The sequence below is a fragment of the Schistocerca piceifrons genome, chromosome X (genome assembly GCF_021461385.2).
Source record: "Schistocerca piceifrons isolate TAMUIC-IGC-003096 chromosome X, iqSchPice1.1, whole genome shotgun sequence".
In the NCBI taxonomy this organism is placed as follows: domain Eukaryota; kingdom Metazoa; phylum Arthropoda; class Insecta; order Orthoptera; family Acrididae; genus Schistocerca; species Schistocerca piceifrons.
The window spans coordinates 211,644,490-212,135,115 of NC_060149.1; the positions used below are offsets into that span (position 1 = coordinate 211,644,490).

At 41.5% G+C, this 490,626-nt stretch overlaps 1 protein-coding gene across 2 annotated transcripts; it reads right to left on the reverse strand.

Annotated features, from left to right (window-relative positions):
- Positions 1-39,532: 39,532 nt before the first annotated feature.
- On the reverse strand, positions 39,533-403,884 carry LOC124722024 (serine proteinase stubble-like). 2 transcript variants are annotated; one of them, XM_047247205.1, is made up of 10 exons: positions 403,829-403,884; positions 364,893-364,996; positions 276,930-277,076; positions 149,700-149,882; positions 95,639-95,715; positions 87,469-87,569; positions 84,507-84,606; positions 75,912-76,080; positions 43,147-43,304; positions 39,533-40,668 (listed from the first exon to the last, which is right to left on the reverse strand). In XM_047247205.1, exons 2-10 carry the CDS (start codon positions 364,987-364,989, stop codon positions 40,513-40,515), a joined length of 1,188 nt encoding a protein of 395 aa, XP_047103161.1. In that variant the 5' UTR covers positions 364,990-364,996; positions 403,829-403,884; the 3' UTR covers positions 39,533-40,512. The 2 variants fall into 2 exon arrangements, with proteins under 2 accessions (XP_047103161.1, XP_047103162.1); XM_047247206.1 differs by lacking the exons at positions 276,930-277,076; positions 364,893-364,996; positions 403,829-403,884 and adding an exon at positions 209,705-209,822 and having other exon boundaries at positions 39,536-40,668.
- Between the last annotated feature and the right edge of the window lie 86,742 nt (positions 403,885-490,626).

The following is a 490,626-nucleotide window of genomic DNA, read 5'->3' on the forward strand; positions in this document are numbered from 1 at the left end:
GGCAGAAGTAAAGCTGTGAGTACCGGGCGTGAGTCGTGCTTCGGTAGCTCAGTTGGTAGAGCACTTGCCCGCGAAAGGCAAAGGTCCCGAGTTCGAGTCTCGGTCGGGCACACAGTTTTAATCTGCCAGGAAGTTTCACTATTACTTCTGTTTGATTTCGTTACTTCCTCATTTATGACTTATACACTCTGTCTTGCCCCTCCTTGACAGTATATCATCACACAAACTAAAAAAGTATTTAAGCGTTTAAAGATTTAAATATTTAACTATTTGTTTTGCATTTCAAAAATGGTTCAAATGGCTCTGAGCACTATGGGACTCAACTGCTGAGGTCATTAGTCCCCTAGAACTTAGAACTAGTTAAACCTAACTAACCTAAGGACATCACACACATCCATGCCCGAGGCAGGATTCGAACCTTCGACCGTTGCGGTCTCGCGGTTCTAGACTGCAGCGCCAAAACCGCGCGGCCACTTCGGCCGGCTGTTTTGCATTTATCTTTTGCATTTTACTACTTGCCATTTTCCATTTAACCGTTTACGTTTTACCCATTAAAACCTAGTAGCTGAGTCCCCCAGTAGATGACATGCTCACTAGCTGACACCCCTTAACAAGTGTTATTAAATCGTACATAGTTCCCAGAATGACTCTGATGTAGAAAATTTCTCTAAAATATGCAGTTCAATGACAGTAATTTCCATTGTGTGACAGCATGACTTAGCATTATTAGCAGACAATCGCAAAAGTATTGTACTGAAAGATGAAGGTAATGCCCTTGCGTGGTGTGTGTGTGTGTGTGTGTGTGTGTGTGTGTGTGTGTGTGTGTGTGTGAGCTAATGTAATGTTTGATAAATAGTGCCGCAAATACTTCTGAACATGTACATCTACATCTACATCCATACTCCACAAGCCACCTGACCCGGTGTGTGGCGGAGGGTACGTTGAGTACCTCTAACGGTTCTTTTTATGATCATTCCATTTTAAATCACTCCTAATACGTACTCCCAGATAATTTATGGAATTAACAGCTTCCAGTTGCTGACCTGCTATATTGTAGCTAAATGATAGGGGATCTTTCTTTCTATGTAGTCGCAGCGCGTTACACTTGTCTATATTGAGATTCAATTGCATTCCCTGCACCATGCGTCGATTCGCTGCAGATCTTCCTGCATTTCAGTACAATTTTCCATTGTTACAACCTCTCGATATACCACAGTATCATCCGCAAAAAGCCTCAGTGAACTTCCGATGTTGTCCACAAGGTCATTTATATATATTGTGAATAGCAACGGTCCTACGACACTCCCCTGAGGCACACCTGAAATCACTCTTACTTCTGAAGACTTCTCTTGATTGTGAATGACATGCTGCGTTTTGTTATCGAGGAACTCTTCAATCCAATCACACAATTGGTCTGATAGTCCATATGCTCTTACTTTGTTCATTAAACGACTTTGGGGAACTGTATCAAACGCCTTGCACAAGTCAAGAAACACGGCATCTACCTGGGAACTCGTGTCTATGGACCTCTGAGTCTCGTGGACGAAAAGCGCGAACTGGGTTTCACACGATCGTCTTTTTCGAAACCCATGCTGATTCCTACAGAGTAGATTTCTAGTATCCAGAAAAGTCACTATATTCGAACATAATAAGTGTTCCAAAATTCTACAACTGATCGATGTTAGAGGTATAGGTCTATAGTTCTGCACATCTGTTCGACGTCCCTGCATGTGGTTGGCAGTAAACAAGATTTCCACCAGCACTATCTTCAATGTTTTAAATTTACTGCATCCACCATCATGAATTTTTAAATTTACCACCATCTTTAATTTTTATATTATCTACCATCCGCAATCTTTAATTACTAAGTTTCCTACCATTTTTAATTTTTAAATTTCCTGCCATCTGTTGTGTTTAATTTTTAAAATTTTCATCATCTACCATATTGATGACATGACTGAGAAGAGGGTGCAGCGAGTGACATCACAGTCTACTAGTGTTCCTCGTTGCCCTGCAGATTCGACTTAAATAAATGCAGGTTGTTGGTAGAATATTAAAAAGATGCAGGTATATATCTGTATACTATAAGTGAGTTGTATGGGCTCCCGTATCAGTATATTTGGTTTGAAACCTCTTGTGTTTCATTACCTAGCTACGGCACCTCTGACGTCTCTCTAGGTGGCGCCCTTGTTGCACCTCCAGTAAGATATGAGCACGCGTGCAGCTGAACTAGGGGTCTGTCTGCAGGGGGTTGAGTGTAGGAAAGAGTCGCTCTGGATCGCGACCTAAGCTTGTTGGCCGTGGAGGTCTGTTGGCCGCGTTCGGATGCAGGATGTTAATTTTGAAGAGCATGCCTTCACCTACTGTTGAGTCGCCGATTCCTTCCGCCAATGCAGTAGTGGCCTATATTCTGGAGTTCGACTACGGCTGTTCCCTTCTGTCTTGGTGGACGCGCCGACGTGCACTGACTTAATTCTCCGAGGCCTGACGCAGGAATAACGGTAAGCACAATTTCCTGTGTGCGGTAAAGTGTTCGCCACGGTTTATGAAATCCCGTGTGCTTTTGCTACTGAGTTTCGTTCGATGTTATTGCAGTAAGCTGATATGGTTTATACTACTGGCCGTTGTTTTGGCTCAAATCGTTAACGTCTAACTTTGTAACTGTTTTGTTTATGTAAGAAATTTTCGATGTTTAAAGTGTACTGCAACTTGTGTGTGATGTTTGTGTGTGAGACTCTGCGCGAATGGACCATAAGAAAATTTAAAATCAACGAAGTGAAGCAGACTCTTACACATGGACAACATCACATAGAAATGGCATAACAAACACAAAAAAACGCACTAGAAAATGGGAATCATTTCCCGAAACGCGTCATGGGGAAAGTCAAATAAAGAAAATCGTGACTGGTAGCAGAAGAATTATTTATAAACAAACCTATTGTTTTCACAGTCGCAGACTTTCAGAACCATTTATAATGGATTAAATCGGAAGGTGTGTCAGCTTCCCGGTAACAGCAATGTGTCTGAATTAAACATTTATTCGACAGTAAGATGGCTTCTGTATTACCTTGTATCGTCTGTTAACCTTGATCTACAAAGATTTCTCTTTAACTGCATTCTTGGTGCGTGTATTTTCTGGATGTAGGTATGTTTAAAAATTTTATTGTCAGTGAACTTTGATCTGTAGAAAGATTTGCCTTTACCTGCACTACTGGTGCGTGCACTATCTGCGTTTGGGTACCTATAACATTTTTCATCGTCAGTTAAGATTAAAAGAGCCACGTGTTATTTGTCATTTGTATGTTATGTAAATTTAATGTATTTCCTATATGCTATGCTTTAAAACCCCCCCATGAACCATGGACCTTGCCGTTGGTGGGGAGGCTTGCGTGCCTCAGCGATACAGATAGCCGTACCGTAGGTGCAACCACAACGGAGGGGTATCTGTTGAGAGGCCAGACAAACGTGTGGTTCCTGAAGAGGGGCAGCAGCCTTTTCAGTAGTTGCAAGGGCAACAGTCTGGATGATTGACTGATCTGGCCTTGTAACAATAACCAAAACGGCCTTGCTGTGATGGTACTGCGAACGGCTGAAAGCAAGGGGAAACTACAGCCGTAATTTTTCCCGAGGGCATGCAGCTTTACTGTATGATTACATGATGATGGCGTCCTCTTGGGTAAAATATTCCGGAGGTAAAATAGTCCCCCATTCGGATCTCCGGGCGGGGACTACTCAAGAGGATGTCGTTATCAGGAGAAAGAAAACTGGCGTTCTACGGATCGGAGCGTGGAATGTCAGATCCCTTAATCGGGCAGGTAGGTTAGAAAATTTAAAAAGGGAAATGGATAGGTTGAAGTTAGATATAGTGGGAATTAGTGAAGTTCGGTGGCAGGAGGAACAAGACTTCTGGTCAGGTGACTACAGGGTTATAAACACAAAATCAAACAGGGGTAATGCAGGAGTAGGTTTAATAATGAATAGGAAAATAGGAATGCGGGTAAGCTACTACAAACAGCATAGTGAACGCATTATTGTGGCCAAGATAGATACGAAGCCCATGCCTACTACAGTAGTACAAGTTTATATGCCAACTAGCTCTGCAGATGACGAAGAAATTGAAGAAATGTATGATGAAATAAAAGAAATTATTCAGATTGTGAAGGGAGATGAAAATTTAATAGTCATGGGTGACTGGAATTCGAGTGTAGGAAAAGGGAGAGAAGGAAACATAGTAGGTGAACATGGATTGGGGGACAGAAATGAAAGAGGAAGCCGCCTGGTCGAATTTTGCACAGAGCACAACATAATCATAACTAACACTTGGTTTAAGAATCATGAAAGAAGGTTGTATACATGGAAGAACCCTGGAGATACTAAAAGGTATCAGATAGATTATATAATGGTAAGACAGAGATTTAGGAACCAGGTTTTAAATTGTAAGACATTTCCAGGGGCAGATGTGGACTCTGACCACAATCTATTGGTTATGACCTGTAGGTTAAAACTGAAGAAACTGCAAAAAGGTGGGAATTTAAGGAGATGGGACCTGGATAAACTAAAAGAACCAGAGGTTGTACAGAGATTCAGGGAGAGCATAAGGGAGCAGTTGACAGGAATGGGGGAAATAAATACAGTAGAAGAAGAATGGGTAGCTTTGAGGGATGAAGTAGTGAAGGCAGCAGAGGATCAAGTAGGTAAAAAGACGAGGGCTAGTAGAAATCCTTGGGTAACAGAAGAAATATTGAATTTAATTGATGAAAGGAGAAAATATAAAAATGCAGTAAGTGAAACAGGCAAAAAGGAATACAAACGTCTCAAAAATGAGATCGACAGGAAGTGCAAAATGGCTAAGCAGGGATGGCTAGAGGACAAATGTAAGGATGTAGAGGCCTATCTCACTAGGGGTAAGATAGATACCGCCTACAGGAAAATTAAAGAGACCTTTGGAGATAAGAGAACGACTTGTATGAATATCAAGAGCTCAGATGGAAACCCAGTTCTAAGCAAAGAAGGGAAAGCAGAAAGGTGGAAGGAGTATATAGAGGGTCTATACAAGGGCGATGTACTTGAGGACAATATTATGGAAATGGAAGAGGATGTAGATGAAGATGAAATGGGAGATATGATACTGCGTGAAGAGTTTGACAGAGCACTGAAAGACCTGAGTCGAAACAAGGCCCCCGGAGTACACAATATTCCATTGGAACTACTGACGGCCGTGGGAGAGCCAGTCCTGACAAAACTCTACCATCTGGTGAGCAAGATGTATGAAACAGGCGAAATACCCTCAGACTTCAAGAAGAATATAATAATTCCAATCCCAAAGAAAGCAGGTGTTGACAGATGTGAAAATTACCGAACTATCAGCTTAATAAGTCACAGCTGCAAAATACTAACACGAATTCTTTACAGACGAATGGAAAAACTAGTAGAAGCCAACCTCGGGGAAGATCAGTTTGGATTCCGTAGAAACACTGGAACACGTGAGGCAATACTGACCTTACGACTTATCTTAGAAGAAAGATTAAGGAAAGGCAAACCTACGTTTCTAGCATTTGTAGACTTAGAGAAAGCTTTTGACAATGTTGACTGGAATACTCTCTTTAAAATTCTAAAGGTGGCGGGGGTAAAATACAGGGAGCGAAAGGCTATTTACAATTTGTACAGAAACCAGATGGCAGTTATAAGAGTCGAGGGACATGAAAGGGAAGCAGTGGTTGGGAAGGGAGTAAGACAGGGTTGTAGCCTCTCCCCGATGTTGTTCAATCTGTATATTGAGCAAGCAGTAAAGGAAACAAAAGAAAAATTCGGAGTAGGTATTAAAATTCATGGAGAAGAAATAAAAACTTTGAGGTTCGCCGATGACATTGTAATTCTGTCAGAGACAGCAAAGGACTTGGAAGAGCAGTTGAATGGAATGGACAGTGTCTTGAAAGGAGGATATAAGATGAACATCAACAAAAGCAAAACAAGGATAATGGAATGTAGTCTAATTAAGTCAGGTGATGCTGAGGGAATTAGATTAGGAAATGAGGCACTTAAAGTAGTAAAGGAGTTTTGCTATTTGGGGAGCAAAATAACTGATGATGGTCGAAGTAGAGAGGATATAAAATGTAGGCTGGCAATGGCAAGGAAAGCGTTTCTGAAGAAGAGAAATTTGTTAACATCCAGTATTGATTTAAGTGTCAGGAAGTCATTTCTGAAAGTATTCATATGGAGTGTAGCCATGTATGGAAGTGAAACATGGACGATAAATAGTTTGGACAAGAAGAGAATAGAAGCTTTCGGAATGTGGTGCTACAGAAGAATGCTGAAGATTAGATGGGTAGATCACATAACTAATGAGGAAGTATTGAATAGGATTGGGGAGAAGAGAAGTTTTTGGCACAACTTGACCAGAAGAAGGGATCGGTTGGTAGGACATGTTCTGAGGCATCAAGGGATCACCAATTTAGTATGTGAGGGCAGCGTGGAGGGTAAAAATCGTAGAGGGAGACCAAGAGATGAATACACTAAGCAGATTCAGAAGGATGTAGTTTGCAATAGGTACTGGGAGATGAAAAAGCTTGCACAGGATAGAGTAGCATGGAGAGCTGCATCAAACCAGTCTCAGGACTGAAGACCACAACAACAACAACATGCTTTAAAACCAATCCGGTTACTGTGTATTGGTTAATTCATTTGCGTTGGAATTGTTCTTCGCTGCTCTTGTGAATAGTTGGTTATGATTGTTGATTTGCTAATGGTTACATTCTTATTTTAAAGCTTGTGTAGGAGTATCTGTTTTCTTGCATATTCTGTTATCTTGAAAGATTTCTTTAATGATTAACGTGTATGCTCGTAGTGATCTTTGTAATATCGATGAACAAGTAGCCAAAATAGCCAAAATCATTGTGAGATCTGGTCAGAGCCTCTGAGGCAAATTTTTAATATTATGGAGTTCGCAGAGTTTGCATGGTTTTAAAATTCCATGTACTATTATAGAAACTGTAATTTAAGTTTTGGACTCAGTAGCGAATAAGAATTTCCCATCGTTGTTGATGTTACATTTGGCCTCTGTGATAAATAAATGTGCTTAAAGGATTATTTTCTTTATGCTCGGCATCCGACCACTCCCAGATCCTAGCTTCTTACTATTTCACAAGTCCACTTGATTCAAGCAGTCCTATGGAGACGGACTGGTTGTTGGAATTTTGCGTTGTACTTTTGTACATTTTTCAAACCATTAGAATCTTTTTAAACAATTAGATTCAAACTAGTATCCTTTTAAATGTTTAAAAACAAACATATTTGTTCTACTAATATTTGTTTATTTCGAACTGGTTTTCGGCAAATTTGGAAACAAGTTTTTAGCATCCACAAGATACACTAGTACCTAGGAAACGAAACATTAGAAACAAAGCTACTATCAACCTACATAGAGTCTTGGGCGTGATATTATGTGAGATAACTAAAATCGAGCGCTCATCACTCCTGTAAACACCAGACATCTTAAGTTACAGTGTTAAATTACAGTTACAAGATAGATATTATACAACGTAGTACATAAGGGAAACACATAATATTCAAGTATATAAGTTGTGTAAAGACAATACTAAAAGTTATGAGGAAATACGCAGCAAGTTATATGACAATTCTATTGTGGTAGAGGTATTGAGGTCTGAGAGTATGTGGCTCTTTGACTAGATCATGGCTTAAAAGGGGGGGGGGGGGGCGCTAAACTGTAGCTGATTTAGGCCAAAGTGAGTGTTTTGAGCTAAATAAGGGTGTTTGAGGTAAATAAGCATTTAGCTTAAATCTCTTGCCAGATTCTAAATGATCAGGTACAGCTGAGCTGATTGCATCCCCACTCATAAGCGTCACAGTATCCGATCAACCAGCCACATATCATAGTAATACCTGACCCCTCGACCCCCCCCCCCCTCCCAACAAACTCACTATCCCTTGATGTTTTTTCTCCAATAAGACGTTGCGGCGAGTCAAATTGATGCATTAATTATTACTGAAGCGCAGATACCTTACGAAGTGTGATGTGGGTGATAAAACAACGATGGCGGAGGGTCTGGCGCGTCGCTTGAGACACCCCAGGAGTCGCTTGCTGCGTCCGCTGACTCAGCCGCCGAGACACCTTTTAGTGCACCCGGCGCGGTGGGGCCGCCCTCACCTCAGGGTGAGTGGCGGACTGCAACGCGTTCGCGTCGCTCGAGGAGGAGGGCCAATGTGGAGGCTGGCCGGCTGGCCTCGCCCGTTCATCCTGTCAGTGGGCAGGTGGCCGCTCCTTCAGCAGGGCCCGAGCAGGCACAGAGGGGCAAAGGCTTGCTGGTTATTGGAAGCTCCAACGTTAGGCGCGTGATGGAGCTCCTTAGGGACATAGCGTACAGGACTGGAAAGAAATCCAACGTGCACTCGGTTTGTCTGCCGGGGGGCCTCATCCACGATGTGGAGGCGGCCTTGCCTGCGGCTATCGAGCATACGGGGAGCAGTCGTCTGCAAGTAGTTGCTCACGTCGGCACCAACGATGCCTGTCGCTTGGGTTCTGAGGCGATCCTCAGTTCGTACAGGCGGCTGGAGGATAATTTGCATAGCACAGCATCTTCTTCCTGTCAGTTAAATTTCGCGTCTGTAGCACGTCATCTTCGTGGTATAGCAATTTTAATTGCCAGCAGTGTATTTCTCTTGGTGTTTCCATATTTTTGTCCAACCCTTGTCTATGAACTGTAACCCAGGTATCCACCCGGTCTTTTCGTAATTATCGAGAGGGGTGGCGCAGTGGTTAGCAGACTGGTCTCGTATTAGGGAGGACGACCATTCAAACTCGCTTCTGGCCATCCTGATTTAGGTTTTCCATGATTTCCCTACGTCGCTTAAGGCATGGATGGTTCCTTCGAAAGAGCACAGCCGCTTACCTTCGCCATCCTTCCTTAATGCGAGCTTGCGCTCCATCTCTAACGACCCCGTTGTCGGCGGTACGTTAAACACTAATCCCCTCCTCGTCCTTTTCGTAATTAACACGTCGAGGAAAGGTAGCTGGCTCTCTTTTTGAAGCTTCATGATGAATCTTAATTAGGATAGAGTTTAAATGTTTCAGGAACTCTTCAAATACTTTCCTTATATGTGCCCACACTACAAACGTATCATTCACGTATCGAGAGAATCACGTTGAATTGAACTTGGCGGGTTCTAGTGCTTTTGATGAAAGTGTTTCATGTATAGGTTCTCCACGGTTATCCACCGCCACACCATCGATTGGGTCATAATGTTTCCGTCAAGCAGAAAATAAGTTGACGTTGGAAAGTGCCTTAAAAGTTCAATGAAACAATCACCCAACTTTTCTGTGATTAGTTCCAAAGATTGGGAAGTGAGATTAGGAGTACATCGAAATTGACAATATTATCCTTATCGCGCAACCGCAACTGACTGAAATGAACCTGTACATGGAACACTTGGAAGAAAAGGCACCAGAATTCGCACAATTTCAAACCAACGTATTTCTAAAGGCTGCAAAATAATTAACACGGTTTTAAATAATTAAGAAGCTTAACTCTAAACAATAAAGTGTAGAAAATGTTATATTCTTAATGAACCATAGTAAATGTTATTAGTCCATATTTTATTCAAAGGAAACCGTAATTATAGTTCTTTCACTAGTTAATTACAATCATAAGTTCTCCAATAGTATGTCACATCAAAATAAGTACAAAATGCCCTGTTTCACACCCTATACTGACAATACTAGGTTGGCGGATACTGCGAAATGGTACCGACCGCAGTCGTAAATTTTAGGAGGGTTTAATAATCCAGGGTTAAAATCTGAATTACCTGGGTTAGAACTACTTACATGATCGGTTTTCTAATTAATAAAAAGTTTCATTTTATCTATTAAGAAATTATATACCCATACCGTTTCCTCTCTTAAAATCAATGAGAAAATCATATGTTGTTGCATGACACAATACCATAAATGAGAAACTGGCCTAAAGCTCTGTCTCAGAAATGACGTACTGTTGCAATGATGAACTGTTTCCTCGTATAGTTGCTGCAGGGCAGCGGAAATCTGCTGTTATTGATCTTAATTACCCCAAATTAAGTAACCTTTTGATATGCAGTAATATCTCAGTTTTATTATCCAGTTGAAAAATGTGTCCCACTGACCCGTAACAAATTAATTAGGCCGTTCAGAAGATAAACTTGTCCATAACGCTTCCTGTAGCTGTTCGGCCACGCGATCAGTGGAATATTTCCTACAATTATATCGCTCTCTTCTTTACAGGCCCATATGTGATTCCATATATTTGACTGCTTTATGCTAGACGATTACTAGAGGTTCACTAAGCATGTTTTAATTAATTAATCTTTAGACGAAAGATGTCAGCAATCAACTCTGTGCCTACGTGCACAAAGGAGGCATTCATCAGCTTCTGGACTGGGAAGGCTTTTGGTTCATCTCTCTCTAGTATGATTATACTTACGAGGATGGGTTTTATATTACATGGATTGCTTCGTAACGGTCGAATTCTGTTTCTTCCTCAAACCTCTTCACACTATTCGATGACTGTTTCTCGAAGAACTGTCCTTAACGTTTCGCGACTCATTGGTGTTAATGAGATTAGAGATGGTTCATTTGTTCAGTTGGTGGTGGATGGGGAAAGCAAGCTAGCGTTGACCTATTTTAGCAAGCATTCCGACGTTTGCGTTTAGTAGTTTAAAGACGTTTTACGCTGGACTGCGGCATCATATTGATTTTGATTTACTTTCAGGTTCAAGTGGAAGAAGTCTTAAACAGTTTTTTTATAGAAATGTTACATAGTGAAATAATTATTTCTCTTTCTATGTTAATATAATTCTTAAGGACAAGAGCTCACTTCTTAAAAATCTCGGGTAATCTAGGTCGTTGCGATAAACATTGAACCGCTCTAGCCAATACCAATCATAAATGACTCACTTGTGGTTAATTTATTAAGATTTGAGACAACAACGAATGAACTGAAGTAAGGAGGAGGAAATTACTTTGGAATAGTGGTTATTATTGTAAGTTGAAGAATTCCTTTCATAGGGTTTCCAACGTGATGTTAAAATTTATCAGCATTAATCTTTGACGTATTCTTGTTAAAGTCAACATTAATGGCTCATTTGTTTTACGCAGATGCATGCAAAATATTAATCTACGTTCCAAATCTGAAAGAGTAAGCTAATGTCCATGAATGTGGGGCCACACTTACAGAGAGATTGTTATAGACGTCTCAAGAATAGTCTTACTGCAAATTATTGACTAAATTTTCGAATAAGCGGCTCGGGATATCAGCTCAGACTAAATTTTTATATTTTTCGTTCAATTTTTTTTCTGAAGTTACACAGGAATCTAGTTTCTCATGCTATTATCTTACTGTTGTGGGGAGGACTGGAAACTATCACCCACCACGGTTCAGCAACAGTGACATGAGCTATGATGAAATACCGTGAAACGAAAAATTAAGAATGACTGTGCTGCTAAAACTCTTACGTTATTTGATTTTCAAACAGCTGAGCAAAACTCAACGTAATCAGACAGTTTTCTCTTTACTTATTCTGATCACCACTAAACTGACACACAATATTTTTAGCGCAACGCATTCTGACTTTCAATAATCCCTACAAAAGAATGGCCCTGACTAACAATAACCTATACCTTTCATAAATCACTTACCTCACAAAAATCATCGTTACTCGGACTACTGCAATACAGCCAGCGCCAATACTGCCTGCTAAATAAAAGATTCTAACTACTGAAGACACTAACTACTGATAGGCATAGTTAGCAAATGAAAGATTTTGTCAGAGAACAATGTGTTTACCTTAATAGTGTTCAAAAGCCATTATATATATATATATATATATATATATATATATATATATATATATATAAAAATTCGTGACATCCAAGTTGACAAATTTCCTACTTCTGACGGACACACGTCCAGATCGTCCACTCTCAAAACTCTGGCATCTCTCTCCCCACATTCACCACTGCTGGCGGCTCACCTCCAACTGCGTAACGCTACGCGCTGTTCACATCCAACTGCCCTACACTACACTAGCGAATATTCCAACAATGATTCCAACCAGCCACAGACTGCACACAGAGCAGTCAGCGATTTTCATACAGAGCACTTCGTGGCGTTGCCAACATAAAAACCTAAACAGTCTACTTACAACCGGACTACCTATTAAATGCTCCAGCGTTGTGCAATTACTGACATCATGATTAATAATAAAAATAATAATAATAATAGGCACCGCCGTTCTATTCACAGGTGGGACAATTGGTCCAGATCAACCGCCGTCATCCAACAACCAACGGCGTCATTTACATGCGCTATGACGGGCTAGGGGTCAACACACTGCTCTCCATGCCACTGTCGGGTTAGCAGTCTTGATGCCTCTACTAATCAGTCAAGTAATTCGTCGACTGGGATCACACGAACGAGTGCACTCCGTTGCAGTCCTGCCGCCAAGGAAAAATTGCAGTCTGTACCATGAACGGAGAGAGAGGGGAGACTGCACAGGAAAATTCAGCAACTAATCAGGACGATCTGACTTTTGGATATGATCTGTAAAGATTGGAAGACAGTGGTCATCTGCCCTGTACACAACAAAACTGACAAAATGGACTGCATCAACCACAGAGGACTCGTCCTTCTGACTGTCTGCTATAAGGCCCTGTTCATTTGTATACGGAATAGAAACCAGCAGTTTGCAAAAGAAGTCACTTTTGAATATCAGGCTGGTTTCAAAAAAGGGCCGTTCGAATGTGGACAACACCAATGTACTGTGATAGCTCACCGACAAGAGTGGTGAACGCAATCTTCGTGGAGGCTCCTGCAGTGTCCCCCGTCTTGTCGGTGATAGCTCACCGACAAGACGGGGGACACTGCAGGAGCCTCCACGAAGATTGCGTTCACCACTCGAACAACAAGCAATCGGGCGTCCCCTGGAAACGACCTAGTCGGCCAATCCTGCAAACACCGGAGCACCAAAACCAAAGATGACAAAACTCTCCGAAGAGACTCAAAAAAGGCCTTTATCAAGACCATCACTAGTGACAACTTCCTGCAATATTGAAGGCTTATCTGTAAATAAAGAAATTTTATTATCTGACATGTGCAAACGAAATAACTGTGACGTTTTAGTGTTACAAGAAACACACAGAGCACCAACTAGCCATAGACCAAAAATACAGGGCATGAAATTAGTTCTCGAGAGACCACACGAAAGGTACGGAAGTGCTATATTTGTGAAACCGAACTTAGACGTACGCTCCTGTGCTCTGACCTGCGAAAAAAATATAGAAATTTTAACTATTGAGCTACATTCATGTACTGTAACATCCGTGTACAAACCACCCAGTGCGAGGTTTAAATTTACGGAGCCTGGAAATTTCCATTCAAAAAACATTAAAGTTGTACTAGGAGATTTTAACTGTCACGGTCTCGCATGGGGTTATAAAGAGACAAATGACGATGGCGAAATGCTGGAGACCTGGGCAGACCAGGCTAAACTGAAATTGATACATGACCCAAAGTTGCCTGCATCATTTAACAGCGGAAGATGGAAACGAGGATTTAATCCAGATAACATCTTTGTCTCCGAAAAGGTATCCCTGCAAACTGTAAAGCAAATCGAGGACCCAATTCCAAGATCGCAACACAGAGCAATAACTTGCTGCATTACTGCAGTAATCAAATCAGATGTAATGCCCTTTAAGAGACGCTTCAATTTCAAAAAAGCTCATTGGGAACTTTTTACAGAGGACCTTGATAAGGAGATCTTGGAAATTAAACCAGAGATACAATCATATGAAACTTTCATAGACCTCGTCAAGAAAATCTCTCGACGGCGCATACCTAGAGGGTGCCGCACCCAGTATATCGCTGGACTAAATGGTAGCAGCAAGGAAGCTCTGAAAAAGTATGAAGAACTATACAATAAGGACCCCTTCTCAGAGGAAACGATCCAGGCAGGTGAGGCACTGATGTCTGGTATCTCCGAAGCGAGAAAGGAAAAGTGGTGCAACCTCCTACAAGAGACGGACATGAAGCACAGCAGTAGGAAGGCATGGAAACTGGTCAAAAGTCTCAACAACGACCCAACAGAACCACAACCAAATTACAGTGAAGTTACACCCGATCAGATAGCTCACCAACTACTCATGAACGGAAAAACTAAAAGGAAGATCAGGAATGGCAAAATTAAAAGAAAATTGAACGAGGAGATTAGCTTCCTAGCTCGCCCGTTCTTCATTCAGGAGCTACAAGATGCCATCAATGATTTGAAAAACAATAAGGCCGCTGGCCTCGACGATCTGAGATCTGAGCAAATTAAACATTTTGGACCGGGAGTACAAGCATGGATCCTAGAGCTAATGAATAACTGTATTACAACAATGCAAATTCCTAAACTGTGGAGGAAAGCTCGGGTTATTGCATTACTAAAACCAGGGAAAGACCCAGCTGAAGCTAAAAATTTCCGGCCTGTATCACTGCTTTGTCATTTATTTAAAGTGCTGGAGCGAATGGTCCTCAAACGCATAGCTGATTATGTGGACAAAGCCCTCATTAACGAACAAGCTGGATTCCGACCAGGAAAATCATGCTGTGGCCAAATTCTTAATCTCACACAGTACATCGAAGACGGCTATCAGAGAGGAGAAGTAACTGGGGTCGCATTCCTGGATCTCAGTGCTGCATATGACACAGTTAACCATAAGTTGCTTACCCAGAAAGTGTATAATGTCACTAAGGACTACACCCTTTCTATGTTCGTGCAATGTCTGCTACAAAACAGACGCTACTATGTAACCTTACAATCTAAAAACAGCCGTTGGAGGACACAGAAAAATGGACTTGCACAGGGTAGTGTCTTGGCTCCAATATTATTTAACATCTACACCAATGATCTTCCCATCAGCCGCCGGACACGAATGTTCATATATGCTGATGATGCAGCAGTGGCCACACAGGATAAAACCTTTGAACAAGTGGAGGAGAATCTCACAGGAGCCTTAACAGAACTTGCTACCTATTACGACGGCAATAATCTCAAACCAAACCCTAGTAAATCTCAAGTATCCGCCTTCCATCTTAGGAACAAACAAGCCAAACGGAAACTCCGAGTCATGTGGCAAGGGGAAGAGCTGAAACATACAAACAGCCCAAAATACCTGGGAGTAACATTGGACAGAGCACTTACTTTTAAGCAGCACTGTCACAACACTAAAAAAAAGGTCTGTGCCAGGAACAACATACTGCGGAAGCTAACAGGTTCATCGTGGGGAGCTCAACCACATGTTTTGCGCACCACGGGTCTGGTGCTGAGTATCTCAGCAGCGGAATATGCGGCGCCAGTTTGGAGGAACTCTGCTCACACTAAGCAAGTTGACGTCGCCGTAAACGAAACTGTACGTATTGCCACAGGATGCCTCAAACCATCTCCCACAGACATCATTTACCCCATCATAGGCATAGCACCACCCACTATCCGCAGACAAGTAGCCGCCGAGATCGAAAGATCAAAACAAAAGAATGATCCTCGACACCCGTTGCATATGCACCGAAAACAACGTGTCCGGCTGAAATCCCGCAGGAGTTTCATTGAAACTACTGAAGAGCTCGTCACCAAACCCGCCGCAAGGCGGCTATCTCTTTGGGAAGAAATGGTGCCACACTCCACAATGGATCTACTTGAGGAGGGATCTGCAGGATTTCAACTACCTTTTACAACTTGGAGGTCATTAAACCGGCTGCGCACTGGAGTAACTGGGTGCAAATCAAACCTATTTAAATGGGGTTACAGTGATGGCGACAGGTGTGAATGCGGAGCAATACAGGACTTGGACCACCTACTGATCTGCCCAGATATGTCTATGACATGCACTAAAGATGATATTTTGAAAGTCAATGACAAAGCAATCTACGTTGCTAATTTCTGGGAAGGGAAGATATAATTGGTGCATCCGGACACGGAAGAAGAAGAAAACCGACAAGATGAATATTGGAATATGGCAAAGACTTCCTTGTGATCTTCACAGATTTTAAGACGGCATACGAATACATTCACCAGGAGAGGGTGGAACCTGATGTCTAGTATGCCTAAGAAACTCGTCGCCTAGTTAGAATTTGCCACGCTGATACAAAAGGAAAAGTGAAACTCGGGAATCAAGTGACGGAGAGCTTCAACATAATCATAGGGTTGAGACAAGGACATGGAGTGTCACCGTTATTGTTCAACCTGGGACTCGAATCGATAATGTGGAAAGTTTTCAGTAAAAAATTGAAAGAAATCGAGGTCGAAGGTGAGAAAATCATACATTTCGTTTTCCCCGGCAACTTGCCGCTGTCGTCCATATCTAAGGAGGAACTGATGCGGATGAGTGACAGCGTGGTGGCGGCAGCGAGCAACACCGGCCTTCTGCTGAGTTAATCGAAAACCGAGCAGTTCGTGATGCGCAGGACTAATGCCTTTTCGAGAGACCCAGTACAGCCACTGTTAGCCGGAACCCGATCGTACAAAAGGTTTCACGATTTTAAATGTCGGGCGGGGTGATCTGTACAGAGGACGCATCGTGTGAGACGGATATCAAAACGGGAATCCAAGTGGCAAACAGATCATACTTGATCCTCAGTCAGCTTTTTAAATCTCTCAGTACGTCAAAGAATTTCAAATTCTAGCTGTACAAAACATAGGTCCAACCCGTAAGGTTGCATGGTTGTGAAACGAGGAACATCCGGGAAAAACACTAAAATAACCCTCTATTTTCGAGTGGAAAGTTTTAAGGAAGATCTATGGTCCGGTACAAGATGAAATCACTGAGAAATGGAGGACACGGTATATGGCTCTGAGCACTATGGGACTTAACATCTGTGGTCATCAGTCCCCTAGAACTTAGAACTACTTAAACCTAACTAACCTAAGGACATCACACACATCCATGCCCGAGGCAGGATTCGAACCTGCAACCGTAGCGGTCACGCGGTTCCAAACTGAAGCGCCTAGAACAGGACACGGTATAGCTGTGAGCTAGATGTGATCTACAACAGCCCAGATATTACAGTCCCAACGAGAATCAAACGGTCTGTATGGCCAGGTCATGTCGCTCGACTGCACAAATATCGATGGCCTTTGAAATTCATGGATTTTAATCCCCAAGGAAGAGACCCACTGAATCGATCATAGAAAAACTGGAGAGATGGATTCCATGAGGACTCGCTGGAGATCGGCATAGAGCGTGATTGTCGGTAGACAGCAGGAGATACACTGATCAGGCAGAACATTATGACCACCTACCTAATAGCCAGTATGTCCACCTCTGTGGCGTGGAAGCAGCGAGGCCTAGGTAGGTCGCTGGAGGGGCTGGCACAGCATGTGCACGCACAAGTCATCTACTTCCCGTAAATTCCGGGGAGGAAGGCGATGAGCTCTGACACTACCTTCAATCACATCCCAGATGTATTCGATCGGATTCAGATCTGGCGAGTTGGGGGGGGGGGGGGGGTGGGAGGGGCGGCGGGCTGCACATTAATTGGAGCTCGCCACTGCGTTCCTCGAACCACTCCATCACATTCCTGGCCTTGTGACATAGCGCATTATCTTGTTGAAAAAAACCACTGCCGTCTTGAGAAATTCTCTCATGAAGGGGTGTACGTGGTCTGCAACTAGTGTGCGAGCCTCCTTGGCCTTCATGGTGCCTTGTACGAGCTCCACTGAACCCATGGATGCCCACGTGAATGTTTCCCAGAGCATAAAGGAGGCGCAACCAGCTTGTCTCCATTCCACATTACAGGTGTCAAGGAACCGTTTCCCTGGAAGACAACGGATTCGCGCCCTCCCATCAGCATTATGAAGAAAGTATCAGGATTCATCACGACATGTGATGCTATGCCACTGCGCCAACGTTAAGTGCCGATGATCACTTACCCATTCCAGTCGTAGTTGGCAATGTCGTGGTGTTAATATTGTCACACGATGGGTCGTCGGCTGTGGAGGCCCATAGTTAGGAGTGTTCGGCGAACTGTGTGTTTAGACACGCCTGTACTCTGCCCAGTATTAAAGTCTGATGTTAGCACCGTCACAGTCCGCCGCCTGTCCTGTTTTACGAGTCTCCCTAGGCTAAGACGTCCGACATTTGCAATGAGGTGTGGCCGCTCAACCCCACGACGTCTGGACGTTGTTTCACCTTGGTTGCCACGTGTTGAAGGCAATCACCATAGCATTCCTCGACCAGCCGACAAGTCGTACAGTTTCCGAAATGCTCGTGCCGATCCTCCGGGCCATCACAATCTGCCCTCTGACAAATTCAAGACAGATCGCTTGCCTTCCCCATTCTACACACGGACAGCATGCTCACTGATACTACATGCACTTTCCGTGTGTCTAACTAGCAGTCATTCCTCGCCAGGTGGCGCTATTATCGTCTGGGCAGGTTTATGTCGAAAGTAGGTCGGTAGTTATAATGTACTGGTTGATCAGTGTACAGTTGGGTTGTTTTGGGGGAGGATACCGGACAGCGAGGTCATCGGTCTTATCGGATTAGGGAAGGACGGGGTAGGAAGTCGGCCATGCCCTTTCAAAAGAACCATCCGGGCATTTTCCTAGGGCGATTTAGGGAAATCACGGAAAACCTAAATCAGGATGGCCGGACGCGGGATTGAACCGTCGTCCTCCCGAATGCGAGTACAGTGTGATCAGTGTACACTCGAGTGGGAGAGCTAGCTGCGCGCGGTCCTCTGAGTCCGTTAGCGTAAATTTAAGTACGTTAGTGAGTATCTACCTTACTTTGAATTGTGACTTTTTGCAAATTATCTATTTACAGATACTATAGAAGAAAACAAGAAGCAACACGATAAAAGTGCACTTTGAAGTCCATTTATGGTAATAATTAAGAAACGCTACTCTATGGTACTAGGTCTATGATTGGCTGAATTCAAAGCAATGACACTATCTCGAATCCAGCATTACTCGCAAAATAATAAACTTATGTGAGGTAAATAAAAACCAGAAAAGCAAAGTAATGTCTTGTAATTTCAGATTTATTGATCTTAACGTGTCTCTTATAAAGAGCGCCTACTGTTTCGCAGACTCAGCTTCTGTATCTCTATAAAACATTCAGCACCATTCATAACCACAGCCTAGACACAATAAAAGACACGCGGAGGGCAGACTTACAGACTTAAATTCTGTTCATGCCCACTGTGGGCTGGAACTCACGAAAATTTAGTTATTGTTTATTCACATGAGGCTAAACATGTAACTGAGCTAGTATAATTACCGTCTGATCCATTTCTGTCAAAAGATTTGTTTTCAGTTATCAGTGGCTCATTGGCGTGCTCAGTTAGGCGAAGTGCCACACTGAATGTACGATCTGCCACTCTTATACGCAACGATTTCACTATTGATCTTCGCATGAGAAGGTGCTTAACTAGCAAATTAAAAAAAATATTCCGAAAAATCCGACGTTTTACTCGCAGAAAAATAAATATTGTCGAGAAACAGAAAACTATGATCCACAAAGGACTCTAACGCATCGACACGCAATATTATTGTCCTCCTCGTGTCAGAACATCGGACGGTCCTTCACGAGGAGCGGTATCTATCCTAAAGAGCATCAACAGAAAGAAGCCTTCTGCAGGATTTTTTACCCCGTGTTTACTTGTCTGTGGTTTCACATTGACCTGTGGCCTGATTCTTTATCACTTGCAGTATTGTATTTTTATTGCTTCACGGCCTGTTTCATTTGTACCGAAGCAGTCTGAAGGAAGAGCTACGTGCTTTGTCCCACGTCCTCTCTGCTCCGACAACGTATTTATCAAGTCCGTCTGAAATCCTTGCACAGCTCTCGTCAAGGTATTTTCGCTCGTGAGTAGTGCTCAGATAATCCCTACAATGTACGCACTATGTTATCTTATCTGCTCAGTTAACTATAGTAGAATAAAAAACTTTATCTTTAGGACTGCAACAAACAAAAAGTACTGTAAACTAATATTTAATTTCAATTTCTAAATAGCATACATAGAGAAGTTCGTGTATGTTCCAGTAAATGTGCCCAATTTGACATTTATAACGCTGATTTCAGGAATATCTGTGCGAGTGGGTAGACTTTCCACAGATACAACGTCAGTATTTTTCGTAAATTCAAGGTGGTCTACATAATCAACACAATGGAGGTTTATCTCACGTACGCAGCTACCTGTGAAATTACTGTTGGTTTTTAATACGCTGCAACAAAATTTACTCACTGTAGTATTCTCATTGTAAATACTAAGAATTTAAGCGTTTATATTCGGCTTAAATTAGACTTGCTTATGAGTATACTATAAAATTATTTTAAGTATTCATTCCACAGCGTGGATTATGACTAACTTTCTGATTTGTCTAAGTGCTCAGAGAAGCCAGAAATTTGAAAAGGTAGCGTGAAAGTATTTGATGTTATTTCATTAGGAGCTTCTTTCTGCTTTTGCTGCAATATTCTGCAACCTTTTCAGCTGAACTGATTTGAAAATAGGTTTTCATAACGATCCGAAAAAATGAAACGAGATTATGTTTTCGTAATTTTCGGAAACTATCGCGATGTTGATTTAATAAATGTTGAATAATTAGTAAGAATTCTCAGCTTCTCACTACTACTATTACTGTGACATTATCAGCTCTGTTGTCATTGCTGTTATTTCAACTATTCTTATTACTGCTACTACTGTAGTAATACTAGAGCTGCTACTGCTGCTTGTCTCCTGCACTACTCTAATAATGCTACTGGATAGAAATCGGTTAATGCCTACTTTCTATAAGTGGGAACGCTTGAACGGAGCTGTAATTCTTATAGGCCGGCCGAAGTGGCCGTGCGGTTAAAGGCGCTGCGGTCTGGAACCGCAAGACCGCTACGGTCGCAGGTTCGAATCCTGCCTCGGGCATGGATGTTTGTGATGTCCTTAGGTTAGTTAGGTTTAACTAGTTCTAAGTTCTAGGGGACTAATGACCTCAGCAGTTGAGTCCCATAGTGCTCAGAGCCATTTGAACCATTTTTTTTGTAATTCTTGTATCGTGCAAGTGGCACTGGTGGCATACAAACCATTGCGTACCGGTAGCTTCCAGAAGCAATAAACACCTCACTCTGCAATAGATACGTTAACGACCTAGTTAGAATATTGCGAAGTGAAATGTATTTTTTATGGCCGAGACTGGCATAATCCTCCTACACGGATGGCCACATAAGTGTTAGACGTTGCCTTGGTAACATCGTTTGGCAGCCTGAATTACTGCGTAGCATGACGGGAAAATGTGAAATTACAATGAAATGAATACCCCTAGCTGCATACAGGCGTTGATATACGTCAACGGGGACAATTAAAAATGTGTGTCCCGATTGGGACTCGAACCCGGGATCTCCTGCTTACATGGCAGACGCTCAATCCATCTTTCTTTTTATCTCATTTTGTTCCACTTTGTTCGTTGCATATGTTCGGGGCGGACGTCTCATGACACCCGTTCAGGTTGTTCGTTGATCCGTTCACTTAGTTTTTTAAAAAAAATTTTTTTATGACAGAGGGTAGGTAACCCTCTGACCGAACACGCAGAGCTACCGTGCCGGCGAACCATCTGAGCCACCGATAGTGCGACTCCAGGGACTTCTTATCTCTGGCACGCCTCCCGTGAGACCCACATTCCCATCTTATTGTCCCGCACTATATTCGTAGTGCCCCTGCCCACTATACTCATTACTCGTGGCTTTTTTCCGAGTCCCGTAAGAGTTCGGGCGCTGTTTCTGCATCCGCACAGAAGAAGACAGGGTGTATACGACCTGTGACAACCGGGAGATCCGGGAAAAAACCGGGAATGTTTTCATCGAGGAGAAAACCGGGAAAACCCCGGGAATTTTTTAGAATTTCGGGAATTTTTCATTGTTTTCGTTTTCAGTAAAATTTCTGTAATTTTTTGACTTGTAGGAACCGATATTTCAACAAAGGATATTACTGTATCCCGCTACTGCAGGATAATACTGCAGCAATAAAACATGAACGAGAGAAAAAACGAAATGCGCCATATACAACAACAAAACACAGTGCGCATACAAGCGTCTGCCAGCAGCAATATGTGTCAAAGGCTTTAGGAAGACTGTGCAATGCTTCGTAACAAGAAATTGCCTCTGATGAGCGTGACGTCACAACTGTTTACATTAGATTTGTTTTAGCAATTATGAGCGGGATCATGCGCATGCGCAGTTGAGTAGTACGTTATCCCGTTTCTGGCTACAGAAATGAGGCTGTTGACTGTGTAAGGAGTCGCAGCAAGCAGCTAGATGCTACCGGGAAAAAATTTGCCAGATTCAGGCAGGCGCAGCAGGCCCGGGTCTAGATGGGAAGAGGGAGGGGGAATTCATTTTCTTGAGGAAAACAACCTTGTTTCGCAAAGCGCCTAGCATCCAGTGCACGTTGGTCTATCGTTTATTCATATGATGAATTTGAAACGCATCCCTGTCGATTTTTGAACACATTCGAAGGTGACTTCTGAAGGAATCATAAGTTGATTTGTGAATGTGTGCATAGTGTTTGTGATGTCTCTGTCAAAGGAATCCTCGTCGCATCTAGAAACGAACTTCCCTGCAGACAAAAGGGGCTATACGAGCTGAGCGGAGTAAAACCGAACGGATGAATGTCAACCGCTGTCTCATTATGTGGTTGACTGAGTTTTGCGAATGATGAGCGTTGCCATAATTACTAGCGAAATCCATAGATTCAGTCTACCGCGGTGGAAATAAACGACTAACAGCAATAACAGGTAAGAACGATTACGTATTATCTTCTCGGTGTGTTCAAGAAAATGAAATTTTGACAGAAAATTATTGGCCAGATCGCTATAATAGTAAGGGCCAGATGCACCGTCCCCGACTAGCAGCCGATTTAAGTTCTATTCTGTAAGTAGCGCGGAAAACGCGTTGTACGAACATGTAACAACGCCTAGCCGGAGAGGCGGCCGGTGTGACCGAGCGGTTCTACGCGTTTCAGTCTGGAACCGCGCGACCGCTACGTCGCAGGTTCGAATCCTGCATCGAGCATGGATGTGTGCGATGTCCTTAGGTTAGTTAGGTTTAAGTAGTTCTAGGGGACTGATGACCTCACATGTTTAGTCCCATAGTGCTCAGAGCCATTTGAACCTAGCCGGAGAATAATCGCGGGATAACTAAACCGGTGATTCTGGCAGAGTTAGTGAAGCTAACCTGCGAATAAGCTTTGACATTGGCAGGAATAGTTACAGAATTAGTGATGACAAGACTGTTTGTCAGAGCGAGGAAGGAGAAGAAACGGGGACATCATAAAAATTATGGAAGAATATGACGATTCCAAATTTTTATAAAAATTTCGTACTACTACTTTTCGATCTCATCCTTGAGAAACTGGAGAGTATTAATGAAGTTCAAGTGGTTCAAATGGCTCTGAGCACTATGGGACTTGACATCTGAGGTCATCAGTCCCTTAGAACTTAGACCTACTTAAACCTAACTAACCTAAGGACATCACACACGTCCATGCTCGAGGCAGGATTCGAACCTGCGACAGCAGCGGTCGCTTGGTTCCAGACTGAAGCACCTAGAACCGGTCGGCCACTCCGGCCGGCATGAATGAAGTGTGAAACTATTTCCTGACTTAATGCCTTTTGCTTGTAGTGGGCCTAATAGGCATTTGATAATGGCACTTCGTGAACTATATTCTGTCGTGTTATAAAAATGACCATTTGTGCCAAAACAGTCTCGTTTATTTGGTGTGTTTTACAATTGCTGCAGTATTAGAAAGGTCAATTTAGTCTTATCTAACAGACAGTGACAAAATAGACGTAATCAGATCGAGAAACCACACCAGTCTTGAGTCCTATTTGTATTAAAAGCTTTTCCAGCATTAGACAACGACATTTCGATTTTTCATGTAGCAAAACGTTTGACTAACTTACATGAAGTAACAGATTCTTTTGCACAAAGGAAAGCACGTTCTGTAAAGCTGTAGCAAGATTAGAGAAGAAGAAATTCTAGGAGCTAAGGATTGAAGAAACGTGTACTGTCTAGCTTATCTCTTGTCTTTACTGGTTTTATGTACCCTATATTTAATTTTATGTCACACAAAGCACCAAATTGTTAGCTAATAGGGAATAAAGAGTGCAAATTATCTGAAGAGTTCTTTTTTTTAAAAAAAAAGAGGGGCAGGATGTCAAACCGGCCGACGGGGAGGAGGAGGGGCACCGCAGGACATTTTAATTTCCATTGTCCTGAATATAGTTTGATGGCATCCATTACAAGATATACGCGTTTCAGTTCCACAGAACGAAATACAGCGACGTGCGTTAGAAGAATTCTGTGTGAAGAGGCGTGGCGCTGCACTTTGGCACACTTAAGACCAAATAATGTGTCTTACATTTCCTCGAATACATATGTTTCATGCATCATACTCTTCAGAAAGATGTGCGCTACAAAATGAACACGTTTTTGAAAATTCATTTCTTTTAAAATTTTTGACGTCCTATCTCAAACGCTCGAGGGAGGGGGGACTATCTAATACTGGCTCAGTTCGGAAATATCGTAGATCCAGGGCTGATACGCAGAGGAGTCTGAGTTATAGTGGGGAAGTGGGTAGTCTCCACGTGATCCGTGTTTACATTTAGTGATTTTGCTGTTTGCTCTTCGTTTTCTGCTCTCACGTCAAATGAAACCAAAACGGATTTCTGTGGCTAGGAGCTATCAACTGAATTAAAATACATTCACAAATTACGGAAGGCTAAGATATGTTATTAGTTTCAGATTTTATTGTATTTCCTTCTTTCTGACAGCCAAGCATTAATTGCCTTGCAGAACAATGAAGTTATTTTTGTCGGTTTGCGAAAGAAATTTTCTTTTATTAATCTTTTCCGCTGAGGCAGTCAATTTGAAACGAAGCGTTTAATTCCACACTATTGGCTAGTTTAAACTGTTCGCTGCATTTCAAGTGCACGTTTTCATCTTCTAACACGTATGGCATTTTTATGCCATAATAAAGAACCAAGCATGAGATAACACAGTATTGGTACTCCAAGAAAATTTACATCCCGAAAACCACATTCAAAAGCTTAATTCACTGGGAATCTGGACAAACGAATGTGCACTTTAAACGTGCACATTTTAGTACCGTTCACGAAATTCAGATGCTCTTGGAGTATCCTCAGAGGTCTTTTTTCTTTCATGATATAATGTAAGATCTTTTAATGTTTCACATGTACGAACATGCGGGCCTCCTACGTCATCGTAGCTGCGCAAGCGCGGTGGCGCCTGTTATCTGGCGCTCTCTGGCAACTGCTGAAACGAACCTATTTCTAACAGGTCGCGGGAAAATATTGAGAATAATGGTTTGAAAAGCGTTACTTTCAAAGAAAATTTCCTTTTACTGAAGTTGAACTATGTGCGAGAACATACGATGAATTTCTTAAGTCAGAGAGCGTTTGACTCTCATTTAAAAATCAACTCGTTGATGACGAGCTATTTAGATGAATTTCTAGCCCAGAAGATCAGACATTTATGTCGTTATTAAAAATTTTACTGGCACATTTGTGTGATATATCTTAAAGCGTAATACGCGCATAAAAGACCAACATTATACGTGTAAACTTAGGTTCTCTTGCAGCGTATTAACCTTAGAGACCAATATTATATCTGAAAGCTTTGCTTTTTTTGTAGCAACTCTATGCATATTAATTTAAACCATTAACTTTTCTTATTTGTGTGTTCGCGCTACCTAACAGTGATGTTGCTATTGGCTGAGTACATCACGTGTCCTAAGCTCTCAATATCCGCTGTCATCGGCTGGCGGAATCACGTGACATGAGCTATGACTACCTACAAAAGCGCAAGTAATATGCGGTGTTTGGTGGAATTAGAATTTATACTTTCGTAATACGAAAATATGCAGCTTACATGTTGCTGTAAATTAAAGATCTTTCCAAAACGTATTTTTTCCCTGAGTTTAGTTTTCTAAATCGCCGAGAAATTCAACGCCCGTGTATAAAACCATAACCGTTCAAAGGATTGATAAGTTTCACAGTTCCGAGAGAAAATATACTGTCAGTTAAGAGGGCAAAAGTATGTTTTCACCTGGGACAAAGTGTATTTTTAATAGGGAAATCCGGCAGAAATCCCGGAATTTTTTTTCCTTGTCCGCGTATACACCGTGGAAAGAACAGATACCATCTTCATACATATAAAACGTGAAATGTTTCAGTTTGGAGCACCACTGGATATGCCTCGGCTGCTGCATATCAGAAGAATTAGAGGTTTTTTGAGTTCAAGCTACTTCTCCTACTTCTCGTCGCTCCAGCTGTTTTATTTCAGCAAATAAATGCCTTGCCTTCTGTAGCAAGGAATGTGGAAGCCTTCATCGAGGATCAGGAGATGGCACTGATTTCCTGGTCCACATGTTTACCTCTGTTGTGTACATAGTTCCGCGTAGTCAGCGCGCACACAACTTTCCCATTAGAGCGCGCCCCGCTAAGCACAACAGCGCAGGCGCAGCGTTCGTCCGTCTCCGCACTTTTTCTTTTCTTTATTGAATTTCAATTCCCCCCAAAGGGGACGGGCTGGCAGCAGCTTAGGACGCTGCTCTGCAGCCTACAGATTTTCTGACAAAGAGCAGGAGAATAAATAATAATAAAAAACAGGCGATAAAATCGGGGACTTAGTGAGTAACAAGGTGAAAAGAAAATGGGGAAATTAAAACAAGCAACAGAGGGATGATGAAGCGAATAAAAATACATACGGAGCAGACAGGGAAAACAATAGACAGTTAAAAAAACACGGCGACAGTCTGGAGTCTGTTCGCAAAGCATATAAAATTCACACCCAGCGACAGCATGGTTTCTGTTCGCAACACAACACTGAATAGGCACTAGAACACAGCACGAAAAAGTCGGCAAAGGTGACACCACAGTCGAGAGCAGGTGGGGGGAAACTGGACAGGAGATGGGAAAACAAAAAGGAGGGAAAGGAGAGTAAAAGCGAAGGGGGGGGGGGGAACTGGGAAAGGAGCTGATGGAGGATGACGACCCATAAGAGGGGTAGGGGGCAGACGCGACAGGGAGGGGGGTAGGCAGAGGAGGGGAATACAAAAGGACTGGGGGGGAGAAGGGAGGTAGGGAGAGCTGTAGTGGGGAGGAAACAGGACGGAAGGAGGGGGGGGAAGAGGGAGCCCAGGGAAAGGACAGAGGAAAGGAGGGGGAGGGAGGATCAGAGTTGATAGGAAGGATAAATGGAGGGAGAGAGGGCATCATCCGGGAGGGGGAGTTGACGGAAGCCACCTCGGGAAAGGAGATGGAGGGTGTAGAGATGGAGGGTAGGGGGGACACAACGGTGAAGACGTGGCAGGGGGCGGGGATGGGAGAGGAGAGGAGCAACCAGGGGGTGAGGGGGTTCAAGACGGCGGGAGGTGTAGAGGATGCAGATATGTTCGAGGAAGAGGAGCAGATGGGGGAAAGGAATGAGATCATAGAGGATCCGCGTGGGGGACGGGAGGCGGATACGGAAGGCGAGGCGGAGTGCATGACGCTCAAGGATCTGGAGGGACTGATAGAATTTGGGGGGGGGGGCAGATATCCAGGCAGGACTGGCATAACAGGGGATGGGACGGATTAAGGATTTGTAGGTGTGGAGGATGGTAGAGGGGTGCAACCCCCATGTCCGGCCAGAGAGGAGTTTGAGGAGGCGGAGGCGGTTGTGGGCTTTGGATTGGATGGATCGGAGATGAGGGATCCAGGTGAGATTATGCTTCCGTCGATCCGCGTATTAATATGTCACGCAGCCAATGAGATCACATTTGTGTGATATATCTTAAAGCGTAATACGCGCATAAAAGACCAACATTTTATGTGTAAGCTCATGTTCCCTTGCAGCATATTAACCTTAGAGACCAATATCATATCTGAAAGTTTTGCTCTTTTTGTAGCAACTCTGTGCTGTTTTATTTCAGCAAATAAATGCCTAGCCTTCTGTAGCAAGGAATGTGGAAGCCTTCATCGAGGTTCAGGAGATGGCACTGATTTCCTGGTCCACATGTTTACCTCTGTTGTGTACATAGTTCCGCGTAGTCAGCGCGTACACAACTTTCCCACTAGAGCGCGCCCCACTAAGCACAACAGCGCAGGCACAGCGTTCGTCCGTCTCCGCACTACGAGATGGCGCTGTCTTAGAGACGGACCAAATTCTGCTTCCGCCGATCCGCGTATTAATATGTCAAGCAGCCAATGAGATTGCTGCTAACGTAGAACCTTTTCTCCTCGCGGATCACACTCGTGCAGTGATACCTGAACGCTTGAGGCATTATAATGAGTGTATAGACCTCTGATTAGTCAGTCTGCATCAGTCTATAGCCAAAGAAACTTCAGATTGTCAGTTGTAAATAGCATCCAGAATCAAGTTACGTAATTTTTATGCTTGTTATTATTATAATAAATGTGTGTGTATATTAATCAAGTTCTGTTTAAAGTTGGTCACCGTCAATCTGCTACTCTAAGCGTGCAAGTGGCATTTCTATCATCTGACCTAACCGCAGAAGATAAACACGCCATGATAAGACCACGAGACATATTGCTGTCACTCACCTACTTCGTTAGAGCGACAAGTCAAATAATCTGATGGTGTGTGTACCAAAGGTCTTACAGTACGCACACCACAACCTCACATGTTGCTCATTGAACTTTTGAGGCATACCGTTGGTAGGTGACTTGTTCGTCACGGTATTCAACGATAACTGTTTATACCTAGTGGACTCGATTACGTACAGACTGGCCAGATATTCCTCAGAAACAAATCCAAGACCTGCTGGATCTCGTGCCATGATGTCTAGAGGCTCCAGTCCCAGTATGAGGGGAGACTTCTCGACAAACTGAATTCTCCAAGCAGAGAAATGTGTACTGTGTGTCTAGATGTACTTGGCGTTTGATACAGAGTTCTTTCCAATAAAATGTTTCTGTCTTCATGTTGCACTTTTCAAATACATTATTGTATTTTATCATGTTAACTGATTCTTCCGTCGCTTCTTGACAGAACAAGTTAATCATAACTGAAGAGCATAATATTGTGTATATTCCACAGGATTAATTTGTTTCTTAAAAAAATGAACAGTGAACAAATATAAAGAAAACAAACCAGGAAAAACATTAACACAAAACCCAGAAAACAGAATTAAATTATCTATCTTGATAAACTTAAAATTAGTACGTGACAACAGTACTAAAGAACAGCTTAAAGAGGTATTACATATAGAAAGTGGTGCGGAAATAGAATAAAAGGTAGAAATGACAATAATAACGGCGCAACATAGGAAGTACACATGCAATCAACATAAAATAAATAAAGATAGGAAAATGGAGGAATAGAAAGGAACAGAGCATGTGAGAATCATTGGAAAATTGGGAGAATTAAGATAAGTTTAGAAGAGGGGAAGCATTGATCAGTGTTTATCCTTTAATATAAAATTGGAACTGTGGCTCAGACGTTTGTCGATTTCCGCGGCTCCTAACATGTTGCATTTTTGGGCTTTGTTTGCTAAATGGAGGACATTGTACTGTGACTAACAGCTGTGGCCCTCACTCAGTACACGCTCAGCAAATGTGGAGTCCTAGTTTTGTAACATGCAGCTGCTTTCACGTTCATTCAAGCTTGTTGCTATGTCTCTGTCTGACTGACAGATAGTAAACTTATCACAATGAGGACAAATAATTTTGCACCCCCTCCCCCCTCTCCACTGTTCATCAGTAATTGGGTCTTATCTTTGCTATTTAAAGTACACTGGAATGTGGTGTTTCTTACATAGCAGCAAATGCTTAAGTTACGGGATATCAGTGTTTTCACTGCACTATGTGGTGCCTGTCCTAAGTATGGGACTGGACACTACTTCCTGCAGACTGTGGAAGCATATGGTCTATAGGACAGGATTATAGCCATTGGTTGAGGCAATGAATTTTATTATGTCTAACTTTGCTCTGAAATTTTCTTTGGACATGATAACAAATATGAGACGGTGCACCACTGACTGAAAAGCATGTATGTGTGTGTGTGTGTGTGTGTGTGTGTTACTGGGTGTTGTGAGCAAGAAGGTATGACTAGGTCTGTAGCTGCAATTTTTGTATAAAATTTGAAACAATGTGTTCGCGTACTGATAACAATGCATGGCTCTAGGAAGTATGCGGATTTGTTGTCAGTCTCCATTTTGAACTGAAATTATTATGTTGACTGTTTAAGTTATGAAATATGTGTTGAGCTGCCTTTTATAGCCTGTCCACATACACGGTAACTTAAACTCCTTCTCTAAGCTTCCTCGGCTGCTCCTTCCATTGTCTCCAGGAAGTGGTGTCCAGTCCCATACCTAGGAATGGTATCACGTCATAGTGTCGAAAAAACATTGATACCCCGAAACTATAGGATTTTCTACTATGTGAGGATACTTTCAACAGCAAAGATAAGACCCAATTACTAACCTACAGCGAGGAATACAAAACTGCTTGTCTTGATTGCGATACGTTTTATATCGGCCAGTTATACAAAGACATAGCAATTAGGTCGACTAAGGGTGAAAGGAGTTGCAGGTTACAGAATTATGACTACATATTTGCTGAGCATGTACGGAGGAACGGCCTCAGCTACCAGTCACAGTCAAGTGTCCTCCACTTAGGAAACGGAGCCCAAAAACTCACCTTGCTAGAAGCCCTATAAATCAACTGAAAAGCTCACAGCCCAAATTTTATATTTAATGACAAACATAGCTCAATACTTCCCCTGTTCTAAATTTAACGTAATCTTCATAATTTCCCAATGCTTCCCACAGTGTCAGTTTCTTTCTATTCCTCCATTTTCCTTTATTTGTTTATTTTATTATGATTTTCCATGTCCTCCATACGTTATGTTGTTTTAATTGTCAATTCTATCTTTTACTCCGTTTCTGTATTACTTTCTACATGTATTACCTCTTCAAGCTATTCTTCAGTGCTCTTATTAAGTACTAATTTTTATTTTATTGGGATTGTTAAATTAATTTAAATTATTATATAGGTACTATTTTTTATTTTAGTGTTAATGTTTTCCAGGGTTTGCTCCCTTTACGCTTATTTACTGTCCATTTTTTACCTTTTTAATTGCACTACCACTGTAATGTCAATGATGGGTTTACTTTGTGTTCGTGCCTCAGTTTAGGTGAGTAACGTCTTGTCAAATGTAGTCTGCAGTTATTGTATCTTTTTTGACGATGATTGTCAGTTGCAGTCTGACGATAGCCTTGTAAGCCGGAAATTGGTTAACTATTTAAGTTAATCCCATGGAACATACACAATATTGTATTTTTCATTTATCATTGTATTTTGTTAATTTTTAAAATGGGGAGGACTACTCTGAATTGTCGGGAAGAAGTCCTGGAGTCGGAGTCTGAGAATGGGATTTTAGAAGTGTATAGCTTAAGGAGCCACTGATTGCACTATGAGAAAACTGGTGCAGATGGATCATCAGTGGAACATAGGAGGGTGCATAAAACATAACATTGGGGAGCAGCTGATGTTATAAAAGACTAGTACTGTTAAGAGTTACATAGACCTGGCAGTCAGATAAAAGGTTGCAGTACGCCTGACGTAGTAAATTCTAAGCGGGGAGGTATGGTGTTTGAAAAGGAGGCTGGAACGCCTTACACTGTCGTAGGTTTCCTTAGCGTCAGTGGGAAAGACATCTGACTTGGATTCGTCGAGTTCATAGGAAAGAAGATTTGGAAGCTATTGGTGTTGCTTACTGGAAAAGGAGTTGGGAAAGAAGCTATACTGGCTGATAAAATGGGGTTATGGGTTCGTAAGGTGTTTATGGATGAATTGGTAAATAATGGATTTAAGGACTTAGCTGTACGCTGGGGTGAGTAAATAATTTTAGAAGCTTTTGACGGGTGCAGACAATAACTGCATACAGAGTAGGTGTGACGAAGAAAGAAAGAAAGAAAGAGTACAGGCTTCCAGGCGTCTGCAGGTAAAAGAGTTTGTGTTTTTCTTTAATGGAATGTCACTTTAATTTCATGATCTGTATCTTTTATAGAAAGTGGAAGACAGAAGTGAAAGGTGAGAGACTTAGAATGACCTGTCCGTGGAGTGTGGGACATGGCGAGTAGTGGGTACGACTGTCATCATAGAATGGTACAGTTGTCAGAAATGGATGGATTACTCATTCACACTGTACACAGAATAATTAATCTACGACTCCAGCCATGTAGATTTCAGTGCATCACTAGTCTCACAAAGATCGTCTGTAAAATAATAATACTGACTTGATATCTCTGGTGAAACGTAAAAAGCATGCTTGCTGTTCATGCTAATCACAGGCTCTGAGATTCAGACGGGAACACTCAGGTCTGGGTTGGGACTGTCAAGGTTTAGCACTGTCCATGTGCCTCACCGAACTCTTTTGACCCTGATAGGTTAGTGTCCCACAGGTAGGGTTGTTGGAGGCCCTACTGACAACTGTGAATATCGGGAACGTTGGTATTCTGGCTCAAGCGAAAGAATGGTACCGGAAGAGAATTTCAATGTCGTTTAAAGAGGATACACTAGAATTATCAGAAGTGACCATATGCTAGCGAGATGCAGAATAAAACTAGACATGAACCACGAAAGAAATAAAGTCATCGTGTTGGCAATCGGAAATTTGTTTTATGAGCTTACACATCACAATAACGAAGTATAACAATTTAGATTAGATTAGACGTCTTTTCTATTCAGTAGGTTCATAGTGAGGAGATCTTCCAGGATGAAGAACATATCAGAAAAACAACAATACACAATAAATATTTAAAACAAACACAAATATGCTGATTTACCCTCCACAGCTCCCAAGATAAATGATCTTCATGAATACGGAATAAGTAAAAAAGTCTTAAACATATTTTCATTTAAAATCTGACAAATAACTCGTCTCAAACATGAAAATATTCAATACATTCAGATGCAGATGTAATTCTAGGGCTATTGCTGCAAACATGTTCTGCCTCTTGGAAAATGAAGATTAAACGTACGTTGAAGAAAGGAGCATTTATTGAACTAGGTACCTAGGCAAACAGTGAAAGGTATATTAGGCATGAAGAAAACAAAAGAAAAGAAAAATCTCAAGTGGAACAAAGCAGTTATCAATGAGGAGGCGAGATTTTAATCAAACGATGATAGTAGTATGATAGAATATGTTTGGATTAAGTTTCCAGTTGCTGCGCCTTTTCGCTCCCACACTGCGATACACCTGTTATCCGTACCGAAGCAGAATTGTGTGTGCAGGAGACTCCGAACATGTACTCTCTTCTGTCAGTGCGCTGCTGTTGTTGGTCTTTTATAAAACCTTGTCAGCTGAAAAATCTTCATGTATGAATAAATTTGCTGTGAAGATTTTCTAGACATTTCGGTCTACGTACACTTATGTGTGAAGTTTTTCTGAATCGAAGATCAACGAGAGTAAATATAGATGTTTTCTGACAAACATTAACTTGCAGGCTGTGATTAGAATCTGAACAAGCAGTCTCACAACTGATTTCAAAACAAGTATAAACGAGTGATAGGGCAAATTTGTCTCATTAACCGGTTCTAAAATTAAATGTGCTTGCAGATCTAGACTAAATGAAATTAGCAAAATAAATAATTTAAATAATGCCATGACTATTTCATTTATATTTATTGATTTTACGATAAATTTATACCTTTTCTGAAATGCAAAGTTAACTAATGAATGCAATCATTTTAAAATATGTCATCCTTTGCTAACCACTGCTTCCGCAAACTGAAAACCAAAACAGTTGCCCACGACTGATTTAGTTGGAGAGGCCTCAAAATATGTAGAATCAGCTAAGAAACGATGTTAAACACAAGACATGACGAAATCACTGGCAAGTCAGGCATTGTCCATCAAATTATACAAATGTTTCAAGAATACCCATCTCAGACTTCACAAGATCATCCAACACACGGGATTCAATCAAACGTACAAAATAAATAACGTAATTTGACATTATATTAATGCAAAGGTTAGAAATAACTCACTGGTAGCAGAAAGAACGAAATCGTTTACAGTGATAATCAGAATGACACAGGAAACTGAACACATTCCTGCAAGAATATTTAAACACATACAAAAAATTGAAACGCTCACTAGTAAACACAACCTGAAAGATAAATGCAACAAAGTAGAATATACACATCAACATACATTCCACCCAATGTAACAAAACCTGACAGGTATAGATTTAACAGAGAAAAAACATAGCTATTAGAAAGAGGGCTCAAACACTACACCAACTCCACGATAGAGAACAAGTATGTAGAAAATATGATTGTAGAAAGAGAAACCATCCCGACAAAGGAAGACAAAAAATAAAACAGTACTGTAAATGTGGGGCTAACTTGAGAAAAGGTGAAGAATGAAGTAAACAACATAATTACGATGTTAAAGAAAGAGCACAGCAATAAAATTCAATTCTAAAGGAATACCACAAAGAAATTAAAAGAAAAAACTGCATTCCAATAACATCACAGTCATCAGAGCTGATAAAGGGAACACAACAGTACTGATAATTAAAGACCAGCATAAATAAGAAAAGTATCTCCTCTAACGTCACAAAACCGAAATCTGATCAAATAGCAAATTTACACCGACGCACCCACCCACCCACCCACCCACCCACACACACACACACACACACACACACACACACACACACACACACACACATAAATAACTATCTTAAGGCGTGTATTAATAGGCATGCAGAAACAACACTTCAAACAAAAGGACCCACGAGCAGTAACACTCAGAAACTAATCCAAAATTCACGTACCTAGCATCCTTCTGAGGTCTGTCATAAATTTTATGACTGTACCATCATACTATGTGGCAGAACAAATAAATAATAATAATATAGCAGTATGAAATGAAGAACAACAGAACAGTGAAAAAAAAACGAACTTACACCACAACTAAAATATTTACACGTTCCACACGCAGCTTCGCTCTTTTCTTTTGACAGGGAGAAAATATGCACCTCAAGAACAGTTGCAAACACAATAAAAGAAACTGAAGAGATCCTACTGCTGTACAACAGACTATCCTCAGATGATATTCGAGAAATAACCAAAACCTTTAAAGTAATCATGTCTCAGAATAAATACGTGCAAAAAGACGACCTTCCAAGGTGATCTCCCATATGGGGAGCACTGGCAAACATATTCATCAACCACAAAGAAAATGCAATCCCCGATACAATAATCACAAAGAAAGGATACAAAATTGTTTACTGATGCAAATTTTTAGGTGCTATAGACTGTATACTAAATGAACCAACAGAGAAAATAAACAAACTTCATGCAGTCATAAACATTATAGAAAAAATATTGGAGTCACCATGAAAAGAGAAACACAAAAACAAATACACTGCTCAGATATAATAATAAAAAGAGAATCAATAACCTTGAAGTTGAGATTTACAGAAATCGAAAAGCAACAGACACAGTTATACTTGCCACATCAAACCATCCCCCAATCCAGCGACACATGAAACACAGAATGAATAGAATTGCAAGGCGCAGAGAAAACTGTGAACAAGAATTAGAAACAATACAGCACATAGCAAAAAGTATTGGGTATAACCCCCGTATTAACTAAGACTCAACCACAAAATCGATGAACAATAAATAAATAAATAATTAAATAGAGGACACAAGCACTACAAAATTCCAAAAACAACACAGACACTACAGTACACACAAACCCACAGAACAGCAACACTCATGACATGACTAAAAAAAGAAATGGTACAGTTTAACATACAATCAGAAACCAACACAAAGAATGACAAATATACTGTAGAAACAAGGGTTACACGTAGCATGCAGAAGAAGCAACAGACTTCAATCACATTTACAAACACCAATAGTAAAATCAGACAAATACCGAAGAGTTGGTATATACCAGTCGTAATGTAAAGATTGGAAATCAATGTACTTGTGAATGACAGGAAGAAATTTCAAAACCAGGTACAAAGAACACATGAGAAGCTGGAAGTATGAAAATAGTCATTATACCTTTGCTGAACATCCAATAAAGCGTGAGCATGATCCAGCCAAGATCCAACAGGACATGAAAATTGATAGAATAATCAATTACAAAAGAAAACTTGTAACATCATAGGAAAACTTCCGCATACACAGTGCCCTTACAATGAACAGGAAAGTAATAAATGACGAAATCAACATTAGTAACAACTCCCTGATCTGTCAGCCATTAAAACAGTAACAAGCTAACATGTAGATCATAACGAGCATAAATAATAACTTAATCTCCCACCAGAGACAGTAAAAGAATATATACAATAACGATTCCTTATACTCAAAATTCCCTTTTTCTCCACCACATATAATACAGAACACTCATACACACACATAAAACAAAAGAATACCAGTCTACACATAGACAGCCCACCACAAGCAAATAACAAACGTAAAACACACAGTGACAGATGGCAACATTATACAGGGTGAGCCACTGACTATTGCCACCAAGAATAACTTCGAAAGTATCATAGGAGCTGAAAAGTTTGTTGGACAAAAGTTGCATGAGACAACTGGGGTTATGATATGACGTTGGTTTTTTAAAAAATTGGATGCTATAGTTTGGTACTTATTTTCTGATAGCGGCTATCGAGACGAATCCAATGATGTGTAACACTAAGGTCTTTGAAGGTCAACGAAGGCAACAAGGGTTGCATGAACGTCCATTTACAGACGGTATTCGAAGTGATGACCACTGGTATCAATGTAGTGCTGCAATCTTCTTATCATGGATTGAGTGGTATTCCGTATCACATCGGCACTTATCGAAGCATGTGCTCTGACAATTCTCTGCCGAGCGGTCTAAGGCGCTGCAATCATGGACTGTGCGGCTGGTCCCGGTGGAGGTTTGAGTCCTCCCTCGGGCATGGGTGTGTGTGTTTGTCCGTAGGATAATTTAGGTTAAGTAGTGTGTAAGCTTAGGGACTGATAACCTTAGCAGTTAAATCCCATAAGATTTCACACACATTTGAACATTTTTTGACTATTCTCTCCGCAACTTGCCGCAGCCAACATGGATTTTCAGATGCCCAGTAATGCATGTTATGCAAATTAACATTACCATGGTTCGTGAATGTAGCCTCATCAGTAAATAAAATCAAATTAATAAATGTGTCATCCCTCAGAATCTGAAGTTAAGTCCATGTGTAGAATTCAATGCGATGCATACAATCCGTACCAATTAATTCTTGGTGGAGACTGAAATGGTAAGGACGATGTTTATGGCGGCTAATGCCAGATTTCCTGACGCGGATTAACACAAGGATCTCGAACCACAGTGACAAGAGTACCAATTTCCGTTTCCTCGTTAGTAGTTTTCCTTTGCCGGATATGTTTCCGATGCGTTAAAGATCCAGTTTTTCTCTATTTATCATACACATATTTAAATGTACGACGAGTAGGGTGAGTGCGTTGAGAATATCTTTCAGCGTATAAGTCTCTAGCTCTCACTGAATTTCGTTGGGATTCTCCGTAAGTGAGAAGCATATCGACTTCTTCTTCGAAGGATTACATCATTCACATTCGCTTGATTAGACGATACTAGTCTTACCGTTCCTGTTAGTGTTGAACTGCGAAACCATCGAATGGTGTTTACATGTCAATGGCACGTTAGATGGATACGTGGTATTCCGCGAATATTTACTATTTGCACAATATACGAGAGAGAATTGTCAGAGCATGTGCTTCAATAAGTGCCGAAGTGATAAGGAATACCACTCAATCCATGATAAGAAGATTGCAGCACTGCATTGACACCAACGGTCATAGCTTCGAACACCTTCCGTAAATAGGCGTTCATACCACCTTTTTAACCTTCGTTGACCTTCACAGACTTTACTGTTACACACCATTGGATTTTTCTCGATAGCCGGTATCAGAAAATAAATACCAAACTATGGCACCCAATTTAAAAAAACAAAGTTGACCTCCATATCTCTGAAGCGACCCTACCTAGCAAAAGAATAAAAAAGCCACATTATGGACTCCTTTGTCCCATGCAACATTTATCCCACAAACTTTTCAGCTACTATCACACTTTCGGAGTTATTCTAGGTGGCAATAGTTTGTGACTCACCCTGAATATAGTAAACACAGACAACGAACAGATAGTGTAAAGCGAAGGTAAAATGTCCAACTGAAATGTGTATAAAAACTCTGTAACATGACATTCTGTTGTATGCAGACCAAATAAATACAACTCCAGGATGACACACATGGAATACTATCACAGAGTCATAAATAGAACAAAATTCTGATTTAACCTTACAAAACTTGTCCTCCATAAAGTTGTTTCTTACCAAGCAAGAAAGTGAACAATTGTAATATAGCAGCTTACCTGAGTCATTATATGATGCAGTGCAGTTATTATATACATAAAACGAACATCTATTACAAGTGATGGAAGAACCTTCATAAACAAAAAGAGGTGAAAAGTAAATGGAACAAAACAAAGAGCCTTTCATTTAACTGCATAGATGGACCACATCCCCAAAAATTACCTGATTTCATTCATACCTCAGATTTTTCACATTATTCAACTTTTCTTCCACAAATTTTTTGTACCAGTTTTCATTATTTTTTCTTCATGAGTTTTATTATAATAAATAATTTAATGTAAGTGGTGTAGTTTACAGTGTGGTGCTATTTGTTTTGTAATTAATTACGCACTGCAACTGCATATCCATTACATTTTAAATGTGCATGGTGGATGTTCATCTTATAATTCCCAAATATGCTTAATAAATAATATGTTGTGTTACTATGATATATAGTCTGAAGACGTTTGAAGTAGCTCTCCAAGCTAGTCTATGTTGTGTAAGGATCTTCGTCTCCGCATGACTGCCGCACTCTCCATCCGTTTGAACCTGCTTATTGTATTCAAGCATGGGTTTTCTTTGCAGTTTTTACACCCCCCCTCCCCCCCCCCCCCACCCCACACACACACACTTCCTTCCATTACCAAATTGACAATTCCTTGATGAATAAATAATAATTACAATTCATCTTCATTGTTTCACAAAATACAAATTGTATTATAATTTGAGTGTAGAAGAACAATTTCTACAGATAGAACATCATAATGGTTTTTGAAGGAGCTGTAAATATTTTCTTGTGTTAACGTGATATCGGTTGATAGATTACACTAATCAATTGTCTCATTTCATGGTTGAAGTCTTGAATATTTTCATCTAACTTTTGTTCATTTAAGTCTTTATTTTTATAGTAATAACTGCCCCCTTTATATTTTGTGAAATGTTAGTTTCATACAATGAATTGTTTCACATGTATGCATGACACAATATTTATCTGAGTTCACTGAAAATGTTTGTTTTATTATAAATTTTGTTCTCGTGAAACAGTCATTTTCATGGTATGTGATAACATGGTGCACAGTAAAAAAATGTATGTCAAACAGATATCTGCTGATTGGTCTGTTCCCAGAAGAGCTACAGGAATTGCTTAAAATCTCTACGAAAAACTAAATAATTTACAGATTTTGGGGTACACTCAAAACAGTCACATCAGCTACAAAATTAATAATTTATTGTACAAAATATCACTGGCATAGTACAGATGCTGTTAAAAATAATGATAGCTTCCATTACAAATGCGAGAGTTCACATCTCTCATTAGAAGCTGAACTTTCGTCCTACAGTTCATCGCTCACAAGGTTTTATACAATGTACTACAATATAAAAGAGAAACACTTAATCTCACATTCTTAATACACTACTTCTGGATGCCAGGACTGATAAGTAAAGGTCGTTTAATAGTTGGCGGTTCGCTCTAGAAACATACATATACAAAACATAATTACGTTGCTGAACAGCGTCAGTGTACAAATGTTACGCTGCGGCTAACGGTATTCTTGTGAAGTAAATAAATACATTGCACATGTTTCATGAAAGAGAAATTCGAAGCTTATACTTGTACTTCACACATTTGTTTATCTTATCAATAAAACGAACCTATGGTTTTGCATGAAAGACAGTGTACCTTCAGTTTGGTATTACAGAGAGCTTGCTTCACCGCACTGCCTGCTCTCGTTGGCTATAATAATTATTATTTTACATGACCCTGTGTTCCACATCGACGAATGAAAGACGCATGTCCTATTTCAAATGTCTGTTGCCTGTTATCGCTCACATAGAAAACGTACCGCTATAAGTTAAACGATTGTCTCACTTGGGTTTTCCATACAGGCAGTAAACAAAACGAGACATATTCACACAGTTCTGTAAAAAAAGATGATTACAGCGTTAACGAACTTCCACACGCGGAAGACCTCAAAGGAACTATGTTACCTCTTGAGTAGTCTGTGGAACGTATTTCCTTGGTACAATATCGGTGTCTGCACGCAAGAAGGAGCTAATGGATGACTTTGTCTATCCAAGGCACGAACTTCTGTATGTTGGTGTAGACTCCTGGTAGGTGTTCTCGGCCGCAGCCAATACCCCACGAGACGAGACCGATCAGAACCTTACGTCCATTCATTGTCGTCGTCAGCGGTCCACCAGAATCGCCCTGTGTACAAAGAGTTACAGTAAATCATTGGTGTTTCTGAAAAAAAATTGTAATTCACTTCTGTTTTAAATAGCATTCAGCGCAGGAGACAGAGATCATTTCAGACTGGCATCAGAGGGATACAAAGATTTAATTACCGAAAGAGTTTAGATCAGTTTTTTCTCGTGAACGTAACTTTTGCCTGTAGGCACACGATACATAATACAAATTAGGAAACAGACTAAGAAACGCTCATTATAATTATTTAAGCTTTTTTCACCATGCTGAAAGAACGTTATCCTCCATCACATGTAGCAAAGTGAATAGAAAACAGCGTCAAAATTAAACACAACATAAATTAAGATACGCATTGAACCGCTTTTACGCAATACGGATATGCAGTACGACCATGTATGGAAGATATACTTCAGAAACATTTTCTTTCTGTCAGTGTGATTCGGCGTTCATGCAGTAACATAAAAAATTATTCATTATTATATCTGCTTCCAAAAATACAAATGCATAAGTAATATAATACTGTATCGTCAGTGGGCGTGCAAAAAAAAAAAAAAAAAAAAAAATACCTGTCGCTTTTCTTTCTAACACTCATTTTCTTGCATGACCATATGGGTATCGTTTTCTGAAGTTCTGGAAGAAAAAGATGCTTACCGTTGATTGGCTGTGCACGAGGAGGTTTTTTTCTTTTAAAATGGAAATTCTGAGTAATACATAAATGGGAAAATTAAATTATGTTTGTGTAAAATAATTTTTAATTTAATAAATATAATGGGCAGTAAAATGAAAACGGGACAGATTGAAAAAAGTAAGTAAATTGTTTATTATTTCAAAAGTAATAGTCATAACTATTAATACATTTATCCCATTGTGAGACAAAACGATCAGTTCCTTCATGGGAAAATGTTTACGACTGCCTATGGAACCATGACTGCATCCAGGCTTGCACCCCATTATTCGAAGCAAATAAATGGCCGCTAATTTCTTCCTTCAGGTCACTAAAAATATGGAAATCGGTTGGGGAGGGATTGGAACTGTATGGTGGATGTGTAAGAGGCTTCGCAGCAAAATTTCTGCAGCTTAATCGAAACAGTGCTTGCAATGTGTAGGTCCACGAAGGCGTAAATGTATTAACACTTAAGGCGATTGCTTTTGAAATAATAACAGTTTACTTACTTTTTCTGTCCGTCTCGTTTTAATTTGACTTTCGCTTATATATCAATGCTGTTTTGCAATTATTATTACATCATGGGCCAGTAAAGAAAGAAAATGTAAGCTTTTTCGACAAAGGGCTCTGCGACAACTCAGAGAAGAAAGATATAGAAGAGAATGACATGTGAGTCAGTAATCAGGCAGAGTCCATCAGTGACGAAGACGGCGAGTTTCTATGTCCACCAAGGGCTGAGAGTGAAAGAGATGTTGTATGCTAGTAGACTTTCCAAAATGCGGAAGGAATGAATCAGTAAAGGAGTTGGATTGGTAACTCAGTCGGCCGCTCTAGACAGTCTGCAGAGCGAGAGATGCCTTTTGCCATCTTGACCATATGTATGAAGAAGTGGAGGAGTAGGCCAAGGGTGATGGTGTGTTTCAAGTCGACAGGGCCTCTGTTCACGCAGCTCACATTGGTTTTGTGAGCACGACGATACAGTTTCGCATCTCCCTTGGCCGCCACTGTCACCAGATCTCAATATTATTGAGCCTTTGTAGTCAACTTCGGAGAGAAATATGCGTGATCGCCGTCCACCTTCATCACCGTTACTGAACTTGCCACTATTTTGCAGGATATATGATATAAGATTGTCTTGAAAACCATACAGGGGCTGTATTTATACATTCCGAGACGACTGAAGTTGTTTTCAATCCCAACGGTTTCCTACACCATATTAGGGATGGTAATGTGTTGTGCTTTTGGTGTTCCAACATTTTGGTCCAGCCCCTGTAAGTAGAAAACAGACACGTATCAGTGGATAGGGCATCTCTCAGTGTTTTTAACTTCCATTACGAACGCTCAATATGGGCAACATTTGTGACGCAGCAAACGCCAATACACGCATGAAACTCATTAAAGTCAGTTCTGCTGCTGCCTGAGAACGTGCAAAGTCAGCAGTCCGGTTTAGAAATCTGTTCACCGGGTTGCCTACCTGCAGGCGTAATTAATTCGATGCAACAATAGGGAGTGGATGGTTTGTCTACGTGTTCTGACACGCCTATCCTAGTGGTGCACTCCACAACTACGCCACTATGCGTATTATGATTGGAAACTTGGAGACATGTTATATAAATTGATACGTGTCAGTTTTCTGTATGTGTTTTAGCTTTCGCGCAGTCGTCTTCTGAAACCCTGGAGGTAATTAGGAATAACGCAGTATACTATGATATGAGTGTAGATGAACGGGTCTGCCAACAGAAGTATATGAGTCAATAAAGGAGGGAGGACAGGCAGAAGTAAATAAAAAATGAGATGAGTGTATTTGCGAGTGTCACCTGGCAGCTGTCGCGGCCGCCTTCTTTGAAGCCGGCGCAGAGGAAGACGTCGTGAATGGTCTCGCGGCGACCGGCTGCGCGGAACCAGCGCTGGCAGCGGTCGTTGGCGATCACCTCCACGTCCACCTCCTGCAGCACCGTCGGCACGGTCGCCACGCCTGCACACAACACCACACTCCTCTTATCACCATTCCTCCACACAACAATTATATAGCAACCGGAATGAAAGTGAATGAACCTGAATGAAAATCAGTCTGACATTTGTCTTTCCTGCTATCAGTTTTATGCCGTCGTTCCATTTTAAATCCTTCCATATGTATAGTCCCGGATATTTCATGGATATGATTGATTCCAATAATTGTTCTCCAATCGCGTTATCATACAGTAATGTATTTAATCGCCTATTTATGTAATATTCGTTCTGCCTGCCCGGTTGCCGTGTGGTCTAACGCACGGCTTTCTGGATTGGGAAGGAGCCCCTGGTTCCCAGCCTGAATCCGCCCGAGGTCCGATGAGCCGGCCAGTCTGTGGGTCGTTTTTAGGCAGTTTTCCATCTGCCTCGGCGAATGCGGGCTGGATCCCCTTATTCCGCCTCAGCTACACTATGTCGGCGATTGCTGCGCAAACAAGTTTTCAAAATGGTTCAAATGGCTCTGAGCACTATGGGACTTAACATCTGTGGTCATCAGTCCCCTAGAACTTTAGAACTACTTAAACCTAACTAACCTAAGGACATCACACACATCCATGCCAGAAGCAGGATTCGAACCTGCGACCGTAGCGGTCGCGCGGTTCCAGACTGAAGCGCCTAGAACCGCTCGGTCACAACGGCCGGCTAACAAGTTCTCCACATACGCGTACACCACCATTACTCTACCATGCAAACATGCGGGGCTACATTCGGCTGGTGTGAAAGTGGGGGGGAGGGGGGGTGCACCGGGGGCCGAACCGCACAGTAACCCTGAAAGAGTGGTTCGGTGTGGGGCGGCGGAGGGTTGAAGTGGACTGCGGTAGTCGTCGTGGGGTTGTGGACCGCTGCGTCGTTTCTATACCCCCGGTTAACATACAATATAATACAATATTCGTTATATTTGTTTGTTTTGAGGGTCAACTGCAAATGCTTACAGCAATCATCGATCTTCTGCAGGTCTTGCCGCATCTTGCAACATTTTTCTAGTGTGGCCACTTGTCCGTCTATAACAGTTCTTCCGCGAACAACCCCATGGACGTTCCGACATCATCTATTTGGTCATTTATATGCGAGAGAGATGTTCAAAAGAAAAGGCACAAAACAATTCTGAGAGTATAAGTGAAGTCTTTATTCAAATGTAATCGAGAGAGGCCAGAGCACAACTTTCCCACTGTTCCACAAGCTGAAGGATTCTCTGTTCCAAGTATTCCTGTGGCTGTGGAAGGAGCCAGCCCTCCACTGCGTCCTCCACTTCGTTATCCGAGTTGAAACGCTTTCCGCGGACCAAACATGCTGAATTCGCAGGGCAACGCGTCCAGGCTGTAGGGCGGACTACGGAGTGTCTCACACTACACGTCGCTGTAACGGTTTATCCGTGCTCAAGGAATTCGATGCGTATCGAACCTTGTACGTCGGAAAAGACAGTGAGCATCACCTTGCTCGTTGAGGGCACAGCTTTAAACTTTTTAGAGGGAGATGACGCATTTCTTCCATTCCCTACGTGACTCACTACATTATCCCAAAGCTGCATATGCAAATTTAAACCTGTCTGGCTGTTGCAAAGTTTCTTATCTCTTCATTTGAACATTCCTTGTATATCGTGAAAATAAATGGTTGGAAAGCACGCCATTGAGGTACGCACGAAGTTACTTTTATGTCCGGAGGCTCGCCTCCGTTAACATTGAGATGCTGTATTCTAATTTCTAAGACATGTTCAGCCCAGTCACAAAGCTGGTCTGATATTCCGTACGTTCGTATTTTGTACATTTGGCGACAGTGCGGAGCTGTATCGAGCGTCTTTATTAAATCAAGGAACAAGCATCGACCTGGATACCAGCATATGTTACCCTCTCGATCTCGTGCACGAACAGCGCAAACTGAGTTTCACGTGATCGTCATTTGCCAAATCGATGTTTGTTTCTACAGAGTAGATTTTCGATCTTTATAAATGTCACAATACACGCAGCGTAAAAAGTATTTTAAAATTCTGCAGTAGACAGACGTTAGAAATATAAGCGCATGACCTTGAGTGTCCGCCCGTCGATACTTCCTTAAGTGAGTTCCTCAAACATCTGACTTCTACAACAACCAGAGTAGCACAATGCAAATAGTTCTACTGCCACGTAGCTTAGACCAGCGATGACTTAAATAAAATAGTATAGTACGCTGCATCACCACTTGTCACATTTTCAACAGATGGGATTTATGTGCAGCTAACGCCCAAAGAAGTTACGCGTTGGATGGGACATTTAATTAGCATGAAGAGGTAGCTTCGTTGTTGCCTAAGGTGGAAGTAGTATGTGGCCATATTAGGTGACAAGGTACTTCCATGGTAAAGATGACATCCACAACAAAGATTCCAATCCCAAATACATATTGTGCTCATACATACTATAACTGTGTACGTACGTGGTTTGACTAGCACCCCAGCCAATGTCAACACTTTCGCTGTCCGCTGAACGTGTTTGAAATTCCCGATGCAAACTTAATTAAAAAAAAATGTTCAAATGTGTGTGAAATCTTATGGGACTTAACTGCTAAGGTCATCAGTCTCTAAGCTTACACACTACTTAACCTAAATTATCCTAAGGACAAACCCACACACACACCCATGTCCGAGGGAGGACTCGAACCTCAGCCGGGACCAGCCGCACAGTCCACGGCTGCAAACTTAATAGATCTGCATTAGAATGTGGGTAAGCATTGTTTTAAAAGGGGAGTCACGTTCCCATGATTCGGAAAGAAATTTGAGGAAAATAGTAACTGCTTGAATGGCTCCGGATATTGTCACGAGAACTGCTGAATATTTTAGAGATGCAGTTGCTCATGATCTTCAGGTGCGACTGTGGGGAGTTGCAATGGATAGCTAATCTATTTAAGATTTGTTCAGAAACGGGCGGGCGCCAGGTGAAGGGGAGAAACTATTATCGCCAAAGATCTCACAATATACCACGAACAGTCCTCAGGCATATCATACAAGAAACTCTAGAAGTACACTATGTGATCGAAAGTGTCCGAACACCCCCAAAAACATACGTTTTTCGTATCAGGTGCATTGAGCTGCCACCTACTGCCAGGTACTCCATATCAGTAACCTCAGTAGTCAGACATCGTGAGAGAGCAGAATGAGGCGTTCCGCGGACCTCACGGACTTCGAACTTTATCAGGTGATTGGGTGTCACTTGTGTCATACGTCTCTACGCGGGATTTTCACACTCCTAAACATCCCTAGGTCCACTGTTTCTGATGTGATAGTGAAGCGGAAACGTGAAGGGACACGTACAGCACGAAAGCGTACAGGCCGACCTCGTCTGTTGACTGACAGAGACCGCCGACAGTTGAAGAGGTTCGTAATGTGTAATAGGCAGACATCTATCCAGACCATTACGCAGGAATTCCAGACTGCATCAGGATCCACTATAAGTACTATGACAGTTAGGCGGGAAGTGAGAGAACTTGGATTTCATGGTCGAGCGGCTGCTCATAAGCCACACATCACACCGGTAAATGCCAAACGACGCCTCTCTTGGTGTAAATAGCGTAAACATTGGACGACTGAACAGTGGGAAAACTTTGTGTGGGGTGACGAATCCCTGTACACGATGTGGCGATCCTATGGCAGGGTATGGGTATGGCGAATGCCCGGTGAACGTCATCTACCAGCGTGTGTAGTGCCAACAGTAAAATTCGGAGGCGGTGGTGTTGTGGTGTGGTCGTGTTTTTTCATGGAGGGGGCTTGCACCCCTAGTTGTTTTGTGTGACACTATCACAGCACAGGCCTACATTGATGTTTTAAGCACCTTCTTGCTTCCCACTGTTGAAGATCAATTCAGGGATGGCGATTGCATCTTTCAATACGATCGAGCACCAGTTCATAATGCACGGCCTGTGGCGGAGTGGTTACACAACAATAACATCCCTGTAATGAACTGGTCTGTACAGAGCCTTACCTGAACCCTATAAAACACCTTTGGGATGTTTTGGAACGCCGACTTCATGCTGCGCCTCACCGACCGACATCGATACCTCTCCTCAGTGCAGCACTCCGTGAAGAACGGGCTGCCATTCCCCAAGAAACATTCCGGCACCTGATTGAACGTATGCCTACGAGAGTGGAAGCTAGGGGTGGGCCAACACCATACTGAATTCCAGCATAACCGATGGAGGGCGCCACGAACTTGTAAATGGTTTTCAGCCAGGTGTCCGGATACTTTTGATCACATAGTGTACATAGTGTACAGATTATCCTACCCATTGACATGCCGAACGAACAAACGAACAATGAAAACAACAGAATACTTTCTATGTTCAGTAATGTACAACCGCCTTACAACGATGAATGAAGACAATTACATTCTTCCTTTCTAAAACACAAATACTCCCGTTCTTGTCAACCGTTTCCAACCGCTCCTCTGGCTGCCTCCCACGCCTTCTCACTCATCACGTCACACCCCAATCCGATTCGTCATCCCATTACCATCTTCCCCCCTCCATCAGTTCTCAGCAGTAGCTATTTCATTTCATTACATTTGCTTTCATGAAAAAAGTAGTACTTGATTACACACTTTAATGTATCAATTGCCTTCTTATTGATGGAAATAGGAAATTATCACGATTAATTTGAGGCATCCAAAACGCTAACAAACATTCCTAACCATGTGCAAGACTGTTGAAACCACTATTCATCTGAGTAATTTTACTTTATTTTCTCTGTTTATGCAGACGAAACTATATGACACATACTACTTTAAAACGGTATTGAAACATAAAGTAAATTATGTCATTTGAGTCATATAGTGCAATAAAAACACCGTAAATCATTTGAAGTATAAGTAAGTAAAAGTTTTTCATCAATGCAGAAAACGAACATATTGTATCCAAATAAAGACAATCACCAGTAAGGGTTTATTTTTTCGTTAATCCCGTCTCAGACGCTTTTCACGTAACATTAACAAATGCTTAATTCACTTACTGCTATGTGATAAAATGAAGTAGATGTAAAGCCCAGAAACGCAAATATACTTCTTGAAAACTGAGTGGTAGCCCAGAAACGCGTTGGACTTAAATAGAAAAATAAATTTAATGTGACAATATGTTACTTGTAAAAGTATCCTTAAACACAGAAGCAACAGTCACGAGGACCCTATGACAAAAAGCCTGTTAAAAATTTTAGCTGTTCTGCAGTGGCTCGAGACTACAAGTATTGACTGTTTCAGAGTACAATTACAAACGTAAATAATTATTTTAAATTCTCTTTTACCAGTTGCGTCACTGACGTAATCCGACCACTCCAATCAGAGGCTGAGGAGAGCGGTTACTTGGAAACGCAATATGTTCCACGGAAGCGCGCCAGTAAAGTCTGGAAACTATAATAATACAGAAACTAATCTGTAAAATATTACAGTAGGTGAAGTTCCCTCCTGGAACTGTCAGACAGTATGCTGAAAGTTAAAGGAAAGTGAAACTTGAAGCAGCCACAATGCGGAGGTTAGAGTGCATAAAGAAGTGGCTCGTTAGGTGGTGTTTAATTAGCCATTTTGTGGGATAAGCGGAGATGCGCTTGCAGAAATGTCGTATCAAGATGACCCACTTCTAGTGGAACATCTGAAAGCCACTGCCATTATGAATGTGCGTTAAACCCTCTGGTGACGATAGCGTAGCTGTTCTCTTTTGTTTCCGCCATGACGTCTAGTACAGTCCGAGATGATTAACTTCCATAGTATTCCAAATGATGTGTAGACCATTCGTAACTTAATGAAAATACAAAATAGATTCTAATCATATATCTCGGAATTCGTGACATATTTAAAAATTTAATGTTACTCGTAATGAATTTCCAATACATCTCCCGAATACATTTGAGTGTTGTAGGTAATTTGATGGAAGACTATAGGCTCCGGCTTTGAAATAGCGTTTATACATGCGTGATTTGAACTCATATGATCACTGTATCATGTCGGTGCTTCCGGCTGTTTCCGTAATACTGAACTGACAGCGGTAATGTAGAAAAAACGGAGAAACAACGAATGCACTATTTATAGTGTTGTTAAGTCGGCACGCTTCGTGCGTCTGCCAGTGTGATGTAGCATGAAATCATACGCTATCTGTCGTGCTTAGCTTGTTTTATGGAAAGCATAGTCATTTAAGTCCGTCTGGTCCACACGACTGACAGTCATGTCGAAGGCCCGGGTTCAATCCGGACACTACTAGGAATTTCTCCTTTGTGGGAAGACTGGAATGGGGTACATTCAACTTCGTGATGCCAAGCAGCTACTTGAAGCAGCAGCGGTGGCATCAGGTCTGATAACCCTACAACGGCTGGCAGTGCAATCTGCTGATCCCCATCTCTTCATACGGCATCTACATGACGCCATTGGCTGATGGATGACATGGCGGTCGGTCGGCCAGATTCACCCGTCAGTGGCCAAAACGGCGATGCGTCACCAGCCAAAGCTTTGCGTGTAAATTCAGTATTTGTTGGATGGACATGCTAAAATATATTAGAATATTCTACAAATTTACCATAAAATTATACATTAACGGTTACAGCCAGCTGATCAAAGAACAATGAAACATCTCTGTTATTATGTGCTTACCACAGCCCTCGAAAGAAGAAGTAGATGAAAGCATATCAACGAGAGAGAAAGAAAAAAAATATACTTTTTTTTTTATTACACGATTTCCGAACAATCACTGCAAACAGTCACGACTATGAAACATGTTAAGTACATGAGCACTGATCATAGGAAAGGTGGATGTCAGGCTGAAAGACATTGGAACCCTTACCATATGGCACTGATAGAAGAAATAGACTAGATGCCAATAGGAACAGTGTTTCAGCGCGGGTTCGTTTAGAAAGTGCGAAAGCGTCAGGGAGCTTCTCATCGAACTCCAGTGGCAGATTCTAAAAGAGCGACGTTGTGCATCTCAGTGTGTTTACTGTTGAAGTTTAGTTAAGCCACCATATAAATATACTCCAGAGATACAATGCGAATAGGAAACTCTTACAGCGTAATATGAAGCTAATTTAGATAGTGGGTAAATTCAACTGTGCAGCTACGCAGTCGGTTACAATAAAACAGTGAAGCAACCAGTTCGCGAAAGTCGAAGTGGGTCTAGTGGCTAAACCATGAGGCTTTTCCATGTGCCAGTGGGCCGCACTTTCCCCGTCCTTTCTCCTTCGCTTTCTTCCGCTTGCTGCTAGTCTGACCACGATCCTCCGTACTTGACTGGCTGCACACGGCTAGCCACGCATCGATTATCGCGCAGTCGCAGTTGACTGCGAGATGGTTAATTTCAGGCGAGAATGTTCGTCAGAACCGACGAGCTCAGAGAACAACAGCGCACTGCTGCCAAACATTTCACAGCCGTAACTGCTATTACTACAGAAAGCAACGTGCTAGTCCACTGAAAACAATACGACGGTAGTCAAAATAGTGTAAACACCATAATAATACTTTTTATTATCTGTAGAAACTATAATGTAATTCATATTTCCTGCTAGAAACGACGAACGCCAGGAAGGAAAAAGCCCGTTTGCGAATAACTCGCATAGAAGACCCGTTTAATACACAGACCATTTTTTGAGTTTATTGCAGGTATTAAAATAATGCCCGAAAAACGAAAATAATTCTACGAAACACAGAGGCCATAATTTTTTTCTTTACTTTACTTCTCCTTTACGTTACAATCACCTGCACTCGAAGTGTTATTCAGGAGGCGCTGAGTTTCGTTTTCTATCCTCCCTTCAGCACATACTCATCCAAAGCAACGCGTACCCAGCACAAAACACTACATTCATTAACCATGGTACCGCTACATGTTTGAGATTTTATGTACAGACCGGACGAGTGCAACGACGAAACCACCTCCCGCTGGACTCTCTCCAGAACAGTAACGAAGATTTCTCGCTTTACCTGCAGAGATCATTAACGAGTATGAGACTGACTAGATTTTCACAGTGTCGAAAAATCTTGTCTTAACTACACAGAAAACGCGTTCCTTGTTCATGTTGTCTAACATGTGAGCACGTGTTGCTGGGAATAAGCTAAACCACATTGCTAATTCCCTTGTTTTATCTCATAACTCATCTAACCGTATAAAAAAAGCAAGTAAAGTGGAAAAGCGTTAGCATTGAGGATCCACTGTACGAGAGGACAAAAGAGTGATATATCTGGAAAGAATGTGAAATGTTTTACTCTGGTTTGGTTATCTTAACACAAAACAAGTTTTTTGTTTTTAGCACTTATACACTTCATGGTCGAAAAGTGTGTCATTGGAGGAAAACATTATTTACACTGACATTTCTGCATATAATTTCTGTTGTCGACTACTGTCGTTACACACGAATTGACGTGATGCAAACCACGCTGCAAATTAGGCGTAATCATGTCTATGGTATTTCAGTAGGTCATTTTTATTTTAAAATCTGTGTAATAAACGACATTATGTGTTACGATTCATCCTAACATTTTATATCTGTCGGGAATCAAGACGAATATATATTGCTTTCAATTTTTACCATCTATATATATTAACAACTTATAATTTCAATACGTTATCTAATTTTGAGTATTGCTAACAATGGACTCCTCTTATGAGCATTTCTGGCGTCGTTAAATTCCAAAAGAAGAGATTTGGTCTGCCATTCCACTGGCCTACTATCACTAACCGTTACTCAGCCCTATGCTGCGGAAGGAACTACAGTATAACATGAATCCGGAGAGACATCCGTGACACATTTCATATACAGAAAACAAACTGTGCCAGATGTGGAGACAAGGTCAACGACTCTAAAACAGCGTCATCCGCCCGCATTCACAATGGAGGTGTTCCTGTCTCCCACCAAGCACTTCAGTGCTGACCTGCAAGACTGCACTAACAGTTTATTCTGCTATATCGTCAGGTACATAAAAAAAATTCAGAATGTAATGCGCTTCGGTTGGTGCCGCTTTTTCGATTCTGAAAAAAAAAAAAAGTTTCTAATGCTCAGTCTGCCATATTCCAGGATATTTAAATATTTTTATAAGGAGTTCCCATAAGTGGAAATGAAATAGCACTCTTTCATGCTTTCCGTGATTTTATTGATTGTATCGATGATATATTCCTACAGTTTCTCACACTTGCACTGATTTTCTGTTCTCATGGTGGCAGAAAGCTTCCGAGACATTTTCTTTTTTGTCAGTTATTACCAAATACAATTTTCCCCACGTTATTGTATTGACTGAAATATCGAACATTACATTAACTAGGGAAATTACGGCTGCACTGTAAGTTAATTCACTATTACAGTGCATAAACCGAATGCTTGTATCAACAGGGCCATATCAACCAAATGTCAGCTGCGGAATTGTGGGCAGGTGATGCGAGATAATAAGAAACCATCTACAATTTCCTCCAGACTTCATAAAGTTATAAAATAAAATATCTGCAGTCGTCACTGAAAAATTGATCTTGTGCTCCCTATTTCTGAAAAGGGTATATACTTATATAATCTTCTCTTGCACACACACACACACACACTCACACTGAGTGATACAGCCCAGTGGTAAGACACTGGGGACACAGTCGGGCGGACTATTGACTGTCCAGCCATCCTGATTTAGATTTTTGTTGTTTCCCCGGATCGCGTAAGGCAAATGTCGGAACATTTTCTATGAAAAGGACAGGGCCAATTTTCTACTCCAGCTTCCTTAATCTGAGTCTGTGCTGCGTCTCTAATAACCTCACATGGGAGGATCATAAAACACTGCAACCCCCCCCCCCCCCCCCACACACAAAATACTGGACAGTGAGATATTGAGGATCATGGTGTGTCTTGTTGCAGGAAATGTGATCTTTATCGCTCAGTCGTTCTTCAGTCAGACACTATGTTTTAGAACAACAGGCATAACCAAGAACTGAAATAAATGAAACAGTTCCGAAATTAATCTGACTCTCATTGTTTTGTATGAAACTAGATTGGCTTTGTAAAGTTACCGAAACGTCGTTTATGTGACTATTGTAGCTCCATTTCCTAGCATGATTACAACCAATGTAATTTCTAATGATTCTGGCACAGAATAGGCAGTCACTAAAACAATGTTTCGTGCAAGAACTCAAACTGACCGAGTTTCTTGGATAAAAATATTTGTAAGGCAATATGAAATCGTATGACATTTACTAGCGTAAATCCACAAAATTTTCGTAGTCAGAATACAGAGAAATTTGAGACGAAAACCAAACATCTAAATGAATCAAGATGTGTCATTATGTGTCATCTAAACGGTGATATCAGACATGGCATAGATGGAACTCATGTAATTCATTCTTCCTTTATTTAAAAACATATAAGGGTGAATATCTCCTTATCAGTGCAAAAGACATTGAACCATTGCTTTTCGATGATGAAATAGTTTCTCTGCTGTTGACTGAGGCTTCAAGTGTACCTAGGTTGTCTGTTTTGTCATAGTAGTCATGTATCCAACTATAATTACACGAGCAAAGTTTGCACTGCAATGTCACTTTTCAGTTGATAGTAAATTCTGCTAACTTCGACGCAAGGAGTCATTAAATTTATGATGTATGATTACCTTGAAAACTGTCAGTAATTAGGATATCTTCTCTGTTAGGCAATGTAGTACAATGAATGCCACTCAACTAAAATTTAGAGCGCTCCTAATTTAAAATTCTAAAATAGCTAGGATATATAAAATAATCACTGGAATTACACATACACTTCTGGATGAGGAGGCTATTCAGGATATATAATGTATCATGAGCATTGACATGAATAATTCCGCTGGTACACACTTTTACAGTATTAACACTAACAGAAGAAAGACGAAAATTTAGTTGTGATGGGGGACTAGAATTAGATAATAGGAAAAGGAGGAGGAAAAATGGTAGGATAACATGGACTGAGGAAAAGGAATGGTAGGGAAAATCATCTGGTAGACATTTGCGCAGATCAAAATTTAATCATTCCTAACACTTGATTTACGAATCATGAAAGAAGGGTGTGTGCGTGGAAGAGACATGGAGACAACGAAAAGTTTCAGGTAGAATATATAATGTTAAGTCAAAGATTATGAAACCAAAATTTAAATTTCAAGACGTTTCCAGGAGAAGATTTAGACTCTGACCGTAATTTATTGGTTATGAACTGCTGACTAAAACTGAAGGAATTAGAGAGATGCAGTGAACTAAGGAGATTGGATGTGGGTAAACTGAAAGAACCATAAGTTGCCGAGAGTTTCAAAGGGACCATTAGACAACAATTGACTCAAACAGGGGAAAATTATCTGGTAGACATTTGCTCAAATCGAAATTTAATAGTCCCTAGCACTTGATTTAGGAATTATGAAAGAAGAGTGTGTGCGTGGAAGAGACATGGAAACACCGAAAAGTTTCAGGTAGAAGACGAATGGGTAGATTTGAGAAATGAAATAGTCAAAGCAGCAGATGAAATAGACAGAGAGACCAGGACTAGTAGAAATCTTTAGGTAACTCAGACGAAAGGATAAAATACAAAAATTCAGCAAGTGAAGCATGCGAAAGGGAATAAAGACGACTGAAAAATGCGACTGAAAGAAAATACAAAATATGTACGTTAGAGTACAAATGTAAAGCAGTAGAAGCTTGCGTGACTAAGGGAAATATGCATGTCAGCCTATAAGAAAATTAAAGAGACTTTCAGAGTAAAGAGAAGCAGCTGTATGAATAGTAAGAGCTCACGTGGCAACCCAAAGTAAAGAAGGCAAAGCTGAAATATGGAAGGAACGTTATAAAGAGCTACTTAATGGAATGAACTTGAGGACAATGTTATAGAAATGAAAGTAGATGAAGACGAGATGGGAGATATGATATTGTGAGAAGAGTTTGTCAGAGTACTGAACGACCCAAGTCAAAACAAGACACCTAGAGTAGACCACTTACCTTCAGAATTATTAGGGTACCTGGGAGAGCTAGTCATGACATAACTATTCCACATTGTCTGCAAGATACGTGAGACGGGCGACATACCCCCAGACTTCAAGAAGACTATAGTAATTCAAATGCCAAAGCCGACAAGTGCGGATAGGTATGCATATTAAAAGACCATCAGTTTAATAGTCATTATTGGAAAATACTGACATGAATTATTTACGGGAATGAAGTTTAGGGTTTAACGTTCCGTCGATATTGGGGTCATTAGTAGACGGAGAATTATTTACAGAAGAATGGAAAAACTGGCACAGACCGACCTTATGGGAGATTAATTTGGATTACGGAAGAATATAGGAACACGCGAGACAATACTGGGCTTATCACTTATATTAGAAGATAAGTTAAAGTAAGTCAGTCCTATGTTTATGGCATTTGTAGATTTAAAAAAAGCTATTGACAAGATTGATTGGACTTCTCTCTTGGAAATTATGAAGTGTACCAGTGCACCAGTGACCGTCACAGGCGGTAATACGCCTACGGCAGCAGCAACCATACGACAGTCACCACGTGACTGGCCGAGGAGCATTCAGTCTAAAGCTCGTAGTTTTGTATTCACTTGATGCGGCTGAAACCTTGCGAGAATTTTATCAAATTTTATTCAAGTATATGAAAACTAAACAGTGAATATGTTCAATTAAATCCCAGAGTGAGACAAATTCGTGAACTAAGCTGAAAGCTCGCGAGAATTTTATCAAATTTTATTCAAGTATATGAAAACTAAATAGTGAATATGTTCAATTAAATCCCAGAGTGAGACCAATTCGTGAACTAAGCTGAAAGCTCGCGAGAATTTTATCAAATTTTATTCAAGTATATGAAAACTAAATAGTGAATGTGTTCAATTAAATCCCAGAGTGAGACAAATTCGTGAACTAAGCTTATATGTGTTCATTCATCTGGATTATATTCGTGATTTGAGTACCCACACATCTGCTGCTAGTTTCGTAAGCAGTTCTAGCTGCGGCAGTTTCGTTCATCGTGACTGCTGTCGCTCACAAATGTTGAACATATACTTCACGCTGACGCTCTTCTTTAAATGCATACTTATTAGTAATCACCACCACTGGCAACGGTTCGTTTTTATGAAGCTTTTCAGGTTGCACCTCTTCTTATAAGACAAGGTTTTATAGAATGCGTTTTAGTTAGACCTTTAATTTCGTTCGTCTCACGCAGTCAACTTGATTATAAAAAGCAATGACTACGGACCTTTGAGAACACCCCCCTAGATAATTTAATTATTAATGTATCTCTTGAATCAAGCTGTGGGACTTCATACGTTTTGCAATCCACAGCGCTGGCCAATTTGTGCCCAGCTGAGGCCCGCGTGCTAGGGATGGGAAAAACCGATACCGGAATTTTAATTCCAAATAACAGGTATTTTTCGGCATTTGATTGATACCTGTTGTAACAGGTGTTTCACATTTTTTACTAATAACCAAGTAAAAAACCGAAATATCAAATAGCCATAGCAGCACTGCTAAAACTGTTCGCTACAGATAAATCTTTTTTTAAGAAAGAGTAGTTTTTATTCGTAAGACTGGCATTTGCTTGAAACACTGCGTTGTTATAGAAAATGGGAAAAGCGATCAGTGCTACTTTAATAATAATGCCGAGAGGAAAGAGAAACAAACATGTTGACTTGCCCTGCCTCGTCTGTACGATAGTTTGTACCGCCGCCCGGCATCCGTTGTATTACAGAATGGCACCAGCCTTAGCCTAGAAATATTTTTAGGAAGTGATGTAGCAATGAAGTTCAATGCTTCATTTGCTTTAAAAGATTAAATATTTGTCTGCCATTTCTATGAAATAACGAAAGAAAGGAATTATGTTAACAGTAATAAATTAGAAACTTAACATTTCATTCATAATATACGATAAAAACGGACAGTAGCTGATCTGCTGCCCGTGTCTATATAATATGCTTTTATCTACTTGTAGCTCTTGGAAACGGACAAATTAACATGAATAACAGAGCTCTTCAACTACAGTCCTCACGCTTTAGTACTAACTAAACTCCTCCCGAACAGGTCATGAAGGCCCAAAGCTACCGACCGGCCGCCGTGTCATCCTCGGCCCACAGGCGTCACTGGATGCGGATATGGAGGGGCATGTGGCCAGCACACCGCTCTCTCGGCCTTATGTCATTGTCAGTTCTCGAGACCGGAGCTGCTACTTCTCAATCAGGTAGCTCCTCAGTTTGCCTCAAAAGGACTGAGTGAACTCCGCTTGCCAACAGCGCTCGGCAGACCGGATGGTCAAATGGTTCAAATGGCTCTGAGCACTATGGGACAAATCCTTTAGGTCATCAGTCCCCTAAAACTTAGAACTACTTAAACCTAACTAACCTAAGGACATCACACACATCCATGTCCGAAGCAGGATTCGAACCTGCGACCGTAGAGGTCGCGCGGTTCCAGACTGAAGTGCCTAGAACCGCTCGGCCACTTCGGCCGGCCCGGATGATCATCCATCCAAGTGCTAGCCCATCCCGAGAGCGCTTAACTTCGGTGATCTGACGGGAACCGGTGTTACCACTGCGGCAAGGCCGTTGGCACGCTTTAGTACTGACTATTCGTAATGTCCAAATAGTGGTATGATCCCCGATTACATGATTTTTGAGCAGAGTTTCAAAAGATTGGAATCGATTTTAGAATACTGGTGATTTTTTGTAGTATTCAACCACCTATACTTTTAGAGAAAGACCAAGTTTTCTTCTATTTGCCTATTTCATTAAAATATGTTGCTTCTATGTAACTTGAAGTTGAGAGAATCAAAATTTTCCAATCTTTGTTCGATTTCGACGTTTACTACAGGAAATAATAGGAAAAAAAACGAAAATCGGTTATTTCAGAAACAGGTTATTTTGAGTAATTTTAATAGTCAGGTTAAACTGGCTTGGAAAAAAACGATATACCCGAAAACCAGTTGTTTCAGCGACAACCGCCATCCCTATGGCGTGCCGGCTACCATCACCAGCAGCAGCAGCAGCTGCAGTACGAGAGAAACCGCCACGACCTGGCTTACTTGACGCGCGGCTTTCGCCCACACCGCAACTCAGGCGAGGCCACTTCTGCCGTACTGCGAGCTCCGTGTGCGTTGGCTATAACCGGCCAGGATGTGCGCCAGCAGGCAGAATGAGATTCTTCCGTGCTACTCTGTTTCCAAATATACACTCTAACTTAAAAAGGAACATACATTTTGATTTTTACCATAGGAGCTCCAGTGATCTTTACGCGTGCGCCACAGATAGTACAAGTGCTTTACGAACGAAGTGGCAGAGTGTGAAACGCCGGTTTCTGGAAGGGAAGAGAGGTGTTTCTAGTCATTACTCCAAATTCGAGGGTGATGTGGAATTTTCATGGTTGTTCGTTGGCCATAGTAAAATTTGAAACTGTATGTCTTAACAGTATAGAAATGAAAGGAGCAGAGCGTGTGGAACCTGATGTCGGCACTAAGAAGGCCGCCATATTCGACATTCCTCTCAGACAGGCGGTTCACAATCCACACTGTCACATGCTCTAAGCTCACAATACACTGCGGATAGATTTGGAATTCTTTTTGGGACTTATATTGTTCCAACAGTCTGCATTATATGACGCGATTGAAAATAAGTATGTGGTCTTACCTAAACTTTTATGCTGATTTAGAAGCTGTTCTTAGTTTTTTTCTACCATGTACAGTTTTCTCGTGATGAAATAAAGTTTAATTTATTTTCAACTATAGAAATTGTGTTAATATTTGCAGCCATTTTTAATATCAGGTACAAAGAGCATACAAGGCCACTGAATAATGACTGTACCCACTCTATATGTGCAGAACATATCACCACCACTAAAAAAAACTAAACTCCGCCCGAACAGGCTATGAAGGCTCAATGGTACCGACCGGCCGCCGTGTCATGCTTAGCCCGAAGGCGTCACTGGATGCGGATATGGGGAGGCATGTGGTCAGTACACCGCTCTCCCGGCCGTATGTCAGTTTACGAGACCGGACCCGCTACTTCTCAGTCAAGTAGCTCCTCAGTTTGCCTCACAAGGGCTGAGTGCACTCCGCTTGCCAACAGCGCTCGGCAGACCGGCTGGTCACCCATCCAAGTGCGACAGCGCTTGACTTCGGTGATCTGACGAGAATCGGTGTTACCACTGCGGCAAAGGCCGTTGGCATATCACCACCACAATGGGGTAAAAACAGACATGGCAATGTTATGCCATAAAGAAAGAAAGGAGATACTCTCTCTACAAGAAAAATATTACATCCAAAAGGCCATACATAAATGTGAAAACATGTTACATGACAACAAAGTAATAGCAGAAGGACAATATTCTCATTAATTTGTAACTAACCATAAAACACACACACACACACACACAACACACACACACACACACACACACACACACACACACACACACACACACACACACAGCTCTCCCACCTACTCTCCCTCCATCCCCGCCATATTCCACTCTCAGTCTCTACAGCTTCCATGATCCCTCAGAATGCCCTACAGCGTGTTAGGAAGCCCATGTGCAATGTGCTACAATACAGATTTAAGTTCAATGAAATGTCTTCACTTGACCTGTACGGCCGGCCTGTGTGGCCGAGCGGTTCTAAGCGCTACAGTCTGGAACCACGCGACCGCTACGGTCGCAGGTTCGAATCCTGCCTCGGGCATGGATGTGTGTGATGTCCTTAGGTTAGTTAGGTTTAAGTACTTCTAAGTTCTAGGGGACTGATGACCTCAGATGTTTAGTCCCATAGTGCTCAGAGCCATCTGAACCATTTTTTAACCTGTACGATGTGCATCTAACATATACAGAACACTTGGCACCACGAAAAGGATCATTAAATCCAAGTTTTCTCACCTCCCGCCTAACTGTCATAGTACTTGCAGTGGATCCTGATGATGCAGTTTGGAATTCCTGTGTGATGGTCTGGGTAGATGTCTGCCTATTGCACATTACGATCCTCTTCAATTGTCGGCGGGCACCGTCAGTCAACAGACGAGGTCGGCCAGTACGCTTTTGTGCTGTACATGTCCCTCCATGTTTCCACTTCACTATCATACCGGAAACAGTGGACCTAGGGATGTTTAGGAGTGTGGAAATCTAGCGTACAGACGTATGTCACAAGTGATACCCAATCACCTGACCACGTTCGAAGCCCGTGAGACCCGCTGAGCGCCCCATTCTGCTCTCTCACGATGTCTAGTGACTACTGAGGTCGCTGATATGGAGTATCTGCCAGTAGGTGGCAGCACAATGCACCTAATATGAAAAACGTATGTTTCTGGGGCTGTCCGGATACTTTTGATCACATAGTGTAAGTGTAAAAAAATTTTTTTTTAAGAGCTAGAATGTAATTGAGCTGCCAAAAATCACTACATGTCTACTATCATAATACATAAAAATAAATAACTTTCATCATATCATTTACTTACGAAGGTGTCTAATATAAATAGGTGAAACATGTTTGGTGGATACAAATAATTAAAGTATTCAGTTATAAAAGACTGTATTTCTTCCTACTGATATGATGAATCATAACTGTAGAAATTTTGTCAGGCTAGCAAGCTGGATACACAAAAATGCCGTGCTTTTTTACGTGAGTGGGGTATGTGAGCAAAGTAAAAACCCAGACACATTTTATGCCTGGGACTTGAAATAACTAGCACAAACCGTTTGCTTCCCCTAATACACGTCTAATTAAGCTTGATGAAGCAGTTTTTAAGGACTGTTCCACAAGATGGATTCTGCTCTAAGTATTTTTCTATGAAATTTACCTTTATCAGTCAAGAAAAAGTGGAAACTATAATTTTTATTGGTCCTCAAATTGATGAAGGCTCGTGAATGTTAACAAAAAAGATTCGTGTAAGCATGATCCATACTTAGACTCTGGAATATACAAGGTCACATGACAGGAATGCTCCATGTTCTACCTAGGACAAACAGGCCGAAATTTCAACACCAGGTACACAGAGCACATAAAAGCCTACACACACAACAGACACACTACATCAGTCATAGCAACACATGTACATAATATAGGACACCCGTTTGGAAAAATAGAGCAAAATGTCAAAGTACTCCACCGACTAAATAAAGGACATAAAATGGATTTGCTAGAAGAACTGAAGATATATTCACATTACAGAAAATATGAAGATAAAATATTAAACGAAATACTTGAAAGTGAATCAGTGAATTTCTTCAGATGTTTCGATAGTATACTTAAATAAATATAGTAACACATAGAAATAAGCACAATGTAAAACAGACATAAGTAAATTATGATCCAAATTATTAAGATAAACAACGTCTGTACAGAAGCATATCATACTCTGTGGAAGACCTATAATGTCATCTCTGTTGACTACTTGTAAGAACATCTGTGTCACTGTTTTGTTTATGTAAAATGTTTTCGATGTTTAAAAGTGTACAACAAGTTGTGTGTGTTGTTTAGTGTGTATGAGACTCTGCACAAATGGACCATAAGGAAACTGTAAGCACAAATTCTTCTAAATTTCGCCACTAACTTCACAAAAAAAAAGTTGTAGCCAACTAAAAATCACGTGTTTTATTATATATGGCAGTAAAGTCAACCAAATGAAGCAGAATCTCACACATCGACAACATCACATGAGAATGACATAACACAAAAAACGCACTTGAAAATGTGAATCATTTCCCGAAACGCGTGGTGCGAAAAATAAAATAAAGGAAATCGTGACTGGTAGCAGATGAGGTTTTTTTTATAAAGAAACCTATTGATTTCGCAGTCGCAGGCTTTCAGAACCATTTGTAATGGATCAAATCAGATCAGTACAACTTCTTCCTGTTTTCATACTTGTCCACTGAGCTCTCTTACCATTAAATCTGAGGGGGTGAGATGGAGAGTTTCCCTTGTGAGTAGGACATCAGTTTGTCACGTGACAATAGCCTATCACATGGCAATTGGATCCATTAAACTGCATAGACGTGTCTACTAGCCGCGCAGTGCACGATCGTAAGCGATCCTGCTAAGTTCATGTAGGGCCGGCTTGCCGATGGAGTACACAAACGATGAAAAAGTCGGTATGCTTTTGGTGCTGGGTACATCCGATAACCAAGCTGCTTCTGCTGCTTGTGCGTATGCTACACGGTACCCTCAAAGGTGCCATCCTGGTAAGAGTGTATTTCGTTGTTTGGAGCAAGGCATTGGAAAATCGGTAATCTTCGTACATAAGTAATGGGAAAAGGTCCTCCAAGAACTAGACGTACTCCGCAAACAGAGGACGCGATACTTGAAACCGTTCACCAATCACCTCGGTGAAATAACCGCGATATTGCAAGGTTGTTCCAGATATCTCAAAGACTGGGCGCTGATGTGTTGCGCGATGAAGAAGTACATCCATATCATTACACGTTAACTAAACACCAGCGACCAGAATACCGCCTTCCAGTATGATTTTGTAAATGGATCTTGCACAAAGTGGAACATGATGAACATTTTATAAATAACGTGATACGGACTGACGAATCTAGCTTCAGTCGTGTAGATATTTTCAACCTCCACGGCAGCCATTATAGATAGGAACACAACCAATACGTCACCTGTGAATGTGGCTTTCATATCCGCTTTGACATTAACCTGTGGTCCGGAATAGAGGGAGGAGTGCTTCCTGGCCCGTGTCTCTTGCTGGAAAAGTTGAATGTGCCACTGTATCGTACGTTTCTTTGCAATACTTTGCCTGACGCATTAGAAAACTTTCCACTTGGTGTTCGGCCACAGTTATGGTTTCAGCATAGCGGTGTTTAACTATTTAAATGAAGCGTTTTCGGGGAAATGGATTGGTCGTGGAGGTCCAATGTTCTGGCTTCCACGTTCGCCGGACCTTGATCCACTAACTTTTTATTTGTACAGACACTTAAAGGAATAAGTTCATAGCACTCCGCTCATGGATGTACACGACACGTGTGCACGCTGCTTCGCCAATGGTGGATGCAGGTGTGCTGCGTACCGTCCAGCAAAGAATAATCCAGCGAATGGCCAAGTGTTTGCAAATGCAAATTGATCGCTTTGAACATCTTCTCTAAAGTGAACGTTGCTCATACGTGTATGTATAGGCTCTGTGAAGATAAGCCTGTATGTCAAATATACAGAATGGAATAGCATAATTTGCATTCTAGTGTAGCTTACCTGTTGTGTTTTTTTTTTTTACCTAGTTTGATATAGACAATTTTACAATGTCCACTATAGTGCCTTTATTTGTGTTATGGACGAAAGAAAGTGGTCGTTTAAGTTCTGTAAGAAGTTCACATTACGTCTTAGCGTTCAAATAAAGGTAACAGTAACAGAACGAAACACACAACCTACCACACTGTGGAGATGTAAATTGGATAGAAATTGATGTTTTAACTGGAAAACAGTGTTCGGCGTGAGCTCGACTCGAACATAGGTGAGTCTGCATATCCGATATCCACGGTATTGCCTCGTCTCACTGAAAGAATTAGACGGCGGCGATACAGTGCAGAGTTCATGGTATCTGTTCTTGACCACACTGTACGCACAGCTTGCCAAAGCCTCATTCTTTAAGTTGCATTTGTATTAAACGTATTGGCCAGACTAGGTTTTCTAAGGTAAACTTTTGCCTTGAATTCGGATGAGGAATCACATGCCGACTGCAAAGTGCGGCATTTTTTCTTCATCCTGTATACATTAGGAGGTATAAGCTTTTGATAAATGTTTCACAAAATCTGACAAGTATTGCAGATAGAAACTGGGCTTATGCCTCAAGACAACGTAACTAACCCCACGCAAATACTCAGATTATACTCATCCAGTGTTTAAGAATGAGAGTCCTTAGTGACTTCCAACAAACTTTACATATAATTTCAAAACGTTTTTAAAATTTTTCTCACTTATGTGCTTAAGGTCAATAATATGATTAAGGTCAATAATAACTCATTTGTAAAGTAACGAGAAGTCTGACTCTCTTATATACAGGGTGTTACAAAAATGTACGGCCAAACTTTCAGGAAACATTCCTCACACACATATAAAGAAAAGATGTTATGTGGACATGTGTCCGGAAACGCTTAATTTCCATGTTAGAGCTCATTTTAGTTTCGTCAGTATGTACTGTACTTCCTCGATTCACCGCCAGTTGGCCCAATTGAAGGAAGGTAATGTTGACTTCGGTGCTTGTGTTGACATGCGACTCATTGCTCTACAATACAAGCATCAAGCACATCAGTACGTAGCATCAACAGGTTAGTGTTCATCACGAACGTGGTATTGCAGTCAGTGCAATATTTACAAATACGGAGTTGGCAGATGCCCATTTGATGTATGAATTGGCACGGGGCAATAGCCGTGGCGCGGTACGTTTGTATCGAGACAGATTTCCAGAACGAAGGTGTCCCGACAGGAAGACGTTCGAAGCAATTGATCGGCGTCTTAGGGAGCACGGAACCTTCAGCCTATGACTCGCGACTGGGGAAGACCTAGAACGACAAGGACACCTGCAATGGACGAGGCAATTCTTCGTGCAGTTGACGATAACCCTAATGTCAGCGTCAGAGAAGTTGCTGCTGTACAAGGTAACGTTGACCACGTCACTGTATGGAGAGTGCTACGGGAGAACCAGTTGTTTCCGTACCATGTACAGCGTGTGCAGGCACTATCAGCAGCTGATTGGCCTCCACGGGTACACTTCTGCGAATGGTTCATCCCACAATGTGTCAATCCTCATTTCAGTGCAAATGTTCTCTTTACGGATGAGGCTTCATTCCAACGCGATCAAATTGTAAATTTTCACAATCAACATGTGTGGGCTGACGAGAATCCGCACGCAATTGTGCAATCACGTCATCAACACAGATTTTCTGTTGGTGATGTCTTGATTGGGCCTCATGTTCTTCCACCTACGCTCAATGGAGCACGTTATCATGATTTCATACGGGATACTCTACCTCTGCTGCTAGAACATGTGCCTTTACAAGCACGACACAACATGTGATTCATGCACGATGGAGCTCCTGCACATTTCAGTCGAAGTGTTCGTACGCTTCTCAACAACAGATTCGGTGACCGATGGATTGGTAGAGGCGGACCAATTCCATGGCCTCCCCGCTCTCCTGACCTCAACCCTCTTGACTTTCATTTATGGGGGCATTTGAAAGCTCTTGTCTACGCAACCCCGGTACCAAATGTTGAGACTCTTCGTGCTCTTATTGTGGACGGCCGTGATACAATATGCCATTCTCCAGGGCTGCATCAGCGCATCAGGGATTCCATGCGACGGAGGGTGGATGCATGTATTCTCGCTAACGGAGGACATTTTGAACATTTCCTGTAACAAAGTGTTTGAAGTCACGCCGGTACGTTCTGTTGCTGTGTGTTTCCATTCCATAATTAATGTGATTTGAAGAGAAGTAATAAAATGAGCTCTAACATGGAAAGCAAGTGTTTCCGGACACATGTCCACATAACATATTTTCTTTCTTTGTGTGTGAGGAATGTTTCCTGAAAGTTTGGCCGTACCTTTTTGTAACGCCCTGTATATGGGAGTGTAATTCTTTAAAAATTGAGACTTCAATGTGATTTCACTTTCATGCCCCTCAAACCACTGTAGCACTCTTCTGACCTTGCAACTATATAGAACACCTGTAGCATTAAAACCACCATTGTAACTTTCCCAAATTTTTTATTAATTGAGTCTCGAAACTGACAGAGTGTGTAATTTTGGTGGGAAAGGGATTGGTTTGGAAAATGCAAGTTATTTGAGGAAATATATGAATGTTGAAGATTTCACTAACAGATGAGAAACATTGTGTCGTTCATCCTAAGAGAAGTTTTTTCAAAGGAATACTACATGAAGTCACACGTTTGCGTTCATCTGAAGTGAAATTTGGTTTTGAAACCAACTGTCTCCTTTGCATAAGCTTGATGAGCAGAGGACAAATTCCCGACAATTGTAGTAAAAAATACATAGCGTCCGCTCATTCAGTTAGGATAGTAGAATTACAGTTCGTTCATACACAGCAGAAAGTGGATGAATGAGGAGACACTATCCGAAGACAGATTTGCTTTACTGAGAATCTACACGGTGCAGGTGCAAAGTATCATGACTATCATTGTAAAAAGTTCTCTATACGCTCAGCACCTACACCGAGCAAAGGAGGACATCCTGAGGATGAAAGAATTTCTGCATCAGTGTAGGAGATCTTCAGTTAAGGAGAGGGAAATGAGGACTGTCAGTTGGGCAGTTGACTGCTGTCAGTCGTGTTGGCTGGTCGCATGCTCTAAGCGTTCTGACATCAGTACCGGCAGTGCGGAAAGCTACATGTTGTTCTGTATAGATTTCAGTTCTTTCTCATTATTTCCTGATAGTGTATGCTTAATATTGTTGACAAGAGGATCGAGCTATTTTAGTTTTCAGTCGTTTCGCGTCTTCTGCGAGCTAAAACTTATGTCTGCACGCCATGTGAAAGTTATCTGAGCAATTCATCGGAAGATAAGTTTTCGTCTGTTCTTACTTTATTACAGTTTTAGTGCGTGTCAGTGTTTTCCTTTAGTTTACTATAAAAATATCATCATGAGTGACAAATGTGGAGCTGCCTTAGTTTGGTAAGTGTGGTAAAAACATACCACGACTGTGAGTTGGTGTTTCATTGGAGACATTGTAGGGTGGAGGACGGTAAAGTATAAGATGAAGCTCTCCCATGGAGTTGTAGGTAACGCAGTCAGGACAAGAGAATCGTGGAAAAAGGGAATAAAGATTGTACCTTTTAGGCGTAGTTAGAAATGGGGTATTTTGGGTTAGGTAAGTTGAAAGGGGAAAGAGAGAATGGGAACTGGGACAAAGTAATGAGTAATAAACGAAAGGAGAAAACCTCAGAAATCATATTTCAAATTCTTCTTAGCAGTAGGTTTGATTTGTTGTCTGAAATAGAGGAACAGGCTCAACCAGTTTTTGAGGAAAGTAGCCTGCAACAGACCCGTAGGAACAACTTTAAAGCTAAGTCGGTAGAAAAGTCAAGCAGAAAGAAAAGAGTCCTGATACTAGTTAGAAGTCATGGGGGGGGGGGGGGGGTAGGCCAAATGCTACAGGAAAAACTACTGAGTCACAGGAATCGTGAAACCTAGTGCCAAGCTTAGTTAGGTGACAGAGAATTTAGGGGCTTTGTGCAGAGATTTTAGTCAGAAAGGTCAGTAAGAGGAGCAAGAACAAGCCAGGCTAACAACTAAGTACAGTATTAAGGTGACCAGTAGGAAACTGGAGTGGCAGCAGCACACACACATGTGGAGTTTGTGGCGGTTCTGCAGCACTATGACCAGCTCTGGTTAACACAGCTGTTAGCAGAGTTAACAAAGAGCTGAATGGATTGTTTTGAGTTGAATCAAAGTTTTATATTTGAGCTGTAACTGTTTCTGCAGTTGAAAGGTGAGGATAAGCCTTCGCCTGAATAAGAGGGGGAAGGACAGACTAGCTCAGCATCTTGCAGGAAGTGTAAGGGGGGAAGGGGGGAGGGGGGGGAGGGGGCGGGTGCAAGCACCGAAGGCAAAATCGCTGTGATTACTGGAGCCAGAGGGATACATATTTTAGGTTAGAATCAGGTTGTAGAGAGACAGTCTTGAAATACATTAGAACAGAACAGAGCGATAATATATGTAACAGTTTTCAGAAAAGTAAAAATAATTTGTTTCTTCACAACGTTAAGGGGCTGAAAAACAAGGTGGATGGGTTTCTTGAGTGTCTAGAAAATGTAGAAAATTCTGAAGTGACAGACGTTCTGTGCCTGTCAGAACACCACGTAACCACACGGATAGAGAAGTTAAATGTAAGGGATTATAGACTAACCGTCAACTTCAGTCAACCGTTTCCTGGTCATCTTTTTCAGTAGGTTTTTTTTCCGAATTGGCTACTATCTTTTCATTCGTTCTGAGCTTTTTTATCATTCCTCATCTGTCAATAACCTTTTCATTGTTTGTCGTTGGTATACTTTTGGTTTTAAATCTTATTTTTACGTTCTTTAAATTATATGCTTTGTTTTAAAAATCGTCTAGGATTAATTCTAGCTCTTTCATATTCTCCCTAATTTCCTGCATCCATCTTACTTGTTGTTTCATGTTCCAAAGTTTCTCTATAAATGCGCTAAATAATTGAAACAACGTTGAAAGGAGGAAAAATTTTACTGAGTGGGAAGAAATCACGAAGAGAGTCCTACAAGGTTCAATTTTGGTTCCACTCCTGTTCCTTATATTTGGGAATGACCTTCCACTAAACATTCATCAAGCAGAATTGGTATTTTTAGCAGATGATCCTAGTATTACAACACATATCACTGGAGAGAAACCCACAGAATATATTGTTAATGTTGTTTTTCAAAGAACTATTATATGGTTCTCTGATAATTGACTCTCCCTTAATTTTGAGGAAACACACTATATTGGTTCTGTACAGCAAATAGAGTCATGCCAATAACTGACGTAGCGCATAAACAGGAGTCAGTAAACAGGATAGAATGCTCCAAATTTTGGTGTGTACATACTGATGAAAACTTGAATTGGAAGAAACATATTACTGAGCTAGTCAAATAATTAAGTTCAGCTACATATGCTCATCGTATAACTGCCAGTCTTGGAAATAAATGAATCAACGCCCTAACATATTTTGCATATTTCCACTCAGAAATATCTTATGGAATAAATGTTTAAGACATCTCATCCGTTAGAAAGAAAGTATTGATTGTACAAAAGCGAATAATAAGAATAATGTATGACGTTCGCCAATAGTCGTCATGTATGAACCTCTTCAAGGTTTTAGACATTTCGGCTGCACATTCACAACAAATATATTCGCTAAAGAAAATCGTCATAAATAATCCATCACAATTTGAGAAGAATAGTGATGTCCATGCCTACTGCACTAAAGGAAAAAAAATAGCTATATTACCAATTACTAAAGCTGTAAATTGCTCAGAAAGGAGTTCAACATGCAGCAACAAAAATTTTTGATGATTTGCCCAATAATATAAAATGTCTGACATATAGCAAAATAGGTTTCAAATCTATTCTAAAGTCATTTCTCCTCGACAGCTCCTTGAATTCCATGGATTAATATTTATTTAAAAACTGGCAACATGTAAAAAACTAGGTTTTAAGCGTAGTTGCATGAACAGGAGTAAAAAATAATATATTAATTAGTTTTAAAGCTAATGACCTATGCAAATCCTGCAGACTGATTCGCAATCGTTGAAGTGATCTAAGGAAGATGTAACTAACACTAGATGAGCTGCGAAGCAGTAGATCATATAAAGACAGCTGAACATAGTGAGGCGTGGCGCCGTATAACGATCCTGCCTTGGAGGCGGTTAAGTGGGAGATGTGTCTCAGAGCTTGATAGTGACAGATGGTGACGCGAGACTGGACGCGCACGTAGTTTATGTATCAGCCGATAGAGGACAATATTGGATAGGGGGACTGTGATTTTAGTTTCGATTGTGCCCACTAGAGTGCACTAAAGTAATAGAATGTTTTTCGTAAACTGTTCTAGTATTTTCATAAAGTGTTATTACGTCTTTTTGTGTATGTAAAATGTTATAAATGTGTTTTAGCAGTATGAATGACGCGTGAGTGTGGTTTAAGGTTAATATAAAGATAATTGTTTAACGAGTTATGTATTAGGATTTAGTGTGGGAACATTTCGAAAATGTATGGATATGAACAGAGGGGAGTTTTGTAGAATAGATTTGTAAAGAGAAAGTTAATTCAGGCATAAATAACAATAGTAAATAACTTTATGCATAAGCAAAACTTCAGCATATTAGATCATTGCGTCGGTAAAAAGTACAGTCGTTAGGTTTACTACGGACTGACGCGGGAAAGTGTTGTTTTGCTATTGGCTGTTGAGTAAACTGACCAATGGTAAAGCAATATTCTTCGCGCGCCTTTCTCTGCTGGTAGAAAAGACTTGAGAGGATTCTAGAGAAGAGTGGGAGCCTAGCCAATAGCCATGAAACAGTTAGGACGTGTGTAGTTGTAGTTCCGATGGAAACGACAAGTTGCCGGATATAGCAGTGTTTCATACATCAAAAGTGTGGTAAAGTGACGGCATAATTATTCCGATGGGCGTGTAGAAATTTCGGAATTTTTAAGTGAATTTTGTGACGAGAAAAGACATAAATTCCGCGTGGCATATTGAGCAGGTCGGTGGCTAAAAACTGTGACTGCATTTGGTACCGAATGACTTAATATTTGGCGAGTATTATCAATAAAAAACAATCAGTATTTTTATAGCTATTATTTTTCGGGAAATGCAACACCATAAACTTGCTAACGTGAGTGAAAGGGATTGTGAGTGACTGTGTTAAGACTAGCAAAGGCTTGGCAGTGATACTTGTTCACCTAAGTTTCAGAATACATTAATTGAGGACAAAATCTCCAACCTTTCATTTGTGTGAGAACCTTCTCCCGAAACGTAATTTAGTGACTTTAGTTGCAGCCTGGTTCACGTCAAAGTACAGTAGGTTTCGCTCGGCCTCCCTACTGATGAAATGAAATGAAATGTCGTGTGGCTAGGGCCTCCCGTCGGGTAGACCATTCGCCAGTTGACGCCATTTCGGCGACCTGCGCGTCGATGGGGATGGAATAATGATGATTAGGACAACACAACACCCAGTCCCTGAGCGGAGAAAATCTCCGACCCAGCCGGGAATCGAACCCGGGAACTTAGGATTGACATTCCGTCACGCTGACCATTCAGCTACCGGGGCCGGACTCACTACTGATGATCTGCTGAGACAATGTTCACAGGTAGGTGCAGGTTCGTCGTAAAGGGACGGAAAGAACCGCGCCGCCGCAATAGAATGAGACAAAAATAAAAGGATCGTACCCGCACCGTGAAAACTATTGTGTGCTTTCATAGTTCAGGTGAAAAACATTTGATGTATGGTATTCTACAAAGTGCAAAGATTAACAAGGATAATCATAAAAAACAGCTGCCACAATATCCTTAAAAGATACTGAGTCAATAGCGTATGACGATTATGTTATCTGCTTTGTGAGAAATTCTTTAGGAGGCCTGAAAACATGGTAGCTCATATATTCCATAACTTTAGGGACTGCATTTAAGTGAGAAAAGGGTAAAACAGAAATTGGAAATAACCTTATATCTATATATCATGACCTCATTATTGCCATTCGCCCTAGATCATTCATATTTCCTATCTTACCTACTACCACTCTCTTCACTAGCAGGATACCTGAATCAAAAACTTTGATCAATCTACTTACTGGTTTGGGACTCTGTGGAACTTATCGTAGTTCAACAGCTGGAGCTGTCACCTGTCTACCACACTGAAGAGCCTGCTTGAAGTGTAACATTCTGTCAATATGTATTCGGCACTGTTGATTTCATTGTTTACACCATCGATGATTGGAGTACTTTTCATAGCATAGTGGTCCATCAATCTCATTACCCCAGACTCAGCTCTTCCATCATCTCAAGAGGCCCAGAGGCTTAATGTTCTAGACTTGAACACGATCAGTCGTATTCTATCTGACATATAGACACTTACCTTGAAACATACACTCCTGGAAATTGAAATAAGAACACCGTGAATTCATTGTCCCAGGAAGGGGAAACTTTATTGACACATTCCTGGGGTCAGATACATCACATGATCACACTGACAGAACCACAGACACATAGACACAGGCAACAGAGCATGCACAATGTCGGCACTAGTACAGTGTATATCCACCTTTCGCAGCAATGCAGGCTGCTATTCCCCATGGAGACGATCGTAGAGATGCTGGATGTAGTCCTGTGGAACGGCTTGCCATGCCATTTCCACCTGGCGCCTCAGTTGGACCAGCGTTCGTGCTGGACGTGCAGACCGCGTGAGACGACGCTTCATCCAGTCCCAAACATGCTCAATGGGGGACAGATCCGGAGATCTTGCTGGCCAGGGTAGTTGACTTACACCTTCTAGAGCACGTTGGGTGGCACGGGATACATGCGGACGTGCATTGTCCTGTTGGAACAGCAAGTTCCCTTGCCGGTCTAGGACTGGTAGAACGATGGGTTCGATGACGGTTTGGATGTACCGTGCACTATTCAGTGTCCCCTCGACGATCACCAGTGGTGTACGGCCAGTGTAGGAGATCGCTCCCCACACCATGATGCCGGGTGTTGGCCCTGTGTGCCTCGGTCGTATGCAGTCCTGATTGTGACGCTCACCTGCACGGCGCCAAACACGCATACGACCATCATTGGCACCAAGGCAGAAGCGACTCTCATCGCTGAAGACGACACGTCTCCATTCGTCCCTCCATTCACGCCTGTCGCGACACCACTGGAGGCGGGCTGCACGATGTTGGGGCGTGAGCGGAAGACGGCCTAACGGTGTGCGGGACCGTAGCCCAGCTTCATGGAGACGGTTGCGAATGGTCCTCGCCGATACCCCAGGAGCAACAGTGTCCCTAATTTGCTGGGAAGTGGCGGTGCGGTCCCCTATGGCACTGCGTAGGATCCTACGGTCTTGGCGTGCATCCGTGCGTCGCTGCGGTCCGGTCCCAGGTCGACGGGCACGTGCACCTTCCGCCGACCACTGGCGACAACATCGATGTACTGTGGAGACCTCACGCCCCACGTGTTGAGCAATTCGGCGGTACGTCCACCCGGCCTCCCGCATGCCCACTATACGCCCTCGCTCAAAGTCCGTCAACTGCACATACGGTTCACGTCCACGCTGTCGCGGCATGCTACCAGTGTTAAAGACTGCGATGGAGCTCCGTATGCCACGGCAAACTGGCTGACACTGACGGCGGCGGTGCACAAATGCTGCGCAGCTAGCGCCATTCGACGGCCAACACCGCGGTTCCTGGTGTGTCCGCTGTGCCGTGCGTGTGATCATTGCTTGTACAGCCCTCTCGCAGTGTCCGGAGCAAGTATGGTGGGTCTGACACACCGGTGTCAATGTGTTCTTTTTTCCATTTCCAGGAGTGTATATTGTGTAAGTGTGGTAAGTGGCTGCATTCACTGCGGCACTATAGAAATGCAGCAGTTCTTGAATGTAAGAGATTTATGGAGTCTATCACCAACAAATTTAGTGGTGAGAGACATGCAGTAAGTTTCCTGCCATTCATTAATTCTCCACCAAGTGACTGCAACACGGTCCACGCGGCTTTAGAATACCCTATCAACTACAATCAGCATCAACGTGCCACGTTTACCAGTCCATTTCCTTCCACACCAATATTGTGTAGGTCACTGGCAACATCACGCTTGCAAATTAAACACTTCTCAACCATGATATATAGGACCGTATTTACATAAAAAATCACTTAGTAAATACAAATAGGTACTCACTCAGTGAACAGTAATAACTCCGCTTTATGAGCACGAGAAAAATGAAGTTATCAGCTGCCGAGAATTTTTCTAGGTTGTATGGCCGTGGTCCATGGAACTCTTCAATCCCTGACGTTTCGTCCAACGTAGCTTTGGACGAAACGTCAGGCATTTAAGAGTTCCACGGACCACGGCCATACAACCCAGAAGAATTCTAGGCAGCTGAAACATCCGGTCGTGAAAGCTTTCACTGTATGAAAATGAAGTTATGTTGTCTATTTATATAACAAGAGAACTGGACATTCAGAACTGGGGAAGTTTAGTCTGTCTGTACACTGAAAAGCGAGCAGAGCTTGTGGTGGGGGAGGTAGTCTTTCCCGGAAAAATGCCATAGCTGCCGTACAAGATAACTAAGAATTAATTTCCCGAGTAGCAGTGCAGAGCAGTGTACAGACATTCACGTGGATCTTGTGCGTATGCGTTTCTTCTGTTAGTATTATTAGTAGCTAATACCTGTATTCCTCGTAGTTCCAAAACATTCTGTGAAAACTGAACACTCTCATTCTGTGTCTGTACGCAGCATCACCACTGATTTATGAGGTACACTGCAGAAGGCCCAGTATCTCAACTGTGAAATGACGTGTAGTTGCTTCCTGTAACGTAGTGGGGTACAGAGAGTAGGGGCTGACCTACTCGTTCTTCAGTTCGCAGACCCAGAAAGGACGAACTGCTTGTCCACATCCCGGCGAAATGACCTCCCTCGTGCTTCTACCCTCCATCCCACCCTAGCGCTCTCCAGCCCTCTCCACGTCACATCCTCAGAACACAAGTAATTCCTGTATAAGGCTCTTGCACACATAGATGCGCTATGTACGTTTAATATTTGTTCTTAACCCATTTCGATTCACAACAAACTGTTATTTTATACCATTAAAACACTATTGTAAGCCCGAGAAGATTTCATCAGCAGTATAAGCCGAGAAAGTCTAGGTTCACTCTTGTAATAGTTTGCTATTTTTCTATCTCCCACATCGCACAAACTATTAATCCTAGAGAAAATATGGTTAAGACCTTTTTGTAGGGAATTTAATTTTCTAGTGGGACACGTTTCCGCCAGATGCAGCGATTTTCGATTTATTCGAGAAAAGCGTAAACAAGTGTAAATGCACCCCATCACTGATATACTCACCTCCCTATTGGCCAATATTTTTAGTATATTGTCCATTGTAGTCCCTCCTACCACGGTACAAAAAATTGTGACTGCACGAATTATTTCCCCATTTCTTCGTTGGCGGAACTATTATCTCTGCAGCACTGACAGAGAGAGAGAAACAGAGAGAGAGAGAGAGAGAGAGACAGACAGCTAGAGAGAGAGAAAGAGAAAGATAGAGAACAGAGCGAACCAAGACGAATTAGAGGGATATAAACATTTTAACACTTGAGGGATATCAACATTTTAACACTTGCTGGACTATTCAATTATTATTTCTCTTTCCTAATACACGCTCGCTAGTCGATAAATGAAAACCTGTGACAATTAATTAACTTCTGGCATCATGGATTCACCAATGATGATACACAGAATGTATATTACTACAGTACTTCTTACTGTTCTCATGTCAAATATTCCACGTGCTGCGAAGAGGCGGAGAAGTCTTATTGCTGTAATGCAAGTTCAATGTGATTTGTTGTGATAACATGTGGGGTATAATTATAGCGTATGATGTATGCTAGGATGATTCGTTCGTATTTAAAAGGAGCAATTTAGATTATCACAAACTATTCCTGTTACATTTCATCTGGTTTCCATGCGTTAGTTGAAAAAAGTGGTGGAATACTATCTCATTGGTGGCAATGGGTCAGCCCAGTGATTAGCACACACTCGCGCTCGAGAGGAGCGGAGTTCATTTATCTGTCTGGCCATTCAAGTTTAGATTTCCAGCTACACATCAGAGCTTGGAAACAGTAGTCTCAATCTCCTAAAAGGCACGCGGCTTGTTGTGAGTGGAACGATTCCCAAATTTAAGATTCGGGAATGGATTACTGGCCATCTCGCTCTATGCCACCTACCCCATATCTCAGGATTCACTGACCACCGATGTTTATACCTTCTGAAAAGAGGTACTTCATACTTTTCCTTGTCTTAAAAGTGTCATTAATGTTTGTAAGTGACTACAGAACATGGACAGTCTCAAATTATGCATTGGGTCGGAATGTGAATCTTCAGTTGAAACAGCTGGGACGATGTCGGAGGGGAAGGGGTATACTGACCGTGCCTGGTGCGGCCCCAGCCAGCGACGGTGGCGGTCTTGCCCACCAGCTTGACGTTCTCTTCGGGCAGGCACACGGGGATTATGTGCTGCTTGAACACCACTGGCTTGTCCAGCTTCACCAGCGCCAGGTCGTTCCGGAAGTCAGACGAGCTATATTGCGGGTGCACCTGTAGTCAACACACAAGCATCCAAGACATTATCCCTATAAAATATCTTTCTTCTGCTAATTTTATTTAGTGCTAGTAAATAGGTGTCACTCCCTGCATATAACTAAATCATCGAAAAGCTTAACTAATGGTTAGAATTGGTATGTAATTTAGAAATTTTAACACTGTATTTGATGAGGGAATTAATGAAACTATAATGGATTTTATAACTGAAGACACAGGACACAAAATTAGTTACCTGCAAGCGACAGAACCCTTATTCGCTCAATACCGCTCAGTTCGGCGAGAAAGAGAGTCCGCAGGTTTCTCCTGGAATGTCATATCCAGCTGAAGTTACTTACTGATGATTAAATCTCGCATAGCTGCCAAATTGCGGGGATGTTGAAGGCTATGTTTCATTTGCTGTGCTAGATAGTCACCGACATGTTCCGTGGGTTTAATATAGGGTGATTTAGCGGACCAGACGAGTTGCGACAGCACTCGCCAAACCAGGAACGTCTGCATGTAACTCTCAGAAGATTTTTTTGTTATTTGACTACGGGTTTATCCACAGTATGTTCACCTTGAGGATGTAGAAGAAAGTGCAACATTTGTAGCCTGAATAGGTGAGCCCAAGTCGCCTTCAAAACGTTTGGAAACCACCTCCACCATGAACTACAACCTTCATACCGATCCTCACAAGCGACTATTAATCAAATTGCGTGTATATGGAGTATCGCCTCAGTTGTGTGACTGGATTCGTGGTTTCCTCTCAGAGAGGTCACAGTTCGTAGTGATAGACCGTAAATCATTGAGTAGAACAGAAGTGATATCCGACGTTCCGCAAGGTAGTGTCATAGGCCCTCTGCTGTTCCTGATTTACATAAATGATCTAGGTCAGGGCTTCACAACATACGTGTTCGCGGAGCAAGCTGTGAGCAGCAAGGCCCGAGCACGGAGCAGCGCGAGCACGCTACCCCCACTACCTGACCAGAGCGGAGAATGGGGAGAGTCACGTGGGGCACACAACAGCTGCCGCCAGTCAATGTAAATCCGCGGCCACCTGCAGCGATATCACTCACGAATTATTATTGTGACAAATGAAACAAATAAAGGAGAATGTACACGTGCCACATAATTTTATTAGCTTAGTGTATGCCTCTACATTCGTATTAATTTGTGAACTGTTACACAATCAAAGGTGTCACTGAAGTGTTGGATTATTTTTGCCCTTTACAATTGCGTCTGTGTTCGGAGTAATTGTTCTTGTGCATCGTAGGCGCAGCGTGCAGTTTAAATTTCGATCAGACAATGCGTTTCTCAGGCGCGTCTTGTTACATTTCATTGCAGAGAACAGTTATTCACAAACATACATGGAACCGAACATTGATATTATTGTAGCCGCCAGTTTGTGCAACTGAGGAAATCTATCCTGAGGGAAGTGTCTGTAAAATTCCAAAATATTTTTCTTGTTCTGAAATTTGTCTCTGTATTCTCTGTCACACTGCAGGTCAATAATTTCTATATTATTGTAGCCGCCAGTTTGTGCAAATGAGGAAATCTATCCTGAGGGAAGTGTCCGTAAAATTCCAAAATGTTTTTCTTGTTCTGAAATTTGTCTCTGTATTCTCTGTCACACTGCAGGTCAATAATTTCTAGTTGCAGCTCAGGACGAATCTCTTCAATATTCGCTGAACATGGAGAGGAGAACAGATCAGAATCACTGTCTAGTGCTGTCAGATATTGAGTGCGTTGATCAAATTCTTCCTTAAGGGCAACTAAACTATGTGAATAACGTTCACAGTCTTTGTGAACATCTTGCATGGATGATAATTTAGGAAAATGAGCTAGATTTCCTGTTTACAGCTGACTCACCCAAAGTGTCAATTTCATTTTAAAAGCTCGTATTTGATCTATGAAATGAGTAATTAGCAGATCTTTACCTTGTAGTGAAATGTTCAAAGCATTCAGATGGCTAGTTAAATCTGCTAAGAACGTGAGAACACATTTCCATGAAGGCTCTTTCAATTCAGGAACACACATGTTATTTATTTCCATGAACATATTTATCTCATCTAATAGGCAAAAATTCGATTTAATAATTCGCCACGACTAAGCCAGCGGACCTCGCTGTAATAAGGTAGGCTACCATATTGGCTTTCTACATCCTCAAGAAAGCTTTTAAATTGACTGTGTTGTAGCCTATGCTTCCTTATATAATTGGTTGTACGAACAACAACACTCATCACATTTTTTAGAGTGATACTCTTTGCACATAAGTTCTCCTGGTGGATCACACAGTGAACGCCCCTTATTTCATTCGGCACGGTCAGTTTTTGCATTTTCTCCTTCAACAGCGCAACGAAACCTAATTTTTTCCCTGTCATCGCTGGTGCACCGTCTGTAGACACTGAAACTAAAGAATTCCACGACAATCCTATATTTTCAACACTTTCTTTAACACTACTTAAAATATCACCTCCAGTTGTAGTGTTCTTCATGGCTACTACATCGAGGAGCTCCTTCCTCACCTGAAGATCTCTATTAACACCTCTAATAAATATGGAAAGCTGCGCTGTTCCAGTGATATCAACACTTTCGTCCAGAGCTAGAGAATACGCCATAAAATCTTTATAGATATTTGCAAGCTGGCTCTGGACGTCGTCTGCCATGTCCTGTACGCGACGCATAATGGTCATGTCAGATAATGGCACAATCCGAAACTGTTCAACTTGAGATGGACACAAATGTTCCGCTGCAACTACTAAACATCTTTTATTAAATCGCCATCAGTGAAGGGGCGCAAGGATTTTGCTAAAAACAAAGCAATTTTGTAGCTCACTCTGAGAGCTGCCTCAGTTGATTTTTCTTCGTCATCCAGATCTTCTTCGGATAGCTTCCTTTTAAGTTTAATAACTTCCTGTGCACGATCTGGTCCATCACATTTTCCACTTCCGTAGTCTTTCGCATGGTGCGACATATAATTTCCTAAAATAATTCAGCGTTTTGTGACATACTAAACATTTTGCAACACCATCTTTTTCTGTAAACAGATACAATTCCTCCCAATGGGGGTTGAACTGCGAAAGCATGGTTGGGGTTACACAACGGCGACTTGACATGCTTCTTGCCCAGCGAAGTGACTGTTGAGCTGATCGTAGTACTTTTAACGTTACACAGTCGGCGCGAATTCAATAGGCCCGCTGCGGTCCTATTCATACGTGCGCGCGCATTTCCCCTCCCTCCCTGCTCCGCGACCTTGCACCTGCTCGCGAGCACGTGCCTGAGCAGACGCGAGTACTCGCGCTCAAAACCGGCCAGTTGTTAAGCCCTGATCTACATGATAATCTGAGCAGCCCCCTTAGATTGTTTGCAGATGACTGTGTAATTTACCGTCTAGTAAAATCATCAGACGATCAATTCCAATTACAAAACGAGCACAACCAAACACGGTAGCTCCTTTCGAGCATTCTGCCACATCCCCATGTCGATCCATTTTCCAGCGTTGATTCCATACAACCGACTTGCACATACACAGCACTTCAGTGTCATGATTTGTATGCGACACAATCGCAGTTCTACAGGGTGGACAGAACATATCTGAAATTCTTGTAGGAATGTTGCAGGGCAGATTGTACTGAGACATATTAACACTGAAGTTAATTAATCAGGTCGTCACGCGCGCAAATACAAGTTTCAGCTAAACAAACACAGCACTCGTTGGGTAACACCGCCCATGGCAGACCGCTTGGATGTGAGCGCGCGACGCCCCGATTGGCTTCTGCAATTCTAAATAACTCAGAAACGGCGCAACGTATCGAATTAAAATTTATGCCTCAGCACAACCTGCCCTGCAACATTCCCACAAGCGTTTCAGGGGTTTCTGACCACTATCATCTACAGCGCTCCAGAGTAACCAGCGTCTTGTCTTGACGGGAAAGTAATATGTAGGCCTTGTAGTTAAGGACACAACACCAACTGCTCTGTCTACCAATGGAATGTATTATACACTGCAACCTGAGATTTCGAGGAAGTATTTACGCTACCCTACTTTCCTGAAAGTTGACACAAATATTACACCATGCTATCGTATCTGCTCAATTAAATGTGTGAATCGCTATATTACATGTGAATCATTGCTGAGAAAATGCTTTGTTATCCTTTATTTTTGGACCGGTTATTACTTCAGATAACTATATAAACATAAATGTCTATACTGTCGAGGCATTATGAGTGATATACGTTTACCTTTAAACATCGTGTACTACGAGTCTGCTTGTCTACGGTCCATTAACTAAAACCAACTGAATGTGATATCCGTAGACGATTATAATACTAATTATTATCCCAATCTGAGAACGTATGCCAGCACTGGCTCAATATTGCGCGTTAAAGAACGCATTAATGGCCAGACAGTATAATTTTAAACGAGCTTCCAATCTATGCAGAAGTTGCGGACTCAACATCAGAATTCACTACTATAACTATAAATAACATATTTTACATTTTTAGTATGTTTCAGAATTTAGAAAAGCCATCGAGGCCTTAGTATATTACAGGGATATATTACGAGTATCTTGAACGAGGAAAGAGAAATTGTAGCTATTGAGTGCATCGAATGCACCTAACTGCACGTAGGGATTCGCGTTACGGGGTTGAAAATTTATCCTCTGTTCCTGGCGACATTAAACTAAAACGGCGAAGACCGCCAACCTTGTTCATTGGATGGAAGTGGAAGTCACGATTTGCAGCGACATTCCCAAGACCGACTTGCTTAAGAGCCGTATGCAGGCCTAATTATTATGAGGTCTAGCCTCATGAGTACTCCGATTGTCTCGGTGCATATTCCTTGACTTGCCCTGTCTGGTGGAGAACTATATGGACTGAGCGCGCACAAAAAACAGGGTAGCTGTGTGTGCGCGTCAACATTTTTGTATCTTAACATTAGACGATCTGCGCTGTCAGTTTCTGAGTATTGACTTGAAACCAGCTCTAGAAAGGAAAGTTTATACGAAACATTATTCAATGTAAAAGACAAAACAGTTTCATGAACGAGTGAGAGACAAAACTTAAATGTTATATTGACAAAACCGGAAGCGTTCAGGATAAGGTCCGGTTATTACAGCAGTAATGCCCAAACCACACTGAGAACCGAATTAGTATCAAACAAGACACAGTCAGTACTCGAATCTTCAGTCCGCAGTGGGATGTAAAGGTGTTGCACAAAATTATTGAAAACCGCGAGAAATGCTTGCTTGAATATAAATGCAGATGCTAGACATACCGGCAGATTGCGTGTTGTATTTGATTTCGAACGGCACGTGTGCACTGTTCTCAATACGTTGCACGTGTCAGTGGTGGTCACAACAATTCTCTGTGTAGAGGGTGGTTATTATCAAACTTTCACTACTAGAGAGGGCTCTCCATGAAAAACGAGTGATGGTCGGCTAATAAAATTCGTGGAAACATTTGCAAGGACGTGCAGAAGTGAAGTAACGAATAAACCACTGAAAGAAACACATTTTAATTTCCACATGAGAGGGTAAGTATTGTTAATTGCGTATCATGTTTCCGTTCCAGGTTACAAACGTTGCTCAGTTTGACGACCATCTGCTTCCACGACAACCTGAATCACATTAGAGCTACCACTTCACAATAGTTTGCAGCACGTTTCGAACGGTCGATCATGGAATGTTCAATTTTCGAGACACAGCTCGTGCACTAGCTGCAGATAGCACGTTGCGTCCAGTATTCTCAGCCGTGGCAGCAGTAACTTCTCCAACAATTTGTGACGCAATTGGCCGTCGGCTTCCTCTAGGAGCAATTCCTAATCGCCAGTTAATTCGAACTTCCAAATAATATTCTCTGTGAGGAAAGTGGACCTCTCCGTAATCATTTAATTCGTCAATACTTGCGAATAGCAGCGGAACTATTGCTGCTGTTTCGATAAAACAGCTGTACGATTAATGCCGTGCTCACCTTGTCCAGACCCACGTTGACGGCCTGCAACTTAATGCACAATGATACTTATATTTCAAAACTACGTCGGCGTACTAGTACCGGCGATTAATGGCGAGTCATGACACTAAGACTACTAAGAACGCCAATAATGCAACTCACAGTCTGAACATCATTCCTATGATGTTGAGTACGTGTACGGTAAATAGTTTTCCGTCTACACTGGCTCAAGAAGCGAAAGTTTAATTATAACCACCCTGTAACGGTGAGTGCATTACGTCAGAGCTAAGTGAATTCGAACGTGGGCAAATTGTTGGTGCTCATATGATGGGTGCTTCAGTAACCGGAGTAGCCGTAGTGTTTGATGTTTCAAGAGGCACTATATAGAAGTTTTATACCGCATACAGAGAAAGCGGAAGAACATCATCCGCTAAGTCACAACGGGGACGAAAGTGTGTGTTGAGTGATCGTAGCAGACGGTCATTCAAGAGGATCCTGACGTAAAATGAGAAGTCAGCTGCAAACTCAATGTAACACTCACGAACTGGAATATGTGGATCATAAAACAAACGTACGAAACTGCATACACACCTTCCTTCACCTTAGGTTTAAAGCTGTTAGGTTTCCTTGTCTTCATAGATATAATTTGGGAGCGGCATCAGTGAATATAAAAGGACTGAATTTTTATTTTTGCAGTTTGATATACTTTGCATGTTATTTTCTTATTATCTGTTTTCTTTCCTGCACACGTATATGCTCTTCACCTATATATTTCCTAAGAAAAATTGCATGTAATGAAAACTTAATTTCTTCTGAGCACAGATTATTCACCGTCTGATTCCCCCATAAAACAGTTTCTTGGCAAACTATTTCACAAGGGGAGGCCACGACGTTTGGAACGCGGATTTACTGCAAACTTCGTACACTCGTAGTTTTCCATGAGCACAACAAAGTGTGTAAGCAGTAGCGCGTACTTCTCAAGTGTTACTGAGAAAATCGCAAGATAATTTCGGTCGTCTCATATATATATATATATATATATATATATATATATATATATATATATATATATATATATATATATATATATATATATATATGTGAGTGATCATTTTAACCACGAAGCGGCTGCAGCGGAGTGGTGCTGGCACGATAGCTCAGCATTTTCGGTCAAAGCGTTAGTTACCCTTTCTAATAAAAATCTGAGAGAACGGATGAACGAACAAACAGAACGGGTGTCATCGGACGTCAGCCCTCAACAAATTCGACGAACAATATAGAAGAAAATATTTTCTTTTTTTTTTAAAAAAAAAGTGGTTGGCGTTCAAGCCGCTGGATCGCTGGATCGAGTTCCGTTCGTCAGTTTTTTTTTTTATTTTCAGTACAGTCATTTTCTTTACTATTTATATGACAATTGATATAATGGGAAAAATACGTGTAATCGGATGAACTTTTATTAAATTTACAATGTTATTTGGCAGTCTACTAATTTTTATTTTCACAAGTAATATAATATTTATAACTATCGACTAGTAAACGACTAAACGCATAAAATGATACTGAAAATGTATGTTTGTCCGCGTCTTCAAAACTGTTCCTATTTAATCGAAAGAGAATGAGAAATTGCTTCTCGGAAGACGCTATTGAAATACACTCGGTACTGCATAACCAATTGTAATATAAATAATAAAGAAAATGACTGTGTTGAAAATAAAAAAAAAACTGACGAACGGAACTCGATCCAGCGATCCAGCGATCTAGCGACTTGAACGCAAAACACTTTTTTTTTTTTAAAAAAAAATTGTTCTATATTGTTCGTCGAATTTGTTCAGGGCAGACGTCCGATGACATCCCTTCAGTTTGTTCGATGATCCGTTCGCTCAGTTTTTTTTATTATAAAGGGTAGCTAACGCTCTGACCGAACACGCTGAGCCACAGTGCCGGCACCACTCGGCTGTAGCCGCTTCATGCTTCAAATGGCCACGCAGACATATATATTCGGCGACCGAAATTGTCTTGCGATTTTCTCTATAACGCTTGAGAATTACGTGCTACTGCTTACACGTTTTGTTGTCCTCGTGGAGTACTACGAGTGTACGAAGTTTGCAGTAAATCCGCGTTCCAAACGTCGTGGCCTCCCCTTGTCAGTCCTCGCGCGGTTCAGAAATGAGAAGTCAGCTCAGTTCGTTAATTCAGTGAAATTTGGAAATTTGTGGTAAGATCTTATTGGACTAGACTGCCGAGGTCAGCGGTCCCTAAGCTTATACACTACTTAATCTAGCTGAAACTAACTTACGCTAAGGACAACACACACACCCAGGCCCGAGGGAGGACTCGAACCTCGGTCGGGAGGAGCCGCGCCAACCGTGAGACGACGCCTTAGACAGCGAGGCTTATTTCAGTGATCACGTAGACATGACAGCACTATCATGCTTCGTGTAGCGACGACCCAGATGGCATGTCTGATAGAGAATGCGGGTGTAACTTACCTCCTTCCTCTCGACGCCGTATTCCTCGTGATGCAGCCTCTCGGACTGGTCCCGAACGTCCCATTCGCCCAGACGCACTCTCAGGTTGCTGTTAGTTGTCCTGTCGATATCCAAACATTATTCACGCACAGCATTTAATTTATTTAAACAATTTATATTTTTCACTTAAAATTTAAGTTTATTATACCGCGCGTTATGTATAGTATCCCAGTCATTTCTGGCATTGAATTACTAGAAATGCAATCAGGATATGACAAGGAAAAGAACAGTAATAACTACCCTTCTCTGTCAGAACAGTAAAAAATGAATAATATAAAATACGTTGTGGAATTAGATCACTTAGTAAATGCACTGGTGGGTACGGCGAAATCTATTACCAAATCCTATCTTCAAATGCGTACAGATGAGACAGCACGACAATGAAGATAAAGAAAAAAACAAAGGGACTTCTCCATGGATTCACCATAACTTTAGTTAAGATATTGCAGTGCCAGTGTCATTCCGAATTACAATACAAAGTTCCTTCGGACATGCGCGCACGACAGAAGGAACATTGCATCATAATTCGGAATATTACTGGCACTGCAATATCGTATTTACCCGCTGACACCGGGGAAGCGACTTTTAAGCAAAATGTCTCCCCTGTACTGGAATATACATACTGGATGTACAAGTACAGCTTGTAGACACATTGTTGACAACATTTGGAAGTTTGGGTCGGACCGCTAGTCGTACTCGGATAGCCAAATGGTAAGGCCACCCCTCGGGATAAGCGGGAAATCCGGGTTCGAGTCCCGATCCGGCACAAATTTTCATTGTAGTCATCCATTATGCATCTGATGGTTGTCCATATTCGCAACTGTGAAAACATTTCAGGTACACCGTTAGTTAGATGCTTTATGTCTGTCCTGGTTCCACGAAACATACTGAGTAGGAGAAAACGTGAGTATTCGAATCTCTTCAGTTACCAGCATTCTGTTGCATCATTCAGGAGCCAACTGTTTGCTGGTTCTCAAACAAGTTTTAACGTTACCTTGTTAACAGTATGAAAATAGCGGGATGGTCGGCTGGTCATTTAGATGAATCATTTCCAGAGCTATCGCGAGTCACAGAAAAAAAACCATTTTCACGAATAAAGAAGTGTGTTGCAGGAGGTATGATTTGCTGTCCTACAGCGATCTTTTTAAAAACTTTGTGTTATGACAACTGTTCACAGTAAAGAAATTCATTAATAACCTTTTTCGTAACAATATTTCTCTTTTTCCTATAAGAAATAGTATCATCATTATAATACTAGTATAAATACGTCAAGGGGTCGTAAAATCGAGTACAACGTATTCCACATGCTGTTAGAGCATATGAAATTTCTTGAGACTGTTACAGTGAAAGATAAGTGCAACTTAAGAATCCCCTTGAATAAGAAAGCAGCAAAGTTGACAGGCAGGCCACTAAAGTGGTTTAAACTCGAGAGGCGGTAAAAGAGAACAAAGGAATTTTCTATTGATTAACTCCTTCTCCATAAATGGTATATCCACAGGTAGTATTAATTATAACATGCTGAAGTACAAACATAATTGATTTTCAACACTGTAGTATTACAATGTATCGTTCTTTTAAATCATTATATTCTGCTGTATTTAAACAAAGCTACATCTTTGAATACTTTCCACGTCCTAGAGACTCGTCTCCGTGGGAGCCAAGGAACCTTATTCACGCAATGAAAAAATACAAGAATGTTGACGAACAAACGGTTGTACTTCTGCTTTCACTAATTAGGAAATTATCTTGCAGTATCGATTTATGAATTATTTTAAAAGTTGTATGATTTACTCTGTTCCGGTATATTTATGCCTACTCTTGCCTCAACTTAAGTAACGGCGCTGTAGAAAGCATATTCAGTTTAATAATAAGGCAGGTGAAATCCAGCACATCAGAAACGCTTTATATCATGGAATGTGATATTTTTTCTATCTAATAATATGTTCTGTACTCTGGTACTACACACATACACGATCTAACAGCCTGAAACCATCTTTCAGCCTAATTAGGCATTTTTCACGTAATTTACTTTTGGCCTTTCGGGGAACGATATACTGACGAGGTGAGACAGCTATGAATATTTTATACATTGTATACTGTTGGGCTAGTCTAGCAGCATAAGGAACAAAAGCTATATCTTTCGGATGTCCCCTATTACGGTCATTATGCTAATGTCTCATGTTACACACACACACACACACACACACACACACACACACACTTACAGAGGGTGGACTCGAGCTTCACTGACAAAATTTAAGAGGTTGTCCAGGGACATTTCCTCATTGCTTTGGTTATACCATGGTCTCTAGTGCCTCGTTAGAGAGTAATACTGTTACTATGTATTATTCTGTTTGTTATAATGTTACCACTGTTGCTGTGAAAAACCTTCAAAACACTGAACAAGTCTGTAATATGTGGATATCCCAATGCGGAATACTGGTTTCTTATAAAAGCCTATCCACAGTTACAGAAGTACTGTGATACGGTTGCCGTCGCTGGGTGAACAGACTAGCGTAGAATCTTTCTGCTGCTCTTCCACTGCATTCAGTAAACCCACAGACGAGGTAGACGTCGACCAACTCCTCATTAGCAGAGCTATCCATACTGCTGTGAATCATTATTAACTTTCAACTAACATTTCCGCTAAACACATCAGAGGAAAAAAACTGAGCAGCGCTAAGTTCAAGCTTTAGAGCGAAGAGCATAGTGCAATACAGATTCAGTGACAAATTGGGGTAAGAAATCAAACGAAATGGAATTACTCTGCAGCGATCTAGTGAAGACCACGGGTCTCTTATACCAAAATACTCAGAAAACATCTGTGAACAACCTCCTAAATGTTGTCGGTGGAGATAGGTTTCACTATGTGCATTGGTTTCCCGCTGTGTCTCCGCGGTTATTAGGTGACGGTGAGACTTACGTAGCGACGCAGTGCGCGGCGGTGACGACCCAGCGACTGTTCAGCAGTGCTCCTCCGCAAGATAACTTCTTCGACAGGAATCCAGTCTTAATCAGCGCAACCTGAAACAATAACAACATTTCTGGTGTATGTGGATACAAGAACACAACTTAGTAACCCACGAAAATAGTGGAGTAATATGGAAACACTCAACAATGTTTGACATAATCACCGAGGAAGTCCTACACACTGCCTTGATGAACGACGAAAAGATCAGTTTGTAATTATTAGGGGCAGTCAAATGAAATCGGGACAAATGGGAAAAAGTAAGTAAACCGTTTATTATTTCAAAAGTAACCGCCATAATTGTTGATACATTTGTCATACTGCGAGACAAGAGGGTCATTGCCTTCATTGGCACATGTTGCCAAGATTGTTTCGATTATGCTGCAGAAGTTTTGCATGGAAGCCCTTACACATCGTCACTATAGTTCCGATACTCCCCATGTAATTCCCATTTTTTGGAGCTGTGAACAAAGACATTTTTGGCCTTCTGTTTGCTTCTGACGTAGAGGTATTTGCTTGGATTCAATAATGGTTGCGTAGCCAACTGCAAACATTTTTCCATGAAGACGTTGATCGTCTTGACTCAAATGGGATAAATGTATTAATAATTACAGCGATTACTTTTAAAATAATAAACAGTTTATTTACTTTTTTTCATCTGACTTGTTTTAATATGAATGTCCCTTGTACTGTTTATAAGTCAAGCAGAATGCTCTTACTCGCTAGTTGTCTGCAGTGGACCTTCGAGATAGGGTTGCCATACGTCGCGGATTTCCCGGACAATCCGCGATTTTATGTTCGAAGACGGGTGTCCTGGACGAAGACGAAAATTTCCGCGAAAAAAGTGACTAGTAAGTAAAAAAAAATTCTACGCAAGTTTTGCCACTGGCCACCGATCAAGTGTTTCATAACTCCTGCAAACTTGACGATAGCCGTTGAAACCTGTGCTGATATTCAGTGTCACTTCAGAATCGCTCGGCTATTTTCAGAACAGACTGTGGAGGCAGTGCAATAATCGATTCTTTGCGATTGTTTCAGTTTTCCGCTGCTGGTTTACAACATCTCTGCTGTCGGTATCTGATGTTATTTGGTCATGTAAAGTTAACATTCAGCTGTACGAAGTGTACTTCTGGTGATGTTATTGCACAGAATTTGCAATTTAAAATCTCGAAACGAAAAGTACATTTTCGAGAAGAATATATTGATGCGTTATCAAGTATTAAACTTGGAAGAAACGAACATGAGGCTATTTGAAAAGTGTGTGGGTAAGTACATTGTAGGTACGCAACAGTAAACAATGCGTATCATCTTTATAATCACCGAATTTTGTCCTTTATTTTTGTCCTTGGGTTATGGCAACCCTACTTGGAGACAAAACCCGCGTGATTGTTGTGATTAAGACTGTAAGGTGTCAGGCACAGCCGGCCGTGGTGGCCGAGCGGTTCTAGGTGCTACAGTCCGGAACCGCGCGACCGCTACGGTCGCAGGTTCGAATCCTGCCTCGGGCATGGATGTGTGTGATGTCCTTAGGTTAGGTAGGTTTAAGTAATTCTAAGTTCTAGGGGACTGATGACCTCAGCAGTTAAGTCCCATAGTGCTCAGAGCCATTTTTTTTTTTTTTTTTTTTTTTGTCAGGCAAATCCAACACCTTCCATGAAAACCCTGACATGGTAAGCAAATCCAGTAGTATGTCACGTAGCTCCGAATAAATCGTGACATTAAGTTAACCAAAGTTATACGAGTAACGAGTGAGCAAATGGAATACCACAGATTAACACAAGAATGCCTAAATGCATGTTATACCTTCCCACCGTGAGACAGACGCAGTTCCGAGGGGAGAAACGAGATCAGAAGCCGAGAGCAGAACCGTGCTAAGCTGGAATGCCCTACGATAAGGGACGGACACCCACGTCGCCAGATAACCGCTAGGACCACACCCCAACCGCAAGATTTTGCCTGAGACTTTTTCGCGTGTCTGTTACGTCAGGACCACCCCCAGCCCATGTTAAAAGCTAGAGCCCTCCTGAAGAACAGTATAGATCTTACGATAACACAAAAAGGGCCACACCACCCGTAGGTTTTAGCGTGAAACTTTTTCGCGTCTCTGTTACGTCAGGACCACCCCCCAGCCCATGTTAAAGGATAGAGCCCTCCTGAAGAACAGTATAGATCTTACGATAACACAAAAAGGGCCACACCACCCGTAGGTTTTAGCGTGAAACTTTTTCGCGTCTCTGTTACGTCAGGACCACCCCCCAGCCCATGTTAAAGGATAGAGCCCTCCAGAAGAACAGTATAGATCTTATGATAACACTAAAAAGGACCACACCAGCTGCAAGTTTTAGCGTGAGACTTTTTCGCGTCTCTGTTACGTTTCAAACTTTAAAAACATTGCCCCACCACGAAAAGTATAACGTTTCTCATTGGATAGACAGAAATTTTGTAGGTGGAGCTTAAGGTTAACATCGAGACCCTGATTGGTCAGATGAAAACACAGCCAGATAGTTTTTTTTTTTAAACCAACTTCGGTAAATTGTAGTAAGGAGAAGTTAGGAGAGAGTTGCTTCCGAGACAGCGAGGTGAGCGGAGCTGTGCTGTCCGCCGCCCCCTGACGAACACCGACAAGGTAATGAACGCACGCGATGCCGCATACCAGCGCATAAAGCTTCACTCAGAACTGCAGAAGTCTCATCTGTTACACCCCCTTTTTGCGTAATACTAGTGTCGATCGTCAATTAAAGCTCATGGTGTTCACATTTGCCACTTGAAGTAAAAATCTGAAACGCGATAATTTTTCTGTTATATAGTTATTGAGAAGCCACATCAGCCACTGTAATGTACGACAAGTTAGATAAGTAATTAAAGATAATTGAGGGTCACTGTAGACCATTTTGATAGTTTTCTCTCCTGTGAAACTTAATTTAAACCTAGATTATAGATGTGATATGGCATAGGTCATCCTTCGATCCATTGTAGAACTTGGAAACCCATTCAGGGAATATTCGTTCACATTTTTGTTGAACGCAGTTGGTTTTTATCATCCTGTATTAAAACATTTCCTTTTATCAATAGTGCAATTTATAAACAATGTTTTGTGAGTAGAATAAAATTTCCAATGGTAAACTTAACTGCTTTTTCGACGTTATTTTACCAGCTAACTAAAAATAGGAAAGCCTTGAACCCCTTCCACTAAATTTAGTTAGTATTAAGATTCTTTTACAAGGATTGCAGTGGAGCTGACGCTGAAACCATTAAGTATTTGGTTATATCATCGCTAGTCTCACTGAACTCTTCTGAACTCTACATGTCATGTGTGGTCTGGCGTCTCCTTACCAGCAACAGGTCCCAGGTTCAAACTAGTCAATTCCCTAAAAAACACGCTCAGAGCGTCGTTGCGCGAAAGTGGTAGGGAGACACGATGTAGAACAAACAGACACCACGCAGAATGTTAGAAGACGTTTACTAATAACTTCACTTTTTAACACAATGAATTCATAATACATTGTTTAGGAAGCTGCACTAATGAAGGTGAGGATGTAATTACTGCTTTCTGAAATTTTTCTTCATAGTTTCGTAAGCCATCGTACGTGACTTTCTTTTAAATTCATGGCAAAAGTTTACAGAACTCCTTCTGACGAGAAAGAGGTCACTCACGCACACCACGGCTAGTGCTCTCATCACATGTTTCACCCTGTTAATTACTTTGATTTCAATAGTGACTTTGTCAATAGGATTAACTAACTTATCATGTAGTTGCACCTACTTTACTTTGTATACAGGTTTAAGCTACAGTCTTCAGACTCCTTCGTAGGTCATAGGTTTAAAGAGAACGAAAGTCTTCCATCATATTTCATTTTTTATTTGTAACTAGTAAAGAAATTTAGAAACACATAATCTGTGACTGTACCAAAATACTGATATTAAAGACCTTACAAACATAAATAATGTATAAGGGGCAGTCAAATGAAAACCGAACATCCACCACAATGGGACCATGAAATGGTTCCACTTAAAAGTAATCACAACACGCTTTAAAACATTTATTCCGTTGGGAGACGAGCGGATCAACTCCTGGCGGTTGGCAGCCGACTGATTCACAACAGCATCCACTCTTGCACTTCCTAATCCGACAGCAACCGACTCCCACACATATCTTTCTTCAGGTCGGCAACGGTGTGAAAATCACACGGTGAAATATCCTGGCTGTGTTTTCCAATCAAATTGCCGAAGCATAGCCTTCGTCCGAGTGACGGTGTGGAGGCGATATCGTGCAAAAGGATGCTTTCTCTGTTCGTCGAGTAATCAATGCGCAGTGTTATGAAGACAATTTGCAGAAACTGCGGCACGCCATTCAAAACGCCTAGGGATTCTGTCGGACGCAACCATCCTGTTGTACGATAACGCCCGCCCCCACAGTGCCCATCGGACGAAGGCCACGCTTCAGCGATTTAGTTGGAAACACTGCAACATGCTCCGCACAGCACCGGATCTTTCACGGTGTGATTTCCACATCCATGGGGACCTGAAGAAAGACATGTGTAGGCACCAATTTCAGTCGTACGAGGAAGTGGAAGAGTGGGAGCGGTTGTGGACCCGTCAGTGACCTACCTTGTGCAACCAAACAGGAATCTGGTACTTCATAAAAGACATCATATTTACGCCAGTGACTGTAACACTTTCTTTATTCCACGATTGAAATTTCGGCCTTAGGCAGTTTCGTCCCATAAGATCTTACCACAAATTTCCAAGTTTAGGCGCTTACTGCAGCACTCCCCCCCCCCCCCCCCTCCCTCCCTCATTGCATCTATAATTTGATGCTTACATTCCCAGTGGGATAAATATGTAAGCGCGTGTGATCATTACTTTTGAATTGGACCATTGCATGGTACCATTGCGGCGGGGGTTCGTTTTTCACTTGACTGCCCCACTTGTTACTTTACTGATTCTTAAAAAAGAAAAAAAATGTATATAAATTTAAGAAATTTACTTAAAAGCGGTCCATGAATTTTTAATGTAAGTAATTGTAGAGACTATATACACTCCTGGAAATGGAAAAAAGAACACCGTGAATTCATTGTCCCAGGAAGGGGAAACTTTATTGACACATTCCTGGGGTCAGATACATCACATGATCACACTGACAGAACCACAGGCACATAGACACAGGCAACAGAGCATGCACAATGTCGGCACTAGTACAGTGTATATCCACCTTTCGCAGCAATGCAGGCAGGTATTCTCCCATGGAGACGATCGCAGAGATGCTGGATGTAGTCCTGTGGAACGGCTTGCCATGCCATTTCCAGCTGGCGCCTCAGTTGGACCAGCGTTCGTGCTGGACGTGCAGACCGCGTGAGACGACGCTTCATCCAGTCCCAAACATGCTCAATGGGGGACAGGTCCGGAGATCTTTCTGGCCAGGGTAGTTGACTTACACCTTCTAGAGCACGTTGGGTGGCACGGGATACATGCGGACGTGCATTGTCCTGTTGGAACAGCAAGTTCCCTTGCCGGTCTAGGAATGGTAGAACGATGGGTTCGATGACGGTTTGGATGTACCGTGCACTATTCAGTGTCCCCTCGACGATCACCAGTGGTGTACGGCCAGTGTAGGAGATCGCTCCCCACACCATGATGCCGGGTGTTGGCCCTGTGTGCCTCGGTCGTATGCAGTCCTGATTGTGGCGCTCACCTGCACGGCGCCAAACACGCATACGACCATCATTGGCACCAAGGCAGAAGCGACTCTCATCGCTGAAGACGACACGTCTCCATTCGTCCCTCCATTCACGCCTGTCGCGACACCACTGGAGGCGGGCTGCACGATGTTGGGGCGTGAGCGGAAGACGGCCTAACGGTGTGCGGGACCGTAGCCCAGCTTCATGGAGACGGTTGCGAATGGTCCTCGCCGATACCCCAGGAGCAACAGTGTCCCTAATTTGCTGGGAAGTGGCGGTACGGTCCCCTACGGCACTGCGTAGGATCCTACGGTCTTGGCGTGCATCCGTGCGTCGTTGCGGTCCGGTCCCAGGTCGACGGGCACGTGCACCTTCCGCCGACCACTGGCGACAACATCGATGTACTGTGGAGACCTCACGCCCCACGTGTTGAGCAATTCGGCGGTACGTCCACCCGGCCTCCCGCATACCCACTATACGCCCTCGCTCAAAGTCCGTCAACTGCACATACGGTTCACGTCCACGCTGTCGCGGCATGCTACCAGTGTTAAAGACTGCGATGGAGCTCCGTATGCCACGGCAAACTGGCTGACACTGACGGCGGCGGTGCACAAATGCTGCGCAGCTAGCGCCATTCGACGGCCAACACCGCGGTTCCTGGTGTGTCCGCTGTGCCGTGCGTGTGATCATTGCTTGTACAGCCCTCTCGCAGTGTCCGGAGTAAGTATGGTGGGTCTGACACACCGGTGTCAATGTGTTCTTTTTTCCATTTCCAGGAGTGTATATTTTGTACTTTACTGCATACTGTGTAACGTAAGTGCATAATTAAATATCGCTTGGAATATAGTTGCGAGGGGCGACAGTAGGTTATATTACATTGGTGAGGAACGGACTCTCAGTCTTATATGGGGTTCATGTTCTAAGAACCCGTAGCAGATTATTATTGATACCTTCCGAATCTGATGAACTAAATGTCGAATTCGTGCTAAAACCCATAAAAAAATGTAACTCGTTGTGCAACATAAGTCCTGCTATTTTACCTACAAGTCCATTCAGTAGTTAATCTTGTAATGTTTGCTTTACTTCTAAAAGATATTCATGTGTCAAATGGTTCTAGATACAGCTGAAGTTTCTTATTCATGTGTACTTTTATAATTTTACTCTTGAGGGTTATTGTAGCATGTATGTCTTTAGAGTCAATATGGTTCAACAATTCAAGCTGTGATGTAATTTCAGTGCAAACTCTACATTAAAGAGACATTTCTAAGTATGATCGATGGACTGAACAGAATTCGGACCCAACTACTCGGAATATGAGTGTAGTGGTTAAGACACTACACCACTAATACACCACGTACAGGTTGTTTTTCTTCGTTTTCTTCTTATTTTCGTAGATCGTAGAAGACGCAAGAACTTTCCGATGTACTTGTAAAATTGCAAAGTCAATTAAATGCTGAAAGTATGAAGGCTTTGAGCACACACAAATTTAGTTCAAGACGATAGAGAATTATTCAGACATTCAGCTCACCATCCTCAAAATACACTTACATGTTTTGTATGGATAATATCTTCATTGTTTATATTCCAGTCGGTGTTATCAGATCATCTCGGTTAAGAAATTCTTTAATTTCCATTACCGGTTAGATTCACTGAACATCCTCAGGTGCCGGATTTCAACATCATTAGCATATTTTGACATGTTTTTTAATGAGCAAGTTTCAGAAAACCTATGCTGTCTTTCTGACTGAGGTTGTCTAATTATTTTTTGGACCCCTAGCTATTTTCTGTATCACTCGCGACAGTTTGAACTGTGACACAAAGCTCGTTTATTTTAGTGGTAAATATCTTCCCACTCTTTGTTAAGACTTACGGAGTTCAAACGTTTTGACAAGGTGAAATGGAACTGAAATATGTATAAATTAACAACAGCAATTCCAGTGTAAAAATTGGTACTGATGTGTATTTATTACTCGTAACGGAAAGGCTAAAGTTGCTCTCCTACGATTATTGTCAGATATATTCAGACTCCAGTCACAATAATCTTACTTTAATCAACAAATTTTTGATATGGCCTTTGTTAATACCCCGCTGATACATTTTTTGTCCTGTCTCCACATGTGACTACTGGAGACGGTTTCTGCTAAATCACTAATATCTTGAACTGCTTGCATTTCTACAACAGTAGTTACATTAGATACAGAAAGCTATTTTTCAGCCCCTGTTTTACCGGACAGCCTCTGAAAATCACTTTTTTTAAAAGGTCTATCATATACTGAACAACGGAGGCAAAATGAAGTGTACATTAAAATTTTTACATAGAGCAATGTCTGTGGTAGGAATCTTTGAGTATTATTCTGATCATGGTTTCAAGGAAATTAGAGCAGTATAGCACTGAAAACATCTATTACCACAAATGTGCAAGAATTATTAATTCAAAGGCAACACACCTGCCAGGGATGGCTTCCAAAGTTCGTGTTGTGTCCACCGACAATCCTGTTGCTCCGTGTGTACAGCTCTCCACAACCTGTAAAATACAGTTTTTGCTGTTCTTGAATCGATTCATTTGGACAATCTGAAGGCGCTATTCAACGCAGAAAAGTGACGAAGCATGCTGTGCCGTCTTTTGCTTTAGTTACAGCCAATGTAGCTAAAAACAGCAGGATGTGCAGATATGAAAGAAAATCTTGATGCCATGCACATACAACATCTAATGACGGAATGAACCAGAAGCAGAGGTAAAATACAGTGTACAACACCAACGTGCAAATGCTTTAAGATATACAGAGCTATTCCAAGCACCAAATTTGGATTGTATCGCAGAATTTTTCTGAGTACAATCATAGACGCTTTCATCTCATTTATAACCCATATCCTTATGATAAAGAGCACATTATGCTCTAGTTTCCACGAATCTCCTTCATGCGCTCTTCGCGTAATATATAATTATTATTACTCCTTGCACCAAACTTCTAAACCAGTCGCTTATATGCAGCAAACGAATAGAATATTCCGGTTCTTGTGTTCGTTATCTAAGACGTCCTAGTTAATGTTTATTCTTTTGTATTGCAGATAAAAACCTGCTTTTAAACTGCTTATTTAGAACATGTAAGGCTTTAAAAAAAATTTGATATGACGAATTTTTCTATTCGTTTTGTCATTCCTCTTGTTTGAGCCACTAGTAAATAATTTTCCTTGTTACGAAATTTTGATAAAAAAATTTGGAAATGGGAACTGTCATAAGATGCTAGCTGTTACTTCTTTTCCTTTCAACTAATAATGCCGCGACGGGTAGCCGTGCGGTCTCAGGCGCCTTGTCATGGTTCGCGCGGTTGCCCTCGTCGGAGGTTCGACTCCTCCTTCAGGCATGGGTGTGTGTTTCTTACGTAAGTTAATTTAGGTTAGATTAAGTAGTGTGTAAGCCTAGGGGCCGATGACCTCAGCAGTTTGGTCCCCTAGTCCTTGCCACAAATTTCCAAAATTTCAATTACATAATTATTTAATTTTAAGAAATATGCAGTGGGCTTTTCATACATATTTTATCTCCATTATTAAATCGTATCAAAACTACACTTAAACATGTTTTACTAGCAAAAGTGTTTAAGAGAATGAATATTTGATTCATTTTTCCGATGCTATGTGGAATGAAACATAATTTTTACCTTTCGTATCCAGAATGAGAGAGGGTGGGGAGATGGAGCGAAGAATTTGAGAGCTCTGTAAAGCATTTACGAAGATTTCATTTAGAAAATGCCTTCCTTGCCTGCTACGCACGCAATAATTTAGGAAGAAACATGCAATCTATTGATAGAAGTATTTTGTTTCTTTACATGTGTACGAACGTCTGAAAGGATAAATTTCTTACTCTCCAGGTCAATTCCGCTTAACAGATAACTACACAGATTTTTCATACCTATAGGAAATCTCAGCATATTAACGTAACTGGGAAATACGATGCGTCCATGACTTATTTTTCACAACTGCACAGCTATTGGGCTAAAATTCATGTACGTTAAATTATGATGATAACTGGAAAGAGAGTAAAGAAGATTAGGGGTTTAATGTTCGTCGACTACGATTTGTTAGATGTGTAGCCGAAAATCGGATAGGGAAAACAGGGAAAATCTTAATTCCGAATGTTGAAAGGATCTTTGAAACCCACTCTTCCCAAATATGAGTCCGCTGCGTTAACAACTGGACCACCTCATCCGGTAAGTGAAATTAAAATTAGACTTTTCAAACTCGACAATTCTGGTATGGATACACCAACTAAAGCTGCAGATGACGACAAATGCCAAATATATAGACAGCTGCATAATCAACTAATGTTACTGGCTCTGGTATTCGATATCAAATTCTTCCTGTTCTCTTCCATTTATGCCCCGCAAAGCGAAGTAATACAAGACTCGTCTCAGGAGTAGTGGAATTCATTACGCGTCTGACTACCCTGATGTTAGTTTTCCATAGGCTTTCTAAATCAGTTCGGCGAAGGCAAGGATAATTGTGTCAACTTACCCTTGTCCAGTACGAGCTTGTTTTTTTTCTTTTTTTTCTAATGACTTAAACGTCAATAGGACCCTTCAATGATGAGGAAGCAATCAAATTGTAACTGTGTGGAGTACGTATTTGCCACGCGGGGTAGCCGCGTGGTCTGTGGCGCCTTGTTACGGTCCGCGTGCCGCGTGGCTCGCCGAGTCGGAGGTTCGAGTCCTCCCTTGGGCATGGCTGTGTGTGTTGTCTTTATCGTAAGTTAGTTTACGTTAGATTAAGTAGTATGTAAGCTTAGGGACCGATGACCTCAGCAGTTTCGTCCCATAAGATCTTACCACAAATTTCCAAGTTTAGGCGCTTACTGCAACACTCCCCCTCCCCCCCCCCCCCCACCCACCCTCATTACATCTATAATTTGATGCTTACATTCCTAGTTTCCATTTTAACACAGACTTCAAGGATTCGATGAAAGCTGATTCAGTCAAACGATTAGGAAGAAATGCAGCATTGGATCTATACTCGGGAGTAATCTATATCCCTATATCCTGATTTACGTTCTCCGTAGTGTTCCTAAATCACCTCATAGGATTATAGATGATTTCTTCAATAAGGCCGAGGCCGATTCCTTTAGAAAACCATGAGCAGCTGGCTAATGTTCCGTCGTTAATGGGAATGATGTCAAGAAAACACAAAAACTTAAATAAAAAGTTTCCAGGTATGTGACAGCGTCATCACGTTGTTTATAAAACTGTTGCAAGTGGCCACTATCAGCGTCACTTATTTGTTGTCACTAAATAAATCTCCCTGATGAATACCACTTCAAGAGTGTCTTGAACGTTTGTTCAGTAAATAAATTACGCTCATGTATGTTATTTCAACAGTATCTGAAACGTTGGTCAGTAAACAAACCACTTCGGTGAAGATCATTTCAACAGTGCCTGAAGTGTGGTCAGTAACTAAACCACTCTGATGAAGGCGACGCCAATAGTAACTGAAACGTTGGTCAGTAAATAATTCACCCTGACGAATGTCACTTCAACAGTATCTCAGACGTTGGACAGTAACAAATCACCATGATGAAAGTCGCGTCAACAGTATCTGGTACTTTATAAAAGACATATTTACGCCAGTGACTGTAACACTTTCTTTATTTCACGATTGAAATTTCGGCCTTAGGCGATTATCAAGTGAAGCTGAAAAATACAGAATGTTTTTAAATTATTTGACAAAATCGTTATCTATGTTGATACTCTGCCGATTATACAGGATAAAAATGCAAATGAGTAAGCATGTTACTTACATGTTATGGCTATTAAGCCATGTCAACCCAATGAGCTGACACATTTATATTTCGCTGTCATTACTATTAAATACGTTGGTGACGCTGTTACATAGTGCGAGCACTCATATCCATATGGCATACAACAACATAGTCTGTGGACACTCATGTTCGTTGGCCCATCACGAAAATGCTCATGCACTAAACTGCAGCAGCAGATTACTGTTTACAGGCTTCTGGTAGCCGTTTTGGCGCGTAAAGGGATTACAGATATTGTTTTTCTCTGTGTGGATACACAACGATTTTGTGAAATAATTTAAAAACATTCTGTATTTTTCATCTTCACTTGATAATGGCCTAAGGCCGAAATTGCAATCGTGAAATAAAGAAAGTGTTACAGTTACTGGCGTAAATATGATGTCTTTTATAAAGTTCTACATGACTGTGAATCCCAGGTATAAAAAGTTAAGTAGCTGGAACGTTGGTCAATAAGTAAATTACTCTGACGAATGCCTCTCCAACAGTGCCTGAAGCGTTGGTCATTAAATAAATCACTCTGCATGAAGGCCACTTCGACAGTATCTGAAACGTTGGGTAGTAAATACCGGGTGATCAAAAAGTCAGTATAAATTTGAAAACTGAATAAATCTCGGAATAATGTACATAGAGAGGTACAAATTGACACACATGCTTGGAATGACATGGGGTTTTATTAGAACCAAAAAAATACAAAAGTTCAAAAAATGCCCGACACATGGCGCTTTATCTGATCAGAATAGCAATAATTAGCATGACAAAGTAAGACAAAGCAAATATGATGTTCTTTACAGGAAATGTTCAATATGTCCACCATCATTCCTCAACAATAGCTGTAGTCGAGGAATAACGTTGTGAACAGCACTGTAAAGCATGTCCGGTGTTATGGTAAGGCACTGGCATCGGATGTTGTCTTTCAGCATCCCTAGAGATGTCGGTCAATCACGATACCCTTGCGACTTCAGGTACCCCAAAGCCAATAATCGCACGGACTGAGGTCTGGGGACCTGGGAGGCCAAGCATGACGAAAGTGTCGGCTGAGCACACGATCATCACCAAACGACGCGCGCAAGAGATCTTTCACGCGTCTAGCAATATGGGGTGGCGCGCCATCCTGCATAAACATCGTACGCTCCAGCAGGTGCTTATCAGCCAGGCTGGGGATGATGCGATTCTGTAACATATCGGCGTACCTCTCACCCGTTACGGTAGCAGTTAAAAACCCAGAATCACGCATTTCCTCGAAGAAAAAAGGCCCGATAACGTTAGATGTGGTAAATCCAACCCATACCGTGACTTTCTCGTCGTGCGATGGAGTTTCCACGAAAGTTCTAGGATTTTCGGTAGCCCAAATTCTGCAGTTGTGGGCGTTGACAGACCGTCGGAGCGTGTAATGAGCTTCGTCGGTCCACAACACGTTACTCAACCAATCGTCATCTTCCGCCATCTTTTGAAACGCCCACACCGCAAATGCTCTCCGCTTCATTAAATCGCTAGGTAACAGTTCACAACGCCGATGGATTTAGTACCTATAGCGTCGGAGGGTACGCCTCAGTGTCAACCAAACAGTAGTGTATGGAATGCCGGTGCAACGTGCGACTGCACGAGCTCTGACTTTCCGTGCGTAGACGAACCCGCTGTAGTCTCCATTTCTTCCTGAGCTGTCTCAGCAGCATTACGCCTTGTGCTCAGTCGGCTACTACGGGGTCTATCGTCTAAACAACCCGTGGCTTCGAACTTCGAAATCATTCTCGCCACAGCTCTATTTGTCAACGGACCTTCACCCGTTCGAATCCCCTTCCTATGGCGATAGGATCGTAACGCTGAACTAGAACATTCCCCATTCTGATAATACAGCTTCACTAAAAGCGTCTTTTCAGGTAACGTCAACATGCTGCGACTGCTGGCGCATCTGATGCTCTCTCATTACAGCTCCTTTTATACACGATTGTCATGCGCCGCCACTGACGTTTTGCTGTCCAGCGCCATCTGTCGGACATTTTGTGAACATTGTTTTTTTTTTGTTCTAATAAAACCCCATGTCATTCCAAGCATGTATCTCAGTTTTTACCTCTCTATCTACATTATTCAGTGGTTTATTAAGTTTTCAAATTTATACTGACTCTTTAATCACCCGGTAAATCTCCCTGATGAATGTCACCTGCAGCATTAGCCGAAACGTAGGCTTTATAAACAATGTGACGATGTAGTCACATACTTGGAAACATGACAAAGGGTATCAGAGACATATGCTGGGACAATACGCTGAACTACACATGCGTAATAGATCAGAAGTGAATATGGAAACGTATTTTGTTGGTCACCCCCAAAGTGGAAACCTAATAGTGTGAACTTAGGAAGGAGTGACATGAGAGCAGATAAGGAGTACTCCGTGCAATGAGAAGCCATCGACTGTATTTGCCTACAGCATGCGAGAAGCGATAGTTTGAAACAGACTTTCTACGCCTGGTGTGCTTCTACAGTGAAATTACGAACTACGTGTGGGAAAGAGTGCAGCTACAGAAGAGACGGAGTGAAGAGCAGGGGCGGTGCGTACCGCGAGAGTCGGGGTCCGGCGGCGGTCTGTGGCTGAGGCTGTGCTGGTCTGGAGCGGGCCGCACCACGATCTCGGGCCGAGGCGTCACCAAGGCCTCGATTATGCCTATCCCCTGACCCGGCTTGTGAGCGTAACCCGGCGGGTTCTCGTAGCTGTAACTGTAGTGTGGCCGCGTGTACGGGGGGAAACTTCCGTAAGGCGGCTTCCCGGCGTCGTGGTAGGACAGGTGATGGTCCAGCGGGCCGTGGTCGGACGTCTCGTACGGGGGCCTGCCGGGCTCTGGCGGCCTGTAGTACGAGGTGCCCGGCCTGGCGGTAGTGCTTTGGTAGCCGTGCCCGTGAGGCTTGCTCGCAGACCAGTAGTCGATGTGGTTGTTAGTCGGGTAAGTGTAGTAGACGTGCGGCCGCCGTTTTGGCGGCGAGGCGTGGAATCCGCCGGTGTGGAAGTTGGAGCTCGTATCCTGGTCGTCGACGAGCGAGTGAGCGTGGCTCGGTCGGTGCTGACTCAGGAACTCCACAGCTGCGTGTACGAGCCAGTTTAATTGCGACAGAAAACGAAGAAGTACAAGAGAATAATGGCTTCAAGGGGCAGAGTTTCTGCAGCGAGTGATAAAACCGTCCAAATCACCCAGAACGCCAGAGATATTATTCAGGACCTATTTGCTTGAAAGAAACTGCACTGTATCACCTTACGTTAACACTCGTTGCGAAGAATACAACTCTCTACTCGGTGATTCTCAGTTACGACCGTAGTGGTCGTAAGTATGGCAAAAAATGAGACCAATAATTTTAGTTATCTCGATTGTGCCCCAGTACGTGCAGTTATACCGTGTAATTTTGCTAAAGGGGAACAAACTGCAGGAAATGATGCCTGAGACGATCAAGCGCACACAGGATCATATGGACATAAGGCCAGAAATTTGTTCTAAGGAAGGTATGCCCATGTGAAGGTGGAAATAAAAGATCTTTCACAGTCACTCCGGAATCACTACCAGAAACGTGGTCCGCCAGCATGGGTAAGCCAGACGACCATTGTGAACATTACCAACGATAACTGCCACTATCCGGATCACTTGCAAGGCGTGAAAATCTTACTACCTTCAGATTAGCCTCTGTTGCAACGGTTTCGTTGCTGATTCGTCGCACAGGCCACCACGGTGCTGTCATTTATGTCGTTCATCCTATTCACTGAAGAGGCGGAGGTTCGAGTCCTCCCTCGGGCATGGGTGTGTGTGTTTTTCCTTAGGATAATTTAGGTTAAGTAGTGTGTAAGCTTAGAGACTGATGACCTTAGCAGTTAAGTCCCATAAGATTTCACACACATTTGAACATTTTGGAACAGAAGAGGCTACCTCTAAGAGGGATGGTAAGTCAACTACACAACACTCGCTTGTGGAGACTGGTTTCGACGGAAGAACGAGGTTCCATGTCAGAGTTGGTTCCTCACGACGGAACCACGAGTCTGGACAGTCGCTACCTGACACAGAAATGAATGAGACGCCCCCTCAAGAGTTTCCATATGGTACTGCTGCCAGAAGATTACTTACGTCACAGCGCAGCGCCGCTCACCCCACACTCTATCCCATCGCCGAGGGCGACAGCACCGTCTTAATCAGACCCAGTAGCGCAAGTTGCAGTAGAAGGCAGAACTGTACATCGAAGTTTAGAGTCAATTTTACGTGGGATGTTCGGAAAGTGAGGAACGATTCGTCGCGAAATGGAAACCACACTGAAAATCTAAACTTTTTCATTTTGCAACAACTAGCTACACCTTCCAGCTACTTCTCTACATAGTTTTTGCTCCAGACTTAGACATCTGTTGTAGCGTTGTATGAATTTCAAAATACCCTCATCATAGAAGGCAGCGTCCCGTGCTCGCCGACAATTTTTAAGCTGGACTGCAGCTCTTTATCTGTGGCAAAGTGAGCAGAGATGAAAATCTGATTGAGCCAAGTGCGGGCTGTATGGTGGGTGATCAAACACTTCCCACCGAAAATGCTGCAGGGGCGTCCTCATTGCCACCGCAATGTGTGGCCGAGAAGTCTCATGAGAAAGGAAGCGCATGACAGTTACGTTACGTGGGGTTGCATGAAATCAGGCGAAATCTCTCGGCCACCACTCATACTCGGCGGGAGACGTATCTCCAAAAGACTAGTACTACCCTCTGGTCTCTAGTAGCTTGCAACTGATGCACCGGTGCCACTTTACTGAGGTCCCCACACCCTCACACTGACAATACGACTGGGAATTGCATTGCGATTGCATACTACAGGCTCCCTGCCGACGTATCTCCAAGAGACTAATACTGAGTTCATGTATCTAGTACGTTGTAACTGATGCACCGCTGTCTCTTTACTGCAGTCAATGCACTCTCACACTGACGATGCATAACAGAAATTGCTTCACGATTGCATACTACAGGCTTTCTAGGTATATTTACGCGATCACTGTGCCCCAAAAACTGAGAAGAGATACATCGCGGTATTTACAGGCATACTAGAGACACTGCCCAACACGTCTGTGCAAGGTTTCATCGTATTCTTACTGTGATTTTCAGTTCGCTATTATCGTTCGTTACTTTTCGCATAGCCCTTGTACATTGAGATGCATCATTCTGTATTGTATCAAGTGATAAGTTATAGTGTGTAGTGACAGGAAAAAAAAAAACATGGACATTCCTGTGAACATAAATTGATTCCAAATTAAGTTTTTCAGATTGTTCAAGTTTTAATAAAGTGATTTAATATTTTGTGTGTGTTGTAGTATCTTCTCGACCTCCAACAGAAGTAAATATACGCTTGCGAGGATGCACTACAGTACCGACGGGAATGTCTCAAATGTCTTTTTGTCCAGCACCGCAGAGATGCCCCGTGGTATGGTGGCAGCAAACCATCAGCACTGGTTGAGCTTCAGCGTGTGGGTGGGAATTATTGGCGAACGCCTCAGGCAATCAGTCATCCTTCCACAACGTCTCATAGACAACGCGTATCTACACTTCCTGTGGGCGACCCCGCCTCCCCTGCTGGAAGACATGCCTTTGGTGGTATGAAGGGTAATGTGGCTACGTCATGATGGTGCTCCAACACGCTGCCTCCTTGTGTGTGGAGCTAAAACACTATACAGACAGAACACTCCCACTTGCTAGGTGTGTTCTCATGAGAACTTTCAAAAGCTGAAACATATCCTGGCAAACATCTTTTATGTCCACCTTCAAGTGGATGTAGCTCGCTTGGAACGCGTTTCCAGACATTTGTTCTTACGATATCTTTTGCCCCTTATCCTGTCATGGATCGTTTGCTGCAGTTTATTCCCATTTAGTTAAACCACTTTGTATGAGATCTTCATCTCTTAAGTGATGAAAATGACTGGTTTGTTAGATATTCTTAACGAATTTCCAAGACTCATTGTTATCGGAGCAGGTTACTTTGTCCGCCCAGGTGAATTGTCAATTGCCAATTTTCTATAGCGCATGGGATATATACACACTTTTGATAGCTGAATTATATTTCGCTTGAATATGACCGTAGAGATCCACTATTGGAACACTAGCTAATGTGAGTCGTTAATTACTGAAATACCAAAAACACGCCCAGAGGTGCATCATGTTCAATTACTTCAACTGTTACAGTGTTACTGAACGTTTAACCACTGATAAGATTGATTTTAAATGACAGTGAGGACACAGTTGATTATTAAACAGATCTACTTTAGATTTCTGACCCATCTCATCGTTCAGCAGTATTATCTCCATTTCTTTTACAGTCGTTTGGCTACTACAAGTTACCACATAGATACTATAAAATTACCTAAAAAATTGTGATGAGAAACTTATTTTAGGATTTTGATTTTAGTGTTCATGTATGAAAAGTGATCTTCCATTAGATGAAAGTTTAACGTTCATTCATTTTTAAGGATGGGAAATGTGACATCAACTTTATTTTTACGATACTTGGAATTCTTGCGATAATGCTTGCTTTAACTTTTGTGAGAGTGTAACAATAATTAATTACAGTACTGCTGTCATCTTTCAGAATGACGGTCCGTGATGAATTTTGGTTCTGACCTAAAGGAAGAAGTGTTATGCACATAAAGAAAGGAATATATGGTAGCAACGGAATTGTACTTAGAGTACCATCTCGCTTTCTCTACAAATCCCTTCCGATCTGGGCAGAATCTCACTCAGTCATGAACTTTTTCGTCTCTATTACTTTTGGCACTTGAATCTACACACATAAAAAAAAAGTTTTGCATCATCTCAGTTCCGAGAGTTCCGGAACCTGTACAGAAAAATGGAAAAGAGATCAACATAAACATCATTTCCGCCCTTTTTATTGCTAATGAAAACCTCACATTGCATGTTGTACCACCACACAGCGAGTCCTTCAGAGGTGGTGGTCCAGATTGCTGTACACACCGGTACCTTTAATACCCAGTATCACGTCCTCTTGCATCGATGCATACCTGTATTCGTCGTGGCATACTATCCACAAGTTTATCAAGGCACTGTTGGTCCAAATTGAACCCACTCCTCAACGGCGATTCGGTGTGGATCCCTCAGAGCGGTTGGAGGGTCACGTCGTCCATAAACAGCCCTTTTCAATCTATCCCAGGGATGTTCGATAAGGTTAATGTCTGGAGAACATGTTGGTCACTCTAGTCAAGCGATGTCGTTATCCTGAAGGAAGTCATTCACAAGATGTGCACGATGGGCGCACGAATTGTCGTCCATGAAAACGAATGCTTCGCCAATATTCTGCCGATATGGTTGCACTATCGGTCGTAGGATGGCATTTACGTATCATACAGCCATTACGGCGCCTTCCATGAACACCAGCGGCGTACGTCGGTCCCACATAATGCCACCCCAAAACAGCAGGTAACCTCCACCTTGTTGCACTCGCTGGACAGTGTGTCTAAGGCGTTCAACCTGACCGAGTTGCCGCCAAATACGTCTCAGACGATTGTCTGTTTGAAGGCGTATGCGACACTCATCGGTGAAGAGAACGTGATGCCAATCCTGAGCTGCCCATTTGGCACGTTGTTGGGCCCATCTGTACCGCGCTGCATGGTGTCGTGGTTGCATAGATGGACATCGCCGTGGACGTCGGGAGTGAAGTTGCGCGTCATGCAGCCTATTGTGCCCAGTTTGAGTCGTAACGCGACGTCCTGTGGCTGCGCGAAAAGCTATGTGAAGATGGTGGCGTTGTTGTCAGGGTTCCTCCGAGCCATAATCCGTAGGTAGCGGACATTCACTGCAGTAGTAGCCCTTGGGCGACCTGAGCGAGGCATGTCATCGACAGTTCCTGTATCTCTGTATCTCCTCCATATCCGAGGGCCGGCCGGAGTGGCCGTGCGGTTCTGGGCGCTACAGTCTGGAGCCGAGCGACCGCTACGGTCGCATGTTCGAATCCTGCTTCGGGCATGGATGTGTGTGATGTCCTTAGGTTAGTGAGGTTTAATTAGTTCTAAGTTCTAGGCGACTGATGACCTCAGAAGTTAAGTCGCATAGTGCTCAGAGCTATCCATATCCGAACAACATCGCTTTGGTTCACTTCGAGACGTCTGGACACTTCCCTTGTTGAGAGACCTTGCTGGCACAAAGTAACAATGCGGACACGATCGTACCGCGGTATTGACCCTCTAGGCATGGTTGAACTACAGACGACACGAGCCGTGTTCTTCCTTTCTGGTGAGATGACTGAAAATAGCAAAACTTTTTTGGATGTGTGTACATGTCGTCCCTAGAATAGGACCTAACCCACAATCGAAAAAACTTCTGACTACGTACGTTAGACAAAGGAGAGTACATATGCGCGACTGTGACATTTCAATGTAACACTCATTCAAGATGGGATCACCTCCCTTGAGACATACACTCCTGGAAATTGAAATAAGAACACCGTGAATTCATTGTCCCAGGAAGGGGAAACTTTATTGACACATTCCTGGGGTCAAATACATCACATGATCACACTGACAGAACCACAGGCACATAGACACAGGCAACAGAGCATGCACAATGTCGGCACTAGTACAGTGTATATCCACCTTTCGCAGCAATGCAGGCTGCTATTCTCCCATGGAGACGATCGTAGAGATGCTGGATGTAGTCCTGTGGAACGGCTTGCCATGCCATTTCCACCTGGCGCCTCAGTTGGACCAGCGTTCGTGCTGGACGTGCAGACCGCGTGAGACGACGCTTCATCCAGTCGCAAACATGCTCAATGGGGGACAGATCCGGAGATCTTGCTGGCCAGGGTAGTTGACTTACACCTTCTAGAGCACGTTGGGTGGCACGGGATACATGCGGACGTGCATTGTCCTGTTGGAACAGCAAGTTCCCTTGCCGGTCTAGGAATGGTAGAACGATGGGTTCGATGACGGTTTGGATGTACCGTGCACTATTCAGTGTCCCCTCGACGATCACCAGTGGTGTACGGCCAGTGTAGGAGATCGCTCCCCACACCATGATGCCGGGTGTTGGCCCTGTGTGCCTCGATCGTATGCAGTCCTGATTGTGGCGCTCACCTGCACGGCGCCAAACACGCATACGACCATCATTGGCACCAAGGCAGAAGCGACTCTCATCGCTGAAGACGACACGTCTCCATTCGTCCCTCCATTCACACCTGTCGCGACACCACTGGAGGCGGGCTGCACGATGTTGGGGCGTGAGCGGAAGACGGCCTAACGGTGTGCGGGACCGTAGCCCAGCTTCATGGAGACGGTTGCGAATGGTCCTCACCGATACCCCAGGAGCAACAGTGTCCCTAATTTGCTGGGAAGTGGCGGTACGGTCCCCTACGGCACTGCGTAGGATCCTACGGTCTTGGCGTGCATCCGTGCGTCGCTGCGGTCCGGTCCCAGGTCGACGGGCACGTGCACCTTCCGCCGACCACTGGCGACAACATCGATGTACTGTGGAGACCTCACGCCCCACGTGTTGAGCAATTCGGCGGTACGTCCACCCGGCCTCCCGCATGCCCACTATACGCCCTCGCTCAAAGTTCGTCAACTGCACATACGGTTCACGTCCACGCGGTCGCGGCATGCTACCAGTGTTAAAGACTGCGATGGAGCTCCGTATGCCACGGCAAACTGGCTGACACTGACGGCGGCGGTGCACAAATGCTGCGCAGCTAGCGCCATTCGACGGCCAACACCGCGGTTCCTGGTGTGTCCGCTGTGCCGTGCGTGTGATCATTGCTTGTACAGCCCTCTCGCAGTGTCCGGAGCAAGTATGGTGGGTCTGACACACCGGTGTCAATGTGTTCTTTTTTCCATTTCCAGGAGTGTATTTTGCTGTCTCTTCCTTAAGAAATACATTTTGTTAAGAAATTATCAATAATGTAGGCAGTAGAAACTATGTTCTTATGTAAACGTCCGCTAAATAAATAAACAAATATGCACAGTATTAGTCCACTTTTTTCACCGCAGTCAGTCACAGTGTGGAGTAAAATGTCATATTATTATTCACCGCTATAATATTTTATACTTTTAAGTCCTTAAACAAGCTGTACATCTTAGAGTGCCTTCAATATGTCAGAGGTTTGTTTCTACAGGAATGGAGAGAGACCAGAGTGAGACGAAAGTGAAACGGTGATGAGACTGTAGTGAGACTGGACTGAGACATGAGTGGTTCTGTAGTGTGACTGGAGTGAGACTGGACTGAAACTGAGCTGAGATTTGATTGAGACTGGACTGAGACTGGAGTGAAACTGAACTGAAATTATAGTGAGGTTGAAGTGGGGCTGGAGTGAGACCGAACAGAGACTGCACGGAGACTGGAGCGGGACTGGAGTCAGACTGGACTGATACTTGAATGAGATTGGACTGAGACTTGACTGAGGCTTGGGTGAGACTAGCGGGAGACTGGAATGAGATCGCAGTGAGACTGGAGTGAAACTAGACTGAGAACTGACTGACACTAGAATGAGTCTGGATTAATGTAATGTTATTGAGGACAGTGGATTTCTTATGCAGATTTTGTTCACAGTTTACAGCCACTAAACTGTCATGAATAAATAGTCAAAACAGAAATTTAATACGTTGTTCTTACTGTCCAATAGTTCTTTGTATGTTAAGCTAAGAAAATGACACGCACTTCAATAAACTTTGGAGGCAATATGGAACTCTAACCGTTGCTCTTAGGAATAGTCCACAGGATTACTAAGGGCGTAAAAGGGTGGAATATGGACAGCGGCGTACTTAGGTGTTTTATGTAGGAATGTTGTCAGCGCTTGTCGTGAAGTATGATGGGAACAAAAGAAAGTGTGTCAACTGTTACACAGGAAATGAGAGAGCAGCAGCCAGTCGACATGTTTCGAAGTAATACATTCGGAAGAAATAGTGAACATTGCTGTAAACGAGTATTATAAATTTAATTGCTCCTTGTTTGAGACGCAGCTATTTAAACTGTGCTGTATATGTAAACCAAAAAAGCGTCGTAACCCATAACATATTAAAAAAAGCAGAGAAATATTTCTCTGCCCCGCGCGGAGTGGACACGCTGTTCGAGACGCCATGTCACGGATTGCGCGGCCCCTCCCACAGGAGGTTTGAGTCCTTCCTCGGGCATGGGTGTGTGTGTGTGTGTGTGTGTGTGTGTGTGTGTGTGTGTGTGTGTATGTGTGTGTGTGTTGTTCTTAGTTTAAGTTAGTGTAAGTAGTGTGTAAGTCTAGGGACTGATGGCCTCAGCAGTTTGGTGCCTTAGGAATTAACACACATTTGGACATTTTATTTCTCTGCTCTGTGTTGCTACGCAATCGATCTGCGCGAGCACACTGAGAAAGTGGATCAATGTTTTTAATTAAATCATGCTAGGAGGTAGGTGGATCAATTTTTTAAAATTAGATCATGGGAGACGGTAGGTAGATCAATTTTGATTGCTGTATCGAACGTGCTACTCTATTATGAGTAAACGCTGATCCACCTACCTTCTCCCATGATATAACTAAAAAGCTTTGATTCACTTAGTCAATGTGCTCGCATAGATCGATTGCTTAGTCATTTCACCACCACATTTGATAAATTTTCGTATCTCTGTAATTAATCCATGAGACATGCACCTACAGACGACATCGCCGTGCACAACTAAATCACTTAAATCAATCAATTTCATAGCACTCGCTACTATAATCATAAATTATTTCTCTCAAAAATCATTAATACGCTGAAAAACAGCAAACAAGACAATGGTTTCAATTTCGGCGTCAGAAATACATTGCCTGCCTTCTCGCCTCTCATTGGTTATGTCCAAGAATCATCGCATTGGCTACGCGTTGCCAACCTATGAGTAGTAGATAAGCACCGCCATGACTGCCGTTGGCCCTGATTAAGACTTGAGCCTACTAAGGGTGTGTAACTTATCCACTAATAAGGTCGCATACAAGCCTCTCATTCAGACGAATTGTAAATACTTTTCGTTACAGTGGATTAAAGAGGTAGATGAGAAAGATTCAAAGAACAGCCGCACGATCCTTCAATGGGATTTCATAGTTGGTTGACTCCAGAGCGTCACAGAAATGTAAGTCTATAGGGACTTTTGAAAATCCAAAAGCATGAATTTCAAGTCGCGCGAGAAGTACAGTATTTTATATCTAGCTACGAGCATCAAAAATAATAATCCTGACCGTGACAATGGAGAAATTCACGACTTTACACAGGCATGCCGACAACCTTTTTTACCATCCACCATATGCGAAGGGAAAGAAAGAAATTTTCCTGGGACGCTATTACCTTCTGTCACATTACGTACGCTGGTTTTCCCGATAACGACGTGCTTGCAGATTTAGTGATTTCCCACGCTTTTGCTCTTACTGGTGTGCGATGTATCACATAAGCTATGATGGGGACTCACATACGAAAAGACAAAGACAGTCGAAGAGAAAGCAAGTACCCCTACACGGTCAGTCATATTCGAAAAGCACAGTCATGGTCGTTCCCATCTAACAGATAATGAATTATACGGCGAAGGGCAGCACGTATGGCCACAGAATTTTTTGACCCATGGGAGATGCTGAAAAACCTGGACTGGTAGACGCTTGAAGTAAGACTCCAACTATCCCATGAAAGTCTACTGAAATTTCCAAAAACTAGCAGTGAGTGTGGGATCTCGGAATGACTACAACGTTCTACGTATTGCGCCTGCAGAGACCGCGATAACAACATTAGGCTAATTACAGAATACACAGAGGCATTTAGACAAACATTCTTCCCACACTCCATTCGCGAATGGAGTTGGAAAAATTCCTGACAAGTAGTAGAATGGGAAGTACCCTCTGCCATGCACTTCACTCTGATTTGCAGAGTATTTATACAGATGTATTTGTAGATGATAGACGGATGAACATGCTCTAACTGCCACTACGGAAAAGCGGGTGCTTTAGTCAAGGGCACTGGCGCATATTCATAAAGTCAGGACCGGAAGATTACAATGTGACGCCCCTTTGCTCGTTGTCTTAGGCTAATGCAAATTTCTTACACCACTTGGATTTTACCTCGCCAAAACGGTTAGTTAACTGGACACGTAATTTTTGGGTTTAATGTGAAAATAAAAAATATCTTTTCCCTTTCACTGAAGATCTGCCGTCAAGAGAAACATAGTTCGAGAAGAATCCAAAAGAGAGCGAGATGACCATGGCTTAGCGATAAATCGAGGTTGCGATCATTAATGGCAGGGCAGGTATCCAAGACATAAAGCAAGTTTCGTAATACGTAAAGTTATTCAGACTAATTGACAAGAAATAAAGCGAGTGAGATCCCCTCTCAATGTTTTAGGCGAGGAAGACGTCTCGCTCTCCCCTGTCCTGAGCTTACGACGTCCTCTGGGGCCATCTTCTCCCTGCATCCTCCTTGCGTGCGTGACGTCTGCCTTTGCGTGCCGAGCTTTCTATGGCAATTTATGCAACGTGATTGTTGTCAAGCGCCATTGTTTCCGCCTCAGACGACATTACACTAGAGGTGCGGAGGAAAGTGAGAATGAATCACGCAACAGGGTGGCCGACGCAGTTGGTAACGTGCGCCGCGCCTGGAACTACGGATGTCTGCTGCTCATCAGTGCAGCGTGAAGCTAACACGTTAGTTATCTCGAAAAGCGTCTGCAACATTCACGACAATATCGTCTTTCTGCTTAATTTCTTTCAATGAGTATAACGCTCAATTATAGATCACTTAGTTCGCAAAGCAGTGCAGATGCTGGCTTGATAGATAGTTCGAACCTACATGATGAATTGTTTCGCGTTCATAGTGGTCCGCTGGGAAAAAGTTTGCTTATGGCAGTGGTATGTTGGGAGATTTCCTGTAGGTGTTGCTTTGAATATCAGTATTTTGGAATAGTGCAAAAGTTACATGTTGGAGAGGATTTTTAACGTTTGATACGTTACAGAAGTGCTTTAATTATCCCGATTTAGGAAATTATACTTCATTTTTGAAGAAGTACTGCATGCTACACGCAGTAACGCTCTTTAAAACGTATAATACCTCTGGTGAGATAGTAGTTATTACAGGAGAAACAGAGCACCAGCTCCATTGCAGAAAGATGAAAGAGGAAATCAGCCGTGAATCCCTTGAAGTATTTACTCCAGTATTCACTGGTGAACACCACTTAAATGTCTTACCTACTGTGCTAGACCGCTCTATGCGTTTTATTGCGATGGTCATTCTGTGCCTAGTAACGAGTATCAAAAACCCTGGCAGACGTGGAAAGTGTTACAACATAAAATATCAGTCCGATACTAATCAAACTTTGTGGAGATGTTCATAATATACCGGATATCAAATGATTTCACTTGCATTCCATTGGAAACAGATGTCCGTCATCAACACAGTGTAAGATACGATCCTCGTGGACATGAATACACTTTTGTATTTGTTGTGTCATAGAATCAAGATATGTTCCGAATGCTATTTTAAAGAATTTCTTGACGTTTCTGAAATATATACTTTGTCAGTTCATGAAGATAATTCATGAAGCATACCAGACGTGGTCTATCTTTGTCTAATCAGGGTACAAGGCACGGCAGGAAAGGATCTGTACATTCCTCAAGGCGTTTGTCGTGTGAACTGCAGTCTCGGGTACTGCATTATCCTACTGGAATATGCTATATGGTAGCCTGGTCATGAGGGTTCCGAGCGTTATTGGTGACATTCTACCTATAACCTCCGCCCGGATTTCGGTTGTTTTCAGCTGTGTATTCGTTAGAGCCACTCGACAACCCTGCTATCTCGTCGTGATGTAGTCCTTCTGAAAGTAACCTTGATGCTCCTCTTGTTACACTGCTGTCAAGAGTCCATCTCCTGACCGTTCGTTCGGCAGCCAACTACCTACTATCTTCGTTGGAATGATGCTCCCATGTTCCTCATGCCAATGATTCGACCTTTCTCAGAATGCGAAAGATACCGATAACCTGCACGTGTAGGGGTGTGCTGTGTTGCGATCTCAACCTCGAGTTACAGTAACGTTGGACACACCCTATACTCAATATGTACTCACATTACGCTTCATCTGTAGGAATGACTTTTTTATATACTGAAAGTATTAAGAATAAGGTCGCGTAGGCATGAAATCTTAATCAACGTATGGCAATACTGGAGTATCATTTTGGTAGGGTTTAGTAAAAGTGTTCCTGGTGTAACACCTTCCATTTCCATCAGTGTATCAGCACCAATTCTGCAAAAACACACTATTTAGCAATAGTCTATGAAGAACGAGGAGGCTCAGATTCACTAATGCTAGAAATTCTTCGTTATAGATGGCCATGACTGCATGTCTGGAAATGAAGGAGAAACACTATGGTTGGCAAATTTCGTTCCTCGACATGGTCTCTATTTTAAGAAACGCCGAGATATTGTGTGACGAGTTTTACTTTTTCGTTAAATGTCTGATGGCCTTAATAAACAGTTACGGAGGAGACTTTAATGTGAAGGAAGTATTTTTATATCTTAACGTCGAGGTCATTGAAGGGTTTAACATACAAATCATTAAAGGGTAGTGGTTTCAATCGGCTGATGATATATTGAAGAAAGTAGATTTAGAGTTTGACAACTCGTCGACAGAGCGGTCTTTAGAGACGCAGCACAAGTTAGGATTGTGAAAGAATGGGGATGAAAATCTGACGTGCCATTTTCAAAGGAACCTTCCCGGCATTTGCCTGGAGCGATTTAGGGAAATCGCGCAAAACCCAATCTGAATCGTCTGACAGGGATTTGAGCCGTCGTCCTCCCGAATACGAGTCTAGTGTGATAAGCTGTGCGCCACCTAGCTCATATATCGAAGGAATTATTTTGATGTTCGCCAGAAGTAATTTAGGGAAATTACAGAAATATACAATGAAAATGGAAATGAGCGTTTGGCGCCATTGGCCGGGAGGCCCCTTGCGGGGCAGGTATGGCCGCCTTGGTGCAGGTCTTATTACATTCGACCGTACAGTGGGCGACCTGCGCGACGGATGGGGATGAAATGGTGATGAAAACACAAAACCCAGTCCCTGAGCTGAGAGAATCTCCGACCCAGAAGGGAATCGAACCCGGGCCCGTAGGACCACTCAGCTATCGGGGCGGACAGAAATATACAATAATGAGCTAAAACATTATGACCGCCTACCACCAGATTAAATGCCACCTGGTGACGTTGTGGCCACGTGAGACAGTGAGGAAAGCCTATCAGCGGAGCAGAGATGAAGGGAAGGAAGGAAAGCTAGTGTTAAGATCCCATCGAGATCGAGGTCGTTAGAGACGGAGCGCAAGCTCGGGCTAGGGAAGGATGAAGAGCGAAAGCGGCCGTGCCCTTTCAAAAGAACTATACTGGTATTTTCATGAAGCGATTTAGGGAAATCACCGAAAACCTAAATCTAGATGGACGAACGGGGACTTGACCCAGAGACGAAGTGGGGATCGTCGATACTGGCCCCAAATGATGAAACTCGCTGACGTCAGTGGCTCTGACAAACGGCAGATTGTTATGAAGCGGTGCTTGGGTACGAGCATCTCGCAAAAGGCGAAGACAGTGTGCTGTTCGTGCGCTTCAGTGATGAGCAGTATGCAAAGTGATTGACGGATGATGAAAGCACGTGTAGCCGACACGATGTTGGTCGTCCACTCCTTACATCAGAATGTGAATGCCAGAGCGTTCTCTGCTCTGTAAAGACGGAGATCTATGACAGATCTGATGAGAGAGTAAAATGCTCGCGGAGGCACAAGTGTTTTGGAACATAACTTTCGGTGCAATTGTTGACTATGTGGTTCCACAGCAGACGACCCCTACGTGTTCCTCTGTTGACCCAACGTCATCGTCAGTTACGACTGCAGTGCATCATTAGAAACGTGTTGCTTGGTCGGACGAATCACATTTCTTGTCATTTGCTGACACTCTGTCATCTAGGCGAACGGCTTCTCGAAACACGCAGGCCGTTGTGAGCAGTATTACGCTATGAGAGACATTAGTTTTGGCTTCTATGGGTCTCGTTTTAGTAATCAAAGGACCCATCTCAGCTGCGGACTGCGCGAATATTATTGCGGAAGTCCTGCACCAGTTTATACTTGATGTCTCCCGCGACGGCGATGGCGTCTTGCAGTAGAGTAATTGACCGTGTCACAATGCCAGGCCCGTGATATACTGGGTTGAGGAACATGATTACGAACTTATGTTGACGGCCGCCAAATTCGCCTTATCTCAACCCAGAGGCACACATCTGCGACGCTGTCGAGTGGCAGCTACGGCCAAGGAAACCACTGGAATTTCGTGACCTATGCATCGACATCTGGTATCACCTAACTGTGGTATCGATAGCAACGCATAGTTTCAAAGGTTGGCACTGCCACGAGACACAGACGACAGCGCCCTCTAGCCGGTGCTGTCGTGTTCTACGAGCTCCGCGAGTGCTTCGCCCATTTTCTTCAGGTGCAGCTAGCCAGGAAACTTCGCTTCAGTTTGCTCTCCATACGACGGGTCGAAGACTTCGCATCTGTACAAAGTTATGTATTCTTTCTCGCACCAGTAAACCAGTTTTAAACTCACTGTGTAAGTAGGCTGTTTACGTTTTTTAGTGGTAACACCACGTAGCGCTCTGTATGAAAATCACTGGCTGTGCTGTGTGCAGTCTGTGGCTGGTTTGCATTGTTGTTTGCTATTGTAGTGTTGGGCAGCTGGATGTTAACAGCGCGTAGCGTTGCGCAGTTGGAGGTGAGCCGCCGGCAGTGGTGGATGTGGGGAGTGAGATGGCGGAGTTTTGAAAGCGGATGATCTGGACAGAGACAGTAAATTTGAAAGACTGGATGTCATGAACTGATATATATATATATATATATATATATATATATATATATATATATATATATATATAATGACTTTTGAACACTATTAAGGTAAATACATTTTTTGTTCTCTATCAAAATCTTTCATTTGCTAACTATGCCTATCAGTAGTTAGTGCCTTCAGTAGTTAGCTGGCAGTATTGGCGCTCGCTGTATTGCAGTAGTTCGAGTAACGAAGATTTTTGTGAGGTAAGAATTCATGAAAGGTACAGGTTATTGTTAGTCAGGGTCATTCTTTTGTAGGGATTACTGAAAGTCAGATAGCGTTGCGCTAAAAATATTGTGTGTCACTTTAGTACGTTCAGTTTTGCTCAGCTGCTTGAAAATCAAATAACGTAAGATGTTTATCAGCACAGTAATTCAATAATTTTTGTAAGTGGACGTTACAACTGCAGTACCGACGTAATTTTCCTGCCGGCCGCGGTGGCCGTGCGGTTCTGGCGCTGCAGTCCGGAACCGCGGGACTGCTAAGGTCGCAGGTTCGAATCCTGCCTCGGGCATGGGTGTGTGTGATGTCCTTAGGTTAGTTAGGTTTAAGTAGTTCTAAGTTCTAGGGGACTTATGACCTAAGATGTTGAGTCCCATAGTGCTCAGAGCCATTTATTTAATTTTCCTGCTCCCGTTCCTACCCACGTTCCGCCTCCCAGGCGGGATACAAAACTAACACTGAAGACCAACTACGGACTTTTGGAAACCATGCCACGTAGAATTACTTGCATATTGCATTTTAAAGCTGGACCAACACGCCATTAAGCAGTGATCGTAACGTATTGGCTTATCACTGTAAATTAGGCTGCCGTGACAGAGATTTTAACTAACTCCTCTCGAAGAGTCTTGTGTCATGACCAGTGTCGCATCTGTCTAATAGATTGAAGTATGTTTTCAAAGCTGCTGCATCATTCATTTACTTTTTGGTTGTACAACGAGTTTCAAAAAGGATGTACGAATTCAAAAGTATGATGTTGTCAAAACTACCAATCGCTGCGCCACGGCTCGGTTATTGGAGGAACGAATACATTGTCTAGTTTATATTCATTACCGCTAGGTATCGGTTGTCTTCGGTTCTTGGTTACAGTCAAATGTTGCAAACCGGTTATGCCGCAGCAGAAATAATTCTGTGTTCTCTAGTTTGCGAAGTGTACTCCTGTGGAAATACGTTTCAGGCTGAGGTACCAAACTGATTCTCCGAATGGATGGAACATTCGCAAATGGTATTGACAGTTTGTAGACACAGGATGTATATGTAAAGGAAAAAGTCCTGGCCGCTCTCTTGTTTCCGAGGAAAATATCGTACGAATTCAGACCGTTTACGAATGTAGTCCTGCAACTCGTTGTGCCAGTCGGGAGTTACAACTGCCTAAACAATAATTTGGCTTGACTTGAGACGCTGGTTGGTTATAGAGCCCTACAAGTTACAGCTGTTATAAGCTCTACGCCATGAAGACAAACGCAAACGTGTAGCATTTTCTGACGAGCTTCTGAATGCTATGGACAGCGATAACACTTTCGCACAACGCGTCACGTTCAATGACGAAGCGACTTTCCACCTTAGTAGGAAAGTAAACAAACACAGAATTCAACATTTGGGGCCTACAGAATCCATATGTACACGAGATTCGCCCTAAATCAGTGTGTTTTGCGTGATATCCCACTCATCTGTTTACAACCAATTCGGTTAATGATCAGCAGTATCTTGCTATGTTACAAAACTGGTTGTTTCCGGGGTTGAAAGAGGACGCCTTCATTTTTCAACAAGAAGGTGCACGTCTTCACTGGAGTTGCCAAGTGCGTCAATATCTGAATGAAACAACCGAGCCCTTGGATTGATCGTTAAACAGCCGGCGACTTCGTACTCCGCAGCGGGTCTCCCGGTCGCACATCGATTGATGTGATTTGGTGTAGGTTTAAACCAAGTCCTGATATTAACTACTTGAATATATGTCCGTGGCTGTTTAAAGTTACGGTTGGCATCACAAATACTTTGAGGGGTATGCATCCACCGCTCGTTTGCCCGAATAGCAGGAAATAAAAGATAAGTAAAGGTAAATGCGTCGGCTTCCACGTAAATGCTGCACGTACATATATTTATGGTGAATGTAGGAACCTCTCCGAAAATTGCTCTGAAGTAGGCATAATTTGGACAACGCTGGCATTTGTCAGCAGATACTTCCACCACTATCTGAATAAAAGAAGAGAAACATGAACAACCAAAAACAGAACAAGCGATCATTGTCAGAACCATCACTAGCTATTCTCAGCACAAGTATTGTGCGTAAGACGAGAACTAAGGAAGATTGTTTGTCAGACATATGCCAAAGAACTGTTCCGATGTGCTACCGCCTCAGTAAGCACAAAGTTAGGAACTTTATTACACCACTAATACCTGGTATGGATTTGCTGAAAGGCCTACCCTGCCCCAAGTATGGAATTGTAGTGTATGTGACAATTGGGACTAACGTTATCACAGATGATGCTACACGGAAACAGGATGCTGAGATAATAACCATAGAACTTGAAAGTTGATCTATTATATCCGTATAATAATTATTAAGAAGAGATTTTGAGTTCACTCCTCTAAAAAAGTTCAACTCCAAGAAAATTAAATTTGTAATCGGAGAGTTTCTGTAATCACAGCAAAACCTTAGACTACGAAAATACTGACTCTAATGGAAGTTACGTTAAACAGTAGACTAAAAGGAGTAACTCAACACTGATTCATGATACTAAGCAGCTATACGCCTTTAACAGTGGCGTATGGCAGAAAGTATTTCGTCAGTCCCCACACTGCACGAACTTCCATTGAATCTGCTTAAGAAATTATGAGGATTAAAGAAACCTACCATAATTAACAGTGAAACATCTACAAGCAAAATTTGTCATTAACTTCTTAAGGGAAAGATTAAACAAAAATTGCCGAGAGCTAAGATATCAAGAACACCTCAACTGAGCAGACACATTCCTGCTGCTCCACTTCCTCTGAAAGAGCTTGATGACGGTCCAAAAACATGGCCATGATCTAAGCCTTACATAACACATTGAGGAAGGATACTTCGGATTGTGGATTTGTGTTCTGCTCACGAAACAATAAATAACAGACTCCTATTGGACAAGCGATAAGGAAATTTCAAACGCTATTATTATTATTATTTGACGACTGTCTGTATGAAGGCTAAACCTCTGTATGAACTCTATTGGTTAGGTGGTTTCTCTGTTCCATGTATTCGACTATTAACAATAGAATACACGGAAAAATTCAAATATACCTTGGATGTAAAACATTTTATTTACAGTGGAGAGAGCAAGTTTCCAGTGAGAGTAAATTCACAAGAACCTTTATAAACAATTTGGATACAGAATCTTCCGAATGGTAACTACCACAAGAAACTGAGCCAACAGGTACCAACTGGAGTGGGAACAGATTACGAACAGGAGAAGCACCAGCAAAAACAAACCTATAGTGGTGGAGGTTATTATAAAATGACCGTGACATTTTCTGCGATTGTGATGAGACATGAAAATTAGATCCACAGAATCATGCCAGAAAGATGTACACATTGGACGCGTTACAGCTTCTGGTAGCAACTTTGCTGATAGTAATCACGAATGGTAAAAGGCTAACAAACGCAAAAATTCTGCAGCCTGACATACCATGTGTAAGGTACACACAATAACCTGAAAACAAAAAACTCCAACAATCAACTGCCACACTGACATATTGAACATACATTGCCAAAGGAAAGCCGATATCCTGTAGAAGAAACTACATATTCAATCCATAAATTTACCGCGTGCTGAAAGAACTTAAAGAGAATCCGTACACATTGACGTGCATAAAAGTCATTTATGTATGTTGCTATAAAAGTGTTTATGCTCTAGAGGAGCATATTCGTTTGCAAAAAAGCTATTTACATTGTCCATACTTTATGACGCATCATATACTCTCTCGCACAGCACGACTGATCTGACTTCGGTCCATACTGATGTCTCCATCTTCTCCTATGCACATCTCCCGTCCACAGAATACTACCTGAGAAATATCAAGCTCGCTACGTAACACTTGCTGTTATGGGGCTAGTGTACGTACCTGCCTTGAAAGGCAAGAGCAGCCTTGAAACTTCCTGACAGATTAAAATTGTGCACCAGAATGTTTCATCGAATCAGCTATCCATTCAGGACACACGACATTCCCTCACAGCAATGCCAATACCTCTCTGTGAGGGCGAATCGTGAGTCGCGCCTGGAGAGCTCGGTCGGTAAAGCAGTTACCCGCGAAAGGCAAAACTACCGTGTGCGAGACTCAGTCCGGCGCACAGTTTTAATCTACAAGAAAGTTTCAAGTCAGTGCACATTTCGCTGTGGAGTGAAAATTCGCTCTGGACATTGCAGAGCTATAAATTAAGCAACCAAAAAGGTCTCCAGACTCACTGATTGCGTTATGTATGACGTTAAGCTACACATCCGAGGTTATGTAAATAAAAGAACAATGTGTCGATACCATATATACGTTACCTGAGTGAATAAGTCAACGACAGTACGAAGGGGAGGGGGTGGGGGGGGGGAATGATACTAGCCTCTCACAATCAAGCCAGAAATATGTCAAAGGGACGCGTTAGAGCTGCAGTAAACAATTTACTGTCAGTGTTAAGAACAAAAGAAAGATCAACTGTAAGAAATGAGCAGACTTGAAAATCTTGTATGTTTGGTGCTCCGCAGCTTGTATGTATTTTATAAAAGACATTTTGATGTACACCATGAGCTGCACTTCAAAAGTATTTCTTTGGTAGACCGATGTTCGGGCATACAGCCGATCATCAGTGGGATATACCGTGCACTTTTACATCAACTGACATGTTTGTCATGTATAAAATATTTATGCTCGATACGACCAGTAAGTGTGACCGTTTAGCGGTTAACCGTAACAAAATGTGCACAGGACGATCTGTGTACCGAAAAAGTCCCATCTAAGTTTTAACCACCATAAAGGTTTTATACTTGACAAACAGTTGGTTGCACAGTACATGCCACTGATGATGGGCCCGAATACCGGTCTGCCAAATAAATAATTTTGAAGTGCAGCTCCTGATGTGAATCAAAATGTCCTTTATCAAACTCAGAATACTCATACACCTTTTGTAAGGTACGCACAGTAAACTGAGAAAATTCGGTCAGAGATCACTCACAGGAACAGATGCGCTCATGTCCACTTACCGACGTTACTGGCGAGTGAAAGTATTAGTGAACCACGAAACTGAATAATCACTATCGCAGGCAAATGAATTCTATGGTAGTACCTGTAGAACTCTTTTCAGTTCAACATGAACCTCTCACCAAAGATAATTGACTTGCTGAATTCGTATACGACTAGAACATAGCCTTGAACAAACAGAATTTTGCAAGGGAAGAAGTTCAAGAAACTAAATATTTTTTCAAATGTAAAAAGAAGATAATGTGGACTATTAAGAAATATAAGATACGTACATCATTGATCGTAGTAAAGTATCACCAAGCACAAACTATGTTAAATTAAGCAAAATTCGAAGAAAAATGAGAATACCGAAATACATAGCATAATCTCTGGGAACAATATCTTGGAGAAAATTGGAAAAGAATGTGAGAAGTCCTCTTAGACTAAATGTAATGGGAATAAACATCGTTGCAGGAGGAAGGTCAATTCATATTTTGACAGAAAAGAATGGAATAGGATTCGGGTGACGATGAATTTCTGTCTCCGTTACTGCATACAATAACAAGAAGGATAAGATTATACAAATTTGTAGTAACCCTGAACGAATTTATTACGGCTCGAAGACTTCCAAATTCAATGAACTACAAATGGTTGAGAATATCCAATATTTCAGTACGTTGCATCTAAATATGTGGTATTTAAGTACTAACTAGCACTAGTCAACGCTGAACTTAATCCCTTACTCACCAATGAAAGTTGAGGATGATTCAGACATCCAGAACTGATGCCACTGGTAAGATACTAGTGCCTGTTGCTTGCTGTTGCTTTCTTACACCCCTTTATAAAGCGTCAAATGTTTATGCGAATTTTTCTGTGCAAAGCCATAGTGAGTAGAAAGAAATAAAGAGGCCGAAACCTCTACTCACCACACAGTCAACTCCTGTCAAATGGCACCAAGGAAGCACTGCTAAATACTTGTGTTTTATCAATAAATTTGTAGCTATCCCAATAAAAAGATGAAAATGAGTATCCAGATCCATGATTTTCCAGTTATTCTTGTTTTTGTAACTTCTAAATTAAATTTGCTAATTGTTAGAAAGATTATATGAAATATGATATGATGACTATATGGAATATGAAATTTTTTTCCATAAAAAACTAATAATTAAGAAGATACAAAAATGCGCACATAAAAGCCTAGTATATAAAGCTTTCCACAGACGGAGTTATTTTGCTTATAAACTGCTCGAGAAGGGATTGCACGACAAGCATGTCTGCGAACGTGTTTGGGCTTAGAGTCAAGGGAGGAAGGGAATGAAAGGATAATCCTAACGAAACCAAATAGTAATCTTCACTGTGAAATCCAAACAAAACAATAACAAAACTAAAGACAGTCTGTTCGAGTGTGTACATCTTTCCACATCTGCGGAAGCAAAATCTGTTTCTGGTTAAATTTCAACATCGTGTTGCTCCATCCTATGCATTGCGACACGTTTGAATCTTCTGTAACATGCTGCCAACAACGTGTCTAGACGTTGCTGTTCAGTCCTGTCCCACTTCTCCACGGCGGACCATCGGAGGCCATCTAGTGAGTGAGTAAGATTCCTATGACGACGCAATGATGTTTTAGCTCACCCAAAGCATGCTGCGTCTGGTTCTCGTCAGCAGATTCTGCAGGTCATTCCTTTCAGGCGATTCCCGCCTCTTGAAAGGAATTGTCTACAAGGTGAGTGCGGTGTGCGCATCTTCAAAGACAAACCCATCAACGAAATGTTGACTGTAGGGCTGTATAAAAGATTCAAGAGTTCTCCACCGACAATGCACAGCCGTTAATTTACTGTCGACAGTGATGAGAGGCGTCCGACATTGGTATACGATACTGAGTCAAAACATGACTGATTCCCCTTCCGTTGAAACGTGGGATTTGATACCTGAGATGTGCATTTGTACCTGCTGACTTAGACACATTTCTACAACGATCATAGGCGTCACACAAATCCCGTACTCGTCAGTGAAGAGAACTCGACGCCGTTGAGTCAGTTTCCATTTCACGTGTTTCCTTTTGGACCTTCTTCAAGCACCACGGTGTTTTACTGTTTTTCGTAATGAATCCCTAGAGCCCAAATTGATCGTATGAAGATGGTTGCATATAGTATAAGAGACGATCAAAAACATTCCGTTTGAGGACGTTGCTGTAGCGACGTAGTGTGACCTCGATGCGGGTGTATAAAGACCGATGTGTAGCCAAGGGATTAACACAGCATTTGTGTTTTTCCGATGTGCATGTGGTAAATGTGGTAACATGAACCATGGCGACGTTATTACCAAATAAGTTCGCCTCCCATGCAAGTGGGCCCGGGTTCGATTCCCGGCTGGGTTGGAGATTTGCTCCGCTCGGGGACTGGGTGCTGTGTTGTCATCATCATCATTTCATCCTCATCACCGGCGCGCAAGTCGCCCAATGTGGCGTCGAATGAAATAATACTTGCACTTGGCGGCCGAACTTCCCCGACTACGGGCCTCCCGGCCAACGATGCCATACGCTCACTTTCATTTTTTTTTTACCAAATATGTCCAAACAGGACCAACGTGCTGCTGCTCTTTTCTTGGCAGCCGAATGATAAATACCTGTAGACACTCATCGGAGAATGAAGAATGTGTATGGGGCAGCATGTCTACCGAAAACCACCGTTGTGGAATGGTGCACCAAGTTCTGTGCTCGTCGTGGTTCGCCACAAGATGCCAGTCGGTCTAGGAGGCCAGCTTCATCCATTACTCACGTGAGAGACACCCTAACACCGGACTATAGTCCTCATCTCTCCTCATGTGATTATTACGTCTTCAGTCCCTCAGAACAGGTCTTGAAGCTTCGGCGATTCCTGTCGGACGTGTGCAGTAGCAGGTAGTTACGAACTTCTTCGCGTAGCAAGACACAGTATTTTACCAAAGAGGTATCTTCAACATGGTGCATTGGTGAGATAATTGCCTCAATACTCACTATGATTTTGCCGGCATGGATCAGAAATTTGTTGATCACCCCTGGTATGAATTGACGAAGTTCTGACAGTTGCCGCCAAACCGACAATGTTAGGTACTGTCTCAAACTCTTCGGAGTACCTATGAGCCATAATTTGTAGTTAGCAGTCATCAGCCATGAACGAACACTACGAGGCAGATAGTCAATATTTTTTGCTTCCAAATAATGGATATAGGTTTGATTGACGTCGCTATTGCGTAAGACTTTTCAATGGGCAACTTCCTGTGCTGATAACTCTTCTTGCCACAAACTGACCAACATGCTCACAGCCTAAGATAGAAATTACCCACTGAGTACGTTGACAGATTGAACAATGTGTGTAAGCCACATGGTCCTATTCTTTATTGGGATATAGCGCTCTCAACCGAACTTCACCAAGAATGCTGATTTACCTCTGTCTATTCCATTTAAAAACAGGTGGCCTGTTGACGAAATAGGAAACTTGTTTTCAAGTGTAATTGCATTAGGAGGACGAAAAACTAATGTGTTTATTAATGTTAACACTGATCATGTATAAATATCCTGTAAACAGAATTGTTCCACATAATTTCGATGAAAGATAATTCAGATTATGTATGCAACTTTTAACTAACTACCTAACTAGCTAACTAACTAATTATTTTCCAGCTCCATTGCTCAGGTAGCTGTACGTGTCGAGAGTTATGAGGAAGAGATTTCCAAAGGAAAAAAAAACTGACAAGTGAGAGCAGGATTCTCGCTCTGAGGCTTACATACAAACTTAATATCTATATAGATGATAACAAAAATTTCTTGTAGCTCTATTGGAAGTCACATACATGACTTGTGTATCGCTAACGTACGGCTGTTATCCAATAGGACAAAGGAGACCTACAGTTTAAAGTGAACTCTGAACCACATACTTTTTCTGCCGACTCCTCACATCGAAAAATGTGACATAAATGGCAGCAGATTTTGAGTGCATTGACTTATAAGTTTAAGTTTTTCACGTCGTCAAGGGATTTTAGACCTTAGTATGTAACATAAATTTTAAAATGATACTTCCAACTGTTCCTGAGCAAAAGAGATCTTTACACTCAGGCGGACAGGTAGATAGATAGACATACAACAAAGCCATCCAATAGGAGTTCCATTTCTACTGACTGAAGTACGGACCCTAAAAAGAAAAAAAATCAAAATATAAATTATGCATGGCCTTAGGGTGGTGGAAGTATTTTTGAAGAAATTAATTATTAACCTTAGTTTGCAGTACATAAACATTGTTACTTCATGATATTAAGGGTGACGACGTGAAATGTCGTTTCTGGGGCGAACTACTGGAGCAGCTGAGATTAGGTGCAAGAAACGTCAGCGACATATTGAAAGTGAGTAGTATATCTAAGTGGGTTTCAGAGCACTTCAAGGTCACTCCTTCCCTTCAATGTCAGCACTCAAGGTGACTCCCTTTACCCATGAAGGTCACCATTCAAGGTCACCACTTCCACTCTCCTTGAAGTTCACCCTTCAAGGTCACCCTCTCCCCTTACCCATTCCCCTATCTCCCTAACCCCTCCATTCCACCAACCCATTCATTCTGCCTCTCCTATCTGCATGTGCTCAGAAGTTTTATTAAATAATATGAGTATTACTGCTCCTTTCCACCACATCTTCTATTATTATTATTATTATTATTATTATTATTTAACCAACAACACTGAAACAGGCAGCATCATATTCACAGAAGCAGGAAGTGTCCAATGCAGCTGCAGAGCACATGTATGGGCTGGGAGCCTCTGATCGAGTGAGGGAGCCTGTGTCGCACCATACACAGCAGCTGGGGATGCCATAGGAACAGGAACAGCAATGGTCCTCATGACCAGAGCTCTTTCCTTCTCTGAGGCAAGTTTCAATGATATATGAATGTGTCATAAATGAAGAACACTTGTCTGAGCTGAAAAGAAAACCTGCATCCAGAACATACTTGCTCATACAGCCCCTGAGCTGAAAAGAAGTACAGCACATTAGAGGGTGGCTGTGTGTGTTGCATAATGATGAGATGCCAATGTAGGGTACATAATAATGAGTCAGGCACAGTTTACTGAATTCCGTGTAATCTACCCAGATTGTCCACATTTACTGTAGTTTTCATGGTCACTCTGTAAGACTAAATCACTGAACTTTTTAAAGTTATGATAGGATGTGCACATTGCAACAGTAGCAATAACCATGCACTGAAAAGAAAAACAGTGTTCAGTTACATATGACATGCCAAATTGTAAACATGAAACATGCAGCAACATCATTTCCTTCAGTCAGAGCACAGCAAAAAAAAAGAATAAAAAACACTTAAGACAGAATGTAAACATTAATTGGTGCATGCTAATAAAAGACTGTCGACATGTGTGTGTGTGTGTGTGTGTGTGTGTGTGTGTGTGTGTGTGTGTGTGTGTATGTGTGTGTGTGCATGTGTGTCTAAGTCCTGACGGTCATTGTTGTGACATCACAGAGCATTTTCTGACGAAAGAGGTCTGAAGCTTTAGTGGTGAAAGTTTGCTCTGCAGTAAAACCTCCAGTTTGAATTCTTGTTGGAAAGGCAACAGACTGTCTGTTCAGTTGTTTTTACATGTTATTTGATCTTGCAATTAATTTAAAACAAGGAGTATCAGATACTGCCAAAATTGGTACATCTGCTTTTTCTGGTAATTTCAGTGACTGATAATACATGTTTTATGAAAGACATTAGTTCTCTAAAATTGGAACACAGACGATTTCTGAAATGGAATGTGAATTAGCTGTGGGAATGATACACAGTATAAGTTTTTGGTTACTGATAAAACATGACAGTTGAATGACAGATGACACAGAGAAAACTCCCTGAGTTTTTTTTAAAAAGATAATACAATAGTATGTAAGTGTGTTACTACATAGCACTCCATGGAAAAATTTGGTCATATGACACATCCTCACGAGCAAGTGTACATAGCTCTCAGAGCTGAATTAATTAATATTATTATAAATATATACAAAAATGTTAAATATATCGATATAAGGCACGAAATCAGCATTGAAGTGGTGTGTAACACCATAGAAGAACAAAATATGTTAGCAAACTAGGTGATGTATCTTGAAACTAAACTATCAGATAGGCTGGAAATCTTATATACCTGTATTTCAGAGCTCAGAGACAGATTCATTAATGATTAATTACAGAGATGGCAGTCAATGAATTCTGTAGACGGGCATGCCAAACATTCCCAAGGAGGTTTGTTATAATATGAGGCTTGGCTGATTTGGGGGCTGGTCTTGTAGATATGAAACAATATTCATGGGAGAATAAAGATTAGAAGTATATTTTACTATTCGCTGATACATATTCCAGATTTCCTTGGGCCCTGCCCCTGAAAACAAAGACAGGGTAGGATGAACCAATTGCTACACATTGGGATCTATTATTGTCCAATAAACTTTCAAACTGACCAAAGAAATACAGGTATTTTGAGGTAGTACTGGAGCATTATGGTATACATCACGATTCAACATTCTCCCAGAGGAAAGAAAACATCGTGGAACATCTTAGCACAACGACAAAAATCCATAATATGACACATTTTAAACTATGTGAGTCATACAAATGGGCAGAGGTTCTCTTACAAACAATGGAACAGTATAACCAAATCCTACACTGAATAATAAACATGAAAGCAACTGATGTCCATGAGAATAAGCTTCTATAGACTGTATAGAGTCACATAAAAATGATAGATCCACACAAACAGAAATTTAATGTAAGTGGTTTGGTGTGCATTTCAATTTAAAAGACTGTTTTCGAAAAGTACTACCTACCAAAGTGGCCAACAAAGGTATTTACAGTATTCAAGATATAGCAGGAGAATCCGGGAACACATTCTAAAGGATAGTAGAGGTAGCGAAATAATAGGAAGTTTCTACATTGAAGAATTACAGAGAAACATCGAACTGGATGTGTTTCTCATATAGTGCATCATGAGATGTTGAGGAATAAGGTGTTGGTTCGATGACTTGGTTTCCCTTCATCATTGGCAGTTGAGAGGATGTCAAAAACATGGTATATAACGAGGCTTAGAAATCCTCTAATCAAACATTAGCTCACTATGCCTGTTTGGAAGCGCATTTTCCATCGTGATGGTAGTATTCTCGGCCATCTACCTGCAGAACTACACATTCCAGCATATAACTACTGTGATCTGGGAACAAAACTACAAAAATGGCTAGCATGTGATGACGAAGGAATTAATCTATTTGATGAAGCTTGCAGAAAGCACAATACTGCACATGCCATAAGTAAAGACAAGCTGAGTGTCACGCTGTAGATAGAATTTGACTAATAAAGGTAAGCGACTATGTGCAAGAAAAGATATTTGTATATGAAAATGTACTTCATTTGCAATTGATAAAACAATGTGTGCCAAACTTAAACTGAGTTCTGTAATAAATTTTCAATAAGTTATGAACTCCACTCATTGTCTGCTAAAGAACACCAAAGAGACTTCGGCAACGTTCGGTGGTAGCCCCGAGGATATATGGTCTCCCAAAAACGCACAAAGAAGGGATGCGACCCATAGTCAGCAACATAGGGGCACCGACGTATCTTTTGGCGCAGCACTTAGCGGGCATGCTAAGACCTTATGTGGGGAAATGTGCGCACCATATCCGGAACTCGACGGACTTCGTTGGCCGCCTGAAGGAGATGACAGTACAAGAATCCGATATCATGGTCAGCTTCGATGTCGTCTCATTATTCACACGTGTCCCGCTGGAAGATTCTCTCCACTTAATCAGTGAGAAATTCGGGCATGAACTGACACAACTGTTCAGGCACGTGTTAACATCGACGTACTTTGTCTCCAACGGTCAATACTACGAGCAGACCGACGGAGTAGCCATGGGGAGCCCGCTCTCCCCAGTGATGGCCAACCTGTTCATGGAGAGTTTCGAAGAGGAAGCGCTGGAAGCCTCCGAACTGAAACCTGTATGCTTCTTTCGCTACGTGGACGACACGTTCGTCATCTGGCCACATGGACAGGAACAGCTACAGATATTTCTGCAACATCTAAATTCGGTCCATAGTAACATTCAGTTCACGATGGAGACTGAGAAAGATGGAAAACTACCCTTTCTTGATGTCCTAGTGGAACGTAGGTCTGATGGCTCACTGGGTCACAATGTGTACCGAAAGCCCACACACACTGACCTGTACCTACATGCGTCCAGCTGCCACCATCCGGTGCAGCTTAATCGAATGCTCAACACCTTGGTACATAGAGCACACTCGATCTCTGACGAACAGAACTTGACAACGGAGCTCAAACACCTGGAGACCGTGTTCCGCAAGAATGGGTATGGCAACCGCCAAATCCAAAGGGCCTTCCGACAACAGAAGTGCAGCAAGAACCGAGATGAAGAACAACCCGAAGAAGAAAAGCAAGCTCTGGCCTTTCTGCCGTTTGCTGTCAACGTGTCGTCAAAAATAGGGAGACTGTTAAGGCGACACAAGATTGACACAGTCTTCTGACCGCCAGCAAAGATTCGTGACCTACTAGGAACGGCAAAAGATGACGTAGGGCTGAAGAAAGCGGGCGTATACAAAATCCCGTGCGGCTGTGGCAAATCCTATATCGGCCAAACAGTTCGCACGGTCGAGGACCGACGCAAAGAACATGAACGTCACACCCGCTTACGCCAACCCAGCCATTCGGCCCTAGCAGAACACTGCATTGAAACCGGACACACAGCGAAATTCGAAGAGACAAAAATCCTGACTGCCACAAGTGCCTACTGGGACAGTATCTACAAGGAGGCCATAGAAATTCGAGTAACAGATAACCTCATCAACAGGGACACCGGGTTTCAACTTAGCAAGGCCTGGAAACCGTTATTAAACACCATCAAAGAGCAACGGCACGAGCGGACGCGAGATCCTTCCGCCACAGCGGACGGAGATGGACTGCGCCTACCACCGGGCGTGGCTGCAGCTTCCCCCACCCCTCCCACCACGCGGCGCCCCACCGGCCGCCCGCGCCGGGGTACGACTCGGGACCCCGCGGACATAAATACCACGGACACAGCGCACACAGATCATTCCATCAGCACCACCTGATGATGGCGGAACGGTTATCCGCCGAAATATCGTGGAACTTCGACGAACGGATCCGGCTGGACACCCGAGAACCTTGGATACAGCACATTCGCCGGGAAAGCCTGAGATCTCATAACACCAAAGAGGATTTAAAAATAAGCATTCAAGTAGCATTGTCAGGAGATAAACATTCTCTAAAACAGAAAAAAATACAAAGTGGACTGGTTAATGTCACAGGTTGTGCCAACACCTTAGACATCGGAAGGAACTGTTCCATTCATAATTCCTGCGCTGGGAGGGCTTTCTGCTATTGGGTCCATTAGCTGGAGGAACAGCATCCATCATCTGAACAGTGAAAAATGCAAAAGTAATTAAGAGTGGCTTGATGAGGGAAAGGACACAACCGTAAGATGGAATCTGTGGTTATTGGAAACTAACCAACAGACCACTTACAAGTACCGATCTGCTCGAATTTTGTATTTCAAGAAGCTGTTGAACATTTATGCAAAATACAATGCCTAACACTATATACAGAAACTAAAATAATGTGAAATTGTAAATCTGGATGCTGTGGAAGGAGCTTAAACTAAACACCGCCCGAACAAACCATGGAGGCCCAACGGTACCGACCGGCCGCTGTGTCGACCTCAGCCCACAGACGTCACTGGATGCGGGTATGGAGGGGCATGTGGTCAGCACACCTTTGTCTCAGCCGTATGTCAGTTTACGAAACCGGAGCCGCTACTTCTCGATCAAATAGCTCCTCAGTTTGTCTCAAGGGCTGAGTGCACCCCACTTCCAACAACGCCTGACAAACTGGGTGGTCACCCATCCAAGCGCTAGCCCAGCCTGACAGAACTTTGAAAGGTCTCTGTTGGATTCCTTTCATGTTAATTTCTTAAATATGTTGTCATTTACGGCATAAATTCCTCTTCTAAATTTACTGTGGTGTTTCTGACTATCTGGGAAGAGACTGAGCAGTGGAACGTGTTACTTTTACACATAAACAAGAACGATCTGTCACACTACTACACTTTAAAACACAGTTTATATGTAATTCATGTCACACAGTCTCATACGGAACCTACATCCACTTTCTTTTATATACTGTATATGATAAGATACTGTCATCCCCCTTCCCTTCTGTGTGAGAGGATGAATGAGCAAATGTATTTCTAGTTGCATGCTTGATGGTAGCAGACAAGCCTGTCTGCTAGAGAACAGTAGGACCAACGTCGGAACAGGTAGCTACGCTTTCTAAAAGCAGAGAGGTTTCTATTCTTAGTATGGTCCTGTCTGTCCCTTGTCATGTTGGTGTAGGATGCTGCCTTCCTGGTCACTTCCGTTCGTATCTGTTAAGCACACTCGGTAGGGGCCCAGGTCAGTCTGTCTGCAGCGAGCGTCTGAAATGGTAAGATCTCCGGCTAAGCGCGTGTCTGCTAAGTCCGTAGGACAATGGATTTCTTAAGTTCAGCCTAACTGAAAATTCAATCACCTTTATTTCAGGTTTAGTTCTAAAATATCTAATGTTATCTTAAATTGCAACACAGTGTAATTCGAGTGTGAAGTTCAGAATATCTTCCGGTAGTTGCTTTGTCACTACATTGTGAGTAAAGTGGAACAACGTGTTGATCAGTAACTCTAACTAAGATCATCAATCTTAAATACGAATGTGCGTGAGATTATAACGTCTCGTCTTGACAATATTTTTCAATATAGCAACTTTTCTTCATGTTCAACCCACGTGGGGTGTACTTTGTGAGACCAGTACCACGTGCTTATACAGTTGGTTGACCCATCAGGTTAATAGTAAGACGATAGTAACCAGTTCGAGGTTTTTCTTTTGTAAATTGCGTTTCGATGTACTTTATTTTAATTATCAAAATTATTGTGGAGTTACACTCTTTGTGTAAACCAAGTTGACCACGTGAAGCATGTGGTGTAAGCATCAAAGTAGCCCTCAGCTATTCTTTTCAGGAAGATTTCACAGAGAGTTAGTATGAATTTGGTATACCAGTTGTGGTAATTTCATGACGGACAGGATTGCGCTACGAACGTAACTTCTTTGGGTGAAAATTGAATCGGTTGGTTGTGGTTAATTTCCTCTTGGGTATGTCTCAACGTTCTTCGTGTGTTATTTTATGAATGCAGTGTTGTATGTAGTCTCCCAATCTTGGCTTCCTATTTGATGTGTTCTGTAAGATTACAAACTCACAATTTCACAATCCTAAATAAGGCACCAGTTAGTTGTGAATCAAGTTTGATATGCTGAAATTTTAACGGAACAATGATCAAATTTAAAATAAATGTCCAAATATAAACTGATTTATTTCTTTTTATTTAAATTGTCTTTTTATGTATATATCACCGGTTATCGTAAGATGAGTACTAAAAGATTATAATTAATGTTAGTCTGGTTGGGAATTTGGTAAGCTAGACTGGATACCTGGTGAAACAGTTGCGCAGTAATGCAAGGTTAACTTCCTCAGATAGCTCACAGCTTTTAACCCACTTTTATGGTCTTGAACATCAGCACCGCTCTCAGAACAAATTAATGCAACAACATTACAACTTAACTTCGGTGATCTGATGGGAACCAAGTTACCACTGCTGCAGGGCCGTTGGCACCTTTAACTCAGTGGGTAGCATATATCAAAACCTGAAATAGCATCTTCTAGTCTGATTAATTTAGAGACCTATACTTACCTGAAAAATTACATTACTACTTCACCAACAGCCATGTGGTCAACAATTCTCGATGCTACCAAAATTTCAATACATACGTCTGTGGACATTTATGAAACTTCCACAACAACATCACATATTAGAGATAATGCATCTGCATTCCTGTTTCGGGAAATAAAATACGAACTGAATGGTGTGGAAATTAATCACACGAGAAATTTTGGGATCACATCAACCCTTAAAATATATGTTTCTGCACCAAAATTGGGCCTGAATGGCTTAGAAAAGGCATGATGGCTTCTGTAAAAGAAAAACCAACACCAACAATCAAACACAAGTGCTTTAGCTCATGTATATCACTCAAGCTGCTAACAGTATCTTTCAAAGAGATGGAATATATTCTCACCTATGTAAAACAAGAACTCAGTCTGGTCCAAAACGCAACAGACTGCAATGCTTGCATTCAAAAAATGTCTGCAGCTGGTGACAATAAGGTAGTGATTGATAAACTTGAATAAAAGATCCTTCAGTTTTAACTAACCTATGGCGAATGCTTAAATTCCCATCATAGAAACTGCTTATATACCCCATACTAACCAGTGCCTCCTGACATACACGGACAGTGAAAACAACAGTTCATTTAGAAACACTTCAATTCATAACATTCATACTGCAAACCGACAGGAACGTGAACCCAAAACATGATTCAATCGATTTCACCAATTGTAAATCAGCTAATACAAAAGTTTGCCTTCATTCAGAGTTCTTCCCATACAACAATTTCCAACAGAACTGGAGCAATAACCGCAGTTTGCTGTCCAATATGTAAGCAAGACTTTTGCTCTTCTTACTGTGATGAACTGAAAGAAGTATTCATTGACATACTGAGTTCATGGTAATTTAAGAAACTAGCAGACGTTTCCATAATAAACTGCTTGAAACAAAATCAATTTGTAAAGTGGGGTCCTACCAATAATTCCATAGAATTTGACTCATCAGAAAAAATCACATCAAACACCGAAGCATACGTGTTAATACTACATGACCATGTGGTAAATTATACATTGGTCGCAGGAATTGTACCAAAACTTGAATAAATGTTTAGATGAAGCAGCATCTCGAAAGCATTTTATGACAATATCTCAAAGGTCAAATATTGTTATTGATACTCAAGGATTCTACAATGAATGCAAATGCGATATTTGCAAATGAGCCACACTAAGGAACTTGAAGGAGAATGGGTTTTCTCCACTCCATCTTCTGGATAACAATGGTAGTTATCATGATTCAACCTTTATGTGTGCTGTTGATAAGGTAAAACTGCTATTAAGTTAGATGACAAATAAATAATTTTGTTTTCATAAACAACAGTGTCTTGTATTATATCCTGCAACTATTTCCCAGCAGTGCAGCATGTGCTCCAAAGTGACTGATGAGTGCTCACGCCGCCATCTCCCCTCCCCCCCCCCCCCATCTCGAACCCCCAGCAGTTGACTGTACATAAGAGGTGGGTTACACATCAACAGTTCCCGTGATGAAGAAAAACAGCTATCGGCTACAGCCCAAGTTGGCATGCATTTCTCACCACTCCTCCAACTGCAGCCACAGATGTGAAGGCTGTGAACCACACTTCATGTAGGTGCTGAAATATTTTCAACTTGTGTGTGTGTATGTGTGTGTGTGTGAGCGTGTGTGTGTGCGTGTGTGTGTGTGTGTGTGTGTGTGTGTGTGTGTGTGTGTGAAGGATTTTATATTGCAGATGAATATGGTGGATGCCCTCACAGCTGCTGTGGAGGAGGTTGTGAACCGCATTTTGTGTAAGTAATAAACAAAATTTTTCATATTCATTATCCGAAATGTTATGGATTTTACGTGTATTTATGATTTGAAGATTCTTCCTATACTGTACAGACGATGATGATGACTATCAATTCCTTCCACTTCTGAGGAGGCAGCTGCCAGGTGAGGCACCTGTGATATTTTTACTGGAGCAGACAGTGGCCACAGAGGCAGGCGGTGTTCTGTGTTAGTACTGATACAGTTTGGATCTTGTGTCTGTACGTGTATGTATTCATGATCTGAGAATTATTTCTGTATGTTACAGAAGAATACCTCTATTATAAGAGTATGGGGGAATTTACAAACTTTTCATTGCCCCTAATGGACAATGATAACTTTAGTGAGTAAGCATTCATTCTGACTTCCTCGTTCTGTACATATTTTTAAATCAGAATAAAAAACATATGCTTACACAGTGGATTTTTATAGTTGTTAAAGAAGGACCTGCCACACCCCATTCCAGCAGGGAGGTGGGTGGAAGTTGTGGAGTCAACATCAACAATCCACAAAGTTTCCGTAAGTATCAGTCTATATTCTATACACATGTTTTTGCTGTTGTTGCTACTTCAAAAAAAATTGCACTTACACAATGCTTGTCTGTTTTTTTTTTTCAGGGATACCAGATGATGAATTGCTATTGTGGGCTCTAGAATCAGAGTCCAGCGGCTCATCATGGACGCCAGAGCCCGCACGCTGGCTATCGTGGTCAGATGAGCCCATAGAACATCTTACTATTACCCAGCAGCTTATCACAATTGCTAGAGCCCATACCCGGGCCATTTCAGGCGGCACAGTGTGTACCTGGCCCATAGCAACCTCCGTGGAGAACTAACACTCTTTCAATAAAGGTTATTGCGGAGACAAAGCTTACCCACAGCCTGGTGATGCTGCCGGAATGCAAGTTCTGCAAAGTTCGCAGGAAAGCTTCTGTGAAGTTTGGAAGGTAGAAGACGAGGTACTGACAGAACTGACACTGTGAGGAGAGGTCGAGAGTCGTGCTTGGTTAGCTCACTGCTAGTGCACTTGCCCATGAAATCAACGATCCTGAGTTCGGGTCTCGGTCGGGCACTTAGATTTAATCTACCATGAAGTTTCGGATGCACAATCCGCTGCAGAGTGAAAATTTCACTGCCTATATTGAGAATTCTACTGAGAATCAAGATACAGTCCTGTTTCTCAATGAGTGTCGACGTGTTTGGGAATGGGTAATTTAGGAGATCCTTAACGATCCACGATAATCTGACATACAGCGCAATGCTATATTATGTTGCAACTTTACTGTCATGAAGAATGGTGTCTTTACTTACAGTGCCCAGGGCAGATTCGTGAGATATCATGAGGCACTCTGCCTGATGAATGGCGTGAAAAATCTATAAAACAGAAGATACAGACACAGTTCTCTGAGTTTGGAGAACGAGAACCAGAGAAAGTACTGAACAGTGTTCCGTGGTTGTATATTTGCAGCTATGTTAATGGTCCATTACATGGAGATTCCACCTATATTCCTCTTCCAAGAGATATAGCTAATAATAGAGCTATTATTAATGTGAAAAATTCTGACAATGCTTCCTCTGCATGGTCTCCTCTGAGATGCAGGAAAAATTTTGAGAAAAATGCACATGGTATGGGTGAATACTACATGCACGATACTGATTTGTATTATAAACTTCGTGGAACTTAATTCCTCATCACATTTTACGACTTTATAAAATTTGAGAGGCAGAGACTTGCCATAATTCATGTATACAGGCTGGAGAAGAAACACAAGCATGATGTGCATTAGGCTGTCGGACCCATCCAACATCCCTCATCTGTAGGTCAAACAAAAAAAAAACGTGGTGAATTGTTGTTCATCTCTGATGGCGCTTAGCAACTCAACTGTTCCAGGAAAACCATAACCTGTGTTATTTCCCACAAACGATCCTACAAAAGAATGCTCAATTATTTTGTTCTTGATGTGAATGCCTTTTGCACAAACGATCAGTTGACAGAGGTGAGAGGGATTGCTCTATTCGGGAAACTGATACGTATAGTGGAGTCTACTTAGGTGAAAAAGATGTTTAGGTGCTGATAGAGGAATATTAGAATGTTCGCAATAACGAATACATCGTTTTTCCTATCAACTTTTCTTTGTTGTACCATTTAGTGTTGTTAAGCAGTAAATGGAAATGCGGTGTGGCTAGGGCCTCCCGTCGGGTAGACCGTTCGTCTGCTGCAACTCTTTCGAGCTGACGCCACTTCGGTGACTTGCGTGTCGATGGGGATGAAATGACGATGATAAGGACAACACAACACACAGTCCCTGAGCGGAGAAAATCTCCGACCCAGCCGGGAATCGAACCCGGTCCGTTAGGTATGACATTCCGTCGCACTGACCACTCAGCTACCAGGGGCGGACTGTTAAGCAGTAATAGCTTTGAATTGTTTTCGGATGACTTGCGGATCATGTGGCACCATATGTGTAAGCAGGTAGATCTACTAGTTGTTGATTTTGTACATCTGGTAGAGGGTGAAGAGAAGAATGGTAGTGACGACCGTGTACTATAATATACAGTTGTTAGTGTAGTTTGTGAAAGTCGATTAGCGTGAAAAGTACAGGAGAAAATGAGCCACTCCTGTGTCAGCATAAGTCAGGTACAATGCGATGGTAGAGTCAGTAGAGAGTTTTGTGGTCTCGATTTGTGTTTCGGTTTTATGACGGGTTGTATGTTACTGGGATCATGGTACTGATCTTTTAAACTATAACTACCTATTCTTTCTCCTAAACGGGACCTCACCACCCTGGGTATTGAAGTGTTTGCCTTATGTAAAAATAGCTCTTAGGAATATCACTTGGGAAAGTAACGTTTGTGTATAGTTAAACTGGACTGTGCCTTATAAATGTATAACTCTAAGAGAGAGGAAGAAGAGAGGGCTCTCAGTTATAGCTTGTAATAAACTTTGTAGATTGTTTGGTATGCATTGTACACTTGCATCAATATTCTGTGTAAAAATTCGTTTTGTATGTAGACTAAGTATTGTTTTTGTATATTGACAGGTGCCAATCTCTGAAAAGGCAGCAGTAGAGTTTGCCCACAGAGCTACATTAGCTATGTATGGACGAACAGAGCTATACCGGCGTCACACTGACTGTTGCTGCCGACCGCCAGTTGGGGTACACATATCCCTCAACTGAGGTACTTTCGTAGCTCTTAATGTCACAATGACAGTTCTACCTGCAGTCAGTTGATTCCAGACAGTCCTTGGCGGTGACATGTCAGCTGGCGAAGGGCAGTTCCTGCAACTTGAAGAACCGACGGGTGCCTCCGTTCCAGCCACTGCGGGCGCTCCACACAATGAACGCTCTCCCCAGAGGGCGACTAAAGACGCCACGCACCATGCGAATGTCCGGACCTACTCATCGACTGTGAGTCCAGGCGTGCCTACACCGGTGGTCAGGCCAAGGAGAACTAGTTTACAAATGATTTGTTGTGATGAAATGTCTTGTGGCTAGGGCCTCCCGTAGGGTAGACCTGTCGCCTGGTGCAAGTCTTTTGAGATGACGCCACTTCGGCGGCTTGCATGTCGATGGGGATGAGATGATGATGATGATGATGAAGACAACGTGACGAGACAACCCTTTACTAACTGGCCGCATGCAATGGTGCTGGATTGATAACCGTGATGTAAACAAGAGTCTTCTGTGGTTTGTGATAGTATGCAACTGTATCTCCATTTTTAGGATGCTCAATGATGTGTGTAGTAAGAGCACTAATTGACTGTCTTTACCATCAGTTTCTAATGCTATGAACTTAGTTCATTAAAAAACGAAAGAGACATTTTATCAAATCAAGAATGCTAACGATTGTTTTCGGCTGCCTGTCTAGGGGAGAAGTGCTTGTCAGTTCATGAGCTTATGTACGTGGAAGTCATGGGCACGATTTTAGCTAATGGTGACAGTGTGGAGCCTCCAAGGACGACTCTTCTAATTGAAGATAAGGGATTGTCCACTGCAGATTGCAAGACATAAATCTTTTATGATCAGCCATTAATGAAAAAAATGCCAAGTAAGCATAGAACCAACTGAAAGACAGTGAGGTCTCGTTGATGAAAGAATGTCTTCTATCTCGTGTAGCATGGGAGTGACTTTCTGTGGGACTAATGGGACAGACGGTGCGAAGGACGCATTTTCGTTTCATTTCTCAATCTCTGCATGAAAACATTCCCAGTTTTCACTATAAGAAGAGTCGTCATACCGGATGAAATTTTTCGAAATCCCTTCCCTCTTCAGTTCTGCGATACGCTTGTGAAACGTATTGTAATGTAAAGACACTAGGTCCATAAACTACATTATACGTCAGACGACTGTAGGAATCGTATTGATTTTGTAATGTTTATCTTTCTAGGTTAAATCATTTAACTTAAATGATTTATGAAATTATCTGTTTTCTTGTGCTTTTTCTATAATTTCGTCCAAATGAGGACTATGTGTTTCTGCACATATATTTATTACTCTTTTTCGATTAAGTCCCATAATTTGACCTTTGCGACACCATTCATCGTTAGAGGAGCACTTTTCACCATGCCAACAGATTTTTTTGCACAGTGATACATTATAAAGTGTACAGACGCTATACACACACATCGATATTTAGTGTCATTGTGTAATCTCTTGAATACATTCTACAATTGATCATAATTAGTACCATGTTAGACTTATATACTTAGATAAAGTTCGTTAATTTTTTTTTGTAACTATCGACTTTTGCTCATTTGTCTTCTATGTTATATTGAGACCGAAGCATATTTTACCATGCCTGTTAATGTGACATGTAATTACATTGTAATTTCCAGTGACACATGCTAGTGCACGTAGACATACACGAAACTGATGCACGATATAGTGTCCAGCCTTTGTACATAATCAGGTTATTTTCGTTTGATCTTGCACATCAAGATACATTTTCGTTGGTGGGAAGCATGAATCTCTGTTTGAACTGACATAACAAGCAAATCAGCTTATGTGAGGATGGTCATTTTATAAAATTATGTACTTAGTAGTGTTATATTCTGTTTGTAAATCGTGTGTATCCCGAGTGAGTACAAGAATATTTACGATGTGTATATACGTTAATCATTCTGATTCTGAAGACATTCTTTGTGTTTGAGTATTTGTGCTGTTAAAATAATAATTAAAAGTTGAGGTGACCACTAGGGTTAAGGTTCACACTTGGTTCCTCATTACTGTGTCAGGGCGAGTAACAAAAGAAAAAAGTCGCTAGACTCCGATATCATATAATAATAACAGGCCCAGGGCGATTTTTTCTCCCGGCATTGGAGTCATGAAAGCATTATTTGTAATAGTTAATTTGGCTTCACTTAGTCCAGCAAATTGCTTTTCTGCTGTTTGCCTATGATATAACCATGCCTGGTAGAAGAATTCCTTGGGGAATCAACTTTAATGATTTTTATTTTCTTTTATCTTGCAGCAGCATCCTATGTTACCCTTTTCCCGTACCTAACCACGGCTAGCTCTGTGATGTATGAACGTATGGTTAATAGGGAGTGCATTTACGATCATGGAATCAGGCTAGCGTTTTGGTTCTAGTTGTAGAGATGTGGGAACGTCCACTGAATCTTTAGCTTTCAAAGCTAATTTGTGGCATTACGCTGCCAGAGACAACAGTTTGTCCCACTCCTTTTAAAAGTTCATCTTGTGGTTGGCCAGTCAGACAGGTGCGTGTACTGTGGAATTCTCCACCAAACTGTTGTTCGAATTTTTGTTCGGTATCCTGGTGAGAGGCTAAGTAACGGATGATGGCATTTTTAGCATCCACCAGTTTGGGCGAAGGATTTGGCGCCCTGGGATCGTTCTTCATGACGATTGTCTGGCTGCCACCCCACTCACGGAGGTTGCACCAGAACACAGAGTCTGGGATGTTTTAGAAAGTTTTCAATAACAGTAAGTCACGGTCTGTCGGTGTGGTGAGTAGCACTAGCTGCTCTCGAGCACACTGAAGATATAAAATTTTGATTCGAAATTTGGTTAGTTATTTCGTTTCGTACTAAAGGTAATCAGTGCGGTGACTAAATTCAGTTATCAAGGAAGTTGTACAGCTAATTTCCGCATGTGTAAATTTTATTGGTTTTCAATTTAATTTTTGGAAGAGGGGCTTGTTACTCATTTACCAGTCCCATTAGGAATTCTCCATTGTGCTCTACAGATTTTCTTGAGCAGAATGAGTAGTAATAAGCCAGGCTTGACGACAACGGCCCACAATTCGTAGAAATTATTGGTGAATTTATCTTCTAGTGTTTCCCTTCCAGTCCTGTAATGAGTGCTTGGCTTTTTAATGGATTTGCAACAGCAACCATGTTCCATACTTCCGATGGTACAATCCTTTTCTGACAGAATAATGTCTATAGAATTTGTTAAGAAATCCACCCAAACTCAACCGACGTAAGGAATCACTGTATAAAGGGGATGTTTGCTTGTTAAATGATTGCTAAAGTTGAGAAGAGTATGGCTCATGTTAATAACTGTTCTCTTTCATGGAGTATGATTCGCTACTCTCTTCATCTACGTGGTTCCCACGACTCCTTTCCACCTCCTGTGATTAATGAGACTAGCTGACTGCTTGAGAAATGCCTTTTTAAATTATCAGTGAAATTCATTACCTGATCAGTCGCACTGAAGTCGTTTAGTCAGATTCTGTTATGCGTTTCAGGTAAACCAGAGGGCCAAATTTCATTCTAATCTGTTATCAACGTCAGGCGACATTGCACTCGGTGGAATTAACCAACAGAGAGGCACTGTCTGCTCTTGATAGGAAACACAATTGCTCCGCCAAGTCCATTAGATACGGCGAAAAGTTTATCCCGAGTTTGGAATAGTACTTAAGTTCAGAATTAAGGTTAAATGTAATTAAAGGAACAACGGGCATCTTTTAAGGTTAATGAGAGTGCAATTGAATACATTGTTTGTGAGTTCATCATCGCTATACCTGCTGAATTTAAGACGAAGGTATGAAACTGGTCTGATAATTTAGAAACTAACTGAGTATCCTCCCAAGATTCCTGAGCGTGGCTGTAGTGCGGTAGTTCCAGTTTTTAGGAAATCTTGCGTGTTCACGAAGCAGAACAAACAAGTGCGTCCTCTGATATTACATGACACGATTAACAGTATTTTTACAACAGAAATTGTAAGAAACGTATGATAGCTGCAGCGTGAAATCAAGATCATTATGTCGTTGTGCGACAAATTAAACTTTAGAATCTGTTGGTGACTTAAGGAAAATTGGCTGATGTTTTACCCTTGACCGAAATCAGGAAAGCAGTGAGAAGTTTCTATAAATCACTTAGTAGGATCCCACATGAATTACAGATCCAGAAAGTAGTGTACATCATATCTTACGGAAACGTTTATTATTTCGCGCGTACAAGGTTCTAATTATTCAGGTTTGATTGCTCGATGAGACCGCGTGATTGAATAATTGAACCATCTAAATGTATCACGTATTGAGGTAGATGATGACGGTTTTAAATATGTACGTTTTACCGACGACGCGATCTTCTACGTCAGAGCGTTGTGATGCTACACAGCACGTGTAAATGAGATCCAGAACCTCCTCGTGAGATGATTGACAGCATCAGAAATAATCAGAGCATTGCAGGATTTTTTCTCTTAAGATTCCATCACATTTCCTGAATGGTTCAGCTCGTTGAATTTCTTTGCTACCCCTCAGTTTCTTGACAGCCATCCAAATTAAATTAAATGTCGTACGGCATAGTTGGTTGGGGACCGCCACTGGTGGTTTCTCCTGCACAGAAGGCCCGTCTCTTGCCGATGTGTGAGAATTGTGTCGTACATGTGTTTGTGGACTGTAATTGAGTGCAATGGACACTGGTCTAGTGTAGTGTTATGTTCGTATTGCATGGTGATGATTAATGAAGATAAAGAGTGAACTTCGATGACGGCACATAGCCTGCTACTGGCGAAGAGCAACAAGGGAGACGCCGAGTTTGACGTCCCCAACTGACATATGCATCACCATCAACAGTGCCATATACCCTCACGTCCAAATACTGGTACGTAGTGAACATTTCACTCCGCACCAGGAGTCGAATCAGCTTACCTCCTGTTCGAGTGTCGCAATATTTTTCTTTCTCCTTTGATGTAATAGCAAGCTATACACAAACTGTATAGTAGATAATAAAACTCTGAAAACAAAAGCTATCCATAGTCACTGCGTTGATCGCTGCTGTGATGTTGGTTAATACAGTATATGGACTGAAACTGGACATCAGCTACATGCTGTGCGTACTACCAACTTTGTTCTTATGTAGATTTTTTGATTTTTTTCCCGTTGTTCATTATACTAGACCAGTTATCCTCCTCATTCCACTGTTGTTGTTGTTGTGATCTTCAGTTCGAAGACTGATTTGCTACTCAATCCTGTGCATACCTCTTCGTCCTCGAGTAACTACTGCAGCCTACATCCACTTGAACCTGCTTTCTGTATTCGTCTCTTTGGGTCCCTCTACTACTGTTATCCCACAAACTTTGCTCCAGCATTAAACTGATGGTTCCTTGAGATCTCAGAATGTGTCCTCTTAACCGATCCCTTCTTTTAGTCAATTTATGCCACAAATTTCTTTTCTCCTCAGTTCTGTCTACTACCTCATTAGTCACATCATATAGTCTATGTATCATATATGCCACATTCAAATTTTATTTTTTCTAGCTCAGGGAATAAACCAAACTCGCTGTGCGTGGTTGCAGCATATACGTTAAACCGTTTGCTTTCAGTACATCACTTGTATTAGCTTGTGCACGTTCCCAGTAGGCCGTAGCATCTGTTTATGAAAAGCTGTTTAAAGCAGTGTCAGCATACAGGTATCTCCGAGAAATAAAGGTAATTTCTATACGTTTTCAGTAATTTTGAAATATAATTTGTTTATAAGTCGTTATAATGCGATAATATACTCTACCTTCGACTTAAGTCGAAACAAGGCACTGGGATTAGACAACACTCCTTTAGAACTATTTCCAGAAGAATATAATAATTCAAATTCCAAAGAAAGCAGGTGCTGACAGGTGTATTACCGAACAATCAGTCGTGGCTGCAAAATAAAAACACGAATTCTTTACAGAAGAATGGAAAAACTGGTAGAAGCCGACCTGGGGAAGATCAGTTTGGATTCCGGAGAAATATAGGAACACGTGAGGCAATACTGACCCTACGACTTCTCATAGAAGGTAGGTCAAGGAAAGGCAAACCTAGGTTTATAGCATTTGTAGACCTAGGAAAGCTTTTGACAATGTTGATTTGGATATCCTCTTTGGAATCCTGAGAGTATCAATGGTAAAACACATGACCGAAAGGCTATTTACAATTTGTACAGAAACCAGACGGTAGTGGGGCGTGAAAGGGAAGCAGTGGTTGAGAAGGGAGTGAGACAAGGTTGTAGTTTGTCCCCGATATTATTCAATTTGTACGCTGAGCAAGCAGTAAACGAAACAAAAGAAAAATTTCGAGTAGGAATTAAGGTCCAGGAAGAAGAAATAAAAACTTTGAGGTATGCCAATGACATTCTAATTCTGTCAGAGACACTAAAGGACGTAGGAGAGCCGTTGAACGGAATGGATAGTGTCTTGAAAGGAGGATATAAGATAAAAATTTACAAAAACAAAATAAGGGTAGACAGGGTATAAAATGTTGACTGCCAATAACAGGTAGAACGTTTCTGAAGAAGAGAAATTTGTTAACATCGAGTATAGATTTAAGTAACAGGAAGTCTTTTCTGAAAATATTCGTATGGAGTGTAGCTATGTATCGAAGTGAAACATGGACGATAAACAGTTTAGACAATAGGAGAATAGAAGCTTTTCAAATGTGGTGCTACAGAAGAATTCTGAAGGTCAGGTGCGTAGGTCACCTAACTAATGAGGAGTTACTGAATAGAACTGAGGAGGAAAAAATTTGTGTCACAACCTGATTAGAAAAAAAAATTGATCAAATGGCTCTGAGCACTATGGGACTTAACAGCTGAGGTCATCAGTCCCCTAGAACTTAAAACTACTTAAACCTAACTAACTTAAGGACACCACACACATCCATGCCCGAGGCAGGATTCGAGCCTGGGACCGTAGCGGTCGCGCAGTTCCAGACTGAAGCGCCTAGAACCGCTCTTCCACAGCGGCCGGCGCACAACCTGATTAGAAGAAGGGATCGTTTGTAGGACACATTCCGAGACATCAAGGGATCACCAGTTGAGTACTGGAGGGAAGTGCGGGGGATAAAAATCGTAGAGGGAGACCAATAGATGAATACAGTATGCAGATTTAGAAGGATGTAGGCTATAGTAGTTACTTGGAGATGAAGAGGTTTGCACAGGAGAGAGTAGCATGGAGCACTGCATCAAACCAGTCTGCAGAATGAAGACCATAACAACAACACCCTACACTGTTGAGTAAGTAAGTAAGTGATCGTTCATTTCATCACAACAATACAGCAATACTCTTTTTTCAATGTAGTACTGCTGTTACATTTGGCAGCGATCTATACTTTCACATACCAGTGACATAGTATTCATAATTTATGCTTCCTTAATATTGAGTTTTTTGAGTAGTGCACACATTTCAGTTATTTTCTAATGTAAATAGTTATCACTTTGAACAGGTTCTAACATTCAGATAAAATGTCAATTTTTTAAATTTATTGTTTTAATCTAATTCAATATCAGAATAATGCATCGACAACCAACATAAATTTTTCATTCATAAATTCTAAACTCAGTCTTAAGAAATTAAAGTAGACACATCAGTTGCACCGGTCCGCCATGTTTATGACTGAAGTAAATAAAGTTAGTAATCAGGAAATAGTTTTCATATTTACGGAATGTCCTAGGCCAACGATTCTCAACCCATGGGGAGGCCCCGCTAGCGGGGCGTGATAACACTAAAAGGGGGGCGATAGCTCACTGCAAATTACAAAAAATGTTAATCCAAAAACTGATTAATTTACTGAGCGGAAAGCAAAGCAAAACTTTCTGACACAATAAAAAATTAAAATTAATATTTACAGTGATATAATGCACTTACAAATGGAACTGTATCAGTACTACACGGCGCTTTCAATTTAAGTCCACTTCTGGGTAGAAGAGTTTAGTTTTGACTTGAATTAATTGAAACATTGACATTTCGTCCGAAGTAGTTCTTATGAATGTGTGTTGTAATGCTGTGAAAGCAGGTAGCATGTAAATACAGCTATATATTTTAACGATAATTCTCAGTCCCTATAAGAATAAAAGTATTTTTCACAGTTGCGTTCTTTGTCATAATCAATTTCGCGAGAATTGGTTCGGCCTCGAGGAATAAGCTCTGCCCTTCGTACACAGTACAGGCAACCAAAATATACACGAGATCTGTGGTTCTCCAAAAGCAGAAGTGACAAAGAGAGGTCAGGATCGCGTCGAAGTTTTCTGTCACCTGGACATTCTGTCTGCTAATTGCGCTGTATAAAGAGCTACAAGTAAGTGCCACATTTGAAGATTATTCTCTCTTTATTGTGGATACGAAGTCATGTTACTTGTGTGTGGAACTTCCGCCATTGCAGGTACGAGGTGAGCACTCCCCTGACTTGTCAGCACTGGTAGACAAACAAGAAAACATCCCCCTGTCCCTCACATCCTCGCAACCCGCATCAGCCGAGCTGCTTTCCCTCTGCTCCCCGCACTCCCCTTGCAAACTACAACTTTCCCGCGCTTCCTGTAAGACAGAGACCAATAGAGGTCCATCGATTCTCGTTTAGTCAATGTAGCGCATCGGTGTTGCGAAATAGGAATAAACTTTCTTATTCTTGGTAGTTTTTAATGTTTGTAATTTTTTAGCGTTACCGAGATATATATTATAGTTATCGTATACCCAAAAAGAGAAGTACATCTACATCTACATCTACATCCATACTCCGCAAGCCACCTGACAGTGTGTGGCGGAGGGTACCTTGAGTACCTCTATCGGTTCTCCCTTCTGTTCCAGTCTCGTATTGTTCGTGGAAAGGAGGATGGTCGGTATGCCTCTGTGTGGGCTCTAATCTCTCTGATTTTATCCTCACGGTCTCTTCGCGAGATATACGTAGGAGGGAGCAATATACTGCTTGACTCCTCGGTGAAGGTATGTTCTCGAAACTTCAACAAAAGCCCGTACCGATCAACTGAGCGTCTCTCCTGCAGAGTCTTCCACTGGAGTTTATCTATCATCTCCGTAACGCTTTCGCGATTACTAAATGATCCTGTAACGAAGCGGGCTGGAGTAACCCCCTGAATTACAGACGCATATCACTAACGTCGTTTTGCAGTAGGGTTTTAGAACATATACTGTGTTCGAACATTATGAAGTACCTCCAAGAAAACGATTTATTAACACATATTCAGCACGGATTCAGAAAATGTCGACCTTGTAAAACACAACTATCTCTTTATATTCACGAAGTAATGAGTGCTATCGACAGGGACTGTCAAATTGATTCCAAATCTTTAAATTGCCAGAAGGATTTCGACACCGTTCCTCACAAGCGTCTTCTAACCAAACTGCGCGCCTATGGAATATCGCCTCAGTTGTGCGACTGGATTCGTAATTTCCTGTCAGAAAGGCCACAGTTCGTAGTAATAGACGGAAAGTCATCGAGTGAAACAGAATTAATATCCGGCGTTCCCCAAGGTAGTGTTATAGGCCCTCTATTCTTCTTGACCTATATTAACGACATAGGAGACAATTTGAGTAGCCGTCTTAGATTGTTTGCAGATGATGCTGTCATTTACCGTCTTGAAAAGTCATCAGATGACCAAAACGAATTGGAAAATGATTTAGATGAGATAACTGTATGATGCGAAATGTAGCAGTTGACCCTGAATAAAGAAAAATTTGAAGTTATTCACATGAGTACTAAAAGAAATCCGCTAAATTTCGATTACGCAATAAGTCACACAAATCGGTAGGCTGTAAATTCAACTAAATACTTAGGGATCCAATCACAAATAACCTAAACTGGAACGATCACGAAGATAATGTTATGGGTAAAGCAAACAAAAGACTGCGATTCATTGGCAGAACGCTTAGAAGGTGTAACAGATCTACTAAAGAGACTGCTTACACCACACTTGTCCGCCCTATTCTGCAGTATTGCTGTGCGGTGTGGGATCCGCATCAGGTGGAACTGACGGATGACATCGAAAAAGTACAAAGAAGGGCAGCTCGTTTTGTATTATCGCGAAATAGGGGAGATAGTGCCACAGACATGATGCGTGAATTGGAGTGGCAATCATTAAAGCAAAGGCGTTTTTCGTTGCTACAGGATCTTCTCATGAAATTTCAATCACCAGTTTTCTCCTCCGATTGCAAAAACATTCTGTTGGCACCCGCCTAGATAGGGAGAAATGATCATCACGATAAAAGAAGAGAAATCAGGGCTCGCACAGAAAGTGTAAGTGCTCGTTTTTCCCGCGCGACGTTCGAGGGTGGAACGGTAGAGAGACAGCTTGAAGGTGGTTCATTGAACCCTCTGCCAGGCACTTTATTGTGAATAGCAGAGTAATCATGTAGATGTAGATGTATGAGGAACGGGAGGGGTTAAAAATTATGATTGAAAGCTAGGCCGGGAATACTGAAAGGCTGTGAAACGGTGGCTTAGCAGTTAATCATTTCTGTCATGTCTATTCTTACTATTAAGATGACCATTTCTTAATTGTTCGACACACACACACACACACACATATATATATATATATATATATATATATATATATATATATATATATATATATATACGTGTGTGTGTGGATACAATCGAACAATTAATACGTGGTCATATATATATATATATATATGTGTGTGTGTGTGTGTGTGTGTATGAGAGAGAGAGAGAGAGAGAGAGAGAGAGAGAGAGAGGGGGGGGGGACAAGTGAGCATGGATGTGAGAATGTGAGACTTACTGTTTGTAGTACATTATCGAACAGCAAGGAGGCGCGGCGGTACTTACTGACGTTGTGCAGCACGGCTGCGCTGTGGTCGGGCTTGGGGGTGATTTTGTCGTGCGAGACGCAGCAGCTCCAGATGAGGCCCCCGCTGCACAGGTCTAGGGGCTTGCCGCCCGCCAACACGCACGAGATGCTCAGGCCGCAGTCGAACTTGGTGTTGCGGTACCAGCACGTCTGCGGGATCACTGCAACACAACACACCACAACACTCATAGCATCGCGCTCCCTACCAGAGTTCATCACCTGATAACCTCCCTACAGCCCGCTGGATCTGTGAGCCGGTGGAATCGGCCTCTCAGCGTTCAAGATTGTGCCTGCTTGACAGCCATCTGTCGCTCTCACGATCATAGCAGTTCGTGTGACTGGCGATGATACTCTGTTCTGCACTCTAGAGAAATAAATCTGGAGGAAAAGACAGTGAATGTGGTATACGCGTTTACGAAAACACATCTTGTTTCTCAGCTTCATGTCAAGCGCACCATGAAACGGAATCAAATCCTCTCGTAATAAAATAATAATAAAAATAATAAAAAATTCGTTCACCAATATATCCAAGTATAATTACGCAAAAACACGCAGCTGGACTACCTTTTGCGATTGTCGCAGATTGTAGAGAACTGTACGTGTGCACCATAATTCATATTGAAAACTGACACGGGTGAAAATATACAAGAATAGAAACAAAAACGTTACAGTATACATGCGTACACAAGTTAACAAGAAATACAATTCTGCTTCAGTACATAACATCTTACATTTTACTGTACACTTTGCATGTTAAAGGAGGTGTTTCATTTGGATGTGGTACTTCACTCGTCTGTGCAATGAGTTAAAAGAGTTCCGTCAGATACACAGGATCATTTTGTTGACCTTGAGAAGTGTGTACATTTCGCAGCTCCAGTTCTTCAGTTGTATCAACGGGAGTGCTGTATACTTCACTTCTGGGATGAGCCTAGAGAGAAAAATCAGGAGAATTGAGGTCAGCTGATCTTGGCGAATAACGTATTGCTTCTGCTCCACCCTTCCATCTTTGATCGTATTGGAGCGTTAGATGCCATCTTATAACGGTAGCAAAAAATACCGGCGTCACATCATAAAATTTGAGTCAAATTACTTAGTTCAAAAGTTTATATTTCAGATAAATTTGATCTAACGAAGACAGTATTTCGATTGAAAACACTGGTGGCTTGTAACCACTATTCACAGTTATCTCGCAAACAGCTCTTTGCTGTTCCATATTTACTGGATAGCTATTGCTTCTATTACAGTATACTTTCACACGTGTCTGTTTTCGTCGTTCGTTATGATACGCCCTGTATAATACCTCTATGATCTCAATTAGAGCCGCGCAGGATTAGCCGAGCGGTCTAAAGCGCTGCAGTCATGGACTGTGCGGCTGGTCCCGGCGGAGGTTCGAGTCCTCCCTCGGGCATGGGTGTGTGTGTTTGCCCTTAGGATCATTTAGGTTAAGTAGTGTGTCAGCTTAGGGACTGATGACCTTAGCAGTTAAGTCCCATAAGATCTCACACACATTTCATTTCATTTCATCTCAATTAGAGGTTGGTACCGTGGGGCTTGCGGCATATCAGTTAGCTGTCGTAAGGAATAGGAAGTACTAAATGTGCATCTTAACTTTGTTCCTAAAATAGATCACGAGGCATTGTGGAGAGTAGTGGAGATGATGAATTATATTTCTCATCGAGATCATTAAACTATGAGTACTTGTTCAGCTGCCTGCCTCCGTAGATGAGCGGTCAGCACGGTTAACTGCCTTGCAGGGGACCAGGGCTCGATTCCCGGCACTATCAGGACTTTCCTCTTGCGGGAGGACTGGAGCGGAGTGCAATCTGCCTCGTTAGACCAACTGAGGAGCTACTTGACCGAGAAGTAGCGATTCCAATCTCTAGAAAACCGACAACGACCAGACGAGGGGTGCACTGACCACGTACCCCTGCATACCACATCCTATGACGCCATTGCCGGAGGATGACACCGCAGTCAGTCGCGCCGGATTGGCCATTCTAGGGCCAGAACGCGGAACTTTACTTCACTTGGTCAGCCAGGCAAGGGGGCGTGAGGAATCAAACCGCAGCCCTCGTCAACACACGATTCCGATACTCTTTTTAAAGTGATTTAAAAAAACGACAAAGTGAACAGGTCTTACATGAGGTGATAGCGCTTGTTAGGGAAGCTGTTGATAAACTGTTTGGACCGTTAGCGGCCTATCTCTTTGCGATACTGTATTTTCGTAAGGAAATAATCTTTGTAAGATACACTACTCTAATTTAAACGCGCGCACTAGCACAATTTCGTCTCCCTGTTTTACAGCATGCGTATACAAACCCGGAGCATAAACTCCTTCGAATATTCTGTAATGTCAAAAATAACCTTCTTCTTGAAAATCACACGAAAGACGAAACAAGTCACTATCTTGTGCCTTTATCGGTAGTCCTTATTTTATGTTACATAAATAATATTTTAGTGAGGTACATAGTGTTCGCTAACAAAAATACTGAAATTGCTGTCTTCATCTGGTTACATGTGTGAAAATGTGCTCTTCAGGATGTTCTCCGAGCGTCGACGTCGTTTACACTGCAAAAAATCGATGGCTATCGGCGAGAGATTTCATTTATGTATACACTCCTGCTCAGAAATAAATTCTTTCCTATCGCTGTTTTTCTTTCTTAATGATGTTTTCTCATCTTTGCCTGACCCATTGCTTTCTTTAGTACATAAACATTAATTTTTTAAAATATTATCCATTTTATGGGATTTACTGGAGTAGAGTTTGTTAAAACACTTGTCATAAATATTTAGCGTACAAAACACAAATGGTTGTTCATATCTCTACATTACACACCATATTTCAAATCTGCTGTATAACAGAGTATGAAAGATGTTGCTTGAGATAGTAGTAACTAAAGAAAACATATAAATAACGAAATAATTTTTAGACGAATTATAATTAAATTTTCACGTACCCGTATGTACTACAACATTGTAACTAGACCTTCACGGTTGTAATGAGAACTCGTAGAGCATACAATGGAGAAAACATTAAGCTGGAAATACTTAGAGAAAAAGTAAATATCGAGGAAAAAGCAGTTATTGTCAGTTATTCAAGAGCGGGCGAATTAGCTTATGCCAGAAGTGGAACAGAAGCGTTGTGCATCACGGGGAGGTGTACTATTAAAACTACGGGAGAGAGAGTTCCGAGAGGAATCCGACACCATATTAATTCCTCCCACATACATCTCACGAAATGAGCACGACGAAAAAATTCCAGAAATTAGAGCTAATACAGAGGTTTGCGGACAACCATTTTTTCCACGTGCCATTTACAAGTGGAACAGAAAAAGGGGAATCAGTTAGTGGTACGAGTAGTACCCTCCGCCATACACCATCAGGTGGCTTGTAGACATAGATGTAGATGTCAAGGTGTTGGACACTTGTGCCTCATTCAATTTTTGGGTAATACGCGTGTTACGATCCAGGACATCTGCATCGGTAGCAATATCCACATACCCGTCAGTCAAAAAAGATTCGGTACTGGATTAGTAAAAAAATAGAGAAAAGTTAAGATGAGCTTTTTAATGCTTCAAGTCTTCTACATAGTCTCCTCCCACCTGAGCTCAAATCACAGAACGTTCATAAACCAGATGAAATTGCAAATGGTTCAAATGGCTCTGAGCACTATGCGACTTCTGAGGTCATCAGTCGCCTAGAACTTAGAACTAATTAAACCTAACTAACCTAAGGACATCACACACACCCATGCCCGAGGCAGGATTCGAACCTGCGACCGCAGCGCTCGCTTGGCTCCAGACTGTAGCGCCTAGAACCTCTCGGCCACTCCGGCCGGCATGAAATTGCAGAAAAGTCCTTCTTTGGGATGTTCAACTCGCACGTCACGTTGCCTTGAATGTCGGTCATATGGTCAAAGCGTTGACCCTTCATATGAATTTCTACACTTTGTCGTTTGGTGGTAGGTTCGTAACGATATCACCAAGCCTCGTCACCCGTGATGGTTTCCTCCCAAAAAGAACTGTCCGCATTTTGCATTTCAATCAAGTCTCGACTGATGTCCATGCGGCGTTGCTTTTTTTTTTTCTTTTTTCCAGGAGTCAAGGTGTGCGAGACAGACTTTGCACATCTTCCTGTCCACAAGTGCCTGTTGAAGTGCGCATGTGTTGTTTATAGCTGTTAATTCAGGCCGCCACCGTAGCTTCTGTTTTGAAGTCGCTTATAGTCAAGGAATTAGTCTCGGAAAGTTTTGTACGACAGTGCGTATACTTCGGATGGGTTTTCTGAAGTTATTCAAAGTGGTTTCGCGAAAACAAAGTCGGCTTTCTTTCAAAAATTTCCACGTAAGTTCCCTGGCCATCTCCGTTATGACTGTGCGCACCCGTTACAACCTTATCACAGCATCTCTAGAAATAGATCGATGGCTGCTGTCATGTCTACTCCATAAAGACCATAAACAATGGAGCACTAGAACCTTGTATGCAGTTTCCTGTACGGATTCCTAGCACTTTTCCATAAAACTTCCAATGAATTTAGGCTGAAAATAATTGTAGACCACTAGAGAACGAATGTCTGCAATGAGGGGTATTACCGCTAGCTTTGTTGGACGGCCTGGTCCACAATCTTGGAACTATTGTGTTTCCTGTGTTAGCAGCAAAGACCTGTACTGGTGTTCCAATAAGTCACCCTCGGAAGGACACCGGACACGGGAAGTACCATCCACGCCTTATGGCCAGTTTTTTGGTGCATTTTATATTTGTAGTACTGCGTCGCAAGTCATAATGTCTCCAGGACACCTCTTAGTGCCTCGTGTTATTTAGTGGATCTCTAAGATACTTCAGCTTAAGGACATGAGTAATATAATGCTAGGGAGTTGCAAGTGTATCGTAGTACATAGTTCTTCACATGTTGTTGCAAATGGTATTCTGAAGCAGATGATCAGCTCATGCACCGTTGCTAAACTCAATGTGGTTGTCAGTTATGGCTGTAGAGAGCAAAGTAATATAGTGATTGAGCCACGGAAGCAGTCGCCTGACTAAATAAATCGACTCTCCGGTACAACACGATTTACGCAAGGTCAGATTTGTCCTCTTTCATGGAACGCCTTCCATTCCCTATTACGGTTCCACAGAACGAGGGGTAGTCATGAAAAACAATGTCACGTAATTACATTTTTTGTTTCTTTGCAGGTACATGTCTGCAGCCCTATTACATACTGAACTCGCCCCCCCCCCCCCCCCCCCCCCTGCGCGCCAATGCTGGAGTTGCAACAACAAAATGGTACAGCCACTGATAAAGTGGAGTATCGTGCAGTAATTCGTTTTCATCAGGAGCAATACTGTAACAGATGTACCAGGCCAATTTAAACGGCTAAATAAGTCACTTTGATTGGCCTGACACAGTTGCATCATTGCTGTTCCTGTCGAGAACGAATTACTGTACGATTCTCCACTTTGTTTTGACTCCACTAGCGTCGTGCTAGTGGACAGCGGCAGATAGGGGGGCGGGGGTGTGGGGGTGGGGGTTTCCAATATGTAACAGGGCAAGAGACATGTACTGTCAAACAAAAAATTAATTACGTTAATTTAGTTTTCGAAGTGATAGTTAAAACTTTACGATTAGACCCTTGCTTATACTGGGACTTTGGCAATCCATCCCAAGTAAATTATGGCGACTTTGAGTCTCAATGGAACGCCAACACGCTATTGGGTGAATGATTCTGGGTGACTGACACAAGTACTTTCTTTTTCTAACACATCCGTTTATGTCCCCTATCCTCGAAGTAGTCTAACTGCTTAATCCACAGCTCGTATTGCGTTTCTCTAAATTTACGTGATACCCCGTCGCGAGATGATTGTCTTCTTTATTCCAAATATTTCTGTTTCATGTGTATGCTCATAATACTCCCACTATGACTGAAGCAGTCCTTCACAAACCTAGCAGCAGGCCCTGAACTAATTCGTTGGCGAAACGGTGTGGTTCAGATACATTTTAACAGTACTCAATAAAAACTTTCTTACCAGTGTTTTGGAACATCTCTTTTCTATTAGGGGGACCGGAGAGTAACATCGTTTCTGTGCATGTGGATATTCTTTTGTCATTTATAAAGTCATGTTAAGGTTAGAGTGACTTGTTTATTTGTAAATAATTAAACTTTTTTGCAATTTGTGATGAAATGACCAGCGAAATACCAGAAGAGGCACATATCTGACACTGTAAGCTCTTTGAGTTTCACAAGGGTAATAACGCAGCAGTTGCTACCAAAGCATTTGTTATATTTGTGCAAGTGCATTAGACGTTCCTTAATGCCAAAAGCGGTGTTCTAAATTCAAGTCCAGTAATTTTGATCTTTCCGACTAATATAGATCAGGAAGACCAACAACTTTAGACAAAGACATGTTGAAGGCAGAAGTGGAAGCAAATCCACGTCAGAAAATCGAGGCATTGTCGAGCACTATTAACCACTCTTGGACGACCATTTTAGAACATTTGCAGCGGTTGATAAAGACAAACGAAGCTAACCGATTCACCATATGCAACTTATTGCTTTAGCGGCACAATACAGAAGGGTTTTTTGATCACTTAATCATGGGAGGTGAAAAATGGGTACTCTGTGATAATACAAAACGCAAAACGCTATGGCTCTCTCCGAATGAATCTCCATGAATTACGTTTAAACCCCAAAAAGGCACTCTTGTGTGTTTGGTGATGTATTGGCGGGGTTGTATGTATAGAAGTGCTGACACCTGGACAAACTGTGAATGCAGATCTGTATAGTGAACAATTGTATCGAGTAAATCAATCTTAAATTGAAAAGTGCCCATCGATTGTCAACAGAAAAGACATTGTTTTGCAACACGTTAATGCAAGACCGCACTGCGCAAGACGAAGTCTGTAAAAAATTAATGAATTGAGGTGGGAAGTATTGCCTCGCCCACCGCAGCCCCGGATATTTCGCCATCGGATTTCCTTTAATTCCGATCGCTTCAACATTTTCCAACTGGCAAAAATTTGAAAATACCGAGAATTTCCAAAGTGCCATCTGCAGATATTTTTCTCAAAAGCCAAGTGATTTTTATCGATCCGGCACTGAAATTTTCATACTAGACGGCGAAAGGTAGTTGATAGCGAGGGTGATTACATAGCTGATTAAAAATAAAAACTTAATAGCAGTGTATGTGTTTGAATTTTATGTAAAAACGACGTTGCCTTCAGCTCCCCTTTATACATACATACACTAAGATTTTCATAAAATTCTTCCTATTTGTCAAAGTATTTAGTTTTCCTTGATTACAGTTTCGTAAGAATGCCACTACATAATTAATCGATGAAGTGAGTCTCGACGTTGCAAAAACTGCTGTATGCGAATACAGATTGAATTTGTTCTCCCTTTTTATGAGCGCTGTCTCTGTGTGCGGATTTAATACGAACTGCCATTTGTTAAATCAAGCTGCAAAATTGTCCAAGTAGTTATAAAATTCATTGTAGCCACTTAGCGACTATATTACACTTTCCTCCAGACATCAGCATCGTCATCGTACAATTTTAACGTGCTGGGCAATCTGCCTCATAGAATATTTGTGTTCCTAGATGTACGACTATAGTCTGAAGAGGAACCCATATACGGAGACGAGGTACTTCCATGTTGCAGGAATAAACAACTAAAACAATATATTCCAATCCCTCATGTATCCTGGGAAAGAGAGTGATAATACGTTACATGGGGTGGACACAAGTATGGAAGAATTAAAAACACAACACATTACCATGCACAATACAGTGCAGGAGTACCGATGGCATTCAAAACAGCTACCAGTCGTCTCAAAATGGATAAATATAGGTCGTTTATGGTTTTCAAGGGAATCTTATACCATTTTTCCTGCAAAATAGTGGCGCGTTCAGATAACGATGATGGAGGTAGATTGAGATCATGCACCCGTCACTTCAAAATAGACCAGAAAGGCTCAATATATTGAGATCTAGTGACTGTGGTGGCAAGGGGAATGTGACCTTCATCCCCGTGCTCACAAAACCAGTCCTGGACGATCCGAACTCTGTGAACTTGGGCTCAGTCGTCTTGGAATACAGCACCACCATTGGGGAACAAACATTGTACCATAGGTTGGATCAGAGGAGCCAAAATGGTCACGTAATCTTTGTAACGAGACCTTGCAGAGTAACAATCATCACTAGATCCCTGCCATGTTTCACTCCTCGAACGTAAACTTTGCCAGAAGTTGGAGACAGTGTGAAACAAGACTCAGCCAACCAAATGATTTTCTCAAATTGCTCCATAGTCAAGGTTTTATGGCTTCGGCACCACTTCTTCCTGTTAATGGTTCTAGGCGTTACAGTGTGGAACCAGGTGACTGCTACGGTCGCAGGTTCGAATCCTGCCTCGGGCATGGATGTGTGTGATGTCCTTAGGTTAGTTAGGTTTAAGTAGTTCTAAGTTCTAGGGGACTGATGACCTCAGAAGTTAAGTCCCATAGTGCTCAGAGCCATTTGAACCTGTTAATGGTATTTGCATCAATGATGTGCGGTATTCGATTTCCAGCTCGCCCTGCAATTCCCAGCTTATCGAGCTCCCTTATTTTTGTTTTAGTGCTGACATGATTTGCGAGTGCGACATTCATTTATCCCGTGACTTCACCGTCACAGTCCTCTTCAATGACCATCGGTCATGATCGCACAACACACACTTTCGCCCGTGTTGTAATGTACAAGGAACATTCCCAAGTGTCAATAAACGAAACTTGGTGGGCCACAATAGCGTAAAACGTATTTTTCTGTTTGTTCTTAATTTTACTTTTACTGGGTAAAACACACCCCGAAAGGTAATTTCGCGTTTCAGGTTTAGAGAGAACATCGTCGAAACTATGATACGTAAAAAATGTTTTTAATATAAAAGTTGATATGTGGTTAATGTCCTTCGAAATTATATAATCAACTTTTGTGATAATCTGAAGTTTTGAAAAATACCCCACCACTATTAATTAATTTTGAAAAATCAAAAATTTCCTTATAACATAAATTAGAGAAGCTTTCATCCCACATACATCCCTGTGTAATAAAGCTGGATCCTGAAATATCAATTCTGGAAAATAATCTGCACAAAATGTGCTGTCAGAGTATTATCAATATACCTAATTAAAATATCTAAGCATTCGTTACTAATCTAACTATTTATTTTATCTATGCCGGCCGCGGTGGTCTAGCGGTTCTGGCGCTGCAGTCCGGAACCGCGGGACTGCTACGGTTGCAGGTTCGAATCCTGCCTCGGGCATGGGTGTGTGTGATGTCCTTAGGTTAGTTAGGTTTAAGTAGTTCTAAGTTCTAGGGGACTTATGACCTAAGATGTTGAGTCCCATAGTGCTCAGAGCCATTTGAACCATTTGATATTTTATCTATATTTGTTTTATGTTTTAAATCGTTATATTACGTTTTACATTTATGGTTCTTTTTTGTTTTGTTTTTTAGTTACCGCGTATTTTGTTAATAGAAAATAAGAAGTAATTTAGTATTACGATGGAAAATAATTATAATAACAATAATTTGTAACGAAATGATTAGGATATGACGTTTATAGATCATGCACGTAAAATGAATAAAATTTCTTTACGTAATGTACGCGACGCAGAAGACAATATAAAACAAAATTCGGCAGGATTTAAAATTATCGTGGGTGATCCTCTAAATATCCTGATTTGTATCAGACGTGTTTCAACACCTTGGTAAGCTTTGCCGAAGAGCGTTAATTACACTACTGGCCATTAAAATTGCTACACCACGAAGATGACGTGCTACAGACGCGAAATTTAACCGACAGGAAGAAGATGCTGTGATATGCAAAAGATTAGCTTTTCAGAGCATTCACACAAGGTTGGTGCCGGTGGCGACACCTACAACGTGCTGACATAAGCAAAGTTTCCAACCGATTTCTCATACACGAACAGCAGTTGACCGGCGTTGCCTGGTGAAACGTTGTTGTGATGCCTCGTGTAAGGAGGAGAAATGCGTACCATCACGTTTCCGACTTTGATAAAGGTCGGAGTGTAGCCTGTCGCGATTGCGGTTTATCGTATCGCGACATTCCTGTTCCCGTTGGTCGAGATCCAATGACTGTTAGCAGAATATGAAATCGGTGGGTTCAGGAGGGTAATACGGAACGCCGTGCTAGATCCCAACGGCGTCGTATCACTAGCAGTCGAGACGACAGGCATCTTATCCGCATGGCTGTAACGGATCGTACAGTCACGTCTCGATCCCTGAGTCAACAAATGCGGATGTTTGCAACACGACAACCATCTCCACAAACAGTTCGACGACGTTTGCATCAGCATGGACTATCAACTCGGAGACCATGGCTGCGATTACCCTTGACGCTGCTTCACAGCCAGGAGCGCCTGCAATGGTGTTCTCAACGACGAACGTGGTTGCACGAATGGCAAAAAGGCATTATTTCGGATGAATCCAAGTTCTGTTTACATCATCATGATGGTCGCATCCGTTTTTGGCGACATAGCGGTGAACGCACGTTGGAAGCGTGTATTCGTCATTGCCATACTGGCGTATCACCCGGCGTGATGGTATGTGGTGCCATTGGTTACACGTCTCGGCCACTTATTGTTCACATTGACGGCACTTTGAACAGTGGACGTTACATTTCAGATGTGTTACGACCTGTGGCTCTACCCTTCATCCGATCCCTGCGAATCCCTCAATTTCAGCAGGATAATGCACGGCCGCATGTTGCAGGTCCTGTACGGGCTTTCCTGGATACAAAAAATGTTCGACTGCTGCCCTGGCGAGCACATTCTCCAGATCTCTCACCAACTGAAAACGTCTGTTCAATGGTGGCCGAGCAACTGGCTAGTCACAATACGCTAGTCACTACTCTTAATGAACTGTGGTATCGTGTTGAAGCTGCATGGGCAGCTGTACATGTACACGTCATCCAAGCTCTGTTTGACTCAATGCCCAGGCGTATCAAGGCCGTTATTACGGCCAGAGGTGGTTGTTCTGGATACTGATTTCTCAGGATATATGCACCCAAATGCCCTGAAAATGTAATCACATGTCAGTTCTAGTATAATATATTTGTCCAATGAATACCCGTTTATCACCTGCATTTCTTCTTGGATTAGCAATTTTAATGGCCAGTAGTGTATGTACCAATGACTGTGATTAGATTGTTTCTCAAGTGCAGATTGACATCATATTCATTCAACAGAAAGTCTTCCCACAACGTTCTTCCAACATGCAAAGCCATATACGTTCCATGGCAGTATTGCCGTGCCGTCGAGTCCTTTGGGATGACTAGATGAACAAGTTCCTTGTCGTCAGATACGATTCTCTAAACGGTTCTTTCACAATGAGCTCAGCAAGTGTCTAACAATAATACAGATATTTCTCCCTCACAGGGAAAGAAAACATCTTTCAAATATCTTTTGACTTGGTTAGACGTTTGTTTACCAGCTTTCGATGCTGTTCCAAAAAAATTTGGCGCTTCAAAAAGAGGTTCTACAACTCTCGATCCAAACTCTTAAAACTGTGAAAAGGTGTGTGAAAAAGAAGAACGTTTTGAGCGTCGTACCCGAGGACAAGAAACATCTTGTGACCCCGAAGGTCTCGATGGCAGAGGTATAGCCGTGGAACGCATACAGCCTTCGATGCTGGAAGAAATTTGTGAGAAGATTTTCAGACTTTCGGGTTTAATTCTGCTGAATGATTATGATGTCAATGTCCACTCGAGAAGCAATATAGTCAAGCTGCAGTCACTAGTACATAATATTCTCTTCGTCAAGGCTTACCCATGTACTGAAATAATGTCTGATACAAATAATGATATATAGAGGATTACCCGTGACAGTTTGAAATCCTCCTGAATTTTGTTTCAGATTTTGTTTTAGAAATTTATTTAGATTAGATACCAACTTTCACATGAAAAACAGTTTTTATATGTCACCGTTTCGCAGTTATTCCCTCTAAACCCAGAATGCCAAATTACCTTTAGGTGTGTGTTTCACCCCTTAAATGTAAAATTGAGTGCAAATAAAAAAATAAGTATTGCACTATTATGGCCCCTCTACACACCCGGCAAGGTTCAGAAAGATCGTTTATTGACATTTGGGAATCTTCTCTTGTTAGTGGATGATGTGTCTTCGTTTTCCGTGTATCCAGTATCAATCGTCGATACGGTGCCTCTTAAAACACCGAACGTGGTCGATCGGTTCCAGGCGCTACAGTGTGGAACCGCGCGACCGCTACGGTCGCAGGTTCGAATCCTGCCTCGGACATGGATTTGTGTGATGTCCTTGGGTTAGTTAGGTTTAAGTAGTTCTAAGTTCTAGGGGACTGATGAGCTCATAAGTTTGAACTCACTTAGCTACAACTCAAATCACTTACATCTACACAGAACACTTTTGTGACCGCAACTGACACTTGCAACGTATTGAGGACATTGCACCGCTGCCTTTCGTAGTCAAATACAACAGCGCAACACGCAGGCTTACTGCCTTTATATTCAAGCATGCATTTCGAGCAGTATTTCCATATTTTTGTCCAACCCTTCTATACTGGTTCTGATGAAATAACTAACGTGTTAACATTCTACAGTGCTAGCCGATGATGAAGCAATGAAACTGGATGCGCATTATCGGTGGAAGATGATAGACCACGCGTGTAGCGTGACGTGTGAATACCGTATGTTCGTGTTATCACATTAGGAGGTTGTTAGCAAATGTTATAATTACCGGTCACAGAAAATTACTCTCACTCTTCCACCCGGCGAAAATGAGCAGTCAAAACACATCGGTTACTGTATTTGTTCCTGTAGAAGGGAAACAGTTCGAAAAAGATGCGTTCTTACTCTAATCGTAGACGTGCGGGGTAGACGCGGCGGTCTTGGGCGCCCTGCCATGGTTCGCGCGGCTTCTCCCCCCCCCCCCCTCCCCCAAACCCGACGGAGGTTCGAGTCCTCCTTCAGGCATGGGTGTGTGTGTTGTCCCAGCGCAAGTTAGATCAAGTAGTGTGTAGGCCTAGCGACCGATGACCTCAGCAGTTTGGTCCCATAGGAACTTACCAAAAATTTCCAACTCTAATCGTTCTTCATCTGAGAACTTCTCTATGTCCTAGAAGTCCTTACTGAAAAAATGTAGAGAGATCCTGTATTTTATTGATTTAGTTGGATGTCCAGTCGGCCGCTGTGACCGAGCGGTTCTAGGCGCTTCAGTCCGGTACCGCGCTGCTGCTGAGGTTGCTCGTTCGAACCCTGCCTCGGGCATGGATGTGTGTGATGTCCTTAGGTTTAAGTAGTTCTAAGTCTCATAGTGCTTAGAGCCATTTGAACCATTTGGATGTCCAGTATGGGTTCCCTATCGCACTCACCACGTTTTCCTTCTATGAAGACACGTTGCCTTAGACAGCTCGTTAAGTTATTTCTGCAAATAGAGCTTCAGTGCAGTTACATATTTTCAAAGACTGTCCGTTCCTTACCTTTGTTTACAGCTTATAGTTTGCTGCAGAAGCAAATAGAGTTCACAAAACTAGCAAATTGAATCTAATCCTTGATTTATGCTGTCTTACGATAGGGCTGCACAACTCAACAGTTGTCCTGGGCCAAGCCAAAACTAGAATCTAAAGCGCGGGCCACAGAAGATTTCTTGGTCAATTATATTGAATATAATCTTCAAAATTAATAATAATTAATCATTATTAATGATGATATTATTACATATTTTCGTTGAACTGTGACGTGGAAATATCTGACGCACCGTATAGATATAGACTACGCAACGTAAACGGCAACCAAAAATATTAAACTTCGTGAAACTACACAAAATTTATTTTTGAACTCTTGAATAAATACATTATTTACAAAATATATTCATTAAAAGACACATTAAATGACTGTGAGGAATAACCATCAACTTACTTATAAAAACAGTATAAAAAGATAACAAACTGAAACAAAGCTTAAATATGAGACATTGCATCTTACGTCAGCTAGAAGTTTTTCAAAGCCTGGAATCGTATTTGACGTTGAACTTGTAGTATGTGTTCTAAATGTTTGTCATTTAAGCTTAGTAGTAGCGCCACTGTACCCAAGCCCAGCCAGAACTGCCATTTTGCCGCGCGGTGTAGCGGCGTGGTCCAAGGCGCCCTGTCACGGTCCGCGCGGCTCCCCCCGTAGGAGGTTCGAGTCCTCCCTCGGGCATGGGTGTGTGTGTTGTCCATAGAGTAAGTTAGTTTAAGTTAGATTAAGTAGTGTGCAGGCTTAGGGACTGATGACCTCAGCAGTTTGGTCCCATAAGACCTTACCACAAATTTCCAAATTTCCAAAACTGCCATTTTGTCGCAGGCACTTACCAATAAGTTTAGTAATGTAAACCCATTTAATGTAGCTGTTGCAAAGTCTGCTATTGCTAATAAGTCAAAGAATTTTTAGATGATATCTAGATCTAATGTGGCCCGTGGGCCGTATGTTGTGCCCCGTGCTTTACGAGATGTGCACGGAGAAAAAACTGTGTTTAAGATGAGCGATGCTTCTACAATCTGACATGACTTCTAGAAAGGAACTATTTTTGTCAATGAGTATCTCAATGTTAGAGTTTAAAATAACTTTCTAGGATCTTGCAAAATTAGACGTCCCGTGTTTTAGTCCGCAAGTTTCCGCGCGCATTATTTAGCTCTTGTAAGTAGTGGCGTAGTCGTTCTTTTCAGTCAGTGGGTCTTCCGAAATGTAAAAAAAAAAAAAAAAAAAACGGTTTATTCCTCACCACAACCATTGCTCGTCTTACAAACGTACAAGATGTTATTAACTATGGTCTATCACTCGGCCGATATTCAATTTTGAGCCGAGAGTGCTACAGTCACCATTTCCTCTACAGATCATAATTGTTAACATTTAACCAAGGTGGACCTACGCCCTTAAGACTTCGCTTTATACCCATTGTACCATTGTATCTACACACCGATAAGCCCAAACATTATGGCCACATGATCAGCATCGTGTTGGTCAACATTTGAAACGTAATACAGCACCCATCCTAGATGACATCGATGCAACAAGGCCTTGGTAGGGTTCCAGAGGTATGAGGCACCAGGTGCCCTCTCGAAGATCACGCTGTCCCCATACCATACGGGCCGATGCTTTTTGGACGCGGAACTGAGGTCCGATAGCGTCCCAAATGGGTTTCATAGCGTTCAGATCAGGCGAATTTGGAGGCCGAAACATCGACGTAATTTCAGTCACGCTCCTCAAACCACTGCAGCACGAGTCAGGCCTTCTGACGCAGACAGTTTTCCTGATGGAAGATGGCATCTCGCCGTCAGGGGAGATACCAAGCATAAAGCGATCCAAATGGTCTGCATAACGTTCACGAAGTTCACAGCTGCAATGGTGCCTTGTATTACTACTACATGTTCCATGGAAGCTCAGGTGAATGCCTCCATATCACAGTTCTGCACCTGCCCACCAGCGTCCTTGATGTGGAGCATGTGTCGCGCCTCCTTTCGCCAGGATGAGGGTGTGCGGGAAAGAATATCGAGCTGGTGCAACAAGAAACGTGATTCATCCGTCCAGGCGACGCGTTTCCAAATCCATGGTCCACTCTCGTTGATGCTGTATCCACTACAATCATAAATCACTGTCCTGCTAGGACAACATGGGAAAATGGATGTGTCAGCTGCAGAACCCAGTTTTGAACTATGTGCACTGAACGGTGTTTTCCAAATCACTGGTGACGGCACCAGTACTATACTCTGTCGTCAGATCTGTCACCAGCTCTGCTTTCTATGCTCAGACGTGGAAGTCCAACACCTTATCACGTACTCATGGTTTACAGTCCTCCAACCACTTTCCATTGATGCTCACGACAGTAGCAAGTGAACGACCGACTAGTTTCGCGATTTTCAAGACGCTCATTCTCAAGAGCCTCTTATGTCGTTTATGTTAATGGCATTCCCTATTTGCGGTTCGCATCATCGCTGGAATATGCCATTTGTCTCTGCAGCGCTTATACACTTTCGTTGCCGTCTCATGTGCCCGCAACGCCACATGGCGGCATTCAATCTACACTCATGCTCATAAATTAATGATAATTGGAGAATGTGATGCCACACAACGTGTCACTACACAAAACTGGCGCTAATAGCATAGGCACATAGGGAACACACACAACACAGATCTGTAAGTCCACGGTATTGGTGATAACTTGAGAATACCGTCCCGAAACACATATGCTACAAAACGTCATTGTTTCCTGCGCATGTACCCCGACATCAATATGGGATATGATCACCATGGTCGAGCAGCTGCTGGGGTATAGCCTCCAATTCTTCAACCACTGCCTGTCGGAGCTCCTGAAACGTCGTAGGGGTTTGAAGACGTACAGCGATACGTCGACCGAGAGTATCCCAGACGTACTCGATGCGGTTTAGGTCTGGAGAACAGACAGGCCACTCCATTCGCCTATCTTCTATTTCAAGGTACTCCTCCACGATGGCAGTTCAGTGGGGCCGTGCGTTATCATCCATTAGGAGGAAGGTGGGACCCACTGCACCCCTGAAAAGGCGGACACACTGGTGCAAAATGGCGTCCCGATGCATCTGACCTGTTACAATTCCTCTGTCAAAGACATGCAGGGGTGAACGTGCACCAATCATAATCTCACCCCACACCATCAAACTATGACCTCCATACAGGTCCCTTTCAAGGACATTAAGGAGATGGTATTTGGTTCCTAGTTCACGCCAGATGAAAACCCGGCGAAAATCACTGTTCAGATTATACCTGGACTCGTCCGTGAGCATAGCCTGGGACCACTGTTCCAAAGTCCATGTACTGTGTTCTTGACACCAGACTTTACGGGCTCTTGTGTGACCAGGCGTCAGTGGAATACACCTTGCCGGTCTCCGGGTGAATAAACCATGTCTGTTCAGTCCTCTGTAGACTGTGTGTCTGGAGACAACTGTTCCAGTGGCTGCGGTAAGGTCCCGAGCAAGGCTACCTGCAGTACTCCGTGGCCGTCTGCGGGCACTGATGGAGAGATATCGGTCTTCTTGTGGTGTTTTACACTGTGGACGTCCCGTACTGTAGCGCCTGGACACGTTTCCTGTTTGCTGGAATCGTTGCCATAATCTTGAGATCACACTTTGTGGCACATGGAGGGCCCGTGCTACGATCTGCTGTTTTTGACCAGCCTCCAATCGCTCTAGTATTCTATCGCTCATAACGTCATTAATATGTGTTCTTTGAGTCATTTTCAACATACAGTCACCATTAGCACGTGTGAAAACGTGTGCACACTTACTCGCTGCACCGTACTCTGACATGCACCAACACACCTCTGTGTATGTGGACTGCTGCCAGCGCCACCGTGCGACGACCGCAGGTCAAATGCACCGCATGGTCATACCCCGAGGTGATTTAAACCCGCAAACCGCCCACCAGAGCGTTGTTTCACCATGTATCAGCATTATCGTTAATTTATGAGCATGAGTGTAGTTACAGCCAGTCGTCATAAAGTTTTGTGCCGATAAGTTTAGAGTTGAATCATTCGATCTGTGATCGAAACGCCTCTTATAACCTTAGATGATATATTTCATGGAAAACGACCGATGTCATTCAGGATTTCTAAATTTTTATCTTAACCGTGATAGTGTGTAGTATTCTATTACTTGCAGAAATAATCTTTACATGATAAACTCACATACACTGTCCAGTCACATTAATGTGACCACCTCTCAGAAGGCTGAATAACCACCTACTGCAGCGCGGACCGCCTGAGACGCGCAGGAAAAGAGTCAAGGAGGTTCTAGAAAGTACCTACAGAGATGCGGAGCCATGCTAACAACAGTGCCCTGATCAGCTGCCCTAGGTTTCTCGGTTAAAGATCCGTGGTACGAACAGCTCGATCAAAGCGATCCCACAGATTCTTATTGGGTTTAAATCCGGCGAGTGTGGTGGCCAGGGAAGTACAGTAAATTCATCCTGGTGCTCTTCGAACGACACACGTACACGTGCCGAGGAAAAACGAACTGCGTGTAGTAGTGGACATGATTCCCAAGAATGGTATTCATCCACTAAGCCTTCCAGAACGATGAGATCACCCAGGGAATGCCACGGAAACATTGCCCAGACCATAACGCTCTTTTCTCTGTCCTGGAGCTTTTGGAAAAGTCAACTATTATCTGTCCGATGGAGCTTAAACCGTGATTCATCTGAAAAGGCCGCCTGTTGCCACTCGGCGAACGTCCAGCATCGGTATTGGCGTGCAAATTCGAGTCGTCGGCGCTGATGAACAGCAGTCAGCACGGGTGCATGAACAACAGATGGCGATTATCGCTGAAACAAACGGTTTTCAGATATATAGTTGTTTTTTTTCGACAACAGTTTAACCCGACAGTTAAAACCCACTCAAAGTAACCAGTTACTGAAATAACGGATTTTCAGTTGTTTATTCCTGTTATTTCTGTAATAAACGCAGAAATCGAACAAAGACTGAAAATTGTTGACTCCTTTAGTTTCAATGCACATGGAATCCAAATATTAAATTAAAGAGGCAAATAAAAAAAAAACTTAGTTCACTAAAAAAATGTGTGTGAATTCCTGAAGGACCATACTGCTGAGGTCATCGGCCCTAGACTTACACACTACCTAAATTAACTTAAACTAACTTATGCTAAGAACAACACACACACCCATGGCCGAGGGAGGACTCGAACCTCCGCCGGGACCAGCCGGACAGTCCATGACTGCAGCGCCTTCGATGGCTCTGCTAGTCCCGCGCGGCCTAGACTATGGATTGTCCCATTCTGTAATACACCTGATGCCCGACGACGAAAGTGAGACACTACCGTATAGACCTGACGGGGCAAGTATTGCACACTGCATGTGCCCGTGTACCATCTAATATGCCACACCACGTGGTAATAGGTACATTAATGCCTCATCAACGCTAATACCAATTCTTATGGCATGTGGTTGTATCTCGTTTCTGTCGTCATTGTTGTTAAAATAGCACCGATCTCTTTTCCCACTTTCTATTATAGCGCAATATTTCAAAGCAATGGAAATTTTACGAATAAAAATTACTCGTCTTTTAAAAAAGATCTATTTAAAAATAAAAAATTTTAGCACTGTTGCTATGGGTACTTGATACACTACTGGCCATTAAAATTGCTACACCACGAAGATGACGTGCTGCAGGCGCGGAATTTAACCAACAGGAAGAAGATGCTGTGATATGCAAATGATTGGCTTTTCTGAGCATTCACATAAGGTTGGCACCGGTGGCGACACCTACAACGTGCTGACATAAGCAAAGTTTCCAACCGATTTCTCATACACGAACAGCAGTTGACCGGCGTTACCTGGTGAAGCGTTGTTGTGATGCCTCGTGTAAGGAGGAGAAATGCGTACCATCACGTTTCCGACTTTGATAAAGGTCGGATTGTAGCCTATCGCGATTGCGATTTATCGTATCGCGACATTGCTGCTCGCGTTGGTCGAGATCCAATGACTGTTAGCAGAATATAGAAGCGGTGGGTTCAGGAGGGTAATACGGAACCCTTGACGCTGCATCACAGACAGGAGCGCCTGCGATGGTGTACTCAACGACGAACCTGGGTGCACGAATGGCAAAACGTCATTTTTTCGGATGAATCCAGGTTCTGTTTACATCATCATGATGGTCGCATCCGTTTTTGGCGACATAGCGGTGAACGCACATTGGAAGCGTGTATTCGTCATCGCCATACTGGCATATCACCCGGCGTGATGGTATGTGGTGCCATTGGTTATACGTCTCGGTCACCTCTTGTTCGCATTGACGGCACTTTGAACAGTGGACGCTACATTTGAGATGTGTTACAACCCGTGGCTCTACCCTTCATTCGATCCCTGCGAAACGCTACATTTCAGCAGGATAATGCACGACCGCATGTTGCAGGTCCTGTACGGGCCTTTCTGGATACAGAAAATGTTCGACTGCTGCCCTGGCCAGCACATTCTCCAGATCACTCACCAATTGAAAACGTCTGGTCAATGGTGTCCGAGCAACTGGCTGGTCACAATACGTCAGTTACTACTCTTGATGAACTGTGGTATCGTGTTGAGGCTGCTTGGGCAGCTGTACCTGTACACGCCATCCAAGCTCTGTTTGACTCAATACCCAGGCGTATCAAGGCCACAATTTTCAAATTTGGGGCCTACAGAAATGCTTCCAAACTTGACCCGAAAGGCAATGACAATTCCCTTTTAAGCGTCAGATAAATCTATCCATTTCTGCATTACGACAACGACTGCACAATTTTTCCGCGTCCCCCCAACACGCTTTATATACCTTCCATTGGTAGTGCTGCCACCTGCCATCTTTGAGTGGTTGTTGCACATTGACGTCGAAAGTAGGCGATGGACACATTAATATGGCTGAACAATGTTTAACCAAGAATTAAACTAAGGTCGTGTAGACTGTTGAAACACAGTAATCATTGGAAAAAATTCAGACACTTGAAAACACGCAAATCACGAATTGCTTCCAACGAAGATACTTCCTATGAGGAACATATTGGACACCTGCGAAGAATCTTATCTCTGAGTTCTTCCTGCTCTCCATATGTGATTAGAATGGGCAGAAATCCTAACATGTGGTACAGTGTTGAATGCCCATTGCCATGTAATTCACTGTGGTCATGGAGTATGTATGTAGATCTAGATGTGAGCAACGTAGTCCGAACAACAATGTCACCGCGTCTCAACGGATTTCCAGAATGTATCCTGAAGTAATCTATTAAAAATAGGTATTAATCTTCAGCAGGAGAAATATGTTTATCATGTTGATTTGGTAGCTTTCCGAAGTTTCTCAAAGAAAAGAACTTGAATTTCTACTCAGAAATGTAATCTGAAAATATAAAATTTACGGACCAGTTTCTAAGCTATAATTTTAATTAACAACAGAATCAGTCATGAAATTCAAAGTAATCAGCTGTCGAAATACACATAATCTCCTTTGCGAGCTGTCTTAGTTGTTAAGACAAGGAATATTACTTGGGAAGAGCAGGTCTCAAACCCCGCCCAGAGGCAATGACAAAGTTGCCGTTTGAAGGTGTTACTGTAGTATATCTGCAAGGCAGCGTGACCCCGATGAGAGTATATAAGCAACGGCATGTAGACAGTGGATTAATATGACGTTCGTGTCTTTCCGACGTGAGAGCGGTAAATGTAGAAACGTGAACTATGGTGACGTTATTAGCAGGCGCGTCCAAACAGGAGCAACGTGATGTTTTTCTTTATTCGCTGCCGAAGGACAAAAACCGGTAGACATCCATCGCAGAATGAAGAATGTGTATGGAAAAGTATGTCTGTCTATAACTACCATTGTAGAATAATGTGCCAATTTCCGTGTTGCTGCTTCATGAAACGCACGTTCCCATATCGGAAACGATCTGATCTTTCCCAATGCGATTATCACGCCTTCCGTGCCTTAAAAAAGGCTATGGAGGGACGATGATTCCTGTTTGACGAGAATGTGTGACAGACAGTTACGGACTTCTTCACGCAGCAGGACAACGGGCGTCTTCAACGTGGTGCGTCGGTGATACGACCGCCTCGGAGCTCATGGCGGTTATGACTGATTAGAATACCGATTCTGCACGGAACGGCCTTCTCACGGAAACTCTTTGCTCGCCCCTTATAATTTCTTGAGCATTGTATAAGTCTTCGGCTATTCATCTAATGTTTCCAGTGTATTTGCTTTCTAAATGCATTGCTGTTTGTTAAAATTGCAACACCAGGAAGTGTGGCAATAACAAAGCACTACTTTAACAGTAGCAAGAATAAATGATCAAGTTTCTAAGTTATTTGATGATATACGAGGTATGAAGTGTAATTCACAAAGCTGCCACTTCTGACAGCAACAACGATTCTAACCCGGCTGGACATCGAGTCGGACTCGGTTTAGATGACACAAACAGGTATGTCCCCCTATGCTGATCCACCTCTACGCTTGAGTTCATTAATCGTAGTTTCTGGCAACTGGTGGCATGTCAGTGTCTCGGCAACAAATGACAAGATTTTTCAGTGTGTTAATACATATGGGGAAAGTGCTGGCTAGAACAACAGTAGAACTCCCTCTGTATCGAGACAGGCCAGGACAGTGAGGGTAGCAGGCTGCCTTGCGTTATCTTGTTGAAAGTAACGTCACGGAGACCTCAAAGAGATGGTTCAGCCACTGGCCTTAGCACGTCCGAAATGTAATGCTTGCTGCCTAAATGACCCGCTGTGTCAACGCTGCAGTGTTCATCCTTGGCACACCTGTGTAAAAGGTGTCACAAAATCAGCTAAGTAAAAGTCAGTGCATTTGGTACTTACGAGAGCGTGTTGAAAAGTAATGTCTCCGAATATTTTATGTGAAAATTTGTGCATTTGGTACTTACGAGAGCGTATTGAAAAGTAATGCCTCCGAATATTTTATGCGAAAATTTGTGCATTTGGTACTTACGAGAGCGTGTTGAAAAGTAATGCCTCCGAATATTTTATGTGAAAATTCTTCAAGCTTTTTAAATAAAACAAACTTCATTAACATTCTACATCTTTATTCTTCATGTATACCGAGCGAGGTGGCGCAGTGGTTAGCACACTGGACTCGCATTCGGGAGGACGACGGTTCAATCCCGTCTCCAGCCATCCTGATTTAGGTGTTCCGTGATTTCCCTAAATCGTTTCAGGCAAATGCCGGGATGGTTCCTTTGAAAGGGCACGGCCGATTTCCTTCCCAATCCTTCCCTAACCCGAGCTTGTACTCCGTCTCTAATGACCTCGTTGTCGACGGGACGTTAAACACTAACCACCACTACCATCTTCATATATACATATTTATTTCGTAAGAAATCTACGTTTGTGATTTACAGCTACTGCCAATAGCTAACATGTCGTCCCACATTAGTTTTCTGGTTTTAGCAGGAGTGTTTGTTTACTGCCTATAATTATTGTAAATTAACGCGATTGTCGAGTTTGTTAGCGACCACAGCTTGAAACACATTTAAAGAAATAGCAAATTTTTTTACCGAGTTTTCTTTTGCTGTAACAGATATCTCATTTTCGCTGTTAATCACTTCTGTTATAGAACGCTGCTGGTAATATTTGTTGCGTGACCGAACCATGAATTAAAAGACAATCAGCAAGCTCTGTTAAACCCTCGCAATACTAACGTATTTTCCATAATGTGTATTACCAAGTCCAGAACTCGAGAATATCTTTTAGCACGCTGTTAGAAATACCAACGTACTTCCAGTAACCTGTCCTAGCATGGGGGAGGGGGCGAGAGGAATTTGTGACCACCACAAAAAAAAATTACAAATAAATATTTCGTTAGCTATGGTTGACTTTTACCCACAACATAACTTTCAAAGAGATATTAATGTGTAAGTAGGATCCTTCACCTGAAAATATTGAATAAGACATACATTGTGAAAAGTCACTACTGAGACTTAAATTGATGGGTTAAGTTTCACTGATAAATTTAAATCATTTATGTAATCTGGTGGAACACTTCATCAAAAACAACAAACATGTATTTATTCAAAGTTTTGAAATATAAAGCACCTGACTAAATTACGATATTTTCAAAAGGTGGACACAAAATACCTCCCCCTCCCCTCGCCCATCGTATTGACAGGGTTGAAGTTATTTGTTTACTGTTCTGTAGAATATTGCACCAGGCGTAGTGCAGCCCCACTGTATCTGCTGGTCTCAGGCACGAGATGAGTTAGTTGCTGTTCGTAAGCAGTTTGAAATCGCCCTGCGTGCTGTTATGTGGTACGAAACTGCTATGGCTGAATGTGTTGGGGGGGCCACTGAGAGTCATGTACCGCAGATACCAAAGGTACCCTCTTCTGTGGATAATGTCTCTTCTCTAGGAAATACAAGATCTAGCAATACTAGGCCACTTAACAGTTACTAGAGTGTCAACGGTAGGTCTCGGCGTCTTGTGTAGGAGAGACGGGGACTAGGAAGAACTCAGGATTATACAACCATCCCCCCCAACCAACATGCCTGAGGTGCTGTCTTCCATCTAAACGGAAACTGACCCTTTTAAATTCACATCATCTCTTGGGAAACGTTCTGAGTATTGTGCCAAGGAGAAGTAAACATAAAGTGGTAGGTATCTACTAATCGTCGGCAGTTCAAACGTATGCCAAATAATGGTACCCTTCGGGAAATTACAGCAAGGGATGGCGAGGAACATCAAGTGCATTCAATATGAATGCCTGGGGCCTCATTTAACATGTTGAAGAGGTTGTTCCGGCAGCCATTTAGGGACCAGCCTGTAAGCATCTGCAGATTGTATCGCACTTTGGGAGAAATGATACTTGTCGTTTGCGCTCCGAGATCACACTTGGATCATTTGAGTGACTGGAAGGGAATATTGAGAATATCAATCTTGTTCACGGAGTTTCAACGAAATTCACAATCCGTAGCATTGTCCCCAGAACAGATCTTGTCCCCCTGGTTATGAGCGGAGTGGAAGACTAAAGGCTCTGCGACAATCTATTTTGTGGCTTCCTGGACTTGCGCCGTGTGGTTGAGAACTGTACCCTAAATGTGTAAGGTGTCCACAAGTTAGAGGCTGACTGTGTGTCATTTGCACAAGGGGGATTTAGAGATTAGGCGACTGTCCACCCAGTCCAGATAATGACAGCTGTAGGAGATCCAAAAGTATCTGTGTAAGACCCAGAGAAATGCCCCCTTCAGGTAAGTGCATTAAAATGCAAGTGGATAACTGCTGAAGCATTTAAAACAAAGTGCCAGAGTTTTATCTATTCTCAAAGGCAGTAAAACACACATAAAACCGAGTACAGAAAGCTGCTTACAACCCGAAGCAGACAAGAATGAAATTTTTGAGGAAAATTTAATTATATATCGAAAGGATTGGCTAATGGGAAATGGAGGTGATGTATTTGTGCCAGAAGACAAGAAACTCAGAATTACCGAGGTATAAATTGAAGACGCATACGAGATTGAGCAAGACTGTGTCAGCGGTGAGCATAAATTATGAGTTTATTCTTCTGTCGACCACCAGACTCACCTCCTGATATAACCGAAAACTTTATAGAAAAACCTCAGTTCATTAGTACGCGAGTTCCTCAGTCACACTGCAATAATAGGAGACTTTTATCATCCAACGATCAAGTAGGATAATTACAATTTTGTTAGTGGTAGACGCCACAAAACTTCCTATGAAACACTACTAAACGCCTTCTCCCAAAACTACCCACAACAGACGGTTCGGAGCCCCAGTAACGATGGAAATGAATCAGATCTAATGACAATATACAGGTCTGACCTCTATGAGGATGTCTTCTTCGAAACTGATACTAGTGACGATGACGCCTTTGTAGCAACAATAATTGTGAAAGTACAAAGGGCAACTAAAAAAGTTAGAAAATTTATATGTTCAAGATAAAGAAGCAGTAGTGTCACACCTCAAAGAGGAACCTTAAACTTTTAATTCAGGAGAGGAATGTGTAGACGAAATGTGGCTGAAGTTTAAAACAACAGTTGACCACCCACCGGATGGACATGTACTCTGTAGAACAGTTTGTGACTGGAAGGACCTCGCATGGTATACTGTCAGTGTAAAGAAACTCCTAAAGGAAGAGAGAGTATTGCATAATGGGTGTAAAACAAAGCATAGGGTTATAGATAGAGAGATGTTAAATGAAACACGTCTGGCTGTCAAGACATCAATCTGTGAAGCATTCAGTGACTACCGCATATGAATATTCTTGAAAAATCTTTCACAAAACACAAGTGAATTCTGGTCTTATTTAAAGGCTGTTGGTGGCACAAAAGTTAGTGTCCAGACGTTCACGGACGAGACAAGAACAGACTAAGGGTAGCAAAGTAAGAGCAGAAATGCTTAACTCCGTTTGCAAATCCAGGAGAATTGCGCCAATGTAATTCCCGTACCACTGAAAAGATGTGTGAAATACTGGTAGATACTAGTGTCAGCAGCCTTGAGAAACAGCTGAAATTACTAGAATTTAACAAATTTCCAGAGCCTGTTGGAATCCATATGAGATTCTACGCTGAGTTTGCGGCTGAGTTACCCCCCTACCGTAAATCCCTCGAAAACAATTAATGCCCAGTAGGCGGAGGGGAGCAGAAGTCACATCCGTCTACAAGAAGAGTAGCACAATTGATCCACAAAACTACCATCCGGTATCTTTAATATTGATCTGTTGTGAGATCGTAGAACATATTCTGAGCTGAAATGTAATGAGATATCTTGAACAGAAAGACCTCCTCCATGCCAACCGGGACATGGGTTCCGTGCATAGATCGTGCAGAATCCTACTTACACTTTTCTCACGCGACGCATTGAAAGCCTTGGATCAAGGCAATTAGGAAGGTGAAGTATTCCTCAATTTCTGAAAAGCATATGACTCAGTACCACATCCATCCTTATTATCAAAAGTACGATAGCATGGGGTATAAAGTGAAATTTGTGAGTGGATTGAGGACTTTTTCGTTGGGAGAACCCAGCAAGCTTTCTTGAATGGAGAACCAATGGAAGATGTAGAAGTAACTTCGGGCGTACCCCACGGAATTAATAGTAACGTTAGATTTTTCGAGGACGATGCAGTTACCCGTAACAAAGTACTGCCTGAAAGACTGTGCGCAAATATTCAGTCAGATATTGATAAGATTTGTAGCTGGAATTATGCAAGGCATATGACAAGTCACGTAGCATAAATGTAAAACACATTGCCAGAAATACGAAAATTATTCTAAGAAAAGGAGTACACGTATGTCGACACAAACCCAGGTTTTGGAATTCTGTAACTCTTGACCAGTTTGATGAACAGATTTACATCCGCTATGGAGAAGCGAAAGGAGGTCTTGTAGGAATGACGCCGTCTCCTGATCAAATAGCTAGATGGTGTTTTCACATGTAATGAAGTATACATGTCAGTGAACCTAATGTTTGAAGTACCAAGAGGAACGGTAGCCACTTCTCAGTAAGAGACGGAAAATCATAGGCATATGTTAGTTGCCCACTACAACGAGAAGACACTATTCGCTCTTTTACAACACATGCATCCTTTGTTAGTTGAACAAGATACTAAAGTCAACATTGTCACTGGCCAGAAAGCTGAGAGAAGAGATGATTTTCACGATGCTCTAGCTATTTGTAACATAATGGCCACTGCTTTCAAAAACAAGTTATTTACTGATTCTTTCGACACGATTCATGAACGACTATGGTTGTAATGAACAAAAGCATTACAGCTGAGGAAAACAGAAATTTATGATTCAGGAAGGATATATGCTCGCTTATAAGTTATCTCTCAACAAAGGAAGATGAATTTTTTATATGTTATTAAATATGAACTGATTGAAGTTCTGTTGTTATTATTTGAAGAATACAGTAACAGTTCTTCTCAAAAAAAAAGTGTGTGAAATCTTATGGGACTTAACTGCTAAGGTCCTCAGTCCCTAAGTTTACACACTACTTAACCTAAATTATCCTAAGAACACACACACACACACACACACACACACATGTCCGAGGGGGGACTCGAACCTCCGCCGGGATCAGCCGCATAGTCCATGACTGCAGCGCTTTAGACCGCTCGGCTAATCCAGCGCGGCAACAGTTCTTCTAAAGAAACTTGCTGCCACTACTTCAGTAGATAATTCTCCAAATGTTCAGCTCATTGGCGGTAATGTATCATGTGAAATGGCCGACTGGTTCTGATGCATCTCTCTTCCACTACATTATAGTACATGATTGTGAAAGGAGATTCCAACACATATATTGCTTTTGATAATTACGAGATGCCATCTATTAAAAACCATGAAGGAGAAAGACGTCTATCTGCTGGTGCCGTTAAACAAATACTCCTGACATCGACAACAGCACTTCCGAAATACTGTTTTAAGCAGCATCCAAGATAAGGAACAGCGTATTAATTTACTATGCTCCATCGAATATCGAGGTAATCAAGTACGTTTAATGAATAAGAAAAAGTTATTCATTATTCACTCATGAGGAAGCTGATGTTATGCTACCTTCCTATGCTCTATACATGGGTTATCCATTGTGGTATCAAGAATATCCAAATCGTTACTGAACATACATACGTGTTTGTTTTAATGTTGTAGTTTTGTTGGAAACGGAAACTTCCTGTAGTTTTTACTATGAAGACACTGAATGGGAATACAGTTGGCATTAAAGCAAGTGCAGTTGATCTTGGTGACAAGTGTAAGAATATACTTGTAGTACATGCTTTAAAAGGCTGTGATTCTATTAACTATTCCGCAAAGGCAAGCTTAGTGTTTGCACCTTGTAGCAGAGACATGAAGATCTGGGCTTGAAATTAGTAGGCGAGACATTGATCATCATCAAATAATGCAAGCTAAATATCAACTTTTTTCTCTTTTGTACAACAATAGACCACGTGAAGCAAAGACTCTGCTAAGACACCAATTGTTTACAACCGAAAGAGAAATCTCTTCTAAGTTAAAGTTACTTCCACTAACAGATGAAGTCCTGCAAAACCACGTAAGGCGTGTTCACTCGCACGTCATTTACTGGAAATCAGCAGAGCAGTTGTCGTTTCCTACAATCACTCAGTGAAAACTGGGTCATGGATACCGTTAAATAGAATGAGTCTTCTAGTGTTTCGCTAATTGATGGAACTAGCAGTATGTAGATATACGATATCAGAACAAAGTAACTGCAGTTGCAAATCTTATAATTTATCTTGCACAACGTACTGTAAATATGCATCGTCAGATGCATGTATGAATATTTTCACAACCACCAGAAGCAGCGTGGACTGCATCAACAGTGATGAAAATGATGTTGAGTATGACATTGAAAATTTGACATGTCACACATTTGAGGAAAATTTTGACTGATATCATAACACAATGTGCAAAAAATGTAACATTCCACAAAACACAGTAAAGACAGTACTTTAACATATCGTTTCATCTATGTCGACGAAGTTTTTCATGTAAACTGTATAACATTACTGTAATCTCCTGGTGTACAAACACGGAATGTAGCTGTAAATGTAAAAATGTCAACACATAAAATCTTGATGCAAAGGAATTAAAGACATTAGCTGCCAGCGGGCTCAGATTTATATCAATGGGGCAAGTTGAAAATTTGCGCCAGACAGGGATTCAAACCCGTGTCTCCTGCGTACTTGGCAGATGCGCTGACCAGTAACTCCATCCTGTCAAAGTGGTCAGCACACCCGCACGGACATCCTACCATGTCTCCCGTCAAACCCATATTCTCAGTTTATACCATACGCTACTGATGTACAGCCCCTACTCATTAGCCTCATTATTCACGGCATCTCGCCGAGTCCCGTAAGAGTTCGAGCCTCGTGTGCATCCGCACTGAAGGGATATTGGCCGTCACTTATATACAATGAAGCGCCAAAGAAACTGGTATAGGCTTGCGTATTCAAATACAGAGAGATGCAAACAGGCAGAATGCGGCGCCGCGGTCGGCAACGCCTATATAAGACAACAAGTGTCTGGCGCAGTTGTTAGATCGGTTATTGCTGCTACAGTGGTAGGTTATCAAGATTTAAGTGAGTTTGAACGTGGTGTTATAGTTGGTGCACGAGCGATGGGACACACATCTTCGAGGTACCGATGGAGTAGAGATTTTCCAGTACGACTATTTCACGAGGGTACCGTGATTATCAGAAATCCGATAAAACATCAACTCTCCGACATCGCTGCGAAAGGAAAAAGATTCTGCAAGAATTGGACCAACGACGACTGGAGAAAATCGTTCAACGTGACAGAAGTGCAACCCTTCCGCAAATTGCTGTAGGTTTCAATGCTGGGCCATCAACAAGTATCAGCGTGCGAACCATTCAACGAAACATCATCGATATAGGCTTTCGTAACTGAAGGTCCACTCGTGGTTCCTTGATGGTGCACGACACAAAGCTTTATGCCTCGCCTGAACCCGTCAACACCTACATTGGACTGTTGATGACTGGAAGCATGTTGCCTGGTCGGACGAGTCTCGTTTCAAATTGTATCGAGCGAATGGAAGTGTACTGATATGGAGACAACCTCATGAATCTATGGACCCTGCATGTCATCAGGGGACTGTTCAAGCGGATGGAGACTCTATAATGGTGTGGGGCGTGTGCAGTTGGAATGATATGGGATCCCTGATACGTCTAGATATGACTCTGACAGGTAACACGTACGTAAGCATCCTGTCTGATCACCTGCATCCGTTCATGTCGATTGTGGATTCCGACAGACATGGGCAATTCCAGCAGAACAATGCGATGCCCCACACGTCCAGAATTGCTACAGAGAGGCTGCAGGAACACTCTTCTGAGTTTAAACACTTCCGCTGGCCACCAAACTCCACAGACGTGAACGTGATTGATTTCTGGAATGCCTTGCAACGTGCTGTTCAGAAGACGTCTCCACCCCCTCATACTCTTACGGATTTATGGACAGCCCTGCAGAATCCATGGTGGCAGTTCTCTCCAGCTCTACTTCAGACATTAGTCGACTCCATGCCACGCCGTCTTTCGGCACTTCTGCGTGCTCGCGGGGGTCCTACACGCTATCAGGCAGCTGTACCAGTTACTTTGGCTCTTCAATGTATATGTGGTGTCTCTTCGTTTGGATATGTCCGAAGGAATAGACGCCACACATATACGAGATAAAATCTTATTAAAGAAGAATTAATTATTTTTCCGTATTATTTGGAACATTTCAAAACCCTGAATAAAAGTACGTCATAAAAGAAACTGCTCAAGCATGAAAAAGTGCCATCTATCAAAATTAGTATTTTTATTATATGATAAAGAGAAAGAAAACTTTATACCAAATGTAACGGTTCCGGTCAGAAACCGATCACCTGTAACTACTAATATTCTAACGTTCAGTATGCAATACAACTGCGTGAGAGGGACCGATGGGCATTTACTGGTATATTCATATATTCTCGACAGTCAATAGTGTTTTATCAAAAGGAAAAGAGAGGGAAATCGACCAGCAAGAAACAGTGAGAGTTTCTGCAAGGTATTCTCTCTGTACTCGAAGAGATTGTGTCATTAACGACAGTATATTGCCTCGTAGTAAGAAATAGATTCTACAGAGGGGAGGAGAAAACTTCCCCATTCTAAAGGCTGTTGAAAGAAAAGAGGGGAGTCGATGAAACTGCGAACCACTGGGCAAAAGTTGGAGAACATCGCTTTCCGTTACTGCAGCAGGAGAGCGTTTCGATACTGCTAAAGGAGGCAATTTCTAATAGCCCATTTTAGAATTCCTTTGAACCAACCGAGACCGTACCTGAAATTATGCGTTCGCACATCTCAAATCATCTAAATCGGACATTCAGAGAGTAACACATTCGCACGTGCTTACATCTATACTTACTGTGTGTAGCACAGGATACTTTGTGAACCACTATCGTCTCTTCCCTTTTTCGTTCAACCCACAAATTATGACGGCAAGTGTCCGTATGAGCTCGAATTTTTCTGAAGTATGTCTACATCATACTCCGCAAGGCACCTAACGGTGTGTGGCGGAGGTTACTTGTGGTACTTTCCGTGTTCCACTCGCGAATGGCGTATGGGAGAATGACTGTCGGTAAGTTTCTGTAGTAGCTCTAATTTCTCGTGGCGGTCATTTCGCGAGATATATGTGGAAGAAAGTAATATGTTATCCGACCCATCCCGGAAAGTGCTCTCTCGAAATTTCAGCAGTAAATCTCTCCGTGATTCTCAACGCCTCTCTTGTAACGTCTGCTAATGGAGTTCGTTGAACATCTCGGTAATGTAGTCGCGCCGACGAAACGAGCCCGTGACGAAACGCGCCGCTCTTCGTTGAATCTTGTCTATGTCTTCTATGAGTCCTACCTGGTAACGATGCCATATAGATGAACAATACTCAAGAATCGGTCGAACATGTGCCTTGTATGGCACTTCTTTCGTGGATGAGTTACATTTCCTTAAGATTCCTCCTGTCTCAGTCTGACATCTACTTTTCCTACTGTCTGCTTAATGTTATCACTCCACTTAAGGTCGCTCTGGTTAGTTACTTCAAGCTATTTTACGGTAGATGTTGTTCGCAGCAATTTGTCATGTGTACTGTAGTTGTGCAGTAGTGGGTTTCTTTTCCTATGTATGCGCAATATGTCACATTTATTTACGTTCAGTATCAACTGCCAGAGCCTCCACCACTCAGCAGTCCGCTGTGGGTCACCCCGAAAATCGATTGTCTTCTGGCGTCGCTACTTTCTTAGTTACAACCGCATCATCTGCGAACAGTCCTGAAGAGCTTCCGACGCACTCTACTACTTCATATATATAGATTGTAAGCAGTAACGGTCTACCACATTTCCTTGATGTATTCCAGAAAGCCGGCCGGGCTGGTCGAGCGGTTCTAGGCGCTACAGTCTGGAACCGCCCGACCGCTACGGTCGCAGGTTCGAATCCTGCCTCGGGCATGGATGTGTATGATGTCCTAAGGTTAGTTAGGTTTAAGTAGTTCTAAGTTATAGGGGACTGATGACCCCTGAAGTTAAGTCCCGTAGTGCTCAGAGCCATTTGAACCATTTTATTCCGGAAATTACACAAATGGTTCAAATGGTTCTGAGCACTTTGGGACTTAACATCGGAGGTCATCAGTCCCCTAGAACATAGAACTACTTAAACCTAACTAACCTAAGGACATCACACACAACCATGCCCGAGGCAGGATTCGAACCTGCGACCGTAGCGGTCGCGCGGTTGCAGACTGTAGTGCCTAGAACCGCTCGGCCACATCGGCCGGCAATTACACTTACATCTGTCGATTTTGTTCCATTGAGAGATACGTCTTGAGTTCTGTCGGCAAGGAACTCTTGAATCCAGTCATAAATATGGTCCAATACTCGGTAAGTTCGTGATTTTTTCACTTAATGGCGATGTGGAACGGCGTTAAATATCTCCCTGAAGTCAAGGAACACAGCTTCAGCCTGAGGGCTGCTGTCTACATCGCTATAGATTTCATGGGGGAACAGAGCGAGCTGAGTTTTTTGTGGAATCCATGTTGATTTTTATAGAGGACATCTTCATTCTCCAAAAACATAATAATTCTTGAGCATAAAATGTGCTCGATAATTATACAACAGATTGACATCAACGACGTAGGCTTATAATCATGTGCATCAGTCCTGCAATCCATATTGTAAACATGAATGACCTGAGACTTTTTTCAGTCGCTACGCACCTTTCGTTGCTCCAACGATCTACGATAAATTGCTGCTAGAAGGGGAACAAGTTCTTTCGCATAATCTTTGTAGAATATTTTCGATATTTCATCTGGTCCTGATGCCTTTGCACTACCAAGCGATTGCAGTTACTTTTCTGTTCGACGATCGGTTATCACAATATCTGCTGTTCGGCGTTCGTACGACGATTGAAAGGAGGAATCGTGTTACAATAGTCCGCGGTGAAACGATTTCGGAAGACCTAATTCAGTATTTCGGCCTTCTGTCTGTTGTCTTCCGTTTCGCTGCCAGAGTAGTAACTGAGTGAGTGAATAGAGGATTTCGAACCGCTTGCTGATTTTACGTAAAACCAAAACCTCTTAGGGTTACTATCATGGCAACATTTGAACGACTGGTCATTTCCCTATGAATATGACGTATCTCTTTCTCCATCGCTCGCGACCGAGTTGTTGCCGCTACTGGATCAGTCATGACGCCACAGGAAAAAGAAACGCTCTATCAGACGCCTTTGAGAATAGATTCTGCCCATCAGGAGAACCACAAGACCACCAACACACACAGAGGGCTGAAAACGTGCTTACCAACCCTCTAACAGCTGATGTGGAGGAAGAACGTCAGCATATACCCCGGTAGACCCCAGGAAAAGTCCATTCTACAATTCACAGGCTGCTCAACGACAAAGCTCCAGTGCGTCATAAAATCACGGGACGAACACTGAAAGAGTTGCCAAGAGCAGCTAACAACGTCACTGCAGCATTCTTCAACAAAATCATCCTGAAGAGAGCTTTACCTGCCGGTGGCGAAGCCGGGGAAAGCAGAGCTGACCTCCGAAGCTACAGACTATCAGCTTGTTGCCAACATTAAGTAAAGTGATCGAACAAATACATCAGCAGCAAGTGATTAGAAGACTTAAAGAAGAAAACATACTGCCGCAGGTGAGGTTTGGGTTTAGAGAGAGCGTCTCAGCAACCCTGCAACTCCATAGGGTCCTGGAAGTCGTCACACAGACATTCAACAACAAAGAGTACAACGGGGACGTCTTCTTGGGCGTCACCACAACAATAAATAGTGTCCAGCACATGCGACTACCGTGTAAGCTATTCTACCTTGGCAAGTAGGTTCATATGTGCTGCACTTGGTGAGCTTCTTACAGTATAGCACTTTCGGCCTAAAAGTAGGAGAAGAAAAATCCAAAATCGGAGTGGTACAATCAAGGGTGCGGCAGGCGTCTGTGCTGGGCCCTGTTCTCTACTCTACTTACACACCGGACCTGCCAGCAATGTCAGAGGTCTGCATTGCTATTTAATGCTGATGACAATGTGGTTGCAGGCCCTTCGTAAGAGCCTGGCGGGATAGGTGGTGCATTATACATTCCGAGACAAAAAAAGATGCACCACGAAGGGATTATTATTCGAATGCGACGCAAATCGGTAGAGGTGATGTACATGTACAGAAAAACAAACTATTTCAGTTTCAGAAGCATTTGATTATTTATTCAATTGAAAGAGCTTCACAAATTGAGCAAGTCAATAGTGTGTCGGTCCTCCTCTGGCCGTTATGCAAGCAGTTATTCTCGACTTGGGATTGAGTTGTTGGATATTCTTCTGAGGCTATCGTGCCAATTTTTGTCAAATTTTCGCGTTACAGCGTCTAAATCCCGAGTTCGAGCTTGCTGGCGAAGAAATGGTTTGGCAAGCACGAAGACATGCAGGAGAAACTCTCGCCGTGCGCGAGCCGGCATTTTATTGCTGAAATGTAAGCCTAGGATGGCTTGCCACGAAGGGCAACAAAACGAGCCGTAGAATATCGTCGACATAGTGCTGTGCTGTAAGACTACCGCCGAGGACAACGAAAGGGACCCTCCTACGAAAAGAAATGGCACCCCAGACTGGGTGTCGGGCCGTATGGCGGACTACAGTCAGGTTGGTATCCCACCACCGTCAGGGACGTTTCCAGACACGTCTTCGGCCTGAATCTCATTAACGAGTGCAGAATTGTCTTCAGTGATGAATCCTATGACCACCCGTAATGCTTACGATGGTCAGTGGTACGTATATATCTTTTGTGAGCCTGAGCAGCTTTTTGCGATTGACGAAAGGTTCACAATTTAACCGAGCATCTAGCTTGACGGCTGAAACTCGTCTCGTTGAAGTCAGCGGGATAACAATGTCTTCAGTGGGAAACGACCACCCAGAGCAAACTTGTTTGCTCCTTCGAATAGCTTTTGTCAATCTGGTGCTCTGATCTTCCACAGCCTATAACAGCTTGTGGTGCCTGCAAGAAGTCCCATCCGATAATAACGTTATAACTACATTCTGTTCAAAGACAAATTCGAAAGAGTGTGTTCTGTCGTTGATGGTTATTCTTGCAGTACGTATTTCTGTCGGCTGGACGAATTTTTCATTTGCGACCATCAGCACACTAGCTTTCCTGTTAGGGAACATAGTGCTCTTCAGCTGGCGACGTAAAGCACTCAACTTCGCAGAAAAAGGAGCCCCTGATTCGAATAGCTCCCTGACAGTTTGACCGTCGATGACGATATTGATGAGATTTTCTGACACCTAGGTGACTGCTGTCCGGTGTCCATGGATGTCTTTCATCTGTGGCGGCCTCATCTCCATAAATGGTCCCATCGCTTGGTTTTCATGAATTTGGCGGTAAAGCCAGCGTCTGGAGCTTCTTTATGGCGATGGGGAACGATTGTTGGAGAACGACCCCGTCCAGGGTACGTGATGGTCTTCTCTTCCACACGGCGACTATAATCGTCTGCAGTTGACTGGCTTCAATAGGACTGTTATCATGGTTGTCTTCTGATTTCTCTGCACCCTCCTGAATAGCAGTGCACGTTAACAAGCCGCTTCCGGGACGGGGAGGCGTGCGGGTTGCAGTTCGAATCCGCGCAAAGTAAATTAACGAGAGGGCCGCTGTGTTCGCCAGCTTAAATGTGATTTTTAAGCGATTTCCCACATCGCACTATGTAGAGACGCGGTGCCCATCCACAGTATTCAATAAACTGTGGATGAAGCCCGACCAACAGGCATTACATGCATTGATCAAAAGTAATAGAGCATTGAGAATGGCTAGTTTCTAGCTGAAATCTATATCTGCCAATAAAATTTAAAAACGATGACTGATAGCTGAAATCTATTGTTTACAAGTCAATATAACAGTCGCTGCGTACAACAGCCTTCTGAATGGAAGGCAACCTGATGACTTCAATATTTTCTTTGAGAACAAACTACTGGCCCGCAATCGACACCAAAAATATTATGTGCCGCCATAGATAGAACACTGGGTTCCAAGAACCAGCTGCTAAACTTAGAACTTGCAACAACATGTTGCAGAAACTTGCCGGCACTTCATGGGCGCCTTCGGGTACCACGCTACCGATTTCAATTTCATGTCTAGTCCATACAATAGTGGAATATCATGCGCCAGTCTGGATCAACAGCACTTATAGTAGTCACATCGATGTCCAACTAAATGAGTAATAGGCAAGATAAAGGCGAACCTAACCTATTGACTATCCACACTAAGTAATATACACTATGTGATCAAAAGTATCCGGACACTTGGCTGAAAATAACTTTCAAGTTCGTGGCGCCATCCATCGGTAATGCTGGAATTCAATATGGTGTTGGCTCACCCTTAGCCTTGATGACAGCTTCCACTCTCGCAGGCATAGGTTCAATCAGGTGCTGGAACGTTTCTTGGAGAATGGCAGCTCATTCTTCACGGAGTGCTGCACTGTGGAGAGTTATCGATGTTGGTCGGTGAGGCCTGATATGAAGTCGGCGTTCCAAAACATCCCAAAGGTGTTCTATAGGATTCAGGTCAGGACTCTGTGCAGGGCAGTCCATTACAGGGATGTTATTGTCGTGTAACCACTCCGCTACAGGCCGGGCATTATGAACAGATGTTCGATCGTGTTGAAAGATGCAATCACCATCCCCAAATGCTCTTCAACAATGGGAAGGAAGAAGGTGCTTAAAACATCAATGTAGGCCTATGTTGTGATAGTTCCACGCAAAACAGCAAGGGGTGCAAGCCCCCTCCATGAAAACCACGACTACACCATAACACCACCGCCTCCGAATTTTACTGTTGGCACTATACACGCTGGCAGGTGACGTGCACCGGGCATTCGCCACACTCACACCCTGCCATCGGATCGTCACTTTGTGTACCGCGATTCGTCACTCCACACAACGTTTTTCCACTGTGAGTCCAATTGTCCAATGTTTACGCTCCTTACACCAAGCGAGGTGTCGTTTGTCATTTACCGGCGTGATGTGTTGCTTATGAGCAGCTGCTTCACCATGAAATCCAAGTTTTCTCACCTCCCGCCTAACTGTCATAGTAGTTGCAGTGGATCCTGATGCAGTTCGGAATTCCTGTGTGATGTTCTGGATAAATGTCTGTCTATTACACATTACGACCCTCTTCAACTGTCGGTAGTCTCTGTCAGTCAACAGACGAGGTCGGGCAGTACGTTTTTGTACTGTACGTGTCACCTCACGTTTCCACTTCACTATCACATAGGAAACAGTGGACCTAAGGATTTTTAGGAATGTGTAAATCTCTCGTACAGACGTAAATCACAAGTGACACCCAATCACCTGACCACATTTGAAGCCCGTGAGTTCTGCAGAGCGCCCCATTCTGCTCTCTCACGATGTCTAATGGCTACTGAGGTCGCTGATATGGAGTATCTGGCAGCAGATGGCAGCACAATGCACCTAACATGAAAAACGTATGTTTTGGGGGTGTCCGGATACTTTTGATCACATAGTGTAGCTCTGCGTCGAGTGAAGTCACTCATTAGAGACCTCAAAAAAAATCGAAAACCACCATCTTCTACAAATCCATCAAGACATTCTCACACTGAGGGAACCAGACTGCACTATAGACATCCGTCCCTAAAGAGTGCAACAATTTTGGATGAAAATGGATTCAGCCCAAATGATCGCTGAAAAGTGATTGGACTATACAGGTAAGTCCAGATTTTCATAATATGCCTTGCTTCACCACCACACAACCCGGATTCGACAATCCTCAAAAAATCTGGTCTACTCTAAACAGAGTCAACTGAGGCAGATGGGCTGCCTCGTTTTTACTGGAGAAAATAACTTCTCCCGACTGTGATTGTGAAGATGCGACGTAAAAAAAAAAGGGCTCTAAGCACAATGGGACTTAACATCTGAGGTCATCAGTCCCCTAGACTTAGAACTACTTCAGCCTAACTAACCTAAGGACATTAGACACATCCATGCCCGAGGCAGGATTCTAACCTGCGACCGTAGCAGCAGCGCGGTTCCCGACTGCAGCGCCTAGATCCGCTCGGCTACAGCGGCCGGCTTGCGAGGCAAAAGATTGCCCATTGATAGACTTCGCTAATGACCGCTCCGAATTCCTGTATGTTGCCGAAAAGGCAGTATAATATATCTGCAATGTGGATATTCTACTGTAATTGTGTTTCCGTATGTTTCATGGTTTTATATATTTTATGTATTTTTCAATCTATTCTTTTTTTCCATTTATATTATCTGCATGTTTCATATACGTACTTAATGTTTGTATTGTAGACTGTTTATACGTAATTAATTTCTGTCACGTTCTACGCCATAAGCTAAATAAAAAAAATTAAATTCATAAAATCTGAAGCCTCTCTAAGGAAACAACGCCAGTATTAAAGAGAAATGCTCGAGTTACACCGTCAACTTATCGTCAGACGCGTGTGGTACGAAAAGGAAACTGCAGATTGGAATTTCATTGAACTACCGCCGTCACGAAAAGTTACAGTTAACTGAACAGTGAAATGCACTCCCGACAATTAAACATAGCTGAGAATAGCCACATCCGCACAAGAAAATTTCAGCACTGGTACTTCGCAGGCAATTGGAGAAAAGACGGCGAACAATATCCTGAACCTTTCAGTAATGGCTCAGGGAGAGAGGCTATGTGAGATTATTGATAATGATTCATCCGTCGAATGATGATGGTAACTTCCGGGGTCCCTGGGTGTTATTCGAGATCACTTGCGTATGATCCGGCATTAGATTTCTTCCTCTCGCTTATCTTTCGTATCGTTACCATCAACACTACCACAAACAGTAATGACAGTCACCTATAGTAAACAGTTACATTTTGTTCATGAATTGCGCCTATTTATGCAATGAAATAAATCTTTCTAACGAGGAATCCGAACCTTTGACTCTGGTTCATTTATCCCATGAAACTTTACTTTAGATATTCAGGTGCACGTTTTTTATTCAGCTAAACATTTGGCTTGTTTGTAAAATGATATACTACGTTTTAATGTAACTGTATATAATTTTCATTCGTCGCTTCTTTCTTCTTTTTTGTCTTTATTGTTTTTGTTTTTATTTTGTTCATACGTTTAGGAACGAGCGAGATGGCACCGTTGTTAGCACACTGGACTCGTATTCAGGAGGTTCAAATACACGTCCAGCTTTCCAGATCTAGAGTTTTCGTCATTTCCCAAAAACCTCTTCGGACAAATACCGGGATGGTTAATTTCAAAGAACACAGCCAATTTCCTTCCCCTTCATTGAAGCGTGCTGAAAAGTAACGCCCCCAAGAGTTTTTATGTGAAAACTCTTACAGCAAAGCTTTCTAAATAAAACAAACGTAATTAATATTCTACATCTTTATTCTTCATGTCTACATATTTATTTATCAACATAGCCACCTTAGCGACGAACACATTTCTCCCGACGAGAGACGATACCATCACTGTAGAATGTTTGACTTTGTTGACGAAATCACGATTTCATCTCTGCTTACACCGATTCATCACTATCAAGGTGAAGTCCTCGAAGATGTTCTTTAAGTTTTAGAAACAGATGAAAGTCGGATGGGACCAAGTCGCGACTGTACGGAGGATGGTCGATGACAGTGGACCCAAGGCGTCGGTTTGTTGCAGATGTCTCATCGCTTGCGTAAATATGTAGACATGAAGAATAAAGATGCAGAATGTTTATGAAGTTTGTTTTATTTAAAAAGCATTAAAAGTTTTCACTTAAGAAATTCAGCCCGCCCCCGTAGTCTACAAATATTCCTCTTGCCAAATGCAACAGAGACTATGAAGTTCATTAAAGTGTTCTTCTCACCAATGGTTGCGTAAGGCGCGAAGAAAATGTAATTTCAATGTTGCAATAAGAAATCGGTTACTTATTACCACTATCAGTGGAGGTGTTGTGGTTAAGGCATTGCGCTCGAAATAGGGTAAAGCAAGGATTAAAATCTCGACCACCCTTCCATATTTAGGGTTTCCACGGTTTGTATAAATCAGTTAAGGAAGATTCAGAAATAGTTCCTTTGAAAAGGGTACGTTAACAAGTAATAGCTCGTACTCCGTCTTTAAAGACCGCTTTATGCTGGGATGGTTCCTTTGAAAGGGCACGGCCGATTTCCTTCGCCATCCTTGACACAATCAGAGCTTGTGCTCCGTCTCTAATGACTGCGATGTCGACGGTACGTTTAACCCAATCTTCCTTCCTTCCTTCTAACGATCACTTTGTCAGTCGGACGTTAAATTCCATACTTTCGTCGTTCTTGCCTCTTCTTTTTGTGTTCCTAAGACGCAATCCGAATACTGCGTTGTAATTTCCCGTGCGCTTAAGTTGGTGAAAATTGGAACATTATCTACATCGTCGATCCGATTCATAGTATACTACTAAAAGTTTTTGTTTATAGGTTTAAGAGGGAAAAACGTCAACACATTTATCAAAGTTTGAATAAAGTTTGCCTCTTTGTGCCTATCAACAATACAGAAGGTCGACTTTTGACTGGACGTACTTGTCAGCAAAGTTATTCCCATGCTTCTACGTACTCGTGTAGATCTAAGTTTGAAGCCAACATTTGTCGGGACATTCCCAGTGTCTAAAGGAGCAATATTTACGATAATATAAGATTCCTAAATTTTTAACTTTCTTTGCAACCTGCACACTTTTAATGACACACCTGAAGACAAGGGGTTTAATTTATTTCCGTCCTATAACATCTTTACTTCACATGTGGCTCTGCATTCACACAGGCGATAGTGTAATTTCTGCTGAAGGACTGTTTATCGAGTTATATCTTCTTGTAATATGAGAGTTATATATAAAGCGCATAAAGATAATCACCCTGAATGGATTAATGGGAGTATCTATCCAGCAAAAAGGCGTACCTTTCGTATCAGAAATTTGAAATTACTAGTTAAAAGATTAAAGACAATAGTTATAGGGCCTGTTCATATAGTGAAACGAAGATATAACAACAATTTACATGAGACAGCTAACAGTTGCCTTCAATTTGGTCTAAAAAAAGAATTACTGGTAAGCTCAGTCTGGTTTCTACATTCGACAATAGAGATGTATGACTGACGTATTTTCTTTGTTCAAATCGTTACTTAATTAGTTTCATGAAAATGATTAGACGCATTCCAGATCACCTTGTCCCCAGGAAACGCCAACCTTTAACGTCCAAACTACATTCACCTAAGCGTATTTAATATTTAATTTAACACGGAGTGCCTAATTTCCGAAGAAAGGCATTATTAGTTCCTAATGCAAACGAAAACAGAGTTGGGAGGTTGTCCCTTGGAAATTCAAAATGCTGTGTCCTTAGCAGACAAATAAAAGCTTATAAAATAATAAAATCTCTCGGTAAAGAGGAAAAAATACTGTGGAATAATATCTCCGATGAAACGTCGTTAACCCAGTTCCGAAACTTGTGGACAGGGAACGAACTAAATATTGTAACTGCTCAATCAGATTTAAACGTAGATCCCATCTCCTTGGAAAAACTGGAAAGTGCAACAGGTCTATGAAAAATGGAAAGTGTCCAGGAGAAGACCAAAGATATTCGGAGCTTATTAGATACGCACACGAAAATCTTAAGGCTGGACTTCTAAACTTTATAAATCTATGGTGGAAGAGTGGTGTTGATGAAGAAGGCTGACAGACTCAGATATAGATTGATTTTTCTCTGTTGCAGATAATAGAAAAGCACAGAGAATTTAAAGTCCCGAAGTATACGGCTTTTGTGGATTATAAAAAGACCTCCGTCCAGATGGGGAGGTATAAGTTAATTTTTAATTTATTTATTTATTTACCCTGATCTGATTAGGGCTATTAGGCCCTCTCATACATTTGACCTGTGTTTCACACAAACAGTACCTTTTTTTACATCACAGTTTCCTAAGAAATAGCAATTTTAATACTACAAAGAATATTTACATGATTTACGTGAATTGGCAATCTGAGTAAATAATACTGACTATGAACTAATTAAGTTCATGCTAGCAGTATGTTATGGGAAACTTTAGTAGAGTATGGCATTCCTCAGAGTTTTAAGGTCAATTCAGAGTTCATATGCTGACAACAATATCAACATACGCGACGGCTTAACCATTAGTACAGGAATGAGAAGAATCACACACGGAGTCAGCCAAGGGTGGCCTTTAGCAACCACATTATTTAACAAACGTGTAAGTAACATTGTCAATAAACCCTCAAAGAAAATGGAAGATTCCTGCCCATAGAGACGTATGGTATTTAACTCACTCTTTCTGTAGTTGACCAGGTTATACTCGTGATACGGCAGGCATCCTACAACGAGCTGCATGGTCCCTAACCATATAACATACTGAAAGAAGTACATATATTCAGCTATCTGGGTAGTGATACATCTTACGCTTATGATAATGACCCTGCAAAGGAACTACAAAGGTTCATACACATGTCATGTACGAGTAAAAAAACACTCCTGAATAAAAGGAGACAATATTTAAATTCTATAATGCTATTCTTGTACATTTGCTGCTCTATGCCTCTGAAATATGGACTTCAATGACAAAACATTTTAAAATAACTGAAGCGACAGAAATGAGACTTCTAGGATATAAATTAGAAGATCATAAGAGGAAGAGTAAGATAGGAGTTGAGCTCCATGTTATAGGAGTAACAGAAAAGATGCAGCAGTATAGAAAGGAACGATATTGCCATTTATCACGTATAGTTCAAACCCGCATACCGAGGCAAACTTATGAGTACAGACCGAACGACGAAAGATTAGTACGACCACGAAGAAGATGGTGCCATCATCTTTAAATTGCTAGGTTTCGGAACAGGCAAAGATGTCTAACCCGAAAATGTATATAATAATAATGATGATGTTGATGATGAAAAGTAGTGAAATGGTGGTGAGAGTCAGAAATTGGCAGCAGTGGCTGCGGGGGTAGTCCAGCACAAGTTTCTCCCTCCCGCTGGTGCTCCGGGCCAAAGTTAGTATCCGGAGCAACCGCTGGGGCGCAGCCACACCACTACTTTAATCTGTGTCATCTGTCACACTCGTATCTCCCGTAAGCCTCGTCAAGAATGAAGAAGGATTGACATTAGATCAAACGGTGCCGTGGAGGAGATCTTTAAGGAAAACGTATTTCCAAGGCTCGCGCGTAGTGCTCATTACCTCGTGTTATTGGTCCATATCAGAGATGCGCCCGAGAATGGGCGAGGTGCTGTCGTAAGCAGGACGAGAGAGCAAGAAGCAGGAAGCGAGCGTCCGGAGTAATTAAGGTGACTCGGGATGTGGAGCGCTGAAATAACGCCGTCGCCTCGTTACGGCCCAACACTACTATGTATGGCGAGTAATTTCTGACAGCCAGAAACGTCTCAAGCTATTCCTGTTTAAAACATGTAGTCTCCGTTAGGAGATAAACAGTTCCTAATGTAAATGTGTAGCAATGCAGATATATAATCTGTTGGAAAACATTTCTCCTATAGATATGCAACTCATCTCATATAATAAAGAAATCTCTGAGTTCACCCAACCGATGTTGCTATACGCTAGATGCAGAGAAAATTATACTGACGTTGACGTCTTTAAATCACGGTTGCTACAATTTCGTGTTAAGGCCCAGAAGAACTATTGCTTCACAATGAAGGTTGTCTCACATCTCCGAAGACGATTGCATCATCAGTAAGTGTGATGTTTTTCTACAAAAATCTGCAGATATAAGGTAGGGGTAAAATAAGTAATTTATTTTGCGAATATTGCTCACGTCACAACCAAATGATCATATAGAGCAGGCCGTTTGGCCGAGCGGTTCTAGGAGCTTCAGTCTGGAGCCGGGCGACCGCTATGGTCTCAGGTTCGAATCCTGCCTCGGGCATGGACGTGTGTGATGTCCTTAGGTTAGTTTGGTTTAAGTAGTTGTAAGTTCTAGGGGACTGATGACCTGAGATGTTAAGTCCCATAGTGCTCTGAGCCATTTGAACCATCATATAGAATTCAGGAAACAAAATGAGGTTCTTGTTTCAAATAGATTTCGTGATTTTATGAGATATGGCATGTTTTGTCTACATAGGAAAATTTTATAGAATGTCATATACTTTCAGTGTCAATCGTACAATTTAACTCCACCATTCACAGCAAAAATCCACAATAGCAGTTTCTGCTTCACACGTCAGCAGGATGATGTATATAGTTTTGCAAAAGACTGGAATATTTTTTAAATGTCCTTATCAGTCCTGGACTGTGTTATGGCTCAGTGGCATACGACTATTGCGTGTATGATTAATGATGAGTAGCAGTGTGGCGCTTGTCAGTGAATTTCAGTCTGCTTCAAAGTACATATAATGTTCCATCAAGAGAAGACAAAGTGTTCGTCGAGTTTAGCGCAAGGCTGATACTTTACCTGAATTTTTGTAACAGGACTAGCCACACTTACTTTTCCGCCTAGCTACGATTTGTTATTTTCACTTTAACCTCTACAATTTTCAGCGTACAAGTGAACTATATCACACCTTCAGAGTATCTGTTCATCCTCGTCCTTTGCCTGTGGATCTGTGTGTCCGTGAAGCACACAGTATCATGTTCTCCTGTGGTGCGGTACTAGAAGGCAAGTGGTCTCAGTGTATTAATTACGTCCATACTCTGTGTCTCATTGTAATGTGCGTGGCAGAGATCACTTTCCAATGTTTGGATGTTCACACCATTCTTAGAGTGGTAACAATAACAGATTATAGGTATTTGCTCGATTTGTTATCAGTGTAATGATATTTTCACAATCTGTACGAGTGAAGTATGTAGGAAATGTAGTAGCTTCCTAATTATCCTAGTTATTTCGTTGAAGATCCATTCTTGAAATTTTTGAAGTAGATTTTCTTTGGATTATTGGCAGCCTTGGTTTCACTATCAGACAATTATGCTATCACCACCAAAAATAAGTTAGTCATTATAAAAATAAAGAGGTTTTACATTATCTCTGCTATAAATAACATTAGAAGGGCTTACCAGTTGTAATAAAAATGTTCACATAGAGGGAACAGATTTACGTTTCCCTCAGCTCAAGATTCTACTGGGTTCACTTTGTTACCATCTAAAACCCCGTAACTGCAACTCTGTGCTAAACGAAACTGAACAAAGTTTCTAGCTGTATGGCTTTTAAATCAACCCACAACAATCTTACTGATTACTAGTAGTACGACAAAATTTAAGATCAACTCTTGACATAAATGATACAACGAGTTCTTTATTGCATTTAGTCTCTTTTGCATAAATGTCTTCATTTCATACAGGACGTCGTGCCTTACACAAATGATAATCATTTTAGCATCATTTTTATTTTGTTCTACCACAGTACAGCCGTAACAAATAATTAGGAGGCCTATGGACTTCTTATCATTGTATGACTAATAACAGCAAGACTCCATAATAGTGGATTCCAGTAGAAGATGAAATTATCGTTTGTACATACACATGCAGTTACGAGTTAACAGGTGTACAAACGCAGTTTGTTTGCTGTTGAGCGAGCGAGCCAGCTCGGCCTACCTTCGTGACAAACGCTCCCCGGCCTGTTTTTCTCGTAGGCTTCGAGCGAACACCAGTGACGTCACAGACGGCTGCGCGGCTCTATAAGGACGGTAAGAGCAACCAAAAGACACACCGTACACTGCAGACATTCCCAAGCCGCCATCCCCGACGTACCTCCTCTTGCAATGTGCTGACGATACGTCCTATCTAGCAACTCATCATTCCCCTGACACCATTTATATGTTTTAACCATTGTTTTTGTAACGTTTGGATGAAGAGCAGCTTTAGTCCGCGTCCGCTGTCAGCCCGCTCCCGATGTGCGGAACTGAAATAACAATAAAGAAAAAAAAGATGGTCACCACTTGAGGATGGCCGAGGAGTACTCGGCCGAAAGCTCGAGGATTTTAAACCAGTTGCACTGTCGGAAGCTCGAGGGAATTTTATGTATTAGAATTGTTGTGTGGGACATGGATAATGTTTCCCCGTCGTGGTTATGTTTATTACTAGCTGATTACTTTATTTGGGCCTCATTTCAGCCATGGGGACTGAAGCCACTGCATGCCGTTGCCAGTGATGTCATCGGACGTGAAAGGAGATGAGGAGTTTGGTTCGCGTTGCGGTTGAGTTACCGAGGGAATCGTTCCGTTTTTTTGCATATGCGGTTTGTCAGGATGGAAAAAGTTAATGTCGATAGCTGAATTGGGACATGAATTGACATTCTTTCGAATATGAGTCCAGTGCTTTACCAGAGTGTATCTCCCGCATTATTGCCTCCTTGCTGCATACGAATTACACTGAGATCGTAGAGTAGAAGTTAGTGCAACAGAATGCAGTGTTTTCATCAATAAAACAGATTAGCGATTTTCAATTTCATGTGCCAATTTCTCAGCATATTTCACAGTTTGTGGAACTTGATTTTCCTAACATTATGTATGTTATCTAACATACGATGAAATAATTGGGAACAGTATATTTGTTCTTCATTTGTGAACTGAACGAATGAAATTCATTTACTCCCAGTGAGATGCCACATAGCATAACAGTGAGCAAAGTGATTTGAATAGGTAACAAATGCTGTAGAAGGGCTAACAGAAACTTTCCTTACCACACGACTACAGATTGTTTGCAAATTATTGCATCTTTTTCATCCGATTTTTAACGTTCTTTAGGTAAACAAAACTTCTGTGAAGAATCTAAATATACGGGATGTAGTTCTATGTCAAATAACTGTTCATTGCCACAACGGACGAAAACAAAACGCTGACTCTTGTTTGTTTTCTTACCTCCTATGTCGTCCAAAACCGAGAGTAAAGCGTTCTTAACGTTAATTAAATTTTCATCTAACCGAATTCAGGCAGCGTTGAAAGTAAAAGGAAGCCTCCACTCACTGAGGCAGCGGTTCTAACGAGGCAAGGAAGTGCACATCGTGCTCTTAATGAAAGTCAAATACACCCTCAGAAATAAGAAGTAAAGAAGAAAGAGGAATAAAGATTATGGCTTACCCATCCGTCGACACCAAGTCATTAGCAACAGAGCACAAGCTCATGCTGTGCAAGAATCTTGAACAGCCTCGGAATTCTTCTTAATCGATTTAAGAAACCACGGATAATCTATATCTGGATGGCCGGACGGAGATTTAATCCAATAAGTTAATCACTACAACCCGTCGCTCGATCACACGCATCCTAAGCGTTACACGTTACAAGAACGTCATCCATTTTTAATCTTGTTGACTTTTACTGTTCTGACGATAAGAAACAGCATAAAGTTCTTTATCATTAAGAAAATTATTACAAAGACATGAGTTAAGGAGGACAGGAGTGAAATCAGTTGGCCTTAATACAAGAGGGTTGCAACTTCCTGCGTTAACACGTGAAGCTGTAACATTCCAGGAAAATGAATGCCACTCTTCACGTAACAACTTAATATCAGAATAAAGTTAACTTTCTGGTTGTTTCTGGACGATTCTGAATGTCGTAGTGGTGTATTCTATCATACAGCTTATGTTACTCACACGCACTCTCTTGTCGCCATTAAAGTACAGTCGATATCGAACTCATTACTGCGTTAGATCATTACTGGCTAAAGAAAAATATTAAATCCGTCGTTATATTCTTGAGGAAAACACCCACTATTTTAAATGTATGCTGCCACACAAAACCAAAGTATGATGATACACTCCAAGATCAGATTCTGTGTAGCATTCTCGAATATATTTTTATCCAAAAATACAGGAAAAATATAGCTCTTTGAAATAAAATTGAGTGTAAATGGGATTTATGTTGCTATCAACTCAGTGAGATGGGTGGAGCGACGTTTCCGCAGTCATTCAGTTATCAGTGACACTTACGGTCCTAATAAAAATAGAATGAAAACTGATGCTATAAAAGTTTTTAACATTGAAGTGGAAGGCACTGAAAATCATTCTGCTGAATTAGCCTTCTTCCTTCACCTTCGGAAAAGACTACGTATCATAAAAATAAGAGCATAAAATATGAAATACGTAAAAATACAGAACCATTATTGAACTAGTATTGCTATTTGTATAGTTATCATCAAATTAAGGACTTGAAAACGATGTATCGGAATCACAGAGCGTTCAGTATAAATTATATGTTTATAATGATTATTAATAGTAAATGGAAAAAAAACACTATGTTCTGCACAATTATATTTATTTGGTCGCCAATGGGCTTTCGTCTTCTTAGACCATTTTCAGATCACGGTTGAATGTTGCAAACGCAGATAAAAATGATGTGTGACTTACACAGATATTACTAGTGCGGAAGACACGAAAATGACTTAGAGTGCTTACGTAGGAAAACATTACATTTTTGTCACATAGTAATACATTAAATAAAAAGGGGAACCAAAGTTTTTATGTGGAGGTAGATTTAACTAATGAAAATTAAGGTAAATTTACAATTTGAATCTAGTATTTGTAACAAGAAGTTCATTTAACAAATGGGAGAAAGGAAACTGAGTCTGGTCATTTAGTACGTAAACTGGTATTCTGTCTCACGTATTTCTTGATTTCCGGTAGGGTCATTATTGTGGTTTTCGTAACAGAGTGCAAGACTTCACATTCTGCATTACATGAAAGATGATCAGCAAAGGCTGAATGTTCCTTCAACCATTGCTGATCTACTTTTAAAGAAAAACCATTCATATGACGTCGTATCCTTTTTCTCCCTTTGTTAAATTAGGTTCTCGTTACAAATACTAAATTCGAATTGTAAATTCATCTTATTTCTTATAACTTGTTAAATGTATCTCCACGTAAAACCTTTGTTTCCCCCTATTTTTAGATAATGCAGCTAATTCTATGTGATAAAAAAGGCAATGTTTTTCTGTGTAAACACTCTAAGTCGTTTTTGTATCTTTTGTACAAGTAATATCTATGCAAGTCACACATTATCCTTATCTGAGTTTGCGACAGTCAGTTGTCAAATGAAGATGGTCTTAGGAGCCAAACCCTTATCGCGATTAAATAAATATCATTTTGTAGATCATTAGGAAGCGTTTTTATTTGATATTAGTACCATGATCTGCCAAGGACTGACGGAAAATTCAGTTGATGTTATAACGATTATTTCTGAATTCCCTTGTAGTATACCAGAACTAGAAGTGGACTCCAGACAAAGTTAGTCCATTATTTTTCCGGTTCCCTCTATAACTCCTAGGAGTCGGTAAATGGAGTTTGCAGACAGCCTGTATACAAAGCAGTTGATGGTGCGTCTAGATTTAAAAAGTAAAAATAGAGATAGCTAGTGTTTAGCGTCCCATGCACACTTTCTGCAAGTTCAAGAAGGAGAGGGAAATCTAACGCATTATTTTGAAATGAAAATCCTGAAATTTGTTTTAATCTGTTCTGAGAAACCCCGGAAAACCGACATCAGGATGGAGGTACGGGGATATGTATCCTGCTCATCCTGAATGAGCGACCAGTTAACCACTGCAACAACTCGCTCGGTTCCCTAGGCTCTGAAAATATTTCTGTAGTCAAACGATTGCGTTAGACAGCTTCATTAAGATTTAGAGAACAAGACAGCGATTGAATCTTAGAGGATCCTCGCGAATTCTGCTCATATAGATAATTGTCTGCAGGTCAGTCCCAGAAACAGTTTTAATGTTTCAGGAAATTTCATTTTACTAAAAGTCCAATACTGTATGACTGCAAAAACACTACGGATAAGTTGACACTTAAGGAGGATTTATTGTTGGTTTTTCTTTTATTTGTTCGCTGAGGATGTTCCAGTTGATGGTCTAAATCTCAGAAAAGTTAGCGGAGGCGGACAATCTGTTACGTCAACCACTTATGATGAATGAATTGTTATCGGTTGTCCGAAGAGATACGCTTGCATTATGATGACTAAACCTGAATCGCTGTGATTCTGAACAGACACTGATCTGTGTGGAATTAAGGTCATATAACCCTTTACTCGTTACAGCTGAAAGTGAGGAGAACGCGTTGTTCTTCTTTTTTATTGACTGCAATCATTTTCAGTTTCTCGTCATTTACGACGGCTAGTCTACTGATATTCGCGTCCAAACGATTTGTGTTTCTTGCAGGTGATGCCATTTTAGATTACAAAATTTTCGTATTACTCGTATGAACGGTAGAAGAAAACAACTAATTCCTTTGCCACATGGTAGAGATCGAATTCTGGTATTGCAGTTCGGAACAGAGGTTTTCCGTGTGCAGAAAAAGTGTACAAAACCGATCTATGACTTAAATCATCAGAGTCCTACACATTTGTAACATTTTAGCCCATTGTAGTGAAGCAATAACTTTCTGTTTGGAACCGAGATAAGCAATCGATGCTGACTTATGACTGAAAGTGCTCAATAAAGCAGTTGGAGTACCAAGGGTCAGTGATAATACGACTAAAACGAAAGACGCACAGTCAGTTGAGGCACACCGCCAAACTGACAAAAAATCAGAGAAAGGCAATAAAAATATGGATTTTTAAAGTCTAACGTATCGTAACAGCACTGCTCTGCAGTTTTCTGGAGTTACTGCTGCGACTGGGAAACCTTACTGTGAAAGCAGGACGAGTGGGAGCAGTATTTTGAAGGATTCATTTGTTGTCAATAATCATACATCCGATTCTGTGTGGGGAATAACAGCAGCAATAAGTATACTTCAACAAAATCAAAGTGCTCCATTATGGTACAGGTAACGGAAAACACATTTCTCGTAAAATAAATTCTGCTCTTTACTCGGCTATTACGTTAAAATATGAGATGAATATTTCAGGCTCCAGCTCATGATCTGGGTTACATCAGCATATTCTTTTAAACATCTGTAATATTATACAGTGAGCTATATGACTAAATAATTGCAATATTAATATAACAACAAGCAGAAAATCTCTTCTGTGACCATTCCTTTTCCTCAAGTTGTGACAGTCGCAAGTAACAGAGTGCCAATATTACAACAAATAAAGTGTGAAGCGGCCAGAGACCTTTTTTTGTTTACTTTTTTATACAAACCCACGGCTTTGCATAATATTCTGTGTCGGGTTTAGGGTAGGCATCCATACCAATATGATGCCAGTTCCAATATTTCTATAAACATCAGACTGTATCGTACCGAAATTTGAACAGTTTCTGAACTCATTTGTCGTCGTCTGTCAGCAGAAAAATGTCTTAATCGAGTCATTTCCAGTAGCATGTGCAGCCTCGCCGTTAGAACAGCACGTCATTAGTACTACGGATGTTCCAGATTCTAGACTGCGCTCCAGATTCCCTTGCTTCGCTACGCTCTACCCTCTTTTCAGCTATTTGCATCTCCTAGCCTGTAAAATTCTGAATGCTAGAAACGAAAAGTTGCAGCTGTGGTGAGGCCTACACGTTCTCGGCAGCAACTGGTAGGATGGCAGCCAATCGTTAAAGGAAATATCACAAGCGCCAAAATAGGTAGCAATTTGGAACAATGCCGAGCGAGAGTGGCCCTGCGTTTCTCTAAATCAAATAGTAAAAGTACCACTAATCTTAGATACGATGGTTCATGTTGGACGCGAGGTGCCACTGAAAGCGCCTCCGGAAGAAAACAGTTAAGGTAGTAGTTCCGAATACAGTAAAATGCTACTTCACACTATCTGTAATAAGCGGTACAGAGTGAACAACGCCTGTCCGTACAGACTAACTGTTTTGCGTCCACACATCCACACTTCCAACAGTTGAGCTGCTGCCCAGGGGGAAATAAGCACTAAAGGCTTGCTCTTGCTACATGTACCTGAACGTACTACCCAACCTGAAAGGATATGACTTGTAATAACTGTAATTATTGGCAGGAAAAAGACATAAATACTGATATAATATTATTCACCACATCGTCCTCAGTCACCAACAGAAATATCCGCACTTATGCCCATTACACTCTCTATTTGGTGTGGGTGCGAGACACAAACGGTGTTGTAGTTTGGACTACATTAGGTTTTGCCAACAATTTCCTTTGTTGACTTACTACATTTCTCCTGTATCGTACGAATGACTCAAAGGCTGTCATCTTCTTATCTACGAGGGCGTGCTGAAAAGTAATACCTCCGAATTTTTTATTCCAGTCTCAATAACGGGTGAGATATAAAATGTCATTCATATTACTCGAACGACTTTCCCACTTCGCTGACGCAATTTGCAACACTCTGACTGTATAGGGCTCCAAATTGTAGCGCATAACGTGGCGGTGTGTAACGTAACTATGCTGGCGCACGAGAAACAGTGTCCACCCTCTATCTGACCACACACGAGCGCTGCAACATCTGCAGCAAACCGACGACTTGGACTCACTGTCATTGATCATCCTCCATACAGTGCCGACTTAGTCCCGTCCGATTTTTATGTGCTTTCAAAACTTAAAGAACACCCTAGAGGACTTCATTTTCATGGTAATGAAGTGGTGCAAGCAGAGGTGAGGCTATAGCTACGACAACGAAGTCGAACATGCTACAGTGACGGCATCGACTAACAGGTTTTTCATTTGGAGCAAAGAGTCCGTCGCCAGGCTGAGTATGTTGAGAAATAAATATGTAGACATGAAGAATAAAGATGTAGAACGTTAATAAAATTTGTTTTATTTAAAAAGGTTTAAGAGTTTTCACACAAAAAAAGTCGGAGGCATTACTTTCCAGCCCGCCCTCGTACGGGAAGGCAAACAAAACACAAACGGATGCTTTCTACATTGCCAGAAGTGTAGCTGTGTTATGAAGAGATCTTTCACTTCTGACGAAGAAGCTAGGAAATGTAACCAGTGTCTCGATGCAACAATCAAGGCGTTTGCCAGGAATGTTTTCCGGAACCCATGGGAAACGTACGAAGGTGACAGGAGTGAGATTTGAGCTACCCTGCAGAAATCTGCAGTGAATGACCGACTCTTAGACATGTCACTGTCAGACAGTAACACGTTGTTTATTTAATGTGAGTCTTCCTTTCTTTTTCTGGGAAACATTTTGTTTGAAGTTTTTTTTTTTTGGCTCAGCTTCTCTCTGCACTCGCTGAATGACAGATTGCAAGGTCGACCGTAACATGCTCCGACGAATCGCTATCGTGAATTCCGGAAACTTTTCGCACGATATAGTAATATGTGGAAGCCATTTGCCTGCATAAAGTCTACGTTTATAGGTGCTTTGTTGTGTCTCTTTGATTTATTTGACGAGGAAATGAAGAATCGGCACAGTGTTGTAGTAAACGGGCAAGGGTTACTTCCTTCAGTCACGGCCTGTCTGGCGTGTGCCCCAAATCCTAGCCTATTAGTCTGAGCAGAATGCAAAAGCTCCGACGCCGCACAACGAGCGATAGACACGTCTCACTTATGAAGCGTAGTGGGACAGCCAAACTTCCAGCTCCTTCTTCCTTGTCCATGCCACGGCTATGATGGCTGGATTTACGCAAAAGCCTGACAAATTTTACTCTTCCGAAAAACGAAAATCTTTTAGTGCAAAATGTTACTAACAAATCTTTTCACGTTTTGGCGTTAATGTATGCCCTAGGTAAGTAGTTTGTATACATTCCATCACCTCTCTTCAAAACATATGGCTGTAACTAAATAATGGCTGTGCCTTATTTCTTCTGTTTTATAGATGTTCCAGAATTGAATTTTACGTATTGTTTTATTGCTTAGCTAAATATTAGAGCAAAAAATATTTCTTTCTCATACCATAGATGCCATTACCTGTGGTAGAGGTTTTCGTGTTATTATTCCACAACGTATTTTTTGGTCCATTATAAGCATGTACCACACAATAAAAATAGTTATTTGTGTCTTGATTGTTCAGAAAGCGCAATAAATTATGGGTAATGTATACTATGACTATATGGTGTGATAACCGTTTTTCTGTTGATCCGTTCTCGTGGTAGACTTCTACCGGATGCTGTTGTCAACTCCTGGTTCACAGGCATTGAGTGGAATCACACTGAACCCAGCGAAATACGAACATAAGAACTCCCTTTGTTCGCGTAGGATTGCTTGCCACTCGTCGAATATGGTACTGAAAGAAGTTACCCTACTCTCTCCTCGCCTTAATGCTCCGCTTGCAAAGCAATCTGTATTTCCCTCCGCTAGGTAAATTAACACAATTTCTCAGTCAGAGATTTGGCTAAGTATTGTCAACACTTAAAGTTCATTGCTGCTTGATAACGTTTCGGGAGTGCAATCGATCTACGTTTGCAACCACGAACCTGCCAGACATCTTCAGGAGATCCATAGAACACGGCCAGATGCACTCCCGAAACATTATCAAGTATTCAGTGGGCTGGGGAAATCTCAAGATTCTGTTCGTTGTTGTTCACCCACTCACGAAAATTGCTGTGAATTACAGTTCCTTCAGTGGACAGTTAAACAGCATTTGTTTTGTCTGTATACCTATTTGTGAAGTGCGTAATTACCATAATGCGTAAGGCATGTTGTTACTGTAACTTTCTTATGGTCTAAGTCGCAGTTTGTGAATGAATTAGGTTTATATTGGTGTATTTAAAAGACATAGCTGAGAACTAAAGATTTCATAAAACGACGTAGTCAATTCGGTTGCAATCGCATGTTGTCTAGCAACAGTTTAAACAATAATAATAACACAGGGATTATATCACCGATTCTGTTTTATAGGATAGTCTGCATGACAGTACAGTCAGAGCTGTATATGAATAGTGCCATTTTTTGCAATAATATTCCACTGAGATGTATGACCGGGTCCTCCATTCTCAGCACCCTTTCATACATGAAAATATATTGACGTCGGTTGCTCATTGTTATCCATAACAGAACAGCGCAAGTTTTCCACTAACCTAAAACGTGTCTGGACACAAAGCATATGCGAGCTATAAGGGGTACTTTTCCTACAGGTGATGTTTCTTTAAAAAGTAATACGTCTTTGAAAACGTGTCTGTCAGTATCTGTAGTTGTCGGCTACTTATAGTAGCATCACATAAAATTCTCTGTTGTTCTTTTTAGAGGAGGAATCGGTTTACAGCTAGTTGTCTACTTTTATAACCTTTCTCCCATTAGCATCGTTGCTTGCAAGCCCATGGTTTACTTAACTAGGTCTACAGTAATCGTTACAATCCGAGTGTATAGGTGTTACACTTTTCTTTACGATTCAATGGAACTTTTATCATCAGCACACTTCAGATGTGACCATATTCATGCTCTTTCAGACATCTCGTTACGTTTTAATGCATATCAGTGTTGTAGTAGTCACTTCGAAAAATTTCAGAAACATAATCACGCACAGCGTCAATGTTATTCCTCAAATGTACATACTTTTCTTGTTCCTGTATGTGATTTAAAATGAAGTTGTAATTCCATGAGTTCTTCAAGCAGCTGCCGTGTTTCTACGTAATGTGAGAAATAAACTAGCGTCATCGCAATTCCCAGTGCTGCGCCGAGCCAAAACCAGCCACCTCCGACCTCTAGTTCAAATCTGAAATTGTTCAGCGTGAGTCCCTCTAAGTCCTGCTTCGTTTTGATCCACTATGTTAGCTACAGGTTGTAGAGGCTACGTCATCTATTTACTCAGTCGAGCAGGTTTCTGTTGTTCAGAGAGAACCGCAGGTGCACGTGGATGATTGGATTTCACTGCGGGAAGCGACTTTTACACGTGTCATTCAAACCTCGGTGCCTCTGTCATGGGAGATCGCTGACGTCGTTATCACACGTAACTACGTTGTCGTATGCCACCTATGGCGACGTGTAAACTCATTAAACAGCTAACTTTCTCGCTACCTAGAAAATTATGAAATCACAATAGTTTTAACATACATTCTCGTGTATGCTGTAAATGAAGAGTCTAGGTAGCGATATTTTTTCATATACTTATGTAATAAAATTTAGTACATGTGTCTTCTCTTACCTTTATTAGCATCATTTAGTCTTACTCTGTTCTCTCGTTCATAAGGCGGTTACTGTTGACGTATTATCAGTGTTTAAGACATAAAACGACACGAACTGCCTTGCGTTCCACTGATACATATTTATTAGAAAACAATGTCCTGCTTTTCGTCCGGTAATCTCCCACAGTGTCACTAGTTTGTAAAAATTCTAATCCTTAAAAGCGTATTTTATTGATTTTGAAGTGTGCAGCTTTCGTCCTGTTTCGCAATAGTGTCTTCCTTGACGCAACATTTTACTAAATGTTACCAAAGTAACAGTAGTAAGAAACTCAATCTTCATGGTTTTCACACTTATATATGTAATTATTCTAGCACGAAGTGGTAGAGGAATCCATTTATGTTACATTTATTTTCGCATATAAACCTATACAGAGAGTGGTGTCTTAACCACAATTAAGCATTCAGTACCACATAAGAATATCAAATGAATTTTGTTGACTTTCTGGTATGAATGATTTTAGTGTACGTAGCGCCCTAGAGGGGTTTCAGGATATAAAGTCATCGTTGAAAGCTCCTCCACAAGTTCACTTCGTGGCTGAGGCACGGCCATGCAGAAAGCATCAGGTCGTAAAGTTTGTGACGTGTCTGTGGGAAGACTGTTCAACACAGAGAAAAAAACAACCAACACACTTATGTGGGTACATATTGAGATATTACATATAATATATTAACTCTCATTCCCGTTACACCTTATATAACTCTGGGGGGGATAGTGAACGTATACAAAGAGGGGCAGCATACATGGTCAGAGATTTGTTTGATACACGAGAGAGTGTCACAGAGGTGCTAAAAAGACTCAAATAGCAGACACTTGAAGATAGATGACAACTATCTCACAGAAGCATGCTTAAAAAGTTTTTAAAAAATGGTTCAAATTGCTCTGAGCGTTATGGGACTTAACATCTGAGGTCATCACTCCCCTAGAACTACTTAAACCTAACTAACCTAAGGACAACACACACATCCATGCCCGAGGCAAGATTCAAACCTGCGACCGTAGCGGTCGCGCGGTTCAGACTGAAGCGCCTAGAACCGCTCGGCCACACCGACCGGCAAAAAGTTTAAAAAATCAGCACTAAGTGAGAATATAGGAATATATTACAACACTCTACATATTGCCCCCACAGACTAACTACAGTGAGCAGAAAGGAATTTAAGCAATCATTCCTCTACACTCCATTTGTGAATTGATTGGGAAGAACCCTTAGTAAGTGGTACATTGGGAAATACACTCTACCATGGACTTCACAGTGACTTGCAAAGTATGAATGTGTATCTAGATCTGACAATACAGACAGGTCTGATGCGGTAAGAAAATCGAGAAATATTTTTTTTAATAATGTCGCCGGGGAAAACTACCTCCTTATAATTCTGAGCCTTCCGAATGAACGTAAACAGAACTTTCTTGTTAAGATTGTGGTCTTAAATTAGTCCTGCAAACTCTCCACCGAGCGTGGGGCTGGCACACTGGATTGGCATTTGAGAGGACGACAGTTCAAACCCCGTCCAGCCACCCAGAATTAGGTTCTTCTTGACTTCCCTAAATCGCTTAAGGGGGGGGGGGGGGGGTAGAACGTCAGACTGGCTGACTTGGAGCAGGAGAGGCATCACAGGACATTTTAATTTCCAGTGTCTATAATTTTACAAATAAATTCATAATACTTTGTCAGCATCACCAGGAAGGATTCAGGATTCACACTCATTGCAGTGGAAGTTCGAAAACACAACAAAATAAATTTTTTTACGTGTGAAATTTCATCATTTTTTCACTTACTAATGGCTACATATGTTGCTATAGGTACACTTTTCTTCATAAATTAGAGAGATTCTTCGATGAATTTTGCACATCATACATACCATACTTACAGGTGTGTGAAACTCTAGAATTTATTTAATTTATGAAAAAACGAATGAACTGTTATATTTTAAACTTCATGTTTAGGAAAAACACAAATTTTATAGTTAATTACCTCAATTTTTACCACAGTTTTTAATATATTTCGAAAATTTTAGAGTCTCATACACCTTTAAGTATGGTTTGTATGCTGTGCACAATTCATCGAAGAATCTCTCTTACTTATGAAGAAAAGTGTACCTATAGCAACAAATACTGCCATTAGTAAGTAAAAAAAAGATGAAATTTCACATGTAAAAAAATTATTTCGTTATGTTTTCGAGCTTCCACTGCTATGCGTGTGAATTCTGAATCCTTCCTGGTCATGCTGACAAAGTTTTATGAATTTTTTTGTAAAAGTATAGACAGTGGAAATTAAAATGTCCTGTGGTGCCTCTCCTGCTCCAAGTCGGTCCGTTTGACGTCCTACCCCCTTAAGGCAAATGCTGGGATAGTTCCTTTGAAATGACACGGCCGATTTCCTTCCCGATCTTTCCATAATCCGTTTTTTTATGTACTGGCTTTCGGGATGCGACCATACAGCCGTATCAATAGTGGAATGTCAAGTATGACAATGTAAGGGCAATAGAATACACAGTCTCCGAGCTGAGAAAACTTCCAACCAGGCGGGGAATCGAATCCGGGCCTCTTCGAATAGCAATCTGCCGTGCACAACGCGCAGCTGCCCAGGCGGACAGTAATCCGGGCTTGTGCCTCGTCTCTAACGACCTGGTCGTCTGTGGGATGCTGAACAGTAATCTTCCTTGAAACTTCCTGGCAGATTAAAACTGTGTGCCGGACCGAGACTCGAACTCGGGACCTTTGCCTTTCGCGGGCAAGTGCTCTACCAAGTGAGCTACCCAAGCACGACTCACGCCGCCTCCTCACAGCTTTACTTCTGCCAGTACCTCGTCTCCTACCTTCCAAACTTTACAGAAGCTCTCCTGCGAACCTTGCAGAACTAGCACTCCTGAAAGAAAGGATATTGCGGAGACATGCCTTAGCCACAGCCTCGGGGATGTTTCCAGAATGAAGATTTTCACTCTGCAGCGGAGTGTGCGCCGATATGAAACTTCCTGGCAGATTAAATCTGTGTACCGGACCGAGACTCGAACTCGGGACCTTTGCCTTTCGCGGGCAAGTGCTCTACCAAGTGAGCTACCGAAGCACGACTCACGCCCCCTCCTCACAGCTTTACTTCTGCCAGTACCTCGTCTGCTACCTTCCAAACTTGACAGAAGCTCTCCTGCGAACCTTGCAGAACTAGCACTCCTGAAAGAAAGGATATTGCGGAGACATGGCTTGGCCACAGCCTGGGGGATGTTTCTAGAATGAGATTTTCACTATGCAGCGGAGTGTGCGCCGATATGAAACTTCCTGACAGATTAAAACTGTGTGCCGGACCGAGACTCGAACTCGGGACCTTTGCCTTTCGCGGGCAAGTGCTCTACCAACTGAGCTACCCAAGCACGACTCACGCCCCGTCCTTTGCAAACTCGCATTTAAAGGATAGATAGTTCAGGTGCTGGGCCAGGAGTGTCCCTTTCCGGTGAGTCTGTCGGGAAGAACAGAAATAGCTCTGGCTACTACTCACTCTTGCCGAGCATGTCGGCGAGGCCGTCCTGGAAGCCGCGCGGGTCGTCCGCAGTGACGGCCTGCGAGGAGGAGGCATTGCCGGCGCGGCTCCAGAGCGCACGCACCAGCAGCTCCTCCTGCTGCCGCCTGCTCAGCCCGGCGAACGACGTCGCCGCCGCCGCCGACGCCGACGCGCGCCCCTCGTCCTCCGGCTCCGCGAAGTTGACGGGCTCGGAATCCTCGACGCTGAGGCTGCGGCCGCCGTCGCCGGCGGACGTGACGACGCCGTTGGCGTCGCCGTCCATCTCCCGGCGGAGGCTGTTCCCGGAGGCGGCGTCCGGGAAGCGCAGGCCGGAGGCGGCCGTGGCGGCGGCGAGCAGCGCCAGCAGAGGGAGCGCGGCGCGGCGGGTCTGCGGCATGGCTGCGGCCTAGCGCGACATTGCGGCGCGCGGCGCGCCACTGACTTTCGTCCGCGCCAAGTGGGACAGTGGGGATGCGCGCGTGGAGGGGCGGGTTTCCTTTCGTCTGGCCGCGCACTTTCTTCTTCTTCCTCCTCTTCTGCCGCTGCCGCTGAGGCTGCATGCCTCTCGGCCGTTTCGTTCCCCGAGCGGCGGATCATTCGTGACGTTTGGTAAAACGACCTATCCTCGGCTTCGGATTCATTATGCTCGAGGCCACGTCAGTTGAGCGTCAGTGATAAGTGAAACTTTTAACAGCATAATACACTTATAGACCAATTTTACTGTAAGAATACATTCTTTTCTCAAAATATTTTATAAAACCAAAATTGTTTTTAAAACTGTAGCACTTCTTGTGCGTCGGCGCGTATCGTACCTTCTAAGAGGATACTGTCCTCGTGTCAATCAATTTACACGTCCCACGTAGAAGTCTGGAGTAAAGATATGGGATGTGTAGGGTTTCATTGAGTGGATGTCTGGCTGACGAATTTCAGAATGTGTGAGGGATGAAGTTTCATATGACAGGAGTCTTCGTCATTTATGTAAAATGTTTTATAAAATAAAATTTGTTTTTAAAACGCAGCAGTTCATGTGCGTCGGCGCGTATCGTTCCTTTCAAGAGGATACTGTCCTCGTGTCAATCAATTTACACGTCCCAAGTATAAGTCTGGACTAAAGATATTATGGGATGTGTAGGGTTTTATTCAGTAGATGTCTTGCTGACGGATTTGGGAGTGTGTGAGGGATGAGGTTCTATATGACAGGTGTCTTCGTCATTTATGTAAAAGAACGTACCACTTTAGTGAAACGAAAACATTAAGTCAAACCAGGCGTCTAAACATGAATCTACTCACGGTATTAAAGAAGTCTTACTTATTATGATAATTACTATCGAGTTCGTGTCATCTGCACACAACATTATTCCCTCTCTGTGTCGACCGAGTGTGACGTTCGACAACTTGAGTTTTTCGAACGCGCTCAGTGATACTGCCAAAGGTCCTATCTGCAGTGTCTGAGACACATTGTCCGCCCCCGGTAGCTGGGTGCCGGCACGGTAACTCAGCGTGTTAGGTCAGAGCGTTAGCTACCTTCTGTAATAAAAAAAACTGAGTTGATGGATCAACGACGAACTGAAACGGGTGTCTTGCGACGTCCGCCCCGAGCAGATGCAACGAACGAAAACGAACAAAACGAGATTTAAAAAAAAAAAAGTAGTCAACGCGACAGAATGTCAATCCTGAGGGCCCGGGTTCGATTCCCGGCTGAGTTGGAGATTTTCTCCGCTCAGGGCCTACATGTTGTATTGTCCTTATCACCATCACTTGATCCCCATCGACGCACAAGTCGCCGATGTGGCGTCAAATCGGAAGACTTGCACCCGGCGAACGGTCTACCGGACGGGAGGCCCTAGTCACATGACATTTACATTTGAGACGCTTTTTTATGTAATTTTAATTTTGTTACGATATTTAATTACGGGTTTAGGAGTAACACGCACCATGTTCGTAGAACGTTACTTGTTAAATGTCGCACTTGGTGGACGCACAGTAGGAATCATGTGTGCAGATGACACGAATTCGATAGTAATTATTACAGCAAGTAATTTTGTTTTAATAGCTGAAGTGAATTCATGCTTATGCGTTTTCGTTTTCATCCCTCAACCACCCACATAGCGCTTTACGTATCCCATAATACCCTTACCCATGGCAATCTACATCAACTTATCACTTCATTTTTCTGTGTCTAAATATTTTCAAATGTTCAAATGTGTGTGAAATCTTGTGGGACTTAACTGCTAAGGTCATCAGTCCCTAAGCTTACACACTACTTAACCTAAATTATCCTAAGGACAAACATACACACCTATGCCCGAGGGAGGACTCGAACCTCGGCCGGGACCAGCCGCACAGTCCATGACTGCAGCGCCTTTGACCGCTCGGCTAATCCCGCGCGGCTAAATATTTTAAACAACTAACAAATGAGCCTTTTACCTTTTAACCGCCGCAACTCATCATATATATTTGCGAAAATATTCAGTTTTCTTAACATCATGTAAAGAGATCGTATATGCTTTGCATTTTTAATATCATTTGACTGAAGAGCGGGAGCCCACCCTCATCCGTGTGGGGCAAAGGGATGAAATAACAATTTGTTTTTAGTCATCAGTCTTCTGACTGTTTAGATGCAGCCCGCCACGAATTATTCTCCTGGACCAACCTTTTCATTTCAGGGTAGCACTTGCAACCCAAATTATTTGCTGCATGTGTTTCAATGTCTGTCTTCGCTACAGTTTTTACCCTCTGCAACAATCTCTAGTATCATGAAAGTTATTCCGTGACGTCTTAACAGATGTCCTACCATCCTGTCCCTTCTTCTTGTCAGTGTTTTCCATACAATCCTTTCTTCGCTGATTTTGCTAAGAACCTCCTCATTCCTTACCTTACCAGTCCACCTAATTTTCAACACTCTTCTGTAGCAGCATATCAAAATGAATCTGTTCTCTTGTGTTCCGGTTTTCCCATAGTCCATGTCTCACTGTCATATAATGCTGTGCTCCAAACGCACATTCCCAGAAATTTCTTCCTCAAATTAAGACCCATGTTTGATACTGTCAGACTTCTACTGGCCAGTGCTAATGTTCTTTTTATGTCCTCCTTGCTCCGCATACCTCAAGAGCTATAAGCATTTGTTCATCCTCGGTACTGCGAACCATGTCCGTTCTATTGAACAAGTGCTCATAGCACTTAAGGTATGCACTTTAGAACCCATGTTTATTGGGATTTTTTTTCGTGTTTTGGTCAATACTACATTCTCCCAAAATATGGAAACCAAAGAGCTTCCAGTAGAAGGGATGTGTTACACAGCATCGAGAATGAACAAGTGCTTATAGTTCTTAAGGTTTTGCATTTTAGAGCCCATTTTTACTGGACTTTTATTTCTTGTTTTGGTGTAAGGAACCTATTCCAAAATTTTTAAAACGTGATTCTGAAACACCCTATATACATGGAATGTGCAAATATGGTTGACACGACGACAGTGTCCTCTCAAGAGTAAAGGTATGCAGTGATGGACTTCACAGTGAAGTGAGAAGAGCTACAGTTTTAAAAATAATGCTGTTTTTATGAAATATTTCAAGAACAGAAAGCAATCATAAGAGAAACCTTTTAAAAATTCAAATTGCGCTGCTGTATAGGCGCCACATCTCGATGGCGCAGAAACTCATAGCGTTGAAGACAATTTTTAGAAACTGAAATTATGTATTTATCCTGACAAGATAAGGGCCATCAGCCCATATCTTATATCCAGTCAGGCATTACACACAATTTCCGTTACATTCATCACGACAGGAATGTTAAAAGATGTTTTACAACTAATATAGGATCTAATCTTTAGAAACAATTAGAAGAGAAGTAGAAGCAGTTGTAGCTATGTTGTTCTTGCTGTTGTGGTCCTCCGTCTGAAGTCTAGTTTCATGAAGCTCTATCCTGGGGAAGTCTCTTCGTCTCTGTGTAACTGATGCAACCTACTTTCATGTGAACCTGCTTACAGCATTCATTCCTTGGTCTCCCTCGACAATTTTGAACCCTCCATTACCAAACTGACAATTCCTTGATGCCTCACGTTGTGTCCTATCAACCGATTCTTTCCGTTAGTCAAGTTGTGTCATTAATTTCTTTTTTCTCCAATTCTATTCAGCATCTCCCCCTGATTTACTCTATTTATCCATGTAATCTTTAGTATTCTTCTGTAGCACCACATTTTAAAAACTTTTATTTTGTTCCTGTCTGAACTACTTATTAACGATAACGATGCAATTCCACAAAAGGCTATACTCGAGCCAAATGCCTTCAGAAAAGCCATCCTTATACATAACTTTATATTAGATGATAACAAATTCCTATTTTTCAGGAATGCTGTTCTAGCTATAGCCAGTCTGCTTTTTATATCCTCTGCTTGGGACATCGTCAGTTATTTTACTGCCCAACATCAAAACTCATGACCTACGTTTAGTGTCTCATTTCGTAATCTAATTCCTTCAACATCACTTGATTTAATTCGAATACATGCCATTATCCTTGTGCTGGTTCGTTGATTTTCATCTTACAACCTCTTTTCAAGACACTATCCATTTCGTTCAGCTGCTCTTCTAAGTTCTACAGTCAATCAGGGTAACATTTTACCAGTCAGGGTATCTTTGTACCACTTACCACTTTTATTTCAAGTGGCTGATGCTCCACCTACTTGCATTATTTTATGCTAAAAGTAACAGTTTTATTATCTCTGTGGTTTCTACTTAGTATTTCAACTGCCTTTCAAACTTCCAACAAGGTCTTAGGCTTGTGATTATCCTTTGCTTGCGTTAGCTGTGATTTAAGTTGAATAATTCCAGGTCGATACAAATATCTTGATATTTCCATGTAAATCTGCGATACTGAACTAATATAGTTTGTTTTTACTCCTTATTAACACCTGATATCATTCTGGCACGATCTAAACTTACCCAGAGCATTAGATTTAGGAGAAAGTATTTGTTTTCTTTTAAGACTGATCTAAGGTTATCCAGACCGACAGTGTAACTTTTTGCCAGCAAAAAAATTAAAATTGAAATTTTACTCTAATAGGGCATAGTTAGCATACAGTACTACTTTTACAAGCACTCAGTAACTATAGATGTGAAATGTTACAACGTCGGTTGCGATGTATAATTTCAAAAAATGGTAAAAAGTGGTATACAGTTACCCGATTGACTGTATGCCTTGTCTGACAGAATTAGAGCGTCATCAACAAAGCTCAGTTTGTTTTTTCTTTTTCTCTTCCTTCTCCCTTCGTGATTTTAATGCTGTCCGCGTAAAAGACGAGTTGTATAGTAGGGTCTCACACTAAGAATTTGTGTGACTAAAAATACAGTAGTTGCAAGTTCACAAGAAATACTTGTTAAACTTTACACAGTAACGTACGAATACTGAAGGCGCTTCGTGATACTATCATCAGAGTTTCAATTATATGCATGATCAGATCTTACAATACACAATCACGGAAGATAGAAAACGGTTATAACTTCCGCAAATGAGCAGCTAGCCACTGAGATCATCGATGCCACAAGGGATGCAGTGGAAAAGGGAAAACAATATAGTTATAGACTTGTCATGGCATTAAGTTCCAGAGACAACTTCTAGGGAATTTTCAGCATTTACATTCGATTTAGCATAGCGTAAGAGAAGGTAGTTGTTAGAGAGTTGGCAGTTTCTCCCACGAAATGCACTTCCTCCATTAGAAAGTACGTATGTTACGCTACATTACTCTTATTAGAACACGAGACGCTAATAATCTCCATTATGAGTGCCTTAAATTCTCAAATATAAGACACACGCTTCGAACACATTGACATCCAGGACAGCGGATATATGATGGTATGTCGTTAAGGTTGCACGCCTCAAACAGTACCAGATGATGGCCAGTCTCTGAAGCGAGTTAGGCAGATTCCATTCTCATTCAGACATATGGTAATCTGGCATAATTTCCGCCCCAAATCCCCGAGTCACAAATGTAAATGAAATGACACTATGGTAATACATTTAGGAAACCTCCTTACATAGTCATCTACGTCTTTACTTCGCAAGCCACCCTACGATGTCTGGTGTAGAGTACTTCTAGTACCTCAGTCATTTCCTCCTTACTCCTATTTTTTAGTAACTGTTTTTAGATCTTTTCCTTTCTTTACAATTGGTGTTTAGTGTCTCATTAAATCTAGATCATTACAAATGGAGAACTAGCTAAGTAACTGGAAGATACATCTCACTTCGATGAAATCTAAGTTTGTATAGATACATTTCTCTACATATTACTGTGTGAAATTACACCGTCTGTCCAAAAAGTTCCACAATGATTTTATTCCTGGCATGTAAGAGACGGCTGCGCAGTGACTACGGTGGCAGCTTGAACTGGCAACTGTAAACAACAAGTGTATTTCACCAGTCAGTTGTGAGCAGACAGTGTAATGTAGTGGACGTTCAGTCGTAGTGTGTCAACATTATTTCGTCATAAATCGTTATGGAACGACATCTCTGAATCAAGTATCGACGAGATTCTCCATAATGTTTTGAAGAAGAGAAACTCCCGAACAAAAAACAAAGACGATGATGCGTGGACCCCTGCCGCGACTTGCAAGAAAAGGATAATGCGGACAGTTCTTTTCCAGAAAAAATCATTACGGATAACAATATTGGTTGTTATAAATACGTACTTACCACAAAACAGCAAAGTGTAGAAATTTCACATGAAGAGTCAACACCTTGTGACATAACCGACATTCAAGCCAATGTGACGCGCAAGTTGGACAACATCAAGGTTTTTTCTGATAGTTTCACGTGGCTGTATCGAAGTCCTGTGAGTTGTATTCAATTGGGGGGGGGAGGGGGAGGGGGAGATGATTGATTTGGGGGGGGGGTGTAGATTAGGCACTATGTAGAACACCTGAAGCATTAAAAACACCATCTTAACTTTTCTCTACCAGTCTCGAAAATTTTTGGACTGACGAGGGACATGCTGAGCAATTTTATTCGCTCAAACAGTTGTTCTCTACGGAAAAATACCTGAAGTACTTACGATCTACTATACTTGGTTGATTTCTGCAAACCTCTATACCTTAACCAAAGTTAGTTCTCTACTAGATGAACATTACAAGTTAACAGAATGAAGAAATGCTGATAACTGTTAGATGATCGAAATTCTTTCACATTTTCTACTTCCCAATGCCGTGAAATGGCAAGTATGCCGTCGCGCCTTAAATAAACAGAGACACGCCAGCTTAATGATTCAGCCATTGAACGATACCAAAAATGCATACACAGAACTCTTTACGGGCTAACTTCGTTTTAAAGTAAGAGAGCAGTAGCGTCCAAACTGTGGGGTTAGATGTAATAGTTCTACTAAGAATTATAAATTTTATATAGAGAGACTTCTTAACAGAACAAAAAAGTATGGCTGATCGTTCATGATACATTCCCCACAGGCAGAAGAGGAATATATGTTATATATGGACCTTCTACAACTCTTCATAGTACACTAATCGGGAACAACACCCAGTAACATGAAACTCTTTCTGGTAACGGCGCCGTGGAGTTGCATATGTGTTTCTTTATGCCCTGTTGATGTGTACTCTATAGCTCTAAAGGGGGATTGTCCGGAAGCATGCAACTCTCTGCAACTCTCTGTCCTGTTTATGTGAATATCGACGGCTGAGAACGTCAACTATTCACTGTGATGTTAACGTCACTCTTTCCATCGTTCGCGTAACTGTTACATTAAATTCTGTTAAGGAACCGTTAGCAGTGACACATGCTTTAACCCGCCGTCGCTCTCAATCTCGGATACGCTGATATATCCCTGGAGTATTGTATATGGTTTGGCAGCACTGGAGATGAACTTAAGAATTACCATTTAAGCAGGCGTAACCAAGATGACATTTTGAACATTTCTTGTAAGAAAGATTTTCACGTGGTATGCTGATACATTCTGTTCTTGTGTGTTTCCCATTACCAATGTACTACGAAATGTTGTAGGAAATGCCGGGCGAAGTGGCCGTGCGGTTCTAGGCTCTGCAGTCTGGAACCGCAAGACCGCTACGGTCGCAGGTTCGAATCCTGCCTCGGGCATGGATGTGTGTGATGTCCTTAGGTTAATTAGGTTTAACTAGTTCTAAGTTCTAGGGGACTAATGACCTCAGCAGTTGAGTCCCATAGTGCTCAGAGCCATTTGTTGTAGGAAATAAGTTCTAACGGGGAAGTAAAGCTTTTCTAGACCCATGTCCAGGTAACATATTCTCTTCTTCTTTACGTGAGGTGTATTCACCTCTGCAGCCGAGGTTGCTAACGCACTCCCATGCCATGGCAATCGACTCGGAGGCAATTATGTTCGAATCCTGATGATGGAAAATTTTCACTGCCAGTATTTGGCCGGAAAGGACTGTAGAGGTGATGGCGTAAGACTTCTGTTCATAAGTCTTTGTGCTAAAGTCCTTGATTAAATTTAAAACCTTTCCACAGTGTCTCATGAAGTGAGCACTGTTGATGGTGATCCATCCGTCATATAGGAACGGTAAGCACGAGGGTTGCACCCTATCTCTTCCCTTCAACCATAACAACACAAACCTAACACTACATCGTACTAGCACTCATCGAAGTGATTCACACCCCAGAGATACACAAATGACATGTCATAACAGGGCGGAGGAAAACAATAGCAAACCACCTCCGCTAAGACCTTGCCAAGAGCAGCGATACAGTAGTTCTGCATCCAGTCCCCTGTACTCACTCCCTGAGAATGGGACCACTGCGAATTTTTTCATATGTGAAGTATGTGTCCTGAAACCTGTATTTACCTTTTTATTACACTGTATGATGTTGGTGTGGATGAAGGTGTTGAACCTTTTTACGACACTGTATAACGTTGTGGGTGAAGGTGTTGCAGTAATGTGCACGGAGGGTAAGGAGTCCATTTTCAACCCCACAGAAGTTACCATTATATTATTTTTATTGCTAAAAGTTTTAACAACTGTACTCAGAATCGACACCAAGTACGAATGTTTAGTGATAATGTCAATATAACTGGCATATCAGACCAAGGAACGCCAACATATGGTTTAATTGAATAGAGATAAACACATCAAAAAAAGTTTTGCATCACCCCAGTTCCAATAACTCCTGAAGATAGACGTTGACTGTGGATATTGTATCACAGACACAGTCCCTTTGACTGTTTAGAGATGTCACTAAACCCACCCAAAGATGTAAATAACCATGCATGAGCAGCGCCTTTTAGACGGAGGCGGTCCAAAAGCCGATCAGTTTCAGTCATTCTACCAGGAATGAGGTACACGGCTCGTAATGTCTGTAGTTCAACCATGCCTAGACGGTAAGTACCGCGGTTCGACGCGTCGACATTGTTACTTTGTGCCAGGAAGGGCTCTCAACATGGGAAGTGTCCAGGCGTCTCGGAGTGAACCAAAGCCATATTGTTCGAACATGGAGGAGATGCAAAGAGACAGGAACTGTCGATGACATGCCTCGCTAGGGCCGTCCGAGGGCCGCTACTGCAGTGGATGCCCGCTACCTACGGATTATGGCTCGGAGGAATCCTGACAGCAACGCCACCATGTTGAACAATGCTTTTCGTGCAGCCACAGGATGTCGTTTTACGACTCAAACTGTGCGCAGTAGGCTGCATGATGCGCAGCTTCACTCCCGACGTCCATGGCGAGATCCATCTTTGTAACCACGACACCATGCGGCGCGGTACAGATGAGCCCAACAACATGCCGAATGGACCGCTCAGGATTGGCATCACGTTCTCTTCACCGATGAGTGTCGCATGCGCCTTCAACCAGACAATCGTCGGAGACGTGTTTCGAGGCAACACAATCAGGTTGAACGCCTTAGACACACTGTTCAGCGAATGCAGCAAGGTGGAGGTTCCCTGCTGTTTTGGGGTGGCATTATGTGGGGCGACGTACGCCGCTGGTGGTCACGGAAGGCGCCGTAAGGGCTGTACGATACGTAAATGCCATCCTACTACCGACAGTGCAACCATATCGGCAGCACATTGGCAAGGCATCCGTTTTCATGGACGACAATTCGTGTCCCCATCTTGCGCATCTTGTCAATGAATTCCTTCAGGATAAAGACATCCCTCGGCTAGAGTGTCCAGCATGTTCTCCAGACATGAACCCTAGCGAACATGCCTGAGATAGATTGAAAAGGGCTGTCTATGGGTGACATGTCCCACCAACCACTCTGACGGATCTATGCTGAATCGCTGTTGAGGAATGGGACAATGTGGACCAACAGTGACTTGATGAACTTGTCGATAGTATGCCACGAAGAATGAAGAGTACAGGCATGCATCAAAGCAAGTTGACGTGCTACTGGGTATGAGAGGTACCAGTGTGTACAAAAATCTGGACCACGACCTCTGAAGGTCTCGCTGTATGGTGGTACAACATGCAATGTGTGGTTTTCATGAGCAATGGAGAGGGCGGAAATGATGTTTATGTTGATCTCTATTTCAATTTTCTGTACAGGTTCCGTAACTTTCGGAACCGAGGTGATGCAAAACTTTTTTTTTATGTGAGTATAAAAGGTCAGTCTGAGAAACATCATAATTTCCTTAGAAAAAAAGTTATCCATCAAATTTTGTCTTAAAGGTACCGCTTAGTATAATCAGATGGTATATGACATTGCGCCAAATGGTGTAATGCTTCCAGTAAACAGTAGTGCTGCACTTACAGCGTGTTAGGTGTGTAAGTGCAGATATTTCTTATTTGTGACTGAGGACAGTGTGCTGAACAACATTACATCAGTATTCACTTTATTTGCAGACAGGTAATTGTACTATGTTTTTAGGTTGGTTAATACCTCCAAGTACATGTGGCAAGAGCAATCCATTAATGGTTATTTTCCCTGGGCAGCAGCTCATGTGTTGTAGCGTGGACATGTGGACGCAAAACTGGTAGCCTATATTGACCGATATAGTCCACTTAATGATGCAGTTACGACTGGGCTGAAAACATCACATAGTAAATAATATGACGTGCTTGTGGGCTGACTGTCAGAAACAGAAAAAACTAACCCCATGAAGTGGGTACACATTAAGATACCAAAAATCACAATATCTGCATTATATCCCTAACACCCTGCGTATCTTGTGGTTGACGCTCACTTTTTTCTATGGAATTTCCAGAATCATGTATAAGTACTGTTGTAACTGCTTTCACCTGACATGCAGGAATGGTTACTACAAACAGGACATGACTGATTCTTCTCTAAATGAATTAGTTTTCTCAATATTAGTACCATGGCGTCCAAAGACAGTTCACTCTATTAACTCTAATCTTTCTGCCATGGGTATCCTACCACAATTGAGCACATAAGCTCATTTTTATAGGAACACGTCTTCATTCTTGTTCTCCACTTTCACTGTTAGTTTTGATTAAGCTGACATCAGCTTTGGCCTTTGCAAATGCTCCTGGAATAAAAACTATATTTATGTTAGGAGTGCTGATCGATGAAGTCAGTATCGTTGCTGGCAAGCTCTTTCTTGCCAAATGTTGCTTAGATGAGAGCAGCATGTTTGGGCGATTGTATTATCTTATTGAATGACGTCGTACTGTAATTAATTTTCTGTCAATTGTGCACACAAACGAAGATTGGTCTAAATTTAGATTGTTGTATATCAGAGTAAAAAAAAATTTGACAGTGTACTTAACGTGTATATATTTTTCGTGTCAAATGGTTCTTCATGAATATTAATTTTAAATGAAACTCTGTATTAAACTTGCACGGAACGTAAAATTCTTATCATCTACATCTACATACGTACACACTCTGCAAGCCACCGTATGGTGCTTGGTGGACGGCACCTTGTACCACTACTAGTGACTTCCTTTTCTGTTCCATTCGCAAATAAAGCTAGGGAGAAACGACTCTCTATTGCCTCCGTACGAGCCCTGATCTCTTTTATCTTCATGGTCCTTACGAGAAATGTACGTTGCGGCAGCAGAATCGTTCTGCAGTCAGCCTCAAATGTCGGTTACCCACATTTTCTCAATAGCGCTCCTCAAAAAGAAAGTCACCTTCCCACCAGTAATTCCGATGTGAGTTCCCGAGGCATATCCGTAATAACTAGTGTTGTTCGAACCTGCCGGTAACAAATCTAGTAGCCCGCGTCTGAATTACCTTGATGTATTCCTTTAACACTACCTGGTACAGATCGAAACACTCGAATAGGACTCAGCAATGAGCCGCACTAGTGTCCTGTATACAGTCTCCTATACAGATGAACCATACTTTCCCAAAATTCTCCCAATGAACAGAAGTTGACCATTCATCTTCACTACTGCAGTTCTTACATGGTCATTCCATCTCATGTTGCTTTGCAGCGTTACGCCCAGATATTTAATCGACATGACTGTGTCAAGCAGCACATTACTAATACTGTATTCGAACATTATGGGTTTGTTTTTCCTACTCATCCGCATTAACTTACATTTATCTACATTTAGAGCTAGGTGCCATTCATCACACCAACTGGAACTTTTGCCTAAGTCATCTTGTATCCTCCTACAATTACTCAATGACGACACCTTCCCATGCAGCGAACAGCCGCATACTGCTGCTTACCTTGTTCACAAGAAGGTAGTTGGAGTGATCCACTAAATTACAGGCCCATATCGTTAACGTCGACATGCAGCAGGATTTTAGAACATATATTGTGTTCGAACATTATGAATTACCTCGAAGGTAACGGTCTATTGACACACAGTCAAAATGGCTTAGAAAACATCGTTCCTGTGAGACACAACTAGCTCTTTATTCACATGAAGTGCCGAGTGCTATTGACAAGGGATTTCAGGTCGATTCCGTGTCCCTGGATTTCCGAAAGGCTTTTGACACTGTACCACTCAAGCGGCTCATAGTAAAATTGCGTGCTTATGGAATATCGTCTCAGTTATGTGACTGGATTTGCGATTTCCTGTCAGAGAGGTCACAGTTCGTAGTAATTGACGGAAAGTGATCGAGTAAAACAGAAATGATTTCAGGCGTTCCCTAAGGTAGTGTTATAGGCCCTATGCTGTTCCTTATCTATATAAACGATTTGGGTGACAATCTGAGCAGCCGTCTTCGGTTGCTTGCAGATGATGCTGTCGTTTATCGACTAATAAAGTCATAAGAAGATCAAAACAAACTGCAAAACGATTCAGAAAAAATATCTGAATGGTGTGAAAAGTGGCAATTTACCCTAAACAACGAAAAGTGTGAGGTCATCCACATGAATGCTAAAAGGAACTTGTTAAACTTCGGTTGCACGATAAATCAGTCTAATCTAAAAGCCGTAAATTCAACTAAATACCTAGGCATTACAATTACAAACAACTTAAATTGGAAGGAACAGATAGAAAATGTTGTGGGGAAGCCTAACCAAAGGATGCGTTTTGTTGGCAGGACACTTAGAAAATGTAACAGACCTACTAAGGAGACTGCCTACACTCCGCTTGTCCGTCCTCTTTTAGAATACTGCTACGCGGTGTGGGATGGTTCAAATGGCTCTGAGCACTATGGGACTCAACATCTGAGGTCATCAGTCCCCTAGAACTTAGAACTACTTAAACCTAACTAACCTAAGGACATCACACACATCCATGCCCGAGGCAGGATTCGAACCTGCGACCGTAGCAGTCACGCGGTTCCGGACTGAAGTGCCTAGAACCGCACGGCCACCGCGGCCGGCGCGGTGTGGGATCATTACCAGGTAGGACTGACGGAGTACATCGAAATAGTTCAAAGAAAGGCAGCACGTCTTGTATTATCGCGAAATATGAGAGAGAGTGTCACAGAAATGATACAGGATTTGGGCTGGAAATCATTAAAAGAAAGGCGTTTTTCTTTGCGACGGAATCTTCTCATGAAATTCCAATCACCAACTTTCTCCTCCGAATGCGAAAATATTTTGTTAACACCGACCTACATAGTGCGGAACGATCACCACGATAAAATAAGGGAAATGAGAGCTCGTACGGAAAGATATAGGTGTTCAGTCTTTCCTCGCGCTATACGAGATAGGAATAATAGAGAATTGTGAAGGTGGTTGGATGAACCCTCTGCCAGGCACTTAAATGTGATTTTCAGAGTATCCATGTAGATGTAGATGCAGATGCAGATCATTTACGTATATAGAAAATAAGAGCGATCCTATCAAACTTTCCCGGGACTCTCTTGACGATACCCGTGTCTCTGATGAACACTCGCCGTAGAGGACAACCTACTGCGTTCTGTTGCTTAAGAAGTCTTCGAACCACTCCCATACCTGGGAACCTAATACGTATGTTTGTACCTTCGTTAACATTCGGCAGTCTGGCACCGTGTCAGATGCTTTATGGAAATCTAGGAATATGGAATCCGCCTGTTGCCCTTCATCCATGGTTCACAGAAGCTTTCCTCTCTGAAGGAGTATTACAGATGCTGAGGGTATGCAGTAGTTAATTAACAATTCATCGCTTACTTGTAGCTAAGTGATTATCACCGTCGAAACCATCTCAGAAGCACAGTGCGACAACGCATGTCATTGCAAGTCCATTCTGTTTGATAGTAGCCGGTTTGACTCCTAGTGATGGATGAAATTTTCATCACAGCAATAGGGCGATAAGGGAGGAGAGTGGCGTCTGTTAGCTTATATTCAAAACGCCTTGTGAACTGAAGCCAGGTGAGACAGTTGTGGGTGATTCGTCTGTCTGGGCAGGACGTTAAGATCGGTGTTATTCGCGAAGAGCAGAACATGTTGTGACAACGGATTTCTCTCTCGTATTCCTCCCATTAGTAATATAAACACAACACTACACCCTATACACAGATACATAGCTGTTTGTTTTAAAACAGATACAACGGAGATACAACATTTACATCATGAAGAAGTTCCAGTTTCATGAACGAAAAAGCTCTTTCCAGTTGAGAAGTTGAGTAATCTCATCGTCTCTGAACGAATAGTGCTATATGACTCTCTTTCTACCACAGTGATGAATGCAAGAAAGATTTCCTCACACCTTAGTCACGTTACCGTGTAATTCCTAAAGACATGTTGTTTTTTAGTGACCCACAAAATCAATACGCCCTGGTATTTGTTCTTTGTGAGATAGGGAATTTGAAATAAGGCGCGTAGTCAAAGCAATACTCACCGTGGTGGAAAATTTTAACAAGCTGTCGGAACAATATGAAGGCAGCTGGAGCAGAAGAGATTCTTATACGTTTCCAGAATGACTTTATTCCGATGGGACATAACACATGAATACGATATTGCAGTGCCTGTCTTATTCTGAATTGCGATGCAAAGTTCCTTTGTACATGCATCTATTCTACAGCTAATGGTTCTCCGTATTCACAATTGCGAATACATATAATGTATAACACATGAATGTCGCACTATGACAAATGTGGATATGATACCCACTATTACATTTATCGCTTAAAGAGTGTTTTTAAACTTACTGTACAGGTATTCAAAGACATAGTATACCGCTACTTTTTGTTGAAAACAGTGCATGCGAACTTTTTCGTGGCTAAAGTATTTATGCAAAACCATTAAGGCAAACTAGAAGCCGGACAGAGTGGCCGAGCGGTTCTAGGCGCTACAGTCAGGAACCGCACGACCGCTACGGTCACAGGTTCGAATCCTGCCTCGGGCATGGGTGTTTGTGATGTCCTTAGGTTAGTTAGGTTTAAGTAGTTCTAAGTTCTAGGGGACTGATGACCGCAGCAGTTAAGTCCCATAGTGGCCAGAGCCATTTGAACCATTTTTGAAAACTAGAATAGTGAATTTTCCGTTGTCTAAAATCACTTATGGCTCAACAGAGTTCTGGAAACTAGACTAAATTATTTGTATCGGAAGTGTTTTGGTTCGTTTCTCATGATATAGGAAACAAAAGTAAAATTTATAGAACTATGTGACTGATTTAAAGTAAGCTTATTTTTTAATGTTATAATGAAGAAACAACTCTCTTTGCACTTTGTATATTAAATAAACGAATTTTGGAGCATTTAAAAATTAAAAATTTCGTTGTTTTCAAATTGTAGATAATTTTCTTGTTCTGAAATTGTTTCATAGGTCCCCATTTCTTGATTTCGGTTTACAAGTAGTTCATTTCTGTCATTACTGATGTCAGAGCAGGCCATGAAACAGGCCCTCCACCGAGACCAACCCATTGTCGTCCAAAGCGAACTTCAATGTGGTTCGTGACATCGAGTGCGAGGTGTACCGTTACCCTGTCATATTGAAACCACATAAGCTTACGAATTCTCAACAAAACATCTTCCAGGAACTGTGGGAGAACATGTTGAAGGAACGTTTCATACTCTACTCAGTTCAGATTAGCTGCAATAACTCTGTAACGAGGCGCCAGAGACCGCGGGTTTCTTATTCCAAATTATCCAGAAGGTATCCCCAAACAACTTCTTAAAGTCTGTCGGTGTAGATCTTGTTCACCCTTTATATCCGTCGCGAACTTGAAAGCGCTTAATACTAACGATGTATACAAGGCGTCCCTCCTACGAGTCGTTAGGCTCATTTTCTCTGGAGTTTAGGCCGAAATTTCCTATGTAGTTTTTTTTTCAATGTGTAACTGGAGTCAGCCCAAACAAATATTGCTGTCATGTCCTTCATGAGGCGTCCAGTATCGACGGAAAGCGTCAGCCTGTTTCCCATTAGAAAAAAATGTTTTTAAAGCCCATTCGATAGAGCAGTACCAGCTTAGTCTAGTGCGACATTCGTTTTGTCGATATGTGTGAACTGGAACAGTAAATCGATAAGAATAACGAGTACTCCAGCAACGACAGCCCTGCCCTGCCCCGTGCTGCCTGCTACTGCCATGCAGGAGCGCTGCTAAGCCGCTGCTGGAGTACTGGCTATTCTTCGTGTTTTTAAGTCCCTCTTAATACATATCGATACAACAAATATCGCACTAGATTAATGCAGGACTGCTCTAACGAATGGGTACATAAAAATCCGCTTAAGAAATCGTTTTATTTGCAATGGGTAACGAACTGTCGCTTTCCGTGGACTCTGGGCATTGCATGAAAGCCATGATGAGCAATATTTGTTTGGACTGACCCCAGCTAAGCATTGCAAAAACGAATTTGCAAATATCTGTCGAAATATCAGATAAAATGTGACTGGCGACTCTTAGGAGTAACACCTAGTACATGCGCAGGAATGGCTCTGAGCACTATGGGACTTAATATCTATGGTCATCAGTCCCCTAGAACGTAGAACTACTTAAACCTAACTAACCTAAGGACATCACACAACACCCAGTCATCCCTGCGCAGGAATCAATAACAGCAGCGCGAATGCAGGGTATTTACGTTTCGATATTTTAATGCAACATGAACACGGCAACTGACCTACAACGCTCCATGAAGTTGTTTTTACGAGAGTGAGTCAAATGAAAACCTTAAAATTGTAATAACAAATCGCAATTTCGAGCCGTTATGCTGTAAGTTGGTAAGTGTGCTACAAACAGCGTGCAGAATGGCCTGTAAGTGGTAGCATAGTGCAGATGCACACATACCGTCGCAGTACCAGGATAAAGATGGCCGCCGCTCTTGCGACTTGCACCAGGGAAGAACAGCGTTCTGTAATTTGGTTTTTGCGTAGTGAAGGCGTGAAACCTACTGAAATTCATCGACGAATGAAGGTTTAGTACGGTGATGCATGTTTGTCACAACAGAAAGTCTACGAATGGAGTAGGAAGTTCGTAAATGGTGTGACTTCAGTGGAAGATGCTCCTCGTCCAGGTCAGGCACAACGAGTTGTGACTCCACAGAACATTGCAGCAGTTTAAGCCATAGTGAAGGAAAACCGCTGAGTGACACTAAATGACATTGCAGCACGTTTACAGATTAGTCATGGGTCAGCACACCACATTGTGCATGATGTGCTCCAGTTTCACAAAGTGTCTTCAAGATGGGTGCCACTCCTGAAATGAGAGAACGACGTGTTGATGCTTGTGGAGAACTTCTTCGGCGCTTTGAACGAGAAGATGATGGCTTCCTTGCAAAAATCGTTACTGGGGACGACACCTGGGTTCACTTCCTCCAACCGGAAACGAAGAGAGCAAGCAAGGAATGGCTCCATTCCTCATCACCAAAACCAAGGAAGTTTCGAACAGAACCATCAGCAGGGAAGGCTATGCTCAGTCTCTTTTGAGACGAAAAAGGCGTCATTTTGGAGCATTACATGCCTAGAGGGACCACAGTCACCAGTACGTCATACGCGGATCTCCTAAAAAGCATCTACGGCCTGCAATCAAATCAAAGTGATGTGGATTGCTGTTAGCAGGCGTCCTTTTCCAACATGACACGCAAGGCCCCACACTGCCCGTACAACAGTTGCAACAATCACAGACTTGCATTTCGAGTGTCTTCCTCATCCACCATACTCACCAGACCTTGCCCCAAGTGATTTCATATGTTTGGACCACTCAAAGTCGCAAGTTCCGTTCTGATGAAGAGGTACGCCACGCGGTGCATGAGTGGTTGCACGGACTACCAAAAGAATTTTTTTCTAAAGAAATTTATGCACTTTGTAAGCGCTGGAGGACTTGCATTGAGCGTGTAGGAGATTATGTCGAAAAGTGATACAGCTTTGTACCACTTCTGCGTAATAAATAATATTTAAAAAAATATTTAAAGTTTTCATTTGAGTCACCCTCGTAGTACTTACCGCTTTATTAATGTTACTTACAGATGACAGAAGAAGCTTTATCAATTGCCTTTCGCTCATTTTGGTACGATTGTAGTGCAGGGACTTGTTACGAAGACGTTGGAAGACGTACAAGCTCCCATTGTCAAACTCAAGATTAGAAATTTCAATTATGACTAGCGATATGATCAATTTAATTTTCCGCACTCGTCTTCCAGGAGTGAAAATGATGGTGATAACGACAGAGAGAGTCCCCCTCCGGTATGTGGACAATTTTCAGTGGTTGATAAAGAACAGAAATGTCTGGCTTGGCTGGGACTAGAGAGAAGTGCGCCCAGCCGCACACAGCTAGCACACTGCTACCTCGAACTCAGCAGGGAAAGGATTAAAGACGGATTTCAAGATCGGATTGGACCAGTAGGGGTCAGAAAACCAACCGTATTCTTTTCTAAGGAATCATTCCGGTATTCGCCTAAATTGATGTAGGTAAATCAGGACAAACTTGGATTAGGTTCTCCAGATTGGATTTCATTATTTATTTATTTATTGCTGTTAATGCCTATTCTTCTAAAGCGGGTCGTTATATTCCATACCGGCTATATTTCTTTCAATATGAAATTGAAAATATAACAGTAAACATTTACAGCAAAGTTCTACAGTCCCTTTAGCAGTTAAATGTTGAAATGAAAGAAAGCAGTAAGTATGAAGTTAAATAGAAATCCACCACCACAGGACTCTCTGTCACTATTCTATTACAATGGTAATCAGCCATCTTAGAATTGCTCAAGACTGCTGACCTTGCCGTTCTTGACATCTACTTTTATCCCTGCTCTAAACTACTGCCGAATGATCCTGAGTCGCTTGGCAACACTCGAGCTTTCGCATTACCATTTGGATTCCTATGTCTAATTTTTTGTGCAGTTTAAACAATTGTACGCTCTAAATGAAAAGTTGCATCAGCAATTACCAGATTCATCAGCATCCCATCCCGATTCATCATCATCTCCATCTGAGCTCAGAATGTCCGATGAGCTTTCCTCTTCACAATTTCCTTATTGAACTCCTGTTGTTGCTGTTCTTCTTGTACGTATGCGTTCCAAACGTAGTTGATCTTGACCGTTTTGGTTATCAGGTATAGTGTCCTGTACTTGGCATCAATATACCTATGTTCCTTATTATAAAACTCGTACTGCAGTGCTCTTGATATTCTGTTGACAGCAGAGTTAGGTACCTTCTTCCCATCTTGACCAAATCTGTCTAAGTTCAAGTCATCCAGTCCGTTGCACCTTTCTGTTTGGAGTAAATTACAATGAAACATCATATGTTCAGGCGTCCCTCTTCTCCGCAATCGCAGACAGCTATTGCTCGCCTCCCCATTCTGTTTAGATGGGCTGGTAAGGACCATACCCAGTATAGAAGTGCACCATTCCCTTAGTTGGATCAGTCAGGTGCTATCATAGTCTACCTCTGAGACTTGGAAAAAAGTTACATACGCGCTTACCGGTGGTCCTCTCGTTCCAGTCGCGTAGCCATTCATTTGCTCTCCAGGCCCTGAGTTGGGTTTTGTTAATAATATTTATTAGAATTAGAGTCCCTCTCCCCTCGAATGTAAAGATAATGACTTTACCTACGTGCATCTTTTTTAATACATAAGCAAGTGCTAGAATGGATGGTCTGAGAATCATGGATCATTCCTCCTGATTAGAGTCCAGAGTTTCGCAACTGCGCTCTTTCGCTCAGTCGCTTAGATGCAGTCCACAGTTCCTTCATTGGGAAAAAGTGATCAGTACAATCGGACAGCAACGGAGTTTAAAATCAATTGTACCTGATCCAATGAGTAAAAAAAATCTGCACCTGATCAACTTAACTAAGAGTTTCACTTTTTCTTCTCTTCTTTTCGTAGCAATGTAATTCAAAACTTTTTTGTAGTACAAGGTAGTATCGTATGAGAAATTCATCTCAAAAGAATTGCGAGGGAGGGTTCCCAAATACATACTGCACGTTTTCCCCCACGAGCGATGTTTTCGGCGCAAGCCTGAATTACGAGCAAACAATGTAGCAGTGCGGCTCCGCGTGTCCCGTTAAGAGCGGAGAAAGTGTAGCACGCCTTCCTCAGAGACATCCGGCCCAGCCCATTGTTTTCTTCCTGCGCGCACACAACAGTTTCAACATGTGGATTCATTATTCCTCCGTCGTCGCACCGCACACATTCACAAATGAGCTCCTTTGTTACGTCCTTTGGAAAAGTTATTACAAGCGCTTGGCGCGATTCTAGGGTACAGTTCTAATGAATAAGTTCTTCTATGCTGTAGTTGTATCAATTTATAGGAACTAACTTCACCAAGTCAAGAACTTCCTATTTTTCTGTATTGTCCAATTGTCGTAAGTGTCAGCCGTTCTGACTGTACTTGCACCTAGGATGACAATACTTGCAGTGAATCGAGTAGAACCGATGACAGAAGGAAGAAACTTCTTGTATCTTACAGAAACTAAGTAAATGCACTATTGTTACACGGTACAAAAGTATTTTACAGTCCTTGCCTATGAAAGCACGGCGCACATTCCACTGATTAAAAAATATCCGAGTGGACAAAATGTCTAACTCACTGAGGAAGGAGCGTCTTTCGTCCAGCTAGCTGGTACAAATCTCGTGTATAAAAATGAATGACCATTAGCTTCGGGAACTGCTGCTTCTTTTGTAGATGTGGTCTGACGTTGTTTCTTCGGTGGTGATTCACCTCACTATCAGTATTTCTCAAGTCGATTATTGGCGTGGAATGCTCGCTGAGTCGACAACACGATCAGGAGAAGGGACGTTTCCATTGTCCACTCTGGACAGAGCCCTCGACCCATTTGTCCAGAGCAGATGTTCCAGGGCTGCCGCTGTGTCTGACAGAAAAACTTCGGCGAAATTGGGAATAAACTCTTGAGGAAATCATAAACATTCGAAAAATAAAAAAAGGGGAGAGAATCAGACACCATATTTCTTAAACGCGATACCCGTAGTCCATCATCTCGTTCGCCAACAACATTCGGGCACTGGATTTTTTTCCTTGATATTCGCAGTTTCAGATTTCGTGACACATATAACGTTACTGTAAAATAATAGGAGAAGTGGAAATAGATGTGTGAACTTAACTGCCATTGTACGACAAGTGTGCGTCGTCTGTCCGCAGGGCGCTAAATAGCCAGTTTGCATTATTGTCTGTTTCTCGCAGGCAGAAATTTTTTTCAAATGGCTTTTCACAGCAGATCCGAAGTCAGTTTAAATTCACTACACGAACGAAAATGTAGCTATGTTGACTGTAACTTTGTTCACAAGTAGAAAGTGTCTCTCGTCAGACTCCCAATATCTCTAGCCGGCCGCTGTGGCCGAGCGGTTCTAGGCGCTTCAGTCCGGAACCGCGCTGCTGCTACGGTCGCAGGTTCGAATCCTGCCTCGGGCATGGATGTGTGTGATGTCCTTAGGTTAATTAAGTTAAAGTAGTTCTAAGTCTAGGGGACTGATGACCTCAGATGTTAAGTCCCATAGTGCTTAGAGCCATTTGAACCATTCCCAATATCTCTGAAATCGGCATGATAGTAGGGACAATACTTCCATAAATATTGATTTTCAGTACTCCTAGTATTTCTGGATCATCTTGCATGTGAGAATGCTAGCGAAAATAGGCATTGTCTCTTAAAAAAAAGTAAATGATAATCGAAGGGTCACAGGTTATAGACCAATCATCGACATAGTTGTGACTTGTAATCTATATGACCTACGTCAATGGTAACTGTACGTGATGTCCTAGCGGCAAATAGTAGCAATGCTGACCACATAACGAAGGAGAACAGGCAGTTGGTTAACTTTAATGAAGACTGCAAATAAGAGGGCGTGAAAAGTAATGCTCCCGAATTTTTTAGGTGAAAACTTACACAGTATTTTAAATACAACATACGTTATTAACATTCTACATCTTTATTCTTCATGTCTACATATTTGCAGCCCTCTAACGCTAGGGGACTCCGAATTGTAGCATGTCAAATAGAGGTGTGTAATGTAACGATGTCGGTGCGTGAGAACCAGCGTGCTATAATCGAGCTTCGTATTCGACGAGTTCGTTCACACATGGAGCATTCTCTCCTCCAGCATGACAATGCCAGACCACACACGAGCGCTGCAATATCTGCAACAGCCCGGCGCCTTGAGTTCACTGTCATCGATCGTCCTCCATACAGCCCCGACTTGGCACCACCCGATTTTCATTTGTTCCCAAAACTTAAAGAACACCTTCGAGGACTTCTATTTGATAGCAATGAAGTGGTGCAAGCAGAGGTGAGGTAACGGGCCCCGTCAATAAAGTCAAACATTCTATGGTGACGGTATCAACAAATTGGTCTGTAGTTGAGAGAAATGCGTTCGTCACCAGGCTGACTATGTTGAGAAATAAATACGAGGGTTGAAACTTTAATAGTGGCAACTATTTATTTCCAACTCGTACAAAACAGATACGTGTTTCAAAGCTATACTGAGCTTCAAAGTAGTCACCAGTAACTCGTTGCCAGCGATGTGGAAGTCATAAGATACTCTTAGAAGTGCCAGTTGTGTTGACATTCGAGCGGCGCGGTCTATTGCCGGACGAATTTGTAGCAGTTGTAAAGGGAATGCCGTGAAGTGTTTCCTTCAGTTTAGAAATCGAGTTGAACTTACGAGGGCTTAAGTCAGGGGAGTGCAGTAGGTGGCATAGCAGTTAGCAGCCTAATCACTCAAACAGATCAGTAACAGCTTGCACTGTACGTGCTTGAGCATTGTCCTCCAAAATGATGTTCAGGTCCTGCAGAAAGTGTCATCACTTCTGTCTCTATGCTGTTCATTTTTGGAACACGACCTTCGACCAGCTCAGAGACAGAAGTGGTGACACTTTCTGAAGGACCTGAGCATCATTTTGCAGGACAATGCTCAAGCACGTACAGTGCAAGCTGTTACTGATTTGTTTGAGTGATTAGGCTGCTAACTGCTATGCCACCTACGGCACTCCCCTGACTTAAGCCCTCGTAAGTTCAACTCGATTTCTAAACTGAAGGAAACACTTCACGGCATTCCCTTTACAACTGCTACAAATTCGTCCGGCAATAGACCGCGCCGCTCGAATGTCAACACAACTGGCACTTCTAAGAGTATCTTATGACTTCCACATCGCTGGCAACGAGTTACTGGCGACTACTTTGAAGCTCAGTAAAGCTTTGAAACACGTATCTGTTTTGTACGAGCTGGAAATAAATAGTTGCCACTATTAAAGTTTCAACCCTCGTATGTAGACTTGAAGAATAAAGATGCAGAATGCTAACAACATGTATTTTATTTTAAAAAGTTTAAGAATTTTCACATAAAAATTAGGAGGCATCAATTTTCAACACACTCTCGTAAGAATTCCTCAATCCGAAGAGATGTAAGAGGAAAGGATCCAGTAAATAAGCAAATAGATCAGGAACATGCGTAGAGTTCGTACAGTGTCGCCTAGGGACTAGTGTCTCAACGTTCAATAATGAGTCTGACGAGTGGAATGCAGAGGTCAAAACAAAGTCGGTATCACGCAGAACCAAGTTCTCACACAGAGTACAATCGCGTCCCCGCTCTGCGTGCGCTGACTGCACAGTGCCAAGGTGTGGAGGTCAGTGTCTCTGCAATAATAGCAAAATTTCCAGCTACCTCTGGGACATCTGGCTCTCTTCCAGAACAGACGCCTAAGTGAAGCCACTCTCTCCCTTTTCTCACCAACAATGCGGCACTGTGCACGCACTCACCACAGGCGTCTACGTCCAACACTAACGCGCAAGGCCTGCGTGCTTCGGTGGTTAAATTGGTGTCAGATTGCAAAATCAAAAGTCTGGAATGCAATCGTCACTCGATCCCTGGATTGATTTTGTCACTGTCGCTTACATTATTCTTCACTCGAACTGTATGTGACACAGATAGGAGTGAAATACTAATAAAAATCTTTGACCACCTATCCAGACATGTACAGAAAGAATTTAAAGTGTAATAAAAGTAACTTCAAACACAAACTGAAATCATATCTGCTTGGCAATTCCCTCTACTCCATAGAAGAATTTATCAATGTGTAATGATATTGAGGATTAGTGCTTGAGAATGAGATTGAACTGAGCTATTCAAGAATGTTTTATGTTACTCTAGACACAACGTCCGTACGGAGCACAAGCTCGGATTGTTCAAGGATGGGGAAGGAAATCAGCCGACCCTTTGAAAGAAAGCATCCCAGCATTTTCTTGTAGCGATTTAGGAAAATCACTGAAAAGCTAAATCAGGATGGTCGGACGCAGATTTGAACCGTTGTCCAGTATGCTAACCTCTGTGCCACATCGCTCGGTCAGTTCTGTCAGACGTCTCAATCATTTCTTAATAGTCTTCCAGTGAACAATATGACACAAAATTACTTTTCCTTTTCAGGATAAGCATATGGGATCAATGTTTTCCAGAAATATTTCTGTAACAGCGGTAGTGAGGCTAGAATACTATAAGTTTAAGCTCGGCCATAAGGTCAATCCCCATTGAGCTCTCACAAACACCACACGTGTCTAGTGTGGTACCTAATAGCAACCTAGATAATTAGACAATAAAGTCAATTGCAGGGTGTGAACTGGTCGGCCTCCTTGAGCTTGTGCCGTCGACGCTCCTACGGGAACAGAGATTGCGAGTGCGAGTCCCATTACAGAAATGTTTCATTTTACATTCAGTGTATTCGCAATTGCGAATGTGGACAACCATGAGCTTTAGAATGGAATGACTACAATGAAAAACTGTGCCTGAGCGGGAATCGAACTCAGATTTCCGCCTTATCGCGAGCAGTCGCCTTATAATTTGGCTGTCCATGAACGACTCTCGGCCAGACACAAACTTCCAAATGTCGTCAACTATGCGTCTACAACCTGTACTCATACATCCATTATGTATATTCCCGTACAGTAGAGACATGCATGCATGTCCAGAAGAACTTTGCGTCGTAATTCAGAATAACACAGGCCCTGCTATATTGTATTTTTCGTTTTGCTTTAAGTGAATCGGTGGTGAGTGTCTATCCTCATTGGTCACCAAAAGAATGACCTCAATAATCAAAATGGTTCAAATGGCTCTGAGCACTATGGGACTCAACATCTGAGGTCATTAGTCCCCTAGTCGCGCGGTTCCAGACTGAAGCGCCTAGAACCGCTCGGCCACCACTGCCGGCTCCATGTACAACAGCTGAGATGCTCATACGTCAGTAACGTAAGGAGACCACTGAGTGAAAGTCCACCAGACAGATATCATCTAGTAGTTTTAATGTTATGAAGTTAAACAGTGAACTTTAAACTCTCAATCGGCATCTCATTTGGTGTGCATGCTTACCAACATCATTCAAAGGCTCGTTAAATGTTTCTCTAATCTAGTTTATTTCTTACTTTTGGACAAATAATTTCACAAAACATTTCACCGGCCTTTTCAATTTTTTATGTTTAATTTTTGTCCAGAAAGCATTAAAGATAACATATTTAAATATCGATCGAAATTCTATTATTGATCAAGAGGAAGCACAGGAGTTTCATTTTATGTTGTTATTTAATTTTTTTGACACTTTACGTAACAAGCAATACTAATTAAATTTCTATAAATTACCCTGATTATCGTCAAGAATACACTTTTTTTGTTGTTGCAAAACTAAACCTCAAGCTTGTCAATGTGATGCCTCATGAAAATTCGAAAATTCGGATTAAATGTTCCCTCAAAGCACTAATGAAGGTTTTCTCAGTTACCCTGATTACTTCCACTAAAACTAATCCTCACGCTGGTCAATTTTGTACGCTATTTGTTCTTTCCCTACTCTTCGTCTGGCTATGTAAATTTGGACAAGAACCCATTGTGTAATTAATAGAGAGCTTCGTTTTCGCTCCGATCAAACATTTGACCAAATACTAAATTTATTCAAATGTAAATATAAAGTCATTGTGAATAAGTAAGCGGTACTACTGCTGTTGATACTTTCAAGCTGCTCGCCAATATGACTGCGTTCATCCTCAGACGGGACTAAGACCTACGTCAACGTATTCAATCCCGTCTGGTGGCGAAACTTGTTCCACTGCCACTGAAAAACCTGTGATGCCCTTCAAGTTCTAGGACAGCACCCAGGACCGCAGGATCGACTGCGGAACATGAAGGAAGACCTCTCTAACACGTCGTGAAGCTTGAGCAATGCCTACACATTTGCCGACGTTGCTGTCCGTAGTATCTTTGCTGACTACGGTAGGCACTCTGGCACACGTGACGCTTTTGACGTGCTGGCCAACCGACAGCCTTGAGACTAGAACATGATACTTTTCTGACGTCTTCATCTGCGACTGCTAATACCGAGCTTGCTGTCGACATTCTTACGCTAGCGCTGACTTGATAATCCTGTCAGCTATTGTCTCGTGACTTGTTCGGCGTACAACGCTCTTTTACCATTGGCACTGAGACAATCAAGCTTTCCATTTTATACGGTTTTTAGTAAGGAATCAATATTAATGTTATAAATAATTAATAAATTATATGGGTGAGATTATTTCGTTGTTGGTTCAGCGTAATGAATAGCATCACCGACTCATATTAAGATTGTAAGCTACGGCGGTGGTTCGCGTCCTGGTTCTTACAATTACGAACAACTTAAATTGGAAGGAACACATAGAAAATGTTGTGGGGAAGGCTAACCAAAGGATGCGTTTTGTTGGGACTACACTTAGAAAATGTAACAGATCTACTAAGGGGACTGCCTACACTACGCTTGTCCGTCCTCTTTTAGAATACTGCTGCGTGGTGTGGGATTCTTACCAGATAGGACTGACGGAGTACATCAAAAAAGTTCAAAAAAAGGGCAGCACGTTTTGTATTATCGCGAAATATGGGAGAGAGTGTCATATAAATGATACAGGACTTGGGATGGACATCTTTAAAAGAAAGGCGTTTTTCGTTGCGACGGAATCTTCTCACGAAATTTCAATCACCAACTTTCTCCTCAGAATGCAAAAATATTTTGTTGACACCGATCTACATAGGGAGAAACGATCACCACGATAAAATAAGGGAAATCAGAGCTCGTACGGAAAGATATAGGTGTTCGTTCTTTCCGCGCGCTATACGAGATTGGAATAACAGAGAATTGTGAAGGTGGTTCGGTGAAGCCTCTGCCAGGCACTTAAATGTGATTTGCAGAGTATCCATGTGGATGTAGAACATTCGGTGGAGCTTATCCATAGTTGTAATACAATAATAAAAGCCATGGCCTAGCTCTAATATATTTAAGATAGATAGAACGAACGAGAACGAGTAATCGTAGCTTTCATGAAACATTTCCAGACAGCTACTGGTAAGTACATCCACTCACTCGGAAATCAGAATTACAAGGAAAATATCAATGAAAACAAAAGCACTGGTTGGTTTTAATGGTTCTCTGAACTTCTTTTGTAAACAGACTGTTCTGCTAATCAAAGAGCTGAACTAAAGACAAATTAGTCGTAATGAGAATACACAGTTACACATATACTTGATAGTTGTTACTTGCTTGTTCATTTACTGATCATTTTACAATGGTATTAGACGTGTCACCTTAATACAGTAATAGAATATAACTAAAAGCTAATAATAAAATGTAGTTAATTGTCAAGTAATTAATACATTCAGAAATATCATTAGTTACAGGAATAGTTCCACAACAATTTATGCATTGTGTATGATGTTCGCTTATGTATCATGCAATAAGTATATTAAATGATTATAGCTAAACTAACGATTCACAATTACTTAAGAGGTGGGGTTAACGTATTTTTAAACATGTTGATTTTAGTTATCTGTTTCATTGTGGTGAGCAGTTGTCTGTGTACTTTGATTCCAAATTATTGGTTTTGGATATTATCCTTATAGCTCTCTTCTTTGGTTTGAAACTGTATCCTAATATTAAGCACTGACCTTTGACACGAAAGGAGAAATAGGATGTATCTCAAGAAATAAAAGCCGTTCTACGACAATGAATTTCGATTGTCACGACTGTATATTGGCGATTTCCTATGGAATTGATAGCTTTTCATCTCTTGTACGAAAGAATCATAGTTAATTTTTATTGTCGCGGTAGTTCTAGTGTATACGCAACATCAAAAGTGTTTTCAAAGTTCAGTGGTTGCCAGAGGAGGTAGGAAGTGTCCTGTTTATTTAAAGCACACCTATTTGATGTATCATTTTTCCGTTGGAGATTCTTTAATTATGTTTCACTGAATATTGCTCAGACCGCTACCCATTTTTTATGATTTACCTGTTGAAACAGAATTATATTAATCGTCAGTTGTGCATTTCTATGCAAGGAAGGATATTGCAGCAACATATCTAAAACGGCACACAGTGTATCATGAGACTGTTGGAATAGCATCTTAGGGCAACATTAGTAGTCTGTAGAGCCGCAAATGCCTCGGTCCTAGGTTACTGGTACATGAAAATAAATGTGCCACTGCTTTCGCCGGCCGGGGTGGCCGAGCGGTTCTAGGCGCTACAGTCTGGAACCGCGCCATCGCTACGGTCGCAGGTTCGAATCCTGCCTCGGACATGGATGTGTGTGATGTCCTTAGGTTAGTTAGGTTTAAGTAGTTCTAAGTTCTAGGGGACAGATGACCTCAGAAGTTAAGTACCATAGTGCTCAGAGCCATTTTTGAACTTGCCTTCCCCATAATCCCTGAAACGTTGAAAAAGAACTTTCTTTATACACGATTAATGAATGGTCTGTTAATATGTACACGAAATAATCTTAGCTATAATCTGGTGTCTTTTTAAACTTCGACGATCTGGTGTCCAATTAATATAAGTAATGATGCGTAGGTCACGAATTCGAGCGAATATAACTCAGAAGTTGATGTCGAACATTTTCTGTCTGGTAAATATATCAGAACTTAAAAAACACAAGTGTTTCGTCTTAGATATCTGTTGTTTATCTCTTTAGTTGTTGGATAACCGACTGATGTCACAAACCCATATTAAAATTAATTTTCATTTATAGGTAGTACTAATTTTTCAAAAACTTTCAATTAGTAGGCAACTGTTCGGATAGTTTTAACATATATTGGTTTACATGATATTGTGCTTCTGGAGTGGTAATCTACTAGTTGTCTCCGAAATGGGAACCGGTTCATTCATCAAGTAAATAATGGACCTATGTCAAATGTGGTTTACTTAGTAGTTCTACGCTTTGCACGAAGCTAAATGATTGCCGAACAGATCTCCAGAGGGGAAAAAAAAACTTGGAACTAAGAGCAGTTCGCATTTCTAAATAGCCGTAAATATTAGAGTCGATGGCGAGATCATTAGAGCTTAAGCACCAACTCTGCCCCGACAAAGAAGACGATGAAAACGAGCAATGACCTGAAGTTCATTTAGGCAAATCACGAGAGACCTAAATCGGTTTATCCGGACGCGTATCTGAAACTCATACCTCCCGATTACGAGTCCAGTGTGATGTTGCTCTTTCAAATGGAAACAGTGATAGTGATTCACAGAAAAGTTGAAAACCCATATAACGTTGTCGTCTGACGAACTGAACGTAGTTCTTCCCCACGAGAAATCGAGCGTCCCATCTCTCCTATATATAACTCGGTAAGATCAGGAGCCATGTACAGCGATACTTTACTTTTGTATCCGATCAAATAAGAGCTGATGAGCTAATGGAACTGAAGGAAACGTACAAATGTCGTGTGTGTCATGTTATGTACACAGCCAGCTCGGTTTAGGAAGTCGGTAAATCACTTTCCACCGCAGCGGGAATCGAGGGCGCTGTGGAAAGTGTATGGCCGGAGAAAGTACGCTCTGGGTCAAGGGGCCGCCACAAGGACACGGCCGCGCTCTCTTCGCGCCTCGATATCCTCGTGCTTGTCGCTACACCCTGGATTAGGTATCATTATTCATCCAGTTTTTCCTGTAATTTCAGTGCTGTGGTTCATGCAACACGCGCAAAACATCTGCTCTTTTATGCAACGGTGATAACAGCACTGTGGTTGAAAGAAGTAGTCTGAATAGCAATACTTTCGTCGCAGCTACACAAATTTTATTTTATGTTTTTCTTCCGCACTTCTACATCTACGTCTACATTCATACTCTTCAAATCACTGTTAAGTACTTAGCAGCGGCGACTTCCCATTGTACCAGTTACTAGGACTTTTCCCATTCCATTCATGTATTGAGTGAAATACGAATAATTGCTTAAACACCTCTGAGCGCTGTAATTAGTCCAATCTTGCATTCTTGAACCAGTGATACGTAGGATGTTGTAGTGTTTCCAGGTTAAAGTTGGTTCTTGATACTTGCCAAGTAGCCTTTCACGCTACAGTTGGCGTCTATCTGATCCCAACTGAAACTCAGTTGCAAAATTTTACATTTTATAACATTTAAAGCAAGTTTCGATTTTTTGCACCACTTTGAAATCCTATGAAAACCTGACCAATATCAGCGCAACTTTTTACAGACAGTACTTCATAAAGATAAGAGCAAACATTCTGAGGTTACTATTACTGTAATCTGAAAAGTTATTAATATACAACGTGAACAACAAGGGTCCCAGCACATTTCCTTGGGGCACGTCTGAAATTACTCGCACATCTGTCAATGTCTCTCCATCCATGATGTGAATAAATCTTCAACCTGGTCACACATTTCTCTTTACGACAGCGCTTTCGGTAATGAGCGTAATTGCGTAACTTTTTGGAAGTCAAGAAATACTGCATCTTCCTGACTGCGTTCACCCATAGCTTTCAGGAAAAGTAGGTATTGGGTTTCACAAGATCAATGTTTTCTGAATTCATGCTGGTTGGTATGGAGGAGATAATTCTGTTCGAAATGCCTCATTAAATTTGAGCTCAGAATATGTTCTAAGATTCTACAACAAATGAATGTCAAAGATGTATTCAGTTTCGTTCCAATTATTAGCTAATTAGATTCATAGCCATATAGGCACACCATACGAGCAACTTTCATATGATGTTTCAAAAACAATACTAAATATATTACGAGAAATCAGTGCTTTAGTTGCTTACAGGCATTGAAATAAATTAATGGTAAAGGTTGAAATTTTGTGCTGGGCCGGGACTCGAACACGGAAACTCCGACGGTTGCCTTAACCGCCTCGGTCATCCGGACGCGCTTCCCATGCAACCCAAAGTCAGTGTGTCACGTGCAAGTAGCGCCCTTATTCATTACCCCCGCTGCTCGTAGCATTTGTTAAGTCTCGCAGGGGTTCGGTTCGGAAGACGTGGTGCATCCGCAATGAAAGTACCTATATGTACGACAGAACAGACACTGTATACAGGGTGGTCCATTGATCGTGACCGGGTCAAATATCTCACGAAATCAGCGTCAAACGACAAAACTACAAAGAACGAAACTTGTCTATCTTGAAGGGGGAAACCAAATGGCGTGTGGTTGGCCCCCTAGATGGCGCTGCCATAGGTCAAACGGATATCAACTGCGTTTTTTTTCAATAGGAACCGCCATTCTTATTACATATTCGTGTATTACGTAAAGAAATATGAATGTTTTAGTTGGACCACTTTCTTCGCTTTGTGATAGATGGCGCTGTAATAGTCACAAACATATGGCTCACAATTTTAGACGAACAGTTGGTAACAGATAGGTTTTTTAAATTAAAATACAGAACGTAGGTACGTTTGAACATTTTTTTTCGGTTGTTCCAATGTGATACATGTACCTTTGTTAACTTATCATTTCTGAGAACGCATGCTGTTACAGCGTGATTACCTGTAAATACTACATTAGTGCAATAAATGCTCAAAATGATGTCCGTCAACCTCAATGCATTTGGCAATACGTGTAACGACATTCCTCTCAACAGCGAGTAGTTCGCCTTCCGTAATGTTCGCACATGCATTGACAATGCGCTGACGCATGTTGTCAGGCGTTGTCGGTGGATCACGATAGCAAATATCCTTCAACTTTCCCCACAGAAAGAAATCCGGGGACGTCAGATCCGGTGAACATGCGGACCATGGTATGGCGCTTCGACGACCAATCCACCTGCAATGAAATAAGCTATTCAATAGCACTTCAACCGCACACGAGCTATGTGCCGGACACCCATCATGTTGGAAGTACATCGCCATTCTATCATGCAATGAAACATTTTGTAGTAACATCGGTAGAACATTACGTAGGAAATCAGAATACATTGCACCATTTAGATTGCTATCGATAAAATGGGGATCAATTATCCTTCCTCCCATAATGCCGCACCATACATTAACCCGCCAAGGTCGCTGATGTTCCACTTGTCGCAGCCATCGTGGATTTTCCGTTGCCCAATAGTGCATATTATGCCGGTTTACGTTACCGCTGTTGGTGAATGACGCTTCGTCGCCAAATAGAACGTGTGCAAAAAATCTGTCATCGTCCCGTAGTTTCTCTTGTGCCCAGTGGCAGAACTGTACACGACGTTCAAAGTCGTCGCCATGCAATTCCTGATACATAGAAATATGGTACGGGTGCAATCGATGTTGATGTAGCATTCTTAACACAGACGTTTTTGAGATTCCCAATTCTCGCGCAATTTGTCTGCCACTGATGTGCGGATTAGCCGCGACAGCGGCTAAAACACCTACTTGGGCATCATCATTTGTTGCAGGTCGTGGTTGACGTTTCACATGTGGCTGAACACTTCCTGTTTCCTTAAATAACGTAACTATCCTGCGAACGGTCCTGACACTTGGATGCTGTCGTCCAGGATACCGAGCAGCATACATAGCACGCGACCGGTAAACGGTCCATTTTAACACGGGTGATGTATCACGAAGCAAATACCGTCCGCACTGGCGGAATGTTACGTGATACCACGTACTTATACGTTTGTGACTATTACAGCGCCATCTATCACAAATAGAAAAAAGTGGTCCAACTAAAACATTCATATTTCTTTACGTACTACATGAATATGTAATAAAAAATTGGGGTTCCTATTTTTAAAAAAATGCAGTTGATATCCGCTTGATCTATGGCAGCGCCATCTAGCGGGCGAATCATAGCGCCATCTGGTTTCCCCTTCATGCAAGACGAGTTTCATTCTTTGTAGTTTTTTCGTTTGATGCTTATTTCGTGAGGTATTTGTCCCTGTCACTATCAATGGACCACCCTGTATATATAGGAAGTACATAATGTCCGGGAACACTTTCAATTATTTATTGCACGACAACTAAACACTCTACATATGTCATTCATATTGCATTTTGAATAGAAACTCTGAATTTTTTTTTACAAACATTCGATATGCGAACCATGAGTGACACGGCAGACGTCAATACGGTAATCGAATTCTTACCGTACGCGTCTCAGCATGGCATCGTCGACTGTGCCAATCGCTCCCCGTATTCTCTCCCGGAGCTCTGCTACGTCACATGATAGAGGCGGTACATACAGCAGATCTTTAATGTGTCCCCGCAGAAAAAAGTCACACGGAGTGAAATCTAGTGATAGGGGAGGCCATTTCATGAAACAGCTGTCCCCTTCTGTAGCACGGCTCGCTGCGGACCTGAACTCGCCTTGTTTGTGACTAGCGCTGACTATCGGCAAATTACCAAACTACACTGTGACGGTATACATGGAAAAAAAAAAAACTTTCAGGGTTTCTCTTAAAAATGTCATATGTATGATATCTGTACAAAGTTTGGTTCTCGTGCAATAAATAATTGAAAGTATTCCCGGACTTCATGTACACCCTGTGAGCGAGGACGGCTCTAGGTACTTTCAGTGGGGATGCACCATATGTTTCGAACAACTGCGGGGCTTAGCGAATGCTACGAACAGTGGAACTAATTGGGGCGATACTTGCGCGTGACAGGCTGAGTTTGGGTTGGACGGGAAGCGTGTCCGGATGACCGAGGCGGTTGAGGCAACCGCTCTACAGTTTGGCACAAATTGTCAGCCTCCACCACTGATTTATTTCAATACCTAATTTATCGTAATATAGGTACCTACGGCTGCTGTAACACCAGTACACATGTCAATTCAAACAGTAGTAAATGGTTACGGAAGTAGTAGTATAGGTAACAACTCGTTTTACGGTTGCTGCGAAAGTTTGATCAACTTTGAAAGACACAGAAACGTAGGTATGGCAAGCAATTTCCGCTGAAAGACACAGCAGATAATCCATATTGACTCCATTTTGGCGGATAGCGCAGTGCTGAAGATAATGGACTCGCATTTGGGAGGCACTGAGTTCAAATGCCGGCCAGGGTGGCCGAGCGGTTCTAGGTGCTACAGTCTGGAACCGCGCGACCGTTACGGTCGCAGGTTCGAATCCTAACTCGAGCATGGATGTATGTGATGTCCTTAGGTTAGTTAGGTTTAAGTAGTTCTAAGTTCTAGGAGACTGATGACCTCAGAAGTTAATTCCCATAGTGCTCAGAGCCATTTGAACCATTTTTTGAGTTCAAATAATCCACGCGGTCAAGCAGATACAGGTTTCCCGAGGTATTCCTGAATCGCTGAAGACGAGTTCTGCGATAGTTTCTTCGGAAAGCCGGTGGTCCGTGACTTTCGCCTCCCAGCTTGTGATACATCTCTAGTGGCCTCGCCATCGGAGGAACGTTAAACCCTAAGGATGCTTCCTTTTGTTCAAAATGTGAAAATGTGTGTGAATTTCTAAGGGGCCAAACTGCTGAGGTCATCGGTCCCTAGACTTACACACTACTTAAACTAACTTTGCTAAGAACAACACACACATCCATGCCCCAGCGAGGACTCGGACCCCCGGCGGGAGGGGCCGCGCAGTCTGTGACATGGCGCCTATTAACGCGCGGCCACTCCGCACGTCTCTTCCTTTTATCAAACCTATCAAGTGAGACGCCGTGGAGGTTAAGAATGAGACCTTTTGGGGGAAATACAATGTTTAAAACCCCACTCGCCCTCATGTTTCAAGTGTCTGCGTCTATTCCCTAAAACGGTTCAGAATAATCCCGCTTTACAACAGATCCTACTCCAGCCTTGTCTAGTATAACTAGTGCCTCTTAGCTAAAATCCTCGATTTGATCTCGGAGTTTAAGCCTAGGATGCTATACCTTCCACCAACACTCGTTTACTCGATTTTGAAACCATCTTTGCAAGATCGTGAATTTCGATTGCGCAAATAAGGGTGCAGCTAAAGGTGGGAAAAATGTGTGGCACCTACTAATATTTGAAATTCCTCACAGTATAGTAATCTACATATTATAAACTCTAAAAAATTAATTTTATTTCATTTTCGGGAAGCGCATGCTTGCGCTTGACCTACGGTCAAAATAGTCTGAAAATTAACAATGATCATCTGGTGCAAGGCTCTAAATAACCCTACTTCTTTAAATTATTCTTTCTACGCAACGGCTTACACTACAACGACAGTTTTAAACGTGTAAACGACTGTTCGCTCTTAGGTCTAACTTTCATGTGAGACAAAGCACCATCAGATTTGAATCGCTAATAACTACGAGAATAACAATGGGTAAACAGCGGCTGACCCCAAAACAGACAGATTATGTCAGTACGACATTGTTGCACAGTATTTGTTTTTGTCTGTGTAGGCGTACTAGTGTAGGCGCATGCACGTCATTGTTACGAATTAACTTTGTTTAAAGCTATAAATTGGTACAGCGTGGAAACACGTTTAGCTGGGACACTCATATGCGTGTCATTGCGAGGAGCTTGCGGAGCACTGCTAGGAAACAAAGTGCAATAATAAAAATATTCGCCAGAATATAAGTGAAAATCGGTATTAAATTGAAAATTACAAAATTATAAAAGATATCATCTCATTTGACTAGTAAATAAGCTCCAAATTATAGAAAACGCAGGTCAGAGGATAGGTCGTATCGAAAAGAGTCCAAAAAGGCTAAATGCTCTGTGCCGAGCGAATGCGAGAGCTGCAGCAGCGTCTAACAGGAAATGATAAAACAGCGTTAAGCGATTACGTAGCTTGTCCATTGGACATAGAGAAGCCATCGACAGTCCAAACTTGTGCTTTGCTTATTCTGTAGCCACGATGTTACTCTGTATAATCATTGTCCTAAGGAGATTGATAATTAAATTATGAATTAATACCAACAACTTATTATGACTTTGACCAGACGTCTCACGCAAAATATACGGCACGAATACGAACTGAGCACATAGAAATTTTTCTGCCTTGTTTTCTTCTACTTACGATTGCTTAGTAGCCTTAGCCGATGTGGTGAGGCACTGACGTATCTAAGCATGCACTTTCGAGAGAGGGTTATACTCCACCACTACGTTACACTGGAGTTCTTTTCAGCATCGTTGCAGATATCATTCATCATCGTTAACAAATTTGCGATGGCTTGCATAAAAAATATTCTCGTTTACACAAGTAGCTGTGTTAGAGCCTGCTCGTGGTCCAGTTTGAACACGAGTGAATTTTTGTTCTCTTATAAAAGAGTCGTTCATACAGTACGAATATAAGGCAATAAAACGATATCGGTGCCTGAAAGTATTCGTTTGCTCTTGTAAGAAAAAGCGCAGCTTTCAGTTCATAAATTGTCGGTCAATATGCGAGACACCGTTACGAGATGTCAAGAAAGAATAGTTCCGGGAGGTTGCACATACTGAGCGGCTGTACGTGACTCGAAGCCGGTGAGAGCTGTGGTACGTAAACACGCTACGAAACTCCATTCGTGCCCTAAAAAGCGAGGTTGACGCATCCAGCAATTTGGTGTACATGGCAGTTAAGTTTACACGTGGGAACGGAGAGAGGCCGTATACAACTGGCTCACAACTATAATGACAGCTAACGGACAGCTGCGGAAAAAACACACAACAATTTCCATAAACAAGTGGAACATCACTAGTCCTCGCGATTCATAATGCCGCTGTAGGGTCGTTGAACTACCTTTATTGACGAAACAAGCACACAGATCAGTATGGGAATTGTTCTGGTGCAAGACTTCGCTCAAAAAACAATGTAAAGCTGAAGAGTCTCCCCGCCCCCTTTGTCTCTCTCTCTCTCTCTCTCTCTCTCTCTCTCTCTCACACACACACACACACACACACACACACACACACAACACACACACACACAAACACACAAACACACTTCTGACAAGGCAGCGCAGTGGTGCCACACAGTACTTATAAACTGGAGGACAGAGGTTCAGATCCCCGTCCGACCATCCAAAATTAGATTTTTTATAATTTCCCCAAATCGCTTACGGTGAATGCACGGAAGTTGCATTTGAAAGGGTGTGGTCGATTTTCTTTCCCATATTTCCCCAATTCGAGCTTATTTTTCTTCTCTAATGACCTCATCGTAGACGGGACGATACATCCTAATATACAGTGTGTCCGAGGTGGTATGGTTAATATTAACGGATATAAAAGGAACAACCATTCAAAGCAAAAACGTCTAGTAAACATGGGCTCTAAAACGCATATCTTAAGAGCTATGAGCACTTGTTCGTCCTCGCTAATAGACCAATAGCCATATTATCGAAACAGGAAACAATTCTCACAGAAGGTTTTATTTTTTAATGGTTTCATTTGTGCCCCCCCCCCTCCCGGGTGGAGTTGTGCTTAAATGGAGGGGGGAGGGTATAAATGTGACCCCAAAAGGGTTTTTTGCGCTCTTACGGTTATATCTCGTAGAGGACTCACAATAATGAATACACGGTTCTATTAAAAGTTGTAGGGCATTAAATTCTGCGTTGGATGAGATCAGACGCATATTTTTTGGACCACCCATTCCCATATTAGTGCTCATCAAAGATGGGCAAATTTTACATATCTCTGAAAAATTTTCATTTTAACTCCTGCTTTTTCGTAATACCATCTAAACGAACCTATCTATCAATGAAGTTGCCCATACGAAATTTGTAGAGGAATAAATTTTGCGTTCGAAGAGACCAAAACTGAAGTTTCTGGACCACTCGCTTCCTTACAGTTCCACCTTAAAGTTGGAACAGCTCACATTGATTGTGTAGGTTATGGGGAAGAATAGGGTTTTTTTTTTTTTTTTTTTGCAGCCTGTTTCGTATTTAAGAGGTAAAGGGTAAAGCATAGTACTGTAGCACACCATAGTAATAGTCTTACACCTAGTAAGTTTAGTAATATATTATTTCACTAAAATTTGAAATTTACAATTAATTTTGTTGCAGGTTGGAAACAAGCAGATGTAAAAATGATGGATCTGTGTCCTGTGTGTGAAAAGACAATAGAGAAAAATGAGACAGTGACTGTGAAAGCAAAAGGAATCAGAACTTTGTTGGATTGCAGTAAGAAGAGACATGACGAAAAAGATGCGCTTTTAAGGCATATAACATCGCAAAACTTCGTGTCTCGCGTCATAAATCTTACACCAGGGAGGAAAATGTGGCTGCTGCAGAGAAAGCTAGTGAAAGTGGAGTTGTATGTTGAGTCCGATCATGTCAGCCAGTATTCAATTTAAAAACAACATGTGTTTTTGTTTACGCGGATGCCAATGATGATTTCCATTTCCAAACAGCTAAGACTGAATGTCCATCGACGGGTTGCCGACCAGGGGAGATACCATCACAATCGCTTGAGAAAGTCTTTCTTATTTATACATGCAATAAACATCCGAAGTAGACCGCAGGATGAAGACATCACTTCCGCTTTACAATATGTTTGCAACTACACTGAGAGCATGGGAGAGGAGTGCCAGTTTTCTTTGAAAGTCATTCTGAAAGATTCCTCTGGCCCAAAAGTAAGTCAGAAACCTCTGAAGAAAAGGTTGCAAGATCTTTATGGAAGTGACACCATCATATCAATTGGTCAACACAGAGAGACAGTACCCCGCATTCTGCAACGCTGGTTACAAAATCTGGTCGCAGCAGTTTTATAAATTCAAACAGGCAAATGAGGAGGAAGAATGCCTCCGAGTTGATAGAGCAGCGGCTGGCATAATCCGGGAAGATATCCGTTCAAAAGTGTGTCGCCTTGTCAGTTACCCGGATCCACAACACTTTCTGGAAAACTGTGAGGAGGATATTCCACAAAACCTACAGGTGTTGCTTGATTCGATCATAAAAGAGCCCATCAGCAGAAAGGCAGAACCAAAGTAATTTCCACTGCTCATGCAGTAATATCTTCCTCCAGGCTTAGATATTTTCATTCATCGCTCCAAGTTGCTGTTGGATCCCATCTGTCCAGAAAATAAAGCTCAAGCGAGCTAATACAAACTGGAAGTGTACTTGGTACTTGGTTTCTGTTGTTTCTACGACGAGGCCACGATGTTTAAGGTGTCTTGTATGAACCACCCCCAGAGCTCTAACCACCCAAATTATTCTTCACAACGGGTGTTTGACAATGCAGATGTCAGCGTTGATACAATTGATTGCCGCAATAATTTCCTAGCCATGGGTAGAATTCAGTGTGTAACGCCAGCAATTTCTGCCTCTTCAAGTAGTACAGTAATTGCTAGAACAGGCACTGTTCCAAGTGCCAGCACTATTGGAGAATTCTGTGTAATTCCAGTAACAATATGTAAACATACTGGAGCGCCTTTGAAGAGCACCATGTTTTGAGGACTTGACGGCAAATTGTTCGAGCGTCAACATTAACCTGGCTGATTTCAAGTGGATTTTTGGTAAATGAAAAGAAGATGGTTTTCCATGTTGAAATGGCTTCACGGAGAAAATAACGTACTCAGAACCGTACTCGACGTCAAAGTCACTGTTCCTTCCATTCATCGATATACCGCCAGCAACTATGACACTCTGAACACTTCACTTCTCACCGCAATAAACAAATGCAAAAGCATCAAACAAAATGTCTGTTTTGCTACATTTCACCAGCCTCTCTATTTTAAGGCGCGTGAGATAGTAGCTTCTTTCCCTCCAGACTCCAATTTGGGCACGGTCATAGTACGGTTGGGAGGGTTTCCTCTTTTCATGTCACTCTCGGGAGGCGTGGGCTACATTATGAGTAAAACCGGGCTGCAAGAGCTATTCTGCGCTACTTAAGCACAGGTATCAACAGAAAAAATAATGGCTGGTCGTGCTTATTCAAGGTCAGTTAGTGCACATACACTTTGCAGTTTGGCTCTAGCACACGTCATCCTCCCAAGAATGAGTGACAATGAGAAAACAGATCACCACCTTGAAGAGCCGTCTACTCACAAAGTCTCTTGGAAGCCCGTGATCATGAAACTTTGAACCAGATATTTCCACAGAAACATGAAGAGCTGGAGCTAAATGGTCCCACTGCCAGGTTATAGATTATCTACTTCGACATGGCTACTCTGATGAAGCGATTCATCCAGGCTGAGAAGTGGCAACTGGGAACTGCACGTCACCATTGTTAGGAAAATGCTACCCTATTTTCATGCCCAAGAAGACTATACACGGTTCTCTATCAGACGGCGTTATAAGTTTTGGAGTGGGTTATGGTCTGACATGACGACTGAACAGACCCTAACGTGCTCGTTGAAAAGTACGGGAGGGCTCAGTAATGGTCGCGGAATTTCAGACAGTACTTTGAGTAGATAAATTCTGACCATGCTAACTTTTACTACAGTGACCCAGAAGGTTGAAGACCTTTGTGGTATATCAGTCACTAACTCGGAGCAACATGTTCATGCGAGGGATGTTAGGGTGCAGCGTCACAATGCAGACCTTCAGAAGTTTATTGTGGGGTTTCAGTTCCATGAGCCTTTCCCTGTTACTAATTTTGTTACGTACATCTGCACAGGAATCGTCGGAGATGACAATCAACTACCACAGAGCCTTTGAAATTGGCAATTTCTCAGTGATCGCCCTTGTTGGTCAAACCACTGAAAACATAAAGTTCGTCAGAAAAAGAGAGTAGTGAGTATACAAAGATTCAAATCTAAGGTGACCATTGATGAGCACGATGTACCAGTAAACTCTGAAACCATATTCCACCAGATAGCACTCCTCGAGAAATCCGATGAACAGCGTAAGGAATTCTTCCATTATGAGCTGACACCCTATCCCTCTTTCTGTTCGTTGGAGTTGAATTGAGGAAGACTCCCAAGTCAGTGCTATATAATTTGTTAACACCACTGAATGATGTAAACCTGGAAGGAGCAGCTTTTGTCATCGATGATGGATTTAATCTCTACCAGGTCGTGTGGAAGAATGGTGAAACATTCCAAATACGTTACCACCTAAAAAGACACTGCAACCGAAGTGCGTCAAGTGTTGTGTTTAGTGTATACCCAGAAGACCTGCCCACCAAGAGCATAAAATATACTGAGCGCCTCCGCCAAAGCAAAAGACACGCAACTCATAAGGTAATCTTTACCGAGTTAATGGTGATGACCATGACTCAGGAGCAATTCCTGTCCAACGACAGAAATAAAGTGTGCGTCTTAGCTTGCTTACTGAGAGATTTGTCGGTTCTCAGTAAACCAAGCTAATGAAGACGTTGACCACCTGATTGTTGCCACGACCGTTGAGGTATCACAGCAGCACGAGAAGGTTGTAGTAGTTGGTGAGGAAGCACACCTTCTTATCATGCTCAGTGCCCTACCCACACCATCAGCAAATATACATTTCTCAAAACCTGGCAGAGGCATGGCCCCATCAGAAGTATTTGTCCCAACAGCTTCAAATGACAGACATCAGAAGGCCACTCACATTTCTCCACGAAATAAGTGGAGCTCAGCACTCTTCAAGCAGAGCAAGAAGAAGGTGTCCAAGCTGTCGCTCAAAAATAAATATTTTATTGAAGAAATTAAACCTTTTTTCGAGCACGACACTCAAGCTGAAGCTATTGCCGCAGCCGGCCTACGATCTTTAACAACACTCTACGGAGGTAGGGCAGGATATACATTAGAAAAACTGCGATTCTACCTATTTTCCAAAGCCCTCGTGCCAAATTCACCCTGGCATCCCTACCATCAATATCTGAAGTAGCGCCCGACATTGCTTGAGAACTTACCAACAAGTAAAAATGGGGGTAGGACACAAAATGGATCCGATCCTCTTGGATGGCAGGCTTCGAAGTTTGGTCCCGACCCCGTTCCTACCTCCAAGGAACCAACTCCACAATTTCTTCACTCCACAGTTTTCTGCAAGTGCTACAAGGAGTGTGCAGGAGGTTGTGGTTATCGGAAGGCTGAGATTAAGTCCTCATTTATTAGTGCCAACTGCAAGTGGAAATCTTGCTCTAACTCTTTCCAAACAGATGAAATTGACGAACCAAATGTTGACGAAGACTTGGACTGTATATATGGTGTGACGAAAATTACAAACCTTGAGGAGCCGAGTGATGAGACCAATGACTCCGAATCAGAAATTACAAACTTTGAGGAGCCGAGTGGCCCAACGACAGTCAAACATCGACGTCTGTGAAATTTGTTTACCTGCCCGTTTTTTTCCTTTTTCATCTTCATACCTTTAACTATGTTTTCTGTTATTATGAAATACAGTCATCGCTAATTGATTTCAAGACATGTGCTTCTTATCCTGTCTCCATCTAAATATCAGTTGAATGGACCTCATTGTATTCTATTTTTAATATTATTTTTTATATATTCTGTAAGTTTAAAATTTATTGTATTATTATATTTACTAAGTACAAGATTAATACAGTGTAGTGTAACAGTACTATGTTTAATATAGTGTAAATATCACTTATTGACGAACTTCAGGTTAAACTATCTTCATTGATTATGAGAAATGGTCTAACTTTAAGGTGGAATTGTACGGAAACGGATGGTCCAAGAAATTCGCTTTTGGTCTCGTCGAATGCAAAATTTATTCCTCTGTAACTTTTGTTCAAGTGGTTCAAATGGCTCTGAGCACTATGGGACTTAACATCTGAGGTCATCAGTTCCCTAGAACGGCTTCGTCACTCTACACAACATTTTTTCATAGTTTAATCGTCCAATGTTTACGCTCCTTACATCAAGCGTGGCGTCGTTTGGCATTTACCGGCGTGATGTGTTGCTTATGAGCAGTCGCTCGACCATAAAATCCAAGTTTTCTCACCTCCCGTCTAACTGTCATAGTACTTGCAGTGTATGCTGACGCAGTTTGGAATTCCTGTGTGATGGTCTGCCTATTACACATTACGACCGTCTTCAACTGTCGGCGGTCTCTGTCAGTCAACAGACGAGGTCGGCCTGTACGCTTTTATGCTGTACGTGTCCCTTCACGTTTACTCCACTGTCACATCAGAAACAGTGGACCTAGGGATGTTTAGGAATGTGGAAATCTCGCGTACAGACGTATGGCACAAGTGACACCAAATCACCTGACGACGTTCGAAGTCCATGAGTTCCGCGGAGCGCCCCATTCTGCTCTCTCATTATGTCTAATGACTACTGAGGTTGCTGATATGCAGTACTTGGCAGTAGGTGGCAGCACAATACACCTATATGAAAAACGTATTTTTTGGGGGGTGTCTGGATATTTTTGATCACATAGTGTATAATATTTTGATTTAGTAAAATGACGGTTGTATAATACGAAAGAATTCGTTGCCTGTACCGATGTAGCTTGAGTGAATAAAGCACTGATAAATCAGTTACGATTACTGTAGAAATACTAACGAGAAGCAGCAGCATGTACAATGTTGAGTCAGACAATTATGAAACCACTTATTGTGAGACGTGTGGCTCCTAGGATTATTGTGGGTACGTGATGTGGCAAGGAAAGTATATAAGCGGAGAAGAAATGAATGGGGAATCATTCTATCGACGATCCGTGCCGTAAATGCGAACGAGCATCTCGGGGACGGCGAAGCTGGTCGACTGTTGTCGTGCTAACTGCCGTGAACATCTATAGAAAGTGGTTGAGGGACGATGAAACCATGGATAGGCGACGAGGAGTTGGACGTCCACGCATCATCACAGAACGTGGAGGTTGGAGACTTGACCGCTCGGTAGAGCGGGATAAGCGACGATATGTGGCAGATCTGAAGACAGAATACGATACTGGTGCAGGCACAAGTGTTTCGGAGCGTACCGTTCAGTGCATATTGTTGAGGATGAGGCGCCGCAGCAGACGACTCCTACGTGTTCCCATCTTGACCCAAAGACATAGTCCATTACGACTGCACTGGGAACGGGATCATCGAGATTTGATCCTGGATCATTGCAAAAATCGAATGAATCATGTTCCTTGTTACACTAGGTCGATGCTAGTGTCCACGGAACATGCACCTCGTCACGGACGCAGGTTCAAATGGCTCTGAACACTATGGGACTTAACATGTGAGGTCATCAGTCCCCTAGAACTTAGAACTACTTAAACATAACTAACCTAAGGACATCACACACACACATGCCCGAGGCAGGATTCGACCCTGCGACCGTAACGGTCGCGCGATTCCAGACTGAAGCGCCTAGAACCGCTCGGCCACACCGGCCGGCACGGACGCAGGCCTGTAGGGGCAGTCTTATGCTATGGGGGACATTCAGCTAGTCTTCCGTGGTACCTGTGATAGTGATCGAAAGCACCGTTACCGCTGTACATAACGTGAACATTATTGTGGACCACCTGCATCCCTTTATGCTAGATGTTTTCCCCGACGGCAGTGGCATCTTCAAACAGGATAACTGCCCATATTACAAGGCTTAAAATCGTCCTACTAGTGGTTTTAGGAGCATGATAATCAAATCAGTTTGATATCCTAGTCAACAAATTCGCCTATATGAACCCGATGGGTCACGTATGGGATACTATCAGATGCCAGCTTCGCACCCAAGAACAATCTTCCTGTAACTGAAGGGAATTGCGTGACCTGTGTGTAGACATCTGGTGCCCTGTACCTTTGGATGCCTGCTAAGCACTTGTCCAATCTACACCGTGCCAAATGCTGCTGCTTTGGGTGCATTGTTGGACCACCACGCCATTCAGCGAATGCCCTTAAGTTTTTGCCTCCTCCGTGTATATTTGGAAAGATCTTATGGTCAACGTCGAACACGAAACTTTTATGCATACACGTAAGCAGTAGTCTATGTGTACGAAGTTTCTGTCAGAAATGTAGTTGTGAAAGAAAGGAAGAGTAGAGTTTAATGTCCCATCGGCATCGAAATCGTTAGAGACGGGGCACAAACTAGGATTGTTGCAAGGCTGTGAAAAGAAATCGGTCATGCCCTTTCAAGAGAACCATCTATGATTTGTCTGGAGCAATACATGAAATCACGGAAGATCTAAATCAGCATAGTTGGACACGGATTTGAGCCGTCGTCCTCGCGAATGCGAGTCCACTATGTGGACCACTCCACCACCTCACTCGGTGATTGTAGTTGGAGGCGTGGGGTAGGGGGTGAGAGGCTGGTGGGGGCTGGAATAACAACTAACCTCTGCCGGTAATTTCAAGTGCATGCTTTCTTCTAAACATCATACAACCCCATAGATCTATAGATTAACAGGGCAATCGTTACTAATCAGACATCCACAATCGACATCTTTGCCCATGACATAACTTTCAGGATATTGTCGCAAAAAAACAGAAGAAACGCAGCCAAGAACCTACAGAGAATTTACTCACATGATTGTGAGCTAAAATAAAATCTGCGCTTTGGCTAACGGATGAGACAGAACAGCTAATGAATCTCAGGAAAAGAATCAATCTGTGAGAAACGTTTAACCCATACGCAGACATTAACTGTCAACAGCCACAGACAAGCTGTTCTGTGGTCTAGGTGGAGGCAAAGTAATGGCTGCAGCTGTTCACATCTTCCTGCTTGATGACTTTCAGGATATTGTCGCAAAAAAAAAGAAGAAACGCAGCCAAGCACCTACAGAGAATTTACTCACATGATTGTGAGCTAAAATAAAATCTGCGCTTTGGCTAACGGATGAGACAGAACAGCTAATGAATCTCAGGAAAAGAATCAATCTGTGAGAAACGTTTAACCCATACGCAGACATTAACTGTCAACAGCCACAGACAAGCTGTTCTGTGGTCTAGGTGGAGGCAAAGTAATGGCTGCAGCTCTTCACATCTTCCTGCTTGATGAAATAAACAGAAACCTCACCTTGCCGACAACCTCAAATGAGTGGCAAACAAATATCGGTATTAGTTATTTAATATACGTAAAAGACGGTAACTGCGAGAAATTCTTTCTTAAGTGTAGTCACGACCAGTTTACCGATTGTCTAACTAGGAATAACCTACTAGCCAAATACCAGTCAGGCTTCGTAGCCATTGCTTTAACATACGACATGAAACAAGCGATGGACGGGCAAGGGGCGACTACCATATGCTTTTCAGATTTTAGCAGAATCCTTTGAACTGTTGAATTCAACAATTTAGGTGCAAAACTTGGCAGCCTAAATTTTCCCGACGCGCGTTATAGTGGTTTCGCTAATACAGGACGCTTCACCAACGATGCGCTAGTATTAGGAGCCCCCGGCGATTCGGTATTAGCTACGACACAGTTCTCACTGCACGTCAATGATGTGCCATCAGTTCCACTCCATTGCAAATACCACTGTACGCTTATGACCTCCAGTATTGCTTAAACATAAAACAAGTTAATTTGAGGGCAGCTACCTAGAATGTCAGTTCTAGGAGAATATCAAAGCAGACTTGTGTGCATTATAAAAATCGGCATAGAATGTAGGGTTAGAGAATAATCCGTCCAAATCGCAGTACAATATCGTTGTTTATAAAAGGCTCATTAGCCCGAAATTTAATCCTAAATGGGACAAATACAAATTTTTCCCTCTCAGCGAAAAGTCTAGAAGTAAAACCAAACTAGACAAAAACTAAAGCTATAATTTGCAAGAAGGCATTAGCATTTGTCCAAACCCTACGAAAATACAAAAACCTTTTCCCATTGAACCTGAAAAAAATTATGAAAATACTTGTACTTCCAGTTCCTGATTACAGTGACGGTAGCTCTAAAGTCTTTCCCAAGAAATCTCACGGAATCTGAAGCTGGTGACGAACGCATGAATACAATACACTGTGTTTTTCAGGTAAGATATTTTTCTCTGTAACTTACTAAATAATAAATAAAGGAAAAATTTATTTACATAGGTTGACGTAAGGAATGTTGCTGTTTATGCAGCGTTATGAACATAGTTTAGTTATTTTCCAGATAGTTATAGCTGCGAGTTATAATTTTTTGTAAGTAGAACAATAATTTTTCAGTCATGTGGCTGATTTATTTAAACCAGCTGTGTACAAATCAGATTTCAATCAATTTTAGTTAGGAAGTTAGAAATGTTCACAGTTTTAGGAGCAGATACAACATGCTGTACATAACTGGCTATATTCAGATAGATGTTCTGGTGGCGGAACATTCATTTAATTGGGGTGTTCAAACGAGTGCCCATTTTCCTGAATTCCTTACTCAATTAGCCTTCTAACCAATCTGCGGACGAGATGTAAAGTTGAGGGTGGCACAGAGCTACTAGTTCCTTATAACCACACAACCCGGACTATTCTGTGAAGAGATTTTACCTGAAACCTGACGAACAACAACATAGCCCAGATTTGAGCAAACTCTTAGCTCAAACTCTGGGTGCAAAACTGGTCCTAACTTAAGCTCATTTGGTCGTGCTGTCAACAATGGCTGTAATTTCGATGTGAATATCCTAGCAGAATTTTCTGTGGCACTATGTCAGGAACAAGTGGAAAGCATTTGCACTTCCCCTAGGCCCCCAGGACCAACACTGATTCTTAAAATTCCTGGGATGAACCAGTCTTCTCTACATTCAAATTATAACTTCACTGATATTTAGTTAATTACAAATACTAGATCGTGCTGGAGAGTAATGCCTCAGAATTTTTATGTGAATACTCTCAAAGCTCTTTAAATAAAACATACGTTATTATCATTCTAAATTTTTATTCATCATGTCCACATATTTATTTCTCAACGTTGGCCCACTGATGACGAACCCATTTCTCCCAACGAGGGAGCAGTTTGTTGATACCTTCACTGTAGAACTTTTTTGACTGAGCTACAACCTCGCCTGTACTTGCACTGCTTCATCACTATGAAAGAGTTCCTTAAGTTTTGGAGACAGATGAAAACCGGATGAGGGGCAAGTCGGGACTATACAGAGGATGATCGATCACAGCCAAGGTGTCGAATTATTGCAGATATCGCAGTGCTCGTGTGTGGTCTGGGACTGTCATCCTGAAAGAGAGTGTTTGGCATGTGTAGACGAACGCTTCTAATTCGATACTCGATTACAGTACGCTCTTTGTCATGCTCTGACATAGCTACGTTGCACATTACCATGCTACTCGCTAGAGCTGGGAGCCCGCTAGCGACGGAGGGGTGCAATTTGCGTCAGTGAAGCGGGAAAGACGACCGAGTAATATGCCTCAACCGTTAATGAGAACAGAATACAAAATGTGTAGACATTACTTCTCAGTATGCCCTCGTATTGCGATCGTCGATGCTGTCCTGACATTTCGGCAATGTTTACTAGCCTGGTTCCATGTTCCAAATAACTGCACACTCGTTCAGCATGTCAGATACAGTTGTTATGGACTCACTGTTTTTATACGTAGTTTATTATTACTACGTCCGCAGCATGGCACTTTGAAACGTCGCTTTTTAGCCTTATTTAATGATCACATACAAATTTGGCGCTTCTACGTCTTCAATGGCGATTTTTCATTTCATTACCCATTAGAATACAATAAATGATCTTGGATCACTAACAACATCATACTACTCATGATATACGCGTTTCGAAGAGCAATGTGTGACTCGTCCCCAGATATCAGCAAACAAGCACAAACACTGCAGTCAGACGAGTTTTTTCCGGCGATTACTTTTGCCACTACTTCAATGCAATGAGCCTTACTTCGCCCGTAACGTGCTTTCCTGTACAAAAGCATTCAATTTGGAGACGTCTAGTCCTTAGTGGTTTATCCTACTTGTCAGAAACGCACTGTATCAAATCGTAGTATTTAGGGATGGGGTGAGGGGAAATTTGTGGAACGAAAGAAAAGGGAACAGATGATTCGTTAACAGCAGTAATACGATCATTTAAAAAATGCAAAGACGATTTCACACGAAAGACAGGTACTACAATGAAGAATGCCGGAAACGTCTCTAAAGACGTTGGTGACTTTTTTTAAGATTTAATCTCAACTGTCCATATTATTCTATTGCAATTAACAATTTTATTTTTTTACGGAGGCACAGTCACATAAAACTTTCTGAAAGACATAACCGCCATTTCACTATACAACACTTTTATTTCTCAACCTAGATTTCCGCCTTAGGCCATTATCAAGTGTTACAACTGCAACAGATTAAAGCACGATAAAAGTACAAGTATTAGACAAAGTATCAGAAAAATAGCAGGACAAACATTTAAATCAATGTATGGGCTGAGTGATTTGCCTTCCTACTTACATATTATAAATCATTAGACTTGAGTAGAACCCAAGTCATCGTCAAAACGTGTATCTTCGGTTGCATAAACCAATTTTGTCGAAATAAATGCGAGAACATTTGTGTAATATGCTAATTTACTGGCAATTAGCATAACTCAGTTTATATGGTTGTGGAAAAATAGATGACCAAATCACGGGTTTTAATTGCTAATTGCCAGTAAATTAGAATATTACACAAATGTTCTCATATTTATTTTGACAAAATTGGTTTATATAACCGAAGACACATGTTTTGACGATGACTTGGGTGCTACTCAAGCCTAATGATTTGTAATACGTAAGTAAGAGGACAAATCATGCAGCCCATACACTGATGTCACTGTTTGCCCTACTATGTTTCTGATATTTTGTCTGATACTTGCACTTTTATCATGCTTTAATGTGTTGCAGTTGTAGCACTTGATAATGGCCTAAGGCCAAAATCTAGACTGTGAAGTAAAACATGTTGTACAGTCAAATGGCGGTTATATCTTTCAGAAAATATTCTATCGCACATTTAATCCAAGATACCATCAATAGGTAATTTTTCTGCCCATGAATAGTTTTGTAAAGTTTCTTTTAAGTATAACGCAGCTCCAGATAGCAGAGCGCCAGTTGTCTTATAAAAAGAGTGACTACTAAATTCATTTTTATCTTGGTTATTAATATTTCTAACCTACATGCATGCAGCTGCTTTAACCGTTTTGCGCGAGTACACATGTCGCTTGCGAACTTGTGGAAAGGATGAAAACTAGCTGCATGTACCATTAAATTACACGGTAATAATAAAAAGTCACTAAACACAGAATTTGTTGGTGTGTAGATACTGTAGTATCGGTGATGTCGAAGGAATAGCCTGCACTGTTTCAGTAATGGCAGCTAAAAGCTAAATCAGGATAACTAGACAGGGATTTGAGCCCTGCTTTTCACGCAGCTGTACCTTTAACCTTAAAAATTTTCATCGCTAGACTGGTCAGCGTGAACTGTACAACCTCTACAGTGCTCTCGACGTATGGAAGCACATCATAAGCAAGACTACAATAGACACTGCCTCTTTTTTTTTTCAGGAAGTCACGTCTTCGTGTAAACAAGCCGGGCTCTTAAAGATACGTCACGCGTTTGGGGCCTGTTCTGCGTTGCAAATAACGCTGTTAAAGGCGACCCAGTAAGGCTCAAGAAATACGTAACAGAGAATAAGACAGTCTAGTGAATCCCCGTATGTGTCACTGCCAATACCAGGAGTTGCAGCTAATTCACCCCTTTCGTTGTTTTGCTTTTCAGTTATGTGTAACTAATGTTTGACTCCATTCCTGAGGTATTCACGAAATTGGAAATCATCTTTCGGGCTGTATATTCTCGAATTATTTCACAAATGTGACAAGCTACTAACTGCCAGGTGCTTACCGGGAAGCTTGTGTGAAAAATTTAGGAATGTTATTTGAATACAGAAAGTATAAAAATCACACCCATGATCGCTAAATCCTAGGGGCTTTTGTCCTTCAGGTATCGACACTGAGTAGGGAGATGACACGATAATGATCCATATTTGTTAGTCACGGAGCGCAGAGCAGAGACAGCGCTTTCTGGTCGCCAAAGGATGTGTATACATACTGGGTTAATTTCCAAACATCTATAGTAGCTGAGGTGAAACATAGCCAACAGCGTTCGACGGGATGTGCGTTTGCAATACAGCAGTTCGTGTCTTTCTGGAACAGTACGTGCTTGATTTGAAAGAGAGACCTGTTCGGGGATGGCTGCCTGACGACTCAACCAGTACGTACGTATGCAACCTGAAGATCTGTTAAATGTACGTGCCTCTGATTAAAGAGGGATAGTCTGAAATAGCTGGTTTCTATTTGACTGTCGATCTGTCGACAAATCGATAGTCAAATCGAAACCAGCTGTTTCGACCGCCATCTTGTCCACTGCACTATAGATTTGTTTTTGTAATAGTGTTTCCAAGTTACTGTTACATTAGTGAAAATTTGTAAACAGTGACCAAGAAAGCCAAGAGAACCACAGAAATGGAAACACCTCAGCGCATCACAACGAGACTGCCACGCCAGAAGAACAAAGATAACCACAGCATTTACGAAAAGATTATGTAACATCAGTATGACCTTATTGTAAAATTGTTTTTCTAATGCCATTTAGCCTGAAGATGAGGTATACCCTCGAAACATGTCGCTAAATAAATAAGTAATACAATAGTCAACAAAGTTTGTGACTGGTAGCGGTAATTTAAAAAACCTTTACATATTTCTTAAGACAGTCACGGTCGAAAATTAGTCAAAATGGCTTCAAATTACGTCAAGAACCCTCAAACAAGTACTAGCGGACGATTTTGTTATTTATAGAAATTTTGTGCTCCAAAAAACGTTGTAAGGAAAACAGGACAACTTTCTGAAACACAGTCGCTTCTGTTGGCATAGGCTAAATGTGAGGCTGGTTGAAATATAGTAATACAATATGATTCGTCTAAAAAAGATGAAACCTGAACTTCGCTGGAGTGCAAAATCAGCGGTAAATTGTTAGTTCTAGACATGAGTCAAATCTTGATGTGAACTTTCATAAGGATGTGGTGCTTCTGTAGGAGAATTTTGTGGGATCTCTGCTTGTGTTTCAAGAAACGGAGATTTGATTTCACGTTGTAAATGAGTAAGGAAGAAATTGAATGTGCCCGTACTAAACGAAACATTACGGCATTAGCGTGAAGTGATTAATCGGAAACTCATATAATTCTGCGTTCAAGTTGTACCTCATTATCGCGATATTGATACGATGAGGATGTTATGTGGTTTACGTTCTGTTAATGGTCTAAAGAGGTGATCGAGGGGTGGGCACACATCGTTTATGAGATTTTATAAGCCACTGTACTGTATAATGCGTGTAAATGTGCGTGGTAACGGATGTCAGTTTGTGGGCCGGCCGAAGTGGCCGTGCGGTTCTAGGCGCTGCAGTGTGGAACCGCGAGACCGCTACGGTCGCAGGTTCGAACCCTGCCTCGGGCATGGATGTGTGTGTTGTCCTTAGGTTAGTTAGGTTTAACTAGTTCTAAGTTCTAGGAGACTAATGACCTCAGAAGTAGAGTCCCATAGTGCTCAGAGCCATTTGAACCATTTTTTTTCAGTTTGTGGAATGGAGCTCCATTATTCTTGCACTTGGTCGGTCAGTCCAGGAAGGGTTAATGCTGTTTGTGGATGACACTGGAGTTGTCGTCCGATGATGTCCCACATGTGCTCGACTGGCGGCAGATCTGGTGATCGAGCAGGGCATCGTCTTAAAAGCATTCTTCATTAACATCAACTCACCACTTTCAATCTCAAAGGCAACTAACGTTCACTACCGTTACAGCGTTTATTTAAAGATAACCTGATTTTCATCCTCATAGTGGGGCTGCTAGCGCCACTCTTATGCGGCGCGTGCTGAATTTGAATAGACATCATCTTTCAGATGTAGAAACATGCCTAACGACTTTCGCGTATGTCGCACAACTCCTTCTTGGTGCTACGATTTTTTCCGTCGGTGTACATTTCCCTAGCCGACTGAGGGAGATGTACACTCTTAAATCTTCTGCCATAACTATTCCGAAGACGAATATAAACACCCAACCCAACAATAGAATACGGGAGGGTAGACCATCCGAGACTACTACAACAAACACAAGAAACAGACACAGCAATAGGGCACAACTGCTGCTGAATCTGTTCGTGCTTGTCAAACGACAAGAAGGTAGCTTCGATAACGTCCAATCATCTCGCGCCCAAACTGAACTAGACGGTCTTACAAGCGACTTGGAATTAGATAAGAGACTTCGAAATGGCACGTTATTAATATATGGTGAGGCAAATAAAAGTGACCCGGATGAGCGGATGCGACTGGACGTGAATGTATGCATATAACCACACGTCGTGACGTGCACACCCCGTGTATGCCCGACACGTAATCCACACCGTTTCAGAGCTTTTTGCAGACTGTGTCAGTGTGAATGGAGAAGTCCAAAGCTCACGAAGGTACTCACAGTGGAGCAGTGGGTGTTCGTTGTGGAAAGTTACGTGAAAACAAAATCGTGGAAACGGTGTGGTCGATTGTTTGCTGAGAAGTTTAATGGTTTCGTAGTCCTCATAGTCTTCAAGAACTGCAGCATAACATTTCGGATCAGACTACACAATTCCAGCCGTCCAGCTTCGATCCGCCCTCAGGTACTTGCTGACCAGGGCCTACTTATAATTTGTTACGGCTGTACTGGCGTACAATAAAATAAAATCATGCTAACATGATTATCAGTTTCATAAGGCACCACCTCCAGTATATAATGAGTACAGTTAAGCAGAAAAGACTAAATGCTATAAACAAGCCGTTATACCATTTTATCGAGTATTCATCTTAAATTAAATTTTGCTGTAGTACTGTTAATCAGTAAGACTTCATAATAGCAGATTCAAGTGGAAGATGCAATCCTCGTTAGTACTTACACGCCCAGCTGCGAGTTAACAGTTCAGAAACGAATTTTGTCTGCTGAGCTGAGCGAGCGAGCGAGTTCAGGACTACCTTCGTGAAGTACGCGCCGCGGCCTGTCTATCTCGTGGGCCTCGGCATCAGTTGATGCTTCCGGTCACGGCACCAGTCCAAACTCAGCGGTTTATTTGCTGTGGTAACTGCAGCCTACACGTTGAACGGCAATTCTCTAGTCTTGCTGCAGCTTCTTTCTGACAAATGGTGCGGATGACAGAATGTTCTTGGATAGTAAGCGTAGATATGAACATGTTACACGTTATCAACAATATGTGAGGAACGCTCTGACGTGAAAGTGGTGGAGGCATCTGTCGAAACAGACAGGCGGGACTCGGCGCCCAGACCATTCTCGATTCTGTCTGGAAGCACGCCATCACCGACTGTGGTAGCACGATACCACGTTTCGGCTGATATAGTTCAAATAGCTCTGAGCACTATGGGACTTAACATCGAGGTCATCAGCCCCTAGAACTTAGAACTACTTAAACCTAACCAACCTAAGGGCATCACACACATCCACGCCCAAGGCAGGATTCGAACCTGCGACCGTAGCGGTCGCGCGGTTCCAGACTCAAGTGCCTAGAACCGATGGTCCTCACCGGCCGGCTTCGGCTGGTAACCCGAGAACATTTTATCAACGAAATTTGCGAGAAATTTTGCATTTCCATGTTGCTTGCTGTCTGAATCAAGTCTTTCTAGTCACCACCACAACGCTGGTGCACTCCTACGGATTTGTTCCTAAAACCTGACTGCAAGTTCCGCAACGTTCATTCGGTTCTACTCCTGACTCATAGGACTTCAAAATGTGTTCATTACAAACTCAAGAGCAGAAATTGAAAACTGTCAAGTTCCTTTTTTTCATAAAACACATTTTCAGTACTACTCTGTTCTCTGTACTCTTCTGCATATCCCTGGATTTGATCATGGTGAGAGTCTTTCAAACAAGCGTTAGCAGATGGCGCAAGCTCTATGTACCGAGCAGTGCTTCCCTTTGGGGTTCTGAGGCCTCCTCCATTTAACGTGGGATGATTTGAAGAAATAACATAAAAGTTTGGTGAGTGGACACTGCTTTTTGAACTGCGACGGAGATTTTATAATACTAGAAAAACGGATAAAAGTAATCAAGGACCTTGTTCCGAAGATTTACACAAGGATATTGAGTCAGCTAGAGCCGCAAACCTATTCCATATGAATCTAATACATACAACCTACCTCTTTGCTTTCACAGATGTAGCTGCAACAGTGTTTTCAATGCAAGCGTGTAAGATATCCAAATGCAGTATGATCAAAGAGTGTCATACTCATCAATTTCAAATAGCATTTAAAATTTCGTACTCTGAAACACAAGAATGGAAACATGTCAGTCTATTAAAAAGAGGAAGGACCATGGTTGATTTATGTCATGCTGTACTTCATGTGAAAGAGCAGCCATGTTTGGCAGTTGCAAAGCAGGAAGAACTGTTGACCATTTGCCATTTCTTCCTCGAAAGCTCCATGTGTTTTACAATAACCTTTGCACAATCTGATCGTAAGTATGGTGTACGAAACACATGTCAATAATGAGATTTTTTCCTCGAATTTAATTTTGTTATTCACGTGTCATATATATAAAAGATACGAGAAATGTTTTTATCGACTTCTGTTCTACTGAGTAAAATATTACCGCTTTATTTCTGTAAGTGTATTATCAGAAATAAAACGTAGTTCCACATTATTAATTGTAATTGAAACAAAAACTTTCGTATTTACGTAGAAAAAGTCGTTTTCTCTTATAGCACTTAGAACGTTCTTAATAAATTATCTATTTTATAATTAGTCTCACTATTGTTTTCAGTCAGGAGGTGGGCAGCATAATTCTGTGGCATTGGAATACCTTCCCAGTTTCTTGGATATGTAAGATACGTACTAAGATAGATACATTGTCTCTTCGTTCTTTTGACAAATGCGCGATTTGGCACTTAGAACCTCGTCAATTTCCACTCTTCAGTTGCTTTTCTTATCACTTAATTAAGATGCTGACGCACGCAATTCTGAAATAATGGACACCATGCTTTCGATTAAATAATTGTCGATGCACATTTTATAAATTCATGTTCATTTATGTAAAGTGGCAAACACATAAATGCCACAAAAGACGAAGTTAGGTTAAGTCACATGACGTAAGGCTGCCACTCATTCAAATAGTAGACCCCATATTCGTCTGTTAAAAAACTTCATGCCGCCTAGTCTTGATTATAAATAGAAGACTTTGTCGAGTGCTTCATTTTCTAAAACAACATCCTAAACGTGTTAACATTCCGTGAGTTGAGATTATCGACTCCCTATCTCGACCAATTAATTTATTTATGTGCAGAAACTCGCAGGGAAGAGAGCTATCAAAGTGCCCTTCTGCCGCCTGCAAGAACTCTCGGCGCAAGGTCGTACCGCTGCTCAACAGGTTTTATAGCCTTTCTCCCAAGGTGGTATGTCAGGCATGGTGAAAGCTACCACTCTACGATAATCGTCAGAATTCTTCGAAGTAAATCAAGAAAGAAAGTCTAAATTAACGTCACATCACACTCCACGGGCGACGAAGCTCTTTTAATGGCGGCGTAAATCCTACAATAACAATATTCGTGGTCACATTGTGTAGTCGATCATAAACGATCTTAGAGATATTCTTTCCAGTGAGATCGGTAGTAACCGTGATGTATCACTCATCATATATACATATGTTTTAGCCAAACGACTTCGAACTCGTCTAACAGCTACTAACGGAGCTGTTACTACCTGTTGCTGTGTTTCAGTATAAATAAGTTACATGAATAGCAACAGCAAAGAATAACTTCGGTCAAGACCGTACATAGCTCAGGTAAAATTCTCTTAAACTAACGCTAAAATTGGTCGATTATACAATACGTAGCGTCCTTCCATCGTGATTGCAATGCGAATGATATCTCCAGTAATGTTAAGCTCTTAATACGCACACAGTAAACAATTAGCTAAGTGGATATGTACCTATGTTCAGAAATTAAGCATAACCAGTAGAAGAAACATGCAGAATGGTTCAAAGAAATTGACTGGTACAATTCCTTCGTTATGTTTTTTTTACGCTTAAGAAGTCTACTGTTCAGGTTATAATGCTGAACTACCACTATACATAATATCACTACGTCTCCCCCATTCCATATTGTAACGAACGAAGCATTTGTTTTTAGTAGTGCACGAAGAAAGTCTGAAACCTGGCCTGTCCGTTTCCTTCGCCAGCGATCATCTGACGGAAGTGCATGCAGCACCAGCAGTAGCGAATATGTGACACAAGATTGAATCATTTAGAATACTCTGCGCTAACAACGGTGATTCCTTCGAGATCAAAAAATCTGTGAGTTCTTGTTCCCAGCAGTGAACACTCCAACAAAGTAAGTGCAATAATTTGCAATATCCCTGTACTTAATTTTCATCAATTGATTCCCGTGCCACACTGTTCGAATCACGACTAATTACATGTCACTGAATAGTTTATCAGTCAAGTTTTTGTATCATTTTCCAGTATTTATTTCTCTTATCATAAAGCAATATCACAGCCAACTTTCTTTCCCTATGTTGTCAAACTCAAGTGGTTAATGTGACATAGGTTTAGCTACTTAATTGCACGGTTGTAGTAGGCCCTCCCTTAGGCGGTTCCAGTGCTGATGGTGAATGAGATTTTGATCACCATAATGTGGTCATTATTTCATGGAGAGAGATCGTGAGGCAGTTTTGATGGTAATCAGAGTTCCGCAGCCCCTTGGATTCTAATCTAGAAGATCAGGCTGTGTTACGTCGCTATGTTTCAGTTTCTCTTGCCTCTGCCATTCTGATCAACATCGCATACCTCATGCACTCATCACAACTATATATTCTAAACATCTACACTAAAGAAAATCAGTTACGTCTATTTTATGGGAAATTGCCAGCGTGTGCAAACAAAATAGAAGACCTCCAGCTACGCTGCTGAATCACCTCCTCAAGTGTCGAGGGCAACTCTGTCGCATGCCTGACACTTAATTACTCAATAGCGGACTTCCGAGCAGCGAGTTTGCTCTTTTCTCTATTGATCTTCATTCAACTGAAAACCGGGAAGCGACAGAGTGTTTCAAAATATCATTTTGTTAGAGGGACAGTTTGCGTTTCCCCAGCATTATTTTGAAACGGATTTAACATAGCACTCTCTCTTACCAGTCAAGCAACATGCATATCCTGACTATCCTGATAGTTACGAAATACAGACCTGTGTTGTTAACAAAAAAAAAGAAGGAAACAGTTTAAACATTTCCTTAGCAACTACTTTAAGATTTGCTAGGCCTTGACTTAGACTCACAATCAATCCACACTCCTCGCCAGCACTTAATAATTACGAAGAAATAGGTTCTGTTGACGGGCTGTGAGGTTCTTGTTCACCTTCTACGGAAGTTCCACTTGTTCGAAAGACCACTATTATTTCACTTTAAATATTTTGTATTTTCCTTCAACTGCTGGGATGCTGTTCTAGCTGCCTATTATCTATCGGTCTCCATCTAGTCCTATTCGGAAACAGATAGATTTAAATCGACGCCCGGAAATCGTTGTTTAGTGTATCCATACTTTCCCTACATCGTTACAGTCAAATGCTACCAAATTTCTTTAAAGATCCCAGGAACGATGCCTTCCCGCATTCATAGCTAGATGAGCTAACATTGCATCAAGAATGATGACGAAATATGCAGTAACGTTCCTCAGAACTGAAGCTAGGAATGAGGGGGATTCATTACAGGAAATAATGTATCTACTGGCTCAGTTTCATCGTTCGTGCTACTGTCGGCACAGGAAGTGTAGCGTTAATAACGATAGATTGCAGAAAGAATACTGTGCTTGTAATGTAAACAAAATCAAACATTAAATCTTCATTTGTTTGTTTCTGAGGATTTTCTGAACGCAGGACTTCGTTTACAGCTTTCAATTATCTCACGAGCTTGCCATTTGTCAGGTGTCTATTGGGAACAGTATCTGATGGGCATTGTGCACAAGCCAGCATATATATTATAACCGACAACTGAATTAGCGAAATGATTGGCTATCAACCAACAGGACATCTTACATTATGATCCAAGATATGACCATGTTCAGCTGGTTCTTAGTTTTCGTACTCCAATATCGTTCATAAAAAGTGTAGACCTGGTTTCTCGGCCTGTTGTATGATCAGTACATTCAAAGTGTACTGATTTCAAACGATTCGTTTGGAACTTTCAGCAGTAAATTTCACACAACATCACTGAAGTCCTTTACATTTCACTACTAGCACGTAACGTGAACGCAGTATTACTTCAAGTAGATGAATTTTGTGAAATGCAACATCCCAAATAGCGCCAATGGTTGCAGGGACCTTTTCAAGTCTCAACACGTGTGATGCATATATCCAGACCGAAGTGACAAATCGAAATTTGTACCAAGGCTAGGATTCGAACCCATGTCTTTTGCTCACTAAGGCAGATGCGCTAACCACTACGCCACCCTGGCACAGTGACTTTGCACAACTGCACGGGCGACTCTAGCACGCCTCCCTCCTTGTCCAAATTCCCATTCACGCCTCAGCTCACCTGGTATTCCGTCAAAACTCGAACATCCGAATGTATAGATACATCACAAATGTTTAAGACATGAAAAGTCTCTGAGACCATATAGTTCCATTTCATTAAGGTACCTATGCCCGAGTTTCAGGCAGGATCTCAGATTTCTTTCGATGCTAAGGTGCTGTTCCTGTGGTATTGATAGATACGATGCCACAGCGTAGGTACAAGTTCTTCGGTTGGCACTACGAGAGCGGAAGATCCACACCGATGACAGCGCCCTCAAGCCGGCGCTGTGCAGCTCTACGAGCGGCGCTCCAGATTCACCCCATTTTGATCACGAGCAGACGACCTAGCAAGATTGTTCCTATTGCATAGTGGGTGAGCCACTACAGATTTTGCCTTTGTAACTTCTAGTCGATGTTAGCTTTGATTGATGTACGGCTTCGCACCTATGTGCTCATCTCAGCCAAAGTTAAGTAACAATTTAAGTACTCATATTCTTCCTACAGTAAAGCATCTCCGGCGGTACTTCGCTAAGAATACCGCCCTTCGATTGTAGCTTTCGTCATTAATCGAAGTGTTAGGGTTTTGCAGGTGCCAGCCAGCCAGCCAGCCAGCCAGCAGCAGCAGCGGTCCCAGCCAGCGGCAGCAGCAGCAGCGGTTCCAGCCAGCAGCAGCGGTTCCAGCCAGCAGCAGCAGCAGCGTTCCTGCCAGCCAGCCAGCGTTCCTGCCAGCCAGCCAGCGTTCCAGCCAGTCAGCGTTCCTGCCAGCCAGCCAGCCAGCCAGCCAGCCAGAGTTCCTGCCTTGCGGTCCCCCCCGCCAGCGGCGGCAGAATGGGGCTTCAGCCCCAGTCGGTTTTTCATCGGTCCTCGTCTGCCTTCCTCTGTGTTTCGTCCGCCTTGTAAGTCCCTTGTTCTCTTCTGTCATTTTTATCCTGTCCTGTGCCTTTTTTCCCTCCCATAATGTCGCATCCCACCACGACTACTACTGCCACCACTACCGCCATAGTCTACACGTCCCCATCCGCCGCCACCACCCCAATCAAGTGGTGTGCCCAATCTCCCACCCCCTCATTCCATCCCCCCGCTCCTCACTCTGTCTTCTTCTTCGCTTTTTGTCGCCCCTTCCCCAGCTCCTTCCTCCTGCACCTCCTCCTCTGACCCCTTCCCTCCACTCCCTCCCTCTGCTCCTTCCGTTTCTGCGGCCCCTGCTAGAGTGGTGGCCTGGAGGGCCACGGCCCGCGCCCTGCTCTCGCTTTCACTGTCATCGTCATCCTCATCATCGCCATCGCCTTCACCATCGCCATCTCCAGTGCCAGCTCCAGCGTCCACATCGGGACCTGCCACTTCCCGCCATCTTCCCATTGCACCTGTCCCCCACTCATCCTCTCACCCTTCTGTCGCCATCAAACGCCCCAGTGGCACCCCTGCCTCCTCTGCTCCTAAAAAGACCCAGCCCCTTCCTCCTCCCCCCCCCCCAGGATGCCATGGATGTCTCCCTGCCTGCCCCTGCTCCCTCCTCCTCCTCCCCATCCTCCTACAGATACCTCCTCTCCTGTCCTGATCCCTCCCTCCTTGAGGCCTGTAACCTCACTCTCTTCTTCCACCAACACTTTCCCAGTGCCCCCATCTCCCTCTTCACTCCTCACCGTGACTCCGTCCTCATCTCCTTCCCCAGCCCTACCCTTCACACTGACATCCTTTACCGCATCCCCATCACCCGCTTTGGCCCCAATGCCTCCCTCACCCCTGCACATTCCCCGTCTCCCTCCCACCAACCCCAACCCCCGGGTCGCCCGCCGACCCTCACCGCAATGATCACTCGGCTTAGTCCCATGATCACAGAGGAGGAGATGTTGGCAGAGCTCAAGGCGCATCCCTCGTTGGAAGTATGGGCGGTCCGCCGCATTTTCAACTCAGCCGGCCCCACCCACCTTATGCGGGTTTTTTTCGGAACACGCCCCCTCCATTGACCATCTCCTGAAGGAGGGTGCCCTCCTCTTCAACCAATGCTACACCGTCGACCCCTCCCGTTCCCCTCCTCAATCCCTCTGCTGGCAGAGGTGTCTGCACTATAACGCGCATACAACATCTGAGTGCCGCGAGACCCCCATCTGCCTGCACTGTAAACAAGCGCATTCCCTCCGGCAGTGAGCCAACCTCCAGTCCCCTCCCTCCTGCAACACCTGTAATCTCCCACATCCCACGTACTCCCAAAAATGTAAGGCCCGACCCCCTCCCACCACTCCTGAACTCACTGTCCCTGTCCGCCCTCTGGATGCCCCCACCCCTCCTGGCAATTCCTTTCGTCCCCGCCCCCCAACGCTGAGGACATCATCAGGTTCCTCACCATCGTTCTCCAAAATGTCCACCCTTTCCAGTGCCCTCACACGCTCCAGCAGATATCCCTCGCCGCCCATTCCATCATCCACCTCAAAATGTACGCCACCTACTCCCACAACCAGGCCCATTTTACCTTCTCCCATCTTGACACCCTTGTCTAAATCCCTGTCATGGCACGACAGCACCGTATCCTGTTCAACAACATCCGTTCCCTTTCCGCCAACAAGAACCTCTTCATGCACACTCTCACCACCCACAGTGTGGATGCCTTCCTCCTCAATGAAACCTTTCTTCAGCCCCACCACACCATACACACCTCGCCCTACCTCTTTCACCGCTTCGATAATCCCTTCCTGATAGCGCATGGCGGAGTTGCCATTGGTCACCACTGCCAGATCCCAGTTTGGCTCCAACCTGTCCTTCCCAACCCCACAGAACACCTGATCCTCAGTCTCTTCTTCTCTGGCCTTACCATCACCTGCGCCACCATCTATGTCCGCCCTCATGCCCCTATTCCTTTTGACTTCCTCTCCCACATTGACCGTACCTTCTCCTCCTACGTGATCGCCGCCGACCTCAACATCCATAGTCATTCTGCTACCCAGTTACGGCAGTAGCATTGGTTCCTCTCCTCCCTCCAAGGTGACCTCATCCCCATTCCCCAGCACACCTGCCCTGAATCCAACTCCACTCCTGATGTCATCCTCTCCTCCCCTAACCTCCTTGGCCGCATAGTGGTGGATGTCCTGGACCCCATTGGTAGTGACCATCTCCCTGTCCTCCTCACTGTTTCAGATGGTCGTCGCCCCCGCCCCGACCCTCATAATGAACCTCCCCTGAAGTACGTCCATGATTATTCCCGTGCCAACTGGAATGCCTACCGGGATACCCTATCTACCCAGGTCAATGGCCACCCCTTCACCTACCGCCACCCTGATGATATTACCCTTGCCGCCTCCTTTCTCCAGCAGACCTTGTCTGAGGCCATGGAGGCCCACGTCCCTTCTGTCGCCATCCACCCCCACCGTCCTACCTTACCCCCACAGGCCATCCTCCTCCTCTGTGAATCCCGCCATCTCTACCATTCCTTCCTCCACACGTGTGACCCAGACACACTACGACGCCACCGGCAACTCCAGCGACACATCCGAAACTTGCTCGCAGCTAAGAAACGCCGGGACTGGCGACAGACATGCACCCGTTTAAGTGCTACACTTCCTATAAACTCGTCCAAGTTCTGGTCAGCCTTCCGCCGCCTTACCGGATCTAAACCTCCCCCCTACTATCTTCTCCTTCATGATAGTTAACCCTTCCCTGACAACCTTAGTAAGGCCAATCACTTTGCCTCCTACCTCTCCAATGTCTTTACCATTCCCGACGATCCACAGTTCGATTATTCCCTCTTCCCAGATGTCCGTGATCGAACTGACACCTCTGTCCCTCCCCTCGCACCTGGTTTCCAGTACTTGGACAACATTGCACACACCGGACTCAATGCCCCTATCACTACACAGGATCTCATCGCTACACTCTGCACGAAACGCAATACCACTCCTGATCACGATCATGTCAGCTATCGCCACCTTCGTGAAGCTCCTGCTTCTTTCCTCTCCACCCTGGCCAGGCTCTATAATGTAGTCCTGTCCACCGGCTACTACCCCGACCTGTGGAAAACCTCCCGTATCCTGATGTTCGATAAACCCGGTAAACCGCCGTCTGCTGTCTCCTCCTACTGCCCCATCAGCCTTACATCGGTCTTCAGCAAGGTCCTGGAATCGATCCTAACCCAACGCATCCACCAGCATCTCCGCCAACACCACATCCTTCCCATTACCCAGTGTGGCTTTCGGCCGTCCTTCTCTTCCGATGACCTTCTCCTTCACCTCATTCATCTCCTCTCCTCCCGTCACTCCGCTATCTTCCTCTCCCTTGACCTTGAACGAGCCTATGACTGTGTGTGGCATTCCGGTCTCCTCTTCAAGCTCCAAACCTTCGCCCTTCCCATTAACTATGTCCGTCTGATCGGCTCCTTTCTTTCCCAACGTCCTTCCTACATCAGCATCAATAACACGGATTACTACACCTTTTTCCCCTCCGCCAGTGTGCCCCAAGGTTCTGTCCTCTCCCCTCTTCTGTACCTTTTGTATATGGCAGACATGCTGCCACCTTCATCCCCCATCCACCTTCTCCAGTACGCCAATGACCAACACATTCTCCAATCCCATCTTGACCAGTTCACCACTAGGTGCAACCAGTGGTTGCTTAAGGTCAATCCTTCCAAAACCCAGATGATCATTGTACGCAAAACCACCCCTTCCTTCCTCCTCCTCGATTTCTATATCACCATCTATGGCCGTCCTATCGCCCTCAACCTCACCCTCAAGTACCTTGGCGTCACCCTCGACAGTGGCCTCTCCTGGACCCCCCACCTCTGGACAGTCCAAGCCAAGGCATGCTCCCGACTCCGTCTCCTCAAGCTCCTTTCTGGCCATACATGGGGTCTGGACCTTTCCACCATCCTCCATACCTATAAATCCCTCCCTATAAATCCTATCCTTTGTTGTGCCCACCCTGCCTGGATCTCCGCTCCCCCTACCCTTTACAAATCCCTTCAGATCTTAGAACGCCATGCTCTTCGCTTCACCTATAGCATCCGTCTCCCCTCCCCCACACGGATCCTGTACGACCTTATTCCGTTCCCCCACCTCCTCCTTTTCGTTGAATGGATACGGATCCTCTACACCTCCCGTAAATTCGATCCTCCTCACCCGCTGGTCTCTCCCACCCTCTCCCGCACCCATCCACTGTTGCGCCTGTATTTCCACGTCCCATCTGCTCTCCATCTCTCCACTCTCCATACCCTCTCCCAAGGTGGCTTCCGCCAGCTCCCCCTCTCTGATGATGCCCTCCTCTCCTTCATCTACCCCTCGTACCAACTTTGATCCTCCCTCCCTCTTCCTGTGTTTGTTCCTATGGGCACCCTCTCTCCCTTCTCTCCCCCTTCCCTCCCTCCTCCCTTTCTCTCCACTCCTCCCCTGGGCTTCCCCTACCCCCATACCTCCATTCCTCCTACCATCTAATCTGCCATTGGCATCTTTGCTCTCCCCTCTCCCTTCCCTGCCCCCTTCTTCCCCTCTTGGCGGGTCCCCGGACTCGTACACGTTACGTGGACATTCGCGCGCTGGAGATCATCGCCTAGTCTTTGTGTGTGGCGTCGTGTTCGTGCTCAAGTGTTCCAGTGGTTATTCGTTTGTGCTCCAACGTTCGCGTGTGCCATCTATCATCTCTGTGCGTGTCCACGTCCCTGAACATTCTTATCTTGGACTCTGCGCCCGTGAACGGCTCCGTGTGTTTTAATTTTGTATGTCTACTTCTGTATATCCACCCTTTCCGTTCTACGATTGTCCTCTTTTGTATCTTTAGTTTTATCTGTGGCCGAAGAGCGGCGTAATATGCCGCTGCTGGCCTACCTGTATCAGGTGTGAAATTAACAATAAAGGAAAAAAACTACAGTAAAGGTGCTTTAAATTTACACGCAGTACCAAAGTACTTCACCTTTCCCTGTTCATACTGGCGTCCTTGACTCTCGGCCTATTTTACAGAAGTAGTTCACAGGAGCAGATCCACACGCCTCCTATCCAGGCGAGATACAAAAAAGTTCCAATTCAGTTGAAGAGCCTCTGCAATGCTATTCGAGATTAGGGGAAATACCAAGTGGGCTCAGGAGTGAATGGGAGAGACCACTATGCGTGATTGGCATAGTGGTCTGCTTAGTGACCAGGAAACTTGGTTTCGAATTCCGGCCTTGGTACAAATTTTCTGTCATAACTGTCTGCATATATACATCACTATTAATTTCGCTTAATTATATACTGTCGGTAACTGCTGATTAAGTGAGGAAATGGAATGCAATTTATTACAAATATTGAGTAGTACATGCTAAATCTGGTTACGTTAACCGAATAGGTTTTGTTCTTATAGTTTTTTGTAGAATATACTCTGTTCTAAAAGACAGTGGAAGAACATCTTAAATATTAATGAAAACACATCATATCCCTGTCAGGTACTATTTTGCCAGTAAGTTGAAATGAAGCCGGTATCTGTAAGTTATATGCATAGTTTCTTTGTGTGTAGCTCGCAAAAAAAAAAAAAAAATTCCTTTACAATACCGATACTTCAATAGCTAAGGATCAAAGGCCAGTAAGAGGAAAAAAATAGAAGTTGTGAATAGAATGAAAGTTCGGTGAGAACGAAGAAATTTGCTGTCAGCGATTGGAATATTCTAGAGTGATAATAATTTACTCATTCCTCATTTTCACACACGATTGAGAATAAAACTATTCTTTACAGACGCATATTTTTGCGTTAATAGAAAGCTAAATGAAAACCTACGTACATTATAAAGTTTTCTAGTAAAGGTCATAGCTCCACACTTCTCGGTCAATTCAATTTTACTGGTCTATCTCTGAAATCAATTTCTGTTCCCAAAACGTAAGCCTGAAAACATTCAGGTCTGCAATTAGTCTGTGATGTTGACAGTCGGTATAGTTTGTAATTTGAGGATTCCGATAATATAATAACAAGAAGTACACAAATGTATCTGACACAGAATACGGGATATATTATAAAATAATACCTGAAAATAGAAAGAAAAGGGGAAAGAATTTCCCAGAGACCAACGCCTATTCACGGCTATGGACTCGACTTTTTCATGAAATAGTTGTGTATGTAAACTCACATAGATCCTCGAAGAACCTGGTGTCGTTAATCGAAAGGGTCCTGGCTTCTTCCGAAATCTTTTCCAGATCTTCTCGTACCAGAGTCGACGCGTTCCAAAGCTGCAGTTTCTGATACAACTCGGAAAGACCCGGAGAGCCCGCTGCTTCTGAAATCAGACATTTTAATCAGTATCACATGCACTGTCACGTGAAAAGGAAAACGATAACATAAAGCAAAACTCCTTAGAGTTTCCCTTTTTGTTTAATTTATTCTATGATTCTTTGTTATTCACTTTCTGCACAACTTCTGCTTAAAAATTTTCAATCACATTGCACGCAACATAGCTAAGAGAGCTTTTAAAACTGTAAGCAGCATTAGTACTTACGTAGCTTATAAAACATAAAATGATACAATTTGAAAACAGTCTATTCATTTACTTTTCGTAATCTCCCTTCTCACAAAAGATATCTTTGGACTGCTACAATGATCCATCTGTGTCTTACCTAATGGTTCATGAAATGTTATGTAGAAACATTAAGAGCCATTCCAGGAAAAGAATGGCTAAATGGTGTGGCTCAGAAGAACGAAGAACAGGAAAAGAAGAAGGAGGCATAAGAAATGATTTTACTACGGAATAGTTTTTCGGTCTCTCAGGGCAAAGGGATATGTGTCATCCTGACTGATATTTCCATTTCAAATAATTATTATCCTAAGGAACATCGCCTCTGTAACCAGATCGGTACTCTAGAGGCACGGCATTCCACCAAAAGGCTTCCAGATCGATTCTTGGCGTTGGAGGGACTCTCATCACCAGCATTTGACCAGTCGAAGAGACATGGGTGGTGGTGTCCAGCCACTTATCACCAGTCTGTGTGCAGATGTGTGATAAATCCTAACCCCCTTCTTTGTTAATCATGAATTAAGAACACATTTTCCTATCACATAGTATATTCCGCTCTATAGCATAAGAGCCAGAGAGCTGACTGTCCCTTCTGATTGACGGATCACTATCAACCTTACCCACTCCCTCTGCAAGACGCTGCAGTAGATTTCAATATAACTTGAATATTGGTCCATAGTCTTGTCTTCAGGATCTGGTGTTCACCAGCTCCCCTATTCTTCTTGTCGGCCAAAATGTGCTAGCAAAAATCATCCGCTTTCAGGATTTAAACCAGCCGCCTCCCGTCAGTCACTAGCATTAACAATATTTCATAGCCTCAGTGAGAGTCGGGCGATTCAGCACGTATTCCGGAAAACTTTTTATCTGATGAGCGGCATTTGCATTTGCCTTTCTTAAGAACCCCACAGTTGTTGCGACCATTCCTCACTAATCTCTCACAAACTGTGAAGCTGAACAGAAATCCAAGCTATTCCCGTCACACTTTTTGTTTATACCCTGTTCAGAAGCCTACTGAGGAAATTCTATATGTAGTTGAAGAACCGTAAGATGTTATAAGCGACATCGATTGTTATAACAAGGCACGTTTGTCCAGCAAGGTAACGTGTGGAAGGGTTTCTTTTCATATTCTCAAACCACATTAAACTATCCATGCAAACATGCTACTGATGGATACTAATAGCCCCCTATACGGAAAAAAAATTGTGGATATAACAATTAACTGATCGGTAGATCTCGAATGTAATTACTAGATGTAACTTACTGCCCTTTCTGAATCGGATGGTTGTAGTTTAATGGAAGTCATTGCATGCTTGGCATGGAAATTGCCTCTGCTTTTTTGTTACAACCAGCAAGGGTACTTATTTGCGCTGTCGTACTTCTATCACATCTCAGCGCAGTACTTATTCATTTAATAGAGCAAGAGCCGGACGCGTACTTAAGATAATATTGCCGTTTTATAATTTCTAGTCGATACTTCCGTACGAACTGAAGAAGCCGTTCACAACGACTTTAAAATATAATTTCTTTGATACAGTCACGAGCTTCTACCTCAGATAAAGGTGTGATAGTACTTACCAGTAAACTCCCGATTCCTTCAAGAATCTAACTCCCATGTATAAAATGCTTGAAAAGTCTGATTCCTTCACAAATGAGTTAACTCTAGAAACTTGATTTTTTTCTGGAGGATGGAAAGTCTTTATTTATGTGGCAATGCTCTTAGATGATTTTTTAATGATTTTAGGTGCAAGATTTGTACAAAAATATGTGCCCATTTTCAAGATATAAGTTTCACACTTGGCTTCATTTTATTGACTACAATGAGTAGTTACGAAATATTCTCTATTGTAATAAAGAGTAAAATGATCATGCAAAAATTGCCATGAAAAATAACAATACTGACTAATACAGTGGTACATAACAAACCAACCACATCCATGTATTCTGGTGGTCACGAGCTGCTACATTGACTTGCTGATATTTTCGTAATGATGACCAACGGTTGGCAACACTTCAGCATGATGAAAAGGTTGAACATACACAAATGTGTGCCTCGGGTTTATATTGGGAGAAAATACTTCTGTTGCAGCTAAGACACAGTAGAAATTGATGTATGGTATTGTAACCAGAGCGTCTGAAAGGTTTAATGTGTTACATAAGCGAGAAAAAGTTTAAGGAAGGTTTGAAATTGTACTTAAAGTATGTTGGAAGTCGCAAAGTGCTCTCATTATCAAACACTGGACGAATATAGTCTGGGTAATTTGCGCTCCATTTGGATGAAAAGCTGGTTTCTCACGCATCTCAATGTTTATGACTCATATCTCGTGAAATGTATATCGTAAGATGAAATAATGTTGCAGATGAATTCAATGATATATGTACGGGTAGACATTGTCTGCAAAGTGTGTTGTGAATAGAATTATTAGTAAAGAAGTAATGAATTAAAACGTCATGTCTGACGCTGAAATTTCACTGAGCTCCATATTAAGCAGAATCCAGCTTTTCACGCATCTAAGTGTCTATGACATCGTATCTCTTCAATTACAAGTCGTACTATGATATAATTTTGCAGGTACATTCAGCGTTATGTGGATACTGTCTGAAAACTGTGGCGAGAGTGGAGAAGGTAGTACAGAAGTGATAAATTAAAACCATCGTGTCTCATGGTCAAGTTTTACAGCGCGAACCGCAAAAATATAATAAGCAATAAACATTTTTTCTTCCGTCATTTTGTGGAGGCGTCAGAGAGGAAAAGATCCATAAAAGTTTGAAATTGTGTGTGCTATCATTCTCAGATACTGGATGAATGAAGTTTGGGTATTTAGGTATCAGTTACATAGCCACAAGACAAATACACGGTTTCTAACTACAATACTTGTCTTATTGTGTTAAGCTTTTAGCATAAGATAATACCTCTTAACGAGTAGCTTATAGTAACATTCTAAATTTTTAAATTCGGTCAGTTACTAAGTGAAATTCCGAACATCAAATATCTGGTACCCCTGGGGACCGTTAAACAGACAACCTGCAACCGATACTGGATTCCGGGTTCCGGGATTGTCGCTTAATGATATAGGTACACTCTAGTTTTGAGACGAAGTACACGCTTCGATAATGACTGGAAACATCGATTGTTAGACGGTTCCGAGTTGACTGTTCTTTACCAATTTGTATTTCCGGTGATCGTATTTCTGAATAGACATATTTTTTGCATATCACATAAATTTAAGTGGTTAAATTCATCACATCAGTGACGATAACCTGAGAACAAATTGATTAGTTTTCTATTTCAGAAATGTAGATGGGATCATGACTTTCCGATGTCACCAAAGCCTTTTCTGCTGCTCAGAAGAACAGTCTACTACAGTGAGTGTGTGACTATGTGACTATTCCGACAGTCATGTTCAGTGTGTTCCGAAACAGTTCGTTCATATTAATAAAGGATATCAAAACAAATATATTTACTTATGGTACATATGGTCTCATGTTAGGTGCGATTTATATGTAAGGTAGTTTAGAGTGCTAATTACAACAGTGGCGTTCACAGGAACTCCTCGAAAGCTCGACCACTGTCCTATATGCATGCAGTACATCGTCGGACCATTGACTGTCGTGTTCGTTCGAAGATACCTGGCATGCCAGCACCTGTACCAGTAGCGACAGCAATTCTAGCGGCGAGGTGATCTGTTCCCAAAACAGTTCCGTACACCAGCTACTTCATATGCCTCCCAGAAGAAGAAATCCAAACACTTTAGGTCATCTGACATGGATGGCCAGAACACAGGACCACCTCGGACAATCCATCGATTTCCAAAGGCGGCTCTCAGATGATGCGTCACAGCAATGCTGAAATGGGCTGTCGCCCCATCTTACTGGAAGTACATCCTTGCAAATGGATCGATGGGTTTCCAAGAAGACCTCAGAGACAACCATCCGTACACAGAGCAGCTTTGAAAGCCAGTACACACGCCCAAATGGTTCAAATGGCTCTGAGCACTATGGGACTTAACTGCTGAGGTCATCAGTCCCCTAGAACTTAGAAATACTGAAACCTAACCAACCTAAGGACATCACACACATCCATGCCCGAGGCAGGATTCCAACCTGCGACCGTAGCGGTCGCGCGGTTCCGGACTGAAGCGCCTAAAACCGCTCGGCCACATCGGCCGGCTACACACGCCCATTCAACGACACAGATAACAGAGCTTACGCCAGCGCCACTAATAAAATGTTCACTAACATTACAAGTTGATATCAGAGAAACTATGTTCCTTATCCAAATACATTTAGTGTAGCAGCAGCTGCCGAGCCGAGAAGATGCGCAGCAGCAGCACTTGTCTAATAAATAGTAAATTAATGTAGTCCTTTTTTTTTCATGTGCTTCTTCAAAGAAGTGAACTATACCTGTGTATTTTACTATGTAGGCTAGTGGTTAGAAAATTGGCCGTAGTTTTTGTTTTTGCGTAAGTTGGTTGGCTGATTTTGGGGAAGGGACCAAACAGCGAGGTCATCGGTCCTGCGTAAGTCTTGTGAATATCCTTGTGTGGGCAGCTTCCTAGTGTAAATTTTTCCGCCGCCGGAAACTCCGTCACGCCAGTAAGTTTTACTTTTGTGCTAGTACACAGCATACAGTTTCGATCAGTGCATTCTAGTCTGAATATTTATCTCGTGCAGTAACTTTTCGGTAAACAGGATTACTAATAACAGGTCTCTGTAATTACATCAACTTCTGAAGAGAAATTTATTTCTGTTTAATAACTTGCGGTCTCAGAGTACAGTGAGAAATCTGCACAGCAACTTTTAGAGTTACTTTATTCTCCTTTGGTATATTTTGTATACATTTCAAACTCAGTAGCGCCACTTGAGACCTTATATCTATTTTATACACAGTGCAGTATGGCTAGGGACTGTGCTTGTTGTTAGCGGACACGAGGAGAGTTGGCTGCTGTTCGTAAACAGCTGGAAGCTGCGGTGGCTACCGTCGACAAGTTTATAGCTAATGCTCAAAGTTGTGGTGACGTCGCGACGCCAGTGACGAGACCTGCGACAACTTTGGTGCCCCTTGAATCCCCTGGTGGCCCGGACGTCACTGCGGCTTCCGATACACAACATCTGACCGGTCCGTCCTTACTCCAGAGTGGGTGGTAGACAGTGGTGTGTTCGCGTGTCTCTGGGCGGAAGGCGAAAGAGGGAGCAGGCCGTGCGGCTGGCTCCCTACGTCTTAGCAACAGGTACGAGGTGCTACCCAGTGTTGATGATAACACTGATCCAGCATGGGATGCCTCTCCTGTTAGGCCAACAGTCGATTTTCCTGCCCAGTCCGGACAAGTATAGAGGGTGAATATGTTTGTCATTGGGAGCTCCAACGTTAGGCGGGTGATGGAGCCCCTCAGCGAGATAGCAGGCAAGGCGGGAAAGAATTCCTATGCAATCGGTATGTTTACCGGGAGGTCTCATCAGTGATGTGGAGGAGGCCCTGCCGGCGGCTATCGAGCGCACTGGGTGCAAACGGCTGCATGTAATAGCACATGTCGGCACGAAATGGCTCCTGTCGCTTGTGTTCTGAGGACATCCTCGGCTCCTTTCGGCGGCTGGCTGATTTTGGTTAAGGCAACTAGCAACGCACGAATTTGCAGAACGACCTGCAGAGAACTGCTGAATTGTGCAGGCTCTGGCAGTTGACCCTGAACGTAAATAAATGTAACAAACTGCGCACACAGAGGAAAAGAAATCTACTACTGTACAGCTACACTGTTGATGACAAACAGCTGGAGACAGCGTCTGCCGTAAAATATCTAGGCGTAACTATCTAGAGCGACCTTAAGTGGAATGACCACATAAAACAGACAGTGGGAAAAGCAGACACCAGACTCAGATTCATTGGCTGAATCTTAAGGAAATGTAACTCATCCACGAAAGAAGTGGCTTATAAGCCGCTTGTTCACGCGACTTTTGAGTACTGTTCATCTGTCTGGGATCGCTATCAGGTAGAACTGATAGAGGATATAGAGAAGATCCAACGAAGGGAGGAAAGAGCGTTACGGAGATGCTAAACAAACTCCACTGGCAGACGTTACAAGAGAGGCGTTGTGCATCACGGAGAGATTTACTATTGAAATTTTGGGACAGTACTTTTCAGGAGAAGTTGGAAATATATTACTTGCTCCACATACATCTCGCGTATTGACCACGAGGAGAAAATTTGATAAATTAGAGACAATACAGATGCTTACCGACACTCATTCTTCCCACGCACTATTCGCGAGTGGAACAGGGTAGGAGGGATCAGAAAGTGGTACCGAAAGTACCCTCGGCCACACATCAGTAGGTGGCTTTCGGAGTATGATGTAGATGTAGCTGTGGATGGTGCTCTCTATCTCCCGTATTAATTTGAACGAATAGTTTCGGAACACCCTGTAGACGTCCTGGGTACGTGACCGAGCTGGTTGACAGAGAAGTTCTCTCTGAAGCCGTGTAATGTGCAGACTACTCTCCAGTGACTATTTTCTCCTTTTTAGTATTAGAAAATCTTTGACCAACGTTGCAGTTGGAATAACATCAGCAATTTGTTGCTCTAAATAGGCCAAAGGTATGATCCATCGTTCTTAGTGTTTATTTCATATTTTCATTTATTCGATTGATTACTATGGCCAAATCAGGACTTTTGGTCCTCTCCTGCATCGGACTAAACACCTTACATTTTAAAATGTAGACATACACTCAATTGTTAAAAAATTAACGACAATATCTGAGAACATTTAATCGACCTATTTCATAACAGTAATCTTAGTTATATTAGTGTAAGCATGATCCAAAATCAAAAATTATAAGAAGATAAAAGCTGAAGTATAAAAAGAGGAACGTAGGAGAACTAAAAGGCGAAAGAAATATAAATCCATTCTAAAATTTTTTGTAACAATATTGAGACTTCTTTTGGTGACATGTATTTACTCAGAGAAAAGTAAATGGAGAGAATATTCCAAGAGATGGTCTATTAGTGTATTGTCAAAACTGCGCAAATGCATATTTTTCCATACGTTACAGAGCAGTTCATTCTACACTCGAGTGCTTGCATACAGAATGATGTGCCGGAATGTATGAGTAATCCGAACAGCCGCTTTTTGTTAGAGAAAATGTTAACGACGAAATATTTTACATCCAATCCTTTGGCCTGGTAATGTTCGCAGTTCTCTTTCTGCCTGTAACTAGTCAGATGACTACTAGTATAGCTGGACTGGCACCATATCTTCCTATTGTACGGTGGCAATACGTACGGTTGGTAGTAACACTGAAAAATATTGGGGACAATCAGTCTGCTCGTACGACCACCTACTGCAGGTTCCTCTCAGGTGTCTACATTTACATCCACACCTGTATGCCTCAAGGTCCTTGCGGCGTGTGGAGGAGGCTTCTTTGTGTACCACTGTCACTTCCTCCCTTTCCTGTTCTAGTCGAGAACAGTTCGTGGGAAGAACGACTGCCTGTGAACCTCAGTGTGGGCCCGAATTTCTCTAATTGTATCTTCATGGTAATTTCACGAGATATATATTCGAGGAAGCAATATATCTGTTGAGTCTTCTAGGAATATATGCTATCATAAATTTTACAGCAAACTACACTGTCATGCAGAACGCCTTTCTTGCAGTGTCGGCCACTGGAGTCGGTTGATCATCTCTGTGACGCTTTCGTGCTTATAATATCAACCCGTAAGGGAAAACGCTGATCTTCTTTGGATCTTCTCTATTTCCTCTATGGATCCTATTTAGTACGGATGACATACTGATAAGTAACATTCAAGTATTGCTCGAACGAGGGTTTCCGAACTACCTTATCTGCTGACGGACTGCATTTCCTGAGGATTCTTCCAATGAATCTCAGTCTGGAATCTGCCTTTCCTACAATTAGTTTTAGGTGGTCGTTCCACCTTAAATCGCTGCGTACGCATATTCCTAGATGTTTCGTGGAAATAACTGCTTACAGAGATTCTTTTGCAATTGTGTAATCATTATTTAGTATCCAGTTACTATTTCAAAAATGCAAAGACGTGAATTGCGACATTTATGCCTGCTTTATTGATTATCAGATGGCTTTCGACAGATTAAAACACCAGAAGATTGTTGACATTTTAAGAAGCATTGGTTTGGATGATAAAGACCTACCTACACTACTGGCCATTAAAATTGCTACACCACGAAGATGACGTGCTACAGACACGAAATTTAACCGACAGGAAGAAGACGTTGTAATATGCAAATGGTTAGCTTTTCAGATCATTCACACAAGGTTGGCGCTGGTGGCAACACCTACAACGTGCTGACATGAGGAAAGTTTCCGACCAATTTCTCATACACAAACAGCAGTTGACCGCTGCTGCCTGGTGAAACGTTGTTGTGATGCCTCGTGTAAGGAGGAGAAATGCGTACCATCACGTTTCCGACTTTGATAAAAGTCGGTTGTAGCCTATCGCGATTGCGGTTTATCGTATCGCGACATTGCTGCTCGCGTGGGTCGAGATCCAATGACTGTTAACAGAATATGGAATCGGTGGGTGCTGGATCCCAACGGCGTAGTATCACTAGCAATCGAGATGATGGCTCTGAGCACTCTGGGACTTAACTACTTAAACCTAACCCTAAGGACATCACACACATCCATGCCCTAGGCAGGATTCGAACCTGCGACAGTAGCGGTCGCGCGGTTCCAGACTGTAGCGCCTAGAACCGCTCGGCCACCAGTCGAGATGACAGGCATCTTATCCGCACGGTTTTGACGGATCGTGCAGCCACGTCTCGATCCCTGAGTCAACAGATGGAGACGTTAGCAAGACAACAACCATCTGCACGAACAGTTCGACGACGTTTGCAGCAGCGTGGACTAATAGCTCGGAGACCAAGACTGCCGTTACCCTTGACGCTGCGTCACAGACAGGGGCGCCTGCGATGGTGTACTCAACGACGAACCTGGGTGCACGAATGGCAAAACGTCATTTTTCGGATGAATCCAGGTTCTCTTTACAGCGTCATGATGGTCGCATCCGTGTTTGGCGGCATCGCGGTGAACGCACATTGGAAATGTGTATTCGTCATCGTCAGACTGGCGTATCACCCGGGCGTGATGGTATGGGATGCCATTGGTTACACGTCTCGGTCACTTCTCGTTCGCATTGACGGCACTTTGAACAGTTGACGCTACATTTCAGATGTGTTACCACCCGTGGCTCTACTCTTCATTCGATCCCTGCGAAACCCTACATTTCAGCAGGATAATGCACGAGCGCATGTTGCAGGTCCTGTACGGGCCTTTCTGGATACATAAAATGTTCGACTGCTGCCCTGGCCAGCGTATTCTCCAGAACTCTCACCAATTGAAAACGTCTGGTCAATGGTGGCCGAGCACTACTCTTGGTGAACTGTGGTATCGTGTTGAAGCTACATGGGCAGCTGTACCTGTACACGCGATCCAAGGTCTGTTTGACTCAATGCCGAGGCGTATTAAGGCCGTTATTACGGCCAGAGGTGGTTGTTCTGGGTACTGATTTCTCAGGATCTATGCACCCAAATTGCGTGAAAATGTAATCACATATCAGTTCTAGTATAATATATTTGTCAAATGAATACCCATTTATCATCTGCATTTTTTCTTGGTGTAGCAATTTTAATGGCCAGTAGTGTATAATTGTGAACCTGTATTGGAACCAGTCGTCTTCTGTGAGGCTAGACAGATAATATACAGAGCACATAGACATTCTACGAGGTGTAAGGCATGGTTATACATTATACCCACTGATTTTCAACATCTATTCAGAACACATCTTTAAGGAAGCTCTTCATCAAGTGCTCTTAAACGGAAAATGTATCAAAAACATCCGATGTGCTGACGACACAGTAAAATTTTCTGATAGTGAGGATAGCTTGCAGTATCTTATCGATAGACTTGCACAAAAAACTCTGAATATGGTCTAGATCTCAACCCTGAAGAAACGAAAACAATGATAATCGGTAAAAACAGAATCCCTGTATGTCGCATTAAGATAGGCCAAAATCACATAGAGCAAGTACATAAATACACGTATCTTGGTACTACAATAAATGACCAATGGGATCTTTCTGATGAGCTGATAACTCGAATTGGAAAAGCAAGAGTTGTCTTCAATAACATGAGTAACCTTTTCAAGAATCATGGCTTAGCAATGACGACGATGATCAGACTTCTACGCTGCTACGTATTTTCCACCCTCTTCTATGGTGTTGAAACATGGACAGAATCGTTGGGTAAGCGGCTGGAGGCTTTTGAGATGTGGCTGTACAGGAGAATGTTAAGAATAAAGTGGACAGCGCATGTCACAAATGCCGAGTCTCTACGAAGAATGAAGAAAAAGGAAGCAGTACTGGTCACCGTGAAAGCAAGAAAGATCCAGTACCTGGGACACATCATGCGAAACAACAACAGATACCATCTCCTCCAGACCATACCGCTAGGAAAAATACCGGGGAAGAGAAGCGTTGGCCGGAGAAGAATATCCTGACTTAAGAACATCAGAACGTGGACCTCTAAAGCATCTACAGAGCTATTTAGAGCTGCAAGTGACAGGAAAGGGACTGCAATGATGGTTGCCAACATCCGGAACGGATAGGAACCAGAAGAAGAAGAAGAAGAAGAAGAAGAAGAAGATACATTCGTTTATGTTGGAGGTAAGCTGCGACTCACTGCACCAAACGTCGATTCTCTGCATGTCTTTCTGCATTTCGCTACAATTTTCTAGCGTTGCTACTTCTCTGGATAGAACTATATCAACCGTGAAAACTTTCATTGAACTTCTGATGTTGTCTAATATGCCATTTCTATATATTGTGAACAGTAATGAAGCTATAACACTCCCTTGTGGTACACCTGAAGTCACTATTATGGCTGAAGACTTTTCTCCATTGAGTATGACATGTTGTTTACTATTTTCTAGAAAACCTTCGGTCCAGTCGCTCACTTGGTCTGACATTCCGTACGTTCATATTTCGCTCATTAGGCGGCAGTACGGTGCTGTATCGAATGCCTGACGGAAGTCAAGGCCCGCGACATCTACTAGACGCCAGTACCTACAGCATCTAAGTCTCGTGAAACTGGGTTTCACACGATCGTTGTTTTCGGAACACATGTTGATTTTCGGCCTCCAGAACTGTGATAATATGTTTCAAAATTCTACAACTTCGACGTCAGAGATATAGTTCTATAGCTTCGTGCGTCTCTTCGATGACCCTTCATGAAAAAGGAAATGACCTGCACGTTTTTCCATCATCGGGAAGACTTAGCTCCTCCAGAGACCTACAGCACACAAATGCTAGGAGAAGGGCATTTTCTTTCGCATACTCCATGTGGAATCGTAGTGGTATCCGTGAGGTCCGGTGGCCTTCCTTCTGCTGACTGATTTTAGCTGCTTTTCTATCCAATGATCACTTAATTAGATATCAAGCATTTTGTCGTTCGTGCGACGATTTTAAGGCGGTACTACAATGCGTTCTTTTTCCGTGGAAGAATTTTGGAAAAAGGCGTTTAGTATTTCGACCTTTTCTGTGTCGTCCTCCGTTTCAGTGCCATTACGGCCACAGAATGTCTGGACAGATGGCTTCGATCAGTTTACTGGTTTAACATAAGACCAAAACGTTTTAGGACTTTCTGTCAAGTCGGTAGACAGAATTTTACTTTCGAATGTTCTGAACGTTTCACGCGTGGCTCTTCTTCCGCTAATTTTGCCTTCGTTTGATTTTTGTTTATCAGTGAGGCTTCGGATACATTTACGTTTGCAGTTAAGCTTCTTTGTTTTCGTAGCAGTTTTCTAACATGACTGTCGAAGCACGGCGGGTCTTTTCCATCCCTCACAACTTTGTTCGGCACATACCTTTCTAAAGCGTACTGTACAATGTTCTTGAACTTTGTCCATTGATACTCACCGTTGTTAGTGCTGGAGATAAAATTTTCATACTGACCGCGCAGGTAATCTGAAATCTGTTTCTTGTCGCTCTTTCTAAACAGAAAGATCATCCTAACTTTCTTTGAATTCGTATTTACAACCGTATCCAGTGATGCTGTAACGGCGTTATGATCACTGACTCCCTGTTCTACGCTGAGCTGAAAGTTTGGGTTTGTCTGTTACGAGCAGATCTAAGATGTTACCTCCACGATTCAATCCTCTGATTTTCGGATAAGATATTTATAACACTTCCACACTATTCCCTGTCCCTATTACTCCTCCCCCCCCCCTTCCTAATCACTCGAGTCTCCCAGTCTATAGCCAGTAAGCTGATGTCTCCACCTAATACTGCCATATGAAGAAGAAATTTAAGCAAAATATTCTCCAAGTTTCGCCTCAAATGTTTCGCCACTACTGCTCCTGAGGCAGTGGGTCTATAAAAGCACCCGAGCACTTGTCTTCACTCAAATCGTTTCGCATCGGGAACTGTACTAATATCACTATATATTATCGAAACTTCTTGGCTATAAACACCAGAGATCTCGTTTCAACAGTTCATAGGAAGAAAGGAAATAAAAAGAGCTATAGTAGAATTGGAACGTGGAACGTCCGCACCTTACTGCAGATGGGGAAGCTCGAAAACCTTAAGCAAGAAATGAAGAAAATGAAGTTGGATATACTAGGAGTGTCTGAAATGAGATGGCCTAACTGCGGAGATTTCTGGAGTGATGAGTACAGGATAATTCACACAGGAACGATAGAAGATAGACCTGGAGCAGGTGGGGTTGGAGTAGTTATGAGTCGAAAATTGGGGCAGAGAGTGAAGGGATATATACAATATGGAGGAAGGATAATACTTGTCAGTCTGGATACCAAACCTACAGAGACGGTTGTGATACAGGTCTATATGCCTACCACAAACCAGGAGGATGAGGAAGTTGAAGCTGTATATGAAGAGTTAAATGGAGCCTTGAGAGGAATCAAAGGAGAAACAAATTTAATAATCATGGGAGACTGGAACGCAATAGTAGGAGATAAAGAGGTACAGCCAGCTGTTGGACGCTACGGCCTTGGTAAAAGGAATGATAGAGGAGACCGACTTATAGAATTTTGTAACAGGAATCAACTGATAATATCGAACACGTGGTTTCAACATCATCCCCGTAGAAGATACACCTGGAAGTCACCAGGGGATAGAGAACGATACCAAATTGATTACATTCTAGTCAAAAATAGATTTAGAAATCAACTAAAAGACTCTAGAGCATACGCAAGCCCAGATATTGTGAGTGATCACAACATGGTTGTTGCAGAATGCCGACTCAAGTTCAAATGCATAAGGAAGAAAATAGGAAATGGAAAACTGGATATAGGGAAGCTTGGAAACCGTGAGACGCAGAAGAGTTCCAAGAAAGGGCTAAGGATCTAATTCAACAGCATCCTATAGAGAATGTAGAACAACATTGGGAAAATATGAGAGATGGCCTAATAAAAGCAGCTGAAGAGATAATTGGAAAACAAAAACCTGAAAAGAGGAAGGAGCGGATAACTGATGAAATAATACTTATGTTTGAGGAAAGAAGGAAGCTCAAAAATAATGAAACGGAAGAAGGGAAAACGGCATACCGAGTGCTTAGGAACAAAATTAACAGGAAGTTGAAGCAAGTAAAAGAAAGATTCCTTGAAGACAGATGCAAAGAAGTTGAAGACCTTCTGAAGAAAGGGAATCTTGAATTAGCATACAAAACAGTGAAACGCTTCTTCTCAGGAGGACAAAGGATTAGATGTAATGCCCTAATAAGAGAGGATAATAAGATGGTGTATAATCATGAAGATATAGCACTTACGTGGAAGGAATACCTAGAGAAATTATATGGAGGCAACGTACAAGATGACATGATTGAAAGTGAGGACGAAGTAGATAAAGATGAACTAGGAGACAGCATACTAAGGTCTGAATTTGATCACGCACTACAGGCACTTAAGCACGGAAAAGCACCAGGAATTGACTCATTGCCTGCAGAAATCACCAAAGCAGCTGGAACAGAAATAAAAGATAAATTGTATAAATTAATCTGCCAAATATATGATACTGGAGAGCTGCCTGAGGACTTCAAAAAGTGTATTATTGTTCCATTACCAAAGAAAATGCCAGCAAAATCGTGTGCACAATACAGAACCCTCAGCCTAACGTCACATGCATCAAAAATTTTGACGACCATCCTCCTCAGAAGAATTGAAGGGAACGTGGAATGCATGCTCACAGAAGATCAGTTTGGCTTTAGTAGAGGGAGAGGTACGCGAGAAGCCATAATGGCCCTAAGGCTCATAATAGAAAAAAGAATGGAAAAAGGAAAGGACACCTACATAGCATTTATTGACCTCGAAAAAGCCTTTGATAAGGTTGAATGGAAAAAACTATTCCAGATATTGAGGGAAACTGGAGCTAAGTACAAGGACAGGAGAACGATATGGAACATATACAAAGAAGAGGTGGCAATAGTGAGATGTGGGGAACATCAACAACAAGCAAAAATTAAACAGGGTGTGAGACAGGGATGTGCACTCTCCCCTGTCCTCTTTAACATGTACATACAGAAAGCAATGGACGAGGTCAGAGAAAAGTTAGGACAAGCTAATGGAATCAGGATCCAGGGAAAAATAGTTGATATGCTGCGTTTTGCGGATGAAATTGCTGTCCTAGCGGAAAATGAGGAAGAATTACAAGTAGTGTTGGAGGAAATGGAAAACACTCTTGCTACACGGTACAACATGAAAATTAATAAGTCAAAAACAAAAATCTTAGTTGCAAGCAAACAAAATAATCAAGCAATTACGAATATAAGGCTGAATGGAGGGAAGCTGAAGGAAATACAAGACTTTGTCTACTTGGGAAGCAGAATAACATCAGATGGTCGTAGTAAGAAAGATGTAATAAGTAGAATAAATCAGGCAAAGATTGCATTCTATAAAAGGAAAGGACTCCTCACATCAAATATGATAAGTCTGTCGTTAAGGAAGCGGTTAATAAAGACCTTTGTTGGGAGTGTGCTTCTCTACGGCAGCGAAACCTGGACACTTGGAGAGGACGAAAGAAGAAGGATTGAAGGATTCGAAATGTGGTGTCTGCGAAGGATGTTAAAAATTCCATGGACGGCCAGTATGACAAATGAAGAAGTCCTGCAGAGAGCGTAGGAAGTTCCAGTTCTTTGGAAGACGGTCAAGGAGAGGAGAGATATATGGATGGGACACATTCTGAGACATGAAAGTCTTCTCCACACTATAACGGAAGGCCTTGTGGAGGGCAAAAGGGCAAGAGGCAGACCTAGAAGAAAGTACATAAGCCAGATAATGCAGGACCTAGGATGAGGAAGTTTCACGGAATTGAAGAGGCAGGCCGACAATCGCACTGAATGGAGAGCTGCTGCAAATCAATCTTAGGATTGGCAACTTAAGAAGAAGAAACACGCCTATGCTACCAGCGTTCAACCTATCTTTGTAATTCATTAGAATCGAAAGTTATAGTTCCATTGCTGTTGACATCTTATTTTAGCCAACTTTCTGTCCCTAGTACTATGAGGGTATTGTTACCGTTTGTAAGTGAGACTAGTACTGGGAACTTTTTCGTAGACGCTCCTACAGTTATAATTATTATTTGCTTTTACGGCCTCATTGGACCACTTCAGTCAATCATTTCCTGGTCCTCTTCTTCAGTAAGCGCATGTTTCGGTCTTTCTTAACTGCCCAGTATCTTTTCATTCGTTCTGATCTTTCCTGGCTTTCCTCATCTGTAAATACCCTTTTCATTGCGTGTCGTTTGTCTACTTTTGGTTTAAATCTTATTTTCTTGTCTTTCAGTTTCTTGAGATTTTCTGTCTTGTTTTGGATATCATCCAGGGTTATATCTAGTTCTCCCATATCCTCTTTAATTTCCTTGATCCATCCTACTTGTTACTTCAGATTCCACAGTTTCTGCAAAATTTTTCTTGCTGGTCTGGTTTTTGGTGTCCTCATTATGTGGCCAAAGAAAGAAACCCTCATTTTACATATAGTATCTATGATAGGCTCCAGTTCCCTGTACACTACGTCATTCGGCACTATCCGCCATTGTCCTTCCTTATTTACGCATGTTTTAGCTATTCTTCTATCTACTTTTAGTATTTTGTCGACTATGTTTCTCTGAGTGACTTTACAATGAGTCTCGCTTGCGTATGTTACCTCTGGCTGCCCGTCTTGTAGTGTTTTAATTTTATCTGAATTGATAGACATTTCTTATTGTGTATAGACCATGCTAGTTTTTGAGCTTTTATCATTTTATTGGTTCTTTCGTGCCATGCAGGTTTTTCAATCAAGTCGTGTATTATAATCTCTCCATGATATTTAAATTGCTTCACCATTTTGATTTTTCTGTTGTGTACTGTTACGTCATCTATTACGCGGGTCTGTTACCATCACTTCGGTGTTTTCGAAAGCCATCTTGAGTCCTACGTTTTGCGCTATATTTTGCAGGCTCATTATTTGATTTCTAGCTTCTTGCACATTAATAGCTAGTAATGCCATCTCATCTGCGAATCCCAAACAGTTTAGGTTTATATCATCTTTCTTGGTTCCAGTTGTTATGTTTTTAGGATTCTCTTTGTACCATTCTCTCATCAAGTATTTAAGAGCACAGTTTAAGAGCAGTGGCGATAGACCATCTCCTTGTCTTAACCCTGTTTTAATCGTAAATGGCTCAGATAGTTCTCCTCTGAATTTTACTTTGGACTTGGTGTTTGTAAGGGTTAATTTTATCATTTTTATTAAATCGGGATGAAGTCCTACAGTTAACTAACACTATATTAACATTTTCTGTCTCTGGACTGCTATGACGAATGCTACACCGTCTGTAATCGGAACTCCTCTTATCGGTTATGTGGAGAAATTCTCTTTCCTAAAAACCCACACGTGCAAGTCACACGTACTCTGATATCGTAGTAGTCGCTTCCTGCGTGTAGTGCACGTCTGACCTATGAAGGTGGATCCTAAAGTTCTTCATCCGATAGTGAAGGTTGAGAAATTCACATCCAAGATAATCACAGACTCGTCAGAGTGCCTGGTTTAAGCCTTCCACTCAGCTTGGAACGAGAGGACCACTGTCAGTTCTGGGAACGATGCTGCAAAATGATAGCTGTGATTCCTTCCCGCGGACGAGGCTAGCTGACTTTACAGAATCAGTCAGGCGCCCGTAGCAACCGAGGATGGTCTCTGGATCCAGGCGGCAGGCGCCATTCGTTTCTACACGAGCCACGGTTTGCAACCAGATAACCAGATGCACCTGGTGCTCTCAATCGCTGCAGGCAGAGTGTCCTCCACATAGCGGGCGACCCCTCCCCCCCCCCCCCCCCTCCCCGCCGGGCAAGCAAACCGAGTGGACAGTGGCCTTCTTTCTCGACCTGTCCGCTATTTCCCTGAGTGGCTTCATCACCAGCCAAACACTGGAGCTCGCAGTGGCAAGTACGAGGTGCATTCAAGTTCTAAGGCCTCCGATTTTTTTCTACTTAACTAGTCACCCGAAATCGATGAAACTGGCGTTACTTCTCGACGTAATCGCCCTGCAGACGTACACATTTTTCACAACGTTGACGCCATGATTCCATGGCAGCGGCGAAGGCTTCTTTAGGAGTCTGTTTTAACCACTGGAAAATCGCTGAGGCAATACCAGCACGGCTGGTGAATGTGCGGCCACGGAGAGTGTCTTTCATTCTTGGAAAAAGCCAAAAGTCACTAGGAGCCAGGTCAGGTGAGTAGGGAGCATGAGGAATCACTTCAAAGTTGTTATCACGAAGAAACTGTTGCGTAACGTTAGCTCGATGTGCGGGTGCGTTGTCTTGGTGAAACAGCACACGCGCAGCCCATCCCGGACGTTTTTGTTGCAGTGCAGGAAGGAATTTGTTCTTCAAAACATTTTCGTAGGATGCACCTGTTACCGTAGTGCCCTTTGGAACGCAATGGGTAAGGATTACGCCCTCGCTGTCCCAGAACATGGACACCATCATTTTTTCAGCACTGGCAGTTACCCGAAATTTTGTTGGTGGTGGTGAATCTGTGTGCTTCCATTGAGCTGACTGGCGCTTTGTTTCTGGATTGAAAAATGGTATTCACGTCTCATCCATTGTAACAACCGACGAAAAGAAAGTCCCATTCATGCTGTCCTTGCGCGTCAACATTGCTTGGCAACATGCCACACGGGCAGCCGTGTGGTCGTCCGTCAGCATTCGTGGCACCCACCTGGATGACACTTTTCGCATTTTCAGGTCGTCATGCAGGATTGTGGGCACAGAACCCACAGAAATGCCAACTCTGGAGGCGAACTGTTCAACAGTCATTCGGCGATCCCCCAAAACAATTCTCTCCACTTTCTCGATCATGTCGTCAGACCGGCTTGTGCGAGCCCGAGGTTGTTTTGGTTTGTTGTCACACGATGTTCTGCCTTCATTAAACTGTCGCACCCACGAACGCACTTTCGACACATCCATAATTCCATCACCACATGTCTCCTTCAACTGTCGATGAATTTCAATTGGTTTCACACCACGCAAATTAAGAAAACGAATGATTGCACGCTGTTCAAGTAAGGAAAACGTCGCCATTTTAAGTATTTAAAACAGTTCTCATTCTCGCCGCTGGCGGTAAAATTCCTACCATCTCTGGGACGTATTGACAATGAACGCGGCCTCATTTTAAAACAACGCGCATGTTTCTATCTCTTTCCAGTCCGGAGAAAAAAAATCAGAGGCCTTAGAACTTGAATGCACCTCGTAATTCCACCCTCTGCACTTGTTTGAAACTCTCAAGAAGATCTGCCAGTCGCAACATGCGAGGCGTCCCGTGCTGGCACAGATGTGCAGTCAGCAGGAGGAAATACCTCAAACCAGTTTTTAAGACCTAAGGAGACAGCCGTGCGACCGGTGCCCACTTTCGCCTTCTGCCCAGAGATTCGCGACCCCGCCTCTGTTCTCCAGTCACCGTCAGGTAAATGTCGACCGGCCGGGATGTGCGAATCGGAACCATCAGCTGCATCACATATCTCAGACTATGCTATAGGCTCCACAGGGCAGCAGCCTGAATCTTGTCGATCGCGACCAAAACAGCTTCCAGCTATTTACGGACAGTGGCCAATTTCCTTTGGTTCCGTAAAAAGACAGGCGCAGTCCCTACCCATCTTTCACCATTTTTTGTTTGTATCACAGATAATGTAACACAAACCCAAACCCAAGAACAACAAAAGCGGATAAAAAATACTCAAATTCTTACAATATAAATGGCACTAATAAAAACAGCTAAATAAACATCTACTCTTCTCTTCTACCGAGAAGCACATAAGAATACTACTTGACTAAACGATGCATACAATCTGTCAACAAACGAAGAACTGAGAAAGAATATATACCACTTCCACAGTAATAAGCCCAATCTGCACGAACGACAAAATGCCTGATATCTAAGTAAATGATCATGGGGTAGAAAAGCAACTAAAATTGCTCAGCAGAGGGAAGGCCACAGGACCTCACGGGATACCAGTATGATTCTACGTAGAGTATCGAATTTATATAACCAGTTTATCCTTAACAGTCACTAATGAAACTCTCTTGCCAACTCTGCTACGACCACGGTCACCTTTCTAGTCATCGCCGGCCAAAGTGGCCGTGCGGTTAAAGGCGCTGCAGTCTGGAACCGCAAGACCGCTACGGTCGCAGGTTCGAATCCTGCCTCGGGCATGGATGTTTGTGATGTCCTTAGGTTAGTTAGGTTTAACTAGTTCTAAGTTCTAGGGGACTAATGACCTCAGCAGTTGAGTCCCATAGTGCTCAGAGCCATTTGAACCATTTTTCTAGTCATCAGGAACACTTCGCTCCACGATAGATCTGCGGTACACAGCAGAATATATAGTACAACCTGTGCACAAATGATAAGCTGCTACTCCTGCTGCTGAACTCTGTTCTGCTCTGAGACTGGAATCTTGCCTGACCTTTGCAACTTGCCCGGCACAGCGGCTCTGTTCCCAGTGGGTGGAAAGAGTACTGTCTGCCAAATGTTCCAACACACTCCTCCACTAAGTTGAATTACATTCTGAAAACAATTTGGCCACATTCTCTATGAGCAAATCGTTTATAATCAATGTTATTTTAAAACGGAAACGATATAAAGTTTCCTGCCTAACGTCTGTCTTTGATAGCTCGCTAACGTCACAGTTCAAGTAACTCGGAAAAATAGTCTGGTAAATTGCTGTTGATAAAACTCAATCATTATTGCTCGCTCTAAAGTGATTTTAGAAAAATTCATAACAATCCAAATTAGTTATTCGTATCTAAATAACTCCATTTGTCACGCGGTGTTAAACGAAGATGGCATTTTTGAAATCACTTAAATAGGAATTCAGATAACACCACATGACTTTTTCAACATCGTTCAGAAAGCGAACACCCTCACAAAGAAAACAGGATCTGTTAGACGATGATTAGTTTGGTTTTAGGAAAGGTAAAGGCCCCAGAGAGGCAATTCTGAAGTTGCGGTTCATAATGGAAGCAAGACTAAAGATAAATCAAGACACGTTCATAAGATTTGTCGACCTGGAAAAAGATTCGGGCAATATACAATGGTGCAATATGTTCGAAATTCTGAGAAAAATGGGGGAAAGCTATAGAGAGAGACGGGTAATACACAATATGTACAAGGGCCAAGAAAGAATAATAAGAGTGGACGACCAAGAAAGAAGTGCTCAGATTAAAAAGCGTGTAAGACAGGGATGTAGTCTATCGCCCCTACTGTTCAAATTGTACATCGAAGAAGCAATGATGGAAATAAAAGAAAGGTTCAGGAGTGGGAATAAATTTCAAGGTGAAAGGATGTCAACAATACGATTCGCTGATGACGCTGCTATCCTGAGTGAAAGCAAAGAGCTGGCCGGAGTGGCCGAGCGGTTCTAGGCGCTTCAGTCTGGAACCGCGCGACCGTTACGGTAGCAGGTTCGAATCCTGCCTCGGGCATGGATGTGTGTGATGTCCTTAGGTTAGTTAGCTTTAAGTAGTTCTAAGTTCTAGGGGACTTATGACCTCAGCTGTTAAGTCCCATAGTGCTCAGAGCCACCAAAGGCGACGGACACGTCAAGAGAAAGTGCCCTGCGCGCATACGGGACACGAGTAGCGAAGCAAACGTCAAGGTTCTCATTGTTACTACTAGTAGTGTGGTAAGTGGATCAATACTGGTAATTCAGTCTGTAGCGCCTTCGCCAGCTGACATGGCTACAATGGTTCAAATGGCTCTAAGCACTATAGGACAACATCTGAGGTCATTAGCCCCCTAGAACTTAGAACTACTTAAACCTAACTAAGGACATCACGTACATCCATGCCCGAGGCAGGATTCGAACCTGCGACCATAGCGGTCGCGCGGCTCCAGACTGAAGCGCCTAGAACCGCTCGGCCACTTCAGCCGGCTCGCTTGTAGAAACCATCGAAAAACATGCAGAACCTACGAAAATATATATTTCACCTTTTTGAATATTTATAACGTGTTACGTTTTTCATATATTACAGCACAGTGATATTAAAGTTATTATAAGCAATCATTATTACCCTAGAATATTTAATCAATGAGCGTGACATCATGCTGGATGCAGAGGACGCGGGAGAGCACATGCTGTCACAATCAAAACCATTCGGCGGCGCGGACCGATTACAAAGCATCTTACTACGTTATATTAGCGACGGAGTTAGGGAAGGCCATACTCCCTTCCTCACAGAGAGAGGCTATTAGTAATTCGGAATGCATGGATCCAGTATCCATCTTGACTACCTATCGTAGTGAATGGTGGGCATTCAGCCGTATGCAGGTGTGATAGTCTATTGCCCAGAAGTGAAGTGTATTTTGGTGTGGTGTCGGGGCGTGAGGCTTTCCGGTTGCATTATGTCGACAGCCATCTGTGTTTAGGAAACGTATAGCTAATACCGACTAATGCGTACATAAGGTGCATCTGAAGAGATTAATAGAGGTCCCAAAATCGACCATGCATTTAAAAAATAATAATAAAACCATTCTGTTATAATTCCTGTTCGACTATCACATGTGCATTATTAATGTAAGAATGTTATATTTGAGAACATTTATCTGGTATTGTGATTACTGATAGTTCGAAATAGCAATTAAATAGTGTGGTAACTGTGCCATCGGATTACGCAACAAGGACAATTTTGTAGAGGAAAAGATGCTGCTGCCTTACAATTGTTCTTCTGTAATAACTCTAGCACAGGAATTTTGAGCTAGTTTTCAGTTTTTGAATCTTTTCCAAGAGCGACACAATAATAGGATATTGGCAAAACTAAGTCCTGACACGTTTTCCGTTTGATGTATCAGCCGACCGGAGTGGCCGAGCGGTTCTAGGCGCTACAGTCTGGAACCGCGCGACCGCTGCGGTCGCAGGTTCGAACCCTGCCTCGGGCATGGATGTGTGTGATGTCCTTATGTTAGTTAGATTTGAGTAGTTAAGTTCTAGGGGACTGATGACCTCAGCAGTTAAGTCCCATAGTGCTCAGAGCCATTTGAACCATTTTGTTTGATGTATCCAAAGAGACTCCTTCTGTGTGTAAACATACATTTATAGTAATTGTAGATTTAGAGAAAGCTTTTGACAGTGTTGACTGGAATACACTCTTTGAAGTCATAACAGTAGCAGACACAAAATACAGGGAGCGAAAAGTTAACTAAAACTTACACAGAAATCATACAGCAGTTGTGAGAGTCAAGGAGAAAAAGGAAAGCAGTGGTTGATGTTATTCAATCTGTACACTGAGCAAGCAAAATAGGAAATCAAGGAGAAATCTGGAAAGGGAATTAAAGTTCTGGGAGAATTAAGAAAATATCTTTAGGTTTGTCGATAATAGTGCAATTCTGTCAAAGACAGTAAAGGACTTGGAAGAGCAGTTCGACGGAGTGGATAGTATCTTGAAAAGAGATTGTGTAATGAAAATCAACGTAAGGAAAATAAGGGTAATGGAATGCAGTCTAATCAAATCAGGTGACGCAGAAGGTAAGATATAAAAAGTAGACTGGCTATAGCACGAAAAGCATTTCTGAAAAAGCAGAATTTGTTAATCTACACGTCTATATAAAGACAAGTCGTTGTTTAACGTTCTTACCAAAAGTATCGAAAAGTAGTTGACCGATTTACCTCGTTAACGTTTCTCTCAATTTTTTACACGGTTATATAATGTACAATCGGACAGACATAGAAAGATGAAACGTTGTTTAGCATTGGTACCAAAACTTTCAAAACGTTCCATAGCGATTTGCTTCAGATTCTTACACAATACATTAAGAATCATTCAGAGGGTCATAGGTTATATATTTTTAAAATATTTAGAATACATACACCTGTATCTAATACGTGATGGGGAAACGTTGTTAGCAAAAATATTGGAAAGTTCCTGACCGATTTACTTCAAATTTTTGCACGATAAACTAATAAATATTCAGTCACATACAATGTATATATATTTTGTAAACGACGATGAACAGGTTTTCTTTTAAAAGCAATTGCGATAAAGAAACCAATGTGCTGTGAATATGTGCAGGTTTGTATTCTTCCTTGTCGTTGGTTTTACATAAAAATGGAAATTGTATTTGTGGCTTATCAGCTTATGATTAGATTCCTACTACAGAATCTGAATCGTCCGCAACTCTGTAATCATACCCATTCCCAAGATTAAAACTATATGAAACACTGTCATTAAAATTACTATTCTCACAGATCCAGCAGCTGGAGAGGTCTCTTTACCCATGATCCCAACCGATTTACCCATTCATTTTAAGCGACTTCAGCTCCCAATCAAGCGTTCGTTTGCAACAACAATAAACGAGGTACAAAGTCAGAAAAAGGGAGAAGCGGAATGAACAGGGGGGAGGGGGGCGGGGGGGGGGGGGGGAATGGACATGGAAGAGGGAAGGAGGAGCTGGACATAGAGGGGGGGGGGAGGAAGACAGAGAGAGAGAGAGGGAGAGAGAGAGAGAGAGAGAGAGAGAGAGAGAGGAGGAGCAAGATACGGACAAAGAGAGAGGGTAGGAGACAATCGACTGAGAGAGGGGGGAAGGAGTTTAGGATGCACAAGGGTAAAGCTTTTAAATAAAACAAACGTTATTAACATTTTACATTTTTAATCCTCACATTTACATATTTGCAGCTCTCTGCCGCGAGATGGCTCTAAATTATAGCGTGTATGTGTAACGCAACTATGACGGTCCATCGGAAACAGCATCTACATTTACATGGATACTTCGCAAATTACACTTTAGTGTCTGGCAGAGGATTCATCGAAGCCCTTCACAATTATTCTCTATTATTTCACTCTCGAACAGTGCGCGGAAAAAACGAACACCTTTTTTCTTTCCGTGAGAGGTCTGAGTTCCATTATTTTATTATGATGATCGTTTCTCCCTATGTAGGTCGGCGTCAACAAAATATTTTCGCAGTCGGAGGATAAAGTTGGTAATTGGAATTTCGTGAGTAGATTCCGCCTGCACGAAAAATGCCTTTGTCTTAACGGTGTTCATCCCATATCCTGTATCATGTCCGTGACACTCTCTCCCCTATTTCGCGATAATAGAAAAAGTGCTTTTCTTCGTTGAACTTTCTTGGTGTATTCCGTTAATCCTATCTGGTAAGGATCCCAGATGGCGCAGCAATACTCCAAAAGATGATGGACAAGAGTAGTGTAGGCCGTCTCTTTAGTAGATCTGTTACATTTTCTAAGTGTTCTTCCAGTAAAACGCAGTCTTTGGTTTGCCTTTCCCACAACACTTTCTGCGTGCTCTTTCCGATTTAAATTGTTCGTAATTGTAATTCTTTAGATTAGTCTGATTTATCGTGTAACTGAAGTGTAACGGTTTAATTTTAGCACTCATGTGGATGACCTCACATTTTTCATTATGTAGAGTTAGTTGCCAATTTTTGCACCATTCATAAATTTTTTCTAAACCGGTTTGCAATTTGTTTTGATCTTCTGATGACTTTACTAGACGATAAACAACAGTATCATCTACAAACAACCTAAGACGACTGCACAGATTGTCTCTTAAATCGTTTATACAGGGTGAGTCACTAACTATTGCCACCAAGAATAACTCCGAAAGTATGATAGGAGCTCAAACGTTTGTGGGGCAAAAGTTGCATGGGACAATGGGGGCCATAATACAAAGTTGGTTTTTTGTTGCTAGGTGGGGTCGTGTCAGAGATATGTAGGTCACCTTTGTTTTTTTAAATGGGATGCTATATTTTGGTACTTATTTTCTGATAAAGGCTATCGAGACGAATCCAATGATGTGTAACAGTAAGGTCTTTGAAGGTTAACGAGGGTCACAAAGGTGGCATGAACGTCCATTTACAGAAGATGTTCGAAGTGATGACCATTGGTATCAAAGCAGTGCTGCAATCTTTTTATCATGGATTGAGTGGTATTCCTTATCACATCGGCACTTGTCGAAGCACATGCTCTGACAATTCTCTCTCGTATACTTCAGGTGTAATTGGAACGTCTTTGTAAACAATGTCTTATATGATTTCCCACAAGAAAACTACTCCAAGTCCAATCTAACGATTTGGAAATTGTCTCTGCAACTCATTTCTAGCTATCAGTGAGAATTGTGCCAGACACCCATCGTGTTGATATTACATTCTGTTGCTTGTTCCTAAAGGTACTTCTTCCAGTAACAGACCTAATTTTTCTTGCAGGAATGTGGTGTACTTCCTACCATTAAGATTTCCTTCGATGAAATAGGAACCTATAGATCCGTCCTCCGAAATCCCATACCATACATTAATCGACGACGGTTTTTGGTGTGCAATTTGCTGCAGCCAACATGGATTTTCAGTTGCCCAGTAATGCATGTTATGCAAATTAACATTTCCATGTTTCGTGAATGTAGCCTCGTCAGTAAATAAATGAATCCTCTGCCAGGCACTTAAGTGTGATTTGTGGAGTATCCATGTAGATGTAGATGCTACTTCCGACAGACCATCATAGTTACGTTACACATACATGCTATAATTTAGAGCCATCTAGTGGCAGAGAGCTGCAAATATGTAAATATGAGGATTAAAGATGTAAAATGTTAATAACGTTTGTTTTATTTAAAAAGCTATGCTAAACTCCTTCCCTTCTCTCTCTGTCGATCGTCTCCTACCCTCTCTCTTTGTCCGTATCTTGCTCCTCCTCTCTCTTTCTCCACCTCCTCTCCTCCCTCTCCCTCTCTCTCTCTCTCTCTCTCTCTCTCTCTCTCTCTCTCTCTGTCTTCCCCCCCCCCCCCCCACTCTCTCTCTCTCTCTGTGCCAAGCTCCTCCTTGCCCCCTCTATGTCCATCCCCCCCCCCCCCCAACTGTTCATTCCACTTCTCCCCTCTCTCTGACCTTGTACCTCGTTTATTGTTGTTGCAAACGAAAGCTGGATTGGGAACTGAAGTCGCTTAAAATGAATGGGTAAATCGGTTGGGATCATGGGTAAAGAGACCTTTCCAGCTGCTGGGTCTGTGAGAATAGTAGACAGTGTTTCATACAGTTTTCATCTTGTGAATGGGTATAATTACAGAGTTGCAGACGATTCAGATTCCGTAGTAGGAATCTAATCATAAGGTGATCAGCCACAAATACAATTTCCATTTTTATGTAAAACCAACGACGAGGAAGAATACAAACGTGCACATATTCACAGCACAGTGGTTTCTTTCTCGCAATTGCTTTTAAGTGATAAATGTGTCATCCATCTGAATCTGAAGTTGAGCCCATCGGCAGAATTCAATGCGACGCATACAATCCATACCAGTTAATTCTTGATGGAGACTGATGTGGTAGGGACGATATTTAGGGTGATGCAGAACATGAACAACACTACTCTGGCTCCTGCTATATTCCCTTGCGATTTGACGCGAACTAACACAAGGATCTCGAACCACAGTGGCAGGAGTACCAATTTCAGTTTCCTCGTTAGTAACTTTCCTTTGTCGGATATGTTTCCGATGCGTTAAAGATCCAGTTGCTTTCAATTTATCATACACATATTCAAATGTACGACGTGTAGGGTGGGTACGTTGAGGATATCTTTCAGTGTATAAGACTCTACCTCTCACTGAATGTCGTTGGCATTCTCCGTAAATGAGAAGCATATCGACTTGTCCTTCGAAGGAGTACATTATTCAGATTCGCTTGATTCGATGGTACTAGTCTTACCGTTGCTATTAGTGTTGTATTGCGAAAACGTCGAATGGTGTTTACATGTCAATGGCATGTTAGATGGATACGCCGTATTCGGCGAATATTTACTATTTGCATGATATACGAGAGAGAATTGCCAGAGCATGTGCTTCCATAAATGCCAAAGTGATAAGAAATACCACTCAATCCACGATAAGAAGATTGCAGCACTGCATTGATACCAATGGTCATCACTTCGAACATCTTCTGTAAATGGACGTTAATGCCACCTTTGTGACCTTCGTTGACCTTCAAAGACCTTACTGTTAGACATCATTGGATTCGTCTCGATAGCCGCTATCGGAAAATAAGTACAAAAAAAAAACAAAGGTGACCTTCATATCTCTGACGTGAACCCACCTAGCAACAAAAAACCAACGTCATATTATGGTCCCCGTTGTCCTATGCAACATTTGTCCCACAAACTTTTCAACTACTATCATACTTTCGGAGTTATTCTAGGTGGTAATAGTTAGTGATTCACCCTGTATAGATAAGGAACAGGAGAGGGCTTGTAACAGTACCTTCGGAAACGCCAGAAATCACTTCTGTTTTACTCGATGACTTTCCGTCATATATTACGAACTATAACCTCTCTGACAGAAAATTACGAATGCAGTCACATAACTGAGACGATCTCCCATAAGCAGGCAATTTCACTACAAGCCGCTTGTGTGGTGCAGTGTTAAAAGCCATTTGGAAATCTAGAAATGCGGAATCAGTTTGAAATCCCTTGTCAATAGCACTCATCACTTAGTGTGTCTAAAAAGTTAGTTGTGTTTCACAAGAACGATGTTTTCTAAATACGTGTTGACTGACTGTCCATAGACTGTTCTATTCGAACGTAATATATGTTCCAAAATCCTGCTACATATCGACGTTAATGATATGGACCTGTAATTTAGTGAATTACTCTTACTACCTTTCTTGAATATTGGTGCGACCTATGCAACTTTCCAGTCTTTGGGTACGGATCGCTGGCTGCAGTGGCCGAGCGGTTCTAGGCGCTTCAGTCTAGAACCCCGTGACCGCTACGGTCGCAGGTTCGAATCCTGCCTCGGGCATGGATGTGTGTGATGTCATTAGGTTTAAGTATTTCTAAGTTCTAGGGGACTGATGACCTCAGATGTTAAGTCCCATAGTGCTCAGAGCCATTTGAACCATTTGAACAGTCCCGACTGGGCCCCATCCGATTTTCGTGTGTTTCCAAAACTTAAAGAACACCTTAGAAGATTTCACTTGGATAGAAATGAAGTTGTGCAAGCAGGAATAATGTCGTGGCTCGTCAACAAAGTCAAACATTCTAAAGTGGCAGTATCAACAAACTGATCTCTCGCTGGCAGAAAGGTGTTTGTCGCCAGGCTGACCATATTGAGAAATGAATATGTAGACATGAAGAATAAAGATTTGGAATGTCAATAAGGATTGTTTTATTTAAACAGCTTTAAGAGTTTTCACATAAAATATTCGAAGACATTACTTTGAGCACACCTTCGTATATCCAATACATGTTCAGCAATTGCGAAGCATTGCCGGGTCCGCTAGTATTTTGTTATAAATTCAAATATTATGAAATCCTATCTTAAGGTATTTGTCTGCGTTGTAGACTTGTACGGGAATGAAATGTGAACTATAAGCAGTACCGAGAAAAAGACAATAGAAGCTTTAGAAATGAGGTGCTACAGAAGAATGCTAAAAATAAAATGGGTTGATCGAGTAACTAATTAGGAGATATTCAATCTAATTGGAGAAAAAAGAAGTTTATGGCACAACTTGACTGAAGAAGGGTTCGGTTGATAGGGCTCGTCCTGATGCACGAAAGGATCGTCAATTCGATGGTGAAGGGAAGTGTGGACGGCAAAAATTGTAGAAAGAGACAAACAGATGAATACAGTAAAGAGGTTCGAATGGATAGAGATTGCAGAAGTTATTTGGAGATGAATAGGCTTGCGCAGGATAGACTGACGTTTAAAGGTATATGAAACCAGTCTTCTAACCGAAGACCACAACAATAACAATTTGAAACCTGTAGTGTCGAAAACTTAACTGAAATCGAGACGAATCAATGTAGTTTCCTGTTGTCTATAAGTTCTTTATAACATATCATATGATATATAGCTTTTATCAAGGTTGTTGTGAGATCGTTGGAGACGGACCCAAATTTGATTTTAACGACACTCGACGTAAAGAATACACGTATATATAAACATCGATGTGGCTGAAATACGTAGATGTGTGTATGGTGCTTTACACTTTCTGTGTCTTCAAAGCTCAGGAAAATGTAATATCTTGCCTGCAATACGGAGAAATATGCTCTTCTTCCAAGGGAACAAGGTAGATACAGGGAATACTGGTACATGTCCATAAATGGTCCGTTTATACATTACAAGTAAAAGAACATCGACTCACTCTTTTTTCTTAACTACCACGAGAATATTAATGTTTCTTACCTAGTGAGCTATAAAAGATGCACGGTTTTAGATAGCACCACCATCCTACAGAACTTCCGCCACAACGAAAATTAGTGCATAGCACATAAACAGCTTCAGGCAAATATCACACTAAATTTCAAGTGCCATCTGATGACGAAGCTGACGGTTCGAAATTAGTAACGGCTCGGTTTCTTCTTGATAAGTTGCTGGTTGCTGGTTCCTGTTTCTATTTTATTGTAAGAATTAACTTGTATTTTCACACAGCTGCGGTCCCACCATGTCAATTTTCCACCAAATAGCATATTTGATAGTGCCTTTATTATCTACTTATTAGGACTTCTAAAAAGACATAAATTGTTGCTTCATAGTTTTAACTTAATGGTGCTTTTGTAGATTGGAGTCATTCTATGAAAGTTGACATAGTTCAGGGAACGATCATGGCGAAGTTATGTGTATACAAAATCCGTAGTAATTGTCTGGCAGAATTTGTGGAGAGCACGGTAGACGTGAATCGAGCAGCCAATTCGGAATTACTCAGTCTTATAACTAGCAACCTGGTACTGATCTAGTGCGTTCGTTATCTCCATGCAGCCCTACTCTTCATCAGTGGTACCGCTGAATTGGCAGCGTCAGTCGAACGTGATCGCAATGGCAGGCTGCGCTAACGCAGCACCTCAATCACAGCGTACATCCTCTCTACAACTTGCTGTGCTAGTCATTAGTTTGCTGAAGTGCCATTCGGGTGTGCTTACAGGACTTCTTAGCTGTCCAGCTATTCAGTGAATGTCCAGTTTCCAAGGCCATTTCACGAAAGGAAAAGGAAAAATTCTAGAGGTATGCAAATGTTCTACATCCACACGCGCATACAAGTACGTAGCAATTTTAATTGTTCTTCCTGAACTTACACTTTCACGACTGACCCACCTACAACTCCTCATCAAGAGAAAGAGCTTAATTCATTTACAGGATGTTGTGGACTCCTACTAAACATTTATATAGGGTGTAGAGGGAACAAAGTAGATAAAAATTGCACAAGGGATACTGATACATGTCCGTAAATGGTCCTTTTCCGCGTTACAAGGAAAAGAATATCGACACACACTTTTTTTAACTCCAGCGCTTGTTTTGATGCTTCTTACGTAGTACATTACAAAAACTCCTCAGTAGGCCGAGCACCATGGTAGGTTCCAAAATACACCCTAAAGCAAAAAAAAAAAAGAAAAGAAAAAAGTCGATGCACCACAAAGGAATCAGGGACGAAAACTGGTCGATGTGATGTACATGTACGTACAAGCAAGTAATTACAGTTTCAGAAAAATTGGATGATTTGTTAATGAGAAAGATCTTCACAAACTGAGCAGATCCACCTCTTGTCTTTATGCAAGCAGTTATTCGGCATAGCTTTGATTGACAGAGTTGTTGAATGCCCTCCTGAGGTATATCGTGCCAAATTCTCTCCAATTGGCGGCTCAGATCGGCAAAATCGAGAGCTGGTTTGCTGGTCCTGGACATAATACTCCAAACATTCTCAATTGGGAGACATCCGGCAACCTTACTGGCCAAGGCAGTGTTCGGCAAATACGAACACAAGCAGTAGACATCGCGCCGTGTGCGGGCGGGTATTATTTTGCTGAAATGTAAGCCCAGGATGGCTTGCCACAAAGGACAACAACCAGGTTCGTAGAACATCATCGATGTACCGCAGTGCTGTAAGGGTTCCGTGGATGACAACCAGAGGGGTCCTGCTATGAAAAGAAATGACATCATCATTCTTGGTTGTCGGGTCGTATGGTAGGCGAAAGTCATGTTGGTATCCCATCACTATTCAGGGCGTCTCCAGAGTCACCTTCGGCCTGGAATCTCATTGATTGGAGTAAAACTGTCTTCAGTGATGAGGCCGGCTTTGAATAGAGGCTCGATAACGAGCGAAGACCTGTCTGGAGACGCCGCTGACAGCTTTGGGTCATCAACCTGACTGTCGCCCGCCAAACGGCCGACAACGGGAGTGATGGTGTGGGATGCCATTTCTTTTCATAGCAGGACCCCTTTGGTTATCTTCCGCGACACCCTTACAGCACAGCGGTACGTCGACGGTATTCTACTCCCCGTTTTGTTGTCGTTCATGGGAAGCCATTCTGGGCTTATATTTCAGGAACATAATGACGGTCGCACACGGTGCGTGCTTGCCATGCCCTAATTTGGCCAGCGAGGTTTCCGGACCTCTCCCCAATTGACAATGTTTGGACTACTAAAAGAGGGCCCTCCAGCGATCTCGAGATTTTGACGATCTGGACAGAATTTGCCACAATATCCATCAAGTGGACACCCAACAAATCAGTAAATCAAAGCCAAGCCGAATAACTGTTTGTATAAGAGCCGAAGGTGGCCCAACACGTTACTGACTTTCTCAATTTCAAATGGTTCCAAGCACTACGGGACTTAACATGTGAGGTCATCAGTCCCCTAGATTTAAAACTACTTAAAGCTAACTGACCTAAGGACATCACATACATCCATGCCCGAGGCGGGATTCGAACCTGCAACCGTAGCAGCCGCGTGGTTCCGGACTGAAGCGCCTAGAACCGCTCGACCACAGCGGCCGGCTTACTCAATTTGTGAAACTCTTTCTCTTGAAAAAATCATCCCATTTTGTCTAAAATTGTAGTCGTTATTTGTGAGTACATGTACGTTCCATCTACCAATTTCCGTCCCATACGGAAAATTCTCTCGTGTTGCGTCTTTTTTTATTTTATTTATTTTTCTAGAGTGTAATCAAATCTGGGGAATTTGGGGACCAAACTTACGGTCCACATTGACCAGTCCACATTTCCCAGAATACTGTGTCTGTTGGCATCTAATCTCTATTGTAGCTTTTAAACAGGGAGCATCAGATGAACATATCATCCGAGCACTCAGTGTGGTAAGCTTCATACGCAGGAAAGCTGAGAAGGAAACATCATATTAGCGTGAGATTTAAAAACGCGTGTTAACTTTGTTTTGATTTTAACATGGATGTGGACCGTTACGGATACATTTTCCTAATTACTACTAAATGTTGTCCATAAGCACCTGTTGGGTGAAATAGGAATTATGAAATATGCTGTTGGACAAATAGAGTTGGAAACTATGATCGTGGCTTAAAAATATATAGTAGTTGTCAAACGTGTGAACAATGTAATGAATGACGTGTTACAGACGCGAAATTTAACCGACAGGAAGAAAATGCTGTAATATGCAAATGATTAGCTTTTCAGAGCATTCACACAAGGTTGGCACCGGTGGCGACACCTACAATGTGCTGACATGAGGAAAGTTTCCAACCGATTTCTCATACACAAACAGCAACTGACCGTCGTTGCCTGGTGAAACGTTGTTGCGATGCCTCGTGTAAGGAGGAGAAATGCATACCATCACGTTTCCGACTTTGATAAAGGTCGGATTGTGGCCTATCGCGATTGCGGTTTATAGTAGCGCGACACTGCTGCTCGTTAGCTGCTGTTAGCAGAATATAGAATCGGTGAATTCTGGAGGATAATGCTGAACGCCGTGCTGGATCCCAACGGCCTCGTATCACTAGCAGTCGAGATGACAGGCATCTTATCCGCATGGCTGTAATGGATCGTGCAGCCATGTCTCGATCTCTGAGTCAACAGATGGGGACGTTTGCAAGACATCAACAATCTGCACGAACAATTCGACGACGTTTGCAGTATCATGGGCTATCAGCTTGGAGACCATGGCTGCGGTTACCCTTGACGCTGCATCACAGACAGGAGCGCCTGCGATGGTGTGCTCATACTGGCGTATCACCCGGCGTGATGGTATGGGGTGCCATTGGTTACACGTCTCGGCCACCTCTTGTTCGCATTGGCGACACTTTGAATAGTGGACGTTACATTTCAGATGTGTTACGACACGTGGCTCTACCCTTCATTCGATCCCTGCGAAACCCTACATTTCAGCAGGATAATGCACGACCGCATGTTGCAGGTCCTGTACAGGCCTTTCTGGATACAGAAAATGTTCGACTGCTGCCCTGGCCAGCACATTCTCCAGATCTCTCACCAATTGAAAACGTCTGGTCAACGGCGGCCGAGCAACAGGCTCGTCACAATACGCCAGTCACTACTCTTGATGAACTGTGGTATCGTGTTGAATCTGCATGGGCAGCTGTACCTGTACACGCCATCCAAGCTCTGTTTGAGTCAATGCCCAGCGTATCAAGGCCGTTATTACGGCCAGAGGTGGTTGTTCTGGGTACTGACTTCTCAGTATCTATGCAACCAAATTGCGTGAAAATGTAATCACATGTCAGTTCTAGTATAATATATTTGTCCAATGAATACCCGTTTATCATCTGCATTTCTTCTTGTTGTAGCAATTTTAACGACCAGTAGTGTATGTTGCATTGAAGGGTGAATATGTAGAAAACGATAAACAACATCATCAGGTTTCATGGTCGCAGCTTGATGTTTTCGAAGTGATGGCTACCCCCTCCTACCAAAATTTTCATAATCGTATAAGTATCTGATGACACAAATTGTATTAGTATTGATACCGCTATTTAACACGTACTGTTTGTTTAAAGCGAATGTTGCATATGTTGGGTGCAATGGTAACGATAAACTGTACAGCGATGCGCTTTGAACTGTGCATATTCTCTAACACATAAGAGAGTGGCACATATTTTCAGTTACTAAGACATTCTTGGCAATCAAGACCTTGTCCAGTGGAACCTAATAAGCTGAGCTGTTTAATTTACTCCAGAAGAAGTATTTAGTTTGTGACATAACTGATAAAAAGGTTCATCGTAGAACAGAACTTTCAGGACTTCCTATTCGACTATTTTCCGTATCAAACAGTTCCCTAAAGTTAACGTTTTCTACTAAAGTCACGTTTGTACAGGTTGTTAAATTCAATAGGTGAACATATTCCACGTAAACAAAGGCAAATGCGGTTGAGTTTAAAAAGAAAAAAATTGTTAATGAAGGACAGTAGATTTTATGCCAACACATTGAATCACTTTTCGTAACAAAATATTAAACATTTTCATTAGGATTCTCCTCCATTCGGTAGACTGACAGAAGAGAAAATCCTATAATTTAGCTACAAATCCCGCACAACAGTTTACTTCGACCCATTTATAAAAAAAGGCTCAAAACTCACGCAGATTAGATAATATGCCTACTATTAAAAGTCTGTCTTGGTATTCGCGTAATGACCTGTTGTACTTGCATTTCGAAAGGAACAGGGTTCCATTCCTCTGTATGAAAAGACCAGTAAAATATCCTGAGTCCCGATTTACATGGCGCATGCAATGTTAAGGAAGAAATGTGTAGCCTCTGATTGTTAGAGTTCGCTCGTACCGCCGAATCAACAACATAAGCACGTAACTGAAATTCTCAGCTGTGAACTGATCACGAGCATACTAAAACTGGTTCAGCAGCAGAAGCTACGAGCAGCAAACACTTGCAAATGGAAAGGCGCCTCCTTGGCAGCAACCACGAGGAAAACAGCGTGAAGCGCGGGGCGGCGAGTGTCGTGCGTCTGTGACGAAACACACTTTCCCCCGTTTAAGAACCGAACTAATTCGCGGTCCTCTGGTACGGGACCAACAGAAGTAACATCAGCGAAGACGACTTTCACTTAGAAAGCTCTTTCAAGAAAGCAGCAGTGGCATCCTGAAGGCCTCCGCCGTTTGTTGTGCACCTGGCCCGTAACGTGTGTATGGCGTCGCTGCAGCCGGAAGTACGAGTGCTTTTACCGAGGTCAGGCCATAAAGTGAGCCTACACCTTTAATGTACGCTAGACAGTGGGTTCACTGCCTTTTCAGGACGGGTTCCCATGTGTATTGTTGATTCTAAAAGTGTTTTTGAATATTATCTCTGCTGGACTCTCTTGTCCAATAACTTGTTGGCACATTTCAGTAAAAAAAATGGTTCAGATGGCTCTGGGCACTATGGGACTTAACATCTGAGGTCATCGGTCCCCTAGAACTTAGAACTACTTAAACCTAACTAACCTAAGGACATCACACACATCCATGTCCGAGGCAGGAGTCGAACCTGCGACCGTAGCGGTCGCGCGGTTCCAGACTGAAGCGCCTATAACCGCTCGGCCAGTGCCGCTGGCACACATTTTAGTACATCAAGCTTCTGCTCTTATCATAATCTGAGCCACTGGGTGTCTCTTCTCAACTAGACTTTGACCAGAGCGCGCTAGACCAGAAAACCCATATCAGCTGGCTCATTCAGATGTTGAACTCCACATGTCCATCAAAGAGAATTATTGACATTAATGGACCTTTCTTTAGTTCACCAGTCCGAAATTGACATCAGTTAGACGAAGCGATAACCCGTAATCTTCCTTCCAGTGAGATGACGGAGTGGTTAAGCCACAGCACTTGAAATTCGGAAAGACCGATGTTTGAATCCCCATTTGGCTACCATTATTTGTGCTTTCTATGGCTTTTATATAACTAACTAAAGCAGCAATGGTTCCGCTTTTAAAGAAATGATTAATTCGTTGCCCAATTCCTCCCCTTCTGTCACAGTGCTTCGTATCTAGTAACACTGCAGCCGACGAGACGGAATACTTTAACATTACCTAGGATAAGACAGCAGTGTACACCTAAGTATTATTTATCGCTGAAAAAGGGAAGTCGTATGAATCAGACGATTCGGGAGGCATTTCAAAATTATAGCGAAAAAGCTGAGGCAGCGTAAAGGATGTCTAGAGCTAGAAATCAGGATAAATGTCCACATCCAAAAGCATCATCGAGCGTCGCTACAGAGCAACAAAAATATGGAGATCAGCTCTTACCGGTACAGCACCCGACAATAAGTTAGGGCTGTCTACACCAGTTAATATTGCGAAAAGTATTTGACGCATAATAAATAGCAACACAGTCTGAAGAATATTAGAATGTAACGCAGGATGTTGGGCAAACTCTAGTGATCAGGATTTTGACGCTACCGCCTTTCTTCCACATACGGGCCAAATAATGGAGTAGGAAGATTCTTCCGTGACTTTCTACAACTGAGCGACACTTCTACTCGCACTTGTACGGTTTTTTACCGAAATATAGAACTACCTTTAATTAATAGTAAACCCACTATTATAATCAGGAATAAATGTTGAGGGCAGATGCAGGGATCCCTCGGTACTGTCTTGAGCAAGAACCTAGAAGTGGCGGTTTGCCAATACCTTGCAGTGGGCTGTTAAGAGGTATGAAGTGAATTTCTGTCATCTGATGAATGCTTCTATGGTATAGTATTGTAACCTCCTCTGAAGCATCACTAAAGGGTCTTAACTACCCCTACCAATGGATAGACCACCATCAACGGTTACATGACTTCATTCCATTAGACATTGTGTATAGTACTAGGGTGTAACCCATCTAGTGATCAGGAATTTGACTCTACCACATCGCCTCCCCAAACAGGGAAATTCTGGAGGGGAAAATTTATTCCGACACCATACGTTTTGTCTGACAAAAAAGTGAAGCATCAAGCAGACACTGAAGGATGTCAGCGTAACTTTGTACGCGTATATACCAACGGCGGGTATATAACTGGTTACAGTTGCAACTCTCTGTAACACGTAAAATGTCCACCACAGTGCTTTAGTGTTGTTCATGTTTAGTGTTGTTACCAGGTCTGATAGAGTATATACAGGGTGTAAACAGTGTCAGTTGTTGAGCGATCACTGTGAAGGAAAAGAAGATGATGCGTACTTGTTTGAGACAGCGTTATCACCACCTGACAGACTTAGAATGCGACTCGCTGTGGGTCACCATTTGGTAGCTTGTAGAATCGTGCAATGTGTAGATTTTTGGGGTGTTCGAATGTGAAAGTCGCTCGATGTTGGACTGCATGGAAACGTGAGTGACGCATACTCATCGTCAAACTACCGGTAGTCTGACCACCGCAACGGAGGATTGTTATATTGTGCAGAAAGCACATCATAATCTCTTCAAATCTGCGCCTTCCATCAGAGAACAATTAATGGACTCCCTGCAGCATTCTTTGTTACTCCGCACCATTTTTCGGAGATTAACAGCGGCTTGACTAGGGAATTATCGCCCCATGCATAGGCTGCCGTTAACATCAAAACACAAACGGCTGCGTTTGGATTGGTGCCGTGGTTAGGAATCGTGGACTGCTAACGACTGGGGTCGCATTTTGTTCACCGTGAATTGCTGTTCTGCACTGGTCTGCTATTTTCGGGGAGTGTGGTGGAGACATGGTAGAGGCTCCATTCTTCCAGTGCTTTCGAGAAGCACAGAGGTGTTGGCCCTGCCGTCATGCTGTGGAGCTGTGGAGAGCCATCGGGTATAACTTCAGGTGACGGCTGGTACCGACTGAGGGAATTCTGACGGTATGACAGAAAGGCAAGCACGTCCTGAGTCCTCATGCGTTACCCTTCATGCAATAGTATCGTTGGGACGCTTTTCAACAGGACAATGTTTGACCCATACTTGACAAGTGTCTCTAAGATCTGTCTGCGCGATTTGAGGTACTTCCGTGGCCATCAAGATCCCCAGAGCTGTCCCCAATAAAACATTATGAGACCAACTCGGTCGTCAACTCTGTCCCAGTGCCAGGGTCCACGAAATCAAAGGCCAGTTACAATTGTGGTTGAGTTTGCCTCACGAGAAGGTACTTACTGCTTTATGACACCCTCCCCAACCGAATCATGGCGTGTATCCAGGCCATATGGGGTGCACGTCATACTGATAAGCAGCCTCATTCTGCCAAGTTCACTATAAATTTCTGTCGACACTGTAATCACTATAACAACATCACATACGCTCTCCACCTGTGAAGTTACATTGTGTTTGCTTCCCCCTCCCCCTTTGCGATACCTTACTGTTTTTTGTCAGGCAGTGTCTGTACCTCGTACGCCGATGTACAGTATGTGGTGTGGGGTACTTCTCCCAGTGTTAGCTTCTTGCTGAGCTTCTCCATTCGTGTAATGACTGCCTGTTTCCAGTGCACGTGCCCGAGTCTGTCTTATAACAGTCTTATGACATTTACGGGAGACACACGAAGGGCACATCATAATTGTCGCGTAGTCTTCCTCGAATACACGGCTTCCGAATTTACTCAACCGGGATTCGCGACACGTCTGCCAAAGATTCCAGTTTTAGTTCCCCGAGTACCTATGCTACATCTTCTTATTGGCTGCAACGATCTGTTAAAAACCTAGCACTTCATCTCAGAATTCGTTTGACGTCTACCGTCATCCCAATTGCTAGAGCAATACTAGGGAACTGGTCGTACCTGTATTTTGTATGCGATTTCGTTTGCTGGTGTAGTGTATTTTCTCAAATCCGTTGCAACAAATCTAAGTCTTCCATTGACTTTACTGTTATGGATTGTAAGTGCTCGTCCTATTTATTATCATCATTATCTTTTGCATAAAAAGTTCTCGGTTTACTTGCCGCGTCAAATTTGGATAAAATCCCAAGCATTCGATGACTACCTCCGTCATCTTCGTCAGGGGTCAGTTTTACCCCTGACGAAGATGACGGAGGTAGTCATTCGAAAGCTTGGGATTTTATCCAAATTTGACGCGGCAAGTAAATCGAGAACTTTTTATGCAAGGACTCCGTCGCGAAAGACTTCGCAGTCATCATTATCTTTTATTTGCCCTTTTTTTAAAGGAAGCTGCAGTCCTTTACAACAGTGGACTTTTTTACATGTTTTTCCGCATTTCCTAACGATCGTTCAACGACGATATTTTCCTGCAGGCAACAGCATCCACAGCGAACAATCTGACAGTGATAGTGATATATATGAAAATTTATTTATGTAATGTGGGAACGTGAGAGGTCCTGTTAACACTCTCTGGTGTCACGTCCGGTATTATCTTCAGTTGTGCTCAACATTCACCGTCTTGCATAACGTATTCATCCAGACAATTGCACATCTCTATCGATATTCCTTAGGATCGTATTTTGCTTAATAGTCGACGACTTGGTACCGTGTCGAACGCCTTGAAGAAACCTACGAAGATGGAATCCACCTGTTCACCTGCATCTACTACTTGGGAGGAATTAGGTATAAATTTTAAAAAGAGCTTTGTCTCGCACGAACAATTTTCCTGAATCCACGATGCTTCTCTGAGAAAAGATTTTTTTACCGCTCCAGGAACGTCATAATGTTTGAGCGTACAATATGGCCAAGGATCTTGCAACAGGCCAACGTTAACCACATTGTTGTGTAATTCTATGAATCTATTCTTTTGCCCTTCCTTCGAAACGAGAGTCAGCTGTGCTATTTTCCAGTCACGTGAGACTATTCGGTACCACAAAAGATTGTCGATAAATATGAGCTGGAAAAGAGACGAATTCTGCGGTTTAAGCAGTGTAAAATTAGAAATTCCGACAGAGTCTGGTGCCTGGATCACTTTGAGTACTTTCAGCTCTTTTTTTCAATGATAGAAGTAGTATATCAACCAACTATCCGGCGCACTTTGACCTTGAAATGACCTTCAAAGAAGACACGAGATAGCCACAGGATTATGAAGACCATGCTTTATGTCATCAATGATGTTAAACTCATGACATCATAAATCAATACAATCAATTAATCAGTAACTGGAAATGGAATCCCACCCCACTCCCTCTCCCTTCCCCTCCAATTTCCCTATCTCGAAACACCCCTAGTGTAGTATTAAAACATAGGAGCCAATCAAGAAACCCAAGATGGTTTCAGTAGCACAATTGTGCTAGTGGGAAAGAAAAACCCCCTCCTCCTTCCGCAAACCCTTCTATCCCCCTATCTCCTAACAATTACAGTGTTATATTATAGATGAAAGAGCCAATCAAAAAATTCAAGATGACACAGTAACACATTTGTGTTAGTGGGAATATAAAATCCCTTCACTCCCACCACTTTCTCCGCCCGACCACAGCAAAATATTAAAAACGAAACAGCTAATAGTGGGAAATATAAAGGCCCCATCCTCTTTCCATTCAATCACAGCCAAGTATTAAAAATGTAACAGTCAATAGGGCGACCTAGCTCATTTGTGATTTATATATTTAAATTGATACGTTTTTGGGGGTAATTTAATACACTTTTAGCGTAATTTGATATTTTTTGAGGGTAATTTGATACACTGTTGGACTAAGTTCACACACTTTTGAAGGAATTTGATAGAGTTTAAGAAGACGATTTTGTAGAAATTTAGGGTGGTTTGATACACTTTTTGGTGTAATTTGATACACTTTGGGGGCTATTTTATATATTTGGAGGAAAACTCTATTTCCTCTGTAATATATTATTATAACGTTTGTGTGTGGCATGCGTGTCATGCAGAACAGCCCACATATTTGAGCCCACAAAAACGTTTTTCGGCCTTGACATGTAGGCTGCTCTGTAAAGCAGGACAATTTGGCAAATCGATACTGTTCCCACACAACATGTCTGTCATGCATAGCAGCAAATACATCAGCGGCTGCAAAAAAACATGTTTTTGCCTGTATCTCTGTTTCTACTGAAGCTAGGATGTTAACAACATGACCGTGCTGATACTCGTGAGGCTTGCTGTTTCTGTGCCAAATTTGGTTGAATTCTATCCAGGGGTTTGGAAGAGGACCCAAGACATACACATGCTCTGCTTTATATGTATAACTCATACACAGACTGATTGCTCCTACTCCTCCCTGTGTCCATCTCCTTCTGTCCACGCCCTCACTGTTCAGCACTGCTGCCCCCTTTCTTTGACCAACTCCTCAGTACCATTCTCTCTGACGATCCCATCTTCTCTCCCATCACTGTGCACCTCCTTCTCCCCAATCTCCTGGCTAATATCCTCTTGTCCTCTCACAGTATATTCCCCCCACTCTGTCCAGCCTACACGGAAGGGGCAGGGAAACCACTGTGTGCCACTGACATGTAGGCTGCGCTATAAAGCAGGGTGGTAGGCATGCTGATACTATTCCACATAATCTGCCTGTCATGCAGGACAACCTGTATACCAGGGGCTTGGAAGAAACACGTTTTTGCCCCATCTCTGCTCCTACTGAAACTAGGAGATTATAAACATGAGAGTGCTAGTTTTTGTTCCAGATTTGCCTGACATCGAACCAGGGGTTTGGGAGGAGATCCTGGACACATGCAAGTACACTCTGCTTTATATAAACAAATAAATTATGAACAATTGAGATGTTATGTGTACATAAATCTTTTAGAGAGCCTTGGCGCTATAGTTCTGATTGGTAGATATTGCAAACGTGAGTTAAAGTTATTATTGTACATAACTTCCAGTAGGCCAGAATCATCTGTAATAAAAGTAATAATTGTCATCGATTATATTTTGCTATTTATGCATTATTTTTATCCCTCCTAAAATGGTGCTTGAAAATATTTAGATGCAGAAATATTCAATTTGAGTGCGTATTGTAACTTATATCATGAGAAGACTTAATTAATTACATTCACAGTGCCTATTTCCTTGTGCAGTTACCTGCCTAGCATAGTATTATATAGCTAACGTGTATTTTCTTCAGTTATAAGCTTGCTTAGGTTAGTTTTACACTATCGATTCTGTAGGCCTAACTCCTATAAACTCACCTGGAGTTTGTAAATATTTAGGCATTGAAATAGCACTGGAGTACTTACTTTGGAGCTGATTATCATGTTTTAGGCATTAATTTGACGACGTTATGCGTACGTGTAAAACAAAATTATGTTACCTGATGCAAGCATTCCAATTTTTTGCATCACAGATGTATTTTTGCAGCAACATTTCGTCTGCATAGTTGGTGCATAACCGTAGTCTGTGGGCTTTAGAGCTTGTAACAGCTTCAGATGATAAGGACTTAATTGTAAGCGTTTCTTTAAAAGACTCCACACAGACGTCGCTGGAACTGCTAATTAACGACTAGCCTTGCCAACTGATTTCTGGGGGCTACGCGTGCAAGACTCTCTCACTCATTCAACACATTCTTCAGTCACTCTCGGTCGTCCCATACTCTTCCTTCCCCAATGACAGCCAGTGTCTTCAAAAGGTGATAACATCACTTGGAGGATTACAATAGAACTTAATACGGAATTCACATTGCACTGTAACAACAGATTCAGTCTTTGCAAACTGTAAAACGCAAAAACCTTTCTGTCGCCATTTTGCTACTATCGCTTACTAACGGAAGACACAGGAAGAGTGAATGTGCATGCGCACAGGTATACAAACGACACTGCCTGAATTGCTCTTTCTTTCTATGTATTATTTATAATTATAAGTTGAATTTCATAAATGTTACAAAGCCTTAAAATCCCGGTATTCATTATGAAACACCAGGTATCTGAGAATGAAAAGCAAACAACCTTGTTTCCGTTCATATTTATCTAGTACCTACCCGTTTTCGGCTTCAGTGGGCAGCTATGGCAGTATGGGAAAAAGTTTGAAATTGGACTAAATTGCGATTTAAAGTACACTGGGAAAAACGATTGAAAGGTCACTTTTTCGAAAAACCGTAAATCGTAATTTTCCCACACTGTGACGCAGAGTGGAGTATAGGGCTCGTAATGTCCTTAAAGAGAGGTTGAGTCGTCTGGGCAGTATCAGCGGTGTCAAAGGTTATTAAAAACGTCGTCCTGTTGGACTTCGCGTTGCAATATGTCGTTCTCGACAACGAAATGTGTGAGAATCAACACCGCAAGGGGAGGCGTAGTTCCATTGACGCCCTTTGTGCCCCTCCCCCCCCGCCCCCCCCCCCTCTCCGAGGCCTTTTCGTGTCGGATCTGAGAGGCGGAGTGTCTGAAATGTTTTCCTCGGCCACCGCGTGATTTCAGTGGTGGGCGTCGCGGTTGTGACATCCATTGCAGAGGCGTCAAAAGAAAGGGTGACATGTGGGTAAGGGCTGTGACGAGCTTCTCATCATGTAACATGTTGTGAAGCAACCTCGCTTTGAGTATTCAGATGTTCATAATATGTGACGTGTGTGAGATTTTGCATATTGTCTGTATGCTCGCAGTATATATTCGGAGACGAAGACGCTTTCACAGGATAGAGCACCATGGAGAGCTGCATCAAACCAGTCTTTGGACTAAAGACCACAAGAACAACAACAACAACAACAAGAACTATATGCTCGCACCAGTGGAAGTCATGGTACTTAAATATAGGATGTACTTCATGTCAAAATGATGATATGCTAAATACAGTTTTTGTTAATTACTGTAACACACTCAAGCCGGCTGCTGTGACCGAGCTGTTACAGGCACTTCAGTCCGGAACCGCGCTGCTGCTACGTTCGCAGGTTCGAATCATGCTTCGGGCATGGATGTGTGTGATGCCCTTAGCTTAGTTGGGTTTAAGTAGTTCTAAGTCTAGGGTTATGATGACCTCAGATGATAAGTCCCATAGTGCTTAGAGCCATTTGAACCATCTTTAACACACTCAATAATTGTTTTGTTGAAAATATAATAGCCTCGTGCTTTCTCAGTTTTAGTGTTGTTCAATTAATAAAACAATGTACAAATGTTAGGGTTGAGTGGCCATGTGCATGGGCAGATGCATGCGCAAAAAGCGCAAACAAAGGCAGAGATCGGAAGCAGTGGACAGACATTAGAGGGTCATTGTGGTAGATGCACATGTGTGAACGCGAGTGAGATCCGTTCTTGTGTAACAATGTTGAGAGTAGCCTCCCCGGCTAGCGCCGTGGTCTAACGCGCTGCCTCCCGAGCGGGAAGGCGTGCCCGGCGGATTTGTGTTGCGGTCCGGTGTGCTGGCCAGCCTGTGTGTGGTTTTTAAGACGATTTTCCATCTGCCTCGGCGAATGCGGGCTGGTTCCTCTTATTCCGCCTCGGTTACTATGTCGGCGATTGCTGCGCATATACTGTCTCCACGTACGCGTACACCATAACTACTATACCATGCAAACATTTGGGGCTACACTCGTCTGGTATGAGACGTTCCTCTTTTCTAAAATCAATTCAATTTAAATATCAGCACTATTATTCAAGTTTATTTGTAGCACAGTATTTAGACAAAAACTTGTCGTCTTATACACTAAGGTGACAAAAGTCATGGAATACCTACTAATATCGTGTCGGACCTCCTTTCTCCCAGAGTAGTGCAGCAACTCGACATGGAATGGATCCAACACGTCGTTGGAAATCACATGCAGAAATATGGAGCCATGCTGCCTCTATAGTTGCTCGTAATTGTGGAAGTTTTTTGGGAACATGAAGCTCATGAATGGCTACAAATTGTCTCTAGGTAGCAGAACATAAGCATTTTCAGCCAATAATCGGTTCAGTTGGACCAGAAGACCCAGTCTATTCCATGTTAACACAGCCTACACCGTTATGGAACCACCACCAGCTTGCACAGTGCTTTGTTGAGAACATGGGTTCTGCGCCACACTCGTACCCTAGCGTCAGTTCTTAAGAACCGAAATCGGAACTTATCTGACAAGATCACGGTTATCCAGTCGATTACGGTTCAACCGATATGGTCACGAGCACAAGAGAGACGCTGAAGGCGAGGTGCTATTAGTAAAGCCGGTTCTAGGCGGTTCTAGGCCCTTCAGTTCGGAACCGCGCTGCTGCTTCGGTCGCAGGTTCGAATCTTGCCTCTGGCATGGATGTGTGTGACGTCCTTAGGTTAGTTAGGTTTAAGTAGTTCTAAGTCTAGGGGACTGATGACCTCAGAAGTTAAGTCCCATAGTGCTCAGAGCCGTTTGAACCATTTTGTTAGCAAAGACACTCGCGTCGATCGTCTGCTGCTATAGCCCATCAACCTCGAATTTTGCCACATTGTCCTGACGGATACGCTCATCGTACGTCCTACATTGGTTTCTGATTCCGCAGCTCGTGGTCGTGCGGTAGCGTTCTCGCTTCCCGGGTTCGATTCCCGGCGGGGTCAGGGATTTTCTCTGCTTCGTGATGACTGGGTGTTGTGTGATGTCCTTAGGTTAGTTAGGTTTAAGTAGGTCTAAGTTCTAGGGGACTGATGACCATAGATGTTAAGTCCCATAGTGCTCAGAGCCATTTGAAACATGTTTTTGGTTATTTCATGCAGTGTTGCTTGTCTGTTATCACTGACAACTGTATGCAAACACCACTGCTCTCGGTCGTTAGGTGAAGGCCGTCGCCCACTGCGTCGTCCATGGTGAGAGGTAATGTCTGAAATTTGATGTTCTCGGCACACATCTTGATACTGTGGATCGCGGAATAATGAATTCCCTAACGATTTTCGAAACTGAATATCGTATGCGTCTAGCTCCAACTACCATTCCGCTTTCAAAGTCCTTTAATTCCCGTCGAGCGGTCATAATCACGTCGGAAACCTTTACACATGAATCACCTGAGTATAAAAGACAGCTTCGCCCAAGCACTGGCCTCTTACACCTTGAGTAAGCGACACTACCGCCATCTGTATAGGTGCATATCTTATTGCTATCCCATGAGTTTAGTCACCACAGTGTGCATCAGTACATTGCGATACTATATGCTGTTTCAGACCAGTACTGTTAGTGCACAGCTAATATGATGGCCTTTTTAGAGGTCATTTGTTTAAAATTATCTTTCATTTAATTGCAGAACTTACTGCAAAGAATTATTAAAAGTTAAAATCATATTAGCGCATTTTTGGTCAATAACAGTGTTTCATTAGTACCAAGTGTGCTAAACATATTAAAATTTCAGTTCGCTTTTCCATATAGCATCTGAGTTTACAGAGAAGTAAAATTCCATTGGCGCAAGTAACTTTTCAGTCAAACAAGTCAGTAAACTCATATAAAGTGGAACAAAATATGCGCCTTCAGAGCTGGTGACCGATCTCCGTAAAATTAGTCAGTTCCTTACGGGGGATCACTCACGGTAAGTGATCAGTGCTATTTCCGGGTCTTGCTGAGGTTGTCTGCTATTACGGTCGCTGAGTGAAATCCAAAACGCACGGGAGAGTGTGTAAGGGAGGAAGTGCGACTGTGCACGACAAATAAGGCTGTTCAAAAATGGTTCAAATGGCTCTGAGCACTATGGGACTTAACTTCTAAGGTCATCAGTCCCCTAGAACTTAGAAGTACTTAAACCTAACTAACCTAAGGACAACACACACATCCATGCCCGAGGCAGGATTCGAACCTGCGACCGTAGCGGTCACGCGGTTCCAGACTGAAGCGCCTAGAACCGCACGGCATATTCCTTATCCAGATTAAATATTTTCTGTAGGAACAGGTGTCAAAACCTTTATTATTTAGCAAATATGTTATATAAAGTGTGAATATTGTGTGTGGTATTTCACTAATGCTCAACTGGGCGAGGTGACGGGGAAATACTTCGTAGAATGCACGGAACAGTGCCGGCGGCCTGTGTTTTTGTGAACGAATGCGGCGTGACCGGCCACAAAAAACAGCCGAACTCGCAAGTGTGGAAGTAGTGGGTGGCTGTCGATTCTAGCTAAGTTACCGCATTAAAAATTTAATTTTTCACTAAATGTCGTCGATGCTGGCAATAAAAAAAAGTCCATTGACTAGATTAGGACTAAAGAGAGCCAGGTTACTTCACCTTAGAGGGACTGATACTAAATAAAAATCACTTACATTGTAGACAAAAGTGACGTCCAAATAACACAAAAGCTACGCGATTTTGGTTCGTCGTTCAGGGTACAACTCTCTACTCCCTAATTTTAATTATTTTACGAAATAAATTTTTGTGCCATTGCAACGTCTGCAGTGACGTAGGGCAGAATAGTGGTGAAATTTGGCGCGGATGTGACCTTTCTTTCGCATGTGTGGACACGTTGCTACTAGAAGCGTGACTGAGCCCGAGGGTGACGTCGCACCTTTACAGAGGAAGGCTACAGGCACCTTTGATCCGAATTTCAAACTTCTGCGTCGCAATGGGAGACAATTACAGTGATTCGAAAAAGTGACCCTTTAATTGTGTTGCACAGTGTAGTTGGCACTGTACGAGAGACACTGTGGCAACTACTTACACTGAAGTTTTACCCACTTTCAGTATAATTCTCATACAGTTGTACCACACTAAGCACTATCTGTTATAACAAATGATACTCCTACTAACCATTTGCGCGATGGTAATATGCACCAATGAGCCAAAACGCCTGCTTAATAACGTGTTGGCCGACATTCGAACGCAATAGAGCAGCGATTCTGCATGGCATGGATTTGAAAAGTAATTAGTAAATTTACAGAGCTGTGTGGCATCAAATATCTACGAAAATGTGACAGTCTCATGTAACTGACGGGCCGGTGGTTTGTATTACCTGATAGGTGACCAACACGATAACACTTAGGGGTCTGCTGCAGGACCCCATGTTAAACGATATGCGCAATGTGGTATGCTCCGAAACACTTGTTCTACACCGTATTGTACTGTGTCGTCAGTTCTGCCACAGACTGCTTTACAGAGCGGGAACTCTCCGATATCCACGTTCTGTGATGCCGCGTGGCCGTCCAACACCTTGTCGCCTACTCATGGTTTTACCATCCTTCAGCCACCTTCTATACATACGACAGTAGCACGCGAAATTCCGATCACCCTGCCGTTTCGCCGGCCGTGGTGGCCGTGAGGTTCTAGGCGCTACAGTCTGAAACCGCCGGACCGCTACGGTCGCAGGTTCGAATCCTGCCTCGGGCATGGATGTGTGTGATGTCCTTAGGTTAGTTAGGTTTAAGTAGTTCTAAGTTCTAGGGGACTGATGACCTTAGAAGTTAAGTCCCATAGTGCTCAGAGCCATTTGAACCAACCTGCCGTTTCCGAGATTCGCGTTCCCTTGTAGTGGGCCACAAGAATCTGTCAATGTCACCCATGTCTGTGAATTTCTCCATTTGCGGGTCGTACCAGGCTCGTATGGCACCCCATTTTCTCCTTTATTGTTATTTCAATTCTCCCCAAAGAGTCGGGCTGGCAGCTGATGAAACTGTATTTCACCCATAAGTTGCACAAATTGAAAAAATGACTTAAAACGCGTAAAACAGATGTCAATCAGTGATTTTTTAAAAAACCTTGGTGGTAGATGTTAACGATTTTTCCAGAGGAACGGTTGAGAAAATAACGATTTAAAGAAAAAAATGGTTCAAATTGCTCTGAGCACTATGGGACTTAACATCTATGGTCATCAGTCCCCTAGAACTTATGTAAGTAGGCTGTTTAGGTTTTTTTATTGGTAACGCCACCTCTGTATGAAAATCACTGGCTGTGCTGTGTGCAGTCTGTGGCTGCTTTGCATTGTTGTAATACTCGCCATTGTAGTGTTGGGCAGCTGGGCTGTTAACAGCACGTAGCGTTGCGCAGTTGGAGGTGAGCCGCCAGCAGTGGTGGATGTGGGGAGAGAGATGGCGGAGTTTTGTAATTTGTCGCTATATATATTATGACTAGTAAGGTAAATACATTGTTTGTTCTCTATTAAAATCTTTCATTTGCTAACTATCCCTATCAGTAGTTAGTGCCTTCCGTAGTTTGAATCTTTTATTTAGCTGGCAGTACTGGCGCTCGCTGTATTGCAGTAGTTCGAGTAACCAAGATTTTTGTGAGGTAAGCGATTTGTGAAATGCATAGGTTAATGTTAGTCAGGGCCATTTTTTTGTAGGGATTTTTGAAAGTCAGATTGCGTTGCGCTAAAAATATTGTGTGTCAGGTTAAGCACAGTCTTGTATAATTCTTCAAAAAGGGGACGTTTCACTGAGAACTACTTAAACCTAACTAACCTAAGGACAGCACACAACACCCAGCCATCACGAGGCAGAGAAAATCCTTGACCCCGCCGGGAATCGAACCCGGGAACCCGGGCGTGGGAAGCGAGAACGCTACCGCACGACCACGAGATGCGGGCATTTAAAGAAAAAACAGGCTTGTAGGCAGTATTGATGACTTTAAAATTTTATAGATGATTTTATATCACCCTTAAAACAAAATCACAGATGACAATGTGAATGATGTTATGGTGTACTGCTGATGCACTAAATTGATTATGGTTATGACGAAGGTAAATGAATGTAAATGTCGTGTGACTAGGGCCTCCCGTCACACGAGCGTTCGCTGGGTGCAAGTCTTTCGATTTGACGCCACTTCGGCGACTTGCGCGTTGATGGGGATGAAATGATGATGATGACAACACATCATCCAGTTCCTGAGCGGAGAAAATCTCCGACCCAGCCGGGAATCGAATCCGGGCCCGTAGAATTGACATTCTGTCACGCTGACCACTCAGCTACCGGGGACGGACATGATGAAGGTGGAATGATTAGTATGACTATGGGGATTCCCCGTTCGTGTCTGCTCTGTTTACATACTTTCCTTGTTACGCCACATGGGCACAACCCCACCAGGTGGCATTCAGTCTCGCAGTGTGCAGTGGTCATAAAGTTTATTTCGTTAAGGATTTGGTTTCTTGCACACTAGTATCTTTTGTTGACGCTGATCAGTTGTCTACTGATGTGAGGGGTAATCAAATGTTTCCATTTGAGGACGATGCTGCACCGTATATGCAACGTAGTGCGACTCCAGTGTAGGTATATAAGCACCAACATGTAGGCAAGGGATTAGTGTGGCATTTGTGTCTTTACAACGTGTGTGTGGTAAATGCAGAAATCTGAAATATGGCGACGTTATTACCAAATGCTTCCAAACAGGATCAACATGCTGTTATTCTTTTCTTTACTGTAAAAGGAAAAACACCTATAGACATCCATCAGAGAATAGAGAATGTGTATGGGGCAGCATGTCTGTTGAAAACCATCGTTGTGGAACCAGTTATTAATTTATTGTTGTTGTCAAGTATAACCTCTACCCATACTAACTCATATGAAGTATCTACTTCGTTTTCACAAGAAGGTAAACTACTTCTGGCAGCAATAAACACTCCAGTACCAACTGTATTCAATTTATACTTTCTGTAACATTGCTATGTCTTTTGTAAGAATTTCGGCTGAACTTATCTCCAGCTTTAGCCAACTTTCCCTGCCTAAATCGATTTGAGCTTCAGGATTTTATATTAGTACGTGGATTTCTGGTTCTTTCCCAACATAGCTACGATAGTTTACAACTATAACACCAAGTGTTGCTGGGTCTACCTGCGTCTTGTGCTTGCCCTTCACACTTTTAGACTTATACCTTTCCTGTAGTTTCCCGAGACCCATTAATCAACAAAACTGTCCACTCCCCTCAACACAGCCACCGATAGCCGTGTAGCCGCTTCCTGTGTGCAGTAGATCCATGGCCCGTTAAACAGAACCTGGAAACCCCACCCTATTGTGCAAGTCGAGGAATCTGCAGCCTACACGGTCGCAGAACTGTCTGAACCCCCAATGCGGACCCTCCATTCAGAACTGTACCATACGTTCACAGTCAGCCCTACTGATGATGCTACAGATGGTTAGCTCCACCTACATCTCGCAAGCAAGACTCGCACTCTTTACCGCTTCAGACAGCCACCTAAAATCAGAGAGAATCTCTTCTGATCCAAAGCGACACACAGTGTTGGTACTGACATGAGCTACCACTTGAAGCTGGCAGCACACTGGCATCTGGGAGACCCATTCCACATTTGGACTGACTCCTCCTGGTATACACAGAGTGCACACTGGATTTCTTCCTCTCATTGGCAGCCATATCCTTCAGGCGTCCCATTACACACCTGATGTTGAAGCTCCCAACCACCAGTAATCCCATGCTCTGTGAATGTCCAAGTCTTGCAGGCTGAGAGACGCCCCCTGAAACAGGACAGAGCAACTGCATCTGGCTCAAGATGTCGATCAGACACAGCAAACACCTGAAACCTGTTCGTCAGATGAACCACAGGGAGGCCCTCGGTCGGCTGCCAGGAAGGTCTTTCACTGCCTACTAACCCATGGTACTACCTCCCACTCGATGAGGGATCAACCTCACTGTGGACAGTACCTGGGGTGGCCACAGTAGTGGGCCATTTAGGGGACACCTGCGATGATGGACGTTGCTTGGATTTCCACGTCCGCCCCTCATGATGATACCCATTTGTAACAGTCTCAGGCAGCGTGATCGAAGCCAGCATCGCCTGGAGCTGTGAGCGAAGGGTCTCCAACTCAGCTCGCATCTGAACACAGCAATCACAGTCCCTATCTATACTAAAGACGGCGGGAATATGCTCTAGACAGTTACTAAAATGCGGAACTGTTCCTGATGAATACGCAAACAAGCAAGAAATTTAAGAGTTTATACTGAAGAGCACACAGGAAATGCAAAAAAAGTCGCTTCTGGTTAGAATCTGTGTTATCTCACAAGCGAAAAGGTGTATTTCGATGCACTGCTATAGGAACGGAAACTACCACTCAACTTTTATTGGTGGTCCGGTAGTACCTGAGACGAAATGCCATCATAGCCTGCGGAGCATCATTTTATAGTTGCAGAGTAAGCAACGGGACTTTATTGATGTCAGTTCAACAGGTTACAACAGTTGCATACGATTCATAAACTAGGAGAAAGACATCATCACGCCAGCATGTCGTAGCTACTCAACACCGTAGCGTCACTGCGGCCGGAATTGTATGGACGCTTGCGACGGGAAACAGCTTCATAAGCAGCGTCCCGGACCCACATATTTCTTCCACTAAACCGTGACGCGCTTCCAAAAAGAAGGCGCAAGAAAAAATGAAGGAGAGCGCTGGAACGACGGGTGCCTGTGAAAGGAGCAAGTGTGAGAGGGGAGAGAGGGGGGAGGGGGAATCTCTGTGAACCGGGTCAGTGAGCCGGCGGCGCCTCGCACCATTTGCTGCTCCCACCTCGCGAGCTCCTCCTGAACAGTCATCTCGGACATTGACATAGATGCATTCCATCGCTTCAGTACAGTTTTCATTTCATTAATAAAAAGCCGCTCCAGTTGCTAATAACAACTTTATTGAATCCACCATATCAGACCATTTTGAAGACGATCTGAAACCGCCATTATTAATGCATAATAAAATGGATATATAAATATTTTACATAGGAGGAGGTGAGAAAAAAAGCGTATATATGTACAATTCAAGCAAAGGCGTAATATGTAACTTACATTGTACAGTAGAGAAGTAACGCCAATTGATAGAACAGGAAAAGACACGTGGATTTTAAAATTTAGGGCCGGCCAGAGAGGAAAATGGTTCAAATAGCTCTGAGCACTATGGTACTTAACTTCTGAGGTCATCAGTCCCCTAGAACTTAGAACTACTTAAACTTAAGGACATCACACACATCCATGCCCGAGGCAGGATTCGAACCTGCAACCGTAGCAGTCGCGCGGCTCCAGACTGAAGCGCCTAGAACCGCTCGGCCACCGCGGCCGGCCCACATTTTGGGAAGAAGCTCGTAATCCTTCATATTATGAAGAAGGGATACTATGTAGGCAAATATGAAGAAATCGAAATTTACGCTCACCTGAAAAATCCAAAGAAAAGACGCTCAATGAGTAATACACACTAGTAAACACCACCCTGTCATTGGCAATTTTTTTTTTTTTTGGCCGTAGATTACTAACCCTCGTAAAATCCACGATTGCAGTTGGTACCAATTCGCGATTCCCGATAATTTGGTATTATCAGTATAGGTTGTAAAACAGGGCATTTTGTACTTATTTTGTATGTGACATATCACTGGAGACCCTATAACTATAATTGACTAGCGAATAAAATATAAATTATGACTTGCTCTGAATAAAATATTAAGTAGTAAAATTTACGATGGTTTATGAACGATGTATCCTTTCCCCCCTTCAGTGTTCTGGGGCTAAAGAAATTCCACAAGTTCTTATACATTTGTAAGTAGTTCACTACAGGTCCACAAAAAACTAACGCCCTCTACATTTTCCTGTGTTTTAATTTTTGCACGCAAGAGGATGTAACTTTACACTCAACTTGGGCACTCGGTCCACTGCTACTATTTTACACTTTTATTAAATCTAAACTTTACTTCTAGCCTTTTATTAGTAAAGTACGCAATTTGACATTTCGAACATGTCAGAATATAACTATTCTTAAAGCTAAAGCAAGCCAATAATTTTTAAGATATCGAATTTTACAGTTTTTACACTCATAATACGCCCATTTTTCTCAAGATGTCATTGAGCGTATAACTTTTTAAATGCCCCTGACTTTTCCTTCATTGCCGGCGGCGGTGGTCTCGCGGTTCTAGGCGCGCAGTCCGGAACCGTGCGACTGCTACGGTCGCAGGTTCGAATCCTGCCTCGGGCATGGATGTGTGTGATGTCCTTAGGTTAGTTAGGTTTAAGTAGTTCTAAGTTCTAGGGGACTGATGACCACAGCTGTTAAGTCCCATAGTGCTCAGAGCCATTTGAACCATTTTTCCTTCATTTATCATTTGACGTTTCTCCTCTACAGCACAGTGTAAGTTAAACATTCTTTCTGTACTTATCATACGTAAGCTTTGTTTTTCATGTCCTATATTGTAAAATATTCATACAGGGTGATTCCACGATGGTGTTACAAACTGTCACGATTGATGGATAGGAGTGAATGTATCATTTTGTGGCAAGAACCCTGGTCCGGAAATGACTGAGTCGATAGTTATAAGCGAAAGTCTATTCGTATGTACTGGTATTGTTATTACGAGGGCTGTAGGTTAAGCAACAATCAGAGGTGATAGTATGCACCAAACAAGAAAAAAATCTAGTAAACACGAGTTCTATAATGCATACTTGAAGAACTATGAGCACTTACTCATCTTCGATATTGTGAATCACGTCTTTGTTACTGCAATCTCTTTGGTTTCCATTTTTTTGGAGAAAGTAGTATGAACCACAAAAAGAAAAAAACGTCCAGTAAATATGGGCACTAGAAGAGATTGTTTCACAATAGTGAGAATGAACTAGTGTTCATAACTCCTAAGGTATGCATTTTATAGCCGATATTTACTGGACATTTTTTCTTGTTTTGGTCCATACTACTACCACTTTAACCTGCCTACCCTACAGTCTTAGCAACAACAGTACCGGTGGATGTATTCCTCTGTCAGTGGTTCAAAATAGTTCAAATGGCTCTGAGCACTATGCGACTTAACTTCTGAGGTCATCAGTCGCCTAGAACTTAGAACTAATTAAACCTAACTAACCTAAGGACATCACACACATCCATGCCCGAGGCAGGATTCGAACCTGCGACCGTAGCGGTCGCTCGGCTCCAGACTTTAGCGCCTAGAATCGCACGGCCACTCCGGTCGGCGCTGTCAGTGTTATCAGAAAGCTTTCCCCCTATACCTTTCGATGCGGACGTTTCCAGAAACGGCTGCAAATTGATACATTTACCCCTGTCCATCATCCCAGAAAGTTTGTAAAAGCACCGCGGAATCACCCTGTATATCCATCTTATTATGCATTGACATTGGCATTGTCAGATCCACTTGGAAATGGCCTTATACAAATTCAAGTCTGATCGTGGGTTTACGAAAGTTCTCATTAGCAAGTGAAGATGCTTTTCACTATTTGAACATGTTGTTGTTGTGGTCTTCAGTCCTGAGACTGATTTGATGCAGCTCTCCATGCTACTCTATCCTGTGCAAGCTTCTTCATCTCCCAGTACCTACTGCAATCTACATCCTTCTGAATCTGCTTAGTGTATTCATCTCTTGGTCTCCCTCTACGATTTTTACCCTCCACGCTGCCCTCCAATACTAAATTGGTGATCCCTTGATGCCTCAGAACATGTCCTACCAACCGATCCCGTCTTCTGGTCAAGTTGTGCCACAAATTTCTCTTCTCCCCAATCCCGTTCAATACTTCCTCATTAGTTATGTGATCTACCCATCCAATCTTCAGCATTCTTCTGTAGCACCACATTTCTAATGCTTCTATTCTCTTCTTGTCCAAACTATTTATCGTCCATGTTTCACTTCCATACATGGCTACACTCCATACAAATACTTTCAGAAATGATTTCCTGACACTTAAATCTATACTCGATGTTAACAAATTTCTCTTCTTCAGAAAAGCTTTCCTTGCCATTGCCAGTCTACATTTTATATCCTCTCTACTTCGACCATCATCAGTTATTTTGCTCCCCAAATAGCAAAACTCCTTTACTACTTTAAGTGTCTCATTTCCTAATCTAATTCCCTCAGCATCACCCGACTTAATTCGACTACATTCCATTATCCTCGTTTTGCTTTTGTTGATGTTCATCTTATATCCTCCTTTCAAGACACTGTCCATTCCATTCAACTGGTCTTCCAAGTCCTTTGCTGTCTCTGACAGAATTACAATGTCATCGGCGAACCTCAAAGTTTTTATTTCTTCTCCATGGATTTTAATACCCACTCCGAATTTGTCTTTTGTTTCCTTTACTGCTTGCTCAATATACAGATTGAACAACATCGGGGAGAGGCTACAACCCTGTCTTACTCCCTTCCCAACCACTGCTTCCCTTTCATGTCCCTCAACTCTTATAACTGCCATCTGGTTTCTGTACAAATTGTAAATAGCCTTTCGCTCCCTGTATTTTACCCCTGCCACCTTTAGAATTTGAAAGAGAGTATTCCAGTCAACATTTTCAAAAGCTTTCTCTAAGTCTACAAATGCTAGAAACGTAGGTTTGCCTTTTCTTAATCTTTCTTCTAAGATAAGTCGTAAGGTCAGTATTGCCTCACGTGTTCCAGTGTTTCTACGAATCCAAACTGATCTTCCCCGAGGTTGGCTTCTACTAGTTTTTCCATTCGTCTGTAAAGAATTCGTGTTAGTATTTTGCAGCTGCGACTTATTAAACTGATAGTTCGGTAATTTTCACATCTGTCAACACCTGCTTTCTTTGGGATTGGAATTATTATATTCTTCTTGAAGTCTGAGGGTATTTCGCCTGTTTCATACATCTTGCTCTCCAGATGGTAGAGTTTTGTCAGGACTGGCTCTCCCAAGGCCGTCAGTAGTTCCAATGGAATGTTGTCTACTCCGGGGGCCTTGTTTCGACTCAGGTCTTTCAGTGCTCTGTCAAACTCTTCACGCAGTATCGTATCTCCCATTTCATCTTCATCTACATCCTCTTCCATTTCCATAATATTGTCCTCAAGCACATCGCCCTTGTATAGACCCTCTATATACTCCTTCCACCTTTCTGCTTTCCCTTCTTTGCTTAGAACTGGGTTTCCATCTGAGCTCTTGATATTCATACAAGTCGTTCTCTTATCTCCAAAGGTCTCTTTAATTTTCCTGTAGGCAGTATCTATCTTACCCCTAGTGAGATAAGCCTCTACATCCTTACATTTGTCCTCTAGCCATCCCTGCTTAGCCATTTTGCACTTCCTGTCGGTCTCATTTTTGAGACGTTTGTATTCCTTTTTGCCTGCTTCATTTACTGCATTTTTATATTTTCTCCTTTCATCAATTAAATTCAATATTTCTTCTGTTACCCGAGGATTTCTACCAGCCCTCGTCTTTTTACCTACTTGATCCTCTGCTGCCTTCACTACTTCATCCCTCAAAGCTACCCATTCTTCTTCTACCGTATTTCTTTCCCCCATTCCTGTCAATTGCTCCCTTATGCTCTCCCTGAAACTCTGTACAACCTCTGGTTCTTTCAGTTTATCCAGGTCCCATCTCCTTAAATTCCCACCTTTTTGCAGTTTCTTCAGTTTTAATCTACAGGTCATAACCAATAGATTGTGGTCAGAGTCCACATCTGCCCCTGGAAATGTCTTACAATTTAAAACCTGGTTCCTAAATCTCTGTCTTACCATTATATAATCTATCTGATACCTTTTAGTATCTCCAGGGTTCTTCCATGTATACAACCTTCTTTCATGATTCTTAAACCAAGTGTTAGTTATGATTATGTTGTGCTCTGTGCAAAATTCTACCAGGCGACTTCCTCTTTCATTTCTTAGCCCCAATCCATACTCACCTACTATGTTTCCTTCTCTCCCTTTTCCTACACTCGAATTCCAGTCACCCATGACTATTAAATTTTCGTCTCCCTTCACTATCTGAATAATTTCTTTTATTTCATCATACATTTCTTCAATTTCTTCGTCATCTGCAGAGCTAGTTGGCATATAAACTTGTACTACTGTAGTAGGTGTGGGCTTCGTATCTATCTTGGCCACAATAATGCGTTCACTATGCTGTTTGTAGTAGCGTACCCGCATTCCTATTTTCCTATTCATTATTAAACCTACTCCTGCATTACCCCTCTTTGATTATGTGTTTATAACCCTGTAGCCACCTGACCAGAAGTCTTGTTCCTCCTGCCACCGAACTTCACTAATTCCCACTATATCTAACTTCAACCTATCCATTTCCCTTTTTAAATTTTCTAACCTACCTACCCGATTAAGGGATCTGACATTCCACGCTCCGATCCGTAGAACGCTAGTTTTCTTTCTCCTGATAACGACATCCTCCTGAGTAGTCCCCGTCCGGAGATCCGAATGGGGGACTATTTTACCTCCGGAATATTTTACCCAAGAGGACGCCATCATCATTTAATCATACAGTAAAGCTGCATGCCCTCGGGAAAAATTACGGCTGTAGTTTCCCCTTGCTTTCAGCCGTTCGCAGTACCAGCACAGCAAGGCTGTTTTGGTTATTGTTACAAGGCCAGATCAGTCAATCATCCAGACTGTTGCCCTTGCAACTACTGAAAAGGCTGCTGCCCCCCTTCAGGAACCACACGTTTGTCTGGCCTCTCAACAGATACCTCTCCGCTGTGGTTGCACCTACGCTGAGGCACGCAAGCCTCCCCCCAACGGCAAGGTCCATGGTTCATAGATTTGCGGAATCAGCATCCTCCAAACATGGAGAAACTAACAACAGTTTTCATTCTTTTCCTTGTGCTTTCTGGGATTCATTTCCTGCATTGTATTAAATCAGTGACCTGCAGGCAAAACGTGCGATTGTGCTAACGGTCACTAGTGAGACCAAAAAACATTTCTTTCTTGTTACTTTATTTCTTGTGATCTATTTACAATAAGCGAAACACAATGTGAGCGACTATAGGATCACTACTAAAATTGCGGCAAATAGCTTTTAATACTATATTTAGAGTCCTAATGGGGTTGGGTTGTGTTGTTTGGGGAAGGAGACCAGACAGCGAGGTCATCGGTCTAATCGCTTTAGGGAAGGACGGGGAAGGAAATCAGCCGTGCCCTTTTCAAAGGAACCATCCCAACATTTGCCTGGAGCGATTTAGGAAATCACGGAAAACCTAAATCAGTACGGCCGGACGCTGGATTCAACCGTCGTCCTCCAGAATGCGAGTCCAGTGGGCTAGCCACTGCGCCACCTCTTTCGGTAGAGTCCTAATCAATAAGACATTAAAACGAATTATCACTAGGAACAATCATATCTTAAGGTAGCCCAAAAAGTGCCTTAGACGCGTCCTTTGTTTGTTGAGGAGTTGTATGTATTTCAAGGTTACTACGTTCATCCACAAGTCGTACTGACCTAGATGGTACACTAATTCAGACAATGACTCGTACTCATGAGCAGTTCGGCTTAAAATCTCATCCAGCCACTGTGCTTGCACATGTAATGTGATGTTTGTACTTTCCCTCTAAGAAGACCACCAACAAGTCCTTGGATCATAGTTGTATTTCTGTGGACATTCCAGAGCAATTTGTTTACATCATGTGACGTAATTATGTAGAGAGAGTTTCGGAACAGGGACAAGGGGGATAGGCAACCCACACTTGTTGTGAAAATACTGTATAATGCCGTAACAGATAAGTAGTAGGATAGCAGGGCAGGTATGAGACACAAACGACCTTTATTATTATGTTAAAGTTCCATTGTAAGGTTTCTTTTGACATTCAGAGGGGGTATCATGTTCCAACTTAGGCAAATGGGGGAGATACATTCAAGCTAACCCCTCATCCGCCCCCCCCCCCCCCCCCCAGACCAGGCTTGCCCATGTAGGTGACAAGGACTTCTGGTGCCACATTACACAATTATGCAACTTATATTCTAGGTCAAGCCCCCTCCCATGCTCTCCACCCCCCCCCCTTCCCCTCCTGGGTCTGCACATGTACCTGATAAGGATTTTGAGAGAGGGTACCATGTTACAGCTGGGTCCGTTGTTAGATGAGTTTGATATCGATTTAAGTAGAACTAGGAGGAGTGTTTTGACAAAATAATATGGACAATCTAAACTTTGGCACTCAATCCTTACCTAATGCAGGCTTTCTCATCCTCCGAAGCAAATGTATCACAATACATTATTTTATATAAGTACACCAACAGTATGAGTTTGTTTAATTGATTTCCACATTAAATAATTAAAATTATAAGAGACAGGTCTGAAGATGGCCTTGTAAGCCGAAAACCGGTTAACAATGAAAGTAATATTGTAGAACAAAAGCAAACTGGTGCTTTTCATTTATTATAATGTTGTTCTACCAAGAACCGACGGAAGATTCTGTTAATAAGACAGATAACAGTTTGCATTAGATCCTCACCCATCAAATACAGTTTAGTCATACACAGATGAGCCAAAACACTATCACCACCTGTTCAATATTCTGCTTGGCATGGATTCTACAAATCCTTGACAGGATTCCAGGAGAATGTGGCATAAGATGTCTACGCACTGGTCAAGCAATTCCCGAAAAGCACGGGATGGTGGTTTACAAACACGCAGCTGACGCCCGATGTGTGTTCCAGGGGTACAGATCAGGCATAATTGCTGCCGAAGACATCAATGTGGGTACACTATAATGCCCCTCAAACCACTGTAGCACGATGCTGACCTTGCAACACACACAATTGTCCTGCTGGAAGATGTCATCGTCGTAGGGGGAGACTTCAAGTGCGAAGCGATGCAGGTGGTATGCGATAATGTTCACGAAGTTCAGTGCTGTAATGATGCCTTCCATTACCACCATAGATCCCATGGAAGCCCAAGTGAATGTACCCCACAGCATAATTCTGCCCTCATCGGCCTGCATCTGTGGCACAGTGCATGTTTCGTGCAGCCATTTGCCTGGATGACGGCGTGTAAGGACACAACCACCGACCTTGTGTAACAAAAAATGAGACTGATTCGACAGGATACACGATTCATTGATCCATGGTGAAAACTCAGTGATGCTGCGCTCAATGCGATCGTAACTGACGATGTCGTTCAGTCAACACAGGAATATGTAGGGGTCGTGTAATGTGGAGCTGCATGTTTAACAATGGCGTTTGAACGATATGCTCCTAAACACTTGGGCCTGCAACAGCATTGTACTCTGTCCTCAGATCTGTCACGGATCACTGTCATGTCCTGGATTACACAGTGGGGGATTCTCCGACCTCTATGTTTTTCGATGAAATGTGGTCGTCCAATACCGTACAGCCCACTCGTTATTTCACCATCCTTCAACCACTCTTCATAGGTGCTCATGACAGTAGTACGCCAACAAGCGACTAGCTTCGCCGTTTCAGAGTTTCTTGTTTCCAGTCGCAGGGCCATAACAATGTCCCACTTGTCAAAACCGTTTATATCAGAGGATTTCCGCATTTGTGGCCCGTATCTTCGCTATAATGACTGCCCATTCGTCTCTCTTCCGCTTACAGTCTCTACTTACTGCATTACGTGTTCACAACCCCATCAGTTGGCGTTCAACCCCGCGGTGGGCGGTTTTGGCTCATCATTGTATGTAGTAATTGCTTTACGAACCATGGTGTGGTGTAGACAGAGCCTAAAAATATATATGTATTGTCTTCACTAAGCTGTTGCAGTTATCCATTAGGCCACTAAAATTTTTCAATGTCTACCAATACCACTTTACAGCAAGAATATAATTGTTTATTTAAAAAGGAATAATATAGTTAAACATTAGGATTTTGACAAGCGCTCATAGGTCATCAGATAAGGTTTCTAGGTGGCCCTGACGAATCAACAGTAACAGAAATCATCTTCCACACAGTAGCGATATGATACAAATGGTATTCCTGCTGACCACATCTCCGACCATCTCTCCCCAAGGGGCGTTAACTCTGCGCCAAAACCGTCAGAAAGAAAAACACAAAAATTATTAAAATTATAGTATACGCCTTAAAAAATTAGACAAACGCCGAGCAATATTCACCATAACTGTAGAATGCACCATTGAACCATAGACGAAGGTTGGAACTTTAATAGTGGCGACTATTTATTTACAGCTCGTACAAAATAGGCACGTGTTTCAAAGTTTTACTGACCTTCAGAGTAGTCACCAGTATTGTGTATAACCAGTTGCCAGCGATGTGGAAGTCGTAGGATACTCTTAGCAGTGCCATTTGTGTTGACAGTTCGAGCGGCGCGGTCTATTGCCCGACGAATTTGCGGCAGTTCTGAAACGAATGCCGTGAAGTGTTTCCTTCAGTTTAGAAATCGAGTTGAACTCACGAAGGCTTAAGTCAGTGGGGTGCAGTAGGTGGTATAGCACTTAGCAGCCCCATCAGTCAAGCAAATCAGTAACAGCTTGTACTGTACGTGCTTGAGCATTGGCCTGCAAAATGATGGTCAGGTCCTGCAGAAAGTGTCATCACTTCTGTCTCTGAGCTGGTCGTAGGTTGTGTTCCAAAAAGGAACAGCGTAGAGACAGAAGTGATGACACTTTCTGCAGGACCTGAACATCATTTTACAGGCCAATGCTCAAGTACGTACAGTGCAAGCTGTTACTGATCTGTTTGACTGATGGGGTTGCTAAGTGCTATGCCACCTACTGCACCCGCCTGACTTAAGTCCTCGTAAGTTCAGCTCGATTTCTAAACTGAAGGAAACACTTCACGGCATTCGCTTCAGAATTGCTACAAATTCGTCGGGCAATAGACCGCGCTGCTCAAACTGTCAACACAAATGGCACTGCTAAGAGTATCCTACGACTTCCACATCGCTGTCAACGGGTTATACACAATGCTGATGACTACTTTGAAGGTCAGTAAGGCTTTGAAACACATATCTAATTTGTACGAGATGTAGATAAATAGTTGCCACTATTGAAGTTCCAACCCTCGTGTATACCTCTATGTGGTGTCATCCCCTCTCCTATAACCAGTCGTTACATTAAGAACAAACAGCACCTCTTTGTTGCATACTCCGATTACTCCATAAGTATATCGTTTTTATTTCTAAGCTCAGTTCAAATGGCTCTGAGCACTATGGGACTAAACATCTATGGTCATCAGTCCCCTAGAACTTAGAACTACTTAAATCTAACTAACCTAAGGACAGCACACAACACCCAGCCATCACGAGGCAGAGAAAATCCCTGACCCCGCCGGGAATCGAACCCGGGAACCCGGGCGTGGGAAGCGAGAACGCTACCACACGACCACGAGATGCGGGCTCTAAGCTCAGTCATTCTACTAGTGTTGTTCTGTAGTCAGCTACAAATGCCAGTTCTCTAAATTTTCTTAATAGTATCTCACGAAAAAGACGTCGTCTAATTTGAGTTCACAAAGCAGTTCCGTAACATTCACATGTTGATCCCACCCACTGGTAACAAATCTACCTGTCTTAGCATTACATAACTGATTTATAGAAAGCGCTCTGTAATGTTAGTCATTGATGCCAAAGGAGTGTGGGTACGGTATTTTCTCAGATTTCTGAAAGCAATGAAAAGATTTACTGCTTCCAAACCGCAAAGTAACATATAGTTAAGTCGATGAGTGCTAATGTAATAAATATCGGGAAAATAAGTGTTTAAAGCCTCCTAGACGATAACAGTAGCAGGGTTCTCCGACGATTAGGGGGAAATGTAATAGAGTGTGTATAAATACTGCTCTGTAACAGTGTGCTTTGACACTCAGCCACTGCTTCTGGAGGCTTGGGGTTTGTAGGCTATTCCCCGTGTAATGTATCGTTTTAACGGTCACAGGCCGGGTCTAGGTGCTGCCTATTGCTACCGTAGGCGGTCAGGCTTCCACAGTCAACTTCACAGCACGTCATTTCCTCATCAGTCAGCTACAAACGCAGATAGTTTATGTTTGGCTCCATGCTAGAGGTGTTCTGGACTGTTAAAGAAGGACGTAGGTTGCTGATTCCTCGTTCATCAGTTTTTCGTAGGACGTTTTCTAGCAGTTACTGGCAACAAATGCGTATGTGTGTTGAGGCTGTGGCGGTTTTTATGAAAGCTAAATGGTTAACATATACTCATGGTATAGAGGTGTGGACCTCTCGGACAGGCATCACAGTGGTTGATAGTGTGGGGTTGTGTGTGAGACAGATGTTGGCTATTGGGCGCAGCGCACTAGTACAGGCATTTGGTGAGTAGCCTTACTTTTATTTATTACAGTGTATGTTTCTTGTTCAATCAAGTATTTACAGGCGTTTTTTTGAAAAAAGTGTAAGATAGTCAATCATCCAAATGTTACGAGCATACAGTAAAGCATGCAAGCAGTAAAGGGAACAAAAGAAAAATTTGGAGTAGAAATTAAAATTCATGGAGAAGAAATAAAAACTTGGAGGATCCTCGATGACATAAAGCAAAATAACTAATGATGGTCGAAGTATGGAGAATATAAAACATAGACGCAATGGCAAGAAAAGCATTTCTGAATAAGAGAAATTTGTTAACATCCAATATAGATATAAGTATCAGTAAGACCTTTCTGAAAGTATTTGTATGGACTGTAGCCATGTATAGAAGTGAAACATGGACAATAAACAGTTTAGACAAGACGAGAACAGAAGTTTTTGAAATGGTGCTACAGAAGAATGGTGGAGATTAGATGAGTAGATCAGGTAACTAATGAAGAGGTACTGAATAGAATTGGGGAGAACAGAAATTTGTGGTAAATCTAACTGAAAGAAGGGATCGGTTGATAGGACATGCTCTGAGACGTCTAGGGATCACCAATTTAGCATTGGAGGGAAGCGAGGGGGGGGGGGGGGGGGGGGAATCGTAGAGGGAGACCAAGAGATGAATATGTAAGCAGATTCAGAGGGATGTAGGTTACAGTAGTTATTCAAAGATGAAGAGTCTTACACAGGATAGAGTACCATGGTGAGCTGCATCAGACCAGTCTCTGGCCTGAAGACAACAGCAACAGTGAACAATATAAGTGGTATATCTTTATCGCAAAGTTCTTGACAACCTTTTACGTTGCTGACACCCCAAGGACGATTTAAACTTTCTCTTGGGACATCCTGTGGCCGCAACCTAAATGAAAGTGATCCGACACCTCTGGCGTGTAGCGCGATCCCAATTTTTGCTCTGGTATATGATGTGGAAACACTGGGAACCAGTCAAACAAATTCGATAAATTTCAATGTCATTCGAAGCAGAAAGTGGTGTTTATGCTTTCAGCCCTTCTGCTTTACGCTCTCCTGTGGCATAATCACGGGGGGGGCAACATGACACGGACATGAATAAAACGACAAAGAGTCCCACTGACGCTACATGTGCACATTTGCTGAAAACTTCAAAAATGCACCTGTACAGAGACAACCCTTGACTGATTCCTAGGCGCCTACGGACAGATAACCCTATGAGTGGTGCACTTGTTCGTGGAGCCCGATTTTGTGCCCGCATCTCGTGGTCGTGCGGTAGCGTTCTCGCTTCCCACGCCCGGGTTCCCGGGTTCGATTCCCGGCTGGGTCAGGGATTTTCTCTGCCTCGTGATGGCTGGGTGTTGTGTGCTGTCCTTAGGTTAGTTAGGTTTAAGTAGTTCTAAGTTCTAGGGGACTGATGACCATAGATGCTAAGTCCCATAGTGCTCAGAGCCATTTGAGCCCGATTTTGTAATATAATACATGAAAAATGACCAGAAACGGTTGTCATATGTAGTAGAGATTGTATCTTTGACACCACTGAACCAAAGATGTTGCCTGAGTGACACAATCGATTGTAAGTAGGAGCGCGCGAAGCAGTAGCAGTTACCGTCGCACTCTGTTATATGTAGGATGTAAAACTTAAAGCTAGTGGCTAGCTGTGAAACTTAATTGTTGGTCTATGGACGCAGCATAATGCAGTTTTAATAAAATGAACTGATGAATAGTATTGTTTGTACTCACACAGAGCCAGTAAATGTTAGATCGTAGTTATTTCTATAGAAGTGTAAAATGTGTTATTCATTTGTGAGGCTATAAGATTATCAAGAATTGAAGTGATACTGATCGTTAACAATATTGACCATTGTCCATGGCAATCAGAGAAGAGCAGCGAACTAATACTGTAACTCAAAGGTAAAGCAACTGGAACAAGTCCGTAAGGTAATGAAATTTTGTATATTTAATTTTAAGTCTGCAAATCAAATGGTTCAAATGGCTCTGAGCACTATGGAACTTAACATCTGAGGTCATCAGTCCCCTAGAACTTAGAACTACTTAAACCTAACTAACCTAAGGATATCACACACGTCCATGCCCGAGGCAGGATTCGAACCTGCGACTGTACCGGTCGCGCGGTTCCAGACTGAAGCGCCTAGAACCGCTCGGCCACATCGGCCGGCCTTTAGGTATACAGCAACGCAAAGTGGATTTCGGTAATTTTTACAGTGCTGAAACTTGATTGTAAGAACCAAGTTTTTTCCATCAGATTTAATGTATAGGTTTATTTGATATACCCGATTTGCAATATTTTGTGTGTTTTGTAGTCCTGATACAGAAAAGTTAAATTTTGGAATCTACTTCGTCAAACGATGTAAGACTCTTTGTCATGTAACATCCAAGTGTTTTTAATTACGACAGTAAGTGACAATTGTAGAACAGTTGAGAAGTTCACTGATTTTGAAGTTGATGTAAAATGTTTCATGTCAGATTTTGTGAAGGAGAAACTTTATTTCGAATACAGTTTTCAAACTGAAGCATTAGGTCTTAGGATACCTCTTATCAGTACCTCATTCTCATCTATGTCGTGTTTATTTGAACCCAATGAATATTTTTTTAAAGAAATTATTTTTCAATCAGAGTCAGAAAAATATTAATGTGCCAGAAACAGAAAACTGTTAATGTTTGGAACTGCTTCATTGCGGGCAGCGTTGCACAGCCCTGAGCCATGTCCAGTATTTTCACAGAACATTTGCAAGGATGTTTATTTATCAACCAATCTACTGACATTATTTGTACGAAGCTATTTTACGGCCGGCTTTGGACTTCGCTGTGCCAAATTGAATATTTTCTATGCCTACCGTAGAGAGAACAGAATATTATGATTACATCCGTTGCGACTCTAAAGCTAAGGACAATTTATTTCATTGTTTATTTATTTGCATAGGGAATTATATCAAACTATTGCACAGGGCCATAGAACTCGGTGCTCACGAGACGGTAAATTTCAGAGGAATTGATTTCATTATGAAAACTGCGTATTGGTTTTGCGGATTAAGTCATCTGCTCAATAATACATCACACAGTAAATTTGCAGGACAGAAACATTACGCATTTCATATACACTGGCAAACAAAAACACAAATGTTTTTCAAAAGAACGTTACATCTCCTTCGACACCCCTCAGATTTTACAGGCCCAAAAGCAAGTGCTAAAGCAGCAGCGTAGCGCCACTCAGCTAAAGCTTGTTGATGTACGCGGGTGAGTCAAATGAAAACCTTAAATTTGTAATAACAAATTGAAATTAAGCGCCGTTATCCTGTAAGTTGGTAAGCGTGCTACAAACAGCGTGGAGAATGGCCTGTAGATGGCAGATAGTGAAGATGCACACATACCGTCGCCGTATCAGTATAAAGATGGCCGCCCCACTTGCGACTTGCACCAGGGAAGAACAGCGTTCTGTTATTCGGTTTTTGCGTAGTGAAGGTGTGAAACCTATTGAAATTCATCTACGAATGAAGGTTCAGTACGGTGATGCATGTTTGGCACAGCAGCAATTCTACGAATGGAGTAGGAAGTTCGCAAATGGCGTGACTTCAGTGGAAGATGCTCGTCGTCCAGGTCAGGTACAACGAGATGTGACTCCACAGAACATTGCAACAATTGAATCCATAATGAAGGAAAACCGCCGAGTGATACTGAATGACATTGCAGCATGTTTACAGATTAGTCATGGTTCAGCAGACCGCATTGTGAATGATGTGCTCCAGTTTCACAAAGTGTCTGCAAGATGGATGCCACGGCAGCTGACTCCTGAAATGAGAGAACGACGTGTTGATGCTTGTGAAGAACTTCTTCGGCGCTTTGAAGGAGAAAATGATGGCTTCCTTGCAAGAATCGTTACTGGGGACGAAGCCTGGGTCACTTCCACCAACCGGAAACGAGGAGAGCGAGCAAGGAATGGCGCCATTCCTCATCACCAAAACCAAAGAAGTTTCGAACAGAACCATCAGCAGGGAATGTTATGCTGACTCTCTTTTGGAACGAAAAAGGCGTCGTTTTGGAGCAATACATACCTAGAGGGACCACTGTCACCAGTGCATCATACACAGATCTCCTAAAAAATCATCTGCGGCCTGCAATCAAATCAAAGCGACGTGGATTGCTGTCAGCAAGTGTCCTTTTGCAACATGACAATGCAAGGCCCCACACTGCTGGTACAACAGTTGCAGCAATCACAGACCTGCATTTTAAGTGCCATCCTCATCCACCGTACTCACCAGACCTTGCCCCAAGTGATTTCCACATGTTTGGACCACTCAGAGACGCAATGGGAGGAAAGAAGTTCCGTTCTGATGAAGAGGTACGCCATGCGGTGCATGAGTGGTTGCGCGGACTACCAAAATGATTTTTTTCTAAAGGAATTGATGCACTTTGTAAGCGTTGGAGGACTTGCATTGATCGTAGGGGAGATTACGTTGAAAAGTGACACAGCTTTGTACCACTTCTGCACAATAAATAATATTTAAAAAAGTATTCAAGGTTTTCATTTGACTCACCCTCGTAGTTGCCTGCCTGAAGGCACTTAAGAATCAGTCACGGGTTGTCTCTGTAGAGGCACATTTTCAGAGTTCTCCATGTGGATGTGCAGGTGGTACCGAGGGTGTTGCTGAACTGGTGAGTCTTAGAGGGACCCTTTGTCATCTTACCCACATGTATACCAGTGTCGCACCCCCAGCGATTAAGCCACAGGACAGCGTGGAACAGGAGGGCTGAATAAACGTAAACTCCCTTTCCTGCTTTGGATCACTTTCAAATTTCGTCGAATGCTTTTTAATGGGTGCTTGTTGTTCCACTCTGTTTACCAGAGCAAAAAATGTGGTCGTGCTAAACTGCAAAAAACAGCATCCTTAGAAAAGGGTTGAATCGTCCGAGGGGAGTCAGCAGTGTCAAAGCTTGTTAAGAAAGTCGTTATGTTGCACATCATATAGCAAATTGTCGCTTTCGACAGCGAAATGTGTGTGAAGGAACGCCCCTAGGCAAGGGGTGGTTTCATTGGCGGCCTTTATACCGCTTCCTTAGGCCTTTTCGTGTCGATTCTGAGTGGCGGTGTGGTTGAAATGTTTTGTTCTACCACCCATAAGAAAATCGTGTGATTTCAATGTTGGGCGTCGGTGTTCCGACCTCCATCCCATAGGTGTCAAGAGAATGGCTGAGATGTTGGTATTGGAGGGAGGGGGGGGGGACGATCTTTCCACTTTCCATAGACAGTGCCACGCGATGGACATTGGCGCCCTCTGTACTGCCTACATAATCAGCACTTCGTTGAGTTCTCATCGCAGTTCGCCGCTGTACCTCGGAGGATGTCTCCCGCAGTCGGAGACGAAACGTCAGTGGAGAGTTTTATACATCGACCACGGCCTATCAGCCCGGAAATTTTAAGTGAACACAATGCCGGCCGTGAAAGCCTACATTGTATGGTCAAATGCCTCTACGGGGAGGCTATGTCAGCATCGTTTCGACGATTTCAAGGAATGCGCAAGAAGGAAGCACAACAACTGAGTATCCTCACCTTCCTGGTTACGCTGCAGGGACACTTCGACGGTTCCGAAATTTCTGAAGGTGAACAGGATGTTTCGACGATTTGAAGGATCTTCCCATTGTTTGGCACGCCCACAGTAGCTTTGGCAGAATTTGTGAAATTTGGTGCCAATGTAACGTCATTAACTCACCTTACAACTTACATGAACTTCTGAGCTCTGGCCTTTTTTTCACATGTGTCACCACCTTGCTGTCTGAAGACTCGCCGAGTGAGAGGGTGACGCAGAGCACTGCGCTTTTGTACCATTACATAGAAAGAGTCCAATTTCACACTTATGCGTCGCAGGACGAAAAACTGTGACGCTACAATTCTTTGGGGCAGCGTACAAACAAGGGAAACTCCCCATCGCACGCCCCTCAGACTTAGTGGTAAGAGGGCCCACTCGACAGCCCGTCAAAAACTGATCCCAAACCAAGCGTGAAAACGGGAAGAAGGTCTACTGGACTATGAAAAAACAAAGCAAAATAGGAACAGTGAAAGGTCCAAGACCAGAATTGCAATATAGAAGAGGTGGCAAGTTAAGTGGCATGAGGGTTAAGGGGGTACAGTGTTAGAGTGCTAAGCGGGCGACCCGTGATCAAAACTACGTCCTGCCTTTCTTTTTCCCACTACATTATTAACTGTCCGTCCGGTAACAGAAATGTTTGTTCTGTTTCTGTAATCTTGGCAGCCGCGCGTGATTAGCCGAGCGGTCTGAGGCACTGCAGTCATGGACTGTGCAGCTGGTCCCGGTGGAGGTTCGAGTCCTCCCTGGGGCATGGGTGTGTGTGTTTGTCCTTAGGATAATTTAGGTTAAGTAGTGTGTAAGATTAGGGACTGATGACCTTAGTAGTTAAGTCCCATAAGATATGACACACATTTGAACATTTTTTTGTAATATTGGCAGTTTTCATACTATGCATTGGTTATAGAATATGTCATGTGGTAGGAATATGTTACCGTCGCAAGTAAATGTGATACTACACTTCGGTTATAGAATATGAGTCCTGTGGTAACAATACGTTACCGTCGCAAGTAAATGTGATAAACAGTGAGAGCAGGCGAGGTACCACAAGACGTCTCACATAAATGAAAACAACAAATAAACCAATGTGAACCATGTTGCAACAAAGTAATTCAAGAGTCAAGACTTCCAAAACAGGACGAAACTTCAAAAACGTTAAAAACATATGTTTTCAGAGAGCACAGAGAAAATTTGTGATTGTGAAACTGTTGCGTTCATTTGTTGCAGCTTTTCATTATTTCCTTGGGAGTGATCACATTCACATTCATACGAACACCTGTATCGGGCAAGGATGCATACCTCACTCACTTACCAGTCGAACAAAATAGGTGCGTCGATAAAAGATTCCTGTCACTAATTCCAGGCGTGTTTTCGGATGGAGGATTCGGTCGACTTGTCGCCTTTTCATCAACCATCTGGGGTTCCCATTGGAAAGTCACTTCCTTTCGGCTGCTAACAGAGTAGTTGTGCAGAACCAACTCTCATTATAGGTCCCTTCCTATCTTACACCTCACTGTTGCAAACGGACGTTACACCACGACACAGACACAAGTTTGAATAAAGAGAACAGCGAAGAAAAGAAAAAAAAAATAGACATGACGGAGGGTTGAATACGGCTCGCCCATTTCGAAATCCAACACCATAACCACTTGTCCATGACGCCACTTGTCTACAGAGATGCTGTATATTGCACTTCTTCTTTTTTCCCACAGTCCAGTACACCTTCTTCCTGTTTTCATGATTAATCTGTGTTTCCCTTGTAAGAAAAGCGTAGACAGCACGGGGCAGACAGTGTAGCAGAATTGTCAACGAGAATGTTATTCTTGAGGTCTTCAGTCCGATGACTGATTTGATCTCCACTTCGCGCTACAATATCCTGTTAGAGATTCTTCAGCACTGTATAACTGCTCTATTCTGTATTTAATATCCATTTGAACCTTTTTGTTATACTCAGGCATTGGTCTCCCTATACAATTTTTCCTACCATTAACAAAAATCGATGTTTCCTTGGTGCTGTAGAATGTATTTAATCATTCCGATCACTTCTTTTAGTTATGCCATCAATTTCTTGTCTCTCCAGTTTGGTTCAGTACCTCTTCGTTAGTTATCCGATCTACCCATCTAACCTTCAGCACTCTTTTGTAGCACCACACCGTACAAGTTTCTTATCTCTTCATTGCCTGTACCCTTTATCGTTCAATTTTGCCCTTCCGAAACAGGCTATACTCCAGACAAATACTGTGAGAGCAAACTTGCTAACATTTACACTTACATTCTATGTAAAAAAAATTATCTTACTCACATACGCTTACGAACGCCACTCTGCATTTTATATCTTCTCTGCTTCGGCCATCGTCAGTTATTTTGCTGCCCTAGTAACGAAACAGTGTTAGTATTTCATTCCCTAATTTAATTCCCTCGGCATCATCTGATTTAATCGGACTGCAACCTTTACTCTTTTTTTTTAATATTCATTTTACAATCTCTTTTCAAAACACTGCCCCAGGTCTTCTGCCATCTCTAGAAGAATTACACCATTACACTACAACTAAAAGACTTCAAAGTTTTAATTTTTTCTCCCTTATCTTTAATTCCTTTTCCAAATTACTCAATAGCTTTCCTTATTAGATGCTCAATGTACAAATCGTATACGGAGATAAGTTACAGTCGTTTCTCACTTCCTCTCAATTACTGCTTCCGTTTCATGTCTTTCAACTCTTATAACTTTAGTTTGGTTTCAGTAAAAGTTGTAGCTAAGATTTAGCTTCCTGTGTTTTATCCCTGCTACCTTCGTAATATCTTATAACATGTTACAGTTAAGATTGTTTCTTTAAATCTACAAATACAGTAAATGTGGGTTTCCCTTTCATTAAATACATCTTTTACGATAAGTCGCAGGGTCAGTATTACCTGTCGTGTTTCTTGATTTCTATGGACCCAAAATGATTTTCCCCGAGTTCTGCTCCTACCAGTTTTTCCATCTTTCGTAAATAATTCGTGTCAGTATTTTGCAACCATGACTTACTAACTGAGGGTAACATATTATCACCTGCTTTCTTTAGAACTGAATTATTTCATTCTCTTGAGACTATTTCTCCTGTTTCATATATCTCGCATACCAGGTGGAATAGTTTTGCCATGATACGTTCTCCAAAGTACTTCAATAATTCTGAGCGAAAGCCATCTACCCCAGGTGACTTGTTCCTACGTTGAGCTTTCAGTGATCTGCCAACTTTTTCTCGTCATCTACTTCCTCTTTCTCTTCCATAATATTGTCTACTGGTTGCTTCCCTTCATACTGCTCTCCTAAACATTTCTCCCACGTTTCAACCGTCCATTTTTCGCTTATTCCTGGGTTGCCAGGTGAGTTCTTGATATTCAAACAGCTGATTCTTTTTTCCTCATAAGATTTATTTAATTTCCCTATAGATGGTACCTATCTTTCTCACAGACATGCACATTTCTGCAGGTTTGTATTTATCCTCTAGTCGTTCCTGCTTTACCGTAATGCACTTTCGGTCCGTATCATACATAGATGTCTGTGCTCCCTTTCGCCCGCTCCATTTGATGCATTTTTATATTTTCTCCTGTCGTCACTTAAATTCAGCATTCGCATTAATATCAGAAGATCTACACTGGGCCTTGTCTTTTTGTCTATTTCTTTCTCGGCCGCCTTCACTATTTCATCTCTCAAAGCTACCCATTCGTCTGCTATTGTATCCTCTTTTCCTGTTTCAGTCAATCATTGCCTGATGCTCCTTTTGAAACTCTCATTTTATCCAGGTGCTATGTCCTCAATTTCTTGACTTCATACGGGTTCTTAAGTTTTAATCTATTTTCAAACTGAAGCATTATGTCTTAGAACGCACCCATATCAGTCAGTACCTCATCCTCTTCCACGGCGTGTTTATTTGAACCCAGTGAATATTTTTATAGAAATTATTTTTCAATGTTTGTAACAGCTTCAATGTGGGCAGCATTGCACAGCCCTGAGCCAATGTCCAGCATTTTCACAGAACATTCAGGCACTTTACAGTAATTACAAGTTCTATTTAGTCAAAATTGGGATGGAGGAAGAAATGGTTGTGGCCGTTGTTCTGCATATTATGCTGCGTACAAGGCATACTTGATCAAATTCGTATTACGTGCTGATCCAAACGAACAGGGCACAAATGTCTTAAGTTTAACAATACCAGTCTGCTAATAAACCTGAAATTACAAAGAGAAATTATATTGTCCAGCAATTTTATGAAAAATGCTCCACACTGTAGAGAAATTCCTTTATCGAAAGGCTGAATCACACTATCATTTCCATGTGGAAACCAAATTATATTTCAAGTCTTTTCGTCGTCCTCCAGAAGATACAGGTGTTGTTGTGTCCAGGCCAAAAGTCCGACAAAAGCAGTGAATTATTTTCTACAACTGGTAAGGAGACGTATCATATGCAACATTGAAACGTATTCTCTCCCATTTTCTCAGATTTTGCTACAGCGATTATAAGATTTTTTCAACTGAACAGTTGTTTTCTTTTTTTTAATTTTTGGTTCTAATTTGCCATGAAGTAATGCACTGATACTTATAAATGGCATTGTTTTATACGAATATGTCATAGAATAGTATGGACTACAAAGCTACTCTCTTTTTTCGCTCGAAATGATAAAGTGCGAGTTGCACGTAGTTATTGAACGATACCTGACTGACTGGCCACATACACAGTATTTTAGGGGGTAACAAGAAGCTTCACTTTCACGTCAGCTACGAATTTCTCTTTAGTATTACCTATCAAGAACATCTCCTCTATACGTTTACCTGACGCAACTTCTTTTTCCGTATAATGTCCTGAACCTGGGTAACCAGATCAAAGAAGCCTGGAAATCAGTAATATTTATCTCACTTTCAGTTCGGGGCGTCCAGTCTCCTACCTCTTCCTCGGTAGTGGCGCATTAAGTCTCACGAGCAGCTCTAGATCTTTCACACTTTTGCGAGTTTTATTTTGGCGCACATTTCGTACTTGGTGTAAATATTTTCTCCATACACATAATTCATGTTCAGATTTTACGAAACGAAACCTGCTTTGCACACCGCTTAACTTTGTTTTCTCCCTCGTTCGTTTAAGTAAAAATTTATAGCATATTCTTTCCCACTCAAATGTATCACTGCACATGTTTCGTTTGGGCTTGGAAGGTACACTATTTTTATTCTGGACTTCAATTAGCACAAGAATCATTTTTAGAACCACAATTCACGTAATCGACGGAGTTATTCCCTGTTTCCAATAATGTTCCCACGGTTCCTTACGAAATGTCGACATCATTCGAATAAATGTCCATAAAATTAACTAATAATTAACATAGATATAGGTCTTCAGGAGAAGTAGGTGATTTCCATTATATACCAATTTCTTCAAATTTCATCCTTGCAGGGTTGAAAACATTAACTGGGTTCCACATTACTGTGAAACTCTGAAACTTGCACGAAGCCAAATGGTATTGGCAAGCATATGCGAAGAAATCATAAAGAAAATTTATTCAGTTTTGTCTCCATTGTTAACACTTAGCGTTACCGCAAAGACAACTGCTAATTATTTGGATTATTAAATGAGTTGCAAATTGGAGCGAATATTAACTGTGAAAAATTATATCAAAGAAACTATCAATGGAAACTGAAATTAGCTTTGCAAATTACGACCGCGTTGTGTCGTGTTACCTGTTTACCGATGTGCCGTCAACCAAGGATATGTGCCCGCTGTGTTGTGCAGGCGTTCTCTGTGGTGTCACCGCCAGACACCACACTTGCTAGGTGGCAGCCTTTAAATCGGCCGCGGTCCGGTAGTATACGTCGGACCCGCGTGTCGCCACTATCAGTGATTGCAGCCCGAGCGCCGCCACACGGCAGGTCTAGAGAGACTTCCTAGCACTCGCCCCAGTTGTACAGCCGACTTTGCTAGCGATGGTTCACTGACAAATTACGCTCTCATTTGCCGAGACGATAGTTAGCATACCCTTCAGCTACGTCATTTGCTACGACCTAGCAAGGCGCCATTACCAGTTACTATTGATGCTGTAAAACATGTACCGTCAAGAGCGATGTTCACCAATTATGGATTAAAGTTAAGTATTCCAGAAGATACGTACATTCTTTGCTACTATAAATTCCTTGTCCTGTTCCAGACCTCACGCCAGCCTGCGTGAGTTTAAAAGCGTGCCTTTCGGCTCCCTCCTAGTGGGTTGGCTGTCTTGCCAATCCACAACATTCTCTACCAGAGCGACGGCAACGGGTATACACTATGGGATCAAAAGTATCCAGACACCCACAAAAACATACATTTTTCATATTAGGTGCATTGTGCTGCCATCTACTGCCAGGTACTCCATATCAGCGACCTCAGTAGTCATTAGACATTGTGAGAGAGCAGAATGGGGCGCTCCGCCCAACTCACGGACTTCGAACGTGGTCAAGTGATTGGGTGTCACTTGCGTCATACGTCTGTACGCGAGATTTCCACATTCCTAAACATCCATAGGTCTACTGTTTCCGACGTGATAGTGAAGTGGAAACGTGAAGCGACACGTACAGCACAAAAGCGTACAGGCCCACCTCGTCTGTTGACTGACAGAGAAAAAAATGTGTGTGAAATCTTATGGGACTTAACTGTTAAGGTCATCAGTCCCTAAGTTTACTCACTACTTAACCTAAATTATCCTAAGGACAAACACACACACCCATGCCCGAGGGAGGACTCGAACCTCCGCCGGGACCAGCCGCACAGTCCATGACTGCAGCGCCTAAGACCGCTCGGCTAATCCGGCGCGGCGACTGACAGAGACCGCCGACAGTTGAAGACGGTCGTAATGTGTAATAGGCAAACATCTACCCAGACCATCACACAGGAATTCCAAACTGCATCAGGATCAACTGTAAGTACTAGGACAGTTAGGCGGGAGGTGAGAAAACTTGGATTTCATGGTCGAGCGTCTGCTCATAAGCCACACGTCACGCCGGTAAGTGCCAAACGACGCCTCGCTTGGCGTAAGGAGTGTAAACGTTGGACGTTTGAACAATGGGAAAAACATTGTGTGGAGTGACGAATCACGGTACACCACGTGGCGATCTGATGGCAGGGTGTGGGTATGGCGAATGCCCGGTGAACGACATCTGCCAGAGTGTGTAGTGGCAACAGTAAAATTCGGGGGCGATGGTGTTATGGTGTGGTCGTGTTTTTCATGGAGGGGGCTTGCACTCCTTGTTGTTTTGCATCGCACTATAACAGCACAGGCCTACATTGATGTTTTTAGCACCTTCTTGCTTACCACTGTCGAAGAGCAATTCGGGGATGGCGATTGCATCTTTCAACACGATCGAGCACCTGTTCATAATGCACTACCTGTGGCGGAGTGGTTACACGACAATAACATCCCTGTAGTGGACTGGCCTGCGCAGAGTCCTAACCTGAATCCTATAGAACATCTTTAAGATGTTTTGGAACGCCGACTTCGTGCCAGGCCTCACCGTCCGATCTCGATACCTCTCCTCAGTGCAGCATTCCGTGAGGAATGGGCTGCCATTTCCCAAGAAACCTTTCCATCAGCTGATTGAACGTATGCCTGAGATTGGAAGCTGTCATCAAGGCTAAAGCCGTCGGCACACGTACCGTGCATCCGAACGTTGAGCGTTGAGCGTGCCGAGTTTCTGACGTCATAGCATGGAATAACACGTTCGGGAGTCTTTCCGAACGTGAAGAGCAATGTCTGGCATGTCAGATATTCTGAGCGTGCATCTGAGCGTTGACCAATGAGATGGCACAATGCCTCGTAAGTCACACGCACGCCGTCTCCCTTCAGTACAGAGATGTGAGGCGCCATATTGGCATTCGTTTCAAGTCTATATGTATATATGCCGTTTCTGAGTACCAGCAAATTGAGAATCACTGGAAAACCCGTTGTTAGTTGTGTGATTCGTTCCAATAAAATAATGAGAAACATCATATTCGTGGTAACTTGCGTATTATGAGAGTAGGCTATTTGAAGGTGCGACACACTGAAAATCCACCCAAAAAGCATTGTTCTTCGTACAATTTGTTATAATTAAATTTCAATTAGTAACATAATTATCTACGATTAACGTTTATAGGAAGGCATAATATAATATGATTAGTAAAAACGAACGTTTTGTTGGTTTAGCGTAATGAGTAGCGTCTCTGTCTGGAAATGAGTAGCCGGCCGGTGTGGCCGTGCGGTTCTAGGCGCTTCAGTCTGGAACCGCGTGACCGCTACGGTCGCAGTTTCGAATCCTGCCTCGGGCATGGATGTGTGTGATGTCCTTAGGGTAGTTAGGTTTAAGTAGTTCTAAGTTCTAGGGGACTGATGACCACAGATGTTAAGTCCCATAGTACTCAGAGCCATTTGAACCATTTTTTTGGAAATGAGTTTTTGTTGGGGCGTTCTTACACTTCAATACTTTTGTTGCTAACATTCGCGTTTTTATTAGGTTCTGATACTTTATTGTTAGTTTAATATAAGTATATGCTATAATATCTGATGTTATGTAAATATAAATTCACCTTTTTTTGAGGGGTGACTGTTCGATTGGCTTCCGCTACTTGCATAAAGATATTTTGCTCCTTTTTCTTTTACGCTTCGTAATTCACATGTTGGAAAGATTCTGCCACTGGTAGGACCAGTGATCAAGTAAGACTGACCTTGGGGCTTTACTAAAATGTGTAAATGATGAAGTAATGTTTATCTTATGCGGAAAAGTATTCCAAATTTGTACCGCGCTGTTTGCAATGGAACTTTTCTAAGTCTCTGTCCTTATTGATTGGACATAGTACTTTCCTATTCATGGACGATGTTTTTTTTTACTTTATTGTTATTTTAACACCTGAACAATCAGGTAGGCTGGCAGCGGCATGCTACGCCGCTCTTCAGCCAAAGAGTTGACAATCACAGTACAAGAATGGAGAATGAAAATTAACATAGTGACGGGCAAAAAATAGTGGTCACAGTCACACAAAAAACACGGAGCCGTTCACACTCGACGAGAAAGACACTGAAAACACGTTGACACGGCGCACATAACACTGATGAATCCGATGGCACAAGTGAACGGAGAAGCGTCACGGCGGACACTAAAAACACTAAACGACGCTACACACACGAGACACAGATGGCGATGATCTCTGGCGCGCGAAAGTCCACGTAGCGTGTGCGAGTCTGGGGACCTGCCAAGAGGGGAAGAAGGGTGAGGGCGGGTGGAGAGGGTGGAGAGGGGAGAACAGAGATGCCAATGGCTGAGGAGAGGGGAGGAGGAGTAGAAGGACAGGGGAGTGGAGGCCCAGGGGAGAAGTGGGGAGAAGGGGGGGAAGGGATGGAGGGTGCCCAAAGGAACAGATACAGGAAGAGGGAGGGAGGATCAAAGTTGGTAGGAGGGGTAGATGGAGGGGAGGAGGACATCATCAGGGAGGGGGAGCTGGCGGAAGCCACCTTGGGAGAGGGTAAGGAGGGTGGAGAGATGGAGACCGAGTGGGACGTGGGAATACAGGCACGGCAGCGGGCGGTGGTGGGAGAGGACCGGAGAGACGAGCAGGTGAGGAGGATCGAGTTTACGGGAGGTGTACAGGATCCGTATCCTTTCAAGGAAAAGGAGGAGGTGGGGGAAGGGGAGGAGATCGTACAGGATCCGCGTAGGGGAGGGGAGACGGATGCGATAGGCGAGGCAGAGAGCATGGCGTTCAAGGATTTGGAGGGATTTATAAAAGGTAGGGGGGGCGGAATTCCAAGCCGGATGAGCATAACAAAGGATAGGGCGGATGAGGGATTTATAGGTGTGGAGGATGGTGGAGGGGTCCAGACCCCACGTGCGGCCGGAGAGGAGCTTGAGGAGACTGAGTCGGGAGCATGCCTTGGCTTGGATTGTCCGGAGGTGGGGAGTCCAGGAGAGGCGACGGTTGAGGGTGACGCCAAGGTACTTAAGGGTGGGAGTGAGGGCGATAGGACGGCCATAGATGGTGAGATAGAAATCAAGGAGGCGGAAGGAAGGGGTGGTTTTGCCTACAATGATCGCCTGGGTTTTGGAGGGATCATGGACGATGGAGGAAATGTGCGTTTTAGTAGATCCAACGTGGGAATTTTATGCGCGCCCCTTGATTTAACAGTGTGATTTACGAAGTAGAAACATCCCTCAACTGCCGCTGGACTGTGCTGCGATCGCTTATACCACGTTGGGGCCCACGTACCGTATGCACAAGTCGCATCGTTCCTGAGCTTTCAGCAGCACGTTGAACTTGGTACGCTCAACGTTAACGTTCGACAGCACGGTCCGTGTGCCGACGGCTTAAGGGTGGGCCAATTCAATACTGAATTCCTGCATTACCGATGGAGGGCGCCACGAAGTTGTAAGTCATTTTCAGGCAGGTGTCCGGATATTTTTTATCACATAGTGTACATTTCTCCAGCCACACGGCGAACTACAAATTTAGTAAATTTCAACATTTTTTTAAATGCTTGCAATGTGTCTTAGCAGCTACAATTTTGACGTAATATTCCGTTGGGTGTATTCTTCCTGTATACAAAATTTCAGGGCGTGTTCCGACATGTCGGATCGGACAGTTCCAAAAAATGTGTGTGGAATCTTATGGGACTTAACTGCTAAGTCATCAGTCCCTAAGCTTACACACTACTTAATCTAAATTATCCTAAGGACAAACACACACACCTATGCCCGAGGGAGGACTCGAACCAGCCGCGGGACAGTTCCCTCGTTAGTACGGATGACTACGGCGAGGAAAATTACATCGACGTAGTACTACGCTATTAAGCATCACTGCTTGTTAGGGACTTACCTGATTGTACCACTATTCAAGAATATTTGTTTCTATATGAAGGAATTACTCTAATTGTATGTAACTCAGCACCACAGAAGAACCTGCAGTTACACAAAGTTATGTATATCTCCATTATTGCCGGCCAGACTGGCCGAGCGGTTCTAGGCGCTACAGTCTGGAACCGCGCGACCGCTACGGTCGCAGGTTCGAATTCTGCCTCGGACATGGATGTGTGTGATGTCCTTAGGTTAGTTAGGTTTAAGTAGTTCTAACAAGGGAACCTCCCCATTGCACCCCCCTCAGATTTAGTTATAAGTTGGCACAGTGGATAGGCCTTGAAAAACTGAACACATATCAATGAAGAAAACAGGAAGAAGCTGTGTGGGACTATGAAAAAAATAAGCAAAATATACAAACGGAGTAGTCCATGCGCAAGATAGGCAACATCTAGGATAGTGTGAGCTCAGGAGCGCCTTGATCCCGTGGGTAGCGTGAGCAGCTGCGGAACGAGAGGTCCTTGGTTCAAGTCTTCCCTCGAGTGAAAACTTTACTTTCTTTATTTTCGCAAAGTTATGATCTGTCCGTTGGTTCATTGACGTCTCTGTTCACTGTAATAAGTTTAGTGTCTGTGTTTTGCGACCGCACCGCAAAACCGTGCGATTAGTAGACGAAAGGACGTGCCTCTCCAATAGGAACCGAAAACATTTGATCGCAAGGTCATAGGTCAACCGATTCCTCCACAGGAAAACACGTCTGATATATTCTATACGACACTGCTGACGGCATGTGCGTCACCTGACAGGAATATGTTGTCGATCCACCTAACTTGTACACTTGGCGAATGGGTAAAAAGATTCTTCTACCTTGCCCGATTTAGGTTTTCTTGTGGATGTGATGATCACTCCCAAAAAAGTGACGAAAACATAAGAGTTTGTCACATAAAATGCAACAAATGAGTGCAACAGTTTCACAGTCGCACAGTTTTCCCTGTGCATTGTCAAAATATATGTTTTTAACGTTTTCAAATTTTTCCGTGTGTAGACCGTCAAATCCTGCATATGTCCAAGCAACTCTGAACATGTCCTTGAATTTTGGAGAGCGAAGTTGATTATCTGTGAGTGCCTGAACTTTGATGATTGTCCGAAAATAAAAAATTAAACCTTTCACTCGAGGGAAGATTCGAACCAAGGACCTCTCGTTCCGCAGCTGCTCACGCTAACCACAGGACCACGGCACTCGTAAGCTCATATTGTCCTTGATGTTGCCTACCTTGCGCATGGACCACTCCGTTTGTATATTTTGCTTATTTTTTTCACAGTTCCACACAACTTCTTCCTGTTTTCTCGATTGATCTGTGTTCAGTTTTTTAAGGCCTATCCACTGTGCCAACTTAAAACTAAATCTGAGGGGGGGTGCGATGGGGAGGTTCCCTTGTAAGTTCTAGGGGACTGATGACCACAGAAGTTAAGTCCCATAGTGCTCAGAGCCATTTGAACCATTTTTCTCCATTATTATGTGCACATATTGTAAATAGACTTATTAATTTGTCACCTTTTTATAGTCGTCTTATTGTCTTTGCTAGGCATCTCAGGTACCGACACATTATTTCTTGTGTCTCATCATACATTCCTTCAATCTCATTACTATCTGCTCAACTAATAGGCATACACACTTGAATAACTTTGGTTGGTGTTGGCAAATAGTAATAACAACTGGAAACGTTATGCGTTGGAATATGTTCAGTCCGTAAAGACAGATCATGCGCTGAGAAGTAAATTACGTGAAGTCTTTTGACATTCTTGGCATGGATACCTCGAGGTGTAGTTTCAGACATCTATAACTAGGAAGGTTTCCTTCCTGCTAGCACATTGCGTTGTTTCCATCGTGATGAATGAACCTTGTAGACGAAGTATAGACGACTGTGATTATTGTTGTAAGGTTCCAGTGGCGTTTTGTATGGCATGGCACACTGAGGGAGAGAAAAGTGAGAGGATAAACAGATGTGCCCCCATCCTTAGCTGCTCGCTGAGCGTGGCGGATTACCAACCGAAGGAACCTGGGTTCGATTGCCGTCTGTGTACCAGATTTTTCGGTGCTCGTGGACTGGGAGTTTTGTTGTTGTTACGTTCATCGCAACTGACATCCCCCTAGTGAGTTATCTGAATAGGTGCATCCTGAAAGCCAAAAGAAAAAACCACTATGCCATGAAATAGAACAACACTGTCGAATATCAGTAAGCACACCACGTAGAACTCATCGCCCTGCAATGCCATATGTGTTCAGGTGAATACCATAATCTAGATCACAACTTCATTTATTTTCGATTACCTGTTGCAGACAGAATAAGCCATGTTCATATCTATGAATTAATGTTAAAAATTGAATTAGCGCTGTATTATGTAGCATACATGTGAGGGGTGTTTGAAAAGTCCGTGCAAAGTCCGAGAGATGGCACCATCGGCGCGTATCGAGGTCGTTTTAGCTAGTAGCATCTTTGAAAAAAACGCACACCAAGTTTCAGCCATATTGGTCAATTTCTTTGTGTTTGGCATTCGTGTGGATCAAGGAAGTCGAGTAATTGTCAAAAAATGGACGAAAAACAATTTCGTGTGGCGATTAAACATTACTTTACGAAAGGCAAAACGCCTCAGGAGACTAAAGAGAAGCTTGATAAACATTTCGGTGACTCTGCATCTTCGATTAAAACAGTTTATAAGTGATTTCAAAATTTTCGGAGTGGCCATATGTGCACAAGTGATGCTGAACGTTCTTGACGCCCTGTGGAGGTTACAACTGCAGAAATCATTGACAAAATCCATGACATGGTGATGGATGACAGAAGAGTTAAGGTGTGTGAGATTGCTAGTGCTGTCGACATCTCTAATGAACGGGTACCTGATATTTTGCATGAACATTTGGACATGAGAAAGCTATCCGCAAGATGGGTTCCGCAATTGTTCACTCTTGAACGAAAACGGAATCGTGTGAAGTGTTGCAATTATTGGAAATATGATTCCAACTCGTTACACATCCCCCCTGTTCTCCAGACTTGGCTCCCTCGGGCTACTATTTGTTTCCCAATGTGAAGAAATGGCTGGCAGAACAAACTAGCTATTTTGCAGACTTGGACAATTCCTATTATTCGGAAGGGATCAACAAATTAGAATAGCGTTGGACGAAGTGCTTAAGTCTAAAAGGAGACTATGTCGAAAAATAAAAAAAGGTTTACCCCAAACACGTAAGTCGTTTCTATTTTTGCACGGACTTTTCAAACGCCCCTCGTATATATGTCAATAAAATAATCGAAATAGACTGTAAGTAAATGTACATGGTTGTCTGAAAACTTGCCGCAGAAAACGTTTATTGTCAACCAAGCTATTAGGAGTACCCAGTGGTTATCCTAGTTCTTTTCTTTTTACGTTGGTAAATACTAGAAGAAAATGACACAGTTTTGAGTCTGTCGGCAGCGTGGGCACTTCAAGCGGTGACTATGCCCTCGGTATACACAACCCGGCGTGTGGTACACAACACCGCAGCAAACGAGGCACTCTTTAGATCAGGGGCTGCCAAGATGTCGACTCGCGGCCATGCCCAGGCCCGAGTTCCGAAGCGCACGGCCTCGCTTCATATTTCCCCCATCACCACGCCACAGTGCAGTCGCACTGCATGCGACTTGCTTTTATAGTTCATATTTCTCAACAATGTAGATCACAAACAAAACAAGTTTTAGTATTATTTAATTATTTTTGACCCTCTGAGGACATAATATACTTCATATCTAGTATATACTGTCAGCATACAGACACAGGCAATTTCACAGTGTTTCGCACTTAAGTTATACATAATTGTGACTTATTTAGTTTCATAATGGGAAAAAGTCTTTCACACAAATACGAGTATATCGATCGAAACATTGTAGCACTCTTGCGATCTCATTATGGAGACTTGAAAAAATCTACTTGAGGAAAGCAATGTACACATCCTGAACAGTTTGAACGCAAAAAGATTTGTCATTGAAACTGGAATTACCTCGCAGGTCAGTCAGTTACATATGCACATGCACAGTGGCCCTTTCAACTGAAACAGCAAACGTTCTCGAAAACGATGTAAGGTTGGCAGTGTCCTCAAAACCTTTATAAAACTATCATTTTAATTCTTGGAAGGCCGCAGTGAATTCTTCAAACCTCTCACTTTCTTTAACGCCAGTGAACTTAGGGAATTGGACTGTCTTTGTCAGAATATGTCCCTTCTGCAACGCGATTTTCTTTTCAAATGCATCCCCATCAAATCAAAAAGAAATTACCTCGCAGTGTTTTACTGTGGGAAGCGTGCACTCAAGTCCACTTAAACTGTGATGTCTGCAATACATTCCAGCTATTATAACTTTCGTTCCTGCACTCATTTTTCATTCATAAATTCAACAACAGCGAGTTTTAACTCGAAAAATCGTTCCAGGCATGCCCCTTGACTTAACCAACGCACTTTGTAGTAATACAGGGTTATTACAAATGATTGAAGCGATTTCACAGCTCTACAATAACTTTATTATTTGAGATATTTTCACAATGCTTTGCACACACATACAAAAACTCAAAAAGTTTTTTTAGGCATTCACAAATGTTCGATATGTGCCCCTTTAGTGATTCGGCAGACATCAAGCTGATAATCAAGTTCCTTCCACACTTGGCGCAGCATGTCCCCATCAATGAGTTCGAAAGCATCGTTGATGCGAGCTCGCAGTTCTGGCACGTTTCTTGGTAGAGGAGGTTTAAACACTGAATCTTTCACATAACCCCACAGAAAGAAATCGCATGGGGTTAAGTCGGGAGAGTGTGGAGGCCATGACATGAATTGCTGATCATGATCTCCACCACGACCGATCCATCGGTTTTCCAATCTCCTGTTTAAGAAATGCCGAACATCATGATGGAAGTGCGGTGGAGCACCATCCTATGGTACGTTTAGCTCCCTGCTTGCTTTATTCGTCGACTTCCGCGGGCTACGCGTGAAACTTGCCCGCACGCGTTCAACCGTTTCTTCACTCACTGCAGGCCGACCCGTTGATTTCCCCTTACAGAGGCTTTAAACTGCGCATACCATCGCCGAATGGAGTTAGCAGTTGGTGGATCTTTGTTGAACTTCGTCCTGAAGTGTCGTTGCACTGTTATGACTGACTGATGTGAGTGCATTTCAAGCACGACATACACTTTCTCGGCTCCTGTCGCCATTTTGTCTCACTGTGCTCTCGAGCGCTCTGGCGGCAGAAACCTGAAGTGCGGCTTCAGCCGAACAAAACTTTATGAGTTTTTCTACGTATCTGTAGTGTGTCGTGACCATATGTCAATGAATGGAGCTACAGTGAATTTATGAAATCGCTTCAATCATTTGTAATAGCCCTGTATATTACTCTTAGTTCATTTCCATTGAAAACTGTTGCAACTGTCAATGTGACTTCAGGAATTTTACTATTCGTACCACTATTTTTTCCAAGTGCTACATACCCTCAAATTTAACACAAAGTGTTTCTTGATGCACAGAACACTGAATCCCGTCTATCGGTCGTTGTAATTTTTTTGCGCTTTCATTGTCATCTAAATAAAATTCTCTCTGCATGGTACTGTAATGTTTCATTGCAAATAAGCAGTACCCGACACTTATGTGAATTGAGAATTCTCATCCATCTCTTCTGTCATTCCCATTACTTTTAAATGATTGTGACGATAGATCGCTAGACTGACTCTTTTTGTACGAACAGCCAGTAGACTTGTGAACGTCCTTCACATCACAGCAAACAGCAAAGGATGAAAATCTCTGTCACCACGATTCTCCCGAACTCGGAGAGTTATGCCGACCGAAAAATGCCGCAAGGCAATGGGAAATGAAATGTCGCTCTGTTCCGGGTACTTCTGAGAAGGAGCGAAAGAGCCAAGTGACAGGCCGGGTCTTGACCCGCACGCGGATTGCACACGTGAAATTTGGCACGTCTTGGCACGCTCTGTTTTAGATAAAAGTATAATTTCAACCAGCGTCTCACTGCCATCTGTAACTGCCGTATTACGTAATTACTTCGGCAGATATTGAAATATGCATTATAATTAAACTGATTCTGGTCGTTAAGCGGTTGTTCTGATTCGTTTTTTTTTTATATTGGCATAGATTTTAGTTTCCTCAAGTAGGTTTAAAAGGTTACCCTTTCGTTCGTAATATAAAATGATCAAATTTCTTTCCACAAATTTTCAAGGGAATTGTTTCTGTTGAGGAGGTGTGCCCCATAAGCTGTTTTACTCTTGTGTGTGTGCATATGAAGGGCTTATTTCAATAGTGGTACAAGTCCATTACCTCCACTTTTCTGTCTATAATGTTTCTGAAATTAATGAGCCAAACAAACAGAAAGAAAGGTTCATCTCTAGCAAGAAGCCATATGCTTGAATATTTCTGGTATCTCAACTGCAGATTTTTCAGTGCTCATTTAACTTTAGGACTATGTATCTCAATATGAACAAAAATGGACTTGTACCACTATTGAAATAAATACTTCATATGTTCCATGGGATGTGTCTGAAAATTCCACGGTGTCTGTCCAATAAATTGCTTCTCACAGTCTCCATGTGTTACCTTGTAGCCCTCATCGCATGTACTTTGTGTTTATGTTATCGGATTGTGTCGTAGTCCTGATTCCTAGGAGTTATTTGTTTGAAAGACAATTTTTGAGTTAGATTTGTGGAGGCACTTATCAGTTTTACGGATTATCTAATATTATATGTCAGCGTCACACAATTTTTTTTTGTAACCTTTTTATAGGTCCACCTTCATTCTTTGCAATTTTAGCTTTCGTATAAGGCTCATCGATAACAGATTTGTGTTAGTTATTAGCTGTCGCTACTTTGTTTTAAGGTAGCCTTTCCTTGGGCCATTGCACAATTGTTTGAAATTCATATAGAGATGTTTACGAACAATCTGGCGATCGCTACCACTCTTCCCGTTGTTCAAACTGTACTCATATTTTTGAACCATCTAGCGTGCGTCACAACCTGCAGTACAGAGACGGTTATTAAGATGTACAATATGTACTTCTTCACTTAATTTTGACAAGTGCTGTACGTACTAGGCAGTGTGTTGTCAGATAAATGATTTCATCGACCTGGGCTGCTGGCCCACAATCCAGAAGAGCTCACCTTGAGACTACATAACACGAAGCTTTACTCATCATAGTAATTTTCAGTGCATGAAGGAATAACGGACAATAGTTGAAGAAAAATGATTATATTTCTCAATATGGGTCTTGAGCTTTATCTGTTTGAGGTTATTAGTCACTTACCCAGCACGATGTCGGCCACGCCCCCAGCTTGGACGTCTGCTATGCGTGTGGAGAATAGTAGCGCCATCCACCAGCATATCGTCGCGCTGCACCGCATCTCCAACCTGAAAGCACACCGCTCTCTTTCTTATACAATGTTTTGGAAACTCTTACCTACGTTCAGTGATTAAATACTAAAATACAGCACGATAGTTCTTGCGTGTTTATAAAATTACTATCACTGAAATTTATTTATTTATTGTTTGTTTAGCCTGACCAGATCAGGGCCATATGGCCCTCTCTTAATCTGACCAGGAACAATATAAACAAAGAAATATTACATAACAAACACAATAATAATAATTTACATTTTAATAAAAATAATAGTTGGGAGTGATAATAATAATAGTATTGTATTGTATGTATTGTATGTTAATCGGGGACCTAGAAACGACGGAGAGGCTCCGTGCCCGCCGCAGCCGCAGTGGTCCACAACCCCACGACGACTACCGCAGTCCACTTCACCCCTCCGCCGCCCCACACCGAACTCAGGGTTATTGTGCGGTTTGGCCCCGGTGGACCCCCCAGGGAACGTCTCACACCAGACGAGTGTAACCCCTATGTTTGCGTGGTAGAGTAATGGTGGTCTACGCGTACGTGGAGAACTTGTTTGTGCAGCAATCGCCGACATAGTGTAACTGAGTCAGAATAAGGGAAACCAGCCCGCATTCGCCGAGGCAGATGAAAAACCGCCTAAAAACCATCCACAGACTGGCCGGTTCACCGGACCTCGACACAAATCCGCCGGGCAGATTCGTGCCGGGGACCAGGCGCTCCTTTCCGCCCGGAAAGCCGTGCGTTAGACCGCACGGCCAACCGGGCGGGCTATAATAGTAGTAACACTCATAATGACGAAAATATGGAGGAACTAAGAATGATATTGATTAGTTATTACATAAAAATCTCAGTGATGGTAATTTGCATAATTAATAATACGTAATAATTTTCGATGATAATAATAATAATAATAATAAATAATAAATAATTGGGCATTAATAATGGTATTGATTTGTTTAGCATATTTGAAGTCATGTTTGGTATTAGAAGAAGTGGATGGGACAATGAAAGTGGAGAAGATTGAAATGAAAGTGACGATGGCTGCTAGGAAAAAAGGGGAATTTTAATAGAGGACCCTGTAGACAATGGGAGGGAGAAATGGTGGTTGGGGGGGGGGGGGCGGGGGGAGGGCTAACGAGAGTGAACTTCAGAAGAGATAGCTATTGTGATATAAGGAGGGCCATTAGCTGTCTTTTGAAGTTTGAATGGAATTTAATGTCTTTAATATTTTGAGGCGAATTGTCCCAAAGTCGGGTTCTTGATGCAGAAAATGATATAAAGAACGTGGCAGTGTTGTTTAGGGGTACAAACGGGAGTTTATTTTGTTGTGAACGTGCATTTCTGATGTGTTGACTCGCTTTCACTTATAATTAATTTTGCTTTTCACAGTTTATTACGGTGAAGACACATAGAGCTGTAATGAAAAATACCCTTAAATGTTCAAATGTGTGTGAATTCCTAACGGACCAAACTGCTGAGGTCATCGGTCCCTAGACTTACACACTGCTTAAACTAACTTGTGCCAAGAACAACACACACACCCATGCCCGATGGTGGACTCGAACCTCCTGCGGGAGAGGCCACGCAATCCGTACAAGGCGCCGCAGACCGCGCTGCCACTCCGCGCGGCAAATAGCCTTATAATTGTTGTTGCATCAGGTGTAAGTCCTTCTTTGGAGCATGTCTACAGGGAGAAATCTCTGAAGCCTCTAGTAGTCCTCTTATGGCGTTCTATAGATTCTAAGCAGACAACTTCCAAAGGGATTCTCGGTTTTTCATATATGACTTACGATAGTGACATTACAAAGAGAACCAAGAAGATCTGTCTGTCAGTTAGCGAAGTTATGTGAACAAACCTTGATCTGTCAGAGGTATGTCCATACCGAATCTTCTGACAGCCCATCGTTTCGTTGTTCCTACAAATACTTTTTTTATTTCTATATCCTCCGGATTCTATTAATCATGAATCATCAACGTATTTGTTTTGTGAGATTTAATGAACAAATAAAAACCTCTACATGAATTATCTATTACGCCAGGAGCAGATAACAGTGTAATCGTGACCACCGAATTCTCACAGTGGAAGGAAATTCTTCATTTGAGGGGAAAACATTTTTATTCTCCACAATGACTCTCGTGTAAAAAGAAGTACTTTCACGCTTGATAATCTAAATCGTAATCAAAAAAATTCTTAGACTAATATTATTCCTAGCAAGTCGACGCAGTAACAACGGTGGCAGCTTGAACTAACAACTGGGTACAACACATCTGCATTCGACTCGTCAGCTGTGAGCAAGCAATGTTGAACATTGGGCATGCGGCCGTGGTATGTTAGCGTTGTAGTGTCACGAATAGCAATGAAACAACTTTTTTAATTTAGTGTTAAAGACAGTCTTCGGTATGATTGAAAAAAGAAAAAAGTGTTTGTAAAGTTTGTCCCGCACATCTAGACTCCCGAATAAAAGCAATGACGCGTGGACGCCTGCCGCGACGTGATTGGAATGCAAATCGCGGACAACCCCTTCACTGAAGAAAATCATCGTCACAGATGACGAGACTTAGTGTTCGTAATACGAACGTACCGACAAAATGCACAAAGGGTTTCTGATGATTCGCCAATACAGAAGAAGATGCGAATACGAGGTTCAAATTGAATAGCATCCCAAATAAAGACATTTCTCTCACTGTCACATTGTTGTATGAAGGTTCTGTGTCTTGTACTCAAGTATAAGATTACGTAGAACATCTGAAGCATTAAAACCACCGTCTTAACTTTCCTCTAATTTTTTTATAAATCCAGGCTCCAAACTTTCTGGACTGACGCGGTACATCTGGCACGTACATATTCCAAGGACACTCCTACCACATTGGTGGTGGGTCTCTAGTGTTTGCCTGACTTAATATGGGCAGAGAATCGACTTATTTACGCCTCTAACCTCTAGCTGAAGAAAAAAAAAAATACACTGACGGAAAAAAACGCTACACCAAAAAGTTATTAATGTAGAATAACGAAATTTCTGGAATACAGTTGTCTGGGTAACGTATTTAAGTGATTAACACTGCAAATCACAGTTTAAGGTAAGTGCGAGATAAGCCATTGCAAATGTGAAATGCTGGTACATTAATAGCCGATGTAACCGCCAGAATGTTGTACTAAACATACGTGCAATGTATTGTACAATTGTTGGATGTTAGTTAGTGGGTCGGCGTTCCATGCCTGTTGCACATGATCGGTCAGTACAGCGGCGATTAATACTGTTTGGGGATTACGCTGGAGTTGTCGTCCGATGATGTCCCATATGTGCTCCATTGGAGACTGGTCTAGTGATCGAGCAGGCCAAAGCAACACGTCGACACACTGTAGAGCATGATGGGTGACAACAGTGGTATGTGGGCGACCGTTATCCTGTTGGAAAACATCCCATGGAATGCTGTTCATGAATGGCAGCACAGCAAGTCAGATCATCAGACTGACGCAGATGGCTCTGAGCACTATGGAACTTAACATCTAAGGTCATCAGTCCGCTAGACTTAGAAGTACTTAAACCTAATTAACCTAAGGACATCACACATATCCATGCCCGAGGCAGGGTTCGAACCTGCGACCGTAGCGGTCGCGCGGTTCCAGACTGAAGCGCCTAGAAACGCTCGGCCAGAACGGCCGGCACTGAGGTACAAATTTTCAGCGAGGGTACGTGGGGTAACCATGAGAGTGCTCCTGCTGTCATACGAAATTGCACCCTAGACCATAACACCAGGTGTAGGTTCAGTGCGAAACCTTTTCAGCTGTTTATCTTTTGTTTATACAGAGAGTTTAGCGATTGTATGCCGTTGTTGTGGCGCGAATATTTTGTTTACAGCGAAGTGAGTTTCCTATTGTGTGCATGAGTTTCTCATCCCACTTGAAAGCAATGGGAAGAATTAAGAAGTTCGGTGTTAAACAACGTAAATTTTATGGAAATCGGTTCACCAAACGCATTAACTCTGCTAATACTGAAATATGTGATACAACACTTGAATCAGCTTCAACTACTCCAAGTGCTTCGAAGCTAAAACTGGAATATTTGGACAATGAGCTTGACAGTGTTAATGCTGATAATAGAGACACGCAAACTATTGATCAGCTTGTGTTATTGTTGAACGCCCTGCTCTATCTGAACCAGTAAACAAAGCTTTGCAGTGTAAGGAATGTGGCAATAGTTGTGTTGATGTAGTTGAGGAGATATGTGCTAGAAGAGGTTGTGCATCAAAATTAAGAATTGTGCGTAATTTTTGTGATTTAAGCGAATGTGGTTATACTTGTGGAGTAACTAAATACAGAGCGTATAACACAAATATTAAACTTGCTTATGCTATAAGGTATATAGGCAACGGATACAGAAGGGCACAAATTTTCTGTGCACTTATGGTCTTACCTCCCCCTACAAGATTTAACATGTACAATAGAATTATTCTACAGACTTTAGAAGAAGTAGCAAATGATTGTATGAAAAATGCCGTTCAGGAAAGTGTAGATATGAATGATAGCAATGCACGTATGATTGCAGCCCTGTATGCATACTGGCAACGAAGAAGCATCAGTTCCCTAAATGGAGTAGTGGCAGCTACTACCTTGGACACTGGTAAAGTCATTGATGTGGAATGTATTACCAAGTACTGTCATGGATGCACTAGTGGAACTGAAAATCTTGAATGTATGATTAATTTTTGTGGTTATAATGAAGGGATGGTATCTGAAGGTGTTGTGAAGATATTTCACAGGTCAGTGGAGAAATATGGTGTGATGAATATATCTTACATAGGGGTTGGAGAGTCAAAGGGGTACCAAAAAGATTGTGAATGCAAACCTTATGCTGACAGAAAAATTGAAAAACTGGAATGTGTTGGACATGTCCAGAAAAAGTTAGCGAAAGAAATCAGATGATGATAAGTGCATTAGTAGACGTGGTCGGCTTATAGATGAAAAAATAGACAAGTTGCAGTATTATTATCGACGAGCTATAACAAAAAATAATACTGGTGCTGAGGAATGAAAAAGGCAGTATGGGCTACCTTCTTTCATAAATCCTCCACCGGTGACAACCCACGTCATGCACTCTGCCCACCTGGCAGTGAATCATGATGTGGCTACCAGAGGACTGTTACTGAACGTGAGACCTACCACCAAAAACATCCTTTGCCATTTGCTATAATGGAAGTTATAAAACCTATACACAGGGATCTCAGTGACACAATGTTAACTTGGTAGGACTCAAAATCCAAATGAATATTTCAACAATTGTGTATGAGAACGGATACCAAAAACTGTTCTAGCAGGACTGAATACTTTGAAAATAGGTGTGCTAGATGCTGTTCTATGTTTTAATGAAGGTTCAGTGTCAAAGCGTAATGTTATGGAACGGATGGGAGTGCCTGGTGGACTAAATAGGTATGGAGTTCTAATAGCCATTGACTGAAGGAGACTCTTCGAAGAAGGAAAATCAGTGTTGGAAGCCACCAAAGAAACAAGAATCAGAGGAAGAAGTGTGAAAAAGAGAAGGGAGGAACGAAGAATAACACAGGAATCAAGATGAATATGGACCTGGGATGCATTAGTGCCATGCAAGTTTAATAGAAAAAGCAAGTTTTAACTTTAACTTAAATTTCCCGAAAGTTAAATTATTTCATGTTCTGGTACTTTGGCTAAAAACTATTAAAGATAGAGAGCTGAAATACTGTATACTGCTTAAAACATGCTTAACTAAAAAGTAGATTACTCTCGTGGCTTAACTTTGAAACTAAATTGCTGTTTTGAAGAAAACCCATGAATTCATCTCCAAAATTTTTCATAATCATATTTCTTGTACCACAACTTATGACAGCACCATCTTTTCAGTAGTCTGCTTTAAAGATAATAGTGTAAAGAACTTACAGGAAAAAAATAACCTTCTAATTTGTTGGTATTTTGAGTAATATGTACCTATGATGAACATAAATAATTAGCATGGTACATTTCACTTGCAATAAAAAATACAATCAAACAAAGTGTGAGAACTAAAGCTGAGGTACATACATAAAAATATTCCCAAAAGATGTCTTAAAAGATGGTAAGCATTATATGGACTTACAAATCTTATTCTTTGAGTTACACTGTTTAGAAAACTGACAATTTTGCAAGGATTCCCCTGGCATACACAGACCAATCCCCTTAGAGGCATTCCTGACTAACATCAGCCAGCCACGTCCAATCTCTGAGGAAACTAACGTTCACGACCGTTACAGCTTGTATTTCCCGCAGACTTTATTTGTATTCTCATAGTGGCACTATTAGCACCACTCATACGCAACTGGTGCGAAATTTGAACAGACACCATCTTTCAGATGTAAGAACACGCATATCAACTTTCGTTTATGTCACACAACTCATTCTTGGTATTTCGTTTTTTTTTTGCCATCGGCTTTTACAAGAACAATGCTATTATTTTCTACACAGTCAAGCAGTATAAGCAGAACCGAAAATGCCCTTTCCATTTTCGTTTTTAGTAAACAATAGCCGAAATAAAAAAGAAATTCTCTGCTCGATGGAATTGGTGGTGGATTTCGTAGAACAGTTTAATTATCATGATGACCATTAGCAAGAAGATATTACAGCGTTTGTTAGACGAAGTTTGCCATCGCGGAAGGAACCGTTGACCTATAAGTATGTAGGTGAACGAAGGAGTACATAAATCAGAGTGGCTGGAACGGGTTTTGAACTTGTTTCCAGACGATAGGCTGTCCAGTGGCTAAGGACTGCAATATCTCGCGTTGTGCATCCTCACTGCACCGATTTTCTTTAATTAACGGCGAAGATGAACTTAAGGAGCAGAAAGTCGGAGCAATGCAATCTTTAGTCCCTTAAGTTATGGAAAAGAATTAAACGCATCTTTTTACAAGATTACCTTGTAGTAATCATATTCCCACAAAAAACTTCGAGGAAACACTGAATGAATGCGAACTTTCCACAATCACCTAGAAAATAAGAGTAACAGATACACAGAGCTCTCCAGAAGCTAGTCGTCCCAGCACATCATGATTAAGTGACTCATTTGATTTGGAAAAATGGAAAAAATTATTGGCACTAGTCCTTCTATTTCTTTGTTTTTAATATTAAACAAGAAAAACACTTCCTAATGTTCTGCAAAATTATATTTATTTCGTCATGAATCCTATTTCTGCTTCTCAGGCCATTATCAGGTGGCAACTGAACGTCGTAAAAACAAATAAACATGATGTGCGACTTACACAGATATTATCTGTACAGAAGATACAAAAATGACGCAGTGTTTACATAGTAAAATATCACAGTAATTACATTAACTAAAATGAGAGGTGAAAAAAGTAATCTCCACATAAAAACTTTTTAATTTATGTAATTATTATAATATTTTCCTAAGTAGACTTTTGTAATTTTTTTTATCTTCTGTGCAAATAATATCTGTGTGAGTCGCACAACATGTTTATCTGTGTTTGCGACATTCAGTTGTCACCTGAAGATGGCCTGAGAAGCCGAAAGCCAGTTCGTCGCCAAATAAATATAATTGTGCAGATCATTAGGAAGTGTTTTCCTTTTTAATATTATTATCATGTTCTTTGAAGCATCGATGGAAAATTCAGCTGATTTTATAGTTTTATTCGTTTTCTTTTTCGAGATAAAAATTCCTCTCTTTGTGTTTCTGATTAATGAATATTTAAAGCAGTAAACAACGGAAGTAAGTGTACAAAGCACTCGAGGAATGACGAAAGTATAAGCATCTGAAGTTTATGGTGATTCAGTACAAATATTTAGTGCAGGAGGAACATTAATAAAAAACGGACTTATAAAGTGACATACAGGATGACAGTGAAAAAATAGCTAAAATGGAACAATGTTGTAAGTGCTCTACGTCACAAAATGGAGAATAGCAAGCCAGAAAAAACTATGGGTTTATCAGAAGTCACTCCGTAATGTGCAGGTTACTGACTAGCCGTGTCACTAAAGGCATGAAAGAAAATACTTTGAACGGAAAAGGGTCTTCACTTCCATGTTAGAATTAATTTTTACGAGTTTCTCTGATTCGTTAAGCATGGAAATTACACAGATCAAAACGTACCACAAATCACATAAAACTATTTCGTACACGAATTTTTGAGAATGCTCTGTTGGTGACGTCAGAGTAAGCTGTTGGTCTACCTGACAACTATAGTAGTTTGTTTGTTTTTTGCAATATTTTGTTGATGTTGGGCCAGCAATCCTTTTATTTCATGAAATATTATTACAAATCCGCCACAGTTGCACTACATATATTCTGGTGACTATTTTCGAGCCGACTGGTTCATTCCCAAGTCTGACCTACTGAGGCTCACTGAAAGTACCTAATCTTAATAACCAAGGTCAGGCACTTTAAGGGCACCCTCAATATGTCAGACTTGAGAATGAGCCAGTCGATTGGAAACTAGTCGCCAAACTATATATACTTCAACTGTGACAGATTTGTAACAGACATTTCATACAGTAGTTGTTTTCAAATTCGCCGAAGCTAATTTTACATGCAACTCACATGATTACTTTTGTTGGCATACGACTCACTTCAGTACCTTACTTGCACGTAGCACCAACCGTTTAGATGACTGCTAAGGGTTTGGCGACTTCATAACTGTTTATAAATGTACTTCAGTGTCTTGGTTCCGGTACAGAACAATAAAAGTGAACGCGAATGAGGAGTTGCACGGATTCGTATACGGTGATAGCCGTGCCGCTCAATGTTTGTCTCTGCACAGATTTTCAAATGAAAAGCGTCTCGACTGCAGGACATTCTAAACAGTTTATCGTTGTCATCGGGAGCAGTTTAATAGACATAATGAAAAAACGACACATATGACAAAATTTGGCGTTCATCACAATCTGTATGTCGCAATAATTATTGTTTTCCATGTTTATATGATCAGTATCATCCAGATTCGAGCATGCTCCGTAGGTAACACTTTATACTTATCACAAATGTAGATACAGTAATAGAAAAAAAATTACTACACTGATTTTATTGAAAGTGCTTGTATATCCTTTTTTATTTCCAATGTTCTTACGAGAACATTTTTTTCTCTTTTTTTCTGGATAAATATTATGAAAATAATAAATGAATTATTATATATTCATAATTTGAGCAATCGTAATATCTATGTTGTTAGAATTACGTGGAAATAGAAAAATAAGTAGCAGCAAGGTGATTCGATATAAAGACCTCGGGCTTCTGGAACAAAGCGCTCACTCTCTCGGCTGTACACTCCTGGAATACCAGCAAACATACGAAGTACACTATTTGATCAAAAGTATCCGGACACCCCCAGAACATATGTTTTTCATATTATGCTGCCATCTACTGCCAGGTACTACATATCAGCGACCTCAGTAGTCATTATACATCGTGCGAGAGCAGAATGGGGCGCTCCGCCCAACTCACGGACTTCGAACGTGGTCAGGTGATTGGGTATCACTTGTGTCATACGTCTGTACGCGAGATTTCCACATTCTTAAACATCCCTAGGTCCACTGTTTCCGTCGTGATAGTGAAGCGAAAACATGAAGGGACACGTACAGCACAAAAGCGTACAGGCCGACCTCGTCTGTTGACTGACAAGAGACCGCCGACGGTTGAAGACGGTCGTAACGTGTAATAGGCAGACATCTATCCAGACCATCACACAGGAATCCCAAACTGCATCAGGATCCGCTGCAAGTACTATGACTGTTAGGCGGGAGGTGAGAAAACTTGGATTTCATGGTCCAGTTGCTGCCCATAAGCCACACATCACGCCGGTAAATGCCAAACGACGCCTCGCTTGGTGTAAGAAGCGTAAACATTGGACGTTTGAACAGTGGAAAAACGTTGTGTGGAGTGATGAATCATGGTACACCACTTGGCGATTCGATGTCAAGGTGTGGGTATGGTGATTGCCCGTTGAACGTCATCTGCCAGCGTATGTAGTGCCAACAGTAAAATTCGGAAGAGATTGTGTTATGGTGTGGTTGTGTTTTTCATGGAGGGGGCTTACACCCCTTGTTGTTTTGCGTCACACTATCACAGCACAGGCCTACACTGATGTTTCAACAACCTTCTTGCTTGCCACTGTTTAACAGCAGTTCGGGGATGGTGACTGCATCTTTTAACATGATCGAACACCTGTTCATAATGCACGACCTGTGGCGGAGTGGTTACACGACAGTAATATCCCTGTAATGGACTCTCCTACACAGAGACCTGTGGCGGAGTGGTTACACGACAGTAATATCCCTGTAATGGACTCTCCTACACAGAGACCTGACCTGAATCTATAAAACACCTTTGGGATGTTTTGGAACGCCGACTTCGTGCCGAGCCTCACCGACCGACGTCGATACCTCTCCTTAGTGCAGCACTCGATGAAGAATGGGCTGCCATTCCCCAAGAAACCTTCCAGCACCTGACTGAACGTATGCCTGCGAGAGTGGAAGCTGTCATCAAGGCTAAAAGTGGGCCAACACCATACTGAATTCAAGCATTACCGATGGAGGGCTTCACGAAGTTGTACGTCATTTTCAGCTAAGTGCCCGGATATTTTTGATCACATATTGCACATAAGGGCGCTTAAAATTTTCAAAGTCGATTTTCTCCAAAATGGTTGAGAGTTGCGTCTCCCTATTTACATATGTTGAAGTCCTAGTCCTGCCCTACACACCCTGTCAGTACGAATCAAATCGGTGAGAGGACATTCGTATGGTTCTCTTGTTACCGTAAGACATGTAGCTGCAGCATGTAATGTTGAAGATATAACTGTCTGGTGACTGTTGTATGATAACCGGCTCAATCCATACAATTTATAGTGTGTGTAATCACTATCAGCAACTGATTATCCTTGCATGAGTGCTCATCTGCGGACGATTTATTCAATAAAGTGTCATGACTTATTTTCCTGCAACTGTGTAGTTTACGGATGAGGCTTTATTTCAGTGTAATTGGCAGGTATGTGCTGACGTGAATTCCCACGCAACTCTTGAAGCACATCAACAAAAAATATTATCCATCGAAGTTTTCCCCGGAATTGTTGGAGATTGTTTGATTGGGCCCGATGTTCTTTCACCCAGACTTAACAGATTAGTTTTACTATGCTTTCTTTGATAATACCCTACTTGCTCTAGAAGGTTTTTTCATTTACCATAACATTGAAATACGTATTTCATGCATTATGGAGCTTCCCCCACATTTCAGTGTTAATGCGCCTTGATTAATGAATAACATATTCCGTGGAAGACGGCTAGGAAACATTGGAGCATTTAAGTGTCACCTTCACTCTCCGGATCTAAATACACTAGGCTTTATTTATGGGGGCATTTGAAAGTTTTTGTACAACTAACACCAATATAAGATGCAGAGAGTTTTCATGCAAAACCTTGATCACTAGATGTCACGAGAGCCAGATCCGCCAGCATAAAAGGAGGCCAGACGTATTATGTTCTCAGTAGAGAAGCAGTAACAGCAGAAAGTGTCACTCAGGAGAGCTCAGTGACTTTGTACGTGAATATTATATATGAAGATAGTATCTTTCTCGAAAGAACAGATAACATTGATGACCGTGCAGCTTCTCTAAAATGAAATGATAATTAAATCGACACCCTAGCTGCAAACAGGCGTTGATATACATCATAGGGACAAGTTGAAAACGTGTGCCTCGACTGGGACTCGAACCCGGGACATCCCGCTTACATGGCAGACTTTTTTTTTTTTAATCTCATTTTGTTCATTTTCGTTCGTTGCATCTGCTCGGGGCAGATGTCGCAAGATACCCGTTTCAGTTCGCCGTTGATCCATTAACTCAGTTTTTTTATTACCGAACACGCTGAGCTACCGTGCCGGCGTCCATCTGAGCCACTGAGGGCACAGAGTACAGTGTGACTGCAGGGACTTATCCCTTGCACGCTCCCCGTAAGACCCACATTCCCAACATGTCCACACCACTACATTCGTAGTGCGCCTAATAGATCTTTGCCCATCACACTCATTACTCGTGGCAGGTTAATCTCCCAAGTCCCGTACGAGTTGAGCATAGCGTGTGCGTTCGTACAAGAAGGTCAATGGCCGGGTAGCCATATATTAACTATATATGAAGATAGTATCCGTTCCCGAAAGAACAGATACCATTGATGACCGTGTAGCTTCTCTAGAGTGAAATGATAATTAAATCGACACCCTAGCTGCAAACAGGCGTTGATATACATCATAGGGACATGTAGAAAATGTGTGCCTCGACCGGGACTTGAACCCGGTGGCTCAGATGGATAGAGCGTTTCTCATGTAAGCAGGAGATCCCGGGTTCGAGTCCCGGTCGAGGCACACATTTTCAACATGTTCCTATAATGTATATCAAGGCCCGTTTGCAGCTAGGGTGTCGATTTAATTATCATTGCATAAGTCAATATTACCTGAGAAAGGAATCCTTCAGCCACATTTTAACCCCTCTACGGTTGTCTAAGTCGATTGTTGGTGATGTGGCTGTGAAGTGGAAACGTGAAGGAACAGCCACAAATAAACCAAGACCAGGCAGATCTCATGTAATGACGGACAGGGACCGTCCAGCATTGCGGACTGTGTTTGTAAAAAGTCACATGAAATTAGCGGAAGGAATCACTCGTGAGTTACAAAGTGCTACCAGCAGACCAGCTATAACAATAAGTGGTCGTAGAGATTTTTAAAAATGCGGTACAATGATCGAATAGCTCCTTATCAACCACATATTTGTGTATTCAATGCTAAGCGACGCCTGAGGAGGTGTAAAGAGCGACACCACTCGACAGCGGATGATCGAAAATGAGTGGTCTGGAGTGATAAACCAAGCTCCGGTCTTATCAGCTTCCGGTTACTATGCATACAACCAGAATTTATTTGGGTTTTTTGGAAGTTTGGCCGCCGGAGTGGCCGTACGGTTCTAGGCGCTACAGTCTGGAACCGAGCGACCGCTCCTGTCGCAGGTTCGAATCCTGCCTCGGGCATGGATGTGTGTGATGTCCTTAGGTTAGTTAGGTTTAATTAGTTCTAAGTTCTAGGCGACTGATGACCTCAGAAGTTAAGTCGCATAGTGCTCAGAGTCATTTTGGAAGTTTTTTGATAAGATTTTGCTTCAGTTGTTGTTGAAGGTTTTACACAGTGACTTTTTGACAGACAAATGTGTTTCATTTATTATTTGCTATCTGCAACTCTAAGCGTCGTTTTACGCCCTTTTTCGGTAGTTGCTGTTTTTTAGACGTTTCCTTACAGAGGCTATATAACACAGAGTATGCTTCCCATCATGAGCAGTTTCATTAAGTGCATATGTATCCAGTGCTTGGTCAGCCACAGATCTTCTACATGCTCTTACATAGAACTAAATGTTTCAAATTCTTCATTAAGGTATGACACTACAGCCTCTTCATTTAGTTTGCTGAAGATGTAAATCTTTCTGCTTGCATTAGCTACCCTTTTTACTTCGACTGTAGCTACAACCATCTCATGGTGATTGATACCAATTTCAACATGAGAAATCTCCATGAGGTCTAGTCTGTTTTTTGCCATTAGATCCAATATATTTCCATCGTCAGTGGGCTTACGAAGAAACTGGCGTAGACAGTTTCTGAAGAAGACACTTATTATTATTTTACGGGATCTGTTGTCACAGCCACCACTTACAAATCCCAATCAATTGTTGTAGGATTAAATTCTCCTCCACTAGTGACAGTGTGACTGAGCAACATACGTATTAGCCAAATCCGATTTTCTCCAAAGTTTTCGGTTTCAAATGGTTCAAATGGCTCTGAGCAGTATGGGACTTAACTTCTGAGGTCACCAGTCCCCTAGAACTTAGAACTACTTAAACCTAACTAACCTAAGGACATCACACACATCCATGCCCGAGGCAGGATTCGAACCTGCGACCGTAGCGGTCGCGCGGTACCAGACTGTAGCGCCTAGAACCGCTCGGCCACATCGGCCGGCTTTTCGGTTTCATTTGGGGATGAATCTGGTGATAGAAAGAAAAATACAATTACAGCTTTATGCCCATCCTTATCGCCAAGTCTTATTCGAACAATTTCGCATGTAGTTTTAAGTTTTATCTTTGTGGATTTTGCTTTCTCGTCTATTGTGACAAGTACACCACTTCCCATTAGCCTCTTAGTTCTGTATACCTTTAGAGTCACTCCAAACGTTTCACTGTTATCAATTTCGGATTTTAGCGACGTTTCTGTTCATAATAATTATTAGAATCTTACACTAATACTTCAGGGTCTGCTACAGCTGTTATTATCATGACCGGGTGAAGAGTTACGTAACGAAAAAATCCTTGTCCACACACATTCAGCACTGGGAAGCAGTCACCTATGTGTAGTGCGCACCTGCCTCATTGAGGGGGACCCCACAATTTTCAAATCTTAGAAAGTCACAACCTAGCTTGTCACAGAATCCTCGAAATCATTGGTGCAAGCCTTCCACTTGACTTAGAAGCATGGGACCACGATCATTTCTGGCACAATGCTGCAGAGTATGAGCCATGTCAAAATCCTTTACTACCATTTGCTTAAAGCGTATCATTATTCGCCTTACGTTAGAGTTGCCGACTATGACATTTCACACGGAATGCTAGCCCCTGAGTCGGGCGTGGGCGTGTCATAGTGTCAGTGTATGACCGCCAACTCAAGCGACTCTGTCAAAAGGGCTTGGCTAGCCGCCTGAAGTCGAGTTCCACAGGCTTGGGGAGCTCCCACTAAGAAAGATGGCAGCTGGGCTATTGTATTTTTAATACATACGGATACTATAGGCACCAACCGAGTTACTGCAACACACGACATCTCATATTAAAGAGCTTGTTGCAATGGATAATTCATTGTCATATGTACGTGGAGTACATACAAGTAAACAAATTAACCCTCACAGTACCAGTGGGGTAGGCGGTGGAGGTATTTTGTGACCACATTTTGAACATATTGTTACCTAGCTATGTACTCTGCTGTTATTGTTGTCGTTGTGGCCTTCAGTCTGAAGACTTGTTTGATGCAGCGCTTCAGGCTACTCTGTTCCGTGCAAGTCTCTTCATCTCCGAATAACTACTGCAACATACAGTCGTCTAAATCTACATCTACATCTACATCCATACTCCGCAAGCCACCTGATGGTGTGTGGCGGAGGGTACTTTGAGTACCTATATCGGTTCTCCCTTCTATTCCAGTCTCGTATTCTTCGTGCAAAGAAAGATTGTCGGTATGCCTCTGTGTGGGCTCTAATTTCTCTGATTTTATTCTCATGGTCTCTTCGCGAGATATACGTATGATGGAGCAATAGGAGCAATATACTGCTTGACTCCTCGGTGAAGGTACGTTCCCGAAACTTCAACAAAAGCCCGTACCGAGCTACTGAGTGTCTCTCTTGCAGATTCTTCCACTGGAGTTTATCTATCAACTCCGAAACGCTTTCGCGATTACTAAATGATCCTGTAACGAAGCCCGCTGCTCTCCGTTGGATCTTCTCTATCTCTTCTATCAACCCTATCCGGCACGGATCCCACACCGGTGAGCAGTATTCAAGCAGTGGGCGAACAAGTGTACTGTAACCTGCTTCCTTTGTTTTCGGATTGCATTTCCTTAGGATTCTTCCAATGAATCTCAATCTGGCATTTGCTTTACCGACCATCAACTTTTTATGGTCATTCCATTTTAAATCACTCCTAATGTCTACTCCCAGATAATTTATGGAATTAACTGCTTCCAGTTGCTGACCTACTATTTTGTAGCTAAATGATAAAGGATATTTCTTTCTATGTATTCGCAGCACATTACACTTGTCTACATTGAGATTCAGTTGACCTTCCCTGCACCATGCGTCAATTCGTTGCAGATCCTCCTGCATTTCAGTACAATTTTCCATTGTTACAACCTCTCGATGTACTACAGAATCATCGACAAAAAGCCTCAGTGAACTTCCGATGTTATCGACACGGTCATTTATGTATATTGTGAATAGCAACGGTCCTGCGACACTCCCCTGCGGCACACCTGAAATCACTCTTACTTCGGAAGACTTCTCTCCATTGAGAATGATATGCTGCGTTCTGTTATCTAGGAACTCTTCAATCCAATCACACAATTGGTCTGATAGTCCATATGCTCTTACTTTGTTCATTAAACGACTGTGGGGAACTGTATCAAACGCCTTGTGGAAGTCAAGAAACACGGCATATACCTGGGAACCCGTGTCTATTGCCCTCTGAGTCTCGTGGACGAATAGCGCGAGCTGAGTTTCACAGGATCGTCTTTTTAGAAACCCATGCTGATTCCTACAGAGTAGATTTCTAGTCTCCAGAAAAGTCATTATACTCGAACATAATACGTGTTCCAAAATTCTACAACTGATCGACGTTAGAGATATAGGTCTACAGTTCTGCACATCTGTTTGACAATCCTTCTTGAAAACGGGGATGACCTGTGCCCTTTTCCAATCCTTTGGAACGCTACGCTCTTCTAGAGACCTACGGTACACCGCTACAAGAAGGAGGGCAAGTTCCTTCTCGTACTCTGTGTAAAATCGAACTGTTATCCCATCAGGTCCAGCGGCCTTTCCTGTTTTGAGCATTTTTAATTGTTTTTCTATCCCTCTGTCATCTATTTCGATATCTACCATTTTGTCATCTGTGCGACAATCTAGAGAAGGAACTACAGTGCAGTCTTCTTCTGTGAAACAGCTTTGGAAAAAGACATTTAGTACTTCGGCCTTTAGTCTGTCATCCTCTGTTTCAGTACCATTTTGGTCACGCAGTGTCTGAACATTTTGTTTTGATCCACCTACCGCTTTGACATAAGACCAAAATTTCTTAGGATTTTCTGCAAGTCAGTACATAGAACTTTACTTACTGTATTCATCTCTAGGTCATCCTCTAAGATTTTTACCTCTCACACTTCCCTCCAACACTAAATTAGTATTCCTTTGATGTCGTAGAGTGTGTCCTACCAACCGATCCCTTCTTCCAGTCAGACTGCGCCATAAATTTCTTTTCTCCTCAGTTCCATTCAGTATCTCCTTATTAGTTACGTGATCTACCCAACTAATCTTCAGCATTCTGTAGCACCACATTTCAGAAATTTCTGTCCTCTTCATGTCGAAACTGTTCATCGGTCACGTTCCACTTACATACAAATCTATATTGAAATGATAATTAAATCAAGATCCTACGCTGTCGACAGTGGTTGATATACATCAACGGGGACAGTTGAAAAAGTGTGACCCAACCGGGACCCGAACCCGAGATCTCCTGACAATATGGCAAACGCTCTATCCATCTGAGCCACCGAGGGCACAGAGGACAGTGCGACTGCAGGGATTTATCCCTTGCACGCTCCCCGTGAGACACACATTCCCAACTTAATGTCAACACACTACATTCATATTGCCCGTGCCCATTACACTCATTACTCGCGGCAGACAATTTTACCGAGTCCCATAAGAGTTCGAGCAATATGTGTGCATCGGCACAGAAGAAGAAGAAGGTCAATGGCTGGTTAGCCTTAACTATATGAAGATGGTATTTGTTCTTTCGGCATGTCTTCATATAAATCTATATTCATCATCATATAAATCTACATTGGGTGTTAACGAATTTCTCTTTTTAGAAACGCTTTCTTGCCCCTGTTACTCTAAATTTTATATCCTCTCTACTTCAATCATCATCAGTTATTTTGCTATTCGAATAACAAAACTCATATATTACTTTAAGTGTCTCGTTTCCAAACATAATTCCCTCAGCTTCGCCTAATTTAGTTCGACTACATTCCATTACGCTTGGTTTGCTTTTGTTGCTTTTTTTTCAGTATGGTTTCCTGCCTCTAGTTCCGAAGCATCTTTTTCTTCAAATCTCATGTAGATGTGTACTACTAAATTTTCCTTCATGCAGATGTTATTGGACTGTTCAGCTCTTTGTGTAAATATTCTACAATACCCTGTACTTTATGTAACGGGGATTTCAGTAAAGACTAATAGATGGCTCTTAGTTGTACTTCATTTACTTGACTACTTTGTATTTTCAAAAATACATTAAGCTCTTATCCTTTGAATTTTGTCTTTATAATTAACTGTTGTTTAATTCGATTATTTCTGTTATAATGCCTCATATGGGCATAATTCACTGTCCGCGCTCGATAGGTGGCGCAACTTGTGTCTTGTTTCCCTCGCAGCGATATAAGCCACTGGGCCGCTCAATCTGACATTGTTCCTCGCAAGGAATACATACCAGAGGCTGGAACGTTTTTAATTTTTGATATTTGACTTGAGCAACCTGCTATAAACTTTAACTGTTGCCTTCTCGCAATGTAGCCTTACATGAGTAACCTTTATATGTCATAACATTTTTCATCTTGGTCGATGTTTCTGTCAAACTTATTTTCCTATGTATTATTTTATAGGGCTTTCAAATTTTAATTCAGACGAAGACGCCCTTAGAGGTGTCGAAACCCAGGTAAATGTATTAAACAATTATTTGCAACTGGTTGGCTGTGTTGTTTCTCCGTTGAAGCTTTTGTTGATATTCATCTTATATCCGTCTTTCAAGATACTGACCATTCCGTTCAATTGCTCTTCCAAGTCCTTTGCTATCGCTAACAAAATTACAATGTCATCAGAAAAACCTCAGAGTTCTTGTATGTCCATCCTTGTGATTGGAGGTCTGGGAGACTTCGGCCGTTCACTTATGTAATAAAATGAAACACCTACAGCCGTCCTTACGATGTCATTTATTGTGTGGCTACCAGTTTCGGTGCTTCACTGCACCATATTCAGGCCTTAGCAGATGCTGAGGGGGCGTATACACAATGCATCAGTGGCCAGTATCTTTAACTATAGTTGATGTTTGGAGAGACAACATCGCAGTTACAGGTAGTCTGCAGTAGCTGGTTATAGATGTTGGCCACTGATGCATCGTGTATACGGATGGCGTTAATGCCCTCAGCATCTGCAAACTATAGTTGATGGTTGGAGAGACAACATCGCAGTTCCAGGTAGTCTGCGGTAACCACTTATAGATGTTGGCCACGAATTGTGAATACGTATGGTGTTAACCCCCTCAGCATCTGCAAAGGCCTGAAGATAGTGCACTGAAACACCGGAACTGGTAGTCATACAATAAATGACATCATAAGGACCGCTGTAGGTGTTTCATTTTATTACTCAGAGTTTTCATCTTTTTCTCCCTGAAGTGTAATTCCTACTCCAATTTTTTTTCCTTTGCTGCTGGGTCATGTATTTTATATTTCAATTTTTTTTGAAAAAGTTCTTGTTTTTAATAATATCTTCTACCAGATTCCATAAGTGTTCTAAATGTTTCAGCAGAACTTAACCCAAACATGTAACTCTTAGCAGGGATGTGACTTTTCACCAAAAATGTCATATTCATATTTTCAGGTTCAGGACCTTTCTTACACATCAGTAGATCTTTCGAAGGTGTGTTATGAACAAAAACCAAACGACAATTAACGAAATTTGTATTTCTTTAAATTTTGTGGTGGTGTTCATAAATGAATAAAGTATCGCCCCTTGGCTATGGAAAATGTGCTGGGTAATATTGCTCTAAAAGATATTTTCAGGTTCTGAACATTAATTACACTTCAGTGCCTATTTAAAATGCGTGTTATTATAAAAGTTAACAGTTAACGAAATTTGTATTTATTTATTTATTTTGTGGTGGGCATAGAGACCCCTCCCTCTACCTTGGTATTACGTAGTATGAAAAATACATTGGTACTGCTAGGGATGAAGTTGAAAGAATACTTAATGGACAAATGTTTATAAATTAGGAACAATTTAACTAAAAATGGTACGGCAATGTTCAAGGTTTCAGCTTAAACAGCTCCTCGAGACACATCTAGACATACACACGCCACACATAATTCATCCAGAAATGACGACTTTATGCGGATTCAGTATAAACCCGATTTAATTTGACATATAAGACAGCGTCAAATTGTAGCAATGTGGGATGTGCAAGTAGACTTGGGGACACACCACTCGCAGCATTTATAACGTGTATTTCTTGTCATTTAATAGATTAATTCCAGACATTTAACATGTTCACAAACAAAGCTGGCTGTGATTCAAATTGTATTGCAGATACAATGAAACAGATTGCACCAGTCGAAAGAGTACTTAATTTTACACAGGGATGACGTGTCACTTCTATTGTAAATTATGATTTTAAGAACTGTTAACTACTTAATGCGAGTGAACAGTCATAGTGATTATATTTTTGTTAAATGTGCGTGAACCATTGAACGTAAAACCTCCTGTGACAGCTCATTTTTAACTTCGCTAATGAAAATGTTGTCAATGGGACGGTAACTCTAACCTCCCTTTTTTTTCAGCTCATTTTTGTCAGTTCAAAAGCATGCGTCTGAACATTTTTTAGTCTAGCTACAAACATACAGAATTCACAAAATTGTAGTGATGTATAGTTCGAGATTAATCATCGTGCAGTAAATCCTGCAACCTTAGACTCTCACAAAATAACAAAATGACGCTATCATCTACACCTAAGGATCTGCCGCCACTTGGTAACTGAGTGGAAGACCAGAGAAAGCCTGTACGAAGGATGAAGATTTTTCTCCTTCCCAGAATAAGGAGAAGGCCAGCTCAGCACCGCATCCAAGCAGGACTCAGCAGAATGGAGCAGCAAAACCAAGCAAGCTCCAGACTTCAGAACCAAGCGCTGAACCGGTGTGTTCCGCCACAATGTGCACTCACTAAAAAATAAAATTGACGAATGTCAAATTCTGGTATAAAATGAACTCAAGGACCTTTCAGTTTTGTGTCTAAATGAACGCTGGCTGCAGGAAGAAACACTAGAATGGTATGGCTACCAGGCTTCATACTAAGCAGTCATTTCTGCAGTGATGCACAATGTTATGCTGACATCTGAATCTATATTAAAAGTGGTATAACATTTGTGCCCATCCGTTCCCAGAAGATAATCCTTAAGAGAGAGATCTGGAAGTAACAGGATTCTCATTATTAAATTTGAATGTAGCCTTAATTTGTTTGTACAGAACCCCCGACAGCGACAAGAATATTTTACTACAAAAATTTACAATCTATCCTTCATAAATATAACATTTAGCGTGGAACCGACTATTGAAACAGCAACACATGTTAGAAGCATCTCAGTCACAACAATAGACTAATTATTTGTTACTGTACATATGAAACATAACGCAAATGATTTCTCAACGCGTTTTGTGGATTACATTACACAGATAAGAACAATAAAAATAAACTACCCCCTACATTCTAATAAACCATAGAAAAATATTGCTAGAAATTTAAGTGTGCAGAACACAAATTCATTTGTTTACTACTGAAATGAAGAGACTTGTGCGCAACTACACACCTATAGGAACACGAATTAAAAGTTTGATAAATTATTAAGCACCTTCTATTGCAGTTTTGAGCTGTGTTTTCCAATCATAAAAAAGAAAAAATCATAAAAATTAATAAAAAAATTTGTTAGATCACCCCAGGCATAAAGGTTTCACTGAAGGGAAAAAGATTTCTCTATCAGACATCCAATCAAACCAAAGCAACTCCAGTACTTGATGCACATAAGCAAAGCACTGTAACATTAATCTTCTTGAAACTGTAGCAAAAATTCTGACACATATCTAGAAACTGATTTATTCAAAGCATACTTCACACAAATAGGAATTATCCTGATAGAAAAACAGTAAAAAAAAAGCTACTGGAAACAGAGACGAGTAAAAATCTATTTAAATGAAGAACAATCTCTTTATATCCAACAGATGAAAAGGAATACTATAAAGAAACTGAATTCAAAATTTTCTTCAGGAATACACAATGTTCATGACTACACATTTTAAAAAAATATGCAAAAGTATGATTGAACCCCTTACTTATGTGTCCAACTCCTCGTTGTGTTGTGGAGTATTTTCAGAGAAACTAAAAATGATGAAGGTAAGGCTCCTGTTTGACAACGGAAATACGACAAATAAAAAAAAAAACTATAGACCACTACCCCTGATATTTAGTTTTTATAAATATTGGCAAAAATATTTAACAGAAGACATTACTTTCATAGAGGGGAATAGTTTTTATTAAGTGCCCATCATGGATTCACAACACACGAGTCGACAGAAACAGTATTTTTTATTTTCTGAATGAGACCTTGACTGCTATATACCAGAAGGAGAAATATTTCTATATCTCACGAAAGGTTTTGGTATGATACATCGCAACTTAACAGTTTTCAGAAGTGGAATATGTAAGAATTGTAGGGTTGGCACACGAATGGGTGAAACCACACCTGACAAGCAGAGCACATAGTAGAAATCAGACATCAGGAAGAGAACATTATGTATATATAGCATTCTAAAAGAAAAGAAATTATGCACAGTGGGCCCCAAGTTTCTATTCTGGCCCAGTGTTATATTTTATATTTATCAATGGTCTAGAGTTGCCTAGCATTTACAGCAGCGTGTAAAATTTGCAGATCGGACAAATGTATTAATAAAACTCAAAACTGCTGCAGAACTACAATATGAAATACAAAATTGCACTTCGCACACTGCAGAATGGTTCAACACAGAGAACATGGTGGCAATGCAGTTGCATACCATATAAAACAAACATCTATTATCTTCCACTGTTAATCTCTTTAATAAACAATTAGAAACCGTGAGCTTCACTAAATATCTAGGAAGACGGATCCTGGAAAGACTTAAAATGAAACACATACATCAACTGCATCAACAGGAAGCTAAGCACAGTATGTCATGGTAGAACAATACTCGCTAGATATACAACAAAGAGAACATAAACTGTTTATTATGCCAAGCAGAGTGACTGCTGCGATATGGGATAATTTTTTGAGGCAACTCAAAAATTAGAAAAAGTTGCTTCAAAGCTCAAAAGAGGAAGGTTAGGGCAAATGAACAGACAGCACCCAGAAACTGTAGTAGACCCTTGTTTAAAACACTCCAGATACTACTATGCCTGTGCATTCTTGAAGTGGTTACTAACATAAAGTATATTTCAGAGGCTAAAAACAGTGTGTACAAATGAAACAGTCCATTTATACATGAGACCAAACAAAAATTGTATCTTCGCAGTGGGTATGCAAACACAACTCTCAGGCTAAATGGAACACTGTAAATTGGGAAAAAAGTTTTACAATATACTTTTTCCAACATATCATGACAACAGAACAAACACAAAAGTACAAAATGGCTCTACAAACACATTTTCAAAACAGATGCTAATGTACTAAAAGTGAATATATGGTAGCAAATACATCCCCCTCTCTTTTCGTGTGTCTAAACTTGCTTTTGGTATCTATTGTACTATGTATTTCAGACTGTATTATTATTGTAATTTATTATGATGTACTGCTTTATTGAATTGTATTACATACAGAAAATATTTATGGTATTGAATTATTTTTACTGTAATGCAACTCGCATTTAAAATTAAGTATTTACGTAAAAAATAAGCCTTACCCTCTGTCAATGATTTGATGAAGTAGGTGCTTAAACAAATGAATAAATACAGTCCATCTTGCAGCTACATACGTCCAGCCAGAGGCTGAAACGGGACCTTTAGTTTGGTACCATAAACGAAGTGGCATTCACGTCAGTTTGTGGGCGCGTTTAAGACTGAACATAGAGCTGAGGTGTATGATCTTTCAGCAATTGTAAATTTTTCGGCGTTGAGTCACCGTTCGGACACTGAAAATATTTCTTGGGTTTACGAACACTGCCAATTTGTCTCGAATGAAAACTGATCAAAAATTTGTAATTTGTAGCGAATTAGCCACACCTGGGGATTTACATTTATTTTCTAGTTTCACGAAATTTGATTCATTTTTAGACATTACAGATTTTACTGTGGTGAGTACGCAATACGGGGGCTCTCGAGTCAACTTACAGACTTCAGCTTCTTTCACGTACACTGGGTGCTGAACTTCAATAACAGTGGCTAAATGATAACTATTTAGACTCGCTTTACGAACAACTAATTTGTGGTAATGTGTAAAAAAATTTCTTTAAATGAAATTCAGAGATATTAACACAAATAATAGTGATTTTTAGTAGTTTGCTCATCACAATCCTAACGCCTTAACGTTATACAGGTTATAACGTTATACAGCTATTTAATTGCACCTTATATGTAGCTTTGAACTGACTGTGACGAATGCAGCTAACCCCTCTTACCCCCCTCTCCATCCCCCCCCCCCCCCCCCCCCCACAGCCCCCTAGATGAAGAGTAAACAGAACTGCTGTTGCTTTTAGAGTACAATCCTCGACATAACTTTAATTTACTATTTTAAATTTATATACGATTTTGACACAGCTGTATGGGTCATTGCGGTCACACGACGTTTACCAGACTCCCACCCCTCTGTATTAGCCTCTCCCCGTGCAGAGTTCCCAGTAGGTGAAATGTATCTCGTTGACTGTGTTCCAATTTGCTATCTCTCCACAGTTTTTATCCCACACTTCTTTCCGTTAGCATATTAATTATTCTTTGATGCCTCCGAATGTGACCCACCACCCCTTTACCTTCTTCTCATTTAGTTGTGTCTTAATTCTTTTTCTCCCGTTTCGATTCAGCCACTCTCAGTTAGTTATCCGAAGTTACCAAAGCTAAATAATGTTAGAAAATTAGCGTTGCTCCGTGATCGCTGCAGAGACACCTGACGAAGTATCAGACTCGACCAAGAACCACGTACAGGTCACGCGCTGTGAAGTCCCATTCGCAACAATCATTGGTGTGTATTACACTACCTTACACTTCGCTCTCTCAATTGGGCACGGACTGACACACATTCTAATTAACAGAGTAGGTTAGTCTCCAACTTGCAATACTTCTATAACTCTTAGGAATAGAGAGTATCCCAAGGGTAATGGTCAGTATTCAGGGATATAACAAAAACGATCATTCGAAGCAAAAAGTCTAGTAAACATGGGCTCTAAAATGCATACATTAAGAGGTATGCACCCTTGTTGAGTAGAGGAGATGTGTTTCACAGTAGCGAAGATGAACAAGTGCTTATAACTCTTAAAGTATGCAGTTTTGTGCCGTATTTACCGGACATTTTTTCTTGTTTTGGTCCGTACTGCCACGTCTCAGAATATGGAATGCAAAGAGTTTGCGGAACAAGAGATTTGTTTCCCAGTCTCGAAGATGAAAACGTGCTCCTAGCTCTGAAGGTATTCATTTCAGAGCCTATGTTTACGAGACGTTTTTGCTTCGGATAATCGTTCCTGTAATGTTCCTGAATATTGACCATTCCTCCTGGAATGACCTGTATAAGGCCTGTCCTGTGTAAGCGGTTACACTTTTCTTCATCCATTTTCGACGGCCAGTAATAACGGTCTCGCGTCGATGACTGACGAGACTCTGTTTCCGTGATTTCAGTTGTCGCACGCTGAGCTGTCACAATGTAACCTTGCCAGCGTTGTTTAAATCAGTAGCTTTTGCAGTTACCTGCACAGGTAGTAGGCCGAATGATTGCCCTGTACGCTTTCGTACTTCGTCAGTTGTCCTCTATCAGACATGAGTATGCTAATTGCCGAGGTAAAGAAATCATACAGTGCGGTAGTGAGTTGGAGCAGTTGTAAATGTATTAGACTGGCATTCGGGAGGAGCAGAGTTGAAATTCCCCCTCGGACATCCAGATTTAGCTTTCCACGGTTATCATAAATGGATTAAAGCGAATTCCGGAATAATTCCTTTGAAAAGCAGATAGACAATTTCCTTGCTCATCTTTTTCCTATGCGACATTTGTTTCGTCTTTAACGGCGTCATCGGAATGGCACACCATAATCTTCCATCCTTCTTCCTTTTACCACTCTGTTTTTCAACATCACCGATTTAGCTGAAATAATGACATGTTCTGTGGCCTTCTGCAGTTGTTGCTTAGAGCTTTATACATCTACTTGTAGTGCAGTGAACGGCATCATATCAGAACATCAAATAGATGAAATGTTCGGGGCCTACGATCGCTTCGATGTCGAAGTGGTTACAGAAGAAAATTCGGACAATAATTGGCAAGGATATCGGTCGGAGTCTTGTTCGTTAAGCCATTCAAAAAATTCACACGGGTGATTCAACAGATCAAAGAAATCTGAATCAGGATTCCCAGACGAGGATCTGAACTTCATTTCTCCTGAACACAAATCCAGAGTCTTAACCGTTGCGTCAGTTTACTTGGTGAATGTTTTGTTACTCTATGGATCTGATGAGTACTATGTTCTTACTATATTCACCATTTCGCATCTATGACTGAATTAAGTAAACATGATATTTAATTTTATTGTAAGAAGATTGAGAAAGAAGGAAAAAGGAAAGTTGCTGACTGAAATTGGTACTGTCATTTCTTCTATACGGAGCGACTGCTTTCAGTCCTTGCGACGCAGGTCGCTCGTATCGCAAGCCAAAAATTTTTGGTACGTAATGTGCTAACTATAACAGCAAAAATTACAAATTTGTAGGGGACTGATGACCTCAGATGTTAAGTCCTATAGTGCTTAGAGCCAACAAATTGGTATCTGAATAACTAGAAATTCACAGTTTTTGAGATGTCCCATCATTTATAACTTTGACATTGTGCAAAACCAATTTTTTTTATTTTTATGGTATCACTTAAGCAATACTGAAATAGAGTTCCATCCTGATGCCAGAATGCACTGAGAAAGACGCTCTAAATATTCCAGAGACTAAAGATAACAAACATAGTCTTATTGGATGACTTTCAGTGGGGACGCTTTATTGACGAGAAATATGCTCGTAACCAGGTTAACGTCAGAAATAAAATGAAGAGAACAGCTTGCATTGGGATACAAATGGGAGGAAACTCGCAATGCTTACGAGCATTCACCGGAAGTGAGTCGTCAACAATGCGGAGAGCGTGAACTAGAATCGCGCCGCCAGTGCGCGATGTTGCAACACTGAAATGCGTGGCGAGCATGTTGCTAGATTTCCTATTCATATTGCTTAACACATTCGAAATAAATTTGCCACCGATTCCTTTCTGCAAAGTCAAAAATTTATCGAAGTATGCCGATGACTGCATTGGCAAGCATCAAAAATATCATCATTTAAGCAGCATTCAAAAGGTTTCTTTCGGAAATGTACGTTTTACTATGTCATCAGCCGGCTTCATCTCAACTGCAAATTTTGCTTTCTAAACTAACAAATATTCTTCAGTTGACAGTTAAAGCGTGAGCATCTGACAAATGGAACATTGCCAAAAGTTTCACAGAAAATTTATGTTTTTTACCAACGCGTATTTAAGATTAAAATCTTAATATCATCACTGCTCCTCACTTGATGTTACATCCTCGTGATCAGCTTCTTCACCCATTCTGTTTATATGATATGGCTATCCAACACAAATTAGAAATAGGAAATTCCAAGACCGACTCTACAGCAGAGGCGAGGTAGCCGTCTGCCTAGGGCGATAAAATTTGGAGCCGACAAATTTGAGGCTGAAATTCATAAATTTCCTACCGTTTGGATTTTCTGTTAACTCACGTTGTTAGCTTTACTCTATTGGTGAGCTCGACAGTGACATATGCAAGTGAAACACGTAGCTCTCCTTTCACAAAAAAAGGTGACTCTCATTCCTTCCCCTCCTTTCGTCCTACATCCATACCGCGACGCGTTGATGCTATGTTATTTTGGTGGTAAACGGGAACATTGCCGACCTGCTTTGGCAGTGAGTTAGGTTTTAAAACAACATGCCACAATATCACGATACAAAAAGCCATACGAAACTGTTGGCAGTTGAAACAAACACGCATCAGGGAAAAGCAGGAACAGTTCTCGAAACAAGACAGTAAGGGCCGTCTTTTACGAAAAGAGCGGGAGGGAACCTTGCAGTCCAATCATTGATCTTCTAGAACTTTGTTGACATATTAACTTATCAGTAAATTTCGTAATTCGTTACTGGTAGTTTTGTGTAATACATTACAGAGCAGTAGTGCAATTATATTCGAAGACATGTAGAGACTTCTAGGTCAATCCCTTAAATATCTACAAAAGATAATAAACTTGTATAACCAGTTATGCTACTATGAATATTATTTTCATTTGAACTACAGGCCTATTTCAGCTATACAGCCAACATCTGGTTATCTGTAATGGAATATATTATAAATTTTGATACATTTGTTGTATTATATGTAAGTTACTTCAGAATAATATGATATTACATATTTGAAGTCCTGACTTCCATGCAGTATTGTTGTTTCTGTTGCTGTCTATCCGCTACTGATTATATTTTACGTTAATGTAGTAATAATTGTCAGTTTTGTAGTATGTTCTGACATTTCTTTTAGTAGTGGTCATAAATAAGTCTTAGTCTACAGTTAACATTTAGTGAGAGCAATGTGTCGGATGATCAGCGATTTTGCATGGTTACATCAGCTAATTGACAATTACGTTACTGCTGTCACGAAATTTCAACTGGAAATTATGTTTACTTCTGACCATTATTAATGCAATCTCAGTACATAGCACACACCTGGTTACTACTAGAATAACAATGAAAGAATATAATCAGTAGAAAGCTATACAGTAACAAAAATAACAAAATCACTGATCATCTGTCGCAACTGCTGTCACTAAATGTCATCTAGAGACTGAGATTTATTTCTGATCACTACAAAAAGAAAAGTCAGAACACACTACAAAACTGATTAGTATTGCTACATTGACGTAAAATACGATCAATAGCAAATAAACAGCAACAGAAACAACGATATTGCACGGAAGTCGGTACTTTAAAATGTATGTAAAATCATAATATTCATAAGTAATTCACATGTAATAAACCGATGTACCAAAATTTATAAGATGTTCTATTACAAATAACCTGACGATGGATGTGTAGCTGAAATAGGCCTATAGCTAAAATAAAAATAATATTCATACCAGCGTAACTAGTTATACAAATTTATTATGTCCATGAAAGGCAAGAAAATGGTTCAAATGGCTCTAAGCACTGTGGACTTAACATCTAAGGTCATCAGTCCCGTAGATTTATACCTACTTAAACCTGACTAACCTAAGGACATCATACACATCCCTGTCCGAGGCAGGATTCGAACCTGCGACCGTAGCAGCAGCACTGTTCGGGACTGAAGCGGCTAGAACCGCTCGGTCACAGCGGCCGGCTCCATGATAGGGATTTATTACGCAGCAAGGCCAGAAGATTACAAATTATCTGCATAACGTCTCCAGGTATTATCGAGAATACCGCACAAATATTCAACTTTAAGTCAGCGCCAGCGTGCTGAAGCATTAAATAATGGCTCTAAGATGTAAAACGATGACTTAAGTGCTCATGCTAGACGACACTGTACATAGTACAGTAAAAAATCTTGACTTAATGCACTCTTTTTAATGTTCAATGTGATCTAGTCCTTGCAAAAATAGATTACACTAAATATATTTCTAAGAACTTTGAAAAAATAAAGCGGAATCTTGAACTAAATTTTATCAGACGTTCGTTAATATCACTCATGCGAGTTCGTGTCACTTTACAATGAAAGCAGAAGTCTGAGATAGCTGGAAAACAAATTTTCCATATATTCAAATTTAATTGTGGCTGGTCTTCTTTTCAGATTCAAAATCAACGACATGCCCCCTCATATAAGACGCAGACTATAGAAGAACGATGGAATACATTTAGCGTACTCTCGGTGAAACTGAATTCTTACATTTGCGTTCAAATCGTTACTGATGAGAAAGACGAAGAAGTAAAATTACCTCAGTAATTTTGCGCTATAGCCTTCGTAGATTTTAGAAAATTTTCTTCTTTATGCAATACTGGTTAATATGAAATGAGTTATAGCAAGCAATTCACAGGTTGTTATAATCTGATTTCAGCTGTTTTCTCGGTGTAATAAGAAATACAGTGAAAGATGATCAACCAAATTAAAGATGTATTTTCCTACTCAAAATTTTTATGAATAAATTAGTTGTCTTATGTTGTCAGTAATGATCTCACATGTCCTCGCAGTCTGTACTGTAGCTAGAAGGCAATGAATCGCCAGCAATATGGCACTCTTAGAACACGAACTGGTCAATGACCTCAGGTACACTGGGGCCAGTATCGAGGTGCGGAATCCAACTATCTGTTTCAGCGAAACAAGGAATTTACTGAAATTGAAGACTCTGAAACATTAATAAATGGAAGGGATTTTTCGATATAAAGATACTCGCCTACCAAACTATCCACCGGAGTCGGAAGTCGCTGAGAGAGATTACTTTAAACGAAACACCCACGACGGCGGCATGAAATAAACGTACTTATAAAAGAAGGGCCATGGTCAGTTCTATGAATCGACCTCAGGACTTAACATTCTTCTTTTACTTGTGCCTTTGTCTCGCATCAACGCAGGGTCGGCATGTTATTAACAGATTTGGCATGGTTAATGTAAACGGTGGCCGGATATCTTCCTGTAGACACATCGTTAACCCCATTGCTGCGTGTCGTGTGATTCATGTGAAAGAGTGCGAAAGTTTTCTAAATGTTTGCGAACTGTCTGAGGCGGGACTTTGGTACTAGCACGGTATTCACCTAACTGGATGTGGGAAAGCGCCTAGAAACCACATCTAAGCTGACCGGCACACCGAGCCTCGTCGTTAATCCGCCGGGGGGATTCCCCTGTCCAGGAAGCGGCGCCTTAACACCCACGGCGGGTGACCTCAGGTATTAATAGTCAACAAGATCTCACATCTGCTATCTGGTTGGCATGCATACGATGATGAAATCTAAGGGTCTAACAAAACTACTCACAGCTCCTCATGAAGATGTCTGGGTGTTGGACACTTGTAAATTTACACATTCCGTAATTATCCGTGGTAAAGATTTCACACTCGTGACTGATGAAAAGATTATAAGACATGATGATACAATATTTGTCAACGTTTTCGTTTTCTCGATAGAACCAGTCATTCAAAAATTTGTATTTATTCCCGATACCCACTGTACTTATGCAGTAAATGCTCGTAGCTATTTACCAACAGTTTGGATATGTTGGAAAACCTCTTCTGAACCTATGATGCCGCAGATATTCTGTTCTCGGTAACATTTGTTGTACTAATTTCATAATGCAAGAACCCACATCGCAACTACCAAATTCACGATTATTGTAGTGCAACTCCGTGGTCGGGCATAAAATCATCATTAGTGATCCACTTGTCTATAATATGTAGTGATGTACACAAACCATCCTGATGAATCAGTCTATCTATTAGTGAAAACCATATCAAAATCCCTCCAGTAGTTCTTGACATTAGCCTTCACGTATAGACAGAAAAACGCGGTAGGTGACTTTAATCTTTTATATGTATGGAGGACAGCTGATCTGATACAGTCAGTTACAAACGAATCAGTGCACGCATCCAGGCTAGTGGGAGTGAAACGACATGCTGATAAGTGGACTTATGCTGTTAAGTTCTTTGTAAATTTCACACGATTTTGCAGTCACTAAAATACCATCTCATATCCTTACAACCCGTGCATTTTCCTTTCCGACTGGCAGTCTAGCCGTAATGTCAAGACTGTGCAGGCTTACTCGTGATCAGATTGCAGCTTCTTGAGTGAGGTACAGGGTACATCCCCATTCTTACGTAAGTCATGTGAGTAACAACAGTTGCAGTTCATTTTACTTTTTAAACTTTCATTGAGAAGTGGTTTCGTTTGTCTTTATAACAGAAGAGATTTCAATCGTCTATGTAATGAGAATAGATCCTAAATAACTGCTAGTTTTTTAAATATGGAAGAATGCTCTGTTTTTTAATTGACGCTTCGCTAGTTGTTAATATTAATCATTAGGAAAAGAACATACGAGTCGGACCAACTGTTTCGCAAGATTTTTATTTTTTTCCTTCAAACGTGTGTTTGTTATTGCAGAAGCGTGTATTGAGAACGAGATCGTGATTTGCTTGGATGAGTGTGAAAAACCACGTAAACATCACACCCCAGTGAATTTCAACCAAGTCTCGCTCACTGTCGGGCTTTACTAGCTAGCCCTGTATACGTTCCACCTTACTAGCAGGTCATTAATTTATACTCCCCAAAGCTGGCTGAGAGAACCGCAGCATGTCAGTGTTACAACAGCTACAGTAGAACAGTGCCTAGTGATGCGTTTTTCTGTCCAAATCAGCCTTTATGATATACAGAATCGAAACTTGCTGAAGGAGCTGGCAGCAGTCTCCCGACGTAAATAAATGTAACGTGCTGCGCCTATCAAGTCGGTAAGACTTTATTGTTCATCCGCATTCTGAATTGCTGCGGCAGTCACTTATGACCATTAAGTCTTATACTATACGTGATAAATCACTGGAAACAATAACAACCGTAAAATATTCATGCGTAACCGATGGAGGGCCTTAAAGTGGAACGACTACAAAACGCTAAGGGAACGCAATGTCGGTCTGAGATTTGTTGGAAGAAACATAGAGAAATGCAGTTCATCCCCAAAAGAAATGGCGTACAAAACATTCGTTCCAGTGATCCTTCAGTCTTCGTCGTTAATCTGGTAGCCTTACCAAGTATAATTAATATGAGAGATATAGATGATCCAAAGAAGAGCAGCGCGTTTCCTCAGGGGTTCCTTTAGTAAGCCCGAGAGCATCACGGAGATGCTCATCAAATTTCACCTGAAGAGGCTACATGCGAGGCGTCGTGTATCGAATATTGCTGTTAAACTTCCGAGATCGTATGGCCAAAAAGAGTCAAGCAACATATTACTTGCTTACATGCACATCTCGTGAAATGATCACAATCCGAAACACAGAGAATTACGAGAACGTGCTGAAAAGTAATGCCTCCGACATTTTTAGGCGAATACTCGTAAAAACCTTTAAATAAAACGAACTTTATTAATACTCTGAACCTTTATTATTCATGCCTACATATTTATTTCTCAACATAACCACCGTAGTGACGAACACATTTCTCCCGATGACATACCAGTTTGCTGATACCGTCACTGTAGAATGTTTGACTTTTTTGATGGAGTCACAACCTCACCTCTGCTTGCACCGATTCATCACTATCAGAGTGAAGTCCTCGAAGGAGTTCTTTAAGTTCTGGGAATAGATGAAAATCGGATGGAGCCAAGTGGGTACTCTATGGAGGATGGTCAATAACAGTGAACCCAAGGCACCGAGTTGTTCCAGACGTCTCAGCGCTCGTGTGTGGTCCGGCACTGTGCTGAAGGAGAAGATGCTTCCTGTGTGGACGAACTTATCGAATCCATGGTTTCAGTTTTCTGAGGGTCTCTCACGTACCGACATAGCTACGTTACACACCGCCACGTTACACGCTACAATTCGAAGCCCTGGAGCGTCAGACGGTTGACACTTGCGTCAGCGTAGCGGGAAAGTCGACCGATCAATATGCGTGACATGTACTACCTCAACCGATGTTGAGAACACAATAAAAAATCCGAAAGCATTACTTTTCAGCACTTCCTCATAGAATCCATGCGGTGGCTTACCGTTAAGCGTTCTTCCCACGCATCATTCTCAATGGGACGGGAAAGGAGGAAACGATAGTGATACCAGAAGTACCATCCACCACACACCGTAAAGACGCTTGCCAAGTGTATACGTAGATATAGATGTGGACGACCGTTTGATTGTTCTATAACTCTCCTAACCTGCTGTTGAAAACATACAGCACTATTTGCATTTCAGGAAATTCTACTGTTTTTCTCAAACCTTCACTGTCACAGCAACTTTTCTTCTTTCAGGCAATTTGCATCAGAAGAATCAATCAATACGAAAATTACTTTCAAGGGTGAAATTCGGCATCACCGAAAACAATGTTGCGGTGGTTTTACATTCGTTCGTGTAGCTACGTCATCCCGATCTGTATAAGTATTGTGTACAAGACACATTCATAAAAGAATAGCATCAGCATTTCACTGTACAGCAGTGATTACACAACTGACGACAAGTGGCGAAATTACCTAAGTTACCCAACACAATCGGTGTAAGCCATGACACTAACAAGCCACACACGTAATACTGCAACCGCATGTGCAGTGTAAGTCTGTGAAACATCTGCTACGACGGCATGCTCCAAAGTAATACCTTCGAATTTTTTATGTGAAAACCCTTGAAGCTTTTTAAATAAGACTAACTTTATTAACGTTCTACACCTTCATTCTTCGTATCAACATATTTGCAGCTCTCTGTGGCTTGAGAACTCCGATTTGTAGTTTGTAACAAGGCGGTGTGTAACTTAAGTATATCAGTGCGTAAAAAAAAGCGTGCTGCAATCGAATTTCGGATTCGAAAAATGTGTCAGCACATGGAGCACCACTCCTTCAGCATGACAATGCCAGACCACACAGGAGCGCTGTGACATCTGCAACAATCGGACGCCTCCATACAGTTCCGACTTAGCCCCATCCGATTTTCATCTTTTTCTACAACTTAAAAAACACCTTCCAGTGCTTCACTTTGACGGACATGAAGTGGTACAAGCAGAGATGAAGCAGTGGCTCCATCAAAAAAATCAAAATTTCTACAATGACGGTATCAACAAAGTCGACTCCCGTTGGGAGACATGTATTCGTCGCCAGAGTGGCTATGTCGAGAAATAAATATGTAGACACGAAGAAAAAAGATGTAGAATATTAATAACGTTTGTTTTATTTAATAAGCTTCACGAGTTTTCACTTAAAAAATTCTACGGCTTTATGTTTCAGCACGCCATCGTAATAATCATGCTAATTAAATAATCAGTGTTATATAGACTGCACCAGAATTAATAGCGAAACTGGGCATGAATGAAAGTATGTGCTATTACGAGGGCTATTCGGAAAGTAAGGAACGATAGGTCGCGAAATGGAAACCACAGTGAAAATCAAAGCTGTTTCATTTGCAACAGTTAGCTACAACTTCCAGCTACTTGTCTCCATAGTCGCCGATCCAAATGAGACATTTGTAGTAGCGTTGTAGCAACTTTCCAATACCCTCGTTATAGAAGTGCTTTCCGCCAATTCTCTACGCTGGCCTACAGCTCGTTGTCTGTGCCAAAATGTTGTCTTCATAGCCAGCGGTTCATGTGTGCAGAGATGAAACGCAGATGGAGACGATTACGGGCTGTATTGTGGGTAATCAAACATTTCCAATTGAAAGCGATGCAGGAGCATCTTCACTGCCCCTGCAGAATGCGGCTGAGATTTGTCTTGAAGAAAACGCACAACAGTTATGTAATGTTGGCTGCACAGCTTCAGGCGAAATTTCTCACCAGGCCCTCATACTTGGCGGGAGACACTATTGTTCTAGGTATCGTTATGTGCTCCCTGTGTGCTCAGAACTAAAAAGAACGACGTAATGCGATCGACGGGCATACTAGAGACACTGCCCAACACACCTGTGCCAAACTTCATTGGATTTTCACTGTGGTTTACATTTCGCGACTGATCGTTCCTTACTTCCCGAATAACCCTCGTAGAAACAAAAACGTCTCTCTAAACATGGATACATAAACGATCCGTCTGTGAGATAATTGCGGGTGTGTGGTTGTGATCTGCAACTGACTTCAATAAGAAATATTGTCCTACAAGGAGACAGCACGACCGTGGGGTTGGGGATTTGTCCGAAATTGTGTGTGGTGAAAGAGGACCCCTAACACCTCACATGGTTAAAGTATTAGGACGCACTACTCGGAAAATCCCCTAGAAAAATCGATCCAAAGTTTCTTAGGTGACGTATGATAATAAAAAGTTAGTCTGTTGCCGAGCCGCCGTTTGGCCTACACGGTTAGCGCTCGGACACTTACGCCAGAGGTCTCGGGTTCGAATCCTCATCCAGCACTTTTTTTTTTATTATTCTGTTGCTTGCAAAATTGCAGCGTATTGTTACAGGAGAATCGTGAAATTAATTACCGGGAAGATTGTATAAAAATTCATTCTATAATTCACCATCAATTATAGTCACCAATATTCTGAGACATGATTCAATATTCCTGGTTTGCCTCAAAATTATCAGAAACTCAAAATATTTTCGTAAATGTTAATGGGGCATGTCTTTGTACAGATTTATTGCAAACGCCCTGTGATTGTAAAAAATCCGCTTTTATATGTTGCGCAAGATGTCGCAAAAATTATTGCTTTGTTTGTTTTTACGATAATTACCACTGTGGTTCTTGTTTATAATTATTATATGTATAAAAATTGAATGTTTCCCAATCGACTTTGTTATTCTGATTAAAAACCCAATGTATCTCCTCATATACGTACTTTACAATGGAAAATGGAAAATCCACCACAATGAATTGTGTTGTTGAACATAAAGTAAATAACTTTTATTCAATAATGTAACTTACTTGTTAAAGATAATGTAGGTTTGGGAAACTTTCTGAATAATTGGTGGAGTAACAAAAGAAAATGAAACAGAATAAAAAAAAAGTGCCAGAGGAGTCCGAGCCCTAAACATCTAGGACAGACGGCGGCTCGGCAATGCACTAACATTTTACACTCATACGGCACCTAAGAAACATTGGATCGATTTTTCCCGGGATTTTCCGGGTAGTGCGTCCTGATATTTTAACCACGTGAGGTGTTGGGGGTCCTCTTCCACCACACAAAATTTCGGACAAATCCCCAACCCCACGGTCGTGCCGTCTCCTTGTTAGTACTAATGTAAACTTTTCGACTAAGCCCCAGCTAATTGTGCTCAAATTTCACCCATTGTCTAACTCAACGAAAAGTAAAATAATGCTTCCACACTTTATATGTTTTGATTTACGTACGCCGATACCTGTTTAAGGAAAAGATCCACATGTCGTCCTCTAATATGGATGCAGTGCTACACATGTCTCTGCAGTGAGTAGCGAATTCTTTGAAACATTGCTGGATCATCTCATAAATCTCGACAAGACTTTATATTTTACTGCTCTAGTTCTTCAACCATATCAATGGAAGCACTGTACACTCCAGACAAAAATCCGGACGACTAAGGTCACGTGATCTTTGAGGACAAGGTACAAGCCCTGCTTCTATATATCCCATCTTGGACCATATTGTTGCGTTAGATGTCATCTTGCATCGACAGTAAAATGTCCCGGAGCCTCATCATGCATGTACCACATTCCCCAACCATGATCCATGGGTGAAACTTAAGACCAATTAAATTTCATTTCAAATTCATTAGCACAATATTTCATAGTGAAGAGAGTAACAGCTCGTATCATCACATTCAGAATTATCTGGCAAACGCCTCGTTTACTGACACGTTTTTGCTTCTGTTATCATACACTTATGTCTGCCTCTGTAGCTCAGTGATCAGCGTGTCTGACTGCTATGCGGACGACCCGGACTGGAATCCCTGCACTTCCTTGGTGAGAGGACTGGTACGGGGTGGACTCAGTCTCCTGGAGCTACTTGACTGAGAAGTAGCGGCTCCACGGTCAAGAACGCCAAACGCCAACAACGGCCGGGAGTGCGGTGTGGTGATTCCTCGCCCCCTCCCCCCTCCCATACCGCATCCAATGACGCCGTTGGCAGAGGATGACACAGCTATCGTTCGATATCTATTGGCGCATCAGGGTCAGATTGTGGAGTTTTGCTTCCTTTGGTTCTTTTTTATCATACACTTTCACGCATGTCAGTTTTCGATATTAATTATGATGCACCCTACATTAAAGACACGAATAATAAATATTTTCCTATATGTGACATTATAGTTATTAATTTGGCAGTGTATTGTCAGCTGGTTGCATGATCGTGGGCTATAAACTCTTCCTCTCGTGACGTTTCGTCCAGAGCTGCGCTGGACATCTTGAGAGGGACTCTTCATTCCGCTTAGGCTTTCTTGGAACAAGCAGTCCCACCGAGACGTCCAGCGCAGCTCTGGACGGAACGTCGCGAACGGAGAAATTTCTTGGTCCACGACCATACAACCCGACAGTCTCACCAGCGACTAAGACATCCGCTCGAGAAAGCCCTTATTGTATGATCAGCGTATTTTGACACTGTCCGCCCAGCATGGCAGAATGCTATGTGAGGGGTCCGCGTTCGGTTCTCGGCTGGATCGGAGATTTTCTCCGCTCGCAGACTCGGTGCAGTGGTGTCTTCATCCTCATCCACACGCGAGTCGCCGCAGTGGCGTCAGCTAAAATGACTTGTAGCAGGTGACCGGTCTGCCCGACGGGAGGCGCTAGCCACACAGCATTTCATTTCATTGTTAAACTGTTTTATTTATTTAAGCCGATCAGGTAGTCATTCAGGCCCTCTCTTACGTCGCACTAGGGGTTTAAATAAGAAGTATTTTTCATACCGTATTTAATTAAGAAATTTCAATAATTCTAATATGATAAAGTAGGAATCATTCATTATAACTGTTAGTTTTAAGAGCGAGATTTTGTGAGTAAAAGCCTCACATAGAAGATCAGCTCCAAAATACATAACGTAAATAAACGATCGTTAAAAATCATGATTTGGCTCGTGAAATATGCATTGAAAATCACCTGTACGAATACTGCGGTATGACGTACTTTAAACCACACCGGTGTACAAAGTTAAATGAATTACTGTGGATGCTACCCGATTCGAAAATTGGAGATGGACACTGATTCTGAAAATGCGTTGACTCAGTTTTCGGCAATCAGGAACAAAATCTGCATCGATATTAATAAGAAACGGCTGCTGGGTTAATGACACAGAAAGCGTTCCTTTCTGTGAGAATTGAAATACTACGCACTGTACTGAGGGTTGCCAGGTCGTGCGAGACGTAAACAGCTTGTTAGCTGGCGCTTACCTGTGTGTGTCTGGGGCGAGCCAAGAGAGCGCGGAGGCGGCGGCAGCTGTGGCAGGAGCGCAGGAGGCCGGGAACACGTGGTGGGACGCGGCGCCCACTGCTGCCGCCCGCGCCAGCCGCCTGGGACGCTGCGGTCAGGGAAAGTTGGAGGGGGCACCGTTACCGGAACAGTTACCGCCCTGCTGCGTGACCTGCTCACCCGCCGCTGCCCATCACCCACAGCCCCCGGGCCATCCCCACAAAAGGCTCACCTTGGCCCGCACGCATCGGAACATCACACGAAGGAATAGGTACAGACAACCAAAGCTACTTTCAGCGCTCTCTCTCTCTCTGTTTCAAGGAGCGAGAGGAGTACCGTGTCAGGGATTCGAAAGCGGTAGCTCCTAACACGCTAGTTATCATCAGTAGCTGTATCCAGCAGTTCCAGCTCTGATCTGATGCTACGTACCATCCAGATTACCGAATGGTCATTGGGAAAGTCTCACTGGGCAAAATATTAGTAATACCTGTAAAAGAGCAAATTGGTCCCTCTGAAGTGCTGCAGATGGTGTAAAACTAGTACCAGGTAGCCATGTGACCCTCCATCGCTGGTGTAAGTTACGGCAATTAAGTGTTATTTACATTATCTAATCGAAACAGACGAATGGAAAAACTGGTTGAAGCCGACCTCGGGGAAGATCAGTTGGATTCCGTAGAAATATTGGAACACGTGAGGCAATACTGACCCTACGACTTATCTTAGAAAATAGATTAAGGAAAGGCAAACCTACGTTTCTAGCATTTGTAGACTTAGAGAAAGCTGAAACTTCCTGGCAGATTAAAACTGTGTGCCCGACCGAGATTCGAACTCGGGACCTTTGCCTTTCACGGGCAAGTGCTCTACCATCTGAGCTACCGAAGCACGACTCACGCCCCGTCCTCACAGTTTTACTTCTGCCAGTATCTCGTCTTCTACCTTCCAAACTTTACAGAAGCTCTCCTGCGAAACTTGCAGAACTAGCACTCCTGAAAGAAAGGATACAGCGGAGACATGGCTTAGCCACAGCCTGGGGGATGTTTCCAGAATGAGATTTTCACTCTGCAGCTTTTGACAATGTTGACTGGAATACTCTCTTTCAAATTCTGAGGGTGACAGCGGTAAAATACAGGGAGCGAAAGGCTATTTACAATTTGTACAGAAACCAGATGGTAGTTATAAGAGTCGAGGGACATGAAAGAGAAGCAGTGGTTGGGAAGGCAGTGAGACAGGGTTGTAGCCTATCCCCGATGTTATTCAATCTGTATATTGAGCAAGCAGTAAAGGAAACAAAAGAAAAATTCGGAGTAGGAATTAAAATCCATGGAGAAGAAATAAGAAGTTTTAGGTTCGCCGACGACATTGTAATTCTGTCAGAGATAGCAAAGGACCTGGAAGAGCAGTTGAACGGAATGGACAGTGTCTTGAAAGGAGGATATAAGATGAACATCAACAAAAGCTAAACGAGGACAATGGAATGTAGTCGAATTAAGTCTGGTGATGCTGAGGGAATTAGATTACAAAATGAGACACTTAAAGTAGTAAAGGAGTTTTGATACTTGTGAAGCAAAATAACTGATGATGGTCGAAGCAGAGAAGATATAAAATGTAGAGTGGCAATGGCAAGGAAAGCGTTTCTGAGGAAGAGAAATTTGTTAACATCGAGTATAGATTTAAGTGTCAGGAAGTCGTTTCTGAAAGTATTGGTATGGAGTGTAGCCATGTATGGATGTGAAACATGGACGATAAATAGTTTGGACAAGAAGAGAATAGAAGCTTTCGAAATGTGGTGCTACAGAAGATTGAAGAATGCTGAAGATTACATGGGTAGATCTCATAACTAAAGAGGAGGTATTGGCTCTGAGCACTATGGGACTCAGCTGCTGTGGTCATAAGTCCCCTAGAACTTAGAACTACTTAAACCTAACTAACCTAAGGACAGCACACAACACCCAGCCATCACGAGGCAGAGAAAATCCCTGACCCCACCGGGAATCGAACCCGGGCGTGGGAAGCGAGAACGCTACCGCACGACCACGAGATGCGGGCGAGAGGAGGTATTGAATAGAATTGGGGAGAAGAGGAGTTTGTGGTACAACTTGACTAGAAGAAGGGACCGGTTGGTAGGACATGTTCTGAGGCATCAAGGGATCACAAATTTAGTATTGGAGGGCAGTGTGCATGGTAAAAATCGTAGAGGGAGACCAAGAGATGAATACACTAATCAGATTCAGAAAGATGTAGGTTGCAGTAGGTACTGGGAGATGAAGAAGCTTGCACAGGATAGAGTAGCATCGAGAGCTGCATCAAACCAATCTCAGGACTGAAGACCACAACAGCAACAACAATCGAAACTATCCAGACACCTATTATACATTAATATGGGATGTGTCTACCCATCGCCTTTATAATGGCTTCAACTGTGCTGGGGACACTTTCAATGAGCTGTCTGAATGTCTGTGGAGGAATGCCAGCCCATTCACTCTAAAAAGCCGAGACCAGAGATGGTAGTTATGTTGGACGTCGGTGTCTGGAGCAAAGTTAACGTTCTAACTCCCTCCAAAGGTATTCTGTTAGGTTCAGATCGGGATTCTGAGCCCTCCAGTCCATTTTTGGAACGTTAATGTCCACGTATCATTACCTCACACATGCTGCCTTATGAAAGGGTGCATTGTCATGCTGATACAATCATCGTCTTGTTGCTGTTCCTCGTCTGTAAACTATACACAATGCTGCAGTGTATGTTCCTATCCTTCGGCATTTAGATTTTTCTTAAGCGCAATAAGAGGATCGCACACTGACCAATAAAAACACCCCCATACCATAATATTATCTCCTCTGTACTTCACTGTTGTCACTACACACGATGGCACGTAACGTTCTCCAGGCGTTTGCCCAATCCAAACCCTACGATCAGATTGCCACAGGGTACGGCATGATTAATCACTTCAAATTACTCGTTTCCAATCACCCACTGTCCACTGGAGTCGGTCGTTACACCACCTCGAGCGTCGCTTAGCACTGACTGCAGAAATGTGTGGCTTATGAAGAGCTGCTCGACCACTGTAACTCATTCTTTTTAGCTCCCTACGTACCGTCATTGTGTCAGTGGGACTGCTATTACCACTTCAGAACTCACGAGTGATTTCTTCTGCCGATTTCCTGCGATTTTTACAACCACTCTCCGCATTTCTCTACGGCCCCGTCTGTCAGTACATGAGATCTGTCTGGTCTTGGTGTAACGGTAGTTGTTCCTTCACAATTCCACTTCACATTCACGTTACCAACAGCCGGCTTGGACAGCTTTTACAAGCGTTTAAATGTGCCTGATGGATCTGTTACTGCCTCGCGGGATTAGCCGAGCGGTCTGGCCGCGTTAATCATGGACTGTGCGGCTGGTCCCGGCGGAGGTTCGAGTCCTCCCTCGGGCATGGGTGTGTGTGTTTGTCCTTAGTATAATTTAGGTTAAGTAGTGTGTAAGCTCAGGGACTGATGACCTTAGCAGTTAAGTCCCATAAGATTTCACACACATTTGAACATTTGATCTGTTACTCACGTGACATCCAGTGATGAGTTCGAAGCCACTGTGCTCTCCTGACTAATCCACTCTGCTGTTATTACCTTTCTACTGACAACACAATACTCCTCACCTTGTTTTATACAGGCGGGTCCACGTCTCGTGACATTGAAACTTCCCCTTTGAACATTTATACAGGACTGTGCTTAAACTGACACACAATATTTTGTTAGCGCAACGCAATCTGACTTTCAAAATTCCCTACAAAAGAATGGCCCTGACTAACATTAAACTATACCTTTCACAAATCACTTACCTCACAAAAATCTTCGCTGCTCAAGCTACTGCAATACAGCGAGCGCCACTACTGCCAGCTAAATAAAAGATTCAAACTATGGAAGGCACTAACTACTGATAGGGATAGTTAGCAAATGAAAGATATTAATAGAGAACGAACAATGTATTTACCTTGATATCATCACAAGTCATAATATATATATCAGTTCATGACACATTACAAACCTCCGCCATCTCTCTCCCCACATCCACCACTGCTGGCGGCTCACCTCCAACTGCGCAACGCTACGCGCTGTTCACAGCCAGCTGCCTAACACTACAATGGCGAGTATTACAACAATGCAAAGCAGACACAGACTGCCCACAGCACAGCCAGTGATTGTCATACAGAGGTGGCGTTACCAATAAAAAACCTAAACAGCCTACTTACATAGAGAAAACATAAACAGCCTACTTACATAGCCCCCATGCTCCCCACAAAAATTTTTACAAATGGTGTTGGGCACTGGCCAATACAGATTTGACAAAAATTTTTCACAATTACAGTAACAAAGATATAAAATGCACACACTTATTAATATTATGTTGGTCAAAAGATCAAAATTTCTCACAGTCCATAAAGACAGTCCACATTGTTCATCACAGTAAAAATGCAGAGTTTTTCTCAAAGTCCAAGCAGTAAAAGAAAATGCACATAGAAGTAGTGGATTTCCATGCAGTCTTGAAGAAGTAGTGTTGACCTTCCAACGGAAAGACAGTGCTGACTCTCGACATGCAGACAGGTAATGGGCCACAACAGAGCAAACCCACAGCAGAGTCATTCGAAGTTTGGAAGAATATTGGTAGGTAGGTCATCACAGAGCAGACCCACTGGAGTCCTGGTAGAGATTGTGGTATTGGTGGGCCACCAGAGGTGCAGACCCACTGCAGTCCTTGCAGAAATGGCCAGCAGCCATCTGTTGCGATTGTGCAGGTGCACATTCACCATCGAAGAGTCTTGCGGAGAATATAGCAAGTCCATAAACCACCACTTGTGCACTCACAAAGTTTCTGGAATTGTCCTTAGATCCAGCAATGCTGTTATCCAGTCCCTTGCTGAGTTATTAACACACGTGCAAACACTCACAGTCCCAACTTCTCACATATTATCCATATACTATGACCAACAGAAACGTGTGCAGTGAAATGTAACTAACAAGTTAATAATATCATGAACTGGTGACAATTACAATTTTATAACATAAGAATACAATAACAAAGGTACAAAACACATCATTAAAAACATAATAATACAGATAACATTTGTAGTACAGGCTTTACAAAAGAATTGAACTAACATATACATCAGTGGAATTATGACATGAGTACATACATAAAAGATCACAATAACTTTTGAAACATCAACTTCACACATGAGCATTTAAACAGAATGAATAATGTCTAATATCTTTACAAAGTAAATAACATATTATTAATGCCAATTATATTTGAGGATAACAGTATTCCTCATCATAGTGAATGTAGCTTAATATTAATAGAAGAAAAAATTCTATGAAACTACACAGAGACAGGAAGAAAACAAATACACAAGAGTACACACACACATAGTGGGATAACACCAATAGGAAAGGACAGGGTACGTTTTCAGTGTAACATTTGGTACTGCAGTCCAACCCAAAACTTCATATATCGTTCTTCTTATTTCATCCTTTGTTTCCACCAAAAAAAATTCTATCTAAGCATGCTTTCTGTATTTATATGTTCACACATTTCTTACCTCAACATTTATTTCCAAGAAAATCCTACCTAAACCTGTTTTCTCAGTGCATTTCTTCCAATTCATCGCAACTCATTCTCTTAGAGGCTACCCCCTCTTAAGCTAACTTAAATCTACTGAGCTCAGATGCTAAACTAAGGGACGAGGCAATGCAGCAGCACAAAATAAGTAACACAAACAGCAATGACCAAAAAATTGGAAAATTGCAAAGCAAGCTACAGTAAATCTAAATTAACAGATAAAATGCAAAATTACAACTAATATGAGCCAATGTGCAGCAACATGAAAAATCAATGAGTAGTAAAATTGGCTTAACAGAGTAATGTAATGTGAAATTTAGTAGCACTATGCCTGGCAAACAGCAACAGCAAATGCAATAACTTATATCTAAACATGACATAGCTCAAGCAGAAAAAATAATACAGTAAAAACAACAATGCAGATAAGGGAAATGTATATTCACATCTTAATATCTATGTAATTAAAGTGGTGCACCACAACAACTTATTGTAAAAGAAATATTACCATGTACTTGAAAAGAATATTATGTATGCAGTTACTAGTTCCTTCTTATTGTTCTTTCCTTTCCAAGTGCTCGTTTTTTTTTAAAGAATGTGGATCATAAAATAATTATTTAATAGATCTGTTGACAGAAAGTGTTCACATTAGCAAATGCATTTTATTTTATAAAAGCAATGCTGCAACACAGCTGGAAACCAGATATCAAGTGAAATAAGCAATTACGCAAACCAAAGCATAAAAACATCATTCAATAGTCATGTGGCATTTCGTAAGTCAGTAGCTCTCAACTCTCATAGAAAGACACTTGTCATAATCAGGTGTGCAGATGTACGAATATTTCCCATCAATTCATAAGCATTTCAGCAATTAGCACAAAGTGCGAGGAATCATATGTTTTCAAGTAACGAGGGTGTCGCATTAGCGATGAAAGGCACACCCTAATGGCTTGTTCTCCAGGTGTTTTCCTGTGCTCTGAAAGGCACGCGCTAATGGCTTTTTCTCCAGGCGTCTGACACAGCTGGGTGCCCACGACGCATTATGTGTAGGTGGTCCGTTAACTTTCTTACGGAAATATTTACGACAGCAGTTTCCACTACAGAGACAGTCGCATATAAAAATATTTCACCGGTCAAGAATTTGCGTTACAAATCTGTAGAAACAAAATGCTATTGATATAACAGTGTCCAAAAAAAATTTTCGTCTGCATTGTAATACATTCACGAATATACACACACATTTCATAACTCTTAAAGTACGTTTCTTGGTTTCCAACATCCTTTTCATAAATCAGAGTCCCTAAACACTACTCATTATTCCTTACCTCATTATACATATACATATTCGTCGACACTTCTTCAATATTTCATCATGAGAAATACGTAGCATAATAAACATTCCTCAACAACATAATACACATCGTCGTCGTAATAATAACATCATAACACCTCAGTCAAATCTCAAAATCGTCGTAACTTCCTCCAATAATTTCTAAGCCTAAAAAAATTCTCTGCTCATGTCAAAAGTGTCAGCTGCCTCAAACGTACTTTAAAAATCATGATCTCATACCAAATACATCATTCAAAGCTCTCATAGTATCACAATGGTTCCGAAAAAATATGAGCATTTCACAAAGTACAGACAAAATACAGTTTCATAAGTGTGAAGTTATCCAACTGTATAATTGCGTAAACATGTGTCACTGATGTAGTAAAATAAATGTTTGTCTCTCTCAGTTAAATAATCAGATAGCTGTGTAATTTGTGTGTTAGAGAAATATGGTACCGATGTGTAAAGTTGTATAAGCAAATACCATATTAGCTAGGGTTCCTTGTGCTTGCCAAACACATGGTACACAAAGTAAGCGTGTACCCCCCTGAGGATTAATGTAATTATACCCTCAGGTGTTACAGATTACAGCAATGGAATGAAATGTATCATGGAAAACTTTCTTTGTAATTCAAAAATCTTTAAAAATAAATGTTTTAAGTACAAAATTAATCACTCAAATGCGTGTCCTGTAGCGCTAAATGTGCGTCTTGCTGTAAGATAATTCTGTGGAAGTGTCGTAATTATCGTCCTCCGAAAGCTAAGTTCTGCAGAAGTCAATGTACTTACCCCATCAGAAACGAAAGTGAAATGCTTTGTGTATAGATATCATAATTATTATGCACATTACTGTGATCAAGAAAATACTATACTGTAAAGTATTGTTGTGCTAAGAAAAGGGCCTCACATTGTAGCTTACTACTAAAACATGTTTTGCTTTCCAGAAGAATTCAGAAAAACTGTGCGGATATAAAACAGAAACACTGCAAAAGCAACATTGTAAATTGTCACTCATTAGTAGCGTCGTGATAAAATCGTGTAACTGTCACATAAACTAACACTGTGTCATCTGGTATCTCACAGAAAGTACTTTAAATCCAAAATATATTTTCAGGTCAACCAAAATGTTGCCTTAAAATCTCATTAGCAGTACTGGTAAATGTTCTAAGTATGTGAGCCTTATAGTCGTTACGTAATCGTGCAACAAACAAGCAAGAATGTACAAATACAATACTGTGTCGTCTGCTCACTATAACAATGCATTCGTAATTTCTGTTTAAAATGTTCCCTAGGTTCTAGACTGGATATTGTACTTCAAACATTGTTGTATGTTAACAGTTTCTTAAGCATACTAGTAACGTGAAGTGAAACGTTTTATGGCAAAGACAAAGTTAAAAAGCAGATTATCCCTCAATAAATGGTTTTACATGTGAAATGTGGTGTAAACCTTTACTCTTCCTAGTACTCACAGTTTGGCTGGAATACAATTATCATGCAGTATACGTCGGTAAAGAATACTGGAATTTTTCTCAAGGTTAGCGTCTATGTTATTTTTCCCTGAGCCAGCGGCCGCACGCGGCTGCCTGCGGTGTGAGTCATTGCCTATTGTCTCTTTGTTGGCGAGCGTCGTTATTGGGATTTGGAGACCTAACTTCTACACATTCATCGTGACGAGAGGGCCCTGCTCTGTTTGAATCCCGCCAGTTCTGATGCAATTCAGGTCTGTCGTTACGATCATATCGTCTGTCGTCATGTCGGTAGATTCCATAGTTTCTTTCTTGTCGGTCACATGGTGGAGAATTTCTCCCTGAATCGTAACTGCGCGCTGGTCCGTTGCGTCTAAAGTTATTCTGTCTCCCTTGATAGTATTTATTTTGGTTCCCATATTGTCTGTTTCTCTTATTGTCTCTGTGATAGTCATTACCACGGAGAGGTGATCTTTCCCTGTAGTTATTACTACTCTGCCAACGGTTGTCATACGGGTGGTGTCTGTTTTGGTCACGATATGTGTTGTGAGAATAGCCTTGTCGTGTCCAGTTATTATTTCTTTCACCGTGGAATTGTGACAGATGTGACCTGTAATTGTTGTGTTCCTGGTTTCGCGTTCCGCGATTGTCAGTGTCAATTTCTAATTCTTGTAACAGTCCCTGAAATGCTTCAATGTCGTCTTTGCAACGCCCTGCCAAAATAATGTGTCGTAAATGTTCAGGTAATTTGATTAAGCAAATGCGGATGAGTTCTGAGGGGCTGTATGGGTTTGACAGGTACTGATTCTTGTGCAACATGTCTTCAAAATATTTCACAAGACTGGAAAATTCAGATTGTTCGAAATGTTTCATCATTATGATGCTATATTTTACCCGGTCTTGTGTAGCTTGAGACCAATATGCTGAGAGGAAGGCATGATAAAAATCTCCTTCACTCTGACAATCGTGAATTACCGATCGCATTCTTACAGCTGGTTCATTCTCCAAGTAGCCACACATAAATTCTAATCTGTGTTCTAACGACCAGTTGGGAGGAAAACAATGCGAGAATTGATGGAGCCATGCTTGTGGATGAATGTCGTTGCCAGAATTCTTAAATGTTTTGAATTTACGTGTAGTAATGAACAGCTTATAGTCAAAATCATCATGTCGGCGAGTCGCGTATCGGTCATTGTTAGGTCGTGTCGGCCGTTCCATCTCAAAATTCGGTGCACATTCCCAATTTCTTTCATTACTTCCGAAATGCCCTGTGTTAATATTTTGTGGCTGTTCCGTATTTCTGTGTTCCTCTTCCCGTATTGGGGTGCGAGTATCCTCTGAAATACGTAATTCTTGTATTACCTGTGTCAGCTGATCTTGTACTTCCCGGATTTCTCTTTGGTGTTGTGTATTAATTTGATTCTGATTTTGTTTGAATTTCCTAATTTGTTCATACTCTTCTGTGTCAGTGAAGGCTACAGGTGTTGTGTCATTCAGATCATCATCTACCTTTGTAGATAAGTTAGTGAACTGATCTGAAAGTTCGGCTACTTTATCCGATAGTGTACTTATTTCCTCAGTGTGTTTTTCTGAACCAAGTTTCAGAGTATCTACTGTGTCCTTTAAGTTTTCCTGAGTTTTTGCAAGTTGCGTAACCGAATCGGTAGATGCAACTGAGTCAAATTTAGCTTGCAAGGTCTCATGATTTTCATGAACAATAGTTTGCAGTTCTTTTATGGCTGCTTCGTGATTCCGTAATGCATTTTCATGCCGCGAAAAAATAGGTTGAAAATGCTCACAAATTTGAGTTTTTACGTCATTACAGACCTTTTGACATTTCGATTCGATGTTATGTAACTCAGTGGTTAAATCTACACGTGTTTGTTCAAGTGTAGTGTCTAACTTTTGAAGATTTTGTTCCATTGTGTCTAACTTTTCAAGCTTTTGTCCCATTTGTTGCATTAACTGTAATAACAATGCACTGGTGTCTGAAACATGTTCCTCAGTGCTTTTCGGCAGTGAAGTTGCACCGGCAACATTCACATTTTGACAAGCGGAAAATGTGTCTTGACTCATTTGAGAAAACGGTGAGGACGCAAAACCTGAATCTACAGTATTTGCAAAATTGTGTCCTGACATTCCCGATTCCTGAGGCAAGCTGTTGCCGACCGATCGATCGATAATGCGTCCCTCTTCACTAATTGTTTCACTGTCCACGCCATTGTTTGCCGCCTGCTCCATTTCCCTATGAACAGTTACCAAATTACTACTTTGAACATCAGCTAATTCATTACTCGGTGGCGCTAACACACTGCTTTCATTTTCACTGTCATTTCTCAGTTTACTTTGGAGCCTAGTATTACGTTTTTCACACGCCATTATTGTCACAGTATTTCACACGACAACACAGAAAAACACAATTTGAAGATCAAAAATAAGAGAACACATTAACATAGCACTGAAAATAATATCTAGTTAACTGCAGCTGCGAAATACTTGGTGCAAATCTACATGCATGCCACAACTGTTTTACTGTACAACAATGAAAGACTGCAGCTACAAAGGAGATTCTCTCTACAATTATGCGCTAGCAATAAACAAAATCTACACTAATTACACAAACTACAAGAAAAAATCAGAAGATTCCAGTGAGGTATCCTGGCAGGGTCGCCATATGAAACTTCCCCTTTGAACATTTATACAGGACTGTGCTTAAACTGACACACAATATTTTGTTAGCGCAACGCAATCTGACTTTCAAAATTCCCTACAAAAGAATGGCCCTGACTAACATTAAACTATACCTTTCACAAATCACTTACCTCACAAAAATCTTCGCTGCTCAAGCTACTGCAATACAGCGAGCGCCACTACTGCCAGCTAAATAAAAGATTCAAACTATGGAAGGCACTAACTACTGATAGGGATAGTTAGCAAATGAAAGATATTAATAGAGAACGAACAATGTATTTACCTTGATATCATCACAAGTCATAATATATATATCAGTTCATGACACATTACAAACCTCCGCCATCTCTCTCCCCACATCCACCACTGCTGGCGGCTCACCTCCAACTGCGCAACGCTACGCGCTGTTCACAGCCAGCTGCCTAACACTACAATGGCGAGTATTACAACAATGCAAAGCAGACACAGACTGCCCACAGCACAGCCAGTGATTGTCATACAGAGGTGGCGTTACCAATAAAAAACCTAAACAGCCTACTTACATAGAGAAAACATAAACAGCCTACTTACAACATCTATAGATCAATTCCGCATTACATAATGTGTTCGGATACATTTGACAAGGTAGTGTACGTGTCAGCCAGTTGTATGGAATCGGCACAGTTAGATAGGTCGAACTGGACACGTGGAAAAATGACAAAAAGGAGCTATTATGTTTGGACAAGCCAAAAACCACACTGCGATGCTGATTCCCGATTGGTTGATGTATCGACGCGGCCTGTTCAATGCTCCAATAGGGAGTAGTGTACTAGTCGCAACCATGTAATCGTGGCCATAAAAATATCCTAACGACAGGGACAGGCGAGGGTCACCCCTTATTAACGACAATTGGTTTCAAACCTGAGAGGAATTCCTTGTCAGTGAGAGTAGGTCCGTATCAATCAGTATCCTCGCGTACTTAGCGAAGCGAACTGCATGCAATGAACATTTGAAGTTGGTTACTTTATAAAAGGCCATTTGCTCATAGCGGCCATAGATCTGAACGTCTTCTATGGGACAAAGAACACAAACTGGACTCCATCTGACTGGACGCGTGTAGTATCGTCCGACTAGTCACCATAATGCTTCTTTACAAATGAGGCAAGGCGTCGAGTGGATCGACGGCCCGGTGCGTTAAATTCAGTGTGTGGAAGGTGTAGTTCAGGTCGAAAGTGCTTCTGTGACGTTTTTATGGTGTGTTTCGTACCACGACTTTGGCCCACTAATTCATTGTGCCATAAACACGAACTAGGGTGTTTATTTCAGCATTCTCGGTGACCAAGTACTGCCGTTTCTTCTGCATCTTTCACGTTGAATATGCTGTAGACGCTGCAGCCTTCCAGGATGTCAGTAGCTATGTTCACAGACCTGCACACATATGTTCATGGTGTGGTGAACACCCAGGCACCCTATCACACATCGACTGGCCCGCAAAATTAACCGAACTTAATCCCATACAATACGTCCAGAACTACTTGTAACGGCCGGCCGTTGTGGCCGAGCGGTTCTAGGCGCTTCAGTCCGGAACCGCGCTGCTGCTGCGGTCGCAGGTTCGAATCCTGCCTCGGGTATGGATGTGTGTGTTGTCCTTAGGTTAGTTATGTTTAAGTAGTTCTAAGTCTAGGGGACTGATGACGTCAGATGTTAAGTCCCATAGTGCTCAGAGGCATTTGAATAATTTGAACTACTTGTAACGGAGGGTCGCATGCAGCAGTCAACTTCCCCGCAATATACACTGCTGGCCACCGTAAATGCAACACCCTGCAGGAAGCATCCGAATCAAGTGAAATTTACACCATGGGTTTGCAGCGATGAGATATGCAACTGATTAGAATTTCAGCGCAGACGCGCATCACGCGCACCTGTGGCGCCATCTCATAGCGCCATTTAAGGCTTGGCGATTTCGACGAGTGTACGTTCGGCACGTGTGTTTACCTTGTGGGTGTTTCACAAGACGATCAGTTATGCCTCGTAGACAACAGCGAACATCGTTTGATCAAGTATCCGAGTTCGACAGAGGAAGGATAGTGGCTTACCGAGATTGTGGATTATCATACAGAGAAATCGCTAGTCGTGTTGGACGAAACCAAACAACTGTAATGCAGATATGTTACCATTGGATGCAGGAGGGTACGACGGACCGACGTGGTCGATCGCATTCACCTCGGTGCACCACTGCACGTGCTGATAGGCAAATTGTGCGCATGGCAGTGACGGATCGCTCAGTGACATCCTGAACCATAGCACAGCACATTGCGTCTGTAACGCATCATCCAGTGTCTGCGCGTACCATTCGACGCCGTTTACAGCAGAGTGGTCTGTCCGCAAGACGTCCATTGCTTCGTCTACCATTGACGCAGAACCACAGACGTCTCCGTCGCCAATGGCGTAATGACAGACGGATATGGACGGCAGAATGGAGTGGCGTTGTCTTTACTGACGAGGCACGCTTCTGTCTGCAGCACCTCGATGGTCGGATTCGAGTGTGGAGACACCGTGGAGAGAGGATGCTGGACAGCTGCATTATGCACCGCCACACTGGTCTTGCACCGGGTATTATGGTATGGGGCGGTATTGGATATTACTCTCGCACGCCTCTAGTACGCATTGCCGGTACTTTAAATAGCCGGCGCTACATATCCGAGGTGCTGGAGCCAGTTGTCCTTCCTTACCTTCAGGGCTCGGCCACAGCCATATTTCAACAGGATAATGCGCGACCACACGTGGCACGCATTGTCCAAAGGTTCTTCATCAATTACCAGGTTGAAGTGCTTCCCTGGCCGGCTCGCTCTCCGGATCTTTCGCCGATAGAAAACATGTGGTCCATGGTTGCTCAACGAGTGACCCAGATTACATCCCCAGCTGCCACACCAACGTGTAGAAGCTGCTTGGGCTGCTGTACCCCAGGAACACATCCAACGTCTCTTTGACTCAATGTCGAGACGTGTGGCAGCGGTGATCTCCAACAATGGCGGCTACTCTGGCTACCGATTCTGGCAGGAACCACATGTCACAGACGTATGTAAACGTAATCATTTGATACTTGGTCAACATGTTATCTACAAAATAAATTTTGTTGTGCTACCTCTTGTCTTTCTTGGTGTTGCATTTACGGTGGCCAGCAGTGTATTAGCCTCATGTGATCTAAACATTAATGAGTGGCTCCAGCTGGATTTGAGATACCTGTAGACTCTTACGGACTCTCTTTCAGAATTGATGCCATTCTCAAGTCTAGAGGCAGTAGTGCAGTCTCCCGTGCACGACTAATTTGTTGTTTACAATGCTTACTTCCAATCGATCCATACGGCTGCAAGGTAAAAAGTTATCAGCATTGCTCTGAAAGACTATTTTATTAGAACAAAAATGAATTTGTTAACGACTTAGTCCCCTTTTAGACTAGTAGGCTATGTCTAATATTATTGCTATAAGAGGATTTCATTCCTGGGAGAAGATACGTGTAGCGTGTATACGGATGATTAATGGGGCCTAGGAAAGTGAGGTATTTGATGAGTGCACACGGAATTCATGCAGAAAAGGAGTAGATACAGAAATCATATTGGTGGAGATGGCGTTCGAGGATTTGGAATGAATGACAGAAATTTTGCTGATGGGAAATCCATGTGACACTTTGTAATTACACTGTGTATAAGTGGAGAATGGCAAAGGAATGTAGCCTACAGTTGGGTAGTTGGTAATTATAGCTTCTTGTGGGCTAACTGTTGGATGTATAGCAGGCTATGTTTCCGTAGTTATTTGCAGTAGAGGCCTAATCCAAGATCATTTACAAACTGAAATGAGATGTGCTTATGACCTATTTGGCAAGGAGTCCCCTTTCGCGGTGTTCGCCCACCTGGTGCAAGTCCTTTTAGTTGATGCCATTTCTTTGACTTGCGTGTCGATGATGATGAAATGATAATTAGGACACAAGAACACCCAGGCAGAAATCGAACCCGGAGCCCTCGCAGAACTTTCAACCACGCTCACCTCTCAGCTAAGGAGGCTGGCTAAGATTACATAATCTGTTAGCTGGATAAGAACGTTTTAAAAATGTTAAGGTAAAAGTCATTGGGAAGGGAGTGGTGTTTATGGATGTAAACTGGTTGAGATGTAGCTAAAACTAGCCATATGACATACTTGGCTGGGAAACCCCAAAGTGCAGGTTCAGCCGTGTAATTGGAAAGGTTTTTCTATCCTTCGCACACAGTGACACCCTTCCTTCGCGAAATGTGAGAGTATATTCTTATTCACAGGGATATCACATCCACACGTGACCACATCAACATGATAACTAATACGCTGACCCTTTCTAACCTCAATAACTTCAAACAGCCACAGCTGTTCCTGGGTAAAATCATGTGCTATGCCAAATGTCTTCCCTAAGTGGCACAAATTGCATACCACCAAAGCAACTGCATCAGAAGGGAGTCAAATTTGTGTGGTCAGTCGCCTGTCAACAGGATTTTCAACAACTTAAGAACTGTCACGAGGCGGCACCATGTCTGATGCCATATACACTGGGCCTGTCGTTGACACTTGTGATGGATGGGTCCCAGTAAGTAACTGTGGTAAAGTTTTTGGACAGCTCTATACAGCCAGTCATATTCACCCCCAAAAGATAGACTGTGATGCAGCTTAACAATTCACAAACTGCGGAGGCTTTAACTATAATTTATGTGGTCAAGTAATTTCATGTGTATTTGTATGGTAGCAGATTCCACCTCTTGACTGAGCACAAACCTCTGATTTCATTCGTCAGTCATCGTGATAAGGTCCCGAAAAGAACGGCTCAGTGTTTGCAGTGCTGGGCGTTGTTTTTAAAGCAGATATCGCTATGAAATCTACTTTGGCACCAGAGCCCAACACGTCTACAATGACACCCTACTCTTCCTCCCTCAGGGCCCTGATGCAGACTTCGGTCACCAGAAAAGAGTTTCTTTTACTCTGCAGCAACATCTATAACAAATCTTGAACGAATGTCTACTGACCGCATGTGAGGTAGCCACTGCGTTGTCCCACGACTCGGTCCTGCAGAGGGTAGCAAAAGCATGTCTCCAGCGAGACTGACCTTGTCTTTCACAGTTATTTCGTGTTGCGTTAGTGTCATAAAGGGCATCTTAGTGTTGACAACACAGGGCTCTGAGCGGCAGGTCATTTTGACCCTGCGCTCGCCTTGGATCCAGCTGCTTCATGCTTAATATTAGAGGATGGTGCACATGAAGGCATTGGCCTAGTGCACGTCTACTAGCCTGACATAGATGCGGACATTGAATGAATGAGGCACTCCTGTTATACCTGCTCCTTCCATGTTGATTTTACCAGGTCATTTCAAGGATATATGTGGCTGCTGGCCGATACATTTCCAGGCCTTCTGCCGCCATAATGGCATTGAACATTTGATCACCACTCTCTTTCAGCCCATCTTCAACGTGGAGGCTGAGCAGATGGTCTGTACATTCAAAACACAGATGCGATAGGCCTTGCAGATATCGTATAAGAAGGAAGCACTGCGTAGCTTCCTTGCCCTGTATTGGTCCACCCCTGTCAGTGGGGTCAGTCTGGCTAACATACTGCACGGATGCAGACATAGCACCCTATTAGACCTTCTGTGCCTCATGCCCGAATACAGGCACTAGGACATGAGAGATGCCTGTGTCTGGGCATGCACTTTCAGCAGGCATCTGAGGTAGATCCAAGGAGCCATAAGGAGCCGCAGGGAGCCTCAGTTGTTTGACATCACAGACTGGCACACCCATGTGACACACCACTGCAACCACCTCCAGCCACAGACACAGTCGGAATTGGTGCCGTACCCTTGCCTCTATGTCTCAACCCCAGGCCGGACACCAGAATTTATTAAATTTATTTGATAATTTTCCAGTCAGGGGAAATAAACATGGCGCCTGCGCTTATACGTCTTTTTCATATTACGATTTGCGCCCTTATATGTGCCTGTTTTAGATTAAAAAGTGTTATTGTCTCGTTGTTATTGAACATATAAAGCAATAACACTTACTAATATGAAAAGGCGCAGACAGGGGCGCTAATCGCAATAAAAAGAAAGTATATACGCGCCATATTTATTTCCCCCAACTGGAAAATTACCTAACACTTCTTTCTACCTATCCAATCCTGGTAGGTAGCCTACCAGAAACAAATGAATCCAAATCCAATACACATAACACGCAATATATTTTAAACTTAACTAAAACGACTCCGCAGCTCGTGGTCGTCCGGTAGCGTTCTCGATTCCCACGCCCAGGTTCCCGGGTTCGATTCCCGGCGGGGTCAGGGATTTTCTCTGCCTCGTGATGACTGTGTGTTGTCCTTAGGTTAGTTAGATTTAAGTAGTTCTCAGTTCTAGGGGGCTGATGACCATAGATGTTAAGTCCCATAGTGCTCAGAACCAACTAAAACGAACTTACCCGGTCGAGAAAAACTGTCAATCGGAGAAGTCAGCTTTTTAATTTTTTTCTACTAATAACAAGCAAATAAAGCGCGCTAAAACATCTCATAAACATTATAAATAAAGCGCTCAGTTATTATCACTGGTTGTCATGCGTTTTATTTCTGCACGTCACTGATACCGTAACACTTAACTTTCAAAATTATAACAGACTTACCTTGACAACGTAAAAGTCAATTTCCACAAAACAACAATTTTACACGAACTCCTTGCACAAAATTAGCATTTCACTACGCGAATTCAACAACTTTCTTTCAATATAGAATAAGTACATGCACCCAAACGATACAGTCCGTAAATTTCAATGTGTGATTAACAACATCCCCCCAGACTGCCGCTTGTGTTTCTTCTCTCTTTCAGGTAGAGCTCAAATGGCATGCGCAGATCGCCATGCTGTTTGTCGTTCTGCGTATGATCTCACCATAGGAGCACGCTGGTCCACCGTGTATTGAGGCGCTGAAGAGGGTAGAGTTGTCGACATTTTTTGGTTTAGCCAAGTGTGTATTACGTTAACATTTCCTGTCGCAAATCTCCCCTCTCCGCAACGGCCAGTCAAGTTACTCCATTCACTCTGCCACCCACCTACGCGGACCGCCTTCTTCTTTTGTGCCACTTGTACAGTCGCAACTGTGTCGAAAGCTCCATGAGGCGTATTTGTAAACAATATTGGTGCCTATTTTTTTTTAAATGTAGTGAATGTTTGTTCAGTAATTTTCAAAACTGGCAGATTACACATGGTGTAAGGCGCCCGGCTTGCGACCCCTAGGTACCTGCACTAGGGTGCCACGCACCCCTTGCAACCCGTGGTAAAGATGGCCCTGACGTTGTACTAGGCGGAGAATGTTCAGCAGAAATGAAAATGACTCGACCGCGCCATTAGGAAACATAGCAGAACCACTAATAATTTCAATAAATACAAATGATTTATCAGATAGGATCAATGACATTTCATCTTTTTTTTTTTTTTTTGATGATGTTGTTGTCTGCATGAAAGTAATGTCAATGGAAGATCAGAAGGAACGGCACAATGGTGAAGTTCAGCTGGTCACCGCAAAAGCCTGACTGCCGACTGTTACCAGCTGCCACTAAGAAGAGAGTCTGAGTGACTTAATCGACTAATCGATATGTGAGAAGTGCAGTGTTTCTTTAAGTTTGTGATGCTCTTTGATCTTTTTGTTCCTGTTAGTTTACTAATGTGTTGGTATCTTGATTTTTCGCTGTTTTCAGTAAAGTGAATATTATGATGCCTGATATATTATTAAATTATATTATATTAAATATATTATTAAATCACGTAGGCTGCGATGGGCGGGTCACGTAGCTCGAATGGATGAGGGCAGGGCAGCGCGCAGAGTACTGGTAGGGCACTTAGAGGGAAAACGTCCTGTGGGGAGACCGAGGCGTAGATGGGAGAACAATGTGAAGGCTGATTTGAGGAGCCTAGGTATTGAAGGTGAATGGAAGGAAATAGCCCAAGACAGGGACAGATGGCGAAAATACGTTGCTGCGGCGGTGGACTCTCGAGTCCGGTATGACCAGTGAGTGATTGAGTGAGTGAGTGATATATTCTGTCGAAGGTCGCGCTATTCCCACTATAAAGATTCGTTCGACAACACACGCCGCTCACAGGGCAGGAAGCTTAAATACTTCTGTATCGGATGATGAAAGCGGCCAGTGGGAGTCCTACCATCGCAACTTGATAACTGAACTCCATCACAATGAAGATAATTACACAACATTCAAGAGGGAAAGTATCAGGTTGTGTATAGAAAAATGGTTCAAATGGCTCTGAGTACTATGGGACTTAACATCTGTGGTCATCAGTCTCCTAGAACTTGGAACTACTTAATCCTAACTAACCTAAGGACATCACACACATCCATGCCCGAGGCAGGATTCGAACCTGCGACCGTAGCAGTCACGTGGTTCCAGACTGAAGCGCCTAGAACCGCACGGCCACACCGGCCGGCGTTGTGTATAGAAAACAGTGTGTTACAAGATACTCTGAAGACTACAGAATGCAAACTGTAGGCAGATCGTGAAACATTGGACAGGCTTAAGATACCTTGCCTCTCATACAGCGGTGTCCTTGGAAACAGCGGACCGTAAAGCCACGGGACATGGCCAGACAGACAACGGTGCACCGTATTCTTTCCACGCCCTGTCGCCTGTTTCGCTACGCACCCGCCGGACCGCACTGGAATGACAACATGAGATCACGGTTATTTTCGAAGAGATGTTTCAGGATGGAGTCAAACGCTGTTGAGACAGTTCTTGCTCCTCGTCACTACATCTAATAAATAAGAAGGATGGTTCATGGCATCTTTGGGGCGATTATCATGCAGTGAATGCCTGAAAAAATCCCAAGCAGATACCCACTACCAAACATTCAGGATTACGGAACTGCTCTGGTGGGTGCGACCATATTTAGTGTGTTAGATAGCCGGAAAGCGAATACACATTCCAGTGGCGACCAGTAACATACCTAAAATTGCAATGATAATGCCGTTTGAGGTTCTGATTGTGCCTTTCGGGCTTAAAAATGAAGCCCAGATGCTATAACGATTTTTGGGTGTGTCCTAAGGGATCTTGCGTTTTGCTTTACTTACCTTGATAACATACTGGAAATTTTCTAAAAATGGTCAGTTACATGAACATCACCTACAGCGGTGCAACAGAGATTAACTGACTACGGAATTACGCTACACGAGGACGAGTGCGTCGTCAGTGAACCTGTGGTAACCCCCCTCACCTATGAAGTGTCGGCACATGGCATCACACCCTTACCTGGGATGTTATGTATGTAGCTCACTCACCCTGCTCCTGGGTCGCATTAAGATTTGGTAGTTGATGCCAGCCAATATGCTGTCAGCGCAATACTACACCTAAAACTGAATTGACATTGGAAACTTCTGAATTTCCTTTGCCAAAAACTTCAACCAGCCAACCACTTCGAAGTACTTATGACAAAAGTGTTTAGCGATCATCGAGACTGTCCGACATTTTCCCTCCCTTGTCGAGGTTTGATCTGTTACCATTTACACTGACCACAAACCTATTGTGTCAGCTTTCCGAAAGATCACAGTCAAGTGCTCTCCATTCCTGTTCAGACTCATCAAATACTTCTGCCAATTTGCAACGGACGTCCACCTCATGGCATCGATAACATCATAGCCGACTACTTTTCTTGTATCAGCAGCCTAACGCCTGTTTTGAATTACAATGACCTCGCCCCTTATCAATTTTTGGATCAAACACTTCAACTGTTACTGAATGATTCCTCCACCAGCCTATGACTCCAGCTGCTGTATACACACGAGGGGATGGCGAGTATATCGTGCGATGTCTCCAGAAGCAAACCTAGGCCTTACGTCATGCCTGAATTTCGACAGACGTCTTTCAGCAGTACCTGCTGTACCCCAGGGACAACACCATGGTCAAACAGATGATTGATCATTCATGTGGCCTTCAATTAGAAATGATGTGCACGCTTGGCTCGCGCTTTCATACAGTGTCACGGGACATCGCCACACAGACAACGACGGATCATATTCGTACCACTTCTAGTCCGTCCGTTTCGTTATGCACCTGTTGGATCGCGCCGGAACGGTCTCATGTGAGACCAAAGTTATTTTCGAAGAGATGTTTCAGGATAGTGTCACACGTCGTTCAGGCAGTCTTTGGTACTCACCACTCCATCTAGTACTCAAGATGGATGGTTCGTGGGGTTCTCGTGCCGATCACCGTGCTAGGAAGCTCGCCGAGACATAGTTGGCACGTTTCGGTTGCCCTATTTACATATCTGTAGACCAAGGGTAACATTTTGAGTTCAACCTTTTCAATGAGCTGTCAAAATTCTGCGGTTTCCATCGCCTTCGCACCACCAACTACCAACTGGAAAGCAGTGGCTTGATTGAGAGATGTCTCCGCACGTTAAAGGGTCGCCCTAATGTGCCACAATGATGCTTTGGACTCGAGCATTGCCCTGGTTCTGCTAGGACTATGAACCGACTTCAGAACGGACTTTCGTACCTAGTCAGCAGAGATGGTCTACGGTGAACTTCTGCACATCCCAGCAGATTTCCTTGCCCCCTCACCACTTCCCGATGAGTCACAGATTCCCTGTTTGGTATAACGACTGCAGGCCCGTGTAGTACGGATGTGTGACCCTCCTCTTTCACGCCAAGGATTTCATCTGGTTTTCACACATAAGGAGGTAACAGACTGTTCTCATTTCATGCTTCCCAAAGATCCCGTCCGTCCACCGCTACAAGTTCTCTGTTGCGGTCTCTTTCCAGATCTACAACGAGGGGAACACGTAATGGTTCAAATGATTCAAATGGTTCTAAGCACTATGGGACTTAACATCTGAGGTCATCAGTCCCCTAGACTTAGAACTTCTTAAATCTAACTAACCTAAGGACACCACACACATCCATGCCCGAGGCAGGATTCGAACCTGCAATCGCAGAAGCAGCGCGGTTCCGAACTGAAGCGTCTAGAACCGCTCGGCCACAGCGGCCGGCTGAACACGTGATGAATATCTTCCAAAATGGCAAGAGCACCAAAATCTGCATCGAACGAGTTAAGCGCCCGAAGATTTTATCATCAGCTTACGACGGCGCCACGCCAGCAACAAGGGAACCACAACCTCATACTCCTCCCCATCTGTATCCACGTCCCCATTATCAGCTGTGCAGCTACTACAGTCACGTGTCGATCAAGCTCACGCTCAAATATCCATTTATCTGCGGTGCTCCAAACTTTCGGACTGGGAAGGGGGCAGGGGGGTTGGGTGGGGGGCTGCGTGGCCGCGTGACATAATCGACTAATCGATATGTGACAAGAGCAGTGCTTCCCTTAACTTTGAGATGCTTTTTGACGTCTTGTTAACTTACTATTGTGTTCGCATCGCGATTTTTAGCTGAGTGTAATAAAAGTGAATATCGCCATACCTCCAATTCGTGTATGTGTTTTATGTGCAGACAGCAGTGTTCTTACAAGTCTACTGTGTTAAACATGTAGCATCTTTCGATTTAGCGGTTTGTGGTTCAAAAACTTTTGTTTTTCGTAGGCTTCTTTAGCAAAGGAAGCTATTGCTTAGCACAACTGGTAAGAAATATTGGCACACCAGAGCACTAAGAAGCACTGGACGGTTTTCCCCACTGTTACAACAAAAACATCCAGCTTTTTCCAGTTCTGGTTGTATAGACATCTCCAACTGCTTTCTTCACCGTAAGTTTGCGGGTACAGACGAGCGCTTGCCACAAAATCCGACAATGCGTTTAGCAAATTCACAAATGGCACTGACTGATAACACATGCTGTTTACTGTGATGTCACGGGAACATATCAAATCCATTCATCTACATTAATGGATTTAGATACATGCGAATTCGCTGAAATCAGACGTTTACAGATTGAACAGGCTATTTACTTCAGTAGTTTCATTACGGCATCTCCACCGACGTAGGCCAATGATGAAAGCTTAACAGTATTGAGGTGTGCTTCTGTAAAAGAACAAAAATTCTTTGTGTACACTCTTAGTTTCATATTTCCAAATTTAGAATTCATTTCTTCTTAATTATTATTAGAAAGTAATTTACTTAGCGATAATTTGAATTTTACTTTCCTAAGAAGGTAATATTCGATTATTTTAATATTGGCAGAAGCATAAAACAATAATTATTATAAACACAAGACTGACGTAGCATTTCGCGCTTAGCAGCTAGTATGTTGACAATATGATATGAGCAGGAAACTGTACAGGGTTATTACAAATGATTGAAGCGATTTCACAGCTCTACAATAACTTTATTATTTGAGATATTTTCACAATGTTTTGCACACACATACAAAAACTCAAAAAGTTTTTTTAGGCATTCACAAATGTTCGATATGTGCCCCTTTAGTGATTCGGCAGACATCAAGCCGATAATCAAGTTCCTCCCACACTCAGCGCAGCATGTCCCCATCAATGAGTTCGAAAGCATCGTTGATGCGAGCTCGCAGTTCTGGCACGTTTCTTGGTAGAGGAGGTTTAAACACGTAATCTTTCACATAACCCCACAGAAAGAAATCGCATGGGGTTAAGTCGGGAGAGCGTGGAGGCCATGACATGAATTGCTGATCATGATCTCCACCACGACCGATCCATCGGTTTTCCAATCTCCTGTTTAAGAAATGCCGAACATCATGATGGAAGTGCGGTGGAGCACCATCCTGTTGAAAGATGAAGTCGGCGCTGTCGGTCTCCAGTTGTGGCATGAACCAATTATCCAGCATGTCCAGATACACGTGTCCTGTAACGTTTTTTTCGCAGAAGAAAAAGGGGCCGTAAACTTTAAACCGTGAGATTGCACAAAACACGTTAACTTTTGGTGAATTGCGAATTTGCTGCACGAATGCGTGAGGATTCTCTACCGCCCAGATTCGCACATTGTGTCTGTTCACTTCACCATTAAGAAAAAATGTTGTTTCATCACTGAAAACAAGTTTCGCACTGAACGCATCCTCTTCCATGAGCTGTTGCAACTGCGCCGAAAATTCAAAGCTTTTGACTTTGTCATCGGGTGTCAGGGCTTGTAGCAATTGTAAACGGTAAGGCTTCTGCTTTAGCCTTTTCCGTAAGATTTTCCAAACCGTCGGCTGTGGTACGTTTAGCTCCCTGCTTGCTTTATTCGTCGACTTCCGCGGGCTACGCGTGAAACTTGCCCGCACGCGTTCAACCGTTTCTTCGCTCACTGCAGGGCGACCCGTTGATTTCCCCTTACAGAGGCATCCAGAAGCTTTAAACTGCGCATAACATCGCTGAATAGAGTTAGCAGTTGGGGATCTTTGTTGAACTTCGTCCTGAAGTGTCGTTGCACTGTTATGACTGACTGATGTGAGTGCATTTCAAGCACGACATACGCTTTCTCGGCTCCTGTCGCCATTTTGTCTCACTGCGCTCTCGAGCGCTCTGGCGGCAGAAACCTGAAGTGCGGCTTCAGCCGAACAAAACTGTGACCATATGTCAATGAATGGAGCTACAGTGAATTTATGAAATCGCTTCAATCATTTGTAATAGCCCTGTAGTTTATCAGTGTTTTCCCCTTCACTGTGAGGTGGCGATGGTTTTGTATGCGAATTATATTTTAGACATCTTACCTTCTTTTGATATTAATGACCAGATTTTTATGATATACTTTATTTTCATATTGTGCAAGTCGCTCTGCCAGCAAACGAATCTTACGTTCCTGGCTCTTTAGTTTGTTATTTAGTCTACATGTTTTAGCTTTTTGTGGCCTTAGTTCCTTTTCCAAGCCTTTAGTTTGGAAAGCACGTCGTCTCGTATTTCAACTTCAGCTTCCGTTAATGCATGTAAAGATGTTGTCTGCATTCTGCAACATGAAAATTGTAACATGTCGTCACTAGTATGACAGCATTATTTGCAAAAAATATTTCTTAAAAATGTCCAAAGAAATGAAAACTGTGAAATGAATCTAATTATCTAAATTCCTTCCTTTTATTAACATTAAAATATTGTAGCGTCATCCTTGGTAAAATGTTGACTGCAGACTGCTGATGAATTTGACAGCGTATTTGGGGTGAAGTTTTCTCGAGAAATGACTCCTAACCACACATTTCTTAGATCATTATCAATGGGAAATTCGTGAAACTTATACCATTAGTTTCCCCTTTTTCATTCTTACAGAACGGCACACAGGAGGAGTAAGGCATCTGTAAGGAATAATGAGTGTGTCTCAGTCTATCATACACGGTGGTCGGAAACAGTCTGAATAGCTTTTGAGGATGTTGCAGGGTAGGCTGTTCTGAGAAATAACTGTTAAGAAGTTCGATACGTAGCGATGTTTCAGAGTTAAGTAGCACTGAAGTTAGTCTGTCAGGACCTTGCACGGGCAAGTCACGTGACTCGTCGGAGTCGGTGTCGCCAGACGTGTTCGTCGTTTGGTTTCCTAAAACCGAAAAAGGAAGCGATATAAAAATGGGAAATGGGTCGGTAGTAGGGATCAACCCCGAGCTAGAGGCTGAGCAGTCTGGTGCGCTATCATCTACATTATGAGAACAAGTGACACTAATAATCTGATGGGCCGCTTGAATTTGCCCCTGCAACAGCCTGATTGCCTAACTTCAGTGCTAATTAACTCGGAAAAGGCGCTACGCATCGATTTTTTTTTTGTAACAATTATTTCACAGCACAACCTAACCTGGCACACCCTTAATAGTTTTCCAGACTTTTTCTGACTACCCTCCATATCGCAGATACGTAGTATCAGCGCACTTTTAGCTCAAATATTCAATACCGTCAGCAACATGCTCAACTGTAGAACGAACGCAAATGCTACAAGAATATTTTCAACGTTATTTGCATTCTGTATTGCTTAGCTTCTTTAAACTACACTACAGCGCAAAGAAACTGGTATTGGCGTGCATATTAAAATGTGGAGATATGTAAACAGGCAGAATACGGTGCTGCGGTCGGCAATGCCTATATGAGACAACAAATGTCTGGTGCAGTTGTTAGATTGGATACTGCTGCTGCAATGGCAGGTTATCAAGATTGAAGACGATTTGAACGTGGTGGTTTAGTTGGCGCACGAGCGATGGGACACAGCATCTCCAAGGTAGCGATGAAGTGGGAATTTTCCCGTACGACCATTTCACCAGTGTATCGTCAATATCAAATCTCTGAAATCGCTGCGGCCGGAAAAAGATTCGCAAGAACGGGACCAACGACGACTGAAGAAAATCGTTCAACGTGACAAAAGTGCAACCCTTCCACAAATTGCTGTAGGTTTCAATGCTGGGCCATCAACAAGTGTCAGCACGTGAACCATTTGACGAAACATCATCGATATGGGCTTTCGTAGCCGAAGGCCTACTCGTGTACTCTTGGTAACTGCACGACACAAAGCTTTACGCCTCGCCTGGGCCCGTCAACAACGATACTGGGCTGTTGATGACTGGACACATGTTGCCTGGTCGGACGAGTCTCGTTTCAAATTGTATTGAGCGGATGGACGTGTATGCGTATGGAGACAACCTCATGAATCCATGGACTCTGCATGTCAGCAGGGGACTGTTCAAGCTGGTGGAGGCTCTGTAATGGTGTGGGGCTTGTGCAGTTGGAGTGACGTGGGACCCCTGATACGTCTAGTTACGACTCTAGCAGTTGACACGTACGTAAGCATCGTGTCTGATCACCTGCATCCATTCATGTTCATTGTACATTCCGATGGACTTGGCCAATTACAGCAGAACAATGCAACACCCCACACGTCCAGAATTCCTACAATCTGACTCCAGGAACCATGAACATTGTTAAGCATATCTAGGATGCCTTACAACGTGCTGTTCAGAAGAGGTCTCCACCCCCTCGTACTATTACGGATTTACGGAAGGCCCTTCAGGACGCATGGTATCAGCTTGCTCCAGAACTACTTCAGACATTAATCGAGTCCATGTCACGTCGTGTTGCAGCACTTCTGCGTGCTCGCGGGGACCCTACACGATATTAGGCGGGTATAGCAGTTTCTTTGGCTCTTCAGTGTATGATTGCAGTTAGATGCTAATCTTCGAATAGAATAAAGCTAGAAAATCGTGTATAACTCATTCATTATTCACAGCCCACACAAGCAGATATGATTTTGATACTAACAATTCCACAGCCCAGGAATGCCCCAGCAATGGACAGTGTGTGGCGCCACGTGCGGGAAAAATCCAAATTCGACCGACACGCTTATCGCATATGATCTTTAAAAGTGCCGTGGCTGTTCCAACATACTAGCGGCCAATAGTATTTCCATTCATTGTAATGAATGGCATGTCTGTTTAGATAAGGATATGGGTCACTGCAAGATAATGCCTATACAAACGAGCGCATCCAATTACAATGTCAGTGGTAAATTTATAGAGAGCGTCAGATTGTTAAAATCGTAAGGAGTAATACTACGAAACGATATGAAATGGCCAAAGGCGTGAAATGAGAAGAAGTGTCTTAGACTTGTTATATTAGTTCTGGGAAAAGCCTCCAGCATTTGGAGTCCTTATCAATCAGGTGTGTCAGCAGACAATGAATTCATTAAGAGACGCCCAACTATATCGTAACTGGTCGATAGTGCTCTCAAAAAAGAGTAACATATGCGCCTTGGAGACCTCATAGCGGTGCATGAAAGAAAGCCGACGTAGTTCCATCGCAACGCTACCTACTGAAGGATAGCTGTGCTACAATTCAGCTGCTTCCAGTGCATATCTCGCATTGATATAAGGGGCAGTCAAATCAAACCTGAACCGCCGCCACAGCGGGACTAATGAATGGTTCCATTCGAAAGAAATCAACACACACGTTAAGACATTTGTCCCACTGGGAGACGAGAAGATCAGTTCCTGTTTCGTGGAATGCCGTCGGCCGCTGGCGGGTCTAAAACTGCACCCTCTCTTCCGCTCCCTCGTGCGACTGAAACCGATGTCCAAACGTATCTTTCTTCCGGTCACCTTAGATGTGAAGATCAGACGTTGAAATGTTTCACAATCGAATCGCTCAAGCTTAGGCTTCGTCCGATTGGCAGTGTAAAGTGGGCGTTATCGTGTAACAGGATGATTCCGTCCTGGCAGTTTTGACTTTATGGCGCGTCACAGTTTCTGCAAAGTGTCTTCATAGTACTGTGCGTTGATTGTGGTTCCCTGCTCGAGGAACTCGACGAGCAGAGGGCGCGTGCAATCGAAGAAGAAGGTCATCATGACCTTACCGCAACTTGCGTGAATAGCTCTGGATTTCTTTGGCGGGTGAAATGTGGAATGATTCCACCGTTATCTTTACCGTTTGCCCTCGGACTCGAAAGGGTGGCTCCACGTCAGATAATAATGACTTTCTTCTTCAACAGCAGGAAACCTCTGCTCATAGAGTTGCTCGAACGTGGAACCACAATTAATGTGCAGCGCTATGAAGACACTTTGCAGAAACTGAGGCGCATCGTAGTCTAAACGTCCAGGAATGATGTCTGTTGCACGATAACACCCACCTCACACTGCCAATCGGACAAAAACTACTTTTAAGCGATTCGGTTGTGAAAGATTGCTACGTCCTCTTTACAATCTGGGTAGTTCATTATGTGATTTTCACATCTTTGACGACCTGAAGGAAAGTATAGGTGGACGTCAGTTTCCGTTGCATGAAGAAGTGCAAGAGTGGGTGCAGTTGTCGGCCCATCAGCGGCAGACCGCGTCTACGAAACGGGAACTGACTGTTTTGTCTCCCAGTGGGATAAATGTAGTAACATGTGTGGTGATTAATTTTGAATAGAGCCATTCCACTGTCCCACTGTAGTGTGTGCAAATGTTCAAATGTGTATGAAATCTTAAGGAACTTAACTGCTAAGGTCATCAGTCCCTATGCTTACACACTATGTAACCTAAATTATCCTAAGGACAAACACACACACACCCATGTCCGAGGGAAGACTCGAACCTCCACCGGGATCAGCCGCACACCACTGTAGTGTGTGTTCGGTTTTGACTGCCCCTCACATAATGACAGTAAGATGAGAGCCAGTAGGGTGCTTACCAAGGCACATAGATAGTCAGTTTTCCTTCGCTCCATAAGCAAATGTAACAGAATAAAGAATAAATGCGAATTACCCTCCACTGTGTAGTGTTCAGTGGCTTCCAGAGTGCAAATGCAAATGTAAAATCCGACGTTTTTCCTGTGAAATGTTTTTGGATCAACGGATTCAGTATTCGGTAAGAAAATAGAGTGAACTGTAAGAAAAAAGAAATTCCCTCCATTGTACAGCAACCTTCTGGGTAGATGTTTAGACGTAGAACTGTGCAGGCCTACAGCTGTTACGTCATCACATTATGTACCAATAATCTTATAAGCCTTCGTGCTGTAACAGAGTAACATAACCCGTCCTCAGTCGTCTTGGTATAGCGTCACTATCGCCAAGCGTGGAGGTCACTGGTTCGTGTCCTCCTCTGAGCACTGACGTGGCGTTAGGATGCGTCGTTACCGCATGTCAATCTGTGTCATAAGCAAAGCAGAATTTAAAATAAAAGAAATTAGCTTGTACATACGTGTTATTGCGTTCTAACGAACAACGTGCCTCCTCATTGACGCTAGTGTCTTATTGTTTTTCTTTTTAAGAATACAGTTGATGTAGATCCGTTTGTGAGGCACAGATATCAGTGTACCGGTGACTACCTTAATATTTTAGGGCATCAGGTTTCATCACCTCCATTTTATTCCACACTATTCCATAACAACGTAAGCACATCATTGCACTAGTCAATGACTTGCCACAGTCACGTACAGAGCGTCAGTAGGTCAGAGGAAGCTAATAGCAAATCATTTCCAATAAAGCGTTAACAAGGAAGCAATGCCCGAAACTCGTTTTCCCCTAAAGCTCACAAATGAATACGCTGCGTTTCACTTCCCATAACGCGCGCAGTTAATGAAGCGCTGTGATAACATACATCAAGACAAAGTGAAATATATGACTAACAACCAAACTAGTAGCGCGCAAAATTGTGTTTCATAAGGAAACGGAACTATTGCTTCACTCACGTCAAATACAGAACAGAGCACTACGCATCTGACAGCCTATGTATTTCTCATTTTCAAAGACGGAATATAAATTTATGCGGAATCAAGATTCTGCGAAAGCAGTGCTTGATTTGTGACCGTACGCACCAGTTCTCCGTAGCGATACGTCTGATGAAAAAAACGCGAACTGCAGATTTTGAGAGATGGTACTACAGAAATTTGAAAAAGGCGTTGAGACACTTGCAGTTCGCTTTCAGTTGAACAAACTAGATACGATTAAAGCATTTTGTGAGTATGTTTTTGACAATGGTGAGGATTTTGGTGGAAATTGTGAAAATAAAGAGCAGTAACACACAGATTAGCTTCCGTTGACAACTACCATGAAGACTGTTCCAGTGTCATCTAGTATACGTGACTCTGACCAGTGCTGTCAGCCTCTCTTTTAAAAAAAACTGTTTCTTCACTACTTTTTCTGAAGTGACGTGGCCCACCACTGACTGATTTTGACCCTTCAAGGCACGTGGAATCTTGACTGCTTCGTGAACGGCAATCCGCTATGGACATCAAGAGCAATGAAAAAGAGAGAGGAGGAACGTACAACGAAATCCTTTGAAATTTTTGGACAGGTACATAAACAGTAAGTTAAAACACTTAAGATTTTTCCCTTATTGAATATCTTGTAGTTCAAACTTACGTGTGTTCACATTTCTGTAATTTCTTTTTTGTAATAATTCGTAAATTGAGAAATAATGTTGAACTTAATTAATAACACATGCAATAAAAGATTGTTGATGCACAAGAGAATTTTATTTTTTACCAGTACAAATGATGAATTCACAATTTTGAAATATTCAGAAAACAATTAAAATAACATTTAAAATTTCAAAAACTTCCTCAGGGAGGCCGCAGTACCAGAACCTCTTTTTCTACAAATCAAGCAGCGTGTGAATGCATTAATTCAAAACGGCCTTGCTGCTTTTACAGGAACACACTTCTCTTGGTCTGGCTTTACCTATGATTGAAACTGTGTAGTAATGCATTTGTATTGTTGTATTGTATGGAACTGGGGACCTAGAAACGACGGAGAGGCTTCGTTCCCGCCGTAGCCCTCAGTGGTACACAACCCCACTACGGGCTACAGCAGTCCGCTCACCTCACCGCCGCCCCACACCGAACCCAGGATTATTGTGCGGTCTGATGAACACTCGCCGTCGAAGACAACATACTGGGTTCTATTATTTAAGAAGTCTTCGAACCACTCACGTATCTGTGAACTTATTCCATATGCTCGTACCTTCGTCAACAGCCTGCAGTGGGGTACCGTGTCCAATGTTTTCCGGAAAACTAGAAATATGATGTTGTAGGAAAGTCACCAGAATGGGCTGGATGGTGTTCTGCATGTATCCTGTGCTATTCTCTCGTCCACTGACAGGAACGAAAAGGCACGACAGCTGTAAACTATGATTCCCCACATTGTAGTTCATAAAACACCCGTTCAAACTGACCATGCCAAATCTATTAATAGCCATTCCGACTTTGCACTGGTGTGGGACGAAGGCACGAGAGAAAAAGGAGTTCAGCCGTTGCCTGTGGAGAAAGAAAATTCATAGCTTACTGATCCTGCAATCAGTTTTACACAGCAGAGCTATTGTAGTACATTCGAAATAATACTGTACTTAATCTCAAACACGTAAGTAGAAAAAAAGCAAATGACATTTTCTGCACCAGGAGAGAGAGGAAAAAATGTGAAACTTCGAGGTTGAAAAAAATGTGCACTCCAGGATTGGGACCTTCTCAAAGTTTGTGGTGCAACACAGAACCACATGCAGCCACAGAGATACGAATTCTGCACTCCAGTTGGCATGCTGCACAATAATGTGACAAACTGAAGAGACGAAGATTATTTTATTGCAGTCCAAAGCTGCTAAAAGTTGAGTCTACTGGCCAATATGACGCTGTTTTTGGGAAATTTCTTACATCCATCTTGTCATACCGTATGGATATAATTAAAGAATGCTACTCATAGACGTACAGTGGGACTGTAATTATCGAATTTCATAGAAACTTGGTAGATATTCTAAATCGTTAATGCGGACCTCATTTACGCTGGAAAAAAATTGCTTTCAATTTCGGCTACCAGGTGCAAATCTGGCACTGTACACTACCTCATCGACGTCTCCGGTACTCATATTGAACAAATTGTGTAAGTAGCAGTTAATAACAAAATCAATATTATGCCTTTCTTACTTGGTTGACCTTTTCTGCCCACATCCCATTCCTAATCCATTACATTTGGAAACATTTCTACATGTATTTCTTGAATTAACAGCACCAGATTTGCACCTGGTGGCCAAAATTACAACTAATGTTTTTCCAGTGTAAACCGGTTCCACATTATCGCATTGGAATATCTACCAAGTTTGCTGCCATATGATAATTACAGCGCACACCGGACCTCTGTTAGTGGCTGCACTTTAATTGCAACCACGCAGCATACTGATCCAAAAAAAACTGAGCTTTCAGAACGCATTTTGTTCAACTTCAGCTATACTAGTTGACACTAAAAACATAATTAATCACGAAAATAATTCACTAAATCCATTAACATGAAAATATACGTTCTATAATCAAACGAAGTGTTGAAGATGACATCAAAGTTGAGTAATTCTTTTAAAACTTTATTCCCTGTTCCTCCACTTCAAGAGATATTAATGTGGTACTTCTGCTAACATCCAGTAGGATTTCCGCAATCATTCCGACTTTTCTCTTGTTTCAGATTTTAATTTTTGTTTTCAAACGTAGTATATTGGAGAATGAATGAACTATTTTTGTTAATATTTTCTAGCTTTAGTTCACAACTCGTTGAATTGGAGGAATTTAACCATATGAGCACGTAATTTCATATAATCATAGAGGAGATAATTTCATATCGTTCAACCAATGTGGCATTCAAATTAATATCATAAAAGATGTACTTTATATATACTACTCAAATTTCTGACCGTTTTGATACGTGAAGTAATATACCTTAAATTACAAAGTAGATAACTATTAGTCTTTCGATATACTATAAGTTTTATGTACTTCTTGTCAAATTTAGTTCTTGGGGCATGACCCGCTTTCAAACTCACCAAATCATTTAATCTTCCCCCCCCCCCCCCCCCCCTTACTGGAAAATTTTCTGTGGATGGCCATGTCGAAATGTAGTAAATCACTTCCAGAGTCTCTACAATATTTACTAATTCGGTTCATTGGTCGAAGCAACGGGATATTCTTCAACGATGACAGAATCGTTGCTATGGGTTTATTAGTTTCATAGTCAGTACATTATTCCCACACTGTTCGTAGGAAGTCGCCTTCGTTCATTGTCTCTAATACATTATCTGTGCTTCATGCACATACTATGTTTGAGCGTCATGTCTTGAAAGGTGTTTATTTTTCATTTTCCGTCAAGGTATATTCCTGCCTGTCTCTCCCCTACTCCACCCCCATTATAGGTGATATTACGAAACTAACTAATGGCTGTGTTCGATTTCTGCACGGTTGTCAGTTCTTTGAAGACAAGTGGCAATTCTATACGCTGAAGATCTTATCCAGCTTTAATGTACTCATCATCGTCTTTTAACTAGGTCATATCGCGCAGAAAATTCACTCTAAGAATGCTTAAGTTGTTGCATCGATGTTGATTTGTATCAGAGACAACAAATTCTTTACTGAGCACTTAATAACGGCTGTTTTTGCAAAAACTTTGTTTTGTTACTGAGTTTCAATCTCTTAACCTTTCACAAAAAGAACCATACGTACAAGCTATCAATTTTAACTACATAGTAAATATAGTTCAATAATTGATCCTGGACAAAAAATAGTCCAAAGCTGGATGAGTTTCAGGACTAGTGTAAAGCAATCAGCATTCGTATTGCACATTAAACTCCTCTAAAATAAGGAGTAAGATGTGAAAAGTTACAAACTCAACCGTTTCACAAACTGCTTCGTTTACGGCCAGTTTTCATAAGTAGTATATAAAATGATACAGTCATTTCGTTGTTAGCTTAGTAAGATTATTTAAAGATTCCAGTTAATTTATAGCATCATTCTTTACATTCTTACGTATCACACAAAAAGAGAACATTATTATAAACGTGGCAGAAAGCACTACACAAAGACGGTTCTCAGCCTGGCAGTGAGATGGAATTATCTTGTACGCCACTGCCCTTGGAGATGGGAGCACAATCAATGTATCAGTATTCGAGCCATCCAAAACCTTCTGTGCACAAACAGAGAACGCCAAGTGCGATCCTTCCCCCACCTCCACCCTTTATCCCACCCCTTCTTTCTCCACTGCCCTCCTTCGCTCCGTCCTTCACTTTTGCTCTTGCAGTTCATCACGTTTACTGTGTTTCACAAAACCACGCCTCCACGCAAACGCGCTCTGGCTGTCTTATCCTAGTTACACCACTTCTTGTAGTAACATATTCTCTACAAACTGTGATAAAAAACTTACCTTAAATGAATCTGTTCGCTCAATCTCCATCATGTTCTGTGTGCATTTCGTGGTTTGCACCTCTGTGCAACGTGTTTGAAGCAGAAACGAGACCCATATGCAGCCTTCAACTTTGGCAGTACGAAAACTGTTTAAGTTTTTTTCCGGCTGACATGTGTGTAGAAAGGATGCAAACGTTTTGGACAAACTTAGTCAAGGTCGGTGTTCAAGTGTTCCAGAATAGCAGCTGTGCTATTCCTGTACATATATCCCCACGAGGGAAGTGTGCTTAATGATAGGGACTCCTTCACAAGTAATGATAGTTATCATTCTGTGACCAGTTGATAGAATGACTACTTCCAGATGGATTACATGTTTTTAATCAGCGTCTATATAGGTGTACACTAACCTGCATGTTTCAGTATTAATTGACCTGTAGAGTTCTGTGGAAAACCTGAGAGATAAATGTCAGGTTTTGAAATCAAGTTGCTGAACTTCCACACTCTTTGTTTTATGTGTATGTCACACATCCTCTCTCTCCCTCTCTCTCTCTCTCTCTCTCTCTCTCTCTATCTATCTCAGTTTAAGTACAAACATAGCACTGACTAAAAATTTTGAGTACTCCAAACATCGCTTAATTTGGAAAAGAACTACATCATTAGATAACTAATGTTCTTACGTCTTTTTGTCTAGAGGCAATTATGAGACATCACATCCTCACACTGTACTTAACGGTAACAGACGAAAATTCACGATTGTCAATACATAACAGAACTTATAATAGTTAAGCTTGCAAGAAGTGCTGAGGGGCGTTGCCACCTCAGTTCCATAAAAAGTTTCGTATTACTTTATTTTATTTATTTATTTATTGTGAATCTTGACACATGAAAATAATAACTGTTTGATAATAATGTTTGAGGAGAAAGAGGGTGCTATGTTTCCACAGCTAATACATTGCTATTGGCACTGTTTCCTTGGCCTACCAAAGGTAATAGATTGTTTGCATGTTTCGGAAATTATTCTTTTCCGTGCTTATTACACCCCAAACAGCAGAAAATGCAGAGGAATGCAGCAAGGCCACAACAGGCAGAGCAGCCAGTGATGACCCATTTCAGCCTGAAGACGAGATTAACACCTACCGACTGTCTACAAAGAACGAGAGGACAAGCAGGCATCTGTGGAAACTGATGGAGTCTTGACACGAGCGGGATTTGTCTAAAAGGTTTTAGTTATAGATCAATATAAGCGAACACTTCCTCTTTTGTGGAGGAATAGTATTTTAATAGGAAGGAGTTGAATGAATGTGTGCCATAACAACTCGTGTCTACTTTGTATTGTGGTTGCTATAAAGCGGAACCACCAAAAGGCTTTATTATTCTTCCAATAAGGAAACTGTTATAATGACAAACCAAATCCTTATAGTGCTTCACCTAGTTTAAAATTGTTAGCAAGTGGTGCAGAAGAAGGTTATAGTAGAATTCAGCTTACATCTAAACTCACTGGACATGTTTTCAATTAAGTCTTCAATTCTGAACCAGTTTACCGTGGATCTACACTGAGATGACAAAAGCCATGAAAATACCTTTCAGTATCGTGTCGGACTACCTTTTGCCAAGTGTAGTGCGTCAACTTGACGTGGCATGGATTCAACGAGCCGTTGGAAATCCACAGCAGAAAAAATATAATGAGCAATGCTGTCTCTATAGCCGTCCATAATTACGAAAGTGTTACCGGTGCAGGATGCTGTGCACTGACCTCTCAGTTATGTCCCATATATGGTCGATGGGATTCACGTTGGGCTATCTGGGTGGCCAAATTAATCGTTCGGATTTTCCAGACTGTTCTTCAGACCAATCATGAACAGTTGTGACCTGGTCATGGCGTACTGTCATCCATGAAAATCCCATAATTGGTTGGGAATATGAAATCCATGAATGGCTACCAATAGTCTCCTAGCAACTGAACATAATTGTTTCCACTCAATGGTCGGTTCAGTTGCCCCAGATGATCCAGTCCATTCTACATAAACACAGTCCACAACATTATCGGGCCACCGCCAGTTTCGACAGTGCTGCTCTCGGTCGTTAAGTGAAGGTCGTCGACTGCTGCATGTCTGTGGTGAGAGGTAATGCCTGAAACTTGGTATTCTCGGCACAGCCTTGACACTGTGGATCTCGAAATACTGAATTCCCTAACAAGTTCCGTAATGGAATGTCCCATTTTGTAATACTAAACGGCCCTGCACACTACGAAAAATCTCCTTGTTGTTTTCTGTTAACTTAACTTGAGTCAATGGCTTCATGGGGTAGGGAGCCACACTCGAACCCTACCATCACATCTTACCCACTGAAATCGGGACTCATCTGACCAGACCACGGTCTTCCAATCGTCTAGAGCCAACCAATATTATATGAATGTGTGGTGCATCTTTCTTCGAAAGAATGGCCTCGAGCCCAGTAGAGGCAGTGCAGGAGATGTGCTGTTAGCAAAGGTAGTCGCGTCAATCGTCTGCTGCCATAGCCCATTAACGCCAAATTTCGCTGCACTATCCAAATGGATACATTGATCGTATGTCTCTGATTGATTTCTGCTGTTATTTCAACCAGAGTTGCTTGTCTGTTAGCACCGACAAAGCTATACTAACGCTGCTGCTCTCGGTCGTTAAGTGAAGGTCGTCGACTGCTGCATGTCTGCGGTGAGAGGTAATGCCTGAAACTTGGTATTCTCGGCACAGTCTTGACACTGTGGACCTCGAAACACTGAATTCCCTAAAAAGTTCCAAAATGGAATGTCCCATTTTGTAATGCTAAACGGCCCTGCTCACAATGAAAAATCTCCTTGTTGTTTTCTGTTAACTTACAGGCTCTCCCTAGGGACGATTTTGCTTAGCATCTTGCCAATACTAGCGTTATGTGATATTTGTTCACTTAATGCAGCTGGTTAAGCTAAATAAAAATTCACTGTTTAGAATGTATTACTTTACTCCAGTTAAGTGGTCACATCCACACTCCGATGCTGCCCCAAAAGTAAAGACCCAAACAATCTGCCTGCCACTGGACCCCTCAGCACTTCCGCTGCTTCCGACACACATAGTCCGTCCAAAATAACAAAGATTTCACCACATTTCCACATTTTGGCATTCTAAAACAACTTTCTATGGCTAAATGTCGCTGTTCTTGAGCAAATATAGTTATTGTATTTTAATTCTACAGAAAATTGTTGTAAGACAAATGGTGCATGGATACACTATGTAACCAAACTGATTTCCTGCGAAAATAACCATCATGTGGAAATAGTATCTTTGCATTATTTCAAAGAGCCTCTATGATGTCGTCTGCCACTGATCATCAGTGTTATTGTAATGCCATAATGTGTCTGGCTCCAACTACCATTCTACGTGAATCATCTGAATAAAAATGACAGATTTGCAAGTACACTGTCCTATTAAATATTGTGTACATGACACTACCTCCATCTGTATATGTGCATATCGCTATCCCATGAACTCTGTGTAAGGGGTGGCAATGTTCCTTTCAGGTATGGAAACTGAAATAGTCATAGAAGTAAACACATAATGACGGCTTAGATGCTAACTACACATTTTGAATAGGATAATATTTACAAAACATAGTGAACCGTCCAAAAACACTACTTGCTGCCACTCTGTATGCCAGTTGTGGCATTCATGTTCCCATTTTAGTTTGAGTTGGGTAAATTTTATGGACAATTCTAATAGCTGCAATGGCATTCATGCTACCACCCCTATCCAAAACAGACAGTGTTGAGTCAACGCTACAGACAGGTCGACATTCATTACCATTCTCCAACACTGTGGACGAACACCTACAGTCCCTATGTCCACATGGGCAAGAAGGCAGTTATCCCCTGCTTCAGTCACACTCCTTCTTCCAATATACAATGAAGTGATAAAAGTCATGGGGTAGTGATATACACATCTGCAGCCTTTGCTAACAGCATGACATCACATGCACTGCCTCTCCTGGGCTCGTGACCATATCAGTTGGACCCTAGACGACAGAAAAATGTTGGCCTGGTCAGATTAATCCCAATTTCAGTTGGTAAGAACTGATGGCAGAATTCGAATGTGGCACAAACCACATAACGCCATGCATTCTAACTGTGAACAAGGCACTATGAAAGCTGGTGGTGGTAGGTCTATAATAGTGTGGGCTGTGTCTACATGGAATGGACTCTATCCTCTGGTCCAACTAACATGAAAATTGACTGGAAATGATTAATTTCGGATACTTGGAGATCATTGATATCCATTTATGCACTTTATGTTGGCAAAAAACGATGTCATGTCATCGGGCAACGATCGGTTTGAAGAACATTTGGAGAATTCCAGGGAATAATTTGGTCAACCAGATCGCTGGACATGAATCCCATCGAACATTTATGAGACATAATTGAGGCTAGTTTGTGCACAAATTTCAGCACCAGCAACATTTAAACAGAGATGGTGACTATAGAGTCAACATGGCACAATACTTCCAGCGATTTGTTGAGTCCATGCCACGTCGAGCTGCTGCACTACCTGGTATCCTATAACTTTCATCACTCCAGTTTATACCTATCACTATCTATGATTGCTGTATACCATGGCTGAAGAGGTACACAGCATTGCCAAAAGAGGCCACTACCACACAGACACATCACTCACCAGACACCTCCTTAGTTCTGAGCACCCACCTGAAGATGGTGCTCAGTAATAAGGATTGTCTTCTGCTTCTGCCACCACATCCGTCAGCATGTAGTATCCATCTGCAAATAGTGGCCGGCCAGAGTGGCCGAGCGGATCTAGGCACTACAGTCCGGAACCGAGCGACCGCTATGGTCGCAGGTTCGAATCCTGCCTCAGGCATGGATTTGTGTGATGTCATTAGGTTAGTTAGGTGTAAGTAGTTCTAAGTTCTAGGGGACTGATAACCCCAGAAGTTAAGTCCCATAGTGCTCAGAGCCATTTGAACCATTTTTGCAAATAGTGTTTTCAGCCCTTGTTACCAGTAGACTGCTTCCACTTAGTACTGGCGAGGAGAGAGATCCTCTGATGAACAGGCACAAAATATTATGAGCAGCCAAAACTCCTGTAGTTCATGCAGTTCAGCCATTCTTACCATGCCAGCATTTCCGGCAATTACGCTACAGAGCACAGTTCCATGAGTTCCGCTCAGAAGATTACAGTTGAAACATAGCAGCAGCTATTTATGTAACAATAAAGACTTTTAACTACAAGTGTCTGCAGGAATACTTTTAGTCCTAATGATCCACAGCAAGGTTATTTAGATTTCATGTGCCACACACCAAACTGTTACCAAAGTTATGTTCTATCCCATCAGTATTAATAAATATTATTCATTATTTCTTAGTGCGTTTGCATATTTCTGTTCTAGTGCTGCCCTGTCAAGCAAGTGTAAAGTAAATTTTAACTGACATTCATACTGCCACGTTTTTAGTGAACTATAACACTTTCAGAAATATGTTTTCTGTTACCATGGATGATACGACTGAATTGATAGAAAAATTCAGTTCCAATGTCCCAACAGTGACCCTCTTCTATCTACTGTTTCCTCATACACCATCCAGCCATAAAGTCCTGAGACTGAATTTATTCCTAGTGTACATGTGACACCAGCACAGCAACAGTTTGAACTAACAACTGTAAACACCAGAAGTGCATTTGACCACTTACTTGTGAGCAGACAGTGTTAAGTAGAGAATGTGAAACCATAGTGTGTCAACATTGTTGTGTCAGAAATCGCTATTTGGGCAACATGTCTCTTAGCGGTAAGAGCATCCATCTAGTAAGCAGGAGACCAAGGTTCAAGTCCCAGTCCAGCACAAATTTCAAGTTTTCACCATTAGGTTCAACCAATGTCAGCATATGAAAGCTGTCAATCCAGACCCAGAGCGTGAAATAATCAGCAATTTTCGTCTGTTGCAACAGATCTTTTTTCCACCTAACTCAACCCTTCCAACCTCTTTCACAAAATAAATGAAACTGAATATAATGAAAAAACTACATTAAACGATCAGAAAAGCTACAAATTTTAAACGAACAAAATATTTTAAAAGCAGGTAATTACACATTTTTGAACTGAAATAAAAAATGATTGAAAATCAGTTAAATGTAAATTTGTAACTAAAAAATCTCACAAATGGAAAAAATTAAAATTTATCAAACAAAATTATAAAGCAATAAAAAAATGAAAACACTGAGCTAAATAAAATACACTTCTTAAACTAAAAACAATAACCTTATTTTATATTTTTTTAAATCTAGTAAAGTACTTATTTCACATCTTTTTAACTAATAAGTATTTATCTTATAAATTAGCTCCCCCTAATCTAATATTCAATATTTACAACTCATTCTTCCAGTTTTAATAAATCTAACAAACTGGAACAAGTAAAATATGACTAATGTGTGGGGGTAAATTCAAAATTGAGAAAGATATTTTTGTTGAGTATTTTTGTTGAAATAAATAACGTACAAAAAGAGTAACAAGTTGAATTTAATACTTGCAAATGTAATTTTAAACTGTATTTAATTATAGAGCATTTGAGAAGTGAAATACATAATTAGTGTATTGAGTCTTTTATAGATTAGCATGGAGAATAATTATATGTAAGGAATTTTTTTAATATGAGGAAACATATATATTGGAGAAGAAATTTAAAAAACAAATCTTCTCTTGTTTATTACTCTAAAAATAGCGAATTATTTAGAGACTAATTAAAAAGACAAACCTTCTATTCTGTATGAGAGCAAGACATATAGCAAATAATTATTATTACAAGGAAACATATACAGTGAAGAATTAAATTATGAATTCTATAGCCTACCGAAAACATTAAAAGCCTATATTTATACTTACCTCTTATTTTTACAGGTTTCTCGCTCATTAATCGAAGAAGTTTTATTTATCATTGAGCATATTTTTAAAAGTTTCTTTCCCAATAAAGGGACAACAGATAAAGTGGAGAATTAAAAAAGAAAATACTGAACGATGAAATATTACTTCTCTCTCAATAAGCAAAAGATAGAAAATTTTTTTAAATTCTCAGATAATGTTAACTGCCGAGTAAGTTAAATTCTCCTTTCTATAAAAAATTATATAAGTTGAAGTATCATTACCTACTTTCATACTAGTTCTTTGCATTGATACAATATTTTTTCTTTGAGTCATATCTGCAACATAAACAGGATAATTTGTGACATTTTGAATACTCAAGATCCTTGCTGGACTTTGCATCGTTAATGCTTGATATTTTGATGGCATAACTCATGTTTTCTTCAGGTGCTACCCAAAATATACATCATAATAATTGGTGATGAAATTATATGGATTTATATCAGTCTTACCTTTTAGTTGTGTTGCTCATTTAAAATCACAAAATGAGTCATAAGATTTCAAAAAATTATTTGGTGTGCTGAATTCCACATCTTCTGCACTTTTTAAGCAAATCTTTTGTAATTTAACTATATCAAATAATGAAGAATCAACGAACTGATTATTTTTTCGATTTGTTTGAAAAACTACAGAAATAAAATAAAGCATATCAATATAATTATAACGATTTGTTATATCCAAAACAAAACTATTTTTCCTACTCAACCCAGTGATTTTAATAGTTTGTAATTCATAGAAATATATTGATGTTTAAGGATTTTTTAATTTTCCTTGTACCAATTCAAATTGATATTCAGGTCCATATTCAACTATAGGTACTCTAATCTCCATATTTTCAAGACGAATTTTTCCTCCATTTTCTAGAGTATTGTTTACTCTGACCTAGCATCATTTTTATCAGACCAGAGAAGAATAGCATCATTTGAACTTGAGCTAAAAGTAAAAATTATAGTTAACTCTCCTTCCCACATTACTTCTTTATAATCCTTAAAAATCACTAGGTATTTCCAACGAACAAAGCAGTTCCTCCTTCTTATTTTTTATTTTACCATTATTAAACATGTATCCTACCACACAAATTTTATCAGAAAAAGATTAATCAAAATTTAATAAAACTGATGAGGAGACAAAAGGATGTTCGATTTTTGATAAATTATTATTTCTCTTTTTTACAGCTACAAAATCAAATAGTTTTGCAATATAGTTATCAATAGGATATTCTGTTGTATTTTCCATCATATGTAGCATAATATGAATAAAAATCTTGAATAATTTTAAAACTCATATATTAGTAACAATGTTTTGTAAGACCCCAGTCATCACAAATAAATTCTTCGAAATTCGGCATTTTTCATTATAATATAAATTATTTGTTCCCAAACAACTATTAATTCTTTTCATACATTGCCACCAAATAAATCAGAAATAAATTTTTCATCATTTGCTTTATAGTAACAAATACAATGAGAAGTAAGATTATCAGAAAAATTTAAATTAACTATACCACATTCGAAAACTTTTGATTTCTAAGGAAACTCATCAATCATAACAACACATCTATAATGTTTTAATTTTAAATTGTTTAACAATATTTTCTATATCAAAGTCTGATAAAGGATTGCTATATTCATTAACGCCTCTTTCCTGTATGTTATTGTTTTACCAAGGTGGCTACTACTCCAACCTCTGTAGCGATAGCAGCTACATATAGCAGTGCAGCCAATAATAAGATGTTTTGTTAAACTAGAAACCATTTTTCTCTTTTATAAGGTGTTCAATGGTTTTTGACACAACAAGAGTGGCTAATAGCGACAGTGAATTTCCATCAGTATTTTATTTCTCTTACTTTACTGAGCATCAGTTAAAAGTTATTAATATAACATATTTTTCCTTATTTATTTCCTCTTTAATTTTGCCATTAGGTAATAAAGAATATATGATACTAGAATTATTCACTTATATAGATTAAAAATATATATAAGAATTTAATAAAATAATATTCAAAACATTTACAAATTTATACTATCAAAAGTTTACAAAATTACATTACTTAAAAAATTACAGTTGCAAGAATTCCTCCTTTATCTTTTTTATTAGTTCTGAGATTTCTTTCTTTCTATTTTCCATAACAAGTAGATCTAGTGTTATGAGCAGATTTCCACCATTATTATGTCTTTCTCTTTTTGAATCAGTTAAAACATTATCAACACTTTTATTGCTTAGGATTAATTTTGCTATTTCATAGGAAAGAATATTCGATGATAAAATTACTCATTTATTTAGATTGCACAATTTTATATAGACTTAAAAATTTAATATTAAAAAAGGCTATAACAGTATATTTTTGTAAAACATTTACACAAAAATTATCTTACTTGAAAGGCTTAGAATCCCCAGCCATTTTCATCAAGTTGCATACTTAATTTTCTTTGCCTGATATTGATCCTTTAACTCCTGCAGCAGCTAATTTTTCTCTTAATGAAGTACCCTCAGCATATATTCTTTCTGTTACAGTTATTTGAGGTTCATTATCTTCTTTGTGTTTTCTTTTCTAAATCTTTAGCATCTCTATAGAAAATTTCATGTTTTTAACAAGCTGAATCTAATTTATTTATTCCTTTATCACATCTACTTCATCATTCTTCTAATTTTGTTCATGTACCAGAATAATTTTTCGCTATGATAATTTATCCCAACTAAATATTCTTCAGGGATTACTGCTTCCAATCAACTACTTCTCCAACATTGTAAGAAAATGTAAGTATTCAGATGGTTTCTCTGTATTTCTTTATTATTTCTTCATCTGTTTTCTCATCTAAAATGACATGTAAATCTAGTAATCATTTGGAAAATAAGGTTCCACAATTTCTTTCCTCAAACTACTTTATTTAATTTTATTTGGATTTACGTTGGAGTATATTATTCTAGAATGAAAGAATATATAAGCATAATTCGATAAATCAGTAGAAGTAAATTTTTCACCTATCTCATTCGTAGTAATCTGTTTTTTTATTAAAAGATTCATCAATCTATCTGTATCTTCATAAGTCTTATCACAGACTCTTAATATACCTCCATCAAATTTTCCTGGTAGTTTCACAACAAACTTAAATGCACCAACTGGACTTAATTCAACATTTGATCTCCATTTTCTACAATATTTCCAAATAGTCTTACACTTACATTTGTTTTTTTAATATTTTGTTTTTCATTTTAACTTATTTCTACTACATTGTTCATCTTTTAACTTTTTTCTGTTCTTAACCAGTTCTTCATATTTCTTCAATAAATCCTGTATTTTCAATTTCATTAATGTATAAGCCTTTTTATCAATATCATATTGTTTAATTGTTGGTATGTTGTTAAATGCTTCTAAATAATGGTGATAAGGGACCACAGGAACAATTTGTATTTCTACTTCTCTATTTTCTTCTGCTGCCTTCATTCATTATCACCAAAACCTACAATGCTTTGATTAACTTTCTCTACTGCATCAATAAGAGGTTGACCTTCTTTTCAATTTAATCATAATCTGTTCATAGTTACAGTTCGAGTTTTAAATCTGTTCATAGTTACAGTTCGAGTTTTAAATTCATCTTTGAATCTCTCTTTTATCTTCCATTTTGCTTACTTTTTTCTAACATCTTCAGGATCGTACTTTTAAATTTCTATAAGATAATCATATATGAAGAGCACAAGGCGAAAATGATGATAGTTAATTTTTTCCCATTTTCAGGTTAGGACAGGAATTTGTAGCTCAAAGACGGCCGAATTTGTATGGGAGTGTACACGGTAAGAGTGCTGGCAGTTACTAAGTTATTTGCCATTTCATTTTTGTTGTGCACGGTAAAACCGATGAATGTCATCTGTGTTCACAGCACATATGATGAGAATCCTTTCATAAGTTTGGCATAACCTGCTTTAACAGGAGTTCAATGTGCTGTCTTCATTCCATTGTTTACTTTGTGTTTGCGGTTAGAAAGTTGCCAAAGCTTACAGCGTGTGTTCTTGGTGGTAGTTTCGGCGAAAATGAGTGAATTAAGAGAGTCAAATGTGGATGAAGATTGTAAAAAGAGAAAATCCCATGGAAGGCTAAGAGATGTGATGAAAAAACTTAAAGTGTGCACTCACGAAACTGGGCCTGATTGCACATGTAAAAGACTACAGTGTTTTGATAGAGTTTGTGAAGGTGAAACAAAAAGATTAATTTCTCATTTTAATAGTTTAGAATCTAATGATGCTCAGTCCAAATACTTGGCTGGGCTTATCAATGTTTATAACGTGAAAAATCGCAGACTAAGAAACCTCCAACAGATTTGAGAGGAAAGTATGACCACAAACATTGTAGGACTTCAGAAGAAGTTAAGCAAAGTGCCATTGATCACATTGCATCGTTTAAGGGCTGTACAAGCCATTATAGTTTTAAAAAAATGTACACATTCTACAAGACAGGTAGGCCTAGTGGTAAGATTGTCTCCTATGAATATTATAGACAGATATTTGTATCTAAGTTTAACACAGCTTTCAGATGTCCGAGAAGCGACACCTGCAGCGCACCTGACAGGTACCAAGCAGGAATGAAAGCCCTAAACGTCCAGCTGGAAGAGATCATTGATGACAAGGAAAAAGCAAATATTTTAAGCAGCATTAAACAAAACAATGTTGGAATGAACTACACTTGAGGAAAGCTAACACGTTTCATGACACAAACAGAAAATGTAGAAAACTTCAAGGAAAAGGAAGGATAGTGAGGCACTTACCATTGATTTTCAAAAAAATTTAAACTTACCTAATTTCACCACAAATGACGTTTACTACCGCCATCAATTGTCATTGTATTTTTTCAATGTCCACAGCTTATCTACGGGAAATGCACCTCTTTTTGCTTACCCAGAAACAGAAGGAGGTAGAGGTGCAGACAAGGTAGTATCAATGTTGCACTATTATATCTTCACCATGTTACAGTCCACTGTCAAAAACTTGTACATATTTTGCGATTCTTGTAGAGGTCAGAACAAGAACTACACCATGTTTCGCTTCTGTCATTATGTGGTACAAATCCTAAAAAAAAACTAGACTGCATAACAATCATATTCGCTATACGCGGCAACTCTTACCTAGAATGCAATAGAGATATGGCCCTGATAAACGGCAAATTTCCCTCAGAGATACCAGAACATTGGGTAAATGAAATAAAGAATGCCAGAGTAAAGCCTTCGCCTTTAACTGTGATTGAAGCTGACCAAAACCTATTTTGAAAATGGACTGCTTTTTTGGAAAATCACTATCACAAGAAATGCCCATTTGCTACACGACCAATTCGTGAAATGCAATTTTCAAAAAACCATTGTAGGTTAGTTCAACACAGATCATCTTACACTGGATACTTTCTTATGTCACCGATCCTAACACAACACCAACTTATCAAGCTTTCAAGAGAGACAGAAGACAATGATGATAATACATCCTTCTTTTTACCACCAATTCTGCGTGAAGGTAAGAGAAAATGACTCAACACTTTACCTTTGCTTTCACATATCAATAATCCACAGACCTATAATGAGTTATAGAATAATACCTCATAACAATAGTGTAACCTTGAAAGTAATGAAAACTTACCAGTACAGGAAATATTTTTGCCCTTATTGCAACAGATATTTACGTAGGTAATTAGTTAAATTCATAATATGTTATATAAGCAGGTAGGTTACTATTTTCTGACAGAAACCACCAGCAGGTTCCCTTGCTTTAGCCCAAAAGTTTGCTTATTTCCAGATCCGATTAAACTAAAACCTGGAAAGTACCAATACAGTTTTGCAGTCCATCTGCTCAACAGTACTTTGAAAAACTTCCTCATTGACAAAACATAAGTTGCAAGTAACAGTATTAAAATAAAATCTATATGGGATTAATGTGTTAAAATCTAGATAATTATAAATCTTATAAAATAAACAGTAAACAGAATCTGTTTACAGATTACAAGATCCACTGAAGAAGCATAGAAAGATAGTAGACTTTCATGGATTTTACCAAGTTTCTTATGACTACCATCACTTTTACCATGTTTTTTGTGTACCTACTTAATTTCTTAATTAATAATGTACCTTACAATAGAAAATGTGTTTATTATATTACATTTATTACCTAAACAAATAGATATAGAACAATAAAACGGTTGTTGTGATAATTATACGGTGAACGTTTATGATATACGAGAGACTAGAGCAGAAAATTCGCTGTCCTGAAAATTACAAAAAAGTGACCATCATCATTTTTGCGTTATGTTTGTATATCTTATATTTTTATAATTTTATATTTTCATAATCTAATTTTTGTGGTATTTCAGAATCTTTAATTTAATTTCTATGTTTCTTTCATATACATTTCACATATATCTCCTCATATCTATTGTCATAAATCCAAATTTATCATTGTGGTAATATTTACTACACATTAATTTAAAATCATAAATTTTAAATCACCACCAATAAACTCAAGAAAGATATGAATATCATCTTCACTTTAAAAAATTTTATTTGCTTAAATTACCTCTAACAATTTTTTTTAATTTTGAATTTTGAAAATGTTTCAACTATATAAAAACACTCTAATCCTTTAAATTTGTTTCTAGCATAATATACATTTTCACCAATAACATAATCAAATATAACAGGTTAAGTTTCTTCACATTCATCTAAAGGCATAATTTCATCGTTATTTTAAAAAAGTAGCAAATTTACATTATTTTTATCTTCAGCAATTTCATAATTTTTTTTAATATTTAGATTCATAAATCTTTAAGAATAAATATATAAATGATTAGTTTTATCCCAATTTAACGAACTTTTATATAAAATGACTTTCAATCATTAATGTGTTTTACCACAGCCACTTGGTCCTATTACAGAACACCAAATACAGCTAGGCAAGAGCCTACTGTAGAGCCTAGACCTATAGTCTAATTTTTCCCCTGGAATGCAAATTCAAAGTCAGTTTTCTTTTAATCAAACAACTTTTTAGTAATGTTAAATGAGCAAATTATTTCAAATAAAATGAAGTGAATCAGTTCTTAAAAAAAGATTATCTGTTCCTACAAGGGATAGTCCTAAAAATGTTGCAGTAGTTGGTTTTTGTACCTTTTTAACACCAAATAGAACTTTAAAAATATTAATTATACTGTATGGGAGAAAATATATAAATTATTATAGGTCAATGTAGTTTAAAAGGTTTAGAAAAAGTTATTCATTCTAAAAATACCTCAAGCAAGATATAATTCTAGAGAAAGTTATTATTCATGGCTATGTTAAATTATATATAGATAGTAATGGAGAAGTTTTAGGCTTTACAAATTAAATGATTGAAACCAGAACAAAAACTGCTGCCAATGACGTTCCTGAAATTATTCCATTTTAGTTAATGAACATAAATTTTGATCTAGCCATGGGAGTTTTGTATAAAAAGGTAATATTTTCTTCAGCATACAAATATTGTTGCTTCTTTTAACAAAATTTTAGAATTAGGCGCTACTATTACTTATGAACAAGAAAATCCTTTATTTGTTACAATTGATGAGACAAGAATTCGGGTTTTAGAAATAAATATTACTGGTAAAAAAGAATATGATAGATTTTAATAGGTATACTGTAACAGCAAATTTAGAAACGAACTTAAAATTTTTAATGATTCAATTTACTGTATCATTAATAAAGTGTTCTGGTGTATTTAATGTTTTAAAATAACTGTGGTGATATTCAAATTTTAAATTTTCTCTAATTCTTTGATATGGTTTTATTAAATTGTGGTAGTAACAAAGTCTTAACATTTGTTAACAATTAGGGTATCTATCTGTGTTGTAATAATGTAATAATTGTATTTATAGTTAACATCATATAATCTCAAAATTACAGAAGTTTGTCTTCCGTTTGCTGCACATTATGTGGTAGCATTCTGTTTATTTCTTCACTTCTTTCATTTGCATTTTCTATAGCTAAATCAAATCTTCAATCCGATTTTTGAAAATATTTATTCTTAACACTATTCAGATGTATTAATGATTTTTATGAATTTCATTCTCTTCTTCATTTATATCTTCTGTATGACCTTTACATAACTTTCTTAATTCTTTTTTTATTTCATATTCTCCATCTTTATGAACTGATATTCACATGTAATACGTTTTCTGAATCGTTGGGCTTCTTCCTTTTGTGATTTAAAAATTAAGGAATAGAAAACCTCTTCATTCATAAATGTTGAGTTTTTTATCATCTTGTAAAGGCGATAGCATGTCGTTTAAATTTTCAAATGTAATTTTATCTTCTTTACTAACATGCTGACTAATCATATAGCAAGAATTTTTATATTCTAAAATTTCAGGAACATCTATAGCTTTAACCATGGATTATTTTTTATCATTAAAACTTGGTATCATTATATCTAAGTTTGTTTGTAAAAAGGGGTATGAATGAATTCATTTATTGAAAAAAATAGAACTTCTTTAATTTTTCAATTCTTCCTTTTACTATTATTTATATTTCAATGTTTATTTTTTATAATACATTTTACCTAAATAAATGAAAACTATCAAATCTAAGATTTGTAAAAATTGCAGAGTTGAGAAATCAAATGATAACTTTACTTCACAGTATAATACAAAAGATGAATATAGAACAATGTGTAGATCTTGTTTAAATAAATATTATAAGAAACATTATAATAAAGAGAGAGTTCTTTGTGTTTATATGGAAAATATGTGTCTAAATATTGTTACAAAGAAATATTAAAAACGAATTCCGACTGAAGAGCAGACAAATAGTAATTAACGATTAAAAATGATAACAACATAATTCATAAAAAGTATAATTTCTTAAGAAATTACAGATTAAAATGATTTTATAAGAACCAGCATTTAAGTACTCAAAAACTGTAAAAACTGTTTTCTAGAATATAACAATATTTAATTGCTTATGAAAAAGTCTTAATTCTACCTTTATCAGCTAAAAATATTTTTCGGTATAAATGGGTCTTTTTAAAGTTTTGGAAGAGATAAATGATCATAAAATAAATTATATTGTAATAGAGACATCGTAAGTGTTATTTCAGAACTGTGTGAAATTGTTAATTATTACATACACGTATAACATAGGGAACAGTGACGAAATTAGTTTTCAGATTTTATTGATGTTCTGATTTTAAAAGATGGTTATGATTGTAGGGAATAAATCTCATGCATCAGAGATTTATTTTTAACAGTAAAATAAATATAACAAACAAGATAATATTCAAAACTAAAAATTTTGAAGTCTAAGTATTAATTTTATAGTTTTAATATGTATCTACTTTATTTTCTAGATTTTTTAATATATCTTTTATTATCTTGAGGGCTTAGTGTTATTCTATTAATCTAAAAAAAATTAATTAAATGTTTATGGCTTTGTATCATACACATAGTTCTAAATTGATGTTCATAGTTAAATAAACAATCTTTACAATCTTGTAAACGTATTTTATTTATAAGAATATTTTTTTTAACTCCTTTTGATGTTTTCTCATTAACACCAACTTTATAAGCGTACATTTTCTCTCTTAAACCCAAAAATTCTTCTATCATTTACCATTAGCTTCATCTTTCATTTTTCTTACAGTATTTGTTAACTTGAGGTGCATTTTGTAGATAATCACTAATATCAACATGATAATTGAGCACTGATTTAATATCTGTATAAAATTCTTCCATTTTATATTGTTATACACATAGGTATCTGTCTCTTGGAAATTGAGATCAATATTTTCTCCATCTTTTGGTTTCATAATATTGGAGTGAAAATTTTACATTAATTCTTTCGATAAGTTAAGTAAATACATGCAATGTAACTAGTAATCTTAAACAAAATTTTAATTTTATTCTAATGTTTAGCAAATAGATTTTCATTTAATTTTCCCTTAACATTTGGCTTTGCTATTGGTTTATCACATTTTTCAACATCTGAGACTAATTTTACATATACGTTGTTTCTAATATTTTTGATGATTGTTCCTAACACTGAATTATTGATCAATTTGTAGAAATATTTTTTGAAATCATATTCTGCTTTTGTCCTTATTTCTGTGTTTAAATTTTACATTTTGTAACCAATGAGACTGTTTAAATTTCAAAACTTTTTCAATTTTTATTAATTTCATTCCTATAGATAAATATAGTTTAATATTTCTGTAGTGAACAACACAATTATAATTTTTATTTAAAGTAGTTAATAATTTTTTTCTTTAGTTCCTGGCACAATTTAATTTCAGGAGGAAGAGGTAAATCTTTTGGTTCATTAAGTTATCTTTATATATTTTAGATACTCTTCAAAAATATAATTTCGCATTTTTTAGAGTCACATGAGACTCAAATTCTCTATAAGGTGAATATTGACTTAAAACGTAAACATATGAATTGTTTGCATCTAAATATATCAAAAACTTCGACATTATACTTTTATCACAAATTTTAACTTTTTTACAACATTGTGATATCCTCCTCTTATACCATTCCTACCATTAAAATCATGTCACAGTCATGTAATAAATCAAGTGGGTCGTATGTCATATTTTACATGGAATCAAAAGATAAACCTGCAGCAGTAGAAGACCAGTATCCGTCTAAATCATAAGCTTTTCTACAAGTTTTTCTAAAATTTTGGAAAGCACCATCTAATAATATAGCAAACAGCTCATAGATGTAATTCATGATATTCCTTCAAATACTTTATACTAAATTTTTCCTAAAGTATTTTAGCACAGCTACTGCCTTCTTCATTAATATCAGGTTCACTTCCTTTTGGTGAAAGTTTTTTTTCAGAAATTCACAAATTATCTCTACTATTGTACCAATAAAGGTCATTTATTTGCACTTCTGGAAAATGTTTTCCAATATTTTCATTTGGTATCTTCTTAAATTTGATGATAATCTATCAGTACTTGAACCCAAAAATTTAAATGAATCAGTAAATCTCATTTTCAATTTTTTTGTTTAGCAAAGCTAATATGTCTCTTCATTATTTGGTATTAAATCAATTTCTTTCTCATCATAATCATGTTCTCACAAGGAGGTGAGAATCACTGTCAAATAAATTGTGTAAATAAACTAGTATAAAATTACGGTGTTTTAACTGTAAATTACAATTATTACATATTGGATTTACATATTTCCCCGTTTAATGGACTTGATGAACTTTTTTATTTTCTCTGTACAGTGTTTTCTACATGAAGAGCAAATTTAAGATCTATTATATTTCAAATTTGGTTCTGAATTTAAAGGTTTCATTTGTTCTTCTTGAGTCACTACTGTATTGAAAATAGGCTGTGGTGAGCCAGTGTTGGAATAATGCCACCATATCAGTAGGAAAAATATCCGCTATGTGTGAGATAGCATCATTTACCGAAATCATGGTAAATAATTACATTATCAAATTGATGAGGATAGCACCATTTTATGAACAGATTGAGGGGGGGAGGCTATGGGCAGTCCTGCTGTGGCATACTTGTTTATGGAGACTTTTAAACAGTGGACATTGCAGACTGCCAGTAAGAGACCAGCCAGATCTTATCAATATGTCGTTGACACTTTTGTAGTATGGACACACGTAGCAGAGGAGTTGGATGCCTTCCTGCCACATCTAAGCAGCATTGATAAGAAAATCCAATTTACTATGGAGACGGAGAGTTATGGGTTATTGAATTTTCTGGATGTATCTGTGATTCAACGACGGGAGGGAACATTGGGCCATAAGGCCACACATACTGATAGTTATCTGCATAAAGATTCAAACCACCACCTTAGACGAAAAAAAAGGTGAGTAAAACTTCAGTAGGCAGGACGTACAAGATTTGTGACCCTGTTTATTTTAAAGATGAGACTGAACATCTACCATCAACTTTCGTGAAGAACGCCTGTTGTAGTAAGGAGGTACATCGAGTAGTCTAGGCAGAGAATTGGGAGCAATGATGAACGGCAGCCGCCCAACAGAAAAGTTGTTCTTCTATTCTTCAATAAGGTCACAGATCACATTGGGAAAGGGTTAAGCAAAAATGGAATGGAAACTATATTCAGGCCCACAATGAAAATTAAAGAATATTTCAGATCGGCAAAAGGTGCACAACATCCTTTGGATACTTCAGGGATATATAAAATTCCTTGTAGTTGTGCACAGGTTTATATCAATACTACAAAGAGAAGTGTTAACACCCATCTTGTCGAACATAAGTGGAATTGCCACCTGTGTCACATGGATAAATCGGCCATAGCATACATGCTTACCAGGAAGGTAACCATGAAATAAAAAGCAGTGAGGCAAGCATCATATCTAAGACCTCACATTATTATGTGTGTGTGTATAGAGAGGCTATCAAAACTGAGAGACATCATAATAATTTTAACAGGAAATAGGCAAGTGTTAAACTGGATAAAATTTGGATGTCAGCATTGCACCAGAAATGCGATCATAGATTACATTCAATCGAGAATGTTGGCACTAGCTGAGGCAGTCTCATAGTTCACGCCACGTGATGGACAGTGGCGCCCTCTGCAGTGCATATATAATCAGTGCTTGCTCGAGTTCTCTCCCGCAGTCGGAGACGAAGTGTCAGGGGAGAGTTTTACACATCGACCATGGCCTATCAGCCCAGAAGTTTTAAGTGAAGCCTTTTGATTATATTTATAATTCTTAAATTTTATGTATTCATCGTTTCTGGTAGCTGTACTTTTAATGGATAATTAATTAAACAGTTTTTTTGAGTGATCATCTCATTTTTCTCTATTAAAATGTAGTAACCATAAATCACAAACAAATATTTAATGCCCATGTATGTTAACCGGACCTGAAACAAGTTTAGAGAAATATTTTGTCCAATATTAGCGTGTATAATGTTCTTCTATGAAATATTACACGTTAGTACGTTTTTCCCTTTTGGATTTCGTTGTTTTTAATGGGTATTCTTGATATTTTTCATCACATGAATAAATACATTGTTTTTACTCTCAGTTTTCGGAACATTATCAATTTCAACAACAAATGAAATATTAGGTATTTTTCATCAAACTCTACTGCAAACTGTACATAATTCCTTGTTCTGTTTGGATTTTTACTTTTCAGACTATCTACTTGACTTAATGCTGAAGCTATAGGTCTCACATTATATTTTTGATCACTTTGATAACATTAATAAGGCTTGTTTTTCTTTTAACTTTTCTGCTAGTTCAGTATAAGAAAAACAGCTTAATGGAACATATCTCCAATAATTCTGTTTAATGTCCAATCAGAACCATGAGTTTGAAAATCAATGATTTGTGTGAAAATATTTTGTTTCCCTTTCTTAAATTTTTTGGGTATATAATCTTCTCTAGCAATCTTATAATTTTTGTTCAATGTCCAAATACTGTAACTTAATTTTTTCTGTATTTTGTACTCATAATAAAATATAATTTTTTCAAACCATTATATTTTTAGATAATATTTCACAATTTTCATAATTTCTGGCTTAGATGCATTCAAGATGAAGTTTGGGTTGAGCAAGTTTATACTATTTTCGAAATTTATTGTTTGTAATCATTTTAAAAACCTTTTTAAACTAATTTTTTTTTGTTCAAATACATATTAGCAAAGAAACGTTTAGCTTCGTCATTTTTAAAAACTTCATCACTTTTTTCAATACTATAATAAAGTAACCCTTTCTAATTTTTTCTTTCTATTCTCTGATAGAAGATATGTTTAATTACAACATTAACGAAAAAAGATTGTCATTTATAATACCATCTTAACTTATTTCTTTTACGAAAGTGATGAAGGTGAGCTATTGTGAGTTTGTTCTCACTCATTTGTAAGGAAAAAAATTATTATATTTTTAAAAAAGGAAAAATTAAATAGATTAAGAGGTTGGGTTGCGGTTTTTTGGGGGAAGAGACCAAACAGTGAGGTCATTGGTCTCATCGGATTAGGGAAGGATGGGCAAGGGTGCCCTCTCAAAGGAACCATTTGCCTGGAGCGATTTAGGGAAGTCACGGAAAAGCTAAATCAGGATGGCTTGATGCAGGATTGAACCGTCAACCTCCCGAATGCGAGTCCACTTTGTTAGCGATGGCGTCATCTTGCTTGGTAAATAGATTAAGATAAAATTGAGAAAATTATTAGATTTTTAAAAAATTGGAAAAATAAGTTTATATGAGTTGTGAATATTTGAATACTAGATTTGTGGGAGAACTAATTCATAATATTAAAAAATTATTAGATATTTAAAATGGAGTAATCGAATTCCTAAAAATTGTGAATACTTGAATATTGGATTCTGGAGAGCTCTACTACAGGATACAAAATTTTTTGGAGCTTAAAAATTGGGTAAACAATTTTATATTTCTTAGATTAAAAATTGTTCGCCATGAAACCCAGTATTTTCATTTTTTTTTATTCCTCTATATTTTAGTTTTATACTTCCTTCTTCAAAATGATTAAATTCATATTCATTAATTAATTTATTACGTCTGTTTGGCAAAACAATTTTAAACTCTTTAGTAAGCCCCATACATATTTTTTCATCATATCTAGTATCTCCCCCCATGAACCATGGACCTTGCCGTTGGTGGGGGGGCTTGCGTGCCTCAGCGATACAGATGGCCATACCGTAGGTGCAAACACAACGGAGGGGTATCTGTTGAGAGGCCAGACAAACACATGGTTCCTGAAGAGAGGCAGCAGCCTTTCAGTCGTTGCAGGGGCAACAGTCCGGATGATTGACTGATCTGGCCTTGTAACATTAACCAAAACGGCCTTGCTGTGCTGGTACTGCGAACGGCTCAAAGCAAGGGGAAACTACAGCCGTAATTTTTCCCGAGGACATGCAGCTTTACTGTATGATTAAATGATGATGGCGTCCTCTTGGGTAAAATATTCCGGAGGTAAAATAGCCCCCATTCGGATCTCCGGGCAGGGACTACTCAGGAGGACGTCGTTATCAGGAGAAAGAAAACTGGCGTTCTACGGATCGGAGCGTGGAATGTCAGATCCCTTAATTGGGCCGATAAGTTAGAAAATTTAAAAAGGGAAATGGATAGGTTAAAGTTAGATATAGTGGGAATTAGTGAAGTTCGGTGGCAGGAGGAACAAGACTTTTGGTCAGGTGATTACAGGGTTATAAATACAAAATCAAATAGGGGTAATGTAGGAGTAGGTTTAATAATGAATAAAAAAATAGGAGTGCGGGTTAGCTACTACAAACAGCATAGTGAACGCATTATTGTGGCCAAGATAGACACAAAGCCCAAGCCTACTACTGTAGTACAAGTTTATATGCCAACTAGCTCTGCAGATGATGAAGAAATAGATGAAATGTATGACGAGATAAAACAAATTATTCAGGTAGTGAAGGGAGACGAAAATTTGATAGTCATGGGTGACTGGAATTCGTCAGTAGGATAAGGGAGAGAAGGAAACATAGTAGGTGAATATGGACTGGGGGAGAGAAATGAAAGAGGAAGCCATCTGGTAGAATTTTGCACAGAGCATAACTTAATCATAGCTAACACTTGGTTCAAGAATCATAAAAGAAGGTTGTATACATGGAAGAATCGTGGAGATACTTGAAGGTATCAGATAGATTATATAATGGTAAGACAGAGATTTAGGAACCAGGTTTTAAATTGTAAGACATATCCAGGGGCAGATGTGGATTCTGACCACAATCTATTGGTTATGAACTGTAGATTAAAACTGAAGAAACTGCAAAAAGGTGGGAGTTAAGGAGATGGGACCTGGATAAACTGAAAGAACCAGAGGTTGTACAGAGTTTCAGGAAGAGCATAAGGGAACAACTGACAAGAATGGGGGAAAGAAATGCAGTAGAAGAAGAATGGGTAGCTCTGAGGGATGAAGTAGTGAAGGCAGCAGACGATTAAGTAGGTAAAAAGACGAGGGCTAATAGAAATCCTTGGGTAACAGAAGAAATATTGAATTTAATTGATGAAAGGAGAAAATATAAAAACGCAGTACATGAAGCAGGCAAAAGGGAATACAAACGTCTCAAAAATGAGATCGACAGGAAGTGCAAAACGGCTAAGCAGGGATGGCTAGAGGACAAATGTAAGGATGTAGAGGCTTATCTCACTAGGGGTAAGATAGATACTGCCTACAGGAAAATTAAAGAGACCTTTGGAGATAAGAGAACCACTTGTATGAATATCAAGAGCTCAGATGGCAACCCAGTTCTAAGCAAAGAAGGGAAGGCAGAAAGGTGGAAGGAGTATATAGAGGGTCTATACAAGGGCGATGTACTTGAGGACAATATTATGGAAATGGAAGATGATGTAGATGAAGACGAAATGGGAGATAAGATACTGCGTGAAGAGTTTGACAGAGCACTGAAAGACCTGAGTCGAAACAAGGCCCCGGGAGTAGACAACATTCCATTAGAACTACTGATGGCCTCGGGAGAGCCAGTCATGACAAAACTCTACCATTTGGTGAGCACGATGTATGAGACAGGCGAAATACCCTCAGACTTCAAGAAGAATATAATAATTCCAATCCCAAAGAAAGCAGGTGTTGACAGATGTGAAAATTACCGAACTATCAGTTTAATAAGTCACTGCTGCAAAATACTAACACGAATTCTTTACAGACGAATGGAAAAACTGGTAGAAGCCGACCTCGGGGAAGATCAATTTGGATTCCGTAGAAATGTTGGAACACGTGAGGCAATACTGACCTTACGACTTATCTTAGAAGAAAGATTAAGAAAAGGCAAACCTACGTTTCTAGCATTTGTTGACTTAGAGAAAGCTTTTGACAATGTTAACTGGAATACTCTGTTTCAAATTCTGAAGGTGGCAGGGGTAAAATACAGGGAGCGAAAGGCTATTTACAATTTGTACAGAAACCAGATGGCAGTTATAAGAGTCGAGGGGCATGAATGGGAAGCAGTGGTTGGGAAAGGAGTGAGACAGGGTTGTAGCCTCTCCCCGATGTTATTCAATCTGTATATTGAGCAAGCAGTAAAGGAAACAAAAGAAAAATTCGGAGTAGGTATTAAAATTTATGGAGAAGAAGTAAAAACTTTGAAGTTCGCCGATGACATTGTAATTCTGTCAGAGACAGCAAAGGACTTGGAAGAGCAGTTGAACGGAATGGACAGCATCTTGAAAGGAGGATATAAGATGAACATCAACAAAAGCAAAACGAGGATAATGGAATGTAGTCAAATTAAGACGGGTGATGCTGAGGGAATTAGATTAGGAAATGAGACACTTAAAGTAGTAAAGGAGTTTTGCTATTTAGGGAGTAAAATAACTGATGATGGTCGAAGTAGAGAGGATATAAAATGTAGACTGGCAACAGCAAGGAAAGCGTTTCTCAAGAAGAGAAATTTTTTAACATCGAGTATAGATTTAAGTGTCAGGAAGTCGTATCTGAAAGTATTTGTATGGAGTGTAGCCATGTATGGAAGTGAAACATGGACGATAACTAGTTTGGACAAGAAGAGAATAGAAGCTTTCGAAATGTGGTGCTACAGAAGAATGTTGAAGATAAGGTGGGTAGATCACGTAACTAATGAGGAGGTATTGAATAGGATTGGGGAGAAGAGAAGTTTGTGGCACAACTTGACTAGAAGAAGGGATTGGTTGGTAGGACATGTTTTGAGGCATCAAAGGATCACAAATTTAGCATTGGAGGGCACCGTGGAGGGTAAAAATCGTAGAGGGAGACCAAGAGATGAATACACTAAGCAGATTCAGAAGAACGTAGGTTGCAGTAGGTACTGGGAGATGAAGAAGTTTGAACAGGATAGATTAGCATGGAGAGCTGCATCCAACCAGTCTCAGGACTGAAGACCACAACAACAACAACAACATCTAGTATCTAAATATTCACAACCAGTAATATTGTATGAGAAGTTATGACTAATTTTTTAAAAGATTAAAACTGTTGGGCTACTTACGAAATAATAAATTTCTATATAGAAAATTTTTTAATTTATAAATATTTTTATCTCATTATTTTCAAAATTTTAATTTATTTGTTTTGTGCTTGAGATTCTTTTAGTTAGTTAAAAATTTATATTTCACTATTTGACCAAATTTTATATTCAGTTAAAGAAATTATAATCAACTGTTTCTCAATTTATTTTATGTTCAGTTGAAATTTATGTTTCTGATTTTTTATTTAATTTTATTCATTATTTCATTATTTTAGTTAAATTTACGTTTTTAAAGGAGGTTGGAATGGTTCAGTTAGGTGGAAAAAGGTCAGTAGTAGCAGATGGAAATTGTGGGTCGCCTCACACTGTGGGCTCAGCTCAGTAATTTTCATCTACTAATGCCCACTCACAGCCAATACCTTCAATAGCTTTATGTCTTAATTCATAATGGTTGCTGGATTAAAATGGTGTCCATTCCTTCGAACATGTCTGAAAAAACAGACACGAAGCATTTAACACTATTTGAACTAAGAACTCTTTAATGGTCAAAAAGCATGCTGACAGTTGCTTTTTCCTTTTCATTTCATCTGATAGTTCTTCAGTAATGCACGTGGCTTAACACTAACGTCTTCAGTAACTTAGAAGAGGCCATTGCTGGGTTTGTACAAGGGCTTTTTCGTTTTCTTTCTTTTTTTTCCAAGGTTTGATCAACCACAGACAAAATGAAAATATTTTGTTTGCTACATTTAGCTACACCTTCCATCTACTTCTCTACATAGTTGCCACACCGAATTATTCATTTGTCACAGCATTGTACCAACTTTCGAATACTGTCGTCAGAGAAGGCAACTGCCAAAGTTTTCCGCCAATTTTCTACAATGAACTGCAACTCCTTATCAGTGCCAAAATGCTATTTTCATAGCCACTGGTTCTTGTGAGTAAAGAGATTAAAATCATAGAGAGCGAAGTCCAGGCTGCCTGGTGGTCGACCAAACACTTCCTGTTGAACACGCTGCTATATGTTGCAGCTGCAGCGTGTGGTTCAGCATTATTGTGAAGAAAGACAATGCCTGATGACGACATTCCTCTTCGCTTTTTTCTAATTGCACTTCGTAGACATTTTTCTCGAATCGCCTGATCCACTCACTGAACAAGTTCATCAGTTGACACTCACTTCCTTCCCTAAACGTCTACATCACAAATGTCTGTACATCCCTCTTAAAGGTTCTATACCATTGCTACACTTCGCTGTCACACATGGCAGTTTCTTTGTGCAGCTTGCATGAAATCAGGCGCAGCCCCTCAGCCTGGAGAAATTAAATCACAGTATGCACTTCACACTTCGCCGGAGGGTCTATTGTTCTAGCTACCTTTACGTGCTCACTGTGCTCCCAGAGCTGAATAGTGCAACGTGACATGGTCAGTACGCCTACTAGAGACACTGTACAGCATGTCTGAACAAAGCTTCATCAGATTTCCTCTGTGGTTTTCATTCTGCAGTGTATCAGACCTCAAAAACGAAATAGCCCTCGTGCATATGTAATCCCTCTCAACTCTTAATCCCTTATCTATGGTATATTGTTCTATGTGTGATCCTTGACTGAACTGATTCCAGTCATTCTTTCTGGGGGTACCCAGTTTCGCAAATCATAGTGCATCTACCTCATACACAAATCAACAGGTAGTATGCCTGATTCGTAATTGATGAGTAAACAAATCAATGTGAAAGTAAGAGAAGTACAAACTCTGCAACTCAAGAAGTTCAAACTGTGCCAGCTACAATAACGAAAAAAAAAAAAAAAAATAACAGCACCGATAAGGAGTTGTGCGACATTAACGAAAGTTGGTAGCTGTGTTTCTACATATGAAAGATGATGTCTTTTCAGATTTTATGCCAGTCGCATAAGAGTGGGGCTAATAGTGAAACTGTGAGGATGCCAATCACGTTTTCCTTAAATACACGTTGTAGTGGTCATGACCGTTAGGTACCTTTGAGATTTGTTGTCGTGAGTTGGTGTTAGTCAAGGATGCCTTGAAGACGACAAAGATGCCATTATCAACACCTCACTTAACTTGAACAAGGACGTGAAATAGGACTATGAGAGGCTGAATGTTCATTCTGTGATACTGCATAAGGTTTTGTTAGGAATTTAGGCACTTTACATGATTGCCAGCAACGGTGGTCACAAGAATGTATGGTCGCAAGAAGAATGAGCTTTGGATGACCACATGGCACTACCAAGATGGAATACCATTATGTTTGGCATATGGGTAAGGGGCGCTGTACTGCATATGCAGCAGCAATTTTAGCACCAGTTACCACCACTGTGACATGACGAACTCTTACAAATCGGTTACTTTAATAGCAGCTCAGAGCCAGACCCCTGTAGTATGCATTTCACTAACCCCAAACTACCGCCATTTGTGACTTCAGTGATGTCAAGCGAAAGCTCATTGGAGGGAAGGGTGGAGGCCAGTTTTGTTCTGATGAATGTTGATTGTGCCTCGATGCCAGTGATGGCCACCTGTTGGTGAGGAGGTGGTTAGTTGAGGGCCTACAATCAACCTGTCTGCAAGCTAGACGCACTGGACCTCCACCTGCAGTTAAGGTTTGGGCTGTGATTTCGTATGACTCCAGGAGCACTCTCGTGGTTATCCCCACACCCTGACTGCAAATCTTTATGTCTATCTGGTAATTTCCCCAACAGCATAACACTCCCCCCACATACAACTGTTGTCATCCAACATGGTCTACACAGTGTCGACAAGTTGCCTTGGTCTGCTCAGTCACCAGATCTGTCTCCAATTAAGCACATATGGGACATCATTGGACGACAAATCCACAAACAGCATTAACCGTCCCTGTATTGACTGATTAAGTGCAACAGGTATGAAAGTCCAGCCCACAAACTGATATCTGGCACCTGCATGATAAAATGCATGCACGTTTGCATGCTTTCATTCTATGTTGTGGCGATTACACATTTCACATTTTCAATAGCCACCCTGTCTCTTACATTAACCTGTAATCTTGTACTGTTAATCACTTAAATATGTTACCTAGACAAATGTATTCCCAAAATTTCATTGCTCTACATTAATTATTTTTTGGTCAATGTACAATGTTATTTATGTGGTTCTCCTGTGTGCTCTCCCAGAGGTCTATAAACTCGGAGATAGCTGGCTCGATCCCTGCTGGTGAAATAAAATGTTCCTTATTAGTGTTTGCCCATAATGCAGTACGCAGTCCCAGGTTGGAAAATCATGCGTCAGTGCCTTGGAATTTTCAAATCATACATGTTTTTGTATAGCAACTCACTTTCTTCGTGTGCAGAGCAGAGCAAATTTTATGGAGTTGGTAACCCCTGACTGCCTTTCATAATAATTTTCACATTCAGATTAGGCAATTATTGACGAGTCCAAAACTGGAAATTATTACCAAAGCTATGATGAAAATGGTGGCCACTTGGCGAGACATTATTAAGAAACTATTGTGGCTTTCTCTGCCATACAACTGTCCACTGATATAGGTATACTACTTATGTTCAATAACAAACAACTGCCTAACCCATTGGCATTGATGGCTGTACCTGAAAAAGTTATATATAATTGTCTGTGATGTGCAGCATCATCCTGGAGTTTGTGACTGTTAACAGTTCATGGTTGTCTGTAGAAGTTGGGTTATTAATCGATACAGGTACTTGCAGTCATGTATTTAATGTATTGGTATGGTGCAGCCAGATGTAGTGCCTAGAATGTAAAGAGAAAAGTCACCACAAGCGTCATCCTAATCTGGAAAAAAAGTATCGCTGTGGATCTAAAATGAGATGTTCAAACAACAGAGAACTGCACAAGATACCTGACGAAAAATTTTTCCCAAAGTGTAAGTTGAGAAGATGGTATTGGGTAATATGGGAAAAGATACATTAATAAGTACCCATCAACATTTCCATTATTGCTAGAAACATATTTAAAGACAGACAACAGTGTACAGGAATTACATATGACAAGTAAGAAATACTGGAGAGGAGAGGGTCAAGAATAAGAAATATACACTTTCGTGTTCCTCAAGGCTCCATTCTAGGTCCATTCCTGTTATATTAAGTAAAAGATTTGGTAAGTTTCCATATTGTAACCATCTGATCACTACACATGCTGATGAGACATGAGGTGTCTGTCAAAAGACAGTGAGCTCAGTCTTGCTGTTGAGAAACAAAACTTTACTGAAAACGCAAGGGTTTACTTTGAAAGAGACAATTTACCATTTAACATAAAAACAAATACTATTCAGTTGAAACCAAGTGCTCGATATCGATAGCATATTGTAAATGATAAGATTCTTTCAAAACTCTGTTCACAGGTCTGGTTTAAGGCTCAAGCAACACAAACCAAGCTGAGAGGAGTGCCCGCCACAACTGTAGGATTTCTGTATGGGAGGTAATCTCAATTAGTAACGGCCGTTTGGGCGCCAAGCTGAGAGGGGTGCCTAAGTGCAAGAAATTATACAGTGTGTGTCGGAATTAGTAACGAAAATTGACATGGGTGAAAGTGTACAAGGAGGGGGCAGGGGGCCGGGAAATAAGTCGTTTGAGTGGAAAAAGTCCTCTAACTGGCCCTTCCTCTTAAGAATGTAAATTTTTGGGTTTATACATTGATGACCAACTTCCATAGAATGGATAAACGACTATATTTCATGAAGAATAACGTCTGGTCTATATGTACTAACGAGATTACCACTATACCCTAACTCTGAAACGCTGAGGATAGTGTATTTTGGATTAGTATATCGCTTCTTGTCTTACGCGATAGCACTGTGAGGCTGGATCTACCACACTAAAATGAAAAGGGTTTTCAAATTGCAGCCTTGAGAATTGTAGCAAAAGTGAAACAAGGAAAATATCTGAAAAGCCTATTTACCACAGCTTCGCAGTTTATGCCACATGTAGGCTAGAAACCATCATGCTAATGAAAGAAGACACTAAGGTTACAAGTAGGAACATGGAAATTCATAACCATGGTACAACATAAACAGACTTTCATTAGGTTAAAGGATGTTAAGTTTACCACCAAAAAGCCCATATTTCAGAGGAGCTGTTTTTCAAAACTTACTACCAAATGATCTTAAGATGCTAACAGGTGGTACCAGTACTTTTAAAAAGCCACTTACATAGTGGGTTAGCCATAAATGCCTGTATAATGTGGATCACGAATAATAATGTAAGCAACAGTAATGCCAATTATAGTAGTTAACTTCATATGAAACCAATTCTGTTCTGTGGAATGAATTATTGTCCTGTCGTTTGAATTATTTGATTGTGGTTCATTGTAAAAAAAATCTTTAATTTATATTTTGTTGACATTGCCTATGTGTGTAAAGTAACATGTTACAAGCAGCAAATAAATTTAAAATTTGAATTTGAAATTGCATCCTTACTTGAATACTGCTTCGAGAATACTGTGGAGTAAAAATTATACCACAGAAATTACACCCCATCATAAAACAAGTAGGATGTGTACCTGTTGTGTGAGGATGGAGCTGGAGCTTTCCGAAGTTTGTGAACAGCTGAACGTGCTTTTAGCTATGGTCTTCAGGCTGCTACCTCATTATGTAGCAATGGAAAAGAATTTGCATGTAGCATGGGACACCTTTAGGCTCACTTGTTTCACCCACGGGCATCTCCTAGTGAACTAAATTTAAGTTTACCGCACCATTATTATGAGCTCTAGGATTTATTTTTTTATTTCCAGTCGGTGGATTAACAGGCCTTGTATTAGCAAATTCATCACTTGACATTGTACTACACGATACCTATTATGTAGTAGCCCACTTCCATTATGTATTATCTATAGGAGCAGTATTTACAATTATGGTGGGTGTTATCCAGTGATACCCACTATTCACAGGCCTAACCATGAATAATACGTGACCTTTTTCCCTCAACACTTCTTAGGACTAACTGGAATACTACGATGGTACTCAGACTACCGAGATGCATACGCATCATGAAATGTAGTTTCAAGAATTGGATCAACAATTTCTATTGTAGGAATAATTATGTTGTTGTTATTGTTGCGGTCTTCAGTCCTGAGACTGGTTTAATGCAGCTCTCCATGCTACTCTACCCTGTGCAAGCTTCCTCATCTCCCAGTACTTACTGGAACCTACATCCTTCTGAATCTGCTTAGTGTATTCATCTCTTGGTCTCCCTCTAGGATTTTTACCCTCCATTTATTGTAAATGTTCCTTGATTTAGTGGGACCGATGACCATTGCAGTCTGCTCCTTTGCATCCCCCAAACCAACCAACCTTGATTTAGTCAACCGGGTGTGGCATTATATTTATTGTAATTATATGAGAAAGAATGGTTACAAACCGAGCAATCATATTTAGAGCTGATATAAGCAGATCAACAGAATGGTTGCATAATAATCCGCTTGCAGAACATAGTTACCCAGCATTACCATTAATTTCTATAATATAATGTGGCAGATTAGTGCATTATATTTAAGCTATACAAATAAAATTTGACCTTTTATTAGAAATTTACAATGGCAACATGGTAAAATTTATTACTTCAACATGGAGCTTCACCATTAATGGAACAATTATAATTCTTCCATGACCATACTATAGTTGTATTACTACTAATTACAGTAATTGTAGGCTATGTCCTAAGATATATACTATTTATTGCTTACAAAAACTGAAATGTACTTCATAGACACTTAATTGAAACTATTTGAATAGCATTACTAGCTATTACCCTAATTTTTATTGCACTCCCATCTCTACAACTATTATATTTACTTGATGATTTAGTAGAAGCAATAATCACAATTAAAACAATTAGATGACAATGATACTGAAGATATGAATACTCAGACTTTATAGACGCAGAATTTGACACACACATAAGACCAGAACAAGATCTAGCAAATGATGGACTTCTACTACTAGATGTAGATAATCAGAAAATTCTACCTATAAATACAGAACTATGAGTATTAACAAGAGCATCAGATGTTCTACATGAATGAGCAGTGCCTGCCTTAGGGGTTAAAATTGATGCCACACACTGTTGACTAAATCAAGGAACATTTACAATAAATTGGCCTGTATTACTTTTCGGTCAATGCTCGGAAATTTGTGAAGCAAACCACACATTTATACCAATTGTAATTGAAAGAACTCATTTATTTGTCAAGTCATTATCTAAGATAATCTAAGGAGCTAGTTAAAACATATAACATTAGAGGGTCAATCTAAAACAATACACCTTGAAACATCAGATGACTGAAAGTAAGTAATGGTCTCTTAAACTAAAAAACAGTAAATTGACGCCTACTGCTGATGTGGAAATTTAATCCAAATCCCTCAAGTATCTCTGATCATATGATTCTCTCTATTTATTATATTTTCAGCCACTTTAATTCTATTTAATCAAATAAACTTTTTCTCTTTTAAACCTAATCTTATTAAAAGAGCAGAAAAAACAATGGAAATAAAAAATTTAACCTGAAAATGAAAACAAATGTATTGTCATCAATTGATCCATCCACTAATATCTTTAATTTACCATTAAAAATTTATCATTAAATTGAACTAGAACATTTCTAGGGTTATTATTAATCCCATCAATATTTTAGCTTACACCATCACGAATTTATATTATCTGAAATAAATTAAATTTAACCTTACATAACGAATTTAAAACATTATTAGGACCAAAATCATTCAATGGGACAACATTCATCTTTATTTCAATTTTCATTATGATATTATTCAATAATTTCATAGGATAAGTCCCTTATATTTTTAGTAGAGTGGTACATTTAGCATTATCATTTGCAATCACTTTACCTATATGAGTAAGATTTTTTATTATTTGGATGAATCAATCACACTAATCATACATTTACACACCTTGTTCCTTATGGTACCCCACCTGCACCAATATCATTTATACACTCCTGGAAATGGAAAAAAGAACACATTGACACCGGTATGTCAGACCCACCATACTTGCTCCGGACACTGCGAGAGGGCTGTACAAGCAATGATCACACGCACGGCACAGCGGACACACCAGGAACCGCGGTGTTGGCCGTCGAATGGCGCTACCTGCGCAGCATTTGTGCACCGCCGCCGTCAGTGTCAGCCAGTTTGCCGTGGCATACCGAGCTCCATCGCAGTCTTTAACACTGGTAGCATGCCGCGACAGCGTGGACGTGAACCGTATGTGCAGTTGACGGACTTTGAGTGAGGGCGTATAGTGGGCATGCGGGAGGCCGGGTGGACGTACCGCCGAATTGCTCAACACGTGGGGCGTGACGTCTCCACAGTACATCGATGTTGTCGCCAGTGGTCGGCGGAAGGTGCACGTGCCCGTCGACCTGGGACCGGACCGCAGCGACGCACGGATGCACGCCAAGACCGTAGGATCCTACGTAGTGCCGTAGGGGACCGCACCGCCACTTCCCAGCAAATTAGGGACACTGTTGCTCCTGGGATATCGGCGAGGACCATTCGCAACCGTCTCCATGAAGCTGGGCTACGGTCCCGCACACCGTTAGGCTGTCTTCCGCTCACGCCCCAACATCGTGCAGCCCGCCTCCAGTGGTGTCGCGACAGGCGTGAATGGAGGGACGAATGGAGACGTGTCGTCTTCAGCGATGAGAGTCACTTCTGCCTTGGTGCCAATGATGGTCGAATGCGTGTTTGGCGCCGTGCAGGTGAGCGCCACAATCAGGACTGCATACGACCGAGGCACACAGGGCCAACACCCGGCATCATGGTGTGGGGAGCGATCTCCTACACTGGCCGTACACCACTGGTGATCGTCGAGGGGACACTGAATAGTGCACGGTACATCCAAACCGTCATCGAACCCATCGTTCCACCATTCCTAGACCGGCAAGGGAACTTGCTGTTCCAACAGGACAATGCACGTCTGCATGTATCCCGTGCCACCCAACGTGCTCTAGAAGGTGTAAGTCAACTACCCTTGCCAGCAAGATCTCCAGATCTGTCCCCCATTGAGCATGTTTGGGACTGGATGAAGCGTCGTCTCACGCGGTCTGCACGTCCGGCACGAACGCTGGTCCAACTGAGGCGCCAGGTGGAAATGGCATGGCAAGCCGTTCCACAGGACTACATCCAGCATCTCTACGATCGTCTCCATGGGAGAATAGCAGCCCGCAATGCTGCGAAAGGTGGATATACACTGTACTAGTGCCGACATTGTGCATGCTCTGTTGTCTGTGTCTATGTACCTGTGGTTCTGTCAGTGTGATCATGTGATGTATCTGACCCCAGGAATGTGTCAATAAAGTTTCCCCTTCCTGGGACAATAAATTCATGGTGTTCTTATTTCAATTTCCAGGAGTGTAGTAATAATATAAACAATTAGAAATATTATCTGAGCAGGTATATTAGCAGTACAATGAGCAGCAACTATAATTGCCAGACACTTATTATTAACCTTATTAGGAAATACAGGGCCATCTATAGTAATAAATTTAATTTCATTATTAATTATTTGACAAATACTTCTATTAATTCTAGAATCAGCAGTAGCTATAATCCAGGCGTACGTCTTCTCAATTTCAAGAGTGTGTACTAAACTTATGTTAACAACTCACTCAAACCATCCATTGTGCTTAGTAGATTATAGACCTTGACCATTAACAGCAGCAATTGGAGCAATAGTTCTAGTATCAGGATTAGCAAAATGATTCCCTCCATTCAATATTAACCTATTCATAATTGGATTTGGCATTACTTTATTAACAATAATTCAATGATGCTGAGATGTAGTTCGAGAAGTAACATATCAAGGATTACATACAGGATCTGTATCCATTGGATTATGATAGAGAATAATTTTATTTATTGCGTCAGAAGTTTTATTCTTAGTGTCATTCTTCTGAGCTTTTTTCAGCAGAAGACAACTACCAACAACTGAGTTAGGAATACTATGACCTCCCAATAGGAATTCAACCTTTTAATCCAATACAAATTTCATTACTTAATACAGCTATTCTTTTAGCCTCAGGGGTAACTGTAATATGAGCACTACAAGTTTTATTCTTCACAGTATTATTAGGGCTATATTTCACAATACTTCAAGCATATGAATATTGAGAAATGCCTTTTACTATCACAGATGCATTATACTGATCAGCATTCTTTGTTGCAACTGGGTTCCATGGACTTCATATAATTATTGGAACAATATTTTTAACAAGATGCTTACTTTGACTTTCAATAAACCAGTTCTCACCAAGACACCACTTTTTTTCCTTGTATAAATAGTACATTTGACTCCCAATCAGAAACATTGATATAAATCAAGAAAAACAATCCTAGTTCTATCTACAAGAGTTTTTATTAGATTTATTATTGCAATAATCGTTATAATCCTTGCAACAGCACTATCAAGAAAAATTAATCAATGACTGAGAAAAAAGATTAGCATTTGAATGTGAATTTGACCCAAAAATATCAGCACGAATACCATTCTCCCTCCAATTCTTATTAATTGCTGTAATTTTCCTAATCTTTGATGTAGAAATTGCATTAATTCTGCCAATTGTAATTATTTTAAAAATATCAGACATTATAATCTGAACAGTATCAACAATATTCTTCATTCGAGTCCTATTAGGAAGGCTATATCATGAATGAAATCAAGGAGATCTACAATGAGCAGAATAAAGGGTTGTAGTCAACTGTAACATTTGGGTTCCAGTCAAAAAGTATTGATACAATCATTTAACCTTAAATAGAATAACAAGCAAAATATTGCACTCAGTTTGGACCTGAAAGGTTGGTGAATAATGTACCATTATTCTTTATTAATTGAAGCCAAAAAGAGGCATATTACAGTTAATAATGAAATTGAAATATAAGTTCCGGTTAAGGATATGTAAAGACAATATGAAAGCTGCTAACTTTTATATTAGCGGTTAAACTCCATTAACATTTTGTAACATTTATATAGTTTAAATAAAACATTACATTTTCACTGTAAAAATAACAGAAATTATATTTATAAATACCTAAAAATAAAAATATTTCCTTAACATCTTCAGTGTCATGCTCTAAATACAAGCTATTTAGGTACATGAAAAATAATATCACTAAAACAAATATTCAAAAAATAAAAGTTAAAAGATAAATCTTAAAATTTGAGTCGATCAACCTTGAATATAATTAATTAAATTAATAAATAATCCATGCAAACCCTGATGCCTAATAATTCACCCCAGTCATAATCAAAAGCCTTTGATGAATAATAACCCAACTTTAAAGGTATATATCTAACAAACTTAGTATGTAAATATAAAATCAGCAACTCTAACAAAAGAAAGTATATTCAAAGAAAATAAATTACGAGAAAAATCAAACTTAGAAAAAGATAAACCAAACAGGCACCTAAAACAACAACAGTAATTGTTAAAACTTTCAAATAATAAGGTAAAGCGATCACATGATGAATAGGAAAAATTGGCCAAGACAAAAGGCTACCACCAAAAACAGCAACAAATAATAAACTAATTATAGCAAATGAAATATGATAACCCCTATCATCAAAAGAAAACCTTGAGTAAAAATTATTATCCTCAGATATTGAATAATAAAATAAATGAAAGGAATAAGAAGCAGTTAAACCTGTAGAAAAAAAATAAAGGAAAATAGTAAACAATAAATTCATATTAAACAAACCATCTCAAGAATTAAATCCTTTGAATAAAAACCAGCCAATAAAGGTATTCCACTTAAAGAAAAACTAGAAACTTTAAAACAAACAGAAGTAAAAGGTATAAAATTAACAATAGGAATCATAAAACGAATATCCTGAGAATCCTTTAAATTATGAATTATTGAACCTGCTAACATAAATAATAGTACTTTAAATAAAGCATGAGCCAACAAATGAAAGAAAGAAAGCTTAGCCTACAGCCAAAATTCTCAGTATTAAGCCAAGTTGTCTCAAAGCAGAAAGAGTAATAATCTTCTTTCAATCAAACTCAAAATTTGCCCCCAGTCCATTCATAAATGTAGTTATACAACCAATTAAAATTAAAAACCAACCACAGTTATAAGTTGCTAATATTGATGTAAAACAAATTAATAAATACACTCCAGCAGTAACAAGAGTAGTAGAATGAACTAAAGCAGAGACAAGAGTAGGGGCAGCTATAGCAGCAGGAAGTTAAGAAGAAAAAGGAATTTGAGCTCTTTTAGTTATAGCAGCTAAAAATAATATAATAATAAGCTTTATTTCAAAAGAACTCGAAATAATGTCATAACAATAAAAATAATTCCAATCACTGAAGTTTAATATTCAAGCAATAGAAATTAAAATAGCAACATCACCAATCTGATTAGACAAAGCAGTCAATATACCAGCATTACAAGACTTAACATTTTGCTAATAAATAACTAAACAATAAGAACCCAGCACCAAATCATCTCAGCCTAATAAAATTCTAGTCAAATTAGGACTAATAATTAGAAAACCTATTGAAAGAATAAATATTAAAACAATAATAATAAAACAATTTATGTTTTCTCACCTGATATATAATCTTCTCTATAATAAATTACCAAAGAAGAAAAGTATATAACAAAAAACATAAAAATAAGAGATATTCAATCCAAAATTAAAGGAGAAGTGAAGATTCCTTCCATCATTTGTGCCTCATTCATTGATGAAAATTTGTCTCTCAGGTACTTGTAAGCATGTCTGTCCTTATTGATCCTGTTTACAGGATTCATCGTCAGACCAAACTTGATGCATAAAGGCAGCAGAATAATTTTATTTTGATCTACCAGCAGACTGTACTGGACATTCTTGTACCTAAGTCACAGTTGTTCCCTTTGATACCAATGTTTTTCACTGTAGTGTACATATGTTACCCAACTTTTACACTCTATCCCAACTGTCGCACTCATATAGAAAATACTCGTATTCCATCTCAAAGTCTCTACAAATCTCCTTTTTACTTAATTGCCTATAGAGGTATTTTCTTACTGTCATATGTTTTCTTCATAAGGATATTTGTTTAGTTATTTGTTTTTGATATTACAGCCTATTATCTAGAAAGCTAATGTAGTACATAAATTTACAATTTAGTATATAGTAGTAAATATAAGTATTAATTATTTGTTTCCAGTAAATATTTAAAAATGCTAATTCTACAGATACCCTACTACTAAAATTATATTCTACCACCACAAAACTACAATTAAAAAAACTTAACCAATTACCCAACTGTTATTACTACTTCATATGGATAGCATGGACTACATAAGTTGAAGACATACGATTCCCATTATGCAGCAACACAGCTTCTAAACTAAGCTTTGATGCATCTCCGAATAGCCTCCAGCCCTTTGGTCCCTGCACCACATTCAAAGTTGTTGTTAAATCATTCATGTCACACTGGGCATTTAGGTTATTCTTATTTTTAAAATACTGAATGAAATCTTTCTCCTGTGCCCTGTAAATTGACACATCAGCATGAGGTTCTTGCAGATTCAACTGTTCCAGCTTAGAATGTAGAAACACTTTTTTGGTTGGTCTAGATTTTGGATTAAATCACTTAGTTCACCTCGAGTTATTCTGTATGTCTCACTTACTGATTCAGCTGTGAAATCAGAATCATGTGATGTAAGGGTTTTGATAAGATGTTTCCTCTATTTTGGATTCATCGACTTCTGCCTTCAGATTGTAATCCTCCACTTGATTCAGTACAGACAGATGATCCCCATGTGGAACTTGCAGATAGTTGAAGTCATTTTAGGGTATGTAATACTCAACCTCTTCATTCAATATAGACTTTTGTGGACAGCAAGCAAAATAGCAGTTACCTCCACAACTGGTCAGCACACTCCAGACCATAGTGATGGAAAAGGGCTTAGAACATCCAGTTTTATTCCTTCATCAATTAAAATTTGCAAAACCATAACTGTGGCAAACACGAGTTTGTGTTGACCACCTAACTTCACACAAAAGTTACAGTGATAGACTGTCATCAGTAGTGTTGTAATATGGCATTTCCGACTGGGAAAACTCACATTACCACCGATGTAGCAGAATTGGACCAGGTTGCGTATAACTTCATTTTCAGATTTGCTTCCTGCTGTCTGGTGGCAGGTGTGCCAACATACTCACTTAAAAGCTAGGAATGAGCTATATCCAAGAACGACTCAGACAGTACAGCAATTATTGAAGTACTCTATAATCCAATAAATGTATGCTGTCAAAACATGCCACCTGCAGCATCTACAGTAGAGTCATTCCATAGTTTTGTAACAAAAAAGGAAGCTGGATTTACAAGCCACTTAAGAGAACCTGGCAATCAAATATTGCAGGAAATATGGGACATGCAGTGTCAGCCCCTAACCTTAGAGCCCTATAATTCAATAAGTATCAGCCATTGCAACATGCCACTTTGAGCATCTGGAGGCAGCAGATACTTATTGAACTATGGAGGTCTAAAATTAGGGGACAAGGCTGCACTGCCTATGTTTTCTGTGTTATTCAATTGCCACTTTCTCCTGGATGGCACTGAATCTTACTTCATTTGTTGTTGCAAAACTAAAGGAGTAGTCTACTATAGGTGCTGCAAGTGACATGTTGTGACTGCTCAAGTTTTTATAGCTATGGCTATCAAGACATTGCTAAACCCAGTATCTGGATGTAGGTCTTCATGTGAATTTTGATACATTTTCTTCAAAAATAGTTTTAGATGCCAAATGGCATTTGTTCTTTATGTGTCAACAGTTCTGTATCTACTATTAACTGAATAGTGCATAATATTGCACTTTGTAAGTACATTATGCATAATTTTTGCCGTATTTGTAACAGCTGGGACAGCACTACTCTGTGCCTGTCAATTATACTGCTCACCAGGGAAACTAAAGAAGCAAACTTCAAGCTGATCGGAATTGATCAGATTGTTTTATGCTTTTATGCAACATTATGGCCTTTTCAGCAGCATCTGCTCACAAATTCAAAATGAAAGAACAAACAGATGTTTTTAGTTTCACTACAAGCAAGCTGCACACACACATAATGAAATCAAAAAATTACATATAATGAAATAAATAAGATGTTCATTGGCATTTTCATGTGAGGAAGTGTCCCACAGAGTTATTTTTTGTATCTCAGAAATGAGAGAAATGACATGTTTTGAATGTCATATTCATTTTTAATTTTTCACAGCCCAAAATACAAAAGAAATAGCTGTTTTCGACTTTATCTGGTTTTCATTGTTGACCTGTCTAATCAAGTGAATGACCTCACAGGTATGGTATGAAGCAACATTTAGTGGTGTCAGTTGAGACCCACTTCAGTGTGTTTTATAACGATCAACAAGTGTATGCATTACTGTGTTTTATAGTCTTATACAGATATGGTTTTAGATGCTAATGTCATGTTCACAATCTACCTGTCTGAATTGTTGATCAACATATTTGATAAATGCTAAATCTAATGGTTTGGGGTGCTGTTAGAAAAAACATGCAATAGTGAGTCCTGTGTAACCATATATGGTATGTGACAATATGAACAGGAAGAGCTGCATCATGGAGATTATGTAACTCATGAGATGTATGTGTAGTGTTATTTTAAGAACAAGCAGTGCCATTTCTTGGTGGGCTAGTTGCTTGTCACAGAACTCCAACAAGCCTTGTTGATGGTGGGAGAGATCCCCATGAACTTATCCAGTTTTTCTTTAATCCCATGCCAACAGATTCAGAGGTTCTGACTGCTGTTATTTTCTGCTTCACAACATATTGAATTCTCAAAGACAGAAATTCTGAACAGTTCTGCAGTATTAACAATATGCCAACTAACTAATCTGTAGCACAAAGTTAGTTCTGTACAGTACATTATTTTATTTCACTTTTCAGGGAGAACAAGCTGGATGATGTTTATGAGCAACATGCATAATTATTTGTCGTGCCCCCATGCATACCAATACAAAATCAAAATTATAAATATGATAGATGACTCCAAATTGAGTATTTTCGGAAAAGTAATTAAGGTTATAAAATGAATATCCAGGGTTTCTTTTTTAATTGGCTTACACAGTTCACCATGGAGCAGAACCATAGCCCAGGGGTTTCCAAAACAGTCCTCTGATGGAACACTTTGAGAATTCTGGTACTACTGTGGAACATCTTGTTTCTTTTAAAGCTCAACAAAATTTTAAAAAATTAAGAATGAGAAAAAAATGTGTTTTGATCAGTTATAACTTCAGTTTTAAATCATAACTAATAACACAGAAATCATCACAAATTTAAAAAAGAAAGTCTCAAAGGAAAAGAAACCTCATGGTGATAATAGTTTTTTGTCAACCACTTCTTCATCATGGAACACAGTCTGGGAAACCTTGCCACACACTCATGTTACTGTTCAGACTGATGACCAACAGTTTCTTTGCATTTCAGCAGAGCTCTTGAGTTCAATACCCTTTGACTCCATTGCTTCTACATCTACACACACACTCTGCAAGCCACTGCATGGTGTATGGCAGTGGGTACCCTGTACCACTACTAATCTCCTTTGCTGTTCCACTTACAAATAGAGTGAGGGAAGGAAAGACTATCTATATGCCTCTGTACAAGCCCTGATTTATCTTATCTTTATGGTACTTACCCTTACCCCCATGAACCATGGACCTTGCCGTTGGTGGGGAGGATTGCGTGCCTCAGCGATACAGAAGGCCGTACCGTAGGTGCAACCACAACGGAGGGGTATCTGTTGAAAGGCCAGACAAACGTGTGGTTCCTGAAGAGGGGCAGCAGCCTTTTCAGTAGTTGCAGGGGCAACAGTCTGGATGATTGACTGATCTGGCCTTGCAACACTAACTAAAATGGCCTTGCTGTGCTGGTACTGCGAATGGCTGAAAGCAAGGGGAAACTACAGCCATAATTTTTCCCGAGGGCATGCAGCTTTACTGTATGGTTAAATGATGATGGCGTCCTCTTGGGTAAAATATTCCAGAGGTAAAATAGTCCCCCATTCAGATCTCCAGGCGGGGACTACTCAAGAGGACGTCGTTATCAGGAGAAAGAAAACTGGCGTTCTACAGATCGGGGCGTCGAATGTCAGATCCCTTAATTGGGCCGATAAGTTAGAAAATTTAAAAAGGGAAATGGATAGGTTGAAGTTAGATATAGTGGGAATTAGTGAAGTTCGGTGGCGGAAGGAACAAGACTTTTGGTCAGGTGATTACAGGGTTATAAATACAAAATCAAATAGGGGTAATGTAGGAGTAGGTTTAATAATGAATAAAAAAATAGGAGTGCGGGTTAGCTACTACAAACAGCATAGTGAACGCATTATTGTGGCCAAGATAGACACAAAGCCCAAGCCTACTACTGTAGTGCAAGTTTATATGCCAACTAGCTCTGCAGATGATGAAGAAATAGATGAAATGTATGACGAGATAAAACAAATTATTCAGGTAGTGAAGGGAGACGAAAATTTGATAGTCATGGGTGACTGGAATTCGTCAGTAGGAAAAGGGAGAGAAGGAAACAAAGTAGGTGAATATGGATTGGGGGAGAGAAATGAAAGAGGAAGCCGTCTGGTAGAATTTTGCACAGAGCATAACTTAATCATAGCTAACACTTGGTTCAAGAATCATAAAAGAAGGTTGTATACATGGAAGAATCGTGGAGATACTTGAAGGTATCAGATAGATTATATAATGGTAAGACAGAGATTTAGGAACCAGGTTTTAAATTGTAAGACATATCCAGGGGCAGATGTGGACTCGGACCACAATCTATTGGTTATGAACTGTAGATTAAAACTGAAGAAACTGCAAAAAGGTGGGAGTTAAGGAGATGGGACCTGGATAAACTGAAAGAACCAGAGGTTGTACAGAGTTTCAGGAAGAGCATAAGGGAACAACTGACAAGAATGGGGGAAAGAAATGCAGTAGAAGAAGAATGGGTAGCTCTGAGGGATGAAGTAGTGAAGGCAGCAGACGATTAAGTAGGTAAAAAGACGAGGGCTAATAGAAATCCTTGGGTAACAGAAGAAATATTGAATTTAATTGATGAAAGGAGAAAATATAAAAACGCAGTACATGAAGCAGGCAAAAGGGAATACAAACGTCTCAAAAATGAGATCGACAGGAAGTGCAAAACGGCTAAGCAGGGATGGCTAGAGGACAAATGTAAGGATGTAGAGGCTTATCTCACTAGGGATAAGATAGATACTGCCTACAGGAAAATTAAAGAGACCTTTGGAGAAAAGAGAGCCACTTGTATGAATATCAAGAGCTCAGATGGAAACCCAGTTCTAAGCAAAGAAGGGAAAGCAGAAAGGTGGAAGGAGTATATAGAGGGTCTATACAAGGGCAATGTACTTGAGGACAATATTATGGAAATGGAAGAGGATGTAGATGAAGACGAAATGGGAGATACGATACTGCGTGAAGAGTTTGACAGAGCACTGAAAGACCTGAGTTGAAACAAAGCCCCGGGAGTAGACAACATTCCATTGGAACTACTGACGGCCTTGGGAGAGCCAGTCCTGACAAAACTCTACCATCTGGTGAGGAAGATGTATGAGACAGGCGAAATACCCTCAGACTTTAAGAAGAATATAATAAATCCAATCCCAAAGAAAGCAGGTGTTGACAGATGTGAAAATTACCGAACTATCAGTTTAATAAGTCACAGCTGCAAAATACTAACGCGAATTCTTTACAGATGAATGGAAAAACTGGTAGAAGCTGACCTCGGCAAAGATCAGTTTGGATTGCGCAGAAATGTTGGAACACGTGAGGCAATACTGACCCTACGACTTATCCTAGAAAATAGATTAAGGAAAGGCAAACCTACATTTCTAGCATTTGTGGACTTAGAGAAAGCTTTTGACAATGTTGACTGGAGTACTCTCTTTCAAATTCTAAAGGTGGCAGGGGCAAAATACAGGGAGCGAAAAGTTATTTACAATTTGTACAGAAACCAGATGGCAGTTATAAGAATCGAGGGGCATGAAAGGGAAGCAGCGGTTGGGAAGGGAGTGAGACAGGGTTGTAGCCTGTTCCTGATGTTATTCAATCTGTATATTGAGCAAGCAGTAAAGGAAACAAAAGAAAAATTCGGAGTAGGTATTAAAGTCCATGGAGAAGAAATAAAAATGTTGAGGTTCACCGATGACATTGTAATTCTGTCAGAGACAGCAAAGGACTTGGAAGAGCAGTTGAACGGAATGGACAGTGTCTTGAAAGGAGGATATAAGATGAACATCAACAAAAGCAAAACGAGGATAATGGAATGTAGTCGAATTAAGTCGGGTGATGCTGAGGGAACTAGATTAGGAAAGGAGATACTTAAAGTAGTAAAGGAATTTTGCTATTTGGGGAGCAAAATAACTGATGATGGTTGAAGTAGAGAGGATATAAAATGTACACTGGCAATGGCAAGGAAAGCTTTTCTAAAGAAGAGAAATTTGTTAACATTGAGTATTGATTTAATTATCAGGAAGTCGTTTCTGAAAGTATTTGTATGGAGTGTAGCCATGTATGGAAGTGAAACATGGACGATAACTAGTTTGGACAAGAAGAGAATAGAAGCTTTCGAAATGTGGTGCTACAGAAGAATGCTGAAGATTAGATGGGTAGATCACATAACTAATGAGGAGGTATTGAACAGAATTGGGGAGAAGAGGAGTTTGTGGCACAACTTGACTAGAAGAAGGGATCGGTTGGTAGGACATGTTCTGAGGCAGCAAGGGATCACCAATTTAGTATTGGAGGGCAGCGTGGAGGGTAAAAATCGTAGAGGGAGATCAAGAGATGAATACACTAAGCAGATTCAGAAGGATGTAGGTTGCAGTAAGTACTGGGAGATGAAGAAGCTTGCACAGAAAGACAACAACAACAACAACAACAACATGGTACTTACAAGAATTGTATGTTGGTGACAGTGGAATCATTCTGCAATCAGCTTCAAATGTAGATTCTCTAAATTTTCTCAATGGTGCTCTTTAAAAAGTATGTTGCCTTCCCTTCAGAGATTCCCATTTGAGTTCCCAAAGCATTTCCCTAATATTTGTATGTTGTTTGAACCTACTGGTAACAAATCTAGCAGCCCACCTCTGAATCACTTTAATGTCTTCTTTTAAACCAACCTGGTACAGTACTCAAGAATGTGTTGCACTAGTGTCCTATATGCGATCTCCTTTACAGATGAACCACACTTCCCTAAAATTCTCTCAATAAGCAGAAGTCAACCATTTGCATTCCCTACTATAATCCTTATGTGCTCGTTCCATTTCATATCACTTTGCAACCTTAGGCATAGATATTTAATCAATGTGACTGTGTCAAACAGCACACTACTAATACTGTATTTGAACATTACAGATTTGTTTTTGCTGCTCATCTGCATTAACTTACATTTTTTCTTCCCTTAGAGCAAGCTGCCATTTATCACACCAACTAGAAATTTTATCTGAGTCATCTTGTACTCTCCTAAAGTCACTCAGTGATGACACCTTCCCGTACATCACAGCATCATCAGCAAACAGCTGCATATTGTTGCTTGCCCTGTCTACCAGAGCATTTATGTATGTAGAACATTTCCTTTGTTAGCAGTCAACAGTAGGGCACCATGTCAGATGCTTTTCAGAAATCTGGCTGTTGCCCCTCATCCAAAGTTTGCAGGATATCCTGCGAGAAAAGGGAAAGCTGAGTTTTGCTTGAGTGATGCCTTCTAAAACCATGCTGATTCATGGACAGAATCTTTTCCGTCTTGAGGGAATTTATTATATTCGAACTGAGAATATGTTCAAGAATTCTGCAGCAAACTGATGTTAAGGATATTGGTCTATAATGTTCTGAGTCCATCTTTTTGCTTTCTTACATACAAGAGTCACCTGCACTTTTTTTCCAGTCACTTGGGGCTTTACACCAGGTGAGTGATTCACAATAAATACAAGGTAATTAAGGGGTCAATACAGCAGAGTACTCTCTGTACAGTGGAACTGGTATTCCATCTGGACCTGTTGACTTATTTGTTTTCAACTGTTTCAGTTGCTTCCCTATGTCAGGGATGCCCACGACTATGCCCATGACAAGGGAGTCTGTGGGATGAACAATTTCTTAAATGGAAAATTTAAAACTTTGGCTTTCCTTTTCCTGTCTTCTAATTTGTAAAACTATTATGGACCAAAACTTTGATTTTGTCCTTAAGGGCAATAAGAAACAAGCTTAGGAAGCCTTTAAAAGTGTTGTGCATGGGATCTTGGGTAAGAGAAGAGCTGTAATTTGTTGAGCTGGTGAAAAACCAGCTGGCTAAGTATCATTGTTTAGGTTTCAAGATGTCACTCAAAATGCATTTCTTCCACTTACATTTAGATTTTTTTTCAGAAAACTGTACTGAAATAAGTGATGAGCATGGTGAACAGTTACAGCAAGATCTATCAACAATGGAACAAAGGCACAGGGTTGGTGGACCTGTAGTCTTGCAATATACTGATTTACTGTTAGATATTGCTTCCAGATGCCCCAGAACAGGATTACAGTAGACAAGCAAAGAGGAATTTCCCTTATCTGTAGGTTCCCATGATTGTGCTTGATGTATTATTTCATATTCATCTATATATGTGTTGTTTAGTTAAATGCAACTTGTTTAAACCAAATTTTCATTTTAAAAAGTAGCATTCAGACAGATTATAATAATTTCATATAATACCGTTAAATAGTGCAGTTCACTGCTATTATACTGTTGGGTGTGTCTGAAACTATAACTTGTAAAAAATTATAACAGATTCTATTTCTGTGATCCCAAATTCATACAGTTCCACATCTTTTAACCAGGTCACACAAAAAGAATTTTGTTGTCATTGACCATTGTAATTGCCATAAAAGTCACCTGTGGTTAGAGGATAATATAAATTGATGTAATGGTAAGCAGCTACCAGTCCAACTTGCAACAGTTGGCATTAAACCATCTGCACAAGCAGGGTCATATCTGTCACAATAACACAGGGGATATAGTTGTTGTACATTCTCTTACATTCTGTGGGCAAGCTATTATCCTATGCTGTGGTCACGCTGTATGGTCCTGTTTCTAGGAGTCATTGAGCATAACCTTATTCTGACTACTTGTTGCACAAATGCACCATTGTCATAGATGCATACCCTGTATGAGCTGAAATTTCATGGTATAGAGAAGATCCAAAGATGACCAGGATGTTTGGCTCATTTTGTAAGTGTTAATGTGACACTGAGATGCTCATCCAATTCAAGTGAAAGAGGCTACAAGAGAACTGTCTTGTATCACGGTGTGGTTTACTTTAAAAATTCTGATGGTGTACTTCCTAGACGAATCAACCAATATGTTGCTTCCTCCTATTCATATATCACAAAAGGGCCATGGAGGTAAAATTACAGAGATTTAAGCTCACAGGGAGGCTTAGCAACAATCATTCTTCCTGCACACAATTCGTGACTGTAACGGAAGATGAGGGAAGTGACAATGCTACTTAACGTACCTTCGGTCACACAATATAAGATCACTTGTGGGCATATATGTACAGCCCGATCTAGACACACAGCAAACCCATCTCCTAGGGGTCATTCATTCTGCCCTATCTAAACTCATTCATATGATCATGTTGCACTTTTGATGTTGAAGAGATATACTGGCAACTACTTTCATGTTTACATTTTGTTTCACAGTTCTTTTTGTCAAAGTTTTACATAGAACTTACCTTGTCCATCACACAGTAGAGGACACTGTTAGGCTAACATATATTCCAGCTCTTTGTTGTAGTAATTACTTATTTCTGGTACACTATTCTACTAACCTTTTCACTCATTCAAACCATTTTTTCTGGAATGGTGACACAGATGTGTAATATTGAAATGTGGTGACAATAAGGAGGTGGTAGGTATCTGTTACAAAAAAGTTAGAGTTCAACATTGTCAACTGCTAGCTCAGCTCATTGAGGGAACCATGCAGATATTCACCTGAAATAATTTAGAGGAATTAAAGAAAACTTAAATCAAGATGGATGGACAGCAATATGAGTTCACATTACACAGTAAAGGCTTTCACAACTGGATGAGGTTACTACTGGTAAACCTTTCAGGGTACAAGGTTCTGGTCCATTAAAACTTTCAGGGTACAAGGTTCTGGTCCATTAAACTCTTCTGTTCCTAAAGTTTCACCCAAGCTGCACTGGAAATATTCAGAGGCATTGCTCATCCACTATTAGCAAAACTAAATGGAGGGGCAATGCCTCTCAAGATGTCCAGTGAAGTTCTGGATGAAACAGGAACAGAAGAGTTTCATGGCCCAGGGCCTTATACTACAAAAGGTTTACTAGCTGCAGTGAATTCAGATTTTTGTTCAGAGCAAGAGTAGTCTTGCAATAACCAGTCTGCTTGTAAACCTGCAGCAGTATAGGTGGAAAGGGGCAGTCCTTGGTAGATGTATAAAGACTTAGGAGACAGGTCATACAGATGACAATTCCATCAAAGAAATCTGAAGATGATAAAGAGAAGTGGGTTTTGATCAATATCACTCAAAATGTGTATGGTAGTTCAGGATGGAAGTAAATTGCCTGCTAATTAGAGAATTTTGGCCACATAGTTGTGGTCATGAACTTGGTATAAATTTTAAGTGGTGAGTATCAGAGCAAATATGAAGTGAATAGAAGGGTTGCTAATCAAAACTTGAAAGTATGATGAGAGACATTGTATCACAACAATAAAAATTATTTTTCCTGCAGATAACTGTCACATTCACTGCATCTTGAAGCTATTGGTGATAACACACCTATACTACCTGTAGTTCAAAATTTGTTAGTCTAGCTTGTATGGCAGAAATTCCAAGTGTTTGGGTGTTAATGAACAGCTCGCAGTGGTGAGAAAATCTGGGCTAAGAATAATGTTGATAGTTTAAACATATGTAGATTATCTTCCATAATGTGTTACTCCTGACCTTGTCATTTTTGTTGCAGTTGTATTTTGATCTTTGGAGAAAAGCAAAAGTTGTACTTTGTAGTGATCAGAAACATGATGACCAATCTCAGATTGATGAATTAATGTTTCAGTCCTTGGCTCATGTGTGATAATGAGACTGTTGACAAACTAATGGAACACATGATAAAACATATTTACAACTGCTGCTGGTTGTAAAAGGTGATAAAGTTGTATAATAATAAAAAATTTCAGTTTGAAAGTTAAAGTTTTTAACCTATAGTGTAGATCCAAATCTCAAAATAGGCAAGCACTCTTAATTCATCTGAATCACTTCAATGCCATGCACTGTGTAAGTTTCAGTTTTTGATCCACCTTCAATTTCATCCTCTATTAACGCCATTTTGTTCTTAACTGCAGAGGTAAAACCAGTGGTTATTTGATATGTTTCTGGTTCCCTTCACTATAATATTCTGATATTTATTACATAAACACATCATGTGATGAGGCAATGTCCTGGAGCTTGGATCCCTTTTATGTTTGAAATATTGTTAAATACTGACAATTTTTTATTGTTCTTATAAGTATTTGTTTCAATTCATCACACAAATCTTGTTTAACTATAAGAGGCATTCAAACGAAAACGAGATGGGTGGAAAAAGTAAGTAAACTGTTTATTATATCAAAAATAATTGCTGTAACTTAATATATTTATCCCATTGTTAGAATGTCTTCATAGAAAAATGTTTGCAGTTGTCTATGAAACCATGATTATACCCAGGTGTGCAATGATCTGGAGCATAGCTGAAACAACCTTGACAACATGCGGGCACTCCCACCCATTGCCAAGGTTATTTCGACTGTGCTGCAGAACTTTCACTGAGAAGCCCTTACACATTCTCCATACAGTATTGATATCTCCCCATGCAATTTTCATACTTTTGGAGACCTGAAGAAAGACATTTGTTGCCATCGATTAGCTTTCGACAATGAGGTGCATGCCTGAGTACAGCCATGGTTCTGCAGGAAACTGCAGACATTTCTTGATGAAGGCATTGCTTTTGAAATAATAAACAGTTTACTAACTTTTTACCTTCTGTCTCATTTTCATTTGACTGCCCCTTAGATATTCTGGTACAGTGATTTTAAAATGTTTACAATGACAGTGGAAATAAGGAAGTCCCAGGTGTATAAATCTATAGGTAAAATATTTATCTTTACTTACAATTTCTACCAATTATTCAAATCTCTGGAATCAGAGTAGTAAATCTTGATAGATCTGTGACTAGTGATACAAGTCTCCAAATTTTTACAAACAATTATATTTCTTCCCCAAGTACATAAATGAGAAAGTCTGGATTCTAACAGTACATAAGTAATAATACTAGAAAAGAAACATATTCCTGAACGTAAATATGAAAGTATACAGTAGAGAGGTGAATAATTCAACTTGGAAACATATTATAGAAAGAAGTCAATTTTTATGTAAAAAATAAGATTCTGGTACCTGTGGGTCTGTAATTGTAAATAGAAATCATGAAGTATCCCAGGTGTACAGCACATTAGTGAGCGTGCCAAGGGTGTTGTGTGCTTCTCCTTAGGTTAGTTAGGTTTAAGTAGTTCTAAGTTCTAGGGGACTGATGACCATAGATGTTAAGTCCCATAGTGCTCAGAGCCGTTTGAACCTTTTTTTAAATTTTTTTTAATTTTTTTGATGATATTACTGTTTACTGTGTGTTAGAACTTCAAGTTTAACACATATATTTCGGAACGACACAACAACACATATAAGTCACAGAGTAAGTTGACAAGTAAGACATGTGTACACGTTAGCATTCGAATGAGCACTGAGTCCCAGTCTAGCGGCCGCTGCTCAGCTGGCCGCTTAGGTGGCGCAGCTGCTGCCCGAAAAAACTTAGGCCGAGCAGTGGGTTTGAGTGTGAGTGTGATATGAGCTTCAAAGTCGTTTGCATGGCCTAACCCAGTAGAAAAAAGGGACGAAAATGTCGTCGACAAGGAATCCAGTTGAGCATAAGGAATAGCATCAGAGACAATATTGACAGAGTCATCTATGGAGAACCCAAAAACGCGAAAGGTATCGAAACCAAAAAGATTTTCTGCGTTGCTCTGGTCGACCACAAATATGGGAACAGTGTGAACGATGGATTTGTAAGATACCTCACCATTAAACTGTCCCAAGAGAGAAATCTTCTGTTTATTGTACGTCCGTAATTGCTGAGTGACAGGGGACAGGAGTGGAGAACCCAGCTGAAGATACGTCTGAGAATTAATTATAGTGGCAGCAGAGCCGGTATCCACTTGCATGCGAACATCTCGACCAAGGATTCGGACAGTGAGGAATAACATCCCTGAAAGGGAAGAAGTGCAATTGACAGACAACACAGAATCAGAATCAGTGTCATGTTCATGAACATCATGTATGCAGTCGGATTTGCAAACGGAAGACACATGACCTTTCTTTTTGCAATTGTGACACACAGTCCAACGTTGGGGACAATCCTCGCGTGAATGTTTCGTAAAACACCGCGGACCTGAAGGAAGTTGCCGGGGGTTTTGCTGCAGTTTTCTTAGCGGGTTGTTTACGGCTAGGCCAAGGCTGCGTGTGGGAGCGCACTGCGGCCACGTCTGCTGGCGGGGACGCGCCGCACGCGTCGTCAACAGCGCACAGAGGTTGTATTTCCCCGACATCACCCCACGCCTCTATCTGCGCCCCAGCGGCGTGAGAAATTTCAAAAGACTGCGCAATGGAGAGAACTTCATCTAGAGTTGGATTCGCCAACTGAAGGGCATGTTGCCAAACTTCTTTGTCGGGCGCCGACCGGATAATAGCATCCCATACCATGGAATTGGCATAGGATTCTTTGTGAACGACAGTAACAAATTGACACTTTCGACTGAGGCCGTGAAGTTCAGCAGCCCAAGCGCGATAGGATTGATTTGGTTGTTTTTGACAACGATAAAAGGCAACACGAGAGGCTACCACATGCGTTTGCTTTTGAAAATAGACAGACAGAAATGAGCACATTTCAGCAAAGGACAAAGACGCAGGATCCTTCAAAGGAGCCAATTGCGACAACAACCGATATATTGGAGGTGAAATCCAGGAAAGGAACAGAGACTTACATGGTTGTTTGTCGGTGACATGAAATGCCAAGAAGTGCTGTCGAAGACGTTTTTCATAATCAGACCAGTCTTCCGCCATCGTGTCGTAAGGAGGAAAAGGAGGTATAGCCAACTACGAGAAACGCCCCGCATTTGATGCCGCGCCGAAATCGCGAATCGCCGCTGTTAGAAGC

What these genes read in the sequence shown, in the direction of transcription:
- LOC124722024 (XM_047247205.1), bottom strand. Translation starts at nt 364,989, where the DNA reads ATGCGGTGCAGCGCGACGATATGCTGGTGGATGGCGCTACTATTCTCC. An exon ending in CGTGGCCGACATCGTGCTGG is followed by an intron (nt 277,077 to 364,892) that starts GTAAGTGACTAA and finishes GTCTGATTTCAG; the next exon opens with AAGCAGCGGGCTCTCCGGGT. An exon ending in GCGGCCGCGACAGCTGCCAG is followed by an intron (nt 40,669 to 43,146) that starts GTGACACTCGCA and finishes CTTTGTACACAG; the next exon opens with GGCGATTCTGGTGGACCGCT.